General features: G+C 37.1%; 23 protein-coding genes and 2 pseudogenes across 50 annotated transcripts; 14 read left to right on the top strand and 11 right to left on the bottom strand.

Annotated features, from left to right (window-relative positions):
• Positions 1-22,441: 22,441 nt before the first annotated feature.
• Positions 22,442-34,273, bottom strand: LOC129253223 (transcription factor kayak). Its single transcript, XM_054891508.1, has 2 exons — positions 33,007-34,273; positions 22,442-24,339 (listed from the first exon to the last, which is right to left on the bottom strand). The coding sequence occupies exon 2, from the start codon at positions 23,552-23,554 to the stop codon at positions 22,559-22,561; it is 996 nt and encodes a 331-aa protein (XP_054747483.1). The 5' UTR covers positions 23,555-24,339; positions 33,007-34,273; the 3' UTR covers positions 22,442-22,558.
• A 5,768-nt stretch (positions 34,274-40,041) lies between these two features.
• On the top strand, positions 40,042-41,296 carry LOC129248715 (uncharacterized). The gene is made up of 2 exons (XM_054888344.1): positions 40,042-40,332; positions 40,401-41,296. The coding sequence occupies exons 1-2, from the start codon at positions 40,164-40,166 to the stop codon at positions 41,150-41,152; spliced, it is 921 nt and encodes a 306-aa protein (XP_054744319.1). The 5' UTR covers positions 40,042-40,163; the 3' UTR covers positions 41,153-41,296.
• Positions 41,297-55,653: 14,357 nt separating this feature from the next.
• LOC129253055 (uncharacterized protein DDB_G0283357) lies at positions 55,654-207,177 on the bottom strand. Of its 8 annotated transcripts, none has more exons than XM_054891290.1 (12): positions 206,977-207,177; positions 202,026-202,284; positions 137,245-137,317; positions 106,806-107,055; positions 95,849-96,406; positions 66,976-69,514; positions 66,434-66,886; positions 65,268-66,365; positions 65,022-65,194; positions 64,774-64,958; positions 63,177-63,289; positions 55,654-59,629 (listed from the first exon to the last, which is right to left on the bottom strand). In XM_054891290.1, the coding sequence occupies exons 5-12, from the start codon at positions 96,181-96,183 to the stop codon at positions 59,354-59,356; spliced, it is 5,172 nt and encodes a 1,723-aa protein (XP_054747265.1). In that variant the 5' UTR covers positions 96,184-96,406; positions 106,806-107,055; positions 137,245-137,317; positions 202,026-202,284; positions 206,977-207,177; the 3' UTR covers positions 55,654-59,353. The 8 variants fall into 8 exon arrangements, with proteins under 8 accessions (XP_054747265.1, XP_054747266.1, XP_054747264.1 ...); XM_054891291.1 differs by having other exon boundaries at positions 202,026-202,595; XM_054891289.1 differs by having other exon boundaries at positions 202,026-202,683.
• Positions 85,453-85,636, top strand: LOC129236566 (U2 spliceosomal RNA; annotated as a pseudogene).
• On the top strand, positions 86,208-86,391 carry LOC129236575 (U2 spliceosomal RNA; annotated as a pseudogene).
• On the top strand, positions 141,074-143,335 carry LOC129240899 (uncharacterized). Its single transcript, XM_054877002.1, has 4 exons — positions 141,074-141,422; positions 141,502-141,688; positions 141,757-141,873; positions 142,366-143,335. The coding sequence occupies exons 1-4, from the start codon at positions 141,074-141,076 to the stop codon at positions 143,333-143,335; spliced, it is 1,623 nt and encodes a 540-aa protein (XP_054732977.1).
• On the top strand, positions 203,583-205,781 carry LOC129240982 (E3 SUMO-protein ligase ZBED1-like). Its single transcript, XM_054877118.1, has 4 exons — positions 203,583-203,590; positions 203,684-203,746; positions 203,941-205,538; positions 205,593-205,781. The coding sequence occupies exons 2-4, from the start codon at positions 203,713-203,715 to the stop codon at positions 205,779-205,781; spliced, it is 1,821 nt and encodes a 606-aa protein (XP_054733093.1). The 5' UTR covers positions 203,583-203,590; positions 203,684-203,712.
• Positions 207,178-210,417: 3,240 nt separating the features above from the next.
• LOC129235921 (uncharacterized) lies at positions 210,418-220,981 on the bottom strand. Of its 2 annotated transcripts, none has more exons than XM_054870003.1 (6): positions 220,871-220,981; positions 213,844-214,235; positions 212,449-212,608; positions 212,069-212,365; positions 211,781-211,997; positions 210,418-211,702 (listed from the first exon to the last, which is right to left on the bottom strand). In XM_054870003.1, the coding sequence occupies exons 2-6, from the start codon at positions 214,209-214,211 to the stop codon at positions 211,515-211,517; spliced, it is 1,230 nt and encodes a 409-aa protein (XP_054725978.1). In that variant the 5' UTR covers positions 214,212-214,235; positions 220,871-220,981; the 3' UTR covers positions 210,418-211,514. The 2 variants fall into 2 exon arrangements, with proteins under 2 accessions (XP_054725978.1, XP_054725977.1); XM_054870002.1 differs by having other exon boundaries at positions 220,762-220,981.
• A 2,186-nt stretch (positions 220,982-223,167) lies between these two features.
• Positions 223,168-225,057, top strand: LOC129249658 (RNA-binding protein with serine-rich domain 1). The gene is made up of 3 exons (XM_054889378.1): positions 223,168-223,285; positions 223,370-223,543; positions 223,599-225,057. Coding segments are annotated over exons 1-3 (1,203 nt in total). The 5' UTR covers positions 223,168-223,283; the 3' UTR covers positions 224,626-225,057.
• On the bottom strand, positions 224,791-227,050 carry LOC129249642 (probable tRNA (uracil-O(2)-)-methyltransferase). Its single transcript, XM_054889377.1, has 3 exons — positions 226,618-227,050; positions 226,254-226,561; positions 224,791-226,190 (listed from the first exon to the last, which is right to left on the bottom strand). The coding sequence occupies exons 1-3, from the start codon at positions 226,964-226,966 to the stop codon at positions 225,096-225,098; spliced, it is 1,752 nt and encodes a 583-aa protein (XP_054745352.1). The 5' UTR covers positions 226,967-227,050; the 3' UTR covers positions 224,791-225,095.
• Positions 227,051-227,241: 191 nt separating this feature from the next.
• Positions 227,242-229,188, top strand: LOC129249199 (2-oxoisovalerate dehydrogenase subunit alpha, mitochondrial). The gene is made up of 5 exons (XM_054888880.1): positions 227,242-227,405; positions 227,470-228,004; positions 228,079-228,244; positions 228,299-228,502; positions 228,571-229,188. The coding sequence occupies exons 1-5, from the start codon at positions 227,328-227,330 to the stop codon at positions 228,911-228,913; spliced, it is 1,326 nt and encodes a 441-aa protein (XP_054744855.1). The 5' UTR covers positions 227,242-227,327; the 3' UTR covers positions 228,914-229,188.
• Positions 229,189-229,250: 62 nt separating this feature from the next.
• LOC129249206 (AP-1 complex subunit mu-1) lies at positions 229,251-231,102 on the bottom strand. Its single transcript, XM_054888892.1, has 3 exons — positions 230,711-231,102; positions 229,998-230,652; positions 229,251-229,927 (listed from the first exon to the last, which is right to left on the bottom strand). Exons 1-3 carry the CDS (start codon positions 230,875-230,877, stop codon positions 229,469-229,471), a joined length of 1,281 nt encoding a protein of 426 aa, XP_054744867.1. The 5' UTR covers positions 230,878-231,102; the 3' UTR covers positions 229,251-229,468.
• Positions 231,103-232,512: 1,410 nt separating this feature from the next.
• Positions 232,513-238,110, top strand: LOC129240090 (importin-13). 2 transcript variants are annotated; one of them, XM_054875596.1, is made up of 11 exons: positions 232,513-232,930; positions 232,989-233,156; positions 233,212-233,361; positions 233,424-233,602; positions 233,671-234,358; positions 234,424-235,023; positions 235,090-235,290; positions 235,352-235,489; positions 235,559-235,651; positions 235,727-236,193; positions 236,256-238,110. In XM_054875596.1, the coding sequence occupies exons 1-11, from the start codon at positions 232,775-232,777 to the stop codon at positions 236,338-236,340; spliced, it is 2,925 nt and encodes a 974-aa protein (XP_054731571.1). In that variant the 5' UTR covers positions 232,513-232,774; the 3' UTR covers positions 236,341-238,110. The 2 variants fall into 2 exon arrangements, with proteins under 2 accessions (XP_054731571.1, XP_054731579.1); XM_054875604.1 differs by having other exon boundaries at positions 232,834-232,930; positions 232,982-233,156.
• Positions 238,111-244,593: 6,483 nt separating this feature from the next.
• LOC129240103 (serine/threonine-protein phosphatase 2A 56 kDa regulatory subunit gamma isoform) lies at positions 244,594-318,002 on the bottom strand. 18 transcript variants are annotated; one of them, XM_054875660.1, is made up of 11 exons: positions 317,262-317,519; positions 312,559-312,697; positions 308,118-308,703; positions 299,804-299,842; positions 299,308-299,482; positions 261,686-261,882; positions 260,331-260,665; positions 257,790-258,020; positions 257,321-257,713; positions 257,009-257,243; positions 250,291-250,947 (listed from the first exon to the last, which is right to left on the bottom strand). In XM_054875660.1, the coding sequence occupies exons 3-11, from the start codon at positions 308,490-308,492 to the stop codon at positions 250,804-250,806; spliced, it is 2,124 nt and encodes a 707-aa protein (XP_054731635.1). In that variant the 5' UTR covers positions 308,493-308,703; positions 312,559-312,697; positions 317,262-317,519; the 3' UTR covers positions 250,291-250,803. The 18 variants fall into 18 exon arrangements, with proteins under 18 accessions (XP_054731601.1, XP_054731635.1, XP_054731684.1 ...); XM_054875709.1 differs by lacking the exons at positions 312,559-312,697; positions 317,262-317,519 and adding an exon at positions 317,859-318,002 and having other exon boundaries at positions 308,118-308,684; XM_054875673.1 differs by lacking the exons at positions 312,559-312,697; positions 317,262-317,519 and adding an exon at positions 317,859-318,002 and having other exon boundaries at positions 308,118-308,687.
• Positions 318,003-321,952: 3,950 nt separating this feature from the next.
• LOC129240202 (ubiquitin-like protein 4A) lies at positions 321,953-322,731 on the top strand. The gene is made up of 3 exons (XM_054875839.1): positions 321,953-322,145; positions 322,201-322,398; positions 322,464-322,731. The coding sequence occupies exons 1-3, from the start codon at positions 322,098-322,100 to the stop codon at positions 322,608-322,610; spliced, it is 393 nt and encodes a 130-aa protein (XP_054731814.1). The 5' UTR covers positions 321,953-322,097; the 3' UTR covers positions 322,611-322,731.
• Positions 322,732-326,137: 3,406 nt separating this feature from the next.
• LOC129240185 (peroxiredoxin-5, mitochondrial) lies at positions 326,138-327,319 on the top strand. The gene is made up of 3 exons (XM_054875799.1): positions 326,138-326,312; positions 326,674-326,808; positions 326,890-327,319. Exons 1-3 carry the CDS (start codon positions 326,217-326,219, stop codon positions 327,217-327,219), a joined length of 561 nt encoding a protein of 186 aa, XP_054731774.1. The 5' UTR covers positions 326,138-326,216; the 3' UTR covers positions 327,220-327,319.
• A 63-nt stretch (positions 327,320-327,382) lies between these two features.
• On the top strand, positions 327,383-328,368 carry LOC129240179 (coiled-coil domain-containing protein 134-like). Its single transcript, XM_054875786.1, has 3 exons — positions 327,383-327,610; positions 327,669-327,790; positions 327,860-328,368. The coding sequence occupies exons 1-3, from the start codon at positions 327,475-327,477 to the stop codon at positions 328,286-328,288; spliced, it is 687 nt and encodes a 228-aa protein (XP_054731761.1). The 5' UTR covers positions 327,383-327,474; the 3' UTR covers positions 328,289-328,368.
• On the bottom strand, positions 328,365-329,052 carry LOC129240195 (nuclear cap-binding protein subunit 2). Its single transcript, XM_054875826.1, has 3 exons — positions 328,898-329,052; positions 328,620-328,837; positions 328,365-328,564 (listed from the first exon to the last, which is right to left on the bottom strand). The coding sequence occupies exons 1-3, from the start codon at positions 328,946-328,948 to the stop codon at positions 328,366-328,368; spliced, it is 468 nt and encodes a 155-aa protein (XP_054731801.1). The 5' UTR covers positions 328,949-329,052; the 3' UTR covers position 328,365.
• Positions 329,053-329,110: 58 nt separating this feature from the next.
• On the top strand, positions 329,111-331,674 carry LOC129240171 (uncharacterized). Its single transcript, XM_054875773.1, has 6 exons — positions 329,111-329,561; positions 329,628-330,005; positions 330,060-330,239; positions 330,297-330,643; positions 330,860-331,094; positions 331,163-331,674. The coding sequence occupies exons 1-6, from the start codon at positions 329,502-329,504 to the stop codon at positions 331,250-331,252; spliced, it is 1,290 nt and encodes a 429-aa protein (XP_054731748.1). The 5' UTR covers positions 329,111-329,501; the 3' UTR covers positions 331,253-331,674.
• A 170-nt stretch (positions 331,675-331,844) lies between these two features.
• LOC129240192 (iron-sulfur cluster assembly 2 homolog, mitochondrial) lies at positions 331,845-332,613 on the bottom strand. Its single transcript, XM_054875812.1, has 2 exons — positions 332,477-332,613; positions 331,845-332,424 (listed from the first exon to the last, which is right to left on the bottom strand). The coding sequence occupies exons 1-2, from the start codon at positions 332,518-332,520 to the stop codon at positions 331,980-331,982; spliced, it is 489 nt and encodes a 162-aa protein (XP_054731787.1). The 5' UTR covers positions 332,521-332,613; the 3' UTR covers positions 331,845-331,979.
• A 960-nt stretch (positions 332,614-333,573) lies between these two features.
• LOC129245024 (probable 18S rRNA (guanine-N(7))-methyltransferase) lies at positions 333,574-334,848 on the top strand. Its single transcript, XM_054882977.1, has 4 exons — positions 333,574-333,736; positions 333,809-333,846; positions 333,907-334,469; positions 334,525-334,848. Exons 1-4 carry the CDS (start codon positions 333,698-333,700, stop codon positions 334,710-334,712), a joined length of 828 nt encoding a protein of 275 aa, XP_054738952.1. The 5' UTR covers positions 333,574-333,697; the 3' UTR covers positions 334,713-334,848.
• LOC129245029 (dnaJ homolog subfamily C member 30, mitochondrial) lies at positions 334,832-335,804 on the bottom strand. Its single transcript, XM_054882990.1, has 2 exons — positions 335,389-335,804; positions 334,832-335,334 (listed from the first exon to the last, which is right to left on the bottom strand). Exons 1-2 carry the CDS (start codon positions 335,684-335,686, stop codon positions 334,895-334,897), a joined length of 738 nt encoding a protein of 245 aa, XP_054738965.1. The 5' UTR covers positions 335,687-335,804; the 3' UTR covers positions 334,832-334,894.
• Positions 335,805-337,474: 1,670 nt separating this feature from the next.
• Positions 337,475-342,300, top strand: LOC129245016 (protein unc-45 homolog B). Its single transcript, XM_054882965.1, has 2 exons — positions 337,475-338,504; positions 339,625-342,300. The coding sequence occupies exons 1-2, from the start codon at positions 338,067-338,069 to the stop codon at positions 342,031-342,033; spliced, it is 2,847 nt and encodes a 948-aa protein (XP_054738940.1). The 5' UTR covers positions 337,475-338,066; the 3' UTR covers positions 342,034-342,300.
• Positions 342,301-353,783: 11,483 nt separating this feature from the next.
• On the bottom strand, positions 353,784-357,114 carry LOC129252970 (uncharacterized). 2 transcript variants are annotated; one of them, XR_008583684.1, is made up of 3 exons: positions 357,007-357,113; positions 354,312-354,787; positions 353,784-353,939 (listed from the first exon to the last, which is right to left on the bottom strand). XR_008583684.1 is itself a non-coding variant. In XM_054891175.1 (3 exons), exons 1-2 carry the CDS (start codon positions 357,045-357,047, stop codon positions 354,364-354,366), a joined length of 465 nt encoding a protein of 154 aa, XP_054747150.1. In that variant the 5' UTR covers positions 357,048-357,114; the 3' UTR covers positions 353,784-353,939; positions 354,325-354,363. The 2 variants fall into 2 exon arrangements, 1 of the variants encoding a protein (XP_054747150.1); XM_054891175.1 differs by having other exon boundaries at positions 354,325-354,787; positions 357,007-357,114.
• Positions 357,115-492,722: 135,608 nt separating this feature from the next.
• LOC129252971 (probable serine/threonine-protein kinase nek3) lies at positions 492,723-495,494 on the bottom strand. Its single transcript, XM_054891176.1, has 2 exons — positions 495,044-495,494; positions 492,723-494,984 (listed from the first exon to the last, which is right to left on the bottom strand). Exon 2 carries the CDS (start codon positions 494,430-494,432, stop codon positions 492,723-492,725), a length of 1,710 nt encoding a protein of 569 aa, XP_054747151.1. The 5' UTR covers positions 494,433-494,984; positions 495,044-495,494.
• Positions 495,495-576,716: the final 81,222 nt, after the last annotated feature.

Raw genomic sequence — 576,716 nt, forward strand, 5'->3', positions numbered from 1 at the left:
ATAAATATAAAATTTTTTATTGTACTGTAAGTCCAATTTTACGAGAAATATTTGGCTGAAAATTTCAGTAGCGACCTTGATATAAATACGTACGTGAGTGTATTTGTTTGTGGGTGGATGAGTATTTCCCTTAGTTACGAGTAAACGCTTACCGTGACGGCTTTTGAGTTCTTGGTCACCTCCACTGAAATCCTCAACAGTCCTATTTGAAAGGACTTTCCTATTTAAAAGGACTTTTTGGACTTTTCTTAAAAAGGGGAAAGAGAAGCTAGCGAGTTAAAACGTTCAACAAAAATCATATTTGTAAAATTTGATTATAGAATACCGACTAATATTTCTATCAGAAACCGACTTATAACATATTTTTTTCTCGTGGCATACAATTTCTAAGTTCAAAACTTGGAACTTTCGACACACTAAAAAAAACTGAGATATGCCGTGCTATCATGATGGAAAGAATAATGAGATGGCGCCTGTCGTGGTACCGCTACTTTGCTCTCAGCGAATTAGACAATGAGTGACGTCATATTAGCACAATTGGTGACAAGTATGGCCAGATTACCATTTTCGTAACTTGATTTGGCATTGTTTTGTTATTTAGTCTCGAAGTTTTAGTTCTTTTTTCATGACATTTTTGCAGCTTGTTCTAATTAAAAAGTAATGTTTATAATTTTGTAAAAAATACATTAGAAATTAGCAGTTAAAAATTAGTTCAATAATTCACTCAGTTTTATTTAGCTTTACTTTTTTTTTGCCTACGATTGCGGTTATTGTTGGTGCTCTTCTCCTTTCAGCAATCAAATCTCTCGCTCGCTACTGCAGTGTTGCTTAGCTTTGGATATAAAAACGAACTCAAATGCCCATTTAAAGAAAATAAAATACCATATTTCTATTGAATTTTGCTTGCGTGACAAATCGTCTTTAAAATGTGCATTTTTTTTAATGTGTTATGGTTATGCACAATTCAAGTTATGAGTTTTTTGTTATGAGAAATTCTTTCGTTAAGACAACGACTTTTTTTGCTATATTTCAGGTTTTGTAACAAGATAAGGTACTCTTTTTGTAAAAATGTCGTTATGGTTTCTTCAGTGTTTTCTGGAATTTGTTTGTTTATTTTTACTGTCAATACATCCCTTGATTGAGAAACGATTACATCTTTAATTCGCATTCAGTGAATTCAAACGCTTTTTAAAATATGTAAAAAGGTTTTCAATGTTGAGAGAAGAAGATTTAATATTCTAATTAACCTTAAAAGGAGCAAAAATTAAATTTGCACTTTCAAAATATGAAATTTTATAAGCATCAAGAAATTTTTATTAGCACTAAAATCTTCTCAGAGTGACCTTTTTTAACCTTCTTTCGTTTAATAATACAGTTTTTTTTAACTTACAGTTTCGGTAGCTTTAAATTAACAAAAGAAACAAACTGTAAACTTAAAAATTTTCGCATTTTAGGTTTAGAAAAACACTAAATTTAAATTTTGGTTTAAAAAAAGAATAAATTTATTGCGAGGAGTCAGCTAATGTAACGTCACGCACTCTCTGTTTGGACGGTATCTTGTTTCTATCACGCTTGCTGCACTATAACTTTGGTGGTGTCTAATTATGATGTAAATTCAGGATGGCCGTTACACAATGCAATTTTCCTAATAAATGATTCAAATATTTCCACATTGGCAATACAAAAATTTGAATAAGTCTATACTTACCTTTTTTTAACTCGTAGCCTCTTTAAGATATTTCTGATTCATTGCCTTCATTTTCACTTTCTCTATATATAAGTCTTGTACTCAAATATATGTACTATATGAAGTTGGGTGTGCTCGAGCTTTAATATTCGAGATATGCAATGACAAATTCAACAGAAAAAGTGAAAATTCACTGCGCAACAATGATGGCTTACGAAATCTAAGTAAAATTTGTAAGAAAACCTCTTTTAGTATTTAATATTGCAGAATTAAGTACGAATCGAAGTTGTTAGTTATGTTACGATTGAATTTGGAAGACGAGTTTTTTTGCTGCAGATAAAATCTGCTCTTGCTCCTTCAGATTTTACCAACTCCAAAGAAAATTTCGAGCTGGACCACAACCTGTGAAATAATTCAAAACCGAAACCATTCAACGAGTAGAGTTACAACAACTTGGGAATTCTTTGGTGAAATCGATTGATAGAATAGCCGCCGCCTTCCTCCCACATCTCAACAATTATTTAATAGGCCAAAGCTTCCGTATTTATTATAACTCACACAAATTTCACGTCCTCGGAAATATTGCCGCAGATTATGGGCTAAGTATCAGCAACAGGCTATCAAGCAAGTGTAGCTCGAACACACCTGTTACAGTTAATTATGGAGTATACAAGTACAGATGCTTCGTTGAGATGCCTTTCATGGGTAATATACATACTTTGTTGACCTTCCACTCCATGGACCGCATTGAAAGATGCGGATTTCTAATTTTCGGCCGCAGACGTTTCTTTCCTGGGATCGCATTGAAAAATGCGGATTTTAAACCTTTTTCTTTTGCATATTTTGTTTTTTTTTTTTTGCTTAAAAAAGTGATCTCTTTGTTTAAATATTTTGGGATTTTGGGATGGTTGTTGGGATAATATTTAAGGATTTCTCATTGGGATTCAAATTTTCTGCCGCAAACCTTTCCCTCCTGGAATCGCATTGAAAAATGCGGATTTCAAATCTTCTGCCGCAGACCTTTCCCTCCTGGCATCGCATTGAAAAATGCGGATTTTAAACCTTTTTATGCATATTTTTTCTTCGGCTTAAACCAGTGATCTCTTTGTTTAAATATTTGGGGATTTTGGGATGGATGTTGGGATAATATTTAAGGATTTCTTATTTTTGCAAGTGTTGGGATTTGGAAAAGGGTCGGGAAGGGAAGGATTGTGGAGGAATTGAGGGTTTATTGTACAATTTCTTAATAATTCGCTTTATTTATTTTTTTGTTACAATTTCGTCTTTCGTACTTTCTATGGATCTCTTCCAAATTGAATTGAACATACAAATGCATGAATGAATTCCATCTTTCGAAACTTGGGCGGATAATTTTACAAAATTGAATTTTCGTCTGTTTTGGATCTTTGCATTTCATGCTGCTGAGTACGCAAAATTCTTGCCAATGCTCCATTGTACGTTATTCTCTGCTACAAAACGGGGAAATGGTGGGATAGATGCTTTTTTTGTTTGTGTGTTGTGTTTCAATTTGGGGAGAATAGGTTTTTGTTCTCTTTAGACCTCATATTTTTAATATTTTTTTTCTTACTATAAGTAGTTTTTTTTGTTATTATAAGCATATATGTATCGTTTGTTTTCGCCCGATTCTGGTGAGCGTTGTTTTGTATTTGTTTTTATATATTCTCTTTATGATTTAAAAAATATACTTAAGGCATACTTTATTTAGGAAAGACATGAGAAGGACTTTTGTTTTTATTGTTATAATATTTGTTTACGTAGTTGTTGGTTATTCGATTTGTTGTTGTTTTTTTTTTCTTGTGTATCTTTATGTATATGTATGTGTTCTGCTGTTTTATGAGCTTTCAAGTAATGCTTCCAACAAATCTACTTCCAGAACTGAGTTCTTCAAATGCGAGAACTTGTGAACCAGCAGAGGTTTTCTGTACTAATGCACACAATAAAATTTTAACTGACCACCAAATCTCTAAAATCACTGCCCATGAATTGCATCTGTTGTTGCCCAACCAATACAAAATTATGTATGTGTGTATGCAAGTGTGGCTGAGTAAGGGGTTAGGGGTAGTCAGAAAATTTAAAAAAATTTGATACTTTTTTTTGCATTTTCTTAAAGTATAATATCTTAAAAATATTGTGCGAAAATTTGAAGTGAATCCGACAAATACTTTTCGAGCTATTCAACAATTAACAAAGGGCGCTCGGGCGCTCCGGTAATCGATAGCAAAACTTCAAATGCGTTTTTCTCAAAACTATGTTTTTTGAACTGGTGATCACTGTAACTTAAAAACCGCCTGGTAGTTTTCAATAAAATTTTTACTGCTTTTGAAAAACATAAAAAACTCGTGTCTTATCGAAAGATTTTTTTTTCAAAAAATTCAATTTTCTTTAAACAAATAATTGTCGGTTTTTTCTCGAGAATCTGAAAAATATTTCCTGAGGCCGTCATATTATTAATTTTGAATAAAAAGCTTCGATCAGGCGCAAGATTATCTATTAATAAAACTAATTTCTCCTGTCCGATTTATTTCAAATGAATCTCCAAGGACTTGTGATGATCACCGCAAGGGACTTCTGGAGAAACGGGCTCCATACAAACAGCGATAACTTTTACAATTAATTTTTTTTTTTTGAAATTTTGCTAGTCAGGTCGAAAGATGATGTATTAATGCAGTGTTTTTATTTTTGTAAAATAAAGCAACTGACTGGCAAAAATAAATTATTAAAAATCATAATTTTTTCGGGCCTCTGACTGACTACCTCTAACCGCTTAACAAATTCATGCATATATGTGTGTATGTGTGTATGTATAGGTAAGCCGGTATGAACAACTAAAGTACATTAAAGAATCTTTGCCATAAATGGATCGCCATTCGGTTAAGAAATCATCAAAAATAAATATCTTGAAAAGTGTTTTGATAAAAGTAGCTATTCAAATGTGTCAATTGATCTATGGCCGGAATCCGGATAAAAAATTTTGCACACAATGCAACAACAACGATGTGGTGCTGACAGAGATCTGGTTGATCCATTCTGTTCGTTTCGTTTTTTTTCGTTTGTGTGACAGCACAGTATGTGGCGCCTGACGGGCCACTTTCTATGGACAAAGCACATGGAAAAGGTGGGCATCTCAGACAGTGCACTCTGCCCAGTACGTGGAGAGGAGGATGAGACGGCGGACCACTTTCTGTGCGTCTGCCTGGCCTTCGCTCGTTCGAATCAGGCTTGAGGTCTTTGGCACTGTTGTATTAAGAAGCGACCACCTTGGCTCCTTAGCACCACAAGATCTACTCAGATTTCTTCGGAGATCGCGTAGATTTAAAGAAAATTAAAAAGGGAATCCGAGTGCAGTACAATCGACTTAATTGTGCCTGAGTGCTGTACTTGCTAGTCTGTCCCGACAAAAAAAAATGCAAAAATAAAAATGTGGCGCCTACGACTCAAATATGCATAACCTTTTTTGCCTTTGCCGTAACGGGCGGGCCTCTAAATTAGAAAAGCTTTTGTGTTATGTTGAATGAGATTTTTTTTCAAATCATTTACATAAATGCTACGCTATTAGGCATAAACGCTTACGCAATTTGCAGAAAAGCACCTAAACCCCAACTGGGACATAGTAAAATCTTTGGAATATTTTAAATGTTGCCCAATTTCATATTATTTTTTTAAAAGGTTATATTTTCGAATGAAAAAAAATGGAACCTTGATGGGCCCGATGGTTTTTTTTTAATTATTGGAGAGATTTGCGCAAGAGCCCCCTTTTATTTTCCAAGCGCATCTTCGGTGAAGGTTCTGTTATGGTTTGGGGTTCATTTACATCGAAAGCAACTCTTGATATACAGTTAACATCATCGCCGCAAATGAATAGTGGGGACTACAAAAACGTTTTGGAAAATAGTTTCCTTCCTTTTATTCAGGATAATCGGGAAGCGCCCTTCGGTTTTCAGCAAGACAACGCCCGAATCCACCTAAGCAGGGAAACAAGGCAATATTTGACCGGTTGTTCCATAGAAACTATGGACTGGCCGGCGTGTTCTCCGGATCTAAACCCATTAGAAAACATTTGGGGCATATTAGATAGAAGAGCTTACGCCAACAATCGCTGTTTTGACAACACCAACGAGCTTAAAGCGGCAATTAAGTCAGAATGGGCTACTCTAGATGTAAATTTACTTAAAAAGCTGGCAGAATGGTTGAAAAAACGTTATTTTGTGGCGCTAGAGCAAATGGTGCTTCCATAGAATTCCAAAATATTCTAGACGACAGAAAAAAAAAATTCAAAAAAGTATACTTTTGTTAAACGATCACTTGAATTGAACAATATCAAATCATTTTGAAACGCCTGGAAATACGTTTTTGCTAAAAATTTTGCTTATGTATTAAAAAAAGTTCTAAATTCTGTAATTAAAACAGATCACTTGTGTTACTTTAATCGATGTGTAAAATTCTTATTTTACTCTGAAATCTATAAATTAAAATACTTTGAAAAATTAGGGGTGTCTTATGATTATGAAACGCACCTTACATTTGCTATATTACACGAAGTGAAGGCCAATCTGCTACACCTGCGGTGCGGTGTTGGGCAGAGCTTGTTCGGTCTTCTACTGGAAGTAGATTTGTTTTTGAGTTTTTGAGTTTCGTCTTGTTTTTAATATTATTTTCGTCAATACGAAATGGTAATGGTGTGCGTGCGTGCATGCATTTGTTTTGTTTAGTTTTGTTGGTATGCAGGATTTTATGACTTTCGTACTTATGGCTGTGGGCTGTGTTTCTGCTTTTGTTATTTGCAAGCCTTTACATTTCGATTGTATATGTGTATATATGTATGTGTGTGTGTGTATGTGCTTGTGTGTGTGTGTGTACATATACATGGGTGTTGCGTGATCGACATATGTACATATATATGTACATATATGGTAAATACATAATAATTTTTCTTTTAATTTCCATTGCATTCGTCTTTTATTTTTCTTCTTTTACTCGACGTTAATTCAATTTCTTTTCTGCGCTTAATTTTTCCTACCTGACGAATGCAAATGTTTTTGTTTTTGAACTGTTTCGTCACTTCTGCATGATTTTTTTGTTGTGTGTGCTTGGCATGCATGTTTCTGTGCCTATGCATGTACGTGCGTATGTATACAAAGGTGTAATTGCATAGATGTATGTCCATGTGTATATATGTATGCATATACATTTACGTACGTTTGTATGGCTAAAAGTAATGGCTTGTTCATTTCATTAATGTGTTTTGTTTTTTGTGTTACCTTAGTAAATGCAATTTTATTTTAGAATAATTTCCTCTGCCTCCGCTTTGATGTTTGGTATGTATGTTAGTATGTATGTAGTTTGTTTGTGGTCCCTAACTATTTTATTAACAAATATCGTGTGTTCATAGCTATGCATAGTTCTAATTCTATGTATGTATGCAGGCGTGCGCCATACATACTTACATATGTATGCAGCTATGTAAGTTGCAGTGTTTTGATAATGAGTTCCGTTAGGTTTTACTAGTCTCCACACTGAGAGCTAGCACTCAGCTTCTCATACGTATGCATATACATATAAATTTTTGTATTTTCTGTTGTTGTTGTTGCTATTGTTTCCTTTTATTATTAGTTCCTTTATCATGATATATTTGTGTATAGTAAATATGTATGTATGTATGTATGTATTTTGCATGTTAATGGGGTAATGCATAAAATCGTTTATCGTAAATGATTTGATGGTATTTATGTTTGTTTTAATATTCTCATGGCTGCCTTTAGATGTCACAATTTATTCCTCTTTTTTTGCATCACATTTATTTTTAAGTTTGTGTTTTGTTCTTAGTTTTTGTTTTTTTTTTGTTTGTTTGTTTGTAATGGTTCAAAGTGATGAAATATATTTTTACTTATTTTCGTACTTTCTAAAAATTGTTATTTTTTTTTATATTTTTATGAGTATGTAATATATGTATGTGTGTTTTTGGTAAGTTTCCATTTTTTTATTTGATTTTTTTGAAAAAATAAAAAATTATAAAATCCTTTTTCTTCCTTTACACGTACTCGCATGTATGTATATTCATATGTTTGTACATACATTTATATATTAACGTAACTTTTCTCTTATTTAAAACAAATTTATGCCTTATAGCTTTTCGTTTGTATTCATTGCACATGTGTGTGTGTGTGTGTGGTTCTAAATTTAATTACTATTTAAGTTTGCTTCATTTAAAAATCAAATGACAATTTTTTTCCAAAGAAAAAAAAACAAACATACATACATAAATATGGCTGTCCCTAATTTCAGAAAGTTTTTTTCCCGCCTTGTTCACTCCTCTCGGGAGCATAGGGCCTCGACAAGACTTTTCCATCGTACACGGTTCTGTTGTGTTTGCACCGTTCCATGAGATGTCTGCATCTGCTAGTTCACGCAGCATCGACCTTCTCCAAGTGTTTTTTGGTCAACCGCGACCTCTGTTGTAGTTGTAGCAGCATAAACATTCACCGTGCATATACGAGGAATGCTGCTGAAGTGACAGTTCTTGGCCGAATATGAATCCGGGTCGTTCCGGTTACGTAGAACCGACTGTCGTTCCCTTTGCGGTCTCGGAAAGTACCAAATTAAAATTCCAACAACACTTTGTGACAACTCTAGACTAGACGAAGCAGCACTTTTAAGACTTTTGTTAAGCAGAACATCAGCAACTGTGCCATGCCGCGTTGTTGTGAAAATTTCTTCATCAAATCGCATCTTTTAGAGTTGAGTTTGTACAAACACTTTGGATCATGGGGAGCTCATACTAAAAATATAGGTACTTCTGAACATCCTCGTTCTAACTTCCCATTTTTCCAGCGCTTTCACTTAAACTTATACGCTATAAGGCCTTGTAAATTCTAGTCTACAAGTCTAAAGTTGTGAGAAATTTAATCAAAATTTTATGCCATTTTTCACAACCATTTTGTTGCTTAAAATGCGTTTTCGTTGAGTTTAGACCCTTATTAAATGCGCTCGTAGCATACGCCAGAATGACCTTAACTTACCTCCCTAAACTTAACTGTCCTACTATACACCGAAGTGTGCTTTACTCAAGTATTAGTTCATGCATTTTTAGCCAAGTTTTTTTTTTAGTTTTAGACAAGTCTTTTTTTCTTATATTCGATATATGTAACACCAAATCAGCGCTCGTCTGCCAAAGAGTATTTTTAAATTTTTAACTTTTGATCTTCAAATTTAATTAAATATGTATATGCACGCGCTTGAATTCCTTTAGCTAATCTCCATATGTAAATACAATCAAAGGTTTATGTAAGTACATATGTATTTCACGTTGCCAGTTGGAAGCACATGGAACAAACAAATGCACAGCTCATCGCAATGAAATTATTGTAATTATGTAAATTGCCATGTTCTCTTATGGTGAAAGCTGCAAGGATTGTCATAAATATTTTGTCAACACACAAAAACACTAGCGTTGTTTGCTTGGGCGAGAATAAAAAATTAAACAACCCGAAGTTTTGCATTAATTTTCATCAAATTGTTGCTTTAAAAACACAAATTGAACATTTTTTTAAGGAAATTATCAAGCTTATGCTCCTTGTTTACATTTTTAAATGCAGAAGAACGTACAACTATTTTTGGCATGGGGAAAAGATGTTTAATTACATGCAAGAATGATAGAATACTCAATTCTCCTTGAATGGAGCCGTTAGCCGGCTCTCAGCGTATTCGACAGAATCAGCGGTTGGGCTGACGAAGCAGGAGTTATGCATCGGTTCGTGTACCAAAAAAACTAATAATGTGTTAGTGATGTACGAAAAAAAAACTAACACAATGCCACTTCGTTGCCGTCTGAACAACGGCTGATTGGGCATACATATGTATGAATACGTTTGAAATGAGCGGACAGAGTTCTGATGCCGAACCCCATAAGACGTGGCAGCCGAAGTTATTCTCACAATTTTGCTTCGGATGACGAAACCTTGTTGTAATCTAACCTCATTGAGTCGAACCAGTGTTGGGAGCTTATTCGCGACTAATGTAATTGACAAACTAATGATAATTGACCTGTGTATAATAGGGAAAAGGCCTGTGGAGGCTATCTGCCGAATCGGCATTCTACGATGCATTAAATTACTAGATTTGAGGGTTATGTTTCATTAAATGTATATCGCATATACAATACTATTTGCGTGAGATCGAGGCGTTCCCTTGAAATAGCACATTTTAGATCGTCAGTCGGAATTTTCTTCAAAATGTGGGCACAAACTTGTTTGCCAGCTTTTACGTACACAAAATGCTTTTATTTATATTTGGATGCTTTGTTGCGCAAAGGTAAACGCTGCACAGAGCCAAATTAGTTGAATGGTGAATATTGTTTGATAGTTGAAAAACGATTTTTAGCCAAAAAATTGGAAATATTATCTTTTTGATTGTATAGATTTAAAGAAAAAAACATGGTTGCTAGTCTATCTCCGCTGCTTAATTAATACAAACTCCTTTGCTCATCGTTACCAAACAAATGGCTTCAAATGGTTGGGGTTTATTAACATCCAATTGGGTTTTATTTGTGGTTGCTTTTATTTACAAGTCAACATTTGGTGAAATAGGTTTTTCCGCAGATACTTAACTGTCCACTAAATTTTTATATTACTAGCTTTCAAAATTGCTCTTCAATTTAGTAACCTCTTCAATTCAGATGGCCAACAGTTGGCCTCAGTCACACTTTCTCAAATTCTAATTGATTATCAATTTCGATGAATTTATTGTTGCAATGTTGAAAAATTAAATAAAGTGAGTGAATGCATCGTTTAAACGACAGTATCCGGTGGCTCAATCGACTATATAAATCTAGATGTGTGTATGTACATATCTATTTTCTGCATACCTATTAACGTTATATTGCTAACCAATAATGTGAGAACTACATATGTATGTATGTATAACCAAACCAGCTCATGATTACGATAATTTGAAAATATTCATAGGAAAAAATATTCAAGCGCAAAAGTCGTCATTTGATTTTCAAATGGCAGCAGTATATACTTAATTACATTTTGAAATAGTTTTCTTTTTCTAATTTACACATTGGTTTTTTGTTTTTTGTTTTTTTTTTTGGTTTGTTTCTTTATCCCTATTTTCTTTACGATTAAATAAATATACATATATATTTATGCATTTAGTTCTACTTTTTATATCATATTAACGTTTTTGTTTTTCGATTTGGGTAAGTTTTAAATATAATTGTTGTTGTTATTATGTTTTCATTTTGTACAGTTCAAGTAATATGTTCTTCAAGCAACCTGCCTCGATTTATTTCTAGCATAGCATAAGTAAATACACTTTTCGCCACATTATGTTAACGCAGCAAGTTTGCATACTTAGGGGAAATATTGCTGGCAATGCAATCGCCGACTGTATTGGAATATGTGCAGCTGTAGCTGAAGCGCACATGCCCATACAACAATACAATTCTTGAAGCATTCAGCCGCTAACAGACAATCTGCATTGAGCTCTCGCCGCAATAGCAACCAATGCATGCATAAATTTACTTGCATTTCAATTGATTTGCGGGTGGTTTGTTGGCAAGCTTCCTCAACGCAGTAGTTGCATTTAGTTGAATAAATCAAAAAAAAAAAAAAAATTCACTTATACAGTTGAGCTGTTTGCTAATTTGTTAGTTTTGTATTATTACTGTTTTTTGTTGCTTTTGTTTTTGTTTTTGTTTTTAGATTTCAGCTTTTTGATCTCCGGTTAAAAATTGTGCTCGTGTGATGTACTGTTATTGCGTACAAGGAATTCACGTTACATTTAATCCCTCATTGACTAATAGCTGTTCCACATACAACAAATTCAATTGTAGCTGCAATTTGTTTCGTTTCATTACAGACGTACTATGTATGTATGTATGTCTAGATGTATGTATGTATAGATGTATGTACATTACAATGTCTTTAATTTAAGTACAAAAATCACAGAGAATTAATACACTAATATTTTAACTTGTTTCGTTTAGCATTATGTTCCTCTTGCTTGTTGTTGTTATTATTATTATTTTTTGTAGTTATAGTTATACATATACATTCGTAATATTTGTATTAGTTAATTTAGGTATGATTTTATTTATTATTATAATTTTTTTTTGTGTTTGCATTCATTTGTTGTTTTTTTTTTTCATTTTCGAAAATATTGATTGTAGTTTGTTTCATTATTCGGTTTAATTTAGGTTTAAAAATTTTGCAGTGTAACATTTTACGTTTTTGGTTTTATGTATGTATGCATGTACTTATATGTTCATATGTTCATATGTATTTATATACAATATGTGTTTGAACGGATGCATGTCCATATGTTTTCTTCATTCAAAATTTACACTCTCATGCCAACATTCTTCATTTGCTGTTCTCATCTTGCGTTCTACAAATCCATAAATGTCCCCAAGAACTTCGTTATTACAAATACACATTTTGTTGAAACTTAACGTTTGATTGACTTACTCGTAGTACTACACTTTGACAATTTATTTCACATACATACATGTGTGTGTGTGCATACAACTAATTTCGCTGTCGCTGTCCCCACCCTCCCATGTCCCTTACTTAGATTTAGGCAATTTCGAACTGTTTGTTTTAGAATATGTGATATATGTATGTATGTATTTATATATGTATGTATGTTTGCATGCAGTTGTTTTAGTTCAACTATTCATAGGGGTTTTTTCATCATTTTCAAACAATTAAGTTTTATTGAAAAATGAGCTGCTTAAATGAGCTGTCTGACTTTCTCTTCAGTTATTTCTTTTTTATTTTAACGAATCTTATTTTACTATTTACCAACGAGCTTCGCAGTAGGTATAATTTTAAAACCTGAATTTTATCCAATATACAAACACATTCTCGTAAATTCCTGTGTATTTACGATTGTATGCGAGCACCTATGAAAATTTTGATTCCCACAAACTCGTATCACTGGTCATGAGTACCTAGCAAAACAATGGAATTTTTGGTGTTTTAAGTTAATTTTGTTTTTGTCATTTTCTGGGTTCCCTAAATTTAGCTCCTCACTTCACGCAATAACATTTGAACTGCGTGCACTGCAGGGATGAATGATCTATTTTAGTTTTAAACAGCGTCAGGCATTTTAAAACATATATGTACGTATATATTTTTTTGATTTAGTTTCTAAAATTGTGTTTATATATATAGAAAAGATCAGTTTTAAGAAAATCTAGTGCTATCTGATTAAAAATATGCTACATTCAAATTTCTTAAGTGATATTTTTAAACAACATAGACACAAATGTACTATCTAACCACATTTTTAGTTGCAATTTTTTGGTAATGATTACAAAAAAGCCAGCAAATTACTTTCAATTTCAAATCAGTTTGTATGTATTTGTGGAAATTTGCATTAAAATTACAAAAGGTAGTGAAGAAATTTCAATAAAACTCAGAAGCATATATGTATGTATGTACGTAAGCACATTTTTCGAGCACCCAATACGATTTTCCATAAACTTGCACATACATATGTACATGCATGTGTATTTAAATATCGATGTGTGGTGTTTGGTGTAAAAACACTTCAGTCACTCGTATAACGAATTAGCGCACTACTCCTGGAGAGCCTAAATAAATTTCGGCCTAAAAGTTCCGTATAATTTGTTTCTATCCATAATTATGCATACTTTGTTTTTGCTTTCCGATTTGCTTTTTAGTGCGATTTACTATATACCATATGTATGCACATTAGTGTCTGGTGCAGGAAGTGAGCGCAAAATATCCATTCATAAAATAAAATAGCATCAGATTAACTTGTGTTAAATCAAATCGAAGCCGCTGTGATGCGTATAGTTTCATATGATATATTTTGTGTGTGTGTGTATGAATGTATGTATGTACATAAGTTGAGTAACTTAAAATTTAGCGGAGCTGAAACATTCATGTAATTTTTTTTTATTTAAACTCTAAAGCAAAACACAGTCATTCGATTAACAGTACACTCGGTTTCACTCTCTCGCTACCACTCAAATTGTCTTAATCATATTGTCGTGCTATTCGTTAAGTTAATTTAAAATGTTATGTGGTGTATATGTATGTACATATCCATATACCTGCATAGGTATATACACAACCACCTTCTTCTTTGCTGATTGCTTGCATTATTTGTAGTTAACATTTCACACTTGCATATTTGAATATAAAGAGCACAAAATTAGCCTCTCGATTTAAGCGTACAATGTCATCAGACCTGACAATCATAGTACATGCATACATATGCACATAAGTGAAACATCTCATTGGTGGCCGCATGCTCTCATTGTCATCCATGACGTCTATTGACTTCGCGCCAAGGTTAAAACAACGACTCCTCTCGCTCAAAACCTTTTTGTGCCGCAATTACTTACGCGTTTTACTTACTTGCCTTATATAGTACATACTTATATGTATTTCATACCTACACATATATAATATAATAAATTTATGTCTTTGCTCTTCACACACACCTTTTCTACACGAAATCTACATTTAATATTTCCTTCCACAACAACAACATCTCATTGTACATATTTGGCTGTGTTTCTGCGTACATAAATTCCCAAACATTTACTGAGGAATAAAAAACCGAAATACACAAATATTTTCCCCTTTTTCATAACAAAAGAAAATTTCATTTTTGAGAATACTAAAAGAAACATTTACGCAAATGCGCGTTGATTATTTCATTTTGTTTTTGTGTACGTTTTGGCACAAAGCCAGAGCCCAAGAGTCGTGTGTGTGTGTGTGTGTGTGTAGGTATGTATGAAAAGAAAAAAATAAATTGTTGTTTGTTATTGAATTTGCCCGGCAACATTTTCTATCAGCTGAGTATTTTGATTTTCGAATGTGCAACTCTCCTTGCCTTTGGCGTCAATGTTCAATCCGACATTCGGTAATTACATACAAATATAAGTTAATTATCTTCCAAATACTAGCCGACTTTATTTTTATGGGTGAAAAAATTGAAGATGTAAAAAAACATTGTTGTTATTGCTGTTGTTGTTGACGAATTGATAATTGCCTGAAAGAACGCATTAATCGCATGTTATCCAATTATTTTTATTAAAAGCTCACTTCACTCACTTCTCAACTTCGAATTTATTTCATGCATTCATTTAGTAATTAACTAAAATATAAAACGGCACGTACGAAACTTTCTGCTCGAAAATGTAAAACCTAAGGGAACCTAATAAAATAAAAACACAATTTTTTTGGTTCATTGTACAACTGCAAAACCGTAAAATTTTAGCATATTGTACAACTTTTTATTTGAATATATTCGTTTCTATTTTTCCAAATTTGTTTTTTTTTTTTTGTTTTTTTGAATTTTGTATTCTTTTGTATTATAAAAAATAAACAGTTTTTGATGATTGGGAATTGATATATCGTTTGTTGGTTTTGAATTACTATAACTGGTGTTTAAGTTATCACTTTTTATGGAGGTTGAATAACTAATAAAGAATAATGAAAAATTATGTATTTTTTCGCAGAATTTTACAATTTTTTTGACTACTTACTGCATAAAAAGTTATGCAATAAATATATTTTTATTTTTATTTTTTTCTTTTTCCATTTCAATTTCAACTTATAATTTCATACAATTCGTTACAATTTTTGTTGCTGACGTAAGTTTGTTTTCCCATTTCTTCCATTCATATGATTCGTTTGTCTATTTTGATAGTCAGAGACATTTTATTTCATAATTTAGTGCAAATGTTCTAAAATATAAACATAATTTTCTGTATTTCGTTCGGATAAAATTGCTAAACTAAACCAAAAATTATGGCCTTTACATGATTTTTTCTTTTTTTTCAAAATTAAAATGAATTACAAATAAATATTTAAAGGAAACTTTCGTTCTACAATTTCTTTGAAGTTAGAGAAATCCGGGCATAAACATTTCTTAAACTACAACAAAAATATTAGCAAATTAAAGTTCGTTTCATATTTTTAATTAAGAACGCACATTTTTATCGCCCGACTGGCTGACTCGTGATTGCATAATTTGAACGTGCTTAGTTAAAAAATTTTATCACACAAAATTGCATATTTCTATTTACCACACTTTATAACTTAAAAAGTAAAGGATTCATGGAAGAGAAATTTCGTATCTAAGCGAAGTATAGCCAAAGCGAAGAGTAAATATAAATCTCGATGCGCAAAAATTTCTGCGTACTGTTATGCAGTATGCAATATCAATACTATAGAATTAAAAAAAAAAACATAGGTTTATTTATTTTTACGTTCTTCAGTTTACGTATCCTCCTCTCCGCAACCAGCGCCGCTTACCTACCATGCGCTTTTCTACATTTCATTCTCGCTCATTCTTCGCTTGCTTCTTTCTCTTCTCTTCACATGTAAATTAGCTCTTTTGGAAGTACATTTTTTACAATTAATTTTTTTACTTTTTCTTTTTTTTTTTAAATTTTTTAATACATTTTCTTTTTGTAGCGCCAATAAAGTTGCTAAGGTTTTACGCATCACACGCCACACATTACCAACGGCAGGCAGTGCACGATGCGTAGAGCAGCAATAGCTTTAAGATTGGTACGCAGATTTACAAAAATTAAAACAAAATAAAAATAAAAAATAATATTCGAGCATATCTTCAAAATACACTCCGCCTACATCATTCGCTCTTTCACCAAGCAGAAGTTCCAATGAGTAAACTAAATATGTACACATTTCACTTAGGAACTTTCTCCCCTCTTAATAACTACATATTTACATACACATGCATGTAGGTATGTAGTGGTCGCTCTCCAAGTATGATCTAGCGGGATTAAACTTAGTTGCAGTTTAAGAGTTCAACAGCGTTAAACTGGCATTGAAAAATGTTCCCTGAAATGTATGGGTGTGTTCGAACTGTAATAATTCGCGGCAGTGTTACGCGGCAGTCACGCATTCTGTAAATAAAATGTTTGCAATCTGATGGTCGTCACAAACGCAATCAATGCAATTTAAAATGTTTCACTGCAGTGGAGAAATAGAAGAGAGAAAGTAAGTATTTATTTAATAAATACTACTTTGAAACTTAATATTTTTTATTTACAGTTTTTAGCAAAAATTAAGTGCAACAAAACGAGATTAGTGCTACATATTTTCAACCAACAAATTCAGCGCGTACTAACTTCTGCAATACTACCGCAACTAAACAGCTGAGTATCAGCAAGAGGCCTTCAAAAAAGCAACAGGGTCGCAATATTCCTGCATTTATTGAGTGCCACACGAACACACCCAGTAGCATTTTTGCGACATGAAATCTTTGCAACAGGCGAAAATGTGCGGAGTTAACATGTAGAATCCTCATTGAAACTTCTGTTTGTAAAAAAGCGCCCTGCTCATATACATATATATCGTCGTCAACCACATCTTCTACTTCGACTCCAACTTCGATCACTATGTATGTACACATACACATTGTACATATACACATAGTCTTATGTATGTGCACATACTTAGCTGAACTTACATACATATATGCAAATACATTGCATATATTCAACTGTGTTTTTACTGTTCGACAGAAATACGCACATACAAGTGTTGAATGCATAAAAAATTAACAAATTGTATGTGTGCATGTGTGTGTATGTTTTTGAATGTACTTTATAGGTAGATATAGTTGTTTCTTTTGTTATTTTTGTTTTTATAATTAATATTTATGTATGTGTGTGTATGTAAGTGTGTGTGTGTGTGTGTATATATATATGTATGTCCGTTTTTAACTTAACATGGTTTTTTATTTCTTTATTAAAATTTCACTTATCAAGTCTTTGTTAAAGCTTTTATGTCACTTCAAACCATATTTATTGAAAAGTAAGCCTGCTCACGACTTTTTTCCTTTCCTCTTAAAAAAAAAAACAAAAACGCGCACAAAAAATACATTTTTAAAAAGTTAATTAATTGATTTCGACTCGTCATTTGCATGATAAATATTTCGATATTTAAAATAAGTTGAAGCTTTGTTGTTACTGCATTTCAATAGACATATTTTGAAAATCACAATTCCACCGTAAACACTACAATAAAACGTCCGCAATGTGCTCCTTCAAGAGCAATAATTTGTACTAGAAGGTGTTTTTTTTTGTTGTTTTCTGTTTTACATAATTTTTTCTGCTTTTGCATTCGTCTTTATCGTAGCATTTGACACTTTCCGCGCAATTACCTAACAACAATATTGAGCACAGAAACAAATGGCGACCACTCTAATGCAAATGTAGAATGAAAATCACTGAAAAGCGAAAAATAGTGAAATTTTAATTTTGCGTTTTGATTATGCCTGAATATTGCTGTTGTATGAAATTTATAAAGCGCAATGCTTGCAAAGTCAGTTAATAATTTAGTAGCTATAAGAGGACGAAGTTGAGTAGCAGGAATATATGTATGTATGTATGTATGTATATACGATTACTATTACTTTACACAACTAACAAAATCATTAACAAAAAACTTACATCTTAAAAATGCAAAATTCTTAGTTTTTCTATTTAATGTGGGTATGTGTGTGTGTATATATATTTTTGTATCAAGGTATTTTTCATTCGTACAATGTTTTGTTTTCATTTGTTTTTTTTTTCTTTCTCTTTTTCTTTTCTTTTTCCTGAAGTTACCGTGAGCACTGCTCATGCGCATTTAGAAAAAAATTGGCAAACTAAAAATAAATAAAAATATTGATTGCATTCAAATATCACGTCTTCATTTTCAATAGAATTAAGCAATGCAGCAAGATATGGTGAATTTACATTTAACTATTTAAGAAATGTTGCAAATAATAGAGTATTTAAAGAAATAAAAATTGAAAATAACTTTATTTTGCAATTTTACATTTATAGGCTCTTTCACAGTTAAAGATATTGCAAACGAATGTATGTAGTATTGTTGTTGTTGTTGTTGTTGTTGTTGTTGTTGTCACTCTCACTTGTCAATTCGAAATAAATTCGGACAATCTATTTGCAGCTATTCTTTTGCTCTGAAAAAGTCTATATATATACATACATTTATGTATACACAAATATGTGCATATGTATGTATGAATATGCTTGGAAAAGAAAATCTTAAAATGCAAATTCAATTTGATGCATGTGTTGTTGTGTCGTGCGTTTAGGTATGTGTGCTAATAAAGTGTATGTAGCAAAACAAAATGAACTTAAATAAAGTCATCAACATCGTTCCAGTTTGTTCACTTCTCATGTACCACATACAATTTACAATGGCATTGTTAAAATTAACAATTTTGTGTAGTACAACCATCCGCACACCACACCACTACCAATGAGGCGCCTCTCAAATGTTCATATTATGCATTACTCTCCCTTCTCTTATCACTCATTTACATACAACTTTTCACTTTAACTAATAATATTATGCGCGCGCTCTCCAACACTAATTTTTGATGATTCTTTCTTGCCCCTTCCTGGAAGAAGGCGTAGAAAAATGCACATTTGTTTTTGTATTATGTTACTAACATTACATTACATTACATACGGAGTTCAACAATTATATTGTACGGAACATTCACAAAAATCCAAAAAATTCACAAAGTAGCAACATACAATTTCATTGGTAATTTGTAGTTTGTAATGTTAACAAAAAGTAAGCAAAATACAATACATTCAATACATACTAGCATACTAGCATACGTATATACTATAGCATCACAAAATTCAAACCAACTACCATTTAAGATTGCAACTAATTTTTGCATTTAATTGTCTAATATTGGCAACAGCAGTTCAGATTCAGTGCATTTATGTTGGCAGCGGATTTCGAAGCATTCTCTTTAACAGCAATTACTGGCATTTCAACAAATAAAGTCGTCATATCAATATTTTCACAAGGATGTGTTTGCTCGTTGTCGACTATGCGTTTTGTTGTTGTTATTGTTTGTATCGGGAGTCTTTGCTCGATGTTTGTGTATTAATTAACAATGTGAATGCTTCAAAGGCTGTCAAATCATTAGCATATTTATTCTAATATTATAATTTTCTTAATCTTAAATCGGACATTGTTGTGCCAGGTTTCCGGCAAATGCTTAAATTTCCATCACAATTCCATTTAATATAAATCATTTGTAAGACGGTTAGAAATATCCATCCATTGTTCCCCCCCAAAAAAAAAACTTAATCATTATGAACTATAAAAAACAAGGTACTGGGCTTAAGTGCTCCTCTTTAGCTGCAAACAATCATCACACTCTATCAGGCTACTGTTCTTAAGGCAGTTGTATACAATTTACTATTTAAATTTTTGCGATAATTTTTTTTTTGTTGTATTATTATTTAAAGATCGGAAAATATATTATGAAGTTATACATCTAAACACTGTTTAATGTTAATGTTTTAATGTTTTGCACAAAGGACTAGCTTTCTTTCAAAATTACACTTTTTTAAAAATTCTGCTGAATGGTTTATTTTGCAGTTCGCTGGATATCATCACGATTTTAGAGCATAACTCAAGATGCTAATGCATCTCTACTCACAATTATTTTCATATGTTTGTATAAATAGATGTGTAAATTGGCGTACTGAATTGGGTGTGTTGATGTTTGCCTAGGACTTGGGTTCTTTTACGAATTTATGTTTATTACGATTTCTTATAATTTGCGCTGCAGTTCTTCTTCCTCAGATTTGCATTATTTGGCAGGCGTCTTTTCGAATAAAATCTGTCTTGTACCAATAAATTAAGCGCATTTATTCTTTTTTGAGCCTTGCGGCCTTTTGGTTTTGTCTTTTATCTATTGTTATGTTATTTATTTTACTTTAAATTTATTGTAATATTAGTTTTTCCTCTACTTGCTGACGGAAAAATATATCTTTAAACAATTTTTATTTTAGTTCTCTAGTTTAAAAATTGTTAACATTTATCTTTGGGTTTTTGTTATTTCTGCAAATACATGTCTGTACATTATTTTGCTAATACAAATATTTCAAAATGTATAGCACATTAGATATTACATTAGCTTGGGTACATACAGTTGCCTTTATGTTTGTTTATAATACAAATGGATCACATCCATGTAAATGTAAATGTTAAGTAATCAAGTTTTTTTTTAGTTATTATGAGGATGTTGTATTAAAGGTAGAAAAACTATAAATAAATATAAATATGTTGTTGTTCTTTAAATTACAATTGCATTTAAATGTAAGGTACAAGAAACACATTATATGCGCCAACAAGTTCAAAATTTGTGTTAATAAAGGGGCTTTAATTTTATTTGCTGCATCATATGCACAAGTAGTGTATGTATGTATTACGAGTACACGTAAAGAAAAACAATATTAAAAAGTTGAGTGTTTCGCCTGAAATCGTATTCAAAGCAGGATTGGATTATTTGAACTTTCATTTTTAAATTTTCATAATTAAGATCGCACTTGAATCCGACTTTCAAATACTGACATAGGATATAAATCTAAAATATAGAAACAAAAATATTAAAAATACATCAGAGTTTGATATGTTGACGCAATAACAACATTTGGTTGTACATACTAGGGTTTGCATGTTAAGAGAAGTTTTTAAAATTATACAAATCTACAGTTGAAATTTGTTTACAAATTTAAAATTACAAAATATTAAAATTTAATACGCATAATGAGAATCTTGTTTTTTAAGATAAGTAAAATAAATTTTGGTATACGTTGCACAAAATGTGTGTTGTGTGCCGCCATTGCTGAGGAAATTTCATTTCGTTTCCCAAATTTCCCACTTGACAGATGCTCCATTCCTTATTGCATCTAATGCCGCTGTTAATGCTGATTTGTTGTTGAGTTGCTTATGAGTTTTTCTTCTTCGTCTGCAGCTGCAACTGCTGTTGTCTTGTTTTCTACACAGTGTGTTCCTCCACACGCACAACATAGCACGTCTCATCTCTTTCTGCTCACACCCGTGGCCACAGCTTAAATGGTATTTATGTTGCTCGTTGTGTTTTCATTGCTTTTATTGCATTTTGTTTACTTTTGTTTACTTTATATTTATAATATTAATTTTCAAAGTTTTGCATCGAATTGCTTTATTTTGTTGGTGGGTTGATGGAGTTCACTATTATTATATTTTCATCTTTGTAATTTCAGTTTCGCCTGCAACAACAAGGTACGAATAACTCACACTAATTTGCAATCGTACCTTCTTTAGTGGAATCTGGAGTGTTACTGTTGTTGTTGCTTCACTGCTTTCTATTGATATCTTTCTACGTTTTACTGAAGCTGATACATGTTTTTTATGTCCACTGACTTTATTTCAATTCGTATTTTAAAATTTTCTTTAACCTTCGTAGCGAAAAGACGAGATTTATATTAAGTTCCATTTATGTGAAATACAGTTAGAATAATGTAAATTATTAAATTTTGGAATTTTGCATTTTCGGCGATTGAGCTGTGAATTGCATGTTACATTTTTGACTATAGTTCAGCCAATTTATCATATAATAAAATTAGATATTTCATTTTTACTATACACTTGAGATCACAAGCATTTTTTATTTGTGTCGTAAGTTTTGTTTACGCAGCTTCTCCACGTACAAATGTTTTATTTTAATTAGATTTTGTTTTCAATTGTATCACGGCATTTGTATTGCAAACTTGCATTCAAGTTGTTCCAGTTAAAACTCTGTTTTGTTTTCTTTTATATTAAATGATGTTTATTTTGGTTTAATATTTACTTGCTTTTGTTTTTTGTTTTGCGGTGCACTCATGCATGGTTCATTGCGAATATCACATCTTCCTTGCATAGGTGTGTTTCATAACTGAGATATTTACTATATTGTTGTTGTTCTATTTTTTGATGTTTGCTAGTTAATGGTGATTTAAATTGTTCGTGGACTATTTGGCATGCGTAGTGGTTACGATTGCACATTTAGGAGCAACTTTAAATTGTGCGTATCGAAATCGTCGAGCAAGTTGCGCTTCGAATGCTTAACGACGTGGCCGCCACAGGTGTGTGCATCTGCTGCCAGTGCTGGATTGCGTGCTGTCGTCACACTGTGCAGGCCGGGTCCAGCGCTGCTGGCCGCCTTCAGTTCAGCTTTGGTTAGCGTCCAATGTTGCGGCGGTTTGGGTAGCGCTGTGGGCGCCGGTGCATCAAAGCATTTACTCCCAGCGAAATGCGTCAACGCAGTCGGCATCAGCATTTGAGTTGGCGAGACCTTACCGAATAAGGGGCTATTGTTCATAGCAAATTTTGCGCGTTGCTTTCGACTGGCGCTGCCGCCGTTGCTATTAATTACCACCGGGTTTCCACCGCCACCCAATATTACAGCTGGTGATTGACGGGCTGTTGGCTGCTGCAGCAGCTGCTGCTGTGCGTTGGGCGACCTCTGACCCTCGCGTTGCTTGTGGCCGCTAGCGCCACGTCTGCCGCCATAATGCGACTGGTAATTATGATTATTACTAAAGAACACGCCACTATCACTGCCGCTTGTCGGCTGGGGAGAGCCACTTTGCTGCTGCTGTTGTTGTTGTTGTTGTTTCCGCTGTTGCTGCTTCCGTTGTCGCGACGAAAAATTGCCACCAAAGCCACTAGAGCCCAACGACGAATCGCTACAATTCGATGACGTCGACGCTCCTGACGACATGGGACAACCAGGCGGCGAAGAACTCAGCACGTGCTGTTGTTGGTAATCGTATTGATAATTTGTACTGCTGGCAATACTGTTGGAATGTGCAGTTACGGTTGGCGTTATTAATGGCGGAGAGTTGCGGCCGCCATTGCCACAAAAACCACCTCCACCGCTTCCACCAACATTCGACACTTTTTTTAAACGAATTGTCGTTGCTGCTGCTGCTGCGGTTGTTGTCATTTTTAAATTATTACTAACGCTATTGTGCGAGTATGTCATAGTTAAAGTTTTATATTCAGCTTCCTCTGCTTGATCTGCTTCTTCCCGCTACAGCTGAACGTATTTGTTGTGATTTCCAGTGTTTAGTTTAACTCTAACCTTTTTATTGATGCTCGTCTTCTTGGTATTTTATTTTAATATGCGCACTCCGCTTAGCTTTTCAATGATTAGCGTTTATATTAATGCTTAATTTTTAAATATCACACACAATAAAATCAACGGTAATTTGCGTTTTATCCTTCTTGGCTCTTCAGTTTACTTAGTGAGGGATCCTTCTCAGACGTTCTGTACGTACTTCCTCTACCACACTCAATCTGCTATTGATGATGTCTTGCAACTATTGCTCGCTTAAGTAATAAATCGGAGCGGAGTGCGGCCGGCACTTTCGTCGTGATTACCACTTCTACCTGCTGCTTTCGGTTCCGTAAGCACTCTCGTTCCCCTTTTTCGCTTAAAACTTACAATCCTTTCTGCTGCTCTACTATCTTCTTGCCTGCTTTTCTATCTTTGCTTACTTATGTTTTGTTATCCTCTTTTGTGATTTCTTCCTTATTTACATGTACATACATATAATTATTTATATATATTACTATGTATAAACATATACATATATTTTATATATATAATTTTGTTTTATATTGTTAATCAGTCTGTTGATTTTTCTTTTTGTTTTAAGCTTTCTTTAGCTACTTTACTCATTAGCTTACGCTTCTCCTTCGTATTCTAGTCCTTCTGTATGATCCTTCGCTTCGTGGATGGTTATGGCGGTACATCTATGAGTGGTCCTGAAAGATACAGGTAAGACAGGTGAGATTTTTAGAATTTCACAAATGGAAGTTATGTAAAAAATTAAATGCCCACTGAAGTTTCTCAATATGGTTTTCCTAGCTTTGAAACAGAGCTTCATTGATACTATCCGTATTTTGGCGAATTAAAAAGAGAAAACTACATACATACGTGTGTATATAAAATCCTTTATAAACTGCTACTTTTTTCTTTATGACTATAGCCACAGTTAGGACAGTGAAAATGGTGGAAAAAAAACCATGAAAATTGGTTAAAATGTACTCTTCGATTGTTTTTTTTTTCTAATTTGTTCTTAGCCACTAAATATGCAAGATTTGTAAAAAATTGAGAACAAGCGCGTTTGGAACCTACAAAATTTTATACAAGTAACATCAAATACTAATTGTCATTACGACATTATCTTTGACGAAACTCAAAGTTGTATTTGAACGAAACTTATACAAATTTCATAGCACGTTTCTTTTGTGTTCTTTACGTGGAGATATATGGTTAAAAATCGATGTAATCATAGGATGTTGTTGTTGTAGCAGCAACTTCGTCCTGTCAGTGTAGGGTAATCACCGAAGACGATCTAGCTCATCTAACAGTAAGCCCAGGAAACTTGCTGCTCGACAGGTTTTGACGGAGCATGTGAAAAGGTGGTTAGTGTCATACGGGGTGCCTTCATATGCCGGGCATATGTATGTCGGGGTCGATTCTGGGTAGGAGTTTAACCTGCTACAGTATCCAGAACGCAATTGTGCCAATGATACGTGGGACTCTCGGGTAAGTTGGAGCTCTTCGTCTGCAATGGATGGTGTAGAAGATGCAGTTAGTAGCGGGGTGTTTGTTGTAATTAAAAAAAAATCTACATGCTTTTTTGCAATGATGCCGGCTTTCGTTTTTATTCTACAAAACATAGGGAAAATAAATCTAGAGTGCTCCGTTTCTGTATTTCAATGAAAAATATGAGCAGTCATCACGGTCTGTCCAGCAGCATTCCTTTTATTTCTATATGGAACATAGGGCCTCAACAATTTTTTTCCACTGGTCCCAATTTTGCGCCAGTAATTGTATGGGGGAATGTTTATTTATGCTGCTACAACAATTATAAATTATATTAAGCATATATACAATCTTATCGCAAACGCGAGCGGATATGTTGGTGGATATATCATCCGGAAGCTGTCTTGTACAAAAAATAATCCCCCGGAAACTACTGGGTAGACCGCATTTCTAGAGGTGCTGTGGGGTGACCGCTTTTAGAAAAAAAAATTTTTGTTGTGTCGTGCCCACAGCAAGTTTGAAACTCGAACACTACGAAGTGGTAGTCACACACAAACCCATTCGGCTAAGGCGACCACGGTAATAATATTGACATCAATCACCATCTAACCCTCTCACATATCGGAAACAATAAAAAAAAATGTGTTTGAATTTAAATGCAAAACTCATTTCCACATTAAGAATTTAAATAAATCCTCCTAATCCATATTCAAAAACCCTACATTTAACCCTAATCCCATTTTGACGGCCAATTCGTTGAGAAATCTTGTATTTTTTATGAAACCACTGCACGGTACATGTTCCATACCATTTGTTTATGATAAAATATTATTAAAATAAAAAAAAAATTACAAAAGCTTAGAAGCTGTGTTTAGTTAAAGCTTAGCAGATACCTTATGATTTTTTTCTAATTTTCTGTTGGCGTTATAAAGTAGAAGTAAGCGCCAGACGCGAAAGACCCATCGACATGGAATTAAGGTGCCAAATGGAACGACATGGGATTAGGCACGACAGTCGGTTCTACGTAACCGGAATGACCCGGATTTATATCCGGCCGAAGACTATCACTTCAGCAGCATTCCTCGTATATGCACGGAGAATGTTTATGCTGTTACAACAACAACAACAACAACAACAACAACAACAACAACAACATGGGATTAGGGTTAATATCGTCTTCTTCAATAGATCTACTTGAAATATTGGAAATTTCTTTGTTTGAGCAACACAATTTTCAATCCGTTTAATTTTTAATAAGGTTTGGATAAAGAAGCATGCACATACAGATATTTCTAAATTCGTACTCAGCAGTAGTCCCTGATATTTAATAGAAGCCATAAAGTTTTTTATTTATTTATTGAATAAATTTTTTATTTATTGAATAAATTTTATTATTTATTTATTAAATAAAAGATCAACTTTAGATAAAAGAATTAACAAACAAATTTTAGTTCGTAGTAAAGAAGTTGAAGTCGTAGACGGTATTAAAAAAAGAAGAAAAAGATAAAAAATAGTATTAGTACAAATTAAAAACACGTATACCATATATTTGTGTTATCAAATTTCAAATTACATTTTTGGTATAAAATACATATAAAAATAGTATGAAAAACGGAGTGATCGATCGATCGATCAAACTTCGTATAAAGTTGTATTAATGAATTATTTATCTAAATTTTGGGAAATAAAGACAAAATATAGTGGGGTACGGTACTCCAGACAGGGCTAGTTTACTGTGGCGGCAGCCCTTGGTTGGGGAAAACCCGTGCCATTACGGTAACTTAGAACCGGCAGTCATGGGAATGAAATATAGTCATTAAGTGCGGTTATTGTCGTGTAATTAGTGGCAGAAGATCAAAATCTTTGAGTTTTTTATTAATTTTAATCTTTTCTTATGAATTGGAAAATATTGGGTTTGGAGGGAAAAGTTCCGTCGCATTTTAATTCATGTGGCACCCAAACGCTTTGTTTTAACACAAGCCCAAGAGATTTAATATGATCTCCAACAGTTGTATGATGAATGCCAAACTCCTCTGCAATTTCTCGACTAGTTAAATGTGAATTATTTTCCAACATGGATCGGAAACCATCATTATCGATCTTGGATGATCATCCAGATCAACCACTCTGTTGGAGGCTCAAATCCTCGGTACGAAATTTGCTAAACCATCTTTGACAAGAGCGAATATTTACAATATATTTTCCAAATACCGCACACAAATTTTTACATTTTAGGAATTCATACGAAAAGCAGTGTCGTAAATGCACTTTATCTACTAGCAAGTTTTCCACGTTAAATCATCAATATTATTTACAAGAAAAATTACCTGCCTATTTAAAACATGACAGAACTTTCCCTCCAACGCAATAATTTCCCGCGCATGTTTTTCACTTTAAATCAGATAATTGATAAACGGTACAAAAGGACTAGTACAGCAGGTAAAAAAAAAAACAAATTCCCAATAACTCACTAGCCGCATATTTTTTTCTTTATTTAAAAAAAAAATTTCCTGCCTATTTAAAATATGACAGAACTTTCCCTCCAATCCAATAATTTCCTGCACATGTTTTTCACATTAAATCAGGTAATGATGAACGGTAAAAAGGACTCCTTTTATATTATAAAGCAGGTAGAAAAACACGCGTGGCTTTGCCCATTGCCCCTTAACGCTGAAGGACAATCATATTTTTGCGGCCAGAAAAACCAAATTTCGTGTAATAATCGAAAATTATATTTCATTGTTCTTTTTTTTTTTTGTTAATTTAAACTATACTTCCTAGTTGGTTCGGGAGATCGCGCAGCGTTCCGATCGTGTGTGCGATAGAGAAATCGTATTCTCTGCGCGAAGACGTCGCATTGGTATTTTTTAAACCTTAAGTTATGGTGAAAAATTCAGCTGTTGCTTGTTTGCTATGAATTCACCTTGCGACTAGTACGGAAACACATTTTTTAGTTATGTGCGGTATTGCTCGTTTCTATTGTTTACCCTTTATAGGAAATTTGAACGTCGCTTATCAATAAAAAAAAGAGGTAATTATTTACTTTGAGCCAAGTGGCACTAGAACAACAACGTTTTGTACATTTGATTGTCAAAGCAAAGTATTGACAAAGAATGAATTCGCCTTGTTTTGCTCTCGGCTGACAGCCACATGTACACGGCGAATGAAACAAAAATAAGTCTGCTGATTTACCATCTTTAATAGATTCACCTTGATATGAGCGGCACATGGAAAAATGTATCAAAAAAAAAAAAAAACTAAGCGGACACGTATTGGCCCCAGTATTAAAGATATAAAGAAGCAAATCGTTTTTTTTTACCGTTCAAAAGTTATTACCATAAAACACTTTTATTTATAATGTTGTTTCTTTCTAGCACTAAAAACGCGAAATGGAATACAATCAGGAGTTGAACTTCGGATTTCTTTACACTTGGTAATATATTTTATAAAAATTGGAAAGTATTGACAATCACTTCATTGTTAATTAATGAATTGAGACTGCTTATAAATTTTGTTTAAATGTACATATACATATTTATTTATTTTTTCTTCTTTTCCCACTATCGTTCATTTGACAGCTCGTTCCGCACAATTCTTTTTCATGGTATTACAAACGTTTATTTATTATTTACTAAAAAAAAGCTTTGAATAAAAATGTTCAATCAGTAAAGAGTGTTTATAAGTGAATATTGTTGATTTTCGGTGTTTGTAAAGGGTTTTCCAAGAACAGGTGTTATTTTGTCATTTTTTGATGTTTGAATAAAAATGGAACGATACACGCTTAAACAACGCATTTAAATTATTAAAATTCACTATAAAAATTGTGAAAATTTGCGCCGTGCACGTCGCTCAAAAACAGCCGAAAATATTGCTATTGTAGCCGAAAGTGTTGAAGAAAACCTGGGGTTGTTCATTCCTCATCGTTCTTGGGAAATAAGCACTCCACAAACCTCATTACACCGTATTTTGAATAAAGATTTGGGTCTTAAGGCTTATAAAATCCAGTTAACACAAGAACTCAAGTCGGGCGATCACCAACAACGTCGTGTCTTTGCTGATTGGGTCATTGAAAAGCATGAAAATGATCCGGAATTCCATCGAAAAATCATCTTGAGTGATGAGGCACATTTCCAACTCGGTGGCTTCGTCAACAAGCAAAATTTTCGGATCTGGGGCTCAGAAAATCCAAGAGTTATTGTTGAAAAGCCTCTATCCTCAACGTGTGACTGTTTCGTGCGGCGGAGTCATAGGACTTTACTTTTTCGAAAATGAAGCTGAAGCAATTTGGTTTTCGAGAGATGATTAACGATTTTTTATGGCCGGAATTGGATGGTATTGATCTGGACAACGTTTATTTTCAACGAGACGACGCTGCGTGCCACATAAGCAACGAAAGCATTGATTTTTTATGAAAATAACTCCTCTTATTGGAAAACCCTTTATTATAGTAAGAAACGGCTTTTTTTGAAACTTATGCAAACTATTTAATTTTTTAAGTTAAAATTTTCATATTTACTCTTAGTTAAAATTTATAAAAAAAAATATGTATAAATGAAAAAAAGCGTCTGATATATGAATTCATTGGTGTGTAATAATTTTTAAATTAAATCCATGCATTTAGCAAAACTTTCGTAACCTAATCCTTAGAGCAGCTTTTTTTTATAAAACAATATTTTAATATATGGGAAAGTTTCCCCTTGACGCTTTGTTTACATAAAAGAATATTTTAAAATATTGCAAACTTTCCCCATTTTTTCTGCCTATATATCTGATCTAATATTAATTAAAGATTCTATTTTTGTATTCTATTTTAATAAGATTTTGTAAATAGCGGTTCCAATAAAGAATATGCCCCCATTCTAAAGCCAATCCTATACATAAATATAATAAATTTGACCACCAATATTAATAATAATACATATGCACAGTGTATCACTAAAGTAAGTATGCAGCGATGATTTCACCATAGTACAAAGAAATAAAACTCAAAAGTAACACTACGAAAACAAAATACAATTTTATTTATTTTTCAAAGTCTTATATACATATTTACAACAAAAAATAATATAAAAGTAATTCTTCTTTTAGCCAGATCGGCTTAATATGAAAAAAGTCTTAAAGTCACATCACAAAAATAAGTATGCATTCAATCAAAAACCGAATTCAAGAAAAATTTTTTAAATTATAATAAACTGTTAATATTTCGTTGGATAGCCTTTACTCTTGCTGACAGCTTTTAACCGCGATGACATAGAGTTTACCAGGTTCTGAGTCACAGAAGTTGGAATCTTTCCCCATTCCTCCATAAGTGCTTTCTTTAGGTCATCTTTGCCATTTATTTTATGTTTCCTTATTTGTCTGGCAAGATGTTCCCACAAATGTTCAATGACATTCAAATCTGGCGATTGAGGTGGTGTTTTTAATTGCTGTGGTGTGTTATACAGCAGCCATTCTCTCACAACTAGAGCAGTTTGCTTGGGGTCATTGTCCTGTTGGAAGACAAATGATCGCTCAAGCCCCAATTTTAATGCACTTTGCTTCAAATTATCCTTCAAAATGTTGAGATAAACAGTTTTGTCCATTATCCCTTCAATCACAACCAGATTTCCTACACCAGAAGCCGCCATAAAACCCCCTATCATTATTGAACCGCCACCATGTTTAACTGTGCCGGTCATGTTTTGAGGATCGAGCTCTGAATTTACTTTTCTCCATACTTTTTCTCGTCCGTCGGAACCAAAAATATTAAATTTACTCTCGTCAGAGAAATTAACCGTATTTCAAAAGTTTTGGTCTTTGGTTTCGTGCAGTTTTACAAATTCAAGTCTTTTATTTCTGTTAGTACTATTTACAAACGGCTTTTTACGGATGTTCCGACCATGGAAACCAGCAGTATACAAAGCACGACGAATGGTTTGGGGGTTAGAAGTCTTGCCAGTTTCTTTTTCCATTTCAGCCTGTATTTTAGGGGCACTCGTTTTGGGGTTTTTCTGTACCTTTCGTACAATTATCCTGCGTTCCTGCTCCGTGAAAATTTTCGGGCGACCAGTTCTTGGTTGGTTCTTGGTATTACCTTCTCTTTTAAATTTTTCAATAATTTTTTGTACCGTGGCGTTGCTTTTATTAACATCTTTTGCAATTTGGCGTTGGCTTTTATTATCTTTGTACAATTTTATTATTAAATCCTTCATATCTTGTGAAAGTTCTTTGCCTCGAGGAGCCATGACCAAAATTTTAGCTTGAATTCACTTTATAACTTTAAAAATAATTCGCGCTTACACAACGAAACAAATTTGATGGTTTTTGTCGCAAATAAATCACATTAAGACTAACGAAATACACAAATTTGCGAACTGCATACATACTTTTGTTATATGATTTTTACCATTTCCTACGTAATGACGCCAGACAAGATAACGGAACAATATGTCGGCATCGTGTCTTTTATATTCTTGTTAGGGATTCTGCATAGCAATTACATACATACATTTGATAAAAATATGTCGAATTATTTTGGGAATAAATTCACATATTCGGCTGTTAATCATGGTACATACTTACTTTATATATCGCTTCATTTCAATAGAATGGCAATACCCAACAAACTTTGTATACATTTTTTTATTTAGAATAAATTTATACAAGTGATTGCCAATATTTACCGAATTTGTTTCGTGAATCCAGATAATATATTATACTATGTAGAAGGAAGTGAAGTTTGACCCCTAAGTATATTTACTTTCGTGTATATAGTCAGAGAAAAGAGCAACATTATAAGTGTTTTTTTGTTAACCCCTTGAACGACAATTTATTTTCACTGCTCTGGCAGACGATTTAATTTTCTTAGCTTTAGTTTTGTTGCAATTATTATTATTAAAAATAATATGTTTCACACATTTACATGAATATTTATTGTTAAAACATATACATATATATATTGTCAGTTTGTTCACGAAACATTTTGACGAGCTGGACTCGCCATTTCCATTCAAGAGGTTAATTACTTTTGAACTTATTTTGGCATTTTTGAATGCCTAATCCTTATTACTGTTACAACTACCATTAATTTACACGTTTTTCTAAACTTCCATGACTATTTTCTTGCAATAACGATCAATTATCGCATTCACTGAACTGTTAAGCAGCCATTGCAGAGAAGAGCGTAGAAGAAAAAAAAAACATGAACAAACCAAAGAAACAATGTTGCTCTATCAAAAACTGGATTTTATGGGGTATTCGTTTTTTTAGGTGCGGCCGAAGGAGTTCTACGTAAAAATTCTAAGGGCAGTGTAGCTGAAGTAGACCTGATTTTCACTTTTAGTTTTTTGAAACGTGGCCGAAGGCTACCCAGGAGGAAAGTTCACAAAAATTATCGTAGACGGAGTTCAACTGATGAGGGCTACTGCGTACATGGAAAAAAGTTCTGCATATAAATTCTTTGCCTTCATTCACTAAAAAAAAATGAAAACGTAAATAAAACTTATGGAAATTTGGCCCTTTTTCTAAGGGCCTCGATAGACCTACAGCAGGTCTCGATGGTTGGGAGTCACATTTTTAGAAATGGCAGTTCATACGCTATTAAAAAATTGTGTAGAAAGGTGCAACGTCACATTGCCTTTCACCCACCGGCCCATTAATTGTCGACCATATAGAAATGTTTTCCCAGTGAAATATTACTGTTGCGTATTTAGTGATAGAAAAAAGCAACATACAAGTTTTTTTCTTAACAATTTTTGAACGGAAAAAAACTAATTCGCTCCTTCGATTATTAATGCTGAGTCCAATACGCATCGATTTTTTTCAATCCATTTTTCCATATGCACCACAAACTCGATAATTGCCATATAAATAATATAAAATTTAATTTAATTTATACTCACTTTTCGTTTTGTAAACCTTTCCACCGCACTTTTCTATTTGGCTGTTGCACTGCAATATTTTCACTTTGTGGAGCGTATTCGTGTTTGTTTTTTTTGTAAACTCACAAATGGTTCTATTGCTCTCACTCTATCGTGTACTAAATTCCAGTTATGTCTGCGATTCGTGGTGTGTCGTTTCTTATACATATGTAGTTGTTTTGTATACGAACGCACAATGGCTGGCAATTAACGATTTTCCTTAATTTTCGTCGAATGGAAAAATTTCAAGAATTTTTCTTTCTACCCACTTTACGGAATATGGAAAACTTACTTTCGTTTAGATATGTTTAATTTTCAAAATTACAGAAAGTTGCCTGCACTATGCGCTACATTTGAGTTTTCGGTATTAGAAACGTGGACACCCCGAATTGCCTTCTTTTTTGATCTTTTTTCACTTACAACTGCCTTTAAATTTAATAGGTGAATTTTAAAACTGAGTTAAACCAAAGAAAACGCTCTGTTATTTGAACTTTCTTTTAAAGCTTAATCTAACGTATCAAAGAGTAATGTTCCTGCTTTCCAAATCCGCACCGATCTTTCACAGCTCTTTAACCACACAAGGTTTAACGTTGCTTGGGCTATAATCGCAGAAGCCGATACCAAGTATTGATATTTGTTACGATTTTGCACTTATATTTTTCGATTTTTTTTTTTTTTTTGTTTTTTTTTTTTGATAAATTATTTTCTATTTCAGTTGTTTATATGGTGTAGTTTAAACGTACCCAACTATTGTTAATGGTTTCTCACACTTTTGTTGCTAACCACTTGTGTAAAAATGCCGTTTTGTCAGATTTTTCACATTTGAACAGCACAGCTTCGATGCATCGATAGTCACGCGGTTCCAAAAACGACAACTTAAAACAATAGCGAGTTAAAAACAGATAGGTTATAGTTTATATTTTGATTTTCAACTATTTCATTCTTCTGATAACTTCAATCGTTGTACTTTTATATTATTTACAATATCAATCCTTGCAAATTTAATTTCTTCGACTCCTTCCACGATTAGATTTTCGCGAAACTTATCTTGAGCAGCGTCAAGTAATGAATATCGAATCAAATTAACACAAATTGGCTATTTGTTTTCCCAAACAATATTTTCACTATTTTACAATTTTTCTCTTTAATGCAATTACTTGCTTCACTTGTGTGGTTTTCGCGTTTTAACACGCCTTCTCCGATCTTAACATCATCACTACTCTTTCCAAACTTAAATTACAACTCATTATGATACAGCCCGTCTTTTAAACACCTATTTTCCACCGAAGCGCTACCAATTTAGCAGGGAATTTAACAATTCCCCACACTAAATCACCACTATATATAACGGGATTTTTTACAGAAACTGGGTAATTTTAATTAAAGCGAGATAAAGTGGCAGGCCTTATTTAGTGTCGCCTTCACACTCATAGTTTATTGACAATTTACAGAGCACATCAGTTTCTCTCTTTTCAATACGTGCGCTTTCTACTATTTTCTAAGTGCCCTGTTAGCCAAGACTTAAATAACTTAATTTTCGTAGAAGCGTAAAGATAATTACTCAGCATGTCATCAGGATTGCATGAGCGATTATTCGAAAGTTTTCCTTATAATATCTAAGTGCCTGAACCTAATTTAAAAATTATTATACACAAATGTTGTAAATATATCAGCCTTTTGATTTGTAGTATTTTTTATAAGTGAGGACTAAGAATTGACACAAATATTTAACGTTGAAGAGGCTTAATTTTTGCATATGTTTTAAAAAATGCCATATTCACGCTTATTTTACTTTAACATGAACAGTATTCACTTATAAACATTCTTTTTTGATTGAGCATTTGATTTAAGAAAGTTTTTTACAAAATAATTCTCTATATTTAATTAATATTTTTTTATTACAAATCTTCTTGTAAACGTTTGTTGTACTGTGAAAATTAAACGAAGGGGACGAATTGTCAAATGAACGGTATTAAGCCATAGCCTAGACAGACGGCAGCGTTAATCGGGATTAACGACTTGATTCAGAATTATCTCAGGAGCTAAATGCAACTAATGCGGATTAGAGGAATTTTCGATGGCAGAATTGCCGAAAAACGACAGTTAATATCTATTGTGAATGAAAAATAATGAAACTTTTAAGGAGAAGAAGAAGTGAGACTGGATGCCATGTTAGCTTGCACTAACGCGTTCGAAATTATATTAATTGTTTTGCAGTTTGAGAAATTGGCTTTTAAGATTTTTTTAATAAATAATTATTTCTTAGTATCAGAATAAAATAAAATATTGAGCAATTTGTAGTCCAAATTTTGGACTGACGTTTTTTTTTATTTTTTTGAATATAAATCTATAAAATATATATATGTATGTAACGATAAAACAACATTTTCATAAATATTATGTATATTAAATGCTTGCTAGTTTCAACAATAATTTCAGTACGCTTTTCCTGGGATTCTATGGGGACCTTTGGAGGTTGGGACTTTCATAGTTAGAATGGTGGGTTCTTCCTCTTTCCAATGGAGGTGTATGCCCCCCAGCTGTTTACATGAAATAATTTTTAGGTAAATAGGAGTTTGGTATTTACCACCTGAAATGGAGTTAAAACGAGAAGTAATAACATTTAGTATAACAAACGCCTTTACCATTCCAAAAATTGTGTAATATTTATTTTATCCATTTTATCATTTATTATATTAATAACAATATATATTAAAAGAAGCCGCTGGTCTAGCCACCGATAACCTCTGTGTCACCCTCAGGGAGGAAGGCATTGATATCTGCTTGATCCAAGAACCCTGGGTTCTGCAGTCTAAGATCATGGGCCTCCAGAGCAAACACTACGATATTTTCTATGCCCAGTCGAAAGGTAAACCTAGGGCTTGCATTCTCGTTAATAATACTATTAATGCCTTTGGATTTCTCATTTCAGCTCACCAGACGTGGTTTCTGCATACATGTCCCACAAAAAAAAAATGCTTTCTACTCCTAAAAATCTATGTTCTCAATCTCTATCTGCGATCCCTTAAGAGACATGGCAGTTAGCACCGTATTTCTCTGAACCTCGCACAGATCTGTCTATCCGCAACCCGGTCATCGGCACCCTGACTATTGTTAAAGGGGAATTGCACAACATGTTTCTCAGAAAAGCGCAGAAAAGATGGAGTTCCACTTCTTCGTGTGCTGTTTCGAAAACGCTTTGGTTGCAGTACAATTTACGCAGGACTCTGAGTAATAGGGACTCCACGCCATCCAGAAAAGCTAGGTTTACCATTTAATTCCCATTGCAGAAGTTGTGGGGACATTTCAGAGACTGTTATTGTTGTTGTAGCAATTTCTCTGTAAATTTCCGGGTTTGGGCAGCTATACGATTATCCCTGGATGCTGCTTTCTTCCACAGCCTGGGTAGTGCGCCAACTTAACTCCCATCAATCTTCTCCATCAAATTAACAGCTCTGGTTGGCTGTAGACATATGCTTGTTGGAGTTCTCATAATGGTATCAAAACAGCGATTTAGTGCTACTTGAGGAGTGCCAGACTTACCTGCCCAATATAGATATTTTCTCGAGTAAAATTGAAGTTGTGCTTATGAGTTTATTCTACATACAACTGAAAAATTTGGATAAGATCCGTTTAAATTTTACAATAATTTCCAACTACTGCTGAATATAACTTGCACCTCCTTAAGATTTGAGACTCAACGGATCGCTAACTAATTAGAATAAACACAGTTATAAATGATTTACATGTAAGTTTGTACAATTGTATGTTATGAAAGACAAATAGTACCAATATATCTTAAAAATTTTCATATTAAAAATCGATATCTTAATTTAAAATATATACAAATTTTTAAATTCAAATAAAGGCACAAAGATTTTAATAATATAAATCAAGTATTTATTCCAGGATGCAGCATTTCTAATTATCTGGCCACTAGAAATTTTGTATTTATGTGTTGTTTTTTTCGTTGAGCGCATCAAGCACCCAGGCACCAAATTTCTTAGTGAATCCCAATGAATGAAGGTGATTGAGAATCGTTTTATGATCGCAGTTCATTTTTTTAGCCAATTCATGACTGGTTTGGCGACCGTTCTCCTTAACAAGTGATTTGAGATGTTCTTCATCGAATTCAGAAGGCCTTCCGCTGCGGGGCGTGTCATCGACGTCAAAGTTACCATTTTTGAACTTTGCAAACCATTTCCTTGCTGTAGATCCGCTTATGACACCTTCTCCATACACTTCGCAAATGTCCCGGGCTGCTTCGGCAGCTTTTTGGCCTCGAAGAAAAGCAAAGAAGAGCAGGTGTCGAAAATGGTTATTTTTGCCTCCTGGGTATTCCATTTCTAAGCTGCAAAACAAATAATTAAATAACTCAAAAATACAATACAATACAAAAAGAGTTCTATCGAATGAATACTTACCCTTTGCCAAACAGCAAACAAATCTTTGTACCCAATGGTAAAAAAACTCGCGAATACTTTTACGAGAAATTAAGATTAATGAAATCCAATAGGTATCAAAGTCTGCTTGCCTCCAAATATTTCTACTTGTCTTCATTAATGCTGTAAATCCCTGAAGTGTGTCAAGCTGCATGGGTGTGAGATGATATAATATTTATACATGGCTTTGTATTTCTGTATGTGAGCAGTAGGTTTTTAGTTGTTTATTAACTCCGCTTTTCTTATTAAATCTGCCACTGGTTTTCTTTTTGTTATTTCCAGTTCTTTTTTTCACAATTTATATCTAATTTATTTATAAAGTCAATGGCTTCGGTTACTTGTACCAAAGAATGTTAATTCGCTCTTTGCTCAATTTGCCATTTAATTTTATGGAGATGCCACTCTCTGTTAATTTGAATATATTGAAGAAATCAGCTGCTTAGGGTTCGTTAGGGGGTCCAGGTGGTCTATAGCTCGAAAATTCAGGATATTTTCAGCATTTATTTTTACAATACAAAAATGAAAAACGATATTTAAATTTTTAGGCTTTTTATTTAACTTCTTTTACATACAAAAGTGAAATTTTTTTTTTTAATTTTAATAATTTAAAAAATGGTGCTGAAATGAACCTCCCGAATAATTGGACCTGGACGGTGACGGTGTTGTCTATTTTGGCTATTTTATTTATCTGAAAACCAAAAAAATATATTAATGTCCCGCCCCATTATAAAAAAAGGAGCGTTTAGCGTAGTACACATAACAGAAGTGAAACTTTCAAGGCAGACAAAGAAAGGGGGAGAGACCCGAGAGAGAATGAGAGAGAGAGAGAGAGAGAAAGAATATATACCTAAATAAATTCACAACATTTGCAGAGAATACAAATAAACAAAATTTACAAAAACGGAGAAGAGTCAACCGGTGTAAGTAAACGCCGGACACAAACCGTTGCAAAAACTTTTTCTTAATTTTAGAGTTTCACCGAGATTCGAACCCGTGAGCCAAAAAGGGTGTATGCGCCAATTATATAAATATACTATTTTACATATATTATACTTTTATTATCGAACTTACTCATATAAATTTTGTTGAACTACTCCTATTATTACTGCTAAAACACCCTGCTTCCACACAAATTTTGAAATTGCTGCAAACCATTGCTATTATTATTATTTAATATTGTATTGCATTTTGGATATTATTTTGCAACCTATATACAAGTTGGCGCAAATTAATTATTCCACTTTGTTTTTGTTAATCATCCCAAATCGGAGCTCTCCAAATTATTAATTTTATTTATTTATTTTTAAAGCTTACATGATAATAAAATTATAAGTAAACTCAAGCAAATACGGCGGAGTAGGTCGGTGTCCCTTAGAAATGTGTAAATTTTTTAATGTTATCTTCCGTGGCATCTTTTAAAATTTGAAGATGATCTGTGTTGCTGAAGTGGTGATGCCTTTGAGAAGTAAGTTCAGGGCAGGTCACCAGTAGGTGATGCACACTGACTGTGGCTTGGCAGAAGGGGCAGGTGTTGGATGTACTACTCTGTAATAGGTGTGCGCTAGTTATTATGATGTGCCCAATACGGAGCCGTGTGCATGGGGTAATGTGGTTGCTGGGTACCGATGATGGATAGGCAGGTTTTGTTTGGGGTTAATGTTCGAGTAATGGTGTTTATAATACAACCATTCACGAAGCAACTTTGTTGTAAATATACATATGTGAGATTTTCTTTTCAAAAAAGTAAAGAATATTTTAATACTAGTTTTAACCCGAGGACCCGCTCGTGTAGGAGTAGTTTTGAGGGATTTAGGATATGCATAGTATATAAAAGAATTACAAACAATAATTTCATAGAAAATAATATTTTTATTATATTAACAACCATAATATTGCAATACCCGGCATCCGTTGCTATGCCTCGTTGAAGAAAATCAAAACAACCAATCAGGAAAATATCAAGCAAAATTATTTTTATTAATTTTCTATCTCAAACCGTTTTTGAACTTTGCATTTGGGTCATAGTTGAATAGCTTATGAGGTTTATGAAATCTAGAGTGTGCAAGTAGTGGGAAATAGGTAGGAAAACTAAGATTTTTTAGATTAAATTTAAGCAAATATTCGATTATTAGTGACGAATGAGAGTGATGGCGCCGCCTGGGGGCTGTGGGAAGGGAGTTCCATCATAAAAGCATGCCTATAACCTTCATTGGGTGAAAATATGAATGTATACAAATTTTTACGTCATTTGGTGTTGTCGTTTCGTAGTGATGCGCGGACAACGTACAGACATTCACCTTTATAGTATAGATAGTATATGAGCATTTTTAACATTAAATTTTCATATTCATTCTTAGTGATAATTGCTAAAAAATTTAATAAATTGATAATAATATATTGACTACATTTATGTGTAATAATTTTTAAATTAGGTCCAGATTAGAAAAACCTCAATATACCGATTTTCTTTTTGTGCTATAAAAAACTCGGTTTGTTAAGATTGCATGTTAAGGAATATTGAAAAGTGCATACTGTAATATGGCAACTCGCTAACTCACTGACTTCAACCCTGATAAGCTTAAACAACTTTGTGGTATCGGTACAAAACGTTTTGGATTCTGTGTTTTGTTTGTTTATTTATAAATAAATGTAAACGATTGCATGTTTGAACAAAAAAAAATAAAGTAACGTTTCAAGATGTTAGACGCCTCTGAAATGATAACATTCACCGAAAAATTGATCGAAGAGATTAAACATTACCCAATTCTATACGACCGGAGGGTCATGCGAGGCAAGGAGAATGTTGAAAAAGAGGAAGCGTGGATATCACTCACAGATCGTTTACCCGCTGATTTAAAACTCACAGGTTTACCTCTTTTGATAACTATAATATTATAATGTGAAAGTAACTGTTTACCATTGTGGTTTTTGTAGTCGATGACACCAAGAAAAGGTGGAGAACCCTGAAAGATTGTTATTCCAAATACCTCCGTAGTGGCAAAACAAACAATAGATTCGAAAAACGTTATCGATCATGGCGGTGGTCTGGGCATATGGATTTCTTCAATTCGTATATGCTACACAATGACAGTGTGGATGGTGAACAGAGCACGATTTCAAAAAAGCCTAAAATGGCATATGGTCAACGGACAAGAGACTACCAAACACATATAGTAAATGAACGTTTTAGAGATCGAATAAACGAAGATGTAAAAGTCGAATTGTTTAGCAATCGGCCAAACGGCTATAAAAAACAATTGCAGAGCACACGAGCCAAAGGCGAAATAGATGAAGAGGTGTTGGACGAGGTGGATGATGAATCTTATCAAGCAATCGCTAATGCCGTATCCGAATACGCAAATGCTTCGCCAACTGATTGGGGCCAGTTAGTTAATGACTCGGATACCGGAGGAAACATTCCTAATACGCCAACAAGGAGTATTGCGTCCGTTGAACAAGAGAATTTCATCGATCCTTTGATGGGAAGGAATTTCGATAGTATAGATTTAACATTTCTTGGTTATGCCAGCAGCATAAAAAAGCTTCCACCTCGAAAACAATCACTCCTTAAATTTGCTGTAGCGAAAATGATAATGCAAGAGGAATTAGCGCAGCAGAATGAGGATGAAAAGAATTTATTGCTAAAAGGCGACATAAAAAATGATATTGAAATTGAAAGAATGTGATCCACTACCCGGTTGTTATGTTGTACATTGTACTTCATTCAAAAATAAACACACCTATGTACTATATGTAGGCCTCAGCTAAAGGCTGAAATATTATAATTAGGTTGCATATTTAGGTAAAAATACATGTCATGTAAGCTAAAATTTACTAGTTTCTTATGGAAAATGGGTCGATAGAGTAAGGAGTAAGCATAACATTTACCATTGTACGGGAAGAGGGGGTTGTTGTTGTTGTAGCAGCATAAACATTCCCCACACTTATATACGGGTAATGCTGCTGGAGTGACAGTCCTTGGCCGGATAAAAATCTGGGTCGTTTCGGTAACGTAGAACCGACTGTCGTGGAAACGGGGAAGAGGGGGTGTATAGTACTGGTTAGCCCCTCTTTAAACTTCTGCGACTCTTTGATCATCATGAGAAGTTTGTAGAGATATAGAGAATACAGCTGATTCACTTTTAATACATAAGACCCAAAAATTCAACCAATCACAGAAAGTTTTCTGAATTGATATCTTTCTTCCGGCAGGAGAAACATTTTAGGTTGGCAATGGTTATTCGGTTAATTATGTATTGGGCTCCATGGATTATGCACCTGATCAACTCAACCTACAATCAGCTCACTCTTCTCATCCTTATAAGGAATTCCTCTCCTGACCCGTCCGGTTTCTTCAAATAGCACTTGGTAGCTACACAGATGAGGTCTCGGACCTACTTCACACTTCCTGCACATCTTGGACCGATAATTGACTCTAGTTCCCTTGGAACAGCGTATTCACAATTCGCCAATTCGTTACCCTAACCACTATAGTGTCTTAGTACCCATACAAGTCAGTCGCCAAGAATCGGCGAAACCAAAATTGCACGTAATTATCTGTTAGAGTATCGTCATCATTCGCAATTTCTTTTCTTTGTTGACTTCCATTGTTAAGACTCTATAACTCACAACTGGATGGAACGAACAATAAACAGAAAAGAATTTGTTTAGTGGGAGATGTCACCTTGACAACGCGCATAAACTTTAAATGTTTGGATCGATACTTTACGAGATATTGATCATTACAAACATCTGCCGAGAAAATAATCGATTTGATTTTTGCTGTCCACAATAGGCATCCATCGCACTAAGGGAACCTTTAACGGCTTATATAAGATTGAAATTGAAATTTGAATAGGTCGAGCCAAGGAGCACCAAGGGATTTGGTGGCTCCTAAAACACTCAGGCTCATTGTATTAAGAGCTCTGGAAAGAGGATAGATAGTCAAGCAGGGAAGGAGAAAAGTCTCAGAAAAAGAGTTAGGAAAGAATAGACAGAGATAAAGGTAGTTAGTCCTATGAGAACTTTCCAGATTCTTTGGCAAATCTGTAAATATCCTCCAGTTTTAGGGAATGAATATTACTCATTCTTACGACATCGGAACCCAAAACTAGTAAACTTGCTCTAGCAAAGGCAGCGCACTCACAGTGATACTGCTCAGTGCTATCCGCCTCCCTTAAGTAAGACAGGCACATCGGGTCCTCAATGATTCTAATGGTGGTCACATACTGACCCCATGGGTTGTGTTCTATAATAACACCGACCATCAACCGAACGTCTTTCCTTCCAAGTTTTAGTAGAAAATTTGACAGCTTTCTGTTCGCACTTGTCACAAAACACTTTGCAATTCTTCAGCGTTCTAGACGGGACCAACGCTCTTTATGTAAATAGCACACATAATCGCTGATCAAATTCATGATTCCTGCGGAACTGATTCCGATTATTGGCTCTGGCCCTTGTGGGAGAACCGCTGATCCACGGTTGGCCTTGAACATCTGAGTGTACTGGAACTTGTTCTGTCTTGCGTTAGAATTAAGCCTCTTGTTACATTCTTGAAGAATCTTTGAGGTTTGTTTCGCGTTCTCCAGGGCCTTCAGTGCGGCCTGACTCTCAGTGAAAACTTCAATCTGTTTCCCGCTCCATCTCCTCTCGATTATTCATTCGTTTACTTTCAGGATGGCGAAAATTTCCGTTTGGAAAACAGTTGCCATTTTCCCCATAGCATAGTGATACTTATTACTATCGCTTAAGTACCATCCGGCTCCAGACCCTACTTCATTCTTGGGCCCATCGGTAAAGAAAATATCCGTTACGCCTCTCTGAATGTATTCTGGATTGCTCCATTACGTGAGCAATAAAATTTCCTTCCAAATGAAATTATGGGTATTAGGTCGTCTTTAGGTGCCAAAAACAGTGGATACTGCTCAGATAGCAACTTAAAGACTTTTTTGTGTCCCAAAGTTCCGTCTTCGTGCCAGAAACCATATTTATGGAGTTTAGACATTGCTTTTATTGCTTTCTGTTGTATTTTAAGATCCAAGGGGAGCAAATCCAGCATAGCTATTAGAGCATCACCTGAGGTTGCACTCATGGCACCCGTAATGCATAATCATACACTTCTTTGCAGCCTGTATAGTTCCCGAAGTGTGGACTTAACCATGCTCCGTCGCCACCAGACCACAGAGGCGTAAGTGATGATTGGCCTGATAAGTGCTGTATATACCCATAGGACCAAAGCACGTTTCAGACCCCAGGTTTTACCAAAGGCTCTGCGGCATTGCTGACAAATCTTTAAGGCGCGATTCACCTTCAATGAAACGTGTGTTTCCCAAGTCAGCTTCTTATCCAAGATTACTCCTAGATATTTAACTTCACCGTAAAGACCAAGTGTCACACTTTTCAGTGTTGGAAGACTAAGTCCATCCAATTTCCGTTTTCTCGTGAACAAGACTATGGTTGTTTTGTTCGGAGTAACGGAAAGACCTTGTCTCATGCACCAGTCATCGATTTTGTCCACAATCCTCTGCACTTTCGTGCAAAGCCTCCTTAGGGATTTATCCGATGTTAGCGCACAGACATCGTCCGCATATGCTTGGACATGAAAACCGAGTTCCTCCATCTCCGCTAGTAGAGAGTCTACGACCAAGCACCACAACAGCGGAGAAAGAACACCCCCATGGCAGCCGGTTCTACGTTACCGGAATGACTCGGGTTTTTCCCGACCAAGTGTATCGTATATCACCCCACCCCTTACGTCACAGGAGCAAACTCTCGCAGCAATCCTGCTCCAAATGCTTCTCCTCAGGGCTGGAGTCGAATCTAACCCTGGGCCAGAAGTATTCTACTGCTTGGTCTGCCATAAACGGCTTCACCCGAACTCCACCTCGGTTAGGTGCAATAAGTGCAACGGGTGGAGCCACCTTAAGACCTGTTCAGGCCTTAAGTCGCACAGGGAGTGGTCCACACGGTATGTGGCCACGTGTTGCTCCCGCCAGCAGGCGTCTGATGCCTCCACGGCTACTACACCCCCTGATAGGCCGGCACTACCAACCGCCACCACAACCCACACCTCCACGGTGAGGAGCCTATCGGAGCAACACAACTCCCCTTCGACCCCTCCCATCCCTTCCTGCTCCAACCCCAGTGCGGGGACAAACCAGCAGCTCCTGGTCCCCCGTACAGTCTGTTCCGTGTGTCAGACCGTAATACCTCGGAATCTGGTATCAGTCCAATGCAATTCCTGCAATGGCTGGTGCCATTTTCGGAGATGTTCCGGCCTGCGCACCACTCGTGATTGGACAACTGCCTACGTTGCCCCCTGCTGCAGAGCTCTGCACCCACTACCGCCCCCGGAGGCGCGGCCGCCCACCACCATCAGGCCGCAACAACCACAGTGGATTGCGAAGCAGGTTCAACGTAGACAACCCCACGCGTCCCTCACCCCCCGAATTACACAGACCTCACCGAGAAGCTTCAAGCTTCTCCAGTTTAACTGCAACGGACTTACGAGTAAGGTCGACGAGATAATTGACTTTATGTGCCGGCACAGTATTAAAATAGCTGCGGTCCAAGAAACAAAGTTGCACGCTAGGTCATCTCTGATCACCGGGGATGGCTATAACGTGCACAGACACGATCGCGAGCGAGACAATGGTGGTGGCCTAGCGTTTATAGTCCACCACACAGTGCAGTATCGTCTCATCGATGAAGGAATCGACCGCAGGGACAGCACCTTAGAATGTCAAGGCATAGCTGTCCGGTCAGGCGATTCCGAGCTCGAAATATTTAACGTATATATACCCCCTGTCACCTGCTGCCCGGCAGGATATCACCCTGATATAAGTGCGCTCATCAGAGGTGAAAACCGATTGGTTGTAAGTGACTTTAATGCGCATCACGATCTTTGGCATTCAAGCCTGCCAAATGATCGTAGGGGACAGCAATTGGCAGAGCAGATAGACGACTCAGCACTGTGAACGACGACGCCCCCACCAGGGTAGTGGGCAATTGTAGCAGCTCGCCTGACCTAACAATAGCTAGCGCGGGTCTGATAAATAGCATAACGTGGCGACCTATGCTATCGCTTGCATCAGACCACTTGCCCATTATCGTCTCGATTGAGAGACCTGCCGACTTTGTTTCCGCGAATCACCGGTCCTATTTTAACTTTAAAAAAGCTAATTGGGCCGGCTTCACGGAATTCACCGAGGACACCTTCGCCGCCCTTCCCATCCCCACTGATGTGCGCGTGGGCGAACGCGCATTCCGCAAGGTGCTTACAACTGCTGCGGCTCGCTTCATTCCAGCTGGAAGTTATAAGGACATCCGTCCTCATTTCCCAGCCGAAGCAGCCAGTTTAGCAAATGAGCGTGACCACTTACGCCAGGCCGATCCCGGGGATCCCCGCATAAGGGATCTCAATTTGGAGATCCGGCAACTGGTAAATCAACATAAGCGGACTAAATGGGTTGAGCACCTGAAGACCTGTAACCTCACCTCCGGGGTGAGTAAGCTCTGGTCCACCGTTAGGTCCCTGTCGAACCCGACGAAGCACAACGACAAGGTGGCTATCACCTTCAACGGTTGTACTTCGTCGGACCCGAAGAGATGCGCGAGCTATTTTAGCCGGCTGTTCATACTGCATCCTCCGGGCAACAGAACCAAACGTCGTGTTACCAGAAGGCTGCACAAACTGACGAACGACAGTGCGCCACTTACTTTCTCCGGTGATGAGGTTCAGGGGGCCATCAACAAGTCGAAATCATCGAAAGCCATTGGCTCTGACGGATTAAACGCGCTGATGCTGAAGCATCTGGGACCCCTGGGAGTAGGATTCCTTACAAGGGTCTTCAATTTGTCCCTGGCCACTCTCATCATCCCTGACAAGTGGAAAGCAGGGAGAGTGGTCCCACTACTGAAACCTGGGAAACCCGCCAACCAAGGGGAGTCTTATCGGCCGATAACTCTCCTTTCCCCAGTAGTGAGACACTTGAAGCCCTCCTGCTCCCACTTTACACGACACACCTGGCCCCAGCCCCACATCAGCACGGATTCCGACGAGTGCACAGCACCACCACTGCACTCACCGCCATAAACGCCCAGATAAATCGCGGGCTTAACCAAAACCGCCCCTGCGAGAGGACTGTCCTAGTAGCGTTGGACCTAAAGAAGGCTTTCGATACAGTCAGCCATTCCACGCTACTAGATGATATTTATCAGTCGACACTCCCGCCAGGGCTGAAGAGGTGGTCCGCGAACTACCTGAGCGGTCGGCACTCGTCAGTGATTTTTCGAGATCAAATATCAAAGCAGAGGAAGATTAAGCAAGGCGTACCGCAGGGTGGTGTCCTTTCACCCTTGCTTTTTAACTTCTACATCTCGAAGCTCCCCCAACCACCAGCGGGAGTTTCCCTGATCTCATACGCTGACTATTGCACGATAATGGCGTCGGGCAATGGCATCGGTGGCCTGTGTTCCAAAGTGAACAACTACCTCACCGACTTTTCCCGCTTTTTCACTGCGAGGAATCTCCAACTTTCCCCCACCAAGTCCACGGCGACCCTTTTCACCACCTGGACAAAGGAGGTCAAGCTGTCCCTTAAGGTAAAAGTCGACGACACACCAATTCCGACTGTAAATAACCCCAAAATTTTGAGTGTAACCTTTGACAGCTTGCTCTCCTTCTCTGCGCATACAACCGCAATTGCCATAAAAGTCCAAAATCGCGACAAGGTCCTCAAATCGCTGGCCGGCAGCACTTGGGGCAAAGGCAAAGAACTGTTGCTTTCGACATTTAAGGCAATTGGCCGGCCGGTTCTAAACTATGCTGCGCCTGTCTGGTCGCCTGGAACTAGTGATTCGCAGTGGACAAAGCTACAGACATGTCAAAATACCGTCATTCGGACAGCGACCGGGTGCCTCCTGATGTCACCCATCCAACATCTTCACAACGAGGCACAAATGCTCCCAGTAGCGGAGCACAACAAAGTGCTCAGCAAGCAGTTCCTGCTGGGGTGTTACCGCAGGTTTCACCCCTGCAGACACCTGCTTGAGCCCGAGCGGCCTCCCAGACACGTCAGGAGACACCTCCTAGACTACGCTGACGAACTCCAAGACAAAACTGACCGAAACCTACTGGACCGGACAGTATTTAGACAGTCAATAAACGACATTCACCGGGAGACCGTTACCACCTTCATGAACTCCCGTCCTGTGAATGCCGTAATCGGAGTCCAACCACCACCTATCGTAGATGAAGAGCTCCAGCTTCCCCGTGAGACTTGTGTAACATTGGCACAATTACGTTCTGGATATTGTAGCAGGTTAAACTCCTACATATCCAGAATTGACCCCGACATACCAAACACATGTCCGGCATGTGAAGGTACCCCGCACGACACTAACCACCTCTTCACATGCCCCCTTAAACCGACTCATCTAACCCCCCTCTCCCTCTGGACCCAACCTGTCGAAACAGCATGTTTCCTGGGCCTCCCCTTAGATGAGCTAGACGAAGACAACCGATGATATACTTACACTGACAGGGCTAACTATGCTGTTAAAACAACAACAACACCCCCTTGGAGACATCCTTGCTTGGCCCTGACGCTGATTAGTTCGTCACTGTTCGCGGTTTGCATACTTACTGCTTCTCCAAGGTCCTGAATGGTTCCGAAGAATATACAAAATATAATAGAAAGGCAGAAGTTCACATTCATGTACTGCTAGCATGTTTTTTTTTATTAGTTTTTGTTATTTTCATAAACACATTAATTTTTTTTTATTTTAATTCATTTTAATTCTAACAAAAATAATAGTGAAACATTTTGTATCATATTAATATTTTCGTGATAGTAATTTAAATATGCAAATACTACCAAAATAGAAATACAAAGGTTACATATATTAGTTTATTTTTGCATTTTCAAAGATCGTAGACATGTTATTCTAAAAGTTTTTCGATATTGAAGCGAATTTAATGTACATTTTACATTTTATTTTCAATAAGTGTTTACAGTACCCACGGACATGGATTTGTTAATTGTCCTTAATTTTCATTTAGTAAATATTTTATTGGTTTGCAATATGAAATCAATTTAGGTAATCTACACGATATATGGGGTGTATTTCAAAGGGTTTCACGAATTGCTTTTTTTTTGTTTTTTTTAATATTGTTTAGTTGCTTTTATATAACATACATCACAGCATAACTTTATATATTTTTATTATGACTTAATTTTTTTTAGACACAAGCTATGTTTGCTTGTGCTTAAACTAAAAAAATATATCAATTTAATTGTTAGTAGTAAAGCAAATTCTTATAAACTTGAAAGCAGTCAAAAATACCATATATTAGAACAGTGCTTTTATGTGGAAGCGAATCAAGCGGTTGCTTTGTCAAATGCAAGTTGCAAAAAAGTTAAATAAGAAAATAATAATAATAATAATAAAATAGGCGGAGGTAAAATTGCATGCATATACATGGTACATATATATATGTATGTGTGTGATAATTTTCAATGTTGTTAACACATAATAAAGTGACTAAAGTAAAACAATTGAATTACACAATTCACCAATGAGAATAATTCGACCAAACTTGATTTGTGTGTATGTAATTGACATTTTACCGAAATAACCAATAACTGCTTATGATGCGATACAAAAATATATTTGTGTGTGTGTAATTATAATTATAATATGTTGCTTCCAGATAAAAGAGATTGAATGTTGAGATTACATTTGAATAAACAATGTCTTTTACGAAATGAGGAACAGTGAAACAGTGAAGTATCGCTCAATTCACTCAGTTCAAAGTAAACGCGTACGTACATATGTAAGCATATACATATGTATGTATTTATATAAGTAAATAACTTACACGGAAATCAACTCGACTTGGCAGTTGAGTTTTCAATCAGCTAAGGAATCACGGAACAAGAAATTTATGGAAAGCGATACTTCAAGAAGTGCCAAACGACTTCGGTTGTTCGTTGTTTTTAATTTTTCTCATCTGGTCACTACAAAAAATGCCAAAGTTAGCATATGTATGTAGATACTTGAAGCTGTGTACGAAAGCATTAGGAGAACTTAACTATATTTACTGTAAATCTGGGAAAATAAGCGTTAACTTTGGTAAAAACTAATTTGCGATGCGCACATCAAATTTTATACTCAAATTTATTTACTCGCATTTTGTTTTCCATATATGTAGATAAATATGTATATGTAAGCATACAAATATGTTAATGTATGTATGTATTTATAATTAATATGTATATTAGTGCACGTATAAAAGGTAATTATGTTTTTACATCTACAAGGTATATATTTAATTTTTGTTTTTCTTGCAAACAATCGATTTTTTTTATTATTATTATTTTTTTTTTTTTTGTTTTTTTTTTTTTTTTGTATAAAACGAAGAGAACCAAATTGCATAAGTTTATGATTTTATACGTGGTTTTCTTAGTTACATTATTGTATTTAAGCTTGCTTCCAGTATCCTCTACTAGTACTTATTGCATGTAGTAAATATTTGTGTTTTAAAAAATCTAGAAAAAGCACAACACGTTTACAAATGGTTTTTTTAAACACCATTATTGGTTTACATATGTATATATTTTGTATGAATATTTTTAATTTTATATTCTTCTTTGAATACATATATAATATGTTATTTTATAATTTTTTAATTTTTAATTTTTTTTTTTTTTTTGGTTTTTGTTTTTTGTATACTTTAAATGTTGACTTGTGAATTTTTGAATAATACGATAAAGGTTTGTTTTTGGAAAGTACCTACGAATGTGTCCATCAAAGAGAAAAAGAAGAGAAAGCGCTGAATTACGCGCACTACATAGCACTTTTGGATAAGGTCGATTTGCTTTTATCAAAGTTCATTTCAAAAATATAATTAATTATTGATCTTGGGCGAATATTGCTTTTCACGACGCATGTATGCGTATATAATTGAGGCTTAAGCGGCATTTGGCCGAGCTCCTCCTTCTATTTGTGGTGTGCATCTTGCTGTTGTTCCACAAATGGAGGAACCTACAGTTTTAAGCCGACCCCCAAACAGCCTATGTTTTTTTTACGAGCAGCTTTTTCATGGCAGAAATACACGCGAAGGTTTGCCGTTGCCTGCCGAGGAACAACCACTACTAGAAAAATGTTTTTTCTTCATTTTGGTGTTTCATGCACGGAAACTCGAACCTGTACACTTCCGAATGGCAGTCACGCAGCAACCCATTCGGCTACGACGGCCGCATATATTAGTATTAAGAACTCGTTTAGAGAATTTGAATAAAATTTCGTTCTAGTGGTCAGCGGCCAACCATATTTGAGTATTTTCAAAATATTAGCATCGAAGTCACTTAAAAGTTAAATGAGAAGAAAAAAAAATGTAAATAAAATAGCAATCCACACACTTTCGAAACCTGTATTAATGCCGCTATGCAGAGTGCACAGATGCCATTTTAAGCAGTAATCACGATTATTTTTAAAATTAAAAAGCTCATATCGCCAATTTTGACTGAAAGAAGTGTGAAGTGCGGTAGTGAAGTGTTTGCCCTAACACACAGCTAACAGTTGTGCACATTTTTTTTGTTGCTGACTTTCTATTATTGCTCTATTAATGGCAAAGCTTACGTGCGCACTTTTTAAAAAAAATTAATCATACGAAAATTAAGTGTTTAGAAAAAATGTTTGCTTGAACGTAGCGAAATATGAATACTTATACATACATATGTAAATGTATATGTACTTGTAGTAGTCTGTGCCATTTTTTGCTTTTTGCTTATTTGTTTTGCGTTTATAGAAATGTGTTGTTAATTGCTTGAAACGTGTTTTTTTTTATCTTAATTGTAACTGTTTTCTTTTAGTTTATCCTTGATTACATAATATATGCATAGTTCTTATTTGGTAATAAACTCTTAGTTAAATATATAATATTTTTGTGTTCAATATGCAAATGGAGGGCAGGAATCAATTTCATATTTTTTCAACGCGTACGGCTACAACACTATTTTATATGTAAGTATATGTATATATGCATTTATTAAATAGATTTTTATTGATTTTTCATTTCGTTTTTTTTTTGTTTTTGTTTTGGATTTAACATCTCTATTAATACGATTATATAACTCTTCAGTTTTACATACATACATACATGAATTACATGTGTAAATCTAAAAAAATTTGCTTCTATAATTTTTAATGCTCAAATAGTGTGGTCTAACTGTTTTTGTTGCTGTTTTGTTACTCTTGACATTTTTGAAAAATGCGTGGCCGTTTTATAATTTGTTACGAATTTTACTCACACACCCGCTCACAGCAATAAGAATATATGTAAGTATAAATATATACATATGTATATGTGTAGATAATATTACAATTGAAATGAACAATATTTAAAATACACCGCTAAGTTTTTATATTTTTCTCAATAACAGCGTGATTTTTAGTCTACTCTCAGAAAAGTCTATATTATTTACATGCATGCATACGTGTACTAACCTTGAGTTGCAACTATGAACTATTTATTATGCTTGTGTTAATTGCTGACACCCTTGCTGACACCTAGTTAAAGAACACAACGGATTTTTAAAGCGTGCTTTAGGGATTTATGCGCATCTGTTTGGCAAACCCTTCCGCATATGAATCGTAATACAAAAAATTGATCACATAAAATTCAAAGCATTCGTCATTTTGGACTTGACTTGACTTGATTTTTACACAAAAATCCATTTGAAATTTATCTTAACATTTATATTTTCGCCTTCAATTCAAAAATTTTAAGGTTTCTCCAATGCTCATGCTTTGCGCACACATATTGTTACAGTGTTTCCATATATTTCTATGAATTATATATGCATTTCTTTCTTGCACTTTTAGTTAAATTACAAACAAACTTGCTTCCATTATACATTTTCATATCTCTAAGTCACATACATTTTTTGACACTTTTCAAAAGACCTTACTTAAATGCATTGACTGAATGGGAATAAAGCCTTTTCACAAATGTTGATGGGACTTCCTTCACATTTCCATACAAACAAAGGTAAACTTGGTGCAAGTGGTGCATAAATGTCAATAAAAAAGCAATAAATGCGCATATCGCGAATTTGCAGGAAGAGTGTTATAATCAAAAAAAAAAAAAAAAAATAAATAAATAAATAAATAAACAACAAAAATATCAAGAAAACCGATTTTAAAGCTTTAATTTACCATGCCACTCTGTATATATTTATTGCTTTTACGCCATAGTGCAGTGCAGAGAACGTAAATTCATACGTTCTCTGGTGCAGTGCAGCATAGGGCCACTCTGAGTAACGAAAACTATATAAATTTATATATTTTTTTGTAATGACATGCTGTTAACGTAGCCACCGTTATAATTTGTTATGCTGCTTAAAGAGAGCTATTGGTAATTTCTTTTCAGTTATGACATTCTTTCAGCAAACGAGCGATACATTAATTTGCATGCACATACTTGTACATACCTACATGCATGTACAGGTAAACGCACTTATGCGATCATATACATATATGGAGAACACACTCGCATCTATACAGATGTGCTTATATACAACTAGTAGCTTTAAATATACATATTTGTGCATTTTGCTTTGCTTTTTATAACTATTAGTGTTTACGCTATATGTTTAACAAATATTCCGCTAACCCTTTAATTGCCTTTACTGAATGCATACATACATATGTACATGATGCATGTATACGGCTTATTTGGAACTTTTATTTAAATTAGTACCTTGCGTATACACACATACATATGCATGTGCACATACATATGTAAGTGTGATAAAGATTTAATATATTTGAAGATCTAATTGTTTTTTCCAAGTGAGACGAAGATGGAGAGTAAATACTATCGAAATGACTACATATTTATAAATATTTAGTAATAAAGTAATGTTTAGAGGTTTGCTTCGGTTTTCTTTTTGAAGTTGGAAAGGCTATCAAAGGAGTTGTTTGACTTACATACAAATACATTTGGAAGGGATTGCGCACAATGGCTAAAAGAGTTGACTGCGTATTAGTCTGTGCATTGGTGTTTTGTATATGTACATAAATATGTACGCAACGTACCTTGCATAATGAATGCATACATATTTACTTCTTTTAATTGAAAAAGCATACCGAGTGCCTTTCGTAAAGCAATAATTTTAATTAAACCGCTACTTTGAAAAGTTCACATTCGTTGTAGTATTGAAGGCATTTTTTGCTCACTCTTCTCGTGTTTTAAACTTAAATACAATTCAATATATTATATAAAATGTGGTCGTGCATGCAGTATGCAGTAGGTGGATGACTTCATCGCTTTTAGCTGCATGGTTGTGGCGCTGGCTATGGACGTTCATTCACTAACATTGTCCATATACACACATACCTATATTTGAAGCCTTTGATATATGCGCGCATTTATGAATATACATTTACTATATATAACTACACAACTACACACATACAAATTTTTAAATAGTCTGTATTTCAAATTGAAATTTCGTCACAAATTTTTTTATTTATTCTCTAATTTTGATGTTAGTCTTTCTTTAGAACTTTCATGACAACTTTTTACACCAAGGAGAAAAAAGTAACACGGCGCTACACTGATTTTTAGCGTTTTAAGTGACTTAGTATACATAGATTGTGGGGTAGATCGAGTGCATCACGAAACTTTGTTCAAGGATTTTAAAACGATTTATTTTCGAATAAATTTTAAGTGTTTCTACGGACGGGAAAGTATAATGCATGTTCACTTTTTAGATATAATTTGTTTTGTTGGCGTTAGGGGGCGTCCATAAATTACGTGAGGTGTTTTTTTCAATTTCCTGTACCTCCCTCCCCCCCTGAAGAGATGTAGTGAGATTTTATTCAACCCCCTCCCCATCCCCCAATCTCACGTAGGATTTTTCAAATGTGTGTTTCTTTTGTAAACGCGTTAGATTGTTATTGTAAAAAGAAAACAAAATTGCTTCGTGCTTTTATTTACGACTAGTTAAGACTAGTAATCAATATTGCTGAGAGTTATAAGTGTAATAAAAATTTAACAATAGAAGACTTAAATCGTAACTACTGCGATTAAAAAAAGAATATCTACTCTAATTCAGTTCATGGAGAATCATGCGCGGTTTCAAGAGAGACTATTGGGACCAATATGTCCATATGATTTTCAGTAAAATCATCTGCTCCTTCAACTTCGTTCTGATCTATCCACTCTAAGCCGTTGACGCTTGCGCACAGTACCTCATTAGCTCGTCTTTCGACAATCCGTGAGGGTCGCACTTTGCGGTACATACGCGCTTGCTTAGCTGGTGCAATGTGAGCTGCTCGCCTGTGCTCTGCAGCTCTTGTGATAGATGCGAAGTAAATACCGCATGTACTGCAGCATATTTTCTCTAAATCATCACGTATACTTGGGCAATAGAGATCATAAGGCGTGCTGATAAAGGCATTCAGCGGTTGAATCGGTAGGCGTATTAGAAATGGAGCAAATGACTTTCCGTCATGTTCTTTAAAGTCCGGAATTATCAAACGTCAATCAACCTAAGTGATGGGGTATGGAGGTGGCAGAAAACGTCGTGAAGAATCATATGCAGATCACTCCGGCGTGGGCTGCAGCAGTTCTGATCATCGCATTTCACAACCTAAAAAAAATTAAAAACAATTTCCCTTTGTAACTCTTAATAAAAATTTGTTGACATTCGCGCTCGTTAAAAAACTAAAAAAAAAAAAAAATAGGCACGCATAAAAATTTGATATGAATCAACTGCAATGTACCTGGAGTAAATTTTGGCTCTCTCTAAACAAAGAAGGTTGGAACCTGTCAGTGTGTCGCTGCCACTCAGCTCGTACGCTCTTGTTCATCGAGTCGCACGTTCGGCTGATAGTGGCGCGAAAACAAACGACGGGCTACACTGTACCGTAAATTCAGATTAAATTGAGCTATTTGGTATAAAACAAATATGGTGGTTTGACAGCAGTAATGTATAACGTCGAAGTATGAATGAAATTATTTTCTTTCGAACGAATTAGTGAATGATCTTAATCATACTACGATTACGCTTAAGATTAAATCTTAAGCATGTACAATCTGGATAATGGACCAAAATAGTATAATTTTTTTTGTTTCAATCAGAAAAAAAATTGCGTGATATTTGCCGAGACCCCCCCTCTCTCCAACGTAAGATTAGATGAGATTTGACTTGACCCCCTCCCCCCTTAAATATCTCACGTAATTTATGGACGCCCCTTTAGAGAATTTTGTATAGATATTTTTGAAGAAAAAAATTTACATCTACATATACAGTTTTGTGAAGCTCTGTCATTTTATGAATATTCTAATATTGTTTGTATGGAGCGGTTTCTTTGTTTATAGTGAATGGTGGAACAACATCAAGACGCACGCCACAAATAGGAGGAGAAGCTCGATCAAATACTCAAAAGGACGGTGGCTTATTGCGCGTTCTTTAGGTGACAACTAAGCGTGCACATATATTTTTAACACTTGAACTCTTGTGCAATGGATTTAATACTATTCAATAAATTAATAATAAATGCACTAGGTCACTTAAAAAGTTCATGCAGTTTTTATTTTCTGTAGCATAATTTTTGATTAGTGATTAGAGTTTAGAGGTAAAACAACAAACAGTTTACGCTGGGCGCGATTTTCTGTATTTCAGTAGTTGTTAGTAGTTATTGGGGTTTTCAGTAGAAATTTCTGTTTTGCTATAATATGTATATATGTATGTATGTACATAACTCTGTGCCTTTGAAAAGGGGAATTCTAAGCCAATGGGCAACTTTTTTTCAAAATAACATTTTTGTTTTTTTTTTTCGTAGCAAGGTGAGAGTGAGAGCTGTATATTTCAAAATTTTTTGGTGTTTATACATTGACAGTCCTCATAATAAAGAAATATTACCGTTATACTATTCGTTTTCATCAGGACAATGCACCGTGTCACAAGAGCATTTTGACAATGGCTAAAATCCATGAATTAAAGTTCGAATTGTTGGAGCATCCATCGTATTCACAAGATTTGGACCCTAGCGACTTCATCTGTTTCCAGACGGAAAAAAATGCATATGTGAAAAGCGTTTTTTTATCAAATGATGAGGTCATAACAGCTGTGGAAGCGTATTTTGCAGTCGCCCTTCCAGATTTTCATTTCAGTGATGGAATTCTTAAATTGGAATCTCGTTGGGACAAATGTATTGATGTTCGGGGAAATGGCAAGAGTACCACAGGTACACTTCAAGTAGCACTTACGTGCCGTTTTGCTGATGCTCGGGGAGACTATACTCAAAATGATAATATTTAACCTTAGTTCTTAAAAAATCGATCCCAACCTAACATCTGATATTTGGCTACCAGTATTAGAACAAGTATGGAGTGATGAAGCTTTACCAAGCTTGGAAGCTGGAATGAGGGTGTATTAGTAAAGGTGCCCAAAATGCGTGACCTCTCTAAATTAAAATTATGAAAATTACCGAGGCATGATTTTTTTGCCTGTACCCAGCAAAATACTGACAAAAATTGTACTTGACCGCAAGTGCGTCGCCGTAGAAACCAACCTCCGAGAAAATCAATATGGTTTTAGAGCCGGCCAATCTTGCATCGACCTTATAAACATCATTCGCATCATACTAAAGCAATGCGACGAGTTCCGAACGTCAATTTATATGCGCTTTATCGACTTTAAAATAGCATTCGACAGCGTTAAAGGAGAACTCTACGTATGGGGAACTCTTCTATGGAGGGGATTGCCAAAAAAAATTGCCAACATAATCAAAGCTATGTACATATAATGCCGTTAAATGTTGCGTTCTGCATAATGGTTTGGTATCAGAACCCTTCGAAGTTCAAACTGGGGGGGTGTGGCAGAGCTGCATTTTGGCGCCAATGCTATTTATTCTCTGTTTAGACGAAGTAATGGGTTCTTCAATGAACGGAAGGCGCGGAATACAATGGACGTCGTACTTATACCTGGGCAATGTGTGCAGGGTCAGACACAGACTAAATGATCTGGAAACAAAATCTTAATCAATTATTGTGTCAGAGCAGAGGAGCAGGCCTAGTAATAAATGCAAGAAAAACTAAAGTAAGGTGCAGCGATGAATGCACTGAAAGCGTACAGAGGTTTGTATATTAGGGAAGTGCTATTTCAGCCAAAAGCGGTGCTGACGAAGACGTCGATACAAGGATTACCACGGCAAATTTGGTTTTTAGCATACTGAGGAACTTATGGAAAAGTCGGGCCAGATCTCACGCAAAACAAAGCTGCGTATGTTGTTGTTGTAGCAGCATAAACATTCCCCCTACCTACATACGGGAAATGCTGCTGGAGTGACAGTCCTTGGCCGGATATAAATCCGGGTCGTTTCGGTAACGTAGAACCGACTGTCGTGGAAACGTAGGAAGTTGCGTATCTTTCAGTCCAATTTTAAATCAGTGCTATTCTATGGATGTGAAACATGGAAAGGCTCCTCCCGTATTGTATCGAGAATTCAAACATGCATTAATAAATGTTTGCGAAGAATACTTGGTATAAGATGGCCAGAAAAAATAAGAAACGAATATTTATAGCACCGTACCCAATAAGAAACTGTACCGATTGAGATTGGTAGGACTAAGTGGGGCTGGATTGGTCACACACGCAGGCGCTAAGATAAAATACCCAGGGTTCCAGACAACCTGGCGCTCCAGCGAGCGCCTAGCGCAGAACCATCGATAGGGAACTCGACACCGTAAATTACAACTGGAATGACATTTGCCGTGCAGCATTTAATAGAGTGTCATTTAGATATATTATACAGTCCCTATGCTGCACGAGGAGATCAGGACAGCGGTAAGTAACTAAGTGAGTAAATGTGTTTAAGATTAAAAAAAAAAGTGAAGTAAAAAAATTTCAAACTGCCTACTTTAGACCGAATACAACTACATAGTGCATATTCGTATTGCGCATAAATTGTATGTACAGAGCTTAATGTGGCTGAAGAGAATTTTGAGTAAATGTATCAAATTACATACATACATAATTATGATTTGATTTATTTGCCTCTTTTTCTTCTTTCTATGCATTTTGCTTTTCGCTTGGAGGAGCCTAATTTTGTTGCCTATAAAGTTTGTAGTTTTTGTTTTTGCGTATAAGAAATGTTATATTAACAAACAGATACACAGATACACCACTCAGGTGGAATGCGAGAAAAAGGCTAATTAGAAAATCATTTGAGACATACATACACACAAGTGATATACAGATCTAGTTGTATTCCGTGATACGAGCATAAAGTACATACATATGTAGAATATATTGATTAACTATTTATTCTATTGCCGTTAGTCTAAAGTTTGCGTATTGGTTGTGATTATTTCAACTTACTCATCTTAACAACAATTTGGTAACAATATCTTTACAGATTGACGACTACAATTGCATATGTATTGCATACAGAATATAGTATGTAGCTATGTAGCTGGTTATGGTGTTAATTTCAAAATATGATTTCCACATGATAGCCAAGAAACGCTCATAACAATGTATCATTCAGTTTCTTTTCTACGCATGCACACACACATATAAATATACATACATTTATCTATTTTGCATTTAGAATGTAATTAATTTCTAGCTCATTTCTAATTTCATTGGAAACACAAAGAATTACAAATACACTTATTGGACGTGGACGTTAGAAGAGTGCTTGACTTTTAGTGTTTTTACGAGTAGTTTTTAGTTGTTCAATATCTGCATATTCTTTTTGTTAAATTACTTTTATTTGGTATTGACTTTGTATACTCTATTCTCTTCTTTTCCTGAAGTACAATTTTTCTCAATTACTTTTACCGCATTGTATGTATGTGTTTGCATTTAATGCGCCTGTGTTACTTGTGTTTGTGCTTGCGGTTGCTGTTGCTGATTCTGCACCGTGGACTGTGCTGTCAAGGAAATTGGAGGTTGAGTTGTAGTCGCTTGCTGCGTTTGTGTTGGTTGCTGTGACGAAGGCTGAGGCTGCGACTGCGACTGAGACTGTGGCTGCACCTGTGGTTGTGTTTGTTGGGTTTGAGACTGTTGCTGTTGCTGATGTTCGGGGTTCTCAAAGTAATCGGATGCATTACCACGGCAGATGGGACAAGTTCGATTGGACTGAAATACAAAAGTTGTTAGTTTTTTGAATGTGAAATGTGTATAGATATAATATAGTATGTACTTTAGAAGGTATTATAGCGAATGATACAAGTGTTTTGGAAAAATTCACTGAATGTTATTAAAAAATCGTGGACGCATGCGCAGGTATCTTACAGACTTTTTCACACTTGAGCTTAAGGTGTTATATACAGTTAGAATTTTCAAAAAATCGATTTTTTTATTTTAATTTTTTTTTCTTAATTTAACCCTTAACGACCGAAAGGCCCCGCTACGGGGATATAGTACTTATGCGACAGAAAACGAAAGGCTCCAATACGGGGATATGAAAAGAGTTCAGTTTCATTTCATTTATTTATCATCGCTGTAGTTTTCTTTAGCAAATTTCTGCATCGTTGGTTTGTTGATCATATAAAATTATAACTCAAATAAAGGGTTTTCCAATACCAGGTGTTACAGGTGAATGGATTGCGCTATCGAGAGATGATTAACAATTTTTTATGGCCGGAATTGGATGGTATATATCTGGACAACGTTTATATTCAATAAGACGGCGCTACGTGCCACACAAGCAACGATATTTACGGGAAAAGTTTCCGGACCGTGTTATCTCTCGAAGAGGTGATCAAAATTGGCCACCGAGATGTTGTGATTTAACACCTTGTGACTTTTTTCTTTGGGGCCACGTGAAAGAGAAGGTCTACGCCTACAGTCCAGGGTCGATTGAAGACCTCAAAGATGGAATTCGTGAGGCTATCGAGGATATAGGACAGCCACTTTGCAATTCGGTTATGGACAATTTTATGCAGAGGATATTGTCTTGTAAGCGTGGAGTTGCTGGTCATTCGCCTGATGTTATTTTCCACTATTAACGGCATGCCTTCCTCTTTATAATGAAATAAACATCCGATCATTTATATTAAAAAGTACCATTTTTCTTTGCACATCAAAATAACACCTCTTATTGGGAAACCCTTTAAATATATTAAATTCATATCTAAATAAATCAGTTTAAATGTTTAGTTTAAGTTTTCATCCTTATAAACGTCTTAGAATTTCACCGAATTTTCCGTCGTCTTATGAGCGAATTTTACAAAAAAAGCTCTCGGCCGTTAAGGGTTAATATCGCTTCGGTAAATATTTTCGAAGTTACACGCAAATTCTAAAAGGCGTTTCAGAGTGCTTGAAAGTACAAGGCCGGAGCGGCAGCGCTTTTCAAACTTTAAACGCGTTTTTTTCAAAAGCTGTTTGGTGCTTTTAAAGTCGGTGACCAACATTACTCGAAAACGGCTAAACCGATTAGTCTCAAATTTTAACACGAGCTTCTTAAATATATTTTTTAATAATTATTCGAAGATTTTTTCTCACCGAAAAATATTTTTTTATAAGCAATTTAAGACCGAAATTTTGGTCAAAAATCGATTTTTTTTTGAGAAACCGCAATTTTGTAAAAAAAATTGATTTTGCTATATCTTCGATTAATTACTAGATTTAACATTACTTTAATGAAATCTGTTTGGTTTTTTAATTTCAGAGGATCCAGTTCAGAGATAGAGTGGTCACCGCAAAACGTCTTCTTTGAGAGGAGCTCCAGGAGATCAGCTGTAGGTCCTTTCCAAATAAATATTTTTACTAATACTAAGTCTTTAAATACAGTTAAAAGATAATATGATAAGATAATATGTGTACACATTTTTAGACCAATAATTTAAAAGTTTTCTCAGAAAATATTCTGGAAAACTCGTTTTTTTGCGGCCTTCTAACTGTATATATATGTATATATACTATATTTATAATTGGCGCGTACACCCTTTTTGGGTGTTTGGCCGAGCTCCTCCTCCTGTTTGTGGTGTGCGTCTTGATGTTGTTCCACAAATGGAGGGACCTACAGTTTCAAGCCGACTCCGAACGGAAGATATTTTTATGAGGAGCTTTTTCATGGCAGAAATACACTCGGAGGTTTGCCATTGCTTGCCAAGGGCCGACCGCTATTAGAAAAATGTTTTTCTTAATTTTGGTGTTTTCACCGAGATTCGAACCGACGTTCTCTCTATGAATTCCGAATGGTAGTCACGCACCAACCCATTCGGCTACGGCGGCCGCCAACTGTATATAACCTCTTAAAAAAAGCAATCAAGCACTGTTGAGTATGATATTGGATTTACTCACAATTACTGTTGAAGTATGCGAAATTTAGAAAGTGAAGTACTCATAAAGATTTGAACTCGGAATTTACAGAGCCAAACGTTGAACAATTTCATAAGATCAGAACGAGGGATACCAATTTTCTGCTTGTAATTGGTTGTGTACTGATTCATTGTTATTTTCATTTTAGGTTTAGCTGTTTAATATGGGCTGAAAAGTCCCGGGCCTAACACATACATGGCACTACTTTTATGGCATTCACCTCCTTTTCAGTTAGAACTAACCTTAAAAAGTCAGCTGCTAAAATTTAAAGAGATTATATTTATTAGTTCGTGAGTTATTTTGCTAAGAGTGACGCCACTTTTGCTATTTTCAAAACAATGGATCTGAAAGAATTTCGAGTTTTAATTTTACACTGCTTCTTGATGGGGAAAAATACCGCTTAAGCGAAGCAATTGTTTGAAAAGTGTTATGGGGACTCCGCTTTATCAGAAACAACAATAAAACGCTTGTTTGCTGACTTCAAACGTGGACGTAGAGACACCGATGCAGCACAATGCAGTAAACGTCCAAATGAGACGTCCAGAATGAACACCAGAAAATATAAAAAAAATCCACAAAATCGTTTTGAACGATCGAAAAGTTAAGTTGCGTGGGTTAGCTGACATTGCATGAGCATTTGACTATGAGAAAGCTCTGTTCAAAGTGTGTGTCGCGTTTGCGCACTGTTGACCAAAAACATACAAATCACAAGTCAATCAAAACAATGGCAAAACCACATGAATTGAACTTCGAATTGCTTCCACATTCACCGCATTCGCCAGATTTGGCTCACAGCGACTACTGGCTGTTCGGAGACCTAAAAAATGCTCGCCGGTAAGAAATTTTGCTCGAATGAAGAAGTTATCGCTGAAAGTGAGGCATATTTTAGAGGCAAAAGATAAAACGTTAAACGTTCCACAAAAGTGGTATTAAAATATTAGAGAAGCGCTGGAATGATTGCGTTGTTCTTGATTGAAATTACGTTGATGGATAAAGCTAATTTTGAACCAAAAAATGTATTTATTATACCCACGACTGACAACTTTTGTTATAGTTATTATGCATTGTTCTGTTGGTTGTTATTATGCATTGTAATTATTTGAAATTAATATGAAATAAAAAACATGAAACAACAACAACATAAAAGAGGTTGTAACACCTCTAAAGCTTTTCTTTCCTCAGAAAGTCGCATTTTTGTAATGAAAATTTGACTAATTACATCTGATGAAAAAAAAACAATGTTCTCGGCAATATCGAGATTTTATTCATTTCCGAAATTAACACAAAAAAGGGCTGGGATCTCGGTATCCATTTTCCTCTCTATTTTTCTCTTCAATTTACACCAATAAATTTTACTTACCCTGAGCCATTTGTCAACACATTTAACATGGAATTCATGTGAACAAGGCAGAACACGCAGCACTTGCCGCACTTCAAAGTCGCACATGCAAACCACGCAAGACGTTTGATCACCTATAAGCAGAAAAAATAGTTCAATAAAGATGGTAAAGAAATCACTTAAGCAATATGTACATTTTTTTTTCTCAACACTTATATAAATACTTACGTATGTACCTTACATAACTACATCATTTAACATTACAGTACTAATTTCACAAAACAAAAAAAAAATACTTTTTAAATTTACTTTTATGGAAAGGAAAATATGAATTTAATTCTTCGTGTGTTGAGGAACCAATTGGTTTAGGCAAGCGCATACGTACAGTCTGTGTCAGAAAAAAGGAACCTCGATTATTCTTGAAGTATAAAATATATACAATATTTATATTTAAAATCTTTTTACATAAAAATATGTACAAAACTACGAGTCGCAATTACTCAATAAGCCGTGTAATCTCGAGCCATCGTTGTCGAGTGTTGCCTGGCATCTTCTTCACGCTTTAAACCAGCTATTCTGCATAGCTCGTCGACAAACAGGACTCGATTTTGCGAATTTAACGCACGAGTTGCTTTAAATTGTGGACTGGCTTTCCGGCAAGATACGTTTTCATAATTTCCCACACGTTTTGAATGGGGCTGGCTTCTGGGAACTGGAAAGGCCAGTCCATTACTGTGACGCCAATTTCTTGTTTCCCGGTCGACTTTGGTGATTTGAGTTATTATCCTCTTGCAAGACGTGGGACGGTAGTCAGTGGTCGTTCGATTGTGTTGATACTCACATCTATTCCCTTTTAGTCACAAAGAAGGGCCCCGCTTAAAAAGTTGGACGATCACTTTATTCTCCCTTTTTGTCGCCACTCGCTTCAAGCCGCGCTCGCTACTTCTCACTCACTCTTGTTTGGTTGCGTTTACGGGAAAGTTTCGAACGACACTAACCTGAGTTAGCACTGGCGTCGTAGCCCTTGAGTGGGACTATTGGGACTATTGTGCAGCAAGAAGCAGAACGAAATATATCTTGAAGTTACAAGAAAAAACCCGGTTCCATTCTTTTGACACAGACTGTATTTCAAAATGTGCAAATTATTGAGAGGAATTGATGCAGTGACGTAATAAGAAGCAATGCTCAATGCTAGAAAAAACTAGGCAGTTGGGAATGGGCGAGCTAAACAAAATTAATCGTGCAGTTTCTTTAATTTACTTCCGAGTGAATTTCAGTGCAATTGGCAGGGAATTTACAGTGTATTACAAAACCTGACCGAATGGTTTGAAGAACATTAGATGCAGTTCAATCAAACTTGGTGTAAGCTTCCCGTAACAATTTCTTCACAATTTAAAAATAAATTTAGTAATACCCCATATAATTCGAATACTTCTAAAAACGTCTGAGAAACCACCCATGAAAAGCACGAATCAATGCGACGTTTTGCTTTTAAGACTCCAAAGATGCAATCAAAAAATAATGTTTTTAGAAACAGAGTGTAAGTTTTTATGATGAAAAAGTCGACAACTATTTCCTAAGTACACAGTTACAAGTCCGTAAAAATCGTGGAACTCACCGTTATGAGTGTCCGGATTATATTTATAGTTTGGCAACTGATCGATTTCGTTTCGCGCCAAGCCTCGTGGCTTCGCCTCGCCCAGACGCTCAGCCAAACTTAGCAGCGCTTCATAATTTTCTGTCTCGTTTGAGTCCGGTGAGCTCAACTCATGCTGGTTATAAGGTGAGAGCGGGAACATGGCTCTGCGTGGAAAGATAAAACCGTTAGTTCTCTTTTCTTACTTGAAAATCCACAAATATATTTACAAGAAATTAAGTAAAAAGCCCGGGTTTATGATTCCGGTAGTCGTTTGAATTTGAACAGGTGTGGCCTGGTGCGGACCCAAAGCCTGTGGTGGAAGCATAGGGCGGTGTGGTGCGTGTGGATGGTGTGCAGGCCAGAAACGAGTAATACGACGATGTGGTGGGAATACGCGTCTCTGTGAGCGGCAAAACAAAACATAAAAGATTAAAACTTAGCTTTTGATCGCGGCTGTTTGTGCTGTTGTTTACCTCTGTTGAGACAAGGATCGGTTGTGGCGCCGCAGACATTTGTGATACAGCTGCACTCGCTGTTGTGCGTAAATGATGCGCTGCTGCAGCGGCCACTGCCGACATTGAGGTGATGTGTATTGGTGTTGCTTGAAGTTGATTGTGATGTGTCGGTGGTGTGGCTACAGCAGCAGTATGGCCTTGATGTGCGTCCAGATGGTGAGCGCCAGCTTGTTCTAGAGAAAGTCCCGCTACAGCAGCTGCAGCTGCAGTAGCTTCTGTGCGCTGTTGTTGAGTCAAATGAGCAGCATGTTGGTAGTTGGCTGCGGCTACAGAGGCGGCTGCCATTAGAGCGGCGGCCTGTTGCGTTTGCTGTTGCTGCGCAGCTGCAGCAGCATTCACTTGCACCTGTGGCGGTTGGGACATCTGTATGGGAGCACCAGCGGCAGCAGCAAAACCAGCCGTAGCAGGAGGGAATTGAGTGCTGGGATGTGTATTACACGCTGGAGCTGCGAATGGTTGCGAATAGATGCCATGCAAATGGCAAGGTGCCATTCGCGCTTGCGGTGGTGGTGCGGGGTAGGTGCATATGGACGCCCAAATGGGTTCGGCATGACGTAAGGGTAGGCTGACAGGAACTTGATTGATGTCCAGCATCAGCGGTGGCGGTGGAGGTGGCGCACCCACAAGAGATGGCTGATGATGGTGGCCGGGCGATTGTGGCGGGGGTGACGTTTGTTGAATAAAAGCATTCACAGTCGCTGGAGCAGCGTTGGGGCTGGTTATTACTGCAGCTGCAGTAAGCGAATGTTCCCAAGGTGAACGTTGCTGGAGTTGCGGTTGAGGCTGTGACAAAGGTTGCGTCTGATGTTGTTGCTGCTGCTGTTGTTGTTGCTGCTGCAGTACCGGTGGTGGCATATGCTGACGAATGTAATATGGGGTGTGCGGTATTGAATGCTGTGGCTGGTGGTAGCTTTGCAAATGATTGCTGCTACCGTTAATAGTGCTATTGTTGTTGTTATTATTGACGTTGCCGCTATTGAGGTGGCCATGAATTTGCTGAGAAGGTCCTGCGTCCCGGAGACGGGGTCGTCGAATTGGGGGACTTCCTTGCTGCATCTGAAAGGAGAACGATTAATATAACTATATAGCGACAAATCATTCTTCTCAGTTGAAGGCTGCCCTACTTGAGTACGAGGTGAACGACGCTGTTCCCAAATTGCCGGCGGCGACTGGCTGGGCATGCGTCCGGATATGCGACGCCGCTTACGCGATGGGCTGTCCGACTTAAGCCCAATAGGCCCACTGTTCAACGAAGTAGTGGAGCCCAGAATGCCAGAAGAGCCAGTAGGTGCGTCCAACAAGCTGGCAACACTACCGCTAGCACCTGCTAATGCAGCAGATGATGTTGATGGACCATTGTTGTTGTAATGGTTATGATGGTGGTAATGATAGGAGCCACTACCGCCATTTTGATGTCCATTACGTCCGTAATTATTACCATTACGTGCTGTGCTGTAACCATTGCTGCTACTGGCGCCAATACCATTGGCCTCTGCTCCTCCCCCACGTTCTGAGCGATTGTCATTGTGGAAGTCACCGATTCGGGAATGGTTGCCATTGCCATGACCATCGAAATGCTAGGAAAATATAAGATAACATTGAAATTCCCAAAGAGTCGGAGACACTTTATGCTAAATAGGCAAACTCCGCTACCCGCAATACTCACCACACTGTTGGTACTATTGCTGGTATTCCCATTTACATTGCTATTGCTGTTACTATTATTTCTATCGAATAACCCTGAGCTAGTTGCATTGCTGTTGTTGCCATTGTTGTTGCTGACACTGTGTCGGCGATTCTGGTCACTATACTGATAGTGCTGATGGTTGTGGTGACTATTGGGGTAGTAGTCACCATTGTGGCGATGCATCAGCATGGAGTTACCATTACCATTCATATTGCTATTTTGATTTCCACCACCCCGTCGGTAATTGTTGCTGTTATTATATTCACCATGGCTACCGCCATTATCCATACCACCATTCAATAGGCCACGTCCATTATTGCTAAAACGTAAATGCCGCAGGTGTTGTTGTTGCCCGAAACCCATCGAATTGAATTGTTGGTGATGGTTGTTGTTGTTATTGTGGTTGCTGTTGATATTGTTATTTGTCAGATTATTGGTATTATCACAAATCAAAGTGCCATCAGTCGGGTATTTCATATGAATATTATTATCATTGTGTTTGTTGTTGTCGTTATGAAAATTCAATGTATTGACGGATTCAGCCATTGACGCAGTGGAAGCAGCAACACCAACAACATGGGTTGAAGATGTCGCATGCGATTCAGTTCCCAATGAGATCGAAGATATCCCAGAAGAAGAAGAAAAAGGAGAAGAAAATGCAACAAGAGTAGAAGTAGAAGTGGAAGGATTATAATTAGAAGACGCACACGTGAAATTGGAAATGGGCAGATTAGGATTGCGCGTTTTTTTTATTGTGGACAGTGTTGTTATTGTTGGTGTCGATATTATCGAGGGAGATGTGGATATAGGCACAGGCGTCATCGTCGTCCATGGTGAGATAAATATTGGTGATGTGGAAGGTGCGTTTGGTGGTGTTGTTGTTGTTGTTGTTGTCATCATTGTGGCAGGTATATTCATTAGCGATGTTTTCGTGTTTTTATTATTCGAATTTTTATGCGTTCCATTAAAGATCAAATGATTGGACGTTGTTGCCGTTGGTGGTGTTGTTGTTGTTGTTGCCGATGAACAACGGGAAGACGTTGAGGGCGCACCCGATGTGCGTTGATTTTTTTGTTGTTTATGACGTTGTAATTGTTGATTCGAGGACGTGTGTGTAGTGGATGATGCAGATACCCCAGTGGTTGTGGCCATTGTTAATAACAAATTTTGTTGTTGTTGTTGTTGTTGTCGCCATCGTCGTTGTTGGTTGTTCATCAATTGTGGCGATAATGGTGGCGGTGATGGTTCACGTTGAGGAATTATGTCAGTACAAGAAGTTACATTCACATCATCAGTACAGTTACTATTTTCAGTTGTAGTTGTAGTTGTAGACTTTGTAGTGTTTGTGGAAATTAGATTTGTATTTCTTAGCGGGAGGTGGGATTGGTTATTAGTCGGTTTATTTTGGTTGTGGATGTGATATTGATGTGTTGGGTTTTTGTTCGAATTGTGATAATGATTTTGATTTTGTTGATGCTGATTACTACTATTATTATTATTATTATTATTCAAATTATTGTTATGGCTGACATGATTATGGCTTGTATGATTTTGATTCAGATTTTGTCTGTGGTTATGGTTGTGGTTGCGGTTATGATTGAGGTGGGATTGTCGACTACCGTGGTAATGGTGGTTATGATTAATTTGGTTGCGACTTTGCGTATAATTGGAACTTGGATATGGACTTAAGTTTGATTTGGGTGTTTGATTTGTTTGTGGACTAGTTTGCGATTGCTGAAAGTTATTTGCGGAATGAGAGTTTGCTAGTGAGGTGGGTGAAACAAGCGATGAGGCATTGGATGTAAGGGAAATCTGGAGTGGTGACAATAGGGCAGGTAATTTCAAGTTCGGAATCTTTTCTTGATCATTGAAATTGCAATTGTTTAGTGTAGCGACATTCAGTGTTGAAGATGACAGTGGTGAAATGCTAATATTATTCGTAAGCTCACACAATCGTAAATTGGGCGGTGGGTTGGGACTGTGGTTGGGGAAGTGAAGGAAATTGCTGCTGGGCGATAAGGATACTGCTGGCAATAGTGTTGTCACATTGGCAATACTGGAATTGGTGCTCGCCGCTGGTTGTGGAGAAGGGGCAGGTGCATTGCCAGAGGTTGAAGCGGTTGTGGAACTAGAGGCCGATGCTGACCCAGAGCTAGAGGAAATACTTTTGTGGATATATTGTTGGTGCGTATGCTCTTGTGACGGATGCTGACAGTGATTGTGGCTATTGTGGTATACTTGGCGATAATAGTGGTGGGCTTGGGTTTGACTTTGGCTTTGGCTTTGGCTATTTTGATGGTGATGATGATTACTATTACTATTATTATTATAGTTGGTATCTTTATAGTTAAGCTGGTTATGATTATGATTTTGGTGAAAGGTATGACCATTGCCATTACTGTGATGGAGTAGATTGTGACTGTGGTGGTTATGGTGGTAATTGTGGTTGTGACTATAGTGATTTCCTTTGCTATTATTAGGACAACTTCCACTGTTATTATTACTTGTTTGTACATCGCTGGATTAATTAAGGTTATCATTGTTTTATTGGTTGATTGGTTGGCAGAATTGTTGTTGATTTGTCGATTGTTTTGATGGGTTGTTTGTTAGCGTTTAGGTCAACATACGTTTTTTGATTTTTTTTCATGTATTCAGTAAGAATTTGATTTTTATAATTGTTGAATCAAATATGCAGTAGTAGTAATAGTATTGGTACATAGTAGTAGTAGTAGCAGTAGTAGTAGTATTGTAGTGGTGGTAGTAGTAGTAGTAGTAATAGTGATGGTAGTGGTTTTAGTATTAAAAACAGAACCCATAATAGTTATTTAATGCATTTACATGTACAGTTATATGTATATATGTTGCAGCCACATATATAAATATGTATTCAATTTGATTTTTTTTAATCATATGAAGAAGAAAGAAAAACGAAAAAAGAAAAATAATATTTTAAATGCCAAAATGCAATATTTATGTATAGAAAGTTGTAATTGATTAATATTTACACACAAAGAAACGATTAAATAATGTTATAATATGTAGTAAAAGTAGGCAAATTGAGACAACAATTTATTCGCATTGATGCACACTACGGTTAAACTATCGTTACCGGTTTCATATCTAATTTCGACTTCAACACTAGTTTAGTTCTGAAATAATGAAACTTTCCATTCTTATTTTCCAATTCCCCTTTTAAAGCAGTTTCAATGCATTGCTAAAGAATACTTAAGTATTTCCAAAATTTAGTGAAGTAAATGCAACATTTTCAAATTCTCTTAACTTCAAACTTTTCTTCGAACTCTAAAATATTTCCAGCATGAAAATGGCATTCCATAAGACACACACATATCTACATATGCACATATTTCGCACACTATTTGGGTGTAAATATAAGTATAAACTAGATATAGACCGGGCTTTCGGTGTAAGTTCACTCCCGCCTCTAAGTATGCAGCAAATTTGGATTTTATTGGCCATTTCATTGCCGAGCAGATCGCTGCATCTCTCAAAGTGTTTATGAAATGGTTAACTTAAACGTACACTGCGTGTGTAGTGTGCGGAGTGAAGAAGTTTTATTTCAGTGGTAAGTGAATTAAATAAATAATCTTTTCTCCTTTTGGCTATTTATTTATAGTAATGACGTCACAGTAAATTCGGAAAGCACAAGCTTGTATACCACCAGTCTTGCCGTGGACGACAAGATTGGAGTTATGACAGCGGTTTGTTTATGAAAGAGATTGGCAAAAACTGAAATTGTGTTGGTCATATACGAAAATTAAACGGACAGAATCAAGGTGAATCTATTGAAGGTGGTAAAGCAGCTGATTTGTTATTTTTTTTTCTTTCGCTGTGTCCATGTGACTGTCAGTCAAGGCGAATATATTAAAGAGGGCTATTGGTAAATCACCGTGTTTTTTTCGCCGTGTCCATGTGGCTGTCAGCTCAGAATGAAACAAAGCGAATTCATTATTTGTTTTTTAGTTTCCCAATACTTTGCTTTGGACAATCAAACGTACAGAACAGTGTTGTTGGTCTAGTGCCACCACCTTAAATGAATGCGCCTTGTCATATACGAAAATTAAACGGACAGAATCAAGGCGCATCTATTAAAGGTGTTAAATCAGCTGATTTGAAAGGTTCAACTTACGAGTTTGTCTCTGCGGCGTGTATACCATGAGTCGTAGCTGCTATTGCATGAACATGATGCGAAGCATTGTCCACTCGTCATGGTTGTAGTATGCACGCAGTGTACGCTTTAAGTTTACCATTTCATAAGCACTTTGAGAGATGCAGCGATCTGGTCGGCAAATAGGATAATGAACAAAATCCCAACTTGCTGCATACTTACAGGCGGGAATGAATGTAAGCGGAGTTTGCTTAAACAATTACTAAAATCGATAGCACTAGTATACAGCCAAAATGGCCCAGCCAATCCCTATATAAAATCGATCGCTAAGTCTGAAAATTCGTATACATTTTTTTCTGTAGTTCAGTTTTTGAGATATCGCCAAATAAAGGTTTTGGATTAAAGAAAAAACATGAAAATTTCTAATATCTAGAGAATCTGTTAACCGATCAAACCAAGTGGTGTTTAAAATTAAAGTGATCAAATTTGTTATCTTTCGTTTAGGAATTTTTTTTTAATTGAAATGAAACGTTTTAAGATATCTACAAAGTTGAGTGGATTTTAGGACTCAGCCACCGATTTTATACAGGTCTGGTTCTTGGTTTAAAAAATCATAGATTATTTGTAAGCCAGTGTAATCGTTGACGTATCAAAATAATTTCAGATTTGCGAGTGCTGTGAGTAAAACACTTGAAAAAAATTAAGTTAAGTAAAAATCGTTTAAAAATAGAGCTAATACACATACATACATGTACATACATTTATAATAGATTTTTATAATGTAACAAATTACTACAATACTTTTCTTTTAATTGTCAGGTGCTGTTTTGTATGTACAATTGGAAATATTTGAGTGAATAGGATTGCATTTAAGAAACTTTTTTTATATTCAAAAATTATAATTTATATATATACCTATATATTCTTTTTTCTTTTTTATTAAGTATCGAAAAAGTATCATCCGATGTTGCTGCCATTCCATAACCCGTTTGGTGGGGGGTTAATCTTTCAATAACGGAAATGCTTCTTGCTATTGCGGTGAACACATAAATAAATAAAAACAAAACAGAGGTGGTGGTGTCATGGTGAAAAGATTTTTAGTGGTGTGCGCTTTAGCAGCCCGTTATTTGGCTCTGAGCGAATTCGACAGAATCAGCTGAAGGGCTGGCATCACTTGGGATGTGTTTACAAACAAACTGAGATTGTGTTGGTGACATACGAAAAAAATCAACCAATAACACTTCGTTGCCGCCTGAGCAACTACTTATTGGACGAGTGTGTGAATACATGTGAAATGATCGTGCAGAATTCGGCTGAATCTCTCAAGTGGCGTGGAAGCCGAAGTTCCCCACACAATTTCCTTTTTCACCATAGTTACAGAGAGCAAACCTAGTAAATCTAACACCCTTGGGTGGTGTAACTCGTATACTTAACCCTCGCGTACGAAGTCACCATACTAAAAACCAATTGATTTTTGAAATCTGCTTAGAGCGAAATGGGCTTTATAGTATCGTGTACGAGTATATCGCAAGCATGGCTAATATGGCGAATTTTAATGCATGAGTTGCACCTTCTCTATTTTAGACTTTTATGTAAACACAGCAAATCGAAACTGGTTCCCTTATTAAGGTGCGTTTCATAATAATAAGACACCCCTAATTTTTTTAGTATTATAATATTTTAATTTATAGATTTCAGAGAAAAATAAACATTTTACACATCGATTAAAGTAACAAAATTTATCTGTTTCATTACAGAATTTAGAAGTTTTTTTAATACACAAAGAAAATTTTTAGCGTTTCAAAATGATTTGACATTGACTTTTTCGAATTTTTTTTTCTGTCGTCTAGAATATTTTGGTATTCTATGGAATCACTATTTGCTTTAGCGACACAAAATAACCTTTTGTTCATCGATTCTGCTAATTTTTTAAGTAAATTTACATCTAGAGAAACCCATTCTGTCTTAATTGCCGCTTTAAGCTCGTTGGTGTTGTTAAAACAGCGATTGTGGGCGTAAGCTCTTCTATCTAATATACCCCAAATGTTTTCTATTGGGTTTAGATCCGGAGAACACGCCGGCCAGTCCATAATTTCTATGGAACAACCGGTCAAATATTGCCTTGTTTCCCTGCTTAGGTGGATTCGGGCGTTGTCTTGCTGAAAACCGAAGGGCGCTTCCCGATTATCCTGAATACAAGGAAGGAAACTATTTTCCAAAACGTTTTTGTAGTCCCCACTATTCATTCGCGGCGATGATGTAAACTGTATATGAAGAGTTGCTTTCGATGTATATGCACCCCAAACCATAACAGAACCTCCATCGAAGTTGCGCCTGGAAAATAAGAGGGGTCTCTTGCGCAAATCTCTCCACTAATTAAAAAAACCATCGGGTCCATCAAGGTTCCATTTTTTTTTTCATCCGAAAATATAACCTTTTCAAAAATAATATGAAATTGGGCAACATTTAAAATATTCCAAATATCTTACTGTGTCCCAGTTGGTGTCTAGGCGTTTTTCTGCAAACTGAAGATGCGCCAGCTTGTGCCGTAGCAAAAGATGGGATTCTTTTCTTATTTTAGATCATTTTAAATTATTGCAGCTCTGTAATGTGCACCAAACTGTTGTTTTTGAAACCATATTTTGGCCAAGAGCGGCCAAGTTGGCGCAAGACTTAGTCGAGCTTAGAAACTTTTCTTATGATTGCTCGCTGTACTCGACTTGATAGTGATAATTTTCTTGCAACGGGCTTCAAAATGTTGTAATTCTCAGAACTCCATAAAAACTTCCGGATAACACAACGACTTCTGCCTGATTTTTTGCAATTAATTTGATTGACAAGTCTGAATCCTTTTAGGCCAAAAATTTTCCACTCTCCTCTTGTGATAATATTGAACCCCCCCTTTAGGTTAAATTGAATAAAATTATAATTGAAGTCATCCAAAAATTCTATATCTTCAGAAGCTTATTTTCGATTAGTGTCTTATCATTATGAAACGCCGAAAAGACTAGCAAAAGTGCAGCTTCTTGGAAAAAGCTAGGGGTTTCTACAAAATAGAGTGAGCTATCGCACCAGAAACAATTGATGGAAGTCTTAAGTCTATAACTGTTAAAATAAAGCCAAATAAAAGCTACTCCGGAAAGTAAAAGCGCGCTTATGGTAGTTCAAAAATTGTATGCCAAAGGTGTCTTATGATTATGAAACGCACCTTATTTATAATTTATTTATTAGCTGCAAAATAATATGGGGAAAAATTAAATTAACTTTTGCTCGTTTCATGCTAACATTTATTAGTAAAAGGTGGGTATATTGAAATGTACCTGTTGGCTTATGAAAAATTTACTTTCGAACGGAATAGAAACTAAGATGTTTTAATTTTTATGCAAAAAGGCACAACACATTTTGTACAATTAATTGTTATTATATACATATGTATGTTGTTATGGGTATACAAAAAGGTATTTATAAATATATTGTATATTTTTTATTATTTGTATTAAGTGAATAAATATTGGTAATTTGTGATTGGTCTTGCACATAGAAAAGATTTGTAAGAGTTTTGAAAAATTCTTTGCATTTGCTAATAATACGAATTACTTCTTCTTCTTCTTCTTAATTGGCGCGATAACCGCTTACGCGATTTTGGCCGAGATTAACAAAGCGCGCCAGTCGTTTCTTTCTCGTGCTAACCGGCGCCAATTGGACACACCAAGTGAAGCCAAGTCCTTCTCCACCTGATCTTTCCAACGCAGAGGAGGCCTTCCTCTTCCTCTGCTACCACCAGCTGGTACCGCATCGAATACTTTCAAAGCCGGAGCGTTTGTATCCATTCGGACGACATGACCCAGCCAACGAAGCCGCTGGATCTTTATTCGCTGCGCTATGTCTATGTCGTCGTAAAGCTCATACAGCTCATCGTTCCATCGTCTGCGATATTCGCCGTTGCCAAAGTGCAAAGGTCCAAAAATCTTTCGCAGAATCTTTCTCTCGAACACTCCAAGCGTCGCTTCATCGGATGTTGTCATCGTCCAAGCTTCTGCGCCATACGTTAGGACGGGCATGATGAGAGTCGAATTACTACTCATTAAATTACTAAATGTCCAAATTCATATATGTATTTTAAAAATAGTGTCAACAAATACAAAATAAAAAATTGTTGGATACAATTTTTTCATTTTTTGTTGGATTAAATTTCTTTAATGCTGGATTTTTTCACAGTTTCGCGACTAAAAAAAAAGCTCCTCTTTAAAATGTTTTTGAGTAGCACATAATTCTAGTATACTCGTATATATCTATGCATTCACATATATATATGTATGCATGTAATTACTTATGGAAACCCCCATCAAATGCTGGAAACGACTAGGTTCGTAAGACTTTGTGAGTAAAATTTGTGTGCATTTACTTGGCAATTTTATAACAAAAGCTAGACTAGCCAGTTTTGCTGATTTATGTAATTTTTTAAGCATTGGAAATATGAGGGTTAGTTCATTTTCTATTTAAATAAAGACTAACTAAAAAGCAAAAATGATATACAAATCGCTCAGGAGAGTTACATATACATACATATAAATATTTCCACGTTTCACTAGAAATTTATTTATTTTTTTTAACTAAAGCGTGCGTCTTATAAAAAGTATTAATTAAACATACGATACAGTTTGTTGAGATATTCAAATATATTTGGTATTTTAATTTCGGTTTTAGTTTGACTTGAATAGTGTTTCAATTTAAATTTGCGAACAATAAACGTAAATTCATACATACACACTTACTTACGAAAAGTGATTAGGATAATATTGTATAGTTCGTATTTAGCAATGAATCGAATACAAAATGAAAATTAAGTATTGCTGGAGATGACAAAATATAAATTCAAAATACGCAAATACGCAAATACATTAGAAAAAGTTTAAAGCCGCAGTGTGCAAAACGCAAATAAATGTTTAAGCCTGAGCTAATCGATTTCATAAGTTTATTTTTATTACATATTTATACGTAAGTACATAGTCACCATTAACGCACCGTAAATCTACGAAAAGAGTGTGTTTATAATACGAACATTCATACATATTTAGCCATTTCACTAGAAGCCAAAAAACATTCAATGATATAAAACACAACTTTTGGACAAAAAATTTGCAAATTTCGTGAACAATCAATGAGCTCAGCCGGAAAATGCCATACGAAATATATTTATTTATACATACGTACGTATACAGCATGTGTATATATATATAGATATATATGTAATTATTTTTATATTACATTACAAACTATTTGGATAAAGAGGAAATTTTGTAAATACTTTTGCGGTTTTTCACAACGTTGCAACCATTTATCAACCCAAGAAATTTCATAAATGTCATTTCAAACAAAACATGTACGTGTATATAGATGCGTGTATGTATGTTTGCAATTAGCTGAGGTTGAGCGCAATATTCAAAGAAAAATTTATGAAAATCAGTGTACAAATATACACACAAAAAGAAAAATCGAAATAAATCGAGCAAAGAAATCTAAATGTGTGTGTGTGCTTAACTAACGACCATAAAGTCTCGGCCAATTTTTTTTTCAGCCGCTTTTCGGGCTGGCAATGTTTGTTGAGTTTTTGGAGAAAAATGATGAATTAACTGGCGTACATAAACAAGGCGCATTCATTAAAGGTGGTGGCACTAGACCAACAACAATGTTCTGTATGTTTGATTGTCAAAGCAAAGTATTAGTAAACTAGAAAGCAAAAATGAATTCGCCTTGTTTCATTCTGAGCTAACAGGCACATGGACACGGCGAAAGAAAAAAAAATCGGCTGATTTACCAATACCACCTATAGATTAGCCTTGTACATAAATATGTAAGAATGATAGAAACAAGATTGCGCCCATCAGAGAGTTCGTGACGTCACTTTTGCCAAGTTGTGCAGCGTTGCCAACCATTTGCTCTTTGCAATAAATTTACTGCTTTTTTATATATCCAAATTCGAAAATATCGAAAATTTTTAAGTTGGTGTTTGTTTCTTATTTTTAATTTAAAGCTACCGAAACTATAAGTTAAAAAAAAACTTTATTATTATACAAAAGAATGTTAAGAAAGGTGAGTCGGAGAAAATTTTTGGGTTAATGAAAATTTGTTGGTGCTTATAAAATTTGATATTTTGAAAGTGTATGTAAATTTAATTTTTTGCTCCTTATAAGGTTATGCAAGAATATTAAATGCCTCTCTCTCAATTCTCCTTAACATTGAAAACCTTTTTATACATTTTAAAAAGCGTTTGAATTTACTGAATGCGAATTAAAACCGAAGAGGTGTAATCGTTTTTTTCGGTCCTAAATTCTTAGTGGGACATAGGGCATCAAGAGGTGTATTCATAGTTAAAATAAGCCACAAAATACCAGAAGAAGAAGATACCATAACGACATTTTTACAAAAAGAGTAGCTGAGCTTGTTACATAACCTCAAATATAGCAAATAAGTCGTTCCCTTCACAAAAGAGTCTCGCTTAACAAAAAAAAAAAAACAACTCATAAATTAAATTGTACGTAACTATCATGTAACACATTTATTTAAAAAAAAGCACATTTTAAAAACAATTTGTCACGCATACAAAGTTCTTTAAGTAATTCAATAAAAAATTGGTGTTTTATTTTGTTTAAATGGGCATTTTAGTGCGTTTTTATATCCAAAGCTAGGCAACACTGCAGTAGCGCGAGAGAGATTTGACTGCTGAAAGCAGAAGAACACCAACAACAACTGCAATCGCAGGCAATGCGACCAGATATTGAAAAAAAGTAAAGCTAAATAAAACTGAGTGAATTATTGAACTAATTTAAAAAAATGTATATTATAAAAAATTATAAACATTACTTTTGAAAAATGTCATGAAGAAATAACTAAGACTCCGAGAATAAATAACAAAAAAAAAATCCTAAGTCAAGTTACGAAAATGGCCATACTGGTGTTAAAACGACGTAACTCATTGTCAAATTCGCCGAGAACAAAGTAACGGTACCACGATAGGCGCCATCTCAGTATTCTTTCCTTCATGATATATATGTACGTATCAAAATAATCAAATAAGTGGGAGCGTCGTATTGTTCAAGTTTTCCATGGAAGAGAATAGAATGTATGCTCAAAAACCCGAACAGAACAAAGGGAATTAAAACAACTTAAGGCGTAAACTTAGAGAAAATTTTTGATTTCGATACGCAACTCCTAGTCCCGCATCACTTTAAGGGGGAAAGTCCATGTAAAATTAAAACAAAAATCGATTTTTCTCGATATTTCGAAAGTATAGTATCTTAAGAATATACTGTGAAATTTTCATGCGGAAATTCCTAATATTATAACTTCTACAGCCCATTAACTAGGTAGAAAGCGGTCCGTGCGCTCCTGTACCTCAAACTTTAAACTCATTTATCTCGAAACTGTATTTTTAAAATCTGCTCGTGTTGTAACTCAAAAAGTTATCGACCGATTTGTTTGAAGTTTGGTGAGGCCTTTCTGTACATTACTATCGGAAAGATAAATCTAAAATTTCAGATATTTCGCGTTGATAAATTACTTTTTCGGGGTTAAAAATGTCAATAAAATAGCCCTAAATTCTGACTTTTTCTTCAAAGGCTTATTTTATAATTAATTTTATACTTGTTTTTTTTTTCAATTTTATAGGTTCATCCTTTCCGTTAATATGTTATAAAAAAACCAATTTCATTTTTTTGTTTCAGATCGATAGATTAAGAATAATAAATAGAGCAGTTTGGGACCTCGCTCTGTAGGCAGCCGACAAGAAATGATCCTGAGCCGCCATTTTGGAAAAATATGAAAACAATTTTTTTTTGTACTTTCGCAAGGTAAATTAAAGTTGTATTAAAGTTTCAAAATAATATAATTATTTTATCACCTTTAAAAATATGGTTAAAAAATTACCGATTTGGAGGCTTCTACATGGAGGGGGGGAAGGGGGGAAGCTTTAATGTGAAACCACTGGAGGTATAGACCGGATCGTTGTGTTTGGTCGAAAACTTCTTAATTCCAATAAAATGGGAAAGCAGAAAAGTTTAATAGACCAAATTGCCAAAAAGATTGGTCGATCTCCAAACATTGTGGATCTTTACGTGAAACAAGGTGCATCCTATGGTAAGAACTACAAGGTGAAGTCCAAAATAAACAAGACTGGTGTCATAAAAATTGTTTTTGAAGGCGCCATCTTCTTAATGAGTTGGTGCGTTGGAAGTTACATTCCTAGCTGACTTCCCGAGGAAGCTTCGTGCCATTCGGTTCAGTGGAAGCAAAGTTATTGCGTCTAAAGTGTCGCTGTGTTTGTGTCGTCGGTACAAAAATGAGTTTCGAACAAAGAGCTAATATCAAGTTTTGTTTTTAAAATCGGTAAAACGTTTACCGAAACATTTGAATTGATGAAAAAAGTTTATGACCATGATTGCCTATCTCGTGCCAGAGATCATGAGTGGTTTACACGTTTCAGAGATGGTTGTGAGGACATAAATGACAATGAACATACGGGCCTCCAAAAATCAGTAGTCACCAAAAACTCTATCGAAATTGTTCGTAAATTTTTTAAAAATTAACCGAAATCATTGTTGAAATTCATGGAATCGGAGTTGAATATCTCCAAAACATCGATTTATCGCATGTTAACTGATCAGTTGGACTTACGAAAGGTCTTCCATGGTAATTCCATGCAAGTTAACTGAGGACCAAAAATTGCTTAGAATTCAACATTCGAAAGGCCTCATTAAGGAGGCGAGAAAAGACGAGAACTTCCTTTACAACATTGTAACTGGTGAGTGGTGTTTTCAACATGAAACTGAAACTAAGCCTGAAAGTGCTGAATGGAAGGCTCCACCACCCTAAAAATTGCGTTTGGAGAAGTCAAAAGTCAAGTCGATGCTCATTTCTTTTTACGATTCCAAGGGAATTCATACTCACGGGCCAAACTGTCAATACAATTCACTATCTTGGCTTTTTGAAGCATTTGTTGCATCGCATTCTTCGAATTCGTCATGAATACCGCGAAGGAGGCAGCTTGCATGATAATGCACCATCTCATCGATCCACTCTTACGACAGATTTTTTTACTAGAAATCGCATTTTAACTATCAATCACTCACCGTATTCGCCTGATATGACTCCGTGTGACTTCTACCTATTCGGAAAATTGCATTTGGCTGGAATTTGAAAGGAAAACGTTTTGGGTCCATAGAGATCATCCAAAAGGCTTGTACCGACATCCTGAAGGACATTCCGATCAATGACCTGAAACACTCTTTCGAAAAGCTTTTAGATCGCGCAAAACAGTGAATCGAGACCAGGGGGAACTATTTTGAATAAATAAACTCGAAGTTATCAGAACAAAGCTCCTGTCGTTTCTATTTTAGCTCAATCTTGTTCATTTTGGACTTCACCTTGTAGAAATACAGAACTGCGTTGGGCTTGACACCGAAGGAAACCCACAAAATCCTTAGGATTGCATCAAATTCCACCATTCCAACAGGAAAAATTAAACAAAATGGCAAATGTTGCAGTCAGCAACTCCACCATTTCAGGGGCGCCATATCTGAAGCATATAAAATTACAAGAAACCAACTTTGAATAAAAGAGTATTTAGTCACAAAAAGAAGTTCAATCTGGTTAGGCTGTATGGATACACTTCCATGGCTTAAGAGAGGAGGAAAGGTACTGGAGTCGACATCACAGCCGTGAAGGTGGTGTTATGGTATGGGGAGCAATATCGTACAATGGCGTGTTCGTATTGAAAATTGTAGGCTACAAAGTGACGGGAAACGGCTGTAAAGCTCTGTTGGAATCAGCTTTTCCTGGGTTTCGTGAAACTTTGGACCTATTAATCGGATCTCTCAACAGAATAATGCACCTGTGCACACTTCAAGTCTGGTCAAAACTTGGATTTTGTCCCAAAACGTTGACTCTTTACCATGGCCACTGTATTCCCCAGATCTGAATTTGGATTGAAAATCTATGGGGATGGCTCGCTCGCTCATAAGGTTTATTATATGAGAATTGGCAACAATTTGAAGGCAAAAATGCGTTAATTCGAATCATTAAAATGGCCCGGCCAGAAATTTCATTAGGCCATCTGGAGGATTCGTATTTACGAAGTAATTTATAAACAAGGTGGCAGCAAAAACTTATTAATCTTTCAATAATAAATGATTCATTAGCATATCGTTGATTAGACAGCGCAACAAAATAAAAAAAAATCTCGTACTATTTGAAAATATCTATAAAGAGGCGAGAGTATTAAATAGCAAGATTGAAATATTTCATATTGATGAGGTATATGAAACCTTATAACTTTCAAAAAATACGCTTCTCCTATCCTTACCACGCGCCATGACAATCTTCCAACAGAGTTGGAACTCAACTTTTCTCCGGTGCTTAACGTCACATGCCGGTTTTTTGTTGTTCAAGATACTAAAATGTTTTTTAATTCCTATGTACGGCAAATCTATACATCGATAGTTCTCATGCAACTAAAAAAAACACCCGATATAACTACCTAGATATAAAAAAAAATACCAAAGAACGAAATGAATATTTAATGACATATAAGTTTGAAGCAGTTATTGTAACATTTGTTTTTTATAAAAAGCTACCATGACTAGAGTGGTGAGACGTCACTGATCACTTCCCAGCAAGAAGAGTGGCGGTCACGTTACCCTTCACGTAACCGCCACGCGTGGTCGTTAAACTATCACTAACCACGCCCCTTTACAATCACGTTGTTAAAAGCGTTGGGAAAATCGTGCCAAAAATTTTGTGTACGTGTGATTTTCTATCCTTTTCATACATATGGATTCGTTTGCCCGTGCCAGTTTCATATAAACGTAGCGACGAACAAAATAACTTTTAAGCCAGCGGCGACAGCACAGCGCGATAGCCCAGCGGCTAGCAATGTGGGCTTCCGATCCGAAATCCTTGGTTCGAATCACAAAAAAAAAAAATTTTTTATACATTTATTTTATTTTGTTTTATGATATGTTTATGAGGAGATTTTTTTCATGGCAGAAATACACTCGGTATTTTGCCATTGCCTGCTGATGGGCCACCACTATTAGAAAAATGTTTTTATTAATTTTGCTTTCACCGAGATTCGAACTGACGTTTTCTCTGTGAATTCTGAATAGTAATCACGCACCAACCCATTCGGCTACGGCGTTTGTTTACATTGACTGATGCAAAAGTCAGGAAAACTATATGAATAAAGTTTGCTTACTGCTTACACATTTGCCAAAGGTTGACAATTTGATTCTCGGCCTACTTTGATATCAAAAAGAGAGAAAAGATATCTTTTTGACTTATTGCTTTGACAGCCACTTGCCGTTTTTTTGTTTTTTTTTTTCTATTGATGCAAAAATGAGAAAAAATATATGAATGAAGTTTGCTTACTGCTTACACATTTGCCAAAGGTGACGGAGAATAAAAAAAAAGTCGATTTCCAAACAAATACGAGTGCATATGTGTTAGTAACACACAAAAAAGTGTAATTGTGTTAGATTTTCGGTCACGCAGGTTTTGCTGGGTTGTACGAGCTTCATTTCAAAGTTGCTTACCTCTGAAATACCCTAAATGTACGTTATATGTGTCACACTGTGTGAGAACAACACACAGAAAAGACCGAAAAACAGCTGACATTCTTTTAAGTCATATAGTTTTATTTTAATCTCATTTTATGTATGTATTTAAGCGTTTAAATTATTTGTGCACGACTTGGTGTTAGAAAAATAATTGGCTGTATGTATTTTAAAATATTGCGCAAAATGTTTCATTTCGTTTGACTACAATTGATGAGCAGTAACACAGAGTGGTACCCCTGCATTGGTGAATAATTTGAATATTTATTTTGAAATTAAATAATTGAATTAAAAATATTTATATCCTAAAATTTAAGTAATTGCACAAACATTTGGATTTCTTCTACTGCCGGTAAACTGAGAAAAGCCTGACTATATTAAAAAAGTTTATAAAATTTTTTTAGCACAACCTTATTTTCTATAAGTGGTTAAAAAAGTAAGTTATGCATGTATGAGTGTATTCACAGCAACGTGGATGATGCGATAAATAAATATATTTATTTCAGAAAAATATCCAATCGTTAGAAATTTTAAATTAAGTTAAAAATAAAAATCTTCTAAAAGGGTGTAACTTGACCTTGAGATTTACTTTTACTTTCAGTGAAATTTACACAAAAAAAAAAACAAATTACATCAATGATTCGAAAAAAAGTGCCAGTCATGTACCACATTTTGACAAAAAAAAATCCGTAAGAAATACTTATTGGTTGTGACATATCTGTGGCATGATAAATTTGATCGAATAGAATCAGGTCACGGTAAGATCTGTTTTATTAAATTCTCTATCGATTTATCATTTGTATATAGACAAATGGTGAATGATATGTTAAAACAAAAAAATGCTATATTAGAAAAACAATGAATATTTCAGTCGTTTAATCATTGATGTTCATAGAATAATGAAAACAACATATTGTTTAAGTACCGTTAAGACCGTTTCGAATTTACGACAATTTTTTATGTCGTGTCAACAGCTGACATAAGCAAACATTCAGATGTAGCCAAGGAGAATTACACGAACGCACAACGATTACAATAGTAGGAAATTTCCGTTATTTCTCACTGAGAATTAGATAACAACAGTATGGCGCTATACCATTGAGAGTGTCGTTGAAAGAAACAAAGTCACGGGCGGACATTTATCTAATATTCTTTGCTGCTTTATGAGAAGAAAAACTTCAGAGCTTTTCAAATAAATACGGTGTTTTTTCCAAAATAGGTGGCCTTAATATTGCACGTGATAATTTTTTTTGGTGCTGATTAGAATGGGTATAGGAATAAGTTTCCTTTCTTTCTTAGCCAAAGATACGAATTGTTTAAACGATTAAATAATATTTGATATTATGTGAAGTATGTGCCATTGGAAGCTACAACTTTACTCCATCTTTCTGGCAGCAAACGGATTCCTCTGACGAAAAATTCGAGTTCTTTTGACTTCATCCACTCATTGAGCCAGTTTGCGATGCTCTCGTAAGAAGTGAACCGCGCCCCAATAAGGGCTGACTGCATTGATCGGAACAGATGGTAATCCGGAGGTGCAATGTCTGCGGACCTGGTTCACCTGTCAGGCTACAACTTTTTTGACGCTTAGGGTTATCATAATACCTATATCCATTTTTCATGGCCAGTGACTATGCGATGCAGAAAACCTTCTGTTTTCTGCCGTTCAAGAAGCATCTCACCAAACGTCTCTCGATATCCCTCTGCTTCAGTTGATGTGGCACCCAGTTACCTGCTTTCTGGACCATTCTCATCGCGTGCAAACGTTTACCGACGGTTGATCTGTCAACATCAAACTCTTTAGACATATCATCAAGGGTTCGACATGCGGCTTCATCCAATAATGATTGTAGTTGAGTATCTTCGGTGCCCTTCGCGATCTTTATCACTCACGTCGAAATTCCCGCTTTACAAGTTGTATTTGATGAAGCGTAATTACCGTAAACATTGATCAATATACGACACGCTTCAGCGGCACTTTTCTAAAAAAGGTAATAATGAAGCATGACTTCCCGCAAATGCTGTTTTTCGGGACGAACGTAGACAATTTTGACGTCAGCTAAAAAAGGATCTTTTGACTTCAAACGAATGTAAACTATTGCGATCGAGACCTCACATATACACCTTCCAATAGCCAGTATATTACTATAGCGAACACAAAAATAAAGGGTTTTCCAATAACAGGTGTTATTCTGAATAGGATTGCGCTATCGAGAGATGATTCACGATTTTTTATGACCGAAATTGGGTGGTATTGATCTGGACAACGTTTATTTTCAATAAGACGGCGCTACGTGCCACACAAGCAACGATCTTTACGGGAAAAGTTTCAGGACCGTATTATCTCTCGAAGAGGTGATCACAATTGGCCACCGAGATGTTGTGATTTAATAGCTTGTGACTTTTTGAAGTGAAAACTTCTTTAGAATCGTTGGGAGTGATTTGAGGAAAAGTGAAACGAAAAAAGCGACCAACTTGGCTACGGAGCGTTATATTATATGTTGATATAAAAGTAGCGACGAACTAAATAAAAATAACTTTTATTTTTTCTTGTGATTCGAACCAAGGATTTTGGATCGGAAGTTCACATTGCTAGTCGCTCGGCTACCGCGCCATGCTGTTGTCGCTGGCCTAAAAGTTATTTAGTTACGAAGCGTTATATTATATGTTGATATAAATAATTTTTGTGAGCGTGTAATTCTCAAGAGTTTTATTAGGTTTATTATTTAAAATGTATTGACTAGGTAGTGTGGTTATCAGGTTAACATCTGATAGATCCTCCATCGGAGGGCAACAAATGTTAAACTGATTTTTGGAAATGGGCGGAGTGTTTTAGGGGCTTGCTCCACCTCTGCCACGGGTTGACCCGGTATTGCAGTACCGCCGGGATTTCGGCTTTGAATAAATACAAGAAAAAATATACTAATACATTTAGCTTTGGTGGGAAGAGCCATAAATTTTTATATGAATACATGTAGACGAAAATGGAATTTTTTTTTTTGAAATTTGCATTGTAGGACATTTCTGATTATTTATTGAAAACAGTTTTTTGGTTTAGATACTGAAAGTCAGTTTAAGTGAATCGGTATAATTTCGTACATTAATTTTTGAAGTGAAAACTTCTTTAGAATCGTTGGGAGTGATTTGGGAAAAAGTGAAACGAATTACATCATATAAACGTAGCGACGAACTAAATAACTTTTAGGCCAGCACCGACAGTACGGCGCGATAGCTGAGCGGCTAGCAATGTGAGCTTCCGATCCAAAATTCTTGGTTCGAATCACAAGAAATTAAATTTTTTTTTTTTTTTGAAACTTGCATTGTAGGACATTTCTGATTATTTATTGAAAACAGTTTTTTGGCTTTTCTATTTTTGGTTTAGATACTGAAAGTCAGTTTAAGTGAATCGGTATAAATATTTCGTACATTAATTTTTTTTTTGTGAGCGTGTAATTCTCAAAAGGTTTATTAGGTTTATTATTTAAAATGTATTGACTAGGTAGTGTGATTATCAGCTTAACATCTGATAGATCCTCCATCGGAGGACAACAAATGTTAAACTAATTTTTGGAAATGGGCGGAGTGTTTTAGGGGCTTGCTCCACCTCTGCCACGGGTTGGCCCGGTATTGCAGTACGGGCGGGATTTCGGCCTTGAATAAATACAAGCAGAAATATACTAATACATTTAGCTTTGGTGGGAAGAGACATAAATTTTTATATGAATACAAGTAGACGAAAATGGAAGAAATTTGTAAGTCTGTTTCTTCGGTCCGTTTGGGTATTTTTTTTTGACAACATCGAAACCAAAGCATTTGTATCATATTTTATCTATCATAAGCCACTCGTATCATTTGTTGAAATTGAAAACATTGAGGATGAATAATGATAAAATGAAGAAAATAAAATATGAACTTTATAGCAATATTATAATGAACCTATAATTATCCCGCTCCTAATGCTGCTTTCGTCTTATTCTCTCTCAGTTTGTTTTACGGAAGGTTTCACTTCTATCAAGTCTAACCGTTAGACTGGTATTTTTTTCTTTGGGGTCACGTGAAAGAGAAGGTCTACGCCAACAGCCCAGGGTCGCTGCAAGACGTCAAAGATGGAATTCGTGAGGCTATCGAGCACATAGGGCAGCCACTTTGCAATTCGGTCATGGAAAATTTAATGAAAAGGATATTGTCCTGTAAGCGTGGTTGTGGTGGTAATTTGCCTGATGTTATTTTCCACTATTAACGGCATATCTTCCTGTTTTATAATGAAATAAACATCCGATCATATATATTAAAAAATAGCATTTTTCTTTATCTTTCTATATCAAAATAACACCTCTTATTGGAAAACCCTTTAGTATCAGCACCGACGCCTCTTTTACGAGGACAGAAACTTATTCCCATACCCCATATTTTGGTCAAAAATATTCGTAAGGCGGTATACTTAATATCTGTAGACAATTTTTACTGGAATATTTGCATTCTTGTATCGAATTGACCTAGAAAAGACACCACGGATATCATTTTTTAGTCTTAATCTCAGAATATACTTAAATAGTCAAGTGAACTGTAAAATCTCTTAAGCCCTACTAAAGCTTTAGAAGAAAAATATTTAGATATCGGTGAAAACTCGTGTTCCGGTCCCAAGTTAAGTGGAGGTTGTTTGAGGAAACAACCTATTTTGGGCAGAATCTTTCATCTGTATTAGTAATTTGATTTATCCATTAATGCGAGCCCTACTCTGACCCAAAATTATAAAACAGCTTCGCCCATCTATAGGCAATGGCAAACGCCTATGTACATATTTCTGTATTTGTAGTAGATAAAATTAAAACCTCCTCAAATTGAGGAGAAACTCGGCATAAATTATGAGTATTATTTTATTACTATTTAAAAAGTCAACATTTCAAGCAAAGCAAATACATCAAATATTTTCTTTATTTTCTCTCATCTGAAATACACTCTGCGGAATAAGTACAGAACATAACAAATGTTTATTGTTAATTCTACATATTTCACCCTTTTTGTTAATACTGATTAAATGATAACTGATTGCTATCTCTCACTTTTATTTAAAGTAGAAGTTTTGCTAAAAAAAAATTATATAAAATTATCAATACTTTATGGGAATATGGAACAAAAACCAGAAAAATTGCTAAACATAATACTTCCAAATTCCGGTCATTATGAAAATCCCAAGAAATATCTCCATCTCTAGAATATTTCCATAAAGTCCATAAAGTCCATCCATTACATAGATACCTATCTTCTGTTCAACTACAGAAAAAAATCATCATTAAAGTACAAATTCAGAGGAATAGACATAAGCAGTGAAATTGTTCATTATGGTCCTAATTTGTTTTAACAAATATGCCTATCGTTTATTGATACTTGAGCAGATATGTCACTAGAAATATTATTCCAAGCATTTCTCTACGACTAGCAAGAGACGATTCTTGTACGGGGAAGATCACATAGGCAATCTTATCAAAGACCTCTTAAATCAAAAAGTAAAATCTGTTTTTGAATAGTTTCAAGCTTCTTCTTCTTAATTGGCGCGATAACCGCTTACGCGATTTTGCCCGAGTTTAACAAAACGCGCCAGTCGTTTCTTTCTCGTGCTAACCGGCGCCAGTTGGACACACCAAGTGAAGCCAAGTCCTTCTCCACCTGATCTTTCCAACGCAGAGGAGGCCTTCCTCTTCCTCTCCTACCACCAGCTGGTACCGCATCGAATACTTTCAAAGCCGGAGCGTTTGTATCCATTCGGACAACATGACGCAGCCAACGTATCCGCTGGATCTTTATTCGCTGCGCTATGTCTATGTCGTCGTAAAGCTCATACAGCTCATCGTTCCATCGCCTGCGGTATTCGCCGCTGCCACGTGCAAAAATCTTGCGCAGAATCTTTCTCTCAAACACTCCAAGCGTCGCTTCATCGAATGTTGTCATCGTCCAAGCTTCTGCGCCATACGTTAGGACGGGCATGATGAGAGCCCCGTAGAGTTTTACTTTTGTTCGTCGAGAGAGGACTTTACTGCTCAGTTGCCTGCTTAGTCCAAAGTTGGCACTTGTTGGCAAGAGAGATTCTGCGTTGGATTTCAAGGCTGACATTGTTATCGGTGTTAATGCTTGTTCCTAAATACACGAAGTCTTTTACAACCTCGAAATTATAACTGTCAACAGTGACGTGGGTGCCGATACACGAGTGCGCCGACTGTTTGTTTGAAGACAGGAGGTACTTCGTTTTGTCCTCGTTCACCACCAGACCCATTCGCTTTGCCTCTTTATTCAGTTTGGAGAAGGCAGAACTAACAGCGCGGTTGTTAGGGCCGATAATGTCAATATCATTGGCATACGCCAACAATTGTACGCTCTTATAAAATATTGTGCCTGAGCGATTCAGTTCCGCGGCTCGTACGATGCTCTCCAACATCAGGTTAAAGAAGTCACACGACAGCGAGTCACCCTGTCTGAAACCTCGTTTGGTATCAAACGGCTCGGAGAGGTCCTTCCCTTATCAAGCTTATCTATGTAAATTTCGTAATGACGATTCCAGGCTGTCAAACCATATTCATGTATCGGTGCTCCTAAAGTTGTAAAAAGTGCTTAAGTAACATATGGATCATTGAATTATTTGATCACCGCTGGTTTGGTGTAAGGGCCTTTACCGAAAATTATCGATAACTTATCGACGAAATACCAAAAACACACTAACGATAGCGCGCACTCAAGATAATTTTCCACCTCTAAATTAACTGAGGATAAAAACATTGGGAAGACCTTAGAACTTTGGATGCTTACTGGGGTAAAACTCGCATTGAAACAACTATATATGGAGGAATATGCCGCTCTTCGAATTGCGTTCATAAATTTGTTCATGCTCTCCATAAAATGTGTTTTGTATGCATTAAAGTTAATCTTCTAAACTTTATTTTACATATTGTATATTATTTAAAGCATGTAACGCGTGTTTTTAAAGAGCTTGAGAACTTAAGATAGTAATACAAAACAGAACATAAATATTTTTGGAATTACTTCTTTTTAATTATAATCTGGTAGATAATTTCATGGCATTTATTTTTTGAATATGGTATATTATTTCTGGCTTAAGAACGCCATAGCTACGATATAATACAATGAATCTGGCCATATGGCATCAATGGTGGCTTGAATGTTGCAAAAAATTGTTTGTTAAGCGCACTGAATGGCAAGTGGCGCTGTCTTGTTTGTACCGAATGTTGTCGATGCTTAGCTGATTAATTTAGGTCTACAAGGTGACGTCCAAAATAAACAAGACTGAACTAAAATAGAAATGACAGAAGCTTTGTTCTGATAACTTCGAGTTTATTTATTCAAAATAGTTCCCCCTGGTCTCGATTCACTATTTTGCGCGATCTAAAAGCTCTTCGAAAGAGTGTTTCAGGTCATTGATCGGAATGTCCCTCAGGATGTCGGTACAAGCCTTTTGGATGGTCTCTACGGACCCAAAACGTTTTCCTTTCATGGCCAAATGCAATTCACCGAGTAGATCACAGGTTCGAAGTCACAGGGAGCCATATCAGGTGATTGATGATTAAAACTGAATCAGTCACAAGAGAGGATCGATGAGATGGTGCATTATCATGCAATAAACGCCAGCTTCCTCCTTCGCGGTATTCAGGACGAATTCGCCCTTTGGGCTTCAAAAAGCCAAGATAGTGAATTGTATTGACAGTTTGGCCCGTGAGGATGAACTCCTTGTGGGCAATTCCCTTGGAATCGTAAAAAGAAATGAGCATCGACTTGGTTTTTTACTTCTCCAAACGTGAGTTTTTGGGTGGTGACTCGTCTGGGGCCTTCCATTCGGCACTTTGACGCTTAGTTTAAGGTTCATGTTGGAAAAACGTTTCATCACCAGTTACAATGTTGTAAAGGAAGTTCTCGTCTTAATGAGGCCTTTCGAATGTTGAATTCTAAGCAATTTTTGGTCCTCAGTTAACTTGTGCGGAATGAAACGTGCACAGACCTTTCGTAAGCCCAACTGATCAGTTAACATGCGATAAATCGATGTTTTGGAGATATTCAACTCCGACTCCATGAATTTCAACAATGATTTCGGTTAATTTTTAATAAATTTACGAACAATTTTGATGGAGTTTTTGGTGACTACTGATTTTGGGCGGCCCATATGTTCATTGTCATTTATGTCCTCATAACCATATCTGAAACGTGTAAACCACTCCTGAGCTCTGGCACGAGATAGACAATCATCGTCATAAACTTTTTCCATCAATTCAAATGTTTCGGTAAACGTTTTACCGATTTTAAAACAAACATACTGACACTTTAGACGCAATAACTTCGTTTCCACTAAACCGAATGTCGTCAAGCTTTCACTGGTGACAGTCCAGCATGCTTGACTGCGCTTTGTATGTGTTAGTGCAGTCGGGTGGCGTCGTGACACACGTATTTGTTGTCGGCTACACCTACGATACTTGATGAAAATCAAAAAATTTTGATATTTTCGTTTGACGCTTACTTTTTTGATCGTGTCGGAGTCTGATGGACAAAACAGCAGTGTTGTATTTAGCATTGAGGTTAGTATTTAGTGTGCGGTTGCCCAATAGTATATTACTCGTAAACACCTACATATACTAAAAATAAGCACAATCCGTATGAAACATGTACATAAATAAGCAAAAAATTTAAAAATTTATATGTAAATGACATTATTTAAAACTGATATACATAAGTAATTTAATAATAATGAAGTTATGAACCCGAAAAACATAAGTTATAATTAAAATCATGACTTATTGCGATTTTTTAATATAATATAACACAGAAAGTGGGTAACAAAAAAATTTTCAAACAACGAACAGAATAAGTTAAAGCAGATCCTTTAATTTTTGTAAAATATCCCAAACTCAAATTTAATTCCCTTACTTACGCTTTTCAGCCATAGAATAATTACGTATATACAAATTGACATAAATAAAAATTCATCATCCGATGACGACATATTTACTTCTAAATACAACTGTGGATTGATCGCTTTTTGTTTTGAACGTCACCGGGCAAACGATAAGCACCCGACACGCACACATATAAAGTGCTGGACAAGCAATGCTGGACTGTCACCAGGGGCTATAACTCATTAAAAAGATGGCGCCATCAAAAACTTTTTTATGACACCAGTCTTGTTTATTTTGGATTTCACCTTATATCTTTTTTAAAGTAAAACTCCACAATTTTGAAGCGTTGTTCTGGCGTTAAACGATTCATAATGACTTGCCAAACCTTCCTAATAAGAAAAATCAAAACATAGTTTGCCATTCTCAGCTGCTAAGCCATAGTTATCAATATCGATAGTTATCATGCAGCTAAAAAACACCCTGTATAAGAATAAAATACAATTGACATGTTCCAAGACTACTTATATACATATTTGTCTGATCGAAATGAAATGATTACATAAAGCGATCCCGTTAACAGACAAAAGTTCAAAAGTGGTACGCTGTACTTATTTCGCAGAGTGTATATTTGTATCAAATTGTTGTATGTAAGTATTATAAGTGCCTGTGCAAAGTCTTTGAGTTTCAAAGTGACACTTCATTTTATAGAAAGAAGGACTAACAAGAGCAATAATTATTTAGTATTACAACAAACGACTACATATACACATTAAATCAGTAAATCATCGAAAAAAATCAGCAATACTCTTTATTTCTTTTTCTTGCTTAATATTATGAAATTATACAAAAACTAAACTTCATTGTACATTCGTGTGTTACACAATTAAAGCTTTTCAATTTCTTTAAAATGACCCTAAAGAATAAAGAAGAATCAACAACGAAAAAATGCATTAAAACAAATTGTACGAGTAGTATAACATTTTATTGTATCATACAAGTTGTCACTTTGTTAGTGAGAAATTAGGAACTGTGGTAAGAACTAATCTACGACAAAAACCCGGCAAAAACAGGTACTTATGTATGTAGAACCTAAGAATCATGCTTCAAAATTTGGCATTATTTCATATTTGTATATCACTATACATATATGCATGTATATATATATATATATGAATGTTTTTATGTATTAAATGTACGCATAAGTAATTGATAAAACACTTTTGACTGGGAAGAAGCGCACTAATTACGAGACAAGAACCCACAACATAATAAATGAAAGCTTTGAGTATGAAAAGAAAATCAAATATGTACTTGTATATGAAAATATAGTAGTTGTAAAATTATTGATTTTTGTTTTTATATTTTAGTATTTAAATAGATGACTTTGGTAGGAAGCAGTTTTATTGAATATACAAACTACACAATGGTTGGTATTGTTTTTCTTACGGTTTTTGTTGATTTTGAGCCAACAAGCAGTGATCATTACAAAAGAAAATGGTTAGATTTTGTATTAATTTATTTTGTTTTTGTTTTTATTTTTTTTGCTTTTGTTTGTTAAATAAACTGCATATACTTGAAAACTACATGACAAATTGAAAAATCTGTTTTCTCTTGCGCTACGAACAATTATGAGTTGAAGAAAAAACGAACTCACGAATACATAATTATCACGTTGTATGTGCTTTTCATGCATTTTCTTACGAGTATTATATTTATATGTACGAGTACACGAATATAGCAGGGTGGTGCGACAAGTATTTTAGTGGGTTGAAGTGTGATGATTACGAAGGAGTTATGTAAGCTGTGGTTGCTTTTGGGATTATGGATTCGGATAGACGAGTAATCCATTCAGGAGTTGAGGTCAACTGATGTCTAAGAAATTAGTTGTCTAGTAGTGTGTAGCATTTGGTTCGTTTTAGAAATAAATAACTCAAAATCGTAATTCAATATTTTACTAACTTTAATTTTTTTTTTTGTTTTTTTGCATAAATTTTTTTATATAATATATTATTTCCAATTTTTAATAAAAATATAGTAATCCAAATTTTTTTAAAGGAAATAAAATAAATTTAAAAATTAAAATTGATTTAATCCACCGTTGGACGCCCTTTTTAAAACCTTTTTTTTTGCATACATTCTTTATTATTTCCAATTTATAATAAAAATATAGTAATTCAAGTTTTATTCAAGGAAATAATTTAAATTTAAAAATTAAAATTAATTTAACCCTCCGTTGGACGCCCTTTTTAAAACCTTCGGTTGGCCACCTGGGTCTGGCCCTTTTTCGTAATGTTTGAAGATCCCTTTTCAAGGGGTTGGGGATAGTAAAAATTTTCAAAAAATGGGATTTTTTTTTAGGTATAACAACTTAAAAATATTGTGTGAAAATATGAAGCGAGCCCGACAAATACTTTTCGAGTCATTCAACAATTAACAAAGGGCGCTCGGGCGCTGCGGTAATCGATAGCAAAACTTTAAATGCTAAAACTCTAAACTTTTTTAAATTGGTGATCACTGTAATTTAAAAATCGCTTGGTAAATTCCAATAAAATTTATATTGCTTTTGAAAAACATAAAAATCTCGTGCCTGATCGAAGGATTTTTTTCAAAAATTTCGATTTTTTTAACAATTAATTGTCGGGTTTTTCTCGAAAATCTGAAAAATATTTCCTGAGGCAATATGAAAACAAAAAAAAGCTTCGATCAGGCACAAGATTATCTGTTAATAAAACTAATTTCTCTTGTCCGATTAATTTTAAATGAATCTTCATCTTGTGAGGATCACCGCAAGGGACTTCTGCGATAACTTTTACAATTTTTTTTTTTTTGAAATTTTGCTAAAGTCAAGTCGAAACATGACGCACTTATGCTATGTTTTTGTTTTTGTAAAATAAAGCGATTGACCAGCAAAAAAACAAAATTATTCAAAATCATCATTTTTCGGGCCTCTGACTACCCCTAACCCCTTAAAAGCTAATACCGTAAATCGATAGAAAATTAAATTTTAGGAAGCTACCTGGAAGCTCAAGTCGTTAGCTATAATAGAGATATGTTAATTTCAATTCAGAAATATGTTAAAAATTAAAATGCCAGTCTGGCCAGACCCGGCTGCCCAACTGAGGGTTAAGCTTGACTTTTACTAAAACAAATAATGACACGCTTTGTTACTTTTAAAGATTTAATAAACTTTTTACCATTTTAGCTAAGATAAGACGCAGAAATGATTATTTGAGAAATTGGAAATAATAAAGAAATGCGCCTTCTCTCAGTTCGTTTTTTGAAACAAATTTCAATAACTGTTTCGTAGCATTTTTATTAGTGTTACTAACACAAGTTCACGAAAGTTTTCAAATGTTGTTAATTGAATTGGTATTGAATTGTATTTTTTATTAAGCTAATGTAGGAACCAATGAATGGATGTGTGTATGTGTATGTGTGTCTGTGTGTGAAGGTGGAGAACGACTGTTTGTTGCTTTACTAGTTCTGTTTGATGGAAATTGTACGCACATATGCACGTATATATGTACATATATATTTATGTATGATTGTATGAGAAATAACGGTACAAGTGCCAATTTAACGTAAATTAAACAGAAAAAAATGTGTAAAGTAAATGAGAAGGTCGAACGCAAGGAGATTTTATTGCATAACGCTGGTGGTGGAGCTTATTTGTATAAGAAATGATAGAACACACGGAAATGAAACGTAATTATAATGAAAGTATTGATTTTTAATATATATATTTTTTTAATCATTTATCACACTTTCCATTTCCGTCTGATGTGATAGTTCGAGTAAGTTTTATAGACTTTTTTTAAATAATTCGATTGCGAAAGTTAACGGTTTTATTAATTACAAAATTCACCCTTTAACCTAAAGCATTTACTATTGAGGTAGGTATATTGGATTATTTGATCTGTATTTATAGGTTTTGTACATAACTTTGGTAATTTGGTTAGATTCGAGAGTGGATGGAAGTAGAGGTGGGGGTTGTAGTACAAGTGGATGTGGAGGTGATGCTATTGGTTAGGAGCGCTTTGGCGGGGATGTGGACGTCCGCTTGGATAAGGATTACGGGAGGTGGTAGTGTGCAGGACAATTTGGACTTTTTTAAAGGTTCTTTTTTATAAATTCATAAATTTTTTTATTTCTAAATTCATAATAATAATTTATATTTGGTTTTGTGTGTAATCGTTGATATATCGGAAACAAGACAATCTTACCCGAGTGCATTCCAATTGTCCATATTGTTGTCTTTATTGTTGTACCATTGTCCGCCATTGCATAGGGAGCCTCCATTGCTCCCCAAGGCGAAACCGCCGACACCACTGCCACCGCCGTTAGCGCCATTTCCGTTCCCATTGCCAATGCCTATGCGCGATTGGGTGTGCGCATGCGCGTGAGCATGTGCATGTAACTGCTGCTGCTGTTGTTGCTGTTGCAACATGTGACGCGAATGATGGTGCGGTGAGAAAAGCATCCGGCTGGGATGGTTGCGACTTGGTGCATTGCGCGAGAAGGGACGCCGCGTTGCGCCCGTGTGATTGGGATTCAACATAGCAGCAAAATAATACTCTAATAGCTGTGCTTGAGAGCCCGCCCTGCTTTCTTTATCGCCTACCAGCACCAATAAAATACTGAAGATGTTGGCTTTAATTTACTTGATGAAGTGTTGAAAAACTCCTCTGCGCGCCCGAAAGTAAGTAAGCACTTGAAGTTTGAATGTTGGTTGTTTGGTTGATTGGGTGGGTTTTTGGTTGGATCTCCACAAATTTCACTAGCTGGAAATAGTAAAAAGAATAAAATGGGTTGTACTTAGCAGAATTGCAACCTGTGTTGGTAGATATGTTCATAAGTATCCGCATATGTATATATGTATGTTGCGTGGCAATGTGTGACAAAGAAGTAGATCTACAAAGACGCTCAAATATTATCGTAACTGTTAAGGTGTCTCAATCATAAATAGAAAATTGAAATTGTATTTGGAGTTTTTGTTTTCAAATCAACGATACTTTCGCTATTATTATTCCCTTTGCGGCCGCCGTAGACGAATGGGTTTGCGCGTAACTACATTGCGGACTTGTCGAAGCCCAACGGTAGACATGCAGGTGTGAAACATCAAAGCACAGTGAAAGAGAAAAAGCTACTCACGAATACTCTCTGCCTGTCGCAGACGGCATGATGAAACAAACAGGCATTTCTTGTGAGATCATCTATTGCCAGTTAAAAGTAGATCTGCCGCAGATATGCAAACAAACAGAAGCGGAGTTAATGGGTTTGTATTGGCAGTGCATTCTGTTATTCGTGTGACTAATTAAATTAAAAAACAAAAAATTAGATTTTTTTTTGCATTTTCTTAAAGTATAATATCTTAAAAACATTGTAAGAAAATTTGAAGTGAGTCCGACAAATACTTTTCGACTTATTCAACAATTAACAAAGGGCGCTCGGGCGCTCCGGTAATCGATAGCTAAACTTTAAATGCGTTTTTCTCAAAATTATGTTTTTTGAAATGGTGATCCATGTTACTTAAAAACCGCTTGGTAGATTTCAATAAAATTTATACTGCTTTTGAAAAACATAAAAAACTCGTGCCTGATCGACGAATTTTTTCTTAAATTTCGATTTTTTTAAACAATTAATTGTCGGTTTTTTCTCGAAAATCTGAAAAATATCCTGAGACCGCCATATTGTTAATTTTGAAAAAACGCATCTATCAGGCACAAGATTATCTATTAATAAAACTAATTTGTGATGATTACCGCAAGGGGCTTCTGGAGAAACGGGCTCCACACCAACAGCGATAACGTTTACAATTATGAATTTCTTTTCTTTTTTTTTGAAATTTTGCTGAGGTCAAGTCGAAACATTATGTATTAATGCTATATTTTTATTTTTGTAAAATAAAACAATTAACTAACAAAAAAAAATTATTATAAATCATCATTTTTCCGGGCCTCTGACTACCCCTAACCCCTTAAAAAATTCAGTATACTCAATATGAGAAAACTTTGTTCGCGCGTTTCGCGAGCGTTTTGTTTTTTTGTTTTTTTGCTGTATGAGAACTATCGAGGCGGCCGCCGTAGCCGAATGGGTTGGTGCGTGATTACCATTCGGAATTCACAGAGAGAACGTTGGTTCGAGTCTCGGTGAAACACCAAAATTAAGAAAAATATTTTTCTAATAGAGGTCGCCCCTCGGCAGGCAATGGCAAACCTCCAAGTGTATTTCTGCCATGAAAAACCTCCTCATAAAAAAAATCTGCCGTTCGGAGTCGGCTTGAAACTGACGCAAACCACAAATAGGAGGAGGAGCTCGGCCAAACACCCAAAAAGGGTGTACGCGCCAATTATATATATATATATATGTATATGAGAACTATCGATGTCGATAACTGAAAACGGCAAACTAACTGTGAATATTTGGACATTTCTTGTCAGTAAGGTTTGGCAAGACATCACGACTCGTTTAACGACAGGCAACGCTTCTAAATCGTGAAAATTTACTATGAAAAAAAAAACAAAAATTTATATATATAAATCTGTTCGCGAAGTTCATAGAGCACTGGCGGCATCATCGGTCCTTACTTCTTTAGAAATGTTCTCATTTCTGCCGTTACGATGAATGGCGTGCGCCATCGAGTCATGCTAACTGAATTTTTTCTTTTCCAAAAATTAATCAGCTAAACATCGACAACAATTGGTTCCAACCAGATGGCGCAACTTGCCATTCAGCACACTTAAAAATCCATTTATTGCAAAGCCAATTTAGTGACAACCTTCCAGAAGTGGTCCTATTCCCTGGCCCCCTGGTTCGCGCGATTTAAGGCCTTTGGGTTACTTTTTATGGCGCTTTATTAAGTCATTGGTTTATGCGGACAAACCAGGAACCCTTAAAGTAATTTCAAGCAAATATTCAAGTCACCATTGACGCCATACGCTCAGATTTATTTGAAAAAGTAGTCAAAAATTGGACTGATCGAATGGGCCATTTAACACATAGTCGAGGCGGCCATATGTCAGGATATCATATTAAAAAATAAATGCCACGAAATTGTCGACTATATGATAATAAAAATAAATTCTTTCCAACAATATTTCTTTTTGTATTATCATTTTAAGCTATCAAGCTCTTAAAAAAACACCCGATGCATACATATGTACATTATCTAAAAATAGTAAGACTCATGTTAATCGCTTAAAACTCTTTGGGAAATCGATTTCTAAATTTATATTTTACAACAACAACATAAACTTCCAATTAAAATGCCATGCATAATATGAGTTTTTTTTTTTTTTTTTGGTTTTTATTTTTTACTCTTAACCCTTTACTCTAAGCACCAAATATGTTGAATAGTCTTACAAAAGGTACATTCGACATGTATAGTTGTGTATGTGTGTCTGAGGTCTACATATATGAGTATCATAAAATATCTTACCAAATTCCAAAACTATTCATGTAAAGGCATTTTGAAGAGGAAACGCGCAAAGGCAGTTGAAAAAGCGTGCAAATGCTAAATAAAATTAGGTACAATCACTCGATAACAGAAATATATATATATATAAATACGTATACATATGTATACGGTAAGTACGTGTAATTTAGCGGTAGGGGAAACGCCGTCAGGTGGCAAAACTGAGCACAAGGAGATAGGAGAAAGTGGGTTGTGTAAATAAAAGTGCGATAAAATTAGCAAAACAGAAATGTACAACCCACAAATGCATAAGTACATACACATATATGCATATATATATATAGTATTATACTATATACAAAAACTAAAAGCCATAGCGATGAATAACAAATACAGTTTTTTACGTTTATGCTCTTCAAATGGTTAAATGCATTTATTGTGTGCTTTTATTTTTATACGAACATTTTTATTGCGAATTTCTATGCAAATCAAATATAATTTTATTACAATATTCATAATAATGCAGGTACAAGAGTAAAATAGTACTAATAATATACAATTAGTGAATGCACAATTATTTTTGTTTTTGTATTCTTAATTAGTCATTAACACCTTCCCTGCCTTCCATGCCATTGTATATGAAGAGGTATCATTTCAAGGCCGTGTGTATCATTTTCGATGCATGGCGACCACTTTAAACGTCACATAAAACAATGTTAGCAGATATTTTAGGCAAAAACTTTTGAAATTCAAAAATTCAGCTTGGCGTACAAGTGCAAACGGCGCACGTGGCAGGGAACGTGTCAATAAAATACTTAAACCAAAAAATATGTTATTTAAAAAACATCACAGATATGAATTTTAAGGAATCAATTATGTATGTGTGTTCCGCTAGTAAGCATAAAAACACCTACAAATATACATATCAAATGAATTAATAAATATTGAAATATTGAGTTATAAAGTTGCATATAAGTATGTATGTATATGTAGGTATGTATGTATGTGCACGCACATTTAAAATTATTGCATTTTAAGATTTTGCGGCAAAGTTTTCGTCACTGTATATAATGAAATATTAAATTCACGAAAAGTTTAGCACGCACATACATACAATTAAGTACAAACAGTAGGCCATTTATCAAGTTATGCACATAAGTAAATAAATGTTTTACTATATTTAACAGCATATGTGAAAAAAACTATGTATTAGTACAAGTGGCAAAGACAACCAATATTTATATTTAAGTATTTATTTTTCACTGTACATTAAGTGCTAACAATCTGTTAAAGAAGTGTGCGGGAATGGCGAAAAGATAATGAACGTTCAAGGTAAGTTTATTGATTTGACACGGCAGTACTTCCTATAATAATCGACATTGAAGCTGAGGTGCGCTCTGTCCAATCAAAATGTTAAGAAAACAATTTAAACCGAACGTCTGACTAAAAATTAGCTAGGAGACCATTTGCAACGAATTGATGCAAAGAAACCTTTTGGAAGGCAAAAGAAGATGTTGCTGTATTTGGTGGTATTCGGAGTGAGGCATGCGGCATGAGCTGTGCTCTCATCGAGTCAAATCGAGCCATCGAGCCTAATTAGGATCTCGACTGTTAATAACCATTGTAGGCTGATGGAAAAAAGTCGATCAAACAGTGGTCAGAATTTGGCGGTTTTTCCATTGGGACAACGTCAGGGCTCACATACCTTTAAGGACGCACCAGAAGTATTGTGAAGAGAGGTTTTATCACATCTACTTCACATAAAACTGGCCTTAAGCAAGGCGCATTCATTAGAGGTAGATGGCACTAGTCCAGAAACAACGTTTCGTACATCAGAATGTCACAACAAAAGAAAGTAGAAAAGAAAAAGAAATGGACAACTACTTTGAACAGTCGGCATTAAGTTGGACCTAGAGCAAACGACGATAGTGCGAATGAAACGGCTTTTCGTTGTTGTTGTTGTTGTAGCAGTAATACAAGCCCTGCCAGTGTAGTGTATATTACCGGTCGTCTTCGTCTAACTCATCTAAAGGTAGGCCCAGGAAATATGCTATGTGGACAGGTTGGGTCCAGAGGGAGTGGGTTGTTAGATGAGTGGGTACGACTTTTCGTCATTTAATTTTGTGCTGGCATTTAATATACGCAGCGAAAGAATAAAAAAGAAATCAGCTGGTCTACTGATATTACCTTTAATAGATTCGCCTTGACCGCAAGAAAGGCTCGTGAAAATGGGTAAGTGAGGTCATAATGCCAATAAATAACGCCAATAAATGCCATTCGTTCCACTCAATTTTTGCAAACATTTTAAAATCATCGCGTTGATACAAAAAAACCCGTCGTTTTCCATTAATAGGCTCACTATTGTGAATAAGCTCATAAAAATCTTTAATTTTATCAATAAAATTTTATAATTATTTGATGTTACTAAATTTTCTATGAAAACTCCAAACTCTTTATTAGTTCATATGTATGTATGCATGTACATATGTCTGAGTTTATGTGTTGTAAATACGTTTTAAATATACATACGTACATATGTATGTCTGTACAAAATTATAATATAATAGAATAAGTTACAGTTTATCGTTGAAAGTGTAGCTAAAAATGCAAGTAAAATTTCTTATGCATATTTTTATATATACAAAATGCTTACATACTAATAGTTATTACGCACACACAAACGAGTATTAAGGAAAATTTGGTTTGCTAAGTGAAGAAAAGGAAAAAAGTTAAAAACATTATTTCGAACTGAGTAGTTCTCGTTGAGGGTATTCCATGTTTTTCTTTCACCATGAACGGAATTCAGTCTTATTCAAGGATTGGAAACATTTACATTCAAAAACAAATGTATTATAAAAATTTATTATTATTATTATTTTTTTTTGTTTGAGAAAAATGATGCTTTTTTTAATTATAAGTATGTAATACACAGTGGTGTAAAACTTAGACACTGAACATACTATATATCTCTGAAATAAATAATTGATGTGGGGTAATAATGTGTGAAAAAAAATGTACAAATACATTCTGTCAAAAAAGTACCAGGAATTGTTCAATAAGACGCATAATAATTGTTTAAACCTTCAAAATAGGCACCATTCGAAGCAATACACATAGCCAATAATTAGTCCCGTCTTCAAAGCACCTTTCAAATGCCTTTTAAGAGATCTTTCTCAGCTCCTTCAGCGAATTCTCCTTAATGGCCTCTATCGACTTAAGTTTTGGACGCAGTGGCAATTAAAGTTTTGGGAAAAAGTCACAGGGCGCTAAATCCGGTGGTTGTTCTATGATATTTGTCGAGTTTTTTATCAAAAAAGTGTTCACAATATGAGCTTTGTGAGACGGTGCATTATCAGGGTGCAAGATCCATGAGTTTTCTTTCCACAAATTGGGCCGTTTCCTACGCATATTCTCTTTCAAACGTCGCATAACTTTCAAATCATATTATTTATTTAACGTAAACCCTTTGGAACGAATTCCGAGTGCACATCACCAAGATAATCAAAGAAAACGAGTAGCATAACTTTCACTTTTGACCGACTCGACGTGGTTCTTTGGGTTTAGTCTCATGTGGATAGCGCCTGTTGAATGATTTCCATATCAAACTCATATACCCATGTCTCGTCACCTGTTATGATGCGCTGGATAAACGTTAGGTCCGAATTCACTTCACATTCAAGCATGTTCTTCCGATGAATTTTTTGCAAGAAATTGAACTCTCTTGGAACGAGTCGAGCAGCGACGCGTCTCATGCCCAATTGATGGTGTAAAATGTTGCGAATTGATTCGTGAGACACGCTAAGATCACAAGCTACCTCCTCCTCAAAAATGATGGTTTTCCAGCACCATTGCCTTGACTTTGTCGACGTTTTTATCCGTTGACGGCTTTAATGGGTGACCAGATCGGGGCAAATCTTCGACGACTTCTCGGCCCTCTGCAAAAGCCTTTTATCACGCGGCGACCCGTATTTTTGATAAAGCACACTCGCCATAGGCTTTCTGCAACTTTTTCAACGATTCGGCACACGAAATTCCGTTCAAAGCTCAAAATTTAAGACAAATTCTTTGTTCGATATTTTTATCCACAGTGAAAATCGCAGTGCACATCAGCGGTTGACTGATATAATTAAATGTAAAAAACAAGCTAATTGACAGATCTCGCTCAAACTCTGCGACACTACAGAGGACAATTTTACCAACATTCCAGCACAAAAAATTGAGATATATCTGTAACGCGCGCTTTTTGAATGAACCATTCCCGATATATTTTGACAGAATGTAATTTAAAATCTTTTTCGTATTTTATTGTTATGCAATAATTAAAATTATAAATTAATTTCACTATATAAAAAGTGTTTTCTGGCCATCTTAAGGTAGCACTCCCAGTTAACTTCCAAAACATCGCCCATAATTTCTACTTTTTTCACATTTTTTTCCAACTTTTTTTTATTTGAAGCTCAATAATCATGAAGAGAAATAGAAATTTTTAAAGCCTGTTTTTGTGATACAACTTGGGATGGGTGCCCCTTCACGTTGCGAAAATATTCTTTCAATAAATTATATTATTTACTTTTAAAATAAAAATAATTTTTAGATTTTACTTTAAATTTACTTCAAAGAATTACGAAAGGTTGGCCTCAAAATATAGTTCAGTCTTTTAAGTGTAAAGAAAATTTCATTAAAAAATTTGATTTCCCCTTCTTTTGAATAAGTGGTCAAAATTTTACTAGGTCTGTCGCAAAAGTTGCCAGATTAGTGCAAAAAACTCCAAAAAACTACGATCCAGAAGAATATCAAACGTCTTTTTTATTTGCGTTCCACGACAGTCGGTTGTTCTAAGTTACCGGAACGACCCGGGTTTACATCCGACCAAGGACTGTCACTCCATCAGCACTCCCCGTACATGTGTTGTTTATGCTGCTACAACAACAACCACTTCTTTACTTGCTTCTTGGAAATTTTGTGCAGGATCTCTTCAATGTCTGTATAATACTTTTCTTTCAGACCGAGTGCGATTTTCAGTCTAAAAGTCCATTATTAAAGTTGAAGGATATGTCGACGCATTATCGTGCATCAAACGCTCATTTCCATTTTCATCGTATTTCAGTTGTACACGACGAATTCGCGACAACAAGCGATACATAACACCGAGATTTTATTAATTTTTTTTTCTTTGTGCTCTCCTCTCGGGAGCATAGGGCCTCAACATGACTGGTATCGTTAATCTATTTGATTTCTGACAGGGTAGGTGATTAGCCTGCCGCTACCAGTCCTAAGTGGTGGAAATACCCACCTGTCGCTGCTTAGAAACAACGCCTCCTTTACTGCTTCCAGCGCCATCTGTGTTTCACATTTTTCTGCAGAAGGATCGCACAGATGGTTGAGCACTTCGCTAAATTTTGTGTGTCTGCGCTATTACCGCGGTTGCCCGCTTCTTCATTTTGGCGCCACTGATGCAATGTGTAACTGTGTGTTTTTCTTTGTTTTTGCTTGTTTTGGCATCCACAATGCAAATAATGCGCAGACTATTGTGTGGGAGTAAGGACGGAATGGATACGGTTTTTGGGTTGGAGCAATGACATTTTTTTTTAACAGGGAAAGTAGGTAAATTTGGAAAATCGCTGGACCGTGCTTTACGGGGGATTCGAACCCACAACCTCTGGGATGGCAGGTTAGCGTACTTACGCTAGCCCACCGAGGCCGCCGAGATAAAGCATAACACCGAGATAGAGATTAACCTCTTGGCCCATTTCCTTTTAATACAATGAAGTTTTCGGCTCCTTGCTTATGAGTTCACTCAGAACTTCAGGGTTATTTCTTTTTTTTTTCTTCACAACCGAATTTGGACGACCGGGACGATTGGCGTCTTTCAAAACTTCTCGATATTCTTTACATCGTTTAAACTGCTTAAAAATAAAGTTAGGTGATAAAAATTCATCCTCTTTTCGCATCATTTGATATTGTCTTCTACGCCGTTCCACTGACTTAAAAACCAAATTTAATGTTGGTAGGTTAGGTTAGGTTGACCTGGCTGGCTGAAAGCCATCACATAGACCTATTGGTCCTTAGTGTTCCCAGATGGAGCTAGAGAACTTTACGTTTCTTTGTAGTAGACGTTTGGTAATATGTCTGCGTCTTTTGCGTATCTAAGTAAACTCTGAAGCTCTATTCTTCTCATATTGTAAAGCTCCTAAGCATTTTCATCTGGTTCTAGCTAGCGCAGGGCAAGAACATAGAAGGTGTTCTAGCGTTTCCTTCTCTTCCAGTTCATTGCAAAATCTGCTGCTATCGTTGTTTCTAATTTATATCTTGTATGCGTGCGTCGCTACTAGCAAATAGTGGTAATGTTGGCAAATTTTTTCAAAATTTATTTTTCAGCCGATGGTTCAAAAGTGCTTTCATATTCGACTTAACTCTTTTGCATCACCGCTCGAAATGTGCGATGTAGTCAAAATACCTTGCGTCGGCAAGACTTTTACTATTCGTTCTAATGAAAAATAAAAATGTTACAGGATTACCAAAATTATTTATTTTCCTCAAACTTTAACAACAACAAAAAATTATTGCGGAATATAGTATGCCGTTCTTGGTGATAAGAGAGAGTTTTTGTGCGCGGATTATTCCATCCAACATCCTTGATGGATGTAGGAATAGATTAGTGAGATAAGAAGGCGCTCCTGTAGGATGGCGCACTAAACTACGAATATTCGGCTCACGCGTGAAGTCCGTATTGTTGTACGGAAGCGAAAGCTGGCTGGTCTCTAACACCACCACACAGAGGCTACAATCCTTCATCAACAAATGGCTCCGCAGCATCTGCAGAATATTGTGGCCAAACACCATCAGTAACGACGTACTGTGGAGATTAACGAACGAGAAATCCTTAGGCAAATCAAACGCAGAAAGTGGCGATGGATAAGTGCACACATTGAGAAAACCACCAGATAGCATCACGAGAATGGCACTGGACTTGAACAAGCAAGGGAGCAGAGATCGCGGTCGACCGAGAAGGTCGATGCTGTGCGAACTAGCAGATGCCAACATGTTGTTGTTGTTGTTGTAGCAGTAACTAACAACTAAGATGCCGACATCTCATGGGACGGTGCAAAAACAACAGCACGGAATCATGCCCTATGGAATAGTTTTGTCGAGGCCCGATGCTCCCGGGAGGAGTGAACAAGGAAAACAAAGAAGGTTCTCCGGTGACTTTTGCGACAGATTCTGTAGATTTAAAATTCACTGTCTTGGCATCATCACGATTTTTGAAGCGTTTAAAATTTTTCTAATAGTAAATATTAGCTAACCGCTGTATATGTAGGCGTTTTTGTTGGTAGATGTGTATAGTATATGTATGTAATTAATGAATATAAATTTTTTAAAGAGACACTCAACGCATGAATACTCATTTCCAAATACTGTCTCCTAAATACGTACATTTTAAATGAATTTGAAAGAATACATTGTTGCAGTTGATGTACAAATGGGATATATAAGTATAGTATATGTAAGTATGAGTGTGTACAAAAAAAACGAGTATTAATAGCAAATGATACGAGACACAATTATGGTAGTTAATAGTAGTAAAGTTATGTGTAGATGATAATTATATTTATGTAGGAAACTTTTTTTTGTTTTTTTTTTTTAAATACGTATGTAATTATAATTGTATTAAGTAAATGGTAGTAGCGAATAGTTATTTTATTTTATTATTGTCTACTAGATTATTGTAAATATTATTAGATAAGTATGTGGTAAAATTTCGTTACGCCAGCTGATTGTTTTGTGCGTTCGCCCGCATGATTCCCAGCGCCAAAATGCATAGCAAACAGCACTCACACACATGAGACTGTGGGTTTAGTAGTATTGTAGTTGCAACTCTGTGTAAATTCCCAAACAAAAAGGTTGTAGATATGAACTAGATACATTTTATTTTCTTGCATTGGCGCAAATGCTTGCAACAAATGTTTATTAACCAAAAACAAACCACCAACCAACCAAAATATGCAATAAAACAATCTAAAATTAGAAAGAGAAAAAACAAAAGAAGTATAAAAGTATTAAGAAAGAGAAGAGGAACAATTGCGATATACATATACATATATATAATATTGGTACATATGCATGTATGTAAATATAATAAAAATATCAATAAGAACGAATTAAATTACTTATAAGCACATAATGGAATTACTACTAATTAATAACTACTACACATTACAAGACATTACAATTAATTGGCATTTTATATGAAAACTATTAGTGCAGTTAACGCATTGGAACTATTTGTATGTACATATGTATGCTAGAGGCGTGTTCATTTTTACTTTAGCGAACTACGGCTGCCGTAGCCGGGTGTGTTTATTATTGGGATCATTCCCATGGCAGCTGGTTCTACGTAGCGAAATTTCTCGGATCTTTCCCAGCCAAGGGCTGCCACCCCAGTAAACTAGCCCTGTGGTCAGTCAGAGCGCTCCTTATTAAAGTCGATGCCCAACTTAAACCAGCCCCCGGCAGACAATAGAAGTCACCAAAAAGATTGAAAATCTACTCTGTGGGGCGCTGAATTTGCGGCAGAATACTATTTTGAAGAAAAGCTTGACTTAAACACCTTTCAAGGATGTATGCGCTAAAATATGCAAATATATACAAAAATGTATTTATTCATTTTGCATCAGAAGCGACTTTTTTGAATTTGAATAGAGTGGCGTGGAAGTTTCAATTTTTTGTTGAGTTCATTTATAAGTTCTACCATACAGGGTCCGGCACGCGAAGTGTAACCAATTAAAAAGGCCATAAATTTAGTTCGGAAAACTACTTTTATTCAATTCGAAGTAATAAAAGTGTGAAAATAATACAAAATTAAGAATTAATTTACTTTCGCTCGATATTCCAGCCAAATAAAGGGTTCTCCAATAACAGGTGTTATTTTGAATAGCCCGCTATTTTGGTAGATGTCACTTTTGAAGCTGTCAGTAGAAACTACGCCATTAATAAAAATGGAACGATAGACGCTTAAACAACGCATTGAAATTATTAGAATTCACTATAAAAATGGTGAAAATTTGGCAGAGATGGTTCGTAATACCCGAACATTTTTGGGTCATCGTGAAGCACCTTGTCGGACCGCAATACAGAATTTGGTGACAAAATTCGAGCTGTTGGGACAAGTTAGTGGTACTCCATGTGAAGAATAAAACCCGTGCACGTCGCTCAAGAAGTGTTGAAGAAAACCCAGGTTTGTCCATTCCTCGACGTTCTTTGGAATTAGGCATTTCACAAACGTCATTACACCGTATTTTGCATAAAGATTTGGGTCTTAAGGCTTATAAAGTCCAGTTAACATAAGAACTCAAGCCGGCCGATGATCAACAACGTCGTGTCTTTGATGATTGGGTCGTTGAAATGCATGGAAATGATCCAGAATTCCATCGAAAAATCATCTTGAATGATGAGGCTCATTTCCACCTCGGTAGCTTCGTCAAGAGTTATTGTTGAAAAGCCTTTCTATCCTCAACGTGTGACTGTTTGATGCAGTTTATGGTCCGGCGGAGCCATTGGACCTTTTTTTTCGAAAATGAGGCTGGAGTAACAGTTACGGTGAATGAATTGCGCTATCGTAAGATGATTAACGATTTTTTATGGCCGGAATTGGATGGCATTGATCTGGACAACGTTTATTGTCAACAAGACGACGTTACGCTTCACGTAAGCAACGAAAAACGAAACGATAACAGCTCCTATTGGAAAACCTTTATAATGCAATCACACTATTACATTTGAAATCCATTACTGATTTTCTTTTTTCGCGTTAATGGTCGGCAAAATACTTCCGCGCGCTTATAAACAATACTCTGGACTGTCACTTAGGTAACTAACAGACAGCTGATGCTCGTGCATCAGCGGCGCGCGCGGTTGAAGTTGGTTACACTTTGAATGCCGGACCTGTACATACAAATTAAAAAGAAAAAACGAAAAAAAAGTTTAGAAATAAAGGGTCCTTCAAAAGGATGGGGCATAAAGTCGCCTTTCGAGCATTGTAAGAGCACATATATCTTTAGAGGTATCGCAAAAAATTAATAGCTAGTATAAAATAAGGAACACCCTAACATACTTATTAGAAATGTGCACACACATTCATACACATGAGATTTTAAACTGCACCTAGGCAAGCACAAGACGAGTACACAATACAAATACTAAAAATTATATTTTTCTAACATACACGCACACACACACCCACGTCTGTATTTACTTAATAATTAGAATGTAAATAAGCACAGATGCACATACAGAAGTGCGTACATATATCTGACCCTACTAAGCATTAATTAGCAAACAGTTTAGCAGCTGGCTCCACCGTTAGTGTTAGTAAAACTTGCCATTTACAATAATAGGTGCAATGATTTATTATGCAATATTTACATACACAAATCTGTAAGCAATAAAAAATTTGACTTTTGGAAAGCAAAGCTTAATTTAAGAAATACACACGAATAATTTAAGTATATATAGAAATAAATTTATTGATGTGCATATTTACATACATATGCATGCACGGACGTAATTTCAAAGCTCATTAGGATGCATGCGAAGTACATAGACATAATCAGATTGGATTCAATCCCACCCTCGGGTTTTTTTCGGGGCTGGTAGGGACAAGTTACTTAATTTTTTTTAACTATTTTAACTAAATTTTTCCTAGTAAATTACAAAAAACGCCAAGGAAATTTTTTCGGCAAATTGGAGGTTAATTGGTTAATTTTTATAAATATTTTTTTAACCTTTTTTTTAATTCTAAGTGCTCTTAGTTGAGTAAAAAACTATTTTGTCGAAGGCGATTGTGTCACTAACTTTTTTTTTTTTTAATGTAAAAAGGTCTTAATTTACTTATTTCGGATAAAATGGCGTTGGCTATCACGTCCACCAGGAAGAAATGTTCTGAGAAAAATCTCACGCGGAGCCACGTATCTCCGTGATTAATTTTTTTATTTTTGCTATATATGTATGTATATGTTTTCAAATTTATTAAATGTACTAAAAGTAAATAAATATGAAAAGTTACTACGCCTAATACTTTCGTCAAAAAAAGAAAAAAATGCAATTTTTGGGGTGGTTGTACCACTTATTAAGACTATTAAAAAACTGCTACAACAACAACGATAACCATTAAAGGAGATATGTACCCTAAGATCAGAAAGGACCGGGAATGTTTAAATAAAATAAAACAGAGTTAAATTTCAGGTAAATTTATTTTATCTCCTTCAAAATATGACTCGTCTGAAGCAACACACATGTGCCACCGTTTAACCCAGTCCTCCATGCACCCCTGGTAGGCCGACGAAGGGATGGCCTTCAGCTTCTTCGTCGCAAACTCTTTGATCTCCTCTAGCGGCTGAAATCTCATTCCAGGAAGTGGTAACTTCAACTTGGGAAATAAAAAAAAGTCGCACGGGGCCATATCAGGTGAATACGGTGCGTGCACGATGGTATTTACTTGGTGTTTGGTCAAATAATCCAGCAGAATTTGGGCTCGGTGCGATGGCGTTTTATCATCATGCAAAATCCCAGAATGGTTTGCCCACATATCCGGCCGTTTGCTACGTACAGCATCTCTCAAACGCTTCAAAATGGATAAATAATATTCTTTATTGATTGTCTGGCCCGATAGAAGGTACTCATGGTGCACTACGCCTTGGCAATCGAAGAAAACAGTCAACATCACCTTCCCGGTACTTTTTGATCATAGGATATGCATCTTAAAAGACCTGACTTGACTTGACAGGTTTCTTAAAATCGCAAGTTATGTTACATGTACACTAAGCGCAAAAAAAAAAGTGTACACCACATATTAAAAAATGTTGACTATTTATTTTTTTAATTTCAATTATTTATTTTTCACTTACAATTATGTATTTTATAATTTCAATTATTTTCTCATAAAAATATAGTTCATACTACAAAAAAAAACCATATAACGTTAATTTTCAAAATTTATGCATATACATACATAAAAATAGACAAATTTTCATCAAAATTTCAAAATTTTTTTCTTAGAATTTCTGGAAAAATTTCAGTTTTGTAATACATTGAGTTTTGATATAATAAAGCGCAGCGGCAGGCTAATCACCTACGCTGTCAGAAATCAAAATAGATTAACGATTAACGCAAGACTGAAAAAATGCCAAAAGTCGTATCCGTTACAACAACGAAAACCTTATTGGTGGTGCGAATGTAATAAGTTTTATTAAAGTGCAGCGAATTAGAATTCATTATTATTATTCCATACTCCTTTAGGAGCTTAAGGTTTCAACACAAGTTTTCCAAGCATTTCTATTTCTAGAATCTCAATTCATTAAACGCTTTTCCAGTTGCATTGCGAATAGTCCTTTGCCAAATCATCAATGGTCTGCCTCTTCTTCTTCTCGTTCCTTGCGGGTTCCAAGTCAAGGCGGCATGCGGTATTTCCTCATAGGGCTTTCGCAGAGTATGCCCTATCCATCCATATTTTCTTTCTTTATTTCACTGTTGATGCTCTTTTGGTGTGTAATTCTCCAGAGCTCCTCGTTGGTTATAACTCTTGGCCACCATATCTTAAATATATTACGCAGACATCTGTTTATGAACGCTTGCAGCTTTGCCTTCGTTGTCCAAGTTATCAAGCAAGTTGCGTATTTGTACAGCAGCACGGACTTAACGCAACCGTTAAAAATGTTAACCTTTCTGCGAGTTGTGATGTTGTTGGTGCGCTATATATTTCGAAACCTAGCGAATGCGTTACGTGCTTTATTTATTCGGTTGTAAATGTCACTTTTTGCACCACCGTTTATGGAGATCATACCTAGTTCCCAAATAGCAAAAACTGTCAAACGTCTGCAATGGTTTCATCACCAGCGTTGTTAGCTTTGACGCGCATAGATTCCGTCTTTTTAATATTAATTTTGAGCCCTGCTTTTTCGGACTCTTGTTGAAGCAAATTTAATTTCATCTGCATATTCCAGATCTTCGAAACTGCTGTTCATTCTTCAGGTAATTCCACGGTTTACAAAGTCGAATATTTGAAAAATCTGGTCCACTACAATGATAAACAACAAAGGGGGCAAGACGCACCCTTCATTATAAGAATTCAAAAAAAGCGTTTACTTTACGTCCAATTGAAAGAAAAAGAGGTTGACCAAGAAGGGGATGACATGATAAGCAAGAAGGAGATGGCTCGAAGCAGATTTTAAAGTGATGAATGTTCGTAATTGGAAAAATGTAGCAAGAGAGAGGGTGAACTGGGGGAAGATTGTTGATGAAGCGATGGTCCACCACTGACTGTGACGCTAAGAAGCGCTGTGAAGCGCTTAACGAGGGCCATTCATCCAGAACATTTTTTCTCATCCTTAATTTCTTTATGAAAGCAAATTTATGTTCTGCATTTAATCTACGACTAATGCAATTTTATTTGAATCTTTACATTCCTCACTTTAATATTACCATTTTTTATTGTAAGTATGCCATTATATGTACACTCGTATATACGTATGTATGTACTCGTATTTATAAGCATATTCGTGTGTATTATTAATTTCTGCGCACCCGCTATAAATTTATATACATTTGACCATCAGCGGTGCTGCCAAAATACAATGCCGTAACAACGTAAGTAAGTAAGTATGTGCTTGTGTAAATATGTAAGTGCTCATTTATTTATGTGCAAGTAGTATACTTTCCTTGAAGGGTTTTTGGCCTTGTGATGGGACCGGTATTAAATTAGCCAGACGGCATTGACATAAGAGTATCAACGCACAAACTTACTGAAAAGCACGTGTATGAGCGTAGATAAACAAACAACGATGTGTTGCTAAAAATATTCTGATTTTAGTTGAATGACCCACGCAATTTACACGTATAAATAATTTCTTCATCATACATACTTACACACATTCACATTTATATATTACCAGCGCGTGTTAAAGCTACAATTTTATTCTGAAGCAGAATTGAATAAGTGCGTGAGTGCCTAATGAGGGTCGGTCCAAAACTGGTATGAGCCAATTGCATACATGCACATGCATATCTACAGGGTCCGGCACTCGAAGTGTAACCAACTTCAGACCGCTCGCATAGCTGATGCACAGGCAGTCCAGAGTATTTTTTACAAGCGCACGGAAGCATTTTGCCGAGAGTAAACGCGAAAAAAGAAAATCAGTAATGGATTTCAAACGTAATAGTGTGATTGCATTATATTTGGCTGGAAAATCACAATCAGCGATTGCTCGTGAGCTCGAGCACTTTAAAGTAAATAAAGTTTTCGTTTATCGCGCCATTACTCGTTACAATGCTACTGCTGGCATCGCGAAACGTCATGGAGGTGGTCATCAAAAGACTGCAACGTCACGTGAAATCCTTCAAAAAGTGAAGAAGCGACTTGGTGCCAATCAAATGGCGAAAAAACTGAAAATATCTGACCGTAGCATCCGCCGCATACTGAAAAATTATCTCAAAGTCAAGCCGTACAAGATCCAAAAGGTGCATGAACTCACACCAAAGCAGCAACACGTAAGACTTGAGAAAGTGAAAGAGTTGCTTCGCTTGGCCGAAAGCGATTAACACTGTGCTTTCTGACGAGAAAATTTTTTAAATTGAGCAATTCGTAAACTCCCAAAATGATACAGTTTTTTTGACTGACCGACCAGGAGGCAGCACTCGCCGGCAGCACAGGTAACCGCCGATGATCGCTCTCCAATCGTTTTCATCGAGCCTGGCGTCAAAGTAAATGCGAAATATTATCGGGAAAGTGTTCTGGATTTTGCTTTGAAGCCGTGCGCAGACAAACATTTCGGTGACAGACCATAGACGTTTCATTAGGACTCTGCCTCACAAAGTTCGAGTGAACCAAGAATGGCTAAAAGGCAACGTTGCGAACTTCATAACGTCCACACAATGGCTTTCAAGTTCACCAGACGCGAATCCGATGGATTATTCTCTTTGGGCCATTTTCAAGAGCAAGGCCCGAACTAAAAGATTCACTAGTCTCGCGGCGCTGAAAAGAGCCATTGTCCGCGAGTGGGCCAAAATACCTGCAAGTCACATTTGGGCAGCTTGCGATTCGTTTCTGGACTGTCTCAAGGTCATAGTCTCGAATTTTGTATTATTTGCACACATTTTTTACTTTGATTTGATTAGCAATTTTCCCAACTAAATGTATGGCCTTTTTAATAGGTTACACTTCGAGTGCCGGGCCCTGTACATACATTTGTATATAGCCAGGCAAGAAAACCCAGTTGAAAGCGTTTACTGGAACTTTAAAGTATTCATGGCTGTTTCCGCCCCCTTTATTTACTTGTGTAGCATACATGCATTTGTATGTATGGATATAAAAGGCTTACTGCTGCAGCACGTGCAAAATTGACATTGAAATGCAAATGCCCAAAATTGTACCACCAATGAAGTAATCAACTAACTAATGGTTATTGGGCTCATTGCTTGGTTACTGGTAAACTAACAAATAACTACGAAAACACACATAATTTAACTAAAGCTATAAAGCTAAAGATGGAGACGACGCTTGGGAAAAGTAAAAAATGAGGAAACGTAAATAATAACAGAATCTGAAAGAGAAACACAAACAGAAACGAACATAAACGAATGACGGCGACTGTAAAGCATAAAGCTCATACTTGTGACTTAAGTACATACATACAAATATTTAGAAACAACAATAAATTCAAACTAATACCTGGCTATTCAACTACTATTCTTTCCGTCCAATGGCAAATAAACCAAGTTCATGGCCAAAGATTAAGTGATGGTGTTTAAATATGTAATATATTATTAACATGCGAATATTTTACTTATATAAATATACAAGTATGTATACGTACATACGTATATAATTCTGAAAACATATCGGTGCTGGCTAGCCAGAATGAACGAAACGTGTGATGAATATTGGACGTGGCTGAAGGCCAAGAGGGAGCACTGTCGTCATTAATATGGAGATTATATGTTAGTGTGCTTTTTGTTGGCAAAATGTCGCAGTACTAGCTAAGATTTCACTTTTATTGTATTGTTCTCTGCGGACTGTTTGCGTCTATGTGCAAATGTTTTTAGAAAGAAGGAAAATAATTAATATGCTTTTGAAAATAACTCTATTAAGAAATTTTGTATATCGATTTATAAAAACAATAAAAAAAAACAAAAACGGAAATTATCACAAAGCAAAAACAAAAACAAAGTTGCACAAAACAAAACCAAAAATCAAATCAATCAAATCAAGGTTTCTTCACAAAGCAAAAAAAAAAAAAACTTTCGAAATTTGTATGTATGTATGTTTGTACCATTTGGTGAGCTTCAAGTTCTATTAATTACCATTCAATAAGAAAGTGGTAAGAAAAACCGCTTGTACGATATAAGTGAGACATTTCATACTACATTTCATTAGATACTGGAATCTAATTTTTAAAAATAATAAAATTAAAACTACTAAACAGACAAAGCAAATTGACTCTGTATAAAACCATCATTTGACCAGTATTATGCTATGCAGCTGGATCGTGGACGCTAATTGAAGCAGATAAAACAAAACTGCAAGCCTTTGAACGAAAAGTACTCAGAAGAATTTTCGGAGCAATCAAAGATCACGGCGAGTGGCGGATGAGATGGAACTACGAGCTAGATCAACTGATAAAGGGCGAAAATGTTATACATTTCATCAAAGCGCAGCGGTTAATATGGCTGTGTTGCATTACAAGAATGGACGGTACGAGGGCGCAGAAGAAAATCGTAGAAGCCAGAGCGTTGAACACTAGAGCAAGAGGAAGGCCGAGAACAAGATGGACCGACGAACTAGAGGACGACATCAAGAAACTTAGGATAACGAACTGGAAAAAAAGTCGCAAGCGTTCGAGACGTATGGAGGTCCCACGTGCAGCAGGCCAAAGCTCACAAAGAGCTGTAGAGCCAAAAGATGAAAATTAAAATTAAAAATAATAAATTTGTTTAAATCAATTTTCAATTGCGCAGTAAATGTCTTTAATTAAACTTGTGAAAATCTTCTCCAAAGTAATGAATTAATGCATTTACTTTAGTGTTCATTACAACTTGAGCTTAAATTAAAAAAAAAATACTCTAATGCTACAAATAATAACATAATTGATTAGTACAAAATTTTTAAAGACATTAAGGGGACCCGATGCTCTAGAAATTAAAAAAATATTGATTTTTTGTTCCGCAATATCTTGCAGTTTCGAAAGCCGACTAGAGGCAAAATCTTTTTTGAAAATCATTTCCGATTTTTCGTATTTTTGTTTTTTTGATATTTCGAAAGTGGGGGAATTCCCAATATTATAGCATCTATAGCCCATTAACTAGGTAGAGAGCGGTCCGCGTACTTCTGTACCTCAAACTTTAAACTCATTTATCTCGAAACGACTTTTCCGGTCTGGTGTTGTCAAAAAAAAAAAAAACACTATACAACCGAATCCTGTGAAACTTAAATATGTTGTGCACAACATCAATAGCTATCGTCAACCCCGATTTTTAGAGTGTCAAATTCAAGACCGCGCTATTTTGTCAATTTTTTTTTTCTAGTTCGGAACATATCTACAGTCATACTGATTAATAATTTTTTTAGTTTTTGGGTTTCAGATAAATAAAAGAGCCAAAATGGACAACACCGTCCAGGTCCAATTTTTCAGGAGGGTCAACTTCAGCGAGAATTTTATAATTATTAAAATTAAAAAAAAAAAATATTTTTTCAATTTTGTATGTAAAAGAAGTTAAATAAAAAGCCTAAAAAATTTAAATATCGTTTTTCATTTTTTTTATTGTAAAAAAAATTCCAGAAAATACAATAAATTTTCGAGCTCTAGACCAAAGGGACCCCTTAATTACAGAAAAAAAAGAATGTAAACACTTCTATAAAATAAAGTTATGAGGTAGAGATCGCTTTTTATTCAAAAATGGCCTTGAAATTACTGAAATTACTACATACAGATACCGGACATTGGCAATCAACCGGATTTGAAAATATTAATCAAAATAACGTACAGCAATTAACATACAGTTATTTCTCTACTCCAGTCAAGTTTCATTTCTACATAACAACTAAGCAAATGAGTCAGCTCTAACTAATCGCTAAGTGTGTAAATAAGCATACCTTGGCAGCCAGATTAGTGGCAGGTAGCAGGGTAAAGAAGTTGCATAAAATGTTATTGTTTTTGTTTTAATTCCCACAAGAAGAAATTAAAAGGAACGTTTCATCACTTCGAAGAGTGGCGGAAAGGGGGTTATCTAAGAGAGTAAACTCCATTATTCACAGTATACGGACCCAGACCGAGGAGATTATTATAGCTAATGGACACTTTATGAAATGATTTTATATCTATAATTCATTTAATAAATTAACGACGTGTAATAAAATCGTAAAATCTCATTATGAAAAATTGTTCAAAATAAAAGCTGATTAGTTTTACTCTCAAATTATCCTCAAATACCGTACGCCCCCTGTATATCGAAGTTAGCATTTCTGCGCTAATGGAAATTATTTCCTTGAAATCGGACGAAGGGTACACTCATAAAAACGGCCACTCGTAAAATCGACGACGAATCGACATTTCGGCGTCTTGTTCAACACTTGGCGAACAGATTTTTTTTTTCTCAAAGTAAATTTCCACAATTCGGAAGCGTTGTTCTGGCGTTAAACGAATCATGATGACTTGCCAAACTTTACTGAACAGAAATGTCAACACTGTTAGCCATTCTCAATTTTCAAACCATAGTTAAAAAAACACCCCATACATATATGGTATGTCAAAAAAAATTTTATTGCGTAGATACATGGTAAAAAACACCCAGCATAATGAGCAAACATCAAATGTGTAAAACATCAAATGTGCATAATTTTTGAGTTAGGCGCTCACTGCTTGTGGTGGTGACCCAATTTATATCAACAGTCGGTTTAATCGCACCCATGTTAATATTTCTGTTGCTAGGAGGCTTTATACTCCTATGTTTTGCTTTTATTCAAAAATTTAGATTTATCTTGCGTCTGAGACCAATTTCACTTCCTATTACAAATTCAAGTCATTCTTAAGTGAGTTTCTCAAGCGAGAAAGTGGATTTTGAAGTAGTAAAAATCAACGAAATTTTCGTCTCCTCATTTACTCAGCAAATTAAAACTGAAATAATGAATGCTCACTTTATGGAAAAATAACACAAAAGTAAATACTAAAACGAACAAACAAAAATTAAAATAAAAAATGTACCATAATAAGAAAGACATACCAGCAATTCAGCAAAACAGAAAAATTTAACTTTCGTTTGTTGCGCATTTCACGTTCTAGCTAAGCCAAAAACGCCAGCATACAGTCCTCTTCAAAGCTCTAATTTTAATTTATCTTCTTGCTGTTTGCTTTCGCTTGCTTTTTAAGCCGTTTTTATTTGACGAGTTGTTCAAAAAGTTGCGCCATCAAATGACCAGTCATCAAGCAAATGAAATCGAATTTAAAATTTTTGGTTGAAAAGACGACGACGAGCGCACTAATAATTGTTTCATAACACTATTCGAAATTCACAAAAAGAATATAGAAGCAATGTAACAATAAGAAGAAAAACATTCATGCGCATGAAGCATTCGCCGCTGATCACGTAAAGATTCCACGAAGTCCATTGAAATATTTTTTTGGTCAATTTGGTTGAGGTATATTAAAGAGAAAAAATAGTTCTACACAAAGTGGAACACAGGTCATTTGACATTTGCAATTGTAATTTGAAAATTTGGTCACCTCAAAAAAACACAGGCTAAAAGGGCATTGTAGGTATTAAAAACTCTGGAAAGTAAAAGAGTAGATAGTCAAGGAGGAAAGGAGAGAAGTAACAGAATGATAGAGATTAAGATAGAATAGAGACAAAGACAGAGATAGAGAGAATTTTCCAAAGTCTTTAGCAAATCTGAAAATATCCTCAAGTTTTAGAGAACGAATATTACTCATTCTCATGACATCGGTACCCAAAATTCGTAGCCTTGTTTAGCAAAGGCAGGACACTCACAGTGAAAATGCTTAGTGCTATACGCCTACTCTAAGCAAGACAAGCAAATCGTATCCTCAATAACTCCAATGCTGTTCATATGCTGACCCCATGGGTTGTGTCCTGTAATAATACCGACCATCAACCGAAAGTATTTTCTTTCAAGTTTTAGAAGAAAGTTCGACAGTTTCGACGACTGTTCGGGCTTGTCACAAAACACTTTGTAGTTCTGCAGCGTTCTAAACTGGACCATGGCTCTTTATATAAGTATGACATTTAATATAAAAGAAATCGCCTGGTGGGCGTGAGATCAGCAAAAGGGGGAATTATGAGGATTTCGAGTGTGGAAACCTAGCTTTTAATACAGGGTGGCTGATGAAAGCCGCTACCAAAAAAAAAATTGAATAACTTTTTTTCTTTTTAAGTTATCTGTTCCATTTTTGTTTTGATTTGCAGATTGATCTTTAAAATTTATTAAAATGGATAACTGGGACACGCAAACAAGAATTTGGATAGTCCGCCGCTATGACGCACTGGAGTCCGTAGTTTTGGTACAGAGAGAGTACAGGCGGATGTTTGGCGGCGATCCCCCGAGCAGATGGACCATAATGAGACTGGTGAATAATTTTGCTGAGCAAGAAACAGTCGCAAGAAGGTCTTATCATCGAAACCCACCAGTTCGGACGGAGGAAACGATCGCTGCTGTAGCTGCAGCTATACAAAGCAATCCAAGGGTTTCAACAAGAAGCTTATCTGCTCAACTTGGTGTCAGCCCACAGTCTTTGCAAACAATAATGCACAAAGATTTAGACTTATTTCCCTACAAAATTCAAATGGTTAACAAACTGAATGCAGCAGACTTGCCGATTCGCTTGGAATTTTGCCAGAAGATCCTGCAAATGGTGGAAGAAGACCAAAACATGTTAAACTGCCTTTTCATGTCTGGTGAGGCCCATTTCGATTTAAACGGCAATGTGAACAAACAAAATTGTCGAATATGGAGTACTTCTAACCCACAGATACTCCACGAGACGGAATTGCATCCTCTTCGCGTGACAGTGTGGTGTGCGGTTTCTTCACGCTGTATTGTCGGGCCTTATTTTTTTGAAGAAAATGGTCACACCGTTACGGTTACTGGAGACCGTTATTTGAAAATGCTGAACGAATTTTTCTATCCAGAACTACGCCGAAAGAGAATTCCTTTCAACTCTGTGTGGTTTCAACAAGATGGGGCAACGTCTCACATAGCCCAGACTGTTATGACAGAGTTGCGACGAAAATTTCCCAATAAACTGATTTCAAGAAACAATTGCGGCTATTCCTGTCGCAACTCTCAAAGCAGCAATGAACAACTTTTTACTAAGATGCCGCACTTGTGTCAACGAGCATGGGGGGCATTTAAATTCAATTATTTTTAAAACTAGTTAAGCTACATTTAATAAAATTTAATGACCTTCAACTTGAAAAAAAAAATAAATGAATTCCATACACTAAAAAAAAAGTTATTTGAGTTTCTTAATGTAGCAAAATTCATCAGCCACCCTGTATGAGAATAAAACTTGTTGTTAATCGTTTTGATTACAGCAAAATCTTGCAGTTTCGAAAGCCAACTAGAGACTAAACCTTACTTGAAAATCATTTCCAATGTGAACGAAATTTATCACCCTTAACCCTTTGAGAACGGAGCCGCTCGACGAGCGAGTGTCGCTGAGGACGAGAGGTATTGGAGTGAGCAGTAAAGAAAATAAATACGTTGAACGTTATAAAAACTAAGGCTTTATTTAATACAAGAAAAAATTTTCAAAAAATCAAAAAATAATTATAAACAAACAAATTGAAAAAAAAATCAACAAAAAGAAGTTTAGTTGTATTTAGGTATGTATAAACGTTTTATATTCCGGCATTGTGTGGTATCGTTCAAATTGACAAAGTAATGCCGTCATCTCTTCCGTCTTATCAGATTCAAAGAAAAATTCGTCAGAACTGTCACTATTTAACGTATCATCTCTAGATCGCTTAACCATCGAGCCTAGGATAAAATATAAAACATAAATAAAAAGTCTGCTGGTTCCTCTGGCAGTGACACCAAGAAACTGAATCGAAGAACTGAAATTTGTTTGACTCTACCGTCGTCTCACATCGTAAGTTTACATTCTAAGAAAGATAAGACGTCATCGCGAATGGTTCTTAAGGTCTTTGCATGAAAACGTGACTCATTTACTATACCTATGCATATCAAATCGCTCAGAACGACAGACGTCGCGAAGCTTGCAGCGACGAACTTTGATAATTTGGGCGGCCAAATGCCAACACTCGTCCCCAAAGGGTTAACTTTGAATTCAATAGAAATATTTATTTATTTATTCATTCTTTCATCAATTAAAGTACAACTCAAATAGATTACTAATACTAAAGCTTAAATATATAATGTTGTATAGGTAAACAATACTGTGAGATACATTAGTCACAATTCAAAAAGTGTATCTCCAGATTAAATTTTGATTTGAAAGTCTCCCGTGAGTTAGAGAACATATCTACATTTTTACATAACTGGTTAGACTGCCTTATACAACGTGCCAGCGTGATAAGGTAAATGGAACATATTGCTGAGTCTAAGGTTACGAGTGGGACAATAAAAAGTATTAGCTCCAGCAAGAAGTGGCATTTGAAAATTTTCTCCGCATTTCTAAAGTTGGCAATGCTAACATAAGACATCTACCTTTATATGTAGGCAAACTACAAGGCCAACGAAGTGAATGAATAGCAAATATAGTGAAACGTTTCTAAACTTTCTCCATTCTTAAAGATAAGCCCATATAGAATGAAACCCAAATAATGCTGCAATATTCGAGATTTGATCTCACAAGTGAAATTAACAAATTCTTCAGCGTATCCTAGAACTCCCTTGAATTGCTTATTACAAAGCCAATCATAGATCTAATCTAGACTTGGCAATCATAAAGTCTATATGTTTAGACAACGAAATTTTCGATGTAAATATGACCTCCAAGTGTTTCTTTTCATACATTTTTTTGAGGGTGGTAGTGCCAAACTTGTAATCGAAATCAATCGTAACTTGCCTTTACCCAAGGACATGTGCTGGCATTTACCAGCATTAAGACGTAAAGAGTTATCATTACACCATTTCAATCTTGTTAAGTCTTCTTGGAGTCTTATGCAGTCTGTTACGTCCTCTATCCGACTGTAAATTTTCAGGGCATCTGCATACATCAGACAACGTGATGTCTCGAAAACGTTTGGAATATCATTAACAAATATTAAGAACAAAAGGTGAACCTTTTATTCGAGCTTTGAAGAATTTTCGTATAATTGAATTAAATATACTTAAAAGAAAAAAAAGTTTGTAATAGTGTGTCGTTAAAAGATGACATGACCTGGAGTCAATCAGCCACTCTTTAATGGTTTTTCTAATTTAGCAATAATAATCGTCTGTCTAATGAATGTAGCCAAACGAGATATGACGAAAACCTAGCAATACGATGATAGGTCCATGCCATGCCGCTTTCAATACTTTAGCTCATAAACATTGAAGACGTTTTTAGAGTCGACTAATTTGAAACATCGAGAGTAAAGATAAGTCTAAAAAAAGTCATCCAAACACAAAATGTATTGTTTATAGAAATAAACTCAGTATTAAGTTAAGCTAACGAAAAACACGAATAAAAATTGGATAATCGCTTAAAAGCTGACACACAGGCTTTGCAACAACTATTTGTCAAGATTAAGCGCTGTCTGTGCACTACGGACGGCATTTTTGATTTGAGCGCCGAATCGTCGGCACACACTTTCTCTTATTTACAAATTTATGTAAATACATATTTACATAGGTATCAGTTAACAAATCTGGTAAAATCTATTAAACGTTTTTTATGTTCAATTTGAATGAAACAAGTCAGTCGTGATTGGTGCCACATTAGCATATTGCTTCACTGTGCAATCGTAGACACCTATTAATATTGATTGAAGATTGGTAAATGTGACATTTTTGCTCTCTATTACGCTACCTCAAAATGCAGACGCGATTTGGGCTCTTAAACTTCCTCACAAATATATGTGCGCGAGCAGGTAAATGTACAAGCTTATGAGAAAGAATGGTATGTACCCTGGCGTAAAACGAACTATTTTCAGGCAAGCGAATGACTAGCCCATTTCGAGAAAATGATTGCAAGCGCTCAATTCTAAGCAAATACTTTCAAATGCTAACTTTTGGTTACGTTATTGGATATAATTCAAGGTTGCATTCTACCACGTCAATGTCATGTCGCAAGGTATAACGTAAACAAAATTTATTCTTTATATACATAACACATGGGCTGAAAAGTCCCGGGCCCAACAAAGAAAAAACGTTTGGTTTTTTTTTTTTGTACAAAATTAGCTTTATTCATCAAGGTAATTTAATCAAGAACAACGCAATCATTCCACGGACGTCCTAACATTTCAATACCACTTTTGTGGAACGTTTAACGTTTTATCTTTTGCCTCTAAAATAGGCCTCACTTTCAGCGATAACTTCTTCATTCGAGCAAAATTTCTTACCGGCGAGCATTTTTTAGGTCTCCGAACAGCCAGTAGTCGCTGTGAGCCAAATCTGGCGAATACGGTGGATGTGGGAGCAATTCGAAGTTCAATTTATGTGGTTTTGCCATTGTTTTGATTGACTTGTGATTTGTATGTTTTTGATCAACAGTGCGCAAACGCGACACACAAGTTGAACAGAGCTTTCTCATAGTTAAATGCTAAAAAGCCAACAGGTCCTTTTGCTATCTTTACGATATCAGCTATCTCACGCAACTTCACTTTTTGATCGTTCAAAACGATTTTGTGGATTTTTTTATGCTTTCTGGTGTTCATTCTGGACGCGTCATTTGGACGTCCGCTTAAACGGTATTTTTCCCCATCAAGAAGCAGTGTAAAATTAAAACATGAAATCATTTTTGATCCATTGTTTTGAAAATAGCAAAAGTAACGTCACTCTTAGCAGAATAACTCACGAACTAATGAATGGAATATTATGAAAATTTAACAGCTGATTTTTTAAGGTTAGTACTAAATGAAAAAGAGCTGAATGCAATAAAACTAGTGCTATCTACATATGAGTTAGGCCTGAGACTTTTCAGCCCATGTGTTACATAAGCATGTGATTTAAATACTGTAGCTAAATTGTATACAAAAATATTGAATTTCTTTATCCATTTTGAACTAGTTTTAAGCTGGCCTCTTCTCAGTAGACATACAGTCAATGTCAAAAGAAAGTGTACAAACTTGGAATGTATTAATATTAGCTTTATTCAATACTTTGATGGGTGATACAAAGAAACATATTATATTTTTTTAATTCATATATAATACTATTCGAGTTTATACAAAAACATAAACAAAATTATTGCAACGAAAAAAGTTATGAACGAAAAATCTTATATACTTCATAGTTTAGGCGTCAAATGAAAGTGTACAGAAGAGCAGGATGCATATTCAGTATTTTGTATGCTTTCCATTTGCCTTTATCACTGCTTGCAAACGTCGTGGCATAGAATTAACAAGGTTTGCAGTCACTTCTGGTGCAATTTTCTGCCATTCTTCAGAAATCGCGGCTTTGAGCATATCCTTACTAGTAATGGTTTTTTTTCGGATTTGTCTGTCTAGGTGCTCCCACAGATGCTCAATGGGGTTGAGGTCCAGTGACTGGGGAGGGTGATCTAATTAATTGGGTACGTGATATAGCATCCATTCTTTGACAACTTTCGCAGTGTGCTTAGGGTCGTTGTCTTGTTGAAATACCCAAGACCGATCCAAGCTCAATTTTTCGACACTAGGGCGCGGGTTATTCTTCAATATGTTGAGATAGTCTATTTTATTCATAGTGCTTTGTATGAATGTCAAATTACCTACCCCGCCAGCGGCCATACACCCCCACACCATCACCGAGCCACCCCCATGCTTCACAGTGGATACTACATTACCTTCAGCAAGTGCCGTATTTCTGGTTCGCCAAATTTTTGTTGCTTTTTTCTTGCCGAACACCTCAAATTTGCTTTCGTCGCTAAATAGTATGTTATTCCAAAATGAAACGCCGTTATACTGGTACTTTTTAGCAAAGTTTAATCGCTTTATTTGATTGGTTTTCGAGATAAGACGTTTTTTCCGCGGAACTCGCCCATAGAGACCGTTCGCATACAATGCTCGACGAATTGTGCTAGCACTAACCGGCTTTCCAGACGTTTGTGAAATATTTTTGGACAATTTTATAGCACTTTCTGACGGATTTATTTTCACACTTCTCACAACCGACCTTATTTCAGCAACATTTAGTCGCCTTGGTCTGCCGGATTTTGGCCGATTTTCCAGCTAGCCACACTTTTGTTTTTTGTCAATAATTTTTTTTTACAATATTATGGCTTCTGTTAATAATACCACCGATTTCGCGCAAGGTTTTACCTTCCTTGTGATATTTTATCACAAGCTCCCGAATATCCAAAGACGTTTGTTTTTTCATTGCGATTTTTTTTTTTTTTCAAAGCAACTACCGATTGCGACTAAGCAAAGACTTTAAATGAATCGTATACGATGACTCTCACAATAGACGCAACTATGTAACGGTTCTTTTCCAAGTCCGTTATCTGGCAAACACGTGGTCGATGATTTATACACTTTCTTTTGGCACCTAATATATGAAGTATTTTCGATTTTTAGTTCACAACTTTTTTTGTTGTAAGAATTTTGTTTTTGTTTTTCCATAAATTCTTATGGTATGAAATATCATTTAAAAAATATATAAAATGTTTTATAAAATTACCCAGCAAACGTATGAAGAAAGCCCTTATTATTACATTTCACGTTTGTACACTTTCTTTTGACATTGACTGTACATGGTCGCTCTTCCCACGACAGTCGATTCTACGTTACCCGGATTTATATCCGACTAAGGACTGTCACTCCAGCAGCATTCCCCATATATGTATGGAGAATGTTTATGCTGCTACAACAACATTGCGGTCGCCGGTTTTTAAAAGGTAGGATATTGGTCTGAAATTGCTCTCTAATGCTTTTAAATCTTATCGCATACCTTATGTTTTGTTGAAATGAAGAAATAACCAAATACATTTCCCTCGCTTGCTGTAAAAACGCCATAACTCAATCAAAAATTCCAAATAAATGGCTTTAAAGTGTTTAATTTTCTAATTAGAAGATATAATATTATTGAGGGATCACTCTATGAATTTTTTAAGTATCCCAGCCATTGCTGCACATTAGACTTTTTTTTTAAGTTGTGGCGTTCCTCCAGCAAACGAGCGATACGGCCTCTTCTTTTCGCCAAGCGTTAGCAAGTGCCGACTAGATGAAGCAATTGGTAGAAATGAGTACATCTTGGCAACTCTAGAATAGAGTTGCCTTAAGTTAGATTTGTTTGTAAACTACTGAGTTATAGCATTTTTTTGAGGGATAGCCATACTCGCTGCTCGATAACTTTGTTGTTGCCTTCACATGCAAATTTTTCGTCAAGTGAGTCGAGCATGGAGATAGCGAACATATAAGTGGCGAATAGAAGAGATATATTATTAAGTTCAAAGCAACTGATTTATTGTCTATGCCGATATGTGAACCAGAGGTTGTTGTTAAGGCGATATTTTTTAGATGTGCGAGAAGAGCATTTTGTGTGTCATTGTTTACGGGCTGTGATAACTGCCAAACCAAGCATTCGTTATTTTGTTGCTGGGTATGCACATTTTCACATACACACATAAGCATGTATGTGATGCAGCATATAGCAGCTTTATCTCATTATCCATGGGTGCCTCCCTCCCCTTGCCTAAGCCTAGCCGGTTCGCTTCTTCAGCTGATTTGTTCATTTTCGAGTTTGTGTGATTTGTTTCTTTTGTTTATTTGCCTTATACTATACATTTATATATTTTTTATATCTTTTCATTAGTTTCTGGTTTGTGTTATTTTTATTGCTTACGTACAATATTTCACGAGGTCGGCTTGAGCTTTTTATGACATCGTATTTTACTGGTTACGTAGTAATGCTACTTTTTTCTTCGTTCGCTCTTTTTACGCTGTTTCATGTTCACTTCTACTATATACATACATACATACACCACTCATTTGCGATATTAAATTGGTTTTTTTCTTTGAATTGCTTTTGTAATTTTGTTGTCTATTTTGTGTTTAATTTGCTTCCTTTCGACTTTGACTTTAGTATTTAATTTTAGACTGTTTGATTTAGGTTTCGGTTTCGTTGCAGTTGCACTTCATTTTCCTTTTTTATGGTATTTAAAGTATGCTGTTGAAGAAAGTATAGTTACATACGCATACATACATATACGTGTATGTTTGTATGTAGACAAGTCTATATTTGTTTGTAATAATTTTTTATTTAGATTTTATACTGATTTTCGTAAGGAGACTGAATTGAAACTGGAAGTACGTTGTTGTTTTGTTTTGTATGCCATATTAGCAGCTTTAGCATGAATTCATTATATTTTTTACTGTGGTTTTGCTTTTTACTGTTAAACTAAATTAAAGGTCGTTTTTATTTTTAATTAATTTTTTTAGAATATAGGAAATGTTATTGATTGTAGTAATCACCTCGCTCGCAATGAATATTTTTTCATGGCAACAGCGACGTCGGAAAGTTGATATTAATATTGCGTAAATGCAGCGTTGCTTAGTAATATAAACTTGCTTTGCTAGTTTCTGGTTTCATTTGATAAGACATTTATTCAATAAACAAATATTCGGATATATTTAAAAAAAATTTTTTTTTTAAATAATTAAAAAATGTGAAAGTTAGAAATTTATATAATCAAAATATTATTTCTAAGCAAAGATCGCTCAGAATTTACCCAACTGAATTTTCTTAATATTGCCAAACTGAATCTTTTTTAATATAATATATTAAAATATTAATTTGAAATAATTAATATAAAATATGAATCTGAATATCATGTTGTTTTTGTTGTTGTAGCATCATTCCCCATACATGTAGAAGAATACAGCTGGAGTGACAGTCCTTGGCCGGATATATAGTAAGTCCGGGTCGTTCCGGTAACGTAGAACCGACTGTCGGGGGAACGTATGAATATCATGTCTTCACCGACGGTTCCAAAATGGTATCGGGAGTCGGAGCAGGGGTTTTCTCTAAATCAGGAATTTATCTATTTAGGGGGGGATAGTCAAGCTGCGACCAAGGCTCTGACGACGCCCTGATGCAGATCCAAACTGGTCAACTCCTGTATGGAGGAAATCCAATACCTTAGGTGTGCATATCGCACCATAGAAGGAAATTATGAGCTTATCAGGAATGGGCCGACTGAATTGGTCTCAGAGGTCTCCAACACGGTCATCGGCATCCCCATCACTGTTGTTAAAAAGGAATTGCACAACTTATTTCTCTGAGAAGCACAAATTAGATGGCGCTCCATCGAAAACTCTTTGGCCCCGGATACAATAGACGCAGGACGCTGAAAGTTCTGGGGACTCCTCGCCATTCAATTTCAAAACTCGTAGCTGTGGTCATTGGACGATTGGCACCCACTCAGTAAAGTTAGGTTTACCACTGAATCACCATTGCAGAAGCTGTGGAGATCTTTTAGAGAAGGAAACTGTTGAGCACTTTCTTTGTAAATTTCAGGGTTTGGCAGCTAGACGATTAACGTCACTGGGTGTTTCTTTCTTTGAGAGCCTGGGGCAATGATCCAACCTAAATCCCTTCAAACTTCTCCACCATAACTTCAAAAGTCCTTGCTGGCTGTAGATATCTGCCCATTGGAGGTCACAAAATGGTATCAAACTGGCTCTTTAGTGCTACCTACCCACAAACCTATCATGCAGTCGCTCTATTTTCCCAAAAATATGTTTTCTCTCATAAGATATATATGCATGTGCGTATGTATATCCTGCTCAGGAACCGAAACGGACACTAAATTTGATTTTTAGACACACCTCGGCGCCATCGCCACCTAGTAGGCACAAATAAATTCATAAAGCTTCGCAGTTACGCTCAGAACAACATTGGATAAATATTACTATGGGAATGCAAACAAACAAAGAAATTCATTATCATACACTCGTACAAGTATGTACATATGTATGTATAGACGACCATACACCCCGCTACATCAAGTAAAATCATGCAATTATTGCCAATTAGGTAAAAAACATACAAATCTACGTTTTCAAGTGTATATGTAGATATTTAACATGGCGTAATGAGAATAAAGTTGTGTCAGCAACTTAAAGGTATTAAATAACGATCAATTCAGGGCCTATTCGTGCGTCTTCTTCTTAATTGGCGCGATAACCGCTTACGCGATTTTGGCCGAGTTTAACAAAGCGCGCCAGTCGTGTCTTTCTCGCGCTAACCGGCGCCAATTGAACACACCAAATGAAGAAGTCCTTCTCCACCTGATCTTTCCAACGCAGAGGAGACCTTCCTCTTCCTCTGCTACCACCAGCTGGTACCGCATCGAATACTTTCAGAACCAGAGCGTTTGTATCCATTTGGACGACATAACCCAGTCAACGTAGCCGTAGGATCTTTATTCGCTGCGTTATGTCGTCGTAAAGCTCACACATTTCATCGCTTCATCGGATATTGTCATCGGTCAGGCTTCTGCGCCATACGTTAGGACGGGCATGATGAGAGCCTTGTAAAAAGTTAGTTTTGTTCGCCGAGAGAGGACTTTTCTACTCAATTGCCTACTTAGTCCAAAGTAGGGCTTGTTGGCAGAGAGATTCTACGTTGTATTTCCAGGCTGACATTGTTATCGCTGTTAATGATGGTTCCTAAATAAACGAAGTCTTTTACAACCTCGAAATTATAACTGTCAAAAGTGACATGGGTGCCGATACGCAAGTGCGTCGACTGTTGGTTTGACGTTTTGCCCTCGTTCACCACCAGACTGATTCGCTTTGCCTCTCTATCCAGTTCGGAAAAGACAGAACTAACAGCGCGGTTGTTAAGGCCGATGATGTCAATACCATTCTCCTATTCGTGCTACCTATGGTAATCTTCGAAAGGGTATAGTTCTATAAAAAAAATATTTGGCGAACTTTTACGAGTAATGTGAATTTTAGATGCGGTAAATATAGGCGCATTCGATTCACCACACCTCTGCACGCTACCTCTGGGCTCTGTTCACTTATGAAAGCAACAACTATTGTTAGTTTTAATCTATAATCAAGAACAACATTGAAAAGCACGAAAACACAAAGGCTGTTGACAGAACACGAGCATCATAAGCAACGAGTTGAAGCAGCAAACGTTGCCCTGTATGAACGCGGTCTTACTAATACTCCTTAAGTGCTTCAAAGTAAATGCAATATTTGATAGCTCCTTTCCAGTGCTGCCAAGATATGCTTATTTATGCCTGTTGCTTCATCTATTCGCCACTCGCTGACGCTTGGGGAATCGAAGGCGCCTTGTAAAAAGAATGAACGTTACAACAGTGCTGCCAAGAAAGAGTTAGAAATGTAGGAAAATAAGTCAAGTTGACAACATTCTGAAATAAATCTGCTGAACTAGCTAGATAAAAAAAACAAACGATGCTGTTTTGAACATAATTTATTTTTAAATTTTTTTAAATAAAATCTGACCAAAATACCCGAATATTGAATAAAAGGCGAAATACAACGTTTTCAGAACCTTTTGTCAGGTTGTGCATTTAAATGCACGTCATTCGAAAGCAAGAATTCTGATCAGCCGAACTAAGACTATTAAATTAATCTTATATCTTTAATAAAGTGTTTTATTTTTTCAATGACAACACATTTTTTAACAATTATCTAGAATTTGCAGCCAAGTGCTTGCGCAATTAAGAAAATCATACCACACATATTTCCAATCTACTTGTAATAGAAACATACGCGTAATAGTGTATGATAATTCCTTTAACAAGTTTTTGCCCAATTTATATTTTGTACTCGAATGAATATGTACATATGTATGCATGTGCGCAGCCTTCAATGCTAGACCGGTTCAAACCGTTTCATACTTTTAAATGTGACGAATATTTTTACGCCATTTGAGAAGCGTGGCCATATCATCGAATGTGACATTAGGCACGAAAATAACTTTAGTTGGATTAACATTTGTCTAAGCATACGGTTTGCACACACACGTATATATGTATGTATGTATGTATAAAAATATAAATGTCACCAAAAAACTCACACTTGATAATTTCAAATTTGTTTTTCCGCTGATACTGATAAGATTAGTTATGTTGCTGTTGCTTTAGCCTACAAGTATAATCAGCTGTTGGCAGATGATGTAATGAAAAATTTGAAAATTTGACCCCATCAACTGTCAACACACGAGGTTTAGCACTTCAAACGATAATCTCACAGCCAAATCCTCATGCAACACATATTCGTACTCAAATGATTACAAGCAATACTTATGTATGTATGTATATTATGTATAGTATGTATAGTATGTGCAGACTCTGCAAGTACTCTGGGCATATTTTATGTGCATATAGGTATGTATGTATGCATGTCCAGTTGTTCGTGTGCGTGAGCTTACAGAGTGGAACCCAACAGATGCTTTTGACACGGTGCCGTAGGCAAGTGTGACACGCCACAAATTGGAGCAGAAGCTCTACCAAAAACTTAACAAACGTAGCACCAAATACATACGCATATACATACATACATATATATGTACATATAATTAAAGAACGACTGAACTTCGGCTTCGGCCATGTTGGGCCACAAAATCTCAGATCAGCTTCAGTTCGGCTTCGGCCAAACAAGAGAGACCTTGGCCGAATTTAAAAAAAAAAATCCCTCGAAAATTTCATTAACTTTTAGTTTCTGCAACATTTTCTGAATACTGATATCGAAGTGCGGCTAGTGAGCAATTGTTCAGTGTTGCAGTCAGTTCTATGCAGGAAACCTCTAGCAAGGTAAAAATGGTAAGCTAATGTTTTTATATTACAATATAAAATTATTCAACTATTTTTTATATAATTTTTACAAACATAGGCTATGAACTGAAATTAGTGTGACTGGGACTTATGTACAGTGACTCACAGCTTATTTGATGCAGGTAATACATTTTTAGAAAAAAAAATTGACTAGATGTTTACTAAATTTAATAAAAAAATGTATACGGCTTGTAATGAGATATGTATGTACTGTTTACCACTGCAGAAAGAAAAATAACAAAAACAAAGCTTGCTGAAAAAATATAAAAAAAAAATGGATAACAGGTGTTATCTATCGCTATCGAGAGATGATTAACGATTTTTTATGGCCGGAATTGGATGGTATTGATCTGGACAACGTTTATTTTCAACAAGACGGCGTTACGTGCCACGCAAGCACCAAAACCATTGGTATTTTAGGGGAAAAGTTTCCGGACCGTGTTATCTCTCGAGGAGGTGATCACAATTGGCCACTGAGATCTTGTGATTTAACACCTTGTGACTTTTTTCTTTGGGGCCACGTGAAAGAGAAGGTCTACGCCAACAGCCCAGGGTCGATTAATGACCTTAAAGATGGAATTCGTGAGGCTATCGAGCACATAGGACAGCCACTTTGCAATTCGGTTATGGAAAAGTTCATGAAAAGGATATTGTCCCGTAAGAGTGGTCGTGGTGGTCATTTGCCTGATGTTATTTTCCACTATTAACAGCATAAAAAAAAAAAATAATAATTGGCGCGTACACTTCCGTTAGGTGTTTGGCCGAGCTCCTCCTCCTATTTGTGGTGTGCGTCTTGATGTTGTTCCACAAATGGAGGGACCTACAGTTTCAAGCCGACTCCGAACGGCAGATATTTTTATGAGGAGCTTTTTCATGGCAGAAATACACTCGGAGGTTTGCCATTGCCTGCCGAGGGGCAAAACAGCATACCTTCCTCTTTATAATGAAATAAACATCCGATATAATATTAAAAAATAGCATTTTTCTTTGAACATCAAAATAACACCTCTTATTGGAAAACCCTTTAGTTTTCTCATCAAAATATGCTCACAGCTTAAATGATGCAGTGTATTTTATATTTTCCCTAAGAATGCAATAACGGTGAAATGTACTCATTCTCAACAAATTTTCGTAAAGAAAAGTTGAAACACTTCAAATTTTTTTAAATGGGTAAACGGACCTCCCTTGAAAAAAGGGAAGACGTTATTCGTCATTATAAAGAATGCAAAAACCAACGAAAAATTGCAGAAATTGTTACTATTAGTTCCTCAACTGTCAAGCACATTATAGAAAGGTTTCGCCACGAAAACAGGATAGAAGATAAGGGCAGATCTGCGCCAAATAAAATATTTAATGATGCAGATAAGAAGTGGATTGTTCGCAAAGTTAAAGAAAACCTCAATTTAAGCGCTCCAAAATTAACGAACGAAGTTGAAAAATACTCAGGCAAGATCTGTAACCCTGAAACTGTTCTGCGCGAGCAAAATTTTCATGGAAGGACTGCCCGAAATAAGCCGTTGATTAATGCTCGTAATAGAAAACAAAGAATAGAGTTTTGAAGAAAACATTTGAACAAAGAATATTCGTTCTTGAACTCCGTTGTTTTTGCGGATAAAAGCAAATTTAACCTTTTCAGGTCTGATGGGAAGTCCTGCGACCAAACGCCGCGCTTCAACCATGTAATTTGCGCTCAACAGTGAAACACGGCGGGGGCAGTATGATGGTATGGGGTTGTATGTCTTATTCAGGCGTCGGAAATTTAACATTTATCGAAGGAAACATGAATAAAAAGATGTATCTGGATCTGCTAAAAGATAATTTAGTACAAAGTGCGGATAAAATGGGCATTAGGGATTCGTTTAGGTTCTACCAAGACAACGATCCGAAGCATACGTCTGGTATTGTAAAAATCTAGCTTATCTGGAACTGCCCATATGTAGTACAGACACCTGTACAGAGTCCAGATCTCAACGTTATTGAGAGTTTGCGGTCAGTGCTGAAAAATAAAACAAGAAACCACAATATTTCTAATGCTTCTGATCTGAAACGGGCACTACAGGAAGAATGGAATAAAATTAGTTGCGATTACACAGCAAAACTAGTCGAATCTATGAATTCCCGATTAAAAGCTGTTCTTAGTATTAGCCGTAATCATGAAATCCAAATATTAATGTGTTTATGTTTTTGAATACTTTTAATTTAGTGCATCATTTAAGCTGTGCCCTCAAAACTGTAACTGAATTATTTGTTAATAAAACTACTGGATTTTTTATAAACAGTTGCTTATTCATTATTTGCGACCCTTTAAAATGTTCGGTTCAGCTTCGGCTGAAATTGGCCTAAGTTCAATTCGGTTAGACGATTAAAATCGATGTTCGATTCGATATAATACCTCGGACGGCAGACCCGATGTTGTGCAAAAAATTAATTGGGGTGGTGTTTCCTGGTTTTGCCGATATGAAATGTTGCTCTATAAACAACATTAACACAAGCAGTAAATTTTCAAATACTTATAAATTTATTTTCTTTACGGATTTTTGAATCATTTAGATTAAAATTCATGTGTGATAAGTTTGTTTGCTTGGGGCACGCGTTTTCACGAAAAATAACGTAACATTGGGCACCAAAAAGATTGGTCCGAATTACTGAGAAGTATATGCATATGTGTGTGTGCATAAAAAAATGCCACATCATCGTGATAATTATACCACTGCCGCCTGGAAACAAACACGTAAATAATACGAGTATGAACACAAGTAAGCATATCAACATATGCAAGTATTTATGGATTCTTTATCTATAAGTTCATGCATGGCCATCAATACGAGTACAATAAAAATTTCGAACATTCATTATATGGCCACTTGCACTTTGCAAGCTTGCAAAATTCAATGGACTACAAAACTCCATACTCGAAAATTGTCCAGGAATTTTGATTAAAGTTTGAAATTTTGATGAAAATTCGCCGAATTTTTATAAATTTTGTACAATGTTTGAATTTTTGCATTGTATGGTACTCGTTGTAGTATAAACTACAGTTTTATAAAAAATAATTGAAATTAAAAAAAAATAAATAAATTGTCAAAACTTGCCAATATGTGGAGTATGTGGTGTACACTTTCTTATGTCAACTGTCGTGTCCAAAATCTATTGGGGTATGAATATACATACTCGGTGAAGTCTAAATAAAAGATACTGGCGTCAAAAAAAAAATGTTTTGTTTTGATGGCGCCAGCTTTTTAATGAGTTAGTGCGTTGGAAGTTACATCTCTAGCTGATTTCCAGTGAAAGCTTGGTGACATTCGGTTCAGTGGAAGCGAAGTTATTGCGTTCAAAGTGTCAGTAAGTTTGTGTCATCGGTACAAAAATGAGTTTCGAACAAAGAGCTAATATCAAATTTTGTTTTAAAATCGGTAAAAAGTTTACCGAAACATTTGAATTAATGAAAGCGATGATTGTCTATCTCGTGTCAGAGTTCATGAGTGGTTTACAAGTTTCAGAGATGGTTGTGAGGACATAAATGACAATGAACATACAACAAGCCGCCCAAAATCAGTAAGCACCAAAAAACTTCATTGAAATTGTTCGTAAATTTATCAAAAATTAACCGAAATCATTGTTGAAATTCATGGAATCGGAGTTCAATATATCTCCAAAACATCGATTTATCGCATTTTAATTGATCATTTGAGCTTACGAAAGGTCTGTGCACATTTAATTCCGCACAAGTCAACTGAGGACCAAAAATTTCTCAGAATTCAACATTCGAAAGATCTCATTAAAGAGGCGAGAAAAGACGAGAACTTCCTTTACAACATTGTAACTGGTGATGAAACGTGATGTTTCCAACATGAACCTGAAACTAAGTGCCGAATGGAAGGCCCCAGAAGAGTCACCACCCAAAAAATCGCGTTTGGAGTAGTCAAAAATCAAGCCGATGCTCATTTGTTTTTACGATTCCAAGGGAATTGTCCCCAAGGAGTTCGCGCCAACGGACCGAACCGTTAATGCAATTTTCTATCTTGGCGTTTTGAAGCGTTTGTTGCATCGCATTCGTCGAAATCGCCCTGAATACCGCGAAGGAGGAAGCTGGCGCTTATTTCATGATAATGCACCATCTCGATTCACTTGTGACTGATTTTTTTACTAGAAATCGCATTTTAACCATCAATCACTCACCGTATTCGCCTGATATGACTCCCTGTGACTTCTACCCATTCGGAAAATTGCATTTGGCCATGAAAGGTAAACGTTTTGCGCCCGCAGAGGCCGTCCAAAAGGCTTGTACCGACATCCTGAAGGACATTCCGGTGAATGACCTCAAACACTCCTTCGAAAAGCATTTAGATCGCGCAAAACAGTGTACCGAGGCCAGAGGAGACTATTTGGAATAAATAAACTCGAAGTTATTGGAACAAAGCTCCTGTCGTTTCTATTTTAGCGCAGTCTTGTTTATGTTGGACAACAGTGTGTATATTTTTGAATGGAGGGCGAACTTAAATTATTTGAGTAAAAGGGTTATTAGAAATACAAAGAAATTCTTAAACTATTTTACTAAACTTTAATTTAGCTACAATTTCTACAGTATTGGAGTTTTGTTATTAGCATTTCCTTCTACTAGCGTGGACAGCAGTTTGGTTTGTAAATAGACGAGTACCCTAATTTAACGGAAATTGAATAATTGAAATGGTAGAAGAAATCTAAATCCCTGATATTTTCTCCAGACCCTTACGTAAAGGGTGCATACCATTTTTATTGCCAAGCTTTACTTGTTCCATGGAGGTTGCATACAGTAGAGTGTTTTTTTAATTATAAAAGAATAAAATTTCATTTTTGGAAATTAGCTCGTCTCGGACAAATATTGCATTTATTCTACTACCCCAATGTTTTGATCCTAAAAGAGGCGACTGCTATTAAATAGAAAAGTGTTTATATCATTAGGTGTCTCATGCCCACACTGGGTTGCGAACTCGGTCCCTAATGAATGGTAGTCACGCAACAATCCATTCAGCGCTACGGTGGCCGCTTGGAACACATCTGATAATTTTAGATCTACAGCTAAAAATAAACACACCCCTAACATACATATACATATTTACATATATGATAAGCAAAAAATCAATCAGCTTTGACATTATTTATCTTAAGTTTACTTACTTGTATTAAGATACATAAGTATATAAAAAGAATATAAAAGTAGTTGAGAAATTGGTAAAAATATATAATATTATTTTTGACATACCTGAACTCCTTTGCACGCAAATATTCTTCTTCTATGGTTACTATTGAAGCGACATCACATGGATTGCTTTATTCTGAAATAAAAAGAAAATTTATTGATCACTAAAACTGTGAAATCTTCTGTAGAAATTCGACAATAAAAAATATTTAATTTGTTTTAGTCAAAATCCTCATTTCAGCTATCCCTCGTTCTTGTTCTTAGCTTTGCTACAGCAACTGCTTTCGATCCACACGTAAAAATACTCAAATGCCAGAAAAAATGCTAATAAGACGTTAAATTCCATCGGTAATCCCACGTCAGTGGTCTTGTACTGTGGTGAAATCGAATTTAGAACCGAAATTGAATGTGAGCCACAACAAAGATATCCTGGATATGAAAATAACCAAGAATACGAAAATCCACACAAAACCGAAAGGAAGCCAAAGAATAAAACGGAAAGACATAAAAAGAGAAGAATGAATAAAACGAAGAAAATTAATATAGGAGCCGAAGCTGGTACCTACATAAGTGAGAAAAGGCGACGGCATAATTTGTCGTAAAATACGTTGCAAATGCAACCACAAAAACAAAATTGGCTGCGGCTATAAAACCGATAAGGCAAGATAAAATAAAATAAAAACACTACACTCATACGAGGGAGGGTACTTTAATAGGTTATCAATATAGGCAAAGAACAAAATATTTGCGGTTTTTCAGCTTTAAATAAAATTGTTTATTAGAATGATATAAAGGGGTTTCCAATAACAGGTGTTATTTTGATTTGACTATTGATTATTAACGATTTTTTATGGCCGCAATTGAATGGTATTGATCTGGACAACGTTTATTTTCAACAAGACAGCGCTACGTGACACACAAGCAACGATCTTTACGGGAAAAGTTTCCGTACCGTGTTATTTCTCCAAGAGGTGATCACAATTGGCCACCAAGATCTTGTGATTGAACTCTTTGCGACTTTTTTTCTTTGGGGCCACGTGAAAGAGAAGATCTACGCCAACAGCCCAGGGTCGATTCAAGACCTCAAAGATGGAATTTGTGAGGCTATCGAGCACATAGGACAGCCACTTTCTAATTCGGGTATGCAAAATTTCATGAAAAGGTTATTGTCCTGTAAGCGTGGTCGTGGTGGTCATTCGCCTGATGTTAATTTCCAGTATAAGCGGCATACCTTCCTCTTTATAATGAAATAAACATCCGATCATTTATATTAAAAAATAGCATTTTTCTTTGAATATCAAAATAACACCTCTCATTGAATAACCCTTTATTTTTTCGCGTTGCTTCAACTTCTTCAAATATTCAATGAATAGTGATTACAAGTGGATCCGACTACCTCTTATATGGAACTGAATCATTTATTGTCGTGCCGATTTTAAATTTTGATTTGTGTTCCAATACATTATCGTTTTTCTTGATTTTTCCCCCATCGATGTAATAACTGAGAAAACTAATCTTGAATTACCCTTTGTCATTTTTCCATGAATTTATGACTACGATTCCGACCACTTTTGAAAAACTATCAGCGTCTTAGCTAATTTTACCGAACTTGACTTTTTTTTGGGGTGGCGTCGCCTTTGAAACACCGTTCTTTACTTTTCACATGACTTCAATAAAATCCTCATGGGAGTTGAAACGAAGCTTCAATTTTCTTCCATGCTGAGCATTCATTAAACGACCCTCGTACTTAAGTACGTATGTATTTGTGTAAGTGGATATGTTTGTACTTCTATGAAAATGCGTATGCTCGAAAAGTGCTGCATTCTTACTTCAGCTTATGCAAGTATGTAAGAGTAATAAACACATAAAATAAAGGGCATGGGGTCATAAACCTCAACCCCAGACCACATACACACACATATAAGTATATGTATGAAAAGTAACAACTGGGCTATTGAAAATCGAGCACAACAAAATATGTTTTCACGTATGTAAGTACGACTGCCATGGACTGGAATAAGAAAACGGTACTTTTTTTTAGGTGGGAAATATTAAATTGGCAACACTGTTTTCAGTGACATCACCCCATTTGACAGTTCGTAGTTGTTTTGGGGTTAATTTAGCTCGGCTATTTATCATGAGCATCGTTTAAAATAAGATAAAAAACAAAAAAATATAACAAAAATATAACACAATTCGCAAATACAGTCCACCAGCCATTGTTGAAATCCATAGAAATACACTATTTGGTGTGCTTTATAGTCGATAGCACCTCATTCGTGCAAACAATTCACAATCTACTCACAAGTATTGGGTTGGGAACTAAGTAATTGCGGATTTTTTTTAGAAAATCAAAGACAATTTTTTCATGGAACTAAATAACTTTATTCTGTAATGTATTGCATGTATGTATTTGATCAATGACCTTTTGCCATCTTTCAGGCAGCATCATAATCTCACGTTCATAAAATTTCTGGTTTTTTTTTTAGCAAAAAACTGAATCAGGTACGATTTGACATCATCATCATTACTGAAATTTTTACCAATCAAGGAGTTTTGTAAAGATCGAAACAAAAAGTAATCAGATGTTGCAAGGTCAGGACTATATGGCTATATATGACTATGTGGCAAACCATTCCAACCAAGCACAGTGTAATTTTTGCAGAGTGGACAACGATGTGCGTGACCTTGCATTGTTATGATGGAATACAATACTTTTTCGATTTGTCTATTCGGGCCGCTTTTCTTCAACTGTCCGCATGGTTTAACTTCGTTAGTTGTTCAAGGTATACATCAGATTTGATCGTTCGGTTGGGTGGTAAGAGTTCAAAGTAGACAATTCCTTTGTAATCCCACCAAACTGATAACAAAACCTTCTTTTGATGAATATCAGCTTTTGATGTGGTTTGAGTTGGTTTACCTGGCCTGCTCCACGATCTTTTCCGCTTGATATTGTTGTAAACAACCTATTTTCCATCGGCAGTTATCAGTCGTTTTAAAAATGGATCATTTTCATTACGTTTCTTTAGCAAATCGCAGCTGTTAATGCATTGCGTTAAGTGCGTTTCATTCAGTTCGTGAGGAACCCATGTATCGAGTTTTTGAGCATAGCCAAGTTGTTTTAAGTGATTTTCAATGAATGTATTGTGACACATGAAGCATATAACTTTCTATGAGCTTGCGATGCGGTTTTCCCTTTGAGGAAATAAAAAAGCAAAATATGACGAAAATGTTCCTTTAGATTTTGCATTTTTTAATAAACGTTAAACGAAAACTACGCAACCGATCAGAAAACTTTTTTTTACTGATTGACAGCTGAATTGCCAACTATCAAATAACAAAATGTGTTTTACATTTGTACTACGTCTGCAAATCTAAAAATTCAACTAAATCCATCTATGAGTGAAATCCGCAATTACTCAGTTGCCAACCCAATATTTACAACTTCCATATAACTGTACTTTTTAACCATTGAATTGCGATAATTTAGAAACCGATAAAAATATTATACATCTGGTTTTAAATGACAATAAATGTAAGCTCTTAATATGTACAAATACATGACTGGTGCCGTCAGAAGCACTCTTTGGCTATGAAACATGCGTCTAACAGCGGTAAGACGTTCAAAACCAAACATAAAAAATAAAAATTCCCCATCGATAAATTATACCTGGCTATAGAACGAAAAGGTGAAAGATTATTCATGAAATCTGTTGATAAATGAAAGTGCAAAAACACCAGAGATAAACACGCTCTCTGTATTTGTGCATTTGAATTAGAAGGAAAATACTGCATACACTATAATCGTAAAGTGCCTAGCTGAAAAAGGTGAATTTATTAGACAAATAACACTTGTAGCGAACGGTCTTACTCAGCAGTGAAATAAAGCACCATGCTTTCCGAAACTACGTACGATAGTGAAAACAACATTTGGAAGAGCGATCAATTGGAGCGGACATTCAATGCAAACAAGTCGATAGGCGATCATGCTTTGTATATGTTGCGTAGCAAGCCAGCTAATTTGGTATGCCAGATTTCCGACTCTGAGGGCTCTGAACTCACCTATGGCACAGCGTGTTCGTATGCCATTAGTGTGGCAGCACATCTTAGCAATGCAGGGCTAGGCTGTGATGATGTCGTGGGTATTGTCTCTTATAATACAACACTACTAATGCCTGTACTGGTGGGTTGTTGGATAAATGGAACACCCTTTAATGCGCTACATCCCATACACGAAGAAGGTATGTACACAAATGCAAGTGTATAACGGCATAATTTTATAATCTCTCTTGTAAATTTTTATATTTTATTTAATCTCAGACGTAATCAGGCAGCTTTTTGCTCTGACCAGACCAAAGATAATTTTTTGCGATGGTTTGTGCTTTCAGAAGGTACAGAATGCCACAAAGACCTTTGACGTATCAATATACACTCTGTGTAATCACTTGGAGGGTGTGCCACGGGTGCAAAAAATACTGCAACCAGTACCGTTTGAAGAGTTTTATCAGTTAGTAGTGGTTATGCCTTCCCGTTTTGCATATAATACTTTTTAAATATTTTTTTTATTGTTTACAGAGCGGTGCCACTCAAATATGGACCCACCCAGACAATGGCTATTACACCCACTTCTGGTACGACAGGGATACCGAAAGGGGCCTGCATATCAAACGCCAAACTTATGGTCGATCTCCGGCAAGTAAATTACTGATCTTCAAACAGTGTAATGTTGCGATTTTTTTTAGCCGGGCAGGAAGTAAATCAAAATTCTAAAAGTAATACTATGACATGCACAATATGTCAAAAACTGTTCAAATTGTTTTTATATGTATTAAAAAATAGCTCGACGAAACCTTTTATTTAAAAGGCGCGCGACCAGACGAACTGTCGCTGCAATTTTTAATTTACGGTGAACGAAAAAATGTTTTCTATTACAAATGTGATAATCTCTAGAAGTATAGTGATTGTTTGTCTACATTGATTTTAACCAAAGCGCCGCTTAAAAAAAAAAAGTCTAAACTCTTAGAAAGAAAAAAATCCATCCTAACTTCCAAGCGAGGTGTAGTTGTACATATACAGTTGAAATTTCAATCAATTGGTCACCTTGGTATTATTTTTTTAATTTCTACAGCGTCTTTGATGAAAATTGTAATTTTATATAGTGCTAATATAATATTTTATTTTCAGTTTATGCAACGGTTCATCAGTAACATTTTCCTTCGCCTCAGCCGATTGGGGTACTGGCGTTTTGACGATGATTGTGAATATATTGTGCGGTGGTATTCGTATCATAACAACAACACCCTACTCACCGGAATACCTTTTGCAAATCATTAGAAAGCACAAAGTTACATTTCTCATTGGTTCGCCCATTCAACTGGGTTTACTCTCGCAGTTACCGCAATACACTGAGGATGCAATGGCTGGAGTACGTCTAATTTTAATGACAGGTGGCCATGCACTGCCTTCCGTACAATCACGTTTACGCGCTAAGCTACCGAACTGTATACTAATGAACTCGTACGGCACCTCCGAAATTGGTGGTATATCAGTGAACTATCTAGATTATAAAACTGAGAGCGTTGGGAAACTGATTGCAGGCGTGCAGATAAAGATTGTCGATGCCGGATCAGGTCACCGAAAGAGATTATTGGGACCCAATGAGAGAGGTGAGATTTGGGTTCGCGGTTGCGACAACTGGCCTGGCTATTATGGCAACCCTGTTGCGACGGCTGACACCATGGATGCCGAAGGTTGGATCAATACCGGCGACGTGGGTTACATGGACGATGAATGCTATCTATATTTAGTCGATCGCAGTAAGGAAGTATTGAAATATATGAGTTTCCACTATTCCCCGCATGAGATCGAAGAGACTGTGTCACTTTTACCAGATGTGCAGGATGTGTGCGTATTTGGCGTTTACGATGAGCGAGCGATGGATTTAGCTGCTGCTGCTGTGGTGCTACGGCCAGGTAGTGTTCTCACCGAAGCGGATATTGTAAAGTTTGTGGCAGAGAAGCAAGAAGTGAAGCATAAACATATCAATTATGGCGTATTTTTTGTAGATGCGATAGCAAGAAATTCTAATGGGAAAGTAATGCGTGCAAAAATGAAAGAAATATGTTTGAAAATGGAGCAAGAGATAAGGAAATGAAAGTAAAATTGGACAGAGAAAAAACTGTGATTTATTGGAATTATGGTTAAAAAATGTATATACGCACGCCCTAAAACAATTAGAAATAAGTTCTTATGAATTTTGTGTTACAATTTCAGCTCAGTTCAAAATGTATCTTCATGAGTTCTACATGAGTTGATGTTAAATATTTATATATATTTGGTTACGAAAAAGTAAAAAGCATACGACAAGATATTGAGCATCTTCATATAGGACCCTTTTCTTCCGCGATATTTCTTTTAAAGAACAAAACCTTCCATGAGGACTTAGTGAATTTTCTAAAGTTATTTGATGCTTGGTTAAACAGAAAAAAAAACTGTTTAACACAACTTACAGTAGGATTGATAGATGAAGTACTAAAATTGTATGACCACCAGTTTTAGATACTTGCTTATTTTGATGACATGTCGAGGCATTTAGGCATCTCCAAGGGATTTAGTATGTCAATTTGAATTCATACAGAAGCCGAAAACTGAGCAGAGCCAATGTACTTGTACATAATTCACTGTAATCAGCTCTGTTAAGAAGTTCCCCGCTGTCAAGTTGAGCGAGGTGAAAAAGTCTTCGCGGTTTCACTTCACTTTTGACAATTCACACTATTCGTAGCCCGTGAGACTTCTCTATACATTAACGTTCTCTGTAAACACCTCTGAAGAATAACGAAAAGGGAAGAGAGGCGAATAGAGTGCATACATACAGGCAAATAGAGTGCATAGAATTGAGGAATGTTCGAGGAACTCTTTATACCACACATATCACTGGCTTTCCTTATTTAATTCAATGTGAAGTGCAGATAAAGGAATTTTGTGAAATATAACATATGTACTTTGACTGAGTTTCAAATAATTTTTTTTTTAAAACCCAAAATAATTATTTTAAGAAATATTACCTCGGCGAAACAACATGTTTTCTGGGCCTACCTTTAATGAGATAGGCGATGATGATTAGTAACTACATCATGCCGACAGGACTTGTTGAACTGTTACAATAACAAAATAAACATCAACACCAACAAAACACAAAGAATAATCGATTCAGCAAACTGCTAAAGCCGAAGTTGGCAAACTCTGACAATAGTTACCGCAATGACTCGAATTTACCGCACTCCAGCAGGGAGAAAATAACAAAAATTTGAAAAAACCTGCTGAGTTACCTCGCAGTGGATTGGTTGCTTACTTCGGTAATTACCGTTAAAGAAGTAAATATTTACTCCGATAGCCAAGCGGCAATTACGGCCTTTGGCTCATTATTTGTGCGTTCGAGATTGGTCGGGGGAATGTCTGGCTTCTCTCGTTTGAATCCGAATACTTCGATTTCAGGCTCATTTGGGTCCCCGATTACAGCGGCATAGAGGGAAAGTGCTGGGCTGATGAGCTGGTTAGACAGGGAACTTTGGAGACAATTTCGTCCCGAAATGTGATGTTTGGGGTTCCCTTAAGAACCTGTGGTCCTCTCCTGGAAAGATGGGCCTGGAGTCCACTCAGCGAGCGTTGGGCTAGTGCGCAAACGTGCAAGGTCGCGAGATCCTTCTGGCCACGGGTAGATCAGGGACGCTCGAGGGAACTCCTAAGGCTAAAAAAGCCCCAGTTCTTGAGTTTGATGGGAATCCTTACCGGAAATTGTTCATTAGGTGTCCATGCAGTGAGACTTGAGATTGCCTCAAGTCCGTTCTGCAGAAGCTGTCTTGAGGACGAGGTGGAATCATCTCAAACACCTTTTTCTCAGCTGCCCTGCTCTCCTCTGGCACAGATTTCGACATCTGTGTTCTAATTTTTTTGCTACGCTTGCGGATATAGCGGGTTTAAATATTATACATCTCATCTGGTAAAGTTCATCAGCAGCTTGTTGCGGCTAATTACAAACGTAAATCAGCCACCGTCGGCGTTGTTGTTGTTGTTGTTGCAGCAGCATAAAAACATTCCCCATACTTACATACGGAGAATGCTGCTGGAGTGACAGTCCTTGCCCGAATATATGTCCGGGTCGTTTCGGTAACGTAGAACTGACTGTCGTGGAAACGCGTCGTCGTAGGTGCATGATCATCATCCTCTAATCCCAAGATTCCTTCTTTCTTCCCTTCTCCTTTCTCCTGTATGGCATCCCAACGGACGAATTTTTGAATATTTGTCTAAGTGGCCCCAAGCTAGGGCAGCCATTTAACCTAACCTACCTCGTGAGCACTTTCTCTGTGAGAGTCCTGCCTTTGCTAGAGCACGGCTACGAGTTTTGAGTTCCGATGTCATGAGAATGAGTAATATTCGTTCTCTAAAACTGGAGGATATTTACAGATTTGCCAAAGAATCTGGAAAATTCTCACAGGACTAACTATCTCTGCCTTTATTATTTGCTATCTCTTTCTCTGATACTTTTCTCCTTCCCTCCTTGACTATCAACTCCCTTTCCAGAGCTTTAAACACAATGGACTTTTTAGCCTGAGTGTTTTAGGAGCCACCAAATCTTCTGGTGCTTCTTGACTCAACCTTTTCAAATTTCAACCTACCTCGTAATAGTTAAAAAAAATGAGGCAAATAAATAGATGGATTTAATTTTTATCTTTAGTTTATTTTTAATCATAATTATATATCAGTTCATAGATTTTACAGCTTAAAAATTGAAGCAAAGTACACGATGAAGAAAGTCCGGAAAATAAGACTCAAGACACAACCACTTGAAGACAAATCGGTACCAAAAGTTAATGGTCTGAGATTTCTCATTTGTTTAATGAAAAATTATTGTCCAAAAATCCTTCTTACACAGGAAACTGATATGACTAGGACATCTGTTTAGTCGCAATTATTTTCACATACAAATTCAACATAATTCACAGCTGATTCATGACAGATGATTTTAACAGCTGGAGCATTCAGCAACGAAAACCACAAACAAAACTTCCAAAAGACGAACTAAGGGGTGAACGTAACGCTCCGAATATGAAGAAGCAGAAAAGTGAAACAGGATCACATCATAGCCGTTATCATCAGCTGGCGTACCCTAAAGGACATAGACAGAAATAAAAATGGATGATAATGATAATCGCCGGAAATCGGATAAGACGATGAACGATTATATGACGGAGAAAAAATAAAAAACAATTCATTTATGTTCAGCTGGGTATACCATATACCTACATGTGTATCATGTACATATGTACATGTATATAAATAAAATCAGTATAAATAATGTGCAACGATGAAACCAAAGAACAAGTGAAGCGGCAATAAGGGTGAAATTTATTTTAAAAATAATAACAGATTGGTGGAGCATTGCAGGCAGCAAAAATAAGAATGATGCGCATTTATACATCCTACTTATATGTATTTATGTAGATATTTGTACACATATGCACATACGTAGAAATGCTCGTAATAAAATACCACATATATATACATACGTATTGTGAGTATCCGATTACATGTGCGTACGGAAAGTGCAGGTGGGTCACGCACATGGGTATGCACTTCCTATTTTTTCTCCATCTCTCCCTTTTTTCCCCTTCAACTCTTACATTACTTACAGTTGTGCAGCAGGTCGAGAAACAGAAGCCAAGATAAACCATGAAGTGGCGCTGCCAAAATGGACGCCATGTTGCTGCTGCTAAAAGCATTTATGTATGTACGTCTCAAGCAGTAACGCCTGAAAGCACCTTAAAAACTATTCGGCAATGTACGGAATATACGAATAGGGGCTATGATAATGGTTGTAATGGTGATGCAATATATGTATTTTATTTTGTTTTATATGTTATTTTATTTTGTTAATAAACAGTAAGACATACGAGTACATACACGTATTACTGCTACAAAAACTACACAAGAAGTACATACACGCATATGTTATTAACATCCCTGCGCATACAAGGCAATGCGCCATTTAATAAAACTAAGTTCTAAGTGCCCAAAAGTGGCATTAAATGGAAATTGGGCACTATTAACATTTTCACAAAAAAAATTGTGTGAATAAATCTGTTTTAAATTTCGGTTCATGCAACAAAGCAAAGCTGTTAAGACAAAGCAGAAGCAATTTATAAGACACACATATGTATGCATGCATGTATGTATGCAGGTGTTATATAAAAAGTGTGTGCACAAACGGAGGTACGTAAGTACATTTATTACGCATCAGACAAATCACAAAAATAATGGTCGACGAACGCATATAAAGAAAATACTTAAAAGCTAATTATGGGGAATCTTGGCGAAACCATGACAGAAGGCAACTAAGCATATTTATGTATGTATGTATACGTAATTTATACTTCAACTACCTAACCTTAAAATTAACAAGAAGAAAAAATTCTTAGAAGAGGTCGGCGATTTCAGATAAAGACATTTTAGATTATTCAGACGAATGTATTTAAGCAAATTCATATATAAAATTGTTACCTAGAAAAATTAACGCGAACCCTTAGCTCATGGACAGGTTAACAATATTTCAGTTGAACTCAAATGTGATTAACTTTTATTGTTATTTTAATAGTTAAATCTGGCAAAAGAAAACCATCTGCTCAGTCCCATTGCAATGAAGGCCTTCTCACATTAAACATGAAATTTTATACGTTTTCACTTTGAACATTTTTTTGAACATTTTACTTTCTTTTCCAAAGAAAAAATTAGGATTTTTAAAAATTTGTTGAAATGAAATTTTCTTTCACATTCGTTATAATAATTATATTAAATGTTATGTTTTTTATATTTCGAAAGTATAGTATCTGAAGAATATACTGTAAAATTAATATGCGGAAATTCCCAATATTATAGCTTCCACAGCCCATTTACTAGATAGAGAGCGTTTCGCGGGCTCGTGTATCTCAAACTTTAAACTCATTTATCTCGAAACTATTGGGTTAGCAACTAAGTAATTGCGGATTTCACTCATAGATGGATTCAGTTGAATTTTTTGGTGTGCAAACGTAGTACAAATGTAAAACACCTTTTGTTATTCGATAGTTGGCAATTCAGCATTCAATCAGTAAAACAAGTTTTTTGATCAGTTGCGCAGTTTTCGTTTGGCGTTCGTTGAAAAATGGAAAATCAAAAGGAATATTTTCGTCATATTTTGCTTTTTTATTTCCGCAAAAGGAAAACCGTATCGCAAGCTCATAAAAAGTTATATGCTGTTTATGGTGACGAAGCCTTAAAAGAACGGCAGTGTCAAAATTGGTTTGCCAAATTTCGTTCTGGTGATTTTTCACTCAGAGATGAAAAACGCTCTGATCGTCGTTGAAGTTGATGAAGCCCTAATCAAAGCAATAATCGATTCGGATCGTCACAGTACAACACGTGAGATTGCAGAGAAACTTCATGTGTCACAATACATTCATTGAAAATCACTTAAAACAACTTGGCTATGCTCAAAAACTCGATACATGGGTTCCTCACCAACTGAATGAAACGCACTTAACGCAATGCATTAACAGCTGCGATTTGCTAAAGAAACGTAATGAAACTGATCCATTTTTAAAACGACTGATAACTGGCGATGGAAAATGGGGTTGTTTACAACAATATCAAGCGGAAAAGATCGTGGAGTAGGCCAGGTAAACCAACTCAAACAACATCAAAAGCTGATATTCATCAAAAGAAGGTTTTGTTATCAGTTTGGTGGGCTTACAAAGGAATTGTCTACTTTGAACTCTTACCACCCAACCGAACGATCAAATCTGATGTCTACATTGAAAAACTAACGAAATTAACCAATGCAGTAGAAGAAAAGCGGCCCGAATAGACAAATCGAAAAAGTATGTTTTCCATCATGACATCACACATCCTTGGCCACTCTGCAAAAATTACACTGTGCTTGGTTGGGATGTTTTGCCACATCCACCATATAGTCCTGACCTTGCAACATCTGATTATTTTTTGTTTCGATTTTTACAAAACTCCTTGAATGGTAAACATTTCAGTAATGATGATGATGCCAAATCGTACCTGATTCAGTTTTTTGCTAATAAAAACCAGACATTTTATGAACGTGAGATTATGATGCTGCCTGAAAGATGGCAAAAGGTCATTGATCAAAATGTGCAATACATTACAGAATAAAGTTATTTCGTTCCATGAAAAAATTGTCTTTGATTTTCTAAAACAAATCCGCAATTACTTATTTGCTAACCCAATACTTTCTCCGGCATGGCCATGATAACTCATACAGTTTTTACTATTTTTTGATGCGATTTTTTTCTAGTGTTCGAAAGTGTTTTGGCTATAGATTAGATTTTTGATATTTTTATTAAAAAATTTCATGAACATAATTAAAGTGTGACATTTTTGACGTAAGATTGGGTTAGCCTGGTTCACAATAAACCACGCATAGACCTTTTGGTAAAAAACAAACGAATACTTTTTTAAAAATGCCATAAATTGCTAAATTGTTCGAAATTCATAACTACACTTTATTTTACAAGATTTTTTTTTACTTTTTACAAATCCATCAACATTTCAAGGAGAAATGATGCAGACCTTGGAGCAACTTTTTTTTCATTGTACTTTGGGTCACGTGATTTTTTATGTACTAATTTTTGTAAAGAAAAATTAAAATAAACTTTTTTATAAAGTTTAAGTACTAATAAACAATGTATACATTTTTTTTATTTATTTATTTTTATTTATTTCTGTTGCTATCTCTTCTAAAAACAGTTTTTCTTTTAGCGCATTTTTGGCGCTGCTGGATGTAATTACATATGTAAACCCTTAACTTCGTAAGCTTTTCTATGATATTTTAAGATTTAAGGAATATTTTGTTTTAGAAAAATGAAAAAAAAAACCGAAAATCACATTTGCTTGAGAATTAGATTAAAGTTTCCTTAGCTGGTGTTGTTTTGTTTATTTGTCTTTGAATGGATACATTCTTACAGACTATGCTAAGCTAATATATATACAATAGCTTAGTAATTACTAAGAAGAGAATAAACGATTTAACTAAGATGGTTGACAAGATTCCATACGGCCATGCAAAAACAAATTTAAATCTGCACATGACCTAGAAATCGGAGCATTCACCCCGTAATTGGTTCTCGAAAAGCCAATTTTCAAGGTTTCGTACTGTTGCAGTCTCCTATTAGGAACATTTTTGTTGTAGCAACATAAGCATTCCCCATACATACATGGACGGGAAATGGTGCTGGAGTGAGAAGTCCTTGGCTGGATATAAATCCGGGTCATTCCGGTAATGTAGCACGTTTCCTTTACTTTTTGTTGTTGTTGTTCTAGCAGCAATACATTTCCTTTACTAGATACCTCCGGTTAAAGTCATATGATTTCCTTCACAAATTTAAGAGGTTTTCCTCACTTTTCATATGATATTCGAAAAGTTGAGATTGTAAAATTTCTAATTTCTATTAACTGGAATAAAATTAAAATCATTTAAATTTTAATAAGCCATAATAATTAAAAATAATTACAAGTAAATAAACCCATAAATTCAATCAACTTTTCCCTTCTGAAAAACTTGCGAAAAAGTTCTCAGCATGGCGAAAAAAAATTAAGAAAAGTAACAAGCGAACGAAATAAATGAATTGCTAAAGAAACAACAATAATGGTGTGGGCAGACGGAAGAGAAAAGATAACTGAAATAAGCTGCCCCTAAGTGAAGAATATTAAAAATGCGCTCAAGCCAGATTGCGGGATTAAAACTAGAACAATACGAATAAGGATGAGATGGGATAAAAAAAGAGGAATAAAGGATTTGAAACAATATGCCACAAAAGATATCTATTACGCCAAACAAAGATATGTATATGTATATGTATGTATATACGCACAACTACTAAAAAGGTGAAAGTCGAGCAAAAGGAAATAATTTGGTGTAAAATTCAAATGGTACGATTCATAAGACCCTGGACAATGAGTATGAAAGAATATAGAATACGTTGGTTACTCGTTTAAAAGATAGCTACATATATATGTATGTATGCATAATGACTATATATTGAAATTAGTATTATTCGGTTATTCAAGTAATCTACTATTTGGTTAGTAAAAAGTCAAAGACTATTTTAATGTTAAAGCCAAGGTGCCGCATGTGGAATCGATTTTTAAAATATCAATGCACTTTTTTTTCTAATGATAAATTAATTTATTCAGAATTATTATGAAAATCCAATTAATTAATTAATTAATTAATTGAGTAATACAAGTAATCACCCGCAAAGCTCTCACCATTTCGTATTGGATTTTCACAACTTCTGCTACGGTTTTCGGAGACTAAACTACAATGTTGACATGGCAGATGTTTAACAATAATGCCATATGACCGACACGAAAAGAGGCGCTAAAATTTAAAATGAGCGGACCTATTTCTACTAACTAAAAATGGCATACATCTTAATTTGCTTAGTCCTCTCAATATTCGATTTATGTACATATGATAAGTGCCCATTTACACACGGAAACATTTTGTTCGGTGGAGAAGGACGGCCGCGGAAGAGAGAAGGGAATTTGTCTCCTGTACTGGCGACACGCTTTGCTCTTCTTATTCGTATTTCCAATCTTAAAGCAATAATGCTTCAGTTATTTTCTTCGTTTGTGGGAGAAGGTTCTGAGTTATGTGGTGGTTTTCAATCAAACGGAAGATAACAACGATAACAAACATCCGAACGCTGCTTGGGAAATGCACGATTATTTTTGCTAGTAAAGTAGGTATAATTTCAAATAGTTATGGAACATGTTTATGTTGAACTCTAATTTTTCCCCGCATTTCTAGATACTCAAGTTAATTATGTATATATGAAGTATTTTTAATTTAATTTTTTTTTCATTCAACTACAAAAATTTAAATATATAAAAAAATTAGATTTAAATAAAAAAAACAAAAAATTATTTGCTATTTAACTAGTTTGCATGCTTCATTGATATATTTAAGAAACTGTTGACGAACGTTTTCCACTTTACATGTTAGCGGGTTGTAGAATATATTCGAACCAGAAGATGCTTAAGTAGTAACCGTCAAAATGTTGCCGAAAACAATTTTGCCCGTGTAACCGCGAATGAGACATGAAAAGAGAATTTCCAGTGTCTCCCTTCCAGATGTCCCCGTGTGTAAATCCGGTGTAAGTGAATATAATATCGAAAGGGTTTTTCGAATTCTTCCTGAAGAAATCGTAGGCAGCAGGTAGATGGCAGATATCCTTCTTTTCTCTCTCTTTCCTTTGTCTTCTCTCAGATGCTGTTGTTGCTGCAGTAGCATAAACATTTCCCATACATATGAGGGGAATGCTGCTGAAGTTACAGTGTTTGGCTGGATATAAATCCGGATCGTTTCGGTTACATAAAACCGACTGTCAGAGGTAGCAGGTAGATGGCAGATATCTTTCTGCTTCCTCTGTCTTCTCTCCCATCTTTCCGTCCACTGCATTGAAAATTCCAGTAAACGTTCTGCAAATTGAAATTGTAATGGAATAGTTCGAGATATGCAAATTTCTAATGAATAGCTATTTTTAAATCGGGTTATATATTTCAAGCATACATATATACATACATACATACATATGTATGTACGTACAAATGGACATGCATAAATAAAAGAGCAAACTCGAAGATAACCAAGAAAACGCTGTTTTGTTCTGTTTTTCTTATTGTTATACATACATACATATGTGCGTAGGTATGTATGAAAAAAAACGGTACTCAATTTTATTTAGATTGGGCGGAAGTGCCTTGCAAATGCATATAAATCACTTTAGAGATGCAAAGGAAGATGGAAGATAGAGAAGCATGAGGAAGTGGGACTCGACGCAATCAAAAAGGAAATGCACACGTGCTACATACATACATATATACTTGTACATACACACACATAAATATATTAGGTGTGAGACGCAAAAAAAATGTATTTGATAGTAAATTTAATCCTGTTTAATTTAGATAGATTCGGAAAATCTGTCGCTTACATCGTAAGTCTTCCGTTAGTTATATCGTTTAGAGAGTAAGGTCTTTAAATAAATATACATACATACATATATTAGTTTGGGGGGAAAAAGAAATTCATTATTTTCTTAGTAGACGGATATAGTGATCGATATCTCGTAAAGTATCGAACAATTTAAGGTTTATGCTCGTTGGCAAAGTGGTATTTTTTTATTATTTATACATACAAGCTTTAACCCGCGGCCCCGCTCGCGTAGGAGTAGTTTGGAGGGCTTTAGGATATGTATGTATATAAAAGAATTACAAACAATTATTTCATAGAAAATAATTTTTTATTAATAACCATAATATTACAATACCCGGCATCCGTTGCTATGCCTCGTTGAATAAAATCAAAACAACCAATCAGAAAAATATCAAGCAATATGTGCTATGAATAGTGGGAAATAGGAAAAACTTCGATTTTTTAGATTAAATTTAAGTAAATATTCGATTATTAGTGACGAATGAAAGTGGTGGCGCGGCCTGGGGGCTGTGGGAAGGGAGTTCCATCATAAAAGCATGCCTATAACCTTCATTGGGTGAAAATATGAATGTATGTATGTATAAAAATTTTTACGTCATTTGATGTTGACATTCACCTTTATAGTATAGAACAGGGGTGGCCAAACGGTCGACTATTAATCCAGTCGATCGTGGCAAGTCAAAAAAATATAAATACAATATACATACGTGGAATAGACTGCGCAACACTGCTGCATGCATTAAAGGTGGTAAACTATCGACACTATCGATGGTTGAGCACTATCGAGTCATTTTAACACAATGCATAGTAAATATCAAGCTGACTTTCCACCTAACAGCAAAATAAGAAAGAGTAAATTGCAAGCATTAAAATCGCAAATAAAAGGCCAAGAAAACATGTTTTCTGGGTCTATTGAGCAAAGTAAAGCTGCGACTGAAGCTTCTTTCCAAGTAAGCTATAGAATTGCACAAAAGTGCAAACCTTTTTCCGATGGAGAATACATCAAGGAAATTTTTGAAGCAGTGTCAGATTCGCTGTTCGTTAATTTCAAAAACAAAAACGAAATTAAAAAAGCTATTCATGGATTACAGCTATCTCGAAATACTGCGATGCGCCGAATAGAAACAATAAGTAAGAATATAAACGAACAGCTACAAAAAGATATCGTCCGCTGCGTTGCTTTTTCGCTACAACTTGACGAGACAACAGATATCACTGATACTGCACAATTACTTATTTTTATTCGGATGGTCTTTGAAGATTTCTCGACGAAAAAAGAACTGCTAAGTATGATTTCCTTAAAAGGAAAAACTCGTGGCCTTGATATATTCACGGAATTCAAAGTATATATTAGCCGGATTAAGCTACCTTTGTATAAACTCGTATCAATGACAACAGATGGGGCTCCTGCAATGACAGGTATTCATAATGGTTTTATTGCTCTTTGTCTCAAAGACGAAGATTTTCCAGACTTCATTAGCTACCACTGCATAATTCATCAACAAGTACTAGCTAGTAAGAGACTAAACACAAAACATGTGATGGACATTTCTTTCAAGATTGTAAATTCCATTAAAGGAAAATCTCTTCAAAGGCGGCTTTTTAAACAGCAATTAGATGAGAAGGAACCAGATTTAGCATTACACATGACGTAAGGTGGTTGAGTCGAAGCAAGTTTTTGCAAAGACTTCAGGATCTATTGGACGAAATAATAAAATTTCTTGAAGAGAGGGGCGATGAATGTCAGCAATTGCGTGATTTAGACTGGCAATGTGATTTAGCATTTTTAGCAGATTTTACTGGAAAACTGAGTATATTAAATCTGGAACTACAAGGCAGGAATAAAACAGTAACAGAAATGATGAGTTCTATTGCAGCATTTCAAAGTCAAGCAGCGTCTATGATAATTGACATCGAAAAGAAAAAATTGCAACAATTTGTAAACATCAAGGATTATGTTGGGAAACATACTACTTACAATTTCATTCCTGACAAGTACACGGCAGAAATTAAGGCAGTGGTATCAGACTTCGAAATTCGCTTTAGTGATTTCAAAAAAATTGAGAAGTTGGTCGAATTCATCAGTTATCCGTTTAATAATTCCATTGATCATAGTGATATCTATGAAATAGCTACAAAATTTGCAGATACATTTCGAGTGGACCACATGATACTTCAAAACGAAATTATAACTCTGCGCTGCGACATATTTCTAAAAGCAAGATCATTCTCAGGTCTAGATTTCTGGGCAGTGGTTTCCAACGAAAAATATCCAAATTTGAAGAAATGTGTTGAACAACTGCATTCGTGTTTTGGTTCAACATATTTATGTGAGTCAACATTTTCGTACTTAAAACAAACAAAAAATAAACATCGTTCTCGCTTGACAGACGCTCATACATTGGACTCTTTAAGGTTGGCAATTTCCAACTACAAACCTGATTTTGCTAATCTAATAGAAGATGCTCAGACCCAATGCTCACACGAATGCTCAACTAAATAAGTAGTTTTTTAGAGTAATTTTTATGTTTTTCTTTTTAATAAAATAAAAAGACTACATAATTGTGTACTGAACTATGCTGTTTTATTAAGGTTTTCAAGAAGTATGTAATTGGTAGATCCCACAGGGTGTCGTCAGTGAACAGTAGATCTTGGGTCTAATCAAGTTGGCCATCCCTGGTATAGAAGATATTCTAATATACATACCTATAAATAATAATTATAAAAATCTTCTGAACGACCGACTGAAGCAACCTTGAATTTGCGATTTCGAATCCTTCAGCAAACTGTACGTCTTGGAAAACAAAATGAAAACATACATACAAACTCCTATTCGGCATTACCAACTGTTGGCACTACTGGTTAACAAATCACTCAAGAAAAATCAACTGTACTCACATTCCGGTCAGAAGCCCCAAATTTTATTAGTGTGCGGCGCCTTAATGACGAAAGTCAATATATCATCAATATTTTCAGCTGGGGTTTTTGAAATCGGGTCGAATGTAATTCGAATCGGTTGTTGTTTTTATAGCAGTATAAACATTCCCCATACCAATGCGGGGAATGGGGCTGAAGTAACAGTTCTTGACCGAATATAAATCCGGATCGTTCCGGTTACATAGAACCGATTGTCGTGGGAACGAACCGACTGTCGTGGAACGAACCGACTGTCGTGGAACGAATCGGCAGTCGGTTCTACGTAACCGGAACGACCCGGATTTATATCCGGCCAAGAACTGCCACTTAAGCAGCATCCCCGTATAAGTATGGGGAAGGTTATGCTGCTACAACAACAACAACAACTGACAGTCTAACGATATAATGTCTTAATTTGGGTAAAGCGAAGATGGCAATCGTTGAGCCAATCGTTGGCAGCGAAATTGCTAATCGTTGAGCCAATCGTTGGCGGCGGAGTTGCTAATCGTTGAGTAAATCTTATCACACGAAGCTCATTTTTCTATTTCCGCTTAAAAGAGAAGACTCAAGAGAAATAAGAGTGGGCAATCTGAGCAATAAATTACTCAAATGAACTATTGAGCATATAATCTATGCGTGCCTGTACTCGATAGTCAACGTCTTGCATTACTCGGTGAAGCTCAACCTAACCTCGTCTGTTATTAAAAAAGCTTCAACTTTGTACGATATAAACTGAAATTTTTTATTGAAGAAGATCCATAACATGGAGTGAATGAATAGAAAGAGCACATAATTAAGGAGAAAGTGATTAAAACGGAATACGATTAAAACTTAAAGCCAAACACTATTTGTAGCTGCTGGGACAAGTCAATCGCGTGCAAAAGTCTGTAAATTCAGGACCAAAGGTATACATATAAACACGTGCATAATATATCGTACATACATATGAGTTTACATATATTTATAAATATATACGTGCAAGTAGTTGTTGATGTTTTAGAAAAGTGTAGCGTAAAACCAGAATATATTTTATGTATGTATGTGTATATTCAAGTGTATATGCCTCTGGTTGCAAAAATAAAAGTTGCATAAACTTACCCACTACACAAGAGTAGCTGCTACGCCAGCCAACTGCAGCAAACTACTGCAAACGAAATTGGCAAAATATGAAATACAAAAGCCACAGTGCGAATAACTCATTTACACATTTACAGCCCACACTTCGAATCAAACGCAAGAGCATGCATAATATGCACGTACCTGTGTATGCTCCTACGAGCAAGTTACACATCCATATATGTATACTTCCATACATACATTCATGCATATGTATCTAAAGGGTGTTTCAAAAGTGACGCATAGATGTCAGTAGTGCATGACTACTAGACGGTAGCTTTTTTACGTCATCTTTAAGTACAACAATTCACAAAATTCGTGATTTTTTTTTGGTGAATATAATCCTCCGAATGAGTCGACAATTCAATTTGGTCAAAAAATTTAAAAAAAAATTGTTCTATCAATGATAGAAAAAGAACTGGCAGATCAAAACCTGTACGCTAACGTTGAGAATATTGCTGCTGTAGCGCAAAGTGTTGCTGAAACACCTTCAACATCGACATCTCGCCGTTTTCAACAATTAGATCATTCATGAATCGAATATTTGGCGGATTTTACCTGTAGATGGGCTCATGGTGGGCATTTGAATTAATTTTTAATTTATATATATATAATTGGCCCATACACCCCTTTTTTGGATATTTGACCGAGCTCGGCTTCCTATTTGTGTTGTGCGTCTTGATGTTGTTCCACAAATGGAGGGACCTACAGTTTCACACTACCTTCAAACTTCATTCCCATGGCAGCCGGTTCTACGTTGCCGGGTTTTTCCCGACCAAGAGCTACCGCTCTAGTAAACTAGGCCTGCCTAGTGAACCGTTTATCATCATCACAGTTTCAAGCCGACTCCGAACGGCAGATATTTTTTATGAGGAGCTTTTTCATGATAGAAATACCCTCGGAGGTTTGCCATTGCTTGCCGAGAGGCGACCGCTATTAGAAAAATGTTTTTCTTCATTTTTGTCTTTCACCGAGATTCAAACCTACGTTTTCTCTGCATTTCGAATACTAGTCACGCATCAACCCGTTCGGCTACGGCAGTCGGTTCTACGTTACCGGAACGACCCGGATTTATATCCGGCAAAGGACTGTCAATACAGCAGCATTCCTCGTGAATGTATGGGGAATGTTTATGCTGCTACAACAACAACAAAGCTACGGCAGCCGCCGTTGGTTGGTTGGTTAAAGTGGTGATTCTTCCAGAATCCAACTAGCGCTTTCGCGCCATTTTGTTGCCACATCCTCGTTGCCAACTTGTTTAACGGTTTTTTACAGCATAACTATATCCAGTCTGTGCGGTTAAGGAACCTTATTAGGTTGTTAACGTCGACGCCAGATAGTTGCTCGAGATTCTCGAACAGCGGTTGGCCCAGGGTTAACAGTCTGTCCTTCCATAGGGCAGGACATTCACAGAGGAAATGGAAGATTGTCTCCTTTTTCTCCGGTTGTTTGCAACTGTGACAGTATGTATTGTGAGGGATACCCATTTTGGCTGCTTGTTCTCCGATAGACCAAAAGCCAGTTATGACCGCCGTTAGTCTCCAGGCATCCCGTCGTTTCATTCTTATTAATGCCGACGATTGCTTGAGGTTGTAGGTGGGCCATAACGTTCTGCTAATATTGCATTTCGTCTGGACTTTCCACCTACAGTCAGCGATTCGGAGGTATTTTTGGGAAATTGTGCTCTTGACTGCACCTAATGGTGTGAGTACCAATTCTGCAAGAGCGTTATTCATGGCAGATCCCCCTCTTGCCAGTTCATCTGCTTTTTCGTTACCTTCAATGTTCCGATGTCCCGGGACCCAGATTAAGGTAACTTTATGGTTTTCACTCAAGATGGTGAGGCTATTCCTACTTTGTTCCACCACTTTGGAGGTTGTTGTGGCCGAACCCAGTGCCTGGATTGCAGCTTGGCTATCCGAGAGAATAGCGATATTACCCTTAAAAGAGAAATCTGCGATTAGTAACCTGCAAGCTTCCCCAATCGCCAGTACTTCCGCCTGGAAGACACTGCTGGTATTAGGGAGCCGCACAGATTTCTCAATTTTAAGTCTGTAAGAATATATACCAGCTCCAACACCGCAGCCCATTTTACTTCCATCCGTATAGACTGTAGTGTCGAAGTTGCAGCCGCCGTATTTTAATTAAATTTTTCAAATAATTGTTACGAGTCGTATTTTGAATAAAAATAGTGAAACAAGAAAGAGTCTAAGTTTTTAAATTTTTAATTTTAAAATAGCATCTAGGCGCATCATTTGAAAGACCCTTTACAAACGCCCTTATCTGTTGTTGCAACACATTGTGTTGAAGTAATAGCGCACCGTGTGTAGTACTTGATGACTATTGGAGTCAACCATCGTCAAAAATCAACGGTATTTTGTAGTCACTTGAATATTGCACTTTTGTAAAAAGTTTGAAACTTTGCATGATATACTTTTTGTTGTAATATCAACTATGCTTCTATAAAAAAATTTATAATTTTGCAGTGGACTGTATATGAGAAGCAATCGTAGGGGTACGAATTAATGGTGATTAGGGCAAGTATGTCGATTAATTGCAGGCCTTTCGGCTGGCAGACAGTATTTATTTTAGTAAAAACTATTAATTTAAGGTTGTAATCAACTTTTTATTATAGAAATATATAGGGGGGCCCGCAAAATAACACCAGCAAATGGAGTTGGTGACGCAAATACACAGCCTAGCCCATACCTCCCAACTGCCAACTTCACCACTGTTTAAAACGGACGAGGCTCTGACGACCGAGTAAAGGTGGTATAACTTTGCCACCTGTAACTTAGAAAATGCTGCAGCAACACGCCAATACGAGTAATGTTGGCAACAACTCTGGAGGCTTTAGCGGAAACGTCGTCACCAGAATCGGAAAGATGTTTTGATAGCCTGAAACCGCAAGAAATAAGCCTCAAACAAAGCAAATCGCTTCAAATTCGACGACTTTTGGCATAAGAAACAGGAGTGCCCTTTTACTCCCTCGCGGAACCCTAGGGAATTATATTATATATACTTATATAAACATGAGTTATACCAAATTTTTGAAAAGTTTTCAAATATGTTCTAGCAGCTCTCGGCTTAAAGTAACACTCCATCTCTGCACTAACCAATAACCTAAAACCTTTCCTTTACTACTTCCAATGGCTTTTTACAAATTCGAATACCTCTGAAATTGCTTTCTACTTGATAAACAGTATTTACTTAGTTATGTATGCTGAATAATTAAAATTCAAATTTCTTTAGTTGTTGAAAATCAGAAAATGCTTTTAAGTGCCCAATCTCAGAAAAGCTTGGTCCTAATTCGTATATCATACTAAGCTAAAATAGAATTAATATTTCCACATCAACCTCAGCCGCCATCGCATCACTGTGCAATCATCATTGCAGCAACTACAACAGCACTTTATTCGTAGGCGTCGTGCGTACATCTATGTGTGTATGTGTGCAGTAATAAACCTAATGGATGGATGCAATGCTGCTGCGGCTGATATGGCGGAAGTGAGAGCGGGGGCGGGAAGGGTAAATTCAAGTGGAAAATATTATGACTACAAAGGAGACTGAAAACGCAAAAACTCACCGCTAGCAGCGTGAAGGGCAAACGTGCGAATGAAGGGGCATATGCACTCACTAACACACACACGTATTCTCTTACTTGCACATGAGCATGTACTGGGTGAGGACAGAACGCACAAGTACACACTTTAAAATGTTGCAATAAAGTTTGTTGGGATAAAAACTAAATATTAATGTACTTTAATACTTTTACATGCACCGTGAACAGGCGAGGCAATCAAAGGCGAGGCCGCAGCTAAAGTGCCCAAAGCTGGAAAAGAAATCACAATTTAAAAAGAAAAATAATCAAGAAGCAAGATAAAAACTAGAAATAAAAATTATAAGCATAATAAAGCAAAGTAAACATAAATTTAACGCTTAATTTTTGTATGAACTGTTAATCTTTAAAGTTTGAAAATTATTGAAATTCGTTTAGAAATAAAATTGAGAACTCACATCATTTACTTATAGTTGAAGTGATTGGTGGGATCAGACCAAACCCTTGTAAAAGAAATACGCGTTAAAAAGTTACTTTATAGCGAAATCGCTTATTCCTTTCCTAATTGAGAAAAAAGGTACATAAAAATTGGTGCAAAAAAATCAAATTTTCATAAAAAATTTTCTATTTCGCACCATTAAAGAAGACCATAAGTCGGGAAAGTTTATGCAGCTACAACAACAACAACAACTGTAAGTGAGTAGGTTTAGAGATAGAATCGAGTTACAGGAGGTAGGGACTACTTTCCCGTTTCCACGACAGTCGGTTCTACGTTACCGAAACGACCCGAATTTATATCCGGCCAAGGACTATCACTCCATCAGCATTCCCCGTACTACTACTTTTTGTTGGAGTATTTTTCGAGCTTAATGAAACCGAGAAGGAAATTATATGAAAAAGTTGGCTACTCCTATTTATTTGAAATGATTTGACAGCTTGAGTAAACATCTTTAAGTTCTTACGGAACTTAAATTAAGGGGTTATATACAGTTAGAAGGCCGCAAAAAAGCGAATTTTTGAAATGATTTGACAGCTTGAGTAAACGTCTTTAAGTTCTTACGGAACTTAAATTAAGGGGTTATATACAGTTAGAAGGCCGCAGAAAAGCGAATTTTCCAGAATTTTTTCTGAGAAAACTTTCCAATTTTTTTATCTAAAAATTTATACACACATTTTGTTATCTTTTAACTATATTTTAAGACTTAGTATGAGTAAAAATATACAGGGTTGCCCATATTCGACGGACCCATCTGGCAACCCTGTATCTTTTGACAGAGACGTCAGATCGCTTAATGATATACCGCGTTGGAAGCGTCAGTCCAAGCAGATTTTTACCATGGAACAGTACACGCCACGCGAGCGCTCCCAAATTGTTGAAATTTACATTCAACAAAAGAAGTCAAAAGAAGAAGAAGAAGAACAAAATCATCATGTCCGATGAGGCTCATTTCTTATTGAATGGTACGGTAAACAAGCAAAATTGCCGTATTTACGCCACTGAAATCCTCACGAAATTCAAGAGGTACCTCTTTACGACGCAAAAGTCACTGTTTGGTGCGGCGTTAGTGTGAAACCGATTATTGGGCCGTTTTTCTTCGAAAACGCAGATGGTCAAGCTGTTACCGTCAATCAGGAGCTTTATTGCGATATGATAACCAATTATTCGTCGAAAGCGTATGAGACAGTTCTGGTTTCAACAAGACGGCGCTCCACCACACACAGCTCGCACCACAATCGATTTTTTGAAGAAATTGTTTGCTCGTCGTTTGGTGTCGAAAAATGGCGATTTTGACTGGCCACCGCGTTCGCCCGATTTAACGCCACCTGACTTCTTTTTGTGGGGATATTTAAAATCAAAGGTTTCTATTAATAAGCCAAAGACCATAGAAGAGCTCAAGAACAACATCCGTGAGGAAATAGCCGCTATTACACACGAAATGTTAGCTAAAACTATGGAAAATGCTGCAAAACGGGCACAATACGCCGTATAGGCTCACGGCGGCCATTTGAGAGATAATATATCATATTCAAAAAGTGATGTCAACAAATCTACTTGAACCAAATAAAATGATTATTATCGTCAACATCGAAAAAATTGTGTTTTTCTTTGATTAAAAAAAAAAACACATGGGTCCGTCGAATATGGGGACCCCTGTATATTTGAAAAGAGCTACAACTGATATCCGGGAGCTCCTCTCAAAAAATGCGTTTTGCGGTGATCATTATTTCTCTGAACTGGATCCTCTGAAATAAATAAACCAAATAGCTTTCATTAAAGTAATGTTAAATCTAGTAATTAATCGAAGGAATACCTAAGCAAAATAAATTTTTTTGACACAATGACTGTTTCTCAAAAAAAAAAAAATTGATTTTGACCAAAATTTCGGCCTTAAATTGATAAAAACGCGTTGAAAGTTTGAAAAGCACTTTACATAGGATAAGCGCTGCCGCTCCGGTCTTGTATGATACTTTTAAGCACTCTGAAACGCAGTACAAAAATTACTTTTTAGTTTTTAATTCTTAAATATTTATATTTTTTGCAAGTTATAATTACATTCTTCTTTTTCAGTGATCAATTATTAGAACGCAGCGAAAAGTGGTACCAGTTCATTTAGGAGCCAGAAATTATAAATTATTTTAATAATATTTAAATCAAAATAATGTATATAATTGAAATGCATATTTCGTTCATTAAACAATTGCCTAACCCAATACAATTTAGGTCTTTTTAATCGAATAAATCCTTACCATTTAGAATATCTAAAACAGAAGTAATGGACTGGATTTAATCAAAATTAAAACAAAATGTTCACTTGTTGGTATATACTCGTAATTACAAAATTACACTTTGTACTGTTAATCATAATAAACGCCTTAAAAAAGCACACTGAAAAGGCTAAAAATATAAAATAAATCATAAAGATTAAAATTATTCAGAACAGTAACAATAATAACACTAAGCAAGGCCTCGAGTTGCTGCTGACTAAGACATAATTACTAAGCGATAAAAGAGGCATAAATGGTGGATAGAAATACTTGTTTGAAGCTGTGGTCTTCAAGGTTACACTATTGCTTGTTTGTGCTCTCTATTATTGACGCAAGCCAGTTGTACAAGCGCTTGCTTTATTTCTAATCCATATTTTGTATTTTCTGCTCCCCACTTGATTTTTAATTTCGTAATTTAACGCTTGTTGATGTATTATAAAATACTGGCTCTTTCAGATACAACCTCATTTATCAAAAAATAAGTAAATAAACAAATCAACATGACGGTCAAAGTACGCGTGAGTCAAGAAACGTCTACATATTTTTTTAAACACCCATAAGAACGTAACCATAAATCTTTGTAAATTGAAAGGAAATGAAAAGGAGTTACACTGACGGTTACCACTCTAAAAAAAGAAACGCAAAACTTCGTTCATGGATCGACATTAAATAAAATTCTGTATTTAAAACTTTCCAATCACAAACCCAAAATACTTCAAAATTTCAGAAAGCATTCTCTGGGTTACGAATATGGTCAGAGAATAGATATGTAAAGTATCTATTTACATATATCAATCACATCAGAGAAAATATTTTGATGAACAATTGCCCGCTAGGTGGCAGTGGAGTCGAAATATTTCGTTTTTCGTTTCTGCGATACATTTCATCAAAACAAATGATGTTTGTTTATACAAGGTGACGTCCAAAATGAACAAGACTGGCGTCATAAAATTGTTTTTGATGGCGCCATCTTTTTAATGAGTTAGTGCGATGGAAGTTACATCTCTAGCTGACTTCCAGTGAAAGTTTGGTGACATTCCGTTCAGTGGAAGCGAAGTTATTGCGTCTAAAGTGTCAGTATTTGTGTCATCGGTACAAAAATGAGTTTCGAACAAAGAGCTAATATCAAATTTTTTTTAAATCGCTAGAACGTTTACCGAAACATTTGAATTAATGAAATCGATGATTGTCTATCTCGTGCCAGAGTTCATGAGTGGTTTGCACGTTTCAGAGATGGTTGTGAGGACATAAATGACAATGAACGTACGGGCCGCCCAAAATAAGTAATCACCGAAAACTCCATCGAAATTGTTCGTAAATTTATCAAAAATGAATGGAAATCATCATTGAGATTCATGGAATCGGAGTTGAATATCTCCAAAACATCAATTTATCGCATTTTAACTGATCATTCCGCGCAAGTTAACTGAGGACCAAGAATTGTTCAGAATTCAACACACGAAAGATCTCATTAAAGAGGCGAGAAAAGACGAGAACTTTCCTTACAACACTGAAACTAGTGATGAAAAGTGGTGTTTCCAATATGAATCTGAAACTAAGCGTCAGAATGCCGAATGGGTGGCTTCAGGCGAGCCACCACCCAAAGAATCGAGATTAGAGAAGTCAAAAATCAAGTCGATGCTCATTTGTTTTTACGATTCCAAGGGAATTGTCCACAAGGAGTTCGTGTTAATGGGCCAAACCGTTAATGCAATTTTTTATCCTGGTGTTTTGAAGCGTTTGTTGCATCGCATTCGTCGAATTCGCCCTGACTACCGTGAAGGTAGAGGCTGGCGCTTATTGCATGGTAAAGTACCATCTCATCGATCCACTCTTGTCGCTGATTTTTTGACTATAAATCGCATTCTAACCATCAATTTACCTGATGGCTCCCTGTGACTCCTACCTATTCGGAAAATTGCCTTTGACCATGAAGGGATAACGTTTGGCGTCCCTAGAGGCTATCCAAAAGGCTTGTACCGACATTCTGAAGGGCATTCCGATCAAAGACCTGAAACACTCTTTTGAAAAGTTTTTAAATCGCGCAAAACAGTGTATCGAGGCCAGAGAGGACCATTTTGAATAAGTAAACTCGAAGTTATCAGAACAAAGCTCCTGCTCCTATTTCTATTTTAGATCAGTCTTATTTATGTTGGACTTCACCTTGTATATTCCCTATAGACTTCAAAATTTTCAGTACATTTTAGCAACTTTACCCCATATTGTAATTTCAAGGGGGAATGTGTGTAGACCTAAGGTGCTACAAAAATTTAAGGTTACTTGTTGCTGTTGTAGTAACAACAATACTAAACCCTGCCAGTGCAGTGTAAATCACCGGTCGTCTTCGTCTAACTCATCTAAAGGTATATAAACTTGCTGTTTCGACAGGTTGAGTCCAGAGAGAGAGAGAGAGTGGTGTTAGATGAGTGGGTTTGGTGTGGCATATGAAAAGGAGGTTAATGTCGGACGGGGTGCCTTCAAATTCCAGACATATGTTTAGTATGTCGGGGTCGATTTTGGATAAGTAGGAGTTTAACCTGCTAAATATCCAGAACGTAATTGAGCTACATGGGTTTCGCGAGGCAGCTGAAGCTTTTCGTCTGCAAAAGGTGGTGGTTGGACTCCCATAACGGGAGTTCCGTTTAAGTCTCCGGCATTGTTTGTCTGAGATGGCAAGTCGGAGCCTCAGGGTTGGTATGTTTTTCGAGCCTTTTTGAATAAGCTGCAGCATATTGGTTGATAACTCATTGTAAGATATAGCACAGTGGAGTAACCCCGTAGCGGTCCTGATTGTAGTATTCTGACATATCTGGAACTTAGTTCACTACGTATCACTTGTGCCAGGTCACCAGACGGGAGCAGCGTTTTTCAGAATTTAAGCCTAAGGCTACTTAGTTGGTTACGGTGTCAGCTGCGATTCATATTAAAGAAAAACATCGGTGCTGAAAAGGCATGCGTTCGTTAGTTTGTTCGTCGTTCGTTAGTTCAAAATTGAAGCAAAAGATATTATATAAAGTTCTGATGACAAGTGCCATTACTTGGCGTTTTCACGGGATGCTTTTGCATTACTCGTTCACTGCGTCACTGCTATGATTTTTCGAAGACAGTAAATTTAGCAATTGACTTGACGTTTCGTTGTAATTCGCGAAAGAAAGACAAACCTAAGAACAAAAGAGCGCCTAATTCGGTGATATCTGTTCGAAATTGGAGAGGTGGTAAGTGTCGTTAAAATAATATTATAATCTACGCTTCACTCAAATATTAACCCAAACAAATCGCAGTCAGCGGCGGTTACATAAAAGTGAATTGTCTGAGCGCCTACTTTGCACACACAATTTTTCTCTTTCTTTTTTGGCAGCTGAAACGCATTTTCAATTGTCTTGAAAAAGGTTAGCTTAGAATGCAGCTGGAAATCGTAGATAACAAGTGTCAATAAAAGGCGTTTACATTCAACACCGTCAAAAATATGCCGCAATTTCCACATAAATACGCATTAACTCTCCACTGGAATGCAAAAAACAAAACAAAAAATAGGTTCCAAAAATGTGTCCCTATTATAAAATGTCCGATCAATTTTAAAGTACTTGAATTGCAGCAAACGAAGAAAAATTGAATTCAATGAGATTAAAAATGCTCACTACTCCCACTTTCGCCTCTGCCTGTTTCCGCTGCAGCGATGCAAAGTTTTTCATTATTGGCGCAATCTGTGCAAAAATTTTCTAATACTCGTTTTTACTTTTGTTTTCTCTATTTGCTTAAACACCAAGTTCAGCAAGCGTTTCTCCACCCAGAGCACACCACCATCCAGCCCAAGTTACAACAAGAAAAGCGCTCACCGAGGCGTAACGCCCAGCATAGCCTCAATATCACAACGTCGCCACTTTTCGCCACACTGTCGAATGTGAAAATGCCCATTTTCGCTTATTCAGTGAATATGTAAATTTCAGTCCATGATAAATGTATGTATGTATGTATGTATGTATTTATGTATGAAGCCATTTTCACCACTCCATTTTGATCAATTTTAAGTCTTTCACTTACTTCGCTTGGCTCTCGCCATTCTCCAGCAGAAGTCATTTGCTTTCCGTCTGTTCCAGTTTGTTTTTTTTTTTTTGAACTTTTGTTCGAAACGCTTGCGTGCTTAACGCTATTTAATGGGCGTTTACTTTTGTACTTTCGCAATCCTTTATCTGCTCAGTTTTGTGGGTGGATGAGATTCTTCTTTGTACCACAGCGCATGGGTTACAGCCACCAAATTGATATCAGCAATTGTTTTTGTCATTTTGTTTAGTATTTTATCAAAGCTTCTTCATTAAGTGTATCGGGTGTGTTTTTAAGAGCTTAGAACTTAGAATGATAATACAAAACAGAAATTTTACGAGTATTGAAATGATTTTTTTCTTATAACCTGGTAGGTAATTTCATGGCGTTTATTTTTTGAATACGTAATCCGGCATATGTGTGCCACGACTACGAGTTACATGGTCCATTCGATCAGTATTGCAAGTTGTCGCCAAATGTCGTCGACGTTTAGCTGATTAATTTTTGGAAACCAAAATTCAGTCAACATGACTCGGAAGTACTCGCTATTCACCGTAACTTCAGCTGTTTTCTCATTTCGAAAGAAATAAGGGCCGAGGCTGCCGCCGCCAGTGCTCTATAAGCTTCCCGAACAGATTTTTTTTTTTTCAAAGTTAATTTCTACAATTCGGAAGCATTGTTCTGGCGTTATACGATTCATAATGACTTGCGCCAAACCTTCCTGATAAGAAAAGTCAACACCGTTTGCCATTCTCTCGTATCAAAGCATGGATCATATCGATACAGATAGTTCTCATGCAGCTAAAAAAACACCCCATATATTGTACAACTTGAAATAGGTTGACATTCTCCAATTTATCTCAAATCATAGAATTTTTTTAAGGATCTGTAATCCTATCTCTGAAGGCATAGTATCCGAGAAACCCAATGAACGTAAGGCAAATTTTAAAAACACCTTCTGTACGCGTTCAATCCTGTCAATATGGAACTGGTGGAAAGGGCGTCAGATTATTTCGGCATACTCCGGATGCGAGCGAACAAAAGAGGTATAGAGCAGTTTTATGGTGTACGGATCGGTAAATTTAGTGCTCTTACGCCGTACAAAACCATTATGAATTCGCTTATCCCATACAACCTAATTTGTTAGATCATACCAATATAAATCGGACGGGTAGTGGTTAATATTAAAATTGATAAGTTATTATTTTTTACTTGCCACTTCATTATTTCATCATCCGGATATGCATACATACCTGAAAAATAATAAAAAAATTTAATTAAGTATTTCGATCAATGTAATTGTAGTAGGTAATAAAATAAAAAATAAAAAAATTTCTTCAAAATGGCGTCACTTAGCAAATACTGGGCCGATTTTAACATTTTTTACATTGTTGGGTGGTCGTAGATGGTTTACACCACACTAATTTACTGGTAACACTAATTTTAGTTGGATGTTGCCACCTGTTTGCATTTAAAAAAGTAAAAATCAGTCACATGAAACTTGCACTTTGTAAAAGGTTGACAGTTTGTGTAATATTTTTAAGGGGTTAGGGGTAGTCAGAATTTACAACAAATTGAATTTTGTGCGAAAATTTAAACAATAAACAAAGCGCGCTTGGGCGCTCCGGAGCGTTCGCAAAACTTTAAATGCGTTTTTCTCTTATGCTGCTTTTGAAAAGCATAATAAAACTGGTGCCTGATCGAAGGATTGTTTTTGTTTTTAATTTCGATTTTGTTTAAACCATTAATTGTTGTTTTTGTTTTTAATTTCGATTTTTTTTAAACCATTTATTGTCGTTTTTTTTTTCTCGAGGCGGCAATATTGTTAATTTACAAAAAAAAAAAAAACAAAAAAAACAAAAATCGATCAGGCACAAGATTATCTATTAATAAAACTAATTTCTCTTGTCCGATTTACATGAATCGCCAAGGACGGGCTCCACATAAACAGCGACAACTTTTACAACTATTAATTTTTTTTTTTTTTTTTAATTTTTGTGAGTGAGTATTGTTACAGAGATATGTCCACGTACTTCAAATTTTGAGAAAGAGTCTCGGAGCTTAACATAGAAGTTTGGTTCGGCCTGCGTAAAGGTAGAGTACAAACAGTGGTGCAATCTCCCAGCGTGCCATTTGTGAATTGCTTGTCGTTAGTGCAATGGTGTCCTAGTGGAATTCATTAAAAAAAAGTAGCTATTGAAAAGACTCCTTATCGATGTCTCATTTAATAATAGCATTGGTTGTGTTTTACGGTGCATTTACGTACTTTCACAAGCATTCGATAAGGTATGGCACCGCGGCCTAATTCACAAAATTACTAGTTTACTGCCAACGAATGTATACCTCTTGCTGCAAAACTATATCACTAATAGAGAATTTGTTGTAAAGCAAAAAGATTTTTTCTCTCGGCATTGTAGAATAGACGCTGGAGTTCCACAAGACAGCGTTCTAGGCCCTATTTTTTATGTATTATACACATCTGATATCCCAACGACGAGCCAAACATTTGCTGATGATACTGCAATACTTTGCACTCACACAGACCCAAAAGTAGCAACGTCTATATTACAAAGGCATATACTTGAAACAGAAGTATGGCTTAAAAACTGGAGAATAAAGGTTAATGAAACCAAATGCGTGCATATTACTTTTACTCTAAGAAAAGAAACTTGCCCTGCAGTTACAATAAATGGTCAGAATAGACCACAGCAAAACGAAATAAAATATCTTGGAATTCACTTAGATAGAAGACTCACATGGCGGAATCATATTGAAAAGAAAGTGTCGAATATCAAGCTTAAAATGAAAAGCCTGTATTGGATGCTTAATTCGAAATCAGCATTACCTCTAGAGTACAAAGTGCTACTATATAAAGCCATGCTAAAACCAATACGGACATATGGTATAGAAATGTGGGGAACGGCTATGCCCTCAAATATCGAAAAACTTCAGAGAGTGCAATCTAAAGCCTTGCGGATAATCACATTCACAGAGATATTTTCATACCTCGTGTAGCCGATGAAATAGTACGGTTGAGCAAAAAATACCTAGAAAAGCTAGAAGACCATCCCAATAAACTAGCGCGAAATCTACTTTTAGATGAAGGTCACACACGATTGAAAAAAAGAGACATCTTCAAGTCTGCACTATCTTAATTATCTCATCTCACACGAGAGTCTGTCCACAACTTCCTCCAACCACATCTATCACATTCGAAAAAAAAAAACAAAAAAACAACAACATTTTCACAATCGACATGAAGGACAACGGAAGCTTTAAGGGTGACTGGAAACTAGGCCTTTCCGGCCCCCAGCTACGAAGAATCGGAGACTGGAAACCCGTCCTTTCCACCTCCCAACTATGAAGAATTGGAGATTCACAACCGATTTAATCATATATGTAAATATATATTCATTTGAGCAAATAATTCGCTTCTTAGCACTGGCAAGAAAACATATTACTCTAGTATATAAGATTTGTAAACTTATTGTTAGTTTCTTATACAAGAAAGATTCAATAAAGAAAGAAAAATGGAAAAAAAAATTTACGTACTTTCAAATTTTAATCCTTTAAAATGGATTTAACCAGCGAAAACAAGGAAGTATTTGTTGATTATTTGGCTGAATGTTCTGTGAGCAGCGATTTCAGTGATGTTAGCGATATTATAAGTTATCAAAAGCATTCTGGATTGCCACTACAATACAGCGATTCAGAAGATGATGTTACTGTGACATGTGATAATAGTTGTTCAACGACTGATAAATCAATTACTTTGAAACCTTTTGAGGGAAACTCCGGGATAAAAGTTATGCCAAAATCGCAAGAATGCGTAGCTCATGTTATAGAGTTGTTTATTGGAGAAGATTTACTTGAGTATATGGTTACATACATACATATATCATTCCCAAATAGAGAAAATATTGAAAATATCATCAAAAACAAGAACATGGACGAACATTACAATACCAGAAATGAAAATAAATTTAGGCTTAATTATTATAATGGGACAATTGCGCAAAGAACGACTTAAAGATTATTGGTCAACTGATCCATTTATTGAAACACCAATCTCCTCAAAAGTTATGAGCAGAGACAGATTTATGCAAATATGGCAATGAACTTTAATGATCGCAAAACCGGCCCGGTTTAGGTGCAATCTGCTATCCAATTTGCCCGTACATAAAGTGGTAAATTAATTTATTAAAACCCATTTGGATCCAGGTTTACTTCTTCCCATTTAGAAACTTGGCGTACATGTACCATTTATGTCATATGCATACGTATATATATGTGCGTATATGCAACTTCTATAAGTATATATATATCTACACAGTGTACTATTCTATATGAATGCGCATACTCATATCTGACTTTTGTTTTAGCAAATTACGGCTTCCAAATCTAAAATAACAGATGCCCAACGTTATAACCTAAAAACTACACATACGAGTACGTTTCCCTTTGCAAAAATCCACATACATAACTTGCTGTCAGTTACAATTTGTTGTAGCAGCAAGATTTCATCTTTCAACCTTGTGGCCATTTTTCAACTGAAAACTGTAACTGACACTGACAATTTCACGAGCATATTGCGGTTGACAGTTGTGCATCCATACACAGATATGTACGCACATGTGTGAGTAGTGCAGTAGTGTGTTCACCGGCCGCCAAAGGTCATTCTTCTGACTACCAACAACAATAGCGAAAACAACAGTGATAACAACTAAAGCAACAGAAAAAAAATGTTGGAAATGTTAAAGCTCGTTTGTCGCGAGTGATGGTAATAGTTTGTTTGATTATTTGTGGGCTACCTAACGGGAATAATGCTCAAAGTTCATGTGAAAGAAAAATAAAATTTAAAAAATAGAAGAACAATACATATATTTTCCTTTGTTGCATTTAAGGGGCGTAAATTGTAGTATGGCGGCGCTCTGTTTTTTTTTTTTTTTTTTTTTTTTTTTTTTTTTTTTTTTTTTTTTATGAGGAGGAAGCATCGAAAGCCTTACCCCGTCAGTGTGGGACTTTAACCCGAACTAAACCTCCTACCGTCAAAGTACCGATCCCCCCGGTACTACCGTCAAGTATTTCGTCGGGAGGCGGTTTGAGCGTTGCACTCAACGTCAGTTACTGTTCTGATGCAATATGTCACAAGCTGCATCTGCCTATTACCACCACTGTTAGGTCATATCAGAAGACAACCACCCCTGTCGGATCTATACGCCCCCTCCCCCCATGTCCCTGTTCGTAACCATAGAAAAGCTAGTTTCTAATAGTGGTATCGTCAGTTTACCTGTGTTTTCATCTCTGGATAGGTGTGCTGCTTCACGTTCTTATTTGACGTTCGCGCATCCTCCTTGCCTGCTCGCTATTTCGAAGTTGCTGCATTATTTCAGCAGCCATGTTTTGGACTTTGCTCCAATTGTCCTGGCTCATCAACATCAGTGGCACTAAATTCTCGGGCGTGATGCTGCTGCCAAGGTTGCCTTCTAGTTTAGCCCTTACTCTTCTGAAGCGGGGACACGTGAAAAGCACATGTTCTGCGTCCTCCTCAACTGCTGGTGTGCACTGCTCGCAGTATGGGCTTTCTTCGTGTCCAAAGCGGTGAAGGTACGCTTTAAAGCAACCATGGCCACTTAGGATTTGGCAGACATAGAAGTCTACTTCTCCGTGCTTTCTCTGGAGCCAAGCTTCAACGTTGGGGATGAGACGGTGGGTCCACCTGCCTTTATTTGCAATGTCCCATCGCGTCTGCCATTGGTCCACGCAGCGGTGGTTTATGGATTTTCTCAGTGCCAGCTGATCGCATTGGGCTTGGTTGTTCCTCATACGTCTCATTTCATACATCTCCTGCGCTATCAAGTCGAGTGGGCATAGACCGGCTATGATGAGCGCCGCATCCTCTGAGACTGTCCTGAAGGCAGAGCAGACTCTAAGAGCACACAAGCGGTACGTGGAGTTACTACTTCGTACGTATGAAGCGTGTTGGAATGCATCGCGCCAAACTGTCGCGCCATATAAAAGGATAGACCTCACTACTCCAGCCAGGACCTGTCTTGCCTGCTGCCTTGGTCCCCCAATGTTCGCCATTATTCTAGCCAGGGCTGCTGTCGCAGTCGCAGCTTTGTTGCTAGCGTATTCCAAGTGGTATCGGAAGCTAATTCGGTGGTCTACCAAGACGCCTAAGTATTTTATGTATGGCTTTGACTCGATAATGCTATCCCCAACTCTAATCTTGACCTTTTCAACTCTCTTTCGGCTGCTGATGAGTACGGCTTCTGTTTTATGCGTAGCTAGCTTTAAACCATTCACGCCTAGCCATCTTTGAGCCGCGCCTATAGCTTGTTGCGCGATATTTACAATTTCCGCGAGCGTTTTCGCGGTTACAACGATTGATATATCGTCCGCGAAGCCAACGAATGTTGCTCTCTTGTGTACCTTTAGTCGCAAAATGCCGTCGTACATAATGTTCCACAGGAGGGGCCCTAGTACGGATCCTTGTGGCACACCAGCTGTGACCTGGTAGTCAACAATTCCGCTGTCGCTGCCGTAACGTAACACCCTATCAGACAGGTAGCTGGATATGATACGCTGTAGATAGGTAGGCACTTGCATCGCGCGGAGGGCGTGTAGTATGTCTATCCATCTGGCACTGTTGAACGCATTTTTGACATCTAATGTTATTACTAGGCAATATTCTTTTGCACCACCTAACCATCGCTTGCCTTCAATTGCCTTTTCCGCAATTACTTTTACGGCCTCTATCGCGTCTGTGGTAGATCGCTTCCTCCTAAAGCCAAACTGGTAGCTTGACAGCTGTCCGTCTACATATATTTCCAGCCGGCGCTCTGTGTGTGACCCTCCATTTGTACATTTGTATGTCTTATCACTTACAGCGCACTCAAATGGCACGCTGCTCCAGCTAATTTCACAATCAACAACAAAGTTCTACCTTCTACTCAAATATGAACGAGACGGTATCAATAAAACGGTCCGCGGATGACATATGGGAAAAATAAATTTTTTGTTTTTTGGTAGGACTGTTATAAGCTTACATGGCAAATTTCAGCGTGATATGTCACATAGTTTGTTTTCTGTGCTACTGTAAACAAGTCAAGCTCGAGTGTGTTCTTCGAATTCTCTTTTATGACTTCAATTGTCTCAAAATGTTTTCCACGGAGCAGCAACTTGAGCTTGGGAAACAGGAAAAAGTCACATGGAGCCATATCAGGCGAATACGGTGCTTGCGGAACGATATTAACATTATTTTTGTTCAAATAATCGCGAACAAGACGTGATGTGTGAGCTGGTGCATTATCGTGATGCAAGAACCATGACTTGTTGTCCCACAATTCCTTCCTTTTAAGACGAATGTTCTCGCGCAAACGCTTTAAAACGTCTAAATAATATTCAGCGTTAACCGATTTTGCGATTTGTGCGATTTTCAAGCACAATTTCCTTTACTTTTCCGATGTTTTCGTCGTTTACTGATGTTGCTGGACGACGTTCATGAGGCAAGTTTTCAACCGATGTACGGCCCTCTTTGAACGATTTGTACCACTGGAAAACACGTGCACGCGATAGAGCAGAGTCCCCATAGGTTGTCTGCAACATTTTTAAGGCGTCTGAAGCCGAAATTTTGTTGGAATAACAAAATTTCAAACAAATTCTTTGAATTTCCATCGTTAAATTCAAAGAACACACTCGAGCTTGACTTGTTTACAGTAGCACAGAAAACAAACTATGTGACATATCACGCTGAAATTTGCCATGTAAGCTTATAACAGTCCTACCAAAAAATAAAAAATTTATTTTTGCCATATGTCATCCGCGGACCGTTTTATTGATACCGTCTCGTTCATATTTGAGTAGAAGATATATATGCATAAGTATATGTGCAGGGTTGGAAATGGAGACTTGTAACTTTACCACAAAATTAAAGTTTACATACAATATATTTTTTTCTTCTTTTTTTCATGTGGTTGGGAAACTTACATTCTTTTAATTTCTTACAAACCTCCACCTTTTTTAAAGAAATATGCATGACTTTCTCATCCCCTGTAATTGATTGAAACAATTTATAGCTATGCATTTTTTTCTAATTTTTATTTTCAACTTTCGAAGAAAGATACTCAGATTAAGTTCAGAGGTGATTATCAAACTCTAATTTCATTTCCTTATGATCAGCTTCTTTTTCTACAATGCGGCTTCCAACCTCTAGCTATCATATGGGGTCACATATGTATGTACACAGTCACTTCAATCACTTCTAAAACCAGCATGGAAGCATTTGAACTGAAATGCCAGCTGCCGCCGTTCCTCTGTCGAACAAGTTAAAGAAATTGAGAAAAAAATAATTTATCATGGCATATTGAAATTTGCTTGTATTTGAGATGAACTTTTCCAGCACAGGAAACGGAAATAAAAAATAGAAAGCAACTTCGTTCAAAATAGAGCGGCCAACAACAGAAGTTTCCAACCATAGGAAACTCATTTAGAAAAAAATAAAAATAAAATACTTTCAGCGCCAAAGCACAAACGCTCAGATGACGTATTGCAAAATTAAACAATTTTTTATTAGATCTGTTTTCAAGAAACAAAAAAATTTAAGAATGCATTCATTAGGAGTGGCAATGTGATATTAGGAGATTGCGAAATGACAATTAGGTATTTCAAAAATTTATAAAAAGCTTCTAGAGGGTATTTTCAGGTTGTGTGTGTGTGTAGGTATGCATGCACTTAAGTTTACCTTACACCATTACCCCAGCTGGCAGTCTTATCTACTACACTGGCATTGCGTTCGTGTGCACATGTAATCAGGAGTTACTCATACCCACAGACACGTACATACATATATACATACATACATTGTAAATTCAGTCAATAATACAAAAATTCTCAGTTTATACTTTTTGAGATTAAAAACAATGGAATATATTGGAAACGATCGCGTGGACTAGGTGTGGTTGCTGCTGTGCTTCGAAGCTTGTGAAGGTATGTAAAGTGTGAAACGATTGAGAGTGTGCAGAAGCCGTATGTATGTATGTTTGCAATATGTATACTTGTATACGCCATTTGTACTATTTGTAGATACACAACGACAAAATAGCAGTTGTAAGGGGCAAGAAAAAACCTCTACTCATAAAGCCAAGCGTTAAAAATTTCCCTATTGGCGATATAAAATTTTGGAGTTGGAGAGCCGTTCGTAAAAAATGGGCACAGGTCAATGGCATGTCGTTGAAGGGTTACTGTGGGCGCATACATCTACACATCACAGAAATAGGTATATGTGCAAAGTTTTTTATACCGATGTCTTTGTTGCTAGTAAAGGTACATTTTTGTTTGGTATGCCAAAGTCTGCATTTGCAGTCCAACTTAACTATTCGGTTGCAAAATTCTTCTTTAGTTATTATTCTTAGTACCGTTATTACAAATTTGTGTTGCGAGATTTGGTTTTCATATGAAATAAGTATATGTGCAATCAGAGATCAGTATTGATTTGGCAAGCACTGAGAGCAAGTTATCAAAAAAATTTGTGTTATTTGCATTGGTATCATAAGGAAAAATGTAAGTATTACTTCTTCTTTTGAACAGAGAATAATTGAATTATTCATGGGTTAATCTGTAGAGTGCCACGTGGAGGACATTTATCCGTTGAAGAGCGTGGTCTGATTAAAGGGCTAAGCGAAAATGAAATCGCTGCTAGAGTAAATCGACATAGGAATGCCATCAGCAACTTTCTTAAAAATCCAGAAACATACGGTCAACTCAACCGAAGCGGCAGATCAACTAACATCGACAGTACATGCAAACAAGAAATTCGTCGTCTGGCTGCTCAAAAAGAAATGTCTTGCAAGAAAATCAAACACCATTTAAGTCTTACGGTCACCGATAGACGAATACATCAAATTTTGGTCGAGGACGGAACACTTAAATATTGTTTGCGGGAGCCGGTACTAAGACTATTGGCACGCCACAGTAGGGCTCGTTTAGCAATTGCCGGAAAATATAAATTTTGTACTAACGAATTCCGAAACGTTTTATTTTCGGACGAAAAAAAGTTCAACTTAGGTGGTCCAGATGGTTGTCAGAAATATTGGCGTAACCTTAGGCAACCACGGCAAACGCACCATAAGCGGAACAACGGTGGCTGGTCTTTGATGATTTGGGCCGCTTTCGGACATGGTGGAAAGTATCCAATTTATTTTATTCCGACAAGAACCAACGCAGAATTCTATGTTGAAATATTAGAGGATGTTCTCGTTGAGTTTGCGGGAAACATATACGAAGACGACTGGGCTTTCTAGCAAGTCAACGCCCCAATCCATTCGGCTCGTTTAACTAAGGCCTTCCTATCGTAAAGAAAAATTTCAGTTCAGGATTGGCCAGCACTAAGTCCCGATTTTAAACCAATAGAGGACCTCTGGGGAATATTGTCGGCCCGTATTTATAAAAATGGTCGATAGTTTGAGACAATCAAAGACCTGAAAGGTGCTTTAGTGGAAGAGTGGGATAAGATAGGCTATTACACTCTTCAAAACTTGATAGACTCTAAGCCTAAGCGTATAAATGATGTTCTTTCTGAAAATGAAAAACATATTGATTATTAGAAAATCGAAAGTTTTAGAAACGTTGAAACAAAGTGTACAGAAAGGCACATATACATACTTATTTCATATGAAGTTATTTTAATTTCTTTTTTAATGTAATAAGTTTAGTCAAGTTGGATTTTTGTTGTATAATTTTTTATTCCTATTTTTCCTAAATATATATAAAATTATTGGTTGAACCTTTCTCCTGCTTCTTTATAGTTTTTCATTTGAAAATACCCTTGCACATATACTTATTTCTGTGAGGTATTTATAAAATATTTATTTGTATTATTTCTAACATGACTGTATTCTGTCTCACCAGTTGATACAAGACCAATATGGAGTTTGTTTGCAAGTACAAATTATTTAATACGTACATATATGTATGTATAAGCGCATATGTATAACAAATTAAATAATTTGTACTTTCAAACAAACTCCATATTGGTATTGCATCATGTACATACGTACATATATGTATAAGTAGGAAGTAATGTCTAACTTTACCGTTTCATTTAAGGGGGGAGCCTGCTTTAGAGGCTTCAAAAAATCGATTTTTTCGTGGGTTTTTTTGGGAAGGAAAAAAATATTGGATTGAAACGAAACTTTCTGGTTTTATTGTTATATATTTCAACAGTCTTCTCAAATTTTTTCATTCAGATATGTCATATTATGCCTGGTACAAGCATTTTGCCGAGGCGCACAGTGCGGCCGATTCCCGAAAAGCTGGCCAAAACTCAAAAAATTAAGTAATTGATTCAAAATTTCTTACTCGGGGGTTGTCGGGGTCGCTGATTACGAATTTGATCTTAAAATTTTGAAAATCCACCCCCTTCCACCCCTATTGGCCACCCCCTCCCGTGAAATAGCGTATATTCAAGAACATAATCAAGATGCATGTAAATTTATATGTTTTCGGGGTCGCAAGGTAGCAAGTGGTAGCAGCTGAATCTTGTTTTATTCAGTAACCATTACTTTTTTGAGTAACCTTTAATATGTTTCAAAGCAGCATATGACGGCGTTGTATTACTATACAGTTTGAAAACTCAAATTTTATAAAAAAAATTGCAAAAAATGTATCTACGTATTGCTGCAGCTAAAAATTTTGTGTCGAGGTATTGATATGTACTAAAGATTTTTCGTATTTTACTAACCTTCCGAAGATGATTCCATTTGGTTTTGTTCAATTTACTCCATTACAAAATCTTTCAAATGTGTACAACTTTCACTATTCATTGAGAGTAATACGATGCTCAAACGAAGGCCACGTTGCGACTGAAAATACAGAGGATACTTAGGGTACAGGACGTTGCTATGAACGGTTTTCACTACTCAAGGCATTACTGTAGCCAACCCAAAGACAAAAAAAAACTCTATCTAGAAACTTTTTTTTCGACTTTTGGCTAGCTTTTTGGGAATCGGCGCCTCGGGTGTGCTTTTGTCGTGCGGCGGGAAAGATTCAGGTTGAAATTTTCATCTGAAACTAAAAACCCAAAAGGTTTTTATTTTGGTATAGTATAGCTTCTAGTTAAAACAAGAAAATTAAACAAAAAGTGAGAAATTCAACAATTTTTTGCTAATAAAAAAAAAATTAATTAACTTAATTAACTTTCTTAAGGTTTTTTAGGTTCAACTAGAAGAGAATTTAATTCCGAATACAATCAATGTTATCTCGTTTCTATAGAACGTTTAACTTTTTCCCTATCTTTCCCGCCAATTAGGAAAAATCGCTAAAATAAAAAACCGAGAAATCCCACTTCGAGCGATCCGGCCGCACGTACGAGTATACCTGCTCGACACAATTGCTCACAATTTCTTCTGTAACTCCGAATATATTTTGAATTTGCTCTGAAATTTTGAGCACACATTCTTGGATAGTGTGGGAAGACATTTATGCAAAAGAAAAAAAATCGATTTTTTTAAGCCTCTAAAGCAGGCTCCCCCCTTAATTACTGCTTTCTGTATTAATTTATTTAAATTTTTTGTTTGAAGACCAGACCCCATACTTCATATCAGTACTTATGTATGTATGTACATACATTAATATCGAATATTTATAAATAATCGTGTGAAGTTTTTAAAATTTTCCAATCAATGTAAAATAATTTATGTATGTATTTTACAAGAGCTTTTCTGTGAAATCCAACAGAGCAATGCTATAAAAAATTCAGGAGTTGCTTGCGTGAGAAATAAAACAAATACAATACACATGCATACTTATACATATACATATGTAAGTATGTAGGAAATAGTCATGGTTCAGAGTTCACACGCAAAATATGTTAGTGTGTGTTTATGTAACTAAGAAGTATTTATGTAAAGCAATTTTAAGAACTGTTCTCTCCATTCGATGCTTCCATATTTAAATTGTGGTTTGGATATTTCCCCACGCAATGATTTTTAAAGCAGCCAACAGCGTGGTGTGTTTACGTTAATCGCATCGCCAATAAAATTAAATTGGCAATGGCAATGATAATGATGGTAGACTGAATGGCAATAGCAGAGAGACTATAAAAGTAAGTGGTCGAATGTTGGTTAAGGGGGTGGCTTAATGGATGCTCGGTGCAGCAATGGGTAATTGGTTGACGGTGTGTGTTCGTGGTGGTGCGCTGCCTTTGCAACAGCAGTTTGTGCAATAGTAGCAAAAGGTCTAAACTTTTTCAATGTACACACGTGCAAATATGTGCATTTCTGATTTGGTTTTTCTACAATTTGGCTAACGGGAGAGCATAGTTTTCTTTTTTTAATTACTCCTGTGTTGCAGAATTTTTCGACGTACACATGTGACGTGAAGTCAACACAACTACAAATTTAATTAAAAGCATCCAATTAAGGGTAAAGCATAAAATGTATTATCGTCGTACTACAAAATGCAACGGAATGTACTCGTGCCACCATCGGCAACCACAACAACAGCATAACCACCAAATAGCCAACAGAAGCTGTAGGTATGTCGAAATAGCGCATTGAGCTTTTTCAATATTGAACATTGGAACGTTTTATGCGGACGACAAAGTAATCTGATCCATCGTATTTGACATTTATGCCAGAAATGAGGAGCATTTACTGTTGGGGAATACATATGTATGCGTGTTCATACATGGGTGTTACGTGGAGAGGGTTTGGTGGAGAAGGCACAATCAGTGTTACAACGTAATCAGAAACGCAAATAACTACTGATCAGATGATATCGTCTCTGCTGCCATTTTTCTTAATTCAATGTAGTTATTGCAAATAACAGTTAGGAGCATATTGGAACGGTTGAATGGTTGTGTTTGTAATTGTTTATGGTTGTTGTTGTATTTGTATGTATGTATATAAATAAGCCGGATGTTGGTTAAATAATCAGGATGCACACAAAGTTGAGCTGATAAATAATTTAATAATGCGTTATTTTATTGGCAATGTACTTTCTGTTCGCTTTTTTTGGAAATGAATTTTGTTATGAATGGATAATTTTGATCATAAGATATGTATTCATGTACTAATATAAGTTTTATATTAACCACTTGAATATTTAATAATTTAAATAAATAACCTGTGGCGTATACTCAGGCTGCTTGTGGGTAATATGGACGTAACTGTGGTTGAAGTCACGATTTTTTTTAGTAAAAATAAGTTTGCAACTAATAACGATTTGAAAAAATTAGGAGGTTATTAACTCGATTTTATAATAATTCCATTTTTTCCAGAATGACGAAATAACATTTTTTATTCCGTTACATTTTTTTTTAATTTTCAGTTTAATTTATATTCTGTGAATAAATAAATAATATGCGGAAAAAATAAATAAAACTTATCGGACCGTGATAAAATGAAGAGAAAATATTTTAAAGGAGTCATAGTAGTACCAAAGATGATCGATTTTCAGGTTTGGCCATCCGGAGTAAAATTTGAGAGTGGGATACGATACACTAGACAGGGCTAGTTTACTGGGGCGGCAGCCCTTGGTCGGGAAAACCCCCGAGTCATTCCGGTAACGTAGAACCGGCGGCCGTGGGGATGAAAATTGTGAAAGTATTTCCGGCTGCTACGCCATCGGGTACTTGGCAGGAGAATTCTGCCTGCTCATTTCGCACGCAATCACACATTCGTCTAATCGGCCATTATTCAGGCGGCAACGCAGTAACTTTACCCCTCCAAGTGTTGATGTGTTGATTTGTTTTTTCGTATATCAACAATACAATCTCAGTTTTGTTGTAAGCAAACCGTCATTATATCCCCTTGTTAAGTCAACGAATCAGCGGATACCTTCAAAATGGCTGAGAGCCAATTAACCGTCTGATGTTACTCACGCCAGTGCATTCTGTACATCGTGTCATGGTACAATGTTTCCAAAGATTTTCAACATGTTGAATTCTTTGCAATTCCATTAAGTTTGTTCCAATTACTTTTTTTCGCTGTCATATCGCATTTAAATTTTTTTGAGTTTTTAAATATTTTGGTAGTCCAAAATATACTAAAGGCCACGCAGAAATTTAAAAATTTTCGAAATTCATCAACTCGACAAAAAATAGCCAGAGCCAATTTAACAGCATTCGAAATAAGAAAACTTGTACTTTAAATTGATGTGTAGGGTTATTTCAGGGAAAAAAGTCGCGATGCTCTATAACCTCAAATGTTGGCCAAAATCGCACTTTTAGCTTAAAATATCTCGGAAAAATGAGCCAGCAGGTTATCCACTCTCGGGAGAAAGAATAAAAAAATGTATTTATTTATTTATTGCTATAAAATGTAATTATAAATAGTAATAAGGCAACTAGCATTTGAGGGGTATTGGTTTAAATACATTTTTATTTTTACACAAGACTCATTGTGTGTTCTAAAGGGGTAGAATAAATTTATAGAGTTTTTATTTGTGTATTTGTAATGTAGATTTTATGCTTTACATGCTGTCTACTGGGTGGGTAAATTTAATAAAGAAAAAACTGCTTTATTGGCATCCCCTTAAAAAAATTCCCCGCGTACGCTACTGTTGTGAGGAGTACAACTACATAAATATATATACAGTCGAACTTCGATAACTCGAACTCTGACATGCCACAAAAAAAAATCGAGCTATCAAGATTTCGAGTTATCAAATATAATATACATATGTACACACATACATAAAAATCCATAAACAAAATAAAAGCTGATGGAAAAATAAAACAATCCATAAAACTCAAGGGTTAGAAAACAATTTTATTGATAAAACAGTACATGCTTCAAATTATGTATAGTTGCTATATAATATTGTATGTGTATATTTTAAAATTATATATACATAATTAATAACATTGTATGAATAGATGTATAGCTTTCATTCCTTTAAAGTAAAAAAGTCAGTTATTTGGGATTGACGAGAGGATTTTTTATTCTGATCTTCAAAAAAAGCTTCAATATTATTTAAACCATTGTACAGAGAATCCGTTGTATGTTCATTGGTTTTTAAATATGACCGCAAAATCTTGAACGAATTTGCAACTAGCTCGATTGAAACTGGTTGCACCATATCATCTTGCAAATCATCTTCTATATCACTTTCGCTATCAAGCTCAAAATCGGATTTAGATCCCAATGGCTCCACAATATCTTCATCCGTGGGAAACTTCGAAGTAACAATATCGTCATCCACATGCATAAAATCATTAAAGGTGACACCTTCTGTACCTTTGATATTTTGCCAAGCTTCATATTCATTTTGCAGTTGAATTTCTTCCTTACTCCTTTCTTTTATGTGTTCGCTTATAAAAACCAAAAGAATGTCATCTTCTTCCTCCCATTCAGAATATTAACCGAAGCCGGCTTTTCTAAAACAATTAGAGATGATTTCAGGCTTAACATCAATATTCCATGCATTAGTTATTTCATCAACACAGTCCATTAATGTAATGTTAAGATTTTTGTTTACTTCAAAGCATTTTATAGTATTTTTTAAAATTCTGCGACGATAATGACATTTTAAATTTTGTATGACACCTTGATCGAGTGGTTGTAATTTTGATGTCATATTCGGGAGAAAAAATGCAAGTTTGATAAACTTTACAGCTACATCTTTTTTTCGCGCACCCATTTCTACTTCCTTTAATAGTTTAAATTTTTCGTCAATAAATAAAGTTTTTAAACAACGTTTTGATGACATGTCAACAGAGTTTATTTTCGCGTAAAAACTACTAATAAAATACCTGTGGTCTTAAACAGTGCAGCGACCCAACTGCTGACATCTGTTTGCTATAAAATAAGCAACACGTAATAAGGGGATTCCCCTGGAAATTCGACTTATCAAAGCTGGCGCCAAATATTCTGTTCGAGTTATCAAGATATTCGAGTAATAGAAGTTCGAGTTATCAAGTAAAAATTACACACAATTCTCACTCTAAACGTCATTGCCAAGCAATTTGATTCGAGATATCAAATATTCGAGATATCGAAGTTCGACTTATTGAGGTTCGATTGTATATGTATACATATATACATGTGCATATAATGTGTTATGCACTCGAATACTTATTTTCCTGTAAAAGCATACAACACAAAAACATGAAACTAATGAATTTTACTCGCATTCTCCCATCTCTTTTCAACTCCAACCGCTTTACCGCTCACATAGCATTACTTGCTTAATAGAGTTCAAACACAAATTTCCCAAACCTTTATACAAATTATTTGCAATAGAACACAAACCGTCAGATATGTTTAAAGGGAAATAGGAAAGCAAGTATGTATTTAAATTATAATGAAAGTTAAATGCAAATGAGATGCAAAAGCGAAAATTGTGAGCACGACTGCTGCTGAAGTTTTGCCATATTGCGGATAAATAATATGGTATGCGCGCGCTTCATCGAACCTTTTAATTATGGAGAATAATGGAAAAAAATCTTTTCACGCTCGCCTTTTTTATTTTCCGTGGATTTAGCAATTAGTCACAGCCGAAGTTGAGGTTGCACAAGCTTTCTCCTTGCTGTGCTAAAGCCACATTTTGGCAATTTCGCAGCTATGTTGTTGAAATGCAAAATGTTGAAAAATCAATAAGAATGTCGAGTCGAGTCGTGGTGGTATGGCTTGGCGTAACATTGAGCGAACTGGGCGACAGCTACAGCAAACAACCATGCAGACCAACACTTTACCCGCTTACTCTTCTTTTTTAGTTCTACATAGTAAAAAATAAGTGAAAAACGAAATAGTAAATGAATGAGCATTGCGAGTACGCCCGGAGAAAAATTACTATGCGGGCGCATGCAGAAACGTGAACGGCGCATTTACATTTCAATTGCAGTTCACGTTCTGTCAACGAGAGTGGATTACTACTACGTTCAACACCCGACGTGGCGCACACTGCAATGGTGGCGAATCCTTTCATGCCCGTGTGATTGCATTTTTCTTTGCAAAATATGCTGCAGTTGTATCAATACATACATATGTATGTATATCGAAACGTAGTATATACATATGTATCTACGCCATATGGGGAACCCACTTATATGCATAGGTGCGTAATACCCGTCCTTTGTTTAGCATTTATAAAGGAACGAAACCCCTTTTGGCCAAAAATATAACCGGCTTCAATGGATAATTAATTCAGCAGTGACTCACACAGTACCGACGTCAAATATAATTTTTTGCTTAGCTTTTTAGTATTACAGAATAACTGTGTGAATTTTAATATTGGTTGTAATTTTATACCGAAAAGTGTTGAAGTATTTTTGTTAATTTTTTATTCGGATAAATTTGGTGCCTTCGCTACATTCACTTTACTTTAAACATTATTTTTAAAAAGCCACATAGGCCGAACAGATCCAGGTATTGGAAAAAATAGAAGCGCATCCATAATCCTCACAAAAAATTTCCGACTTGAATGAATAAATGAATGAGGTTTGCACTTCGACCTAATGGTGTTTTGTGCTCTCTACTCAACACAGCCCAGTTCCGTTATTAAGCTTAGGATAGAGCTGGGTTGGATGGAGCGTATGTGCATTTCTTCTGCTGCAGTTGGCCAAGATGTCTCAACCTTCGCCGCGCTATAGCGCTGTATTCCAGGGGAAGGTGCATTGGAGTATCCAGCGATTGGTCGCAGAAACGGCAAGAGTCGGTAAACCAAATCCCGATCATGTGCAGATGACTTCGCAGTCTACAGTGGAAATTTCCGACTTAAATTACTTACTTCACCCAATCCCGCACTTTTGGCAATTTTTAATGGCTACGCCTTCTTCAATAATAACTCAGTTTTGGTTTTGTTTTTTAAGTTTTAACCAAAAATTGTTCTTAATGAAATCGTATTTTTTTAAAACAGTCCATCAGTAAACTAATAGAAATTTCTCAAAAAATAATTTTGATTTCTTACTTAAAAATTAGGTTCCATCATAGAGAAAAACTACTTGTTTCGACTTTGCATCCAGCCCACAAATCTTCTAATAGATCTTTGCTTCTCGATCTAGCAGTTTCATGTAATAGTCGTATTTCCAGCTCTCTTTACACCATTAATTTTAAATTGGAATTTTAAGTGATTGTTGAATTCCTAACCCTACATTTTTGAAATCGAAAGCCATCGAGACTCGAATGGGTACAGAGAGAGAGTCACAACGAGTTTTCAATGCACCGTTGTGCAACGACACAACAAACAACAAGGTCGATAAAATCCCCACCAACAACCTCGGCAACATCATCACCATCACACTATCGGCAATAAAATGTTATGGGAGTGTCACATTCACCCGCGTAGCCAACATTTCAACACCGGCCACCAACACCGGAATCGCGCGCAACATCCTAACATTACTCCAACGCCATGAACACGAAAACATGAAGTGGAAAAACAACTACCACAACAATCAACAGAAACAATACGAATACAAACGCCACCACCACCAGCAATCAAGCAACAACGCACCACGCCACAAAAGAGGTGAATAAAACTTGTTAAGCATCAAACACACCAGCCGCAGTACCACCCATTCGCCAGCTCTCCTCTATTCATGCTATCATCAAACCTGTGTGAGCAGGCAGTGGCGAAACTTCGAAAGTGTACGCATGCAACCACCCACCTACCCAACTATTCATCCAGCGAACGCCATATTTTTCCTTGTTTTACAAGGTGGGGATTTCATCCAAAGCAGTGCTATTTCTCTCCCCTACGTGCTACATAATGCGTTCCAACAAGAAATACATGAAAAATTACCAAAACCCCGCCACAGGGTGTCTGCCTCTTCTGCCTGGGGCGGTATGTGTATTTATGTAAATAAATATTTAAAGCAAACAAAAATATAGTGCTTCCCAAAGCATTAGTATAAATTACCCGCTTAATCTAACACAACATCTTCGCTTTAGCCGTTCAACAAACTGAGCCTTATTTTACCTATTACAATATAATAATATAACATCCTTGATTGGTGTTTAGAGCGCGATTCTCCTCTAACTTGCGGCGTTCAATAAAAAATTAAAGGACCTCCATTTCTATACCGCATGGGTTATTATAACTTTTTTTTGTCAAGGCAGAAATGAATTCCGTTTCGTTTCCTATTGCTTGGCGAGGCGTTTAGAAAATAACGGTGCACCTTGAACCTTGACCCATCGCATGATAGAACTCCTAAAAATAATAAGTCATCCCATTAATGCGGATGGGAATAAAGCTTTATTCAAATAACAATTGTTGTTGTAGCAGCATAAATATTTGAAAAAATTACACAGAAAAAATCGGAGGATATTTGACTTTATTTAACAATACATGGTGCGAAAATTGTGCTGAAAATAAATCTAAATTCTTTGTATCTTTACTTTAGTTGGAAACATCATTAGCCACAAACTACATTATTCCATAAGGAAGCAGTACATTGAAAAATGTTCAAAAAGAAAGTTTTTCAAAGGTATGTATGTAAAAAACTGCCATTGTATTAGTATGAATATAAATTTTGGTGTCCGAATACATACATAAATACGTTTATATTCACAAGCAATTGAAAATGCACGCAACGATGAACGAATGAAAAAAACTCTTCAACAAGAGAAAAAACGAGACAAAAAGCTTCGCGTGTAAATACGACAAGCATATTTTGCCTGAAAAATTCGGCAACGGCTTTCATAAAGTTTGCATTGACAAGAGTGGACACCAAGAGAAAGTGGAACGCAAGGAATAAATGCACCGGCAAGTACGAGTAAGTCTTAAAATGCCTTACTTTGATTATTATATGCACATTGGGGCTGTCCAACAGGAGAAACAAATTTGTCTTGATGCATGTAGGAGATGCAATGATGCAATGTAGGGGATATTTGTTCCATGGCCCAAAAAATGATACACCTATTTTTAATATGAAAAATAAAACAAAACGCGAGAAATGTTTTGGTTTTTTTTAAGGTGTTCAAGATCTCCAATCAAGAATAGTTAATTTTTTTTCAATAAAGCGTAATATTTTTTGAACATTTGTGAAGGCGAATTAAAAGAGGGGGGTTAAGTAATAGCGATCTGTAAACATTTAGCACAAAATTTATTTTTTAAAGCATTGGCAGTACGGGTAAATATTAAATAAAAAATAGGTATATCATTTGCGCAGCGCTAGAACAAATTTTTGGGATAGGATCAAAAACAAAAAAAGGTTTTCTGGCCCATCCTAATGTACATGTGTATTTATAAAAATAAGTATGTTTGTATTTACGCCGCAACAATATGTGTGTTATTTTTTTTTAATTTCTCTTTAATATTACATACACAATTTGTTCATATATATATACATATGTATGTAAACACACCTTTATCAGCAAAAAAATATAAAATAATTATATCTAAAGTGCATATGTATATCCGTATGTCGGTATATCACAAATGCAACCACGTCGAACAATGGGCACTTCGTCACGACAATAAAGAAATAACAAAGCAAAACTGCAAACTTGCTATAGAAGTAGAAGATGAATGTAGAATGCAACTTAATTTTTAAGTAACCGCCGCAACCAAGCTTGCAAACTTTCGTTTCTTACGAATATGCAAAACAGAATTCAAATAAAGGAATACAAAAAGTCTTTTCCACATTGTTGTCTATATATCAAAATGAATGAGTGGAACAAAGGCATATGGTGAATAATAGTGAATGTTAGTCACAAAACGTGCTAAAGCAAGTGAAACGAACGTCGTTTTATTTATTACGGATTCATTCATCTCTTTCAATTTAAAAGTACTTTTACAATCAATAAAACACAAGACCAATGCAATCATTTGCAACTTTTATTTAACGGGTTTTAAGTACATCAAAAAAATTGTTGTTTTCTGCCAGAGGTTATTAAAACTGACAGCGGACAAAAAAAAATTCAAAACCTACGACTGAGATATGGCAAGGCCAGCCCAATCAAACCTGCTCAATGGGCAATATTCTGGAAGATGTTGAACAACAACAAAAAAATGTCAAAGAAGAGATCTAACCAAGGCGAATTTATTACAGGTGACAGCAAACACATATAAGTACAACCCTACATGTATTTGTTGTTGCGTTTGGTCCAAGCATCACGTCAAAATCAGTAATCAAATGTAAACATACCAATACATACAAACAAAGCATATCATTTTGACGTAAGCCATACCTACGGCGAAAAATTCAGCTGGGTGAATGCTGTCACCTTAATAAATCCACCTTGGATCTAACCTGCTCATTCGGCAATATTCTGGAAGGAGATGTTTAGCAACAAAAAAAACCAAGGAAGAGATCTAACCTGCTCAATGGGCAATATTCTGGAAGGAGATATTTAACAACAACAAAAAAAAAGGAACAGATCTAACTTGCCCAATGGGCAATATCCTGGAAGATGTTGAACAACAACAAAAAATGTCAAAGAAGATATCTAACCTGCTCAATGGGCAATATTCTGGAAGATGTTGAACAATAACAAAAAATGTCAAAGAAATGATCTAACCTGCTCATTCGGCAATATTCTGGAAGGAGATGCTTAGCAACAAAACAAAAACCAAGGAAGAGATCTAACCTGCTCAATGGGCAATATTCTGGAAGGAGATGTTGAACAACAAAAAACAAATGTGCACATCTAATATTTATAAAAAACATTTACTAGGTACCCTTACTTTTTTTAATATTGCAACTCCAAGCTGGTTTCCTTCGAGCAAAAGGCGATTGAGGATTTCCCAAAAGGCTGCTCTTATACCTGGTCTTCTTCTTCTCACCATCTCACCCCCCGCTGGCCGAAAACTAGAACACAACTAATGTCTATGTTAGGTTTGAGATGCCCACCTTAACCTAAATTTAACTCCAAGCGCGCGTGGCCTATTTTATTTTTATTATTATTTTTTATGAATGCTGGGAAAAGCGCATATTAAAAAAGTTATATTAGTTAGTTTCCCACCCCATAAATTTTGTTTTGTTAAAAAATTTAAATGAAAGGAAAATACATTTTTGTTATTTAAATTTTGATTTACGAGTTATAGAATCGTGATGATCTCAACATTTTGCACTTTACTGTATCTATTCCAATTATCGTATTACCAATGCCCCACACTTCGTTTTTTTTTTTTGCAGAAGTTGATAAGTGAGGAGGCGCAGATGAGTTTTACACCAAACTGCCCACACACGCATTAACACTCACACTAACAGCTGTAAAACCAACCAACAGCAGAAATGTTTATATTGTTCTGTTAATGTTGGCTGCGAATTGCTCCCGGACCGTTTCCGTTTGCGATTGCAACAGATGCAATCAATGCAAATGCAGCCAGTTTCTCAACTTTTGTGTGCTTATTGCGTACTGCAGCTAAGAGTTTATCATCAATGTGTGTGTGCCTCTATACCCAGCTGCGTGACAGTGAAACAGTTACAAAATTAGAATGGTTGCAAATTCGATGTCGATGTTGATTTAATTAACTAAGTAATACTTAATTAACAGTTATTAAAAAAGAATTAAAATCGTACGAAAGGATAATGATTCATTATTTGGTAAGTTATGTTTTTGAGTTTTTAAATTTTTTTAATTTTTTTTATTTTTACAGAAGCATCAGAAGGCGCAAGAATTGATCATTTTGTGAATTTCATTAAGCAATTTAAACATTAAAGAACAGCCATCATAACCAACTATCCCAAAAACGAAGAGCAAGAATAAGGAAAATTTATAAAATAATAATTATTAATGATGCGATTTTTTTTATTTTACTTCTCTTAATCAATAAAGAAAAAATTAATGAAATAAAGAAAAAAATTATGATTTTTTCTTAATTGATTAGGTTGCATGACAGTCTGTATGGTATGCCATATTGAGCATCATGCATGGCAAGTCGTCGACAGATACATTGATGACGTCATAGTTAGTCTGAGTTAAACAGAAAAAGAGTGTGAGAGGATATGAAAAGAAGAGAAAAAAGCGAAACTGAGTTCACAACCTGTTATAGTACGTAATGCGTCATGCTAAGGGGTTGGTCTGTCGAGAAGGCCTGAAAAATTATCAAAATTATTGCGAAAAAAGTAGATGTTGTCGTTGTTGTTTTTGTTGCAGCAGCATAAACATTCCCGATACATGTAGGGGAATACAGCTGGAGTGACCGACCTTGGCCGGATATAAATCCTGGGCATTCCAGTAACTTTCCAGTAACATAAAAGCGATGAGTTTCCGTATCATGCATGCGGCATAGATGCCGTCAGGTGTCTGTTTCCAACTGGGTTGGTGCATATCTGTGTATGTTTGACTACTATGGTACTAGCGTATATATGTATGTATACATATGTACTTCCATGCATATATATGTACGTATAACAATGTGCGTGCAAGCGCGTGTTTGCATTTTCCATTTGTGGTGCATTTGTTACGCACCAACGATGTGACCGCGTCGCTTTGATGTACACAAAATGTACAAACTTGAATATAAACACCCATATAAATGCATGTAGATGCCGATGTTGAAATCTTTGACGCATCAAAGCAGCTTTTTTTACTTCGGAAGATTTTAAAAATGCATGTGCACTTACATATGTACATACATATGTGCTTAAAGATTTATTGCTCATCTCTATTAACATTTTTATGAAGAAACAAAGGTTCAGAGAAAGTTATGTAAGTACCTTTGCAACCAAACAAAACTTTTGTTCCATATGTTCTTATGATATTAGAATCCAAAAGATATTTTTCCGTAACTGTGAAGAAAATTTTGGATAGGTGAAAAGGATGGAATTTATAGTACCAACCATTAATACTATACAGATTTATTAGTGTAGAACCTTGGTCGCCTGCAGTGTGTGAATTTTAATTACATCGGAAAGCCACAACAAAAATAACCATTTATAGATAAGATAGAAAAAGTTCAAACCCCTGAACACTTATAATGCTTTAGTGCCTTAAACTACTTTTAAAGTGTAACAAAGTTTCAAATAGAACAAGTAGTCGCGTGGGTTTGTGTGTGAATACCATTCGCTTGGTCTCGTACATGAAACATTGAATCATATAAAGTTTTTTTTAATGGCGGTCGCCTCTTGTTCTATACGGAGGCGGCGGCATAAAACTTTGGATTCTTCCACTGCCATTCAACCGCAAGACATGCATATACTGCCATGGACAGATAAATAGCACAAATGTGAACCTTATATGTTAAGTTTTTATTACGAACTCTATTTTTAACAAATAAATTTGTTTGTTTACATTTATTACCGTTATTAAGCTTACATTTTTGCGACGAATTTACAGTTTTTTTTTTCGATGGAGTTTTTTGCGTTCTATTTTATTTATGCTTATTTCTGTTTTGAAGTCGACACAAAAATAGCACATTTTAACTTGTGCAACGGAGAGTAAAACTTTAATATAGTTTCACCGATTTTTAGTATAATTTTTTGTTTCTTAAATAAAATTTTAAAGTAATTACTAAAATGGGACGTGGAAAACATTGCACGCCGGAGAAAAGAGCTCTTATATACCGTATGAGTCAAAGCGGAAAAAGCTATGCGGAAATAGCAGAAATGATGATGTGCTCTCGGAAAATGGTTTATAATGCTCTTAATTTAGTTAAGAGAGATTCATCCTACCTGAGCAAAAAACGGAAAGAAAACCAAAACCGCGAAAAACTGATGTTAATGTGGATAGAGCTATAATACGCAAGAGCAAAGCAGATCCTTTTAAGTCGGCATGGTAAATAATGTTTGAAATAAACCAAGAAAACCTTTGCAAAAGCCAACAAAGACAAATCTATTCAGTTTTGGAAAAACGTACTTTGGACCGACGAAGCCAAAATAAATAGGATGGGACCAGATAGGAAAACTATTCTACGTCGTCCAAAAAATCAAGCGCTAAATCCTAAGTTCACAAAGAAGACGATTAAACACGGCGGCGGAAGATCATGGTTTGGGGAGCTTTTTCCTGGCATGGGATTTTCCTGGCATTGGGCCGATTGTTCGCGTGGTTGGTAAAACGGATAGATTTCAGTATCTGGATATACTCCCGAATGAAATGGAGCCATTTGTGTTTGAGTTGATGCCATTACATTGGACATTTATGCAGGGCAATGATCCAAAGCAACTGCAAAGACAATGAAGCAATGGCTCAGAAGAGAAAAAATTAATGTACTGGATTGGCCGGCGCAGAGCCCTGATCTTAATCCAATAGAAAATTTGTGGAATGACGTTAAGGTCCAAATCGCTAACAAAAATTCTAAAAATTTTGATGATTTGTGGGCCGCAGTTAAGGAGGCTTGGTACTCGATTCCAAAGGAAAGAATCCACAAGCTTGTAAAAAGCATGGAGCGACGGCTTGAAGAAGTAATCAAAAACAGTGGATATAGTACAAAATACTAATCTGGTAAAACAATATTATTACTTAACTATCTGATTTGTTTACTATTTTTGTTTTTATTTGGAATTTTCTAGGCTGTGCTATTTATGTGTCCAGGAGGTTTCGTGAGTTATCAACGTTCTCGTAGATTAAATCAGAACTGAAATTCTTTTCGATCATTTTTTTGTTTTAAAGTGGAAGTAAATAAGTTTTTTATTTTTTATGTTGCTTTTTTCCTAATAAAAAATAATTAACATATTCAACTCTTTGCTTTCAAAGTCTAAATGTGCGTATGTATAATACAAAGAAAGCACATTTAAAATAGTTTAATGGGAGTGTGACTTTTAATTTGTAAGTAATACAAAAATTTTAACTAATTAAAAATTATTATAGGTATAAAATATTTCCAGAGTTCCAGATTGTAAATGGCTAAGTATGGCATAAGTATATTAGGGCGTCTATAATTATCTCCCTGTAAGCCCCTTTTAACCTGCATCAATACATTACTAGCAAGCATTTTCATAAAAAGATATCAACAATTTCGATTCCAGTATTTTCATATAGATATGTGTATGTAAAAAACCTAATTTATAATACCAATACCTTTGCATCGAATAATAACAGTTTGGAAACTCTCAAAATTCAAGATGCTCTCACATATGATTTGCTTATTGTTTAAACAATTTTCGATTTCTTTTACTCTTTCGGTTCCTTCTCTCTCTGCACGTATGGGAGTCATTTTAACAAGAATTTATATATGTATGTAACATGCATATCTCTTGTGTATATGCAAGCCAAACGGAATATGCAATATGTACGCTTGTGTGCATGTATGTATGTAAACAACTAATTGAGTAAATAGCAATAAAGATATGGACTGTTAGCTTAGCCCCGCTGACATAAATATGTACGAGTGCTTGAGTGCAATGAATAAAATGTAAATAAATAAAATTGACTACGCATGACTTTATGCCTATGCATGTATGTATGTATGTGCATATATATGTACTCCTATATACGTGGAGATTATGTACTTTGTATGAGTTCTGTTATGTTCACAACGACGACGACGACTTCCTGTTGGCATGAAAACCTCAAAATCCACCATCGAAAACAATGTAATAAATTGGAAAAAGAGCATTACAGTGTCGCCTACCATCATGGTACGTACAACTATAGATATGTACATGTACATATGTATGAGAGTGTGTATAGGAACAACGTGCATAAATAGTGCATTCGAGTACTGGATCGATCCCACTTTTATAACTTCATAACTTCATAACTCTATATATATGTACATACACACATGCCTGTGTACACATATATATAATCATAAGTAAATAATTGGAGTTGAGTGGGGCAGCCAAATATAGCCTTATCAGGTCGCATGAACACACATATACATAAATATGTGTAGATAAAAATCATTGAGAACGACGAAAAGAACTTATTAACAAAACCGAAAAATGTGTTATTTGCATTTGCTGTAATGCCATTGTATTATACATGCACACATACTTATATTTCTGTACACCCTTTGTTGGCTATTTGCCCGAGCTCACCCTCCTATTTGTTTGTGATATGCGTCCTGATGTTTTTTTTTTTAGTTTTATGCCACCTCTGAACGACAGATGTTTTTTTATGAAGAGTTTTTCCAAGGCAGAAATACACTCGGAGGTTTGAGAAAAATCCATTTTCTACTATTTGGTTATTTGGTGCTCTATCCCATACTAGCTCTCGAACTTGAGGGGGCCCTAGCGATTGGTAGTCACGCAAAAAAAAAACACATGGGCCACGGCGGCTGCCGCATATTGAAAAGAAAAGCAATGTAATAGATTAATGCCTATATTGAGTAATCGAAACAGTACGGCAACAAATTGCTGAAAGTTAAAGCAATGTGTTAAACCCAAATTGTTAAACTGGATAAGTGACATGTTGGTTTATCATCTTTCACAATTTTTTTTTAGATCCTATATACCATCAAAGTTGGTCCAGTGAGTTGTCTCGGCGAATAACTGGTTCAATAGCAGTTTGCTTATTTTTGTTGATTTCAGTCAATGTAGCCCAGCTCCCTCATTAGAGATCCGAGCCAACCGGTACCAACTCATAATACTTAAATAAACCAAACAAGCACAACTACTCTTGTATTCAATTTCGGCTATGCAGGTTTATTAGCCAAGGCTTTAAGTTATACTAAAATCGGCAAAAAGATGATAAAGACAATGGGCATAACCAACTAGAAAAAATAGTTATCGAAATATTTTAATATTTAAGTTTCACAACTGTTAACAGTATTCTAAAAAAAAACACCTAGACATAGTTACTGAAAAGAAAAAGCTGGAATTTTCAAATAATATAACTGAAATTAAATAAGGACCTTTAAATGACACACACACACGTTATTTGTTATTGTACCTTCAAAACCTTGCATGGGCACGTATCCTACAATCGGATATTGAAATAAAATACGCGCTAGGAAAAATTTACACACAAATATTATTTTTATCATAACACAAAATCACCACTGACTGCCAAAATGCTTTCAGAAAAATGTAGTTTGTTTTTTTCATGTAAGTTAAAAAATATATGTAACAACCCGATTGTCATTTTAACAGGCAGAGAGTGCAAAAAATGTAGTAATGCAACTTTGTTGCCATTCGGTAAATCATGAAAACTTGGCATTGCCACAAGGTAATTGGCAGCTGGAAACCTCAATAGCAGTAAGAAACTTGTGCAAAGAGTACACGGTAAAGGATTATGCCAACTGGGTTTTGGCACTTCTGCGCATCCTTCGTATCTTTCATAGAACAATAAATTACCTTAAGGTGTCACTAGCTTGGCATATGAATGCTTTTGGCTGGATTTGGACGAAAATATGATTATGTATGTATATGCACGTAAAATTCTGCTCTCACAGTTCAGCATACGTATGTAGGTACTTGTGTACATATAAGCAAAGAAACTTGCCAAAAATTCTGAATTAAATTGATGCCGTTTGGCTTTTAAGCTCTTCTCCACAAAACGTATGACTTTCTATAGTTTTTTTATGATGTCAGGAAAATAAAATAAACAGCAGATTGAACCACATAATCTGATTACATATATGTATATAAGTATGCGCGTGCTCTTGTGTGTGACACACCGATCGAAAACCCTAGGCTCAAAACCTGCTGAAGGCTTTCAACAACGAAACAGTCAAAAAAGTTTTTTTCTAAAATCGACTGGCCTTAGGTAAAGCAAGTTAAGCAAATTATGTATGCCGTATGTTTGCGTCGAACGCATTTCTGATATAGAAAAAACCTATCATATGAGCTGGGTGAGATGTTTTATTTTTATTATTTTAATTGCTTTTATTTGATCATCATTTTTGAATAGCAATTTTTTTATCAGTTCATCAAAATCGACTAAGCTATGAACTTAAATACACACACCTATACAAGAAGATTGCACACGCATCATTGGTGTACTTAAACTGAAAATACATACTCGTATGTACATACATATATGTACATATGTAAGAGAAAAGACGGAGTGGTGTGAGATCATAAAAAAATGTAATCAAATCGAAAGACGAAGGGTAATCATGACTTTGTTGTAGTCGTAGTCAAATAAAGACCTCCACGGCATGCAGACTTGGGGACCCATTTAAAACAACAACAACAATCCACATTCACACACACACAGCAAAACAATATGACAATAACAGCAATTTTACAGCGACAATAGCAACATGGAAGAAAGCAGCTGAGCGAAAAACCCGGTGAGCCGCACATATTGGCTCTTATGAGAATTGCGCAAATGCATAGAGTAAATGTTGAGAGAATTTTAATATGTGTGCACTCAGCGGGGATAACCAAAACTACTAGTAAATTACGATAGTAAAGCTGTGCTATTTCGAGAAGCAAAAACAATTTTGGTAGGGGCTTGATTGGTAGAGATACTGGAGTCAAGAATACAGATTTTCAAATGTTTAAGTAATAAGTGTTGATACGCACATTGATACTTACGAATAAAAAAATATAAGTAGATACTCATAATCGAGTTAAAATAAACTCTAAGTAAGTGAACGAAAGTGTATTTCATATCCTAAAATCGACTAAAAATTTCATGCTGCCACAAGCTGATATTAAACTAGTTAGAGAACCGTTAAAATCAAGTAAAATTTTTATTTTTGGTTAGTTTCGGTGTACCAAACTTGTGTGGTTTTTTTTTGTGAAAACTTTAACGCCAACAAAATGCTTCGTTTTGAAAATATCAAGGCGCATTTATTAAAGGTGGTGGCGCTATACCAACAATAATGTTTCGTACGTTTGATTATCACGGCAAAGTATTAAAAAAGTAGAAAAAAAAAAAATAATTCGGCTTGTTTTATTCTATCCTGACAGTCACATAGACACAGCGAAAGAAAGAAAAAAAAAAATCAGCTGATTTACCAACACCGCCTTTAATAGATTGGCCTTGGAAAATATTAAATGTGATTTCGAAAATATGGAAAGTCCTCCGTTATTTACATATCCAAAAAAATTACTTAACCTATTCGAATTAGACGACTTTTATTTTCGGTACTTATACGACATAGCCACTATTGAAAACATAGTTCAAGCTATACATATAGAAATGTACGAAGTAACCAAGGTCTGCCTGTATTGATGAACACACACAAGTTCTCTGCATTCGCTGAAGCAAGCCCTTCATTAATCAACGATTTCAAACTCGCGTATAATATTTTCAAAACGCATGTTTTTTGCTTTAAAGTTTTCACACAGCACACTAGCGTCTGTTATCGAAAAAGTACAAAAAACTAAAATTTTATTTTGAAACTTCAAGACTACAAGTCGACTCAGGAATAAAGATCTACTCCAACTCGATGAAGTGCATTTTAAATTAAAATGTGCTTCAACATATTAGAGCCGACTTTAACGTGACTGTGACTCTTGTTATACTTTACATTTTGATTCATTAAGGTAGACAGTGTATGGAAAAGAGAAGGAGAGCGAACTAGAAGGGTACAATTTCCTTTCCGAATATGTACAACCGCTTAATACTAGAGGACAATGACTGCACACCACACCACTGCGTGAAAGCCGGACTGCCTGGCTGCCTGACTGTCTGACTCACTGCATCACTTGGTGTGTGTGTTTTTTTTCCTTTGGTCCCTGGCTAGCCGGTCCGCTCACCAGCCAACACTTTTATGTTTATGGTATACCCCGTATGTTACAGTTGGCTTGCCTGCCCGTAAATACATATACACACATAGATACATAACATGTTTATGTATGCGTGCTTTAACTGTCTGAATGTTTGGACTTACAACACCAATCCTCTCCATCCCCACCAACATCTCTTCTGTTTGGCTTTATGAGTATTCGAGCGAATTGTTTGGAGCAAGCATTTCTCGTTTTCATAATCGCCTTTTTCGTTTCACTTTTTATATTCAATTCAACACGATTCGGTTCGGTTTCGACTCACTTCAGTTTTCCCCATTATTCAGTTGTTCGGTTGTTGTTTAGCAACTCGTTATGCATTTTTTTGTTTTTGTTTACCTAGCCGCATCACTGCCGCTCATCGGCACGCAGTTCTTCTTCCTCCCAATCTTCCCAACTCAATCTACTCAATATTCTTCACTGCCGATTGTCGCTGAATGAGCCACCAACATAACGTGCAATGGAGTTTTCTATGCAGTGGTTGAATGTTTATGGCTTTGTGCGTGGCTGTGAATATGACGCCACTGTAAGCGGGTGGAGCAAAGTAAGTGAAGTTGGCTACGAAATCAAAATTGGCGTAGTGATGGTGGTTTGAGAATATAAGACGGGCAAGAATGAACAACGAGTGAAGCCTTTTATCAGCAACAGAAACAGACCATGGTTTCGATAGCTTCGCTGTAGATTAGGGATGAACGTGTGGATTTTGCTTTTATGGTATGAAGGCAAATGTACGTGATACACATACATACATATGTATGTACGTTGGTCAAAGACAATTTTATACTTCAACGCTACCTCCGTTGCTGAACTCATTGCGTTTTTAACTCTTGCTAAAGTTTGTAGGGAACTTTTGATGATGTTACAACAAAGACGGCTCCAAAAAGATATGTATGTGAAAGCAAACCGGATTTAAAAATATATTATATGTATATATGTATGTAGTATATTTACAAACAGTTTTATTATACAATATAAATGTATAATACTTAAAGCCCATACCTAATGGGAAATCTATGTATGTATGTACATATCCATATATATTATTTTAATTTGCTTTTTTGAAACACCAAATAGCCATGAATAAATAAAAATTATTTAATTATCGCTGTAAAAAAGTATGAAGATTTCAAATATCACATACTACAGGTATTAGAGGTAAATATTTCTGTCCGCTGCTGTATATCTTGAAAAGAGCTTTGAAAAAAGTGCTCGAAAAAATAACTACCATTGGAGGTAGAAGAAAAAAAGGACGCACAGGGTGTACTTAAAGACAAATGCTAAAACATTGCAGAAATAGCCTGACATAGGCGCCTTTCTAGGAGATATGCCCAATATATAGCTACCTTTTTTTGGCTCTAAGCATAACTACACCAAGATTTGTTGTTCTAATTTTAAAGCAAAGCCCAAGTTTTGTTGAATGTGCACAGTGAACATCCGCTGCATTGTAGCTGTTACTCCGCTACTCTGGTGAACTCAACGAATTAGCTAGCACACAGCATCAACGCTCGCCTTGTGTGAGGCATACATAAATAAATATATACATTTGTACGGTGGGATGTTGTGGCTTCCAGTAGCGCTTAGATGGGCAGAAGAGGAATTGGAGCCATGCAGTACGCATATGCATACGTACATATGCATAAATGAAGCTATTTGTTGACAAGGTTTAATGGGTTTGATAGGTTTGAGGTTTGCTATTATTTGAACGGCAACCCCAATGCAGACATTTTCCCTTAAACGACATTGAACGAGGCAAATGTAGGTATTCATAAACAAAGGGGCTGAATTCAGTAAATAGGAAATGAGTAGCCAACCACATGGCAAAAGATGGTTCAAACTTTGTTGTCAACGATGGTAAGCGTGGGTAATGCATGTGGAATACGAGAACGCAGTTCATATCTACAAACTGGTTTAAAGGCGTATGCATAACTACGTACTTTAATTTTCTTTCAGCTAAGATATTTCAAAAGTATACAAAAGCTCATCTGTATGTACATATGTATGTTTGTCTGCTTACTCCTTAGAAAAATACTTAAAACTTATTTTGTGAGGCATAATCAAATAACGAAAATTAATACAAAATTCTGAAAACTTGGACATAGCATATCCAAACAATCTTAGAGAATATCAAATGCTTGAAAACTGAATACGTCAGCACCCGATTGTAAATTTAAGATTGGTTAGAAAAAAGTAAGCAATTTTCGAAGCAAAATAATTTGAGGTTATATTCGAATAAAAAAACGTCTCCTAACTTTACAAGTCGATTGTGGGTACAAAACTAAAACTTAGAAAACCCCATTTTTTTAACACACAAAAAAGATAGCGCTTAAATGTTTTCCAAAACTGCTTTCTCCGTTTTTAATATGGTAAAACTAGCAAAATACATAACAGTAATGACTCGTCACAATTACAGCTACAATTACGCGTACGCCCTTTTTTGGTGTTTCGCCGAGATCCTCCTTCTAATTGTGGAATGCGTCTGATGTTTTCCCACAAATGGAGGGACCTACAGTTTTATGCCGACTCCGAACGGTAGATTGTTTTTATAACGAGGTTCGACCGCTATTAGAAAAAACGTTTTCCACAATTTTGTGTTTCATGCACGGACACTCAAACCTGCGCACTTCCGAATGGTAGTCACGCACCAAACCATTCGGCTACATCGGCCGCCGTCACAATTACCAAAGGAAAAGGAATATTCAGAGAGATTGGCAATGAAGCTGCGAAGAGGAGGAATATAAAAATAACGGCGTACACTGCATATTTTGAAGATTATCCCTATCTTTTGTTTAATAATATCCCAAGTAGTTACGCCCATTATAATTTTCGCATAGAATTTTTCAGATGTTTGTAAAATGACAACTCAGAAGTACCTCTTTCTCTATCGTCTCAGCTATGCATGTTGTGTTGGTGAAATACTATTTTTCTTAAGATGCAATTTATTTTTGGAGCTCGGTTTTCTTTTAATGTACCGTTATATGATAATATTTGTTAGCTTTGATGGCAACTGCTTTTTGATTTATATGCCGCACAATATGAAATTGTACTTTTTCACTTTATATTTTGTTTTTCAGCTTTTCAACAGATTTCGTATACTTTTAATCAGCTATACTATTTCGTAGATTTCCGTTGCTATTAATTAAAGCAAAAATTTAAATTAAAACCACTTTCAATTTTGATTCACTTTTCGCACTACCACTATTACACTCTCGATTTGAATTTTTTCCATACAATGCATACATAGACAAGATATGTATATTAACTTCTTTTATTAGCTTACTATGCGTTGTTGCGAAGTTAAATATCCGCTTCCGCTCTTTCTTTTTTCTTACAGTTTGACACCTAAGGTGTTTTCCAAAAGTATTTTTTCTATTCGCTGTTTTCTTTTACGCGTTTTATCTTTTTTAAATGCGAACAATCAAATTCTCTGAATCTATTTGAAACTTCATCATGCGCTTTATTTTATTTCATTTATAATTTGTTTTCGTTTTTACTTTTTTACTCACTATGGATACACATTCTCGGCCGCCCCTACGCATACACACAGTTACTTCAGTTTAAAAACAAAGCTAATGAAATCATCAGTGTATACAAATTCAATTGCATTATTATAAATTGTATGTTTATCTGTTTGTTTTTTTTTTTTTTCACAAAATAACTGAGTAACCTGACAACGAATATGACAACTCCAAACATCCGCTCACAACGAGTGACAAAAACACAGTGTGCCGAAGCACAGCAATGTTCATTGCGTTCACATATCCTCTATTGTGAATAATATTTCTTGGTGAGTTTGCTGGCTCGACTACCGAGCAGAGTGAATAGAGAGCATAAGCGTATAATTTGAGTTCTCTTCAATATAAAACACCAATTCCAAGTGTAAAAGTCACTTTTATTTTTATTTTATTTCTTCACTTTGAGAAAAAAGAACGTATTAATTTAGTCACTCGAACTCTCACTACGCATATACACATTTGCATGTTTATTATTATTTTTTTGTTGTATTCTTAGTTATATTATAAATACGAGCATTCCATCGGCACAGCTCTCCGTGAAGAGAGTTTAAAATAATTTTAAGTTTTTTTTCTGTATGTCTACATTAATCGACTAGAAAACTTAAAAATAGGTGGATTTTGAAACATAACTTGTTAAAAATCCGATTTGTATTATAAAGAATATATTAATTACGTTACATTAAGTAATTTTTACTAAAAAACATTTTATTAAAAGTATATAGATGGCTTCTCCGATCACGAGACCAAATAACGATTTGCTTTGTTCCGTTTAATGAAAACACTAGCTGGTAGAGCTGGGCGGAATATCGATGTTATATCGATGTATCGATGTTTCAATTTGAAAATGAAACATCGATGTTCGTAAACCGATGTTCGATGTTTTCGCAAATTTTGTACCATCACTTAGTAATGGAACGAAAGTGGTAAGTAAGAAACTTTTATGCATTAAAAAACTTTTCTACATTAAAAAAACTGATTAAGTATACCATTTTAATATGAAAATTATTAAATTTTAGGCTTTTGGTGTTGGCAGGCAGTGATTGAAATGGAGCGGTTTGTAGAAAGTTCTAGTGGCAAAGGTAAGATTATCGTTTTATGTATGTAGCTGAGTGCGTATTGTTAATACAAAATATCTACACCTAGACGTCGCTTTGAGTCGTACTTTTTGGGAACGTATACCCAACGCAAAGTGATGACTAGGTGTATAAGAGTACTTGTACATACATACATATATATAATACTACAAATTATTTTTTGTTTTTTTTTTTTGCAGTTTCAAAGACGAGCTCAAAGGAGGTGGAAGAAGAAAACCCAGCAAAAAGAACAAGGTACGGTCAGTCAGCTGTATGGCAATTTTTTAACAAATCAAAGGATGGCAGTTCAGCTAAATGCATTCAGTGTGGAAAAACATATATAACATGTGGCAATACCACTAATTTGGCTGGACACCTGAAACGGATGCATCCAGGATTAACTGTTAGCGAGCTTCCGAAATCTTCAGGGTCTATTTTGTCCTTCATTGAAAAAAAATACGAAGCATCTTCCGCTAGGAAAAAGAGTCTTGATAGCTCACTAATGCACTATATATGCTCCGACATGCGACCGTTCTCAGTTGTTGAAAACAAAGGATTTCGTAATTTTGTCAGTACATTGGATCCTCGCTACGAGCTGCCTTCTCGTAACAAATTGAGAAACACATGCATGCAAGACTTTTACACAAATATGAAAGACAAATTACACTGTATTCTGGACCGAGTGGACTATTGCGCTATAACAACAGATTGCTGGACGTCACGGGCTAACGAAAGTTATATGACAGTCACTTGCCATTTCATCAATGACAACTTTGAGCTAAAAGCAGCTGTTTTGTCAACCAAAAATCTCATTGACGAAACCAACCACACGTCGCAAAATATTGCAAATTCTTTGCGCGAAGTCCTTGTGGAATGGCAAGTTATTGACAAAGTCAGCGCAATTGTTACAGACAACGCGAGGAACGTTGTAAAAGCATGTGAGATTCTACAAAAGCGAAACGTGCCTTGCTTTGCTCATTGCATTAATTTAATTGTCCAAAGCTGTTTTTCCCTTGAAAATATTAAGACAATTATGGGAAAGTGCAAAAGCATAGTTTCGTTTTTCAAGAGCAGCTCAATAGCGTATGCAAAATTTAAGCAAGCCCAGGAACCAATGAAGCCACATAGTCTAAAACAGGAGTGCCCTACAAGGTGGAATAGTGCTTTCTACATGATTGAGCGCATTTTGGCCACAAAGTCAGCTATTGCTAAAGTCCTGTTAGATACTCCGAAAGCAATACTACCTCTATCAGTTGATGAGCTATCTGTTCTGGAAGATTTAAAGCAGGTTCTTTCACTATTCGAGGATGCGACGGTACAAACATCATCCAGCTCTAATGTAACAGTTTCGCTAATTATACCATTGGTTAGCGGACTTTTGCATAATTTGAGTGAAATCAAAGATCGACTAGAAACTGATGATGGCCGTAACGTATGCAACTTGCTAATGGAAGGCATACGGCAAAGACTACTGCCATATGAAAAAAGAACTGTGACTCGTTTGTCGACATTACTGGATCCGCGTTTTAAAAAGGAGGGTTTTTTTTCAAATACAAACTCTATAGAAGCCGAAAAATTTTTAGAAAATGAACTTTCGCCACTTTACAAAGAAAATCACCCTCCAAATATATCTAGCCTGCCAACACCACTATGCGATAAAACTCCACTTCTTAATTTTTTGGAAAAAAACAAAACTCAAAAAATTCGTAATTCCCGAGTTGATTCGATTTTGACCCTTCGTCAATACTTCAACATGGAAAATATAAACTCTAGTTTAAACCCTTTAGACTACTGGAAGGTAATTCATGCTATATAAAATCTAGCATTATAATTAATACTAAACTTTTTTCAGATCTCGACTGATGAGCCATTGAAGATGAGCTCAAAAAAATATCTCTGCGTACCGGCTACGTCAACTGAAAGTGAGCGTATGTTCAGCAAAGCAGGTTTAATAGTGAGTGAAAAACGAAGTTCACTAAAGTCAAAAAATGTGGATATGCTGGTTTTCCTAAATAAAAATGAATGGATCTCAAACAACTGATAAGTTGAGTCATTATATTTTCATAATTTAATTTGTTTGAAAAACTCACAAAACTGTTATGTTAAGTTATCATTATATTTTGGATATTTCATTTGTTTTTAAAAGCTTTAAATAGTGTTAAGTTAAGTAATAATATTTTCGTAATCTAATTTGTTTTGAAAAAATCAAAATACTGTTAATTTAAGTTTGTTTGAAAAACATTATTTTGTTATTTTTTTATATATATGTTGAATAATGAAGTCAATATTAAATAAATGAAAAAAAAAAAATTCTTTTACTAACTTCGATGTTTAATCGATTAATCGATGTTTTCAAATAAAAAACATCGAAACATCGATGTGGACAAACATCGATCTTTTGCCAGCTCTACTAGCTGGAGAGCGACAAAGGTAATAAGATGACGGGAGCAGAAAGGAAAAGTGAAAAAACGTATTGTATTTTACTAAATAAATAACAATAAACAATATTACGAGAGAGAATAAGAGAGGACGTCGTGAGAGCATGCAATGAATTGCGAAGCATACATCAGCAAAATTTCCCTTTCCATTACAAAGTCTCTCACATTCTACAACAAAAAGGCTCAATATTTTTACATACTGTCCCACAAAAAGGGACCTAACACATTGAAAGCGTAATATCTAGTTTAACATATTTCTGTGAGTGTGGTGTATCGTAATGTCTTTGAAGAGTCAGAAAAAATCGAAAATGAGTTTGCTACCGAACGGGAGTGCAAACAACTGCACAGCTGTAATCCATCTGAAAGCACGTCACCCCTCCGAAGATCATTGGACCTTTGCTCTTCAACATTACTTCTATATGCTCTAATGTATGTATTATATACGACTCCCACCCACACATGCGTATAGCAGTCTGCACTGCAAATGCTACGCGTTTTTTTCGCATTCTTATACATACATACATACATACTTTTCATTATTTTGGCTAAGTCTAAGTACACAACGTATGTATATATCAATTTAATCAAACCACTTAAGTTATAATTTTCCCTGAATTTAAACAAGAATTTCTTTTCACGAACTGTCTTTTATATGTAGCTTTGTGTTCAACACCTTTTTTATCTCATAGGTTTTACCAGTTTTTTTCTGTGCATATGTAGGCGTTGTTTTTTTTCCTAATTTTTTCATTGCCCGTGTATACGTAGGGGCACATATTCGTTTTTATAAGCAACACTCACACTTTGCATAATTTTTCTTCACACATTCATCGGATTGTGGAAGCCCATCCAATAATCACGAACCACTTTTTCTCATTTTTCATTCAAATGAATTCGAAATAAAGACATAAAATAAATTATTTTAAATATTTTACATAAAATTTGCTGAAATTCATGGGATGAAATTAAATCGGAAAATTGCCACTACACACTATCTTACAGTTACACCTGTGTCTCAAATACGTCTGCTGAGGTGCTGAGAGTTGGAAAAATTCTCTTGTGAAATGGTGAACATTTTTTAGTATAACATGGGGTCATCATACATATGTACATACGAAATTTTACGAGAGCACGTAATATGAGAGACCAATTCAGCGTTGTATAAATTAGTACTAAGTAACGCGAATAACAGCTGATTTTACTACTTGAAATGTGCATACACATATACCCCTGTGTCTTCGTCAGCACTGACAGTTAAAGTTATAGATATTCACTAGCGTTGTTCACCGACCAATTAATGGTACACGGTACGTTGTTGGTATACGGTGATGAGTTCTCATTTACATGGCGCTTTCATAAATTTGATCGTGTCAGCTGACACGGAATGTACGTTTACGTTAGTGAGTATGGGCAATATTAGTTGGAAACAATTATTTAATGGGAATATCCCAAAACACTATTTGCAAAAATGTTGGAAATATACATAGTGCACGAAATGGATGGACATAACGTAGTCCACAATTTGTAAAATGTTTGCCCAACAGTCTTTTAGAGTCAATAACATTATCCGCAAAGACTTAGTATCCTTTACCGATGCCAAGTAATCCCAAAGCAGCTTTGCTCTGATCATAATTTGGCAAAATATGTTCGGCCATTAAATTTTTTAGACTCATATTTATTTTGCTCATATTCGTCCTGATTGACAACTCGGTACGGCTTTCTTTGAAGGGGCTGCAATGCCACAAATATAAACAAATGGGTGCAAAATTTTTTCAATTTGACATTAGAGTATATTCTTCTTATGAGAGCGCTGTCAAATTTAATCATACTTTGTTAAGCACATTTGATTGCGTCATAGTAGCGTCACGATGCAAGAATTACACTTCTACTGTGCTAAATTCGGGAGAAGTACGCAATAAGTTAAAGAAATTATAAAAAATTAAACTTTTAAATTAAACAAATACTTAACGACTTAATTCGGAATCATATAAGGAAATGAGTGCAACTAATGCGGATTGGCAAGTGGACTTAATTCTCATAACTTCAGCTTATTAAGGCAATTTTCGTGGCAACGATGCCGAAAAATGACAATTAATATTTATTGTGAATGAAATAATGAAACTTTTAAAGAGAAGAACAAGAAAGACTGAGCGAAATGCACTAACACATTCGAAATGACATTAAATGTTTTGATATATTATTTTTTAGTATAAGAGCAGCTAATACCCGTCTCAATCAATGCTACCAAATTTAAACAAAAAACGCAATGAGTTTTTAAATTTTAACACATTTTTCCCCAAACCAACATGGGTGCCAGCAGAAAATGATTAGCGAACCGCAATCAAGTAAGGGGACAGCAACTGCAAGTTAAAAAAAAAAACACTTTTTCAACAAAAACATCAGTCGATTTGTTTACAAAATATTTCATGGCTGGGGTGTAAAATGTTTACACTTCCAGTCTTTATTTAGTCGAAAATCACTCAACAATTAGTAAAATGTATACAATTAAGAATAATTACTTACATATTCAAGTATTTCGGTTAACTTCTTTTTTTTTAGCAAATATATACATTTATTTGGTTTCACTGCCTGCTATTTTTGTTATCAAATACAACACAGTTGGACTAAAATAATTAGGAAGAGCTGATCAGTTACTTTGTGAAGTTTTGTGATTAAGGAAACAACTTCCTGTAATTTCTAATTAAATCCTATAAATTCAAAAATGATAGATTACGAAATTGCGCCTCCCAAGTGGCGATTTTCCTATAAATTCTGTTTCAAACTGGACTCGTAAAGAAACAAACTATAAAATTGTAAACAAAAATCAGATGATGGGTGCTTTCGCATATTCACAATAGAGTTTTCTGATTTTTTTCTAAAATATTCACAATGATCGTACTAACTCGACGAAAACTAGCCAGACTTTGGTGAAAATGAAGTTGCCATTTTACGCATCTAATTTTAACTGTTCAACTGAGATGAAAGATTGCCACGAATAAACTCTATATATGTATGTATACGACGAAATTGCCGTATAACATTTTGTTTTTCTATTCCTAAACACAATAATTAGTAATACTAAAAAAGAAACAGGGTGACAGTTCGACGGGAGACGCTTATTTTATGTGGAAGATATTTAATTTCTTCAAAGTGGGAACTTGAGCTGATTTTTAAATATATGCTGCGTGGCTTAGCATAATTTCAGTAATAACAGTATTGGTCTGATTTCTTATTATTTGAACATTAATTTTTTTTTTTGCCTTTCGGACAATTTTACCTTCAATTACATATTTCTGCATATGATTCCAAATAATGTGATCGTTAACTTTTTGTATATTCTTGCCTTTAGAAGAATATTCTTGATTAATTTTGTGCTGGCTGGTGATGATTTATTTTGTTAACGATCGGACAGAGTGATTAACAAATTATCAGCATTGAACTCACTAGTAGCTTTGTTAAATCGATACTGAGAATAAAAATTCACGTCATCTAAATCGAGTGTGTTAAAACTTTTTTTTACATTTTTGTTATTTGATTTTATCAGTTTGCTAACATGTTTTAAACTATGTTAAAGGTAAAGAAAACTTTTAGATATACGTATTTCAAAAAAATCGTATTTCCATTTTTAAATACGTCGTATTACTAATTTATATTTTTCATTCAAAATCGCAAAAATTTTTGTATGAAAACTTCCTGAAATATCTTTTTCCAAAAATTGGGTGTAGTTGTTTATTTTAATCACTAGAAAAAAATTATTGTTTACATATATATGTATTTTTCAATAAAAATTAAGTTACAATACCTCTCGCAAATATTTTTGTATTAAAACTTCCTGAAATACCTTTTTCCCAAAATTGGGTGTAGTTGTTTATTCTAATCACCAGAAAAAAATTATTGTTTTTGATCCTTATGCGAGAATTATTCTAATTAATTAATTTTTCAAAATTTTTGTTTTGAATTTTTTAATGGATTATATTTATTAATTTATGTTTTTTATACTTTATATATTTTTTATAATTTATGTATATTTTTTTTTAATATATTATGTATTCTTATCTCATTTATTTGAAATGTTTATATTTCTAAAAATTTTTATACTATTAAATATTAAATTTTTTTTTTTAATTTTGGTTTGTTTACTTTTCGCATACAAGTATACAAAAAAAAATATTCTCATTAATATTATTCTAAAATAATTGTATTAAGACTTCCTGAAATACCTTTTATTTGATACCCATATTCTAATATTTAATTCAATTTTATAATTAATTTCTATTTTTTCCATATTCTGTTATGTAATTTTATACTTAATTCGAAAACTCACACCATCTATTGTGAATACCATGCAAAGGAAAAAAGCCAATGCAATGCTAATTTCATATTGTTTTCGAAATTGTAAGCCTGGAAATAACTGGCAACTCTGTTATGAAGATGAAAAGCAAATTTGAATTGAACCTTAAAGTTACAATTACTGGTGCCGTACCGTAGCCATAACCGTAACCATGGCCATCAGATGTTCTGATCAAACATATGGGCATCACTGTAAGCGATTCTAAGTGGCGCACCATAACGCCATAACCATAACCGTAGCCATAGGTATCTATTGAAATTTTGGTTTTCCCCGTAATCGTAAGCAGCTGTGAAATACTTTACATTTGTTTTGATATTTGCGATGAAAATTTTAATGCTAGAAATGAACGACGAAGCATTAATTGACTTGTAGAAAATTATTCTTGTTTTATAATAAAATCCAAACGTTGCCATCAATTCTACTTCAATATCAGCTGTTTATGGTCACGGCATGACTAATCGACAAATGCTGTAATGTTGCGGCCATGGTTATGGTTACGGCTATGGTGTTATGGCTACGGCACCGCTAATTGCATCTTAGAAGTGCCATACCTTAACCGTATCTTAAGCATAACGATATTTACTACCCACATTGCAGACTAAATCGTCGATCGATAAAGTCTGTAGTGTGCAGGGACTCTAAATCTTTCTAAACACCAATCTTGCAATATTTTATTTACTTGTTAAAATATTTTACTAGAGATAGCTGGGGTCTGTATGATTTTTTTTCAGTAATCATTGTCATATCTCAGCCAATTTAAATAAGATCTTAATACATTATATAACATTTGCATATATCTTCCTCATTAGTCTAACCGTCCATTGATGACAACCGATAAAAAAATCCTTTAGGTAGTTTTGGGCTTAACGCATTCAGACAACCAAATATACGCTTTTTGGGGACTTGATTTTATAATTGCCCAGATATACTCGTAAACTTTGTATGTTTGCACAACTTTTTTTTTAATACCTCACTGCAGTCTTCATTCTTACAAAATGTCATTGTTCACGAAAAATTCCAAATAAACTTCCAATCTTTCACCATATTTTGGGTTGTCAAAAACTTTTCGCCGATTCTCTACCGCCTCGTCAGTAACCAAAAGAAAATTCAATGGATCCGCTAAGTCCGAGTTCTCGTTGATCAAAATGGGCAGTAAACAAGTAGCAGTTACAAGACCTTTAGAAACAAAATAAACTATTTAAGACATACACACAAACACATAAATTCAATTAAGCAAAAATTCGTTGCACTTGCCATGGAATCCTTTATTTATTATAGACTTTCTCACATCTTCAATAGTTGGTATTCGCAGATCATATTTCAATTTATCCAACAAATCAGTCAATGTCGCATGATATATAGCCAGCAGGTCTTCAAAGTGATTTTGGAACACTTCCTTTTGCCACGATGAAAATATGAAAAAATTCCAATCGATGCCTGGGGAACCATAAAATCCCTCTTGGTAATCCACCTGAAGGGACAGATATGGTATTAGTAGGTGTATCTCACTTATGCAATTGAAATTTTTCGATTGATACTTACGAACAGTACTTCCACAACATTGCCACCAGCATCCTTTCGAAACATCAAATTGTTCACCCACATATCACCGTGGTTTAGCACATGATAACGGTCCGTTTGACTGCGGCTGAAAACATTTATCATCTTCGGAATAATTTTCTCACCGAAGATTTTCAACTTTGGTACATAATGTTGAAGTTTGGGATTTGTTTGACAATATTCGATCGAACACTTAATGGCATTTGTATAAAGGTCATGGAGGGGCGATGAGTGCTCAGAGACATTACTTGGCAAATGATGGCGAAATAAGTCTGGATTCTACAAGTACAATGGAAAAGAAATGAAATATTGAAGCAACAATAAATATTTAAGTATTATTATAATTATCCAGTTGTAGGTACCTCTCTATACAGGACCATGCTAACTGCGTGAAATTTTGCCAATTTCTCTAGAATTAAACGGCAGCAATCAAAATCCAATCCAACCTTGACATCTTCTATTGCAAAACCTTGCTGTTTAAGGTCTTCCTGTACTATCACGCGTTCATCCACATAAATCGCTCTACGTATACACAAACAAATTTTTGTATGTATGCTTATTTATACTCAAATAAAATTAGAGTTTTGACGTGATAACGTCTTATAATTCGATTTAACAGGCTGCACGCACGAAAAATGTGTCGTTACCTTGCTCATTGCCGTTACCTTGCTCATTTGTCGTTACCTTGCTCATTGCCGTTACCTTGAATGAACTGCAAGCGAAAGCGCGGATCGAACGACAAAGCAAACAAAGCAAACGAACGGCAACGTTCGACATCTTGCTCTCTCCTACTTAAGTGAGCGTATATGTGTATATATATGCGCATATGTACATATATAAATTCACGTATTTGTATTTGCATATGCCTTCTTATTGATTATTATTAATTTGATTTACTTGAAGAATTTAAAATAAAACCAAGTTTGTTAATAATACCTGTTGTTTTAATATTATTATTATTTTTTGACGTGATAACGTCTTATAATTCTATGTAGCCGGCTGCACGCACCAAAAAATGCGTCGTTATCTTGCTCATGCGTCGTTACCTTGCTTGAACAGCATGTTATGTTATGTTATGATATGTTATGTTATGTTATGTTATGTTTTGTTATGTTAAGTTATGTTATGTTATGTTATGTTATGTTATGTTATGTTATGTTATGTTATGTTATGTTATGTTATGTTATGTTATGTTATGTTATGTTATGTTATGTTATGTTATGTTATGTTATGTTATGTTATGTTATGTTATGTTATGTTATGTTATGTTATGTTATGTTATGTTATGTTATGTTATGTTATGTTATGTTATGTTATGTTATGTTATGTTATGTTATGTTATGTTATGTTATGTTATGTTATGTTATGTTATGTTATGTTATGTTATGTTATGTTATGTTATGTTATGTTATGTTATGTTAAAGTATATTATGTTATGTTAATGTTAACTCATTCTCTATATCCATACAAAATATCTATCAAACAAATAAAATTAAAATTTTCTTTTGAAAAATGCAACCATTCAATCAGTATTTTCTTATGACGTTATCACGTTAAACTATCGTCAGTAAACCGACTTTACAGACAACCTCTTTTTTTTCAAATCTTATACTATAACTAGGAACTATTTCAGCTCTAACGCATAGCTTAAAACTGATTCGATCATTAAATACAAATATTTTGAACTGCAACCATTTTTAGTAATGTCACACTAACAAAGAAACCACTTAGGGATAGATATGTATGTATAAACTCACTTAGGTCCAAAACGTGTTGCATCGTTGACACTCCGTAACAGCTCTTCTGCTTTGCCCATTATTATATTGTAGACTTGCGATTCTCGGTGAAACACATTGAAATCTTCCTCTATTTGTGAGAATAATTCATTTTCTAAACGTGACTTTACTATCAGTGTAACCTTCTTTATGGCTTCCGGGTCCGCCTTCGTGGTATAAGAAACCTTTATAAGATGTAGACAACTTGCATAGTTTTCACCTTTTTTAGTAGCAGGCTCTTTGGTAAATGAAATAATTTCGTTTAACTGATTATGCGTATAATTGTTGAGTATCTTCGCCACGTCGGTTGTGTCTAACCAGATGGGAGCTTCCTCTGAATCTTCGCTCATTTCGTTTATTTATATAAATTCAATCTGATAGAAAAATATAACTTAAATTTTAACTTTATCAAATATACCAATTGTTATACCCGTGCATTTATGCCCAAGGGTATTATAATTTTGTTCACATAACGGTTGCAAGTAACAGAAGGCCTCTTCTATTTGCCATTCTATGATCGATTAACTTGTCGAAAAATTTGTTAGTGTTAGATATAAGGCCTCTTCTTTTCGGCAAGCGTTAGCAAGTGAGGAATAGATGAAGCAACTGGTATAAATAAGCAACGCGGGAAGAGAGCTGCCATTAATTGCACGTGTTTATAAGGCAGTGAGTTTTACCAGTTTAATGAGGTATAGCCATACTCGCATGCGGCGAATCTTACTTGATAAATTGTTTGTTGCTTTCTCATGCAAATAATTCGCCAAGTTAATCGAGCATAGAGATAGTGAGCGGGGAAGTGGCGAATAGAAAAGGGCCTATAGATACAGTCGACTCTCGTTAATTCGAAATTCGATGGAATCTTAAAATATTACGAATTATCGAGTGTTTGAAATATTAAATGGGAAGAAATGAGAGAAAATAAATAAAACTTATTTATCAATTGTTTTTATTTAACTGTTAATGTTTTACATATTCATAATCTGAATTAATTAATCTTTGAAAAGAACTCATTTATACGAGTTTGTTTCGAAGCACATTGCTCAGACTTTTCAATAATTTTTTAAGGAGACAAAAGCTTTGTAAGTTATCGAATGAGGCTCTTGCTGCCTTAACTGACACCTCTGCCAAAGGTACTGATGTATCGTCTTCATCTTCATCGTTGCTCTTTTCATTCGTATCTGTGCAGATAAAATTTTGCCACCGGTTAGTGATCCTTAGAGACAGCAACATCTTCATTCACTTGAACATAGTCAGAAAAACTCACACCATTGATGTCAACTACTGGTACCATTCATTGAGTGGACGCGAACTCTTTTGCTTTTTCCTTTAACAAAGTTCCGCTAATAGATACTTTTTCTCCTCTACACTGTCTAAGCCAAATGACCAGGCTTTCTTCCAAACGAGGAAATTCACCTTTAGTTGTTCTTTTCCGTACTCCAGTAGTTTAATCAACAGTAACTTTCTCCTTGTTCTTTATTATGGTTGAGAGAGTACTGAGAGGAATCTTGAATTCTTTTGCAACATCGCTTTTCTTCTCACCTCCTTCTACTTTTCCAATTAATTTCTTCTTTTCAGCAATCGTCAAACATTTATACTTTTTAAGGCTCATATTTAATACAAATTTTTAATCTGTATACCAACGAAGCGATTCGTGCGGAAGCGTGCGCCAAAATGTGTCTATGTTTTATGCGTAACTCGCAACCATGCACAGTAAAGGTATTTTCAGGGGAATCCCAAAATTCAAAGTTCTTACCAACACACCAAGAAACTTTGCAAATTTGAATTGTCGAGGGTTTAACCATATGAGTTTGAATTACCGCGACGTACCAATGATTTTTTCGTTCGAATTACCGAGTGCATAAAAATGTATGGACATATTTCGAAATATAAAAGATTTTGTAGGGGACTCGTGATAACTTTGAATTAATGAGAAGTTCGAGATATCGCAGGTTTGAATTAACGAGAGTCGACTGTATGTATATGTATCAAAACCGAATTTAGCCTTACTTGTTTTTATTAAATTTAAATAGATATGAACACCTTATTTAACTTAATCCTTCCTTATCTCCGCCATTTTTTACTTAGAAAAACTAAAAAAAATAACAGTATTGCATTACTAATTATCGCATATGTATATGTAACTTAAGCCCTGACCGATAGGGGCTTCCAAAAAATTAAAGTTGCGGTGAACCAACTGTTCACCGATAACATAAAAAACGCGATTTCAATTGTTCACATATAATTTTTATTCCGCACTAGTTGCGGTTCTGATTCTAACTGAACTTTACAAAATATAATTCTTATCAACTAACTTCTTAATCTAAGCTAATTCGCCAACGTTGCAGTTCCCACCACTTGCTGGTATTTCGCAATCGTTGGGTTGCGCGTGTTGGCCAATATGCTGGCCTTGCAATTCCCAAGCATTGGATAATGCAATTGATCGTTTGCGCGTGTGTCGCGTCAGCGAAAGTTCTTGTGTGAACTTTAATTGGAGCAATGAACTCACGTGTAGTGCAATGTGATCACAGGGTGCGACGTTGGGAAGTATAGTGGCAACATAACTTGTATAATCATTATAATTATTATCGCGCCCACATTATAACAGTAGATAATTTAGCAGTAATATGTGCTATTTAAAACTAAATGGAAATTATTACTGGAAAAAAATTACAAATTAATAATAACTTTCTTCATATTCTTATCATCTAATTTTTAATATGATTGGGTATATTGAAAAGTTATGTGTCTACGCATTTTGTGCATTAACCAATTATAACAGATCACGTAAGAGGAGCGGCCATTTCGAAGTTAGAAAAAAATGCATGCGCTTCTATGCTCTATTACACTTTAGAGTTGGCTTGTTTACTTTTTGTTGAGGGAGAATTACAAATTATTTGTTTGAAACAAAATAATTTTTATCTAAAATTAAGAAGCGATTTATGTGAAATCTATTCAGATCAGCCAGATAGATATACCTAACCTCAAATTAAGAATAATCTAAGCGCTTCCTAAAATTGTAGTTCTTTTCTTCTACACAATTTTCCTCCATAGAAAAATCAAAGGTAAAAATGTTTCTTTAAATAATGTAAAATTTAAATACAAGCAGGTTAAAAACAAAGTGGAATAAGTATTCGACTGGCACACCAAAAACTGAAGTGTTGCTGAAAAACCTTCAACATCCATTTCTCGACGGTCTCAACACATTCATGACGGGCTCATGGCGTACATTTAAATGATGCAATTTTTCACATTTAATTGTTAAGAGCCGTATTTTTAATTAAAGTAGTGAAACGTGAAAGAACCTAAATTTTTGCATGCTTTATTTCAAAACAACATCTGGGCGCGTCCTTTGATAGTAAGGTCAACGAAATTTTCGTTCAATTAAAACTGTTTTGAATAGCGAAGAAGAAATAAAACAGAAATAATAACGAGAAAGAAAACAATCAAATGCGTCAAAAAATCAAAAGCTAAAAATCCAACTTACATATCATTATTTCAAGGGTTGTACTTGCAATCAATCAAAAGAGAAACTATAAGACATCAGAGTATTTAAATAAGAAACAAAATGTTATTCATTATCACAATTAAAATGTAAATATCAAGAAAAGTATAATTTTGAAAAATAAAATCATATTAAATCGAATAACAAATTTAAAGATTAGTGTTTTTAATTTTTGTGTAATATTTGAATTCATAGTAAAATAATTTTCATTAGTTACTTTACTATTATGCTGCTAGAAAAATATAGATGAGTTAAAAATAAATCTGTTACTTTACCTATTTCTTGTTACAGTATGTATGCTACCAGCCTGTAACTGGCTATCACCTTTTCTTTATCGAATACGAAATCTGCTATATAGAATATGGAAATTCTCGTAGTTACAAATAAAAATAATTTATAATATATGTATATCAATACGTACATATGTGTGTACATGTATGCACCATTTCGAGAGAGCAGAAAAGTTACGGCTCAGCGAACGCGTATGCTTAGCACACCGAATGACTGACCTACCGATATACATACATAGGTAGAGTTACTCATTCCAACTGTAATATCGCACATTCAATTTAAGCAATAATGAGCTTTAATGTACGCGTATATACATATTTATATACATAAGTGCATATCTGAGGACTTTTGACAAAAGAAAAATGTTTGATTTAACAGGTTTTGCTTTCAGATCCATACATTTTGATTTTAATTTCTATATTTCAGTTAAATTTTTATTGAATTAAAGGTCGACTGTGCAGAGAATTAGTGCTATACAGATAATAGGTCCTTAGTCGAGGTAAGTTATTTAACGGAATCCCAAATGTATGCACACATACTCGTATGGTATGTGTGTATATGAAAATTTAAAAATTTTACGTTTGAGAATAGCATAATCACATTTTCCGCTCCCTGAGTAACGCAGTACGACAATTAACAGGACGACTTGGGGTTATATCCGGCTTTGGACTGCCACTTCAAAATTTTCTGAAAGCTGTGTGAAAATTAAATAAAACAGGCACGATGGCTAAATTCAGATATGTACTTATAGTTTTAGTAACGGAGGAAAATTAAATTTTTAGCATTTTACGGTACGCGTTAAAAGACGGAGCTATTCGTCCTGTCCAGCGGCGCGCGTAGCTACTAAACCAACCACCAAGTTGCAACTTTAAGGAATAATAATAAGCACATTGAAATTAATGACTGTAAAAACCAAATATCAAACAAATATTCGGCCTCCGTAGCCGAATTTGTTGATACGTGACTACCATTTGGAGTTCAGAGAGAACGTTGGTTCGAATGTCGGTGAAAAACCAAAATGAAGAAAAAGTTTTTTCTAATAACGGTTGCACCTCGGCGTGAAATGGCAAACCTCCGAGTGTATTTCTGCAATGAAAAAGCTTCTGATAAAAAACCATTTGCCGTTCGGAATCGGCTTGAAACTGTAGGTCCCTCCATTTGTGGAACAACTTCAAGACACACGCCACAAATAGGAGGAGGAGGGTGGCGCGTACACCCCTTCTGGGAGTTTGGCCGAGGTATTTGTGGCGTGCGTTTGGAAGTTTTTTCACAAATGGAGAGACCTACAGTTTCAAAACGACTCCGAACGGCAAATGGTTTTTTATGTGAAGCTCTTAATATAATATTTAGGTATAATATAATAATATAATTATTTTATAATATAATAATACAATTATTTTATGTTTTTCATACTACACTTTAAAGTTTCGTTTTCATAATCACCCTTATCATGAGTTTCACTTTCGCCCTCACTCTCCATTTTTCACTTAATATAGATTTCACTTCGAAATTTTTCTCTTTCGTAGATAAATTCCCTTAAAGGAATCACAAATTTCGGCCGAAAATAGTATGAATTTTCACTAAGATTTTTCAGTTAGTTTTGAAAGGCGAACAGCACAATTTCAACGTGTTAATAATTATGTTAAAAAATTATTGCAATTGAAACGATTTAAATTTTTTCTTTTTTTCAAAATCGTTAATAAATCCACTATAATTAATAATTTTTAACTTTTCATGTAGGTATCAGAGTTGATATTCGTATGTTCTAATAATTTAAAGTAAAATTTATTTTGGAGGAAATTCTCAATACATATTTTCCTTTCGGACGAATGGAAAAATCTCTCGTGAAATGTTTGATGTGACTGAATAATTACCTTGATTTTGAACAGCTTAGCGCCATTTTTTTAAATAATCATAGTTCCTTGCTGAGCTAAAAATATCTCATATAAAACTAAATATTATTTTCAAAAGTGTCAATAACTTCGAAGCAGCACTTGCATTTCGCTTACTTATTGAGGAAGTCTTGTCCATGTGAGAACTGTTTTAAAACCAACTTCACTCGTATCGAAAAGTGTTGCCAATTGGAAAAAGTAGAACGGAAACTCTTTACTTGATCCTATTTTTAATAACTTAATAACTTTAAAGGCATTACTAGAATGGGCCTGCTCAAAAAGTAAGGCTATATTACTGAAATCACAGATCACCAATCATGTACACACAGGGTCCGGCCCCAAGTGTAACCAATTAAAAACGCCATACATTTAGTCGTTTTCACGACAGTCGGTTCTACGTTACCGAAACGACCCGGATTTATATCTGGCCAAGGACTGTCACTTCAGCAGCATTCCCCGTATGTAAGTATGGGGAATGTTTATGATGCTACAACAACAACAACAGCCATACATTTAGTTTGGAAATTTATTCAATTTAAAGTAATAAATGTGTGAAAATAATACCTAATAAAGAATTAATTTACTTTCGCTCGATATTCCAGTCAAATTTAATGCTATCACACTATTACGTTTGAAATCCATTACCGATTTTATTTTTTCGCTTTTACTCTCGGCAAAATGCTTCCGCGCTCTTTTAAACAATGCTCTAGAGTCTAGACTATTATTTAGCCAACTCACAGACAGCTGATGATCATGCACCAGCTGCGCGAGCGGTCTGAAGTTGGTTACACTTTGAGTGCCGGACCCTGTACATACATAAGTTAATACCAGTAAAGTGTGCAACTAAACTGAGTACACCATAACTACAAATTGCAATTTTAATTAAATCTTGAAAATCTTTGAAATCAAATATGTATTATAAAATTCTCACAATTTTAGTTACAGGCTAATTCTTCACTGAACAAAAAAAAAAAATGTGGACGGAGCCAGTATCATTACACCATAATTTATTTTACATATTTCGTTTTTTAATGCGTGCGTTCATCGCCTCGTTCAAATAGATAAAACACTATCAGTGGCGCCGTTCGAAAATTACGCTGATGACAACGACGGAATAATGGAATAATAAATGGAGTCATGAAATTAGTTTTCACTTATAATTTATAGTATTAACAAACATTTATACGCATACAAAATATGTAAGAATGTGCTTACAATGTTTTGTGTCTAAAACACTTGTTCCACTCTCTTCACAGCAACAAATAAAATATTGAAACTAAATAGAGAGTGGTTGAAGAATTAAAACACTGTGCTTTTGTATTACCACTTTACCGCAATGTTAGCCCTGTTTACTTGACTGTGACTCAATTGATACTGATTGAAACAAACACAACATTACTTTGGCAGTTTTTACAAAAGGTTTAACCGTATTAGCAATGCCGCCGGTCTGGTGCTTTCCGCCATACTGATAATAATCATGGCTAGTAGCGTCCAGGTGATGAATGTTTCACATATTGTTGCATATATAAAGTTCTTTCATTCATGGTGGCGGACGGTACGGGCAGGATTTAGACCTATTAAGGAACAGAAATATATTATAAAATTTATGTTCCAAAACAACTCACATTTTGCACCAAATCGTATTTAACGTATTAAATACATATTTAAAATATATTTTTGATAAAAAATAGTTTACTATTGGCATACGTATGGGCTTAACTTTTGGTGTAAAAAGTGTTTTCTTTGTTTTTTGTCATAATTTTATATATATATCTTTGAGATAATGAGATTTGAGGTAAAGTAAAATCGATCTTGAATTTTAAGAAATTAGCTTACATGTTAACGAACAGAAATGTTTTCAATTAATCTAAGATGCAGTTAATAGTTCATATTCGTATAATTAAAATATTTACTTAATTTATAGTCGGTATATTTCCTGTTACTTTATCCAAACATTAATTATAAATAATAAAAAAAAATTAAGAAATAAAAATTAAAAAAAAAAAATTAAAATAATAATAAAAAAAAAAAAAATTAAAAAAAATAAAATAAAAATTAAAAAAAAAAATAATAAATAACATAACTAATCAATACACATTTAAAGAAAGCATTAAATTTTTTATCACAAGTTACGAGTATTAAGGGTATTTCGAGCGAGCGCTGAATTCGGAAATTACATTTATATTGTTTTTGTAAAATTTTTCGAATACCGAATTCATTAATACGGTATATCGAGATGGCAAGCTTGATAAAGTAGCAAGGTAGGAGTGATAAAGTACAAGATTGTGCTATCGCAGCACGTGACGTCAGTGCAGAAACAAAACAAACGAAAAAAGAGAAAAAATAAACGAAAGCAGGGAAAAAGCTGCCATTGAAGATTTTATTATCATTGTTTAATTAACAGCGGCCGCCGTAGCCGAATGAACTCGTGCGTTACTACCATTCGGAAGTGTGATAGAAAAAGCCTTTTCTAATAGGGGTCGCCCCTCGGCAGGCAATGGCAAACCTCCGAGTGTATTTCTGCCATAAAAAAAGCTTCTCATAAAAAACCATTTGCCATTTGGTGGCGGCTTAAAACTGTACGTCCCTCCATTTGTGAAACTACTTCAAAACGCACGCCACAAATAGGAGGAGGGGCTCGACCAAACACCTAGAGAAGTGTACGCGCCAATTATTTATTTTACTTTTTTTATTTAAAAATCAAAATATTCACTAATTAGTTTATTGGTAATTTGAATATTGCGCACAATGGTTTGCTTATTTTCTGTTCTTTTCTTTTCCGAAAGTACAAAATGATCTGTCAAAAACAAAAAAAAAAATGGTTTATTTTGACATATTTGTGGGTTTTTGTTTGCTCTGAATAAATAAATTAAATTCATTTATCACGTTTGAAAATCGCGCGATTCGAAGCTTTAAAGCGCTTCAAACGCGTAAGGAAAAATTGCCATTTAGCTACCACGTAAGGAACGCAGAAGGTGACACTTTCCGAAAACCACTATTTTATTTTCGGCGAATTTGGCAATTGAGTGTCATCAGTAAAGAAATTAAACACATTTTTGTGGGAAAATGCATTGACGTGCAGATGCGCATGTGTATGTATTCTTGACTTATCCTGTATTTTTGGCTTTCCACTCACTGCCATTCTACACTTCCTTTTTTATTTTGTTTATTTTTTGTACTGACATTACGGTTCTAGGAAGACGCATCTGGCATTCTATTATACTTGCCATTTAGCCATAGTTGCCGGCTTGGGGCTTTAAGCACTATATTTAGTGATTTTTGAAAATTAAAACACAAAAAAATGGTTTAGTGCCTTGTGCCCTTTCATTGTGTTTTTCCTTTACATGCAAACAAAAAAGGATTATTTCACTATATATTTACAAACAAGTAATTTCTCTTCTTTTTGTTTATTTGTTTTAATAATTTCACGTATTGCGGTCAACCGATTGCCAAATACGTGAAAGTAGCATCTTTCAGTAAGCGCCACCTTTAGTATTCGATATACCGTGTGTAGTTGGATAAAATTATAAAAATTCTATTGATGAAAGACACCTGGCAATGCCACAGCACGTGTTCGAAACCGAGGCTACAGTTGTCTCTTTTCTACTCATACCGGTTACAGAAAACGTCAAACAAACGCGAAATTGTGGCCATTTTAATGAAAATTTTCGTCTGTTTCGTGCTTCTTAAAATAATTGACAATATTAATAAAAACAATTAGTTGAACAGACATAAATATGTAAGTACAACAGATAATTTTATCCGTATTTGTTAGAAGTAAAGAAAAAATGATTAATTTATAACGTTCGTATGATATAAACAGGGCTCATGAACGCTCGCCGACTGCTGAGGCGGAAAAAGATGGGAAGGAAGGCAAAGAATCATCGGCAAAAGACGTGAAGCCAAAAGTAAGCTCGTCGTCAAATTCGAACCGTGGCCGAGAACGTGATCGTAGAAGACGTGGTTCCGCGTCCTCCAGCAGCGATAGCAGTGGCAGGTGAGTGTTTTATGCAAACATATATTTTTTATATTACTAATTTGTTTACTTGCAGTTCGTCAGATAGCAGTTCGTCACGGAGTAGTTCAGGATCTGGATCACGTTCTAGTTCGTCTAGCTCCAGTGGCTCATCTTCTTCGTCTTCATCATCTTCAAGCGATTCTGATCGCAGTGCAAACAATCGACGCCGTGGTGCTGGAGGCAACTCTACCACAGCGCGTAAAAGTGGGTCGCGCTCGCCGCGTCGCTCAAAATCACCTCGTGCCACTAGCAAGGTACGTAAGGCCAATTCACGCTCCAAAGATCGTGAGCGTGAACGCGACCGTGATCGCAATGAGCGCGATCGTGATAGAGACAGAGAGCGTAATGAGCGTGACCGTCGGCGATCACGTACCCGCTCACGATCCAAGGAACGTGATCGTGCACGCCGCACATCGAACGAGCGTGGTGGTGGTGTTGGCGGCGGCGGCGGCGGAGAAGCAACAAATGCCAAACGGGAACGTTCGAAAGAACGTGATCGCGATCGGCGGACCCGGTCACGCTCGGGATCACGATCCCCGCGTCGCAGAGGACGAAGTTCAGGCAGCCCGCAGGCAAAACGACGTGATCGCACCCGCTCGCGGTCGGTCACTCCGAAGCCTACACGCATTCATGTTGGCAGATTAACGCGCAACGTGACCAAAGAGCATGTAGTAGAAATTTTCAGTTGCTTTGGGGAGGTCAAAAACGTCGAGTTCCCCACGGATCGCTATCACCCTTCCTTTGGACGCGGCATTGCATATGTTGAGTATGGTACACCCGAGGAGTGCGAAGCGGCTATGAAGCAAATGGATGGCGGCCAAATTGACGGACAAGAAGTTACTGTATCACCGGTACTAACACCTAAAATACGTCCACCTGCCAGACGTCCCTCACCCATAATGCGACGTCCGGCTGGTCGCTGGCGTTCACCGCCGATGTTCAACAGATTCAATAATCGTGGAAGGCGGTCACCTCCCCGTGGAAGACGTTCACCACGCCGTCGATCTCGTTCCCCTATTCGTCGGCGTCGACGTAGCAATAGCTCGGACAGTTCACGTTAACTATGATTGGCAACAATATGACAGAAAAGCGACCAATGAAAGTTTTAAAGAAAATACTAAACAGCAAATCGAGATAAATCCATTACTTGATTATATCTTGTTCTACTTTTTATTTAAGTTTAGTTACTTTGTATTTTAGACCTAATGATAATACAAATATTGAAATCACGTACATGCGAAATTGTGGTATTCAGCTTTGAATTTCAAGAATACATGCAAACAATTTTCTTAAACATTAAAAATTATATCAGATTTCCACCTGCAACGTTAATAACTTAAGGCGCTTTTAAAAATGAAGTTAATGCAGGAAATGGAAAATTGCTGCTATATACCATTTGTAAATGCATAAGTCGTTTCTTAAAAAGTACATCAGATTTATGTATATAGTAGACCAGGAGTTAAAACTTTGATTAAAAACTTATTTAAATAAAATTGTACCTTCTACTTTCTTATTTAGTACACAAAACTGCTTAATGTATAAACGTGCATTGCTCGGCCGAAAGGGGGCATCCATCCGGGTGATGTAGATGAAAGAAGCAAGCACGTTTTTTGACAGTTTGTTTCTTAGCCTTCGCTTTAGATGGATTGTGGACTTGTGGTTTTTTTATTCCGACAAAGTCTTTCCCTAGAAACTCAAATATTTCATGCTTGTTTCGAAGTAAAGTTTTTATGCCACCGCATTCAGCTTTAATATTTCGCAAGTCACCACTATCTAAATTCTGGACAATCTCACACATACGTAAACGGTTCCCCGTCCGCCACTTATTACCTTTGCCATTGTCGACAAATGTTTTCTTGTCTGGATCAGACAAAAGCCGATGAAATATTTTCAAAACTAATGAATCTATAATATTCTTATCTAGTTGAGTGCAGTTGCGTACTGCTTCATGTCTGTCACGCAATTTAACTTCCGAACTTGATGAGATATTTCCAAATTTCAGTTGTTCCTGCTGGACAAACTCTGTTATCTCCTCTAGAATTCTCCCGTAGTCGTCCTGTGACTGTGTGCGCTCAGTTCCTATCAAAGCTAAACGCTTTGTACTGGGAATTTTTAAACGATCTTTCAGCGTTGCATACCCACATTTTTGCGAAATAATTTGTAAATAAGCGTAAAAATCTTGGTATACACTAATACTCGTTTTGCGACGTTGAAACTTTGCACCGGATAGCTCGTAGGCACAACAAGGAAGAAGAAAGTACCGCATTTGGTAGCCACTAGTGGCAGCTAAAACAGGAAGCCATGGAGAAAGTTCGTCAGAGTGATTACCGATCAGCCAATCTACATCTTCGGGCAACCTAAATTTATGCGGTTCAATTGTTTGCTCCATTAGTCTGGTTGTTTTTGGATAACAGGACCAAATTTTGCGTGCTCTCACATCGTAGCCATAACCATTGAAACCTTCTTCGGATAATAAATATACTAATAAACCATTCCCACATCCCAAATCAGCAAACCCGTTTGGCGCACCAACACGTTGCCATAGGCAAATTAAATACGCAGCTATTGCCAAGTCTTCGTAAATGAACTTCAGAGGATCGGTAGATTCGTTTGCCGTGTTCCAACACTAGAAATATATATGTAATTGTTTAGTTAGGTAAGCATTGCAGTTCATATCCGATTTTCTTACTTCAAGTGCTTTTGCAGCATATTTGGATTTAAGCATTTTGTAAAGTTCATTGTAACTTTCCAAGTCCACTAATTGCAGGGATCTGGCGTATTTCGGCACCTCCGCACAGCCGGAAGCATTCACACTTGGATTTGTGCACCACTTTAATAGTTTTGGTTTCAGTACGAAGTCACTCCATCCTTCGCTTTTGTCGGATATATCACGACGACTGTGCGCATTGACTAATAGTTTGCCGTTCACAAACTTAACTGAAAAATTATCCAAACCCTCGTAGTGGAATTCACACGTATACGTTTTGTTAACAAAATCTAATCAAATGGTTATATTGAAAATCTTTTCAAAAAGCAAATGTAGATTGGCATACCTATTTTACCCACGGCATCGATATTCTTGTGCATTTTTTTTGTCAGAAACTTGAAAAAAATTAGTAATCCTTCACATTCTATAAGTTCATATTCTGACGTTCCCATCTTATGAAGAACTGACTCCATATCAGCTTCCGTGATTTCATGGACCGCATCCTCCGCATGATGACAAAATCTCCCTATATCTTGCAACTGATAGTCTTTTTCCCAGAATTTTTCAATTCCGTGGTCTACTTGGAGCACTTTACTTATTATACAAGCAAATATTTTCCTATTAATTGCATGATAATTTCGAATTAATATCAGCACACCAGTCCAAAATTGCTTCTCCGCAAGGTCGCCGTCCATCTTTAGGGATGTTCGAAATTGGCTACACACAGGCAAACAGTTGTTGGCAAAAAACAGCTGATTGGCTTATATATTGTGAATGTGTTTTTGTTTTTTTTTAAGCAACTAAATTGCTTTTTTTCGATTCTACATTTCTACTGTAATACGAATACGAATATAGCATGGCTGCAAAAATTAAATTTATCCATTTAACATTTCAAAACAACAATTTGTATGTATGTATTCAAATTTCAAAATTCATCCACCATTGTGAACTGGCAATTTACTCAGATGTCCCTTATGTAATCGCATGAATTATCATAGCGCACCTAGTCAACACTTTGCTAATTTTTTACTGTAGTTTAGTAAATATTCCCCCGGCATGTCCTTTATCCGACATACACTGAGATGTGCTACGCGCACCTGTAGCATTAAATGGCAGCAACAAATTCTTCGAACAGTAAGTCAAACTTGTGGACTCGTGAAAGTCGCTCATTGATAAGAAATAACACCTTTTAACGCAGATTACAGCTCAGCAATCTATTCAGTATAGATGTAGTAGTACGGTGTCAGCTGATGACCCCTCACAATTTCCAGGCGCTAAAGCACCTTTCGTATCAGAATTAAAATTATTGTTGCATACTGACTATGAAAATGTGCCTATTTATCGCGTCATGGATAGAGATGGCCTTATTCCTGATGAATCTCAGGATCCTCAACTAAGCAAGGAAGTTGTGCAGAAGATGTTCAATGACATGGTTTTGCTAAATACTATGGACAAAATTCTCTACGAATCCCAGCGGCAGGGGCGCATTTCATTTTATATGACAAATTTTGGTGAGGAGGCATCGCATATTGGAAGTGCAGCTGCATTAGAAATGCGGGATTTGATCTATGGCCAATATCGCGAAGCTGGTGTATTGGTTTGGCGAGGTTTCCGCATCGACCAATTCGTGGATCAGTGCTATGGTAACTGTGATGATATCGGACGTGGCAAGCAAATGCCAGTTCATTACGGCAGCAAAGACCTAAACTTTGTAACTATTTCCAGCCCGTTATGTATGTTTGTATGCACTTAGATCTATATCATTTTTGAATGAAATATTATATCTTATTTAACATAAATTATACAGCGACACAAATGCCTCAAGCGGTAGGTGCTGCCTATGCGATGAAGTTACGCCCGAACAACGATGCGTGCGTTGTGTGCTACTTTGGAGAAGGAGCGGCTTCTGAAGGTGATGCCCACGCGGCATTTAACTTCGCAGCAACGCTCAAATGTCCAGTCATATTTTTTTGGTATTACAACAAATCACTTTTTATTTGCGCTTGAATGAAAACCAATAATTTCAGCCGTAACAATGGATTCGCAATTTCCACCCCTTCGCATGAACAATATAACGGCGACGGAATCGCTGCGCGTGGTCATGGTTATGGCATGGCAACCATTCGTGTGGATGGGACAGATGTGTTCGCTGTTTACAATGCCATGAAGTTGGCGCGTGAATATGTAATTCGCGAAAACAAACCCGTTATTTTCGAGGCTATGGCTTATCGGTGGGCTATTGGCTGTGCTCATTTTTTATTCATATAAAACAGAGATTTGTTTATTTTTTTATTTGCAGCGTTGGGCATCATTCAACATCAGACGACAGTACAGCTTATAGATCTGCCGAAGAAATTGAAGTATGGAACTCAGTGGAACATCCGATATCTAAGCTGAAGAGTTACATGGTTCGAAAAGGCTGGTTCAACGAGTCCGAAGAAAAGGAGTTTGTAAAAGATGTGCGTAAAAAAGTTTTAAAACAAATTGGTGTGTCAGAGAAGAAACCTAAACCGAACTGGAAAGAAATGTTTGAAGGAGTTTATTCTGAAATGCCTGCAAATTTGATCGAACAAATGAAGGAATTGGAAGACCATATTAACAAACATAAGGACCACTATCCGGTGAAGAGCTTTAAAGTTTAAACGAATATTTTTACTGGATGTCGGATTTTCTCCCGCAGTCATACAGGTTTTGGTACAACTTATAAGACTAAGAAAGGTGCATTTATTAATTTTAAGGAAGTTATTCGAAGCTTACAGGCTTTACACGTTTAGTGTAGTACCTTCAAACTAATACTAAAGCAATAGAGGGTCATTGTTATGCAGCTGCTTAATAATATACCAATATATTTTGTATTTTTGTAAAATTTTTGAAATGAAATAAAAAATATGACTACATACATCATAAAACACATAAACTGGCAACTAATATATCGTTTCCCACCATCATTTCATGTAAGTATACCAAACAAAGGCCAAATTTAAATAAGTTTAAAACAAAGTAGTTGTTAATATGTAGATCATTACAACTCTGGTTGAACGGAATGAATATTTTTGCTGAAAATTTCATCAGCTAATACAGTGTCAAATAAATTGAAAAAAATACACTTTAAAATTTAATAGTAAACATTTTACTGCAATAATTTAACGTCTTGCAGAGTGCATATTAGTACAAATATATTTCCTCCGCCGGGCAGGTTAATTGGTACGCAGTTGATAATCACCATTTTGAGTAATATAGCGCACCCAAGGCAGCGCCTGATAACCGCTTTTCTCAATAATTTTCAAATAGCGCACTTGTATGCCCGATGTGGTGAAATAGGGTATCTCGAAGCGTACCTGTATCGGTGGTTTCCCCTCATTATTGTCTTCGCTTTCAACGCTTGGCAGACCAAAATGTGCACGCATTAAGTACTCCTTACCGCCGGGAAATGATTTAATCGTCCATATAATAGCATTTTGCTCTGGCGCGTATTTGCAACTGCCTATTGTTGTTTTAAATTTAGGAGAATCTGCATCTGCCGGAACGGGAATAACTATCTCAACGTTGTTAGCAGTGGAACGGCGCTTGAATTGCGACTTTGCCTTTATCATGTATTCAACACGGGAATGTGCATGACGTTCAATGACAGATTCAATCCAAATCAAAGGCTTTACCTATTTGAGTTAAAATAAGCAAAAATATTAATAAAGTGATTGATATAAAAAAATGCACCCAAGTTCTTACGTGAGTGTTAAGTCGATAGGACATCAGCTCAAACTCTCCATCTGGTGGTATAAACGATATAGTACGATCGTTCTCAAAACGTGATAAACGTACGCATTGATGGAATTTTACATCCTCCAATTCTACTGACTTAGATTTGCCTCGCCCAGTGCTCTCGAATAATACTTTATCATTCAATCCCAACCGCAATTCTGGCATTCCAGATAAATACACACGCATTTTAATGGCGCCGACAATCTCACTGCGCAACACATTTCCGTTAGCGTTAGCCAATAGATTCACCGATTCTATCACATCGAGAAATACTTCGTTTTTGCGATACTTTATTCCTTCAGAACGCCAAGAGACTGCATTGGTAACAGCTAGCGGTGGACGGGGTTGGAGTTCTAATTTATGTCCCTCTTGGGTAATGTACTCCTGCAATATTTTTGAATCCGTCGTCTGCGGGTAACCGAAATCAATCAATTCATCAAGTAATTCATATATTATTACAAAATTATCGCGAATCGACTCTTCTTCCAACTCTTTGAAGTATTCCACAAAAACTTGTGCAATTTTATGCAGAAAAACAAATACCAGTGCGATATTAACATTTTTGTTGCGTGGGGTTGTTGAAACAATATAAAGGTTGTTCGTCTTGATATACGCAAAGGTGCTGAATAAATTCAGGTCAATTTTTGCCAGTAAAATCCAATAAACAACTTTATACTCACTTATCAGCCGTCTGCAGTATAGGCGTTATAAGACCCTCCTCCTCGCGTTCCATTAACAGTGGCATAAACTTGTCGATAGCCGCCATATCCATGGTATCTCCCCGATAGTTGCGGGATATCAAAACTTTGCCTTTGACATCAAGAACATATATTGCTGATGAAGACATTGCTGCACCTTTTTTTCAAACGAACCAAAATAATAGTAAGCGAATCGGGATATGACTCAGTTGTACGCCAACCGTTTTGCGATTACACTTTTAACGATTTCCACATTAATTAACGGTTGGACTCTATATTGTGAAGCAAATTTACATAATTTTTAGGGCTTTTGAAAATTAAATCACAAATGAAGTTTTTAGCCAGGTGCCACACAAATTGCACTGACGACGTCAATCGACTGTCAATTTATATGACAAACAATCACGCTGCCATATAATTAAATAAAAGTCAGATAAGGCTTGCACACACTGAAGCAACCAGAAATGTTACGTTAGTTTAAGCTTGTGTCGTTGTATAGACTTTTAACTAATAAATAATAAGGATAGAACTACGTTGTACATTGTTGGTGTGGCTATCCCTAATAATTATAAGATTTACCGTTGCTGTGTTAGGATGGGACTAATAAATAAATAAATTTTATTGAGTGAAGCACACAACAATCATTTCTAAATAAGCGAACTAGTTATGATCGGAATATAGTGTGAACTATATGAGGGCTAACGTCAGACTTGTCAAAATCGCGAAAAGTAAAGTAACTTAATGGCGCCACCTTAGCTACATATTTCGCCTTGGGTAGTTGGCAAAATAACAATCAGCTGTCCTTTTAAAATATCAAAACGTGGAGGAAATAAGTAAAAAAATAATTTTGTAGTCGAAGTTCAGTGAGATTAAATATAATATATGCACTGTGGGATCAATTGTATTTAAATAATTTGCTCCCCAGCACTTTTTATTGATTAATTATTCATTTTTGCTTGCTCGTTATATTTTGGCATTCTTAATTTTTTTGTATAAATTATTGCTGCAAACTGACAGAAATAAGTCAAATAGGTCGTTCACTGCAAAATATATTTGCCGAACTGTCAACTAACAAATCGTCAAAGAAACATAATTTGGTTTACTACTCAAAAAATTACCGTTAAGAGTAACCGGAGCACTTTGATTTAAAAAATTACTGAAAATGCTTGAATATTTATTTCTTCATTTAAATTCCCCACCATAATTTAAGTTTTCTTCTCAAGTGTTTCTGTTGCTGCTCGATTGTTTGTATTTTCCATTAGAAATTACAAGTTTCAACTGCTAAAAACACGTAAAAAGTAGCGAGTTGGTTTACATGCGACGGTCAATGCGTTAATTTCACTTTTACACTTTTTTGTAACAGAAAATTATTGTCTGAAAACTATCACTCAGTTTTTGGTTCCTGGTAAATGCTTTGTTCATTACGCATAGCTTGTGCTAATTTGTATAAGTATTTATTACAAATTACTATGTTAACATTTAGAACAAATTGGTACCTTGTAAATAAGTCTGCTATAGAAATGATAGTACTTAGATGGATGTATCCTAGTCGTACTTATAATGAAGACCGTGAATTAGTATAACACGGCTTCAATTCTTCTCATTAACAATCTCTGTTGATATTTAAAAAAATACTGAAAGCAATAAAACTATGTGCTGTGTGCGATTTTCATATATGTTTTTAATTTGACGCAACTATCGATATCATTTCTATTATACAAATCTGGCATCTTGAAAGGTTCACACTATTTATTGTGAATGTTTGTTCTTATTGCAAACACATTCGGTTTGATAGTGGCAATAAGTTCTATCAGGCTGTTTTGGAAACATTTTCTTATAGGTGTCTTTTTATTCAACCTCAGATTAGTCTTTTACGATATAAAAAGTGTTTTAAAAGTAAATTTTTTGGTTACGGAGTAGAGGGAAGTACAGTCATCTCCAACAATTGAGAAGGACTAACCGACTCACCAAGCGCCATATTTCAGTGCAAAAAGTTTATTGTTAAAGTATTAAGTAGCCGAGTAATAGTACTGGTTGGCCATAATTATGGACCCAATTGACATTACACGCTTGGAAGAGGCAGTTGTTGTCTTTTATCGCTCAACTTCACAAGAACAGGCCATCACGCATGAGTGGCTTACGAAAGTTCAGACCAGTCCACAAGCGTGGCAATTCTCGTGGCAGCTTATGGAGCTCGGCAAGGTAACGTAAATTGCAAAATTCAATACTGAAATGGCACTGAAATAAACATAGTTTATAGAGTCAAGAAGTTCAGTTTTTTGGTGCTGTTACACTACACTCCAAGCTTATGAAGTACTGGCATGAGGTACCCTTCGAGAACCACGAAGAACTGAAGCAAAAAATTTTCGAGAAAATCATTCAATTTGCCGGCGGCCCTAAATTGGTTCTTAATCGGCTTTGTATCGCTGTAAGTAAATTGGTTTCGAATATTTAAATCATTTCTAAAGAGCGTAATATTTCAGCTCAGCGCATTAATCGTTCATATGATCGGTGAATGGTCAACAGCCATTGAGGATGTGATAAACACATTTCAGAATCAGCAAATACCAAACGTTAATAAAGAAATGCAATTATGGATAATGCTAGAGGTTCTGCAGGCCATTCCAGAAGAGGTGAGGTACTCTCAATAATAAACTAAGCCACATAAATTTACAGCAAACGATACCTTAAACAGATGCAGGCAATTTTCACGTCAGTCAAAAGAACCACATTGCGTGCTGAAGTGGCCAAACGTGCACCGTTGGTAATGAAGACGACAGAAGCATATTTGAGCATGCAATTAGAACGTGCTTGGGATAGCGAATGTTTTAGCAACATGACACGCGCTGTGAAATGTGTTGGCACTTGGGTGAAGTAAGTGCAAGTATAGACTATTTCTTATAGCTGCTTAAATTGTGTTGTTTAAAATACCTTTTTCGTAGAATTATTGGTTTCTCAATTGAGAGTTGTCAAAATATTTCGGCAATTCTGCTTAGAGTGACTAATAAATGTTACTGGCCTTGTGTCCAGGATCCGGATGGGGATGGGTGCATGTCTGCCGATGAAAACGAATTAGCCGAGACGTGCCTAAAAACATTACTTAGCATAATTATACAACCAGACTGCAATGCTTATCCTAAAACGGCTTTTATACTTATTAAAATGTTCTTGGATTCACTATGCGATATCACGAAAATGGAATGGAAGCGTGATAACAACAATGAAGATATTGTAGTCAATATTTACACACTTTTCGTATCCGCCGTGGAAAGGCATTCGCAGCTGCTGTTGAGTGGAATAACTACGACAGACCCCGAACTTTCGGCCCTTTATGGACGGCTTGTTAATGAAATTTTACAATGCACAGATAAGCCGGGAATTTACCCCGTCGAAGAGTCGTGTAGTAGCATGGCTATGGGTTTTTGGTACTTATTGCAGGATGAGGTTTTTGCTATGCACAACGAAGAGGAACGCATAAAGTGTTGGGAATATATAAAACCACTGTACGCACACCTAACGCGAATATTGGTGCGTAAATCGGAACAACCGGACGAAAACTCAATTGACAAATGGACATCGGATGATTTGGAAAGTTTCCGTTGCTATCGCCAAGATATTTCGGACACATTTGTAAGTGCTGATTGCTTTTCGATTTAATAAATTATTGGGTCGCTTATTTTCAAATAATTTTTAAGATGTATTGCTATGATGTGCTGCATGAATACATACTCGACATACTTGCCACGGTACTAGATGAGATTATCGCTGAACTGCAAACGAATCCTACACAATGGACAAAATTAGAGGCCTGCATTTATTCATTTCAATCGGTAGCAGAGCATTTTGGAGCTGAGGAATCTAAACAGATACCGAAACTGATGCGCGTTCTCTCAGAAATTCCATATAATAAAATGAATGAAAAACTGCTTGGAACCGCTCTTGAGACTGTAGGCTCATACTGTCAGTGGTTAAAAGAGAATCCAACCTTTATACCCCCCGCTATAGAGTTGTTGGTGCGAGGATTAAACTCGGCTATGGCTGCGCAAGCTACCCTGGGACTTAAAGAGCTTTGCTGTGTATGCCAACTTCAAATGAAACCATTTGCGGAACCGCTTTTGAATGCTTGCCAAGTCTCACTGTCTTCAGGTCAGATGAAGAATTCGGATTGTGTGCGTTTGATGTATAGTGTGGGCAAGCTGATGAGTCTGCTTTCCGCTGATACTATACCCAACTATTTGGATATCATAGTGAGCCCATGCTTTGAAGAGCTACAGGCCATTTGCCAGAATGAGAGCGTAAGCAAGCAATTGCTCATAATTCTTTTATAAATCTATTATAGTGTTTTATGCTTACTTTTAAAGAAAACCCCAGCATCGCGCGTACGTACAATTTTTCGCCTGAACATGATATCTACATTATTTTCTTCGCTAAATACGCATTTAGATGAGGATCAAGTTGAAGATCTGGAAAACTTGCAACCCGTGCTGATTGTGATGCAAAAAACAATGCCCATATTTCGGCAAATCGCAGAACTTTGGGTGGAAGAATTGGATGTGCTCGAGGTAATATCGAATCATTTGTACCGTGAAGCAAATTGAAATATTTAATATTTTTCCTGTTTAGACTGCTTGTACTGCTTTGCAACATGCAATTATCAATCTCAAATCGAGTTTCCGGCCAATGCTGCAAGACCTTTGTTGTTTTATTGTAGCTATTTTCCAAACCCGCTGTTGTGCACCAACGTTGGAGATATCAAAAACGGTTAATAGATTTTTCATTTCATCCTAAAATATAACTCAATTAATCGTTGTTCTTTTACTGTCACTGTAGGCTATTATAATCTTCTACAAGGACGAAGGGTGTAAGGCATTGATGCAACAACTTTTGATGGAATTTGTAATTCATAGTTTCAAATTGTTCGAAGTGAGTAATAAGCGGAGTACGTTTGAATATAAAACATTTTAATTATTAAATAAATGCTTTTCTATGTACTTACAGTCGACAGAGGAAGCCGCTTTCTCGAATATCGCTGACACAATAGAAATGTTTTACGCCTGTCTTATGCAGATTATAAAGAAGTTGCCACAAGCGCTCGATGACGAAGCGATTGCTTATGATAAACTTATATACTATGCGTTGAAAGCAATGGCTCTGCCCGAAAATGGTCCCATTCGCACCAGTGTGCAGTTCATCTCACATTTTGTATTGCAGTCGCGCAACTATGCGCGCATGACACAGGCAGTGTTAAACTCAGGCGAGGAGATTCTCCGCACTGCGGTGCTGTGTGTCGGTTGTATCACACCACGACAACAAGTGGAAAAATTCGCTGATATTTTCATGGCAATCAATAAGAAATATCCTGCTGAATTGGTTGCTTGGCTGAAGGCTGTAATGTATTTACCCGGTTTTCCTACACAACTGGTCGACGCTGATGAGAAAGCGAAATTCGCTGGCCTAATCATAAGGTAAAATCAATTAAAGTGGAGTCTAAACAAAACAAACACTAGCTGTTGTTGTTTATTTACAGGGAGAAAGTCAATAAGCGTTTGCTGCAAAAACATCTCAGCGACTTCGCTATAAAAGCGCGAGGCCTAACTGATAAATTTCAGTAAATACGCCAAGTAGACGACGCCAAATAAAGACGCAAAGGAACATTTTAATGCAAACGCGTTAAAAGAAAAGTTGCTAATAGAATTCCTTATTGCCAAATTGTGTGTTGAAATTGTCAAAAGCATTAAGCCATTAAGCGCAGTCGGTGTACGAGACGGTTAGCAGTTAACAGATTTCTTTAAATTATTGTTTCAACGTGTTTTGCTTTCCCTTGTACAACAAGTCTAGTATTTGTATGCCGTTTTGCACATACGCATTTTCTTTTGACCAATTGCGTAAAGTTCTAAATACTTGAATTGTAATATAAGGTTTATCAAATCATATTTTAAAAAATTAAGTGAGTTACGATTTATGCCTATTTATGCCCACTTGTTAATGTGTTTCTAAGCAATCAATATGAATATGAATAATTTAAAGAATTACTCAAATGTGTTTTGTGATGATTTATTAAGCTATATATTTGTTTTTGTATAATAATTATATGACGAGTTTTACCATTATTTAAAGATATATAAATATGGGTAGCACATGAGGACTAAAGGCATAAAGGACAAATAATTTTGCACTATGTCCTTGTCAGTCTAGCCGTGAATTGTATGGATAAACACATAAGTAAAAAAAAGTGCTGTTTATGGACCTAATACAGTAACGAGTGCTGTAGCAGCAACTATGGTTTGGCAATAGTGAAAAAATGTTGATAAAACCGTGGAAATCGCCCAGAGTCTGATCGACATGCGAGCACTTATGCCAGCCATTGCCCAAGAATTGAAGTTTAGTCAGAAATCCTCTCTCTCTCTTAGTTTCACAGTCTGTTATGGACCAGTCAGAAATCCTAGCATTACTTTTATTGCTTTGAATGTATTCATCGTCTTTATATAGGCCCCCTCTGCTTGCATGCACTTAACTGATTTTCTTTGACTGACTAATCGATTAAGTGACTCTATTTTTTGAAAAATATATAAAGCTAAGCGCGTAGATTTCATTTATCGAAATAAATGTAAAACTCATCATGTAACTGTTATATTGCAAACAAATCGTAAGTAATTAATAAGCGTTTTGTTGTATTTGACATTTAACTTAAAAATATAAGAGCCCAAAGTATGATTTTACACAAAGTTACTTTTAGTCATTACCTACCGTCTCTAATGTATACTCATAATAATCTGATTTTCGGTTGCTGCGGTTATCTGGAGCATTTGCATTACTCATAAATAACCTATTAATGGCAACAAGACTCAAGATATAAATGTGAGCTAAGTTGTATCAAAGGCATATAATCTTAAGACAAACGTACATACACATTTAAAGTAGAAATAGAGTGTTTTCGAAGAGACGACTGTCGTCCAAAGGAATAGAAATACTTAAAAAAAAAAAAAAAATTATAAGAAGTTTCCCAATGCTTTCCATTGTATGTAAGTTTGTATGTAGCATTTTTCTCGAGCATATGTAAGCAACTGTTGTGCAGAATGTGATAGTAGTATTGTAGAAACATAATATTTTCCCCATATTCATTGAAATAATACAAAAAGTGCATTCGCATTTCCTCTAAACAGATATATCCGACTCATATGTATTTATTGTTTGAACCAAAACGAATTCATGTATTCAATGAGGTGGAGTAACTCGCACAAGAAAATATCAGAATATTTATGTTTGTAAAACAAGACTTGAATGAGTGAATGTTTAATGTATTATTATTCCAAAATATTATATTTAACTTTTAATAGAAAAGAAATAAATAGTTAAGTTACTTAGACCAGCAAATACTCGTAGAGCCTATGTGGTTTTCATTTATTTAGTCACTCAGAAAGGCGTATTTTTTCATAAACTATAATTTTTAACTCTTAGTAAAGATTTATGAGATTTATGACAGATTGCGGTCTCAGTAGTCCAGCGTAAGTGCAGTAGTAACCTGCCATCCCAGATGGGATCAAATCCCACGTAAAGCACGGTCCTCGAAATTTTCCAAATCTACCTACTTTCCATTTTCTGAAAAACAAAAAAAAAAATCTCATTCCTCAACCTCAAAAACTTAGCCTTTCCATCCTTACTCCCGCACAATAGTCGGCGCATTATTTGCATTGTGGCTGCTATAACAAGCAACAACAAAGAGAAACACACAGTTCACATTTCATCAGTGGCACCAGCAAGAGGAAGCGGGCAACCGTGGTAATAGCGCGGACACACCAAATTTAGCGAAGTCCTCAACCATCTGTGCGATCCTTCTGGCAGAAATATGTGAAACACAGATCCTTCTGGCAGAAATATGTGAAACTCCAAGCAGTAAGAAGCCGTTATTCCTAAGCAACGACAGGTGGGCATTCTCACTATTTAGAACTGGTAGCGGCAGGCTATTCACCTTCCCTGTCAGAAATCAAAAACAGATTAACGAAATAAACACAAGTCTGAGTCTTGTCGAGGCCCTACGCTCCCGAGGGGAGTGAACAAGGAAAAAAAAAGATTTGTTACGCTGATTGCCTGTGAGAAAACTTTTAATTAATTTCATTTCATCGCCCTGATAAATATTAGTTAGTACCAGGGTTGGGCCTGTAAACTGTTTACATTGTTTACAGCAATTGTTTACATGTAAACAATTACAATGTTACGCATTACGTTACAATGTAATTGTTTACAAGCTAATTGTTTACGTAAACAATTCATTTTTTTTTTTTGCTTTTTTTATGAGTCAGAAACAATCTACTACTAATTAAGCATTTTTACTATTTTTCAAACAGTTTTCCAAGCTTGTAAAAAAATACGCTCTAATATTTAGTATTTTAATATTTTTATTAATTTTCACTGTCCGATTCTTCATTGATTTGGTCAATTTTCATTTGATAATAAATAAAAAGTAGCTTTTTGGACCTTGCAAACGAGAGTCTGTTCCTCAAATCTGAATGAATAAAATTCCAATTCGAAAATAAGCGTTCAATTTGCGCTGAAGAGGTGGGTATATTGATTAATTTCAAAGCTGTTTCTGCCAGATGTGGATATTTTATCGATGCCATTCTCCAATATAAACAGGCATCTTCGCTCAAGTTTTTTGACTGTAATACGCCGAAGTAGGATCTTCTGTTCAGAAATAGGTCAAGCTGCTGCAAAGCTTCTCCACTCATAGTATTAAAAAGGAAATCCGTTACTTTTGCAGTTTTATCAGGATCTAACTTGTTTCGGTCATGATATGAATACAAATAATAAGCTGTAGAGTATAAGTATAAGAGTAGACATTAAGGGAGGGTAGGGTCACAAAATCGAAATTTTTTTTCTTCACTCATCTTATAGTAAATCATTTCAAGAATGTTGTGTCAAAATTTTAAGTGGATCGGAGCAGAACTCTCAAAGTTATAGCCTTTGTAGGCACTCTACCTCGAATGCGGAGCATCGATAATTTTTCAGAGTCATTTTTTTAAACGCGTTTTTCCCGAAACGACTTCTTAAAAGTCGGTGCCAATCACAACTCCGAAACTATTCAACCGATTCTTTTCAAATTTGGCACACGTTTTCTAAATCAAAAATACCCCCCCCCCCCCCTCCCCCCACTGTTTTTTTTTTATTTTTTTTTTTTAAGGTTGTTTTTCACTTACAAATATGGCGAAATTTTTCGCCAAAAATGCTCGTTTTACGTTTTTTTGCCACCATTACGCATTACGCATTACATCATACTTTAACTGAAAAATTCGACTTTTTTAGTTTCAGATGATTCTACGACGAATGCCGATTGGCACCGCAGAGCACCTCTCGAAAAACATATCTCCAAAAAAACTCTGTCATGGACTTATTTGTCAATATTTTATTATTAATATTTTTTAAAAACTTATTGAAAATATGTACAATAACATGCAACTGATTTTATTAAAGTATCTTAAGCCATATTTCTGTAAAAAATTAAAAAAAAAAAAGTGTTTTTTTTTAGCGCTAAACCCTACCACCACCCCCTTAAGCGCTTGCTCAATACGTCGTTCGTATATAGCTCTACACATATGCTGGTAAACGTTTACAATTGTTTACATTATTTACAATTGTTTACAATGTAAGTGTAAACAATCCAAAAAATGTTGTAAACGCCCAACCCTGGTTAGTACTTTATCTTAGAGATTAAAGATATCAGACGATTTGCCGGCATCAAGTAAATTGAATCGGAGTGAAAGTGAATATGAGAATGAGTGAATTTAGTTTTAGTGTTCTGGGGGTCAAATTCGCGTTCCGTTTTTCGTTTTCATAGACAATTTTCATCACTCTGTCTTTTCACACACGATTATCCAGAGCACCTTAAGGTACAGGATCCGGCACTCGAAGTGTAACCAACTTCAGTCCGCTCGCGCAGCTGATGCACGGGCATAACCTGTCTGTTAGTTGGCTAAATGATAGTCCAGAGCATTGTTTACAAGTGCGCGGAAGCATTTTGCCGAGAGTAAAGGCGTGAGTTCAAGCACCTTAAAGTAAATAAAGTTTTTGTTTATCGCACCATTACTCCGACCGTTCATCCGAGAATTTGAGTCATCGATTGGCCACCAGGAAGCAGCACCCGCCGGCAGCACAGGTAATGTTTTGGGCCGCTGTAACCGCAAATGAGCGCTCTCCAATCTCCAAACAACGTTCCGAACTTCATAAAGTCCACATAATAGCTCTCTAATTCACCAGACGCGAATCTGATGGATTATTCTCTTTGGGCCATTTTGGAGCGCGAGGTCCGCACTAAAAGATTCACCAGTCTCGAGGTGCTGAAAAAGCCATTGTCCGCGAATGGGCAAAAATACCTCCAAGTCACATTCGGGCAGTTTACGATTCGTTTCTAGACCGTCTCAAGGCCATATTCAAGGCAAAAGGTGGTCACATCGAGCAAAAGTAAATTAATTCTTAATTTTGTATTATTTTCACACTTTTTTTACTTTGAATTGAATAAAAGTAGTTTTCCAAACTAAATTTATAGCCTTTTTAATTGGTTACGCTTCGAGTGCCGGACCCTGTATAGACAAGTCTCACGGGCTGCGAATAGTGTGAATTATCAAATATGAAGTCTAACCGCGGTCGTGATGAGGTGAAAGTTTTTACAGAGCTGATTGTAGCGAATTCTCTCTTTAGCGTATTGACCCTGCACAGTTTTTGGCTTCTGTGGGAAATCAAATTGACTAATGGCCGACGACATTTTGCAGGGCCGTTTTGGGTAAATGTGTTTATTTCTAGGTTCCTTTGACAAGCGAGATTTTATTTAGTTTATATTTATAAGCGCCAACATTTAAAATCAAAGTAACTTTAATGTTCTCTGCTTTAATTTAAAAATATTACAACAGAAACAAAATAAATCGCAAAACTTCGTACACACACAACTTGGTTCGTGCGTTTTAGTAAATTTAAAACTTTATACAAAAGTGATGAAGATTTTTACTAATTTTTTGTTATACTTTATGGGGTTAGGAGTAGTCAGAGGCCCGAAAAAATTATGATTTTCAATAATTTTGTTTTGCTAGTCAATTGCTTTATTTTACAAAAATAAAAACATAGCATAAATGCGTCATGTTTCGACTTGACTTTAGCAAAATTTAAAAAAAAAAAATTAATAATTGTAAAAGTTATCGCGTTTTGTATGGAACCCGTTTTGTATGGAGTCCCTTGCGGTGATCATCACAAGTCCTTGGAGATTCATTTGAAATAAATCGGACAGGAGAAATTAGTTTTTTTAATAGATAATCTTGCGCCTGATCGAAGCTTTTTTGTTCAAAATTAACAATATGGCGGCCTCAGGGAATATTTTTCAGATTTTCGAGAAAAAAACTGACAATTAATTAAAAAAAATCGAAGTTTTTGAAAAAAAAAATCCCTCGGTCAGGCACGAGTTTTTTCTGTTTTTCAAAAGGAGTACAAATTTTATTGAAATCTACCAAGCGATTTTTAAGTTACAGTGATCACCAGTTCAAAAAAAACATAATATGGTCTATGGATAAGTTCGTGCGGTTTTACAACAGATGGCGTAACTTGATTATTATTCCATCGATCCACATTTCCAAACATTCATTGGAGAGCTACTGTCGTAAGGCACAAACGTCAGTATAAGTTTTTTATTTGAAGCGTAAACAACAATATTTTTACCACACTTGAAAATGTCGAATTTCGTGCCAAATAATGTGTTTTTGCGGGGAATTTTTTAATATGAAGAAAAAAGCAGCCGAAAGTCATCGTATCTTGGTGGAAGTTTATGGTGAGCATGCTCTAGCTGAGCGAACGTGCCAGAAGTGGTTTGCACGCTTTAAAAGTGGTGATTTTGGCCGCGCCGCCAAAGTTCATGGATACCGAATTGGAGGAATTGCTCGATCAAGATCCGGCTCAAACGCAAGAAGAGGTTGCAAAAACTTTGGGAGTTGATCAATCAACCATTTCCAAACGTTTAAAAGCCATGGGAATGATCCGAAATTCAAATTTCGAAAAAACCGCACGAACTTATTCATAGACCTATTAGTTTTGAGAAAAATGCATATACAGTTTTGCTATCGATTCCGGAGCGCCCGTGCGCCCTTTGTTAATTGTTGAATAAGTCAAAAAGTATTTGTCGGATTCACTTCAAATTTTTACAAAATATTTTTAAGATATTATACTTTAAGAAATGCAGAAAAAACCAATTTTTTAAAATTCTGACTACCCGTAACCCATTAAATGAAGCTCAGCTTAACTTTTCTAACCTTTACCTGATCCCTAAGACTACAAAACCCTCCTTGTAACCGAATTACTTGGGCACCTTTTCGCATTCAAACTTCATATAGACCGCCATTCATACTAGAGGCCATCACCACCAGAACGAACGTTTTATGACGTTCCTCCCACCACAGTTCCTACGCCACTGCACAGTGGTCCGGCGGCCGGACAAAATTCAATTTTTCAACATTTTTGAAATAAAAATTTGATAATGCAGATGTTTTCTTAAATATTCAAGGTAGATTTCCTGAAAATATTACTTAATTTAAAAAATGTTTCATTGTAGTTTTTTGACTTTAAACATGAACTTGTATGCAAATCGTACTTCATACAAGAGTTTCATTTTCATGTCTGCAAATAAATATTACCATTTGATTGTTAACCAAATATTGAAAAAAAAAGATAATTGAATATATTAACGGAAACAGTAATAATTCTCTTAAATTGTGGTACAAAATCCAATTTTTTTTTTGAAATTTCAAAATTTTTCGAAAAAATTTTTTTTAAAGATCATTTTTTCGAGTGGTCCACACCGGTCCACTTGAACTTAACATGAGTGATGTAGCCACATATTTCAGCTATGATCTCAAACTGAAACCTGTTGCGCAAATTAAAAATAATGTAGCTTTTGTGCATTTACCCACAGGCAAAACGTTACATATGGCTTTTGTGTAAAAGACAGAAAAAGACATCACAGACCCCATCAGCATTAAGAGACAACTAAAAAAACAATGACAGATTTATTAAATGCTTTGCTTTGTTCATCAGATGTAGTTATAATATCAAAAACTAAGGTTCCGAAAAACAAGACAAAACCATTTTCAAAAATTTGAAAAATGATCCAGCCTCAGAAAACAGCTCATCAGAAACCGAGTATTCTGAATCATAAAAAAAATTAAAAATGAAAAACAAAAAAACAACTAAATATCCAAAAAACAAAAAAAAAATTTTTAAATTAAAAAAAAAAAAAAAAAAAATTAAAAATAAAAAAAAATTTAAAAATTAAAAAAAAAAATAAAAAAATCTAAAAACAAAAAAAAATATGAGGAGAGAATAACCTTACCGTAAACCTCCACGTGGTACTCTCTGGGGTCGTGAAAAATGTAAAAATGAACTCACCAGCTAATTACGGAAGTAAAAATGTATTTATAGTATTCAATGAATTTAAAATTTGCTAAAACTAAGGTCAGGCTCGTCATCACTGATCCTTAAAGCCCCTAAATATATGTTTTCAGCTTAATTAAATGAGTTTTTGAATTTTGTCCGCCAACGCCTTCTGGTCGGACCACTGTGCACTGGAACGACCCATATATATCAAGGGTTGTGAATTCAGCAAGCTTCTCAAAAATTTGTGGGGCAAAGTGTGGGGAACGGTGTTCATTCAAATCAATGCAGAGAGCAGCGTTTAGCGGTTTTGTGATTTCAAATCCTCAATGAGATGTGATTCATGCCGTAATCTTTTGCATCCATGTTGAAAACTCTATTATGACGCACAACTTACCTTTTGTTCTACTCCAAACAATGTCTATTTTCCCTATAATTATTAAAACAACCGAAAATTTAGAAAATTCATTTAAGTTTAGTACGTTATGCTGTTACTTCTCATTTTTATTCATAAATTAGATATAGATTATTTTTCTTAAATTTAAATATTTATGCATTAAAAGTAGTAACACATTTCACTGTAAAAGAGAAGAAAAACGAATAGTTTAATTAAGAATCAAATTATTATTATATGTATGTATGTTTGTATGTATATTCGTATATTTAAGATAGCAGCTTGCAGTTGCTTTGAGCTGCATTGGGAACCTAATTAATATCAAGTTCCTCTGAATATACAGTTACAAATATTTACAAGTTATTTGCATTTGTACAGTGAAGTAATGGAACATCTTTTATATTTGCAGATCTTTAAGCAAAATCACATCTAAAACATGCAAGCATGCAATTATATCAATCAAAGCGAAAATCACAGAGAAAAAGCAACAGCGGTTTCCATTTTCCAAATGCATTCGTATTGCCCAACCGAATTTTTTAGGCGTTCCTGAGACATGAATTGGTTTGATTGATGTCCGACTTCAAAATTCACTACCATAGAAGCAAATCATAGGCATGGCATGCATTTCCAAAAAATTATTCGTAAATAGCCTACAGACCTTTTAATGACAGTAGTTCTACGATTTAACGAACCCAATAATTGGGCTTGTTTGAGTTGCAATCACAACTGCTATGTTACACTATTAAAAAAAAAATGTATATATAGCTTTCTAACTGCCAAATATTTGGCCATTGTTGTGCCTAAAGCCTTGAACAATTGCTTCACTATTGGTTTTCTCGTTTTCAATAGCAAATCAATATCGAAATTATTAGGGAAAATATTTATAGAAAGCTTAGCGTTTGCAACAGGGTTGCAATACTGCCGCTTTTATAACGTGCCTCGAACAAACCGATTTCGATAAATCCAGTTTTTCTTTAAGAGGTTATATACAGTTAGAATTTTCATTAAATCGATTTTTTTAATTAGGAATACATACAGAAAATTTAATATCGTTCCGGTGAATATTTTCGAAGTTACACGCAAATTCGAAAAGGCGTTTCAGAGAGCTTGAAAGTAAACGGTTTTCCAATAAGAGGGGTGTTATTTTGGTAAAAGATCAATTGTTTCGTTGCTTGTGTGGCACGTAGCTTCGTCTTGTTGAAAATAAGCGTGGTCCAGATCAATACTATCCAATTCCGGTCAAAAAAAATCGTTAATCATCTCTCGATAGCGCAATCCATTCACCGTAACTGTTACTCCAGCTTCATTTTCGAAAAAGTAAGGTCCAATGACTCCGCCGGACCATAAACCGCACCGAACAGTCACACGTTGAGGAGAGAGAGGGTTTTCAACAATACCTCTTGGATTTTCTGAGCCCCAGATCCGACAATTTTGCTTGTTGACGAAGCCAGGTGACGAGGTGAAAATGAACCTCAACGCTTAAGATGATTTTTCGAAGGAATTCCGGGTCATTTTCATGCATTTCTACGACCCAATCAGCAAAGACACGATTTTGTTGATGATCGGCCGGCTTGAGTTCTTATGTTAACTGGACTTTATAAGCCTTAAGACCCAAATCTTTATGCAAAATGCCTAATTCCAAAGAAAGACGAGGAATGGAGAAACCTGGGTTTTCTTCAACACTTGCGGCTACAACAGCAATATTCTCGATTTTCGGCTGTTCTTGAGCGACGTGCACGGGTTTTATTCTTCACATCACTAAGTTGTCCCAATTTTTTCACCAATTTCTTTATTGCGGTCCGACAAGGTGCTTCACGATGACCCAAAAATGTTCCGAGTTTTACGAACCGTCTCTGCCAGATTTTCAAAGTCGGTGACCAACATTACTCAAAAACGGCTTAACCGATTAGTCTCAAATTTTAACACGAGCGCCTCAAATATATTTCTAGCAATTAATCGAAGATTTTTCCTCACCGCTAAATATTTTTTTATAAACAATTTAAGGTTGAAATTTTGGTCAAAAATCGATTTATTTATTTGAGAAACCGCCATTTTGTCAAAAAAAAAATTATTTTGCTTATTCCTTCGATTAATTACTAGATTTAACATTACTTTAATGAAATCTGTTTCGTTTTTTAATTTCAGAGGATCCAGTTCAGAGATATAGTGGTCACCGCAAAACGTCTTTTTTGAGAGGAGCTCCCGAATATCAGCTGTAACTCCTCTCCAAATAAATATTTTTACTACTACTAAGTCTTAAAATACAGTTAAAGGATAACATAACGTGTGTAAAAATGTTTAAATCAATACATTTAAAAGTTTTCTCAGGGAAAATTCCGGAAAATTCGCTTTTTTTCGGCCTTCTATACACCCTTAAGTAGCCCAAGATGACCAACGCAGGGTGAAAATTGGACGTCTTACATCACCTTCAATTATGGCTTTAGGGGTTCTGCCTTATTACATTTTTCTCATTTTACGTTGTTCTTTAAAATGAGTACAGCTTCATTTCTCTTATTTGTTACATAAAGCACTCAGTAGAAAAAAATGCGTTGTGTTCTATTCTATGCGGTTTTCATAGAACCGAATGTTCGTTAAATCGGAAAACTATTGTCTTTGCGATTGGCCTGCTGAAAAAAGCCAGCCAGATGAAAATAATTATATAATAATTCATTGGAAAACCCAAAAGATCAATCCATAAAATTTTTTAAATTGAAAATAGAACATCACATTTTAATCTCCTTTGTTCTTCATTTTTACCATTTTGGGTGGTATTGAGCTTCCCGCATCGCCAACCAAACACACTGTATTGCAACACTTTATATGGTAGGATCACAAGGGAATTAATGGCACTGCAAAAGAAACGCTGAACTAAAGGTCATGCGGCATACACAACATATCACTACAACACATGCGCACGTTCATCACTAAAACAACAACAAAACGCAATAAGCAAGCAATGGTGAACTAATATTTATCCTCTTCAATCATGTTTTATTTATGCTTCACTTTATTTCAGTTTAAAGTAACTTTTTATTGTGGAATTTCTATTGATGTTGAGTCTTATTTACTACATACCTACATAAAATTGATTGGTAGTGCATTATAGAGTAACAATACATATTACACTGTGTAAATCAACACTTTGTATTCTGATCAAAAATTCAATGCATACATTATAAAACCATAACTTCTAATATATAAATAAATTTACTTGAATATTCATCTACATATGTATGTATGCAAATTTGTGGTATTTAAAGTGTTTCTTATTTCTTCACCAAGTTTATGCTATCTATGCATGTATGTGTTTGTTACAAAAAACAAAACAGCTGCATACAAAATATGTGTATATATTTGCAATCGTTTCACATTGGGACCTTTTTTAAGTGCAAACAATATTTATAAAGAAAGCACTGAGATATACACAAAGCCCATAAAGTCTGCGAGCACATAACAAATATTTTTAAATTGTTAAAAAACACAATATAAGTTTATAGTTGAAAACAGATTTCATTTATTTATTTTTCATTACATTTTTAAGTAACAAAATCAAAAATCAAAATCAAAAGCAAATACCTAAATTCTTCGTTCCTACGACAGTCGGTTCTACGTAACCGGAACGACCCGAATTTATATACGGCTAAGGACTGTTACTTCAGCAATATTCCCCATATATGTATATCTATGGGGAATGTTTATGCTGCTACAACAACAACCAAAATTCTTCACTTCGTTGTTTGCATAACGGTAAGTAATTGCGGTACATGTAAATATAGTAAACCAGAAAATCTGCGTACAGTTCGTTTCTTTTAATAATACCGTTAATTTATTAGTACTTTTTTTCGTTTCTGCGCACTTTTCATTAGTTGTTATTATAATTGATCGGTTAGCGAACACAGTTCCACATTTTATTTAAAAGTGGTAATAATTTGCAACATGGAAACAAAAAATTAAATAAATAAATTAGCGCATCAGAAAATAATTATAAAATTGTGGACAGATGGAAATAGTTTCCGAAATATTGGCAAAGCTATTGGGAGAATGTATTTGTGTTAAACGCGTAGTAAACAATTTCAAGCAAACCGGGATTTTAACCTCTAAGCCCAGGTGTGGGTATCCAAGACCACTATCGGTCCAAGAAGTACGCAGCATCGTCAATCTAGCAAAGGTTAACCCTCGAATTATTTTCCAAAAAATTGTTAAAAACGTCACCTAAACTGCTAGAAAAGTTTTGCATAAAGCTAGATATTATGGTAGAGTTGTCCGAAGAAGGGAATTTATAACAGAGTGCCGAATAAGATAACGACACAAAACACACAGCCGAGATCGTTAAGCTTTGGCTGTCGCACAACGTTCCAAAACAAATCTAAACACCCCCACAAGTCGCCGAATCTCAATCCTATTGAGCATCTGTGCGATCTATTAGAAAAAAGAATTCGACAGCAAGTAAGGTGACTTTGCGAAGCGGTATGCGCGCAGAATGTGCGAATATTACAACTGAGAACAAAGAGAAGTTAGTAAGCTTACTGCCAAATAGATTGCGTGAAGTCCCAAAACATCGTGGATATGCAACAAAATATTAATTCTCGTTTTTGTATATTACTTAAAAAGATTTTTCCCTATATTTAAAACTTCACGCAGACTTTCTGGTTGATATATTGTATTTACATGGCTTACCGTTACGTAAACAATGAGGAGAGAAATCTTGTTATTTTCTTTTGCTTTTGCAACTTAAGAACGTAATGAAAGAATAAATAAACAAATATGTTTTCAACTATAAATTAATATTGATGCTTTCCCTTTCAATTCAACCGGGCTATTCGGGTCATGTTCTTCGATTTCGATGTAACTTAAATATGTTGCTCTCTGGTCAAAATAATAAGACACGTATTTTTTTGTTCACCCGAAAAAAATTTTGCAGAAACAATTGCAAAAAAGTAGTTGAAAATGTTTTTTTTTGCAAAAAACAAAAAGTGCGATACACGGTTTTTACTCAAAAACAACTCATTTTAGCTACTAGGCATTCAGCTCAATTAAAGTTTGAGATGTCCTTTTGATTTGGAAAAAGTTATAAAAAAAAAACAATACACTTTTTGAAATATTGAATTTCGAAAAAATTTCAATTTTTTTATTTTTTGCTAAATAAAAAATTTTCAACTACTTTTTTGCAATTGTTTCTACATGAAGTCGCTCGTGTACGTAATTACGATCATTTTGAACCCAGAATTATTAAAATCGGGTCATTTTTGACTAAGTTATGGGCATTAAAAAAAAAAAAAATTTTATATAATTAAAAAAAATCGATTTTGAGCCGAAAAACAAAATTGCCGATAACTCTTGAAAAAAATTTTTTTCGGGCGAACAAAAAAATACGTCTCCATATTTTGACCAGAGAGCAACATATTTCAGTTACATCGAAATTGAAGAACATGACCCGAATAGCCCGGTTGAATTGAAATGGAAAGCATCTATTGTGTTTTTAATCAATTTAAAAATATTTGTAAGCTGGTCGCAGACTTTATAACTTATAAGTACGCTTCGAAAAAAAAAGTTATTAAAATGTTTAACTTTATTCCTTAATATTATAACCATTGGAAATGTATTTTAAAGTTGCATCGGTGTTTAATTCTTTCAATACACATCCCTTTTAGACAAAATAAAGCATGTCAATATAATATATGTATGTTTGTATGTAGTACGTAGCATATATGTATGTAGATGTACATATGTGACTTAGATAGCGCACGAATTTTTGTTTGTTTGTTTCTGTTTTACAACGGTCTTCATTAAGACATCTTTCGGTTATAGTAATATTAAATCGATATTTGTTTGCAATCCATATTCAGGACTCCATATTAGGCTCACACCTAATTTGCAAAATAGTTTTAATAACACCTTCGGGTATACTAAACTATTTTTTCTGAATAAAGTGTGTATACTTCCGCTTCTTGCCCCCCAGTTTTTATAGGTTTAAGGTGATTATATAACAAACAATATACAAATAATTTGTCTTAATTGTTGTTAAATATTATTAAGATTTAGTTGGTACTTGGTTCTTATGAAAAATTGTGGAATTGCAATTCTTTGTATGTTCATATGTATGTATGTAACACCAATGCACATAAAATTATTATTCAATATTTCACACTTATGTATGTATGATTTCGATCAGATTCGAATTTCAACTGATTCACATAGTTTATATCTGCGGTGATTTCCAAGTGGTGTGTTGGTATTGCTGGTACTATTTCTGCATTTGCTTCTTTCAAATATATTTAATTTAGTACTTGTTCACATCTGGTGTTGTCTTCAAGAAGTCATCTGGCCGCTTATGCTCGATTAAGGCACGCATTGTGCCACTATCAGTTGGCAAGTCCGACTTTCGACGCAACAATGGCTTGTCTTTATTACGTTCACCGCGTATCTGTTTTAAATGAGTAGTTTCGCAAGTTGCAATTTGTTATAGCACATAAATTTCAAACCATATCGGTATTATTGTAACGTAAACGATTGTATGTACATATATACTTATGTGCGAGTAAGTGTAAATGATTATAATGATATATGTGGATGTGTGTGTGTGTGTTCATACAAATGTGGATATTTTATCGGTAGTAAATTTTATTGCACAACCAGTTCAGGATTAGAGTATCCGAAGGAGAGCAGATGTATGCATTTATGCTCAATATTAGTTAAAAGATTTACATATGTATGTGTGTGTATTTCATATAATTCGTGATTACCAGTATGTTGCATGTTTACTACGTGTAGTATATTTATTATTACGAGTACTACATACATACATACCAAATAACGAGACTTACGCTACATATTTAATTATTATCGCTTTCAACAGAAACCATCAGCGTTAGAGCTGCAAAATGATTCCGCCTCAAAGTGCTCAAATTGTGCTCCTTTTAATACAGAAGTCACTTTAGGATGAGATGGAAGTTATACCACGTAAAATCCGACCAATACAGCGGACTGTCTATCGCTGGGATTATTCTTCTAACCGAGTATACCATAGAAACAGTACGCAATGAGCCGACGCATGCCGAAGGTTTTAATGTAGACTAATAAATTTACCTTCGGAAACCCGATAAAGGTGCAAAATCAAATTATGGGCTTGTTCAAGCCACGCAATAAGTACCTCAACATTGCAACGCTGTTACTTGCTTCATACTATGGGGCTGATGCTCGGAAGATATTCTGATGCAATATTGCTAAAGTATTTTTTACATAGAACGTGATATTGAAAGAGTTTGAAAGAAATATGAAATTTTTGACCAATTTAATAATTGATAAGAGAATGGAAAAAGGAAGGGACGATTAAGGAAAAAATTCGTTATTGACATTCTGTCAAAAAAATATCGGGAATTGTTCATTTAAAAAGCGCGCATTACACATATGTCTAAATTTTTGTTGCTGGAATGTTGGTACAACTGTCCTCTATAGTACCGCAGAGTTTGAGCGTGATCTGTCAATTAGCTTGCTTTTGATAAAAATATCGAACAAAGAATTTGTCTTAAATTTTGTGTTTTGAACGGGCTTTCGTGTGCCGAATCGTTGAAAATGTTGCAGAAAGCCTATGGCGAGTGTGCTACGCGTGGTATAAGGCTTTTGCAGTGGGCCGAGAAGTCGTGGAAGATTTTCTCCGATCTGGTCGCCCAGCAACGTCTTCAACGGATCAAAACGTCGACAAAGGCAAGAAAATTGTGCTGGAAAATAATCATTTAAGATTGAGGGAGGTAGCTCGTGACCTTAGCATATTTCACGAATCGCACCATTTTACACTATAAATTGGGCATGAGACGCGTGACTGTTCGACTCGCGCAGTGAATTTTTTTTATATTTCGTTTGATTTGCTAGTGATATGCCACATATTGTTAATATTTTGTTGTTATAATGTGTGACTAAAAAAATGTGATTTAGCTATGTAAAAGAAATTCACATCTGGAAATGCCATCACTTATTTTTAACTCTTAACAATGTGACAACTCTACTATCGATATAAACAAATCATGAAGCAAGTTTTAATCTATATTAGGTGGTATCGATTCTACGAGAATTTAGTGGTATATTGCCAAACTCATAATACGTTAACATATAAGTAGATTATCTACTTTTAGGTACTTAACTCCCAATCCGTAATTAAAAAGCGATTACCCATACAAAATTTCTCTTCCGAAATCTGAGATTAAAAAATAGTCCATACTTTTTTACATACAACCCTGTGTTTTCTGTGTTATAAATAACTATTTTTACGAATGTAAAGAGAAACATCAAAGTAAAAACTAAATAAAACGAACGCCGGCGAACAAAACAGGATGGTTGATATAAATCTAATAAAATTTTTGCTAGGTAGTATTAATTATAGATTCATATAACAGAAAAAAGTGTGTGTCCTTAAAAGCTTTGTCCTCTTATTACTTATTATAAAATGTAATATCAAATTTCGCATGAGTATTGTCCGCCATAATTTTTTGAAACTTCAGTAAACGCCGTTTACACGGATTTCCTCCAACCGTTTATTACTAGCAGCCAATCGCGTAATTAATTTAGCTATTCCTTCTCCTTGTTTTTTCTCATAGTAATTAAACAAACCATATAGGTAGGTGAAATGGTTGAAAAGCTAGTCTGGCACTCCTCAAGTAGCACAAAAGCGCCGGTTTTGATACCATTATGAGACCTTCTACAGATCGCCACAGCTGTTGATATAATGGAGAAGATTGATGGGATTAAGGTTGGTGTACTGCCCCAGGCTGTCGAAGAAAGGAACACCCAGTGACCTTAATCGTCTAGCTGCCAGCCCGGAAATTTACAGAGAAAGTGCTCAACAGTCTCCTTCTGTGAAAGGTCCCCATAGCTTCTGCAATGTGGATTAAATTGTAACCCTAGCTTTTCCGCATGTGTGCCGATCGTCCAGTGACCGGTAAACACAGCTACGAGTTTGGAAATTGAATGGCGAGGAGTCCAAAGAACTTTCTGAGTCCTTCTTATATCGTATTGGCGTTGAACAAACCGAAAACTCCAAAATATTCCACTAAAGCAATTTCTTTGAAGAAAAACCTTTCAAAACAGTCTGGACGGCTAATTGTCAATTTTGCAGCTAATCTCCCATATGTGAACTGGTAGATTGATTTTGTGGTTTTATTGCTAATTACTGAATATCTGAACGTACTTTTAAGTTGAAGGAAGATGAGGGAAAATGGTAAAATTTCACAAAAACAATGTCTCTATTAAGGGGTTAGGCCACTCTAGGATTTTCAAAATATCGAAATTTTTTTTTTTTGCTTAAAAGATGCTTTAAACTCTTTAGAATATAAAACAAAAAGTCCTATGCGTGAAAAAAATGTTTATCTCTAATATTTCGCACTTTTGCGCGAGCGCCTCTGACGTCTCTGAACCGACTATTCAAATTTAAACCGTGTTTATCTCAAAACGTGATTTTTCAAAACGGCAAGCAGCATAACACAAACAATTTTTAATATTTTCACTTGTAATTGTACAAGGATCTTTAGAACATTATTCCGCACTGAAATACGTACGGATTTTTTTATTAATTAATTAGAAAAATTTTTATAAACAATTAACGGTTCCATTTTAGACGAAAAATTCTACTTTTGACTTCAAACATCTGCAAAATACACAAATTTCAATATTTCTAAAATCCCGTACGTATTTCTACAGCTATACTCACGTCGATTGAGAAGAATGTTTTTAATTTGGTTTAGGTGGACATTTACGTCAGTTGTACTGCGTGCCGTGAAGTGCCTTTTTCGCAGGGCGCGTTCAGAGATTCACTCCAAAGGCGCCATTTTGTAATATTTTTCAATAAAAATATTTGTAATTACACTTAAATACATGCTTAATAATATACTTAAAAAGTTTTTTCCTAGCACCTTTCTTTCAATGTAAAAAAAAATCCTTAAAAAACTGCTTTTTTACAGTAGCTAGAGTGGCGTAACCCCTTAATACACTTCGTAGATAATATTCTTGCGGCGAAATCCAAAACACGATTGCGAAGAAATTCTGTGGCCGCACTGATTTTTTTTTACTAAATTTGAGTGAGAAGGCTTAACGTTATTAGCGTATCAGTCTCGTTATTTAATAGGCATACCTCGTATACCAATAAAACTGTTGGTGAGTAACAGACCTCAGTCACTATAAATGAAATGTAACATACAAAAGTAGACTTATAAATATGTATGTAACATTTCAAAATTTGGAAGCAATTTCCTACACGTGAGTTTCAAATGGTTATACAGTGCTGATTAAAAATAATGCAAGCATTTTATGGAGTTTAATTTAAATATGTATGTACATAAGTGAAGGATAAACAAATATTTACATTACTGATATACCTATAGATATATTATATATTTTTCATAACCTCTAAAGATACACCAATAAAGGTTAGTTTACATTTATTTCAATTCAAGATTCGATTGATTTGTATGTTGATATGAAACATTCGATTCGCATTAAAATGCAGAGGACAGTCGAAAGGCACACGCCAAGGAAGAGGATGATTATTGGGTTAAATAATGTTAACTTACTTGATACAAGGGAAAGGTTGCACAAATAAATCACACATATTTTATACAAAATATGCTTAAACCTTCCAAACTTAATCGATATATTATTGTTAAATCAGTGCGAGAGAAACATAGAAATTAAGAAACTACAAAATTAAGCAAAAAGTACTGCAAACATATGTAGATGCAGAAGTTTAATGATAATAAAGAAGTTAAATGAATATTTGATTCATTGAATAATCTAAAAATTTCGGTAACAAAATAAGGATATTACGCTTTTGATATTGAACATCTCTTGAAGTATAAATCGCACAAAAAGTGATACTTTGTAGATTCAAATTAAAATAAATTGGACGAACGTACGGCATCCAATCATGACAAGAAGATCACATACAAGGTGAAGTTCAAAATAAACAAGACTGAGCTAAAATAGAAACGACAGGCGCTTTGTTCTGATAATTTCGAGTTTATTTATTCAACATAATGCTCCTTCCATGGCCAAAAGCATTTTTTCGAATAGGTAGAAGTCACAGGAAGTCATATCAGGCGAATACGTTGAGTAATTACTGGTTAAAATGCGATTTCTAGTCAAAAAATCAGTCACACCAGTGGATCGATGAGATGGTGCATTATCATGCAATAAGCGTCAGCTTCCTCCTTTGCGGTATTCAGGGCGAATTCGACGAATGCGACGCAACAAATGCTTCAAAACGCCAAATGCTTCAGGGCGAATTCGACGAATGCGATGCAACAAACGCTTCAAAACGCCAAGATAGAAAATTGCATTGACGGTTTGGCCCGTTTGGCCCGTTGGATCGTAAAAACAAATGAACATAGACTTGATTTTTAACTTCGCCAAACGCGATTTTTTGGGTGGTGCCTAGTCTGGAGCCTTCCATTCGGCACTTTGAGGCTTAGTTTCAGTTTCATGTTGAAAACACCATTCACCAGTAACAATGTTGTAAAGGAAGTTCTCGTCTTTTCTCTGAGCAATTTTTGGTCCTCAGTTAGCTTGGCGGGATGAAACGTGCACAGACCTTTCGTAAGCCCAAATGATCAGTTAAAATGCGATAAATCGATGTTTTGGAGATATTCAACTCCGATTACATGAATTTCAACGATGATTTCGGTCCATTTTTGATAAATTTACGAACAATTTCGATCGAGTTTTTTGATTACTGTGATTACTGATTTTGGGCGGCCCGTTTGTATATTGTCCTTTATGCCCTCAAAACCATCTCTGAAACGTGTAAATCGCTCATGAACTCTCGCAAGAGATAGATTATCATCGCCATCAACTTTTTTCATCAATTCAAATGTTTCGGTAAACGTTTTACCAATTTTAAAACAAAATTTGCTAGTAGCTCTTTGTTCGAAACTAATTTTTGTACTGATGACACAAACATACTGACACTTTAGACGCAATAACTTCGCTTCCACTGAAGCAAATGTCACTAAGCTTTCATTGGAAGTCAGCTAGGGATGTAACTAACTCATTAAAAAGATGGCACCATCAAAAGCATTTTTATCACGCCAGTCTTGTTTATTTTGGACTTCACCTTGTATATCTTAATTGAGACAGGTTGGGTGGAAAGTTTTGATGCATCTACAATATATTGCCCATTCACCATCAGAATTCAAAAGAGATTTGTAAAATGCGCTTGACTCAGTTCTTTGCTTAGAAAACTCAGAAGTTTTACACCGATGAAATATGGAATCTACCCCAAACATGTCAATAATTCAATAAACTATATTACATAAAAAAAAGATTCAGCAATACATACTGTAATTTGTTACCGAATTTTTTACACTATCAAAAATGTATGAGTATTAGTTACAGTGTGTATGGATGTAAGAACATTTTTTACAACTTCAAACCTTTAATACTGCTTTTTTATAATGAAATATTTTTTATAAAATGGGGGTAATTCGTTTCACATCTCTTACCTCTCTAGTTTCCTGTGCTGCTTGCTGTTGTGGTTGTATCTGTTGCTGTCTGGTTTCTTGTTCCAATTTGTCATAAGTAAGATCACAATTCTCATTCTCTTCGAACTCATTTTGACTACTTGAAATACTTAAATTGTCCATTTGACCACACATTTTTGGCCACTCTGGATTACCTTTTGCCAAAGACTCAACCTGCATCCAAAGCTCTTCGCGTTGCGACATTTTTTCGCGTTCCCTGATAAGTTGGAAAATCCAGGCGATAAATCATAAATGATAAAACCTTGGGGTAGAAAGTTAAACGCATTTACTTACATCTGCTTTTCCTGGCGATAGTTTCGACTACAGTCGTCGAAAAGGCGTTGATTCATCTCCATGAACAGTTTAAGTGCATTATAAATCAATCCATGTATCGTCTTATTCCAATGCGTTTTTGAATTTCGGTTCAAGGCCGGAAACATTATAGGTAAAATTACCTGCGAATTGTCGGCGATCAGCGACATTATATACTCGTTATTCCAGTAATAAAGCGCTCGTTCCGCCACTTGAAAATGTGGCGAGGACACACATTTGGCGATTTGTCGAAATAGCGGTTCCATAACCTTTTGAAATTCAGCCGGTTCGATGACATCGAGTAGCTCTTCCAGTTCATTTAGAAACATCACTTCCTTGGGGCTATGTGTTTTTGGCCAGAATTTCAAAAGACTCCTTTTTTTTCAAAAGAAAACAATTATAACAGAAATTACGAAATTATTTATTATTATAAATTATTTTTGGGTCTAACCTTATGACTGGTTCGGATAGGCTTGGATCTTTCTCCAAAAATTGTACTACACAATATGTTAGCTGCGGATGATAAACAGACAGACTTTTCGCTTTGTGCAACGGTAATAGTACTTTCAGCAAAAATTGTTTGTGCTCCTCTTTTAGTGGTAATGCGAAACCATTAATAATGCTACCGAGAATTTCTAAAAGTTCAGCAATGCCATTGTGATGTTCGGTCTCATAAATGAAACTAAAAAATAAAGTTAAAATTGCATATTTAAAGTAAGAAAAAACCATAGTCAGTTGTTGCAGCCCGCGACAAATGAGAGCACATTAATATTCTTAAAGTTTTGGTTATTATTTAAATGGAGTCCAACTGTAATCGTCATGATCTTAGCATTCTTGCAAGTGGACAAGTTCTCTCATCGTCCACCATCAGTTCGTATTGACTTTGGTATTTCGTTGATAAAATCCGAGGATAGAGGGACCCCGTTTCTCCCTATATCGTTCTTTATGGCCTGGAACCCAATAGAAATATAGCTTACAATTCTCTGCCAACCTTTCTACTGCCGGCCTGCTCTGAAGAACGGTCTTGGACGTTATACTAAGCCATGTAATTGTTTAAAGACCGCCAGACTATCCATACAAAAGTTAACTTTAGAGTTGGTTCCAGTAGTGTCACGGGCCCAAAATACGAAGATATCTCTAGCTGGACATACTGGGATGTGAAGTATCTTAATACATTTAAGCGAGCAATCGTCTTACCATATATAGGATAAGAAGCCTATCTTTTACTATTTCTATGAGAAATTATTTTTCATAAAATTGCCTCGCATTATCTAACCTCTGCAAACTGGTTTTCGACAATGGAACTCTGTTCCAGCTCCGATTCGCAGCAAGTTAAGTAAGAGCAACTTCAGGAACGTTCAGTATCGATAATTTAATTCAACTGATGCGTAATATTGCACTATGAGTATTGCTGTCTACATTTAATATATCCTAATTTAGTGTACAATCATGTTGTCTGGCTTTCTTCCACATGTTTTATGGATTTCCATGCAGATCTTGCTACTTTTATCCTACTTATTATCTTTGTTGGACCATAAAAGTTCAGTTCATCCTCTTATTGTACAAATAAATTGTTAACTAAGTAAATAAAATAAATAAAAATAAATGTACGACATTATATAAAACTGTACATTAAAATTTTTTCCAAAAATTCTGATCAAAAACTGTGGACTCGTGAGGAAAAGTTTGTGAAGTTTTTAGAGTTTTGTATAAAGTTTGAAAATTGGTTCTATATGGAATTTCAATGAGTTATGCCTAAATCTTGCCCGAGTTGCAATCACAACTACTGAGTTGCACGATGGGAATTCTGGCAACTTTAACTGTCAAAAATTCAGCCATTGTTGCGCCCAAAATACTTTAAGCCGCCATTATAAAAATTGTGTTTGCCTTTTGTATTTCTTCAATCTTTTCTTTGTCAATATCGAAATTATCAAGTAAATCAGGAAAATATTTATGGAAAACTCCGTTCATCTTCATCTATCTAATCAAAATATGCCGAGCCTCAGAAAAGTATCAGCTTAGCTTTGGTTGCAAACGTTTATAAATAAATTAAATAAACGACAGGTTGGGACCAGAGGGAGAGGGGTGTTAGAGGAGCATCGTGCTGTATGCCTTCACATGCAGGACATATATTTGCTATATCGGCGTAAATCCTGGATAAGTAGGAGTTTAACCTGCTGCAATATCCAGTACGTAATTGTGCCAGTGTTACGCAGGTCTCACGGGGAAGCTGGAGCTCTGGTTGGACTCCGATTACGGCATTCAGTGGTCGGGAGGTTAAGAAGGTGGTAAGGGTCTCCCGATGAATGTCGCTTATTATCTGGCTAAACACTGTCTGGTCCAGTAGATGTCTGTTCGTTTTGTCCTGGATCACGTCGGCGTAATTGAGGGGGTATCAAGAGGCAACCCGTCGCTGCCCGAATAGCAGTTTTTTTGGCAAGTCTGGAGCTTTATCCACTGCGTGTCACTAGTTCCAGGCGACCAGACAGGCGCAGCATAGTGTCGAACCGACCGGCCAATCGCCTTAAATGGCAACAATTCTTTGTCTTTGCCCCAAGTGCTGCCGGCAAGCGATTTGAGGACCTTGTTGCGATTTTGGACTTTATTGGCAATAGCGGTTGAGTGCTCTGTCTAGAGAACCGTTGCAATTCTGTCGCATTTATTTCTTGACTCGAACAAAAATATAAGAATACCAAAAAAATGCACCTTAAAAAACCAAAGAAAAATAGTCGAAACTGGTGAAAATGTTTCAGTGCTATCATTTTGACGCGGGATATACGGCGCATTACTCATTTTCTGCAAGAATGTCATAATACAAAATTTGTTTTTTCTTTAATTTTCAGTTAGTTTTACCTAGGAAGGCATAAGAAATTGAAAACTTTGAAGCAATTTTTCTCGAATTTTTAATTTTTCGTGTTATGACGTTCTTCCAGCAAACGAATGATTTAATATACTATATAATATCTTAAAAATGTTACAGATTGGCTCATACCGATAGAATACGTTATTGATTTGCTTGCGTATAAATGCTCTTAAGCCCAAGAACTTTCCATAGATCCGATGCAGTACAGTCTTAAGGAAATCACGTTCACGCGGATCCTCCGAATCGAACAGGTCGAGCAGTTGCAACACAAATTGATGATCAATATAACGTTTAGCAATGTTCGGCTGAAAGTCTGGCGATTCGAGGAAACGCAAAAACAGTTCATAAACAAATTGTAAATGAGGCCATGATGATTCTAACGTTGGCTCATCTTCCTCCGGGTCGAACTCAGCACCGTTCGGATTCGATGATGGGGGTAATGTGCGAAATAAATTTACCGCAAACTGTGAATGAAGATACCGATATGTGTATGTTAAATAGAATACATGGAAATCTGATTTATGTATATAAAGGGTGTTTTTTTAGAGGTTAGGTTTTCAAGATGAAATAAAACGTATATAATTTAATGTTATGGCCAAGAATTTAGCTTTATTATAAAGATAAGGGTTTGCCATTATGTTTTAAAAATGATTTCGGGCAAGTGGTCGCCGCGGCTGGCTCGAAAAAATTCCAGCCGAGAGGCCCAATTTTCGACCACTTTTTGCAGCAATTGGGGCCGTATGTCAGCAATAACGTGCCGAATATTTTCTTCCAAGACGTCAATCGTCTCGGGCTTATCTGCGTAGACAAGCGACTTCACATAGCCCCACAAGAAATAGTCCAGCGGTGTTATATCGCACGATCTTGGAGGCCATGCCACAGGTCCACGGCGCGAGATAATGCGCTCACCAAAAGTTTCCTTCAATAAACCGATTGTTGCGTTGGCTGTATGGCATGTAGCGCCGTCTTGTTGGAACCAAAGGTCGTCCACATCAACATCGTCCAATTCAGGCACGAAAAAGTCATTAATCATGGCTCTATAGCGCTCTCCATTGACTGTAACATTATGGCCGGCTTCATTTTTAAAGAAATATGCACCAATGATTCCCTCTGCCCATAGAGCACACCAAACAGTGACTTTTTGAGGATGTAACGGCGTCTCAGCAATGGCTTGTGGATTATGTTCACTCCAAATGCGACAATTTTGCTTATTGGCATACCCATTCAACCAAAAGTGAGCTTCATCGCTGAACAAAATTTTCTTGTCAAAATCGGGATCGGTGGCCATCTCGTTTTGGGCCCAAATTTGCACGATTTGCAAACGTTGTTCAGGTGTAAGTCTATTCATTATGAAATGGCAAACCAAACTGAGCATAAATCAAGTGACAGCTGTCAAAAAGACCATCTACGAAAAAAGTAGTGCCAACTTGAAAACCTATCCTCTAAAAAAACACCCTTTACTAAATATACTTGTATGTACTAACCATATTTATTGCTTCCGGATAGATTGCCTCCGTAATTACACCATTCTGATTGGACAGATACTCGACCATTTCGTGTAGCGCCGCACGTTTCACTTCCTTCCATTTTAAGTCGCTTAATGGCTCGGAAAAATCGAAGAGCGTGCAGCATTGTCTCAACTTTTGTATCAGAAGTTGTTCACGTTCATTTGCGGGTGTTTCTGTGATTAACGCAAAACACAAAAAATATATATAGAAGTTAATTTAAATTTTTAATTGAAGTTATATTAATAAGTGGTAAATTAGATATATACGTATTTAATAAAATTCTATCTACTTTTATACTAAATATATTTAAATACCATCTGTCGCAAATACTCAAACCCATAAGAGTTTTCGAATTGCATACTTTACACTTATGACGGCTCTTTCGCATACTTTAAGTACAGTTTTATAAGTTGATAGTTCGGCACCTTATTAACAAACAAATAAATACTGATAAAGGTAAGCATTTGCGTATTTCCGCAGAGCACTCGCATAAGGCTTTCTGGAAAATAGTATAAATATTGGGTGCAATAAAATGTGCAATAAATCAAATCACTCTTTTCATATTGTGCTTGATGCAAATACAGTTAATTGATCGAGTGCCTGGGAAGCATTTCAAACGGAAAATCAAAGAAAGTTCTCTTCACACACAAATTTTGCAAGGAAGGGAAATTTTATGACAAAGTAACATTAAATTTTGAAAGGAAGTGGAAATTTAATATGCATTTTTTGTTGGATAAAAAGTACTAGCAATGTAGAAAAGACAAACATAATAATTATAACAAATTATTAGAAAGTATCAGGCATTCACATATTCCAAAAAAAAAAGTTTAATTAAAGGAAAACCCAAAAAGCAGTGACATTTCCAAAATTCATGTTTAAAAAATTTTACCTATATATAATATATATACAGGGCTCGCCATCTATCGTTACGGATTTGAACTAGGTATTATTTGAAGAATGGTAACACTTAGCTGTCATCTGATTTGACAGAAAATTAGTTTTATTCTTCCGCTGAACGAAAATGGTTGTGTATACCTTCTACTCAAATATGAACGAGACGGTATCAATAAAACGGTCCGCGGATGACATATGGCAAAAATAAATTTTTTGTTTTTGGGTAGGACTGTTATAAGCTTACATGGCAAATTTCAGCGTGATATGTCACATAGTTTGTTTTCTGTGCTACTGTAAACAAGTCAAGCTCGAGTGTGTTCTTCGAATTCTCTTTTATGACTTCAATTGTCTCAAAATGTTTTCCACGGAGCGGCAACTTGAGCTTGGGAAACAGGAAAAAGTCACATGGAGCCATATCAGGCGAATACGGTGCTTGCGGAACGATATTAACATTATTTTTGTTCAAATAATCGCGAACAAGACGTGATGTGTGAGCTGGTGCATTATCGTGATGCAAGAACCATGACTTGTTGTCCCACAATTCCGTTAACCGATTTTGCGATTTGTGCGATTTTCAAGCACAATTTCCATTTCAAAAAAAAAAAAAAAAAAAAAAAAAAAAAAAAAAAAAAAAAAAAAAAAAAAAAGTTATTTGCACCACTGGAAAACACGTGCACGCGATAGAGCAGAATCCCCATAGGTTGTCTGCAACATTTTTAAGGCGTCTGAAGCCGATTTTTTGTTGGAATAACAAAATTTCAAACAAATTCTTTGAATTTCTATCGTTAAATTCGAAGAACCCCCTCGAGCTTGACTTGTTTACAGTAGCACAGAAAACAAACTATGTGACATATCACGCTGAAATTTGCCATGTAAGCTTATAACAGTCCTACCAAAAAACAAAAAAATTTATTTTTGCCATATGTCATTCGCGGACCGTTTTATTGATACCGTCTCGTTCATATTTGAGTAGATGTTACGCTCAAAGAACGCTGGGAAATATTGCGACATTACTTTGAAAATCATGGTAATGTTGCAGAATGTGTACGAAAATTACGTACGGCAATGGGAAGAAGAAAAGCACCGAATGAAGCGTATGTGCGTTACTTTGCGAAAAAAAGTAAGAGAAACTGGGTTGCTTATTGACAAACCAACGCGTGACCGACCAAAATCCGTGCGTACACCCGAAAATATTGCTGCTGTGGCCGAGAGTGTTCGTGAATCACCAGGAACATCAGTTCACCGTCGTTCTCAACAATTGGATATTTCGGAGACATCATTGAGACGAATTTTGCGTAAAGACCTTGGTATGACGCCGTACAAAGTCCAAATTGTTCCAGTTGTGTTCCATCATTAAGCGGAAGGATTGTACTTCAAAATAAAAAAAACAGTTTGGAAAAATATTGAGTAGTTTCTTTTTTATAGCATTTTTAATTCCGTAAAGTTATATGGCGGACCCTTTATAATTGGCGCATACACCCTTTTTGGGTGTTTGGCCGAGCTCCTCCTCCTATTTGTGGTGTGCATCTTCATGTTGTTCCACAAATGGAGGGACCTACAGCTTCAAGCCGACTCCGAACGGCAGATATTTTTATGAGGAGCTTTTTCATGGCAGAAATACACTCGGAGGTTTGCCATTGCCTGCCGAAGGGCGACCGCTATTAGAAAAATGTTTTTCTTAATTTTGGTGTTTCACCGAGATTCGAACCAACGTTCTCTCTGTGAATTCTGAATGGTAATCACGCACCAACCCATTCGGCTACGGCGGCCGCCAATGTTACCTATAAATAATGGTAATAATGCACACAATGCAAGAAAAATCCGCCCAATGTTCCGACTAGGAACGACACTAAATTGTAACGTTACATTGATTTTTTTCGTATTCAATTTATTGTCAAGGAAGTACAAAACCAAATCGTTTGAAACGTTATTCAAAATCAAAGATTGTAAAATAAATAAATATAAAGTTATGAAAAATTGATTTTTCTTCCCTAAGCACAAATTCTGAGGGTCAATTCAAGGCGCATTTATTAAAGGTGGTGGCATTAGACCAACAACAATGTTTGGTACATTTGATTGACACTGCAAAATATTGGGAAAGTGGAAAACGAAAAATTAATTCGCCTTGCTTTAATCTGTGTTGACAGCCACATGGACACAGCGAGAGATAAAGAAAACAAATCAGCTGATTTCCCAACACCACCTTTAATAGATTCGCTTGGGTCAATTCAAAATTTTGAGTCTACAGATTTTTTCTAGTTGACTAAGACCTTAAACATTTTTCTTTTGTTATAGTGTTATTATATTTGGAGTTACACAAAACATTCGTAATAAAAATTCAAAATCCTTCAAAATTTGTTTGCTTACTCTTGTCAGCTGATTTCGAAACTTAAAATGTGTTAAAATTTATTTACTTAGTTTTGCACTTTCTAAATACATTTTAAAAACATTTTATTCCATATAAAATTTAAAATGCGTCATTAGCAAAACAACAACGAACGTTGTAGCCTAGCCTGTATAGAGCTGAGCTGAGGTAATCCAGTGGAAAGAAAATAATTAGAGACTAAAATGTGCGTTTTCAAAACTAAAACGAAGCTTGTTAGATTCTATAACATACAATTTCGAAGTAGACGAAACTTTCAACAAAAAAATTGAAACGAAAAATTTTTAAAATAAAAACGAAATATTTTCATTAATTGCTCTTAACGACATACACGAAGCTGTTATAAGTATAGAAAGGGAATTTGAAATTGCAAAATCGGTTTTTTCCGGCACTTGTATTTCGTTAACTTTTGCTCAGTTGTGTTGTGCCTTAAATGTACAGGGTGCATACGTTAGTTGAGGATATGCATATACGTGGCTATAACTTCACGAAACCATTTTTTTTACTTTTTGCTCTATTTCAGATAAGACATTTTTTTCATATAAAACAAACATTTTAGAATTTTATCTGCAATAAAAATATGATTTTTCATATAAAAAGAACGTGTTAGAAGCCTTCTATTTGAAACTAAAATAAATAAAATCTGGGTCGAAACGTTTTCAAAAGTAAAACTTTCCCATACAATATTGCAAACGTAAACTTCTCTGTATAGTGTTTTTTTTAGAGATTAGGTTTTCAAGATGAAATAAAACGTATATAATTTAATGTTATGGCCAAGAATTTAGCTTTATTATAAAGATAAGGGTTTGCCATTATGTTTTAAAAATGATTTTGGGCAAGTGGCCGCCGCGGCTGGCTCGAATAAATTCCAGCCGAGAGGCCCAATTTTCGACCACTTTTTGCAGCAATTGGGGCCGTATGTCAGCAATAACACGCCGAATATTCTCTTCCAAGACGTCAATCGTCTCGGGCTTATCTGCGTAGACAAGCGACTTCACATAGCCCCACAAGAAATAGTCCAGCGGTGTTATATCGCACGATCTTGGAGGCCACGCCACAGGTCCACGGCGCGAGATAATGCGCTCACCAAAAGTTTCCTTCAATAAATCGATTGTTGCGTTTGCTGTATGGCATGTAGCGCCGTCTTGTTGGAACCAAAGGTCGTCCACATCAACATCGTCCAATTCAGGCACGAAAAAGTCATTAATCATGGCTCTATAGCGCTCTCCATTGACTGTAACATTATGGCCGGCTTCATTTTTAAAGAAATATGGACCAATGATTCCCTCTGCCCATAGAGCACACCAAACAGTGACTTTTTGAGGATGTAACGGCGTCTCAGCAATGGCTTGTGGATTATGTTCACTCCAAATGCGACAATTTTGCTTATTGACATACCCATTCAACTAAAAGTGAGCTTCATCGCTGAACAAAAACCATTATTTTCGAACCGCGCGAACCGAACCATTATTTTCATAATAAATTTGCACGATTTGCAAACGTTGTTCAGGTGTAATCATTATGAAATGGCAAACCAAACTGAGCATAAATCAAGTGACAGCTGTCAAAAAGACCATCTACGAAAAAAGTAGTGCCAACTTGAAAACCTAACCTCTAAAAAAAACACCCTTTATATATTTGCAAATATTTCGTTTAAAAATCACTTGTTCCGTTCCGAAATAATAATACAACAGAGCGGCTCGCTTAAATAATTTCTACACGCATATATTTTTATAGGGTTGGTGTCGAAATTCTGTATGTACAAAATTCTAAAAACAAAATTCTGCTTTTTAAAGTCTACTTTTTAAAATTCTGCTTTTTTAAAATTCTGCTTTTTTAAAATTCTGCTTTCTAAAATTCTGCTTTCAAAATTCTGTATTACAAAATTCTGTATTAAAATATAATGTTAACAATGTTAAAGAGGTAATGTAATTATTTAATTTATTATTATTATTATTGTTTATTACTATTCGAGATATTAAATAAAAAATAATAATAATAAAAATTTTTTCTTCAGTTTCGATAGAATCCACAGTATTTTTGCGCTTCAAAAAAATAACCCTCATCAGTCCAACTCCGGCTACGCAATCCACAGTATTTTTGCGTAGAACTCTTCTAAAAAAACGAACAGCTGCGAAGAATTATTAAGAAAAGAAATGAATTAAGTCACACTACATATTTAAAAAGAATTCCAAAAAATATTGTAATTGGCTAAACTAAAATATTGTTATCGCTTAAACATATGTATATGTACATATGTATATTTATGGAATAAATGTTTATTTTGTTACTTCTTGTATGACGAAAATCACAAAACTTGAATAAAGCAGAATTTTTCGCATTAAACATGCAGAATTTTGAAAAAGCAGAATTTTAGAAAGCAGAATTTTAAAAAGCAGAATTTTAAAAAAGCAGAATTTTAAAAAGCAGAATTTTTTTGCAATTTACAGAATTTTGTCACCCAGAATTTTGTAATACAAAATAATGACACGCTCCATTTTTATATTATATCACACTCGACACTATCTATGCAAATCTGGTACATTCATAATTTTATGGAGCAGATAAATAAAATCAACATTTAACGCGAATACGCGTATTTTAATTAAGTAAACAGTGAATGCAAAAACTAAAACGAAACAAACAATTCTTAGGTGCACATGCATACAGACGTTCATCCTGGCGACACACCACTCAATATAAAGGAATATGTTATAAAACAGTATTTCTCTTTTTTATTATGCCATACCATCCCACTTTTCGTTTAAGCTTTTTTATATTTACTTACTTTTTCCACTCTATTTGGTTTTTTGTTCCGTCATTCTTGAACATAAAAGGGATTTTATTTTTGGCAACAACATAGCAATTTGTAGTAGCAGTTGAAAATCTAAGTTGGCAAACTTAAGATACATATGTAATTCGAATAAGAAAAATAAAACGAATTGTGTGAGGTGCGTCAGCAATGGCACTAAAAAGTAGAGTATAGTATTGTGATATTAAAGGCAGGAAAATCCACAGGCGGCAGAGATAGCCGTCAATCAAAATCCTACAAAATATTTATGTAAGTCTCAAATCCCAAACAAACAAAATTGGTAGAGTAGCGGAGCGGTGGAGGCGTATGGCAAACATGTGGACGAACGTGCGTACATTGTATGATACACTGTTTGCATGCATTCACACATATGCATGCACGCACATATATACATAAATACAATAATGATCCTCTTGCGAACAGATCTCAACGAGAAATTTTCGTGACAAACAAACTGAAACTATGAGTTTCCGCCTATGAGCACTTTTACTGTGCGTATATACAAAATTATATGTTTAAGTATACACAGTGCACGCCCGTTAATGCGAACAAATCAAAACCAAACGAAAGAATGTCAAAAGCCAAATCAAAAAATTCCCTCATTTTATTCCAATTATGCATTCAAAAAGAAAATTTACATTTGTGAAACAAAATATACAATAATATAATTTATTTTTTCCACAAGCAAATTTAAATTTATTCACAGATATACAAGGTAAAGACCAAAATAAACAATACTGAGCTAAAATAGAAACGACAGGAGCTTTCAAAATAGTCCCCTCTGCCCTAGATACGCTGTTTTGCGCGATCTAAAAGCTTTTCGAAAGAGTGTTTCAGGTCATCGACCGGAATGTCCCTCAGGATGTCGCTGCAAGCCTTTTGGATGGCCTCTACGGACGCAAAACGTTTTCCTTTCATGGCCAAATGCAATTTTTCGAATATGCAGAAGTCACAGGGAGTCATATCAGGCGAATACGGTAAGTGATTGGATTGATGGTTAATATTCGATTTTTAGTCAAAAAATCAGTCACAAGAGTGGGTCGATGAATGGTGGCCCGACTGGGGCCTTCCATTTGGCACTTTGACGCTTAGTTTAAGGTTCATGTTGGAAAAACCAAGTTTCATCATCAGTTACAATGTTGTTAAGGAAGTTCTAGTCTTTAATGAGGTCTTTCGAATGTTGAATTCTGAGCAATTTTTTCTATTCAGTTAACTTGTGCGGAATGAAACGTGCACAGACTTTTCGTAAGCCCAAATGCTCAGTTAAAATGCGATAAGTCGATGTTTTGGAGATATTCAACTCCGATTCCATGAATTTCAACGATGATTTCGGTTCATTTTTGATAAATTTACGAAAAATTTCGATGGAGTTTTCGGTGATTACTGATTTTGGGCGGCCCGTACGTTCATTGTCATTTATGTCCTCACAACCATCTCTGAAGCGTGTATATCACTCATGAACTCTGGCACGAGATAGACAATCATCGCCATAAACTTCCTTTTTCTTCCTTCCTTCTTCCTTTTCAAATACTCAAACCGCTCTTTACATTAATCCACTTATGGGCTATGGGCCAGAATCTAAAAACAAACTACTACATTAAGCTCCACATATTTCCTGGCTATGAAAATGTGTTTTTCTTACATTTCACAATGGAATATTTTTTCTATTTAATGTTGCATATTGCTTATTTAGCGCAGTTTTTTGCTTAGTTGGGAATACTTGTTCCTTTTTTCACACAATCTAATATTCTTTTTTTAAATATCTTTAATGTTGTTCATCATTTAGAACCTTCAAGTTTTGTTTCTTTAGAGTAGCCAATGCAAAATAAAAGTGTTCACATTTTGGGGTGTTTACATTATTGCGCACTGTATGTACATATTTACTTAAGTATGTAGGTAGTAGACACCAACTAAGTTGTGGGCGCGTGAGTGTAGTGTGTAATGACTAGACAGAAGAAATAAACTTGAGAGTTTCTCTTGAACATTTTGGGGGCAAGTAGTTATCTTTTTTAAAAATAGCAAATAGTATTCGTTTTCTTTTTTAAATATTTTCACTATAAAAATTCGCTCAATAAAAAATGTATAAGCCAACCATAGTGTGTATGTTTGTAGAAATTATGTAAATGTTTTGGCCGTCAAGAGTTTTGTAGTAGCAACGGTTGTTTAGTAAGCTACTACAACAACAACAACCACCAAGAGTGCTAAATTGTATTGTCATTTATGTAACAAAATTAGGCGCCAAATAAAATGGTTTTTAATCGGGCTGTAATTTATTTCTGGACAAATTTAATTTGGAACCAATTTTCCATATTGGTCATTCGACCGGAGCAGTTCTGGAAATCTCTTGATTACCAAACTTCAACCTTAAAAATCAATTCTTTGCGCATCTTATCACTGATGTCAAGACTATTCAATTCTTACAAGAAAATTGTCTTTCAACTGAGTCCATATAGCGAACGCCAATTATCGTAAAATGGCGATCATTATCATCGATGAAAGAAGTGGCGGAGCACTCACACCTCCGGTATGAAATCCATATGCTGTTACCATTTTAGGTGCAATCGTTTCTTCAAGCACACATGAATTTTAGTTAAAGAATGTAGGCCAAGATTTTTACGCAAAATTCGCGGTTCAATAAGTACCCGTATTTGATGTCAGAGGGGTTGGATTCCTGACGAAAGTTGGTGTCACCATCGCGTGCTGCTATCTATCAAACGACGGCAAAACAAATTTCAGACTGATTGATAAATTAGTTTGGATTTGGCAGCTAGTCGAGTAAGACGTGTTTCCTGATTTTTGCTAAGATGGAAAAAAATTAGTATCGTAGGTCGGTATTTCGCTTTTTGTTTTTGGATGGGGAAAAATGCGAGGAGATAAAAGTAAAGTTGGATGCTGCTATGGGGCGCTTCGCCATCTATGACCACAGTTAGATATTGGTTCAACGAATTTAAACGTGGGCGAACATCCGTTTTTGATGAGTTGCCGATGAATCGAAAATTTATTCGGCGCCGTGATGGAGGGACCTGATAAGTTGGCGATGAATCGACAATTTATTCGGCGCCGTGATGGAGGGACCTACGCCGACTACGAATGGGAGATATTTTTTATGAGAAGCTTTTTCATGGCAGAAATACATTCGGAGGTTTTGCCATTGCCTGCCGGGGGCGACCCCTATTAAAAAAAAACGATTTCTTAATTTTTGGTGTCTTACGGAGATGCGAACCTGCGTTGTCTTCTCACTGAGATAGAAACAATGAAAAAAATGAGATTGTGTTGGTGATATACGAAAAAAATTAACACAATGTCACTTCGTTGCCGTCTGAACAACGACAATTTGGCTGCCGAGTACTCCACTCCTGTGACTATGACCTGATACCCATAGTTTCATTTGGAAGAAAATATGATGTCAGATATCCACTACGTGAGCAATGGAGCAATCCAGAATGCATTCAGGGAGGTTTGACGGATATTTTCTTTACCGATGGGTCCAAGAATGAAATAGGGTCTGGAGGCGGATGGTACCTAAACGATAGTAATAAGTATCACTATGCTATGGGGAAAATGGCAACTGCTTTCCTAACAGAAATTTTTGCCATCCTGAAAGTATATTAGCTGAATGGATAATCGAGAGGAGATGGAGCGGGAAACAGATTGGAGTTTTCAGTGCCAGTCAAGCTGCACTGAAGGCCCTGGAGAACGCGAAGCAAACCTCAAAGATTGTTCAAGAGTGTAGGAAGTAGCTTAATTCTGTCGCAAGACAGAACAGGCTTGTACTTACCTGTATGGGTTCCAGGACACTCCGGTGTTCAAGTAAACGAAATTGCCGATAAATTGGCCATCCGTGGATCAGCGATTCCCCCACAAGGGCTAGAGCCAATAATCGGAATCAGTTCCGCAGATATCATGAATTGGATCAGCGATTATGTATGCAATTTACATAAAGAGCGATGGTCCGGTCTAGAACGCTGCAGTACTGCAAAGTGTTTTGTGACAAGCCCGAACAGAAAACTGTCAAACTTTCTACTAAAACTTAGAAGGAAAGACATTCGGTTGATGGTCGGCATCATTACAGGACACCACGCATGGGGTCAGCATATGCCCACCATTGGAATCATCGAGGACCCGGTATGCCTGTCATGCTTGGAGGAGGCGGATAGCACTGAGCACTTTCTCTGTGAGTGTCCTGCCTTTGCTAGAGCACGTCTACGAGTTTTGGGTTCCGATGTCGTGAGAATGAGTAATATTCGTTCTCTAAAACTGGATGATATTTACGGATTTATCAAAGAGTGTGGAAAATTCCCACCGGATTAACTACATCTGCCTCTGTCCCTATTCTTTCTTATCTCTTTCTCTGATACTTTTCTCCTTTCGCCCTTGACTATCTACCCTCTTTCCAGAGCTCTAGATACAATGTACTTTTTAGCCTGAGTGTTTTAGGAGCCACCAAATGTCTTGGTACTCCTTGGCTCGACCAATTCAAATTTCCTGTGACGTGGCAGTCGAAGTTGCTCCTACATTTTTATTTTTCACCATAGTTAATGGCCAAAACCTGATAAATCTATCATCAATCAAATACGTATCGGGTATATAGTTAAATACATACTTGAATCAGTTAAAAGATAAAATCATTTCTTTTGCTATCAAAAATTTAGTTTCTCATAACCAAATTGCTAATTTCCGAAAGACTTCGAAAAAGTTTAATTTTTTATGCATTATGTAAATTCGCATATATTAACACTTAAATCTACTTATGCCGGCCTTTGAAAGGACCTGGTGTTTCAGGGCTGAGGCGTTTAATAATCGAACTTTTGCACATTTTTCTCGACGCACACATCTGTCTACTACACATGCACGTATGTATGTACCTATGTTTATCGTACACCCAACAAATAATATTATTCATAACGGTAAATAATAATAAATGCTAAAGCAAGAATATTTTGTTGACGATTCATCAGATGTAGAATTCAAACATACACACAGTCATACATATTTATCTATACATAGACAGGCAGGTGATGAATCAAATTTGGAGGAGTGAGGCAGCACCCACGATATCATCAATATATATTTTTGAAAATGCAAAAAAGAAAAATTAATTTATAACTACAAACATCCAAATATTCATTCACACATCCATATATTCATTCACACATCCATGCACACATGCCGACCTTGGACTTGAAATTGCAGCACCAGTGTAAGAAATCTCCGACAAAATATTTTGAATATGAAAATAAAGCAAAAAGCAGAGAAGCAGAGAATCAAGGGTTCGAAATGCAAATGAAGTGATGCGGTCGAAAGAGGAAGTGGGTGTCAACGCGGGGCTACACCGAAATGTGTGTGTGTGTTTATATATTATGGCATGGTGCACTGTCATAAAATTTAACAAAAAAGTACAGCGTAAGGAGTAAATGGAAGAACAATGCTAAAGAATTCATAGAATACTGTCACAACTATAAACCTTTTGAAGTGGCCACGTGCTTGTATGTATGTACCTACAACATGTACATACTTATGTACGCACATAAGACTGTGTCAGCGCGAAATTAATAAACGAATTTACTAAATATTATTTAATTTGCATTTCGATGTCATCTAATTAAACGGGCTGACTTTTACACTCTCCGTTGGTGGCTATCGGCTATCACCTCCCTCATCTAGAATTGACGTAAAAAAAGTTTTAGAACTATTTGTTAGCTTCGGGCATGTACCGATTTGTGCAGTTTTCCGCTGGCGTCGTCTTATTGCTTGTTCTTTTTGTGGTCGAAAAGGCTATGTTTATAAACAAATCAAAATTGCTCAGAAAATTTTCCGCTCTTTTGAATATTTATGTCGCACTATCATCATTATATTCACACACAAATATTCATAGGCGCTTAATTTGAGAATTCTCAACTGACCAACCAGCAGCAAAGCAATGCCGTCACCGTTGCGTTGGCAAGCCAAACACCAACGTTCCGGTATTTTGTGGCTTTTTGAGTTTTGTTTATTTGCTTATTTGTTCCCATTTGCACATCGGTGCCAATGCGCTAATTTTAAAACGGCAAAAATATTGCAAAATTGCAGTTTAACGTTTATTTCTATCCGCAACACAACACATCCATTGGCAAGAGTTTTAACGTATAAAATAAAATAAAAACAGCAAAAAAGCATCTCATTGCGCTAATTTGTTGCCTCACTACAGTGGTATTTGCTTGTGCCTCTTGTGCTTTATTTAGACACAGCAAAGCAAAAGCAGCAAGTATGAATACGTGACGGCTAAGCAAAGTTCGATTGCCGAGTACATACTACTGTGTATATATTATACGTATATTGTACCCAACACACATTTGACGTGGGACATAGAAATATGTTCCAAAAGTCGCATACCGAATTCTATTGAATTACAGTGCACTCGCGATAACTCGAACTAATTAAAACAGGCGCTGTTCGATTTATCGAATTTGTTCGACTTATCAATTGAGTGTGCTATGTTAAAAAAACAGTCATCGATATCGATTTTTTTCAATTAAATTTATTTATTTATTTACATATGGATATGAACATGAATATGTTTAAAATAATTAATTCGTTTCAATATTTTTCATCAAATATTTGGCAGTCTTTGTGTCAGTTACACAAAAAAAGTCAGCTTTAACAGAAAAGTTAGGCCGAAAAGTTGTAATGTGTGTTTGTCTTTTCTTGCCTGCAGCAATGTTGAAGAGTGTTAACCTTTGCGGGGCTTACTTGTTCAGTTGTGGCCCACTGAATTACCTTATTGATAGAGCTAACTGCCCCCTCAGATGATATCCGCTCACATGTCTCAGTTGTGTTGTTAAACTCAGACTCAGAATCACTAGTTTCAATTATTACTTCTGTGTCGGTAAATTCGGCACCATCATTCCATTTGTTAACATCATAAAGCGTAAATTCGACCTGTAAATTATGTTTTTCATGTTATGTTCTTTCAAGATTTGTATAAAGCGGCTTTCATTTTAGGAAACTCAGAAGCTTTTAAAGTTCTCCTCTTCCCAGGACCCAAAAACGTGTTGTTTACTGCTTTTAAAATTGCCTTGTCTTTCTTTTTTATAAGACTTATGGTGGACTTGGCTACCCCATATTCCTTCGCTAGAGAATTAACACTACATCCACGTTTAATTTTGTTAAGGACTTCAGCCCTCTCTTTTAATGTTAAACACTTCAACCTTTTACGATCCATTACTCACATGCACTGATACACTACAAATGACAAATTTAAAGCAATTTGGTCAATGCAAGATGTTGTTCCCAGAAAACTAACGGGATATTAACGTCGAAATATTCATATGGACAATACACTAGTATACATATAATTTATATACATATACTATTACATATGTATGTATGTACAAAATGTACATGTTTGAAAAGAATGTGTGTACAAATAAATTTGTTTTTTTTGTTCGAGTTATAGCGCTTTAATATTGTTCGAGTTACAAACTAGTCAATAGGGAAAAAAATGTGTTCGAGTTAGCACGTCGTTCGACTTAGCGGCTATTCGAGTTACCGCGAGTGCACTGTATATCAAATACCTAATCGAAAGCTTCTTGGGCGCGTTGAGCTAAGCTCAATCACAATAAACCAATCATAATTGAGGAAAAAGTAGTTTAACAGTGACTGACAATGCCTTTGAGGGCTGAAATCTGGTCATTTGCAGGTGCTTCCGTGATTACTAACATAGGTAAACCATATTTTTCTTTTCCATGCAAGTATGTCTGTAGTTAGAAGGCTGTATGTAGCAGTCGTCGTTCTGCGCGTTCGCCTTTAACAAATTGGTCTGTAAAGTGGCCTTGCATCTTGCATCTTTTTTGGAGAAGCAGCCTGGAACATGAACCTTAACTGGATGTTGAACAGTTTGTTGAAGTTGTCGATTATCAGCAGTACACCAGGGCCGACGTAGGCAACTATTCGCCCAAACGGAAAATTCATTCGAGAATATTACTTTTCACCATTTCCCTTCTGGTTTTGCCTTAGCCCATCTAAGTATTTTTCAATTGGTTACACTGAGAGCAACGGATTTTTTATTGTGCATCGGAATTTGAAGAAGAATTCTGCACGTAAATACATTACCAACACTTTTCCTTAAAAATACTTCACCTTTACGCCACTACAAGTTCGGCTTTGTCACAAACAATTTAATGATCTTCTGATCTTGCGTTGGAGAGGTATTTTTTTACGCCTCGTCCGAAAGGGTCAACGTTTTCAACTTCTTCAAATATTTTGCTGCAGATAAACGTGACATTTTTGGACCTTTAGGTTGCAGCATTTCAATTTTTTCATAACGGTACTCTCGGCTGCATCATCACGGCAGATAGTGGAGCGGATGAAGATGTCAACTGCAGGCTAAATAAAGCAAGGGCGGCATTCGGGCGAATGCATACAGTATGGAGGAGTTCGCAAATCTCCAGGCGCACTAAACTACGAATATTCGGCTCATGCGTGAAGTCCGTATTGTTGTACGGAAGCGCGGAATGCCTTCGCATCATCTGCAGAATGTTCTGGCCAAACACCATCAGTAACGACGCACTGTAGAGATTAACGAGCGAGGAACTCATCATTAGGCAAATCAAACGCAGAAAACGGCGATGGATAGGTCACACGTTGAGAAAACCACCAGATAGCATCACGAGAACGGTACTGGACTGGAACCCGCAAGGGAGCAGAGGTCGCGGTCGACCAAACAACACTTGGAGAAGGTCGATGCTGCGCGAACTAGCAGATGCCGACATCTCATGGGCCGGTGCAAAAACAACAACACAGAACCGTGTACGATGGAAGAGTTTTGTCGAGGCACTATGCTCCCGAGAGGAGTAAACAAAGAGGAAAAAAGAATGAATTTTGCCAGTCACCCTTAAATTTTAATTGTTAGATGTTACCTTGGTGGTAGTGGTGGAGGTGTTGTCTGAGTAGTGCTACATCCTAGACCCAATTAGCATAAAAGATGCCATTTTGATTAGATGTTACCTTACTTATTAAAAAAAAAAAAAACAAAAAACAACGTTACATCAAAACAAAGGGAAAGAAAACACATATTTAAAACTTACAAGCATGCACAAACCTTTTATTATTTTTAAACAATAAAAATAAAAGGTATTATTTTAATTAAAAACCTTACAGCATATAAGATATAAATTATTATTGTAATAAAAAATTTAAAATATCGCAACGTTAGAAATAAATCTATCTCGACGAATTTCGCCCACCACTGTGACTAGTTTCAATTTCCTGTATTTGCCGGTGCTCTAATTTTGACAGCTTGAAACTCGCTGAAGTGAATTTTATTGGACGCTTCAATTGTGTTTAGGTTCTAGTGTTCTCGATTCCCATTCGCTATATGCAATTCAGAGTTTAGGATTCCTTATTATTATATTATTTTTTAAAAATATTTAACTTAGTATAAAGGTGTGAGATTTCTTTACTGGGTATTTGCAATTTACTTGTCGCTGAAATGAGCTGAACCGTTAACTATGTACAAAAGCACATTTATGAGAAGAGACAAATGACATGTATGTATTTATATTTGAATTTCATTTCTCACATTGTTAATTAGATACCGTAAAATTTTCCATATATATGTACATACATACATATTTTCTAGTTGCTTTTAGCGTAGGAATCTTCAATTTAAATCTGGTTTTTGTGAACACATTTTTCGATGCAAATTCAAAAAACATTTATTATTATTTGTAAATAACAAACATGTGTTTGAAAATATCATATCGTCGATAAACTTAAGGCAGCGGACAGGACACACTTCCCGCGAAAATTTTCAGTTATAAATAAATTTTGTGTTACGAATTTTTTTGGCAACTAGTTTGCTACTAGTAATTTATACCTTCAAATAGAAAATAATATATATTTATCAATGAGATGTTATTCCAATTGAAACCGAAAAGTCATCATGAATTTATTAAACTACTCTCCTTATCCAAAAATTTCCGGAATCTATGCATTAAAAAAATGTACTTGTTTAATCTGCAAATTTCAAATCGTCGGCGATAAAAAAAAAAACTAATTGGCGCGTACACTTCTGTTAGGTGTTTGGCCGAGCTCTCCTCCTATTTGCGGTGTGCGTCTTGATGTTGTTGCACAAATAGAGGGTCCTAGAGTTTTAAACGGAATCCGAACGGCAAATGCTTTTACATGAGAAGCTTTTTTTAATGGCAAAAATTCACTCGGTGGTTTGCCATTGCTTGTCGACGGAGGACCGCTGCTGGAAAAAACTTTTGTTCGTTCCCAATGGTAGAAAATCTGTTTTTATAGTAGCGGTCGTCCCTCGGCAGGCAATGGCAAACCTCTGAATCAGTTGCTGCCATGAAAGAGCTTTCGGAGGATAAAACTGTATGTCCCACTATTTGAGGAAGAACATCAATTCTCAATGGTAAAAATATAATAACGAAGCAAAGAGTTGAGATAAGCAAATCTTTGTATTGAGCAGTTTTTAAGTTGAAACCCACAAAGTTGATAAGTCTACTAAGTTTAAATTAAAAATTCCGGATTTTTTTTAAGATTTTTGTAGTGCTTGGTGTCCTTATAAGGTGAAGTTTATTTCTTACTTGAGCAAAGAAAATTCCCAGGAGATATGTACATCCGTATTTAAATTGTTTTTGCATGCATTATAAAAGTATTGATGCCAAATAAGTATCTGTAGTTCCTTAAATATTGAGTGCATACGATCAAAACACTTAACTTGAAAACATTCAACACCCGTACATATGTATGTATTCACCTTAGGCACTTTTAAACATATGCACATACATACATATACACAGATATGTATACTCCTCAAATAAACAAAAGTGTAAAACAAGCAACTGCTGATTATAATACTGAAGTGCACGTAATTGAACCAATGAAATCAAGAGAATCATATGGACAATATTTTAGAAAAAATGGAAGAAATACTATACTAGGCGAGGAAAGAAATGTTGATAAGCACCTCGTAGTAGCGGCAAAGGTACGGCCGCCGATGTGGCGGATGGTGAGTGGAATAAATTACGATCTCGTGCGCGTCCAGGACTTCCGCTGATTTGTTCCAATGTTTGTGGCGATAAGATCCCTTTGCTGGCCGGGCTGTCTTTGCTGTTGTTACCATTGCCACTGCCCGCGCCATTACTACTACTATTGTTACTGCTACTGTTGCAGCCATTGATCGGGTCGTCGCCATTTTGGAAATGCGCCGCAATGGAATTGTTGAGCCTTGTTGCTAAAGATGTACCATTTCCATTGGGCAATAGCACTCCGGTGGTGGCAATATTACTGTTAGCCGCACTAGTGATACCCAACGAGATACCGATTCCGCTGACGATATTTTGTGCCACATTTCCTCCGCTTGCACAGCCTGCAGAATTTGCCGGTTGTCCTTGATTGCCGTTAAAGCTATTCGTCGCTACAGCTGCAGCTGAACTTCCAACACTCTTTGTGGCATTCAAGATATTTTTGATCGCGGCAGCCGCACTGACTGCCGACTGCTTGGCCGACGAAGCCCCGAAGCGGAGTAAATGTTTACAACCGAAGTTGAGTTTGTTTTCATGTTGTTGATGTCGTATCGAAAATGATGATCGTATGATAATGGCGATGCGATGGAAGCAAACATGATATTTTTGGCAGTGATCGGCAAAAGTAAGCGGTAGGTTTGGAATTTTTTTATGTTTGATATGTGGCGCCCAATTGCGATGAGTTCGTTTTGTTTTATTGATGGGTCGTTTAAGAAAGAGTGAGTACAAATTGGAAATAAATTCAAATTTTTATACCAGGGTTTTTTTTTTTAAACATTTTTTAATGACAAATTTTATGTTATGTGGTGAGAATATCAATTTGGCTTACATGAAATCAATCTTAACACTTCTTTTATTGACAGGTATTTCTGCATATACATATACATACATGTGCACGTATGTATGTATTTGTATATTAATGTGACTCATTTTATTCGAGTTGATTAATTTTTCATTTTCGATCGTGGCAGTGATATCAACTGATTTTAAAATAGTTTTTAAAAGAAACTTCTAACACCAACAAGAAATTATTCATTATGGAAGGTTCGTTTTCAAATTGCTATGATCTGGAATTTTCAAGGTCAAATCTTAAACTATGAGTTTTTTAAAAACTCCAGAGAGAACGCGAACAGAGTTGATCATCGCACAAAACTTTTAACTCGAGTTTATGGTGCATTGTGAACATCGAATAATCGTAATTACATTCAAAACGATAAAACATCGAATCTGAAGTATCACTTTCACGTAAAGTATGCTCCCGAACTGCATGCGATGAACTTTTAAAGGAGCAGGTTATTCCTAAGTAAATGACACCTGTTTAAGCGTTAAGGTTGCTTCAACTGGGTTTGAAACAAAAGTAAAATAAATAAATTTAAGATCGGATATAAACCTAATGCATTCTGAGGTATCAGCACTTCAAGTATTCCTTGTTTGATGCAGGCCAATTCGCACACATTTTGACAGTTTATGTATTAAATTAAAAAAGTTACATTAAATTAAGTTTCATGCATTAAATTTGGGTGGATTGTAGGATATTCCTAGCATAGGTTCAGTAGATTACCAGGGATAAAAAAATAAATTTTTGGAATGCCAAATTCATGGCATCATTGTGGACGGAAGCAAAGAGCTCCTAGCACAGCAGAATCATTCGCTTCTGGATGACCGATTAAAATCATATCGATAATAAAAATAATGAATCAATAAAAATAAATAATCGATTAAAATTGGTTTATGGGGTAAAAAAAAATTTCGTGCATTCGTTAAATGGAAATAATGCGCTACAACCACAGAGGAAAATTATGGAAAATGAAAGAAAATTTTGAGCCACTTCAATAACGCACTTTATTACATTAAAATTTAGTGGGCTATAACACTGCGTAACCAATTTTTTTTTAATTCGGATAGAAAAGTTTAATATTTTAATGAATACTTATCAAATTTTTACAAATCAAATAAATCACAAAGTTGAAACTTGGTCTTTATTGTAGGTAGATTGCACTATATTTTTATAATAAAATAATCGAAATTAAAAAATACATAAGTAAGTAGTCTAAATTTGTCAATATATGGTGCTTAGAGTCCAATTGGCTTTTTGAGTGGTGAAATTTCCTACTCGATTTTTTGTTTATTAAGACGGAAGGGTCTCAAAGGAATTTCAGTTTCTTGGCATTGTGAGCGAAAATTGTCCAGAGAAGGTAGTTTAATGTTATTTATAATACCTGCATTTTTGTTTGCATTAGGTTTGCAAAACAAATGGAAATGTTAATTATAGATGAATTTCTAATAAAAAACTTAATGAAAAAATATATGGCATAAAGATGTTTACATATTTATATATGTTTTTACTATCAGCTACATGAAGGAAAATGTCAATCAAACCTTATTGTTTGCAGTTAGCGATGATGTGGCAGCTGTTGAAAGCAATGATGTAGCTGAGGTGGCAGCTGAGAAGTGCTGTGTCAGTGTCGCAACCAGAGAAGATGACGTTGTCGTCGTCGATGTGGTAACAATGGCAGTGCTAATTGAATTAATAGCAGCACCGCCAATGCCCGCACCAGAACCAACACTGACGCCAACGCCACCACTAGGTATTCCACCAGCCACAATCGTGCTTGTACCAGACAAAGCCGATACGCATGCAGATGCAGATGCCGATGCCGATGTCGATATCGATGCCGATGTAGATGAAGATGGAGCTAACAATGAGGAATATGAAGATGTGTTGTTGGAAGAATATGCAGTAGCTGCGTTATTGGAATTATACGTAAATGAGGCAACAGCGGCGGATACAATGCCAGTGGCAACAGGAGGAGTTGTCACCGCCGACAATGTATTGCTGCTTGCTGTTATTAGCTGCGTTACTGCTGCGGTGGCCTGAATGTCGGCTTGCTGATGTTGTGGCATTGCGGGCATTGTGGGCATAATGCAACGATTGTTGCCAGACGGGTGTACTGTTCCGAACGTTTCACCAACCAGAAATTTCGCTTTGATTTCTTCTATATTAGTAAATTTGAATTTTACGCTGTGTACGCTGTGATTTGTTGTTGCAAATCGTACTGTCGAGCTGCCGCTACAACTGCCAACACCGTGTGGGATGTCGTCGTCTTTGCGTCCGTTGGCGTTTGGGAACAATGAGTCGTCGCCGTCGTCGTCGTTGTTGTCGGCTAACTGATCAAGTCCACTGTGAAATGAGGGCGACTTGGGTATGCCTAGGCCATAGTAGCCGGGCAGGGAATTCGCGGATGTAAGCGCTGACGTAGGTACTGCCGCCACTGAGGTTCTCGTCGCCGTTGAATTGGATATTGTTGTGGTTGTTGCTGTGATGGATATCAATGGCGAGCTTGTTCGCTTTGCATCCGACGTAGCTGTTTTACCTGTATCTGTACCTATCAATGTGGTTGCTGTTGCTGTTGCGCCGCTAGTGTTAGTTCCGTTATTGTTAATGTACTGATGAATAGTTTGATAATTATAACTTGGCGAAATAACTTGATCAATTAAGTTAATCGATTCTGCTGGATCTATGGATGTAGTTATTGCGGTTGTTGTTGTGGAGTCACCCCCACACACAGTAGCCAATGTTTTTTGCTCACTGGCTGGGTGTCGAGATATTTTCGTGCACTCTTTTGTTAGCGGCACGTGGGACTGATGTTGTGGCTGTTGTTGGTGGTGGTGGTGTGGCTGTTGCTTAAAACCGACCGAATTGCCCGTATAGTACATAGCATTAAATACCATTTCATCAAAACTGCTGCTGGTGTAGTATTAAATGGCATTGCAGCTACAACAAAGAACAGCTTAAATACGCCCGCAACACTAACATTTCAACACTATACAATCACTTTGTTTTTTAAGTTCCTTCGCGTGCTTTTATTTTATTTTCTTTAATGGGAATAAAAATATGACTGATGCCGAGTATAATTCTAAGTATGATTATTGTTTATCACTTAGGTCCTTTCAAACACGGCTTTTTTATATATATTTATATATTTAGCAAATTTTTTTTATTAATTTAGTCCTCACTTTTCGTCAAATTTTTTTGTTTGTTTAGCCTTTGGGTTCCATTTAAGGTCGCTGGATATGTTTGCGTTTACAATTTCAGTTATCTGATAGTTTTTTTTGTTTTTGTGAAATATGAGCAGTTAATAATAATAATATTCATAAGCCAAACTGTTTGCGGTTTTAGCACAAATACATACGTATTGAAGTTATCCACTTTAGACATAGAAATACAGTACCGCTGCTTAACGACAAAGGTAAAGAAAATGCTTAAATATACATACAGTAAATTAAGTTTATGAAGTACACAAAGCAGATGTAATGAATCATTTATTTAACTCATTTACAAAAATTTGAAATAAATACGCTTTCGCAGTTTTAAAAGAATGTCTGTATGTACCACTGACGTGCAATACTGTAACATTTTAACAATTACTAGCTTTTTCCGGTTCTAATAAGTTACATATTTTTATGAAAAATCACAAATAAATTTCAAATTATCCGCAAGGTAATGCAAAGTTTTAAAAAATATAGTCGCAAGTATTCCCGAGGGCACAGAGGTTACCGCGATATCCGCCATTTTCGGAATTTGATGGCCAGCAGCGACTTCGCTTCTCCTACAGCAGCGCTTAAAGTATCAAACATCAATGATAGCCAGCCGACAGCTAGCCAAGATATTTAAAATTTGAGTTTTAAGGTTAAGTTAGGTTAGGTTATAATGGTTGTCCAAAGAGTGGGCACACTTGGACGAAGAAATCAAATTCATCCTTTGTGATGCGAATTTTGAGGTAGTAGAGAAGAAAAACCAATGCTGGCGTTCCCACGACAGTCGGTTCTACGTTATAGGAACGATCCGAATTTATATCCGGGCAAGGACTGTCGCTCCAGCAGCAGCATTCCCATGCATGTATGGGGAATGTTTATGTTACTACAACAAGAACTACAAAAACGAATACTGGCCAAAAAAATTTGTGATTATGAAAGGAATTCGTTGCTGCGCACGAAAAGTTTTTTTTGCGTTTTGTCTTGCGTTGGTTAAGGATGGAAAGGATAAGGTTTTGGGTTTGAGGAATGAGATTTTTTTTAAGTTAAACGTTACTAATTGGGTTGGCCAAAGAATCAAATGCAACTTACGGCATATCGTAAAGAAACCCATGAAACATGGTGGAGTGATCAATAGTGATTTGAAGGCGCATTTCCCAAAAGGAGGATATACCCCAACTTGACGGTGTTGTACCTGTGGAGCGGTATCTGTGCATCCTATGGAAGAAATGGACTTTTGGCCAATGATCCAAAACATACCGCACATCGGGACATCAAAGACTGTCCCATGGCAGCCGGTTCTACGTTATCGGAATGACTTGGTTTTTTTTTCGACCAAGGGCTGCCGCCCCAGTAAACTAACCCATTCAAGAACTTTTGGCCTTGCGACTCGTTAAGTGCCTAAGTCCACCCAATAGGGGACTAATGATGGGTGGGGCGCTATATCACCCAAATTTGTAGAGAAATAAATATATATTTTGCACAACGCATCCAGGATATTTATTTATAATATATATTTCTTTGTTGAGTAGTTTTTTAAAAAATGTTTGAAGAAAACGTTTTTTACTTTTTGTCTGTTACTTTTTCTAAATTGACTTAGAACCGGTTTGAGAGCGGAAGGCGAATACAGCCTAGGATGCTTTGTACAGCAAAACTATCAAATCAGTACGATTTTCAAACCATACTGCGGAGATTTCTTAACAAAAACGCAAAAGTTCGGCACGAAATCTTGGATATGACGAAAAATAGCGTTTAAAAGCCAACCATTTGCAGATCATTCCTGCACATACATAATTTATTAGAACTTGGAGAGTGTGACACCCTGTTACAGTATTGTACATCAATGATATGTAAGCATGTTGATATGTTGATTTTATTATTAAAAAAGCGCGAATTTAAGAAAAATACCTAGCACAGGTAATATTAATTTGCATTTAAATTAAGTGTCCATTTTTTAGATTATTAAATGGCATGCAAAAGTGAGAGAACAAAAAAAAAATGAATTAATCGTACAAAAAATAAAGCAACATTATTTTCTAAAACTGAAATAACAAACAAACATTTGCGAATGTGTACGTTTATGGAACTACAAACAAAGGATGCCAATGAAGAAGGCGAGGATGACGATGCGAACGAAAATAACAGTTAAGCTAATGATGAAGTCAATAACGCTAATGGCAACACAATTAAAACTGGCAAATTAGCTACTTAGTATCAGCTATATTGTGTTAGATAGTGTCAAGTTCAAAGCCAACCAGCAACATAAGGGAATTGCGGTCAATTAGATGTGTAAAGTAGTTGAGTACTCAAATGGTAGATGGGAATGCCTTAGTGTTGTTGGTTTAAAAAGAAACATTTCCCTGAAACTTATCTAGCTTAACTACAAATTTTTTACTACTGTGATTGAATAATTTCAATGAATTTCTAATCTTTGGTGCGACTAGTTTCTTACTTCTGTCAGACTGGTGAGAAAAATTTGAGTCAGTGTTGGTTACGCACCTGAAACTTTTCTACCGATAACGGAAAATAATTATTACGTTCTTAAATGTAAACAAAATAATCAACATTTTCTAAATACTGCTAAACACTTTTAATATTTACACACACATACATATGTATGTGCTTGTGTGTTTTACTTTTTATATCTTATGGTAATCGGCAATGACTTTTGTTTTTAACTCCCTGAATCCATGACAAAGAACACTTTATAATAACAGTACGAGTGTAATTCGCATTCATGTGCGTATTTATTTATCTATTAGAGTGGAATGACTTGTATGAAGTAAAAATCGTAATAATTCAAGCAAAATATTCCAAGTCGGAGTTCCCATAAAACTATGGGAAAGAATTTTAGCAAAATTTTAAGTAATCAAGTAGAGAGGTAAGCGGGAGAACTGCGCTTTTTTCATGAAATTTCATGCCATAGTCATAGTCAGATAGGAGTGAAGTAAGACCCGAAACAGAATTACCGCGGAACAGCGTAATTTTGTAGTGAAATCTTTTCGTTTGCTATATTTCTGAAGCAACTCGTCGTTGAAGCTCATTGTTACAATAAAAACACTTATTTTTAAATTATTGATATTTTGTGGGGTTTCTTGTGCATCGAATAAATATTATTTGTTTGTTATTTGCCTACTGTTGCCTTTATATATATATACACGTACACGCGTACACCCGTTTTGGGTGTTTGGGCGAGCTCCTCCTCCTATTTGTGGTGTGCGTCTTGATGTTGTTCCACAAATGGAGGGACATACAGTTTCAAGCCGACTTCGAACGGCAAATATTTTTTATGAGGAGTTTTTTCGTGGCAGAAATACACTTGGAGGTTTGCCATTGCCTGTTGAGGGCGGCCGCTATTAGAAAAAACTTTTTCTTCATTTTGGTCTTTCGCCGAGACTCGAACCTACGTTCTCTCTGAACTCTGAATCGTAGTCACGCACCAACCCATTCGGCTACGACGGCCGCCTGTTGTTTGCAAACAAACAAATTGTCATCAAGTGATTAGAAAAGCAACCCTGAGACTTCAGCCTGCCAGAGAAAGTAGAAATAAATCTAAACATTTTCTCGCCGTAAAAATAACAGACGGAAAGAAAACCGACTCCTCCGCAAAACATGCTCTAATTTTGACAGCGGGTACCCGTCAACGGGCCATATTCTGTTCAAATTAATAATAAGTGAAATTTTTTAACCTGATATCAAATATATTAACACCAAGTTTAGTTCAGAAATCCCGATATGTGCCCGAGATTTTTAAAAATCCGCTGGATAAATAATAACTTTTTAGCTAGATTTATTTGGATAGTCATGGTGCAGGAAGGCCTGTCTCCATCTTTCTCCCGACAGTCGGTTCTACGTTACCGGAACGACCCGGATTTATATCCCCGTGCATGTATGTATGTGGAATGTTTATGCTGCTACAACAACAACAACAACAACAACAACAGTCTGTCTACATAATTTATACTAGTTTAATAAAAACAATGAGGAAGCCCAAATTCGGTCCGGACCGTACTTTATATACCCGCGCACATTTTAGTAAAATTTAATTAGGGCTGGCTATTAATTTTTGGAATCAAACAAACTCATGGGTAATGAGAGTTATATAGAGGAACGGACGGAAATTTAGTCTTAAAATATAAGAATTGGACTTAGTTTATATCCGATCTCAATATTTATTTTGAACCCAAATGAGGTGGGAAACATCACGTGTACGAAATTTGGGTGAGTTTTTTATAAGTCGTTTTCGAATAATCGAAAATAAACGCATTCACCTAAAAGCGAGTGTGTCACGGCCCATTTTTTTATTCTTACTTGCGTACTTTTTTTATGGTTCCAGATTTGTATCACATCTGAGTAATTTTGCTTCATTTGTAACAGAGATATCACATTTTTGTCTTTTATGAGAATTATAGTTATATGGGAGATGGGCGTGGTTATTGACCGATTTCGTTCATTCAGCAAACTACACTGGACAAAGAATAATATGAGCACCGAGTTTCATTGAAATATATTTATTTTTACTCGCGTTATCGTGCGCATGGAGGTGGGCATACACATATGAACATTAAAATAGGAACGTTGCCTTTATCTATTGATTTCCTTGTGCCGCTAGGAAAAAGTTATCATTGAAAATTCGCTTTTTTTACAAATGGCATCACTACTTCGTTGTGAATTTAAGAGAACCATTATAATAAGTTACAATATTGGTTGTGCAGATTCGGATATTTCAATAAAATGCAATTTTGCGTGGCAGGAAATCAGGTACTTTGCGAATAACTCTTGCATTTTAACTAATTAATTTTGCACTAATAATTTAAGTGTGACTCTTTCCAAGAGGGATCCTTTTGGGGCATCAAAGGCCGATGCAACTGATTGTACAACAAGAACCTACCAGGCAGAATAACTCGTAAAGTTCCTCTGTTGAAATAAGCAAATTTTTGAAGGAAGAAAAGTATTGCTCAATAGCACAAGTCATGGTGTGAACCAGAGGGTATGAAAAAATGGTATAACATACTTTGGAGCGATGAAACAATGTTTATTAAAAATAATTTTTTTGGAAATAATGCTGGGCAAAATATGTCATGAGACTTCCCACCGCGATTCACAAAAAAAGTCAAGCACGGTGGCGACAAAATAATGATTTGGGGATGCTTCTCTTGGTATGGAGTAGGATCTATGCACCCCATAACCAAAAAAAATTGCCAAATTGATTTACAAGGACATACTTCAAGAAGTGCTGCTACCATTTGATAAGTAGAATATGCCACTCTATGCAATATAATGACCCAAAAAGATTACTCAATGTTAGTACGTGAATGGTTTTTACAAAATAATGTTCAAGTGATAGATTGGCCAAGCCAGTCACCCGATCAAAACCGCATTAAAAACCTTTGGGGAGATTTAAACAAGCGAATTGGGAAGAAAATCTTTGACAAATCCAAAAAGTCAAAATACAAGAAGTCATTGGGAATCATGATAATTAAACTTCTATCATTTGAACAGCATTTTTAATAAAATCAATTCTTTTTTTATCGCAACTGTTTTTATTTTGTACCTATTTTAAGGCCATAGCCGAAGGCCATAGTAGCCACTGCTTTAGCTCTTTAAGTGGAATAGTTATTTATAATTGTTACTCGTTTAATAAATAAAAAAAAAAAAAAAATATTTTAAGGGGTTAATCAGAATTTAAAAAAAAATTGGATTTTTCCGCATTTGAATCTGAAAAATGTTTCCTGATGTTGCAATATTGTTAGGAGTAATTTTCAAAAAAAAAAAAAAAAGGCACTACATAGATTATCTATTAATAAAACTAATTTCTCTTGCCCGATTGATTTTAGATGAATCTCCAAGGACTTGTCATGATCACAGCAAGGAACTTCTGGAGAAACGGACTCCACACAACAAACAGCGATAACTTTTACGATTATTAATTTTTTTTTTTTTTTCAAATTTTGCTAAAGTCAAGTCGAAACATTATGTATTAATGCTTTGTTTTTATTTTTGTAAAATAAAGCAATTGACTAGCAAAAAATATTATTGAAAATCATAATTTTTACGGGTCTCTGACTACACATAACCCCTTAATGACCACATGACGTGTTTAAAAAACTCGCATTTTCCGTATGAACGTTGCAAATAGGCAACCCCTATTTTAATGACCACATGTGTATGTGGCTAAATCGACAAGTGCGCGGGTACAAAAATTACGTCTTTAGCAGCCAATATTCATAATTAAAAAAATCACATATCAAGATGTGACGGACCTTACAAATCTAGTTTCAAGCACTATTATTTTTGTGAACTATGGTCCTTTAATTGATTTAAAATATTAACATACCATTTCCTTTACGGGCAGAAACAAATTTGCCGGCCTCGGCACATTCCCTCATGAAATTTGATGAAAGAAACAAATACGAGTACTTAAATCGTTGGTGTGGGAAATACAAAACAATGCTTAAAGTGGCAATTCAGTGCTTTCCCAATAAGAGCAAAACCTATTGACCGACCTCCACACGAAGCTGACTATAAACACTGCTCCAACGACATCAAAAACCGACAACAAGCCGACGTATCCGTCAAGTGGAAACCACTGTAGGGATCAAATAGAGCATGTGTGTGCATGTATGCACTTGTAGGCACAAGTTCCGCATATTACTACATACAACAAATGTGGAAGTTTTTTAATTGAATTAAGAAGACATAAAGAAGAAAATACGAAACCTCTGAAAGTGGAGGAGAAGGAATAAAGCATAGACTCTGTGCGTATATATTACATAGTTACTCATAATTTTCTGTTGGCTTTCTTGTGTTTGTCAATTTATTTATATTTTTTCTTTCGTTGCTTGCTTTGCCCGGGTGCAATGTCCACTGGGTTCTACAAAACTCATATACAACATTAAACTGCAACGGATGAAATGTTTAACGATACACCTTGGATAATTGGCTTATGAATGTTGCTGAGAATGTTGTGGATAATAAGAAATATTACTACGTTCAAGCTAAAACACATACTTATGGTATATGCCTCCTGTCGATGAGAATACTTAGCAATAACTAGAGGTTCTGTAAATACAAAAATATCCGAGCAACGATACAGAATTAAAAAACAAAAATTAAAATTGCAAAATTCGTTTGGAAATACGCTTCTATGAAAGTAGGCAACAAATTAAGCTTTATAAGTCATCTACTTCATTCTACATTAAATAAAAGCGAGTCATTCTTTCTATGGCTATTCGTAGACACCGGAACTGGGTCACCGAACATCGCGCGCAACTTTCAAAATTTCATCCAACGGTGAGACTTAGACAATTGACTCATACTTGAAGTGTCAAAAATGTACAAACATTTTTAAAAAGTACTAAAGTCTGACTTCAGCTTACAAAAAAACAAAAAACCCACATACTCGCCCATACAGATATGGTACCTAAAGAATGTGCAAACGTACATACATACAAGGTGAAGTCCAAAATAAACAAGACTGAGCTAAAATAGAAACGACAGGAACTTTGTTCTGATAACTTCGAGTTTATTTATTCAAAATAGGCCCTTCTGGCCTCGATTCACTGTTTTGCGCGATTTAAAAGCTTTTCGAAAGAGGGTTTCAGGTTATTGACCGGAATGTCCTTCATGATGTCGGTACAAGACTTTTCGATGGCCTATACCGACGACCTATTCCGAATAGATAAAAGTCACAGGGAGCCATATCAGGCGAATACGGTGAGTGATTGATGGTTAAAATGCGATTTCTAGTCAAAAAATCAGTCACAAGAGTGGATGGATGAGATGTTGCATTATTATGCAATAAGCGTCAGCTTCCTCCATCGTGGTATTCAGGGCGAATTCGACGAATGCGATGCAACAAACACTTCAAACGCCAAGATAGAAAATTGCATTGACGGTTTGGCCCGTTGGCACGAACTTCTTGTGGGCAATTCCCTTGGAATCGTAAAAACAAATGACCATCGACTTGATTTTTGACTTCTCCAAACGATTTTTGGGTGGTGACTCGTCTGGGGCCTTCCATTCGGAAGGCTGACGCTTAGTTTCAGGCTCATGCTGGAAATACCACCTATCATCGCCAGTTACAATGTTGTAAAGGAAGTTCTCGTCTTTTCTCGCCTTATATTTCTTAATGAGGTCTTTCGAATGTTGAATTCTGATCAGTTTTTGGTCCTCAGTTAACTTGTGCGGAACGAAACGTGCCCAGAGCTTTCGTAAGCCCAAATGATCAGTTAAAATTCCATAAATCCATTTTTTAGAGATACTCAACTCCGATTCCATGGATTTCAACGATGATTTCGGTCCATTCTTTATAAATTTACGAACAATTTCGATGAAGTTTTCGATGAGTACTGATTTTGGGCGGCCCGTACGTTCATTGTCATTTATGTCCTCACAACCATCTCTGAAACGATTTACTCGTTTCATGAACTCTGGCACGAGATAGACAATCATCGTCAAAAACCCACGCCCATGAATTCAAATGTGTAAACGTTTTACCGATTTTAAAACAAAATTTGATATTAGCTGTTTGTTTGAAACTCATTTTTGTACCGATGACACAAATATACTGACACTTTAGACGCTTCCGCTGAACCGAATGTCACCAAGCTTTCACTGGAAGTCAGCTAGAGACGTTACTTCCAACGCACTAACTCATTAAAAAGTTGGCGCTTGTTTATTTTGGACTTCACCTTGTATATACGTACACACCCTGCAGTAAAAATTGAGTTTGGATTCACGTGAATTGGCCAGTAAAATTTGAATTACATTTTTGAACTGCCGAATGCCGCCGTTCCTCGCCGTTCGGACGAGTTTCTCTAATTTGATTTCCAACAGATAGAGGACCCTGCTCGCAGGTTTACCATTACCCGCCGTAGGCCGACCGTTATAAGGAATAACTGTTTCTCTTATTTGATGTTTCGCATCTACAGTGGGAATCGAACTCAAGACGGCATTTGCCAGACCACGGCGACTGGACAATAAATGTATACTCAAACATTGGAGGTATACAACTTTTCTGCCACTCGACAAGAGCAAAGTGTATGTGAATTTTTCTCTTTTTTTGTTTTTATACAAAATATAATGTGACCTGTGAGTGAGTATCTAATTAGAACTCACTAAAAACTATATACATACATACATATCTCAAAATGGATCCAAAGTATGGCAATTAGTTCTGCGCTTGTCTGGAAATAACTCAATTCACTGTCGAGTCTTTAAGCTCTTGCAGTACATAATAAAAGCAAATATTCAAAGCAAGTAGACATAAGTGGTACCGCTTAAAGCGTAGGTGGGCTCCATTTGATCTCCTGTGCCGCCATGCAATTTTTTTTATTCTAACTGTATGCAGTGGCTTGTGAATATACGGTGACACATTTGTGAATAAATATATAAAATGTGAAAGTGCCGATAAATTATTTATGTATTTTATTATTATTGAATTAAATTATGTACCATTAATAATTTACTTCATTTGTCATTTTATTTTCATTGCCTACACCTTTTGAAAGGTAGTTTGGTTGCTTGAGGTGCTGTCTGAGTGACACATTCCAGACTCAATTAGCACAAAAGGTGCCATTTTGGTACACAATCATCTTGATTTGACAATAAATCTGCCTATGTCTGCTATTTAATTTCCTGCAATTTCTTCCATTAGTTGTTCATTGAGAATTCCCCCAGAGATAGTACGGGCTAAACTTTCCATTACTACCACAATGTAGTTGGATGATGGGCGGAGGGGAGGAGGCAGTTCACCGAGAATTTTTACTCCAAATTTTCACTATTTATGAAAACATTGTTTTGTCGAAAGCCAAAGGTCGATTTCACTCATTTTAAAAACCACAAAAGTTCGATCGAAATTCACTTTCTGGGTTTTCCAGTGAAACGGTGCCACTTCTTTACTTATACTTAAGGTATATTAGCATTTAGGCAAGGTGTTATAATTCATATTAGGTAAAAAAATTATATTTTACACTTTGAAAAAAGACTCTTCATCGCTAAAAAAAATAAAAAGTTGGCGCCGCCGCCCGCGTGAGGACATTAATGGCGTCGGTCTTCGGCCCACGAACACGCTTAGGATCATATCCCTCAATCAATATGTAGAATTCGCCTTTCTACTATAAATCTATACTAATATTACAAAGAGGAAAACTTTGTTTGTTTGTTTGGTTGTAATGAATAGGCTCAAAAACTACTGGACCGATTTTAAAAATTCGTTCACCATTCGAAAGCTACATCATCCACGAGTAACATGGATTATATTTTATTTTGGAAATAGGGCTCGAGATATAGGTCTAAACGTGGACTCGGGTAACCTTCGGATGTGTATGTACAATATGGGTATCAAATGGAAGTTGTTGGTGAATGCTTTAGTCCAGAGTATTTTTCATGCCGCTCCGTGACTAGGGTCTCGAGATAGAGACCAAAACGTGGACCCTAGAATGTGTTTGTACAATATGGATATCAAATTGAAGCTGTTGGTGAATGCTTTAGTACAGAGTATTTTTCATGCCGCTCCGTGACTGGGGTCTCGAGATATAGGTCAAAACGTGGACCCGGGTAACCTTTGGTTGTGTATGTACAATATGGGTATCAAATGAAAGCTGTTGATAAGTGCTTTAATACGGGGTAATTCATACCTATTGATGACTAGGGTCTGGAAATATTTGCCAAAACGTGGACCCGCCGTGTCTTTGCACCGAATTAAACCAAACTTACACACATTGTTAAGAAGGTATTGAAGATGGTTTCCGTATAGTTTAGATACCTATTGGTAGATAGGGTCTCGAGATATAGGTCAAAACGTGGACCTGGGTAATCTTCGGATGTGTATGTACAATATGGGTATCAAATGGAAGCTGTTGGTGAATGCTTTAGTTCAGAATATTTCCATCCGCTCCGTGACTAGGGTCTCGAGATAGAGACCAAAACGTGGACCCTAGAATGTGTTTGTACAATATGAATATCAAATGAAAGCTGTTCATAAGTGCTTTAATACGGGGTAATTTTCATACCTATTGATGACTAGGGTCTCGAAATATATGCCAAAACGTGGACCCGCCGTGTCTTTGAACCGAATTAAACCAAACTTACGCACATTGTTAAGTAAGTATTGAAAATGGGTTTCGTAAAGTTTGGTTGTAATTCGGAGCACTGGCAACGGGTACAGCGTTCTTTTGAACCAGCCATAATGTCGCTTACTTTTTTAACGCTTCGGGCGGAACTGAACTGTCAAATTGACAGTGTGAGTTACAATTTGTCAATATTTCTTTCTGATTTGGATGCCATAAGGAAAAAACGTAAGTGCAACATGTAAAAATTGTTTGTGAATTTTTTTGGAGTGGATTTTGGAACAGTGAATAATTTCTTACGAAATTTGAGAATTTAATGTGAAATCCGAATGAAATTATGTGTTCGTGGAAAAAAATTTTTTTTTCGTTTTTTTTTTTGAAAAATATAAATGGATAATGGTTAAAAAAGCTCCAATGCTTAATAAAACATATAAATTGAAACGAAAAATTCATGGATGATCAGGAAAAAAGACGATTGTTTATTCATACGCGTTGATTTGAAATTTAAAAACAATCTTCTTTTTTCCTGATTTTCAATTTATATTTTATATTTACTCAAATTTGCCGCCAATATTACTTAATGAAGTAAATATTAACTTTGATGACATAGTAACTAACCTGGGTTTCTGAATAAATTCAAGACTATCATGCGTTGACCATATAAACTTTGTTGTAAACAAGGTATATAATATTCTTAGAAAACTATATTGTACTGCCTACTTACTGCCACGGCAAACTAAATTAAAACTTGTTAGATCACTCATTGTTCCTCATGTATCATACGCTGAATTAGTATATTGCAGGCTTGATAATAATTCGAAGCAAAAATTGCAAATCGCTTTAAATAATGCAGCGCGTTTCGTGTTTGAAAAAAGGAAATATGACCATATATCTATCTACTCAAAACAGATTCTCGATCATAACCTCGACTCGTATCTCAAAATACGCTCTGTTTTGTTCCTGCATAAACTAATATACACACAAAAACCATTGTACCTGTATAAAAACATTAAACAATGCCAGTGCACCCGAACATTGAATCTAATTGTTCCGACTTACACTTACTTGGAATCAGAACGCATGTTCTTTGTCAGTGCCATTAAACTATGGAATTCTATACCAACTATATTACAATAAAGCTTATAAAACAAGCAAGGTGTTTTAAAACTGCAGTTTCTAATTATTATACTTCTAACCTTTAATACCCCTTTCCTTCTCCCATTCCCACCATCTTTCTCTTCTTCTCACTTACTACTCTAAGTTTTAGTCTATAAGTTTAATAGTTAAAATAGTTTTAAATCTAAGTAGAATTTCTATGTATACCATCCTCGTATTCTAGAATTATAAGAAGATGTACTACCACAAGACTCTGTCTTACTATGTACAAAACAAATCAAATAAATTGAAATTGAAAATTGAAAACAAATAGAAAAACAAAAAATATTGTTTATGCCAAAGCGCTTGAATAAAGAATAAAGAAATAAATAATATGAAAATCATATATTTTCTGTTCTAAACCATATCTATTCTATTTTAGTGTGCCCAGCGAAGGGGGCCGGGTTTGCTAGTAGTATATAAAAATCGTCGTAATAAAATACGAATTATTAACATCAAAGGTTCAACTAATAAAGAGTGTTTATAAGTGAATATTTTTCCTTTTCGGTGTTTGTATTTTTTTTAAGCTCATGCAAAAAAAAAAGCATTTTTACGTTTAATAATAAAGTACTATATATCAAAATGGAGGAGGAGTATTCTGCAATGAGCTCCCCATCAGACCCAAATTCAGGTTACCGGATCACTGCAGTGTGTTCCAAACAGAGGTAGCCGTAATCAAAGCAGCAGCTGATTGGCTACTCACTTGCGTCATAACTGTTAAGAAAGAAATATTTACTCCGATAGCCAAGCGGCAATTAGGGCTTGGGGCTCAATTGTGGTGCATTCGAAACTGGTCAGGGAATGCCTGATTTCACTTTCGATTGCATCCGAATTCTTTGACATAAGACTACCTGGACATAGTGACATTGTGGGAAACTGCGAAGCGGACGAGCTGCAAGACAAGGACCTTGAAAACCTGCGCGCTACTCCTGGAACGATAGGCTTCGCGTCAACTCAGCGAGCGCTGGGCAAGCACATCAACTTGTAAGGTCGCGAAATCCTTCTGGCCACGTGTGGATCGGAGGCATTCGAGGAATATTCTGAGGATGACATAATCTCAGCTCTCATATTTCGTGGGGCTCCTCACGGGGCACTATCCGCGAGGTATACATGCCGTGAGACTCGGAACAAAAAGTTTCCTGGCCTACCGTTAGATGAGCTAGACGAAAACGACCGGTGACCACACCGCACTGACATGGTTTAGTAAACTGTTACAACAACAACAAAACTACTTGAGAATTAAATCTGCTTATTAACCGTTAGGCAGTAAATTGCTGAATTCTAATACAATATTTAAACTATTTTAATACTTATTCCCTCCCTTAGTTTAATACATTTTTTATTAAAAATTAAAAAAAATCATAATTGTTTTATGTAAAAGCAAAACCTGGCAGTGTCGTATAATGTTTGTTTTTGTCAAAAGCTCTCATATCTATGTATGTAATTCATGTATGTATAAAAAGGAGTGTTCACGCACAAATGTATGTATGTATGTAGATGCAACACCGTGCACGTTTTCAAGAAGTGGGTAGATACTCGAGGTATAAACTCTTTCGATGTTTACTTCAGACTTAGAGTCGATAATAATTTAAAAGAAAGCTATACAGAAAACAACACAAAAAAAGCAATAATTCAACAGCACATCAATTTTAAAAAGCGATTAACTCTGTTACTTTGCGGTTTTCTTTTTTTTGCCGGCATTTATGACTTATTGGTATTCGAGAAAACATTCCATACGCACATTTAAGAGTTAAATTTAATTGCACATAAACATATGAAACAACTCCATAGCCACGACCGGAACAGTCGAACACAACAGCAACGAGTAGGTACAAGAAAAAAAAACGGAAATGCCGAAACAGCCGGAGACAATACAATTTAATACGCAATTACTTAGCACACGTACGTCACAACGCTTTCAAATGCTTATAATTCCAACACTAGCCATCCTACCTTCTGCCTCAACGTTTGGCAGGTGTTGGCCACCAATTTAAAAGGCACACATCGACCTGAGTTCATTAACTAAAACTTAATAGTCTTTAATATATTGCACAGGCACGAAAGATGCACAATTTTCCCATATGCAAGCGAATTAAAAACTTTTAGCCATACTAATGGTTTGTATGTATATTGTTAATAGTTTGTAGGTTTTGTATAAAAATTTCATTGATTATATATATATATATTTATTTTTTAATATTTTGTGCTTTAAATCGTCCGTAGCAGAAGAAAACTTTGTGGCTTCACTGCCGCACTCTATACTAAACTCAAGGCGAACTTTGTGAAAAAAGTCTGACGGAAAAATCAATATGTTTTTCCACCACCCCTTTAAAATAACAATTCCAGGCAGAAGTTCTTGCCGTCGCATAGAAATAAATATATTTATGTATGTACACATACTACTCAGCTGCAGACCGTAGCAGAACAGTTTCTATCAAAAAAGTGGTATTATTGCCTAACGAAGTGCTGCTCTCACCGTGTCGTATTCTTTAAACGCATGTCCAAAGAACGTGAATGAGAGTATGAAAGAGCAAATAGATTTAGGGTGACTAACTAGGCAGCGATGCCGTTTAAAAAGAAATTGTATCTCGCTGATTATTCCAAATTGAGTTAATTTTAATTTTTCAAATTAATTGTCTTTTCATTAGAAACGACATTTTTGGCAAATATAACTCACGCAAAAAACACTTAAAAAAATGTAATTAATTTAAACAACCTTACGGAACATCTTTATAGGTGAAGGTTTTTAATAGCAACTATCAAGAGTCGGCCATCGCGTGTTTAAAAGCGCTACCTCCAATTTTGGTCGTCGTAATCGTCAAATTATGCCTCGATTCTCAGTTTAGTGTGCAAGTCGGAAACCACATTTCTTTTTGAGAATTACACCGCTGCCGGGGAAAAACGCAGTCAACTATTCTTAGTCACTCTAAACCCATATCGGTAGATTCAAAAACAAACTTACATACATACCTATATGTACATTCTCAAATCAAGCTCATCTTCAGCACCAATGCGCACTTCCGACTAAATGGTTTTGCCAACGAGCAAAATATGCATGATATGTCAAGTGGACGCGAAGTAGCCGACATGTATTTCAAGGCAATCTACACACTTAAATCAGACCGGTGAAATTATTAAACATGACTTCTTTATTCTGACAGCAAACAAAATACAATCTTCAGTTGATAAGAGGCTTCGATATACGCGTAACTTTAAAAAATTGCCCCTTCCATCCGCCCACTCGGTCGTTCGGTTAACGGACATACGCTTATTTTAGGTTCCCACAACAGTTAATTCAACATTACCGGAAAGACCCGGATTTTTATCCGACCAAGGACTGTCATTTTGGCAGCGTTCCCTAACAATGTATGGGAACTTGTTATGCTGTTACAACAACAACATGTATTGTAACTTAATGAAACTTGATGAAAATGTATCTCAATTGAAATACTTGTGAATACCAACAAATATATATACTTATATACAAACATACTTAGATGTTTAGGCAATTCAGTAATAAAGAGAGATAGGAAGAGAGAGAGGCACTAGGCAAATGCGGCAAACAGCCATCTATTTGCCAATAGCTCTCAGCAACTTTATTTCTCTCCAAGCTTCATTTTGCCCATTTTATAGAACAATTTTTTTTCTATGTTTGTTTTTGTTTGCTAAACTCAAAAACGACCCCTGTGAACTTGTTTAATAAGTAATAAACAACTTGAACGGCAGTCTTTTACAAAATGTGTAAACAACAAAAGAGTTGGCGTAAAGGCCGGTGTAAGACATACATAGTAAGTGTCAAATACTACCAGCTGTTTTACAACAACGAGTGTGTGCGAATGAGCAATGCACGAGTATACGCAAAATCAGTATGATTCGGTTGGGAGGATGTTCTAATGCTAAGAAACACCTAACTTTTTACTTCACCAATGCCTTTAGTTTTCTCATTGGGGATAAGAAATACAAACGTTATATGTAGATAGAATGCCTTCATTAATGTCACAATTTCAAAGAGTTTCATCCTTTCAACGCAACATTTCGCAAAAAATAATACTGAAACAAAAACAGAAGCAAACAAAATGGTGTCCACATTTTAACTTGTCACAAAATTATTCAAAGGTTCATTCGAAGTAGAATATTTTCGAATTCTTAAAGTAAAAATTAATAAATACTTAAAATATAAGGAAAATAAAAACTTTGTGCAGTTGTTACTATTTTTGGTATTTACTTACTTTCATTAAGAGGACTCAAAGGTGTCAATTCGCAATTCTTTGTGACATTATAACGGGAACTGCTTTGACGTTTCTCCTTCTTAACGATTGGCGTTGTTGATAAATTTAAGCCTTTGGTAATTGGTGTAGGTGGTGGGGCATCTCGTGGTGGTGTGCTTTTATTATCCTTATTAGCCTGCAAAATACAACCAAAACCAAACGAATTTTAATAAAATTCACTCTATTGGGAAACTAAGGGCACGGCACTACAACAAATATGTTATGAATAGGCTAAAACAAAAGTAAGCAGAAATAAAAGCATGCGCAGTTGGTAATGATATTACTACATGAAGAGAGTTGCCAGAAGGTAGCGGCGACGAACAGTTTTGCCAGCGGCAAACAACAGGGCTGCTACAGGAGTCTGAGCCGGAAATCTACGAGCGAGCAACTACCGTCTAATTAGGCATTGCATTTGTGAAGGGCGAAGGACTTCTCAATTTATGTCTTATGTCTTTACCTTAGTTCTTGCAAATCCTTGCCTCTTAAGCTTAGCTGCCTGTGAGATTTTAGAGAATATTAAAAAGTGTTTGCGGGATATTTGAGACAAACAAAAAACATAATTTAAGAATATTGAAACACAAAACAAAAATGGGATAATTAAAACGTTATTAAAAGTAGTATAAAAATATTTTAAATTATAAGATTTTGAACAAAATTTGTAGTAAAGATACTTATTGACTAAAGTCTTGTTAAAGTATGCAGAATCCAGCCGTTATTTCTCAATTCACTACTCGTTTGGCTATGGAATCATTTTTCATCAAACCAGTTACTATCTCTGAGAATATTGTAGTCAACCACCCAACCGGAGCCGATACACTCACATCTCCGCTGTAAGATTGTCGTCTTTGTTCGTGAAGAAGACGAAAAGCTTTGTCGAGATACTCGGTTGTTGCATTATATGCAAAAATCCAGTATGTCAACAACACTCAAAAATCTCTCCATAAATAAATATCCTTTCATATTTTACCAAAAATTTCATTGCAATAAACTTTTTTCTTCCACCTTCTTCGAAATGTGTCAAAATAAAGAACAAAAAAAAAATTGTTTTTCACAAACCAAAATTAAAAATATATATATTATGTATCTGCGATACTTAAAAGTGAATTATAAATGTGACGCATTTGCCACATATTTTCATACAAATGCATAAAAATGGGGTCCAGCCAGACCAGACGCGAGGTGCCTAACCGAAGATGTAACGTTTTTAAATCCTTTTTTTCGTCCTGTACGAGGATCCTTTCTAAAAGGTTATATCAATAAATCGATAGAAAATTTTATTTATTTTAGTTTTAAAAGTTTACATAATAATAAAATTATAAGTAAACTCAAGCAAACGCAGCGCTAGCAGCAGAGGCTTTCGGCTTCAGAGGCATCTTTTAAAAGTAGAAGAGGATCCGTGTTGCTGAAGTGGTGACGCCTTTGAGAAGCAAGTTCTGGGCAGGATACCAGTAGATGATGCACACTGACTGTACCTTGTCAGAAGGGGCAGGTGTTGGATGTATTACCCTATAATAGGTGTACGCTAGTAATTATGGTGTGCCCAATACGGAGTCGTGTGTATGGCGAAGTGTGGTTGGTGAGTAGCGATGATGGATAGGCAGGTTTTGTACGTTTGGGGTTAATATTCGAGTAATGTTGTTTAAAATACGACCATTCACGAAGTAACTTAGTTTGCCTCTATTCATGAATAAGTCGGTATATGTCGCTGGGTAGGATGACTTCTGATGTGACTGTTGGTGTAATGGAAATGGCCTTGGCAATTGTATCTGCCAGTGTGTTACCCTGGATGTCGATGTCGATGATTTTGCTTGATTTTTTATGGTTTTGGATGGCTTGGAAGCGGGACAAACTGTCGATAGAAAATTAAATTTTAGGAAGCTACCGGGAAGCTGAAGTCGTAAGCTATAATAGAAATATGTTAAATTTAGCCCAAAGTCGAAAAAGTCTGGCTAGACCTGGGTGCTCAACAAAGGGTTAAGTTAGGTAAGCCAGATTAGACTTAAAAATCGTTAACTTGATGGCAAAGAAGACCATTGTAGTGGCTAGGAAAGATGTTCCAGTCCCACCCTTTATTTTCTTAAATCATCAAGATCTTTTGGCGAATTGAAAAAACCGCTTTCAGTTCCCCAGAAATCTGAGCCGCACGTTTCGAAAAGCCAAGACCACCCACTGGTACTTTAACACTCTTCTCAATTTATGAAAACAGAGGACCCAGCGTAGCATATGTAATGGGAAAAGAAATCTCCAAGTCTCGTAAAAAGTTCGAATATGCTAGAGTAGATTTTTGCTTTACATGACCTATAAAAGATTATTTATTATTTTTTATATTATTTTATTATTCTAAAAATATTTTAATTTTCATATGAATTAAATTTCTTTATATGTACACTACACCAAGCCAATAAATGCCAAAAATAATGACACCTTGCCGCAAGTCAATCACTTAATAGAAAAGACCAAAGCAAGCGTTTTTTGATAGCTTAAATTCGCGCATTTTTGTTTTTTTGGAAAACATCAAATTTCGATACAAAAATCAATTTTCAAATAAGCTGAGCAACCGTCAAACATCTCTTTTAGCTGAGAGTAAAAAATGTAGGGTCAGAGAGACTCATTTCTGAAATAAACGAAATACATTTTGTCATTGGGATATAGTAAAGATTGCTTAGTATTGCAATTGAGTCTCGCAAGATTAAGATAATACCGCTGATTTGTTAAATACGAATATGTACATTTGTGCGCACATAATTAAGACACTTTATCGTTTTACTTATCTTATTCGTCATATGGAAGAAAATGCTGAACATCGTACGTAAACAAAAAAAAAACATTCAAAAATCTACACAATTTTAAGTGACTTCAAACCTGCACTTTATTTTACTAAAGTTGATCGAGTTATAAAACCGCTATCCAGAAGATTTCCAAAGAGTTTGATTATTTTTTTTTTTTTTAATTTTCATGACAATTTTCTGAACTCATTAAGGTATTGTGAATTTTGTACAAATTTCGGAACTTTGATTTACCTCCTAGGTTTGTTAACTATATTTTTATAAAAAATTAACAGAAAAAATTTAGCATGAAAAATATTGCGAGTATTATAAAAAGATAAAGTGACTTAATCATGTGAGCACCAGTGTATGCATGAAGCATGTACATACATATTAGGCTACATTGCCATTCTACTCCAAGTTTGGCCAAATGCGTGTCTTCGTTACACATAAATATTTTACATTCTTACCTATTTATGCACGTACATACTTACTTATAGAAATATACCGTGTATGTATGTATGTTTTATTAGTTTACCTCATTGCTTGGGAGATACTCGCGATAATGGCAGATACACCTTTTTCGCACTCAAAATTCAAAAGCGTGCGTTCAGCAGGTGAGTTGATGGCGACAATTGAATTAATTAGGATATGAATAGAGGGTGGGTCATAGGACGAATTCTATTTTAAAGTTCTATAAAAAACACCTTCTATATTTTTCAACGAGTTTTGCTCTATTTCTATATATATATATAATTTCATTCAAATGGCCACCTCTGTTTGTCCCGCAGTAAGGGGTTATATACAGTTAGAACTTTCAAAAAAAATCGATTTTTTTTCATTTTTTTTTTCTTAATGCACATATATTTAAGAATACACACAGAAAACTTAATATAGTTCCGGTGAATATTTTCGAAGTTACACGCAAATTTGAAAAGGCGGTTCAGAGTGCTTGAAAGACAAGGCCAGAGCGGCAGCGCGTTTTTCTCAAAATGTTGTTTTTAAAGTCGGTGGCCAACATTACTCGAAAACGGCTGAACCGATTAGTCTCAAATTTTAACACGAGCTTCTTAAATATAAATATATTTTTATAAACAACAAGCTTTAATCCGCAGCCCCGCTCGCGTAGGAGTAGTTTTGAGGGATTTATATAATATATATATTATTATATATAATTGGCGCGTACACCCTTTTTGGGTGTTTGGCCGAGCTGCTCCTCCTATTTGTGGTGTCCGTCTTAATGTTGTTCCACAAATGGAGGGACCTCCAGGGATTGAGGGACTTAGGATATGTATATAAAAGAATTACAAACAATAATTTCATAGAAAATAATTTTTTATTAATAACCATAATATTACAACACCCGGCATCTGTTGCTATGCCTCGTTGAAAAAATCAAAACAACCAATCAGAAAAATATCAAGCAAAATTATTTTTATTAATTTTCTATCTCAAACCGTTTTTGAACTTTGCATTTGGGTCATAGTTGAACAGCTTATGCGGATTATGAAGTCTAGAGTGTGCTATAAATAATGGGAAATAGGAAAAACTAAGATTTTCTAAATTAAATTTAAGCAAATATTCGATTATTAGTGACGAATAAGAGCGCGGCCTGGGGGCTGTGGGAAGGGAGTTCCATCATAAAAACATACCTATAACCTTTATCGGGTGAAAATATGAATGTACAGGGTGGCTGATGAATTTTGCTACATTAAGAAACTCAAATAACTTTTTTTTTAGTGTATGGAATTCATTTATTTTTTTTCAAGTTGAAGGTCATTAAATTTTATTAAATGTAGCTTAACTAGTTTTAAAAATAATTGAATTTAAATGTCCCCCATGCTCGTTGACACAAGTGCGGCATCTTAGTAAAAAGTTGTTCATTGCTGCTTTGAGAGTTGCGACAGGAATAGCCGCAATTGTTGCCCGAATGGATTGTTTTAGTTCATCCAAATTTGTTGGCTTTGTTTTATAAACTTCTTGTTTACATAAACCCCACAAGAAAAAGTCAGGTGCAGTAAGGTCAGGCGACCTGGGGGCCAACGAAATTCGGAGTTTCTTGAAATCAGTTTATTGGGAAATTTTCATCGCAACTCTGTCATAACAGTCTGGGCTATGTGAGACGTTGCCCCATCTTGTTGAAACCACACAGAGTTGAAAGGAATTCTCTTTCGGCGTAGTTCTGGATAGAAAAATTCTTTCAGAATTTTCAAATAACGGTCTCCAGTAACCGTAACGGTGTGACCATTTTCTTCAAAAAAATAAGGCCCGACAATACAGCGTGAAGAAACCGCACACCACACTGTCACGCAAAGAGGATGCAATTCCGTCTCGTGGAGTATCTGTGGGTTAGAAGTACTCCATATTCGACAATTTTGTTTGTTCACATTGCCGTTTAAATCGAAATGGGCCTCATCAGACATGAAAAGGCAGTTTAACATGTTTTGGTCTCCTTCCACCATTTGCAGGATCTTCTGGCAAAATTCCAAGCCAATCGGCAAGTCTGCTGCATTCAGTTTGTTAACCATTTGAATTTTGTAGGGAAATAAGTCTAAATCTTTGTGCATTATTGTTTGCAAAGACTGTCGGCTGACACCAAGTTGAGCAGATAAGCTTCTTGTTGAAAACCTTGGATTGCTTTGTATAGCTGCAGCTACAGCAGCGATCGTTTCCTCCGTCCGAACTGGTGGATTTCAATGATAAGGCCTTCTTGCGACTGTTCCTTGCTCAGCAAAATTATTCACCAGTCTCATTATGGTCCATCTGCTCGGGGGATCGCCGCCAAACATCCGCCTGTACTCTCTCTGTACCAAAACTACGGACTCCAGTGCGTGATAGCGACGGACTATCCAAATTCTTGTTTGCGTGTCCCAGTTATCCATTTTAATAAATTTTAAAGATCAATCTGCAAACTAAAACAAAAATGGAACAGATAACTTAAAAAGAAAAAAAGTTATTCAATTTTTTTTTGGTAGCGGCTTTCATCAGCCACCCTGTATAAAAATGTTTACGTCATTTGATATTGTCGTTTCGTAGTGATGCGCGGACAACGTACAGATATTCACCTTTATAGTATAGATGTACGGCCGAAATATTGGTCAAAAATCGATTTTTTTTTTTTGAGAAACCGTCATTTTGTCAAAAAATTGTTTTCCTTATTCCTTCGATTAATTACTAGATTTGACATTACCTTAAGGAAATCTGTTTGGTTTTTTAATTTCAGAAGATCCAGTTCAGAGATATAGTGGTCACCGCAAAACCTGTTTTTTGATAGGAGCTCCCGAATATCAGCTGTAGCTCATCTCCAAATAAATATTTTTACTACTACTAAGTCTTAAAATACAGTTAAAAGATAACATAATATGTGTACAAATTTTTAGATCAATAAATGTAAAAGTTTTCTCAGACAAATGTCTGAAAAATTCGCATTTTCTCGGCCTTCTAACTGTATATTACCCCGTAACCCAGACGTTCTATCCAATTTTGCAGAACATTTTCGAAGGTTTCTGCCTCTATTCAACCATAGCGGGAACATTGGCCCGTAGTCATGGAGAAGTAAAAACAGGTTTTAACGATTAAAAATAAACACCATTTTAACTCTGTCTTAGACAACTTAAATGCATTTTATCACAAAAAACAGAGTTTGGACTTTAAAATGAGGAGAACGTGACTTCAAAATGTTACAAAAGGATCTAAATTGATTATTTCTTGCTGACACAGGGTGAGCTAATTAAAGTTGTTATGTTTTTATAATGCAGAGTAAATTGTTCTTTTCCATATGCATAGCTCTGTTTTCTCACGTTTGAGCTAGAAACAATTTTACTAGGACTATGGGCCATTGCGTTTACATAATTAATTGAATCGTTCTTTGATTGTTGATATCACATTGATCTTTAGGATCCTCCCAAAAAGTCTAACCCCATAGTGGGCTTTTGCCTTCAATTCTGCAGTTAAGCAAGTAAACCATTTTGTTATAAGCTAAATTACTGCCAGCTCCAAAATCACAAGTGATTTAAAAAGAAACCAGCTAGTGGCCCACCCTTTTCCAAATAATTTAAAAATGACAAGCACGTCTAAAGTTGAGAGTATTTAACGTGAGCATAATCTCTAAAGCTATAAGTATGAATACAATCAATATTGTATGTATTTGTTTCTACAATTAGAAGGCATTGTAATGCAATCAAAGTTTTGAAAGTTACATATAAAGAAGTTAGTCATTTTAAGAATTTATGTCACATTAATCGAGATTGAAGTTTGTATGTTTTTATCCCACGAAACATAGCCGCAAATGAGAAATGCCGCCTTGTGAATATTTTACAACATAATTCACAAAAACTCACGATGAAGAGAATAGTGAGTTGGCGCCTATGGTTGGCTCGTAACTTTGCTCTCAGTGAATTTCATATCAGCTGATTTTCGTGACGTCACACTAGCCCAATCGGTGAACAATGTGACCAGATTACCATTTTCGTGTTGATTTACAATAGTATTTTTTTGTGTTCTCTAACTTCGGAGTTTTATTTCTTTCCTTCTGGCATTTTTCTAGCCTCTTCTAATTAAAATAAAAATTTATATGCGAATACTCATTTCGCCTTTTAAACCAGTTTTGTACCCAAATTGAATGACTTTTTTCCTCTTCCTCTCCTCCCTTCTTTTCAGCCGCAAATAAATGCCATACATAGCAACAAATCCACGCGTGCGCGGCGAAATGAGTTTCAACCGACTGTTTCGACTTGTATACTCCGTCTGTGGCCTGCTTTATTTGTGTGTGACATTTGCTCGATTTATTTAAATTTTTTCCAAGTTTGTTCTTCTTCTTCTCCTTAGAGTAGTAGAATAACTGCAGTGTTGCCTAGTTTTGGATATAAAAAAGCATTAAAATGCCCATTTAAAGAAAAAAATTGTTTTGAATTATCAAATTTTATAAGAATCAACAAATTTCCAATTGGATTAAAATCTTTTCAAAATGGAGTTTTTGAGCTTTTTTTAATTATGCAATTTTTTTTTAACTTACAAAATTATTTAATTAAAAAAGAAACAAACACCAAACCCCAAAATTTTCGCATTTTGTGTATAAAAAATCACTAAATTTATTGCGAAGAGCAAAGGGTTGGCCACACTGCACAACCGGGCTAGCGAGACGTCACGCACTCTTCACAAAAACCGAGTGTGATGTTTTCAATTATTGTATATAAATTATGCCACGTATTTTTAGATGTGCCATCTGTGTTTTTTGTTCGAATTTCCCAATAATTTACAATAAGTTATCGGATTGAGTTATTATTGATTATTTTCTCCATATGTAGTGTAAATCGAAATTGTTTAGCCCAATATTCATAGATAGGTAATGCGCTCATATTTATTATCATTTTAAATACATTTTCGTTTTTCTCTAATGTCATATTTAGCTTGATTCACAAGTCAATCTTTAGCAATACAAAATACAAATAAAATAATATATAAATCTGGAGAATTGTGTCAAATACGAGTATCTGCTTGCTCATTAATATCTCCCGTACCCAGTACTGTCGTCGTCTAAAAAAGTAGGGTTATTTAACTGAACTGGTAGAATTTCCAAGTCATGCAAGTAAGTAAGTATACATTTGTACAAATACCAAGTTACCAATAAAAACAGGCATATCACGTTTGACAAGAATAACAATAAACGTTCATTATGAAATAAACACAATCGGAGCAAACGACGAATTGTTCTTAGCGAATTTTTAGTCAAAATAAATGCACCAGGGTATTTAGGATACCCACAATTGCAGCAAATGACCACAACTTTGACTCATACAATATTTTCATATCCACAAGCGCAGGGAGAGGATGTCGTGCAATTATCAAATTTTTTGTTCGTTTTTTGGACAACTCTAATGACCGTTTAATGACTTTGGCGTTGGCTTCGTTTGTGCTTATACCATTAGTAGTGAAATGACACCATTTAATACAAGTATGTAGATTCGTCTCATGACTCGCACTCAAATTGAATTGCGAAAAACTCACCTCGCCACTATTTGGTGTCGCCGCTGCAGATGCCGCCACTGATAATGGTGAACTGGCTGTTGGTGATGAGGTGGGCGCAGATGTGCCAGCACTGCCGCTGCCCCCTGTTACAACAATCGGTATCCCCGCCCCTGACAGGGACGTTGATGACGAGGAAGATGTTGTTACTGCGGCTGTTATTATATTATTACTGTTATTCTCTTTGATACCGTTAGTTGTCGCTGCTGTTGTTTGTATATTATTATTGTTATTATTATTGTTGGCAGCAGCGTCTGTCGGACTCAGTTTTAAACCCGTTGTTGAAGTCGCTGTTCCAACACCACTTGCTACTGACGGCGTCGTCACTGCTGCTACCGTTTTTGCCGTGCTATCCATAATACGTCGTCCCAGCTAGACCAGCTACTGCTGCTAATCACGATCTGTTCTTTTACGGGTATCGTGACGATGATGACGCTTTCAGAGACAAAGGTAGTATTAGCGATAGTAAAGTTAGCGACGGAGACGGCAACGATGGCGATGACGATGACGATGATGACGACGGCAACGACAACGGCAATTATTACAGTGCTGCTGTTGGCATTAAAAACTAATACAATTGTTACGATAGTAACAACGACAGCAACAACAACAACAATAACACGAACAACTCAACCGAACAACTTGCACACACACACACTTATAACTTGCAACTGAGAATGAAACGCAGCAAGTTGCACTTAAAAATGAACATAACGAAACATATCATGGCTCGACTACCGTTGTAGATACCTGAAGAGTTGCAGGAAAAAGGGAAGATGAGAGCATTTCAAAGACGTAACGAAACAAAACTATCAGCCACGATAACAAATTGCGATATTAACCGTTACAAGTATTAAATCGAAAGCTACGATAAGAAATGAACAAAGATTGCAAAATATAAACAAAATAACACATCTCGCATCTAGCGCGTAAACTAACCAAACAGGTGCGGCCGGCGAAACTATGGATTCTTGGCCACTACCGCTGTGGCCAACTCTTGTTAACAACCCGCCAGGTGGCTGGGCTGAAATTAATCGTCATGGCGGATAAATTGCAAAATGTGTATGTATGTATGGGCATACATACACATACCATATACATACAAAACAACACTCGGCCTCTTTCGACCGTCTGCAAAGCTACGCGATAATCGAAGTATGCAGCAAAGCATTACAAACGTTTCATTGATTTGCCTTTTTTGTGGTATCGAACGCAACCTACGATTGTATTTTTATTTTAGACACATGTGTAAGTATGTGTGTACATAAATATATGCTCACATATGTAACGGATGTTGCTACCTCTGTGATTTCTTACTCTTATGTTTATGAGTAGATAGTCATCTACATATGTATGCTTTTAGTATTTCTCGTTACACTCTCCGTATATGTATATATGTATAGTTGTATACATGCCTACTATTTCTATTTCTATTTACTGCTTCTCAGCTTTGATTCTTCTAAATGCTTACAAAAGTTTACAATTTGCTATCTTTTTATTCTGGGCAAAAGGTAGCTCAGCTGGGTAAAAGTAAAATATTTGGAAAAAAATGCAAACGAGAACAGAAAAATTTAATGTACATATGTATATATGTACATGTGGATCTCCTAGCTATGAATCGTTTCAGCATTCCACAATTGATGACAGGTATATAAGCCAGAATTTGCATAAGTATGCAATATATGTATTATTATTTCCGTTATTTCTTTACTAATCTTGCAAAGAATTTTAGTATTTACGAATACTACAAGTGGAGCACATAATATTTTTGATTGTGAAGATTATAAGTTTCCTTACAATATCAATTTTTCGTATTTTTGAAAAAGTTTTCATTTGATTTTTATACCAAATTATATAGTTTACCTATTTTCTAGCGAGTTTTAATAAGTTTTGCCGACTCAGCCCAGTATATTTGGGAGTAGCATGCAGGCAGTAGATCCAGGGCTACATCACTGCTGCAGAAATAAAATTTGAAAAAGACTTTCTAACAACGGTCGACCTTTGGCATTTTTCTAAGCGTATTTCTGTTCTGAAAAATCTTCTCACAAAAAACTATCTTCAAATCGCGAATGTCATAAAATTTTGGAAGCCTTCCATTTTCGAGAAAACAAAGAACAACTCACCTCAAATAATGGAGAAATATAGGCTAAACGTCCGTTGTTGTTGTTGTAGCAGTAACTACCCTGTCAGTGTAGTGTAAATCACCGGTCGTCTTCGTCTAGCTCATCTAACGGTAGGCCCAGAAAACTTGCTAGAGGGAGAGGGGTGTTAGATGAGCGAGTTTGATGGGGCATATTAAAAGCTGGTTGGGGTCGTGCGGAGTGCCTTCACATGCCGGACATATGTTTTTAGTATGTCGGGGTCAATTCTGAATAGGTAGTTAAATCCGTCATGGATATGGGTGACATTATTAATAATCTATTGGTAAAACTATTTTTACCATTGACTGGCTGGCTGCCTTTTTGTATTCAAAAGTAGTTGGCATTTTGTAAACTTAATAAGACAGCTGAAGTTTTCAAAGAAATCAAGGTAATTTAAGGGGGGGGTAAGGGATAAAAATCGATTTTTTTTTTTTGCATGTTATTGTAGTAAAACATTTCAAAAATACCGTGTTAAAATTTTAAGTCAATCCGAGCAAAACTTTTTAAGTTATAGAGCATAAAGCCGAGCCGCCTCAAACATCTGCCGAGATAACTTAAAACTTTAAACGCGGTTTTCTCGAACCTTTTTTTTTAAAGTGCGTAGTCATTGGCATTTGAAAACTACTCAACCGATCCTTTTGAAATTTTGCACACATATTTTACATATAAAAAACCTCCCGCCAACGTTTTTTTCGCCATTTTTTTTATATTAAGGTGGTTTTACACTTACAAAATGGCGGCATTTTTTCATCAAAAATCACTTTTTACTTCAAACGACTACCAAATGGCTGAAAATGATAATAAATCGTCAAAATAAACGTTGGGGGGAAGTTTAACTCATACTTTAACTAAATTATTCGATTTTTTTGATTTCAGATGATTCTACGCTGAGATATGCTGACTACTGCAAAATGTATTTTTGAAAAGACGTCTACGTAAATGTGCTCTCATTCGCTCATTTTGCAATATTTTTACATGAAAATTTTATCAAATATTCTTGAAATGTTACTTTATAATATGCAACAACTTTTAATAAACTGACTTGAACCGTTTCGCTACAATAAATTCATGAAAAAAGCGTTTTTTTTAGCGTTTATCCCTTACCCCCCCCCCTTAAAGCAAAATAGCTGTATTCTTTTGCCTCCGACCTACAAAAGAACACTAGGAAATTTAGCGTATCACATGGAAATAAACAATTTCGAGTTAATCTTACTTAAGTTGGCATAACCGGCTTGAGTTTAAAGCGCATAACAATGTTCTACCTGATTAATAGTGTTGTGAAGTAAAAAAAAAGAGACTATTGCGTATGGGTCGGTGGAAAGAACCAGGGAAGTTCTAGCTAGACATTAAACAGCTGGATGCGCACATGTATGGGGAATGTTTATGCAGCTACAACAACAACAACATGCGCACATAAGACCGAGACGCATTCATACTAGGTGCTAGCAGTAGAATAGCTGATTTGTTTTTTTTTCTTGCAATTTGGTGGTTTCAATGTCAAAGTTGTGACCAAATTGGGAAATTATCACAATCTACAAGATGATCTAATATAGATAGTAGGGTGCGTTCCACTTATTTCATCAAATGCCGTCCCCAACACTATTTCTTGCAGTCAGGTATTGTACTTTTCCCCACCTTGTTTTCTCATGGGACACAATGGAATTTAAAAGTTATTCATCTTTTAGACTTGAGTTTAATGTTGATTGGCTTGAGCTCCTCTTTCTACTTCTGTATGTTTGAAGTATCAGTAGTTAGCTCTCTGTCCTCAGTCGTTCTGATGCTTTTTTCATATGAGCCTATCCGTTTATTTTCAATGTTTACTAAGAGTTTCAATTCTTTTTCACGGACTGAAATTTCGATTCATTTTTTTTTTTCTACTTTTTTCAATGTATCGGTTCTAGGAAGCTTTCCGTACGAAGATGTTTTCTTGTACTTTCAATATTATGGGCCAAATACTAAACGCAGTCGCAATCTAAACACAATTTCCATTTGGAAAGGAGATGGTGAGCTATTCTATATAATCGTTACATTAAAATGAAAGAAAATTTATTAACTCTGCAAGAGAATTCATTATTTACAACGGTAGTTGGTAGCCATTTACACAAACAATTTACTGCTCGCTGATCCCGATAATATTTTTCATTTTTCCACCCGTCTTAAATAGGAAAGGGTATGTTTAGGTACATATTTCTGTTCGAATTGTGCTGTTATTGCTATTATTGCTGCATTTTTTATGGATTTGATTTCGGTTAAAATTCGTATCTATTACATCACACATTTACATTCACATTCACATTCCGTTTGAATATATTATTTTGTACAGGTGTTTTTGTTTTTATTTTTAATTAGGCATTCACATTCGCTGAGTATATTATGAAAATTGTTTAATATTTGACATTTGATGAAGATGTGCGGTTATTTCTGCAAAGAAGATGAGAAAGAAAGAAAAAATTAAGACATTTATTGGAAATACATACTACTAAAGTTTCTTAGTTAAGATGTTAGTAACAGTTAAATTACAAGTTAATAAATCTGGTTCGCCTTGCGGGAGTCATGAACAAGCGAAGGGGTGTCTTAAATTCGGGGAAATTGAAATTTGTATTTATCCGATGCACGTTTGAAGACAAATTACATGGCCAAATTCGTAAAATAATCGTCAAAATGTCTTTATATTGGGGTTGTGCGTATGTCTAAATTTATTTCATTTGGAACATACATAAATAAAGTCTATAACTTCTTCTGCAATTTTACTTTTTTGATTACTGTAAGTAGCAACATGATGTTCTACTGTGTTTTGCTGTTTTGTTTAGATACTCTTTGTTGAGGTACTCGAAGCACATCAAATTAAAATTCCTGATATGCGGGAGGTTAGCGCGGTTGTGAGCAAAGCCAAACTCCGGGTTTGCAGGTTTTGAGTGTTTGCAGAGTTTGAGAAAGTTGTCAACTCGTGTTTGACGGAAATTATGTTTCAACCGTAATACGTTTGTTTCGTTCTAAATTTTAGATGTTGGCAGTCAATCAAATTGTCCGATATTGACAAGCAGCGAAACATTGTTGCATGTTTCGTTAAAAATGCAATAACAAAAACGAAAAAATTACGTAAATGAAAAATATTTCCACCATTCAATATTAAAATGCATGCAAACCCAACACAAACTCGCTGGGAAAAATGGGTTTGAAATTAGTTTGAGCTATTATAATAATTGGATGGGTTTTGGCTAGTGTTTGTGCTTAAACAGGATAGCGGCAGCAAACCCAAAAGTAAGCTGCAGCGAAAACTTAAGGACACAAGCAATATCTACAAACCGTTTGATACAATTTTAAGTTTACTTAACAACGGGTCAATTCTCCGAACTATTTTTTTAAATAAACTTGTCTTTTTCTTTGTTATTAGTCTTTATACAGAACTTGAGAAAAAAATTTAATTGCCAGGTAAACCGCCTTTTTTCAATTTTGTAAATTACCATTAAATTGAATATGGTCGTGATTATTGCCCGACGTACCTGAGGTCAAGGGAAGCTTATCGAAAAAACCGCATTTAAAGTTTTCACTTTTTTTCTGATGAGACTCTTTTAGTCACACTGCTAAATCGATACATTTAGTTTCTTCGCCGGTGGAAAGTATCTGGAATACTCTAACTAAATGTCAAACAGTTGATTCGCACATACAGTTATGTGAAAAATAATAGGACAGTGCCTACCCAAACTTACATTATATTTACAACCGAATAAAAAATCGAAAATTCTTTCTTGTTTAAACGGTTTATTTTTTCTTCAACGGTAGAAAAAAGATTAATAACAAAATTTTTGCTATTCCTATAATATATTTTTTTTTTGTGATTTTATATGAATTTATTGCATATAGTTTAACGTGTGAAAAAAAATAAGGACACTTCATGAAATCTTAAAGCTATAAATAACTTAAGTAAAACTAAATAGATATTTGAACTGAATATTGTTGCATAAAGTCTTAGTGTCATATTAGTACTTTGTTGCGGATCCTTTGTTATCCAGAACAGCAGCACATCTTCTAGGCATTGAGTCAACCAAATTTTGACAAACCTGTACCGGTATTGCGTTCCACGCATCCTGAATAAGATTCCAAAGCTGGTCGCAACTTGATGAACACTCTCTCCTGATTGCCCTCTTAACTTCGTTCCACAAATTTTCTATGGGATTCAAATCAGGGGATTGTGCTGGCCATTCTAAAACATTGTTTTTATTGTCCTGGAACCACTTCTTTGTGGACTTTGCCGTATGTTTTGGGTCATTATCCTGCTGGAAGACCCATATGAGTGGCATATTTTCTTTGGCATACGGCAGCATCGTATTTTTCAAAATTTCAATGTAATCAGCCGATTTCATTATGTTCTGGATGCGATATAGAGAACCCACACCATAATAAGAGAATGCCCCCCATACCATGATGCTACCACCACCGTGTTTGACCGTCTTTAAAGTATATTTTGGATTGAATTCTTGATCGATAGGCCTTCTTACATGGTGGACACCTCTATCAGAAGTAAACAAGTTTACTTCTGTTTCATCGGACCACAGAATGTTACGCCATTTTTCTTTAGGCCAATTGATATGATTTTTAGCAAATTGTAATCTTTGTTTTATGTTCTTTTTGGATAACAATGGCACTACGGGCTCTGAATTCCTCACCGATGAGTGTTTTTCGAATCGTTGATGTGTCAACGTCAATGTTTAAATCATTTTTTATTCGTTTAGATGTGATAAATGGATCTTTTTTACGCATGAAATAATACTTCTCTTTAGAGTAGGTGTAACTTTTAGTTTTCTACCACGGGTTTCATCCTTGGGAATCCATTTAATAGCATTTTCGACCATCGTTTTTGAAATAGCGAGCATTTGTGCAATTTTTCTGTACGAATTTCCGCTTTTGCTTAAATTTTTAATATTATTTCTAGTAGCGTGACCGTAATACGTATTTCTACCCATATTTGCCTAAAAAGTTACAAAATTGCAGTTTTATTTAGCAATTAATGTGAAGCTGTGAATTTGTTTTACGCACTTACTTAAAAAAAACAAGTCTCTCTAATTTTTAGTATTGTATTTTTACCAAAACGAAAAACTGTCCTTATTATTTTTCACAGCAGAAATCGCGCACTTCTTAAAGAAAATAATTTGTTATCTAAACGAAAGAAAAAGACACACAAATTGTAACGGGATTTCTCCATGTCGTTTACAAGCTTTGCTATACAACTCTCCTTTAGCACAAATTCTTTCATTTTACATGAATTCGAAAACACAATAAACGGTGAATACAACTGTCCTTATTATTTTTCACATAACTGTAAAACCGATGCGCACGAGTACTAGGTGATAGCAGTAGAATAGCTGTTTGTTTTTGTCTTGCGATTTGGTTGTTTCAATGTCAGAGTGGTCTGGTATATTGTTGTTGTTTCGCTTGTTTGTTTACATTCTTAAAAACAAATTTTAACTCAAATGAGAAATTGAGAAAACCACTCTACTTTGTGTTTTTTTTTATCATACGCTAGTTTGACAGTGACAGCATTTGCTGAGAGAAAGTCAGTATCATATTTCCGCGGAAAAAAATAAATGGAACAACATTGCGAAATATTGCAAAATATTTCCAAAGTCTATGTCGTGTAGCCTAGACAGTGCATGCAGCCCTATCGGTCAATGCTTAATGGCCGATTTTTTGTGGCCGAAAATCAAAGGCAATGACACCAAAATTAACTCTTCAGGTCACCCTATTGTTTATGTTGTGATAAATAATCTAATCTCTGCATACACGATCATTTACAGGGTGGCTCATAGTAGTCTATTTTTTATGACAGGTTTGCTTGTTAACGTGGCCCCCCGAGAACAAAATACGCTTCATCAGCAAAGACGATGTTTACATCCTTTCAATAAACGCTGCCCAACATTGTCATAGGAAATAAGTTTGCAATATTTCCCTAACATTGCCGAGTGGTTGTTTAAAAAATACTATATGGACCACCACATATAAGTCGTATGGGCTATAAATAAGCATGTTCCAAACTCTTGAAAGCCCTTTGGTCAGGATTCACAGTTTACAAATCCAAATAGCACGACTTTTTTATACCAACCACTACATCTTGTCTTCATTGGCAGGTTTTTTAATTTTCATAAATTTTTTATAAAAAATCATGTACATCGAAGTGTTAACTTTGTACAAGATATATAAAAATTTATGAAATTTGACAGAATTAAAAAAAATAGTTTGGCAGTCTTTTAGCCCAATAAATTTTAGTATAATTAAGTTTCAAATTGGGTTGAAAATCTCGTTGATTTTTAATACCGTTGGAATTTGGTTGCCTCAATATTATATGCTCTTCGGCGTGAAATGTTTATAATTTTAAATTGAATGTGGTCAATAATACACACTATATAGAAACTTTTGTTTTGAAAATGGAGAGACTTTTTTTAATTAAACTCAGTGGGTACGTTCAACCAACATTTACAACACCACTTTATTTAAGTTTTTTAAAAATACAAACCCCGCAATTTTCCTGTATCTATGTTGTTGGTTATCAATAGCCAAATTTCAAATATCATCATCCGATATTTTTGTAAGTATCGATATGTTTGGTAATGTTAGCTTATCACTGGGATCACACAGATTTTCGTCAAGGCGACCCTAGACTGCATCACAGCCCATCAACATAATGAGGGAATACCTTGTGAAAGAAAAATGAGGATTGACGAACGGAAGAGATCGTTCGCGACGCACATATATACATATGCACATATGCGTACATATGCAACAACAAATATAGAGACCCACCGAATCGTTCGCCGATCTTGAATACGCAAGACGACCGAACGCGAAAGCCAGAAACCGATTAATGTACAATAGACAGAAATATAGAAAACAAAATTGAGTAAGAAGGAATTGCAGGCAAGTGCAAGAAAGAGGACAAGACAAGAGATTAAGTAAATTTATTAATGATATAGGGAAAAATTATACGCACCAACAGTTGAAAGAATCTGTTAAATCTTTCCTTGCTGCGATTTATATTTGACAACATCAAAATTTAATTTTCAAATTCAGATACAAAAAAAAAAAATTTGTTAGTCAAGTAAATACGCCAATTCTTTTTATAAATTACAGTCGGTGTTCAACGCTAGGAGAAATTCCTGACAGATTAAGATAGTCACAATTTCTTTTTCGTTTTCTTTTTGTTGCTATTTACACTGTTGTTGTTGCTGTCGTCGCGCACTACACACATACACACACACACACGCTACCGCCGAACTCGGCAATTATGCACCGAGATTATGTATTGTTATTTTCAATTAAGCCTTTACTACATTTGCAAAACTACATTAATTTTTCTTAGTTTTGACACTTCTGTGCTGCACACACCCGAATTAAAATTAGCACATTACGATTTACTTATGCACTTTTAATTTGCCTCTACCTTGGAAATTCCCCTTCAAGATAAAACCGAATGAACGCGACACGGAAGAAGGGAATCGGCAAGTGTAAAAAATCCTTCTTTTTCACCAAATACCTTTAAATTATATTTAATTTATACACTTTTAGCTTATCATACTTTTTATTTCACCTTCTTGCACAATTCACTATGTAATTTTAGAAATTTGTGGTTAGAATATTTAGAAAATTAACAAAATTTTACTTGCGAAATATAAAAATCACACACGCTACGTTGCAATTAAAATGAGAGAGCCAAATGACGACTGATTTGCTGAAGAAAACGAAGACGATAGCAGAGCCGATGATGATGACGACAAAAAGCAAAAAGAAAAAGGCAACGGCATTGAAAATGAAAGCCGAAAAGAAACACAAAATAAGTGGCAGCCCGAAATTTATAGAAGTAATAGGGGTACTCACACCAATTTCGTAACTTTGACGGTTTGTTCGTTGGCCTGTTTTCTGTGACTTTTTCGACTTATTTCTGTCAGTTTGGTTATGCTCTTTCGCATCAGCATGTGTATTCACTATGCGATTTACAATACAATCCATTAATACAATTTATAACAAAAATCTAAAAATGCCGAAATATAGCGAGAAAGCAAATACTGATTATTATAAATTTCAATAATTAATATTAATTTTATAAATTTCTCCTAACAGTGATTACGTTACGGAGCTCTGTTAGCCAAGACTTAAACATTTTACAAAACTTAGGCCAACCCACCTACCAGCATCACCTGTTTCTGGTTCGCCTAAACTCCACTTAATTTAGAAAACATAGAGATTTGTAGGTTTAGGTTCCTAAGTTATGTATTTTATGTAAATTCAGAGCCATGAGAGAATTATGCTGTCATTTCATTTTGTAACTTATTTTGAATATTATTCCAACAGATATGACACACAAAATAAATTTTTCGTACAAATGTAAAATATCGCTGGAGCAACCGTTATGCCGTGCTATGTAAAAATCTCTAAGGTTCTATGATACCTAAGTTAAGTTTAAATCTTGAATAACAGAGCTTCTAAATTGTTTCCTTCACTTTTGATATTTTAAACTAAGCTTCGATTCTACCTAGGTAGGTAGGTAGGTAGGTAGGGTGGTTGTCGTAAGACGCACTTAGACCTTCGGCAGGTCCATTGTGATGCCACTGGAGCTTATCCTTACTCTACGTGTTCCCTTTCAAACCATCCGGTTGCTTTAATAAACGAGCAGAGCTTCGTTAGCTTTAGATGGGCTATATCCGCTACATCGGTTAAAAATGCTGTATCGAGGGTGCGCAGCCTTCTCCTAGCTAGGCTTTCACACTCACATAAAAGGTGTCTGACTGTTTCCTCTTCTTCTGTATTTAGACAGCTTCTACAGAAATCGAAGTAAGGTAGTCCTAACCTTCTAGCGTGGCTGCCTATTAAACAATGACCTGTTAAAACACCTATCATTTTTCTTATAGATTCCCTGTTGAATCTTAGCAAGATCTTCGATCGACCGCTGTTCCAGTTCGGCCATGTCTGTCTGCTTAGTTCGCAAGTTGTGAGGTTTTGCCAGATTGTATTTACCTTTTTGATGGTTTCCCTGTCTATAAGTAATTTACAAGTGGCTATAGGTATGGGTAGCAGTTCCTTATCCGGTTCGAGATCGAGCGTTGTACCGGCTCTTGCAAGTTCATCCGCCTTACAATTTCCTGGAATGTCTCTGTGGCCCGGTACCCAGATAAGGTGCACCTTGTAGCACTTAGATACGTCGTCTAGTAGTTTAAAACATTCTAGAACTGTTTTTGACGAGTGTGTTTTTGATTCCAGCGCTTTTATTGCTGCTTGACTGTCCGAGTAAATGAAGACTTCATTTGTGGATAATACTCTCGTTTTTATCTCTTTAAGCCCCTCTTTTATGGCAGTGACTTCCGCCTGAAATACACTGCAATGATCAGGTAAGCGGAATGATTGGCATACTCCGAGTTTGTCGGAGTAGACCCCTCCCCCTACTTTGTTATCCAGTTTTGAGCCATCTGTGTAGATGTTTACTTTATTTATCTTAACAATGAGCCCGTTATCCCATTCCTCTTTGGAAGGAAATACTGTGACGAAGGATTTATACAAATTGATGTCCTTGGTTCTACAGAAATCCGTTGTGTTGGGAATGCAGGGGAATTGTTTTAAAATTGAGGAGTGCCCTCTTTGGTTCGTTCTGAGTAGGCCGATTTCTCTTAGTCTGAGAGTTGCTTTGGCAGCTGTTTGCTTACCGTACTGCTCTATTGGTAAAATGTTAAGCATGATATTTAGTGCATCTGTGGGTGTGGTTCTGAGGGCTCCGCAAATGCAAAGACTGGCCATTCTTTGTACGTGTGCCATGGTTCTTTTGATGTACAATTTATCTAAAGCTGGCCACCATACTAATATGCCGTATGTTAGGATAGGTCTGACAATTGCCGTGTAAAGCCAATATACGATAGATGGGGAGAGACCCCAACTTAGTCCTATCAGCTGTTTACAAGAGTATAGTGCTATTGTCGCCCTTTTTACTCTATCTTCGACATTTGCCTTCCATGTTAGCTTTCGGTCCAGTATTAGACCTAAGTAGCGGGCCTCATCACTAAATGACAGTGCCGTTCCTCCTAGAGTCGGAGGAGTTATATTCGGTATTTTGTGTTTCCTGGTAAATAGGATTAGTTCAGTTTTATTGGGGTTGACACTTAGCCCATTTGCTTTTGACCAGTTTTCAACCATATTTAGTAAATCTTGCATGATTTCTATGAGTGTATTGGGGAATTTCCCCCTTACTACCATTGCAACATCGTCCGCATATGCTACTACGTGTTGTCCTCTCTCCTCTAGGCTCTTTAGCAATGAGTTTAGTGCCAGCACCCATAGGAGAGGGGACAGCACGCCGCCTTGAGGTGTTCCTCTGCTAACTTTTTTCTTGATCTCTGTGGCCCCTAGGGTTGCGATCACAAATCTGCTCAAGAGCATGTTTTTGATGAACTCAACCAGAGCTCCAGAGATCCCGAAATCCGTCAGTGCCTTTATTATGGTATCCGGTAGGATGTTGTTGAAAGCGCCCTCGATATCTAGGAAGGCTACCAGTGTGAATTCTTTGTTATACATTGACTTCTCGATTTCTGTAACAAGTGAGTTAAGTGCTGTTTCGGTTGATTTCCCTTTACAGTACGCATGTTGTGAGATGCTGAGCTTATTAGGGCTGATGTTAGCCCTAATGTGTTCTTCTAGAATTCTTTCTAATGTCTTTAGCAGAAAGGAGGATAGGCTTATTGGCCTGAAATCCTTAGGTGTTGTGTGTGAACTTTTTCCCGCTTTAGGGATAAAGACCACTTTTACCTCTTTCCATGTTGATGGGACACTTTTCAGTTTCAGAGCGGCCTTAAATATGGCCGTCACCCACTCCATGATGTAGTTGAGTGAATGTTGTATTTGGGCCGGGAATAATCCATCTGGGCCCGGTGATTTAAATGGTTTGAACGTGTTCACTGCCACTACCTATCAAATGCCAATTACTAAATAGTATTTATAAAAACAATATATACATATGTAAAACTGCAAAGTAACGAGCTCAGTGTGAAGACTAATTAAATTTTTTTAGATAAATGTAGTAGAAAATATTTGTCTTATTTTTTTTTTTTTAATTTCGTTAAAACTATTTCTTCCTTGCGCATTCTCTATTTAAGTTCACAAAGACAATTTCTATTGATAGTATCAATATGAATTCACAGAAGAGCAACAACAATATTTACAAATATTTTGTTTTTGGAATTTCAATGAGAATGTAAACACAGATATAAGGCAATAAGGTTTTTTTTTGTTATGAGATATGAGAGTAGAACAATTAAAATGCAACACTTCCACAAATTATATATTTAATATAATAAAATATACGACTATAATAAAATAAAACAACGAATTATGTACTTCCAATATCTTGTAGCAATTAAAGTTTTTCGCACAAAAAATAATATTTACAAAGCGCTGACGTGGCATTTTGCAACTCATTTTGTAATGAACTGGGGAAACCCTTCATTAAGCACTCTTGCAAGGTGTGTAACGAATTTTTTTATTGTTCTCTTGTGGATTGAACATCAAAGTAATCTGCTGTTTCGTTTGTTTTTATTTCGATTAATTGCTCACACTCTGATTGAAATTTTGACATTCCAATTACGAAATTTGGTTTTTGTACTACTGCTATCGCCTTATATGAATTCGCCTTATTTTTATTGTTTGGCTTAGCAGCCCTATCAGATGTTTACTGCATTTGGATTGAGTTTACTTCTATTCCAATTTTATAAAATATAAAAAAATACCAACATTTCGTTACTAAAAGGTTTAATTAAATTATTGGGATAAAACCAAAACTGAAGAAAATATGCAGATAACAGTAAAAGTATTAAAAGGGCAAGATTTAAAGTTGGAAGTAAGTTGTCAAATTCCGAAAGCCTACCTCAATTTATGTTTCATTAATTCTTCAGGTGGAAACAACAACTACAATCTTAGAAATGAAGAAGGAAATTGAAAATAAATTAAAAATACCATTAGCTGAACAAAAGTTACTTCTCTTTGGGCGTACTTTAAGTGACGATAACACCGTCTCCTCATATCCAAATATATGTGACGGAAGCAAGTTGAATCTGGTAGTGATGCGGCCACGGATCGAAGGATTGCGAGAGGTGGTAGAAAATAAAACAAATTTAACGAAAATTATGTTAATAGATAATAATTGTTGCATTTAAAGGTAATTCAACGTTCCTTTAGTAAGTACTATAATGATCAGCAAACGGAAAAATTGGTAACTGTATTCATGTCGGACTTTGAGGCGAATTTAAAACAAATGAGTTGGGACGATATTGACCGATTATCAGAGAATTTGATAAGTGCTTAAGGAACGAGATTTGGTATAATCAGAAAAGTATCTTCATATAATCTCTATCGTAACTTAAAAACAATATTTTCACCCGTATATTTATAAAATTTCTATAGAAAATAAATGATTGATATCTGTATGTGTTGGTTTCCCGTGTCTGGCACTTCATGTGCCTTTCAGTTTTTGATGGTATTGTTACGCCGACATGCTTACTAATGTGGATTACACGTCGCGGGTGTGACCGCTTTCAGCTATAAGATTTGTCAGCTAAATAAGGTTGGTTCGAATCTCGGTGATAGCAAAATTAATAAAATCATTTTTCTAATAGCGGTCGCCCCTCGGCAGGCAATGGCAACCCTCCGAGTGTATATCTACCATGAAAAAGCTCCTCATAAAAATATCTGCCGTTCGGAGTCGGCTTGAAACTGTAGGTCCCTCCATTTGTGGAACAACATCAAGACGCACACCACAAATAGGAGGAGGAGCTCGGCCAAACACCTAACAGAAGTGTACGCGCCAATTATTATTATTTTTTTGACGTGATAACGTCTTATAATTCGATTTAGCCGGCTGCCGAAAAAATGTGTCGTTACCTTGCTCATTAGTGTTACCTTGCTTATTTGTAGTTACCTTGCTCATTTGTCGTTACCTTGAATGAACTGCAAGCGAAAGCGCGGAACGAACGACAAAGCAAACAAAGCAAACGAACGGCAACGTTCGACATCTTGCTCTCTCCTACTTAAGTGAGCGTATATATGTATGTATATGCGCATATGTACATACTATATATAAATTCACGTATTTGTATTTGCATATGCCTTCTTATTGATTATTATTAATTTGATTCACTTGAAGAATTTAAAATAAAACCAAGTTTGTTAATAATACCTGTTGTTTTAATGTTATTATTGTATTATTAATTTTTTTATTATATATGAAGGAAAAAATTTATTTTAATATTTACCATATACCTTATAAGATATGTTGTCTATACTAATATTATAAAGAGGAAAACTTTGTTTGTTTGTAATGAATAGGCTCAAAACTACTGGACCGATTTTAAAAATTCTTTCACCATTCGAAAGCTACATCATCCACGAGTAACATGGATTATATTTTATTTTGGAAATAGGGCTCGAGATATAGGTCAAAACGTGGACCCGGGTAACCTTCGGATGTGTATGTACAATATGGGTATCAAATGGAAGCTGTTGGTAAATGCTTTAGTCCAGAGTATTTTTCATGCCGCTCCGTGACTAGGGTCTCGAGATAGAGACCAAAACGTGGACCCTAGAATGTGTTTGTACAATATGGATATCAAATTGAAGCTGTTGGTGAATGCTTTAGTACAGAGTATTTTTCATGCCGCTCCGTGACTGGGGTCTCGAGATATAGAACAAAACGTGGACCCGGGTAACCTTTGGTTGTGTATGTACAATATGGGTATCAAATGAAAGCTGTTGATAAGTGCTTTAATACGGGGTAATTTTCATACCTATTGATGACTAAGGTCTGGAAATATATGCCAAAACGTGGACCCGCCGTGTCTTTGCACCGAATTAAACCAAACTTACACACATTGTTAAGGAGGTATTGAAGATTGTTTCCGTATAGTTTGGATACCTATTGGTAGATAGGGTCTCGAGATATAGGTCAAAACGTGGACCCGGGTAACCTTCGGATGTGTATGTACAATATGGGTATCAAATGGAAGCTGCTGGTCAATGCTTTAGTTCAGAGTATTTCCATCCGCTCCGTGACTAGGGTCTCGAGATAGAGACCAAAACGTGGACCCTAGAATGTGTTTGTACAATATGGATATCAAATGAAAGCTGTTGATAAGTGCTTTAATACGGGGTAATTTTCATACCTATTGATGACTAGGGTCTCGAAATATATGCTTTATGATATGTTATGTTATGTTGTGTTGTGTTGTGTTGTGTTGTGTTGTGTTGTGTTGTGTTGTGTTATGTTATGTTATGTTATATTATGTTATGTTAATGTTAACTCATTCTCTATATCCATACAAAATATCTATCAAACAAATAAAATTAAAATTTTCTTTTGAAATATGCATCCATTCAATCAGTATTTTCTTATGACGTTATCACGTTAAACTACCGTCAGTAAACCGACTTTACAGACAACCTCATTTTTTTTTTTTTTAAATAAGGTGAGGTGTATTGCACTACGTCCATGTCGCCGTAAAGCTTAAAAAAGGCATTGTTCCATAGTCTTCGATATTCGCCGCCGCCAAGCTTCTGATCTATTCAAAAAGACGGATATGATGAGAGACTTATAAAGTGTTAGTTTTTTTCGTCGAGAGAGGGCTTAGTCTACCTAGTCTCTATTGGAAGATGCGAGGGACTTTCTCGGCAAGCGCTGTTTCTCTAGGCTTCTCGTTTAAACTAAAGAGCCAGGTGAGGTGTTTCTCCGAGTTGCTCCTTCTATTTGTGGTGTGCGTCTTGATGTTGTTCAACAGTTTTAAGCCGACTTCGAACGAGGAGCTTTTTCGTGGCAGAATACACTCGGAGGTTTGCCATTACCTGCCGATGGGCGACCGCTATTGCAATAAACTTTCTCTATCATTTTGCTGTTTCATGCACGAAGATTCGAACCAACGCATTCCTAAATGGTAGTCACGCACCAACCCATTCGTCTACGGCGGCTAGAGTTTAAACTGCCCTTAATAGCGACGCTCTATAGATGTCTCTGATAGGATGAGGAATGCGCAACTCTAGCAAAACAACGACCTATATAACTAAATGGTGTAACTCTAAATCCATTAGTCCCATGCTAAATTCATTAGAAACCTCCTATTATAGGCTTGCGATCAAACACAATAGACGAGATCAGAGGTCGATTCTACGTAACTGGAACGACCCGGATTTAGATTCGGTCAAGAACACTTCAGCACCATTCCCCTATATGTATGGGGAATTTTACGCTGCTACAATAACAACAGAGGTCACAGTTTGCGTTATGGCCTAATAATATTAATGATAATAACTTAAATTTCAAATTTACTTAAACCAGCTTTTTTCAAAGTGAGAAACCAACAGTTGAAACTTGTATACTTTATACAAGAAACTAATACCGAGGTGGATAACTACAATATATAAGATTGAGAAGTAGTTCGATATGGCACTCTTTGTTTCACGGTCTAGAGAATACAAAGGTATCTACAGTTTCCTCTTGCTTCCCACTTACATTCATCTATTTATTTATTCCGTTTTAGAGCTTTAAACTAATATACACAAAAATATAAAATTTACCGGATTTGTCAATTTGATTATTCCAAAAATATTATCATTTTACATTTTAAAACTTTAAAGAGACCCACGAACCAAGTGCATACTGAATTGTATTGTGATCGAACCCAATTTGAAGACTCTTTATGACTTATGCCCTTGATACAATTCTAGGTCATATTTTCGATAATTTTTTAATGTAAATTTTGCTCAACTCTAGTCCACAGTATGAGATGTTATTCGCTCGATTACCGCAAACAAATTTTAGCTACGAATTTGCTCAAATTTGCTACGAATCGAATCAAACACGGAAGCGAAGAGTGAAATACATGCAGAGAACGTTCTCTGACATATATATTAGAAAAACTGTAAAATGCAGTCCCGTATTTGTTCCGTTGTCATTCCACAATTATCAAGGAATTTAGTACGTTCATTCTCCAAGTCAACAAATAAAATGGCTCCAATAAAGGTTAGTCGGGGAAAGTAGATTAAAATAGATTTTAACAACGTATTAATGTGAAGCTTGTATTTATTATGTAACAAAAAGCAATATGAAATGGTGCTATTGCCAACTGAAATGAGAGAACCTCAATCAAATGTCATTGAGTAATAAGAATTGGATGGAGGAAAATGTGGGGTGGTGACCAAGGTCATGGATAATACTGAACCGAATGCAAATATAATAGAAATGAATGTGTTGTTTAACTCTGTTAATTACGTTATAAGAAATTCTTTGCATATTTATTTTTATTTTCTTAAATATCTACTTTCGATTTTAAGTGATTTTGAAACCAACAAATTGATCCTTAATTATTGGTTTACTTCCGCAGGTTGGCGATAAGCTACCTGCTGTAGATCTGTTCGAAGATTCGCCGGCGAATAAAATCAATACTGCTGACTTAACATCTAACAAGAAAGTAATAATTTTTGCAGTTCCCGGCGCTTTTACTCCTGGCTGCTCCAAGGTACCGATTAAGAATACAACATTTGATATCTATTTTAGTGTAAAGAAGTTCTACAGTTTTCGCTTTTGCATCTTTTTATAGACCCATTTGCCCGGATTTGTGTCGAACGCCGATTCGTTGAAAGCTGATCAAAATGTCAATGAGATTGTCTGTGTATCTGTAAACGATCCGTTTGTTATGTCTGCTTGGGGCAAAGACCACAACGCTGCTGGAAAAGTCCGTATGTTGGCAGATCCCGCTGGTGCATTTGTAAAGTCTTTAGATTTGACTATTGATTTACCACCACTGGGTGGCTTGCGGTCAAAACGTTTTTCGATGGTCGTGGAAAATGGAGAAGTGAAGGAATTGAACGTTGAACCAGACGGCACTGGTCTGAGCTGCTCGTTAGCAAACAACATTGGCAAAAAATAAAGTGCTTCGAAATTTTAGATGTGTTGTTTATAGTTTAAGCGATTACTGGAATACAAGCAAATATAAAAATATTGAAATTCTAGTTAACTAAAAATTACAATTATGTTTTAATTTAATGTGGACATAGAACAATGCATAAAATATTGTAGGTGTATACGTTTATAGTTATTGTGAATGGGTACGAATGTTAGGAGGAAGGCATAATTTGGTGGTAACCGCGCAGATGGATTAAGTAAATTGTACACCACTAGTAAAATGCGGTACGCTTACAATTTGCTCGCTGTTATTTGGCTACAATCCCTTCTGATCACAGGGAATGAGGACCTGCCGAAATCCATTAATAACGATCAAAATGGAGAAACAACGATTTCATTATTATCAGCAGGTGTTTGTGAGTAAATATGAACCTCAATTTTATCTGAGCATACTTAATACATATTGCTTTTTAGATGCAAAGTTGTTTGCTGAACGCCGAACGGAGCATCAACTAATGATTAGGAAAATGTTGGCATCAGACAACTATGAAAAAAACTTCAAACTTTTGCAATTGGCCTACAGGAAAATTTTTGAAGTATGAATTATGCTAAAAGATCATGTTTTCCAACGAAAAACTTAAGAAAAGTTGTATATCTTTGCATAGGTAATAATGGAAAAAAATAGCACACTGACTTCTTATGGCTTTGTGCCAGCACAAGAGCCATTTCCTCAGAATAGTGATTTACAAGATGCAGTCACCGTCACCTTGGAAAACTGCTGTATTGCAGCCGAAAGTCTATTACATTTTCCTGAGATAAGTTATCGTATATTTGACAAAAATAATTTTTCGCAATGGAAATTGATGCTGAATTGGTGCAATGAATTTGTCAGCTCTTTCTCATATCTCATTGATGAATCTACAGTCAAATTGATGGATCTTCTACTCCAAGAAATCAACGAAGAGCAACGCATGCCTAATTATGTGAATCCTTACAATAAGGCACTTAATAATCAAGCGACGAAAAAGCGAGAGAAACAACATAAGAAGCTGAAGAAGGGTCCACACTTGAGCGGAGGCAAAACAGAGTTATAGTAATCTTGTTCTCTTTTTACATTGTATATTTATGTATAAAACCTAAATTATTAAAGTAAAAGAAAACACACGCAAATTCATCGATTGTCTGTATTTGGGGCAATTTTTTGTTGCAACAACTTCCCATAACCTCCTCGACCGGCATCGTAGTCTGTCCTATATTCGTCACGTACTTGCCCACCAGTTTTGCCACGTCCGTACTGTCGTCCTTCTATAAAACCAGCATCCCAATCCACACGTATTAGGCGATCATCTAATCGGGTTCCATTGACGTATCTAACGCAAAAATTTATAGTCAATAATTTGTTTATGTCAGGCTTATACCTTTTACCGCATTGCCATTTCCGCGTCCGCTCGCATATAATATTCGACGAAACAGAAGCCACATGGAGTTTTTTTATACTTGTCCAATCCCATTATAATACGACGTACTTCACCACAACGTGAAAACAATTCGTGAATTTGTTCCTCGGTTGTATAAAATGAAAGATTTCCCACATATAATGTGCACGATTCACGCAGGGAACGCTCTTGCTCGGACCGCGAACCCTACAAAAGTTTGCGAGATAGCTCTTAAGATATATTAACTATTCTATATTAAAAAAGTACCTTGTAGTGTTGATCGCGATATGAGCTTAAATCTACTGACCCCGCAGACATTATATTTTAAATGAATATTTAATTAAAAAATGTACTATGGTAGATATTTGTTTACGATCGTGAAAAAGCGGCTTCGAGAAAATAAATGTCAGGTTTTACAGGTAACTGTCAAATGTGCAAAATTTGTCTTTGTGATCCGGTCACAATAAACTGAATTTATTAATTACGGGTGAACAACTGAAATTCTTTTTTTACATTTATAAATTTGTATAAAATATAAAGTGGAAACCAAAACCATACAAGTATTTTGCGATCCCTTTTGAAATAATACTGAATTCTTAAAAAGTGAATACTGCAATTAGTGGAGGTACTAAAGTATCATCCCTGCCAAAAAGAAAATACATGAAGCCATTCTAACTGAAATAAAGAAATGCCACAAAGAAAGTTTTGTTGAAAATAATTGATAATTTACTGCCTGGTAGAGAAGATTTTCAACATGCTGAGATTGGAGAATATTTGCTGATGATAATAAACCTAAAGTAAATACGAAAGGAAATAATGAAAAGAAAGTAAAAATTAATGTTGGAAGTACTGATTAGCAACGTTCAGTAGAATGGAAGGCACGGGCACACCAGAAGTGAAATATCAAAAGTTGGCCAGTGAATACTCAAAAGTACGCCCCTTCAGCATTATATATACAAATTAATTTATATTAATAGTTCTCCTTTATTTATTGAAGCTACGCGCGCGGGCTAGTGTACTGAGAAAAGCGGTCTTGGATGAACAATCGAAAGGAGACAGTTTGCGTGAACAACTGCGGCAAAGTGAAACGGCTCTTCGTCGATCTGAGCAAGAAGTAGACTCTTTGGGTTTTCGCAACAAGCAATTAGAGCACAGAGTAGCAGTTCTGCAAGATGAAATTGCTACACGAGAGGGACGTACTATACGTGACAAAGACGATGGTCGAAAGCGGGTGCTAACTGGCAAAGGCGATTCGCAGCATACGTCAGGAGGAGTGGTGCCGGCATCAGTCAGAGGAGGTGATTTGGCACAGGATGCTCTTATTTTCGAAGAGCTACAAAAGAAAATAATGGAAAATGCAGAACTAACTTCGATGGTTTGTTAGATTTCGCTGTTTGCTTATAAATATTCTAATTTTATTTGATTCGAGATCGATGACAAGGAACGTGATCTACAACTACATGCTGAACGTTTGGCTAACTTGGAACAAATGCTAGAAAAGCGTGTCGCTGAGTTCACTGATGCGGAAAACCGCTTACGTCGCGATATGGAAACACTACAAAAAAGGAATTCGGAGCTCGAAACAAAGTTGGTCGATGCAGTTAGTATAGTAAGCATATAAAGTTTTGAAACTTACGAGAAAATTATTATTACATTTTGTTTTTAGTTGGGCAGTGAGGACGCTTTAAGTGTTTCTGGTAGTGATAACACCCCATTACATGTTGCTTCGACACAAAATAGTCATCCAAGCGCGATGACCGCAAACAACATACATGCCGTAACAACCGCCGAAGAACGTATTTCCTGCTTGGAAAAAGAGATGGTTCATTGGCGTACGCAATACGAAATTGCGAAAATAAATCAAACGTGTTGCGAAAGACACGGATTAAAAGATAATACAGCAACAGCCACGTCAACGGACTTAGAAGTTGCTGTGCCAGAGTATAATAACTGCAGCTGCAGTAGTGCAGCTGCTGGTTTAATGGTTAAGCCCAATTCAACGGAGGATAAGAGGTATTTAAGGCATTTTTTATAATAATTTTTGGTCATGTTTTGCAAAGAATAAGTTTATTTATTTATAAAGTTATTTTATGTGAAAAGAAGGACTAGAAAACCTTGCATGTAATATTAATTACATATAAATTCAATTTGATATCTTATTAATATTTTTTTATTTGAAAAAATATTATTTCGTAAGCATATTATGTTGCCTAATTCTAATTATTACAGCGCTCGAGATTCAATATTGCCACCCCCGAAGGAGCAACTCATTTATGACACATTTAGCCGCAAGTTTGAAAACCTCTTGAATGAAAAGTATTTGGCTGAATCTCATATTTCGTCTTTTGAGACAGAAATATCACATTTTCAAATTTGTTTACAAAATGCGACGCATGAATTAAAGGCGAAGGATGAGCAAATGGCAAGCATCAACCAGGCATTGCGAATGTTAGAGGAAGATCTGGTAAGAGCATTTCCCCACCATGCAAAATTCTTAAGAAGTAATTACAATTCAATTTGATTTTTGATTAGGCTACTACGCGCCTTAATTATGAAGAGCAGATAAGCGTTCTCACGGAGCAGGTGATCAGTTTAAGTGAGCAATTAGCAGCATCTAAATAAATATATTTACCTGGATAAAACGTATATGCTTATGGCAGAAAGCCAATACAGCAGGCAAATGTACACCGTTCAAATGGCAAACAATAATTGTAAATTCCTCCAAAGATGAATGTCGTAGTTGAAATTGTTGCGATGTATGCAAAAATTTATATGAACCACGTTTTAAATAGCTTAACAAACAAGCATTGTTGAATATTTAGTGAAGAAATAAGAATACTATTGAAACTTTCGAAGTGACAGATTATGTAGAATGAAGAGTGTACGAACAGTTATATACACATTTACAGGACAAATTATGCTTAATGCATTTGGCGTTAACACTGTAAATTTAAAAATAAATATTTCAAGCGAATAATTTATATTTTCTAAATGTATAACTTTATAAGATTTGTAAAAACTAATAAATACGAATATAGTTAATATTCTTTTTCGTTTGGAATCTATAACATCATATCCGGGTCAGTTTAATTTTATTAAAAAAATTATAAAAATAGTAGTTCCTTTCAGTATGTTGTATTAAATTATTTAAATGTTCTTTAATTAATTTAATAAAGCTTATCCTCTCCTAGTATAAAAGGAGTTTTTTCTGCAATAGTACGTCACTAAAACCGCTGAAATAAGTTTATTCTATATGAACTTCATTAACTACACATTTTTGTGTGCCTAGGACTATGTAAACAGAATAAACAATCATAATTAAAAATGTTAGTTAGTGTTCTTATTAACTCTAATCTAATTTAATTGAAAATGAAGCACCACAAGAGCAGCCTTGTTCGGCTTGTGGATTCGCCAAAATTCGGAATCCAGACCGTATCAGTTCCGTATGGTAATCGACTGTAGCGCCATCACAGTACTCCAGTGATACGTTGTCTATGACAACTTTTGCATTTCCTTCGCCAAAAACTATATCATCGCTATTCAATTTGTTGTCTAAATCAAATTTATATTGGAATCCAGAACAGCCACCACCTTCTACAGTAATGCGTAGGAAAGAACCACTTCCAGATATTTCCCGCAAGCGCTTAATACATGTGTCACTAATAACTAACTTTGCCTTCTCTGGCTTAGATTTTGGGTCTTCTGAGGCACCGGTTGCGGTTACATCAGCTTTGCTAGTAGAAAAGTAGTTTAGCTGACCGAGCGATTTGCACGGTGACACTGCAGTTATTTGCCTATAAGCGAAAATATTTTATTTAGGTAAAACATTTTATTATATTTATTTACCTGTGGCAATTCGCTCTAAGCAGATTTCTCAAAGCAAATGCCATTTAAGAAAGTTATATATTTACTCCTCAAAAAGCACTTCCGTTTGAGGATTTTAACAAATCTATTGAATTCGGCAACAAAATCAAAACAAAACTTGCATAACGTCATTGAACATACCCTTTTCAATCAGCTGCTTTACAAAGGAGTCAAAACAGAAGGCAGGAAAGAAAAGAAAACTAAAAGTTTTGCATTTACATAGTGCTGGAAGGAATCGATGTTTACTCATATCGATATTTCGATGTTTTCGTGGGAAGAACATCGGTGCAACCATCTGCTTCTAAAAGTGAGTTTTTCAAAAAGTTTGTACGTTGCAATTTTTTAATTTAATGCGAACAAGAGAATATAACAAAAACAAAGTTTTCTTCCGGTCAGAAGTGAAAATATAGACAAATCAAAAGAGATGCTTCCGTTATAATCAATAAATATAATTAAATAATATGCTTTGCTAAACACTCGATCGCTCTCAGTAAACGTTGCAGGAACACAGACGAACTTCTTTACAAACATTTATAACTTAAAGGGCTTATCATTTGAGATCTCTAAGGAAAAAAATTGTAAATGATAACTTATTAAAGCATTATCAAGATATGGTGAAAATAAATTCAAATCATCTGATCCGAATACTTCACGACTTATTAATTTAGAGAAACTTTTAAATGGGAACAACAGATTTTGGTACCGCTAGAAAATATAATATATTTGAGCTTATACCTTTCGAGTTATTTGAATTTTTGTATTATCCAAACAACGCCATTTCTCAATTGTTCTACTTTCACAAACACTTTATATTATTTAAAATTGTTAGCATTTCTCAACTTTAGTTATTACTTATAATACAATTATAAAATAACTTTAATTTACACTCCAGCCAGTAGCGAAAAGTTTCGAAATTAATAGTGACCGAACGCGTTGCGGCACAGTAGTAGTAGGACGAATTATGAACCATCGGGGAAAGCACATTAATGTTAATAAACTTAAAAAATATCGATTCATCGAAATTATATCGATGCACTTGCAGCACTAATTTGGCAGATTCTTTTAAACCTTTATTCGATTTCCACGTGCACGCAAGTTACCAAAACAAAACAAACTAGGAACTTGATTTGACGAACAATTTATTTTTGTATTTAGAGCCGAATCATCTTCAAATCCACTTGATAAATACCGATCTCAGCAAATATGGCAAGAAGACCAGAACACTCAGCACCACCTGAAATTGTAAGCAAGTATTTGAAATCTTTCATGGCACATATGCACATATTTAATGATTCTTCTGATTACCATATTTAGTTCTACAACGACGATGAAGCTAAAAAATACTCTGCAAAGTAGGTATTCTGACTTTAGCTAATGTATATGCTTTTGCAACATTTCCGCTCTTTGCACAGCTCTCGAATTATAGAAATCCAAATTGAGATGGCTGAGCGGGCCTATGAATTACTCACTTTAAACGAAGACGAACAACACTTTATACTAGATATTGGCTGTGGCTCTGGTCTCTCGGGCAGTGTACTGGAAGACAATGAACATATATGGGTTGGTGTCGATATATCGAAAGCTATGTTGGACGTTGCTGTCGAACGCGAAGTTGCTGGTGATCTGGTGTTGGCCGATATGGGAGATGGTATGCCATTTAGGCCGGGTACATTTGATGGTGCAATTTCAATATCTGCCCTACAATGGTTGTGCAATGCTGACAAAAGCTCACACAACCCACATAAACGGCTATATAAATTCTTCTCGACATTATTCTCGTGTTTGACACGTACAGCGCGCGCTGTATTTCAATTTTATCCCGAAAATGCGGACCAAATCGAGATGGTGACGACTCAAGCCATGAAAGCCGGCTTTTATGGCGGTTTAGTTGTTGATTATCCCAATTCCACAAAAGCTAAAAAGTATTTCCTCGTCTTGATGACTGGCGGAACAGCACCGATGCCGGAAGCACGCGGTTGGTATATTGAATTTGGACATAAGTCTTAATTATTATTCGAATCTCTTTAAAGGCTCTGAAGAGGAAGAAAGACGAATAAGTTATATAAAAAAACGTGATATGTGCAGAGAAGCGCGCGGCAAACCGATGAAAAAATCGCGTGAATGGATCTTAGCCAAGAAGGAGCGCAGACGACGTCAAGGTCGTGACACACGTCCAGATACGAAATATACGGGGCGTAAACGAAGTGGAAAGTTTTAGATTTTAAGAAAAGCTAAAATCAAGTTTTTCGTTTATGTATTAGAATAAAATTTACTAAGCAAAAACTTTAAATACAATTCTTCTAAAACATAGAATATAAAAATAAAAGCGTATAGCACTCTGAAGATAATCAAAACACGATTTATTTACACATTGCCTATGTCCTTTTCATTTAATCACAACTATTTTTTAGGGGGTGACGAGTTGGTATTTGCATTTGTTGAATCACTCTCGACGTTAGTTTGCCTCTCCGTAGTCTCTGTAAGGATACGCCCTCTTGGGTTGTCTAAAGATGATTCCACATAAAATATTGCATACATGGCCACCACAGCAAAAACGAGACCCAATAGCACCATTTCATTTTGTGCAGCGAACACATGATCGCGACTCTGTGCTTGTTTTCGATCGAATCGCGCTTTGGCATCTTGTCGTCTTTGAAAAGATTTACCATAATGGGCACGAGACCATTCATCAAAGTCATATATGGGCGTGCGGCCCATTTCATCGGATACTGTCGACTTTTTAAAGCGAGATTTGTAAAACTTCGTTTCAGGATCGTCTTCCACTTCCGGCTCATACTCAGTTGGCTGGGCATATGTAGATCCTGCTGTATGTATAATGCCTAGAAAAAGAAAACATAATTAAAAACTGCACACAATCAACTATCAATAATTACCTTTGTCATATAATCTTCTAAGGCGATAGTTGCCTAATACTTCATACGCCTGACTGATTTCTCGAAATTTTTTCGCAGATATTTCACAGCCTTTATTTTTATCTGGATGATATTGCATCGACAGCTTATAATATGCTGACTTTATTTCGTTCTGTGTAGAGCTATTTGTTATTCCCAGTGCTTCATAATAGTTGGCGTTTTTCAGCGCTGAACTTGTACAAATATACTGTACATTACCGCTACTGCCGTGCGACGTCAAAATCCCACGCAGTATTAACTGACACTGTCTGTTATACATTACCTGCGTCCACTAGAGTGCTGCAGTTCTTCCGATATATGAAATTTGTTTTTATTTCGGTTATATCATTATGATTTTGGGATGTTTGTGTAAAAGTTTGACAGCATTCACAACACAGCTGATGAAAACAATTCATTGACATTTGAAGTTCATTTGAAAAGAAACAAATGTCACAAAAGAAAAAAGTAAAATCACTTATGGACTAAACAGAATTGCATAGGACAACAGGTAATGAGTTGATGGAGTGCCGTGAAGAGCAAATGTATTCCCGTTGGAAAAGTCGGACGTTTAAACACAATTGCGCCGGGACGGTTTTCAGGTGACATTTTCTGGTTATAATAATATTTCTTTTGCAGTGCAATCCTTTAATTTGTTATATTTGTCATTGTATAACAATAAATACTTAAAGACTGTTGCGAATGAGACTTTATTCGCTGCGAGTGTCGACAAACTCTCTCCATTCACCATAGATGACCTTGATGTACGGTGCAACAACAATGGAATCATGTGCAATTGCACGGTGGTCGTCATATAAAATTTCAGCATGAGTGGCGCAATTTTTTTTTTCTACATTTACACCTGTCTCGCTTCTTTTTTTATATAAATCAATACTTTAATGCATAAAAAAATGTTTCCTATTTATCTTAAATTACATGAAGTAAAATATTATCGAATGTCGAGACACGTTGTAAATGTTCTAAGAAAAGTGTAGAAAGTGGCAATACTAGCCTCTGGCCACGGTCCAGCATTGCTTGTCAAGCACTTTATATGTGTGCGTGTCGGGTGCTTGTCGTTTGCCCGGTAACGTTCAAAACAAAAAGCGATCAATCCACAGTTGTATTTAGAAGTAAATATGTCGTCATCGGATGATGAATTTTTATTTATGTAAATTTGTATTTATATACGTAATTATTCTATGGCTGAAAAGCGTAAGTAAGGGAATTAAATTTGAGTTTGGGATATTTTACAAAAATTAAAGGTTTGAGAATTTTTTTGTTACCCACTTTCTGTGTTATATTAAAAAATCGCAATAAGTCATGTTTTTAATTATAACTTATGTTTTTCGGGTTCATAACTTTATTATTATTAAATTACTTATGTATATCAGTTTTAAATAATTTCATTTACATATAAATTTTTAAATTTTTTGCTTATTTATGTACATATTTCATACGGATTGTGCTTATTTTTAGTATATGTAGGTGTTTACGAGTAATATACAATACTATTGGGCAACCGCACACTAAATACTAACCTCAATGCTAAATACAACCCTGCTGTTTTGTCCATCAGACTCCGACACGATTAAAAAAGTAAGCGTCAAACGAAAATATCAAAAATTTTTGATTTTCATCAATCATCGTACGTGTAGCCGACAACAAATACGTGTGTCACGACGCCACCCGACTGCACTAACACATACAAAGCGCAGTCAAGCATGCTGGATGGGCACCAGGGGCTATACCAGACACTGTTTGCCAAAGTTTATTTTTGTCGCAACTTTTGCGTTTACATTTAGTTATTGAAATAGTGAAATAATTAACAATATTTTGCTGAATATACCAATAATATGATGCAATTAGTGTTGAAGTAGTTTAATACGGCAGTTTGGTGGTATATTGAATGAATAATTAGTGATACAAAATACCCATTTTAAGGAATTCCTTTTTGTTAACTTTTGAACAGCTTAAAAGAATTACCCATCGTTTTTGGAATATTAATATTACGACCAAGACACGTCTATTGAGCACCCGGGCTGTAAACTGCTAATTACCGAAATTATAGTAGAATGTGTCAAACTATAGTGAAGTTGCTGGAGGCATTTTGAAGACAAATAATTGTAAAACTATTATTTTCGGTATTTTGGGAGTTATAGAGGTTGTCAAGAGACCCCTAACTAACTTCACCTGCAAGTTTAATTCAATAAATCATTACTCATGCGGCTTTACATCATAGATGACATTACACTAAACCTAACCCTATTTTTCTATTGGAAAAGTACGTGAACGGAACTAAGAAAGAAAAGATATAAACAAACGAAAGTAAATACGGAGAATAATGTCGGCAAAATTTATAAATAGAATTTCCACTGATTTGTAAAACCAGAACGAGAGCTTTTCTGAGTTTTCATGAAAATTCACGAAAACGAAAATTCAATGCGAGCAGCGCTGCAGATGATCGAGAAAGTTCGGCAATTGAGGAAAACAGTGCGTTTGTCGGTCAGCTGAACTTATAAAAGTGCACACCTTTTAGTCGCCGCAATCTAACAAGCACAATTCTTATTATTGACGTGACACAACTGTGAATATAAAATAAAAAAAATATTTAATTTACAAATAAGGAATATTAATTAATAAAAGCAGCAATTAATATTTGTGAAATGACGAATAATACAAATAATTCCACCGAAAATGAAGAAGAGGCTCTGACCTACAAAACCGAAGGCAATGCAGCATTCAAAGGTGAAAAGTGGGACGAGGCCGTTAAATGTTATACCAAAGCTATAGCAGCTGGACAAAAACACAAGGAATTATCTGTTTTCTACAAAAATCGCGCTGCAGCATACTTGAAACTGGGTAAATACCAGGCTGCTTTAGATGATTGCACAGAATCCTTGCGCATTACACCAAAGGATCCCAAGGCACTATTTCGTCGTGCACAGTCCTACGAAGCGCTGCAAAAATATGAAGAAGCTTACAAAGATGCCACCGATTTGTTTAAAGAGGATCCCACTAACAAATTAGTACAGCCAATGCTCCAACGTCTGCATCAGATTGTACAGGAACGTGTAGCTCAGAATGCCAAAACATCAACAAAGGTACAGTTATATCTATATACATAAATTTCTTCCCATTAGCTGCTGGTACTTTGTATCAGTACAATTCAGAACTTTTTAGTTCAAAGGCCGCAAAATGATCCTGTTTTGTTCGGTGAACCCTATATCTCGTCTCGTCACCAGGCGCCCGTGATCCTTATTTCTGACCCACTCACCAAACACCCTTCTTCCTTTGGACCCACCCCGTCGAAAGAGCTTTCTTTGCTACGTTATTTCCGCGAATCACCGTACCTACATTAACCATCATTAGGCTCAAGTCCAACACGACGGAGGGCAGTAACAAGGAGGCAATAAAATTTGGTTATTGTGTTTCGCGTGATGCGTAGATTTGCGCCAATAATTTATTCTGTATCGCTCGATGGAATTCTCTTTAATCATCCACGCTGATGATTGCTCGATAGAAGCAAACGGGAATGACATTGGCTAGTGTTCAAAAGTAAACGGTTATCTATTCGCATTAACTCATTGTACGGATCCTAGCGCTGCCCTTACTATATCCACTGCGACCCGTTTTACGGCGTGAATGAAGGAAATAACCGACGTAAGTTGTGGGATGAAACTTGCGATTTAAAGTGCATCGCATCGCGGTCACCGCATTCAAGTATTCAAATCGCTAGTTGGTAGCTCAAATGGTTTTCGGGGAACCCAGCGTTCCTCTGTTGGAAGTAGAGCCACCTCCTAAGCACGTCAGAAATCTCCTCTTTGGGCCAATGAAGGCCCAGGCGAATATAAAAGAGCCTCTGCGCCTGACCACAAACACATACAGGTTTTAACAACATTCACTGAGAATCCAGCCTTCCCACCCATTGCAGGCGAAGTGCTATAGATCTTATCCAGAATTGATACCGATAGAATCAACAAATGCCCGGCATGTTAATGTCCCCCGCATGACACTGACGACCTCTTCATATGCCCGCTTAAACCTATTCGTTCAACATCCCTCTCCCTTTGGTCCCACCCCATTGAAAGTGGCACTTTTGATATTAATATGTCGATCACATTGACGACGATGGTTTCACCGCACTAAGCAGGGATTTGTAAGCAATAACAACAACAACAAAAATCCATAATTTTATGAAAGTAGTATGAATTTTAATTTCAGGTCAACCAAATGATGGAACTTACTTTTGATTTTGGCGCTCCAGTTGATAAACGGCGTTCTGGGGCCAACAATCTATTAGTTCTTGCAAAAGAAGAAGTTGGTGCAGACATGATCTTCAAAGCTGGATGCATTACGAAAATTGCCTCACTGACCAAAGTAGAAAAGGATCCTGAAATTTATTGCAATCTGATTCGTGTCGTTGGCGAATTGTGCAATGGCTCAGTAGATCGAACCAAAGCAGTTTTGCGGGAGTTGGGTGTTCCATGGTTCCTTCATGTATTAGATCATAAGCATGAGGAACGAGTTACGGCTGCACAGTATTGCTTACAAATCATCATTAACTCATTGTCGGGCATGGAGAATAAGCCGGACAGTAAACCCAATAAAGAACTTTGCCAGCAGCATCAAAAGGAAATCGACACACTTCTCACCTGTCTAGTTTACACAATAACCGATCGCACGATTTCAGGTCCAGCACGTGATGCCATTATCGAGTTATTGACGCGAAATGTTCACTACACCGCACTCGAATGGGCGGAGAGATTGGTGGAAATTCGCGGCTTGCATCGTTTATTGGATGTCTGCTCAGAGTTGGAAGAGTACAAGTATGAGAGTGCGATGGAAATGACGCCATCTTCACGCACAATAGCATCTGTGTGTATGGCGCGCATCTATGAGAACATGTATTATGATGACGCCAGAAAGCGATTTGGCGAACAGATTGACGAGTATATCAAAGATAAACTCTTGGAACCCGATATGGAGTCTAAAGTACGCGTGACTGTGGCTATTACTTCTTTACTGAATGGGCCACTGGATGTTGGCAATCAGATTGTAGCGCGGGATGGCATCTTGCAAATGATCTTGGCCATGGCCACTACCGACGATGAGTTGCAACAACGCGTCGCTTGTGAATGTATAGTGGCCGCTGCCTCTAAAAAGGACAAAGCCAAAGCACTTTGCGCCCAGGGCGTCGATATTCTTAAAAACCTATATAAATGCAAAAATGACAATATACGTGTGCGCGCTTTAGTCGGACTTTGCAAGTTGGGTAGTTACGGTGGGCAGGATGCTGCCATACGCCCATTCGCTGATGGAGCTACAAGCAAATTAGCCGAAGCTTGTCGCCGTTTCCTAGTAAAACCGGGCAAGGATCGTGATATACGTCGTTGGGCTGCGGACGGCCTGGCTTACCTTACACTTGATGCTGAGGTTAAAGAAAAGCTGATCGAGGACAAAGCTGCAATTCATGCGCTAATCGATTTGGCACGTTCTGGCGATCAATCCTGTCTTTATGGTGTAGTAACGACATTTGTAAATCTCGTGAATGCCTACGAAAAGCAAGAGATCTTGCCGGAGATGGTAGAGCTGGCGAAGTTCGCTAAGCACCATATACCGGAGGAGCACGAATTAGATGACGCCGACTTCGTGAATAAACGTTGTACGGTTCTGGCCAACGAAGGTATCACAAGCGCATTATGTGCGCTTGCAAAAACTGAGAGCCACAACTCTCAAGAACTGATCGCCCGTGTACTTAACGCAATATGCAGTTTACAAGAGTTGCGCGGCAAAGTAGTGCAAGATGGTGGTGTCAAAGCATTGCTGCGTATGTCATTAGAGGGCACCGAAAAGGGTAAGCGGCATGCCTCCCAGGCTTTAGCGCGCATCGGTATTACCATAAATCCCGAAGTGGCCTTTGCCGGACAACGTTGTTTGGATGTAATACGCCCACTCTTGAATTTGCTGCTGCAAGATTGCACTGCACTGGAAAACTTTGAAGCGCTAATGGCGCTGACAAATCTAGCGGCGATGAATGAGACTGTGCGTCAGCGTATCGTCAAGGAGCAGGGTGTGTCAAAAATTGAATTCTATTTGATGGAGGATCACTTGTACTTGACCCGTGCGGCGGCACAATGCATCTGCAATCTGGTGATGTCCGATGACGTGGTGAAGATGTTTGAACAACCTAACGATCGTGTCAAGTTTTTGGCGCTGTTGTGTGAAGAGGAGGATGAAGACACAGCAAAGGCTTGCGCTGGTGCGTTGGCCATGCTAACGTCAGTTTCGAAAATATGTTGCTCCAAAATATTAGAAATCAGTACATGGTTACAGGTACTGCACACGCTCATTGCCAATCCAAGTCCCGAAGTGCAGCATCGCGGCGTGGTAGTCGTATTGAATATGATTAATGCCGGCGAGGACATTGCGCAGAAACTTTTGGAAACAGATGTTATGGAATTACTTAGCGGCTTGTCACAATTGCCAGATGAAACGCGAGTCAAAGCACGCGAGATTGCGCAACAGTGCCTGACAGCGGCGGAACGTTACAATATTATTGAAAAAACGGACGATGCTATGGTGCCAGATGTCTTTGAAGAAACGGCACGAATTGAGGAGATCGAGGAGTAATTATTCGTACAAGATTTTACAAGTTAGGTAAAGATTGCCATAAGTGCCAAAGTAACAAAAAAGAATAAAAACAAATACCTGCGCATGTATTCGCATAGGTTTTTTCTGCTATCCTGTTCCCACTATATTTTTAGTGTTACACCACAACTTTTTTATGCATGTACTTATTTTTTACTAAACCATTTGGTCGACGAATTTACAATAAATTCATTATGGACGTTTTAAAAATTTCATCCAATAAAGTTTGAGTTTTAATTGAAAACTGGAGGTGTTTATTTATTTATTTCATGATGTGTACAAAATCCAAAGTCTCATTCGAGGCTTTGTACACCTTTTCATTGGGAGGGGGATTTTTAAGTAGCGGTTCCCAAACCCAGCGCACAACCAGCTATCCTGGGATGCTTAGCCTTCTCACGTTGGCTCACTCCCGTACGAGTGTTCGGAAGCTATCCATAGGATACTTGGGTTAATCTCGGAAGTTGTGAGCTGCTTGAACGATATGTAGAAGAATCGTCCTGGGGACTCCCAAGTGAATAGCGATCAGTAACTTTTCTCACTTGCGTGGACTTCTACATATGGAACCATTCTCCTTTTGGACTAAGTAGGTAAAGTAGTAAAGTCCTCTCTCAACAAGGCTCTCATCATGCCCGTCCTAACGTATGGTGCAGAAGCTTGGACGATGACAACATCCGATGACGGGTCGCTTGGATTGTTTGAGAGGAAGTTTTTGCACAAGATTTTTGAACCTTTTCACGTTGGCAACGGCGAATATCGCAAGCGATGGAACGATGAGCTGTATGAGCTTTAAGACGACATAGACATAGCGCAGCGAATAAAGATCCAGCAGCTACGCTGGCTGGGTCATGTCGTCCGAATGGATACAAACGCCCCGGAGGCCTCCTTTGCGTTGGAAAGGTCAGATGGAGAAGGACTTGGCTTCACTTGGTGTGTCCAACTGGCGCCGGTTAGCATGAGAAAGAAACGATGGCCTTGTTAAACTCGGCTAAATCGCGTAGGCGATTATCGCGCCAATTAAGAAGAAGAGCCGAGCAAAGATATAGTGACTAGAAGGGCCCTAAGTTCATATTCGATGCCGAAACCGCCACTAAAACAATCCCTCCTCCACTTTTCAGGAGACTCCCTCCCACTTTCTGCATTACTTTGCGTCCATGAAGTGGATCAGTTCTATTTACCCATGTCTGGGTCCACCATATTTGTAGCCAGTTTCATCTAGTCGCTACTTGCTAACGCTTGGCGAAAAGAAGAGGCCTAATAATGAAACAATGATTTATTAAGGTGACAGGATTCACCCAGCTGAATTTTTCACCGTAGGTATGGCTTACGTCAAAATGATATGCTTTGTTTGTATGTATTGGTATGTTTACATTCGTATGTTTACATTTGCTTGCTGATTTTGACGTGATGGTTTCACCAAACGCAACACAAATACATGTAGGGTTTTACTTATATGTGTTTGCTGTCACCTGTAATAAATTCGCCTTGCTGATAATAGGGGCCAATGAAATAATCAAATGGTAAAGCACTTTTTTTAGTAGCAGTCACCCAGTGGTAGACAGTGGACAAGTACATACATACATACCTATATGTATGTACTGGCATGTAATTTATGTAAAGCCTCTTGCTAAAATGGCTAATGTCTAAAATGCAATACTCTAAATGAATAAATGAAAAATGCACGCATTTCTTTTGAATAGTTTAAAGGCTGTTTTGGTCGTGGCTAGTCTTTGGAATTTATTTGGCATATAAATGCATACATACGTACATATAACCGCACGAACTACATACATATGTACTTATTCTGTTTATTGCCAAATTATTTGTCATACGAGCCACTTATAGGCAGGAGCACAGCAACATTTGTCGCTACAACAAATTGACTGTTAATTAAAGTAAAATACGAATCGGGTATTGGGATCAAATGTGAGTAAAGAGTGTAAATTAAGTGGGGTCTAATAACGTGTTATCGCAAATCAATGAACACCATGTAGAGTCAATCATACAGGGTGGCTGATGAAAGCCGCTACCAAAAAAAAATTGAATAACTTTTTTTCTTTTTAAGTTATCTGCTCCATTTTTGGAAAATGTAAAATGGATAACTGGGACACGCAAACAAGAATTTGGATAGGCCGCCGCTATCACGCACTGGAGTCCGTAGTTTTGGTACAGAGAGAGTACAGGCGGATGTTTGGCGGCGATCCCCCGAGCAGATGGACCATAATGAGACTGGTGAATAATTTTGCTGAGCAAGGAACAGTCGCAAGAAGGCCTTATCATCGAAACCCACCAGTTCGGACGGAGGAAACGATCGCTGCCGTAGCTGCAGCCATACAAAGCAATCCAAGGGTTTCAACAAGAAGCTTATCTGCTCAACTTGGTGTCAGCCGACAGTCTTTGCAAACAATAATGCACAAAGATTTAGACTTATTTCCCTACAAAATTCCAATGGTTAACAAACTGAATGCAGCAGACTTGCCGATTCGCTTGGAATTTTGCCAGAAGATCCTGCAAATGGTGGAAGAAGACCAAAACATGTTAAACTGCCTTTTCATGTCTGATGAGGCCCATTTCGATTTAAACGGCAATGTGAACAAAAAAAATTGTCGAATATGGAGTACTTCTAACCCACAGATACTCCACGAGACGGAATTGCATCCTCTTCGCGTGACAGTGTGGTGTGCGGTTTCTTCACGCTGTATTGTCGGGCCTTATTTTTTTGAAGATAATGGTCACACCGTTACGGTTACTGGAGACCGTTATTTGAAAATGCTGAAAGAATTTTTCTATCCAGAACTACGCCGAAAGAGAATTCCTTTCAACTCTGTGTGGTTTCAACAAGATGGGGCAACGTCTCACATAGCCCAGACTGTTATGACAGAGTTGCGACGAAAATTTCCCAATAAACTGATTTCAAGAAACAATTGCGGCTATTCCTGTCGCAACTCTCAAAGCAGCAATGAACAATTTTTTACTAAGATGCCGCACTTGTGTCAACGAGCATGGGGGGCATTTAAATTCAATTATTTTTAAAACTAGTTAAGCTATGGGAGGTTGAATTAGTTTTAAAGGTTTTTTTCGAAGATTTGGGGCTTTATTGTGAAAAAACGGTACAAAATATTTTATTCGAAGTATTGGCCATCGCTAGCTACAACTTTCACCCATCTTTCGGGCAATTTCCGGATGCCGTTTCTCCAAAATTCTGGCTGCTGCTTGGCTATCCATGACTCAACCCATATTTTGGTAGCCTCGTACGAGGAGAACCGCTGGTCCGCCAAATCGCGACTCATATGCCGGAACAAATGATAATCGGAGGGAGCTATGTCTGGACTATACGGCGGGTGGGGTAACACTTCCCAGCCAAGCGTTCCAAGGTATTTTTTGACAGGTTGAGCAACATGCGGCCGATCGTTGTCATGTTGCAAAATAACCTTGTCGTGCCTTTTTACCGTTTCCGGCCGTTTTTCTTTCAATGCCCGGCTTAAACGCATCAATTGCAGTCGGTAACGATCCCCTGTGATTGTTTCGCCCGGTTGGAGCAGCTCAAAATATACGACGCCGACCTGATCCCACCAAATGCAGAGCATGATTTTCTTGCCGTAAATATTCTGCTTAGCCGTCGACGTTGATGCATGGCCGGGCAAACCCCATGATTTTTTGCGTTTTGGGTTATCGTAGTGGATCCATTTTTCGTCGCCAGTCACCACCCGATGCAAAAAACCCTTCCGATTTTGTCGCTCGATCAGCAATTCGCACGTAAAAAATCGCCGTTCGACGTCGCGCAGCTTCAACTCGTACGGGACCCAATGTCCTTGCTTTTGGTTCATTCCCATCGCTTTTAGACGCTTGCAAACGGTTGATTTATCAACGCCCAATGATTCAGCAAGCTCTTCTTGGGTTTGGCACGAGTCCTCGTTTACCAATTCCCCCAATTCCGCGTCCTCGAACTTTTTGGGATGGCCAAGACGCTCCTTGTCTTCGGTGTGAAAATCACCACTTTTGAATAGTCGAAACCAGTACTCACATGTTGAAATCGACGGAGTATGGTCTGGGTAGGCCTCCTGCAGCAATTCACGGGCTTGGGCTGTATTTTTTTCAAATTGAAGCAGAAAAGCAAAGCTTCCCGCAAATTGCGTTTCGACGGCACGAAAGTTGACATACTCGGAGCACGAAAACACTGCGTTGTTTATACTTCAGCGAAATGACAGATACTGATAAATAAAGCCTAGGGATGAGGCTTTGTCATGAATATATATTCAGTATTGCCAACGCGATAAAGTGATAAATAGCGCCATCTGTGTGTCACCTTTAAAACTAATTCAACCTCCAATACATTTAATAAAATTTAATGACCTTCAACTTGAAAAAAAATAAATGAATTCCATACACTAAAAAAAAAGTTATTTGAGTTTCTTAATGTAGCAAAATTCATCAGCCACCTTGTACTTACGCGCATACATAAAAGAAATACATACCGACATATACGAGTATGATGACATGTGCCTTCCCTCCGTCAAACTCGCCGACATGCAGAACAAAATTGACGATCTGTCCTCAACCTCATTGAACGCAGGGCTAAAAATAAATCACGAGAAAACGAAATCCATACAAATTCGATCCACTAGCAGCCGCCCCTTCCACCTTTGCCTACTTCGGTAGTATCATTGCCGCTGAAGACAGTGCGAAACTAGACGTTATCGCCAGAATAAATAAAGCGAACGGCACATATACACAGCTCCGAGCTAACTGGTCTTCGAGCATCCTCAGCGTACATAAAATTGGCGGATCTTTAAGAAAAATGTACTATCAGTACTCTTGTATGGATCGGAAACCTGGCTCACAAATAATTGGATCGAAAACAAAATTCAAAGCTGTGTGAACAGATGTTTACGCAGGACATTGAAGATAAGTAACGACGATCTATACGAGAGGTGCAAAATTCTGCCGGATAAAACTGCGAAAATGGAGGTGGATTGGGCATACGCTTCGCAAGAACGCAAATGAAATCTGCCATCAAGCACTGGATTGGAATTCACAAGGTGCTCGCAAGATTGGCGTTAAAAATATCTTGGAGGAGAACTGTCCAGAAGGAAGTTGAAACGTCAGGAAAAACTTGGAATGAAATCAAGCTTCTTGCAAAAAATAGAATCAGATGAAGGTGTTTTACTGAGGCCTACAGTCTGTTACATAAGAGCGTGGCCACTGTTACACGTAGATAAAAAAAGAGGTTGTCTGTAAAGTCGGTTTACTGACGATAGTTTAACGTGATAACGTCATAAGAAAATACTGATTGAATGGTTGCATTTTTCAAAAGAAAATTTTAATTTTATTTGTTTGATAGATATTTTGTATGGATATAGAGAATGAGTTAACATTAACATAACATAATATAACATAACATAACACAACACAACACAACACAACACAACATAACACAACATAACATAACATAATATACTTTAACATAACATAACATAACATAACATAACATAACACAACATAACATAACATAACATAACATAACATAACATAACATAACATAACATAACATAACATAACATAACATAACATAACATAACATAACATAACATAACATAACATAACATAACATAACATAACATAACATAACATAACATAACATAACATAACATAACATAACATAACATAACATAACATAACATAACATAACATAACATAACATAACATAACATAACATAACATAACATAACATAACATAACATAACATAACATAACATAACATAACATAACATAACATAACATAACATAACATAACATAACATAACATAACATAACATAACATAACATAACATAACATAACATAACATAACATAACATAACATAACATAACATAACATAACATAACATAACATAACATAACATAACATAACATAACATAACATAACATAACATAACATAACATAACATAACATAACATAACATAACATAACATAACATAACATAACATGACATAACATAACATAACATAACATAACATAACATAACATAACATAACATAACATAACATAACATAACATAACATAACATAACATAACATAACATAACATAACATAACATAACATAACATAACATAACATAACATAACATAACATAACATAACATAACATAACATAACATAACATAACATAACATAACATAACATAACATAACATAACATAACATAACATAACATAACATAACATAACATAACATAACATAACATAACATAACATAACATAACATAACATAACATAACATAACATAATATAACATAACATAACATAACATAACATAACATAACATAACATAACATAACATAACATAACAAATTACCCCGTATTAAAGCACTTATCAACAGCTTTCATTTGATACCCATATTGCACATACACAACCAAAGGTTACCCGGGTCCACGTTTTGACCTATATCTCGAGCCCTATTTCCAAAATAAAATATAATCCATGTTACTCGTGATGTAGCTTTCGAATGGTGAAAGAATTTTTAAAATCGGTCCAGTAGTTTTTGAGCTTATTCATTACAACCAAACAAACAAAGTTTTCCTCTTTATAATATTAGTATAGATATGGTAAATATTACCATACATTTTTTCCTTCATATATAAATAATAATAACATTAAAACAACAGGTATTATTAACAAACTTGGTTTTATTTTAAATTCTTCAAGTGAATCAAATTAATAATAATCAATAAGAAGGCATATGCCAATACAAATACGTGAATTTATATATGTACATATGCGCATATACATACATATATAGTATAGTATAGTATATATTATATACGCTCACTTAAGTAGGAGAGAGCAAGATGTTGAACGTTGCCGTTCGTTTGCTTTGTTCGTTCCGCGCTTTCGATTGCAGTTCATTCAAGGTAACGGCAATGAGCAAGGTAACGACAAATGAGCAAGGTAACGGCAATGAGCAAGGTAACACTAATGAGCAAGCTAACACTAATGAGCAAGGTAACACTAAAGAGCAAGGTAACTACATGTGAGCAAGATAACACTAATATGAGCAAGGTAACGACACATTTTTTCGTGCGTGCAGCCTGTTAAATCGAATTATAAGACGTTATCACGTCAAAAATCGGAGCGTCCTGTTTCTTTTTCTATGACATAGAGGGCACCTCAGTCTTCATGCTTTTTGTAAAAAGTCAGCTGTCTGCCAAATTTAGTCTTCAATTGAGTGGTTTTTCGAAATCAGTGCTGTTTACGCCTCTTGCTTTGTGGCAATTTTTCTATGTTTGCAAGAAAAAGGACCCAAATTAACGCAAACTGCTGCTGCGAAATATATGGGAACGTCGAAGTAGTTCGTTAGGAAGTGGATAAATCGCTATAAAAAGGTCGGTAACGTTGATGATTTTCCTGATCGCGGAAGTGCAAGCAAAGTCTTTGTCCAATTTTGACTTTACGTGGAGCTGCTGTGAAATTGAAAGCAAAAGGTGTTGACATATCTTACGGAACGATTCACAGGCACTTGTCTGCCAATAAACCGAAATATCGCAGTACTTCGGAAAAACCAATGTTGAGTGCAAAACACGTTGAAAAACGAGTGGAATGGGCGAAGAAAAACTTGGACCGCGATTGAAGCAACGTATTTTTTTCTGATGAATCCTCCTTCTGGGCATTTTCGAGCATCAAACACCCCTGGACAACCTCCACTAATAGGATGCTTCAACGGACTGTTAAACATCCTGTCAAAGTCCATGTTTAGCGGCGCTTCTCAAACAAAGGTTTTGCTACTTTGTTCTTATTTACCGAGAATTTAAATGCTTAAAAAATGAATAAAATATATCAAAAGGCTTTGTTGCCATCTGCTAAGCAATGGTATATCAAGAAAAATGAAAGCTGGATCCTTCAAGAGGACAACGATCCGAAACATCGGAGTCGAGCCCCGTAGCGAGGCGCAAAACGGAGTTGTCACTTTAGATTGGCCATCTCAGTCACCGTATGCAAATCCAATAGAAAATGTGTGGGCTTTGATGAAAATGCAGCTTCGCAGACGCAAGCCATCTAATTTAGATCAACTTTCTCGACAAATTCGAGCAATTTGGAGTTCTTTCCCGGTAGAATATGCAGAGAAACTAGTGAAAAGTATGCCCCGACGGTAGCAGGTCATAATTGACAATGCAGGAGATTGGACTTGCTACGAGGTATTTCCATTGAGTATTGACGACCAAATTATCAATAAATTTGCGAATTTTCGAAAAATCAATTGTTGTTATTATTTAACAGTGGCCACGCTCTTATGTAACATACTGTATGCTCCAATGAGAGAAACACGTACCGATGATAATGATGATGATGATAGACGAGTATGCATAAGTAGTTTAATAATTGCTTGATGTTATATCGTCGCAGTGCCAGGTGCCCGATCCGGAGCAATTAAGTATGCAAAATAAAAAGGCTTTTCTTTTTGGCTGGGCTATAATAAAAAAAAATACCAGTCTAACGGTTACACGCGATAGAAGTGAAACCTGCCGTAAAACAGACTGAGAGAGAATGAGACGAAAGCAGCATTACGAGCAAGATAATTATAGGTTCATTATAATATTGCTATAAAGTTCATATTTTATTTTCTTCATTTTATCATTATTCATCCTCAATGTTTTCAATTTCAACAAATGATACGAGTGGCTTATGATAGCTAAAATATGATACAAATGCTTTGGTTTCGATGTTGTCAACATATCTTTGAAATACCGCGTCAATGGTTGTTTTTGATCGTGTTGTCGATTCAGTGCGATTGTTACACATTTTTAAATTGAATATTGTATTGAGAACGTCAATTAAAGGAACCGCTGTGTCCAATGCAAAATTTACGTTAAAATTGCCACTTAAAATCATAGGAACTTTATGGTAATCTTTTCTAAGTATCCGCGATACTTCTGGTGTATACTTTATTAAATTTTCGTGAATGAATTCCGTGATGCTATTTATTGATTGATTCGGTGAAATATAAATTGCCACAATTAAAACTGTTTTTCCATTGCTCAATCTGGTTTCGCATGCACATATTTCTCTCACTTAGAGAGCTGAACAGACAGTGATTCTAGTTGCTGAGCATTCAGATCTATCTGTGGAGTTACAATACGAGCACCGTCATTTTTATTGTGGTATATTGCAACACCGCCTGCAATTGCGGTAAATATTTAAAAATGAAAATTTTTACGAATATAAAAATACGGACGCAATACAGCACACGCGGTTGCTATTATGAGCGTCGTAACGCGTATATTACACAGACGTACTAACATACACACAAACATTCGTAGGACGCTTGGTCTAAGCAAGTATTAGGTAGTGTAGTATAGGTGGCTCCGTAATACACAGGCGCGCACACATACGTACTAGCATACATACAAACATATATACGTATGACGCTTGAACTAAATACCAAAGCAAGTAATAGGCAGTGTAGTATACATACTACAATACTCACTATACTAGCGTGGCTCAGCAGTACGCAGCCACACACATATACGTATATTAACATATAACGCTTCGTAGCCAAGAGTGTCGCTTTTTCGTTTCATCGAGTCTCAAATCACTCCCAACGATTCTAAAGAAGTTTTCACTTCAAAAATTATAATTAATTGCACTTAATATATGTCTAGTTGTATAGCTCATGATGATCATCATCATCATTAGCTTTACTGTCTTGTGCATTTACTTTGATCGATCTCCACTTTGATCGATCCTTTACTACGTCTTTCTAGTTTGTGATTCGCAAATTGTGCAGGCCAGCTGTAACCTCATAAATCGTTCTTTGCGTCCAATCAGTAGTCTATGGAACGCTATGCTCGTAGCTCGGTTTTTGCGCATTCTGTACGTAAGCTCTAACCATCTTATTCTTTGACTTTTAATGAAACGAATTAATTTTTTGACGGAAGAATTCTATTAGTTTTAGGTTTTGAAACTTTCATCAAAGAATTTATTTACATTTCAACATTATTTTTATTGTTTTTTTTTATGTTGTAAGAATATGAACTGAAATAAAATAAAACAATTTATTTTTCCAAACAAATTTTTTAAGACCAAGTTTTTGTCGTCAAAAATGCATGTTTTACAAAAGTTTTTTGGTTGTCCTACTAACCACACAAGAAACGAAAAATGTAAAAAGAACAATACGCGCCAATAAAGAAAATGATTTTCTAGTCCTTCTTCGCCTGCAATTCAGTAAATTTTAAAATACCGCAGTTCGGCAAATTGCTTCAGCTGTGAACCAACTTTTTGATTTACTTATTTCTGTTAGTTTTGTAATTCAGGCAAATCATAACCCTCCTCCTAAAGGCAAACTGAGAATGCTCATGGGCATTCGCACAGGTCATTGCAGATACGCGCTCATCTGCACTGGTTTGGAATATGGTCCACTCATTCTTGTCGGTTCTGCCATCAGCTCCGGAAGCTGCAACACACCCTCTTCGTGAATGTGACGTTACAGCGCCGAGAAGGTCGCGACAACTCGGGTAGATGCAGCCAGAAGAAAGGCATTTAGGCTCAGCCCAACCCTGGCCTCTATCTTAGGTTTATAAAGGGAACTGGGTTTGGATGAGGTACTGTGATGAGTAGAAGGCAAAAAAAAAACTATGCGATCCAAGTGCAAACTTCAATTTATTCATTCATTCATTCAAGAACTTTTTATCAATATCAGAGAAATTTTTAAAAGAAAGTTCTAACTTGATGTTAATATAAAAAAAAAAGACAATGCAAGCATTTATTTAGTGTATATTTATTTTAATTTCATGTAAGTATCGCACGCTTCCATATCTTCCTCTGTGAAATTTTTAATAACTATACATATTTTGGCATCTTATACATATATATACATTCAGTGTAGTTGTATATTCCTGTACAAATTCTCGCCAGTGTTTGTTTTATGATACAGCGTAAGCCCAAAATTGAAATAAGTTTTTTTTTTTATATTTGTAAGATAACTTAAATTATTTAAATCTACGCTCCGATGCGGGCAGCTCCGGTACGGGGTTGCTCTGGCTGCGAACTGTGTTATACCAAAATTATAGCAGCGCTTTAGATAATTGCATACAAATTTACAGCTTAAACATACAGCTTAAATTTTTAATTTGCTTCATTAGTTTTTGTTTTCGAGCCGCGATCAAAATTTTCATAATTATACCGATAACACTGCTGTCGGTATCTCCAGATTAGCAGAGGATTAGTCAACTTTGGCTATGCTTGGCATCTAAATATTTTTTTTTATTTATATTTGTATTTTTTTGGGTAATACATACCTACATTTATCTGATGCTTATAAGTTGCGCCAAAAATTAAAACAAAAAAATCAAAAATTCTTCACATGTTGCCATAAAAATTATACATTTTATCGAGAAATTTAGTTCATGCCATAATTTATATATATATGTGTGTGTGTGATCAACTGCGGCGCCATTTGCTGCATTGCCTTTGACCTATCTTCTTCAAGCCTGACGCTTGTCAGGATTTATAAAAATAAATAAATAATTCGCGTGTACGAGTACACTTCGGTTAAGTGTTCGGCCGAGCTCCTTCTCCTATTTGTGGCGGCGGTGTTCCACAAAAGGGGCGCACCACAGTTTTAAGTTAACTCCGAACGGTAAATGATTCTTTATGAGGAGGTCAGGTTTTATACACAGATATGTGTATACATATTTTCCCCTTTGAGTATATTCAAATAAATAACAACAACAAAAACAACTCTGTTATGCTTACTAACTGCGTTTATATGTATATATGTACATAAAGTAATTTAAGTAGCCATCTTCATCAGTTAGAATTTTTTACAATTACAATAAACAAAAATAAACAATTACAAATAACAACAATAATATAACAAAGCAAATTGTGATCGTCAGCGCCTGAAATACAAAAGAGAAAAACAAAAGAGGAAAAATAATTAGTTAATGTCGTCATATTTACTTGTATGTTTGTAAGTTTACGTATTTTCATACATATAAAAGCACCTAATAGGGTGGACCAAACAGTATAATTTTGAATTTCTATGATTTGTAATATTTTCCTTTAACGAGAAATGCACAGCTTCAAAAATTTCATGCTTTACTTTTTCTGAACTTAACTTCAAAAACAAAAAACTAAAAAAAAAAACACGATTACATATTTGAAATACTATTTTTGGAAAACATACTTTTCGAATGCTACGAATATGCATTACCCTTTTGGTCCACCCGCGCAAAAGTTCTTTTATTATTACACTTTTGTATTCAACCAACCTATTGGCCACACCTAATTTTTAGCTATATTGATTGCCATCTACCGCCTTCCCTACACTACTTGAACCGTGGCAAAGGCGCTGAAAGTGACCTTCTTCGGAAATTCAGGACCTGGTGAGCCGCGCGTTTTAATGACTGGCTTCAGCGGCTGTCGTGGTTTCAACGATAAGAGTCCCGCAGATGCCGCCAATTCACGTAGCCGTTGCGAGAATCCACTTGACGTGTTGCTATCCCTGCCTCCATTACCGCCCTCGCTGTGATGACCGTCCACTACATCCATGCCGCTGTTATTGTTACTGTTGTTGCTGGCGTGGCTGGCGTTGCTGATGCTGCCAATGGCCGTGCTATTCGCTTGCGCTGACGGGACATTCGCCACAGTTGTGGCCGGATGTACGCGATACATCTGTCCGTTGGCAGAGGGGTAGATGAGACTAGTAGTGCCATTGGCGTTTGCTGCGGTTGCTGGAGTGATGTAGCTGTAAGTAAAAGGAGATAGAAAAAAAAAATAATCCTTTAGAGTGAGACAAAATATATTTACAGGCAATTATGTATGTATGTATGTATGTATGTATGTATGTACAGGGTAGGCCATTTAAAGCGGGCCCATTTGTTTCTGAAAAAAAACATTGAAAAAAACATTTTTTTTTGTGTTGATATGAAAAATCATTTATTTTGATTCAAGGAGATTTGTTCCAGCTAGTTTTTGAAAATGATATCCTTCAAATGTTTGCCTCTGGCCTTGATGGCCAAATGTGTCCTTTTTTCGGCATTTTCCATCGTTTTGGCCAATATTTCGGCCGGTATGGCGGCGATTTCGCGTCGGATATTGTTTTTAAGTTGAGTTAGAGTCCTTGGCTTGTTGATGTATACCTTGGATTTCAGATAACCCCACAAATAAAAGTCCGGTGGCGTAAAATCTGGTGATCTCGGTGGCCACGGAAAATCACCATTTTTCGAAATCAACCTTCCAGGGAACAATGGCTTCAAAAAATCGATTGTAGCGCGTGAAGTGTGGCATGTAGCCCCGTCCTGTTGGAACCAGTAGCCTTCCATGCGCCTGAGTGTTGTCCTGGCGATGCCTAATTCCTGAGAACGACGATAACTCGATGTTCGCGGAGCCTCCTCAACACTGGCTCGTACAGCCTCGATATTTTCAGCAGAACGTCGTGTACGTTGTCTGGATGCGTGGCTGGTATTGCTGAGACTACCGTGGTTAATAAATTTTGCGTATAAACGCTGTAAAGTGCTTTTGGATGGCGCACTTTTAACTTTATTTTTTTTTTTAAACGCACGTTGAGTTTTCACAATTGAGAAGTTATTTTGGATGTAAAGCTGAATTATTTCAGCGCGTTCTTTTGGAGTGTACTGCTCCATGGTAAAAATTGTCTTGGACTGACGCTTCCAACGCGCTATGTCATTAGTCGATCTGACGTTCCTGTCAAAAGTTATAGGGTTGCCCGATGGGCCCGCTTTAAATGGCCTACCCTGTATGTAGGGGGTTAGCAAGGTCGTGTGATCTGTGGATTGGCTTTCGGCTCGATTTGATTTAAATAGAATTCAAATAATGGGTTGTTTATGTAAAGGGCGTTAAATTCACTAACACGAGCTAAAGTACTCAAATATCTACGCGCATGCGTGCATATTGTGAGCGATAAATATAAATATATTGTATTTGCAAATTAAGGTCGTACAGCAACATTGAAAAATAAATATTGTAAATGATAGATAATTTTTTTTCTAATATTTTTCAACTTAACGCATTGTTGACTGGCAATTTTACGCTGAATCTATCGCATTTCAAAGGCTCTTATTTGGTAGTTCAATACGGAAGTGAAACAATATAAATTTATTTATTATATACAAAATGAATGGAAAAGAAATTTCGACATCTATTTTATATAACTTTTAATTGAAATAGCTAATGCAGGTACACGAGTTAGCTCGTGATCGGCCAACAACGTTTGGGCATGAAAACACGAGTCAACTTGTGACCGGTCGACAAAGTGTTAATTTGATATGTTATAAACATTTTTTTTATGAACTTAATTAAAATCTTCTGGGATGCAATTTAACTTAATTTTAGAAGATACTACTTGGCATAACTCAGTGCACTTTCTTGTGTATTTTTGTGATACTGGCAAACTATCGAAACTAAGGTGGCTTTTTGAGCCTTCTTTTTACACCCAAGTCTAATATACAGCGCCACCTATTACTTACACATACATACATACATATAAGTATTTGTAAACGAACGAGTCGTATTGACGTAACAACAAAAGTAAATATACAAGGTGCTGATCTAACAAACAACTGTGAAAGTATCAGCTTCCAAAATGAGCGCACACATACGGGCACACTTAAATTTGTATTTATGAAATTATGAAGCAATGAAGCAATGAAATTGCATGCTCACGCCCCATATATGCCCTCACTGCTCCCGCTGCTTAGCACTTGCCAATCGCCAACAGCATCACGCGCTCCTAAGAAAATAACTTAATTTTCCTTAATTCCAGTGCAGCTACTAAGCGGTGGCGGAACAGTTTTTTTTTCGCCTCTGTCAGCTAATAGAGGGGAACACAGTGAGCAGGAAATCAACACAAAATCTCAAGCAAGCGCGAAAATCGTTTCATATGCGAAAATTTCCTTTTTCACATACAGATTAACACTGCCACTGCTGTTCATATTTCATATTCACCTTGATAAGTCGCTAATTTCGCTCGGTTCAAACGCAAACATTCATTTGTTGTTATTTGTTTGCCGAATGTGGTTGTATGCAAATATTTTGTTTAAATTTGTAAGTATTTTACTTTTGTTGAATATTGAAATATTTTCTTTGTGCAATTCTGTCTTACAATAAAAAAATTGTAAAAATAGAATTAAATTGAGGTAAATTTGAAAAACTATACAAATCCTTATTCGACATTTGGAGATTTGAAGACTTCAAAAGCATAATTTTTTTAAATTTTCAGCACAGTCATTGATTCGCTTTGCAGGTTTTGTGTAATAACAAAAAAAAATTACTTATACCTAAATAGAAATTGAGCTAAAAAATTTTGAGAATTACATATAAAAAAAAGTTTCTAACTGACTCGCCATCTAACTTAAAATACTAGTCTTCGAATTTTAATTAATTTTTCTGTCAAGTTTTAGAAGAATAAATATTTGGTATGGTCTATGCAAATTGTGATTTGTGTTGAAAATAATAAGAAATGAAAAAAAATTCTTATTTTGGGTAAACTAAGCTGGCAAGTAAACAAGTCATAAAGTATGACACACGCATGCCACACCTATGCATACATAGAGTATATATCTAGGTATATTTACAAATGTGTACATATGTATGTATGTGTACGAATTTGCAGTCAACAAATGGATTTTGAGCTTAGCCGAGATAAACAAGTGAGCCAACAGTGCGAAAATGCGCAGTGAAGCGGAGAAGCGCTTCGAAAATAACAACTAAGTGAGTTGGCCGCTTTGGTACATAACAGCACTTTTAACTCAAGCACTCACACACAAATCATAAATTATCGCACATAATTGTTGCTAATTGTATTAATTAACAGATACGCCACTTGTTCACGCTCGTGGCTTGCCAGCGCAGAGTGAAGATTAACAACAACCACCACATGTGCGATGGTATTCAAATGAGTGGAGCGATTTAAGAAGAAATCGAGCTTTTAACTAGTAGTAATTTTTGAGGACAACATAAAAAGATACCGAGTTAGAAGCTGACAGATAATCAACACCGACTTAGCGCAATTATTAAGACTTATTGATTAATAGTAGATGAGTGATATATGACTAATATGGAATTTTTGTTTTTTTTTTTCAGGAAAAAATTCTACTGTCTCCTTAATTATTAGAATGTTTATTAAGCTTTGCTTGCGACTAAATATTTTCAGCTAGAAGTTGAGCAAAGCAATTAGCAATGAAATGGAAAGTTGCTTGATTGCAAATGAAGTGGCTAAATTGAATTGGATTATCTTTAATATAATATATTAATATGAAAAATAAAAATTAATGCAATAATATTAATTGCCAAATTTATGACGAATTGAAACAATTAATTTTTTCAATTTTTACACCTTCGTTTACATTAAAATGAGCATCCGTATTGCCGACTGCTTTCGGGCAAAATCGTATGCAAGCAAAAGACTTAAGACACGAACTTGTGCAATGAATTTGCCCACAATTCACTTTTATTGTTAATTTTAACAGACGCTTGCTATTGATTGGCTGAAAAATTGACCTTAAAAACATTGCAAATTTCCTGATTGCATTCAGGTATGTATTTGTATACGTTTTATGTACATATTTATTTTTTTGTTAAATGCGGCTGTATCAGCAAGACTTTTTCTATACTGTTATTATTATTTATTGAATCTGACTGTTGAGTTCACCCGACGCTCTTATCGAACAAAGGCACAAAGCGTCAAAGGATGGCAGTGTCGTCAGCAAACGTGGATGTAAATATTTGCGGGTGTGTTGGAAGATCAGCCGTGTAGGTATATTGCATATGAAAGCGGAACCAGTACACTGGCTTGTGGTACGCCGACTTTAATAACGACTTCATCAGTTAGGTAGTTTTTATATGTTACCATGAACACCCGACTTGCAAGATAAGATTCTAATATTTTGTGTGAGCTTTGTGGTAGTGTGAGTTGGATTTTGTAGACAAGTCCCTCGAGCCATACTTTGACGAACGCTTGAGCTACATCAAGAATTATGGCTGAGCAATATTTCCGTCGTTTAAAAGCTTTCCTTATCTCGGAGCTGATGCGATTGACTTGCTCAATTGTGCAGTGTTTCTCACGAAAACAGAACTGATGAGCGGGAACAATGTTATTTTGCTGCAGATACGGCATCAGTTTTCGTGTTAGCAACTTTTCAAATAGTTTGGGCAGAGTTGGCAGCAGACTTATAGGTCTGTATGAAGCTGTCTTGGCTTTATTTTTTCCCAATTTTCGGATCATTATTATTTTGGCCGATTTTTTCCGTGCAGAAGGAAAGTGACCAACTTGAAGAATTGCGTTAGAAAGCACATTGAGAAATCTAATAGCGCAGTTTGGAGTCTCTACTATCATTTTAGGAGGTATTTGATCATACCCACATATTTTTTAGGATTTACCTCGTTCTCACTTATTGACTTTAGCTCATGTGGAAAAATTTTTGTGGCTTTGCTACTATATTCAAGAGGTGATGGAAACTCACTACCAAATTTCGTCAAATCGGTTTGAGTTGCATGCAATTGGTGACCTCAATTTTTGTGCCTTCCATAAGGACAGATTAGCTCCCGTTGGCGATAGGTTTTGTATTAAACGTCTATTATTATACTCTTTTCCGAGTTTGAGCGCTTTTCTTAAAGCTTTTTCGGCGTTTTTGCAGCGAACCTTAGATGTAGGGAATCTATACTCTTGCCATTCTCTTCTGTACCTGCGTTTTTTCATACCGAGTCTTTCGATTCCACTATTTGTTATATTATGGGTTTTCTGTCGAGAGAAACTTGTGCTCGATGTGGAGTGACGCGCAGCAGATATGAGAATTGAGTTGAACATTTCCACCGAGTGTTCAATATCTTCAACTGTGTTTATTTGAGGGTTAGTTGCAATATGTATTTTTTTAATTTTAACCAATTGGTGTTGGACGAAGTAAGTTTGTATGGTGGATCGGTAAACTGCGGTGGATCCATAACTACGAAACCCACAGGAGAATGATCCGATCATAAGTCTGTGTGAGTGTCAGATATAACTATTATATATTTCTGGGAACCCTACTAGTGATACCGAAATCAATTAGGTCAGGAACTTTTCTTGGATGCGTTGCAAGACGTTTAAATCTTTTTTAATACATCGTTGTTGGAAGTTACAGAATTCGAAGGTTTCGTGAAATTCGTGAGTACCATTCGGAATTCACAGAGAGAACGTAAGTTCAAATCTCGGTGAAACACTAAAATTTTTCTAATAGCGGTCGCCCCTCGTCAGTGTATTTCTGCCATGAAAAAGCTTCTCATAAAAATATCTGCCGTTCGAAGTCGGCTTAAAACTGTAGGTCCCTCCATTTGTGGAACAACATTAAGACGCACACCCCAATCAGGAGGAGGAGCTCGGCCAAACACCCAAAAAGGGTGTACGCGGCAATTATATACATATATATACTCGTATAATGCAAACTTATAACTAACAATTTTAGAATATTTTATTATTTAAATTTAACTATAAATGAAATGTATGTGGCAAAATCTTCGGTAACTTGTTATTCGGGGTATTGTTCATTATGTATGTACGTTTGGTTTAGTTTGATTTAAGTTGCAATGGCGCACATGCATTTAAATGTAACAAAGCCATGCTCGTAAAGAAATACGAATGTGAAGCGTTGGCCATAATTTGAGATGCTCCGGCTTTAAAGCCCAAATTTTCACTTATGCATGCAAACGTCAATCAATGTGCTTAAAATAGGCGGGGAAAAACATAAACAAATAGCAGATCATCAAATGAATATTTTTCACTAAATTCACAAACAAAATATTTTTGTTGTAATTTTAAAGGTCATAGCGGCCATTCCTATTACCTTCGCTGCTTATTGAATGATATATTTATGCAAGTGGCAGCTCGTCTGTGCACATAAGCAAGAAGAAAAAGAAGAAGAAACAGTCTGAATGCATGCACTGTTGAATGTTTGCATGGTCACGGATATTTGGATATTCATAGAGTTATCTGCAGATGTATTTTCTGCTGTCACTGTGACATCATGTGAAATATTGTAAAACATAATTGCATTGTTCCACGTCTTGCGTATAATTAAGAAATCGTTGCATTGAAACTGTATGTATGTATGTATGTACGTATGCATGCAAGTCGCACACACATACATATGTACTATTCATGGCAAATATAAATATCGTGGCAGCTGGAGGGCGTGGGAATCACTGCCAGCATCTCAATGCTTTTCATTGTTTTAAGCCATGTAAATGAACGAAGATTTCCATGACTATGAAAATTGCTCTCGCTAATCAGAAATGAAGATTCCTATGTACAAAAATGAAGATATCAAATGTCTAGATGATCGTGAACATGAACGTAAACAATTGGCTGTTGGTGTGGTCCAGACTTAGTGTGGGAGTGGGGGTATTTTGACATTGAATTCGAGACTTTGAAATGCCATTATCTGCGGAGCATTTTTGATTGCTTTTTATAAAACCATGGCAAATATGCTGCTAAAAAGAATTATGCTACTAATTTTGGTTCGATGGTTGGCAAGCAAATTTATAAGTTTATAATCTTCTTCTTCTGGCGGCCGCCGTAGCCGAATGGGTTGGTGCGTGATTACCATTCGGAATTCACAGAGAGGTCGTTGGTTCGAATCTCGGTGAAAACACCAAAATTAAGAAAAACATTTTTCTAATAGCGGTCGCCCCTCGGCAGGCAATGGCAAACCTCCGAGTGTATTTCTGCCATGAAAAAGCTCCTCATAAAAATATCTGCCGTTCGGAGTCGGCTTGAAACTGTAGGTCCCTCCATTTGTGGAACAATATCAAGACGCACACCACAAATAGGAGGAGGAGCTCGGCCAAACACCTAACAGAAGTGTACGCGCCAATTATTTATTTATTTTTTTTTAATCTTCTGCTTCTTAATTGGCGCGCTAACCGCTTACGTGATTTTGGCCGAGTTTAACAAAGCGCGCCAGTCGTTTCTTTCTCGTGCTAACAGGCGCCAGTTGGACACACCAAGTGAAGCCAAGTCCTTCTCCATCTGATCTTTCCAACGCAGAGGAGGCCTTCCTCTTTTCCTCTGCTACCACCAGGTGGTACCGCATCGTATACTTTCAATGCCGGAGCGTTTGTATCCATTCGGACGACATGACCCAGCCAACGTAGCCGCTGGATCTTTATTCGCTGCGCTATGTCTATGGCGTCGTAAAGCTCATACAGCTCATCGTTCCATCGCCTGCGATATTCACCGTTGCCAACGTGCAAAGGTCCAAAAATCTTGCGCAGAATCTTTCTCTCAAACACTCCAAGCCTCGCTTCATCGGATGTTGTCATCGTCCAAGCTTCTGCGCCATACGTTAGGATATAATATGTATATTATTTTTCTTAAAATAATAGTAAAATAGTTTGAATTAAAGAAATTCATTTCGGGTTAGCTACGTAGTTGTTAAAATTCAAATTTTCGAGGATAGTAAAAAATTTCAGTGAGCTGTAGAAAAAGACGGATAAGACGGAATTAGGTGCGCTTTGTAAGAGTTTCTGGTTTTCATATTTTAACTGTTATGCACAGTAAATGCTATAGAATCCGTAAGAATGCAGATAGTAGAGAATACTTGAGAAAAAAAGAGATAATTAATAGCAAGAAAGGAAGCACAAATTCGAACCGGACCGAGCTTTCTATACGCGCGTACATTTTAGTAAAAATTTAATTTGAGCTCTTTATTAACTTGTAGAATCCGACAGACTCATATATAAAGACAGTTATAGCTTATAACATCAGACAGCGGGCGGAAATTTGGTCTTAACATATAAAATCATGTAAGTCTTCCATCACCACCCTTGCTATTCTCCTGTTCACTCCCAACTAGGGAAGAATGGAAGACAAATCTTACCGAAATCGATGGCCCTCTGATTATATATACAGATGGTTCAAAACAAGACGGTAAAGTGGGATTTGGAATCTTTTCCAATTCCCCTCACATCAATCTATCATTTAGATTACCCGACTACTGTAGCGTATTCCAAGCGGAAGTATGCGCTATCTGGTATGTGGCGAAAACTCTCTTAGAAAATAGAATATCACTAGAGGATATCCGCTTTTTCACCGACAGTCAAGCGGCCGTTCGAGCACTCAGCTCCTCTTATACCCACTCAGATGTAGTTCGATCCTGTCTCTTATCTCTTAACGAGATAAGTGTTCAGAATTCTGTCCAAGTTATCTGGATACCGGGTCACAGTGGATTCGAAAGTAACTGCAAAGCTGATGAGCTCGCAAGAGCTGGAGCTGCGCAATCAAATGTTAGTAACTTACCCACAATCCACATTCCGCTCTCAACATGTAAATTGCTCATTGATCGAGAATTTCACAGCATTGCTGATCGGAGGTGGCGAGTGGAAACTACTTGCGTTACGACCAGACAAATCTGGCCATCCTACAATCTGAAACAGACAAAAACCCTTATAAGTCTTCCGAAACACGAACTAAGGCATATAATATCTCTTATCACCGGCCACTGCCTTTTGGGCACTCACGCACGTCGGCTCGGGGTTCCTCAAAACGACCTGTGCAGATACTGCGAGGACGAAGATGAGGAAGTATCGAGCATCGAATCGAATCTCTCATCAAATTCTCGAAACGAATTAATATCTTTGATCAAAATCTACAATAAAAATCTCGGTTAGGTGGGGAAATCATTTAAAATAATGAGCTCTAGGGCAACACAACGGACCCAACTTGTGGTCTATGTGGCACTCCGATGCGGGGTCACCCTTAAACCAACCAACCAACCAACATATAAAAAGTGACGTGGTTTTTAACTGATTTCAATGATATTTATGTCTCATCAAAATGGGGCGGAGGGCAATAAGTACACCACATTTGGGTGAGTCTTATTAATTAAGCTGCCCATTTTTTAAAATTTGATTAATTTTGCTTGATTTATAATAGAGATATGGGAGGGGACGGGTTATTCATCGATTTTGTCCGTTTTCAATGCCAAAATACTTTGGATGAAGAGACATGTAAGAAAGTTTCTAAGGTTGATGACTGCGCGCAGATTGCTAGCATGGAAAGCAACAATTTTAAGAAAGATCTTTGGCCCCGTCAAAATGGGTGATGGTACCTACATAATCCGATTGAACTCTGAACATAACGATCTAACAGGAGAACGAGACAGTTGTACATTTTTTTAAAGCGCAGCGCATAAGGTGGTCAAGTGATCCGTATGCCTGCTGGCTGCACCCTGAAGAAAGCCTCCACAGGAAAGTTAATGGGCGTGAAGGTCAAAGGCAGACCGAGGAACCGTTGGATAGACGCAGTGGAACACGATCTTAAGAAGTTGGGAATACGTAACTACGAAGCAACAGCTCAAGATAGACCACTTTGGAAGAGCATTTTGAAGGAAGCTTTGACGCACCCCGCGTTGTAACGTTATGAAAGAAGAAGAAGAAAGTTTGAACAAAATATATATTCCTCGATATGCCCCTTTTCCTTTTTACGTGAAAACGTCTTATAATTCGATTTAACAGGCTGCACGCACGAAAAAATGTGTCGTTACCTTGCGCATTTGTCGTTACCTTGCTCATTTGTCGTTACCTTGAATGAACTGCAAGCGAAAGCGCGGAACGAACGACAAAGCAAACAAAGCAAACGAACGGCAACGTTCGACATCTTGCTCTCTCCTACTTAAGTGAGCGTATATATGTATGTATATGCGCATATGTACATATATAAATTCACGTATTTGTATTTGCATATGCCTTCTTATTGATTATTATTAATTTGATTTACTTGAAGAATTTAAAATAAAACCGAGTTTGTTAATAATACCTGTTGTTTTAATGTTATTATTATTTTTTGACGTGATAACGTCTTATAATTCTATGTAGCCGGCTGCACGCACCAAAAAATGCGTCGTTATCTTGCTCATGCGTGATATGTTGTTATGTTATGTTATGTTATGTTATGTTATGTTATGTTATGTTATGTTATGTTATGTTATGTTATGTTATGTTATGTTATGTTATGTTATGTTATGTTATGTTATGTTATGTTATGTTATGTTATGTTATGTTATGTTATGTTAAAGTATATTATGTTATGTTAATGTTACCTCATTCTTTATATCCATACAAAATATCTATCAAACAAATAAAATTAAAATTTTCTTTTGAAAAATGCAACCATTCAATCAGTATTTTCTTATGACGTTATCGCGGTAAACTATCGCCGTTTTTAAAAAGTAAATATGCACACCATTTAAAACTTCTAAATGTTCTCGCCTAAGTTTGCGTTAAATATTGACACATAGACGGTATTCCAGGTAATGGCGTAAAATTATGTTCGCGTAAAATGGTCGATCTTTAGCTTCTGGGCGAGGCCAGGACAGCCTTAACATCAAAGATGCCTGAATGGAATCTATGAAACCAAAAATGCACGAAATTAGCTGTTACAGTATCGGCACCATAAACACCACTCACAGTTGCAGCGGCCTGGCTTGTCTTTACGCCTTTATCAAAGAAAAACTGTAAAATGTGCCAGGCGTATCACAAGAACCGTCTACTTCAATCTTCTTTTTTTGGTTTCAGATGATTCTGTTACGAGTTATGATGTATGCACACCGTGCATAAACTTTCAAGGCGTCTCTGGGGACTCATTATTACTGGCTCAATTTTCAATATTTGACAATCAAAATTTAGGAACGTATTGTTAAATATTGTATTTTTTTTTTGGAAAATGACTGCCTAACGCCATCTGTCCAAAAACAAAAAAAATTCTAAGACCGAATTCTACCGAATTAGCCGTGCCTACTCCTTAAGAATTGTGAATGCTAAAGTGAATTTAACCTTTCGTTGGACAACTTTTTTTAAATTTTCGCTTGAGCACCCGTGTCTGACTCTTTTATCGTCCTGTTCGAGGATCCTTTTTAAACGGTTATATTCATAACTCGATGGACAATTAGATATAATAGAAATATGTTAAATTTCGGGTGCTCAACGGAGGGTTAAATTAAATTATTAGAATATTCTAAGGCAACTAATACAGTCTTTCTTACTTCCTTTACTCTTTTTTTCCATTTTTCGTTCAGCATCGTTCCGAAACTTGATATTAAAATTAATTAATTAAATTTAAGTAACAGTTGGAAATTAGGTTTATTTTTATGATTTATTGTAAAATAATTGAGCTTAAGTAAAATTTAGTTTAACATTTTCTCCGATATTCAAGCCGCGGTTAAGACTCTGACGACGCCATGGTGCAGAACGAAATTAGTAAACTCCTGTAAGGAGGAGATCAAAGCTCTTGGGTATGCAGGTAACATATCTCTGATCTGGGATCCAGGACATAAGAACATAGAGGGAAATAAAATTGCTGATGAGCTTGCCTCCTACCCGGTTATCGCCATCCCCCTGACATTTGTTAAAGGGGAACTGCACATATTATTTCTCAGGAAAGCGCAGAAAAGATGGAGCTCCATTTCTTCATGTGCTTTTTCGAAACCCCTTTGGCCCCAGTATAATATACGAAGGACTCAGAAAGTCCTTTGGACTCCTCGTCATTGAATTTTCAAACTCATAGCTGTGTTTACCGGACACTGAACGATCGGCACTCACGCGGAAAAGCTTGGCTTACCATTTAATCCCCATTGCAGAAGCTGTGGGGATCATTCAGAGAAGGAGACTGTAGACCACTTTCACTGTAAATGTCCGGGCTTGGCAGCTAGACAACTAAGGTCACTGGGTGCCCTTTCTTCGACATCCTGGGGCAGTACACCAACCTAAATCCCATCAATCTTCTCCATTATATCAACAGCTTTGGTTGGCTATAGATATCTGCCTATTGGAGGTCTAATAATGGTATCAAAACGGCGCTTAAGTGTTTCTTGAGGAGTGCCAGACTGGCACTTCAACTATTTCACTTACCTACCTACCTACAATTCAGTAAAAATCTAATTCCAAGGAGCGGCAATGATAAGTAAGTAAATAAATAAATTTTAAATATTTCACCCCCGATTATAAGTGACGTGCCATGCTCAGCTAATGCAAATTATTGGGTTGTTCGGAAAGTAATTTCGTTTTTTCCCGACAGAGGATTTAATTGTATTTTTTCGCAGCTAACTTCACACTTAAGTCGCATTGTCATTATATGTTTTGACAGCTGATATAGCCAGGCTTGTGTGTGCATAAGTTCAATTGATTTTACGCAGTAGTTTTTGGTCGGTGCCCTTTTAAATATGGAGAGCAATAAGCAGTATTTTCGTCACATTTTACTTTTTTACTTTTCAAGCCAGAAAGAAATGAACCGATGTGTATGGGGAAGATGTGTTGACTGGTGCCAGAACTGGCACTTTCGGCCTGGGTTTAACCTCGAAGCTCGATATATCCACAAAGAAACGAAATTACTTTTCGAACAACCCAATATGAAAGCGTTGTTCAAAACCTTTACAGCATCAAACATGGCTGAATATGAGCTTATATTCTTATGCATACTTGCACATATTGTATACATATATGTATGTACTACATTTTCCATGTACATAAAGCACACACTGGAATACTGCTGCTGATATTTTAACTTTTTCTCACTTTCAACACTTTTGCTGCATGAATTTCCTAAATTTTTTGCGTTAGGCGAGTGTAAATATGTGCATGTGCGTGTGTGTGTGTGTATGCGAGTGAGCATCATATACTTATAATAAACAATCTGCATTTTCACTGCATAAAAGCGAAAGATGCAAATTACAACACGCAAAGAAAAGAAAATACCATAGGCATATTAATAAAGCTAAGATGGAAGTGTTGAGAAAAAAATCTTTGCCGTCTTTATTTCGGGCAAACTGCGTTCCCTACCCAACTCTACGTGGCGCATCATTAGCGGTAATATGCGGATATGAATAGCGCATGTGCGGCGCATTTATTATGTTTGCATTGCACTAACTCGCCTCACTGCGGACTGAACAGTTAACAGCTACAGGGGCATTTGCAGCCGCAACAACACCACACTGTGAGTGCATCGATAGCTAGCGGTGGCCGCCGTCGCAGTTCTTCCGCCTTGGCGTTGTTGCTTCAATTGTTATGCCGCCTTAATACACACACATACATATCTATTTAAGTGTGTAGTTATTTATGTATGTATATGTGTGCGTATGTATGTATGTAATCGAATTATTGCTAAAACTCATTGCTGTCGAAGACGGAGCTTTGCTGCAGCGTGCGGTTGCTTAGTTGCTTGCGCTGACTCGGTTGCTTGGTTACTTGGCGCGTAAGCAACGCATGCGCCTGGTGGCACCTGCCACGTCTGGTCCGCTTTCCTGACAGTCTGTTCAATTATGCGCGCAATTTTCAGTTTCGCCACACGCTCGCTACTCGATACGCGTAAATTTCGTAATGACTTCACTTTAGAAGACTCGAGCAATTTTGTTTTGCAACGTGAGTTTATAAAAATACGTACGTATATATATGTGTATGTTCAGCTTTCCTTGTTGTATGTATGGCATATATAAATATACAAATATACAAGTACGCAGGTGAATGCTTTAAGAATTTGTGACACAATCGAATTGTTGACATTTTAGTAGCTTTCTAACCAGTTTCTATTGCGCAACAACACTTTTGAGTAAGGTTTTCTAATACATGAAAAATTATGTTTCTTGTTTTTAAAAGCGTAACATGATTTATTATATAACAAAATATTACAAAAAAAAGTCATCGTTGTTTTACTTCATTTACATTTATTGACTCATTTTGAATGGCAGTTTTATTGAAGTGAAAATTATGGCTGTTCCTGACCTGACTAAAGTTGAAACAGCAAGTAATGACAGGAGATATAAAATCACAATTGTGCTACAAATATTATTTTACAGTTTTTCCTAGAAATTGTAGAAATTGACTCCATCTAACATCGAACATAGAACATAGAAATGCCATATCATCACTTCGCTCAGCTTAGTTTAGCTTAGCTTTGGGAAGATAAAGTTTGATCCAGCCAAAGGCTTTTGTTGCTAGCACTGCTAAGTATTTATTTGTAAAATAAATAAATAAATATTTATTTGTTAATCAATGTATAGTATTATTGCTCAAATGTTAAAAAAAAATAAAGTTTGTTTATTATGCAAATCTACTGACAGTTTTGGTACCTCGTAAAGGTAAAGTAGATGTTTTCTAAATTCTTAACTACGCCACTCTATTTTATGGTGGATAATTATGAATTACAGCACTTTAGGTTAGGTTAGGTTGACCTGGCTGGCTGAAAGCCAGCACATAGATCTATTGGTACTTGGCGGTACCAGATGGAGCTCGACCCATACGTTTCTTTGCAGTAGGCTTCTTGCAATAAACATGCATCTTTTGCGAATCTAAGTAAGAGTGGTCAAATACCTAGGAGCGCAAGCGCACGAGGCTAACTTACTCGGCGCACATAAATCATGCTGCCACAAGAGCTGCCAAAGTAAGCGGCATGTTAAGTAAGCTCATGGCAAACCTTGGTGGTCCAACGCAGAACAAGCGAAAACTTTTAATGGACTCGACGAACTCGATTCTCTTATACGGATCCGAAATATGGGCAGATTCGCTAAGGGTGCAATGCCAGCGGAAAACTCTGTGCAACGCACCTCCGCTCTCAGAGTGGCTTCATCATACAGAACAGTATCTGAAGCAGCGGTTTTAGTTATCCGCGGAATCATCCGCAAATGGAGATGGGAGGCAAAAATCACAGGAATTCCAGTACCACGCTTCTCCGATATTAGACCTCAAACGCTCACACTTTGGAACGCTCAAGATGGAACTCTGAACGGTACGGTAGATGTACAGCGAGACTAGTACCCGATCTAAAAAAGTGGGTAGAAAGAAAGCACGGTGAGGTTAACTATTCCCTCACACACCTTTTGTCCGGACATGGGTCTTTTCGCAAGTATTTGTGGCGAATGGGAAAAGTGAGCCTACCTAACTGCATATATGGAGATACTGAGTATGATGATGCGGAGCATACCTTCTTTAAATGCGAGAGTTGGAACATAGAGAGAACAGGTCTGCAGCGCGCTATTGGTGTAGTTACACCTGAAGAAATTATCGAGAAAATGATGATAGACGAAGAAAATGGAATGCCGTCGCAAATTTCGTGGAGAATATTATCCGAAGAAAAGAAGCGTAAAATGGAAAGTTATGCTGAAGAGTATTGAGCATAGGTTTCTCAAAACAGGCGAACCTGGACGCAGGGTGAGTAAGTAAGTGTCCTTCTTAGGACGCCGAAGCAACCTACCTCGAAGCAATACAGAAGCAGTTCTGGGGTGGAGGAAAAATCCAAGAGAAGAGGAGGAATATTTTTAGTGGAATCACCACACACTTAGTAGCGACAGTTACTATATGGTGCGAAGGTATTTTTAACCCAACCCCACCGCCAAAAGCTCTAACCTGAGAGACATTCTAACCTCTCATATTGTAGAGCTTCTAAGCATTTCATTCGGGTCCTAGCTAATGCAGAGCAAGAACATAGAAGGTGTTCAAGAGTTCCCCTCTCTTCTAGTTCATTGCAAAATCTGCAGCTATCATTGTTTGCAATTCCCATCTTGTATACGTCTGACGCTAACAAATTGTGGCCTGTCTCTATATACCTAGTTCTCCTTTCCTTTCTAGACAGGGCAAGTACGCATCTGGCGCACTTTATATTTATATTTATAATTATTTGCGCATTTACCAGCTTAAAACATTCATTTTACTGCAAAAACCTCGTGCTTTTAACGCTGATACTTCAAAAGGAAATTTTCCAATCAACCAAAAGCATAAAAAACAAGTTTTTGTTTATTACTTTTTCTGTCTTCTTTTGTAAGTATTTAAATCATAGAATTTGCGCATTTGTTGTAGAAATAAAATTTCTATATTAGTTATTTAAAAGAAATTTGCATACCTGGCTATGCTTAGGTAGATGAGTTGAAAGCAAGCGGACTTGGTGACTTGTATGTTATTTTGAGAAAAACAATCACATTATATATTTTTACATTAAAAAATATATGCGTATTATAACAACTTGCAAAAATATTTATCTACTTATGAGCTCATATTGGCTTTAAAAATTTCTTTATTAATATTCATATATATTTTTTTATCTAATACTCAAGTTTGCAAACAGTGGGAAAAGAGAGAACAAATGAAATCTATATATCTTTATTTGTTTAAGGTGCATTTCATAATCATAAGACATCCCTAATTTTTCAAAGTATTTTAATTTATAGATTTCGGAGGAAAATAAAATTTTCCACATCGCTTAAAGTAACAAAAGTTATCTGTTTCATTACAGAATTTAGAACTTTTTTTTAATACATAAAGACAATTTTTAGCAAAAATTTATTTCCAGTCGTTTCAAAATAATAAAACACTGTTTAATTAAAGTGATCGTTTAACAAAAGTATACTTTTTTCGATTTTTTTTTCTGTCGTCTAGAATATTTTAGTATTCCATGGAAGCACCATTTGCTTTAGCGACACAAAATAACCTTTTTTTCATCGATTCTGCTAACTTTTTAAGTAAACTTACATCTAGCGAAGCCTATTCTGCCTTAATTGCCGCTTTAAGCTCATTGGTGTTGTCAAATTGGCGATTGTTGTCGTAAACTCTTCTGACTAATATACCCCAAATGTTTTCTATTGGGTTTAGATTCGGAGAACATGCCGGCCAGTCCACAGTTTCTATGGAACAAACGGTCAAATACTGCCTTGTTTCCCTGCTTACGTGGATTCCGGCTTTGTCTTGCTGAAAAACGCAGAACACTTCTCTATTATACTGAATAAAAGAAAGGAGACTATTTGCCAAAACGTTTTTGTAGGCAACACTATACATTCGCGATGATGTAACTGTATATCAAGAGTTGCTTTCGATGAAAATGCACCCTAATCCATATCAGAACCTCCACCGAAGTTGCGGTAGGGGGGTCCAAAAAAGGAGGGTATTCTGGCGTGCTTGTTTTCAAGCCTTCTGCTGATCTGATGTAGACAGCGCTATCGAATGAGCCTTGGACAAGTTAAAAGAAATTTATCACAATATGGCGGCTGTTTAAAAAAAATGCTTTTGCATATTAAAAAAAATCAGTTTTTTTGTTTAAATACTAAATGAAAAGTTATGGTTTCGTGCTAGGATCATCCGATGAAGGAATGTAAAAGGAACATTTTCTCCAAAATATGAAGTAAATCGGGGCATAAGAACTCGAGATATCCTTACCGCCAGCTCGAAAAAAGTAGTTTTGAGAAAAACCGTCTTTTGTTGAGTTGAAGTGGTCGGATTAGAACCAATGCCATATCACCAAAAAGCCTATAACTCATGAAATAATAGGAATTTTAAAAAATCCTTTTAATTACATATTTTGAAATGTCTAAACTTTAAAAATAAGCAAAGAAATTCCAATTTTTTCAAAATTCTACACTAGAATACCACCTTAAAAGAACTTCTAGGCACGTCTATTGGAAGACTCTTTATTCTCAACTATGTTTTTGATTTTCGTCAATATTTATTCGCATGTGTATGTCTCATACGAGGGGTGCCTTTTATATTCCGGGATTTGGCAACCCTGGTGTTGCAATCTGGCAACTGACAGCTGTATCGCAAAGTTTGACATTTTTTGGCTTTTACGTACTCAGAACGTTTTGAAATACCAGCGCTATTTGTGTTGTTTACAGTAACTTAAAAGATTCATCTCAGTCCAAAAATGGAATTAAATCGTGAACATTTTCGTGCGATTATTTTTTACAACTTTCGACGTGGATTAACTCAGCAACATTGCATGGATGAACTTAATTCATTTTTTGGCGATGAAGCTCCATCAAGGACCAGTGTGTATCGACGGTATGGTGAATTCAATCGTGGTCGTAGTTCAGTCCAAGACGAATTTCGTGAAGGTCGTCCAAAATCAGTTGTTGTTCCGAAAACCATTGATGCTGTGCGCGAACTGATATTGCAAGATCGTCATGTGACTTATCGTGAGATTGAAAGAATCTTAGGCATTAGTGGGACCAGCATACATTCAATATTGCATAAACATTTGACAGTCAAAAAAATTTGTTCGCGTTGGATCCCACACAATTTGTCAATCGCTCAAAAAAAGGCTCGTGTCGATTGGTCGAAGGAAATGCTCAAAAAATACGATCGCGGGGCTTCGAAACACGTCCATGACATCGCGACAGGTGATGAATCATGGATTTACGCGTATGAGCCCGAAAGTAAACAGCAGTCGACTGTATGGGTGTTTCAAGATGAGCCAAATCCAACAAAAGTTGTTCGCGCACGAAGCACTTCCAAGCAAATGGTCGCCGGTTTTTTTGGAAAAACTGGACATGACGCAATCACTAGAACAACGCAGAACAGTAAATTCTGAGTGGTACACAACCATTTGTTTGCCAGTTGTCTTCCAAGAAATTAGGAAAACCAATCGCCAAAGACGGATCACTCTTCACCAGGACAATGCGAGCTCTCACATACCGGCTCAAACAACTGCATTTTTGAGCACCCAAAACATCGAATTAATGGGTCATCCGCCGTATAGTCCTGACTTGGCACCGAATGACTTCTTTTTATTCCCGTACCTAAAAAACAAACTGAGAGGTCAACGTTTTTCGACACCTGAAGAAGCGATTGCGGCATTCCGAATGCATGTTTTGGAGGTACCTCATTCAGAGTGGCAAAAGTGCTTCGACAATTGGTTCAAAGGTGTATAGATCTTCATGGAGAATATTTAGAAAAACAATAGTGATTTTCGATAATTAAAATTTGTTTTTGTTCTCTAATCCCGACATATAAAAGGCACTCCTCGTATTTGTATGCATATATTCGTAACCGTCTATATAAAATCATTTATTGAAAGTTCTTATTTAAAATTTTCTACCAAAGCGACGACTTTTTATTGTTAAGTGCATCGCTGACCCGATTTGTTGATTCGCCGTTCAGCGAATGATGAATAAATGAAAAATTGTGCAAAATGTATTACGCACACCAACAAAGCCTTATATTTTATACTTCTTGGCTTATACCTACACACTTTTTGATTCATACATCAGTGAAAAAAGAAATTGAAATGAATCCATAAATAGCGAAGAAGGGCAATGATTTTCAGATAAATTCATAGACACACACATACTAACTTACAGCAGCATTCGAAGAAAGTGTGTAGCAAAATGTTTGGCTTTTATGAGGAAAGAAAGAGAGATAGAAAACCGTAACCGATAGAAATGAATTTGTGCTTTTCATTTTTGATCAACAACCAACAATTTCAAATGACTAATAAAAATCAATGTTGATAGAGCTGTGACAATGTAAGACAAAATCAATTAAAACAAAATAGTATAAATGACATGTAAAGAAAGAAACGATGAATCAGAAAAAACAACTGCAGAAACAACAACAATAGCAGCAATTCAATTCTGTTTGTTGTTTTTTCTTTTTATTTATGAATGCCTCTGAGTTTGTCATCATCATAATTAATATAAAAGCATAGGCGGCAGCTGCCAAGGCGAGCTGGACTATTTAAGTGGAATGTAAAAGCTAATGTTACTAAAAATATTGACATTTATTACGAGTGGAGTGAAATTGCACACGCACACATATGTGTACATACATACAACGCGGAAACAATGCCAACAAAATCAACAAACGAATGTTGGCGAAAAATTGCGAATTGAATTTCGTAACATAATTAAAAGCCGATTTAGTTTTCAAGTGCTGAATTGCGTTTTAATGTGAAATTGACAATACTTAATTTATATTAATTTGAAATTATTTTATTTGCAATAATAATACGCTATTAATGAAATATATTTTTGCAAGAAGAATGACAAATTAAATTAAATTAAAATAATTACCCCCAATACATTTATAAATTTCATCATGTCAAACAAGAATCTCGTGTCATGTCACGAGAAAGGATTCGAATGCCTGCGTATCTGCTAAGGATTCTCCAGAGCTACCTGAGTGAGCGTGAACTGCTGAACGACACATCAGATGGCCAGAAAACAAAAGCGATTACGTCTGGCACAGCTCAAGGATCTATTCTCGGCCCCTAACTCTGGAATCTGAGTTACGCCGAGATATTGAGCCTAGAAATGCCAGAAGATACATATCTAGTGGGATATGCGGACGATATAGCGGTGATCATACCAGCTCGGTACACTGAGGACGCTAGAAGGAAGCTGATCCAAGATAAGGACGCAAATATGGCTTGAGGACCACGGCCTGGAACCCGCCAAGCATAAAACCGAAGTCATCCTTATGATACGAGGTCACATGCCACTCGAGGTCAGCATGCAAATAGGCGACACGTCCTTAGTGATCAAAAAAGTAGTGAAATACTTACTTACTTTCTGGGCCCGGATACCGCATGCGGCTACCAAAGCAGCAAAGGTCACGGGTATGTTAAGTAGATTAATGGCAAACATCGTTGGGCCAACATAGAGCAGAAGAAAGCTAATTAGGGCGCCCACAAAATGAATTCTCCTGTACGGCAGCGAAGTATGGAGAATTGTGCTAAACTGCAAAGCCAAGTGCAAAGCACTGGAGGTTGTACGACGAATAGCGGCACTCAGAATTGCGGCAGCTTGCCGCACTGTCTCAGGCGCAGCAATTTTCGTGATCAACGGGTAGATACCCGTCGACCTCATGGCCCGGGAACGAATGGATGCGTGGGACTCCAAGAAGAAGCACGTCATCACTAGCTGTGGCAAAGCCGATGGGACACTGAACCGATTGAGAGATGGACGGCGAAACTTATTCCATCAATTGACAAATGGGTCCAAAGGAACTTCGGGGAAGTGAATTACTTCTTAACTCAGTTCCTTTCGGGTCACGGATACTTCCGGAGACACCTATACCGCATGGGCAAGGTAACTGATTCCAAGTGCATATACTGCGAAGCGCTGAGCGATGACGCTGAGCACACGTTTTTTGGTTATAACAGATGGCTCGCGGAAAGAAATGCACTGAGGGAGCAGATTGAGGACATCGCGCCGAGCAATATTATCAGCAAAATGCTCGAACGTGAGGACAGCCGGAACACGGTAAAGAAATACATTGAAAACGTACTACGAAAAAAAAGATTGACCTCGACACAGTGCAACAAAGCGAAGCCGCACAAATGGAGACACAAGAAGACGAGCCTATAGCATGAAAGCTGGCTACAAATATGGTGGACCCAAACAGGGGTGAATGGTCCTTTATGGATGCGAAAAGCAAAATCTAGACGCGTCTTTTGAAAGACCCTTTGTGAAATATTCATTTCAAACCTCCAAATGCTGTGCTATATATTTATAACTGCTTAAGGCTAAGGTTTGGTCATCAAAAAAGTAAAAAATAAAGTGAAAGTGCAAAAGATCTTAAGTGAATAAAAAGTTTCAATGCCAGCATAGCAAATATATAATAATGCACATATTACTTTGGCCAAGGTTTACTTATTTAGAAGAGCTTAACAAGTAACTCGAAAACTTGCACTTTTTAACTTAGTTTGCATCTTTGGACTGCAATTTGAGGTATTAAAAAAAAACATATTTTTTTTTTGCAATTTGCTTTTAGTAGTTTACAATGTTCCGGTCTAAATACACTGAAAGCAGTCACTACAATACCAACAGCCGTTGAATGAGGCATAGCAAAGCTGGCAAAGAAGAATTTCTAAAAAAAGATGCACAGCAAAGCAACATCTTAGCATAAAAATGGAATAGTCAGTGTGTATAGGTAAATTGAAGGCTACTAAATTTGAGTTTGGTTTTGTGTTTTCAAATTTTTTTTCTTCATCTATTATATACGAATGCAAGTTCCGGAAATGTATCAATAAAACACGAGAAAATTTAGTTACAAAAAAAATGTATTTCTCCACTTTCCCAGTTCACGAGTTATATCTAAATTACCACAACTCCTATAATTAATTTAGCGTACGATAATTACATTCTGTCAAAAAATATCGGCAATTGTTCATTTAAAAAGGCATATGCGCTTAAATTTTTTTTTGCTGGAATGTTGGTACAACTGTCGTTGTTGGTTGGTACAGCGTCGCCGATTTTGAGCGAGATCTGTCAATTAGCTTGTTTTTGGCATTTAATTATATCAGTCAACTGCAGGCGTGCTCTGCAATTTTCACTATGGATAAAAGTATCGAACAAAGAACTTGTCTTACATTTTGTGTTTTGAACGGGATTTCGTGTGCTGAATCATTGAAAATTTTGCGGAAAGCTTATGGCGAAGTGCTTTATCAAAAGCACGGGTCTACGAGTGGTATAAGGAGAAGTCGTGGAAGATTTGCTCCGATCTGGTCGGCCATCAACGTCTTCAACGGACGAAAACGTCGACAAAGTCAAGAAAATGGTACTTGAAAGCCACCATTTAAGTTTGAGCGAGGTAGTTCGTGACCTTAACGTGTCTCACGAGTCGATTCGCAACATTCTACACCATCAATTGGGCATGAGACGCGTGACTGCTCGACTCGTTCCAAGAGAGTTGAATTTCTTTCAAAAAATTCATCGGAAGAAGGTGGCTGAAGACGTGCTTGAGAAAGTGAAATCGGACGCAACGTTTATCCAGCGCATCATAACAGCTGATGAGTCGTGGGTATATGAGTTTGACATGCAAACCAGTCAAGAGGCGGCTGAATGTCGCTATCCATATGAGTCGAAACCCAAAAAACCACGTCAAAGTCGGTCAAAAGTGAAAGTCATGCCAATCGTTTTCTTTAATTTTCATGGAGTTGTGCACTCGGAATTCATTCCAGATGGTTCTATGGTAAATAAAGAATATTATTTGGAAGTTATGCGACGCGAATGTGCATAGGGAACGGCCCAATTTGTGGAAAGAAAATTCATGGATCTTGCATCATGATTACGCAGCGTCTCACAAAGCTCATTTTGAGCAAAAGCGCGACAAATATCATCGAACAACCACCGTATTCCCTGCATTTAGCTCCCTGTGACTTTTTCCTTTTCCCAAAACTTAAATTGCCACTCCGCGGACGCCGCTTTGAGCCGATAGAGGCCTTTAAGGAGAATTCGCTGAAGAAGCCGAAGAAGATCTTTTTTAACAGCGTTTAAAAGTGCTTTGATGACTGGATTTGGATATGTATATATTAGGCCGGGTCGATTTGTGGGGAGGCAAAAAAATCGCCCATTGCTCTGTGAAAATCATATTCTAGGGATCAAAATAAGAAACTTTGCCGAAGGAACCATTCCTCTAAAACGATTTCTGATGTCCCCCAATTTGGGTCGAACTTTTAGTGTCTTTTGTGGGGAGGCAAAAAAATCGCCCATTGCTCTGTGAAAATCATATTCTAGGGATCAAAATAAGAAACTTTGCCGAAGGAACCATTCCTCTAAAACGATTTCTGATGTCCCCCAATTTGGGTCGAACTTTTTAGTTTCTTTTCTCATGTAACGGCCTAAAATGGTGATATTTTGAAATGATTGTATGGGGAACCCCCCAGGGGAGTTCCAGGGGGTGTGCCACTGGCATGGGTGGATCGGCCGTCTAAAGTTAGTGGGGGTCGGTCATACATTTGGACTCGATTGGAACACTCTAAATGGGTCAAAGTGGGATTTTTCGTTCGACCCAAATTGGGGGACATCAGAATTCGTTTTAGAGGTATGGTTCCTTCGCCAAAGTTTCTTATTTTGATCCCTAGAATACGATTTTCACAGAGCAATGAGCGATTTTTAAATCGACCCGCCCTAGTGTATATGTCTATTGCTTCGAATGGAGCCTATTTTGAAGGCGACAATATAAATGTTGATGATTAAATAATTATTTTGCGTTTTATTGAACAATTCCCAGTGCTCTTTTGACAGAATGTGAAAATGGTATGAATTATTTTAGTATTAGCTACCAGCAAATACCCAGCATGTTTTTAACGTCTACTTATACAGCGGGCCTATTTTCAGCAAAAATATTTATTTTATATTTTATATATTCTGAGAACGAGCCGAATTAGACCACAAGTACGATTTTTATAAATAAATATCAGGAGTTTAGCAACACTAAATGAGCTTATAAGCCACGCTGGTATACCTGCAACAATACGGTATAGGAGTGGACAGACAAGCAGCTGCTTCGATATACTTTGGATACAACAACTTGCAATAGTTTAGAAACCAAAACAAATATCGTTACGAAAAATAAATGTATATTACATACACACAAGAGCATTTTAAAAAACATAGTTATACGCACTAATAGCAATGCTGGTCTCGTAATTTCGCGCAAACTTTCTCTTTCTAGGGTAATAGGACAGTTACATTTGCAGCAAAGATATATCAGAACGGCAACAGCGAAAACGGTAACCATCGGCTAAGCACACGGAATGACTAATTTGAGCGATGCAAAAGGCAACGCCAAAGTGGAAGAGTTCAAGGGGGTGATGCCAAGATGTTGCGGCTAAAAAAGGTAATGACGGTGTACGACGCCGTGTCCGATGGGCTAACGATCGTCGAAACATTAATTTCAATTAATGGAGATTAATTGACGAAATATTGGTAATGAAGATGCGGCTTTGCCCTCGCAAGAATTAATGCGATTTCTACATATTTGCACTTCAGTCAACGACAGAATGGTTTTCCATTTTTGGCAATAATTTTATAAGTTATATGGGTAATTTGGAAGGGTTTTGCAGTACGAAGATGAAAGCAAATTAGTACGAACATATGTATGTAAATCTATATATTCGTGTTTGGATTAACATATGTATGTATGTAGCCACCATCTGCCTTCAAAATTGTTCTTCTTTCTCACCATTTCCTCCACCATTGTTGTTTATTTCATTTATTGAAAGGCACAGTAAACCGTATTGGCATTTATAATCTGTGCAAAAAATTCTCAACTTATTCAATAAAATAGAATATAATTTTTTTTTCATAAATATAGAATGCATGCTTCTTACAGCGAAACAGCAATTAGGTTCTTGACGCTCGGTCGAAATTTGTTGAAGAATTTCTTACTTCCCTTGCGCTCACTGAAGCAGGAAACAGCGCAACTATTGAAATGATCTCTCGAAACAAGGAGAATAATGGAGTTCCTTTAATTACCTGTATGTTTTTCTTCTGAAATGGACCTCGTACCTGTTCAATAAGGGTTGGGTGCGAACCGGAAGGAGTATTGTTGTAAGATCTTATTAGCTAAGAGAGTACTGTCGTCGATTGCTGGAAATACCTAAGACAGTAAAATTATTGATGAAGCTTTAGACCGGACACTATTTGAAGTCAATCCATGCTAGATTAGATTAGATTAGATTAGATTTGTGGGGGGTTGGGCAAGTCCAAGCACGCAGTCAGGAGAGCATTGTACCATACCCGGATGGAATTCAGTAGAAAGAATAGAGATAGGAAAGATAAAATATGGGTAGTTAGACGGAAAAATTAGTTTGAGGTCCATCTTCCGCAAATCTCTTGAATTCATTGATGAATCTTAAGAGATCCGGAAGAGGAAGAGTATGAACTTTATCCATATTCAGTATATCGCAACCCAATACCCTAAGTCTGATTCTGGAAAACTTCGGATAGCTATAGAGAAAATGCTCTGCAGTGTCGTCATCCTCAAGACAGGACAGGCATATCGGGCTGTCGACGACCCTCATGGCAGCCATATGCTGACCAAAGGCGTTGTGCTCGTGATTACACCCACCAGTACTCTCAGCTCCTTTCTGCTGAGTTTTAGGAGAAAGGTCACTATTTTCCTGTTTGGTTCTTTCACCAAGCACTTGGCTACTCTACACTAGTTCAACTCAGACCAACGTTCTCTATGGGTAGACCTCATGAAGTCGTTAGTTGAATCGATGCAGAACTGGCACCTAGAAAGGGTTCAGAGCCTAGTGGCGTACTAGCAGAGCCTGCATTAGCCAGTTTATCAGCTAACTCATTCTCTGTAATACCACAATGTCGAGGCAGCCAAATAAGACTAACTTTGTTGTATTTTGCAACACTGTTCAGTTTTGTCTTACATTCACCGACTAATTTCGAAGAGCAGCGTGGGTTAGCAAGGCCTTTCAGTGCAGCTTGACTGTCACTACAAATTTGAATACTGCTACCCCTCTACTTTTTCTCAATTATCCAGTATGCAACGTTGAAGATGGCATAGACTTTCGAAAGGAAAACCATGGCCATCTATCCTGTGGCATAGCAGTACTTAGTGCCTTCGTCTAAGTACAATACATATCCGCTACAATCACTTATTTTGGATCCGTCGGTGTAGAAAGTGTGCTAATATCCCGTTAATAGGTTCTTTGGAATTAACCATTGATCTCTATCTGGGATCAAAATATCATACTTCCTACCGAAGCTAACGAAAGGCACCTAATTGTTTACTGGCATCGAGAACAGTGTGCACCGCTCCGACAACTGGTGGTATATCTGACAGTAGCCAGTATTTTCTTCGTTTCCTCAGACTCCGTTTAACTTGAGCCTGTACGCCGCCTTCATCGCTTCCTTTCGAATTTGTAGATCTAGAGGTTACAAGTTCTGAATGGCATTGATGGCATCACCAGATGTCATACTCATAGCACCTGTGATACCCAAGCACACACTTCTCTGCAGTCTGTTTAGGGATTTTACCCTGGAATTAACCATTTTAGCCTTCCACCATACTACAGAGGCGTATGTAACAATGGATCTAATCAGGGTGATGTACAACCAGTGTACTGTCGCCGGTCTCAGACCCCATGTCTTGCCAAAGGTTCTCTTACACTGCCAGAAGACTTTTAGTGTTCGAGAGACCTTCTACTCGACGTGCTTCTTCCAGGTAAGCTTACTATCTAGGATTTCTTCTAAGTATTTACCTCAGACGACAGTTGCAGTGTTCAATCCATGCTACTTTAATCAATCTTACTTTAAGCTGTTCTGTGTTAATTGCTTGAAGTATGATGAGGTGGGGCTATTTTAGCATTTTTCCGAAGCTGTACTGATTTTCCGAAATCAAGATTCAGAAATTTTGGTTCTCATTTTTATTAACTCTTATGAGAACTCGCTAAGTTAAGGTTTATCTTAATTATGTTAGTGTTAGTTACCGTTATTTTCACCAATCCTATTTGTGGCTTTCTTTGACCACTACCTTTCCCTTCTATACCTATAATTTTGTGGAGTCGTAATGGAATGGTTCTTATTCATGCCCGCCTTATCTGAACCTACTTTTATATACATATTTTTGTTTATAATTTTATATTTTATATATAATTGACGCTTATGCTTTTTATTGAGTGTTTGGCCGAGCTCGTCCTCCCAATTGTGGTGCGAGTCTTGGAAGGGATCAACAGCTTTTTGTCGTTTCCGAACGGCAGATTGTTTATTATGACGAGCTCTTTGAGGGCGGAAATACTTATACAATCGGAGGTTTGCCATTGCTTGCCGAAGGGCGACCGCTTTTAGAAAAGCAAATTTCTATCATTTAGTGTTTCATGAGCGGAGTTTTTTATACACTCGAACGGTAAAGTAATAATGAATGGCGAAATATCTGATGAATTCGAAATGAAATCCGGCGTGGGGAAAGTGACTCATTATCAACGCTTTTATTTAATTTAACACTGCATTCCGCAATAAACGAAATAGTTCAAGGTGGCACAACATTTTATAAATCGACACAAATATGCGCATACGCTGACGACATTCTGACTCTTACGAGAAATAGGAAGGCTCTTCAGAACGTTTTCATGCGCTTAGTGCAAGCTACAAGACCAGCGGGCCTCAATATAAATGAAGAAAAGACGAAGTACATGACACGAGTCTTTCATGATAGTCACATCAGAATCTGAAGTTATGTTTTTGAGTTCATGCAAGAGTTGAAATACTTAGGCGTAGTACTCAGCATAAATAAGGATATGTCGTTATCTATACAGTGTCTTATTCGCGGGAGGAAATGCAAGGCGGTTTATAAAGTCTCTAAGAATGAGCAGCGAAAGAACGACCAAAACAGTATTTGAAGCAAACCCTGAAGGAGCACGAAGGAGAGGCCGGCCAAGGAGAGGATGGTTGCAAGACGTAGAAGACGATATACGAAATATGAAAATCTCATAACATAGAGCAAAAGCGGACTGCCGAGAAGAATGGAGGCGTACTGTAGAGGAGGCAATGGTTCATCCCGGACTGTCGCGCCAAGATGATGATAACTTAACTATTTTACTACAGCAAAAAAAAAAATTTAACTTATATTTGAAATAATATTCCACTGGCTACGCTTTCCATTTGCTACACTGTGCGACGTTGCCGACCACATAATATTGAGAACAAATTCTCAATGACCAAACATTTCAAATTAGGTGCACAAAACGGTTTCTTTGACGAGACCGCATATTTCAACATACTGATGGCCTCGCGCTTTGCAATGGAGGACTAGAGAAGTAGCACTGACTCAGTATGCACCGGCACAACGCTTAATTATTGATAATGTTTTGCTATAATGAAAACTCATTTGATTTTATTGTTTTCATTTTGCTGCGCAAAAGTTTTGAAGTTTTGCTCAATGCTTTGCAAAATTTCTTTCTTCTTAACATTTTTAATATGTAGGAAATGATAATCATTAGATTTCTGGTAAATCTGAAGATTCGCTGCTGCTGATGATGGCAAGAAAGAGGCTATTGGTCAGTTTCTTGCTTTTGCCTGCTCGAAGTTGTTGCTGTTGGTTCTTGGTATTGTGCCGAGGTTGAGGTAACCTATTTAATTTAATGAATTTCCACGCGCTATTTTGTTCTTTTGTTTTGCAAATGAGAGGAAGTGTAAAGCAGCTCAGTTGGCCAATCGTAATTGGATGGCAGCGGGAAGCTGATTAGTTAACCGCTTGTTTACATACAGATATTTTAAGCCGAAGCTACTTTAGGCTTACTTTATATTATAAGCATTGCCACCTATTTTAGTTTGTTATTTAAAAAGTACAATTTCAATTATGACTCAACCAGAGCCCCGGAGATCCCAAAATCAGTCAGTGCTTTTATTATGGTATCCGGTGAGATGTTGTTAAACGCGCCCTCGATATCAAGGAGTGCTACCAGTGTGAATTTTTTATTAGAAATTGACTTCTCCATTTCTGTAACAAGTGAGTTAAGTGCTCTTTCAGTAGATTTCCCTTTACGGTACGCATGTTGTGAGATATTAAGCTTGTTAGGGTTGATGTTAGCCTTAGTATACTCTTCTATTAGTCTTTATAATGTTTTTAGCAAAAAAGACGATAGGCAAATTATGAAAAACGGGAATAAAGACAGCGGGAAATGAATGCTAAATTTCACACAAAACAGTTGCCGTTCTGAATCCTCGATCTAGAAGTTGTGGTCTCGGAAACCGTCACTCGTCCCCCTATTTATGTATTATGCGGTATCACAGAAATTAGTTGAATCACTGTACAGTGGGTTTCATTATGCACTGAAAACCGCATCTGTTCGCACGCTTTCCATCATAAATATGCCATTGCCAAATGTGGCTTCGTTGCACTTGCCTTATAACTGGAGTAAACAACTGATTCTTATTTTTATTTATGTTTGGCTTAGTTTAAAAAATAAAAATGAATGAAAATTATACTAAATTCGTTCAGTTCATTTATAGTCGTATAATCGAGTGCACTCGCTTACACTAACAAACACAAAAAACAAAGCATGAAAAGTTCTTTGGCCACAACCAGAAGAACGCCGCTACATTTTGTGAAATTCGAAATTATATCTAAGCGTGAGTTATGCTTTCCTCGCACCTCGTTCAGTGAGCCAATCGAAGTAACAAATTATGTTCGTTATTAAATATTATTTAGTGGCACTTCCCACCTTTCACCACATTCCGCCCAACTAATAAATTGTTTTACTAACTGTGAAGCAATATGCGGCTCCAAACAACGACGTCAATCATGCGCACAACACAAGAATACAACTACAACAGCAACTAACTATGTACAAGGAACTAAACTAAACAATATGAACCAACTACTTGGCACAGCAACATGCAACATGTTGTGGCAAACTCGTAAAGAATTTCATTGCGCCTCATTTCCTGCGCATGCGCCTAGGCCAATGCCATGGCTGTGGACTACATATTGCACTTTTGATAAATTTCATCATTGATATAAGTCGGGAGGAAAAATGTTGGCATGCCAGAGCTGAACAGTGAAAATAAATAAAACAATGGCCACAGCCGCAAAAGGTTAACCGAAGTTCAAGAATTTCATTCATTCGCCAGTCCGATCATTCATTTAGCAGCAACATTCGACATGCAACAACGAAAATGTTTATGTGGAAGGATGGAACTTAAACGGCAGCTGAGCTGCTATGCTCCTAAGCTGCTACGTCGCTGAGTCGCTCAAATGTTGGGCACGTTGGCGATAGTATAATTTGTTCAAGATTGGAAGCAGCGCCCGGTAGAGGGGGAATGAAGTTCTTGCAGTTGTTACTGCTGTTGTTTTCCAAAGTGCATTTTAACGGTCAATACTCCAAATCAACAGATAAGCAGCTTGTTTGTAAGTAGCTGGGTATCGACAACCGTGCCAGCGCCGTGCGCGCAAAGGCAACGAGTTGCGACAGGATGGCGGAAATATAAAACTTGAAACAGCAGCGCTATAGACTACAAAACCCAGCAGGTAGCGGTCAAAGCCAAAAGGAAAAATTTGAAGTTTTTTAAAGCAGAGCAAAAAAGATGATAAAATGAAAATCATTTCGTTTATGATGGCAATGTGATAGCACAGCGTGAATTTCGCTCACACACAGCCAGGCATTCTTAGTCAAGCAGCGGTTGACCGGTGGCCAGCAACAGCACCAACTAAATCACTGCAACACCAAGGCTCCTGCTGTAACAACGACCACGATTCCACTGTTGGCTGACTCAGCCACCGTTGACCAGCAAACAGGCAGCAAAGCAGCAGGCAGAATTTCGGAAATGAGCGAACGCTCAAAGGCTATTAAGGAGAAATTAAAAACAAAAAACGCCATTGGAATTTCGATTTGGTGCAATGCTTTTATGGTGTGGCGTGGAGCTGCCCGCTGTCGCAGCTGGGCCATTGCTGTAACAGGGAGAAAGGGAAAAGCTGGTGCGCCTCATTTGTTGCACATTGTCCGCGAGCGCGCGCTAGCGGTGCAGCCGTCCAGATGCGCACGCTGCTACTGCAGCTGCCGGTGCACCGTTGATGGCGCTGATGATGAGCGTGCAAAACAGCATTTCACTGACGAAAACGAGGTTAATGTGCAACGTTGATTAGTTGCTTAGTAATGAATATTTTCATATACGAGTGCGATTGCCTGCATTGAAATACCTAAATGATGGGATGCTTTAGATATTGAATACTGATTTACAATAAAACCTTTTCTACTTGTATATTGCGCAATTCAATGGAAACATAAAAAGTGTTCGCTTCCAAATATCAGCGTAAACAGCAAAAAGTTGCAAAATGAGCTGAAAAACAGTCACTGATGGTTTTAACAAAGTATGCCAATGTGGTTAATGATTTCACGAAAGTGCCAACTTCATGGCGGGAAAGTGTCACAAATTTTTGCAGTTCAAAACAATTTCCGAATTTGCCGTTAACATTTTTCGTTTACAGTAGAAAAGTAGCAACAGGATTGCAAATACGAGGTGTGTTCAAAAAGTATCGCGAACTTTGAATTTTCGCAGGTTGCGTATATTCGAATTTCGATTTTTTTGTGGCGATATGTTGGTACTCGTACTCATGTCTCTCATGCCGACGAGTTCGGCCATTTTGATTGTTCAGTTAATTGTCGACAGCTGCTTTGCTTGCACGTGTTTCGGCTCGTCTTCGATTTTTACCTATTCAAAAAGATGGATCAAAGAACCTGTATCAAATTTTGTGTGAAAAACGAAATTAAGTACACGGATGCATTCCGAATGTTGACTTTGTCATACGGAGAAGCTACTTTGGAACAAAGCAACGTTAAACGGTGGTACCAAATGTTATCAGAAGGCCGAGCAGATGTGAACGACGAAAAGCGTGCCGGACGTCCGAACACTTCAACAGCAGACGAAAAAATTGATGAAGTGAAGAAAATGGTATTGGCCAATCGTCGAATCACCGCCGAGAGAAGTTGCTGAGGACCTAGACATATCGATTGGCTCATGCCATTCGATTTTTTTCAATGATTTGGGCATGAGACGGGTCGCCGCAAAATTCGTACCAAAACTGAGCAAATTTCGACCAAAAGCAGCATCGCATGAACATTGGTAATGAGATGTTGGTATCTGAACTCTGTCCGCGACGACCCAAATTTGCTTCAGAGGGTCATAACTGGTGACGAATCGTGTGCTTATGGTTATGACGTGGAAACCAAAGCTCAATCATCTCAATGGAAGTTGCCGCATGAACCAAGACCGAGAAAAGCGCGCCAAGTTCGGTCGAATGTAAAAGTTTTGCTTACCGTTTTCTTCGACTGTGGAAGAACAAAAATTGGCTCTTGCATCACGATAACGCCCCTGCTCACACACATCGTTGCTTGTGCGTGTCTATTTGGCGAAAAACAACACACTAATGATGCCACAGCCACCGTATTCCCCAGATCTGGCCCCCTGTGACTTTTTCTTGTTCCCAAAACTGAAGAGGCCCATGAAAGGACGACGCTACGCTACCGTTGACGAGATAAAGACGGCATCGAAGAACAACAAGATAAAAAAAAATAATAATTTTTTGAAGTGCTTCGAAGATTGGAAAGAAGATTTGAAGGACCACAATAGATATTAATGAATAAATAAATAATTTTTTAAAAAACACAAAATTCGCGATACTTTTTGAACACACCTTGTATGTATTGCGCAGATTCGATGGGATAAGTGATTTATTTTTGCTGAAGTAAAAATTCAAAAAACTCATTTCGGGCAAATATTTGTGTTCACACTAAAAATTGCATTACACATTACACATAAAATTCAGGCAATACCACTACTTCAAACAAATATTGCGGCCATGCCTATTTCTTCATTGAGATGCAAATTTCAGTTAGTTTAATAAATACTTCGTGGTAAACAAAATTTTTTGTGTAATCGACCCACTTCAAAAAAATACATATTTTGTTTAGGTGAATATTGGGGAAAACAACAAAACTTGCATGTAGTGCTTGTACATTGCATAGCACAGTAGGTAGAAGTGATGGCAAACAAACACATACATATGCACTTATGTATGTGAAAGCAAATACCCGCAGTGTGGAGTTTCAGGCTTAAAGTAGGTGATGTTTGCGCATGCAAGCCTGTGATGTTGAGACACCCGTGATGAATAATCAATAGCAGTGGCTTAATGTTGGATCTTAAGGTTTAGATTTCGATAGGCATTGACAACAATCGCGTAAATAACCTGAGGCAGCAACCAGTAAATCAAGTTGGCTAATTACCTAGTCGTTGTCCGTCTTGCGTGCATTTATTAAATACTCATGACTAAGCTTAGTCTGCTGTTGACTTTCGCAGGTTTTATGCCCAAGTCTGCGTATTTTATCGTACTTGTAAAAAGGTAGCTTGAGTTGTTGGTATATTTGAGATTATGCCGATGGCACTTTGAGCGCGCAATCATTAGCAAACAAATAAATACTGACAACGGAATAAAAGTAAACGCCAGAGAATTATGTCACTGGCAATGTAAATAAAATGTTTGCAGATGATTGCCTTATTGCTGTTGTCAATCTAGGTTGTAGGTTTGGAAAGTATGTTGTTGTTGCAGTGCATACAGTTCCACGAAGCTTAGCATTGAATTCATTAATCTTTGCATGCAAACAGTTTGTGAAAAAAGAGGTTGTCTGTAAAGTCGGTTTACTGACGATAGTTCAACGTCATAAGAAAATATTGATGGAATGGTGCAATTTTGCAAGCACAAAATTTTAATTTTATTTGTTTGATAGATATTTTGTATGGATATAGAGAAGGAGGTAAATGGAATTGTAATGGAATTGATCAAGTTACATTTACACAAACGTGAACAATTACGAAACATTGGTCAAATTCATGAAAGATATCTTCAATTTCGATTGTGCATCAGACGTTAATAAGTCAACAACACTAAGAGGCAACATCATCGATTTGTCTTTTTCAAGACACATTACACTCGAAACACTCCCTTTCATTTCCTACTTTTTCTATCATCGTCCTATTCTCAACAGAGAAATGGTTCATTACCATGCACACAGGAAGAAGGCATATGCAAATACAAGTATGTGAATTTATATACCACCCACATACATATTTATGCTCACTCAAGTAGGACAGAGCCAGATGTCGAACGTTGCCGAACGCGGGGGCCGATTGTGCTCTTTGTCGTTCGTTCCGCGATCTCGCTTGCAGCTCAAGCACATTAGCTTACATTTGCTTGCGTACGGAATAGATTCGTATATTTGATATGTCCATATGACTTGTATGCATCTTTACATATAGATTTGTTCTTTTTGAAAATTGCGCGAAATTGTATATGTACATATATGCATGTTTATATACATATATTAGTATACAACATATCTCATAAGGTATATGGTAAATATTACCATACATTTTTTCCTTCATATATAATAAAAAAATTAATAATAATAACATTAAAACAACAGGTATTATTAACAAACTTGGTTTTATTTTAAATTCTTCAAGTAAATCAAATTAATAATAATCAATAAGAAGGCATATGCAAATACAAATACGTGAATTTATATATGTACATATGCGCATATACATACATATATACGCTCACTTATGTAGGAGAGAGCAAGATGTCGAACGTTGCCGTTCGTTTGCTTTGTTCGTTCCGCGCTTTCGCTTGCAGTTCATTCAAGGTAACGGCAATGAGCAAGGTAACACTAATGAGCAAGGTAACGACGCATTTTTTCGTGCGTGCAGCCGGCTAAATCGAATTATAAGACGTTATCACGTCAAAATTGTGAACTCAACGTTAAAGCTACAATTTGAATGCGATAAGAGCGATGGACGGGGCAAGACAAGAAAACCATAGGACCTTGCAACGACTACTACAGCTGCCATATATATATATATATATATATATATATATATATATTTGGCGCGTACACCCTTTTTGGGTGTTTAGCCGAGAGCTTCTCCTCATATTAGTGGCGTGCGTCTTGATGTTGTTCCACAAATGGAGCGACCTACAGTTTCAAGCCGACTCCGAATGGCAGATATTTTTATGAGGAGCTTTTTCATGGCAGATATACATACACTCGGAGGGTTGCCATTGCCTGCTGAGGGGCGATCGCTATTAGAAAAAACTTTTTCTTAATTTTGGTATTTTACCGATATTCGAACCTACGTTCTCTGTGAATTCCGAATGGTAGTCACGCACCAATCCATTCGGCTACAGCTGCCATGTAAAGGAGCGCAAATTCGGTGTCGGATTTGTTGTGGGAGAGAGGCTTCGTCGCCAGGTACTGTCGTTTACTGTCGCAATAATCCGCATCAAAGCGCGATTTTTTAACATCTTGCTCATTTGCGCCCACGCTCCGATGGAAGAAAAGGACGATGCGACCAAAGATTCTTTCTATGAGCGCTTGGAACGTTCCTATGAGCGCTGTCCCCGCCACGACATAAAAATCGTGCTTGGCGATTTTGGCGCCAGGGTGGGCAAGGAGGGAATTTTTGGCCCCACAGTCGGAAAATTCAGCCTACACAACGAAACATCCGGTAACGAACAGAGGCTGATCGACTTTTCCGGTGCCAGAAACATGGTAGTCTGCAGCATCAGATTCCATCATAAGAAAATACACCAATCAACGTCGCTGATCGGAAAACGCGAAACCAGAACGTTCTTGTTGTGATAGATAGAAGACACGCTTCCAGTGTTTTAGATGTACGCATGATCCGAGGACCCAACATCGACTCAGATCATTACCTTGTTGCAGCCAAACTACGCACACGCCTCTTTGCAGCAAGAAACGTACATCTACCTACGCAAAGAATTCTCAACATCGAAAAGCGGCAATCACAACAGGCAGCCAGAGGATTCCCTCGACTTTCACTCCTGCTCTCAAGTTATAAAACCCTTATAATTCTTCTTCTGCTTCTTAATTGGCGCAATAACCGCTTACGCGATTTTTTCCAGTTTAACAAAGCGAAGCGCGCCAGTCGTTTCTTTCTTGTGCTGACCGGTGCCATTTGGACACACCAAGTAAAGCCAAGTCCTTCTCCACCTGATCTTCCCAACGCAGAGTAGGCCTTCCTCTTCCCCTGTTACCATCAGCTGGTGCCGCATCGAACACTTTCAGAGCCGGAGCGTTTGTATCCATTCGAACGACATGACCCAGCCAACGTAGCCGCTGGATCTTTATTCGCTACGCTATGTCTATGCCGGCGTGAAGCGCATAAAGCTCCTCGTTCCTTTGCCTGCAGAATCTTTCTCTCAAACCCTTGAATCGTCGCTTCATCGGTTGTTGTCATCGTCTTTGCGATATGTTGTTCTTAAAGATTGACCATTTGCCATCGTTGTTCTATCGTGTAAAATTGTACAACTGTCTGACAACTGACAAATGCCAAAGATGACATAAAAAAAGACATGGCTTTTTTTGCTTTAGCAAAACCTGAGCTTTTCGCTCTATTGTTATGAATAATTTTACCATTGCAATTACTGTACATTACCAAATGGGCCATAACAAATGGAAACATTTTTTACTTGCCGCATTAGTTTTCACATTTGCCGAAATCGCAATCAAAAGATTCACAAAGATTTATGCCAATTTCTTGAGCATTGGTTGAGCCGCTTAATTAGGTCAGTGATTCGTCATTTAAGTCAATCAGTGCGAAAATTATGATTTAAATGAACAGAAAGCACAGCTGAATGGATCTGCTGGAAAGTACACAAAAGAGGAACACAAACGAAATAGAATAAGTTGAGTTATTTCAAACTTGAAACTTTTACAATGGAAAACATTCAATAGCATTTATTTGTGTTCTTAGCTGGGCAGGTTAGTGGGAGTTTAGTGAAATGCATTCAATGAAATTTGTTCCATTATTTTTTGCTATTTTTCATGCAAATATAAAGAGGTATCTCAAACGGCTTACCCAACTTAAGTGTTGAAGTGATAAATTATGCGAGAGTAGCAGAATGCATAGAAGGATGGTTCCATATGTAGAAGTCCTCGCAAGTGGGGAAAGTTACCGATCGCCATTCACTTGAGAGTGGTCAGGACGATACGGTTCAAGCAGCTCACAACTTCCGGGATTAGCCCAAGTATCTTCTGGGTAGATTCCGAACACCCATTCGGGAGTGAGCCAACGTGAGAAGGAGAAGTATCCCAGGATAGCTGGTTGTGCGCTGGGATTGGACCCGCCACTTAAAATCGCGTAAGCGGCCATCGCGCCAATTAAGAAGAAGCAGAATGCATAATTGAGAGGAGGTGGAGCGTCAAACAGATTGTAGTCTTTAGTGACAGTCAGGCTGCACTGAATGCTCTGGAGAATGCAAAGAAAACCCCAAAGATTGTTCAAGGATGTAACAAGAAGCTTAATTATGTTGCAAAACGGAACAGTGCTCAAGGAAATGAAATTACCGTTGAACACGCCGACTGCGGGCGGATCAGCGGTTAGCCCACAGGAACGAAAGCCAGTAATCGGAATATGTTCTAGAGCTGATGGCAGCAGTGGAAGAGGAAGGTATCCTCTGCGTTGGAAAGATCAGGTGGAGAACGACTTGGCTTCATTTGGTATGACCAACTGGCGTCGGTTAGCACAAAAAAAACGACTGTCGCACTCTGTTAAACTCGACCAAAATCGCTTATGCGGTTGTCGCGCCAATCAAGAATAAGAAATTACTTGGAGGAAGGAGGATTTATGCTAAAGTAACATTTATGTACCATATAATCAACTTTAAAATAGTCAGATAATTCGAATTAGCTTTAACTACTTAGCTTTTTTATACATAAAAGCGAAGTAGTTAAACTCATTTTTCCGCAGCCACTTTGTAGAAAACAAACTATGCCTTCAATGAACCTGTTGCAAGTTGCATTCGACTATGTAATAACTATCATACGTGGAATATACATACCTTCACATTAATTTATTCATTATGGCATTAATTAATTTTTTAATTTTTTAATTAAATTTATGAAAAGTTGTTAATTAAGGGCTTATATACCTTGTGAGCCCGAAAAAATGGACGATTGTCATAATTTTGTTTAAATATGTTTTAGAACTTTCATTCAAATGAGGCATACATCGTACTGAAGAGTAACTCTCGAAGAATACATTTTGGCGTTTTTATTTTAAAAAATGTTATTATTTATTGTTGATATCGCCCCTCCCCCGAAACGCCCTTTTTTAGAAGAGGCTTGCGGTGATCACGGTAATCAAAAAAATTAAATGATTATTGTAGAAAAATGTTTTTAGTAAACCGTTCAGTTGCTTACCCAAAAAAAATTTTTCTCGATATAAAAACTGCTTTGCACCAAAAAAATGATTTTTGAAGGGTTGAAAAATTAAAAAAAAATGTATTCCAGCGAACTATGCAAATATTTATAAAAAGTGAACCGTTCAGATTCACGACGATGTAACTTCGAATAATTAAAAAAAAGTTTAGGCAAATCGGCCAAATAATTTTTGATAAATAACGATCACCGCGACGGAATTTTCAAAAAACTCGACTTCGAGATAATGGCGTCTAAAGTTTTGCGTGCCCTTCTCGTTCCAAGAAAGGTCGCGCGCTTCCACGGTTTGTAACTTTCGTTCTAGTGCTGCGATCTTCATGATTTTTTGAATTTAATATATATTTTTAAGATGATGTACTTTTAGAATATGCCATAAAAAATTTCGATTTTTTAGTTCAATACAAGGTATATAACCCCTTAATTTAAATAGTCTCTAAGATTCACTATGTAGGTTAATACAAATAAATGAATAAGTAAATAGAAAACGATTCCTCTTTACCAGACAATGGAAAACCTTTGATATATCGCATTTATTTTAGTAGTTTAGAAGCGGCAATCTATAATACAAACATATTTTTTTCAACTAAACAGAAATGGGGCACAACAGCGGCTGTCTTAACTGAGAAAATTGAAGCAATTCAAAGAGGTCTTCACTGCACCACCAATGCCCTCACTCTTAGATGTAAAACAGCTCAGGACAGGTTTCTATTATCGCATCTAATATCGAAGGTTGAGAGTGATATTTGATGCTTCAATGTTAATCGTCATGGGCACTTCACTAAAGGAATGACCGGTGCTAAAAATATGTGCCTTGTTTTACTCTTCTGTAGGTATATCCAAAATAAACTCCATTAAGTCCTAAATACTTGCAAAGTTATTGGAGCGTAAATATTGATCTCCTGTCGATTGCTGCTGGCTAATTGGTATATACTTATTACTATACATATATATAAGTACTCGTACTTATAAACTCTATACACTCCAATGCCCAGCTTCTCGTACTTATATACCAGTATATATAAGCGAGTGTGTGTTTGCACTTATTACTCTCTTCCGTTTTGAGAACAATCTATGCAACCAGTTACTCTGGAGTCGAAATTGAATTTGCGCTACTACGCCGTTTGTGTTTTTGCTGTAATTGTACGAGTATTGGATATAAAAATCTGGGTTGGTCCAGTGTGTGGTTTGTGATCTTGTTCCCTACAATCTTGTGGTGCTTCGCTTTATTGGGTGTGTTCAATTACGAACGTTAATAATAACAGTAAAAGATAAAACAACCGAAACAAAAAACGCGCAAAGTGGTAAAAGTAGTTGGCGAAATGAAACAAATGAAACTAAATGAAAGTGCATACTTGCTTGCATATACATACGGACATACAAGAAGGGATACAAGTGTAACTATAGCGGCAAGATACGCAGAAAGATAGTAAGAATTGTAAAGAGGGGAAAAATGTGTTATTTAAATTTTTCAATTTACAAATTGAAAATTGTTTTTTTAATTTTGGGTTTTAATAATTTTTTTTATGAAAATAAAGTTTATACTACAATAAGAACCATATAAAGCAAAGTTTCGAACTTTGTATCAAATTTGGTAAATTCCAAAAATTCGACAAATTTTTATCAAGTATGCAGTTTTATAGGTCTTTGAATTTGGGTACAATAAGGTGCACGTTCCGGTATAATAAAGTGCAAGCGGTTATCGCGTCAATTAAGAAGAAGAAAGTGCAAGTTCCAAGCACATCCAAAATCACACTGATTTTTAAGAATTTTTTTCGGACGTGGTCTTGTGCATTTTCCCCATTTAATTAAACCCAACAGTTATCTTTCTTCCACCCAATTGACACGATGCAAGGGGCGTAGTTCGCCTGACATACGGCTCATTTTTGTTTTAGCGCTGGGCCAAGAAAGTCAGGAGCTTGTTATGCGTCGAAATCTAAAAACTTGCAGCTACGGAAAGAAAAATTCTCAAGAGATATATTAACGTTAGTCATTTATTGAGCGAAAAGTGCATCGTTTTCTTGATGGTAAAAAACGGGTCCGACATAACAAAAGTGCTGGAGTGAGAATTACAATTTCGGCAAAGGGTTCGAAATGGCTTAATAAGTTCTTAATTTGCTTGTAATGGTCATAAAAAAGAGATCTGAAGTGCCTAAAATACTCAAGAGTGAATATCAAATTTAATCTCTGCTAGAAGAAAAAGACTAAAAATCGATCTTTAAAGTATCTTAACCTTAAACTTTATTCCTAGCATATTTCTACGACCAGCAAGAATGTGGAGTGTGATAAACTTTAGACGACTACTGTATGGGGGGACGATCATATGGTGAGTATCATTAAAAACTCTTCTTTTTTTGCACTATTATTTAAATGGTGGGATGAAAATTTACAAAATGCCAGGGTATTCTACTTATTTTTATTATTTCATCATAAAACGGCAACATTATGGCAGCTTGTTTTTATGCTGCATATTGTATTAAAAACATCGGGTCATACGCCATACCCAACAGTTGCTTGGCGACTGCAAAAATCTCTTAACGCCTACTGCGCAGAAAAATTTCTCAGCAGGTATTGAAAGAAGACTTTAATAATCTGAAGAATCAGCCTGAATTTTTACTTCTTCTGTAGGACATCATTTAAACTACTCAAAGTAGGATTAGTTGGAAACTCACACTAACTTTACTGGTCAGGTTTATCAATCGTTCAGGGGCTTTCCCTAATTTCCAAAGTATGAGTCAAATTTCATCCTTATTTGTTGAATGAAAATAAATATTTCAAATAATACTAATAAACTCTTCTACGTAAATCGTTTCATCGTTATATTCTGATAATTTTTCTTTAATTATGTATACTAAATGCTTGGAAATAAAATTCGGCATTTAGCTTTCGCAGTTTCAGTTAAGTTTTCTGGCATCCCATTTGAAGGGCTACTTACGCACTTCAGCCTGAGGCATCTGTTAAGGATTTATGCATCACTTCTTATTGTTAATTTGTCGGTTAAAAGACTTTTGCTAAGGAGTCTTGCATTTTCAGAGAGTTTCGAGTATATTTTACTTAATGTATATTAATATTTTCCGCATTCAACTCTGTTTTGCTTACCTGGAAAAGAAAAGAAAATACTTGTTAAAAATATAAAAGATATGGATAATGTATGGGAAATTTTCAATAAGCAAATAAAATGTGTATTTTAAAAAATCGATATTATCGATGTTAAATCTAATTTCAACTAGAAAATAGGAGATAATAGAGTCTATTCTGCTCCCACATGCGGAGTGCAAGTTGCCTCTGAAATAGGCCTATGTGCAGAGTAATGACTCAAAGCATGCCAGGAAGTTGATAAGAAATTAGTTGAGGTCATGAGCTGGCCGGTTCACTCACCTAACCTCAGTTGCATTGAAAACCATTCAGCAGATGTTAAAAATGTTGTAGGCAAAGCGAATTCAACAAATATCAAGGAGCTTCTCTCATATATGAGAAGACCATTCCGGAAGAGAAGTGTAGGCGTGTGGTGGTCTTTATGCCTTTTAGAGGCGCAGCAGTACTCTCCAAAAAGAAACCAAAACTGTACGTAATTAGCTGTTACAGTAACGACACCATAAACACCATTCACAAGCCAGCGGCCTTGGCTTACCTTTACCCCTATATTAAAGAAAAACGGTAAAATGTATCGAATTTGGCCTTTGTTGACTTCCATTGTTAATACCCTGTAACTCACAGCTGAACGGAACAAACTAAAAGCAGCAAACGAAGTTTTTTAGTGTGAAATGTCACCTTAACAAAGAGCATAAACCATTTAGAAGAAATACCCTATGATCAGAAAGTACCGTGAATGTTTAAATAAAACAAAACAAAATTTTAGACAAATTTATTGACGTGATAACGTCTTATAATTCGATTTAACAGGCTTCACGCACGAAAAAATGTGTCGTTACCTTGCTCATTAGTGTTACCTTGCTCATTGCCGTTACCTTGCTCATTTGTCGTTACCTTGCTCATTGCCGTTACCTTGAATGAACTGCAAGCGAAAGCGCGGAGCGAACGATAAAGCAAACAAAGCAAACGAACGGCAACGTTCGACATCTTGCTCTCTCCTACTTAAGTGAGGGTATATGTGTATGTATATGCGCATATGTACATATATAAATTCACGTATTTGTATTTGCATATGCTTTCTTATTGATTATTATTAATTTGATTTACTTGAAGAATTTAAAATAAAACCAAGTTTGTTAATAATACCTGTTGTTTTAATGTTATTATTATTTTTTGACGTGATAACGTCTTATAATTCTATGTAGCCGGCTGCACGCACCCAAAAATGCGTCGTTACCTTGCTTGAACAGCATGTTATGTTATGTTATGTTATGTTATGTTATGTTATGTTATGTTATGTTATGTTATGTTATGTTATGTTATGTTATGTTATGTTATGTTATGTTAATGTTACCTCATTCTCTATATCCATACAAAATATTTATCGAACAAATAAAATTAAAATTTTCTTTTGAAAAATGCAACCATTCAATCAGTATTTTCTTATGACGTTATCACGTTAAACTATCGTCGGTAAACCGACTTTACAGACAACCTCTTTTTTTATTTAACCCAGTCCTTCATGCACCCCTGCTAGGCAGACGAAGGGATGACATTCAGCTCCTTCGTTGCAGTCCCTTTGATCTCCTCGATCGATTGAAATCTCCTTCCACGAAGTGGTAACTTCAACTTGGGGAAACAAAAAAAATCACACGGGGCCATATCAGGTGAATACGGTGCTTGCACGATGGTATTTACTTGGTGTTTGGTCAAATAATCCAGCACAATTTGGGCTCGGTGTGATGGCACGTTATCATCCTGCAAAATCCAAGAATTGTTTGCCCACATATCCGGGCATTTGCGACGTACAGCTTCTCTCAAACACTTCGAAACGAATAAATAATATTCTTTATTGACTGTCTGGCCCGACGGCAGATACTCATGGTGCACTACGTCTTGGTAATCGAAGAAAACAGTCAACATCACCTTCCCGGTACTCAATGGCAATGCTTGGAGTAAGTATGAGAGCAATAGATTCCATGTCGCTCCGCTCATGTTTGAGTTGGAGTTGCGAATTTCAATTTTTTGAGAACTGATGAAAGTGCGCTCTTACAATTGAGATTTTTAATTTGCTCAGAATGCTATCAAAGGTAAGTTTAGATGTTGTTGTTGTAGCAGTTAACGTTGGCCTGTCAGTATAGTGTAAATCACCGGTCGTCTTCGTTTCACTCATCTAACGGTAGGCCCAGGAAAGTTGATGTTTTAACAGGTTTGGCCCAGAGGGAGAGGGGTGTTAGATGAGTGGGTTTTGAGGTGCATGTGAAAAGGTGGTTAGTGTCGTGCGGACATATGTTTGGTATGTCGGGGTCAATTCTGGATAAGTAGGAATTAAACCTGCTACAATATCCAGAGCGTAATTGTGCCAGTGTTTCACAGGTCTCATAGGGAAGCTGGAGCTCTTCATCTGCTGTAGGTGGTGGTTGGACTCCGATTACGGCATTCGGTGGTCGGGAGCTTAAGAAGGTGGTGATGGTCCCCCGATGAATGCCATTTCTTGTCTGCCTAAACACTGCCTGGTCCAGTAGATGCCTGTTCGTTTTGTTCTGGATCTCGTCGGCAAGCTTAGATGTATTTGGCTAGTTAGCTAGAAAATTTTTACTTAACAAATTCTTCTCTATTTGAGAAAGAACGCAAATATTTATTCAATTTACTTGTATTGGTATTTATATATGTACGTATTTATCTATACATATTATATACATATTCGACTAATTATTTCAAATTATCTCCAATTATCCGAAATGACAAGCACATTGCTTGCTTGCGGTAGTAGTTGTTTTCAGCCGGCCGAAAAGGCACACACAACGAAGCCTGAGTTTTTTACTGAAGTGTAAAAATTTAATAGGACCATAATTTTGCTCAGAACAAAAAATGCTAAATCACATTCTAATGCGCCGGGTTGCACTTCCCAGATTAATGGATACTTACAAAGGCTTTATGCCACAAAAACAATTGCATTGCACATACCTACATACATATGTACCTATGTGTTGCATATTGTATAGCCATGAGTTAGCACTAAGTTGTGCAGAAAATTTAGTTGGATCTGACTGCAATGGTCAGCGCCAGCAACGCAAGTGGCCACAAGGGGCAGTTGTTAGATTTAGATATAAGCAGATGCACGATATGAGCAACACACAAAAGTTCGCTGCTTAAATCTTTCGCTTACTTGGCTTAATAACATTTCCTGTCGTTGCCAAGCAATTGCAGTGGATAATCACATATTCATCCGCGAAAATGGACAAAAATAAAATAATAATGAATAACAGACAATAACAACAGCAACACTATTTGGCATATACAATAAATAAATAGAAAAATACACAGCGTAATAGCCGCCAGTGCGCAAATGTACACATAAATTGGCAACAAGAATATTATACAAGTGCACGTGCACTGACAACGAATCCGCTGCAGCAATAACTTAAATCAACAAATGGTTATGGTTAAACGTTTTTACCAAACAACCACAAACACCAAGCAACAAAACTGTTAAACAAAATAAGGCACAAAACAAAAGTGTGAAAATATGCAAGCATCTGAGTATGTGTGTGTATGTGTGTGTATATGTATGACTTTGTTAGCTGTGTACTGCACTTGAATGATTATGCACCACATGAGAATTAGAAACTATGTGAAAAAGGCAGCTGTAACTAGAGGCAAAAAGCTTCCTCAGATGATGCGATTACGAGTGTAGAGTAGTAAGTAAATGTGTGTGTGCACAGCGCAACATGGAACAGAATATTTATTTATGTCAAAGATGGAGGCAACGTGTTATATAGCAGAGGCAATTTGGTAACGAGCGGCTATAGTTGATTAAGGTTTGGCTGGGCGAACGTGTTCAGTTGTTATTAGTTTTTTAAAGTTATCAATTAGTAATTTTTGTTTTTTTTATTCCAAATTTAGTGCAATCGGTTTTGTTGTTTTTTTAAACAATAAGCAATTTTAATAATATCTTGATCGAAAAAAGGGGGATCTTGAGAAGCTCGTCGTGTGATGAGCATTTGATTGTTTTTTTTTTTTATTAATTATGAAAAATAGTTTTCGACTTCGTTTATTGAAAAAAAATCATAAAAATAATATAAAGGGTTTCCCCAAACAGAGTTGTTATTTTGATATTCAAAGAGAAATGCACTTTTTTAATATAAATGATCAGTTGTTTATTTCATTATAAAGAGGTGTTGCAGGTATGCCGTTAATAGTGGAAAATAACATCAGGCAAATAAAAACCTCGACAACGCTTACAGGTCAATTTCATGTCTTTACAGGTCTTTTTCATGGAATTTTCCATAACCGAATTGCAAAGTGGCTTCGATAGCCTCACGAATTCCATCTTTGAGGTCTTGAATCGACCCTGGGCTGTCGGCGTAGACTTTCTCTTTTACGTGGCCCCAAAGAAAAAAGTCACAAGGTATTAAATCACAAGATCTCGGTGGCTAATTTGGCCAATTGTGATCACCTCTTCGAGAGATAACACGCTTTGGAAACTTTTCCCGTAAAAGATCAATGGTTTCGTTGCTTGTGTGGCACGTAGCGCCGTCTTGTTGAAAATAAACGTTGTCCAGATCAATACCATCCAATTCCGGCCATAAAAAATCGTTAATCCTCTCTAATCTAATCTAAATAACACCTGTTATTGAAAAGCACTTTATAGTATGATTGGGGGAAACGAAATCCATTATTGCAAAAAGCAAGTGGTGTATTTGCAAATCTTCGTCCGGTGTGGCAGTCCAAGCAAATGCACATTACAACAAAAATACGGATTTTCAACTCCAATGTTAAATCAGTTTTGCTCTATGCCTGTGAAACATGGTGTCTGTCTGCGGATTTTGTACAGAAGCTTTAAGTGTTCGTGAACCGCTGCTAGAGATGCATTCTACGTATCTGATGGTCTGACAACTGGATATATAACTCCGAATTGCATCGACGATGCCATCAAAAACCAATCGAGAACGTAAATGAAGATGGATTGGCCATATCCTATCGAAAGGTGGCACTGAAATCAGAAGGCAAGCGCTGGACTAGAGCCCCCAAGGACAGCGCAGAAGAGGCAGACCTAGGGGCGCTTGACGACGCTGCATCGAAGAGGAATACAAAGCCGCGGACAAAACAATGATCTGACAGCAAGTGAAAAATATATCCGGGAATCGCAAAAAATGGAAAAAATTTACTTTGGCCCTATGCTCCTCAACGGAGACGAGGGAATGATGATGATGATGGTGTTTAAAACTGTTTTATGGTCGATCTTTGGCTCCTGGGCGAGGCTACGGCTACTAAAATGTCGGTCAACTTCGGTTATTTCTGTGATTTTACCAACACTTTCTTTAACATCAAAAATGTTTGAACGGAACCATTGAATCACGATTGCACGTAAGTAGTCGTTACAGTATCGATACCATAAACATCATTCACAATCCCAGCGGCATTTTCGCCTGGCATACATTTATCAAAGAAAAACTATAAAATGTACCGAATTCTTTCTTTGTCGACTTCCATGTTTAACACCTTGTAACAACTAAGCCACGTAAAGCACGGTCCTCGTACTTTTCGAAATTTACCTACTTTCCCTGTTTCTAAAAAAAAAAAATCTCATTCCTCAACTCGAAAACCTTATCCTTTCCATTCTTACTCCCACACAATAGTCAGCGCATTATTTGCATTGTGGCTGCTAAAACAAGCAAAAACAAGAAAAACACACAGTTACACCTTGCATCAGTTGCGCCAGCAAGAGGAAGCGGGCAACCGCGGTAATAGCGCTGACACACGAAATTTAGCGAAGTCCTCAACCATCTGTGTGATCCTTCTGCCAGAAAAATGTGAACCACAGATGGCGCTCCAAGCAGTAAGTAGGCATTGTTCCTAAGCAACGACAGGTGGGCATTCCCACTACTTAGGTCTGGGAATCAGAATAGATTAACGAAACCAACGCACGACTGAGTCTTGTCGAGGCCCTATGCTCCCGAGAGGAGTGAACTAGGAAAATAAAACTACTTAATGGAACAAATAAAAAAAAAACAACAAACGAATTGGTTTAGTGCGTAATGTCACCTTGACAACGAACATAAGTCTTAAATTTTTAGATCGATACTTTACGAGATATCGATCACTACAACCACCTACCGAGCAAATAATGGATGCCCCAAACTAATATATAAATCCAGACTATTTACTGTTACATATAATTATGTATATGGAAAATGTTTACAATAATTAGCCACATATAGAATTTTTTCACACTGGTCAAGTGTAGGAAAAAAAAGAACATTTATCGAATCAAAAAGTAACTTAACCGTAACAAAAAAACTAAATGAAATCAAAGAAAAAAATGCAAAAAAGTGGATACAATTTATACTCGGTCTACATATGCACAGGGGTGACAAACAGGAAGCTAAATATGCGCAAAATACATACGCATAAATGCATCAAAGTGACTACAAAGCAATGCAAAATAAACGAATAAAACTGTTAGCACCAACCCATTGAGACAACAGCAGTAGCGACAGACTGTTCTTGAGTCTTAAGACCTTAAACTTGGCCGAGGTCTGAGCGCAGATCGCGAACCGCAAAAACAAATGCTTATACATATAAACATGAATGTGTGTAGGTGTGTATGAGAGTTAGCGCCGCAACACGACAGCATTCACACAAGAAAAGAACAAACTTCGGTGCACAATTCACAATTCAATTTTCAGCTGGTTATTTTTTCCTGCTTTTTGCTGCCTGAGATTTCGACTTGTGAAAAACACGCTTTTCATATGTTGCAGCTGTGGGAGAGAAAAAAATAATGCAATTCAAAAAAATGCGAACCTCTGTTAGATGTGGGATTCAAGGAACAACAACATTGCAGAATGCAGCTGAATGCAGGCTGGATGGTGGGAATAAAAAAAGAGTATGTATTGGTGATCGTGGCGCGTGTTTGGTTTGTGTGTGGGCCGATTGAGCGCGTGGATGCCGGTGCCAACAGACAGGCGCTCAGTTAGACGAGCGGGCAATTGCGGCGTCAAAGAAATGGAGTGGCAGCGCAAAAGCGGGTGGATCTCGGCTGCCGCATGAACAGCCGTTCAGCAGGGAAACGGACAACAAACAGTTGGGTGGGCACAGGTGAGCTGACAGGTTACTTGTTGAATAGGCAGTGAACGGGCAAGTATGAATGAAGTGCGCCAACAACAAACAATGTAGATGAATACATTTATGTATATGAGAGGAGGTACATATGTGCATATAAATATATGTTATATTACTTATATATAAGTATATACATATATATATTGCGTATTTGTTGTAATACTTGTAAACTTATTTTTAGTTTTGTTTTGGGCTAAGAGTTTAATTGGAATGCTGCAACTATTATACATTTTTTTTGTAAAGGGTTTTTCAATAACAGGTGTTACAGGTGAATGGATTGCGCTATCGAAAGATGATTAACGATTTTTTATGGCCGGAATTGGATGATACGAGGGGTGCCTTTTATATTTCGGGATTAGAGAACAAAAACAAATTTTAATCATCGAAAATCACTTTATTGTTTTTCAAAATATTCTCCATGAAGATCTATACACTTTCGCATGCGTTTGAACCAATTGTCGAAGCACTTTTGCCACTCTGAATGAGGTACCTCCAAAACATGCATTCTGAATGCCGCAACCGCTTCTTCAGGTGTCGAAAAACGTTGACCTCTCAGTTTGTTTTTTACGTACGGGAATAAAAAGAAGTCATTCGGTGCCAAGTCAGGACTATACGGCGGATGACCCATTAATTCGATGTTTTGGGTGCTCAAAAATGCAGTTGTTTGAGCCGGTGTTTGAGAGCTCGCATTGTCCTGGTGAAGAGTGATCCGTCTTTGGCGATTGGTTTTCCTAATTTCTTGGAAGACAACTGGCAAGCAAATGGTTGTGTACCACTCAGAATTTACTGTTCTGCGTTGTTCTAGTGGTACGGTTGCGACATGTTCAGTTTTTCCGAAAAAACAGGCGACCATTTGCTTGGAAGTGCTTCGTGCGCGAACAACTTTTGTTGGATTTGGCTCATCTTGAAGCACCCATACAGTCGACTGCTGTTTACTTTCGGGCTCATACGCGTAAATCCATGATTCATCACCTGTCACGATGTCATAGGCGTGTTTCGAAGCCCCGCGATCGTATTTTTTGAGCATTTCCTTCGACCAATCGACACGAGCCTTTTTTTGAGCGATTGACAAATTGTGTGGGATCCAACGTGAACAAATTTTTTTGACAGTCAAATGTTTATGCAATATTGAATGTATGCTGGTCCCACTAATGCCTAAGATTGTCTCAATCTCACGATAGGTCACATGACGATCTTGCAACATCAGTTCGCGCACAGCGTCAATGGTTTTCGGAACAACAACTGATTTTGGACGACCTTCACGAAATTCGTCTTGGAGTGAACTACGACCAACGATTGAATTCACCATACCATCGATAAACACTGGTCCTTGATGGAGCTTCATCGCCAAAAAATGAATTAAGTTCATCCATGCAATGTTGCTGAGTTAATCCACGTTGAAAGTTGTAAAAAATAATCGCACGAAAATGTTCACGATTTAATTCCATTTTTGGACTGAAATGAATGTTTTAAGTTACTGTAAACAACACAAATAGCGCTGGTATTTCAAAACGTTCTGAGTACGTAAAAGCCAAAAAATGTCAAACTTTGCGATGCAGCTGTCAGTTGCCAGATTGCAACACCAGGGTTGCCAAATCCCGAAATATAAAAGGCACCCCTCGTATAAGCTTATTTTCAACAAGACGGCGCCATGTGCCACACAAACAACGAAACCATTCATCTCTTACGGGAAAAGTTTCCGGACCGTGTTATCTCTCGAAGAGGTGATCACAAATGGCCACCGAGATCTTGTGATTTAGCACCTTGTGACTTGTTTCTTTGGGGCCACGTGAAAGAGAAGGTCTACGCCAACAGCCCAGGGTCTATTCAAGACCTCAAAGATGGATTTTGCAATTCGGTTATGGAAAATTTCATGAAAAGGATATTGTCCTGTAATCGTGGTCGTGATGGTCATTTGCCTTATGTTATTTTCCACTCTTAACGGCATACCTTCAACACCTCTTTATAATGAAATAAACATCTGATCATTTATATTAAAAAACAGGATTTTTCTTTGAATATCAAAATAACACCTCTTATTAAAATAACTCTTTATTAACTCGTATAATAGGACGGCCAGAGTAGACGAGTGTACTTAAACCTAAAATATGAATTATTAGTGCAAAAGTTGTGAGTTATCTACAAACCCTTCGTACGCTTGCTTTTAGTAGAGACTATCTGGAGACATTTGAGGCTGCATGAAACCATAGAGTCTTGCCTTTGCAGAAGTAAAACAGGTCTCAAAGTAAAATGGTTGACTGTTTTCTTCGATTGCCAAGGCGTAGTGCACCATGAGTACCTGCCATCGGACCAGAAAGGCAATAAAGAATATTACTTATCCATTTTGAAGCGTTAGAGAGATACTTTACGTCGCAAACGGCCGGAAATGTGGGCAAACAATTCTTGGATTTTGCAGGATGTTAACGCACCATCGCACCGAGCCCAAATTGTGCTGGATTATTTGACCAAACACCAAGTAAATACCATAGTCCAACCACCGTATTCACCTGATATGGCCCCGTGTGACTTCTTTTTGTTTCCCAAGTTGAAGTTACCACTTCGTGGAAGGTGATTTCAATCGATAGAGGAGATCAAAAGGACTGCAACGAAGGAGCTGAATGCCATCCTTTCGTCTGCCTACCAGGGGGGCATGGAGGACTGGGTTAAACGTTGGCATATATGTGTTGCTTCTGACGGGTCATATTTTGAAGGAGATGAAAAAAATTTGCCTGAAATTTAACTCTGTTTTGTTCTATTTAAACATTCCCGGTACTTATTGATCATAGGTTATATTTGAAATTTTTTTTCCATGAAAGTATGTACAAAACAACGAGTCGCAATTTCTCAATAAGCCGTGTAGTCTCCATCGTTGTCGAGTATAGCCTGACATCTTCTTCATGCTGTCCACCAGCTTTTTTGCGTAGCTTGTGGAGAGACAGGTCTAGATTTTGCGAATTTGACGCACGAGTTGCTTTAAATCATGGGCTGGCCTTCCAGCAAGATGCGTTTTCATAGTTCCCCACACATTTTCAATGGAGTTGGGGTCTGGGGAGTGGGAAGGCCAGTCCAATGCTGTGACGCCATTTTCTTGTTTTGTTGCTTCTCAATGTGTTTTTCTGAAAGCAGTTGTTTTATGATGTGGGACGGTAGAATATGTTCGCCCCCTTCAGTCAACGTTCGATGGTGTTGATACTCACATCTATTCCCTTTTTAGCAAGAAATGTACGTGTTTGGCGAAGTCACAAAGAAGGGTCTCGCTTAAAAAGTTGGACGATCACTTTATCCTGCTTTTTTGTAGTCACTCGCTTCAAGCCGCGCTCGGAAAAGTCATTAACATTTTTGTACATTTAATACCGCTGATTCCACATCACAACAAACTTTTTTTTGATTTTTTAATCCCTTTTGCAGCCGTGGCGTAAGATAATTTCGGCCCTTTCGAATGCGTGCATGAAAATACCGCCTCAAAACGCGTCGCGTACTTCTTTCTTCTTTTTTTTTTGGTTGCTTTTACGGGAAAGTTTCTTACAACACTAACCTGAGTTAGCACTGGCGTCATAGCCCGGGGAAAGCGACTATTACGCAGCAAAAAGCAGAACGAAATATACCTTGAAGTTACAAGAAGAAACTGGTTCTTTTCTTCTGAAACAGACTGTATATATCATAAGTTTTGCTGACACCATTTGTCGCATCGCAGGCTTGCATCTCAGCACTATCGAAACTCAGAAACTGCCTTCATTCTCCTATTGGCTCAGAAATGCGCTGAAACTCCGTAACTTTAATGTTCAGTTATCTCGACTTTGTCCCAGTCACTCTACCGTAATAAGTAGCGCGCCTCATATAAATACATATATAAATGCATATACTTAAAAATAGGGGGGCGCACATCTATTTTGTATAAAAATTTATATGCATTAACATATTTTTAGTTTTAAGATCCTCACTTTAATAAGTGTTTGAAGCTTTTCTGTACCAGTTTATCAAATACCACATTTTGTACCCGAAATGTTATGTGCCACGTGGGCGTTCTTATTATATCCCGACCTACTTTGGGCCTAGGGTAACCTATGTAACACGAATATGGTTATAACGATGCCTCTCATGATTCGTTATTCGAACGAAGTTGCAATACCTTCCTGCAGTCATACGCATGGCTAAAAAACACTTCAGCAACAAATATTCAGAATCCATTACTATTCCAATTTTCAGTTATCTATTAAAATGCTGATCATACGAAAAAAATCAAATCATAAGAAAAATAAAGCTATTGAATTCGGACACATCGATGTAATCTGCAGTTTCCTTTCGGTTTGCTTTTTAGCCTCTCAGCGCACGTTCTCTTCATACAACAATCGACTCTTTTCTGCTGCTTGACAACAAAGGAAGTAATTATAATAAAAAGCACCGCCACAAAAAGTTAGATAACAGTCAATGCAATAGAGTGAGGAGGACTCAGTGAGCACTGTTTGGCAGGAGGCGCAAGGAGAGCAGTGAATAGGCGAAGAGATCTCGAACATAGAATGTTTGGAATTTCGAAACATGGCACGTCGAACTGACAGTGCAGGCAGGTTTCATCGATGCAAATATTTCTTTCCAAGTAGAGCAGAAGAGCAAGCAGGAAGCAAAGGAAAAGGCGCGAAATAGAGAATGCGCAATAAACAAATAATCCAAGCCAAGTCAGCGGCTACCAATTCTTTACACTGAGCACCTATGGTGGTGGCTACATTCCTGCACTCGCAGCACTTAGAGTGTAGCGGAAGCGAGCGTGAGTGTCAGTCACTATCTCACTTTCCCGCCTTCTATAAACCAATCCATATTCCAGCCGTTTGCAAGTGGTAAGTGGCAAGTTGGTTATGCGGCTGGCTGTTGCTTGTTGCTTACCGCTTACCGCTTACTGCTTGGCGTTTGCTGCCTTGGTGTGGTTCTTAATGTTGCACCGTTGTTGTTTCTGTTGCTGCTGTTGATGCTGCCATCGTTGTTATGGTTTTTATAGGTTGTTCTTGTTGTTGCAAAATGGTAATTATATACTTTGAGTTGTGTTTAACATGCAACACCGACGTTGCGTTGCGATGCCATGTCGAGCACTTTTGACAGTCGGCAGTTAGAAGATAATGCGGCGTGCCGGGAGAACGTCAGTAGGTGACCAAATGTTCGAATGCACTGCTCGGTGTCGGCAGTGTTACGGCAGCCGCAGCGGCTATGGCGGCTATGGCAGCTGTGTGCACGCTTTCACATGCTTTCATTGATGTTACTGCTCGTGTTGTTGCGCAACAATAACGGCAGAAACCTCCTGAATAGCGAGCGTAGAGGTAGCAGCTAGGATTAGGAAGAATCACAAGACAGTTCACTTCAATACGAAGTGAAGAACAAAAGAAACTTGTTGTTTGTTGTAGCGATATACTTATATCTATTTTTTTTTTGTACCGCTCATGCATCGTTTGTTGGTTTTCGGGCAAAGTATACATTGGATACATCGAATGCTCTTGCTGAACTCATACGAACGATTTTGTTGTTGTTGTTGTTGTTGTTGTTGGCGTGATTGCAATGAGAATCTATTTAACTCGAAGCTTTCTGATTTCCGCTTTCCCATCTTGCCGCAGCCAACAGCTCTGCAGCGATTCATGCTCTGTACTGGCGAGGAGGTCAACTATTTGATTATCGCACGAGTGTGAAAAATGTTATGGGAAAAAATGCCTCAGCGACTTAAGCAAATGCGCACCTACGTCTGTGCGCGCGCTCACACAAACCCACCTGTGACGACGGTGTTGGAAGTGATGGTGCTTGTGGGTGTTATAGCTGCTGTTCTGTCTGCTCTTCCTGGTGGCAGCGAGTGTGGGAGGCCACATTCTGCTACACTCTTTTCTTTTCTGTTGTTGTTACTACTTTTTGTTGTTGCTGCTGTAGTATTTGGCGGAATGCAGGGTGAAATGTTGGCATGCAGGGTGAAGTGCAGCAAAGCAATGAGGTGTTTTTGCACAACAAAGTTTCACGGAATTAGGTGATATACTGACGGCAATTTATGGCACACAAACAAATTATTTGCCATTGCAATGTGTGGTAAGTGAATGTTTTGATCTTTCGACATTCCACATTCACGAAAATGGGTGATCGTTTATTTAGCTCCCAGAAGTCAGCAAAAGGGTACATTTTACCAAATGATTTACTCATTGCGACAGCTATTTAATATACAATCGGAAACGTGTTATGGTTCATAGGAAATCCAACGAAAAGTTAATAATTGGAAGACTTCAAGTAGTTATTGAATTTTCTATGTTCAGCTATTCTCAGCCCGTTTGAAGGAAAAATATGTATTTGGTTTTATGTACGCATTTGCCGTTTGCCTTGCCATTATCTGCTAGGCAGCTTAGATTAAAGTGGTAGCACTTAAAAAAGGACACTAAAATTAACAAATAAAGGGTGTTTTTTAGAGGTTAGGTTTTCAAGATGAAATAAAACGTATATAATTTAATGTCATGGCCAAGAATTTAGCTTTATTATAAAGATAAGGGTTTGCCATTATGTTTTAAAAATGATTTCGGGCAAGTGGCCGCCGCGGCTGGCTCGAATAAATTCCAGCCGAGAGGCCCAATTTTCGACCACTTTTTGCAGCAATTGGGGCCGTATGTCAGCAATAATGCGCCGAATATTCTCTTCCAAGACGTCAATCGTCTCGGGCTTATCTGCGTAGACAAGCGACTTCACATAGCCCCACAAGAAATAGTCCAGCGGTGTTATATCGCACGATCTTGGAGGCCACGCCACAGGTCCACGGCGCGAGATAATGCGCTCACCAAAAGTTTCCTTCAATAAATCGATTGTTTCGTTGGCTGTATGGCATGTAGCGCTGTCTTGTTGGAACCAAAGGTCGTCCACATCAACATCGTCCAATTCAGGCACGAAAAAGTCATTAATCATGGCTCTATAGCGCTCTCTATTGACTGTAACATTATGGCCGGCTTCATTTTTAAAGAAATATGGACCAATGATTCCCTCTGCCCATAGAGCACACCAAACAGTGACTTTTTGAGGATGTAACGGCGTCTCAGCAATGGCTTGTGGATTATGTTCACTCCAAATGCGACAATTTTGCTTATTGACATACCCATTCAACCAAAAGTGAGCTTCATCGCTGAACAAAATTTTTTTGTTTTTTTTTTCAAACCGAACCATTATTTTCGTAATAAATTTACACGATTTGCAAACGTTGTTCAGGTGTTAGTCTATTCATTATGAAATGGCAAACCAAACTGAGCATAAATCAAGTGACAGCTGTCAAAAAGACCATCTACGAAAAAAGTAGTGCCAACTTGAAAACCTAACCTCTAAAAAAAACACCCTTTATAATAAAGAAAATTAATAAATAATTGGCGCGCACACTTCTATTAGATGCTTGGCCGAACTCCTCCTCCTATTTAAGGCGTGCGTCTTGATGTGCTTCCACAAATGGAGGGACCTACAGTTTCAAGCCGACTCCGAACGGCAGATATTTTTATGAGGAGCTTTTTCATTCGGATGTTTGTCATTGCCTGCCGAGGGGCGACCGCTATTACAAAAAACTTTTTCTTTATTTTGGTGTTTCACTGAGATTCAAACCTGCGTTCTCTCTGAACTCCGAACGGTAGTCACGCACCAACCCATTCGGCTACGGTGGCCGCCTAAATTTTTAATTAGTGTGCATAAAAAATATCTAATTTCAGTTAATTGTGATTTGCCAGTTGTACATTTAAAGGATGATCTGGATGGAAGTATTTTTGATAAGATGGATAATCCAACTTTTTGTTAGTGTGAACATACACTCGTTCCATAATTTAAGGCTAATAAAGAACAGTTTTTAAAAATAGTTTTTAATTAGTTTTGTTAAATATCGTTTTTTAAGGTAAAAGTATACGAATATTAAATGAAAATGATTTAATTTTTATAAAAGCTACCAAGGTCTCTCATAATTTTAAAACAAATACAATACAAATTAATTCTTAACAACTAAGCTCAAGTCTTTGCATGTTCAGTTCTTAAGTGCATTTTCAACAAGAATTTTCATATGCCGCTATACCACATAGGCCTTAGTAGCTGACCATGGCCTCTAAAGCGGTCTTTGCGACCTCCGTTAATACAATGAAATTTTGCAAATGTATTAGTTATGAAATTAAGATACACCAATAGTCACAATCTTTGCTTGAATTCTTGCTAAAATCCAGTTTTGAGTGCACATGAGTAAGTAGCACACAAATATCGTTGATTAATTTATTTAAAGACTTAGAAAAAAATTTGCATTTTCATATTGAGCTGTCTAAGAACGTCAATGTTACATAAACTGACTCCTTGACTGAGAGCCTTTGAAATTTACACTAAATACTTTTTTTCCGTTGAACATTTTAACAAGCGTAAAAAAATGCACTGCTCTTAATTCATTAGATAAAAAGTAAGGTTCAATTATACAAGGTGCACATTTGAACTGATAAAAAAAGTTTGATTGTCTATCTCGTGCTAGAGTTCATGTTTAGTTTACACGCCAGAGATGGTTGTGAGGGCATAAATGACAATGAACGTACGGGTCGCCCAAAATCAGTAATCACCGAAAACTCCATCGAACGTGTTCGTAAACTTATCAAAAATTAACCGAAATCATAGTTGAAATTTATGGAATCGCAGTTGAATATCTCCAGCACATCGATTTATCGCATTTTATCTGATGATTTGGGCTTACGAAAGGTTTGTGCACGTTTCATTCTGCACAAGTTAACTGAGGACCAAAAATTGCGCAGATTTCAACATTCGAAAGACTTCATTAAAGAGGCGAGAAAAGACGAGAACTTCCTTTACAACATTGTAACTGGTGGTGAAACGTGGTGTTTTCAACCAGAACCTGAAACTAAGATAAAGTGCCGAATGGAAGGTTCCAGAGAAGCCACCATGTCACTTTTTATTGGATGTTTGGCCGAGCTCCTCCTCCTATTTGTGGCGTGGGTCTTGATGTTGTTCCACAAATGGAGGGACCTAGAGTTTTAAGCGGACTCCAAGTGGCGGGTATTTTTTATGAGGAACTTTTTCACAGCAGATATTCACTATTAGAGAAAACTTTTTCTATCATTTGGTGTTTCGAGTATGAATAAGAATTTTTATTATACGAAGAAAAAGACGTGAAAATGTGCCCAATCAGACAAAATATGGTACGACGTAAAGGATGGATTAAAATGCCTCTTAGCGCTTCAGAGTTTACTTAGATTCGCAAAAGACGCAGACGTATTACAAGAAGTCTACTACAAGGAAACGTAAAGGTCAAGTTCCATCTGGTAACACTAACGACCAATAGGTCTATATGATGGCTTTCAGCCAGCCAGGTCAACCTAACCTAACCTAATGGTTGGACATTTGGCATTAAGTTCTGCACGAGCTGTATTTTATCGGCACGTAAGCATAGATCCTTACTTAACATTTTCACACAGTCGAAGGACAAAGGCCAACAACGACGACGAATCGATATTTCGTCGCTTTCTTCAACACTTCGCGAACAGATTTATTATTTTTTATTTTTTTTTTCAAAGTAAATTTCCACAATTTTGAAGCGTTGTTGTGGCGTTATATGATGTATAATGGCTTGCCAAATTTTCCTAAACAGAAATGTCAAAACAGTTTACCATTCTCATTTTTCTAAAAAAAAAACACTCGATAGATCTGTCGGTATCTGACATAACGGCTATTCTAAGTACAATCGTTAGCTTCACATTTATTTTTGAAGTGGCATAAACCACTGTGCCATACTGTACGAGTCTGTTCGGTTTTCAAATAATGCGAGATGTTCATGGTATGATGAAATTAAAAGTCCAAACTTCAGCGTGAAGTAATGCACTGGTAACATGTAAATCTATGCTTCAAATTTAAAAATTAGGCATGCCTATAAAACCAGATTTACACATAGCAGCACCACCCGAATTTACGTGTATACTCATGTTGAAAGAAATATACATTTCATGCGTGAAGGTCGTATTGTTGTACGAAAGCCATGGTCTCCAACACCATCACACAGAGACTACAATCCTTCGTCAACAAATGCCTCCGCATCATCTGCAAAATATTCTGGCCAAACACCATCACTAACGACGCTCTGTGGAGATTAACGAACGAGGAACCCATCCTTAGGCAAATTAAATGCAGAAAGTGGCGATGGATAGGTCACACGTTGAGAGAACTACCAGATAGCATCACGAGAATGGCACTGGATTGGAACCCGTAAGGCAGCAGAAGTCGCGGTCGTCCAAAAAACACCTGGAAAAGGTCGATGTTGCGCGAACTAGCGGATGCCGACATCTCATGGGACGGTGCAAAAACAACAGCACAGAACCGTGTACAATGGAAGAGTCTTGTCGAGGCCCTATACTCCGGGGAGGAGTGAACAAGGAAAAAAGAAAAATATTTCGTATATACGTATTCTTTGTCTTGCCGTTAATTTAAAAATATAAGTATCATAGTCGATTGGTTGGTTCAAGTGGTGGTTCATCCATAATTCAACTAGCGCTTCCGCACCATTTTGTTGCCATATCCTCGCTACCAACTTGTTTTATGGAAATTTACAGTATGACTATATCCAGTCTGTTTCAGTTTAAGAACCTTATCAGGTGGTTGACGTCTAAGCCAGATAGATGTTCGAGCTTTTTCGAACAATGGAGGCAGTTCATTCACAGAGGAAATGAAAAATAATTCGCTTTTTCTCTGGTTGTTTACTATGTACTGTGACAGCGTGTGTCGTGAGGGATGCCCATTTTGGCTGCTTGTTCTCCGTTAGACCAGAAGCCAGTTATCACCGCCGAAAGTCTGCAGGCATCCCTTCGTTTCATATTTGTCAGTATTGAAGTTTGTTTGCGGTTATAGGTGAGCCTTACAGTTTTGCCAACTTTGCTTATTGTCTGGTCTCCCTAACTGCATTCCGCGATTTGTAGACATTTTAAAGAAATTGCATCCAGTGATGTGAATACCGATTCTGCAAGAATTTTATTCATGGTAGATCTCCCTCTTGCCAGCTCATCCGCTTTTTCGTTTCCTTCAATGTTCCGATGTCCCGCGACCCAGATTAAGGTAACTTTATAGCTTACACTCAAGATGGTAAGGCTATTCCTGATTTGCTCCACCAGTTTAAAGTGGAATCCAGTGCCTGGATTGCAGTTTGGCTATCTAAAAGCACACGAACGTTGCACTTAAAAGCGAAATTTGCGATTAGTAACCTACAAGCTTCCCCTATTGTCAGTACTACCGCCTGGAAGACACTGCAAGTGCTGGGAATACGCACAGATTTTTCAATTCTAAGTCTGGCAGAAAGGATCTGAGAGTACTGGTGGGCGTAATCACAGGGCACAACGCCTGTGGTCAGCATAAGGCTGCCACGGGTGTCGTCGACAGCTTGATATGCAATTCCTGTCTTGAGGATGACGACATTGCATAGCATTTTCTCTGTAGCTGTCCGGCGTTTTCCAGAATCAGACTTAGGATGTTGGGTTGCGATATGCTGAGTATGGATAAGGTTCATACTCTTCCTCTTCCGGATCTCTTAAGATTCTTCAATGAATCCAAGAGATTTGTGGAAGAGTGACCTCAAACTAATTTTTCCGTCTAACTACCTACATTTTATCTTTCCTAACTCTATTCGTTCTACTGAATTCTATCCGGGTGTAGTACAATGATATCCTGACTGAGTGCTTGCACTTCTCCAACCCCCCAGAAATCTAATCTAATCTAATCTAAGTCTATGAATGGCAATGTTCGGGTGCAAACGAACACCCCCAAATACCTACAAATGTGGTAGGTTCGGTACGCCTCAGTTCAAGAATTTTTTTCAGGCTTTTGGATCACGGCTTTGCTTTTCACAATTCGAAATGGTATTCCGTAGCGGACATCCAATATACACCGATTCATCCCATATTCCATACCTAGGGACTGACATTGAAGGCACACTCTCTTCATAGCTGTATATTTTGATGAACACACCTACATAAATATTTCCTCTCTTACTCTGAACAAAGCAGTAAATGTGTCACTTATTTCACTTAACTGTTCACAAAACTTTTGCTTTTGTCCTCAACTAATGGAACTGATTGTGAGTGAAGTGCATCGGAGACTTTGTGGTTTTGCCATTATTTTCTTGGTTGTTATTGTTGAAGTTGTCAGAAGTATTGTCACTATCAGTGTCGACATTTATTTCAGGGTAATAGCTGTACTGCTTGAAAAGCTGAACGTCTGAGCGAATTAGGCGTTCAAATGTTGCGCCAGCTGAAGAAAACCAGGCGGGGCCAAATAGTAAGAAGGGCATCTGCAGCCCAATGTACCAGCAGAAACAGCTGATGCAGTCTGACTGCCGCTGCCAAGCGTTTCCATTGCTATCATAAAAATGGAAGAATCTTTACAAAGACGACTGGCAGTAGCCGAAAGGTTGAAAAGTGCAGCCATAATGGCAGCAAGAAGACGAAAACGCACAAATTCACTAACAATAAAGCAAGAAAATGTTCCACTCTTGCAGCAAACTCAATGGCGTTGACGCCTCCGCTGTCTTAGTAGCCACATTTGTTGCGCTTTTACTCTCACCTTGTTATAGTTTTTCACTGACTGCTTCTACCATTTCATTGCTACATACAACTCAGCCTTCGTTTATTCAATTGTTTTTGGTTTTTTTTATGATATTCTGCGATTTGTTGAAGCCAGGTCAACAGGTAATTTGCATGCTACTCGTGCCTGCTGCTTGCTATTGTTGTTGCTAGTGCCCTTGTTGGTAGTTCAGCATTACCACGTCTTTGGCTAGCGCCAACCCAATTGCTGCTGCCTGGCATAGTCGTTGGCTTGTTGTGCAAGTATTAGTTGATTGTCGCACTTATTGTGCTGTTCTCGCCATTTGTGGGTGATTTCAATGACGGCAATTGCCCGTTGCGGCATTTTAACACATTTTTCATTCTGATTATCATCGTTGTTGGTTTTGTTGGCTTGGCGCCCATTCTCCTCCAACCGCACTTGTTCGCAAATGGTCGTTTCTTGGCGCCGTCTTGCACTTTTGGATTCCTTCTTGGTTTTTGTGGATTTTTTGTACTGCTGCCGTTTGTTATTTTTATTTTTGGTTTCTTTGTTTTTCTTCTTTTTTGTTGTTGTTGCAAAAGCGCCAGTGCCCCAGTGACCAGTTGAACCACATTATGCTGATATTTCGCGCAGTTCTTTATTGCTGTTTTTATAACTTTGTTGATCGTCGCTTCAAGTGCAATAACAAATTAGTTTTACAGCGTTTTCGACAATGCAGCAACACTTTCCTACAACAAGCAACAGCTGCTCCTTTGAATGTTAAACACAAAATTTTAACTTAAAGAAAACTAACAGCAGCAGCAGCAATAACAACAACAGCGAGAATGGTAATGACAATGGCAGCAGACAACAAGAAAGGTAAGGCAGCATGGGAATAATAGAAAATTTGCGAAACAAATTGCTGCCCGCTGTGCAGTCTGTAGTAGCTGCGGCTGTTAGTTGACGTCTTCCATTGGATCTCGCTTTGCTGGGCTTGTTTGTTGTATCATAGCTTATCATTGCCTTTGTGCAAGTAGTCTTGTTGGCACCCTTTGGTGTGACTGCTTAATTTGTATTTGATGGCTTGTTGTTTGCTTCACGCGCGTATTTTCTCCTGCTATGCATTCTTTTTATTTTTCTAGTTAACATATTTGACTATTTGACTATTCGGCTATTCGGGTATTTACTCATTTGTTTTCGTCGCAGACGTGTTGAGAGAAATCTCATGCTTTCTTTTTTCTTAATTTTAGTGCAGTGAAATTTTGTATGCCACCTGTAGAAAATGTCAAATATATTCTTCATGATATTTGCTGTTGTTGTTGTTGCCGACGAATGTTGCTACCACCTTTGCATAATAAATCAGAGTTTAAGGAAAGTGTGGCAGAATGAAAGAAATACCAATGACAAACCGTTCATTTTTGTTGAACTTTTTAAGTGTAGTTCCTAAAATACCAAATGAGCTCCAAAGAGAAAGATGCCTTTGTTGAAAAATGCTGCTTAAAGCTAAACTAAAGCTGCAAAGTGGATAATTATGTGGGAGAGGAATAATAAGTGGCTATATTTAAATAAAATGCTTATAAAATTTAAATAAATTTAACAAATTTTGCATCTTAAGTTTGTTGTTTTGATTGTAAATTTAATTGTAAAAAGTATGCTGTATGATGTTTTTTTATATAAGTTTGCGGTTATACAATGACGTTGGCGGGTCAACCAAATGCTAACTTTATTATTAAAAAACCTGGCAGTAATATTTTATGCAGTAGGAATCTTTACATATACGCGTACAAAGCTCAAATATGTTACCAGCAACAATAAATTGAAAAAGTATTATGTAGTTCCAGTGAAATATTTTTTATTATATACGCAAGTGTGATAACTATAATTTTCTGCTCATTGAGAATGTTGGCTGGCTGTAAAGTGTTTTGATGACTGTAAAGTAGTTAATGTGTATGTGTGTATGAGAGAAGTGTAGCGTATTAATGCATGCAGTCTCTGCTGATGTCTATTTATTGAGCCCAGAGGCTCCAAAATATATTTAATTGAGTTCAATGTTTCGAGCGGCGCTTGGAGCATTAAACAGTTAGTCTGATGCCTGAGAGGCTATTAAAGTGTGTGGAAATAACTTTGATTATCAATTCCACATAGTATTAAAATATAGTTTGCCGGTGCTTAATGGGAATTGTATGGTATAAAGCAAGCGGAGGTGCTCTGGGATAAATTATTTCATACGTCTGCTGAGAAATGCAAGTGTATGCCATAAGCCAATGAACCTGTAAACAAACAGAGCGGCTCGCTTGCTTTGTTAATAGTAATTCATAATAAAGCATCTTGCAATCGCCTGCCCTTCCGGGACATTGACTTGCGTATGTAATTCACGCATGTATGTGAATCCATTAACAGCAATCAATGGCATATGCTCAGCAGTAACTGTATTTGCGTTAGTTATCGACGCAAAAACAAAAAATGAGAATTTCGTCTCACGCGTAAGTATATCATTTATTGTATTAGCTTACATTTGCTCAGGAGTAATTTGAGAGAATTTTTTTCATTGTATTGGGAGCATATGAGTTATGACATATTTAAAAGTATTAGTTTTATATAATAACTAGCTATAGTCCGCGGCTTTGCTTCTATATAAATAGAAGTAATTTATAATTTAATATTTATAAATAAATTTCGAAAATAGGTTATATTTCAGTGTTAAACACTAATGGTATTACAATTTTATTTGTTACATTGCACATGTAAAAACACCAACAATAAGATGAAATGGTTCAAGTACCACTCTGAGAGGAGCAAATAGCACTAAAGCGCCATTACAGACCTGCAACAGACATTTAGCTACAGCCAGCCAGAGCTGTTCATGTAATGGAGAAGATTGATGTTATGCTGTCGATGAATGTTTTAGTTTGGAAAATGAAAGGCGTGGAGACGCCAGAACTTTTCGTGTATTGTACTGAAGGCAAAGTCAGAGGGATGCCGATGACCGGGTAGGAGGCCTCTGAAACCAATTCAGTATCCTTCCCAGCAAGCCCATCAGTAATTTCATTTCCCTCCACAGTCCTATGTCCTGAAACCCAGATCAGAGAAATGTTACCTGCACACCCAAGAGATTTTATCTCCTCTTTAGAGGAGTTGGCTAGTTACAAACTGCGCCATGGAGTTTCCAGAGAAAATGTTAATATCCCCCGCGCTCCCACGTTTCCCAAGCATTTTGTACGCCTGCAGGATCGCTAAGGTTTCTGCCTGAAAAACACTATTAGTATTCGCAATTATAAGGAAATAGAAAAATTGGCTGATTTCCGTCAGTTAAGACAGAAGTACCAGTTTCAGTGCAGATTTTCCCGCATTCCAATCCTGCCTACTTGGAGACATTGCCCTGTCACGACTCTCAAACTCCAGTACATATAGTATATACAGAAAACTGTCCGAAGTTCACAGAAATACGGTGTTAATTGCCCAAAAATGCTACCATATCCCTTGAAAGATTACCTCCAGAGGCTAACCTCTTTTAATTTGATTGGATTTTTAGCAGCGATCGAAATAACGTAAAAGTCGCTGGGAAATAAGTGCGAAACAACATTCAAACGACATGCGCGATGTACTATTATATTATACATTTTTTTTTAATTAATGTATTTTTGTAATTCATTTCCTAGTATCTAAAAAATTGCTGCAGCTACCTCTAAAAATATATTTTTTGTTGAATATTATTCAAAATTCTGTAATTAAATACCTAAATCTTAATATTCTCCTTAAATTTGTGATAATTGTGCGCAAAAGTAAGCAATAAAATTCAGGAGGCCACACTCCAAAAATTAAGTTTTTTTTTGGAATAGATTTTTCTTCGAAATACTTAATTTCACACTCATGCTTGAATAGCCATGTCTATTTTTTATTAAATTACTCTATAACAGCGAGCCAAGCGCAAACTCTCTATGATCCATAAGCTCTCCAACGGCGTAAAAATTCTTAAAATCGATACCGCCATAAAAAATTAGCAGCTTCAAATTTGCATTTTATTGTAGTAAAATTTATTAAGCTTCGACTTTGAATGCCAAACATTTTTATAGAAATTTTAATTAAAAATCGTGGAATTGTTATGGAAAGCTTGAGAAAATTTTCTAATTTTTGTTTAAAGTTCGAAACATAGGTTTATATGGTTTTTGTCAGGCAATGAACTATAACTTAAAAAACAATAAAAAATTAATATTTATAAAAATTGTAATTTAAAATCGTAGAATTGGAAGGGTTTGAGAGTTTAAGATATTTTCCTAATTTTTGTTTAAAGTTTGAAACATAGATTTATATGACAATTGAACTTGAAAACAAAAACAAAAAAACATGTAATGAATATTCAATGAAGAAAAAGGAAAGTAGTCAAAACTGCTCCAAATATTGATGCACTATCGTTTGTGGCGAGCTATAATTCAAAAAAGGGTTTCGAGCTCCTGACTTTTAAATTTCGATTATTTATGCCTTCCTACCACGAATACTTTTTACTACATTTGCTTACATTTCCAATTTGAAAAAATTATAGCCGGTAATTATTAAAAAAAAATTATTAAAATACTCATTTGTGTCATTAATTTTATTATAAAAATATTAACATTCTTTTATTTTCCTTCAAAACCAAATATTTAATCACCAAAAAAAATAAATCCCTTTTTATTTCTTTTTTACTTAGTTGTTCAAAACTAATGCTTGTGGTACTGACTGCTGAGGCCTCAATATATTTTTTCCTATCCCTTTCGTTGGAAATCCTTCTTACTTACCCCAAAATAATTGAACCCACTCAAATGTGCATATCCGTATACGAGTATATATCAGCAAAGGAGCGTATAACTTCAACAATAAAAAAATGAATTAAAATTTTGTTTTGTTTTGCTTTTATTGACAGCGCAAATGAACGTAAGTGAAGAGTACTCATTTTTCGGTAATACTAAATTGAGGTTATGCAACAAGTTTTGTTTGCAAACCATCACCGTAAGAGTACAATTGAATTAGTTTTTTTTTTCATTTGTGTTTATACAAGCATTTATTTATTTGAATATTCAATTGTAAAGCGAAAGTGATTTTTTAATTATGCGGCGTCTATAAACCAATAGTTGTCGACATACGACGTAAATACTCATAGTTTTGTTGTTACTCCTTTTTATGGTTTACAACAATGCCCATATCAGCACTACGTTCAAAGAGGTGTTTACATATTCACCTATGTATGTATGTGTGGATGCGCATAAACACACATGCTATGTGATTAAATCCCAGCCTTTTAAATTGGCAAGCGCCTGCACTGACTGTTACTATGCTCCCACAAGCCCAGGTCGTTACCGCTTTGCAAGAGGCTACTCGATGTTCAAGTGCTTTTCAATCACCGCTCAACTCGTTGTTGTTGCTTTTCATTTTTTTTTTCTTTTTTGCTGTCGATTGTCAGCTGCGGTGTTGGTGGTTACATTCCACTTTGCTTTTGTTGTAGGCTTTCGAATGATGTGCACTTATCGCAGATTGAAGTTGCGCTGGCACTTCTGCAATACAACGCTTGATATCTGTGCTTGTTGTTGTAAAGTCTACGAATATCATCATCATGAGAGGTTTCTTCACAGACATTTATCTTGAAACGTCGTATGTAATATGAAAGATGCGTTTGTATGTGTGTGCGCATGTATGACAAGTGGGCAACATTTTTAGGAAAAAATACTAAGGGGGAAATTTCACTTTCAATTTTTTTCCACCATAAGCACCGATGGTGGAAAAAGTCATTGATGATGACAAAAAAGGAAATACATAACTACTGAATTGACAACAACAAAACTTGTTAAGGCAGTTTGAGTAAATCGCCTGCAGGCGCTATTGGGCACAAACTACATGCACATACATACATACATATACACTCATTTACGCAAACTTACAATCGTACATACCTAAGTCTTCATAACAGCAGATAATAATAATAATAAAAGTCAGCCTGCTAGCCAGTCAGTCGTCAGACGGGTACAACTCTGAGACAGACAGGCAGACATTCAAAATAGTTTACAGACTCATCGGCGGATGGACCTATCACCAGTCAAACACACGCACTTGCTCACCTGATCGAGAGCGTATATTGAGGTATTTGTGTTTGAGTGCGGCGATTCGTGTAATTTTTTCACTCTGCTGTGGAGGGCAGATAAACGAATATGTAAATAAAATGTAAGCTGGCGCATACGCATACATACAATATTTGGCGTTCGGTTATGATAAGCTCGTTGACCAATGAGAATAGGGCCCTGAATCATAGGCACACATTTGTACTCTCATTCTCACAAAATTGCGATCGTAAAGCATACAATTTTATAGCAGTCGCCTCGATTGCTACAAATAATAAAAATAACAATAACAATAACTTAAGTGTGATTAAGCAAAGTAGGAACCTACTTTAAAATTATCAGTTATTGCACTCAGTAAAGTCAATTTCGCAAAGATGCCTTAAAATCTGTATATTTAAAGGAAGCAAAATTCTTCAAAGAAAAAAGTAGTCAGCATTTTTTCAATTGCTAGCGACCAAAAGCAGCTAAAAATTGTTTTCTTCTTCAGCGCGTTTGCATTTAAATCCCACAGCCAATGCTAAGCCAATGTAAAGCAATTGTCGCAATGTCTTCTCACAATATATCAGGACATTATCATTTTGTGTAAATCAGCCGCAGTCAACAAAAGTAGCAGCAGCAATTTGTCACTGCTTACAAGAAGGTTTACAGCGGCAAGCAGGGCCACTGCAATTCACTATCAGCTACAAAATCTTGAGCTATTGTTGTTGAAAGCAATGAGAAGAAAGCAAGGAAAAGCAGCGCGCCTACTCCCACACTTGCGCATCGCTGGGCCATGTAGATAAATCGATACACATAAATACAATATGGGTGTGTGTGTTAAAAATATGTGTATATACATCCACATGCCATCATAAAGTAATGCCAAATTATATACGCAACGGATATTTGAATTTTCACCATTTTTGATTATCATGAGTACTCATACATGAGCAACTCATTGTTTTCACGTAAGAAAAATAACATACATTAATTTTGTCTGTAATTTGACAAAATTAATGGGGCTGTTGAAAGTTGGTGTACTATATGTATAGATTTTCAATTAAATTACAATTTTTTTATTTAGCGCCAGTTTTGTTACAATCAGTGCTGCAAAAGCTTTACTGGATCGAAATAAATGATTATTTTCAGAAGCATCAAGCATTCGATGTCAGAAATCTTTAAACGTCATTATTTCTAAAAGTAGCAGAATATACTTCTGTGGGTGCACAAAAACATGATTAAAAATATTTTCCCGAAAGAAAAAAGATTTACACTGTGGAAATGGATTTATATAAAAGCAAAAGATTTACTCACAGTTTACTTCTCTTGGGTAGTCAGAGGCCCGAAAAAATGATGATCATTTTTGTTTGCTAGGCAATTGTTTTATTTTACAGAAATAAAAATATAGCATTAATAATAATGATTCGACTTGACTTTAGCTAAATTAAAAAATAATAATAATAAAAAAATAAAAAATAAAAAAAACATTAATAATTGTAAAAGTTATCGCTGTTTGTGTGGAGCAGATTTCATCAGAAATCCCTTGCGGTGATCATCACAAGTCCTTAGAGATGTATCTAAAACCAATCGGACAAGAGAAACAGGTTTTGTTAATAGATAATCTTGTGCCTGATAGAAACGTTTTTACGAAGCAATATGGCGGCCTCACGAAATATTAAAAAAAAATCGAAATTTTTGAAAAAAAATCATTCGATCAGATACGAGTTTTTTTTATCTTATTTTATTTTTAAGATATTATACTTTAAGCAAATGCAAAAAATCCAATTTTTTGAAAATTCTGACTACCTAACTACCTCTAACTAATTTCACCCTGTAGTTGTCCATTCAGTTGAATTTGTGCTTCAGCTTTCCCCACGCGTTCTTCCATTATTTTCATGGCTTTTTGCAGATTCGTCATCTCAGCCGCAATTTCGCCAAACCGCTGCATTACTCGCTTTTCGAAAGTTTTCTCTCTTTCGGAAATCTCTGCGATGATACTCCTTCTCTGCAACTCGAGTTGTTGCTCTATCCGCTCAAGCCAGAAAGGAGGTGGCGAGCTCCCTTTTTTCTCCGCTTTAGTTAGAATGCTCGCGCTGCTTTGCGGAGTGGATACCGTATGGTGTGTGACTTTTCCTCTTGAAGTCATTTTTTGCTTGTTATAATTTGCAAAACTCTCTACTTTACTTTGTATTAACGCGCACAAAATTATTTTCGCGACCACAGAATTAGAATATTCAATAAGTGTTGAAAGAGAAAGGTATTCGTTAAAAACCATACAAATAGTCTGGGCACAAACGCAAGTAAATCAGTGGGTGCTACAAGTAAAGCGCAGTGTCTATTTCGCAGTTCGACCGATAGCTTAACATTGAAGTTACTTGAATCATACCCAAAATGCAAAAATATACAAATCCATAAATCCTAATAAGTGTTAATATCATACAAGTAAATGCATGTCTCGCTCAGTTGCGTGTGTGGCATGTGTGGCATGTGTGGCACGCTGTTGTTATGGCATCAGTTTAAGCAGCCATGCATGACTTAACGCTTCAGCGACTGAAGTGGACACAAGGCGAGCAAAATAAAATAAATCTGTTATATTAAAGTTTCAATTAATATTAAATAATGATTTATTTGCTTTTTATGTGAGCATTAGGGTGTTCCTTATTTCATGCATTTAGTATTTTTGGATGTTTTTTTGAAAATTTTGAGCAATGCTCTTTGTTTTTCACATGATGATCCGTGAAATAACCAATCTGAATTTTAGGTCCAGAATATCTAAATACCAAACATTCAAATTTAATAATGGGTTATGGATGGCCTTATTTGTATTAGGTATATATTTCGAATATTTCGCTATAAGTTTGTCGAACATTATGTTGGCTACAGGATGTTTTCTGAATCACATTATGTAACTCTATGCTAAGTAAGAGAAGGCATCTTTGGGGACAATGAACGGTAACTAATTTGCGGCTGTGTTAGCCGTTTTATGCTGCTGATGAAGTTCATCAAATTTTTGCTATCAAGACGTGTTATGCCAGCAGGCGCAGAAAAGAAGTGAGAATCTGAGATGCTTAAATCTTAGTCTTGCGAGAGCGGGGTAGATAAGGAACAGGTGACAAAACGATCCAATAAACAAATCAGCTGTTCACTAATCTGCGTAACAACCATCTGTCACACTACAATTTTAATCAGAATTAGCTGCATCGGTAATCCCGATTAACGCCACCCTCTCTCTGTCTGTCTGGGCTATTACGCTCTTCCAATCAGTCGTTGTGCATACAGTAACGAAGTAAGATGAGAAATTGCTGCTTTGCTTGTTTTTGTATCACCAACACAATTTCAGCTTTTGTTGACATCTATTGTATATTAAATAAACTGCTGTCACATATCTCATTACGTCAGCAGGTCAGCTGATTCCTTCAAATTCGTGAAGAGCCAATTAACGGTTTTAAGTTGGTCACACTTTTTCTTCCTTTAAATCATGGTATACATATGTACGAGTATAAGTTGCTCCCATATTTATTGAAATAATATTTTTTATAGAAACGGGAGTTTTCATGCAAAAGAGTGGTTAAAAATACATTGGATTTAGTTAATTATAACCTCAAAAGTGTAATTATGGAAGTGCGATTTATAATTAATTTATTAAACGTGTTTAATTTTCTACGGCGGGTAGATTTATATTTCTTATATTGAAAATTGGCAATATTTTTTAGTTACTGGATCGACAACTACTTCTACGACAGCTTACTGTCATATTTTTTTTGTCAAAGTAATGCATCCGAACTTGCAGGCAGGCACAAGAATTAATGCTAAATCAATTACAGCCAAAAGGAAAAAGTCAATTTCATTTATCGAATTTGTCGAAAGCTTCTGCCACCTCGGTTGCATCATCACGGCAGATGGTGGAGAAGGTGAAGATGTCAATTACAAGTTAAATAAAGCAAGGGCGGCATTCGGGCGAATGCATAAGGTATAGAGAAGTTCGCAAATCTTCAGGCGCCCTAAATTACGAATATTCGGCTCATGTGTAAAGGCAGTATTGTTGTACGGAAGCGAAACATGGCTGGTCTCTAACACCATCACACAGAGGCTACAGACTCACTGTGGAGATTAACGAATGAGGAACCCATCCTTAGGAGAATCAAATGCAGAAAGTGGCGATGGATAGGTCACACGTTGAGAAAACCACCAGATAGCATCACGAGAATGGCACTGGATTGGAACCGGAGAGCAGAGGTCACGGTCGACCAAAAAACACTTGGAGAAGGTCGATGTTGCGCGAACTAGCAGATGCCGACATCTCATGGGCCGGTGCAAAAACAACAGCACAGAACCGTGTACGATGGAAGAGTCTTGTCGAGGCCCTATGCTCCCGAGATGAGTGAACAAGGAAAAAAATTCAAATTTACAAAGCATCATCGTTATTCATAGCATTACGACGCGTGGCGCGTTAAGGCTTCCTTCACAATGCTTCTCCAACGGAACGATCTTGAGCTTTTTCTTCGTAGCTACGAATTCCCAAATCTTTGAGACCATTTCCTACTGCGTCTATCCATCGGCTCCACGACCTGTCTTTGGCCTTCACGCCCATTAGCTTCCTTGTCACGGTACAGTCAGCGGCATACGGGTAACGAGACCTAGCCATCTTATGCGCTGTGCTCTAACAAATGGCATAGCTGTCGCGTTCTGAGGAAGATCGTTTAGTTCCGAGTTAGACCGGATTCTCGGTTGACGGTACCCTCATCTCCATGTTAGTAATCTTTGTGCAGTCAGCAAACTTAAGATGCATATTCATCCGTTAGAATTGGTTGGACAAGGGTTTTGTACATAGTCAACTTTGTAATTTTAGTCAAGAACCGAGACTTGAACAAACTAAAATGGGCGCAAAACGATTTATTGGTAATGTTGATGCAATCGCTGACTGCAGAGTTGAAAAATCGATACATGTTAACTAGGCCGGGTCGATTTGTGGGGAGGCAAAAAAATCGCCCATTGCTCTGTGAAAATCATATTCTAGGGATCAAAATAAGAAACTTTGCCGAAGGAACTATACCAAAGGAACTATACCTCTAAAACGAATTCTGATATCCCCCAATTTGGGTCGAACTTTTTAGTTTCTTTTCTATAACTAACTTAAATTAATTTTTTCATTTACATATGTTCTGACTAAATAAATTTCTTAAGAGAAAAAATAGATATTATTATAAATAAATAAAAATAAAGATAAAACATAACCATTTAGCTGATTTTTTCATGTAAAGGCCAAAAATGGTGATATTTTGAAATGATTGTATGGGAACCCCCCAGGGGAGTTCCAGGGGTGTGCCACTGGCATGGGTAGATCGGCCGTCCAAAGTTAATGGGGGTCGGTCATACATTTGGACTCGATTGGAGCACTCTAAAGTGGTCAAAGTGGGATTTTTCGTTCGACCCAAATTGGGGGACATCAGAATTCGTTTTAGAGGTATGGTTCCTTCGGCAAAGTTTCTTATTTTGATCCCTAGAATACGATTTTCACAGAGCAATGAGCGATTTTTAAATCGACCCGCCCTAATGTCAACATAACTCATAGATATTTAAAACGTTACACTGCTTCAAAAAAATGAAAATTTTGTACCCGTCCTTATTCGGTCAACATTGGCTCGTTCGCGATAACAGGGGGCACCAAGTCTGAAAGACAATGGGTTTGGTTGTCATTTGAAGAGGAGAGGCTATATACTTCGAGTTCCTTTTCCATTAAACCCCTTAACTTTAATTCAATATCTCGTTGCAAACAGAGGAAAGTGAATTTTAGATGATCTGATTATTATTTTGTGCTAAAATCGAAACTTATTTAACTGTAGGGATTGTGCGAATGTATGCACATTAATTTTATTCCTGAGAGTATGACTGAAAATTATCCTAAAACCAGTTGGTGAATTCGCTGCGTTTTGTTTTCACTGGAACTGTACAAACGAGTATTCGCACACATACTTACATATCTATATGTGTATGTATTTGTGTACGTTTACTTGTAAGCCACTTTTCTCACTAAATCATTTAGTTATGAAGATATGAAACTTCAACAACCACTAAAACTCTCCAACTCCCCATGACATGGCCAACACAGAAGGCAGCTCAACGTAATCACCAACAATTTAAATTTTTTGCTTTGTCTGGTTACTTTTACTTTCGCTAAAATAATTAGCTTTGTTTCGTTGCTCTCAAGTGGAATATTTTTGTAAGTGTATTTGTACGAAAAAGTCGGCAAGTGATTGTGCGGCATACGGCCGAAATTATCGCTACGGCCAACAATCACTGACATTACCACCAAGTCAATTGTCAGCAGCAGCAGCACCGATGCGGAGTTATCAAAAATTATAAAGAAAGGTACACAAGCGGGCGGGCGGCCACTTTGTCCAAAAAAATAAGTAAAAATAAAAATAAATAAATGAAAAAAATGGAAAAAAATAGCAAAAGCGAAACAAATTTGTGTCGAAAAAAATACTTTTTAAGTGGGTTGAAAATTGAAGAATGCGAAACGTTTTCCACTTGAGTTGTTTATTTACGAAGAATGGCTATTGGTCACTTGAATTACATATATAAGTAGATATGTGTTGTATGTGTAATTGCACATCCGCATTACGTTGTTTCATAATCGTAAGTGCAGCACTTTTTAATCTACATACATACATACATAGTTTATACTGGTGTACGTTAAACGTAGGTATGCACGTACATATAAGGTGTTGAATAGAAAGTATGCTCATACATTTTCTGTAGAAAGTACTTTATAGTGCCAATAAAATCCTATATATGGTGTATTTTGAATATTGAAACTTCGGGAACAGAAACACAGACAGAAACATCAACTACTCTCTAATAGTACATATTTACCCATTTCCCCATTTCCCCTTTTGTTCTTAATGCACTCGTGATTCCTTATTCCTCTCTGGTTCCTCAAGGCAGAAGTTTGAAAGAACTGAAGTCTACTAAATTCACTATTTTTTTGCTTTTTTTATATAAGTCTGGTTTCCATTGTTGTTGTAGCAGCATTAACAATACCTATACCTGTACGAGGAATGCTGCTGGAGTGACAGTCTTTGGCCGAGTATAAATCCGGGTCGTTGTGGTAACGTAGAAACGACTGTCATGACCCAGTCTAGCTTCATATGAGTCTAATTTCCGATGTATTTTTGCGAGCTAAGCACGATTCTGGGGTTCGCAGATACCAATCATGTCTGGTCTTGAGAAAAGTAGTTCACCTCTACCCATGAAAATGTGTTTTGAGCTCAAAATTGCAAGTGCATACCATTCGGAAGTACACTGATTCGAATCGCCTTGTATGAAACACTAATTGACAGAAAACAATTTTTCTATTAGCGGTCGCTCCTCGGCCGGCAATGACAAACCTTAGGTTAGGTTAGGTTTGGCAGCCGCATCGCACATAGAGACAGCGATGCCACTTAGACCATGAAATGGGTCCGGTGTGAGCCGCACGGGCCGGGCTACATTTTCCTTTCCATATTGCACCATCCTGGGCTTTTGACTAAGCGTAAAAGGTTGTTGATACCTAAAGTGTATAGATTACACTGTGCGACAGTGAAAATATACTTTTATAGAGACCTAGTACAACTTGTAGGTATAGTAAAACTAAGAAACATGGTATAGGAGAAATTTCCAATACACCCCCAAAATCTCATTTTATGGCCATAAAACCGTTTTTCAGTAGGTTGATGTGAACAATCACTCCTAACTTCGCAAGTTACAAAACAAGCCTTTTTGACAGTGTGTTGACAATTTTTCTGAAATGACAACTGACGAGACTGTAGACGGAAGTATTCGGAATTTTTTTATTTTTTCTCTATTTTTTCAACTTTGACATCATTTTTGCGATATTATCCGATATTAAGGATTTTTTTTTGTACACTACTGTTATAGTAAATTTAATTTCGAGTGGAATGAGCTATATTTGACTGTAATTGAATTAAAATTAAAAGAGTTGTGTGAGTTTTAAGATTTTATTTTTTTTTTACTAATTTGATATGTAGGCATCGAAGCATGAAAATGAGAACAAGTGTCATTATAAACACATAACATTTATTGGAGTATTGTGCAGTGCAGCACTGTACGGTATGTGCGGTACGGTGCAGTACACAACGGAACTGGTTCCAAACTAAAAAATGCATTGGAAACGGCCCTTTGGAGTTTAGTATGGTACGGTACATTTGTCATTCTCTTCATCAGTTTTGAGTACTTCTCTGGAAGAAATTCGATCATCATCATTCATCTGAAGTCGTCATCAACTAAATTCCATTGTTTAAATCGAGAAGCGAGCGTTTCAGATTGTCTTCCCGATAGAAGTAAATCACGAGAAAGATCCTGAAAATCTGAATTTGATACAGTGTGTCGTTCTGAAGACTTAGAACCAGACGGAAAGTACTCTTCATCATCAGGTTTATTGTTATCAGTTTGATCATCATCAGCAATGAGTTGAACTTCCTTCAGTTCATGACCTGCAGTTGAGTCAATCATATCGTCCAAGACTTTGGGGTTCTTAACAGTTGCAACATCAGCATACTTTATATGCTTTCGAGTTTTATAATGATGACCGTTTACGTCCGTTTTACAAAAATAACAATCATCTGGTTTATGATAATAATAAAATTCGACTTTTCTGGCAACGTTTTGATTTATATCTCATGAACTTCAATGAAACAAACAATAAAACTTTGACGTTTTAATAAGGTTAAATTATAATAACAAACTTCTTTTCTTAATCAATGTACAGTGTGGACTTTGGTACACTTGGGAGCCTTTTCATATTTCCATTGAAAAAAAATGTGCCATAATGTGTCAGATATTTTCGTAAGTTCTAACCAGTTCTGTTGTATGCAGTACAGTGTACTCTTATGTATACATATATACTCCAATAAATATTACGCATCTATAATAACGCATCCAAACACGTCCTTATTTCCATGTAGCGTAAAGTTATACCTTCATACCAAATTAGTAAAAAAAAAATAAAATCTTAAAACTCACACAACTCTATTAATTTTAACTCAATTACAGTCAGATATAGCTCATTCGACGCAAAATTAAATTTACTATAACAGTAGTGTACTAAAAAAAATCCTTAATATCGGATAATATCGCAAAAATGATGTCAAAGTTGAAAAAATAGAGAAAAAATAAAAAAATTCCGAATACTTCCGTCTACAGTCTCGTCAGTTGTCATTTCAGAAAAATTGTCAACACACTGTCAAAAAGGCTTGTTCTTGTTCTTTCGAACTAAAAAAATAAATTCGAAATCGGATGGAAATTGGCGAAGTTAGGAGTGATTGTTCACATCAACCTACTGAAAAACGGTTTTATGGCCATAAAATGAGATTTTGGGGGTGTATTGGAAATTTCTCCTATACCATGTTTCTTAGTTTTACTATACCTACAAGTTGTGCTAGGTCTCCATAAAAGTATATTTAATTTTTTTTTTTTTGTCACACCGTGTTATCTATATTCATTAAGAAGTAGTAGTTGTTCCCAACAGTTGTTTTCCGACAGAAATCATGCATGTAAACGCCTAATCTTCTTGCATGATTTCCTATGAGGCAATGTCCTGTGAGGGCCCCTACTAAGGTCCTAATTTGAAGTCTACTCAATTTTATAATATTCTTGGATAGACGTAGATTTAGCCTTGGCCATGTTTGCCTAGCAATTTCACAGGCATTGACACTCATCCATCTTTGATTTACAGAACTGATTAGTGTGCCCTTAATAAGAAGTTTAGAAGTTATGAGAGGTCCCCGCATAAGGTTAGGTTAGGTAAGGTTATGGTGGTAGTCGGTCTGCACGACCAACTCACTAAGACCTTACAAGTCCGTTGTGATACCATTGTGCTATACGGGAACCTCATTTATCTTCCTTCGTGGAGCCATTTTGTGGCTCTTATGAAACGTAGTATTGATGCCAACCCCACGCCAGACAGTTCTGTGAAAGAATTGAAAAAGTGTTTGCCTAGACAACCTGCTCTGATTTTAGCTAAGGCTGAATAATTGCAAAGGAAGTGCTCAACTGTTTCTTCCTCTTCTTCATCTCTGCAACTTCTGCAAAATTCATGGGAGAAAACTCCTAGTCTCGAAAAATGCCTGCCAAATAGCCAGTGACCGGTTAAACAAGCCACGACCTTCGAGATACTGTCTCTTGAGAGACTAATCAATTCCTTTGTTCTCTTCTTGTTTATTTGCGGCCATAGTAGCCTAGCTGTTAGACACGTATCTTTATTTCTCCATGACCTATTGGCCTATTGGATAATGTGGTTTTTTATTATTAGTTTACTCGTGGCCATGGGTATTCCAATGGTACTTTTATCACTGAGCAGTTGGAGAGCAGTACCTTTTTTGGCTAGCTCATCAGCTTTACAGTTTCCCTCAATATCTCTATGTCCCGGAACCCAAATAGGGCTGACCTTGAATACGTCACTAATATCATTTAGAGCTGCCCGGCATTCCTGTGCAACCTTCGATCTTAGTAAAGCCGCATTCATTACTTATGCATAAAATTACTTATGTTTGGCATACAGGTGCCTTCTCTTGCAAGTTGGTCAGCCCTACAATTCACTGGTATATCTCCGTGGCCTGGAACTCAGCATAAGATGATACGCTATTGTTTGGCCATCTCATGACAAACCTTTCTGCCATGAAAAATATGCTCTTAAAAAAAACTATTTCCCGTTCGAAGTTGGCTTGAAATTGTAGGTCCCTCCATTTGTGGAACAACATCAAGACGCACACCACAAATAGAAGGAGGAGTTCGGCCAAATACCCAAAAAGGGTGTAGGAGCCAATTATTTAAGTGTAAGATTCAAGCATTCATTTGAGTATAACTTGAATTCTTTAGCACATAAATTTAAGGTCTACTTTTAGATCTCAGAATCGTGTGCTCGAAAAAAATCCCATGCTAACCAGTTTTATTCAATACCAGCGACTTGAAAGCGGCCTAGTTTTGGTAGTTTCGTCACCACCTCCCTTGCCCATCAGACTCTCTTTTTCAGCTGTCACTTGTTAATCTAATTACACCTGTTGAACTAATTTTTCTCCCCTTTTCCTGAAAACTTGAAATCCTAAAAAATTAATAGAAATACGCAAGTGTGAAATTATTGTTTATGAGAGATCAAAGTTTACCCCTTCTTATGTGATTTCCTATACTGTTTCACCATGAGAAGGGGTAAACTTTGATCTCTCATAAACAAATTCAGAAAAAAAACTTAAGAAACGGTGTCTGACAATTATTATTCCTTGCGTCGTTATCAGAATCTTATTATTTTTTTAGTGCTGTACAGGGGAGGCTGGGATCAGGAGAATCTGACTCAACCCTCCACAAGCGCGCCGCCTGGGCAATGGCTATCGAAATCTTTGCTCTTCTCACCCCCTCTTACTTCTAATGATCGAATTTTCGAAATTTGAATTTGAAAATGGAGCGTTGATGCGAGGAACAAGACGGCAAGAGGCCTAGCTAAGGTTGTTTATAGGGTAGGTATGCCTGCGCCGCGCACCTTTGTGGTGGGCGTAGACGCGCAGAACCTTGTTGCGGGCATGTTTAAGAGGTGCCTGGCGGATTGGCATAAAAAACAATATCTTCGACTCCAAATACATAGCACTGACAACACAATGGACTCTATATGTCTAAGTGAGATCTTCTTGCAGATCAGCTAGCACTACCTAACCCAGTGCTGTACAGTGTAGTGAGCGCAAACGGAAGACGTCAATACATGGAGAGAGAGATAGAGAGCAGGCAGTGCTTTTTTTCCCGTGTGCAAAGAAAAAAAAGCCAAAAATCGTTAGCACTTTTTTACATAAAAACATTTCCTTGCATATACTCGTACGTACGTGCACATGCATACATACATATGTATATGTATACGTATGTATGTATGCTTGTAAATATTATGCATTTGAATTCATTTTTACGGTCTGTTTGTTGACCTCAAAGCAAAAACGGCAACAGCAAAGATTTTTGTAGTCTATTGTTTGTTAGCTATGCTTAGCTCACCGCCCTCACTTCCCGCGCGCTTGATAGTTATACAAAGTCCCACGTGCTGCTAGAGGGCGTTGCAAAATGGTAAAACATTTAACTTCACTTTTTGTCTTTTCATCGCAATACTTCTTATGCATTTCTGCCATTTAACCAACTTCGTTTTGTTTTCGGTTTGTTTTTTCTTTTTTTTTTTTTGTTTGCTTTGTGCTTGTCTCCCCATTAATTTTACTTTTTAATTTTTGTGGAATACTAAGTACTTAATTTTAGTGTCTTTACTCGCTGATTGTTTCATTGCTTTGAATACAATTTCATATTCATCTTGCAGTGGATTTCACATTCATCTCACTTTTTAATGCTTTTTCAGTCAAAATGAAAGTGTAAGTGAAATTTCTTTGAAACAACAATAGTTTTTATGTTTATTTGCACAATTGTAAACAAAAGCAAATAGATTTGTGCACATGTGAGTTTATCATCTAATGCCTCGCTGGAAAACTGAAAAGCTACATGGCGAAGAAAAAGATTTGTGATTGCTTTATGAGTTACAATAAATTCATTTTCACACAAGGGTGCAGTTGTGTTGTAGTTGCTTAAAATTAAAAGTTGCTTTATTTTAGGAAATTGCGCTGACTTTTCTTTAATTTTATTAAAAGTAGCAACACTACAGGAAAGGGAACACACCACCTTGATCAAGAAGTTCCTGGAATAACCGCCAGCTGACGTCCTAAGTCAACTGATTTGAGTTATATTTTTTTTTTGTGGGGCTGCCACATTTGAGATTAACATTCCTACCCTTTTGAGTCTGTCATTGGAAGATGTTGTGAAGGGTGTTTTAGCCTCAAAACCCACCACAAAAATGTGTGCTGATGGTCTTTCAGTTCAGATGCACGGGCTCCAGCTGTCTGTTAGTTAGCTAAATGACAGTCCAGTATTGCTTACAAGCGCGCAGAAGTATTTTGGCGAGAGTAAACTCAAAAAAAAAAAAACTCAGTAATGGATTTCAAACGCAAAAGTGTGATTGCATTATATTTGGCTGGAAAACCACGAACAAAAAATGCCAACCAAATGGCGAAAGAACTAAAAATATCTGACCGTAACATCCGCCGCATACTGAAAAATGATCTCAAAGTCAAACCTTACAATATCCGAAAGGCGCATGATCTCACACCAAAGCAGCAACAAGTCAGATTTGAGAGAGCGAAGGAATTGCTGCGCTTGTCCGAAAGCGGTAAATTTCCGAACATTGCGTTTTTTGACGAGAAAATTTTTCAAATTGAGCAATTCGTAAACTCCCAAAATAATGGGGTTTGTTTCACCAATACGAGAATTTGAGTTATCGATTAGCCAACAGGAGGCAGCACCCGTCGGCAGCACAGGTAATAGTTTGGGCCATTGTAACCACAGATGGGCGCTCTCTCGTTTTCATCGAACCTGGCGTTAAGGTAAATGCGAAATATTAGCGGGAAAGTATTCTGGAGGTTGCTTTGAAGCCGTGGGCAGACAATCGTTTAGGCGGCAGATCATGGACTGTTTCAACAGGACTCCCCGCCGACTCAAAAAAGCTTGAGTGAACCAAGAATAGCTAAAAAACAACGTTCCAAACTGCATAACGTCCACACAATGGCTCTCAAATTCACCAGAAGCGAATCCGATGGATTATTCTCTTTGCGCCATTTTCGAGCGCGAGGTCCGAACTAAAAGATTCACCAGTCTCGAGGCGCTGAAAAAAGCCATTGTCCGCGAGGGGCCAAAATATCTGCAAGTCACATTCGGACAGCTTGCGCTTCGTTTTTGGACCGTCTCAAGGCCATAATCGAGGCAAAAGGTGGTCATATCGAGAAAAAGTAAATTGATTCTTAATTTTGTATTATTTTCGCACATTTTTACTTTGAATTGAATAAAAGTAATTTTCCACACTAAATTTATGCCCATTTTAATTGGTTACACTTCGAATGCCGGGCCCTGTATATTTCATTACTTAATCATTAACTTCGATATTTGCCAAATTTTGTTCAGGTTTCTCAACTTTCATTCAATTAATCTTCTACGTGTGCACGGACAGGCGGACGGGTGGGAATGCAAAAAGAAATTTGTTTTGGAATTGGATCACACTTGAAATTAATAGCCCAAAAATGATTTCCTGTTGTATTAAAATTCTTAAGTAAAGATGAATAGTTTTTTAAAATATTTTGAATTGAAAATAACCTCCGTTTGGCAATATTCTACATTTCCTTGGTAATATCGAAGCAGCTCCAAATTATTAGTAAAGTCGACATGAGTTAGGTTATTGAAGATAATTTAAATGAAATTAGGGTATGCAGGTGCATCTAATTAGTTTCTAATTAGTATTTGAAAAGCGCACCTTCCATATTACAAAAAATAGCAAATTCTTAGTACTTACCCGGCAAAATGTGGTTTATCGAATGGACTGCATATAATTTTTCTCATTAAAAAAAAAAACACAAATTGTTAACACCCCAAAACTATGTGACTAGAAATAACTATGGATAATTATTTTTCGAAAATAGTTTGCCTAAACAAAAATGCGAAGGATGCATACGAAAGCAGTTTCATGCTATTATAGTATACTAAACTACACGAGCAACTGTTGCATACAGATTGTTCGTTGACTTTTAATAACTCTATTGCCATCACAAAGACTCGCCTGCGAGTACAACTTGCAATAACAAATTGTTTTACCTTTTATTATAAGCACAGCTGAAATTAATGCAAGTATTCGCAACTTACCACAAAAATGTCTAAAGTGTTCTTTTTTAGCACAGATAAAGCGAAAATTTATGGTACATACCTGCAAAAAATAAAATAAAATGCGAATGAAAATAGTTGGCTGATTAAAAATCAAGGTTAAACTAATTTAACACAATTTGCGATTAAGTTAAGTGCATGATGGATTGGGCAGAAGGCAGAAAAAACCCAAAACAAATACAAGTACAATATAAAAATAAATAAATATGGGCAAATGTGTGCATGTACGTATGTAGGTGCGTAAGCATGAAGAAAAATCTCAATGTCTGACCCACATATTGTGGTAAAACCGAAGTAACAAGTGACAGCTGAGCCCATACATATCCATACATGTACGTATATACACTTAAACATACATACATACATACATAAAAACATACTCATATGCAATTGGCAGCACGTGTTGGCATGACAATCAACAATCGCTTTGTGACAATTAAACGTCAACAAACTGAGCGAGCAGCAATGAACAGTGCGAGCCGCCTGCCAAGTGGGAGCGCAGCAACTTGCGGGTATAACACAGCTGACAGGTACATATTAGCCAAACGGTCTTTCAAACATCTTCGAGGTTGTATTCAACCACCAAGCAGGCCAACATAAAATCGTACATAAATGCGAATCATATCGACATATGTTAACACTCACTCACTCACTCACACTTGCACGCACACACACATACACGTTCGTACGAGTAGCGACTCAAATACTTGAACCCAGTAATCGCACTTTAAAGTTAGGCGGCGGGCGGAAATGACCTTGAGCGCGCATATGTATGTACTATGTACACACATATAAATTCCACGCAGATGGGGTGCCTAATTATAATAAACCTCAAGCATTTATTGAAATACGGAATTAAATAAAAATTTACATAAATTTATAAACTCCGTTGTAAAGCTCATGCATTATGTGACAAAATAACAATGAAACAAAAACAACACATAATTCATAGCGATTTCCATAGCACACTCCAGTTAATGCGATTACTTTCAACAACAATACAGTGCAATGTAATAACAGTTTAGTTGGGAACGCTCTCTCGCTTGTGCATTGAACGGCACTTTTCGCTGTCTCTTGGCGCCTGACAAGAGATTAATCATCATCAGCAGCGCGCTGACAAATGCTGTGGGTGCAATGTTATACTACGTACATACATACATACATACATATGTATACTTATATATGTTTATCGGTATATTTCATTTGTTGTTGTTAAAGATCTCGATTTGACTTTTGTGCCAACTAATTTGTACTCAAGCAAACATATTTTCAATGCGATATTATTTGCTTGGTTTTCAATTTTCTACTAAATTTAATGATGTGCGTTTAACTTCCTCAATGAGCAGCACAGATACGTACATATATACACAAATATCTCATATTTATGAAAGCATATGTATGTAGGTATAACTGCAGATGAGATCTATTTTTAGCTTTGCCTTCAATACGATAATTGCACTATATTTACTTATCGACTTAACTGATCTACTTGTGGATGCGCATATGTATGCATGTACATGTATGTACCTATGTGCAGGTAGACCTCGCTTAATAAGACATCGCATAAGAAAATATGGCCTCGCTTTAACACATTTTGCGACATATTTTCGTTGAACACTAAACGAAAACAAAATAGAAGCTCTGCAAAAGCCACAGCAAAAAAAGGTTTGCACTGCGTTGAAGAATAAATAAGGTGTAACAATGGCTTTGAAGTATTTATTAAACATTTTCTTCTTAATTTCAAAATATTATATTTTCTAGATAGCTCTTTTGCGCCTTCGCAAGATAGCTCTTGCCGCGCTGAAATCCCGCACGCTTAAAAGTTTTCCGATAAGGGTTTTCAGGACTACTAAAATAATTTGTATTTGTTTCTTTATACAAAAATGTTATAGTTTTGGTAATTTTGAATCGACTTTGATGCATGACACCTTTTTAAATTCAAAGCTTTATAGAATTCTAACGCAGAAAAGTAACTGATGCGGAGTACCGCTTAGTTAATTACGCAGTTTACCTATGTATGTTAATTGTCGTTATGTTTTGTTCGTGTAAATTTGCTGTTTATCATTTCTCCAGTTTATGTTATAACCGCCGTTTTTGTAAACCGGGTTGCGTTTCTCCACTTTTTTGACCGCTTATACCACCCTGATCAAAAAGTTTCCGGAATATATTCATAAAATTCAAAATATTTTATTTCTCAAAAGTCAGATTATCGCCTTCAAAGTACTTGCCATCATCTGCAATGCACTTATGCGACTTATCGACTCTTTAAAAAAATTGCTGGGAGCCATATCAGGTGAATTTGATAGCTGTTGGATGGCACTTGTTTCGTTCTTAGTCAAGAACTCATGGATAATGATGGTACTACACTACGGTGCGTTACTAGGGAGCAGAATTCACGAGTTTTTTCCCAAAAATTTCTTTTTTGGTGAATTGGTTCACTTAAACATCTCATAATGTCCAAATAAGAGTCAATATGTACTGTCTGACCCTCTGGCAAACATTTGTAGTGGAAAGTATCATTGTAATCCCTAAAACCCGTGAAAATCGATCTCTTTTTTGACCGAAAACGAAAAGTTGTTTTTGCTCTTGGTTTATTGGGAGCTTTCCACTTACTCGCCTGATATCTGGATTTGGTGTCGTACTCATAAACCAACGTCTCATCTCCAGTAATGATGCGCTTGATGAATGTTGGTTCGGATTCTTTGCGGTCTCTTTTTTGCATGAAATTTAGGACCTTTGGGACCGACTTTGCAGCAATACGGCGTAACTTCTACAAATTTTAAGCAATGGAGATAAAATTTTAATAGAGTTGTTAATCACAGATGTGGCAGTCTAACTAAAAATCATCAAATTAGCTGACTTAGAGCGTCACTTGGCGGTTGTTCCGGGAACTTTTTGATCAAAGTGGTATTAATGTACGATAAATACAAATTGTGCACTTAAAATTGTAATATAAACAGTACAAAACATATTTTAAGCAGTCGCCGATCAGCCAGAAAAGTGTAAGAACGCATCGCGGTGAGTATTTTTTAATTAATTACTTGTGATATGTATGTATGTGTAAATTTAAATTTCAGAAATAAACGGAACCAAGCGAAATTGGTAATAGATTGGAACTCGTTAAATTCGCGCCACTGGATCGGCGACAGTAAGTGTTAGACAAAAATGAGTTTTTAATGTCTTATGCACTTTTTTTGGTATTTTCACTTTATTTTGGCGCCTTAAGGTGGAAAATAGGTTTAGAAAAATGAGCTTTATATTTTATAAAAAAATCTGAGACTTTCGAAAAACTTGAAATATGTTTTTTAAAACTAAAAATTATGATTTTCTGTAGTATTTGACATCGGGCTTGTTTTTTGTAAAAGGGTTAGACGAGTTTAAATCTGCCTGGCGATTTTTTGCTCTCGAAAAAATGGAATAAGAAATCTGAATTTATTGTCCAAAAAGGCATCGTGATCTGGCCTCAACCACCGTACGCACCGGAATTGTTACCTTATGACTTCTTCTATTTCCCTTATACTTTTCCAATACAGAAAATACCAAATACCAAATACCAAATGCGGAGATTTGTCGCAGTTGTGGAGATAAAACCCGCATCGTTGGAAGACCGACTTTTTTTAGTGGTGGTACGAGGAAAAACGGAAAAGCTTTGGCAATTATGTATTAAATCTGAGGTCGATTATTTTGAAAGTGAAAAATAGATTTTGATGAACAAACAAATATTTTTTTAGAAAAATAAAAAGTCACCTTACGTTTTGGACACACCTCGTATGTTAAATTATTTAGTAAAATTTGATTTTGATAAACAAACAAATATTTTTAGAGAAAAATAAAAAGTCAACTTACGTTTTGAACACACCTCGTATGTTAAATTATTTAGTAACATTTTATTTTGATGAGTAAACGAGTATTTTTTGAAAAAAAATAATAAGTCAACTTACGTTTTGAACACACCTCGTATGTTAAGTTATTTAGTAAAATTGGATTTTGATGAGTAAACGAGTATTTTTGAGAAAAATAAAAAGTCCCCTTACGTTTTGGATACACCTCGTATGTTAAATTATTTAGTAAAATTTGAGTAGCGCTTATGCACGCTTAATGCATTGTCCAGAAAATGGCGTGAACCAAATTTACTACATGGTGATTTTTTAAGAGCTATAGGAAAGTTTTTCAAAAAAAACACACTTAAAATTCAGAAAAATGCATGAAATTTTTATTTAAATCGATAGTACGGTCCATATAATTTAATGTTTGAAGACTATTTTATGCAAATGTTGACCGCGACTGCGCTTCAAATGGTCCATCCGCTTAGTCCAATATTTTCATACTCTTTCCAATGTTTCGGCCGGTATCTCACATATAAATGCTTTAATGTTGTCTTCCAATGCCTTAATTGAAGCAGGCTTGTCTGAATAGACATGAGCTTTAACATAGCCCCGCAAAAAATAATTTTAAGGCTCTATATCGCACGATCTGGGTGGCCAATTGGATATCATTTCACGGTAGCGCTCACCATTCACAGTTACGTTACGATTCGCAGCATCTTTGAAGAAGTACGGTCCAATGATACCTCCAGCCCATAAACCGCACCAAACTGTGAACTTTTCTGGATACATTGCTAGCTCTTGGAATTCTTCTTCTCTCTTCTCTCTTTTCTTCACTCCACTCTACAAGACTCTCATCAAACCCGTTCTAACGTATGGCGCAGAAGCTTGGACGATGACAACATCCGATGAAGCGTCGCTTGGAGTGTTTGAGAGAAAGATTCTGCGTAAGATTTTTGGACCTTTGTACGTTGGCAACGGCGAATATCGTAGACGATGGAACGATGAGCTTTACGATGATATAGACATAGCGCAGAGAATAAAGATCCAGCGGCTACGTTGGCTGGGTCATGTCGTCCGAATGGATACAAACGCTCCGGCTTTGAAAGTATTCGATGCGGTACCAGCTGGTGGTAGTAGAGGAAGAGGAAGGCTTGGTGTGTCCAATTGGCGCCGGTTAGCACGAGAAAGAAACGACTTGCGCGCTTTGTTAAGCTCGGCCAAAATCGCGTAAGCGGTTAGCGCGCCAATTAAGAAGAAGAAGAGATCTTCACTCCAAAATCGACAATTCTGCATTTACGTACCCATTGATCTAAAAATGAGCTTAGTCGCTGAACACAATTTTTCCATAAAAAAGTGGATCTTCGGCCAACTTTCCAAGAGCCCATTCACCAAAAATTCTGCGTTGGTCGTTTGGTTTAAATTCTTGCACCAGCTGTATTTTGAAAGGCTTCACACCTAAATTCTTTCGCAAAATTTTCCTCGTTGTTGAGTAACAGAGGCCCAATTGCTGCGAACGGCGACGAGTCGATAATAGGTAGATGGTCATCATTAACACTGGCCGATACAGCTGCGATATTTTCTTCAGTTCGCTCTCTACGTAAGCGTGTTGGTGGCTTGATGTCCAATAATGTAAATTTGGTTCTAGATTTAGTCACAATAGCTCGAATAGCCGCTTCGGTGGGCCGATTAAACGGATCATAAAATGGAAGAAGCGCGCGATAAACTTTCTTAACAGAACACGCATTTTTACAATAAAATTCAAAGATTTGCAAGCGTTGTTCGTTTGTAAGACGATTCATGGTTAAATTATAGACCAAACTGAAGCTGTTTGACAGTGAAACAAAACAACGAAACGTGCGTCAGCTGTTTAAACCAACTGTTTAAAAAGATATTAGCTAAAAAATCACCCGTTACTAGACATTTATTTTGAAGCATAGCTTTGCTAAACTTCACAAACTTCCTGAATATTTCTTGTTTTGATTAAAGAAGAAAGAAAGCTTCTGCCTCCTCTTATGTATTCCCTTTAATAAATACGAATGCTTATTTGATCACAACTTTTCATTTTTAATAATCAATGGCAAAGAAAAATATGATTCTTTTTTTCTCAAAATGAAAGTGTTTTCTGTTTCACACTCACATCTTCGAGCGCCTCAGCAATCGCACTATTCTGTTGTTAAATCGCGGCACGTCACAGCGGTCGATCACTCACCTGCAACAAAGATGGTAGCACAGCGCGCGCAAAAGAAACTACAAAAATCGTTGAAGCCAAGTTACAGCTTTCTTCTGCAGCAGGCCCATGACCCGCAGTGACCCCATCGCCTGAGAAGCGAAGATATAGCGAAAAGTCTTAAATTGCCAATGAGCGAAATGAAACGAAATGGCTCATTTGATAAATTTTAATGATTGTATTAAAATTGAGGTAGCGAACGCAAACGAAAACGAAATCGAGGAAGCAAAAGGAGAAGTAGAAATAGAAAAAATGTAGCTGAAAAAGAGTCGTTAGGCAAAAGTAAAAAGCGGTCATGCAAAGCAAGCAAAAATGCAGCACTCAACAAAATTGTGTTTTACTGGAATTGTGTTTTACTGCATCAAATGGATGGATTAAGATGATGGGTGACTCACTACAAACAACAGCGGACTGCGGACTGAGAAATGAAGTGTGCTGCTTATGAGCAGTAAATGAGTCAAACGAGTGGGATTAGAAATATTGAAAGTAGCGATCATTGATGCACAAATCGCCACAAAGGCGATAAAATATGAAAAAATTTAAACACCAAATCAAGCCGATAATGGGTATGATCGAGAGGGAAAGTGCATACATTGCTGGAAATCATCATTTTTCATGTCTACTGCAAAAACAAATCTTAGCCAAAATCGAATCAACTGCATAACAAAATCAGTTGACCAAAAGGAGTCACCGCTCAAGCGGCTGACAAGTATGTAAAGGGCGCAATGCATTTGCAAAACCATTAAAGGCAGAGAGGAGCGCAAGCGCTAACCATGTTTTGGGCCGTGCTCATGCCATGATTCCGCTGCTTGCTTATTTCGTTCGAAAACACAGCATCTTCTTATCGTCGCTATTCATGTGAGCCATTTGCTTGCATTGCATTGCAACTGTTGGTGTTGACATTTCTTGTCTCTCACAGGCGGCCCATCTGTCACCGCTACGCTGTGCTGTCACCTTTCTTTTCTTGGCTGACGTCCTACAATACTACAACGACTGTAGCGTGTCAGAAAAAATATGCAGTTTCATATGTATGCGCGTGTGTAGGTAGCAACAAAGACATGGGCTGTGCACATGCGCACAAATATGCATACATACTTATACGTGTGAATAAATCGTATATGCAACGTGCCACATATTCAGTGAGGTTTCCAGGCGCACCTTTCTCTTGTGCATAATTCAATGGCGGCGGCACTACAACACCGCGCAGCACTGCAACTAAGGCCAGCAACAAATCACATTCACAAATTTAATTCATATATTGTTGTTGTTGGTGTTGGTGTTGGTGTTGGTGCTGTTGCTCGCTACAGCCTAATGGGGCATTGATGGAAGCGTCAGCTTTTTGTGCGAATGCCAGCAACTGTACGGTGTTTATGGTTATTGTAGCTGCCGCTGAAGAAGCATTTTGCTGTTGATGTGTGCCGAGTCGACGTTGCTTGGCAATTTTTCACTTGAAATCGCATTTTTCAATTTCAATGCAGCAGCAAAAGTCGCTCACCGAAAGTTAAAGAAAAGAAAAAAAACAACAACAGCAATAATAACAATGACAACAGTGACTTGCATCGGTTGAAAGTACAAAGGCAATGCAACGCAGCTCTTGCATTTGCTTCAACTGTTGTCTATGGCCAAATTGTTATTGTTGCCAGTGGTAGTCTCCATTGTTGCACATGCATATGTGTGCGTGTTCGTGTGTGTATATTCCGCTTGTCTATATTCACCTATGCGCAGATGAAAGATGGTGTTTGCGTTTTTCAATAGTCACTGGCGGAATTGAACACACACAAGTCTCATCATGCCTGGCAAGAGGTCGCATTCAGCGTTATTCTTTTGCGCCAATTGCCAACTAATGCTGCTGATTTTATTACGTTTGATGGTGGCTCGGCTTCTTACACCTTTGATTTCAGAAATTTCGCATTTTTCATGTAATTGAAAGTGGAATTAATGCTCCAGCAGCAACGTTCATTTACATGAAGGTACACACACGCATATTGAAATGCATCAAAAGCATTAAGCGAAGGAAAATTCAAATAGATGCATATACTATTAAACAACAAATACAACAAACACAACAAGCGCAACTACTGAAACAATTGAAACGGCAATGCGCGCAAAATACTTGCAAAGCTCAAGCAAAAGCAATCTAACAAACAAATGCACACATACATGCATACAGGCATGCATTTAAATACCCATACACGCACGCATTGGCTGCATGGGCAATTATAAAGTGCAGAGACTTAAAAGTTCATTAACACAGACCCAACAACAAGCAACCACCGCCGTAACCGACAGCGCAACTCAAATCTCAAACACTATTGCCACAATAAACAAAAACAATAGCAGCATTAGCGGTGAGCTACCGATAAATTACAATTGTTCGTACAATTGTACGTTTGTATGTATGCGCTGGCACGTGAACAGTATTTAATTATGGCAAATATGTTTGTGCACTGTGTGTGTGTGCTTGGCGGAAGCATTCCACCGCCTATACCTACTTTTATGTATGCACATACTTACGTACGCAAAGTGTAATGAGTGGTAGGGAAAATATGAAAATATTGAACCTCAGCACATTTCCGATTTAGCACCAAAAAAGTGTAGCATCAAGGCAAGAATTGGTGATGCATGCCGACGAAAGCCATTAGCTGAAGTCAATTGGGCGAAAAATGTGGTAAGTTCATTCTTGATTGCACTGAACAACGGAAATATTGATTTCGAGAATGCAAAAGGGAATACCGAATATATTCTTGCATTGCGCAAGAATTTGAATCTGAAAATTAGCTACAAATACAGCAGCTGTACATATTAGGCGCCTTCGATTCCTATCTAGCCATCTCTGGGCTCTACTCACTTGACAGAAAATTGCATGTGAAAATAACATCAAAGTTATCCAGTCAGATTCGGCGCTAGACAGTGTGGTTAGACCTCAAGAATGAAATTGCGCCTCCCGAATTCGCTGTGTCGTCAGGCGCCATGGATAAGTAAACAAAAGGAAGGGAAATTACTTTTTTGTGAAGAGGAATAGTACGCGAAAGCAGTGGAAACAACAAAACACAAGAAATTACAAACATAGAAACAAAAAATCTGCGTTTAGAGTCTTTATATTCATTTGTGCTTTCACTGTTTACACACAAGGCACTTCGTTTAACATAAATAGTTTTAGCCATTCACTTAATATTCACATGCAAGCAAGCTTTCCTCTCCGGTGTTCAAGCAAGCGAAATTGCCGATGAATTGGCTAACCGTGGATCAGTGGTTCTCCCACCTAGGCCAGAGCCAATAATTGGAATCAGTTCCACAGGAATCATGAATTGGATCAACGATTATGTATGTACATAAAGAGCGATGGTCAGGTCTAGAACGCTGCAGAACTGCGAAGTGTTTTGTGACAAGTACGAACAGAAAACTGTCAAACTTTCTGCTAAAACGTGGAAGGAAAGACGTTCGGTTGACGGTCGGTATTATTACAGGAAGTAGGTGAAATGATCCTCAAGTAGCACTAAAGCGCCGTTTTGATACCATTATGAGACCTCCAACAGACAGTTATCTACAGCCAGCCAAAGCTGTTGATATAATGGAGAAGATTGATGGGACTTTGGTTGGCGCACTGCCTCAGGCTGTCGAACTAAGGAGCACCTAGTGATCTTAATCGTCTAGCTGCCAAGCCCGGACATTTACAGAGAAAGTGCTCAACAGTTTCCTTCTCTGAGAAGTCCCCACAGCTTTTGCAATGGGGGTTAAATGGTAACCCTAGCTTTTCCGCATATGTGCCTATCATCCAGTGACCGGTAAACCCAACTACGAGCTTGGAAATTGAATAGCGAGGAGTCCAAAGAGCTCTCTGAGTCCTCCGTATATTGTACTGGGGAGTTTTCGAAATAGCACAAGAAGAAATTGAGCTCCATCTTTTCTGCGCTTTCCTGATAAATAATTTGTGCAGTTCCCCTTTAACAACTGTAAGGGAGTTGCCGATGACCGGGTAGTCGGTCTCTGAGCCCAATTCAGTCCCCTCTCTTGTAAACACATCAGCAATTTCATTCCCCTCTATGTTCCTATGTCCTGGAACCCAGATCAGAGAAATGTAATCTGCACACACAAGAGATTTGATCTCCTCTTTAGTATAGTTTACTAGTTTCGTTCTGCACCATGGTGTCGTCAGAGCATTGATCACGGCTTGACTATCGAAGAAAATGTTAATATCTCCCTCGCTCTCGCGTTCCCTAAGCATTTTGCATGCGCGCAAGATCGCAAAAACTTCTGCTTGAAAAATACTAGCAGTATTCGGCCGTTTAAAGGAGATAGATAAATTGGTTGATTTAGAGAAAACCGTTGCTAAGACTCCTGATTCCATCTTGGAGCCGTCAGTGAAATCAGACGCGCAAGCTTCGGTGCAGATTTTCCACTCGATCCAAACCTGCCTATTTGGAAAGATTGCCCTAGCACGACCCTCAAACTCTAGTTTGCGGATAGAGAGATCTGTTCAAAGTTCGGAGAAATACGATTTTAACTGCATGAAAAGGCTACTATGTCCTTTGAAAAACACACCATAATGAAGAAAAAAGTTTTTTCTAATAGCGATCGCCCTCGGCAGGCAATGGTAAACCTCCGAGTGTATTTCTGCCATAAAAAAGCTCCTCACCAAAAATCGTTTGCCGTTCGGAGTCGGAGTTCCTCCATTTGTGTAACAACACCATGACGCACACCACAAAAAAGAGGAGGAGCTCGGCCAATTATTTATTTTTTTTTACATTTTTCTTTATTGTCCCGCATTGTCAATAAAATTTAAATTTACGCGAAGAACGAAAATCAGCTATTAGCTTGTGATGATCCAATAAAATATGTAAGTCTGTGTCTGTCTGTGAGTAAGTTTGTGAAAAATATTGCCTGTTTGGTAACAGGTCCCACGCTTATGAACATCTGTAGGAAAGTGCAGAAAACTCTGGTATGATTAACACTTGGTGCTGTGCGGATGGGCACCAAGGCTGGCATTGTTCTCTTCACCCGAAGGAGGAAGGAGGGACCTTATCGCAATGTGGACATCTGTTGCGATGGAGCTTTTCTGACTACTTCAGGCCCGGCATTAGATACTCTGATTAGTCTACCATCACTTGATGTTTTCATCCAAGGAGAGGCCTTGAAGGCCATCTGCAGGCCGAGAAACAATGAGAATTGGTACGGCACCTGTCCGGCATTGGACTACAGAGTAAGCATGGACTTCAATCCAAGGATCCTCGCCATGCCCTTAGACTCCATGCCATCCAGAGTCGTGCTTGACAAGAGATACAGTGTGGTGGGCTCTGAGGCCAACTTCTTTGGCCTGAGGCTGAGAATGGCTGCAGATGGACTAAACTGATGTTACCTGTCATGTCCGACCGATTGCCGCAAATCCTCCTGTCATTAAGCAGAAGGGGCTGCAGACGGCTGGGTGGAGTGATGACGGGCCACTTTCTGTGGGCGAAGCACATGAAAAAGGCGGGCATATCAGACAGTGTACTCTGCGCCCAGCTTGTGAAGACGGCCGTCCACTTTCTGTGCGTCTGCCCCGCGTTCGCTCGAATCAGGCTTGAGGCCTTTGGCACTGATGTGTTAATAAGCGACCACCTGGGCTCCTCGGCACCACGAGATCTACTCAGATGTCTACGGAGGCCGAGTAGGTTTAAAGAAAACTAAAAAGAGAACCCGAGTGTAGTACAATGGACTTAATTGTGTCTGAGTGCTGTACTTGCTAGTCTGTCCCGAAAAAAAAAACAAAAAAAAAAGCGTGTGAAACAAGCTTATAAATAATAAAGAAAAAATTAACAAAAACAAAGGTATGCGCTATTTTTTTAAGTTTCGTGCATCTGACATGGATACTTCGATACAGGCATTCATACAAGTGCATATTTCTATTACCCGGAAATTGGCTAGCGTTTCGTCATTAACAACACATTCGCCACTCTTAGATTATCACAAATAAAATATTTCATTTCTTGGCTCCCAAGTTTGTAGGCAATGCAACGAATTATTGAAAAAGTAAATCAGGAAGCTTTGATAATTTGTTCAACTCAAAGCAAAACCAATTAAAGCAATCATTTAATAAAGCTTAACTTAAATTCGTATTTACTTTTCCTTTAATAGTAAGCAAGGCGGAAGCACAGCAAAAAAAATTGAGTAGAGAAAATTGAAAAATTGAAGTAAAAGTTGATTTTGAACCAATTGGCCATTTGTTTTTCAAGTAGTAAATAAAGTAAACAGAAAACAGAAAACGAGAAACGAAAAGCAAATAATAATTGCAATGCACTTTTCTCTGTTTGATTGTATAAATTCAATGCAAGACTTGGAAAAAATATCTGTGCAGATATGAAGGAAAATCGCAAATGTCCATGATTGGTCTATGCCTGCCTTTTTGCCAGCAAACCCATAACAGTCGAATTACTAGCGATTATGCAAAATCATTCAAATTTCTAAAAATCCTAATAAACTCACTGGCACTTTCGACTATTTGACGAAAATCGTATGCTTGTGAATAAATAAATTAGTACAGTTTATACAAAAATTAATTGCCACGTTTGCGACAGTGTTTTTATCCAATTTGCGGTAATGTGCGACACATGCGTGATTTGGCCACTGACTTCAGCCAAATTTTCCACAAAATATCTAATATACTTTCACCCGCGTAACATTTTTGAGTGAATATTATTTTTAAGCAAAATAACGGCAACAAATTTCTAAAAATTCATAGCCAATTTAAGGCATTATTCCGTACTCGTAAGACGTTTGCATTACAGCGAAGCGGCTGCATTATTGATAAACAACGTTTCCTACTCTTTCCTACAAATACAACAACGTTAGTTACGCTAGTTCCGCGGAAAGTGTGAAATGCATGAATTTTGGTCCGTCCACAGATCAATTAACATTGGTTCATAAATCAAAAAACGGCGGTGGTAAATCATTAACAGAGAAACAATAATTTTAGTAACAATTAATTGCATTTACTTTCTTCTGGTTTTTGTAGTTTTCATTTTAAAACTTTGTATTAAGTTCAGTTTGGTCAATTGAGTTCACTCACGAATTTTTTTTGTTTGCTTTGTAAATTTTTATACAACTTTTACGTAATTCCTTTGGCAATTAAAGTTTGCGTTTTATGAAACATATGCCGTTATTTTCAATATTTTATTTAAACAACAGCAGCTTATTGATTTTGGCACCTCCATTTCTTCCCCCTTTAAAATTTAGCAGCATTCGCAACTTTTATAAGTCTTCACTACACCACGACAGCCACTCTACATTAAAGCAAATATTTTTAGCCGCCTTACAATGTATTATTTTCGTCAACGCCGCCCATAATCTCGCTACATTAGTCTGTAGTTGCATCCACCGTTTGCTGAGTCTGAGAAAATCAGCAGAGTATGCAATTACGCGCTTCCCCCGTTAATGTGCGCAAATATCTGAGCTTACACTATGATTAAGCAATTTTATAATTCAGGTAGAGATTCTGCCACGCAAAACGAAGAATAAAACAAATAAGTACAACACATACATACATATATGTATTGTATTTGTGTTTGTAATAGATGGTAGATGGCAGGTAGCCTAAGCGTACCTTCACTAGCAACATGAGCAAAGCACACTTGTTTTGACGCTTTCCTACACAACTACATAAATGCCACCTTACCTATTGCCCCATCTAGCTATGCAATTATGCTCAAAGATTTTAGCAACGTACCCGCCACATCACTTGTTAATCCCTTAGAAATTTAAAGAACATTAACCTAATCTGGCAGCAAATAGGTTACTACCCAATCAATATTTCTCAAACATTGGAAATGAGTAAGAATCGAGAAAAGTTATTTTTCCCCTTTTTTCGTTGAGTAGTTGTAATTGTAGTTATATGCCCCTAATTGTAGTTGAGGGAGGCGCTTGGCTCTCAAAAGTCTAAATGTCTGGGAAATCGCAAGAATATTCTCTGCTGCTGTGAAGAAGGCAAAGAGTGTAATTGCAGCAGCCGCGAAAGAGTTTTGGATTAAAGTAAAATGTAATAATTTCCTCATAGTAGAAACCCTGTGAAGTGAAGTGAAGTGCAGCTTCTCCTGCTACAGCTGGACCACCGAGTAGAATTTACAACAACAGCAAAAATTGCTGCTGTTGCAGTTAAAGTAGACACAAAATTACTTTGCTGCGTCGATGTTAAATATTATTTATGGGCGCTTAAGTTAAATCGACGTCTGCTCGAGCTGAAACGCGTTTGCTGGCACTTCATAATTTTATGCAAGGTAAGCGATTGAGTTGGATTCGGGCAGGATCGTGAGTAGGACATACATACATATATGCTTATATATGTATTCAATATTTTTTAATGGAAGATAGCAAAATTGGCCCATAAATTTCAAATGGATTTTAAAACTTTATTTGTTTTATTTTCACAATTAATACCGCGCATGGAAAAAAAGTCTTAAAGATAAACTAACGGCAGAAATTTCAAAAAATAGAGTTTTTTGCCTGCTAAGAAACCTAATACTTCTGAAATTAGCTACTTTAAGTAAATAAAATTTTTAAAATATTTTTAGTTTCACCCCACTTTTATGTGTATCGCAACGAAAACTTTGAGCGCGTTTTTCTGTAAGCTACATTTTTCAAGCGGCCGAACAAAATCTTGACCGACTAAGTTGAGTTTTTAACTGCCTAACTAAGTACGGTTGAATTTTTGTACATAATGCAAATAAAAAACTGCACAGAGCCTTTGGAGAACCTCCTTCGCTTGAAAGAAAAATGGAATGTGGCATGCGATTTTGTGGCCGAGACTATGAAAGGGATGAAGCGTATGGAAAGACTGAGACACAGCAGTGGCGGCTAATCACCTTCCCTCCTCGCGATATAATACTTAACGGTAGTGCCTTGGCGAGAGATGATGGAAATAAACAGGCATAACCTAGGTTCAGAAGGTCACTTGATGGTAGCGCGCTACCACAACGCCTATGATATAAAAAAAACCTACTACATACTTCTTTGAAAATTCTAAAAATTTTGAATGCCATTTTATTTTGCAGTTTGCTGTTTAAACGCGCCGTTCTTGCAAAACCCATAAATAAAATTTATATTCATTTCTTTTTTACCGTCAATATGTAAAAAGTTACAGGCGTGGTTGGACTCGCCACGTGTCCTTAAAAAAGACTTCTCAACGAGAACCTGTAAAGTCGACATTTTGTTTTACATAGCTCTGAGGGCAAAACGAAGTACCTCCTGTCTTCAAACAAACAGTCGGCGCACTCGCGTTTCACCACCCACGTCACTGTTGACAGTTATAATTTTGAGGTTGTAAAAAACTTCGTGTATTTAGGAACCAGAACATTAACACCGATAACAATGTCAGCCTTGAAATCCAACGCAGAATCTCTCTTGCCAACAAGTGCTACTTTGGACTAAGTAGGCAACTGAGCAGTAAAGTCCTATCTCGACGAACAAAACTAACACTCTACAAGACTCTCATCATGCCCGTCCTAACGTATGGCGCAGAAGCTTGGACGATGACAACATCCGATGAAGCGACGCTTGGAGTGTTCGAGAGAAAGATTCTGCGTAAGATTTTTAGACCTTTGCACGTTGGCAACCACGAATATCGCAGGCGATGGAACGATGAGCTGTATGAGCTTTACGACGACATAGACATAGAATAAAGATCCAGCGGCTACGCTGACTAGGTCTGAAAGTATTCGAAGCGGTACCAGCTGGTGGTAGCAGAGGAAGAGGAAGGCCTACTCTGCGTTGGAAAGATCAGGTGGAGAAGGACTTGGCTTCACTTGGTGTGTCCAAATGGCGCCGGTCAGCACGAGAAAGAAACGACTGGCGCGCTTGGTTAAACTCGGCCAAAATCGCGTAAGCAGTTATAGCGCCAATTAAGAAGAAGAAGAAGCTCTTAAAAATTTAGTTTATCCAATTTATGACATGTACAATAATAAACCTTTTTCAGTAGTTTGATATATTTCATTGTTCTGCTGAAAAAAATTTACTTATTTTTCCACCGCAAGTGGGTTTCCCCTCCAAATGTAATACATCTGGAAGTTTGCACTAATATTTTACAAGATATTTGACACTCGCAGGGGAAAGGTCAATTTATTCAACACACTTACTGAGCAAAGGGCTTTTCAGTAGATAAGAGAGAATGCCAAGCAACGGTTTACTGATTCGATACTTGAGATACCAGAAAATTACTTTGGAGAAGCGTCAGCAAAATTAGAGTCAGTAAAATAATATTCAAAAATAATTGATGAATTTATACCTATTATAATATTTCTGTGAGCCATCACACTGACAGTAAAGGATCATTTAATTTGCTGCAATGTTGTAAATTCAAAATTTCCACCTGCAATCGCGACTTACCGAGGCTCAACTTAGAAAGCAGTCATTTCTTTCGAGTGCTGCTGCCAATATTGGCCAAACCATAGAAATGTTGAATTTACATACTAAGTGACTGCGGAAGTTTACGATTATCATTAGGATGGAGTATGTACCATGTATGTATGCACACGTGCTGCCATAAATGAAAATGAGAGTAAACAAAAGAGGAAAAGCTGCCTAAAAGCCACAGCAGGAGCAAACAGGCAGACACGACATAGGGAGAATTCATGACAACAACTTTTTATTTACACTTTCATTTTCAATTAACGTGACTGCAATAGGCATACAAACAAATAAACAAGCAAACAACCATGGAGCCACCGACCATACAACCAAGCACCCAACTAGCAGCCAACCAGCCAGTTTCACATATACATACATATGTATAAATATGTGTATAAACGGGCCAAACCGAAAGGCATTCAATGAAGCCATCGATGTGCTCATTTGCAGCATCAATATCGGTTGACAGACGAACGGACAGACAACGAAGTGAAGTGCAGTGAAGAAGTGGACGCAGGGCAGCGGTTATGGAGTGGTTATGTGTGTATGTACTTCCCGGCTGATGATAACATTTATCTACTGCAAATAGAGAGTGAAACGCAGTTGCAAAGAGCTGTTGAAAAATAAGAGAAAATCTCAAACGAAATTAATTCAAAAAGATCAAGAAAATACGACAAAAAAAATTTAAATATCAGCAAAGTACGAAAAAGCAGAGAAAATGCCAAAATTTAATAATGAAACGAAAAATTTAAAAAGCTGCTATGAGGTGAACTGGACCATTGTTGGTGGTAGCTTAGATTTGTATGAGAAAAGAAAAACAAACAACAGAAAACAAATAGTCAATGAAATGAGGAAACTGTCCGCATAGGAAATGTGAAGTAAATGTAAATAATAAATGACTTAGGCAGTAAATTGAATCAGTCAGTTTGATATTGTTTTGCCTGCCAGCGTTGATACAAAAACAAAGTAAAGTAATCAACAATCTGTTACAGTTATGCCAGCAATCATTTTTGCTCAGGTAGTAATAACAAGCTGAAATTTGAATGTTAAGGTTCCCATTCAGCTGACAAAAAGTAATTTACTCAATTCAGGTTTTGTTTTGCGGTTGTGTGGCTCGAACAAAAACTCACCACCTGTCATAACTTGAAACTCCAACGGGTTGACTCGAAGGCGAAATGATTGCGGCTTAGTGTAAATTTTTAAAGATAGAAATTTCAGTTTTTGTCATCTATGGATTGTGTTTAAGTGGAAAAATGTTTTTTTTTTAATCCCTGTTTGAATGGCAGCTGTCTAATTCACGAGTGTCAAATATGATTGATGTACGACGCCATTTGCAAAAATTATAAATTTTCCGATAGAGTGATTAAATTTGCGCCACCTTATGTAACACTTTTTCTAGCCAATTGATTTTTAGTGAAAGTCAATGGTTAACATTCGCAGTTATTACCGATTTTGACAGGCGGCATCAAATGATAATACCCTTAAAAATTTGATACGATTCTTTTCAACCTTAAATTACTGAAACAAAATTTTAATAAAAAAGTCGATTTTAAGCAGAATTTTTAAAACATTTCAATTATTGTCGATAATCTTAGAAAAACTGTTTTTTTTATTTATTTATTTTAATAATCTACAGTAGAAATTACCTTACAGACTACGCAAAAACGTAAAGACAAGCAAGCCAAATTTGCCAACAAAGATATTAGCAATCAAATATAAATACAATATTAAGCAGCTAAATTTAAATAAAAAACCAAATTAGATGTAGATAAAGCGAAATAAAGTATTTTAAAATTGAATAATGAATTACAGCCTGGAAGGCGCATCACTCGTAAATTTAGTCTTAAAGTTTTACCCATAAAAAGGGTAAAAATTACGAATACTGCTTGGTGGAACGTTAAAGTTTATCCGCTCAAGTAGATCTGGACAGTCGATAATGCCATTAAAACACTGAAAATAAATGAAAGTTAAAGGACGGCCTTTCTCTTTTCTAGAGAATTTAAATTAATTAGCTTTAGCCGAGAATTATAGGTTGGAATAGGGGAAATATTTTTTGGTAAGAGCGTACTGTAAGTGATTGTGAGAGAAGCCGAGAACAGGGCTGATACAGGGGAAATATTTTTGATAAGAGCGTACTGTAAGTGAGAGCGAGAAAAGCCGAGAATTATTGGTTGGAACAAGGGAAATATTTTTTGATATGAGCGTACTGTAAGTGAAAGCAAACAAGAGCCGGAAACAGCCGTTAATAGGTATGCGGGTCACATGTAGCGAAAGGTGCCTTTGCGGAGAGCAGCATTTTTAATTTGTTGTGGCACCGTTCATACTAAATGTTTTTAAATGGTATTTAGCTGGCAGTGATGTAGTGAGGTATATGTATCATACTCCAGTACTTATATTTTCTTAGAGAGATTTTATTCCAGAAAGCTTCCAGAAGCTTTTTTTTGCACTAAAATTTTCCTGACTTTTATTAAGGATGATAGATACCAGATTTGCTCGTTAGGTATGGTGAAAAAAAATTGTTTCAGGGGAACTTTGGATTCTACGTCATTCGTTTTGTGTTTCACAAAATTTTGCTTTAGCTTAGTGAAACACAAAATGAACGATGTCGGTATATCTGCCAAATTCGCTCAGAGCCGAATTACGGTCTGCTAGGTAATACACCTCTAAAACTGTTTTCCCCATTGGTTTTCATAAATTCTTTTACACTGACAAAATATGTTAACTGAAGAGAGTTTACATTTTTTTCATGTACTTTGTTGGCCACTATCACCTGTAACATAGCAAACTGAAAGCACTGTTAACACAGTAGTCTGAGAAAAACTCAGGAAAATGTAGGACAATGGGTATGCAGTACATTAAACATACATGCCAGCAGTTTTCTTTAAAATTTCAATAACGTAAAAAAGCCATGCCTTACCTGCCCGAGAAATTCCTGTCCGATATCGAACACATCGTAGCACTCAAGAAAATTTTTGTGCCACCGCTTAATACTGCTGGTAAAATTCCTTAGGTGTGTGATGTCTGAACCTGTGAATCTGTGATATCTGAACACTAAAGCTTTGTTAATACCGATGAGATAATGAAACCCGCGGCATATGGACGGCTAGGCTAATAAAAGGTGTATAAAATTTGGGTACAACCCAACTGCTTTCGGGGCACGGGTATTCCCAGAAATACCTGTTCAAAATAGGGAACACAAACGGTAATGCAGCCGAAGATTTCAGCGGCACACCTTTTTTTCAGTGCAACTGCAAATGTAATCAAAAAGCTGCTAAGCAACGAGGAAGCGTGGGAAATCTTCAGTGGCTTCGCGGAAAAAATTCTTTGCGTCACCTGTACGCAGACACGCAGACACGCAAGCATAGATCTTGTAATGAGGAAGATGGAACGCCACTCTGAAGTAATGCAAAAGTGGTTCCAGTGTCAGATTATGCCACTACTGTGACGGCTGCTTTGATAATAAATTAGGCATTTTAAACCTTAAAAAAGACCTACCATACCCGTAGATGTAGCAGAACAGTAAAAGCCAAGATGTTTTGAATTTTAGCCCAGGGAAAGGCAGAGAAAGCTCTGAGATGATTCTACTTCATGCTACAAACGGGTGCTGTGTGTATACCTAACGGAAAATGTGCGTAAGAACGCCCACTAAATTCGAGAGTTGCGGTTTTGTTAGCTTTAAAAGTTTCCTTTAGTAAAAGGTTTAAAAGCAAAGTGTATTAAAAAATTAAAAAGTTTACTAGAGATTGCTTTTGACGCATATATAGTAGATGTAAGCAACGGCAGGTGGGCATTCCCACTATATATTGCTAACTATATGCTATATATGCTAACTTTGCAAACGGTATTAAAATTAGTCCTATTACTCAATTTACGCCAAGCCATTGACCACATTTACATATATGCACATGTTTTAAATATAATAACAGAAGCAAAATTTGTTCAACTCTACCGAGTTCGTGCCTTAAGTCTTTTGTTCGCATTAAATTCCCACAAAGCTTTTAACATGAAAACACATGTAAGTTTTTTTCTTTCAAATTATAAATTTAGCAGCATTTACAATAAACACGCATCTACGTTTGTATGTGTAGGTACGCAAATTTGTATAATCAAACTTTAGCAGCAACGCGGCTCTTGAACTCTTGGCAACACTCCCACAATAATTTATCACATTTGTTCTAAAATGTTGTTGATTCGTGAAATTAATATAGATGAATTTTGTTTTGCTTGTTTTAAACAAACAATTACTTTGTGCTCAGTAAATTACCTGTGTCCGAATCGGCATTCTTAAGCTGGCATAAATTTTCAGTGAAAATATGCGCACCCTATCGACTCTTTACGAAACGTAAAGTGAACAAAGTTAATAGCAACAAATATTTCATTTACAAAGAATCTGCGCACGAAAGTCAGACGCCATACAGGTAATATAACATATGTGGCAGCGGCAATCGCATTAATTCGGCGGCAGAAGATATGCCGCTGGCATAAAACGTAAAAGTTATGCCGCAAATATTATGGGGGCCAGTTATTTCAGTGCCAAAAAAATAAATTTAATTGAATTTCTTGCTTCCTCTTACTCCTTTCATTCGCCAATAATAATATTTAAAATGCTTTTGTTTTTATTCTTTAAATTTTTATTGCGCAACTGCGTATTTTCTTTTTATTTTTAATGTGTTGTCTATTTTCAAGATGAGCAGAAGTCTGGAATTATTTGCCGCGTCATTATGCGCAGCTACGCACTCGCGTGCTTAACCCTAAATCGAAGAGTCATCATTTTGACAAACATATATATTTATTTGTATGTATTTGTCTGAGTATTCTTATGCTTTTATTGCCTCTAATATTTCATTTATTTTACCTCTTCTCTGTCATTATTCATATTTTTATTGCTCTGCCTTAAAAACAGCTCTGTTTTTTGCGTATAAGCGCCTAAACTAAGAAGCTTAATGTCATCTATTTAATATTTTTTGTCGGCTTCTTTTGCGATTTAGATCTGTAAACTTTCTTAAAAATTATAACCGATCAGGCGAAGGCAATCGGTATACTCTTTTATGGTATGTATTTTTAAAGCATCCTTGCCCACAGGAGTCTTTAGCTTATAAAAATTATATTGAAAAATTCCAGGAAATAGCGCATGTTGGGATTCTTTTCATGGTTTGTTCCTCGGTCGATTATAAGTACTGTTTTTTTTATAACCTTAAACGAGAAATTTTTACATCAGGTGATATCCAGTGGCATTGTAGCAGCCTAAAGAATACAACATAAGATTTTTGCGAAAGCAATTGCAGCTTTTGACTTTAGTAGCTTCCGAATATAAGATCCAGCCTCTTTGATAACGTAAACCAACGTAGACAACCTACAGCGAATGTCGCAGTTTGGAATTTAATCGTTGAGATTATGAGACTCAGCCAAGTTAAATGATTATTACAAAATATTTTTCTAATAGAAATGAACAAAAGGTTGCAAACAAACTTTATATTCATATCAGTGATTCATGGTTATCACCATTATGCTCACGTTAATTAAGGAAATTAGGAGTCATGGCTTCATCATAAGGAAATTTTACTTATATATTAACCCTTAACGGCCGAACGGCCCCACTACGAGGACATAGTACTTATGCGATAGAAAACAGTGGTGAAAATGAGTGGATGTTTGATTTACGAAATATAGATAAGAAAAGTGTTTGTGAAGAATTTCCTCAATGTGAATATAACTCCGATGATAATAGCAGTTCTGATAGTGATGGGGTGCAAGCTAAAAGGAAGAAAGTTCTATGTCTTTCAAGTAGCAGTGAAAAAAACAACAATATTTCCAATGAAGATCTCAGTTAGGGTGATGACAATTGGGTGGATACTACACAAAACGACCCCAACACAACTAAAATACCTTTCGCAACATCTCCTAAGATACCAGGCCCCCAAATTCCCCAAGCGGTAACAGAACCATTACATTTCTTTCAGTTCTTTTTTACCGATGAGCTAATAAACAATATAATAAAGGAAACAAACGAGTATGCAAATAATAAAATAAGTGCGAATGTATGATATAATATTATCTAAAAGATCTCTGTGGAATAAGTGCAGACATGTCGGCACAGAAAAATTTCTTTCCGTTTATGAGGAAAATTCTTAAATGGTGGAGTAAACTTTTCTTTTGGGGATTGGAAGTATCCGTGGTAAATGCATATATTCTGTATTAAGGTACTGAAATACAAAGAAATGAAAAGCTCGTGACTCATCTACAGTTATTTAAAAAGTTAATGTTTTAACTAAGAGGAAATTTTCGAAGAACTGAAACTGGAAATCGAATTGATGGGAAATTGCATATTCCACGGTTTGGAAGTAACACAGACTTTCGGGTATGTCCTGTTAGAACGATTAAAGGTGGCCGTAAACGAATAGCCACATATTGTTCAACATGTCCCGCAAATCCATCACTATACATTGGCAATTGCTTCGAAAAATATCATACTTTTAAAAATTATAAAAATTAATTTCATTTATAAAACTATAACTCAAGTAAATATATTGAATTCCTATCTAAATAAATCAGCTTAAATGTTTAGTTCAAGTTTTCATCTTTGTAAACGTTTTAGAATTTCACCTAATTTTCCGTCGCCTTATGGGCGAGTATTACAAAAAAAATCTCTCGGCCGTTAATACATATTTAATAATAATTTGGGGAAAAAGAGACCATATTTTCGAGTAAAATTTCTGCGCAAATGGCTTAAAACTGTTTTATGGTCGATCTGTTGCCCCTAACCTGCCGGTTAACTTCAATTATTTTTGTGATTTTATCGACATTTTATTCAACATCAAAAATATCTGAACGGAATCGACGAAACCAAAATTGCACGTAATTAGGAGTTACAGTATCGACACCATAAACATCATTCACAACTTCAGCGGCCTGACTTGCATTTCCGCTTTATCAAAGAAAAACTTTAAAATATACCGAATTTTCTCTTTGTTGACTGCCATTGTTAACACCCTGTAACTTACAACTGAATGGAACAAATAAAAAGCAGCAGACGAATTTGTTTAGTGTGAAAAGTCACCTTGACAACGAGCAGAAATTTAAAATTGTTTCTGTCAACAAAATAACGGATTTCTTTTACTCCAAACTCATATTTGCATTTTTTTCATTATTGAGTTGAAGTAGCAACAAAAAGTAATGAGTGAATTTATTATTCAGTGAAAAAAGATCGTTGCGTTTTAAATAGCACACTTTTAAAAACGTAGTTGACGTGTGAAAATGAACTATGAAAAATATTATTGCATTTATTTGACCGCTATGACCTTTCCCGTGCTAAATAAATGGGCTGCTGAGCGCAAAAAAGGGCGAATGTACAACGCATTTAAGTGCATATTGCTTTTATTTCTTAATGTTGCTAACATAACGGCCAAGGGAATTTCAGTGAGATTCCCTTAACTGCACTCAATTACGAAATGTTTTAATTAAAAGAATAAAGTAAATAATTTTCATAACCAAATAGGCTAAAGCTATCAAAACTGTAATGCCCCTAGAAAATTTGAGGCTATCTGTAATCAAACGGTTTAATATTTTATGTAAAGCTTTCCATTCAGTGGGCAGTGCTGTGTGCCAACGGTAAATGCGTGAAGAAGCGAGAACAGCATAAAAGACAGAGGGGAAATAAATAGAGTGGGACTTATTGAAATGTTATTATTGCTGAGAGTGTTTTTGTTTTTTGCTTATTAAATGATCGAAATGAATGTTTTCCCTTATTTCTGTTTCCTTTAAAAAAGTGCTTTGCAAAGATTTAAACTCACCGCATCCGACGCTACTTCAGCACGAAACTGCGAAATCAATAAGCGGCAAAAAATCATATCAACCTTACGAAAAAGGAAATAACAAAAAAAAACATGCTAAACAGGAAAAACGCGAATTTTTGAAACAAAAAAAATAAAACAAAAAACAGTTAAATAAGATATGTACCTACAATAACTAGACATAAAGAGATTGAATGAAAAAAAAACCTGAAAGCAGACATATCGCGCATACAGGAGATATTAAATTAAAAAATAATTCACAGAAAATATCGCTGAAAAAGTGGTATTGCAATGGCACTTGTTGTCGCGTCGAGTCCGCTGGCGGCGCTACAAGCGCAACTGGAAAAGGAAAGGCAGCCGTCACATATTCACACCGACGGAAAGAAAAGTAACAAAAACTGCAACAGACGTACAAAGTAATTGAGTATTGAGCGCTCCCTCAGCTATGGGGCACGGCGGGGTGTGGTAGGCGGCGCAACATTGGCAGCGAAAACCCCCCGCGCACTTATAATGGCACAAATGGGCAACAAGTAAGTATGGGAGCGTCGCGACGCTGTTGCAACTTGCCAAATGGCAAGTTCGGCGCTCTTCAAAAGTTGCTGCCGTTGATGTCGCCACAAAAGTTGTTGTTTGCTCGATACTGGTTGGCAGCTGGCAGAAGTTAAAGTAAATTGAAAAACCAGAAACTGCGGCTGCGACGGAGGGTGCGCGGAAGTGCGTGCATATGCAGAGGCTCGCACACAGTGGCGTTTTTTGGGAAAAGTACTTTCTTTCTTTCTGGCCATCGGGATAAGTGTAATGGGCAATCTCACCTTTTCGCTGCGCCGTATTGTCAACGCTTGTTGTTTTTTGTTGGTTTTTTATGGCAAACATCCTGCATACTCGACGTGGCAATTATTGCCTAGGCTGCTGTGACTTTTCCCGTTTCACTACACGTGCATTTCCCTGCCGCCTCAACAACTTAAAATGCGTTGAAACCAAACGCCACATAAGTCAGCATATTTTCCGTTTTTATGGCATACAAACAAACAGTCGCCCATTCACACTTGCAGTGAGATGCTGAGTTTGCGGTGTATGATTCCTGTCAACTGCGTGTGGGCACCCCACTGAAAGGCCACGCTGTCAAGCAAATAAGTTTATGGCACTCACAGAAAATTAATAAACGACTTTATTATTACTTATGCACGCCGTTACTTCTTTTAACTCCATGAATGAATGCACTTTTTGAACGCAAATTCATAAAACAACAACAAAACGTATTTGCTAATTTCTGCTGTTACTATAATAAAAATCCTTTTAAGAAGAGACTTAACTCAATGGTCGTTGTGCGGCAAAAGCAAATAGTTTAAATAATTTAGTACACTTTATTTATTATCCAGGCATTTAAGCAACTTTTCGCATAACCATTTGGTTTTTCTATGTCAAATGTGTAATATAATTTTTATTGTAAACAATTTTATGACCACAAATTCAAGCAACCAAATTCTTTGGCAATCAGTATGCGCATATTTCCCACATTCTTATTATTTTAGTTGAGGTGCCAAAACCTCGACATCTTCTCCAGGTGTATAGCACCTTCCACTTCACAATCAGGAATTTGAATCTAATTTTTCCTAACATTCTCTTTCAACAGCTTCTCAGCAAGCAAAGTTCGCGTGAGCCTCCAAAATACTTTGCTATGCACCAAATACTTATAAGTTACCAGTTAGAAAAATTAAATTTGCCCAGAGTCAATAATATTGGCAACGGAAGCGGTTGAAAATGCACACAAAAAAAAAACAACAAAAAATAATGAAATGGTTCGAAAAATAAGCAAAGGGACAGACGAAATCAAATGATGCATTTTTATTGATAAATGTCAGGCGAACCTGGATGCAACAACAGAGCATTCCAAACATACATACATACATACGAGGTGTGTTCAAAAAGTATCGCGATTTTTGAATTTTCGCAGGTTATATTCGAATTTTGATTTTTTTGTGACGATATTTTGGTACTCATGTCTCTCATTCATGCCGTCGAGTTCGGCCATTTTGAATGTTCAGTTAATTGTTGACAGCTGCTTTGCTTGCACGTGTTTCGGCTCGTCTTTGATTTTTACCTATTCAAAGGATCAAAGCACCTGTATCAGATTTTGTGTGAAAACCGAAATTAAGTGCGCGGATGCATTTCGAATGTTGACTTTGTCATGCGGAGAAGCTACTTTGGACCAAAGCAACGTTAAACGGTGGTACCAAATGTTATCAGAACGTCGAGCAGATGTGAACGACGAAAAGCGTGCGGGGTGCCGGATCGGGCGTTCGCACTTCAACAACAGATGAAAAAATTGATGAAATATTGGCCAATCGTCGAGTCACCGTCGAGAGAATTTGCTGAGGGCCTGGACATATCGATTGGCTCATGCCATTCGATTTTTTTCAATGATTTGGACATGAGACAGGTCGCCGCAAAATTTATACCAAAACTGCTCAGTTTCGACCCAAAGCAGCATTGCATGAACATTGCTAATGAGATGTTGGACTCTGTCCGCGACGACCCAAATTTGCTCCAGACGGTCATAACTGGAGATGAATCGTGAGTTTATGGTTGTGACGTGGAAAAGCTCAATCATCTCAATGGAAGCTGCTGCACGAACCAAGACCGAAAAAAGCGCGCCAAGTTCGGTCGAATGTAAAAGTTTTTCTTACCGTTTTCTTCGATTGCAGGGGCATTCTGCATGATGAGTTCTTGCCACAGGGTAAAACGGTCAATAAGGAATATTACCTGCAAGTTGTGCGCAATTTGCGCGAAGTAGTCCGCCAAAAACGGCGGCCGCCGTGGCCGAATGGGTTGGTGCGTGACTACCATTCGGAATTCAGAGAGAGAACGTCGGTTCGAATCTCGGTGGAAGATCAAAAATTAAGAAAAAGTTGTTTCTAATAGCGGTCGCCCCTCGGCAGGCAATGGCAAACCTCCGAGTGTATTTTTACCATGAAAAAGCTCCTCATAAAAATATCTGCCGTTCGGAGTCGGCTTGAAACTGTAGGTCCCCCCATTTGTGGAACAACATCAAGTCGCACGCCACAAATAGGAGGAGGAGCTCGGCCAAACACCCAAAAAGGGTGTACGCGGCAATTATATATATATAATAAGTTGTGGAAGAACAAAAATTGGCTCTTGCATCACGAAAACGCCCAACGCCGCTGCTTACACATCGTTGCTTGTGCGCGAGTTTTTCGCCAAATCAACACACTAATGGTGCTACAGCCACCGTATTCCCCAGATCTGGCCCCCTGTGACTTTTTATTGTTCCCGAAACTGAAGAGGCCCATGAAAGGACGACGCTGCGCTACGATTGGCGAGATAAAGACGGCATCGAAGGAGGAGCTGAACAAGATAAAAAAATGATTTTTTCAAGTGCTTCGAAGGTTGGAAAAAACGTTGGCACAAGTGCATAATATCTCATGGGGATTACTTTGAAGGGGACAAAATAAATATTAATGAATAAAATAAAATAAATATTAAAAAAAAAAACACAAAATTCGCGATACTTTTTGACCACACCTCGTACATACACACATACATACATTGCATTTCGAGCAATGCTTCAGCAGCTGCGAGGCCTGTGAGGGCAAGTAAAGCAAACTGGAAGGCCAGCTAGGAGCATAAAATCAAGCAAATATTTATTGTAATTAATAATAATAGTTTTATCTGATGGTGTTGATGTGCATGTCAGGAGTGTGCTGTGCGAGAACTTCTACACGATACCTTTCTCTAAGTAGACCAGCGCTTGAGCAAACGTATAAGCAAAAGTGGCATACCGTCTCAGTCTTTTGCCATAACGGACTTGCACATTTTTGAACTTAATTTGATTTGGCTTTGTAGCTTTTTTTTGGTTTGTCATTTGTTAATTTGCTATGCGCCAAGGAAATCACAAAAAGCAGCTCAAACACAAGCTCAGCACACAACAACAACAGGAAACAAATACCAATACATTTTTGTGCAAATATACAAATATATGGGTATATATTTTTTTAATAACAATTTAAGTTGCCACATTCGTTGAAGCCAAGGAATAAAATCTGTGTAAATTTATGCCAATTAGACACTTGCTGATGTTGACCGTTGATAGTTCGTACGAATTTTGCACACATACCTACACATGTATACGTACGTGTGTGCAACCAGCAACAAAGCAACAAACACCAAGCAACAACAATGTATTATTTGTTGCGTGCATTGATGTTTGCTTAAGGTGAGAGATGGTTGCTGCGCGTTCGCATTGTTGGCATTCGATTGGATGATGAAATTTCTTGTTTTGAACGATTAAACGACTATTGCCATGCGCCAATTCACAAACAATCCTACTGCAAACAAACAAAAAATACAAAAAAAGGAAATATGATCTAGTTAGTATATTTGAAACTCATTAGCACCTTTGCGAAAGTCGTGAAAAGGGTAGACATTTAAGCATCAAAACTTGTAAACAACAATCTTAGTAGGCGACGCTGTTTGTAGGTACACATTCACATACGAATAAGCACTTATGTGTGTGTACATATATACGGTCAATGGACGAGTACTAAATATGATATTGTCGACGGTTACCACGAAATACACATACATATATGCAAACTTATATTTTGGGTTGTTTATTGAAACAAGCGCTGTTGCTAACACCCGCCTTCACTGGCTACCAGCTGGCGTATGCTGAGTGCCTATTATTTCGCACCCGCCCACAGCGCAGCGCAAGGTGCTAAATTGAAAAATAATATTTTTGACTCTCTAGTTTTGGTTTTTTGTCTTCATTTTGCTATTTGTTCTGCTTAATTTACATAACAAGATTTTTCTTATTGGTTCTGAGCAAAAAATACAAATTTTTTTTAGTCAAATTAGTTGTGTGTTTACATAAAAATTTGCATCACAAATGACAGCAACTAAAATCGTTGATGAGCTAAGCTATAAAAGTGAGCTTAAATCAAGGAAGGGACACGTGCGCGCCCACAGAGCGATAGCGCAAACAAGTCTTATGTAAATCCCAGAAAATATTAGCAACCAAAAGGTTTTGAAAAAAAGAAAAAATTAAAACTCTAAAGAATAGATTTTAAGTTATAAAAAATATATTCTGTCATATGCTACTATTCGCATCCGCTAAGGGCATAGGGTGTGACATTAAGGCTGCTTATTTTGAATTTAGAGCCAAAATTTTTGCAGCAGTCGTAAAGCTTTTTTATTTCAGAGGCGTCAATGAGAATTACACAGATGTACAAAATATAGAAAAGGTGAAAATGGCTCTCCGAACCGAAAATTTCTCTTATGATACTTGCGCCACGGTGACGTGATTCAGCCACTAAGAGCATGCGATTTAACGCCGGATTCGGATTCATTTTCAATCACAGAAATAATTTAAGTTAGTCTAGCGGCCCCGGTAGTCTAGCGTAAGTGCACTAGCCTGCCATCCTAGAGGTTGTGAGTTCGAATTCCAGGTAAAGTACGGTCCATGCACTTTTCTAAATTTACCTACTTTCCCTGTTTCTAAAAAAAAAAAAAAAACTAAAAAAATCGCATTCCTCAAACTCAGCGCATTATTTGCATTGTAGCTGCTAAAACAAGCAAAAACAAAGAAAAACACACAATTACACCTTGCCTCAGTGGCGCCAGCAAGAGGAAGCGGGCAACCGCGGTAATAGCGCAGACACACAAAATTTAGCGAAGTGCTCAACCATCTGTGTGATCCTTCTGCAGAAAAAGGTGAAACACAGATGGTCCTCCAAGCAGTGAGAAGGCGTTGTTCCTAAGCAACGACAGGTGGGCATTTCCACCACTTGGGCCTGGTAGCGGCAAGCTAATCCCCTACCCTGTCATAAATCAAATAGATTAACGAAACCAACGCAAGACAAAAGTCTTGTCTAGTCGCTTCCAATCACGTGCTTCTATCGGGCCAGCTATTGACTGTAGAGATTCGAACTGAGTGTTTGGCAAAATCGAAGCACCTCATAACTATTTATTGGACCCCACATTTTTCACTTTCATTTAAAGAAAAAGTTCAGTAAAAGGTCAGCGAACTTTGCCTAAGGCATTGAGACACTTCAAAGTGCTCATGCAAGCAACAAGATCTCAAGATATCAGCTCTCAAGACATGTACCGAAAACAATTCATGCATTTGAATGGAGCATTGAGACATAAGTGCTACGAATTGCAATCCATTTTTCCAAATATAAGAAGGACGGTCACCTCATATTGACAACAGCAAAATTAGTTTAGTCACAAAGTCAATAATTTAATCAAATAATCAGTTATAGGCTCTTGGTCAAGCACTGGCGAGTATACTCGCTCTGGCGAAAGATAATGCAAGAGGTCGCTCTCGCTTAGTGCCCCTTTACACAGGGAAGCATTTAGAAGGGAAACATTGTGTTCGGGGAAGAAGGACAGTCGCGGAAGTGAGAAGAGACTGGCGACACGCTTTGTGCTTCTTATTCATATCTCGGTGAAAGACCAAAATGCAGGAAAAGTTTTTTCTATTACGGTCGCCCCTCGGCAGGCAAAGGCAAACCTCCGAGTGTATTTCTGCCATGAAAAAGCTCCTCATAAAAAATATCTGCCGTTCGAAGTCGGCTTGAAACTGTAGGTCCCTCCATTTGTGGAACAACATCAAGACGCACACCACAAATAGGAGGAGCTCAGCCACACACCCAAAAAGGGTGTACGCGCCAATTATATATATATATAAGCAATTTTTGACAGTTGCTTCATTTGTTTTCTTCTTTTGCGGGAAAAAGTTGTGAGTTATAAGTTGATTTTCAATCAAACGGAAGAAATCAACGATGACAAACATCCGAATGCCGTTTGGGAAATGCAGTATTATTTTTGCTAGTAAAATAGGTATAATTTAAAAAAGTTATGGGACATATTTTTGTTGAATTCTAATTTCTTCTAAAGAGAATTTCCAGTGTCTCCCTTCCAAATGTTTCCGTGTGTAAATCGGCACTTATCCTACAACAAAGCACAACACTTTGTTGGATTCCCGCCCACTCTGGAGTGAAGAGAAATGAAAGAGCGGATGAGTATGTAGGGAAAGGCTCTGAACTGGACCTTCAGGGAGTGGCAGAGGACATAAGCATTCCTCTAAAAGAACTGTACACTGCGATTGACTTGAGCGTAATCGCGAAAACCAATAGAAGGTGGACTCTGACTACTAACCGCAGGGTCTTCAAAGCACTCTGGCCAAAACTGAATCTGTAAAGGACAAAATGTCTGCTCGGATTCAACAGATCAGCCACCAGCGTCCTCACAGATGTTATAACGGGTCACTGCACTGTTGTCATCCTAGCCAGTAGAATGGGTGAACCTCACAAAGACTTTTGCGGGAGCTGTGGAGATAAAGAAGAAATTGAGTCGGTACAACACCTCCTCTGTGAATGTCCTGCACTTCAAAGAAGCCGTGCCAAATATCTTGGCGATTATTTATTCGAAGACCTGGCAAACTTCCAAAACGTCTCACTGGAGGGACTAGTTACCTTCTTAAAAGCATCTAATGGGTGTAAGCAACTTAGTTAGAGGATGGAGATCAGCAATGACAATGGACCTTAGAGCCACCGAGACAAACAACCTGGCTAACCGAACCTAACCGAAGATGGGGAATGCAAAGAATCGGAAAAGGAAAAGAAAAATAATTCAAGCTCAACAAGGACGGCTGTAGGTAGAGAACAAGAATGTTTGATTTTTAGTCATAATTGCCGACTTTTCTATGGAACAATCGGTCAAATACTGCCTTGTTTCCCTGCTTACGTGAATTCAAGCTTTGTCTTTCTGAAAAACGAAGTGCACTTCCCGATTATCCTGAATAAAAGATTATTTTCCAAAACGTTTTTGTAGTCCCCACTATTCATGCGCGATGATGTAAGCTGTATATCAAGAGTTGCTTTCGTACAAATACTTAGTATAGTTGAAATCAAGTGATTGAGCTCGTTTCGTTTGCCGACTCACGACTGCCTTATCCCTAAATGTTTTGCTGCTAAACTAAAAACTACTGGCATAATCTCGAATCGAATGTTCTACCTCACCCCCACAATATACGCAAAATCTTATACCTTTTATAGCTGGAATGCACATCATCTCAGTGAAGTGATCAAAAATTCGCAGGATACTTTCTTGCACTTTAAAAATAAGCGGAACGATGTGAAAAAGTTGTCCGTTTTTAAATAAGATTTCAATTTCTTGTCAAACTTACTTGTGGAATCAATACGATTTTCCTTTAAAATAACCACAAATAAAGAAGTTACATATACATACATAAATACGAGGTATCAGTGTGTTTGTACTGGTATTTTATAATCACAAATCGTTTAATTTTTCAATTCGGATAAATTTCTTGCGAAAATTTTCATCAACCAGCAGTCGCTAGTTAAGTGATTTGTATACCAAATACCCATATAAGTCTACTATATATATATATACATATATGTATGTACGTATGTACATATATAGTATATACAAAAGTTGTATTAGATACAACTATATTTTTAATTGGAAATTTATGTCTGCGCTTTTAAATATATTTTTTTGGTCTGGCTGTGCGGACTGCATTAGCAAATTGCAGCATTGCGCCTATGGTGTCGCCATCTTGCATTGGTGTGCAATGCTACAGTCTTCCGTAGCAACAACTGACGCATCGTCCTCAATGCTACACACGTTCAACAAATCAGCCAAAGCCAATTTGCGGCCAATGACTTGAACAACCAGCATTTTCGGATAATTTTTATTTTTAGTTTTTTATTTTTTTTTTAGTTTAGTTTTTTTTGTATTTTTTTTAGTTTTGAGTGTTGCCCCGATTTCTAATTCGTTCATTTTCATTATGGTTTCGTCTAAACTGAAAATGGCTGTGGCCATTAATGAAACTTGTCTTGCTGCCACTGGATGCTTGATGCTTGATGCCTGATGCTACCAACTGCCTACTCACATGTGAGCTTTTGTAATTAAATTACAAATTTGTATGTGAAGGCAATGATCGTAGCTGGTGGATTACACCACTTTTGATGGAATATTTGTAATTTGTAATACATAATTTCGTAAAAGGTTTGCATGCAAATGGTGGACTGCGATTACAGGTATAACCTCGTATGCACAACCGCCAGCGATTTATCCTCAGACCAGTTGACCACCCATTTGGTCGCTTTTAAATTCATTCGTGTGCCTTTCTTTTGTGTATGTGAACTAATAACTTTGCATATGAAATCAAAATTTTGTAGTTAATAATTTATTACATTTTTTCGTGGCTGTAGGTGCTCGTTTTTGCTCAAAGAAATGCTCAATTAACTCTGTTTGGCTGCTTCTTCAGTTATATGTTAGTGTTTGTATGTATACACATGGGCGTATGTATATAAAGGGTTTTCCCAAGAGACATGTTGATGTTGAGGAACTAGAGCAGCAACGCTATTTTGGCTACATCAGTCAATTTTGCTGCTTATTTTTGCGTCATCGATGTCAAAAATGGAAAAGGACCTTCACAGCAGACTCTTCAGGTGGCTCGTAAAAGTCGACGCTCCAACATTTGCTGATCAAATTTGAGATGACCACTTCAATAGATAATCAAACAATATCCGTACACCATAACAATGCCAGATCGGCTGAAGATATCGTCGCTGCCTATACAAATGTACAGGGAATGCCTGGCTACACTTTCGATGGTGCCCAAATTTTTTGATATAAGACTTTACTGAGTACTTAGTCATAGCGACATTGCGGGAAAATGCGAGAAGGACAAGCTGGCCAGACAAGGGACTTGTGAGGTAGTTTCCCCTTAACTACCTGCGTAACTCTGTCATCGTTCGTAATTCAAACGTATTATTTTGGACCAACTTTTTAATGCCAAATATAACTTCTTGCCACTATTTCAATTTGATCAAATGGTTGTTAGATATTTTAAATATTTATTTAACAATTTGTATGATGTTTGCGTATTTACTTTGGACAAGGCAAAACTTGTTTGCTCTTTTTTTCGGCACAAATTTATACGAATTGAAATTGGATTCTTATTATATTTACATTCAAAAAAAATGTATTTAACTACTCTTAGGACTACGTTAGGTAGGTTAGGTTGTAATGTTGCCCAGAAAGTGGGCCCACTTGGACGAAAGAAGTTTGGTGCATCCTTTGTGCTACCATTGTAGGGGGGAAAAAAGAGTTGAAGGAAAACGATAGGACGAAAAGAAGAGGGGTGGGGGATTGAGTATTTGTGGACTATGAACGGTGACTAATTTGCGGATGTATTAGCAATTTTATGCTGCTGATGAAATTCATCAGGTATTTGATATCAAGACCTGCAATGTCAGCAGGCACAGAAAAGAAGTGAGAACCAAGATACCTAAATCTTAATCATGCGGGAGCGGGGCAGCTAAGGAACAGGAGCTGAGATGACTCCTCCTCATCCTCCATACAGCTGATGCAAAAAGGACTCGAAGTAATTCCGAGTCTCACAGCATGTATGTCCCGCGGATAGTGCCTCATTGAGACTTGGGACTAAATGTTTCGCAAATAGCCATCGCTAGCGACACATTTTTCCCATCTCTCATGCAATTTGTGGATGCCGCGCCAAAAAAATTGGCCGTCTTTGGCCGCAAACCAATCATCGAGCAATTTTTTGGCTTCTTCGTGAGAATTGAAGCACTGCTCGGAAAGTGCGTGGCCCATCGATACAAACAAATGATAATCGGAAGGCGCTAAGTCTGGTGAGTAAGCCGCATGCACCAGCGGTTCCCAGTCGTACGTCTCCACCAATTCCCGGGTCGCTCTTGTTCAATGTGGCGGTGCATTGTCATCAAGAAAAATTACTTTGTGACGCCGATCGGTATATTCTCGGCGTTTTCGGTGTATAGCGCTTTTCAAATTAGCGAATTGTCGTTGGTAGCGTGCACAGTCAACTGTTTCGCCTGGTTTTAATAGCTCGTACCAAATCATACCACGCTGATCCCAGAAAACACACAGCATTGCCTTGCGGCCGAAGCAATTGGGTTTGGCCGTTGTTTTTGGCTTGTGGCCGGGCGGACCATACGATCGTTTACGCTTGGGATTGGAGAAATGCACCCATTTTTCATCACCCGTAACGCTTCGATGCAAAGAAAACTTCCTTTTGAACCGGGAGAGCAGCATTTCACAAGTGGTTTTTCGATGTCCGAATCGTAGTTTGAAGGCACGAAATTCGACATTTTTAAGAGCGACAAAAATACATTGTTGTATGGAACGTAACAAACAATGAACTGAATATTGCTGACAGATGGCAGACGAAAAAAACAAGACATTTGGGAAGGTTTAAAAATACTCCTAGCGACATCTATGGACTAATAGCTGAAAGTTTCTTTTCATAGGTATGTACCTGGTAATTAAAATAAAAATGTATCAGCAAGTACTATTCATTAACGAAATACAACAGGTGTTTTATGTTGTTTACCATAAAATGTAACGAATAATATTTTTAAATAAAGCGAGGCAGATCGCAACTTAATTTAATTGTCCAAATTTCGACAGCTGCATTTGTGTGATGCCCACTTATTAAAATGTTATTATTAAAAACATAAACAAATAAAACAAGACGCACAAAAAAACACTTAAAATGTCATCATAGACAATAAAACAATAATATCATCACTACGCACTTCAACTTTGACAAATAAAGTTTTAAGACCAAAAAGGGCTATCTCTAAGTGTTGTACTACATACACTTCGCCTATTTGCTATAAGAGTTTATAATCCAAAAAAAGCAAAAAAAATTGGTAACTATGCGGATACTAAACCAAGCTCTTATTTGTTGCTGTGTAAAAAATTCATGGCGATATCAATTAACAGTACTTTATCAGATGAAAATATGTCGTTACTTTTACGAGTACTTACGGATCCTGTTCAAGAGCGTTGAACTTTGTGGTGGAAAACAGATGGAGAGGCTCATCTATATGTATCTACAGCGACAGCCAAGCTGCGCTCATGGTCTTAGACAGCGCTCCCCCATATCAAGGGTAGTCGAGTCCTGTAAATCCAGGCTGAACTATGTCGGTAAACATAATAGCCTGATGCTTACATGGGTATCGTGGGACACGTGGGTAACGAGACCTCTGACTCCTTAGCTAGGATGGCCAATTTCTTTGGCGCGGAGCCCGTTTTGCCACTCTCTTCTGCAGCCATCAAAGCTACGGTTAGCAAATGGGTTACTACAACTCACAAGGGCGAGCTTGGCAGGCTGAGAGAGGCTGCAGATGGACTAAACTGGTGTTACCTGTCATGTCCAACCGACTGTCGCAATTCCTCTTGACATTGAGTAGAAGGGACTGCAGACGGCTAGTTGGAGTGGTGGCGGGCCACTTGCTGTGGGCGAAGCACATGGAAAAGGTAGGCATCTCAGACAGTGTACTCCTCTGCCCAGCTGGTGAGGATGAGACGGCGGCCCATTTTCTGTGCGTCTGTTCCGCCTTTACTCGAATCAGGCTTGAGGTCTTTGGCACTTACGAAGCGACCACCTTGCTCTCGGCACCACGAGATCTACTCAGATTTCTGCGTAGGTCAGGTAAATGTTAAGAAAATTAAAGGGAATTCGAGTGCAATGCAATGGACTTAATTGAAGTTAAGTAAATTGAAAGCTCTGAAGCCGCTTTTCTCGACATTTGTTTTTTTTTTTTAATTACGACATCAAATAACAGCAAATGAACGATATCTACTATTAGGAATCAAGTGACTCCAATATAAAGGGACTAAGAACGAAAGCGCACAGGAAACCCTGAAGCTCCGGGCACGAGCCAGCAATTGATAGAAAACGCGACCTAGTGTATCTGAGTGTATTTCTGCCGTAAAGATTCTCCCCATAAAAAACAAACAGCCCTTCGAAGGCAACATAAAACTGTAGGCCTCTCTCTTTGTGGAACAACATGAAGATGGGTACCACGTACATGAGTATTCATATTTTCTAATTAATTAAGAAATTTTTAATAGTTTAATTACATTGTTTTTACGCTTAAAGACTCGGTTGTCACTCATTTGTGTATTGAGTAGAAAATTCAGCCAATATTTTAGTCTCCTTTAAACTGCCGGAAACGAGCAACGTTTTTCAAGCAGAGCATGCAAAATGCGTAGTGATCGCTGTTGGGAGGGAGACATTAATATGTTTCCCGATAGTCAAGCTGCGATCAAGGCCCTATCGTCGCCGTATTTCAGCTCTCTTCTGGTTAACTCCTGTAAGGAGGAACTCAAACGTCTCGAACGTGCAGGAAACGTTTCGCTTATCTGGGTTCCTGGGCACAGCAATATAGAGGGAAATGAAATTGCCGATGAGCTTGCCAGGAAGGGGTCGACAGAACCGGTTTCAGGTGTCCCCTTCTCAGACATCGTTGTCCCCTTGACCGTTGTTAAAGGGCAACTGCACAATTTCTTCCGCACAAAAGCGCAAAACAGATGGAGGTCTGTCTCATCGTGTGCTATCTCAAAAACACTATAGCCTCAATACAACAAAAACAGGACATTTAAGGAGATGGGAATTCTCCATCATTCAATTCCCAAACTCGTTGTGGTGTTCACTGATCACTGGGTACGCATGCTTAGGATCTTGGACTTCCGTACAACCGCTATTGCAGAAGCTGTGGGGATCCTGCAGAGAAAGAGACTGTTGAGCACTTTTTCTGCAAATGTCCGGCTCTGGCAGCTAGGCGCTTGAGATTTCTTAGCGTACCCTTTGAGGATGACTTGAGGAAGTTCTCCAGCCAGATCACTTTTCTCTTCTCCACAACACTGGATGGAATTTTTTTTCGCAGGTAGTGGCCCACATTATGGTATCAAAACGGCACGTTAGTGCTATTTAAAGTGTACCTGTGATACTCTTGCCATCTAACCAACCTACCTACCTAGAAAATGCAGGCTGGCCACTTGAGCGTCAGCAGGATTGTTAACTCAGATTGTCAAGCGGCTGGCGTGATTGATAAGTTTTCATTCAAATGAGAAAATTTCGAAGTTCAAAAATTCAGTTCATTCATGTATACATATGTATGTATCTATTATATATAAAAATGTATAATGACCTACAGTCTTCATATATAATAATTTGATGTTTATCATCTTCAATTCATAATTTAAAAGCGTGCGCAGATATTCAAATGCATCAGATACACACATATGTACATATATAAGTACAATAGGCCGTCACGCAGCTATAAAATTGAAATGCTTTTAGCTGTAATGACCTCTTATTGGGCAATGCCTTAAATATTTGGCTGACTAAGTTACTATAAGTATACGATTTTTTTCTTCAATTCTGCCTCCACCGTGGGCGTTTGTGTGTGAGCTATCATTTACTGCTGCTGCTTTTGATTTACCAAGTTTGGCTTGCGAATGTACTGATTAAACATGTTTGGCTTTTGAATTAGTGCAAAGTTATTATAAAGACTGATGCGTGACATTGAAATATATTTTGGCTTTGGTCAACTCGTTTGCAAATTTGAATCATAATTTTTGATTATATTCGTTTGAGCAAACTGACCAATTTTAATAATCATGATATATGATTGAAACCAGACTGCGCCCATCAGAGAGTGTGTGACGTCACACTAGTCTAGTTGTGTAGTGTTGGCAACCCTTTGCTTTTCGCAATAAATTTAGTGATTTTTAATAAACAAATTGCGAAAATTTTTGTGTTTGGTGTTTGTTTCTTTTTTTAGTTCAACAAAAATTTAATTTTAAAAAAGTTTAGTTTAAATAAAATTTTAATTTTAAAAGAATTGTACATTAAAAAAATTTGTATAATTAAAGCAAAAGCTTAAAAATGCCACTTGGATTTAAAGCTTATGCTGAGAAGATTTAAGTTGGTTGAAAGCGTAAATCTCATTTTTTGCTCCTTGTGAGGTTATCGAAGAATATTCGATATTCTTCTTTTAACTCTTCTTAACATTCAAAACCTTTTAATAAATTTTAATTTTTTCTTTAAATTTATTAAATACGAATTAAAGTCATATAGTTGTATTCATAGTAAGACTAGATAAAAAAAAATAGCGGGCAGTACTGAAAAAACCATAACGACCTTTTTGAAAACTGTCAAACCCGCTGAGAACAAAGTAGCGGTTCCACGATAGGCACAACCTCATTATTCTCTCCATCGTTATATACCAGTATATGCGACATATGGGTAGTCGATATCATACGAAACTGTATATACAGTATATGTGTCATAAAGATATGAAAATGTATGTGTTTTTTTTTTTTTGTATTTCAAAGTGTCTGCTTCGGGTGTTTCTTTAGCTGCATGAGAACTGCCGATATCCACAACTATGGTTTGGCAGCTGAGAATTCCCACGAGAACATGCAATACTTCAAAGAGTTTTGGGACACTAACCTAGTCTTATCTACCTCATTTGGCACATGTGCTCGTCCAGTGCTAAGTGGAAGGCAGTTCGAGCGTTTGCCGGAAAAATAATGCTACGAATTCAATTCATTTAATGGGAGCGCAAGGCCCAGCAGCAGCAGCTACATTTGCAAGCATGACATAGAGATGAGCTGGTTTTGGACAGTACGAAGACAAACGCAGACACTTGAGTCAATCACTCTCAATAACATCAAACAGAAGACAAGAAGATAGTTCGCAAATTGTCCGATGTTCCATTTCTGTTCCACTTATGAGAGCAGTGGGAGGAGTTGATACTATCGCTAACGTAAATTCTCCATACGTTCACAATAGAGGGACCTGGACGCAGGTACTTTGTTATACCAATAGACATTCATGCGGCTCCACGTTGATGAAGTGCTTACAGCGGACCCAGGGAGGAAATCCGCCGAGGAGGACGAACGTTATAGCGTTAGTGGGGGCATGCGATACATACCACTTGTGCGACGACGCTTTTTATGATGTTGCTGACATTTTGATTTTAACTTCATAGCAAAAAAAAAACAATAAATGTTTGGTAAGTCATCCTGAATCGTTTAACACCAGAACAACGCTCCCAAATTGTGGAAATTTTTTTTGAAAAAAAAAATTAATCTATTCACGAAGTTCATAGAGCGAAGTGTTGAAGAAGATGCTGACATGTCGGTTCGTCGTCGTTCTCGACTTGTTGACTTGTTCGAATATGTGGAAAATTGTAGGTAAGGTTCTTGGCTTACGTGCCTATAAGTTGCAGCTCGTGCAAGAATTGAAGCCAAATGACCATCGTTGGTGTCGTAATTTTTTGATTTGGCTCATTTAAATTTATTATTCACGTTTATTGGGAAAAGTAGTCAAAAATTGGACTGATCGAATGGATCTTGTAATTTGTAGCCGCAGTGGAAATACGCCATATAATATTCAAAAAATTAATGCTATGAAGTTATCTACCAGATTAGGTTATACTAGATCAGTCCAAGCACTCAGTTAAGAAGACCACTGTACTGTGCTTTCTACTACAGCCGAATAGATTACAGTGGAAGGAATAGAGGGACAGTATAGATACAGTATAGATGTTAAGACGAAAAAATTGGATTAAGATCACTCTTCTGCAAATTTTTTGGACTCATTGACGAATTTTAAGAGATCCAAAATAAGAAGATTATGCAACGTATTCAGATTTTTCTTCCAAAGGGGAATGGGATAACGAGCTTATTGTTACAGAAAATGACATAAGCATGCCTCAAAACTAGACAACAGAGTAGGTGGGGGAGTTTACTCCGATAAACTCGGAGTTAGCCAATTATTTCGCCTGCCTGATAATGCAATGTATTTCAGATAGAAGTCACTGCCATAAAGGAGGGGCTTACGGTAATACAAACGAGAGTATTATCCACAAATGAAGACTTTATATACTCGGACAGTCAAGTAACGGGTTTTCCAATAACAGATGTTATCTATCGATATCGAGAGATGATTAACGATTTTTATGGCCGTAATTGGATGGTATTGATCTGGAAAACGTTTATTTTCAACAAGACGGCGCTTCGTGCCACACAAGCAACGAAACCATTGATCTTTTACGGGAAAAGTTTCCGGACTGTGTTATCTCTCGAAGAGGTAATCACAATTGACCACCGAGACCTTGTGATTTAACACCTTATGACTTTTTTCTTTGGGACCACGTGAAAGAGAAGGTCTACGCCAACATCCCAGGGTCGATTTAAGACCTTAAAGATGAAATTCGTGAGGCTATCGAGGACATAGGGCAGCCACTTTGCAATTCGGTTATGAAAAATTTCATGAAAAGGATATTGTCCAGTAAGCGTGGTCGTGGTGGTCATTTGCCTGATGTTATTATATTTTCTACTATTAATGGCATACTTTCCTCTTTATAATAAAATAAACATCTGATCATTTATATTGAAAAATTTAATTTTTCTTTGAATATCAAAATAACACCTCTTATTGGAAAACCTTTTAGATAATTTATACAAAAAAATACGTTAAAAGGGATTTTATTCACTATTAAATTAATGTCACGCAAATTCATGCTGTTCTCCCGTACGAAAATAAACGAAACATAAGGCTTACATGCCCCCGTTTTTTTGCTTAACTTTTATAACAGGGAAAAGTTGACTAAAACAAAATGTTTTTTGCGACTTCTGTTATTTATACAGTAAAATTCCTTTAGGGTGCGAAGTGCGTGTGTGCGCGTGTAGTACCATTGCCTAGCAAATGTTAGTGGCTATGGCAAAAACAAAAAATGTGAGTGTCAACAAATGTCAGCCGACACTAACCAATGCATGACATTTGATGTCAGTTTACTTTTTACTCGCTGCGCAACATTTAATACTACAAAATACGTTTTCTTACGTAGGCAAGCTTGTGTGTGCTCGTACGTATGTGAATAACGTAATACGTATGCATACTTGTAAAATAATAAATAAAAAAAGTGATAATAAAGGAATAAAGTGAAAGGGATGAAAAAGTTGACTGCAACTTTAACCCCAGCAAACGTTTCAGGTTGAGTGCGTGTGAGTCATATGAGGTGGGAATTAGTCAGCGGCTTACAATGGGTGCTTGCTTGCGCTACATTTGGCAATAAAAGAAGCCCTAAAACCGGATATGAAAAGTAAAAACAGCTAAATTATTTGGCATTTCATATGGGTTTACGTGAGAAATTTGCTTTTTTTTCAACTACATTACAGTATTTTGAGCCACTGGACACACTTAATAGTATTTAAGCTTTTACTCTTCACAATGAGAGCATGAAAATTTCGTAGAGTCCGTAAAATAATTCAATTGCTACACTTTTCTCTCATGGCAATTAGTCAGAAATTGAAATTGAAATTTGAATAGGTCGAGCCAAGGAGTACCAAGAGATTTGGTTGCTCCTAAAACACTCAGGATTAAAAGCCTATTGTATTTAGAGCTCTGGAAAAAGGAAAGGAGAAAAGGAGCAATCAGCCTACGGTTGCTATTTGCTAGTTTAATAAAAAAATAGCTTTTAGCTTTTTTACTAAAATAATTATGTGAAGCATTGCTAAGTTTACAATGCTTTAATCGGATGGAAAGAGCATTGCGTGAAGTTTTTTATATTTTTTTCTAATATTGCATATTTAGGGTATTTAAATAATTCAAATGCTTAATACATTGACTTGTAGTTGTGCAATACTCAACTCACTTTTTGCATATTGCAGTTTTTTTTTTCTTGCCTATGTCTGGGTATGCCGAAAGCAACGTGATCCGCATACATCAGTACGCTGAGCTAAAAACAATGCTGCTACTTAAGTATACCGCGCAGTCACTCTGTCACCAAGCCAAAATGCACTGGAATACTTCAATAAGGGTGCAATCTGCCAGTTGGTCTTTCCTAACAGCCAAGTGAGAATTTGAAAAATTAAACGTTTCAATTATTTAGTAAATACAATCAAACAAGAGCCAATATGAGTAGAAAGGGAGTTTCCGCAAAAATAATCCGCTTCATCAGCGCTCTTTACTAGAACTCCAAACTGACAGTGCTCCACAACGGCAACATCAGTGACCCATTCAAGACCAATGCAGGCGTAAGGCAAGGTTGTTCCCAGTCACCCCTTCTCTTTGCCATCGTCCTAGACGACGTTATGAGCCAATCGACCCTGCACAAAAGAGGTATCGTATGGAGTGTCATCAGACAACTTGACTTCGCCGAGGACATCTCTCACAAGCGAAGGCGAACAGACTCGTCACGCTGGCACGCACTGGCGGACTGGAGGTCAACATCGCCAAGACAAAGGCTATGAGAGTCAACCACAATAAAGCAAGACCTATAATGGTTGACGGGTGTCGGGTGGAATTTGTCGTAAGCTTCTGCTACCTCGGCTACACTATCACGACAAACGGCGGAGCAAATGAAGATGCCAACTGCAGGTTAAAAAAAGCAAGGGCGAATGCATATAATATGAACAAGTCCGCAAATCTTCAGGCGCAGTAAACTGATGCTTTCTATTTCAATTCAACCGGGCTATTCGGGTCATGTTCTTCGATTTCGATATAACTTAAATATGTTGCTCTCTGGTCAAAATAATGAGACACGTATTTTTTTTTCGTCCGAAAAAAATTTTTTTCAAGAGTTATCGGCAATTTTGTTTTTCGCCTCAAAATCGTATTTTTTTTTTAATTATATACGAACATTTTTTTTAAATGCCCATAACTTAGTCAAATATGAACCGATTTTAATAATTCTGGGTTCAAAATGATCGTCATTACTTACACGAACGACTTCATGTAGAAACAATTGCAAAAAAGTAGTTGAAAATTATTATTATTTTTTGAGTTAAATCGAAATCGAAGAACGTGACCCGAATAGCCCGGTTGAATTGAAATGGAAAGCATCAACTGCAATTATTCAGCTCGTGAGTGAAATCTGTATTGTTGTACGGAAGTGAAACATGGCTGGTCTCCAACACCATCACACAGAGGCTACAGTCTTTTGTCAACAAAATGGCTCCGCATCATCTGTAGAATATTCTGGCCGAACACCATCAGCAACGACGCGGTGTGGAGATTAACAAATGAAGAATCCATCCTTAGGAAAATCAAACGCAGAAAGTGGCGATGGATAGGTCACACGTTGAGAAAACCTCCAGATAGCACCACGAGAGTGGCACTGGATCGGAACCCGGCCAAAGATCACTTGGCGAAGGTCGATGTTGTGCCAACTAGCAGAAGCCGACATCACATGAGATGGCCCACAATCTTGTATGATAGAAGCGTCTTGTCGAAGCCCTATGCTCCCGAGCGGAGTGCGCAACGATATAAAGAAAAACTTGCTAGGAATGCACGCGCGCATCCGGCTCATGTGGGTCTCAGGACACAGAAGTATAACTGGGAATGAAAAAGCCGATGCATTGGCTAAAAAGACTGCGACCTCGTTATTGATAAGACCAGAGTGCTTCTTTACCATGGAAGAACACACCATCAAAACGAAACTAAGCAGTTAAGAGCTAAGGCTAAGAGACGTGAGCTGGCACCAAATTAAGGGACTACACCAGGCTTAGTCCTATAATCTATAAACTGAAATGCTTGTGGGCATTTACAGACAGAAGAAAGGCAAATACGCTCAGCCCAACCCAGCTTTATCTTAAGTTCATCAAGAAAACCGGGCTTGGATGAGGTACTGTGATAAGTAGAGGCCACACAATGCCATGAGGTCGAAATTCGAACTTGCTTTCATCCATTCACTCATTCAAGAAATAGAGGACATACATTTATTATTGCTCAGATAAGCTCAAATACTTACGCTTGGGTATATCAATACATAAAATGTAGCTACCACCCAGTGCCGCATTCGCAGGCTTCGTGAAGAAAGTAAAAGTAAGTAAAATATTTTTTTTGGTACAAGTCGTGCTACAAATTTTATATATACAAATATTTTGTTTTTGTAGCGTCCAACAGTTTTCTGCCAACATCTTTTCTGTTTCAGGTTTCCCTTTTTGTTGTGCTTTATTATACATATTTCTGCAAACTGATCGAACTGATGATTAATTGCTTTTAAATGGTTTTATAATTTCTCGTAGACTCCACTTTAAATATAAAACTACAAATCGCATAACAAGCCGAACTCACCACTTCAAATTTCAATTTGCTGAGAAATCTGGCCGCCATTGACACCAGCAATTACATTTGGCCTAAGATTTTTGATGGTTTTCTGCGCATTTCTGCTTTTTAATGATTATTTCATTGCTTCACTCGCTTAGCGAATCGCATGGAACATTTATAGTGTTACACTGGCAGATGCATACAACATTTCGATTTCAACAAATACAAGCACTTAGAGTGGAACTGTATTTTGAATACGCGGCAGCGTTTTGTTAGCAAAAAAATTGCACGAAACAAAAAAACTCACTTCAAAACGAGGGTCGTTTAAAAAATCCGTGCAAAAATAAAAACTACTATATTAAATTGTAGAGAAGGTTTCATACTACAATTGAAGAGAAGGGTTGACACAAAGTCATGCAGCCTGACCGTAGGACTTTTCATATTTACACAGACGCCTCTAAGACTTTGGACGGAGAGGGAGCGGGTATTTACTGCTTAAAACTAGGGATTAGACAACCAATCAAGCTGTCGGATCAGAGCAGTGTTTTCCAAGCGGACGTTTTAGCTGTTGCGAAAATTGGGGAGCAAACCTACGTAGAAACTGAAAATAACTCAATAATTAATATTTACGTGGACAGTCAAGCAGCAATAAAAGGAATAACCTCATATTTTATTAAATGTAAAAACGGCCAACGGAGCAGGAAAGCCAAAGAAAGACTAGCCGCAAACAGAAGACTGCACATCTATTGGGTACCGGGTCACAAAGCCATTAAAGGAATCGAAGTAGTGGAAGAGATAGCTAAATGTGCTGTTAACCTACCATTTGAACAAGAGAACGACTTACAAAACCGTTACAACGAATCCATTCATATCCTATCAAGAGAAGAGTGGGCGCGGTGTAACATTTGAGGGCAGGGCATGGTAAACATGTTTACGGATGGCTCGAAGTTGGACGGAAGAGTTGGTGGGGGAGTATTCTGCGAGGAGCTCCCTATCAAGCTCAAATTTAGGATGTAAATACTTACTCCGACAGCCAAGCGACCGTGGCCTCGTTGTTTGTGCGTTCGAAATTAGTAGGCTCATTTGGATTCCCGGTCACAGCGGCATAGAGATAATCTAATGGACTGGTGAGATGGCTAGACAGCGGACCCTAACATATTAAACATATATCCTGCATGTGAAGGCACCCCGCCCGACACTAACCACCTTTTCCCGTGCCCCTTAAAACCCACTCGTCTCACTATAGAAAGATTCCAGGGCCAACCTTAAGATGAACTAGACGAAGACGACCGGTGATATACACTACACTGACTTGTATTACTGCTACAACAACAACAACGGTTTCATCGCAAAATGAGAGGATTAGAATTCCCTTTAGAACCTGGTCTGCTACTAGAAAGATGAGCCTCGCGTCAACCCAGCGAGTGCTGTGCTAGTACGCAAAGTCGCAAAGTCCTTTTGGCCACGGGTTGATTGGGGACACTCAAATAAACTTCTCAGGCTAACAAACCCGCAGCTCTCGAATTTGTCCGTTAGGTGTCTATGCCGTAAGCCTTGAGATTGCTTCAAACCTCGGGCAAACATTCAGACATTTGGGCTCTTACTCCTTTTGGCTACACCTACGAATATTGTGGGTTTAAATACCACACATCTGGTGAAATTCATCGATAGCTTGAAGCGGTTAATACAAACGTCAATCGCCACTGTTGGTCGTCATCCTCTAATCCAAAGCCCCGTATTCCTTCTGTTTGGTTCCTTCCCTTCTACTTTTCTCCTCCCCTCCACCTGTTTGGTATCACAATGGAAAACTTTTGAATTTTTGTCGAGGTGGGCCCATCATAAGGGCAGCCATTTATGCTAGCCTAACCTAATATACAACGAAATAGACGACCACATGAAAAAGATAGTGAAAGCTAGGCGGACTAATCTGACCACATGCAAAACTGCAAAAGTCATGTGTAGAACTAATGACAAAAAAGCGACTTATTTCGTACCTATGCTCTCACCAAAAGACTGCAGGACTATTATATTCAAGGCCTAGACAATAACTCAAAAATAAAGCCTCCAGCGCAGCTCAGATTTGCTAAAAGCGTTGAGATCCTACGTGATGTCTACCTTAAATCTTAACAGAGGTCAGTCTCCATCTGGTATCGCTAGGGACCAAAACGTCTATGCATGGCTTAATGCCACCCGGATTAAACTTACTAACCTCTCACATGACCCTCGTACTTATACTAAAAGCAATACACTTGCGCAGCATACAACTTTTGCTTATCAATAACAAAAGAAAAATTTAAGGGGACCCTGTGGTCTAGAAATTTCAAAAAATGGATTTTTTGTTTTTTTAATATTTCAAAAGTATAGAATCTAAAGAATAAACTGTGAAATTTTCATGCAGAAATTCCCAATTTTATAGCTTCTAGGTAAAGAGCGGTCCGCGCGCTCCTGTAGCTCAAACTTTAAACTCATTTATCTCGAAACGACGTTTTTTCGGCATGGTGTTGTCAAAAAACGATTCAACCGAATCGTCTGAAATTTTAATATGTTGTTCACAACATCAATGGCTATCGCTCGTACTCGAATCATATTATTATTTCAATTATTTCGTTTTTTTTTATTAAGAAACTGAAAAAATAAAACGATTTTTAGAGTGCCAAATTCAAAACCGCGCCATTTTGGAAATTTTTTTTTATTCCAGTACGACAGGGTGACATAGCTATTGATTAATAATTTTTTTGGCTTTCGTGTTTCAGATAAATAGAAGAGCCAAAATAGACAATACCATACAGGACCAATTTTTCAGGGGGGTCAACTTCAGCGCCATTTTTTAAATTATTAAAATTAAAATTTTTATTTTTTCATTTTTGTTTGTAAAAGAAGTTAAATAGAAAGCCTAAAAAATGTAAATATTTAAATATTTTTATTGCAAAAAAATTCCTGAAAATACCTCAAATTTTCGAGCTCTAGACCACCGGGGCCACTTAATCAAGAACTTTCTAATTGCCAAGGGGCAGCGCGTACTGAAGAATCACTGAAAATGCATTAATGTACGAATATATTATAAAAAATAAATATAAGTGGATATGCATTTGTCTTTTCAACTGTAGACTTTCATTGCATTTTAATCCTTTCTTCATTAGCACATTGATGAAAGGCCTAACACTGTTCAGTCTTATGCCACGCTAGCAATCGCTCCCGACTATGGTGACAGATTATCTAGTACAACATCTTGCAGGTTGTGCTGTGATGAAGAGTAGTCTATGGAACACTTAATCACCAACTGTGAGGCATTAGGCCACCGGAGACACAGAATCCTGGGCTTTTACCTACTAGAGGAGGAAGATCAACAATTTCTCCCACCTAAGGAGCTGGTTCGATTCCTAGGTATATTAAATAATTATAATTAAGTAATTAGGGGCGCACAATAGATCAATCCGGTCGCAGTGCATAAAAGCCTTAGCCGAACCCGTACAACCATTACCATTACCAGTGGCAGTGCCACTCAAAAACATGAATTTAAGTATATTTAGGTGGCATAAAAACTTCGGGTACATCTGAATTCAAATTTATTTAGTTATTTTACATTGTTTCGTTCACAGCTTTATGATCAGCTCGTCTACCCACTGCGTTGTAGTTTACATATGCGCATCCCGCTCAACTGCGCGTTTACACACACACACACACACCCCTATACTTACATCAATAAATTAAGCACTTGTAATGATGGTATTGAAGGAATAGCCGTATAAGTGGCTGAGCAACTGAGTGGCTTGTAGCCGTGCATTCATGTATGTGTATACCTGTGTGTGTATTCATGCATATATTGTTGTTATTTTAGTGGCTTTTATTTTTTCATTTTTGTTTTGAAAGTTGAGCAGGGAAGTCTTGAGAAAGACGCAATTTTTTATCACAACTTTTACTTTTTCTTTTGCCCACTTGAATTTCATGTATGCGAGTGTATGGCCTCGTGTGTATGTCCACTTTGTGTGTATGTATGTATGTATTAGTATGTATTCACAACTGCGCATGTGAATGTTGGTCGGCTGCTCCGACTTTTAGGTATTTTGTAATTATGCAAAAAAAGAGCGGAGAAACAGTAAAATGCTGTAAAGCCGTGCAATGAAAACCGACATCAAAGGGAAATCAGCAACGATAAAAAGCGCCAACATCACCGACAACACCAACAGCAGCACTGTAGTCATATGATAAGACCCATATCAAATGCAATAAGTGTTGCATATTTCGAAATTTGTTGCAATTTTATTTGCAAACAATAAAAAGCTTAAAAGTTAACACTTTTCTTATTGTTGTGTTTTCTCTCTTTATTTAATTTACTTTATTTCATTTCATTACATTTCTTCTTGTGTCTGGCATCGCTGCTTTTTATGGGCGTACATTTGCAAATGTGTTGAAAATAAAAAGCAAAAACAAACAAAAAAAAAACAAGTTTGCTTCTGAAGTCTTTTGTTGGCTTGCGGCAATAAAGAGTGGCAAATAGTGGCACGAATTCGTAACGTTCGGCGTTGTTTTGGTATTTGGGTGCATCGAACCCGTGAAAGATTTATGAGTGAAATTGACAAATCACATTGAATGGCACAGCGGTGACAGTTTTTCGCGTAGCATCAAGGATTTATTATCATAAACTGGATGGAGCGTTAATTTTATTACTTTCAGGAGTTTTGCAATCAAGTTCAATATAAAAGTTCAGCAAAGGCATGCATTTACCGGCAATAACCACTCACTTTTACTCCGCAATTTACAACAAAGTGGCTTACATTTGGCTAATAGACTGCCGTGTCATTCGTTTTTTATGCAAGACTTTTAAAAATTTGCAGCTCTAATAGATATTATCAAATTTATTTGTTCATCATTGCCATTGCAAGCAAAAGCATGAAACTGAAAATTTTGCAAGCGTCATTTAGGAGTTTTTTCCGCGCTTTAACCGTTAAGTCGTCAATTAAAGTTATTGCCAAAGTTGCTATTACAACGCGACACACAATTTTGTTTCAAGGTAATCCACCCAATGAGCAATTAAAGGGCGTTGCTGGTGATTTCGAGACGCAGGTGAATATTGCCGAATAGCTACGAATTTTGTTCAACACTTTTTATTTTTATTATTATTTCTTGTTTTTTGCCTTTTGTTTGTGTATTTGCGTGTGATGGCACAGCTAGAGAGTTTCGCGGACGATACTCTTAAATCAGCTTAAGCCAGCCACATATGGCAACAATTGTTATTGTATACTGGACTTTCGTTGCCAGCAGAGACCTCAAAAAATAATATTTATAGACAATTACAGCAGAGATTTTTTTTAAATGGAAAATATAGGTATTTTTGAGCTTTTCGGGCCAACGGTGTGTCATACTTGAAAATTATTGTTAAAAAAATTGCTTACGACATCCACGTTTATTACCCGCTTATATGATATTATTTACAAAAAGGAAAGCTCTAGGTTTAATATTTCGTTATATGTACTGGCTGCTAAACCGCAAATCCACCCTCTCAATGGACAACAAACTTATCCTCTACAAATCTGTGATAAAACCAGTCTGGACTTACGGAATCCAACTGTGGGGTACTGCGTCAAATTCAAACTTGGAAATCCTGCAGCGTTTCCAGTCCAAGACTCTACGCACCCTAGTCCACGCTCCGTGGTACGTGACAAATGCCCAAATTCATCGGGACTTAGACATCCCTTCAATAAAAGAGGAAATACAAAATGTAGCCAGTAAATACCGAAATCGACTTCAATCGCACCCAAATGAGCTGGCCTCTACCCTCATGTCACCATCATGTGTCTTTTTAAGGTTGAAAAGAAAAACACCAATTCAGCTCGTCCAAGAGCCATCTATAAAAAATTGAATTTATTTATTTATTATTATATTTATTAGGAAGGATATTTCACTGGAAATATTCCTTTAATACTAAAATCAAAGCCACTCTTAAATGTAACCAAATATTTGTAAAATGTCTTCTAAGAACTGTAAGTATAGACAGAATACAGAACAAAATAAAGATTTAAATAAAAAAAAAAAATATGATATTATATAGATATATATTGTATATATATTAACAGCGAATTTGGGTAATGAAACTTCACTCAATCATATCATCTGGTACATATAGGGATTAAAATGTAAATATTGGGTTGGCAATTAAGTAATTGCGGATTTCACTCATAGATGGCTTCTGTTGAATTTTTAGGTTTTCAGACGTAGTACAAATATAAAACATATTTTGGTATTTGATAGTTGGCAATTCAGCTGTCAATCAGTAAACAAATTTTTTGATCGGTTGCGTAGTTTTCGTTTGGCGTTCGTTGAAAAATGGAAAATCAAAAGGAACATTTTCGTCATATTTTCCTTTTTTATTTCCGGATTCTATACGTCATCCACTCTTATTGGGCCAAAAATCGTTTTCAATTTTTTTCTCTCCATGTTAGCAATCTGTGAACAATCAGCAAACTTAACAGTCCACACCTCACGTATGCTGCCACATGAAGATTTTGTACCTGCGTAAGCCGCCTCGATATCAACAAATATTTGGTTTTACTAGTTTATTTATATATTTATTAAGCCATTAAGCTTTCATATTAATTGTGTATTAATTAAAGATAGTTTCTTTTAAAACATGGGTGCTAGAAATTGACTTTAAAGCTATGCTGTAATGCATCTCTTTTCCTAAATTTTCTGTAGAATCCGAATCTGCTAGGAACGATGTTGAAAAAGAAATTAAATTTTCGCATATCTTCTTTTTTCATTGATTTTCATTCGTGCCATTCATTCTTGATTCCCGTACTAGTGAAAAGGACTTGGTGTATTACAATTGAGCCAAATGAGTTTTAGCTTAGAGTATTCGACGAGAGGTTACTGCTGCCATTCGGTTGGTGCCGACAAACAGTTTTTCAATTAAGACAGTTTTTCATTCTCATCCTAAATTGGGTCCACTAAACGAATTGAATTAAATTTGTATTAGGTGTGCAACTAAGTTCCCGCTGTTTGTCAATAGATGCCGCCAGCAGTGTGTGCTAGTCGATTCTAACATAACCTAAGCATCATAAACCAAGCTTAGGCATATGATAATCAAACTACTTCGACACGTTAGTGAATTTGTTTTGGTATCATAAACCAAATGGTTTTGTGAAAATGTCTGATTTTGTGCCGAATAATCGTCATTTGCGGAAAGTGTTAATTTTCCTCTTTCATTCGAAAAAACAGCGGCTGAAGCGCATTGAGAACTACAAAAAGTTTATGGAAATCCTGCTTTAAGTGAAACAACGTGCCGAGATTGGTTCCGTCGCTTCAAAGACGGTGATTTTAATGTTGACGACCGTCCGCGTGAAGGAAGGCCAAAAACTTTCGAAGACGCTGAATTGCAGGCATTGTTCAATGATGATCCATGTCAAACGCAAGAAGAGTTTGCTTCAGTATTAGGAGTTACCCGCCAATCCATTTCCAAGCGATTGCATGCTTTGGGAATGCTTCATAATCACTGGACTTGGGTGCCTTATGAGTTAAAACCAAGGGATGTTGAACGTCGTTTCGCCTGTGAAAAACTGCTCCACCGGAAAAAAAGGAAGGGTTTTCTTCATCGCATCGTGACGGGTGCTGAAAAATGGATTCAATACAGCAATCCAAAGAAAAGAAAGTCATGGGGATTGTCCGGTCATGCTTCTACGTCGTCGCCTCGGCCGAATATTCACGCTGCGAAGGTTATGCTATGTATTTGGTGGGACCAAGTTGGTATTATTTATTATGAACTCTTAAAACCAAGCGAAACCACTTCACTTCGACTTCAATTTATGCGATTGAGCCGAGCACTGTGCGAGAAGCGGCCGTAATACGCGGAGAGGCATGAAAAAGTGATTCTACAGCATGACAACGCTGGGCCTCACGTTGTCAAACCCGTTAAAACCTACCTGGAAACACTGAAATGGGAAATTCTACCCCACCCGCCATATTCTTCAGATATTGCGCCGTCTGATTATCACCTGTTCCGATCGATGCCACATAGTCTAGCTGACCAACAGTTCCATTCATATGAAGACATCAAAAAAGGGCTTGATACGTGGATAGCCTCAAAAGATGAACAGTTTTACCGCGACGGTATACGAGATCTACCAGAAAGATGGGAAAGAGTAGTAGCCAGCGATGGGCAATACTTTCAATGATTCACTTGTAACCATTTTTTCGGAATAAAGTTATATTTTCATCAAAAAAACAGCGAGAACTTAGTTGCGTACCTAATATATTCTGAGCTTTTATTAGTTAGGGAAACAGAAAATGATCGTAAACAAAAATGAATGAATTTGAAAGTCATCCATAAAATTTTGGGATAACTCTTTTGTATGGATATATATTTCTTGTTTTTGTTATATTGATTAAATGCATAAACAGGCAATTGAAAGCATCATTCATTTCACCATTTTACTGGCGTCGTAGGACAATCATAGTTGACACTTTTGCACTAGACAGCTGCGGCAGCACAAGCAGACAAGCAATGGAGCGCGTAAAGATTAAAACAAAGATTTCAAACCACTAAAATCATTTCTTTTAGTAAGAAAGTTATTCAAAAACCATATCGGATGATTAATTTTGCGCTTACACCCTTTGTTGGGTGTTTACCTCTACACCTGCACTGATTATTTCAGTTCGTCTTGTTGTGTTTTCACAAATGAAGCGACTTACTACTTTATGCCGCCCTCAAATGGCAAATAGTTTTTTATGCGGCGATTTTTCATGGCATGAATTTAATCGGAGTTTGGTTCTGTCCTACCCACAGCTGGTTTTAAACCCAATTCGACAACGAGGTGTGCTTTACAGCTCTAAAAAACACCCTTCATAAAATATGCCATCATATCTCTGTTTCTCAGTTGCTGATTTTTAAGTGCATATCTAAAAATCTACATAGCTTTGATTGCGTGTTGTAGCTTAAGTGTTGGTTTTATTGTCTAAATTTCAGCAAATTCCTAACCTCAAAAGCCAACAACATCTTCCGCACTATCTGACGCTATCTTCCAAACGCTCGCTGCCAAAGCTTTTTCGATGTACGCTGCTGCCGGTTCAGCTCGTTTGCCATAAAAATCATTCATTTTAATTTCTTAAACACGTTTTAGCAAAATTTATTTATCGAAGTTAAATTAGCCTTTTCCTTTCAATTTATTCTATTTGGTATGCAAATTTATGTTATTTTCCAAAGCGTCAAAAATCTCGTTTTTTTGTTTATGTCATTCCAAACTGGTTGGACGTACGCGTTTTAAGCACAACAGAGGAAGAGCTAATCTTCGATTCCGCTGGCAAAGGGTGGAGCTGACAACAAACACCATTAATACAGAATGACGGAAACTTAATGCAAAGAAATTCAAACTAAACAAATTAAAATAGCGAAAGTTACGTTTTCGAATATTTTATGGGCGCTGTCACCTTTGCGATGTAAAATGTGTAAATTAGAATATAAATAAAAAAAGGGTTTTTGTTGATTAGCTGAATATCGCTTGAAGAAAGTTTTTGGTGCTGACAGCCGAAACACGAAATATTTGGAATCTGGTAATCTAATATTTTTCAAACAAAAACAAAAAGGTAATGAAGAGGTGATAAATAGTCGCTTTTTAAACAAAAAGAAATTCTCATGAAACTGAGAGTTGGTGTGGAAATGGGAGTTGAAAACTAAATGTTGGTTTGATATGTGATTTGAATTTGGTTTTTGATTAAAAAGTGTAACATTTGTAAAAACAACAAAGAGCGAAATTTTTCTGCACCTGCCTCCACACGCACCGACTGCAAATATTTTTGTTAATTTTTTAATTTAATATTTTTTTTTTTTGCATTTATACAGTCTTACTTATATGCCTGTGCACAAGTGGTTCATAAATTATTTACCTATTTCATATTTATGTAAAAATGCCAGCCTGCATTCCTTTTGACTGTAATCTGCGAGTACAGCAGCAGGTTGCTATGTAAGTACGCATGCACAAATATCTCAGCATTCATACCGACGCTAACCTCCTTTTCGTTTAGCGCAGTTTTGCAATTTTGTGCAGTGGAATGGTACCCATTAAATTCAAGCAAAAAATTGCAAAAAAAATCCTAAACTACTCGCACAAAGACTCGTTCGAGTGAGAGGTTTAATGGATATGTCCATGGCAAAAATGGCATTCATCTAAGCCCCATGTTTAATTGCGCGCATTTTTGCAAAAACTACATACACTCAGCATAGACGTAAAATAAAGCAACGATTCAAAAGTCGCGAAAATTGTTGAGAAACATAAGAGACTGAAATTTCGCCCTAAAAGTCGTCGCGTGGAAAACAAGACATTTTGTTGATCAACACGCATTCGACAAAGCGCCAAAGCCCAAAAACGAAAAAGCAGCAAAGCGCCAATGCAATCCAATTACCTTCTACGCTAGCGCAGCTCGCTAATTTTATGTACATTTCGTGCGCCACAAAATGATACCGGCAAAGTGCAGATTGACTGTTAACGCTAACGCCAGCCCACCCGCTAGAAGTGGCCGCACTGACTTATCGCATTATTGTCTCATAGCGCGCCACTGTTTCTAGCCCCTTCAGCTGAGCCGATACGTACTGGCACACTCACACACTCAAATAGTTATGTCTACGTTTATAGTTCAGTAAAAAGGCTTTTAACTTACCGTCTCGTTTGCCTTGGTATCGACTGTGTCCAGCAGACCGGCGCTTTGTGCGTATGTTGATTTCGCGACGACTTGTATGTGAGGTCGCCGCACTCGGACTGCCACACTTGCAGATTGCCTTCGGCTGGGTAGAAGGTGTACAGGCTATTGGTAGCCGAGGCGATGACCGGCGATCCACCAGCTGCTGCGACCAACGCAGCAGCGGCATCGCCGACATTCGCTGGATTGAGCACTGTTGTGGCAGCTGGCAGTGAAGCTGATGCTGTGCTCGCCGACAATGTCACACTCGAAATGGGTTGCACCAACAAGGCTTGCCCGGCAGCCGTTGAGCCAGCTCCCACTCCCCCGCTGGGATATTTGTAGTTCATCATGCGTGTGTTGGTGGCAACATTGTTGGGCACGCCATGCGGGCCACCCACGCTATGCGCGTTTTGCACGCCGGTGCTCGTAATGCCGCTGCCCTCGTGCTTAAGGATAAGCGCATTGGCAGGGTCATAGCCATGGCGATGACGTGAAATGGCATCAACTGAATGTGAGCGCACATTAGCGCTGCGTGGTAGAAGCAGCGTGCGTGAAGCGTGCACTTGCATGCCGCCAACGCCCCCTCCGACGTTGTTGCTGCTGTTGTGGCTAGCGTTCGGTAGCCCTTTGATCACCGCAGGCGACATGGCGCGCGTGCGTGCGCGTCGAAATCCACTGGCCACACCACCGCCGACTGCGCTACCGCCGGCAGTAAAACGATGATTGTGCACTGTCTGATGGCCGGCGGCGGAGGCCACCATGGGTTGACGCTGTTTTTGATACTGCAGACGTTGCGCTGGTAATGGTGAAGCACCGGCGCTGCTCGTTGGCGTTGTTAGGGCATTGCTAGCGCGTGCCACATTGGCGGTCAGTGCGGCCAAGTTGGAACTTGCGCGGTATTGTGTGCCCAAATGGTGTTTGTTGTTGCTGTTCCCATTGCCGTTACTCGCGACCAGATAGTTATTGTTGTGCGCTGACTCAGCCGAGCCACGTCGTTGTTGTTGCAAATCCAGTTCTTTGTGAAATTTGTCCATTGCTGTATCGGATGCTTGTCTCATGTCAGCAGCAATGGAGGAGCCGTTGGTGGTGTTGACAGAGGCGGCAGCAGGTGCCACACTTATCGCTGGCTGACGTCGTGTAATTTGAGGCGGCGGTGCAACCATTGTCAGCAAGCGTTGCTTATGCAAATCAGTCTTCATGTTCGCTTTTGTTGCTGCTGTTGTGCAGATGCTAGATGAGCTTGCCGTACTTGTTGTTGCTGTCATGGCTGATGCCGCCGCTGTTGATGCTGTTAGGCCTCCCGTGGCCGCTGACGAGAGCTGGGCAAGCGTTGAGCCGACACCTTGCTTTGCTACAACAACGCCTCTGTTGCTGTTGCTGTTTTTGTTATTATTATTATTGTTGTTGTTGTTGTTGTTGTTGTTGCCGTTGCTATTAATCTGACTACTATTGTTCTGACTGTTGTTGTTGTTGTTGTTGTTGTTGTTGCTGCTGCTGCTGCAGCTCGTTCCACTTGTTTGATGCTCTGAATCAGTGGACACCCGATCCGGATCACTTTCGAAACCTTCGTCAAGGGATCGTGTTGGGCTCAGTATGGGTTTGGAGTGCTGCTCCAGTTTTGTGCTGGTTCCACCAGCTGTCAATGGTGTCAGCATCGTTGTTGTGTCCAGCTTACTAGCGTGCATTTTTTCGTTCACACTTGGCGTATTTCTTGTTTCTTGTTATTGTTTTTGCCTTTTTAAAGCTCGATGCAAGTGTCGGGTATTGTTAATGTTTGCTATTGTTATTGCTTTGTGATAATTATTAAGTTACAATGCGACGCGCTGCAACTTGTCGTAACGTTCCCTTATAGCCACTGCAGAGACAATTCAGAGTCTGCTAGCCCTATCATATAACTCGGATAGCAAAATACTTTGTTCCACTTGGTTGCGCGTTTGCGGCTCGAAAAGGCGTAAGCCCGGTCTATTTTGCCTAACTTTAAAGCCCAGACGATTTGCGACAGCGTTCGTAATTTTTAACGTATACTGTTTCTTTGAGTTTTGCTATGATATTTTATTGAAATTACGATGATATGAATTTAGTTGAAATTTCCACCCATCTTAGGCTTCGTCGATACACATCGAATAGCACAGGTCAATTTAACAGAGCGCCTAAACTCACAGTTCTACGAATTTTCATTCAGTTTCCATGCACCACATTGAATGGGGAAACTTTTCAGTACACCAACACACACGCAACTACAAAAGAAAATTATTTAATGCACATTCTCAACTTCGATTCACAATTTACTATTCACCTGCGCGTTTTACCTTTGCTGCTATTGCCGCCGTACGCTATACAATATCCAATTTCCAATTTCAAATTTCTACTTTTATTTCTATACTTTTATTTGTAGCACTAATGCACAAAATATACGTTTATTTGTTTGTTTGTTTTGGCTCTTCTTTGCCCACTTGCTTTTCTAGCATTCAGAGATGCTGTAGCTGCCGGCAAACACTTGTCATTCGACTTCGTACACATATGAATATTTTTATTACCCTGGATGCTGTTATTTGTCTGCGTTGCGGCAGTCTCACTATCACCTTCGTTGTATTAATTCGATATTTCGTTTTTGCGATTTTAAACTCTGTTCTCCTCAACACATATGTTTTTCAAAGTGCTGCCCAATTGGCTTATTGTTTGATTTTTATATTTGATGTACTTCGAGCGAGTATTCGAATGTTTTCCGTTAACACGTATGTTACGTATGAAAATCGTTTTCAAACTGATCGTCGACTCGAACGCGCATCTGCTAGACACCAGCATTGTGCTGCTACCACTGCTAATACAAGTATTTTTGCGAGTCTCACATCAGCTGATACAGCTCTGCCGCTCCCAGTGAACGGGTTAATACAATTGCCCGCTACTCAAGCTCATATTTGTAGCGGCGACGTTATCTTCGGGGTTTGCAATGAACAAAACTTGCTGCAGCGTGCCAATTCTGTTGTGCGTCTCATTTGTCAGGCTGTTGTTGGACATTAATGTGTCAAATACAATATTTTTAGCTTCATGATATCAGGACACATGTTAAGTGAAGACTCTGCAGTTCGAAAGTTTTTGAATTAATTAAAAAACAAAATTCTGTTTTGGGAATTTAATCGAATCGAATGATGTAGCAACGCTTAACGTAAAGCAATTATAGATGTGTTGGCATCTAATTTAGGCTTATGTGTATTCCCGTTTTTTAATTGAGCTTTAAAATATTTTTTATATATTTACTTTCTTACTTCTTTACTTTGGTAAAAGTCCTTCCTCCGTTTCCTTATTGCTGCTTTAGTATTTCGCGCCGCTCGGGAAATTAAAAAGTGGAGCCATTTTTGCTGCAGTACAGTTTTATAATTAAGTATTAATTCAGGTTTTCACGACTTTGATTATATTCCTAGCGCATTTCCATCGACCATACAAATATGTGGATTTTTTGCTAGCCACCACTGTACTCTCTCGCAAACTCAACTCTTGAAGAAAGCACTGTAAACAAGTTTCTCAGAGGAGACACTCTGTTAACGGAACAGTGCGAGTGAGTTGTTGGTCACATGGAGTCGTAGTAAAAATGCGCTTTTTATCAATGAAACCGTAAACTATTGCAGCCTACAACAGAAATACCAAACAAGTCAATGCAAAGAGCACTGAGAGCAAACCGGTTGGTCGTGAGCACTATATCACCACAAATGGCACCTGCTTCATCCATGGCAGCCGGTGTGGTGGCGCAGCAACTTTTGCCCGTTGAGTTTGGCTTTTGTTTTTGTTTTTCATTTCGTTTCATGTTTTTCGTCGAGTGGCTTTAATAGTTTGTATGCTGCTTTTATGCTCCCGCTTTTGTTGGTAGTAGAGATTGGTGGTGGTGCTCTTTACACGATTTTGCGTATTTTAACTGTTACTTTTTGTTTCTCCGCTTTATTGTTCAGGCTGTTTTTTACGACAGCCGTAATAACCAACGCGACTACTTTCATTGATGAGCGCATGCGCCAACACCAACAAGGTGCTCTACGGCTTAGTCAGGGCAGAGCTTGGGACGAAGGAAAAAATGCCTCATGTGGCTTACGTTGCAAACATGTGCATACCTACATACATATGTACGTATGCTCATACGTATACGTATTTAAAGAGTTGGCAGGAGCTGGCAAAGATGGAAAGGAAAGGCATTGTAACTGCACGTACGCTGGTCATTTCGCAGGCACTTTGCGGTTTTTATATTACATTACAGGCTTTTCATCTTCCGCAGCCGCCTTTCCAATCGACTATTCTGTGTTGAACGGAACTGAACTAAATAAGGTATCTTGGTTTGCCCATTGTTGGCAATGTTGCCAATGTTGACTGATGCTGCTGCTGCTGCTACTGGTGGGCCTGCAGGCTAGGAGTAGGTAAGCTGAAACAATGAAAACAAAATGGGTAAGTACAATAAAATACGCCTTGCGTTGCAGTGGAGTGCAAATGGGGCAGCCAGTGGCAAAAGGAATATGTGGATGTTGAACAAAAAGCGACAATTCGATGTTATCGAAAATTGATGTTCAAGTGGAATGCTCTTAGTTTGATTGATTTCCGGGTAGGCAGCTATCGCCAAGTAGTACGAATAGTACAAGCGTCGAAATGAGGAGCGAATGGATTGATAGACGGATCGATTGAATGGGTTTTGCAAGGAGTGTGCAAGGTGATCGTGAGGCGGAATGGTCACATGGCTGATTGTTTTGATTTCCATTTCAGTTATACTGTTTGTGTGTTGTTGCCCATTGTCTGTCGTAGCGCTTCTCATGTCAATGGAAAGAAAAATGGTTTTAAGCCGGCAACGAATGCGCAACAGCAGCTACTTAAATAAAAATAAAAAATGAAAATTTTTGCAAATAAGAGAAATTTATGCAACACAGCATCTGGACAAAGAAAATATACTTTTTTGATATACATACATACATACATACATACATACATGCATAAATGTATTTATACCTTCACGTAGGCATGCACCAAAATACGTATACATACTTGCTTAGGCGTGTGTATGTATGCCTTGCAATGCTTCTGAGTGCTCACATTACGGCTGCTTCATTAATTGATCAATTCAACCGTTCATTTGTTAATCTGCCGGCATTTTAAAGTAGTTGTCTTTGTTGTGCGCTACATTGGGCCGCTCAGTTTTAGGCAGCTTTTCAAATATTGAAGTTATGGCAGGAAATGCTTCACCAGTGCATTTGCTCTTTGCTTCGATGTCATTAGGAGCTCTACACTGATTTCGGCTATCCAACTGCTGGCTTATTCCTTCACTTTTTTTCTAACTCCATTATAAATTGCTTATTACGTTCTACATATAGCCAGGCAGATAAGCCCTTTGTTCGCCGTTCTCTCTTTTTCTGATTTATTGGGTATTATTATGAGTGTAATTTTCTTTCTTCTTTCACCTCTTAAATTATTAATTAAAGTGGAACCTCTTTGTAGATGTGTACATACGCGTATATTTATTTTACTTGAACACCAACAACCACTTGTATCTACTCATATCTCTGCATGGTTGTGGTCAGTGCCCCGTATAATGGCGTAACTGTTTTCCGCCGCTGGCCATTTCTTATATTGTCGTAAATTTTTGTTCTTGGGAGTAATTTTAACCGTGGGGCTTAAAAATTTTTATTTATCTATTTATTATTCTTATGCTTGCGCGTATGCGTGTGTGTGGAGAAATGCACAAATGCTATGCGTAGGTACGTACATTCACACGCACTGGTAGATTTACACAAGCTCTCAGAAAATGTGCTGGATTTATTAGGTAACCTTAAGTATTGTGTACAGTCATGTCATCTTATCATCTACTTATTTGTATGCCGATCTGCAAAACAATGTCCAAAATAAACAAGACTGAGCTAAAGTAGAAACGGCAGGAGCTTTGTTCTGATAACTTCGAGTTTATTTATTCAAAATAGGCCCCTCTGGCCTCGATACACTGTTTTGCGTGATCTAAAGGTTTTCGAAAAAGTGTTTCACGTCATTAACCAGAATCCGGACTATCCTTCAGGATGTCGGCACAAGCCTTTTGCATGGCCTCTACGGACGCAAAACGTTTTCCTTTCGTGGCCAAATGCAATTTTCCGAATAAGTAGAAGTCACAGGGAGCCATATCAGGCGAATGCGGTAATTGATTGATGGTTAAAATGGGATTTCTAGTCAAAAAATCAGTCACACGAGTGGATCGATGAGATGGTGCATTATCAGGCAATAAGCGCCAGCTTCCTCTTTCGCGGTATTCAGGGTGAATTCGACGAATGCGATGCAACAAACACTTCAAAAGGCCAAGATAGGAAATCGCATTGACGGTTTGGCCCGTTGGCACGAACTCCTTGTGGACAATACACTTGGAATCGTAAAAACAAATGAGCGTCTACTTGATTTTTGACTTCTCAAAATGCGATTTTTTGGATGGTGGCTCGTCTGGGCCTTCCATTCGGCACTTTATCTTAGTTTCAGGTTCTGGTTGGAAACACCACGTTTCACCACCAGTTACAATGTTGTAAAGGAAGTTCTCGCCTTTTCTCGCCTCTTTAATGAGGCGAACCAAACTGGCCAGGGAGGAGTCCCGAAAAAAACCAATGGTAATGGAAAACAATGGTAATATTACTCCAGGTGGAATCCACACAAGTGGCAATCCACCCGTTTCGGCGGCAGGGGCATGGATTCTGGAGGCCCCAACCATTACCCAAGTCTCTCAGCTCTACGAGCGAGAGCGCATCCTGGAGGAGACGGGGGTTGCTATCGCAATCTCCTCTCCTTCAGAGTCTGAAAAACGTTTACCTGCTTCTGAGGGCCTGAGTTGTGAGGTCTCTTCGGTGGCTGCACGACCTCCCAAAGAAGCAGGGAAATCGAAGAGCGCGGCAAGGAGGAAGAGAAGAAAGCGGCGGGCAAGGCTCATGCAGGAGAAATCCTCATGTGGCTCTGCCGGCCCTTCTGCGTCTGTGTCTTCCAAACGACCTCGGTCAGCGGAAGTGACACCCACGGAAGCTACCGAGTCTACGGTGGGCACAGGCACTCCCAAGTTGTCTCGCTCTCGAGGCAAGCGGAGAAAGACGGTGGCTGAAAGCAGCACACCTCCCTGCCCTGCGGTTGCCGCCAATGGCCGAGCCACGACCCCCCAAGGTACGAGCGCGGTCTTGGCGCCAGTCAATGTGGCGGGAAAAGGTTCTGCTGAGCCACGTCCCTATCGGCGCCTCGACAAAATGTCCAGCACAGCTGTCTGCCCGGCGAAATCTTCGTCAGTGGAGGATCGGGAGCTGGACCTTCGCCCAAGCACATCCAAGGGTGCGGCCAAGCCATCCTATAGCGAGAAGGCTGCTGGCCCACGACCTGTGGCTGTGATTGGAAAACTAGGGCCTGACCATCAGCTGACGGATGCAGAGATCAAATACTGCAAAAGCCAGCTGATGCGTCGGGTTATTGCCTCAGGTCCGGAAGCCAACGCGAAGGGCTATGAGACAAAGGACGGCACCATAAAGGTGACGTGCGCGTCTCTGGCCAACTTCGAGTGGATCAGGACCGTGGTCAATAACGTGCCCCCCATGGGGACCACTCGCTTCGCAGTTTACAGCGAGGAGAGTGTACCCCTCAGGAAGGCCATCTGCTGGATTCCGGATCCAGACCTGTCTACGGCGGATGTCCTATCCTGTATACGTGCCCAGAATCCGGGCGTCAACACGAGGCTTTGGCGAGTCGTCTCGTACACTAAGAGTAAAAACCGGGAAGGGAAGGAAGGGGCTACTCTTGTGGTGCGAATGGACGAGGCCAGTGTTGATGTCATGGGCTCACGGTACGGGAACCGTCTGAGTCTCTTCTTTGGGACGGCCAGTTTCCATGTCTTTCCCAAATGATTGACTCGGACGATTCCTGTAGCTATCGTCCCTTGACGGTGACGCAAATTAACTTGCAGCATTCCAAAGCCGCTACTGCACTACTAAGTAGAAGGCTTTCCCAGCTGCACACATTACCCCACATAACAGCAGTGCAAGAGCCCTGGGTCTTTAGGGGCCGTCTCTGTGGCTTAAGTGCGCTAAAAGGGGCCACGTTATTATATGACAGGAGTTCTAGCAGACCTAGGACCGGTCTTATAGTATCATCCCACCTCACTGTGACGGGTCTTGAGCAATTCTGTTGCCAAGACCTGGTAGCGGCTGAGGTGTGTTATAGGGGTAGACGCGGATGGTCGAAGTTTGCGATTGCATCTGCTTACTTTCCTTACGATGCTCTGGAAGGGCCACCACCAGGGAAGGCCACTAGTCTCGTGAGGTTCTGTGAGCGGCGCAGTCTGGGCCTCATCCTATGTTGCGATGCTAATGCCCAGCATACAATCTGGGGCAGCAGCAAGTGCAATGGACGGGGCTCTCGACTATTCGAGTTTATCGCGTCCTCCTGCCTAGACATACAAAACAAGGGCTCAGAGCCAACGTTTGTAACGGCTAGAAGGCAGGAGGTGATTGATCTAACCCTATCAAACTTAAAATTGGGGTGGTCAATCAAGAACTGGAGAGTCCTTGCCGAAGATTCGTGCTCGGACCACAGGTACATTGAGTTTCAGTGTGGCGAGGAGGCACAAATGCCATTGCCCTCTAGAAACCCAAGAAAAACAGACTGGCAGAAGTTTAGGGAGGCGCTGCGGGACCTTGACGTTGCGCCACCAAGACTTCGAAAAGAACAGGCCATTGAGGCGGCTGTTGAGAAACTCAACGCTGCCCTAACCGATTGCTTTGAGTCAGCCTGTCCAATTCGACCTCTCCCGAGCCGGACTCCCGTTCCTTGGTGGAATCGAGAGCTCCAGATGTTGAGGCGTGAGTCGAGAAAACTTCTAAACCGGGCCCTCAAGACTAACCTTGCAGAGAACTGGGAGCGATACCGTGATGTTCAGAAGAACTACAAGAGGCTTATTCGAGAATCGAAAAAAGCCTCATTTAGGGAATTCTGCAGCGGTATTGAATCTCTGAGTGACACGGCGAAACTGGTTAGGGTCCTGAAAAGGGACCCAACGGCAAAGCTGGGGTCACTTAGGAAATCTGATGGCTCCTTCACGGAGCGGAAAAGTGAGACACTCAGCTTGCTGATGGAGTCTCACTTTCCTGGTAATCAGATAAGCATCAGCCGGCAACAGCCCTTATTGACAGAGGCAGTTGTCAGAGCTGCTACCCCTTCTCGGCATGACTGGTTCGTTGCCAGATCTGTGGCGAATGAGGCCGCCATTCGATTTGCCATCAAATCTTTTGGCGACTACAAGTCGCCCGGACCAGATGGCATATATCCTGCCATGCTGAAGGAGGGTGCGGAGTTCGTGACAGCGGCCCTGAAGAAAATCTTCTCGGCATGCCTGGCACTGGCTTACATACCACGCTCTTGGAGTATGGTGAGGGTCGCTTTCATCCCAAAGGTTGGAAAAGACGACTACACCAGCCCCAAAAGCTTTAGACCCATCAGCATGACCTCTTTCATGCTGAAAAGTCTCGAACGACTAGTAGAACTGCGCATACGTCAGAAGTCGCTGAAGGCTCACCCTCTGTCTCTATTTCAGCATGCCTATCAGAGTGGAAAATCCTGCGAGTCGGCACTGCAAAACCTTGTTGCTAGGGTAGAGCTGGCCATCGACAGGAGGGACTACGCTATGGGCATCTTTTTAGACATAGAGGGGGCGTTTGATAATGCCACTTTTGACAGTATGTGTAACTCTGCCAGTAGGCACGGCGTAGACCGGGTGCTAGTAAATTGGATTCGTTCGATGCTGGCCCAAAGAATCGTTTCGGTGCGGGCAGAGGAAGATCTGCTGGTGTCATCTGGGGTTAATAGAGGCTGCCCCCAAGGCGGTGTGCTGTCTCCATTGCTCTGGTGCATGGTAATCGATCCTCTACTCACCACTCTAAACGAGTCGGGAGTCTACGCACAAGCATATGCGGACGATGTTGCTTGTCTGGTAACAGGCCCTTCGCTTATGAATATCTGCAGGAAAGTGCAGAAAACTCTGGATCGGATTGACACTTGGTGCTGTGCGAACGGGCTATCGGCAAATCCCGCCAAGACTGGTATTGTCCTCTTTACCAGAAGGAGGAAGCTTGATGGACTCGTTCTGCCAAAGCTAAAAGGAGTCACAATCCAGCTATCCAAGGAAATTAAATATCTTGGCCACGGTTAGCAAATGGGTAACTACTACCCACAAGCGAGCTTGGCAGGCTGAGAGAGGCTGCAGATGGACAAAACTGATGTTACCTGTCATGTCCGATCGACTGTCGCAAACCCTTCTGTCATTAAGCAGAGGGGAGTGCAGACGGCTGGTTGGACTGATGACGGGCCACTTTCTGTGGGCGAAGCACATGGAAAGGTTGGGCATCTCAGACAGTGTACTCTGCCCAGCTTGTGAAGAGGAGGATGAGACGGCGGACCACTTCCTGTGTGTCTGCCCCGCCTTCGCCCGAATCAGGTTTGAGGTCTTTGGCACTGATGTGTTAAGAAGCGACCATCTTGGCTCCTTGGCACCACAAGATCTTCTCAGATTTCTTCGGAGATCGGGTAGATTTAAAGAAAATTAAAAGGGAATCCAAGTGTAGTACAATGGACTCAATTAATGTCTGAGTGCTGCACTTGCTAGTTGTCCCGACAAAAAAAAAAAAAAAAAAAAAAAAATGAGGTCTTTCGAATGTTGAAATCTGAGCAATTTTTGGTCCTCAGTTAAATTGTGCAGAATGAAACGTGCACAAACCTTTCGTAAGCCAAAATGATCAGCTAAAATGCGATAAATCGATGTTTTGGAGATATTCAACTCCGATTCCATGAATTTCAACCATGATTTCGGTTCATTTTTGATAAATCTGCGAACAATGTCGATGGAGTTTTTCGGTGATTACTGACTCTGGCACGAGATAGAGAATCATCGCCATGCAGTTTTTTCATCAATTCAAATTTTTCGGTAAACGTTTTACCGAACTTAAAACAAAATTTTATATTCAGTCTTTGTTCGAAACTCATTTTTGTACCGATGACACAAACATACTGACACTTTAGACGCAATAACTTCCCTTCCACTGAACCGAATGTCACCAAGCTTTCACTGGAAGTCAGCTAGGGATGTAACTTCCAATGCACTAATTCAATAAAAAGATGGCGCCATAAAAATGTTTTTGTTTTTGCTCTTTCAAAAATATTTGTATGGCGCCAGTCTTGTTTATTTTGGACTTCACCTTGTATTACATTTGCTTTGAGCTTAAAATTAAATCAGAAACCAATTTCTCAGGTATCTGGCATACGCGGAATATATCTGGTTAATAATTTATAAACTTTTGCGACCTGAAACTGCTTATGCAAGCGCTGCATCTCAATGAGTTCACATCAGAGCCAGTTGCAGTGGGCGCTCAGCGCTATGAAAGTGTGGACAAATTTTGATACCTTGGCTGCATTGTCACCCCCGAAGGCGGCTCTGAGGTAGACGTTGATCGTATCATTAGCAAAGCTATTTCATCATTTGGCATCCACGCGCCTTTGTGGCATTCATACCAAATGACGCATATTTAACACAAATATCAAATCTGTCCCTTTTATAGTTTGCACCAGATGGAAAGTAACCGCGGCAATCACGAGACACCTGCAAAAGTTTATCAACAGGTGCCTGCGCCGCATTTTGCGAATTTTTTGGCCCCATTTAATATCCAACTCGAATCTGCTAAAAAAGTTAACCAGCTTGACATGTCGAGTGAAATTAGAAAAAGAAAGTGGCAGTGGATAGGACATACGTTTATAAAAAGTGATGTCAATGTTGCTAGACAGGCCCCTGTAGGTAGGCCACGTAACACCTGGAGACACTCAACAGAAGCTGAAATGAACTCTCTCGGCCTTACGTGGAACGAACTTGAATGTGTAGCTTAAAACCGTGTCCGCTGGCGAAGATGCGTAGTTGGAGTAGGAAGTTAAAGGAAAAATAATATATTTAAGCAGAAGTTAGTGCGTACATTCTTCTTCTTCTTGATTGGCGCGATAACCGCTTACGCGATTTTTGGCCGTATCCATTCGGACGACATGACCCAGGAGGATGGTTCCAAATGTAGAAGTCCACGCAAGTGGGGAAAGTTACTGATCGCCATTTACTTGGGAGTGGCCAGGACGATTCTTCTAGATATGGTTCAAGCAACTCACGACTTCCAGGATTAGCCCAAGTATCCTTTAGGCAGTTTCCAATACCCGTTCGGGAGTGAGGCAACGTGAGAAGGCGAAGCATCCCTAGATAACAGTTGTGCGTTGGGTTTGGGACCCGCCTCGTAAAAATCCCCCCGAATGAAAACATGTACAAAGCCTAAGATGAGAACTTCCTAGTGCGTACCTTACTTTTGTGAATTCTGAGTGACAAATCAAACTTCCGGCGGACAGACAGGATGGGGAATGAATTGAAGAGGTGGTGAGGAAGAACAGTTTGGTCAACTTCATGCATTCGAAAGCCAGCCAAGAAAAGAAAGGTTCAAAAAGGAGCCATAGGAATTGTTTGAGTTCATACATTTTTTTTACTGTGTGGCCGAGCCTCACAAAATCAATACGCAAACCATAGACTGGAGAGACCAGTCCTTTAAAACCTTTAAAATCTTAAACGGAGAAAATATTGTAGACTTTATGCTGAGTTCAGCTGGTAATTGGAAGAGTATCTTCGTATCTATAATTAAGACACGCGGAGTTTCGTAGGCGTCAACAATAATTAGCACCCATTGAGCTAACCAGCCCCGTGAGGTAATACCTTTTTAGCAGTTCCACGGAGAGAGTAATGAAGAGGTGTTTAGTAGGTGTAGCTGTGAGGCTTCAAGTCGTGCATACTGATTAGCCGGTATAGCAGTACTCATGAGAGCTTCCTCTTCACGGGCGTCATCCCAAGACAAAAAAAAGTGACTGAAGTGAACTACATTTTTATATTGCCTGCTTTATGGCTTACCCGAGGAACAGAGTGGACTTCGAGCCCGGAATCGAACGAAACAAACTCGGCTGCGGGTGGTCATAAAATACATACATTTTTACGTGATTTATTGTGTTCGCATGGAAAGAGTTTTCCATGCATTTAAGCACGTGCTCCCTCCTACAAGTGGAGTAGTCTACAGTTTTATGCCAATTCTGAAGGAAGATGCTTTTTTGACGTGATAACGTCTTATAATTCGATTTAACAGGCTGCACGTACGAAAAAATGTGTCGTTACCTTGCTCATATGTAGTTACCTTGCTCATATTAGTGTTACCTTCCTCATATTAGTGTTACCTTGCTCATATTAGTGTTACCTTGCTCATAGGTAGTTACCTTGCTCATTGCATTGAATGAACTGCAAGCGAAAGCGCGGAAGGAACGACAAAGCAAACAAAGCAAACGAACGGCAACGTTCGACATCTTGCTCTCCCCTACTTAAGTGAGCGTATATATGTATGTATATGCGCATATGTACATATATAAATTCACGTATTTGTATTGGCATATGCCTTCTTATTGATTATTATTAATTTGATTTACTTGAAGAATTTAAAATAAAACCAAGTTTGTTAATAATACCTGTTGTTTTAATGTTATTATTATTAATTTTTTTATTATATCTGAAGGAAAAAATGTATGGTAATATTTACCATATCTATACTAATATTATAAAGAGGAAAACTTTGTTTGTTTGGTTGTAATGAATAGGCTCAAAAACTACTGGACCGATTTTAAAAATTCTTTCACCATTCGAAAGCTACATGACGAGTAACATGGATTATATTTTATTTTGGAAATAGGGCTCGAGATATAGGTCAAAACGTGGACCCGGGTAACGTTCGGATGTGTATGTACAATATGGGTATCAAATGAAAGCTGTTGATAAGTGCTTTAATACGGGGTAATTTTCATACCTATTGATGACTAGGGTCTGGAAATATATGCCAAAACGTGGACCCGCCGTGTCTTTGAACCGAATTAAACCAAACTTACACACATTGTTAAGTAGGTATTGAATATGATTTCCGTATAGTTTGAATACCTATTGGTAGATAGGGTCTCGAGATATAGGTCAAAACGTTGACCCGGGTAACCTTCGGATGTGTATGTACAATATGGGTATCAAATGGAAGCTGTTGGTGAATGCTTTAATTCAGAGTATTTCCATCCGCTCCCTGACTAGGATCTCGAGATAGAGACCAAAACGTGGACCCTAGAATGTGTTTGTACTATATGGATATCAAATGAAAGCTGTTGATAAGTGCTTTAATAGGGGGTAATTTTCATAACTATTGATGACTAGGGTCTGGAAATATATGCCAAAACGTTGACCCGCCGTGTCTTTGCACCGAATTAAACCAAACTTACACACATTGTTAAGGAGGTATTGAAGATGGTTTCCGTATTGTTTGGGTACATATTGGTAGATATGGTCTCGAGATATAGGTCAAAACGTGGACCCGGGTAACCTTCGGATGTGTGTGTACAATATGGGTATCAAATGGAAGCTGTTGGTGAATGCTTTAGTTCAGAGTATTTCCATCCGTTCCGTGACTAGGGTCTCGAAATAGAGACCAAAACGTGGACCCTAGAATGTGTTTATACAATATGGATATCAAATGAAAGCTGTTGATAAGTGCTTTAATAGGGGGTAATTTTCATACCTATTGATGACTAGGGTCTCGAAATATATGCCAAAACGTGGACCCGCCGTGTCTTTGAACCGAATTAAACCAAACTTACACACATTGTTAAGTAGGTATTGAATATGATTTCCGTATAGTTTGAATACCTATTGGTAGATAGGGTCTCGAGATATAGGTCAAAACGTTGACCCGGGTAACCTTCGGATGTGTATGTACAATATGGGTATCAAATGGAAGCTGTTGGTGAATGCTTTAATTCAGAGTATTTCCATCCGCTCCCTGACTAGGATCTCGAGATAGAGACCAAAACGTGGACCCTAGAATGTGTTTGTACAATATGGATATCAAATGAAAGCTGTTGATAAGTGCTTTAATACAGGGTAATTTTCATACCTATTGATGACTAGGGTCTGGAAATATATGCCAAAACGTTGACCCGCCGTGTCTTTGCACCGAATTAAACCAAACTTACACACATTGTTAAGGAGGTATTGAAGATGGTTTCCGTATTGTTTGGGTACATATTGGTAGATATGGTCTCGAGATATAGGTCAAAACGTGGACCCGGGTAACCTTCGGATGTGTGTGTACAATATGGGTATCAAATGGAAGCTGTTGGTGAATGCTTTAGTTCAGAGTATTTCCATCCGTTCCGTGACTAGGGTCTCGAAATAGAGACCAAAACGTGGACCCTAGAATGTGTTTATACAATATGGATATCAAATGAAAGCTGTTTATAAGTGCTTTAATACGGGGTAATTTTCATACCTATTGATGACTAGGGTCTCGAAATATATGCCAAAACGTGGACCCGCCGTGTCTTTGAACCGAATTAAACCAAACTTACACACATTGTTAAGTAGGTATTGAATATGATTTCCGTATAGTTTGAATACCTATTGGTAGATAGGGTCTCGAGATATAGGTCAAAACGTTGACCCGGGTAACCTTCGGATGTGTATGTACGATATGGGTATCAAATGGAAGCTGTTGGTGAATGCTTTAGTTCAGAGTATTTCCATCCGCTCCCTGACTAGGATCTCGAGATAGAGACCAAAACGTGGACCCTAGAATGTGTTTGTACTATATGGATATCAAATGAAAGCTGTTGATAAGTGCTTTAATAGGGGGTAATTTTCATACCTATTGATGACTAGGGTCTGGAAATATATGCCAAAACGTGGACCCGCCGTGTCTTTGCACCGAATTAAACCAAACTTACACACATTGTTAAGGAGGTATTGAAGATGGTTTCCGTATTGTTTGGGTACATATTGGTAGATATGGTCTCGAGATATAGGTCAAAACGTGGACCCGGGTAACCTTCGGATGTGTGTGTACAATATGGGTATCAAATGGAAGCTGTTGGTGAATGCTTTAGTTCAGAGTATTTCCATCCGTTCCGTGACTAGGGTCTCGAAATAGAGACCAAAACGTGGACCCTAGAATGTGTTTATACAATATGGATATCAAATGAAAGCTGTTGATAAGTGCTTTAATACGGGGTCATTTTCATACCTATTGATGACTAGGGTCTCGAAATATATGCCAAAACGTGAACCCGCCGTGTCTTTGAACCGAATTAAACCAAACTTACACACATTGTTAAGTAGGTATTGAATATGGTTTCCGTATAGTTTGAATACCTATTGGTAGATAGGGTCTCGAGATATAGGTCAAAACGTTGACCCGGGTAACCTTCGGATGTATATGTACGATATGGGTATCAAATGGAAGCTGTTGGTGAATGCTTTAGTTCAGAGTATTTCCATCCGCTCCCTGACTAGGATCTCGAGATAAAGACCAAAACGTGGACCCTAGAATGTGTTTGTACTATATGGATATCAAATGAAAGCTGTTGATAAGTGCTTTAATAGGGGGTAATTTTCATACCTATTGATGACTAGGGTCTGGAAATATATGCCAAAACGTGGACCCGCCGTGTCTTTGCACCGAATTAAACCAAACTTACACACATTGTTAAGGAGGTATTGAAGATGGTTTCCGTATTGTTTGGGTACATATTGGTAGATATGGTCTCGAGATATAGGTCAAAACGTAGACCCGGGTAACCTTCGGATGTGTATGTACAATATGGGTATCAAATGGAAGCTGTTGGTGAATGCTTTAGTTCAGAGTATTTCCATCCGTTCCGTGACTAGGATCTCGAAATAGAGACCAAAACGTGGACCCTAGAATGTGTTTATACAATATGGATATCAAATGAAAGCTGTTGATAAGTGCTTTAATACGGGGTAATTTTCATACCTATTGATGACTAGGGTCTCGAAATATATGCCAAAACGTGGACCCGCCGTGTCTTTGAACCGAATTAAACCAAACTTACGCACATTGTTAAGTAGGTATTGAAGATGATTTCCGTATAGTTTGAATACCTATTGGTAGATAGGGTCTCGAGATATAGGTCAAAACGTTGACCCGGGTAACCTTCGGATGTGTATGTACAATATGGGTATCAAATGGAAGCTGTTGGTGAATGCTTTAGTACAGAGTATTTTTCATGCCGCTCCGTGACTGGGGTCTCGAGATATAGGTCAAAACGTGGACCCGGGTAACCTTTGGTTGTGTGTGTACAATATGGGTATCAAATGAAAGCTGTTGATAAGTGCTTTAATACGGGGTAATTTGTTATGTTATGTTATGTTATGTTATGTTATGTTATGTTATGTTATGTTATGTTATGTTATGTTATGTTATGTTATGTTATGTTATGTTATGTTATGTTATGTTATGTTATGTTATGTTATGTTATGTTATGTTATGTTATGTTATGTTATGTTATGTTATGTTATGTTATGTTATGTTATGTTATGTTATGTTATGTTATGTTATGTTATGTTATGTTATGTTATGTTATGTTATGTTATGTTATGTTGTGTTGTGTTGTGTTGTGTTGTGTTATGTCATGTTATGTTATGTTATGTTATGTTATGTTAAAGTATATGTTATGTTAATGTTAACTCATTCTCTATATCCATACAAAATATGTATCAAACAAATAAAATTAAAATTTTCTTTTGAAAAATGCAACCATTCAATCAGTATTTTCTTATGACGTTATCACGTTAAACTATCGTCAGTAAACCGACTTTGCAGACAACCTCTTTTTTGTCAGAAAAAAGCTTTTCTCACAACAGAAATGTACTCGGAGGTTTGCCTTTGTCAGCCGAGAGGCGACCGCTATTAGACAAATTGTTTATACCATTTGAAGTTTCATGCCACAGAACCTGATCCAACCGAATGGTAGTCACACACACACAAACCCACTCAGCTAGAGCACTAAATCCATTTATTCTACCTATATACGCATACTAGTGAGTGTGTTTGTAACGCAAGAATGCGACAAAAACGTGCAATTTATGTAACTGAATTCTATGCCAATAAACAGCAAACAGTTATTGTACGTACGCGTATTGTACATACAGACTTATGCGCAGCTGTTGGCGTAAACTGCAATTGCATATGTCAGCAATTAAGCTAATAAAACCGCTTTACATTCGATGTCATGATGTGCTTACTTAGGAGCATCTCGCACTTTTGAATAAAAACACCCGCGCAAAACAATCATCAACGAAGCATGCAGCCAACGGATCTCAACTTAGTTCCGCATCCTCGCCAAAACAGATTAACTGTTAAACACACTCGCAGAAACGATAGTTTTAAACACTGGAGCCAGTTAGATGAGTTAGATGAAGTAGGAGGAAGCGCACACCCGTCAATACAGTTACGTAAACGGAGTTCGCTATCAACGCGTGTGTGTGTCCGTTGTGTTACGGAGTGCCAGTTCTGAAAAGTTGCCAAGTGAGAAGACGGTGTCAACACTCTGATAGATTTCACTCAAATTTGTGCTGTGGTCATTAATATGCAGAGAGTATATTTTTTGTGTATATATACAGGGTCCGGCATTTGAAGTGTAAAAAGACCATAAATTTAGTTTGGAAAATTACTTTTATTCAATTCAAAATAAAAAATGTATGAAAAATAATAATACAAAATTAAGAAACAATTTACTTTTGCTCGATATGATCACCTTTTGCCTTGACTATGGCCTTGAGACGGTCCAGAAATAAATCGAATGGTGCCCGAATGTGACTTGCAGGTATTTTAGCCCACTCGCGGACAATGGCTTCTTTCAGCGCCTCGAGAGTGGTGAATCTTTTAGTTCGGACCTTTCTCTCCAAAATGGCCCAAAGGGAATAATCCGTCGTATTCGCGTCTGGTGAATTTGAGAACCATTGTGTTGACGTTATGAAGTTCGGAACGTTGTTTTTTAGCAATTCTTGGTTTACTCGAGCTTTTTTGAGTCGATGCCGAGTCCTGTTGAAACAGTCCATGATCTGCCGCCGAAATATCTGTCTACCCATGGCTTCAAAGCAACCTCCAGAATACTTTCCCGATAGTATTTCGCATTTACCCTGACACCAGGTTCCATGAAAACAATTCGAGAGTGCCCATCTCTGGTTACAGCGGCCTAAACCATTACCTGTGGCGGGTGCTGCCTCCTGTTGACCAATCGATGACTCAAATTCTCGTATGAACGGTCGGTCAAATAAACCCTATTGTTTTGGGAGTTTACGAATTGTTCAATTTGAAAAATGTTCCCTTCAGAAAACACAATGTACGGAAGTTGACCTCTTTCGGCCAAGCAAAGCAACTCCTTCGCTCTCTCAAGTCTGACTGGTTGCTGCTTCGGTGTGAGATCATGCGCATTTGGTTGGCACTTCGTCGGGGATTTCGCTCAAGTCGCTTCCACACTTTTTGAACCATTTCACGTGACGTCTTTTGATCACCACCTCCATGATGTTCCGCGATGCTACCTGTAACATTGAAACGATAAATGGTGCGATAAACAAAAACTTTATTCACTTTAAGGTTCTCGAGCTCACGAGCAATCGCTGGTTGTGATTTTCCATCCAGACAGTCAACACCCGTGGATCAGCTGCGCGAGCGGTCTGAAATTGGTTACACTTCGCGTGCCGGACCCTGTAGTAACTGCTTGGAAGAGAGAAAACGCAGATGAGTGACTAAACACTCTCTTCATTTAAGCCAGTTTTTTCTGGTTTGTTTGTGCGCGAAATCCAAGTATAAGCCCCTGGTGATCTTTTAAGCTCGCTTAAATTAAGTGAGTTAATAAATGAGTTGGGCGGCCGGGAATACAGAATATGGTTTAGGCCCACTATCATAATACACTACAAGATTTGGTCATTTGACACAAAAATTGTGAGAGTAACTCGGGCTGTTACGCTGTAACTTTCAACTGAATGGAACAAAAAAAAAAAAGAGAAAAGAATTTTTTAGTGTGAAGTGCCTCCTTGACAAAGAGCATAAACTTTAAATTGTTTGATCGATACTTTACTAGATATCGATCACTCAAGCCATCTCCCGAGGAAGTAATGGATTTATTTTTCTTTACACTAATTCCGGAAACAAATTTCCCCAATTGGTACTGCATTCAATAGAAAGGCGTTATGAGCTGTCAAATTAAATTTTATAATGCTAATGTTTCTTTCTACTGAAAAAGACTAGGTACTATAACTACTTTTATAATATTTTTGTTCCAGTAGCCGAGTGTGATTGCGCGTTGCATACAGAAAAATGTTCCTAATTCAAAGCGTAAAAAATAAATGTTTTTCTAATGCCAATCCACCAATAGCCAATATTCGAGCGCATTTGTTTCATATATACAAGACGTTCAGAGGAGCCATAAAACACTGCGACCCACTATCATTATTACCATCCATTGCTTTTAGAACATCATTGACGCCACTTCAGAATCAATTATTTTTATAACTCTAAACATTCTTAAAGCAAGAAAATGTGTAAAATGAAAGAATTCTAAAAAAATTTGATTGTATTAGAGAAACACATGCGTGCATGGGCGTTGTTGAGATCAAGTCGAAGAGGGGTAATAGCAATGGCTAAAAGAAACACTAAGAAACGTACGGCGAACTGCAGTTCTTTTCCGGAATGACACCCATGAAGAGGAAACTTTTATGAGTACTGCTACACAGCCATTTCAAAATGCACAACTTTGCAGTCTCTTAGCTAAATCTATATACTAAACCATAGATAATAAGATGGGAAACTTTTTCATTTTGAGAGAGAGCGCGCCCGTTGAGGACGTTTCAAAACTTGGCAGCACTCACACATTATGGGATTTTGAACAGCTGATAGGCGAAATTGCGGGCTGCCAGAAGAAACGCGCCAAAAATAACTGACGGAAACAGTTCATTTTTGCGTAATGGAGAAATAACGTATTGAAATGTTTATAATTGTTTGTCTTAAAATTAATTCAATTGAAATGTAATAATTCGAATTGAAGTAAGTTTGTAGAATCCAAAGCTCGTTATATCCTTTTCAACTTCTTTTAATTAGTCTTATGTACATAATGTAATTTTATTGAAAACTGTATTTTGGTTTATGTACATTTGTATATACGTAAATAATCTATGGTTGAAAAGCGTAGGTAAGGGAATTGAATTTGTGTTTGAGATATTTTACAAAAATTAAAGGTAATCTGCTTTAACTTATTCTCTTCGTTGTTTGAGAATTTTTTTTTTGTTACCCACTTTCTGTGTTATATTAAAAAATCGCACACTAAATACTAACCTCAATGGTGGTGTGGAAACTAAAAATTCCCAATTTTTGTTTAAAAAAATACCCAATTCATGTTTCTACCGGTGTGGCAATATTGGCAATTGTTATAAAAAATGCACATTTTTCAGCGCTCTCACGAGAAAAAGAGTTTCCCATCTAGTCATCTATGTACTAAACACCTCTCACTGAAGTGGAAGTTTTTATAGCCGTGCGCCACTATACATAGAATACAATGCGCCAATGGCGACAATCGCGTACCGGTATTCCGCTCTCAGCAATTGTACCAGTATGGCTTTACACACAGAGTAGTTTAATCAAATTTACACATCTCTGCACCAATAGGACGTCCCATAAAAATGACTCCTCTCTGATGGTCGCAGTCTTATATCATTCGGATTAAACAACGGTTCATGTGCTTGTATTTGAATACACCAAACTGATTGCCGAAATTTGTTTGTCTGAATATCTGCTCCTGTGTCTGCTCCACGAAAATTAACTGGAGAGAAAACAAAATCATCTGAATGACACTCGGAATACATATCATCATTGGTGCGAGAGCGATTGTTTCTCAAAATTGTCAAAGACGGACAAAAACCTCGCTTGTCTATCATAAATCGATAATTAAAAAAAAAATGTAAGTGAATTTTCCAGAAAAATTATTCAAAATTAATATAAGGAATGATTTCAAAGAAAAAAAAAACCGTTTGGAAAATGGTAAGTAAATTAGTTTACAAAACAAAAATTCAATACTTGAAAAATATAAAAAAAAAGATCAAATACTACCTTTTTTCAATGTTTGCGTACAATTTTTGCACAAATGGCTTAAAACTGATTTAAGGTCGATCTTTAGCTCCTGGGCGATGCTACGACCACTAACATGCCAATCAACTTCGATTATTTGAGTGATTATATCAGAATTTATTTAACATCAAAAATACCAGTAATTAGCTGTTACTAAGGTGCATTTCATAATCATAAGACACCCCTAATTTTTCAAAGTATTTCAATTTATCGATTTCAAAGCAAAATAGAAATTTGACACATCGATTAAAGTAACAAAAGTTATCTGTTTCATTATTGAATTTTTTTTTAGAACTTTTTTAATACATAAAGAAAATTTTTAGCAAAAACGTATTTCCAGGCGTTTCAAAATGATAAGGCACTGCTTAATTAAAGTTATCTAGCGGCAGGCTAATCACCTACTCTGTCAGAAATCATATAGATTAACGAAACCAATGCAAGACTGAGTCTTGTCGAGGCCCTATACTCCCGAGTGGAGAGAACAAGGAAAAAAAATTAATTAAAGTGATTGTTTAACAAAGCATACTTTTTTCGAAATTTTTTTCTCTCTATGGAAGCACCATTAGCTTTATATACATATATCTATATATATATATATGTATATATAATTGGCGCGTACACCATTTTTGGGTGTTTGGCCGAGCTCCTCCTCCTATTTGTGGTGTGCGCCTTGATGTTGTTCCACAAATGGAGGGACCTATAGTTTCAAGCCGACTCCGAACGGCAGATATTTTTATGAGGAGACTTTTCATGGCAGAAATACACTCGGAGGTTTGCCATTGCCTGCCGAGGGGCGACCGCTATTAAAAAATGTTTTTCTTAATTTTGGTGTTTCACCGAGATTCGAACCTACGCTCTCTCTGTAAATTCCGAATGGTAGTCACTCACCAACCCATTCGGCTACGGCGGCCGCCATTAGCTTTAGCGACACAAAATAACATAATCTTTTTTTCATCCATTCTGCTAACTTTTTAAGTAAATTTACACCTAGAGACCCCCGCTTTAAGCTCGTTGGTATTGTCAAATTGGCGATTGTTGGCGTAAAATCTTTTGACTAATATACCCCAAATGTTTTCTATTGGGTTTAGATCCGGAGAACATGCCGGCCAGTCCATAGTTTCTATGTATCAATCTGTCAAATACTGCCTTGTTTCCCTGCTTAGGTGGATTCGGGCTTTGCCTTGCTGAAAAACGTAGTGCACTTCCCGATTATCATGAATAAAAGGTAGGACACTATTTTCCAAACCGTTTTTGTAGCCCCCACTATTCATTCGCGATGATGTAAACTGTATATCAGGAGCTGGTGAAGGGAGGCTGCAGGGTAATTGCCTACGCGGATGACGTGGCACTAATTGTTAAAGGAAAATTTTTGGATACTCTGTACAACTTGATGCAGGGATATCTGAATGCAGTTGTTAGATGGGCAACGGATTGTGGCCTGTCGGCCTATTTACGAGGAAATATAAAATACCCAGAGCTCAACTTCCCTCAATAGGGGGCGCTCCTCTGATGCTTTCTGACAAAGTGAAGTACCTTGGTATTATCCTTGACAGCAAGCTTACATGGAAGCCCAATATTGAGGAAAGGGTGAGGAAGGCAACAATCGCCTTGTATGGGTGCAAGGGCGCAATTGGCAAAAGATGGGGCCTCTCGCCTCGAGTTGTTTTCTGGCTGTACAATACCATTGTAAAGCCTATCTTGTTATATGGAGTCATAGTCTGGTGGAACTCACTAGAGAAGACGACATTGGTGAAGAAGCTGGAAAGAGTTCAGAGGTCGGCACTCATTGGAATCAGTGGGGCGCTTCGAACGACTCCTACTCTGGCGCTCAACGCAATGTTAAATGTGGTACCCGTAGATATCGCAGGCAGAACTGCCGCAACACGTACCGCAATCAGACTGAGGGGCTGGAGCTATAAGCTCAATCTCCCTTATGGGCACTCAAGCATCCTCAGAAACTTTGAGTTCATCCCTCTGTCAACAGACCAGTGTATACCCTCATTTAGTCCGACCGGAACATTCACCACTCACATCCCGTCAAGGGAAGAGTGGACGGGGGGCTACACTTGGGGGCAGGGCCTGGTGAACTTGTTCACGGATGGATCGAAGTTGGAAGGAAAGGTTGGCGGAGGAGTCTTTTGCGAAGGGCTCCCCATCAGACTTAAATTCAGGCTACCGGACCACTGCAGTGTGTTCCAGGCAGAGGTAGCCGCAATCAAGGAGGCAGCTGATTGGCTGCTCAAATGTGTACTAACAGTCAAGAAGGTAAATATTTACTCCGATAGCCAAGCGGCAATAAGGGCCCTCGGGTCTATGACGGTGCATTCGGAATTGGTCAAGGAATGCTTGACCTCACTTTCGACTGCGTCCGAATTCTTTGACATCAGCCTCATCTGGGTTCCCGGTCACAGCGACATTGCGGGAAACTGTGAGGCGGATGAGCTGGCTAGACAAGGGACATGTGAGGTGATTTCCCCGCGGAGGGAGAAAATTGGAATCCCCCTGACTACCTGCGGTCTGCTCCTGGAAAGATGGGCATCGCTCAAACTCAGCGAGCGATGGGCAAATACACAAACGTGTAAAGTCGCGAAATCCTTTTGGCCACGTGTGGACCGAAGGCGCTCGGGTGAGCTTCTGAGGCTGACAAAATATCAGCTCTCCAATCTAGTGGGTTCTCTCACAGGACACAATGCGCGAGGAATGCATGCTGTGAGACTTGGAATCATCTCGAGTCCTTTCTGTGCTGGATGTATGGAGGATGAGGTGGAATCATCTCAGCACCTTCTCCTTAGCTGCCCTGCCCTGGCGGGGCTAAGATTCAAGCATCTTGGGTCTTACTTCTTTGCCACGCCTGCTGATATAGCTGGCGCTGACATTAAAAATCTGATGAGTTTCATCAGCAGCATTAAGCGGTTGACGCAAACATAGTCATCGTTCATAATCCGCACGCTCCTAACCTTCCCATCACCACCTCTCCCCGCCCTCTCCCTGCACCTCATCGGTCCTTCCCCTCTCCTCACTTCCTTGACAATGGTATCACAAAGGACGAATTTCTCTTCGTCCAAGTGTGCCCACTCCCGGGGCAACCATACTAACCTAACCTAACCTAAACTGTATATCAAGAGTTGCTTTCGATGTAAATGCACCCCAAACCATAACAGAACTTGCACCGAAGTTGCGCCAAAAAAATAAGAGGGGGCTCTTGCGCAAATTTCTCCAATTATTTAAAAAACCATCGGGTCCATCAAAGTTCCATTTTTTTTCATCCGAAAATATAACCTTTTTAAAAAATAATATGAAATTGGGCAACATTCAAAATATTCCAAATAGCTTACTGTGTCCCAGTTGGTGTCTCGGTGTCTGTTGTTTTTGAAACCCTATTTTGAACAACAGCGGCCAAGTTTGCGCAAGACTTAGTCGAGTTAGAAGCTTTTCTTATGATTGATTGCTGTTCTCGACTTGATAATGATAATTTTCTTCCAACGGGCTTCAAAATGTTGTAGTTCTCAGGACTCCGTAAAAAAATCCGTATAACATAAAGACTTCTGACTGTTTTTTTGCAATTAATTTGATTGACAAGCCTGAATCCTTGTAGGCCAAAATTTTTCCGCGCTCCTCTTGTGATAATATTGAACCGCTCAGCATTTTAGGTTAAATTTAATAAAATTATAAAGTCATCCAAAACAACAATCAGCACCTTCTCTTCAATCTCTTCAGAAGCTTATTTTCGACAAGAGTCTTAACATTATGAGACGCCGAAAAGACTAGCAAAAGTGCAGCTTCTTGGAAAATGATACCGGTTCTACAAAATAGAGTCAGCTTTCGCACCAGAAACAATTGATGGAAGTCTTAAGGGATTATACCTATACCTTGTGTTGGACTAAAAAATGGAAAATTTGTTTACGGCATATTCTAAAAGTACATCATCTTAAAAATATAAATTCAAAAAATCATAAAGATCGGAGCACTAGAACGAAAGTTACAGACCGTGGAAGCACGCGACCTTATCTATAAATGAAGTGCACGCAAAACTTTAGACGCGATTATCTCGAAGTAGTGTTTTTTGAAAATTACCGTCGCGGTGATCATTATTTATCAAAAACTATTTGACCGATTTGCATAAACTTTTTTTTTTTAATTATTCGAAGTTACAACCTCGTGAATCTGAACGGTTCACCTTTTAGAAATATTTGACTGGAGTTAATTTTTCAACCCTTCAAAAATCGTTTTTTTGGTGCAAAGCGGTTTTCATATCGAGAAAAAAATTTTTTGGGGACCGCTCAGATTCACTGAAAAACATTTTTCTACATAATCATTTAATTTTTTTGATTTCAGTTGAGCTGCTCATGCGCTACCGTGATCACCGCAAGCCTCTTCTAAAAAAAGGCGTTTCGGGGGAGGGGCGATGTCAACAATAAATAATAACATTTTTATAAATAAAAACACCAAAATGTATTCCTCGAGAGTTACCCTTCAGTATGATACATGTAGTATATGCCTCATTTGAATAAAAGTTCTAAAACATATTTAAAAAAAAATTTTGACAATCGTTCATTTTTTCGGGCTCACAAGGGATATAACCCCTTAAGTCTATAACTGTTAAAATGAGGCCAAATAAAAGCTGCTCCGAAAGTAAAACGGAGGTGTCTTATGATTATGAAACGCACCTTATATCAGCACCATAAACATCACGCACAATTTTAGCAGCCTGGCTTGCATTTTCATTTCTCGCCTTTATCAAAGAAAAACTGTAAAATATACCGAGTTTTCTCTTTGTTGACTTCCATTGTTAACACCCTGTAACACACAACTGAATGAAATAAACGAAAAATTGTAATAGAATTTATATATTACAAAATAAAAATATATAACAAAATATGTGCTGTTTTAAGCCCAAGGAGCCTTTCTAATCGAGACACGTTCAGGTATGAAAACGGGGATTTGAATTGAAAAGCTTTACATACTCGTAGGTGGGGGCTGCCTAGCCGCTTCTACAATTCCGACGCGTCGGCGCCATTGTTCAAATCAAATCAAACTGCACACGCAGACACAAATAAACACATTCAAACTCAACTAGCGCAGCTATTAAATCAGCAACCGTCAAGATTCTTTTCAGCCTCATCGGTTGGCTCAGCTCAACACTCAGTTCATGCGGCTGCTGACCGCCTTTGAAGCAGCCATCGACCGAAAGTACAAGTAGTTTCTTTACATTCAGTAAACATTGCAACACAGCTGGCACTTGTGCTTTCGAGTTTTGATTTTTACGCATACGAGCATAAAGTCGAGGTGGTGTTGCCACGAAGTGTTGCAGCGGGCAGAAGAGGCACATGAAATACATTACCACATAGACGTGCAAGAATTGGCGAATGTAAGAAGTCACTGGCAATTGCATTTTAGCACATCTATTAGCTTATATGCAAAAATAATACGTCTGTATGTATGTATGAACGTGTGTTGCACCAAGCTGCTAAAATGCTTCGCAGCAGCAGCAGCAGTTAGCGGCGTTTTGACTTCAAATAATAGAATGTGCGTTGGGCATGCGCGCCTCACTGGTTGACCGCACGCCCCCTCGCTCACCTCCCCAGCCAAAGTGAGTGTCCTCCATTGACACCGAGGCGAAGATGGGGACGGAGACGAATCCATCAACGGCTGCTTGCCTGTACGCGGATGCCAATATTATACCCAACAATTACAAGGGCATTTGGTATAAGGCATGCGGCATGCGGCATGCAGCATGTGGCAAACGGATAGCGCTGAATCTCCGCCTGAGTGTGGCGCGCTTGGCAACGCCCCAAGTTGATTTTCTCGAATTTGTGGCAGCCACCGAAGCGAGATCTCTGTAGCTGTGGCAACTGTAAGTTTAATCGGTTGTGCTTGTGTCGTTGGCATTTCACTTCACTTCATGTTGATGTTGCAGTACTGGTAACATTGTTGCATGTTTGAAAATTCGCAGATAAGTAATTGTTAGTTATGTTACTGCTACTGCCGCTATCGCGCTAAGTCCCCTTCTAACGCCGCCTTCACTCCCTGTTTATTTGTTTGTTTGCTCTGATTTTTGTTTTTGTACTGCATTCATATCTGTTAGAAAAATATGGGGTCTGTGCAGTTGCGCCCGCCAAACGAAAAGGAAAATACACCGCTTTTCCTACACACGAATACAACAACAACAAAAGCTGATAAAGAACACAATGCACACACACACACACACACACTCATGAAGTGATTAAAGCAAAATTATGCCGGTTCTAAGAACTTTTAAATTAGCCATGAAGTCGCTGTGTTGATGACGGCTAAGGCTATCAAACGGCTTCCCTGCCCCAACGTAAATGGCGCGCATTGCAACTGCATATGTGCAACGGTTGGTTGCATCTTTTGCTTGTGAGCTTTCTGCTCATTACAGTCAACGTTTAATTTGCGCATTTACCCATGGTTGCAAATCTCTCAGATACTCGCACATTACTTATACATTTCAGCTCGAGTGAGTTTATTGTTAGAAATCAGTTGATCGAAAATGCTCTTCTTACACAAAGTCTTCTGCTCCAAACGCCTTTAATGACAACTGAATATATAATTGAGGGAGATATCATTTTGACACGAAACGTCTGCGCCAAAAGCCACAATGGAAATGCGATGGCATGAATGGATCGCCGATTTGGCTCTTCAGCTCTATTGAAACTCTTGTTTATGCTATGCATGCACATACAAATATAGTAATAAAAAGTGGAGGAATCTGTGAACCTGGGTACATACCTAGGGGTGGTCTTAAAGATGAAGAGTACTTTTAATTATTGGGTTTTTTAATAAAATGCAACCCCAAGGGGGAATGTTAGAATAGAATACTTTCCAATTAGCAAAATAAAATCAAACTAAAAAATCATTCAAACTTGATTTGGGTCAGACTTCTTCATTATTTTGTAGCTAATTTTTTTAGAAGAAATGAGCAGTGCTAGACCTTAAATAAGTCCACTATAACTTAAATATAGACCAGCAGGTCGTGCTCCACTTCAAGCTAGAAAATTACTGTAGAATTGAATACCTTGAAATTTTTTAAAATTATGAAATGGAGTAATAGCTGAAATAGCAGTGATAGTAATAGGACGAGGACTTCGCTTAGATTACTTCTTTTAGATTATTTTATTTGTGTAATTTAAAGCACTTTTTAGGTGGATGGTTGGTTGGTTGAAGTGGTGATTCATCCAGAATCCAATTAGCGCTTCCGCACCATTTTGTTCCCACATCCTCATTACCAATTTGTTTAACGTTAATTTACAGCATGACTATATCCAGTCTGTGCGGTTTAAGAACTTCACTTATCAGTGAAACTGAAATTTGAATAGGTCGAGCCAAAGAGCACAAAGAGATTTGGTGGCTCCTAGCACCCTCAGGCTAAAAATCCCATTGTATTTAGAGCTCTAGAAAGTAGAGATAGTGGTAGATAGACAAGGAGGGAAGGAGAATAGTATCAGAGAAAGAGATAGGAAAGAATAGAGACAGAGATGAAGGTAGTTAGTCCTGTGAGAATTTTCCAGATTCTTTGGCAAATCTGTAAATATCCTCCAGTTTAAGAGAACGAATATTACTCATTCTCACGACATCTCACTCACAGAGAAAGTGCTCAGTGCTATCCACCTCCTCCAAGCAATACAGGGTCCTCAATAATTCCAATGGTGGTCATATGCCGACCGACCATCAACCGAATGTTTTTCCTTCCAAGTTTTAGTAGAAAGTTTGACAGTTTTCTGTTCGGACTTCTCACAAAACACTTTTGCAGTTCTGCAGCGTTCTAGACCAGATCATCGCTGTTTATGTAAATTGCATCCATAATCGATGATCTAATTCATTATTCCTACGGAACTGACTCCAATTATTGGCTCTGGCCCGTGTGGGGGAACCGCTGTTCCACGGTTGGCCAATTCACTCGTTTCCTTGAACACCGGAGTGTCCATATAAGTACAAGCCTATTCTGTCTAGCCAAAGAATTAAGCTTTTTCTTACATTCTTGAACAATCTTTGAGGTTTGCTTCGCGTTCTCCAAAGCCTTCAGTGCAGCCTGACTGTCACTGAAAACTCCAATCTGTTTCCCGCTCCAACTGCTCTCGATTATCCATTCGGCAACTTTCAGGATAGTAAAAATTTCAGTTTGAAAAACAGTTGTCATTTCCCCCATAGCATAGTGATACTTATTACTGTCGTTTAAGTACCATTCGGCTCCAGACCCTATTTCATTCTTGGACCCATAGATAAAGAAAATATCCGTCAAACCTCCCTGAATGCATTCTAGTCGTCTTTAGGGGACACACAGTGTATATTGCTCAGATAGCCACTTAAAGATTTCTTTGTGTCCCGAAGTTCCGTCTTCGTGCCAGAAACCATATTTATGGAGTCTACACATTGCTTATATTGCTTCCTGTTGCATCACTTATCATTACCTTTATATATAGTAAAAAATGTACTTTTTCTTTTAGATCAGATAGATGCAGTTCAACTTTAAAACCCCAAGAAAAATATCCCTTGCAACTCTGAACTTGATACTTTGAGCTGAGTGAGTGGGTAACTGGAGCCTCATATAAATCAGTCATCATGCATGCCGTATTATAAGGCGTTCAAGTTTGGAAAATGACAACATCGGATTAGGCGACCCTAGGAGTGTTGTTAGAAAATGGGCAATCGACCAGATATTCACCATCCTGTTGTCCAGTTTAAAGCTGCATTCGATGTCTGAATTCAGTATTGGAAAGGACCTTTGCGAGCCGTTTGAAACCAAACGAGGTTTCAGACAGTGTGGCTCGCTGTCCTTGGATTTCTTTGACCTGACATTGGAAAAGGTCGTTCGAGCCGAAGAACTTAATCGCTCAGGCACATTTTTTTATAAGAGCGTACCATTGATAAAGAAGCAAAGCGAATGGGTCTGGTGGTGAACGAGGACAAAACGAAGTACCTCCTGTCATCAAGAAAATAGTCGGCGCCCTTGTGCATTGGCACCCACGTCTCTGTTGACAGTTATGATTTCGAGATTGTAAGAGATTTTCTTTATCTAGGAGCCGTCATCAGCACCGATAATAATGTCAGCCTTGAAATATATTGCCAACAAGTTCTACTTTGAACTAAGTGGGCAATTGAGTAGTAAAGTCCTCCGTCAATATGTCCATCCTATTGTATGGCGCAAAAGTTTATACAATGAGGTGGGTATTGGAGTGTTCGAGGAAAAGATGCTGCAGAAGATTTGCGCATTGGTGAGACGTCTGAACTCTGAGTTTTGCGGCGACTAAGGCATAGTGTAGCGTATAAAGACCCTGCGGCTCCGCTAGGAACATGGACACAAAAGATCCAGCTCTAAGCCCTACTTAATTGAAGGCGAAAGGGTAAGCTTCCTCTGACTTGTAAAGACCAAGTCTGGCCTCACTCTATGGCTCTAATAAACATCAATTTATAAAAATAAGATTGAGACTCATGTCCTCAACAAAGGAGACTGATAAGACGTCTTAAGAATAATTTAAGAAGAAGAATTTTCGGGATAAAATTCATTATAAATTGTCCATGCACTATGCCGAAAGTAATATTATCAGAATTTTTCCACCCGTACTTACTTCTTAACAGCCCGTTACCGAGTTACAGCCCGTCGAATAATGTCTCGCCAGGTGTCTCTATTTTCCGCACACCTTTTCCAGTTTCTTGAGCTAAGAGAAGCCAGGTCATCTTCAATTTGGACCTTCCACCGGACACGAGGACATCCTCTTCGCCGTCGACCCCCAGTTACCGTCTCAAACACCTTCTTCCCAGGAGCAGTTCCTTCCATTCGAACGACTCGACCAAGCCACCTTGGTCGCTGCAAGGTGTCTCGTTTGACTATGTCATTATCTCCGTAAAGCTCATACAGCTCGCGGTTCAATCGAATGCGGTAACCGTCATCTAAGCGAGCTGGGCCAAACATCTTGCGAAGTACTTTCCTCTTGAAAACTCCAAAAGCGGTTGCATCTGTCCAGTCTTCAGCGCCATAAAGAAGCACCACGATGATGAGCGTCTTATAGAACTTTGTTTCTGTTCGTCGAGAGAGGACTTTACTACTCAATTGCGCACCTAGCCCAAAGTAGCACCTGTTTCCAAAGAGTTATTCTTCGCTTGATTTCAAGACTGAAATCGTTATTGCTGTTAATAACAGAACTAAGATATATGAAGTCCTTGACCACATAGAAGTTATAGTTGTTAACGTCGATTTGTTGTTCAAGATGCCGCGACTCCCTGCAGGACGTCATTATATATTTGGTTTTGCTCTCGTTCAGCGCCAGACCCAATCGTGTGGACTCCTTTTCAATAGCTGTAAAAGCAGCGGCGACTCCCGCCAAATTTTCCCACCCCCTTCATATAAAAAAATACCAGTCTAACGGTTAGACGCGATAGAAGTGAAACCTTCCGTAAAACAAACTGAGAGAGAATAAGACGAAAGCAGCATTAGGAGCGGGATAATTATAGGTTCATTATAATATTGCTATAAAGTTCATATTTTATTTTCTTCATTTTATTATTATTCATCCTCAATGTTTTCAATTTCAACAAATGATACGAGTGGCTTATGATAGATAAAATATGATACAAATGCTTTGGTTGCGATGTTGTCAACATGTCTTTGAAATACCGCGTCAATGGTTGTTTTTGATCGTGTTGTCGATTCAGTGCGATTGTTACACATTTTTAAATTGAATGTTGTATTGAGAACGTCAATTAAAGGAACCGCTGTGTCCAATGCAAAATTTACGTTAAAATCGCCACTTAAAATCATTGGAACTTTATCGTAATCTTTTCTAAGTATCCGCGATACTTCTGGTGTATACTTTATTAAATTTTCGTGAATGAATTCCGTGATGCTATTTATTGATTTTTTTTTTCTGTTGATACTCACGACACTTTTCTGTATTATTTTTCGGCATAATTGCGGTAAATATTTAAAAATGAAAATATTTACGAATATAAAAATACACACGCGGTTGCTATTATGAGCGTCCCCAGCAAAACCTGCGTGACCGAAACTCTAACACAATTACATTTTTTTGAATGTTACAAACACATATGCACGCAGGTTTTGCTGGGGCGTGACCGAAACTCTAACACAATTACACATATGCACTCGTATTTGTTTGAAAATCGACTTTTTTTTTGGTTGTCCATCACCTTTGGAAAATGTGTAAACAGTAAGCAAACTTTATTCATATATTTTTCCTCATTTTTGCATCAGTAAAATTAAACAAACGCCGTAGCCGAATAGGTTGGTGCGTAACTACTATTCATAATTCACAGAGAGAACGTCAGTTCGAATCTCGGTGAAAACACCAAAATTAAGGAAAACTAGTTTTCTAATAGCGCTCACCCCTCAGCAGGCAATGGCAAAACACCGAGTGTATTTCTGCCATGAAAAAAAGCTCCTCATAAACATATCATAAAATAAAATAAAATAAAATAACTGTATAAAAAATTTTTTTTTCTTGTGATTCGAACCAAGGATTTTGGATCGGAAGCTCACATTGCTAGCCGCTCGGCTATCGCGCCATGCTGTCGGCGCTGGCCTAAAAGTTATTTAGTTCGTCGCTACGTTTATATGTAATATTCGTAGCCAAGAGTGTCGCTTTTTTCGTTTCACTTTTTCTCAAATCACTCCCAACGATTCTAAAGAAGTTTTCACTTCAAAAATCAGCGAATATTTGATAAAAAAGAGCGGCGACAAAAAACTGCAGTTTGGCTATAAAATTTTATACTTTTGCCATTTTTTATAGAAAATTGTGAAATACTTTCCAACTCTACAGAATTGCGTAGTTTCAAAAAAACAAAGTTTTTATGCGTAGACAATATTTTCACCATCTCCATGGTGGCCTCGATGTCTAAAAAGTATTATCTTAGCATTTAATTAATTGTATTGGGTGCCCCTTTAGTGTTGTGTTTATGTCCGTCATAAAGGTTTGTTGCTGTGAACGTTAAGATTTCGTTATGGAGAATTTCATGTACACACAACGCATAGAAGATGTGAAACCCACTACCAAAATGGTGAGAGTTTGCATCGTTAAGGCGCGCCGCGGCCATATGACTTGGCCATTATAGTTGCGGCAGTTTAATGCCCTTGGATTTGTTCCTTTAGGATTTTCGAAAGATGAGACGTGTAAAAATATGCCAAGAGCAACACGTGAGCTGAGCAGTTGAGCTGCATTCTCCATTAATTCTCTCACACTCTGTCTATTTTTGCAGCCGGGAAATGTTGTATTTTACACCCCATTTCTTCAATGCGGAAGTCATTAGGCTCCAATAACAGCTTCTTGAATATCCATAAACGACAAAATGAACCATTTAAAAATGCATTAAAATATTTCTGCTGCTGGGAAGGTATTAATTTTCTCAGGATTTGCCGACAAACGGCCATTAAATTCGCTAAATTCAACAACATTAAAGCGTCATCAGCAACAGCAAAAGCAACAACGCCGACTGTTGGAAACAACAAATCCTACTGCGAAGGCAACAGCGCTACATACTGAGCCATCCCGCTAACTGAGCAATTGAAACAAATGAGAAATGAGAATTCTAATGGAAAATCTAATGCAAAAATAATTGCACTTAAATTACTCAATTTCACATTTATTTATTTTTATGCAACGCAAGGAAAAGAAGATGAAAAATTATTAAATAAATTAATGCAAATAATTGTGCAGAAAGACATGGCCATCAACATCAACATCAACATCAGCTACAACTGCAACCGTCACATCAATTGAAGTGCTTGCAACATGGTAAAAGATTAGTTGCAACACTTCAACTCCAAATGCAACATTTTGTAGCTGCAGTGCTGCAGGCGCACCTTGCCAGCCAGGTAGCTGCAGGTCAACAAATTCACTTCTTGGCGCATTGTACCTTCTAACAACGCCAAGTGCAAGGCTTTACACAATTAAATAACAAAACTGCATTATATTTAGCTAAGAGGCAGTTTAGCTGGGACCACAATAGGGAAGCCGCCAGAAGTAACAAAGACACAACGCTAGCGCGCGATGGAATCTGCGACCCAACAACAATGCCGCAAGCAGCTAGTGGAACACAAAGGGTTGCTGAGCTTATGAATCGAATACTTTATTTGCAACTTTGTTGCACTTCGAATAAAGCACTGTGTGTGAATTTAAAATATGAATCAGGAAAAAAGTTGGAATATCGCTAGTTGAACTTGTAACATTTGCTGTATTAGCACAGATAATCCTCCAGTTTTACTTACTTTTTAAGTGACTTCACAGCGAAAGAAGTTGTTAGTTCGTTTAAGGCAATATCGATGTAAAAATACATATTTGTCCAGCAAATAGGAAATCTACACTTTGTGCCAGCCTAAACTTCTTCTTCTTAATTGGCGCGCTAACCGCTTACGCGCTTTTAGCCGAGTTTAACAAAGTGCTAACCGGCGCCATTTGGACACACCAAGTGAAACCATGTCCTTCTCCACCTGATCTTTCCAATCCAGAGAACTGTCAACAGTGACGTGGGTGCCGATAAGCGAGTGCGCCGACTGTTTGTTTGATGACAGGAGGTATTTCGTTTTGTCCTCGTTCACTACCAGACCCATTCGCTTTGCCTCTTTATCCAGTTTGGAGAAGGCAGAACTAACAGCGCGGTTGTTAAGGCCGATGATATCGATATCATCGGCATACGTCAACAATTGTACGCTCGTATAAAATATTGTGTCTGAGCGATTAAGTTCTGCGGCTCGTACGATCCTTTCCAACATCACTTTAAAGAACGTGCGACAGCGAGTCATCCTGTCTGAAACCTCGTTTGGTGTCAAACGTCTCGGAGAGGTCCTTCCCAATTCTGATGGCGCTGCTGGTATTGAGCAACGTCATCTTGCACAGCCTTATTAGTTTTACGGGGATACCAAATTCAGCCATCGCGGCATACAGGTAACTTCTTTTCGCACTGTCGAATGCAGCTTTGAAGTCGACGAAAATATGATGTGTGTCGATTTTCCTTTCATGAGTATTTTCCCAGATTTAGCGTACTGCGAATATCTGGTCGTTAGTGGCCTTTCCGGGTGGACTTCAGCCTTTCACACAGTACGCTTGCTAGAACCTTATAGGCGATATTTAGAAGACTGGGTAATTGGCACAGATTGCAGAATCACCCTTCATATGGATTGAGCAAAACACGCTTAAATTCCAATGGGCAGGCCTGCTTTCATCCGACCATATTTTGCGTAGAAGCTCATGCATGCACCTTACCAGCTCCTCGCCGCCATGTTTGAATAGCTCAAGCGGCTGCCCGTTGGCGCCCGCGGCTTTGTTGTTCTTTAGCCGCGTTATCGCTATTTTCATCTCCTCATAGTCGGGTAGCGGAACGACAGTTCTGTCGTCAACGATTGAGATATCGGGATCTTCACATTCTCTGGCATGCGCTGCTGTCACTATTTAACAGGTTCAAGAAGTGTTCCCTCCATAATTAAAGTATGCTCTGGATGTCAATCACGAGATCGCCGTCTTTGTTCTTATAGGAAAGCGCCACAGTCTTAAAACCGTAAGTCGCCGAACTTTCTGGTAGAAACGTTTCAAATAAGTTCTGATAAAGCAATTTAGAGGTATTAGGTTTCAAATTGAAATAAGCCTACGAAAATTCAAATTGATTGGGCAATCCTTAATTCGTAATTCGTGAATTCGTAAACACCTATTAGGCGCTGTTTTTTTGATGAAAATACAACTTTATTCTGAAAAAATGGTTACAAGTGAATAATTGAAAGTATTGCCCATCGCTGGCTAATACTTTTTCCCATCTTTCTGGTAGATCTCATATACCGTCGCGGTAAAACTGTTCATCTGTTGAGGCTATCCACGGATCAAGTCATTTTTTTATGTCTTCATATAAATGGAACTGCTGGTCTGCTAGACCATGTGCCATCGATCGCAGCAGGTGATAATCGGATAGCGCAATATCTGGAGAATATGGCAGGTAGGGTAGAATTTCCCATTTCAGTGTTTCCAGGTAGGGTTTAACGGAGCTGGCATGATGAGGCCGAGCGTTGTCATGCTGTAGAATCACTTTTTCATGCCTCTCCGCGTATTGCGGCCGCTTCTCGTGCAGTGCTCGGCTTAATCGTATCAATTGAAGTCGATACCGATCCCCAGTGATGGTTTCGTTTGGTTTTGGCAGTTCATAATAAATAACACCATGCTTTAATGAATCCATGTTTCATCACCCGTCACGATGCGATGAAGAAACCCCTTCTTTTTTTGCCGCTGGATCAGTTGTTCACAGGCGACACAGCGAAAAAACGACGTTCAACATCCCTTGGTTTTAACTCATAAGGAACCCAAGTCCCCTGTTTCTGAATCATTCCCAAAGCGTGCAATCGCTTGGAAATGGATTGGCGGGTAACTCCTAATACTGAAGCGAGCTCTTCTTGCGTTTGACATGGATCATCATTGAGCAATGCATCCAATTCAGCGTCTTCGAAGGTTTTTGGCCTTCCTTCACGCGGACGGTCGTCAACATTAAAATTACCGTCTTTGAAGCGACGGAACCAATCTCGGCACGTTGTTTCACTTAAAGCAGCATCTCCATAAACTTTTTGCAGCTCTCGACTTTTTGACGTGATAACGTCTTATAATTCGATTTAACAGGCTGCACGCACGAAAAAATGTGTCGTTACCTTGCTCATTAGTGTTACCTTGCTCATTAGGGTTACCTTGCTCATTAGTGTTACCTTGCTCATTAGTGTTACCTTGCTCATATGTAGTTACCTTGCTCATTGCCGTTACCTTGCTCATTTGTCGTTACCTTGCTCATTGCATTGAATGAACTGCAAGCGAAAGCGCGGAACGAACGACAAAGCAAACAAAGCAAACGAACGGCAACGTTCAACATCTTGCTCTCTCCTACTTAAGTGAGCGTATATATGTATGTATGTATATGCGCATATGTACATATATAAATTCACGTATTTGTATTTGCATATGCCTTCTTATTGATTATTATTAATTTGATTTACTTGAAGAATTTAAAATAAAACCAAGTTTGTTAATAATACCTGTTGTTTTAATGTTATTATTATTAATTTTTTATTATATATGAAGGAAAAAATGTATGGTAATATTTACCATATCTATACTAATATTATAAAGAGGAAAACTTTGTTTGTTTGGTTGTAATGAATAGGCTCAAAAACTACTGGACCGATTTTAAAAATTCTTTCACCATTCGAAAGCTACATCACGAGTAACATGGATTATATTTTATTTTGGAAATAGGGCTCGAGATATAGGTCAAAACGTGGACCCGGGTAACCTTCGGATGTGTATGTACAATATGGGTATCAAATGAAAGCTGTTGATAAGTGCTTTAATACGGGGTAATTTGTTATGTTATGTTATGTTGTGTTATGTTATGTAATGTAATGTTATGTTATGTTATGTTATGTTATGTTATGTTATGTTATGTTATGTTATGTTATGTTATGTTATGTTATGTTATGTTATGTTATGTTATGTTATGTTATGTTATGTTATGTTATGTTATGTTATGTTATGTTATGTTATGTTATGTTATGTTATGTTATGTTATGTTATGTTATGTTATGTTATGTTATGTTATGTTATGTTATGTTATGTTATGTTATGTTATGTTATGTTATGTTATGTTATGTTATGTTATGTTATGTTATGTTATGTTATGTTATGTTATGTTATGTTATGTTATGTTATGTTATGTTATGTTATGTTATGTTATGTTATGTTATGTTATGTTATGTTATGTTATGTTATGTTATGTTATGTTATGTTATGTTATGTTATGTTATGTTGTGTTGTGTTATGTTATGTTATGTTATGTTATGTTATGTTATGTTATGTTATGTTAAAGTATATTATGTTATGTTAATGTTAACTCATTCTCTATATCCATACAAAATATCTATCAAACAAATAAAATTAAAATTTTCTTTTGAAAAATGCAACCATTCAATCAGTATTTTCTTATGACGTTATCACGTTAAACTATCGTCAGTAAACCGACTTTACAGACAACCTCTTTTTCGAATGAAAGAGGAAAATCAACACTTCCCGCAAATGATGATTGTTCACCACATGTCTAAGCTTGGTTTATGACGTTTAGGTTATGTTAGAATGGACTAACACACACTGCTGGCGGCATCTATGGACAAACAGCGGGAACTTTGTTGCGCACCTAGTATTTCGAATGACTCGCTGGCGGATCTTGGTGGCCAATCCACTGGATTGTTGATGAAGCTATGGTCCACCATAGACTGTGAAGCTAAGAGAGGGAGAGAGAGAGAGAGAGATAAAAAATTACAGTCTCTTTGCATTATTTTACGGTAGGCACGGGAAAACCTAAAACTAAGAAACTTTCGAACTAAAAGCGCGATATCTTCAATTGTATTTACTTTTTAACTAAACAGCTGCATATTGAACTGCAATGGTGCGAAATGGAATTTCCTCACGTTATTTCGAACACTTTTTACACCATGCAAAGGTGAGCCAAAACGCTGCATTGCCATTAGGGAAATGTCGCAAAATAAATGTGGAAAAGCCCAACTATTTAATTAGACAAGTTGTGTTATGTGGAATGTGAATTATTGAAAATGTTTAAGTTTTCTTCGTCAGTGGTCGATACAAGTGAGCAGAAGACTGAAGTGACAAACATATGCGCGACAACTCAACCGGTTGTGCTTCAACAACGTTTTAGTTACTATTTTTAAATCGCAAGTTGCTTCAAATAAAATGTTTGTTTAGTTTGTAGGTGGAGGAAGTAAACGTTTCAGTGTTCATTTCCTTATTAATTTTAGCATAATTCAAGTGTGCGTCAAACAGGCAGACACAAAAGTAGCGATCATATGCGAGTTTTTCTCTTGTTTATTAGGTGATTAGTTTCGAGTGCCATTACAGCCACTTCACTGCAAACGAAATTGAAAACGAACTCTCATACACTTGTATGCCTCATTGCGGAAGCGTCATCAGATCACACACGATGTGTGGCATCCATATAAAGTTTGCTGAAATAATTGCTTTCATTTATGCCCCACATCGAACACTAGAAACTTTAAACAAATGTGTACATATTTATGATATTCGATTTGATATTCTTTTCAAAGTCACTAAACATATTAAATGAATTATCAGATTAGATTAGATCATCAGATTTCGCTACTACTACTCATTGCCTGAAAGAGTGGTCCAAAAAAGTCTACTGCTACACTTTGTTTGGCTAATTTTATTTGTTACAACCAAAGGTTACCCGGGTCCACGTTTTGACCTATATCTCGAGACCCCAGTCACGGAGCGGCATGAAAAATACTCTGTACTAAAGCATCCACCAACAGCTTTCATTTGATATCCATATTGTACAAACACATTCTAGGGTCCACGTTTTGGTCTCTATCTCGAGACCCTAGTCACGGAGCGGCATGAAAAATACTCTGGACTAAAGCATTCACCAACAGCTTCCATTTGATACCCATATTGTACATACACATCCGAAAGTTACCCGGGTCCACGTTTTGACCTATATCTCGAGCCCTATTTCCAAAATAAAATATAATCCATGTTACTCGTGGATGATGTAGCTTTCGAATGGTGAAAGAATTTTTAAAATCGGTCCAGTAGTTTTTGAGCCTATTCATTACAAACAAACAAGGTTTTCCTCTTTATAATATTAGTATAGATTTATTTCAAAACCTGCTTTTGTGTTTCTTAACTAAATACACCCAACTCTTTTTTACACTGCATTTTTTTACACGATTTTGAAATAACGCGTTTCACCAATAAGAATTGATATATATTTTTACGTGAATTTTTTGGTCTAGCGCGAGTCCCTAAACATTTTTTTAAATTCTAATTTTGACAGTGTCTTATAAAAACGTATCTATAAAGAAACAAAATATAATTGGGGGATTACCGTAACCCCCAGTAAACATAAGTAGGCAAACCGTCGGTCGGTTTATGCCCATAGATGTGTTAGTGGCTTAGTCTATTTCATGGCTTATTTACTTTCCGGGGAATACCCGATTTTTATTATCGCTTTTTTCTTTATCTCGTTGTACTTCGGCTTAAACACAGCATTTCGAAAAGTTCTATAAGAATTATTATACAGTACCTTTATCAATAAAATGCCTAAACAACAACAAAATATTTCGAAGAGACAAGCAATTTCGTTAGGAACCAAAATAAAAATCGTAGACTGTCTGAAGAGAGGGGAAGGTCCCCCATCAGTTGGCAAAGCTTTTAGTTTAAGCGAAGCGACTGTAAGAACAATTAGAAAAAAAAAATGAGAATTCCCTTCGACACTAAATAATTTATGGATCAGAACGTAGTTCTAAAACATCTTCTTATAGTCGAAATCATATCTTGGAGAAAACGGAAAGATACATGGGGCTTTGGATGGAAGATTTGCAAAACAAAAAAAGACCTATTGATGGAAAAATTATAAAGGAGAAAGCACTTAAAATATACAACCAACTACAGAAATTTGAACCATAAACAAGTCTTTAGGCAATGAAGAAACTGGTATTTAATGCAAGTAAGGGATGGCTGATAGGTTTTCTAAAAAGACACGCATTTCACAATGTAAAAATAAAAGGAGAAGTATATTAACATCAGCAGACGAAAATGTTGCAAAAAGTTTTCCGGATTTATTTATTTATTTTTATTTATTTATTTATTTTATTTATATTCCAATAAACTAGGAAAAATAATTAAACAGGGTGCTTACACTCCGGATCAAATGTTTAATGCCGACGAAACGGGATTTTTCTGGAAGAAAATGATCTGAAAAATCAGCTGGTGCTTTTAAAGCGCCCAAAGATCGGGTGAGGTTTTTGTTTTGCAGTAATGTTTCTGGGGATAAAATGTTAAGGCCTCTCTTAATCAACAAATCCTTTATGACGAGCTTTAAGAGGTAAGAACATTAAACACCTTCCAGTTCACTTGATTGTGAATAAAACTGCATGGATAACGGCTGATCTGTTTACAAATTGGTTCAACGACTGCTTTGTTCCTGAAGTCCAGGAATATATGGAACAAAAAGGTTTGGAATTCGAAATATTTTTGCTCGTTGATAATGCGCCCAGCCACCCAGTGCTGGTTCATTCAAATATTCAATTGCTGTTTTTGCCGCCTAACACTACCTCGCTGATTCAGCCACTCGATCAGGGCATTATGGCAGCATTTAAAATGTACTACGTCAAGCAATCGTTCAAATATGTTTTAGATTCAGTAGAAAATTTGAATGTTATGGAAGCATGGAGAAAGGTTATGGATTGCATTACACATGCTTTTTTTGCCATCAAACAGTTGCGCCAATTGACCTTAAATGCTTGTTGGAAAAAATGTACCAGCATGCGTCAAAAGTGGAAGTTTTGTAGTATACAAATCAGCCGACTGTTCTGAAATTATAAATCTATCGAATACTATTGGTGGCGAAGGTTTCAACAACATGCAAACGGCTGGCATCGATGAGTTAATGTGAGAAAGCCCTTTGGATTAGGATGATTTGAGAAGCCGATAATGATGAAAAAGAAGGTGAAGTTCTGTTATTAATCGCTTATTTAATTCGCGAGGGCTTACAAGTATGGAACAACATTTTCTTACTCTTGATCCTGACATGGAGCGTGCATTAAAATTTCAACGTAATCTTAAGTTTTGTGTAGCTGGATATCAAGAATTATATAAGCAGCTTGAGAAACCAAAAAAACAGCCGCAATAACAGACTTTATAACAACAAAAAACCCTGCAGAGGTCGTAATAACGAACGAAATTCTTCATTTGAATCAAGCCCGACAGTTGTGCTAGACATATCTGACAAATCTTCTGACGATACCATTTCTGGAACAGTCCGTAATAAACGTATACGTTTGTTATCAAGTAGCGATGAATAGTTGCAAAATTGATTTTTATTCCTAATTTCAATTTGAATTTTAATGTGAAACATCTATTGGCTCAACCGAATTGTTGGTGTGGCGACGCTTGCCGTGTGTAGTAGTATTTATGTGTAGTAATATGAGAAGTGCTAAGCCAATTTCAAAGGAACAACTCACAAATGATGTGGGTTAAAGTGTGTTAGTATGTGTGCCATGTTAGAGAGACAAATGTAGAGTTGCTAAAGAGCGGCAAGTTGGATGCTCGTGAGTGCTTAATAAATGTTGGTGCGTTATGTGTTTTTGAATGTGTTCGGTAATTTGCTATGTAAATAATAGGAATTCGATTACAGAGAATTCATGGGAAACTGGAAGGCTGGCTAGAGTGGGCACCTTTGAGGCGCGCTCTCTGTGCGAAGAAATGACGAAGGTCAGTGTTTGAGTTGAAAAATATCAAAAGGTCACAGAAAGCAGAGCCACAGCAGAAAGAAGTTTCATTGCTCAATTATTTAAACCAAGTGGAATTATTTTGCAATGCCAAATTTATTGCTTTATTAATTCGAAATGAAAAGTGCAAACTTATTTAATAGCAAATTCGAGATATGCCAGCTCGTAATGAGCAAAAGTTGAAATTGAATAAAAAGTTTAAACCTATGGAGGAAGGCATATTTTAAAGACACATTTTGATTATCATACAAAGTGACACAAAATTAATCATGCTATCGGATTATTTATATTTTTTACAAATAGTGCAGTACGTCAATCACAATTGAAATTTGTGAAGTGTAGAGCTGCTGTATAAAAGCAGCATATAGAAGCAATGGCGGGCGTAAAGGTCAAAAGTCATCACTCAATATAATTGCTTTATTTATTATTTTTTTAATTTTATTTAATAATTTTCAACTACAAATCTGGATGATTAATTTTGCGCCACCTGAAAATTTAAAAAATTTCATCACTCAAAGTAATTTTTTTATTTTGTTTTTTTATTATTTTATTTAATAATTTTCAAATACAAAACTGGATGATTAATTTTGCGCCACCTGAAAATTTAAAAAATTTTAGCACTCAAAGCACACTTCAAAAAGAATCTCAATTACAAATCAACAACAATCCAAGAGAATCTACTACCAAATATGGAACAACAATAGTTGCTGTATTTGTGAGATATCTTGATAATATTTCATCCAATACTTTTGTAACGTACTTTAGTTATCATCGACTAATCGTCACAGCGGCCGCCGTAGCCGAATGGGTTGGTGCGTGATTACCATTCGGAATTCACAGAGAGGTCGTTGGTTCGAATCTCGGTGAAAGCAAAATTAATAAAAACATTTTTCTAATAGCGGTCGCCCCTCGGCAGGCAATGGCAAACCTCCGAGTGTATTTCTGCCATGAAAAAGCTCCTCATAAAAATATCTGCCGTTCGGAGTCGGCTTGAAACTGTAGGTCCCTCCATTTGTGGAACAACATCAAGACGCACACCATAAATAGGAGGAGGAGCTCGGCCAAACACCTAACAGAAGTGTACGCGCCAAGTATTTATTTTATTTTTATTTTTTAATCGTCACAGTAATACCGGCAGAGGAAGTCACTGATGAAAATATTTAAATTGTGGCTTGATATTAATATCGAATTTTGATATCACATGTAAATAAATGTTTATTAAATAAAGCTACCATTTTCTGTAAGAAATTCGTAATACTTCATTTTTTCATTAGGCTATATTTAAGTCCTGTAATAATATTATCTTTTATGCATAATACTTGTACACACACGATGTTTCACATCTGCCAGGCGTCCCATGACGGCTCACATTTTTTTTTTATATTTGTACTTATGGATTGAATTTTTCACTGTACACTAATTTTAATTTTAGTTGTAATAAAAATAATTTGTTTTTGTTTTATGTAATATGGATTTCATTAATACTTCTTGTGCACAGTTTTTTGGGAAAATATTTAGAGTTTTTCATCTTACGCGATTTTTTAAAGTTGTGGAATAAATCCCCAAAGTTACCATATGTCGCATGTAGTTTTTTACACTATTTTTTTTTTGCACGCTTTTGGGTGTATAAATAAATAAATATATATATAATCTAGAAGAAAATCCTAGCACTTTAGATTACCCATCCTTTCTTTTCTTAGTTTCATTACTTATACAATTAGCTTTCACAAGATTTTCGCAACGCGATTGTACACGACATTCCGTTAATAGATTCTGATTTCAACCTATACAGCGGACATTAAACATCCAACTTTTTTTAATAGCACTCGACCTCAGCAGGCGACGGCAATTTTAGGAGTATATAACTGCCGTTCTGAGACGGCATAAAACCATAGGGCCCTCTATTTGTGGCACGTACACGTACTCCCCACATTGAATGAGAAGCTTGTCCTAAACACCTTTCACGGTTGCTCATAGAAATCATTACCTTTACAAGGATATACACATTCAAGATATGAAAATATCGAGCCAACTAATGGGTACAAATGAAAAATACATATAATTCATTTGGCTGCGAACTGCCACATATGCGTAAGTACATACAGGGTGTTTTTTTTAGAGGTTAGGTTTTCAAGATGAAATAAAACGTATATAATTTAATGTTATGGCCAAGAATTTAGCTTTATTATAAAGATAAGGGTTTGCCATTATGCTTTAAAAATGATTTCAAGCAAGTGGCCGCCGCGGCTGGCTCGAATAAATTCCAGCCGAGAAGCCCAATTTTCGACCACTTTTTGCAGCAATTGGGGCCGTATGTCAGCAATAACGCGCCGAATATTCTCTTCCAAGACGTCAATCGTCTCGGACTTATCTGCGTAGACAAGCGACTTCACATAGCCCCACAAGAAATAGTCCAGCGGTGTTATATCGCACGATCTTGGAGACCACGCCACAGGTCCACGGCGCGAGATAATGCGCTCACCAAAAGTTTCCTTCAATAAATCGATTGTTGCGTTGGCTGTATGGCATGTAGCGCCGTCTTGTTGGAACCAAAGGTCGTCCACATCAACATCGTCCAATTCAGGCACGAAAAAGTCATTAATAATGGCTCTATAGCGCTCTCCATTGACTGTAACATTATGGAAGGCTTCATTTTTAAAGAAATATGGACCAATGATTCCCTCTGCCCATAGAGCACACCAAACAGTGACTTTTTGAGGATGTAACGGCGTCTCAGCAATGGCTTGTGGATTATGTTCACTCCAAATGCGACAATTTTGCTTATTGACATACCCATTTAACCAAAAGTGAGCTTCATCGCTGAACAAAATTTTCTTGTGAAAATCGGGATCGGTGGCCATCTCGTTTTGGGCCCAAATTTGCACGATTTGCAAACGTTGTTCAGGTGTAAGTCTATTCATTATGAAATGGCAAACCAAACTGAGCATAAATCAAGTGACAGCTGTCAAAAAGACCATCTACGAAAAAAGTAGTGCCAACTTGAAAACCTAACCTCTAAAAAAAACACCCTTTACATCCATTTGTACATATAAACAAAAAGCTGCAGAAGTGGCGCGCAACTGTTGATCAAATTTGCGATGTTCAGTGAACAGTGCAGACAAAATGTATGGCAATTGAAGAGAATAGAGCCGTTGCACTTATGTAGGTACTCATATACTCGTATAGTACACACACACACATCTGTAAACAAACAAGGTGGAATGGAAAAGAAAGTGAAATTTTCATTTTGCACAATTTGTTTATTCTCAACCACAAAAGCTTCATACAGAAACATTTTTCAATTGCAATTTTCTTTTACAGTTGCCCACTGTCCGGTTCAACGATTGGGTCAAAACCCATTAACCATAATCGTTAAGAGAAAAAATGGCTATGCAAAGTTCAAATTGCTGCAAAACTGAAAGTCAATATGAAAATGTGGAGGATAATTGAAAATGGAAATTTTGCGAAATGCATTGGGTGTCAGGTGAATGCTTTTAGAAGTCAAAAGGGCGCAGTAGCTGCGAAAATTGAACTTTGAGCTGACCTTTACACGGTGTAACAATGGATAGGGGACAGCTCTCTGCTCTGAATTGTTCTAATCAATTATTAAAACTTCTAATGGCTAATACTGCCGATGGTGGAATTAAATTGAAATCATACTATTTTCGTATAAAAATCCATTAAAGTATTTAAAACTTAATTACAGTTCAGCAGTTCACAACTACTTTGCGCAAACACCCTCATACACGCACATGCTGATGACGTCATTATATTTTCTCGCAATTGTGGCGAATAAGCCGCAGGCCAGAAGGCGCTCCCCATGGCGGCACAATGCTGTGCAATACAGACTTTAAACCGTCCATAGCTCTTTGGAAAACTTTTAGCGGCGGTACCTACAACTCAGTTTTATGTAAATAATGCCAATCATTCAACTTAATAATTCAAACATCCAAGGCCATTACACACCGCGATCAGAGTTGATCTACAGGGTCCGGCACTCGGAGTGTAACCAATTAAAAAGGCCACAAAAATTACTTTTATTCAATTCAAAGTAAAAAATGTGTGAAAATAATAAAAAATTAAGAATCAATTTACTTTTGCTCGATATGACCACCTTTTGCCTTGACTACGCCTTGAGACGGTCCAAAAACGAAGCGAAGCTGTCCAAATGTGACTTGCAGATATTTTGGCCCCTCGCGGACAATGGCTTTTTTCAGCGCCTCGAGATTGGTAATTCTTTTAGTGCGGACCTTGCTCTCCAAAATGGCCCAAAGGGAATAATCCATCGCCTGGTAAATTTGAGAGCCATTGTGTGGACGTTATGAAGTTCGTAACGTTGTTTGTTAGCCATTCTTGGTTCACTCGAGCTTTGTGAGGCGGTGCTGAGTACTGTTGGAACGTCCATGGTCTGCCACCTAAATGTTTGTCTGCCCACGGCTTCAAAGCAACCTTCAGGATACCTTCCCGATAATATTTCGCATTTACCTTTACGCCAGGCTGGATGAAAACGATTGGAGAGCGCCCATCTGCGGCCCAAACCATTGCCTGTGCTGCCGGTGGGTGCTACCTCCTGGTGGCCAACGATGACTCAAATTCTCATATGAACGGTCGGTCAAATAAACTCTATCGTTTTAGGAGTTTACGAATTATTCAATTTAAACATTTTTCTTGTCAGAAAACACAATCTTCGGAAATTTAGCGCTTTCGGCCTTCGCTCTCTCAAGTCTGACTTGTTGCTGCTTTGGTAGGAGGTCATGCGCCTTTCGGACATTGTAAGGTTTGACTTTGAGATAATTTTTCAGTATGCGGCATATGCTACGATCAGATATTTTCAGTTCTTTCCCCATTTGACTTCACTTTTGGAACCATTTCAGGCCGCGTTGCAGTCGTTTGATGACCACCTCCATGACGTTGCGCGATACTACTAGTGTCATTGTAATGAGTAATGGTGCGATAAACAAAAACTTTATTTACTTTAAGGAAGTTGGTTACACTTCGAGTGCTGGACCCTGTATTGTGCAACGCCTATTTTTGTAACCCTAGAGTTTTAGGATTTTTAAAAATTGTAACACTTTTTTGGGTTTGTTGTTGCAAAGATTGCATGGGGATACTACGGTACCACCAAGGTAGTGAAGTCTTTGTCTGCCTAATGTAGGACATTCACAAAGCACGTGTTCTGACCTTTCTATGTCCATTTCGCAAAAGCGGCAGACATTGGTCTCAAATAGACCAACATTATTTAAATGACACCTCAGGCTGCAGTGACCTGTAAGATATCCTGTTAAAAGACACAGATCTACTCTGCTTAGTGAGTTTAGCTTGTCAGATATTCCTTTGCTGGGATTTAGAAATTGTTTGACTTGACGCTGACCGGCACAGTTTAGCCAGTGTGCAGCAAATCTCCTTTCCTCTCATTTCCTAAAAAATTAATTTATGTTGCGTTTTTGGTGAGTCCACAGAAAGGCTCAAGACCAGTAAGTTGCATATTTGCTCCTAGTTTTGTAAGGTTAACAGCCATTTCATTTCCATATCTCTTGCCCTTCATGCTCTGGAATCCAGCCTAGAATTACTATGTCGAGATTCCCTAGTTGAAAGGGTTTAGGCAATCACTTGCCAATTTAGAGGTGATAGTTGTTGATAGAAGGGCTTTTAGAGCCGCTTGGCTATCTGAAAGTATGTAAAAGTGAGTACCTCTCATTTTCCTGCGAAGGCATTCTGTCACACATATTTCAAAGGCCTGGGATATTGTTGGGCAGAGTCCCATCGGAATCATTTTTTTGAATTTTGGCCCATTGATTCCTGCCCCTGTTTTACCAATTTGGACCCGTCAGTGAACCATCTCAGAGATCCAGGTTTGAAATTGATAAAATTGCTTCTCCAGGCTGTACGTTCGTTAAGTGCAACTAATGCGGATTAACAACTGCAACTAATTCTCATAATTTAAGCAGATTAGGGGAGTCTTCGATGGCAACATGGCAGTTAATATTTATTGTGGATGAAAAATATTGAAACTTTTAAAGAGAAGAGCAAATCAGTTTGAGAAATAAATAATTATTTTTTAGTATCAGGGAAGCTAATACCTGTATTTGTCGCCTGCTTTTGCTGACATCTTTAAACTATCCAATAAACAAATCAGCTGTTCACTAATACGCGTAACAACCGTCGGTCACATTACAATTTCCATCAGTATTAACTGAACCGGTAATGCCGTTTAACGCCGCCACCTGTCTAGGCTATTATGCACAACTCTATCAATCTTAGCCAATTACAAACCCCAACACATTTCACTTGAATTAACTATCAGTGCTAATAGAGTAAGTGTGAAACTGAACTCGGTGAGACAAACTGCTAAATATTGAATTGCAGATGGGTTTGAACTACATATGTACAGGGTTGGCCATATTAAACTGACCCATGTGATTATTAAAAAAATATGGAAAAAGAAACATTTTTTTGTGTTTCATTGTGAAAAACATTTAATTTAGTTCAAGGAGATTCGTTTACATCACTTTTTGAATATGATATCGCGCAAGTGGTCGCCCTTAGCTCGTATAGCGTAATGTGCCCGTTTTTCGGCGTTTTCCATAGTTTTGGCCAGCGTCTCGGCCGATATGGCGGCTATTTCCCGTCGGATTTTGGCCTTAAGTGCGCCTAGTGTCTTTGGCTTGTTGACGTAAACCTTAGATTTCAAATTACAGTAAAAAGTTATAGGGTTACTCAATGGGTCAGTTTAATATGGCCAAACCTGTATATAGGGTGCACACGGCAAGTGGCTATAACTTTCCGAAACCATTATTTCTGCTTTGCTCTTTTGCTTTACTCTTTTTCAGATAAGACATGTCCTCCATCCTCAAGAAATGTAGTTATTCTCGTTATCCTTAGAAATCTGTAATTTTCTTAAGTGCGCCCGTTCATTCGTTCATGAGGTTCGCCGTGAATTGGAAGCATCAGACAGCGATGGGGAACCTGACGTAAAACGCAAAAAACCGGAGGAACGTTCTGACACTGTCCGATCTGCAGAAGCTATTCAACAAGTGCAAGTGATCATTAACGAGGACTCTTCAAAAACAATGAGCGACCTTGCGAAGAGGCTTAATGTTTCTGTATGCTAGATACTCTCGGCAAAGTACTAGAACGCATCATATGTAACAGAAACAAGAGTTTCTAGAGAAATCAAGAGGGCTTTCCCCAAACCAATATGGCTTTAGAAAAGGCCGTTTAACCGTAGACAAGCTATGGATACAAGCTGTAATGAGTATTGCTCTTTAAGCCACTAGCGGCAGGAAATGGAAAGGTGGCACAAAGAAATACCGCGCTGTTGTTACCTTAGACATAAAAAATGCATTCAACTTCGCAAGCTGACCACAAATTATGAGTGCAATGAGAGGTTTCACTGTGCCGACATACCTGCAAAAAATCATATCAAGCTACTTTGAAAACAGGCTCTTGCTTTATGATACTGATAAAGGAATAGGCACATATAAAATAACTGGCGGTGTTCCACAAGGCTCGGTGCTTTGGAATGCTATGTATGATGGTATCCTCAAGCTTGAGTTTCCTGAAGATGCTACCCTCATTGGGTACGGGGATGACATTGCGTTGGTGGTAGTGGGAAAGCATCTGGACGTGCTGCAAGCGTTATGCAACGATGCAATTGTAAGAATTTGAAGATGGTTTGGAAATGTGAAGTTTTTGAACTTGCAGCTCAAATACTGAAGTCGTATTACTGCCAACACGACGAGTACGTGAAGAGTAAGTGATTACGGTAGCTAACCATGACATAAGGTCGCAGCCATATATCAAATATATGGTAGTACTCATTGACCCGAAAATGACTTTTAAGCATCATTTACAGTCAGTCACTGAAAAAGCCGTAAGAATAAATAACTCGTTAACTAGACTATTGCCTAATATTGGCAGCCCTCGCGCAAGTATACGGAGACTCCTATTAACAGTCACGAGCTCAGTAATTCTGTACGCAGCACCAATCTGGGCAAACACGAAGACATCGAACCTCGAACACATAGAGACACACATACAGAGTTGGCGCCGTGCGAGTAGCCAGTGCCTATCGCACTGTCTCAGGTGACGCAATTAATATGATAACGGGAATGGTGCCTATCGACCTTCTCGCAGATGAGATGTATAGGTTACATAACACTTTTGGGCAGAAACCGTGGAGCGTGGCTAAAAAAGAAGAAAGACTGCGAACAATTGAAGAATGATAGATACGGTGAGAGCAATCCGAGAAAGGTAGCTGGACCTTTGAACTGATTCCAAAGATTCCGAGGTGGATTGAGCAAAAACAAAGAGAAATTGATTTTGTATCACACATAGCACGTATTTTGTATTACTGGGCACGATTGCTTCAAAGCAAACCTACACAGGTTTCATCTTGAGAACGTCGCGTACCGCCCGCAGTGCCCCGAAGAACAAGAAACGGCGAGGCATATCTTGTTGCAATGCCCGCGGTTCATTAATGAGCGAAATATGCTTGAGATAACGTTTGGTGAAAACAAAAGTGAAACAAATCGTATCCCATATAAGTGCGAAAACGAAGAAAACCGCAAAATTACATGTGTAGTGGCCGGTAATATCATGAAGAACCTTCAATACGCGGAACATGAACAGAATGACAATAACACACGATTGAGTAATAATACTCGTATACTCAAAAAGTCCTTCTGACGTACTAATTAACGCTGAAGTACCAAGAGAACATACCATAGGACATTAGGGGGGTTTAGTTGGGTTAAAGTCCCACACCATGGCTTCGGCCATAGGCTTTTAAGGCTTTCGCTCCTCCACAAAAAAAAAAACAAAAAATAATGTTTCTGAGGATCTTATCCGTCGAGTTGTCCAAGAAGATCTCGAAGCAAAAATGAGAACAGCGAGTTATCAGATAAAAACGCCTTCTAAACAGGTGTTGTGAGCAACAGAGGACTTGTCATGCCACCAAATTTCTTTACCCAAAGACTTCAATTGAATTCTGCTGCCTATATCGAGGTACTAGAGACAATAGTGAGGCCCTGAATTGATAACGTACGCGATGGGAGGCCATACATCTTTAAGCAAGATGGCGTCATACAAAGCGATTGCGTCACAAGATTTGATGGCTGAACATTTTCATGACACCGAACTAATGGCCGCTTTTTTTCCTCTCAAGTTGTCCTCAAATATTGTACGCAGCGTGTATTAAAATTGTAAGTCTCTGCCTCATTGGCAAGTTACTCAAACTACCCGACTACAAAGTTCCTACTGAAATCTGGGATAAACAGGAAAGCGGGTTGATATAAGCGTGGTAAAAAGAGATAGAGTTGCCAAACTTTAAATAACGCCGCAATTTAATGTACTGATGCGTGGCATATCGAGCCACGTTGTGCTGAAGGTTTCGCACTTCTTTGGCATAAAAAAGGTGCTCGTAAAAACCTTTTGTTTTTCCAGAAGCCATATAACTAAATGCTTCTTTATTGATAAAAAAAATCATGTTGGCAATCAGATATTGTAGTAGATGTCGGCCTAAACCCGTCAAGATTTTCTGCTTAACACTGTTAAAATATTATTATGATATGCACAGCAACACTAACAGCTTCTACTACTAGTACCACAACTGCTACTACCACTGCTACCACTACATACATATGTAAGTAAGAACTGCGATATTTTGAAGTGTCGAAACATTGGCTGGTATGGAAGCAATTATTGTGCGCATCAGCAATTTGCAGCTTGCACATGCGAGACCATTCAGCCCTTAATTAGCAAACTTTGCCAACAAAACGCAGCAACAACAATGCAGCAAACCGCCTAGTCCACAATCAAAGTTAAACATTCTTAGAACCAATTTAAGACCAGCAATTGAGATATCGTAAAATTGTTTTAATGGTTATTGTTGTTGTTATTATTGTGGTTGATTGCATTACATTGCAAAGCGCAGCACTTTCATGGTAAATGAATGCTCAACATCGACAATGTCGGCGATGTCGGCGATGCATCTCACCGTGTCCAGGTCCATGAATCTTCCAAAGCGATGGCATACTAAGCGCATAACAGCAACGTGCGGACCGCTTCGGTGGTTACCAAATAGCAGTGCCTGCTAAAGTGTTATTCAAAGTGATGACGTCGTTGCCAATAGAAGCGGTCTTCGTAATGGTTTTGACAGAAGTAGCGGAAGATCAGAAAGACAGACAGACAGACAGTAATGGTGGCGACAAGGGTACCGATGGGCACGCAACACTTCTGCGAATTGCGTCTGCGCTGCAAGAGAAAAGAAGATGTGCCATGTTGCCGCCCAGCCCTTGATTACCACAGTTATGATTGTTGTTGTAATTTTATTTTATGAGCATTTTATTGATCGTTGAAGTGCATGCGTGCATGTTGCATGCAAGGTGTTGCAGCAACGCGTCCAGGCTGTGATTGCGTGCATGCGTGCCTGCGTTAATACAGAAATTTACGATTTTTGTCAGAAACTGGCTGCTCTGGATACCCTTCCCGCCCACTCAGCTGCCTTGGTTGCCGCCGCAGCCTTGTCACAGATGCCGCTGCAGCATTGCAGCTGTTCGCACTGTTAATGTTGATTACTTTAGTTGGCACGCTTCGTGTGCACTCAAAGGGCAAGGCCTCGCACGTATCTGCCCAACAATGGGTCCACCTGGTAGAGCCAGCATCGTTAGCATTCAAATAAAGTACCAAATGATTTCATCAATCGCTTTACGACGCCCGCCACGGACAGGGCCATAACAAGGACAATGATGGGCGTTAAAAACGCATCATCGCATTGCGTCATAAAGGGTAATGATGTAATTTTAACGTTAATAATAACCAACAGCCACTAATTTTCCCGTACAATTATCAGTTTGGCGAAAAAGATAGGAGGGCAGCCTGTGTACATACGCGAATAAGGTTTTCGTTAAAAACAAAAATTACGAGAAACGTACTAATGGATTTCGCCCACGAATGCAATTATTATGCGCATAAAAAACAAAATATTGAATGATCTGAAATGAGGAAAGCGCAGAAAAGATGGAGCACCATTTCTTCATGTGCTATTTCGAACACCCTTTGCTCCCAATACAATATACGGAGGACCCAGAAAGTCCTTTGGACTCCTCGCCATTCAATTTCCAAACTCGTAGCTGTATTTATTGGTCTCTGGACGATCGGCAAACACACGGAAAAGCTAGGGTTACCATTTAACCCCCATTGCAGAAGCTGTAGCGGCCTTTCAGAGAAGGAGACTGTTGACCACTTTCTCTGTAAATGTCCGGGTTTGGCAGCTAGGCGATTAAGATCACTTGGTGCTCCTTTCTTCGACCGCCTGGGGCAGTGCGCAATCCTAAATTCCATCAATATTCTCCCCTATATCAACAGCTCTGGCTGACTATAGATATCTGCTATTGGAGGTCTCATAATGGTATTAAAACGGCGCTTGAGTGCTACTTGAGGAGTGCCAGACGGGCACTTCAAGCATTTCACCTACCTACCATTATCTGAAATCATCATTATCACCACCAGGCGGGATGAGCTTTAGCTTCATTCACAATTTTCTTCCAGGCGTCACGATTTTGGCTGTTTTCCTCCAGTTGCTTGTATTATACTACTGTGGGCAAAAGTAAGTTAAATCTCGTTTTGTACCGAAAACTCTCAATTGGAAAAAAGTCGTCGCGTTAATGTGTGTGAAACAATGCTTTCAGACTATCACGACAAGCTCATATGCATCATTACGGGAGATGAGACTTGGATTTATGCTTACGACCCTGAAACAACCGACCAATCAAGCGAATATCGTGCTAAAGGCGAGGCCAGACCGAAAAGCGCACGTCAAAGTCGTTCAAAAATAAAGGTCATGATGACAATTTTTTTCGATATTCGTGGTGTGGTGCACTATGAATTCCTTCCACCTGGCCAAACTGTTAATAAGGAATAATATTTGAGCGTTATGCGTCGTTTACGTGAAGCATTTCGTCTAAAAAGACCAGAATTATGGGCCAACAACTCTTGGTTTTTGCATCACGATAATGCACCGTCTCACACTGCACTTGTTCTTCGTGACCATTTCGCCAAAAATTCCACGCATATCATTCCACAACCACCGTATTTGCCTGATTTGGCTCCGTGTGACTTCTGGCTATTCCCAAAACTCAAGAGACCACTCCAGGGAAAGCGTTTCGAGTCGATTGAGGAGATAAAAGCTGAATCGAAGAAGGTGCTGACGACTATACCGGAAATGGACTATTTGGCATGTTACGGGGATTAGAAAAATCGTCGGCATAAGTATATTTCATCGAGAGAGGATTATTTTGAAGGGGATGAAATTGATTTACAAGAATAAATAAAGATTTTTCATTTTACAACCAAATTCACCTTACTTTTTGCCCACAGTAGTATATAGTATATATATATATATTATATATATATAATTGGCGCGTACACCATTTCTGGGTGTTTGGCCGAGCTCCTTCCTCCTATTTGTTGTGCGTCTTGATGTTGTTCCACAAATGGAGGGACCTACAGTTTCAAGCCGATTCCGAACGGCAGATATTTTTGTGAGGAGCTTTTTCATGGCAGAAATACACTCGGAGGTTTGCCATTGCCTGCCAAGGGTCGACCGCTATTAGAAAAATATTTTCCTTAATTTTGGTGTTTCACCGAGATTCGAACCAACGTTCTCTCTGTGAATTCCGAATGGTAATCACGCACCAACCCATTCGGATCCTCCATCCTCCAGTCGCTTACGCGCATCTTTTTCAGGTCAAATGGTGTCTTGGTCTAGCCGTCCTTTTGGGCGTCCACGTGCTTTCAAAACCAGCGGATTATAAGTGGTCAAATTTTTTTTTTATTTCAGTCTGATCTAAAATACCTATCCGATATTATTAAAACGTGTAAGCCGCGATACTGAGTCCAAAGAGGGCTACTCTAAATAAATGTAACCGGGTTTTACTGCTTTCCTTGGAACGCAGCCTTGTACGATTACGTAGTTTCCGCTTATATTTGAAGAGAAAGGATACCATGATCAAACTTCAATCGGCGCAAAGCGAACTAACTAACGCTTTAGCGAGTTTCTGGAAAAAAAGATGTAGTGAAAGATCAAGAGGGCCTAATAAAATTATTAACAGTCAATATATGAAATATATCAAAATTTGGAAAAGAAAACAAGATGAACAAACTACAAATCTCTCTTCTTTGTCGACTTTAAAGTTACATTCGACAAAATGCTTCATTCTGCATCCGTTGGAGAAAATGTTGGAAAACCGCTAAAATCTTGCCCGTCCTTAAAGTCGCTATGAACCCAGACCAATCGCAGTTTTACCCTATCTTTCGAAGGTAATCGAATTAGTCATATGTACATGGGTAGTTAAGCGCTTTTCTTTCTAAGAACTCCCTTTTACACACACGGCAATCTGGGTTTCAAAAAAGACGTAATTGGTTATCTACGCTGATTGACATTATCGGAGATATTCGTGAGACCATTGACAAGGAAAAAGTCACTTTTCTTACCCTACTTTGCTACTCACAGACATTCGATTTAGTCCACCACAGTAACTTATGGGCAAAACTCGACACATTTTTTGAGCTTTCCCCCACTTCTTCACAATTAACTGGCTCTTTTTAGAAAATATGTCACAAGTTGTTCGTAGTGGACCACTGACATCATCTGTTACGCAGGGGAGTTGCGAAAGGATCCGTTCTTGGTATTCTTCTCTTTTCTTTGTGCATCAACGATCTAACAGCAATCTTTACCACAATGCGCTCTCAAGTGTAAGCAGATGGTGTCGACGTTTATCGATCTTGCAAGCTCAATGATAGAACTGTTCTTATAATCAACCAAAACCGTCAATGCAATAACTCTTAACTTTAAGAAGTCTCAAGTGCCTGTGCCATCCCGCAAGCCTCTCGACACTTCAACTTTTCTAAAAACCTTAATTGGCGGCATTGCTAACAATTATGTGCATACAGCTAAAAATCTTGGACTCATTTTCAACCTAAGATTAACTTGGGATACCCACATGAATTTAGTCGTAGGTAGGCTGTACCGGAATGCTTCGCGCCCTCTGGACTACGCAACTCCTTTGTTTTTCTTTGTAACATAAATATTTCTATAAATCAAGTCCATGCTCATTTGTTTTTACGATTCCAAGGGAATTGTCCACAAGGAGTTCCTGCCAATGGACAAAACTGTCAATGCAATTTTCTATCTTGGCGTTTTGAAACGTTTGTTGCATTGCATTCGTCGAATTCGCCCTGAATATCGTGAAGAAGGAAGCTCGTGCTTATTGCTAATGCAGAAACTCATCGAACTACTCGTGTGACTGATTTTTTGATTAGAAATCGCATTTTAACCATCAATCACTCACCGTTTTCACCCGATATGACTCCCTGTGACTTCGACCTATTCGAAAAATTGCATTTGGTCATTAAAGGAAAACGTTTCGCGTCCGTAGGGGCCATCCAAAAGGCTTGTACCGACTTCCTGTACGACATTCCGGTCAATGACCCTAAACACTCTTTCGAAAAGCTTTTAGATCGCGTAAAACAGTGTATCGAGGCCAGAGCGGACTATTCTGAATAAATAAACTCGAAGTTATCAGAACAAATCTCCTGTCGTTCCTACATATTTTAGCTCAGTCATGTTTATTTTGGACTTCACCTTGTGTTATGAAAATTGTAACCTGTTGTGTCTAGCACTAATAATTATGAGGATTAACCTCATTGGGGCTTTTTATTTATTTAAATGCACTTCAACTCTATGTCGATTTTGGCCGAGTCTAAAACAATTCGCCATTTAGTTGGGTTCGCTGGTTCGTGGCGCCAGTTGGTGACCCCGAGTATTGCCAGGTTATACCTCACTTGATCACCCCAAAATAGATTAGATCTACCTCTTCCTCGTCGTCCACCAGTGGGTTCCCTCTGAAAGGACTGCCGCGCCGGAGCATTTTCGTTTATCCTCGAGACATGGCCAGCGCAGCCGCTGTATTTTAATACGCTTCACTATGCCCACATTTTGATATAGCTCATACAGCTCGCTGTTCCATCGGATACGGAACTCATTCTCGAAGAGGATCTACGTGAAAGGAGCCAAAGCTTTTCGGAGAATTTTTTTCTTGAACGCTCCCAGTACTCGCTCATCAGTTGTCGTCATCATCTTCTGCGCCATATACAATGACGGGCTTTATTAGGCTTTTGTACAGCGTTGTTTTCATTTTTCGAGAAAGGGCTCTAGTTCTTAACTGCTTACTGAGTCCAAAGTAACACCTGTTGGCAAGAGTTATCCTTCGTTTAATCTCTATGCTGACGTAGTTCTGGTTGTAACACTCTTTTCACCTCGTTTAGAACTAATAAGTATTTTTCTGCCCTTTCAGCATCTTTCCTGGCAAAGAGTTTGACTGAATCTGATACAGCTTTTCTAGCTAAATCCTTGTGCAGATCTTCATGACGCACAAGAGCTTTTTCATGGCAGAAATATACTCGGAAGTTTGCCATTGCCTGCCGGGGGGCGACCGCTATTAGAAAAAACTTTTTCTTCATTTTGGTGTATCGCCGAGATTTGAACCTACGTTCTCTCTGAATTCCCTATGCTACTCACGCACCACCCCATTCGGCTACGGCGGCGGGGTTTAGTACCTAATTGTAAATGGGGAGCTTGTTTTCTGTTGCTGGCTCAGAATATTTTCCAATTAACCATTGAAGCTTTTGCATTTTTAAGTCGAGTTCAAGAGCTTTGATTTGCGCTTTCCACTTGTGCTTTGCATCCAAAGTCATGCCCACACACTTGACAACATTGGCATATGCCACTATCGCTGGCAGTTCACTGACATTCTGAAATCGTACATATCAAATAGGTCCTTCAGAGCAAAGCAAAAACGGACGTATTCGGATTGAAAGAAATACTCAGTATACTCGGACCGCTACTCTACTTATTCTATGACTCAGACCTGCCAATATGCCGATGATGCCGAAATAAATAAAAAAAAAGCGGTGAGAGAAGGGGAAAGACTTGTTTCACTATCAAGGTGGCAAGATCGATGGAACCCCTCCAGTGAAAGCCGATGGACTTATAAACTGGTTCCTGAGTTACGACCATGGCTTAGGTCTATCACGTGGCACAGTTCCTTTCTGGGCACGGAGGCTTTAGAAAATACTTGTATAGGTTTAGGCACGGCGATAGCCCTTACTGCCCTCTATGCATCAACATTGAAGAAGACGCAGAAAATGTCGACTCCCACTGTCCGCGGTTCACGGCAAGAAGTAGACTTCCAAATGCAACCGACATAGTTGGTTACATGATGGGATCGGAAGAAAGGTGGGGGGAAGTAGCTGCATTCGTTACAAAAACTCAGAGAGAATTAAGATATATTGAGCAGACGAGAGGACACAATGGATAAATATTGGCGAAGCTATATAGCTAACCAGCCCTGCGAAGTAAAACGTTGAAACAGTACCGCAGGGAGATTGGTGGAGGAGACGGAGTTCGGGGTGTTCCCGAATGAGGTGTATCTTAGCAAGCAGTATGAATCGTGCATGCCGTCTTTGTGACGGTATCTATGAAAGATTCCCCCTTCGAAAAAAAGAACTGCCAGTACCGAAAATGTGTAAAGTAGCTACATTTGCTGACGATGCTTTTTGCTTAGCTGTTGGATTAACCCAATGCGAATCCATCATGAAATTGCAGAAATCCATTGACTTGGACTGAAAATTGGAATATCTGAGACTTTGTTTTGTTCTGCGAGTTGTTTCCATTGAGAGCCCTGCGCTCGGCGCACAAACCTTTCTGAGATAATCTCGTCTTACTTGAGCAAACTAAATCTACTGATTTTCTATTTACTTACTGTTCAGTTTCTTAAATTTTTTCCACATATAATTCACACCCTTTCTATTTTAAATAAATAAGCAATTTTTCAACAAAATTTATATTCGCCAAAGAAAATTAGAGAGCCTCTTTTCCTGGAATTTTTTATATTTCCTGGCAACAAGATTCAACAACAAATTTCTGCCAGCGACAATTTATTTCAGGCGGTATGAATAGGCAGCATTATAACACCAAACGCTGCACTAATGCGACATCCGCACCTGGCGACCAGCAGCCACTTCGCCGGCAGCCTCGAGCTCTTGTGAATAATGCGGAAACATTAGCCAAATGTCAATTGGCAATTTGTCAAATGCTCGTTGCAGCACGTCAATACGCTGCAACTCATGTGAATCAAACACAGCGAACACAACAGCAGCATATTGTCATGACACTGCGATCGCTGTTGGCTGGCGTTGGCAGCCGCGCTGGCGGCATTTCTCAGGCATGCAATCTGCTAGCGAGTATTTGCATTGCAACATGGCATTGACATTCGGACGGTAACGCGTGCAGCATTCGGCACTCAGCATTGAATGTTTGCGATTTGAGATTTTGGCTTCAAGTTGCCGAGATATTTTGCAGTTTCAGGTTGCGATATTTGACATTCACGTTAATATGCGCGTGTACCAAACGAAAAAATATGCACACACACACACAAATTATGTTAACGGAAAAAACAAGACAATTGTGGCTGGCAGCAACAACAGTTCGCGCTGGTAGTAACCAAGAGCAGATATTTGTATTTTCGACGTATACGCATACATATCTGATGGCTGTCAAGCAGGATGTAAAAATTTTATTTTGATTGATGCTCGCTTTGGTCAACGGTTTAGCTTAGCTCCCGGTAACATGGCAGCCGTCCATATACAAATCTATGGATAAATGTATGTATATTTTATCACATTAATAGACACAAAAAGTACGATTATGGTTTTTGTGGGGCTGAATAACTAGGATAGCCAGATTTTGAAGGTTTAAATGCAGTAAATAGATGGAGATGAATGTACAGAAATATTTCTAAGGAAAAAGTGTTGAAGAAATAAGAAACATTTAAATAATCAACTCTAAAAAATAAACATATATATGTACCCTATGATCAGAAAGTACCGGGAATGTTTAAATAAAACAAATCAGAGTTAAATTTCAGGCAAATTTATTTTATCTCCTTTAAAATATAAGCCGTCTGAAGCAACACACATGTGGCAACGTTTAACCCAGCCCTCCATGCACCCCTCGTAGGCCGACGAAGGGATGGCTTTCAGCTCCTACAGGGTTTGATTGAAAAGTAATGAGGCATTTTACAAAGAAGTGCTCCTTCGGCTGAAAAACCGCGTCGCCCGGGTTCGGCCCGACCTCGTCAACAATTGAACCCTTCATCACGACAATGCGCCCGCGTACACCGCCTTCCTCTGCACCTCTGCATTGGCCAAGATGGGGGTTCCGGTGCTTTCCCACCCTCCCTACAGCCCAGACCTGTCCCCTCCTGACTTCTTCTTGTTCCCGCGCCTGAGAAAAAAACTGAAGGGGAGGCGTTTCGACTCCATCGAGGCGATCCAAAAAACTGCAACAGTCGAATTGAACGCGATTCCGGCGGATGAGTTAAAAAAAAGTGTTTCCTACAGTGGAAGGACCGCTACCAGCGATGTATTGACGCTCCAGGATCCTATTTTGAAGAATATTAGTTGTATAAGCCAAAAGGTTTAATAAAACTGCTTAAAAAAATAAGGCTCATTACTTTTCAATCAAACCCTGTACGTCGCATTCTCTTTGATCTCCTCTTTCGACTGAAATTTCCTTACACGAAGTAGTAACTTCAACTTGGGGAACAAAAATAAGTCGCACGGGGCCATATGAGGGGAATATGGTGCCTGCACGATGGTATTTAGTTTGGTCAAATAAACCAGAGCAATTTGAGCCCACATTTCCCGCCGTTCTCAGCATCTCTCAAACGCTTCAAATTGGATAAATAATATTCTTTATTGTCTTACAGTCCTACCAACATAAGAAAAAAATATGGACCGGTTCCCATGTGCGCGATTCGTTTAAATTAAAGATTCCCGGTACTTTTCGACCATAGGGTATGCCGCCGTAGCTATAATATCACTAAACTGGAGAGGCTACAAAGAACTGCAGGCATTGGCATCACCGAAGCATGTAAAACTTGCCTCAGAGCTGCCCTGAACGTCCTTTTACTCTTACTTCCCATCGACTTTTACGTTATTTCCATCGCAGCTCAAAGTGCAATCAGATTAAAGGAGGTTGGACTCTGGAGGCAATCTCTCAAGGGACATGGTACCATCTTCAGGCAGTTAACATCGTATTTCTCCGAACTTCGAACAGATCTCTCTATCCGCAAACTAGAATTTGAGGGTCGTGCTAGGGCAATATTTCTAAATAGGCAGGATTGGATCGAGGGGAAAATCTGCACCGAAGCTTGCATCTCTGTCTTCACTGGCATGCAAAATGCTTAGGGAACGCGGGGGCGAGGGAGATATTAACATTTTCTCCGACAGTCAAGCCGCGATCAATGCTCTGACGATGCCATAGTGCAGAACGAAACTAGTAAACTCCTGTAAGGAGGAGATCAAATCCATTGGGTGTGCAGGTAACATTTCTCTAAGGACATATGACCATAGAGGGAAATGAAAATGCTGATGAGCTTGCCAGGAAGGGGACTGAATTGGCCTTAGACACCTCCTACCCGGGCATCGGCATCCCCTGACAGTTGTTAAAGAGGAACTTCACAAATTATTTCTCAAGAAAGCGCAGAAAAGATGGAGCTCCAATTCTTCATGTACTATTTCGAAAACCCTTTGGCTCCAGTACAATACACGAAGGACTCTGAAAATCTTTTTGACTCCTCGCTATGCAATTTCCAAACTCGTGGCTTTGTTTACCGGTCACTGGACGATCGGCACTCACGCGGAAAAGCTAGGGTTACCATTTAAGCCCCATTGCAGAAACTGTGAGGACCTTTCAGAGAAGGAGACTGTTGAGCACTTTCTCTGTAAATGTTCGGGTTTGGCAGCTAGACGATTAAGATCACTGGGTGCTCCTTTCTTCGACGGCCTGGGGCAGTGCGCCAACCTAAATCCCATCAATCTTCTCTGGCTGGCTGTAGATATCTGCCTGTTGGAGGTCTCATAATGGTATCAAAACGGCGTTTTAGGCTACTTGAGGAACTCCAGACTAGCACTTCAACCATTTCACCTACCTACTTAGCATTGAAGTTAATGGCGTTACAATAATTGTTACACAATCGCGCAGATCGCACAAGCCGAATGTCACAGAATTTTGAGAAAATACCCATAATGAATGTGGGTTCCGATAATATGAAAGATGACGCCACTACTTACTGAGATATGAAGGTAGTCTGAGGAATTTCACAAACGACCTTGTACTTTACTTCTGCGTTTAACAAAAACTTACATTACAACGGCGCATAATTCAAATCACATCTGTCAAAAGGGAGCGTGTCATTATTCTGTATTACAAAATTCTGGGTGACAAAATTCTGTAAATTGCAAAAAAATTCTGCTTTTTAAAATTCTGCTTTTTTAAACTTCTGCATGTGTTATGCGAAAAATTCTGCTTTATTCAAGCTTTGTGATTTTCGTCATACAAGAAGAGAGTCAAAGTTCTCATCTCCAGGTAATATTTGATTGCAAACATACATATGTACATACCAATGTATAACTGTTATCAACTATAATTAATGTAGGTATGTACATATGTGTCAGCCTTGAAATCCAACGTAGAATCTCTCTTGCCAACAAGTGCTACTTTGGACTAAGTAGGCAATTGAGCAGTAAAGTCCTCTCTCGTCGAACAGAACTAACACTCTACAAGGCTCTCATCATGCCCGTCCTAACGTATGGCGCAGAAGCTTGGACGATGACAACATCCGATGAAGCGACGCTTGGAGTGTTCGAGAGAAAGATTCTGCGTAAGATTTTTGGACCTTTGCACGTTGGCAACGGCGAATATCGTAGACGATGGAACGATGAGCTGTATGAGCTTTACGACGACATAGACATAGCGCAGCGAATAAAGATCCAGCGGCTTCGTTGGCTGGGTCATGTCGTTCGAATGGATACAAACGCTCCGGCTTTGAAAGTATTCGATGCGGCACCAACTGGTGGTAGCAGAGGAAGAGGAAGGCCTCCTCTGCGTTGGAAAGATCAGGTGGAGAAGGACTTGGCTTCACTTGGTGTGTCCAATTGGCGCCGGTTAGCACAAGAAAGAAACGACTGGCGCGCTTTGTTAATCTCGGCCAAAATCGCGTAAGCGGTTATCGCGCCAACTAAGAAGAAGAAGATGTACATATGTACGAGGGGATTCTGCTGTTTCCGTGGCGCCGCAATCTTACGGCGGATTCTTATAGAACTCGAGAAAAGAAAACGAAATGAAGGAGTAAAATTTTTTGATATCTCGCTTAGTTTTCGAGATATTGAATAAAAAAAAGAGGCTGGAAGGCCTCAATGGTTTTAACACGGAAAGAAGTTCTACGCAAAAATACGGTGGATTGCGTAGCCGGAGTTGGACTGATGAGGGTTATTTTTTTGAAGCGCGGCCGAAGGCCTCCCACGCGAAAAGGAGTTCTACGCAAAAATACTGTGGATTCTATCGAAACTGAAGAAAAAATTATTATTATTATTTTTTATTTAATATCTCGAATAATAATAAAAAAAATAATAATAATAAATTAAATAATTACATTACCTCTTTAACATTGTTAACATTATATTTTAATACAGAATTTTGTAATACAGAATTTTGAAAGCAGAATTTTAGAAAGCAGAATTTTAAAAAGCAGACTTTTAAAAAGCAGAATTTTGTTTTTAGAATTTTGTACATACAGAATTTCGACACCAACCCCTGTCAAAATCCGTCTTCATATTCATATCTTATCTAAAGGGCGCCACTTCGCGTTTGCAGGTTAACTAGTAAAAAAATACTCGTATATTTACATACATACACATTTACGTACATATTTTGAATAGGCTCAAATGTGATATTCCAAAGAGACAAACTCGGCAATTTCAAAAGTTTATGATTCATATTTCTTCGAACGTATACCTCTGTATGTATGTATGTATGTACATATGAATGTAAATGTTACTGCATTAAATTGTGATAGATACATTCATAATTTCGGAATCAATTATCTTGCCCACGAAACATCTATTATTCCATTATCAATGTTTTTACCAACAGACATCAATTAAAATCTCTCCCATCATGTAAATACATACATATGTTCATACCATAATTTGAAGATCTGTAGACGCCTCCATGCGAGGAAAAATAGTGAAGGCAAAATGCCACTAAATCAAATTCCAATGACTTTGAATGTTTTTGTTTCAATGCAAAGCTGGTCCTTGACACAATTCGCAAGCTCAAAGTAGCTCATTTAGTACATCAAAAATATGCCACCGCAAAGTCAAAATATGACATATCATTGAAAACTTCAGTGGAATAAAAATTAAAAATAAAAAATCTGCACAATCTGCTCAAATGTTTCAAAACAAAAGTTGTTTTCTTACATTCGCAGAAATATGCACGCGTGCATGGGGATTAATTGTGCTGTGTACGAAAGCGTCTAAATTTGAATTTGTGAATTGGCAGGCATCCTCCCCCTTACAAATAATTATCAACAAGTTGAATCAGTCATTAAATGTTCAATACAGAAATAAATAAACTAAAATCAGCGAAGGTAAGAAGAATATTGTGGTTAAACGTGCATTCATATGTACATACAAACATACATACAAACACGTATATGGGTGTTACAAACTTACATACGTGCATGCGTATGGAGATGTGTAAGTTTGATAATTTCTATGGCTGGAGTATTGCAAAAGCTATGAATGCTAAAGCAGCGTTCCAAAATGGGTAACATTTTTCATTGCATCAGTTTTTCAATCGATTATAATTTAAGTGATACAAACGGGGAACTGCATGGAGAGGAAGAGCATACAAACAACAGTAAGCCTAACTGGGCAATATCCAGCCTCGCCCCCAGCATAAACGAAATTAAAGCTGCAATTAAAAAACCTCAAACGAAGCAAAGCAGCAGATGAAGATGGGATCCCGACTGAACTTTTCCTCACTGATACAGACGTTAGCGCGTCGATTCTACATCCGCACACGCTGCAGCCCGGTGAGAGCGAAAACTTCTCGACGTCTTGGACGAAAGGCATTGTGATCAAGCTGCCAAAAAAAGGCGACAACACTATTTATATAGGGTTTTCAAATAAGAGGTGTTATTCCCGCAACGTCAAATGTAATACCAGATAGTCTCCACTAAAAGCAAGCGTACGAAGGGTTTGTAGATAACTCACAACTTTCGCACTAATAATTCATATTTTAGGCTTAAGTACACTCGTCTACTCTGGCCGTCCTATTATACGAGAATATAAAGAGTTTTTTTAATAAGAGGTGTTATTTTGATATTCAAAGAAAAATGCTATTTTTTAATATAAATGGTCGGATGTTTATTTCATTATAAAGAGGAAGGTATGCCGTTAATAGTGGAAAATAACATCAGGCAAATGACCACCACGACCACGCTTACAGGACAATATCCTTTTCATGAAATTTTCCATAACCCAATTGCAAAGTGGCTGCCCTATGCCCCCGATAGCCTCACTAATTCCATCTTTGAGGTCTTGAATCGGTCCTGGGATGTTGGCGTAGACCTTCTCTTTCACGTGGCCCCAAAGAAAAAAGTCACAAGGTGTTAAATCAAAAGATCTCGGTGGCTAATTTGGCCAATTGTGATCACCTCTTCGCGAGATAACACGGTCCGGAAACTTTTCCCGTAAAAGATCAATGGTTTCGTTGCTTGTGTGGCACGTAGCCCCGTCTTGTTGAAAATAAATATTGTTCAGATCAATACCATCCAATTCCGGCCATAAAAAATCGTTAATCATTTCTCAATAGCGCAATCCATTCACCGTAACTGTTGCTCCAGCTTCATTTGCGAAAAAGTAAGGTCCAATGACTCCGCCGGACCATAAACCGCACCAAACAGTCGCACGTTGAGGATAGAGAGGCTTTTCAACAATAACTCTTAGATTTTCTGAGTCCCAGATCCGACAATTTTGCTTCTTGACAAAGCCAAGGTGGAAATGGGCCTCATCACTCCAGATGATTTTTCGATGGAATTTCGGATCATTTTCATGAATTTCAACGACCCAAACAGCAAAGACACGACTTTGTTGATGATCGGCCGACTTGAGTTCTTGTGTTAACTGGACTTTATAAGCTTTGAGACTCAAATCTTTATGCAAAATACGGTGTAATGACGTTTGTGGCATGCCTAATTCCAAAGAACGACGAGGAATGGACAAACCTGGCTTTTCTTCAACACTTTCGGCTACAACATCAATATTTTCAGCTGTTCTTGAGCGACGTGTACGGGTTTTATTCTTCACATCACTAATTTGTCCCAACAGCTCGAATTTGTTCAACAATTTCTGTATTGCGGTCCGACAAGGTGCTTCACGATGAGCCAAAAATGTTCGAGTTTTACGAACCGTCTCTGGCAAATTTTCACCCTTTTATAGTGAATTTCAAGAACAGACATATCATCAAGGGTTCGTCATGCGTCTTCATCCAATAATTGTTGTAGTTGAATATCTTCGACTTTTTTCGGTGTCCCTTCGCGATCTTTATCACTCACGTTGAAATTGCCACTTTGGAAGCGTCGAAACCACTCTTTACAAGTTTACACGCACAATTGAAAAATGACTGCTTCTATTTCGAACAATTCGGCTCTGCCCACTTATCACACAAATTGTAAAACAGTCGCATTAATCTTTGAAGCATCTTGTGAGCGTGTGATTTTTCGAAATGATAACTTCAATTGACTGCCGCCAAAATTTCATTCTTTCAAGCTAAAAACTATGCAAATGCTCGAAGGATACAAATACTTTGTGTTCTTTTACAATTCCCTGTTTGAATGTTTATTTTTTTTTTTTACTTAAGCCAAGTACCGTTTGGCCTTTAAGGCAATCTATTCCTCATCAATTTCACAGTACCTACTTGCAACTTGACTTGCAACTCTGCTCTACGCCGAAATAATGAAACTCTCTGTTGCTGCATTTATTGGTTTTTCCTTCCTCTCATTTCCCTTTTCACCGCTTGAATGACGCTTTAGATTAACTCTTGATTGCAATTCTATACCGTTGTTTTCCAACAATAAGTTTCATTGTTCGCCGTTGTGCCTTATTAATTTATGGTAGTTATTTGTAAAGCACGTTATTGGCAGCCACTCCCACTTGATGTTCTGCGCAAATAGAAATTAGACATTCATAAAGAATTGGCAATAATTTTATTCGACCGTTGTTTAGTTAGCGCCAATTTCGTAACTGGCTGCCATACTTGGCCATACTTGGCCAGTTCCGTATTACGATAGTCGGCGAGAGTAAAATTAAAAATTTTGCAAAGAAAGCTTTGTGTGTGGCAAATTAAGAGTTTCGGTGCAAATATCGATTAGTAATTACAAATTTTTTAGATGATTTGACTAATACTACAAAGATGTATTACGGGGTTTTGTTTGACATCTGCGAATTGAAATTAAAATAACAAATGTGGAGCTTCATCCACGATTTCTAGCCTTTTTTAGTAAATAACATGACAGCAGATTTGTCGATATACAGGCTGCATACAGTATTTGAAAGTATATCTAATTAGCCTTTATTTTGTACAAAATTTAATGAAACTTAAACAACTTATTATATACAGGGTTGGACCCTCAAAGTGTAATCAATTAAAAGGGCCATAAATTTAGTGTGGAAAATTACTTTTATTCAATTCAAAATAAAAAATGTGTGAAAATAATACAAAATTTAGAATCAGTTTACTTTTGCTCGATATGACCACCTTTTGCCTTGACTATGGCCTTGAGGCGGTCCAGAAACGCATCGCAAGCTGCCCAAATGTGACTTGCAGCTATTTTGGCCTACTCGCGCACAATGGCTTTTTTCAGCGCCTTGAGACTGGTGAATCTTTTAGTGCGGACCTTGCTCTCCAAAATGGCCCAAAGGGAATAATCCGTCGGACTCGCGTCTGGTGCATTTGAGAGCCATTGTGTGGACGTTATGAAGTTCGGAACGTTGTTTTTAACCATTCTTGGTTCACATGAGCTTTGTGAGACGGTGTCGAGTCCTGTTGAAACGTCCATGGTCTGCCACCTAAATGTTTATCCGCCCACGGCTTCAAAGCAACCTCCAGAATACTTTCCCGATAATATTTCGCATTTACGTTGACTCCAGGCTCAATGAAAACGATTGGAGGGCGCCCATCTGCGGTTACAGCAGCCCAAACCATTATCTGTGGCGGGTGCTGCCTCCTGATGGCCAATCGATGACTCAACTTCTCGTATGCACGGTCGGTCAAATAAACTTTATCGTTCTTGGAATTTACGAATTGCTCAATTTGAAAAATTTTCTCGTCAGGAAACACAATTTTCGAAAATTGACCGCTTACGGCCAAGCGAAACAACTCCTTCAATCTCTCAAGTCTGACTTGTTGCTGCTTTAATGTGAGATCATGCGCCTTTTGGATCTAGTAAGACTTGACTTTGAGATAATTTTTAGTATGCGGCGGATGCTGCTGTCAGATATTTTCAGTTCTTTCGCCATTTGATTGGCACTTCGTCGGGATTTCGCTCAAGTCCCTTCTTCACTTTTTCAACCATTCCACGTTCAGCGATTTTATGCCACAATTAAATGCTCCTTACTCATATTGGCCATAACGGTAATTGCAGCCTTCAGAGAGGAAATGTTGTTATGAGGTTGCTTATTGGTTTCACACTCAACTACGCCCCATGCGTAGTAACCCAAACACAGATACTATTTTTTGGAACTTTGTTCCATATTTAACAATATTTTGCGAAAATGGGAAAACAGAGTATGCACATATTTTTTTTATTTTGATTTATTTTATTTCTCAACATAAAATACAACAAAGTGTCATTTCAATGTTATGCAAAAAAAAACAACATACAGAGAATTCACGCCGCAGCTTAAATGATGCAGTTAAAAAAGAGTGAGTGTGAGTCATTACCATGATGGAAAGAATAATAAGATGGCGCCTATCGTGGCACCGTTACTTTTCTCTCAGCAAATTTGACAATGAGTGACGTCGTATTAGCACCAGTATGGCCAGATTACCATTTTCGTAATTTGATTAAGCTTTTTTTTTTGTTTATTAGTCTCGGAGTTTTAGTTCTTTCTTCATGACATTTTTCTAGCCTGTTCTAATTAAAATGCAATGTTTATAATTTTGTAAAATATACATTTTTCAAAAATTAGTTGAATAATTCACTCAGTTTTATTTAGCTTTACCTTTTTAACATCTGGTCGCGTTGTGTGTTGGTGTTCTTCTCCTTTTAACAGCCAAATCTCTCTCTCACTACTGCAGTGTTGCCTAGCTTTGGATAAAAAAACGCACTAAAATGCCCATTTAAAGAAAATAAAATACCAAGTTTTTATTGAATTACTTAAAGAACTTTGTATGCGTGACAAATTGTCTTTAAACTATGCGTTTTTTTTTAAATAAATGTGTTATGCTTATGTACAATTTAATTCATTAGTTTTTTGTTAAGGAAAACTCTTTTGTTAAGAGAACGGCTTTTTGGCTATGTTTGAGGTTATGTAACAAGATCAGGTACTCTTTTTGTAAAAATGTCGTTATGATTTCTTCAATATTTTCTGGTATTTTGTTGCTTATTTTTACTATGAATACACCTCATGATGCCTTATGTCCCAGCAAGGATTGAGGACCGGAAGAAACGATTACACTCCTATGGTTTTTATTCGCATTAATTAAATTCAAATGCTTTTTAAAATGTGTAAAGAGGTTTTCAATGTTAAGAAGAGTTGAGGGAAGAAGATTTAATATTCTTTGCACTTTCAAAATATCAAATTCAAAATTCAAAGCATCGAATTTCAAAATATCAAACTTAAATCTTCTCAGAGTGTCCTCTTTTAACCTTCTTTTGTTTGTTAATACAGTTTTTTTTTTAGCTTACAGTTTCGGTAGCTTTAAATTAAAAAAAAGAAACAAACATCAAACTTAAAAATTTTCGCATTTTGGGGATAAAAAAGCACAAATGGTTGGCAACACTACACAACTCAGCTGATATGACGTCACGCACTCTCTGATGGGCGCAATCTTGTTTCTATCATTGAGTCATTAAGATATGACGAGAACACCTCACAGTATTGTGTTGGCGGCATGGACTTGAGCTTTTGGACGAGCTCTTCGTGCCATACTTTGTCGAAAGCTTGCGATACTAAAACGGCTGAAGACACTTTTTTCTCTTCCATACCACATTCTATGGTGCGTACGACTCTGTGCATTTGATCGAGCATTCAATAATGTTTTCTGAAACCAAATTGGTGAATGGGAATCAAATATTTATTTTCAATGACTGACTGTAGGCGTTTTAAAAGATTTTTTTCTTTTTCAAAAGCTTCGACATGACTGGTTGCACAGATATTGGCCTGAGGATACTTCGTTGTGTCATTTATCAGGTATCATGGCAACTTCGGTGAACTTTTCCAATATATACATAGGTACCTAAAGCTGAGGCACTTGTAAAATAAACTGGTCTAAAGGCAATGCAATTTTTTGACAAACTATGAAAGACTTCAGCTGTGATTAACCCAAATCCAGCGAACTTTTTCAGCTATATTTTTTTTATTTCCTTGCCTACTTCTTCCGTTGTAACTGAAATAATATATTCATTGCATTCAGGGCAGTTTCCAATAGGTTCTACTTCATCAGTGCCTTCATTCGGGCTATAGGTTTTTTCCAAATGCTCAGCAAATATATTCGCTTTTTGCTCGCTTGCCTTAGCCGAGTTTCCATTGTCAATTTTAAATTTAATTTTTTATAATAAGTGCACGCGGGTATACAAATATTTGCTAGAATTTTCTCAAAACTCTGATATGATTGAAAGTTATTGAGGCCCGATTCGGACTCAGTGCTTCATAATTTATTAAAACGGTTCATAATTCCCGGTTATTTGCAAAAATTAAAAATGTGTTGCATAGTCGAATCAATTCATCACAATTTATAAAATAAATGTGTATTAACTTATAGCTGGTACAAGTGTCATTTACGGACATACATACATGTGGTGCATATGTAAATTGGCATAATTATTTTATTGGGGCTTTTAAAAAAATGATTTCATTGAGCACTTTTGCATGTATGTGCATATATACGAGTACGAACATAAAATATTAATAAAACACAGTTGCACAGACATTCATTGCTTTTTGTCCAAGTTCTGACCTGATTTTTATCACTTTGATGCTTTTCTTCTCCTCACTTTCTGTGTTTTATCTTCTTATCTGGTTATTTGCCTTAACTGAATACCGTCACAATTTCCTCAGACTGATTTTCTTGCACCGTCATTTTTGTGTGGTGCTGCACTTTTGTGTTGCACATTAACCCAATTAACAATTGTCATGCACTTGCATACGCCATCCTCCAGTGCGCCTAAGCCCCTCTTTCATTCACCATGAAACCTTTATATAGTACCTTATGCTGACTTTTTAATAGGGATCTCTCTCTCTCTCTCACTGCTTTTGTGTTGGAAATTGTGAAAAGTAATTTTTATTTATTGTCAAACTCATCATGTGACATTTCGATTCATTGCCTCCACTTTCCTGCTCCGCTAAGTGAAATGTATAGTACTCGTGCTTGAATGTATGTCGACGACAGGTATTGTTGCTATTGTTCTGCAATTGCAATATTGCACTCGGGCTAGAGAGACATTGTAGCCGCGGCAAAATTTATCAGCCGATGTATGTGTAAGTGTAGTACATGTTTATATGCACGTGTGAATGTATACGAGTATTTGCCATGGGTAGGGCTTTAGGATGAAAGTTGTACACACTCACGTACAAATAATTACATACGAGCATGACTTGAAATTCTTTCGTCACATGGTAAAAGTCGTCTTGCTCTTTTTAACTGCATTAAAGATATGGGGATTACTTAAAATACCAGAATATAGCTTGTAAAATTTTTTATTAGAATTTAATTTTTTTCTCTCAAATTTACCTGATTATTTACGGGTCATCCATTAGTCATTTAGTCATCCATTTCATTGTATATTCTATTTAGCGGTTTTGGTATGTCGTTCTCTTGTTCAAAAGATAGTGTAACAGTACTTTTTGCTATCTCATCTACATACTATTTCGTTGCCCATAATGCCTTTGTGACCAGGTACCCAGTAGAAATCAGCCTTCTCTTTGCGGCTCGCCTTTCTATGACCTCCCTGCTCCGTCGAACATTTTTGGACTTAATACAATATGAGCTTATTGCTCACGTATATATTAATTGTTGAGTTCTTTCTTGATCTAGTGTAGGCTAGCTCCGCGGCTTTCCCCACAGCAAAAACTTCCGCTTGGAAAATATTGCTGTAGTCTGGCAGCTGGCTAGACTGCCTTATCCCTAATTTTGAGCAGTAAATACCCGCTCCCACTCTGTCTAAAGTTTTAGAGCCGCCTGTATAGATGTGCAAAGTTCTATGGCCAGTCTTCATACCTTTGTGCCATCCCTCTTTTTCAATTGTAGTGCGAAACCTTCTCTCCCAACTAAAGTATGGAGTCATGTAGACTGTGCAACCTGAGCTCCACTTTCCTATTGAGATGTGACCGAAGGTTCTGCAGATGAATACCCCCGCAGCCACTAGCTTCCTCGCGGATTTCGCTGCCAGGTTTTCCGCCATAAGTTCAATAGGTGGCATGCTGAGTATCATTTCCAGCGCCGCCGTTGGAGTGGTTTTCATCGCTCCTGTTATGCACAGGACAGCGACTCGTTGAATCCTTTCCAGTGGCATTAAGTATGTCAGTTTTCTTGTCGCAGTCCACCATACTAAGGCCGCATACCGCAATATCGGTATAACTACTGCCGTGTAGCATTAATGCATCAGAGAGGGTGATAGACCCCAAGTAACGCCCAGCATTTTTTTACATGCGTACAACGCGTTACTGGCCTCTGTAACCCTTTGCTCAACATTGTGTTTCCATAGCAATTCACTGTCTAGTATTACTCCGAGGTACCTTGCACGATCTTTGAGAAGTAGTTCGTTGTTGCCTAGCTTCGGGAGGTTCCACGTCGTGACCTTGTACAGCGCTTCGGATAAATTATAAGCTTTTTATTTATTGTAAGTCAGGTGGGGATGAAGTGATTGTTCACTATGGGACACACTCAGGTTCCTAGTCCATCTTAAATCCAGTGAGTACTTTTCAAAAAATGTTAGAAGATCCCTGCTTTCTTAAGTACTCAAATCTTCCCATTCATTAAAAAACTGGCTATCCAAAATGGTAAATCTATTAGTATGTCTGGATAGCACAGGAGATGCAAGATCGCCGCCTCCCCTTCCTCATCTAGACGACTTCTGCAGCAGTCATGCGTTTGCACGCTCATCCTCATCCTCATCCCCCACATAAAGATTCAGGATATAATTTTAGAAGCGCATATAATCTCACGCTCTTCTTAATTGTAGTCAAATATGGCATAATACAAAGGTCACACTTCAGTCCATATATGTTATTACGATTTGTTAGAACACAGAAAACGTCTGACAATCGTTCCAAGCAGTTTAATTATTTCAATAATCTTATAATATAATTTATAATAAATAATTAATAAATTATTGAAATGAAATAAAATTTGTTTTATTTCTTCTAGCATAAAGCTTTAATAAATAGATTATACCAAGTTTCTTGAAATTGAAGAGCTTTTAAAGTAATAAAATTTTGTAACAAACAAGTTTTCATTTCCCTCCATTTGGTATTTAAAATTTTTCGGGGTTGCGCGTTTAATACAAGTAAATCCCGTGATTTCATCCCGAGATTAGCATCCCTAATAAAGACGTATATAAAATAGTTAGAAATCAAACTAAGAAATTCTTTAATCTGATTATCTCTGACTGGGTCAGTCCAATATATTTCTGTAGACTTCATCAGCAGTTAACAAATTATTGAAATTACCTTTGTGTCAAGAAAATGAAAGTCAACAGAATCGGAAATTTTTGTCCAAATAATTAAGTTAGAATTTTCTCATTTTCAAATCAGATTATACTTTGTGTATGTATGTATGTGTATACATCTTTTTCTGTTTTTATACTATTTTTAAGAATTCGATTCCATTTTCTTTTCTTTAAGACCAACCGAAACTTAAGGCAGATACACATCCGGTTGCATTTTCATCAAAAAACGCATTGAAGCTTCTTACAAAAATTTATGTTCTTTAATGCGAAACGAAAAGTGTTGAAAAATGACAATATTTGCGAAATCTCAAAAGCTTGTCGAATGACACTTAACTTTATTGTCTCCAAATACAAGTCTTACATAACACATGGGCTGAAAAGTCTCGGGCATAACAAAGAAAACACGTTTTTTTTTGTTCAAAATTAGCTTTATTCATCAACGTAATTTTCATCAAGAACAACACAATTATTTCAGCGCCACTCTAACATTTCAATAACACTTTTGTAGGACGATTTATCTTTTGACTCAAAATATACCTCAGTTTCAGCAATAACCTCTTCATTCGAGCGACATTCATTACCGACGAGCATTTTTTAGGTCTTCGCACGGCCAGTAGTCGCTGGAAGCCAAACCGGGCGAATCTGGTGTATTTGAGAGCAATTCGCAGTTCAGTTCATGTTGTCATTGTTTTGATTGACTTGTGACACGGTGCGTTGTCGTGATGAAACAAAATAGTGAGCAAGCGCGGCACCCACTTTGAGCAGAACTTTCTCATAGTCAAATGCTCATGCAATAGAAAGCCAACACGTTCTTTTGACATCATTACGATGTCAGCATACTCACGCAATTTCACGTTTCGATTATAAAAACGATTTTGTGGATTTTTTGATGCTTTCTGGTTTTCTCTGATGAAGGGAGTCCCCATAACACTTTTCAAGCCATTGCTTCACTTGAAAGGTTTTTTTTTTTTCATCGAGAAGCAGTGTAAAATTAAAACACGAAATTCTTTTTGATCTATTGTTTTGAAAATAACAAAAGTAACGTCACCTTAGCCCAATAACTCACAAGCCAATGAATAGAATATCATGAAATTTTAACAGATGCCTATGTGTTAAGCCCGGGACTTTTCAGCCCAAGTGTTAAAAGAGGGTGGCAAGAGTTTTTTTAAAGCATCTTATTTTAAATCAAAGTATTAAAGGGCACCGATAGGTTTCAGTAGAAAGAATAGAGAGATAAGAAAGATAAAAAGTGGGTGGTAACACGGATAAATTAGTTTGAGGTTAGTCTTCCACAAATCTCTTAGATTCATTGATGAATCTCAAGAGATTCGGAAAAGGAAGAGTATGAACCTTATTCTTATTCAGTATATCGCAACCCAATATCCTAAGTCTGATTTTGGAAAACGCCGGACAGCTACAGAGAAAATGCTCTGCAGTGTCGTCATCCTCAAGACAGGAATTGCATATCAGGCTGACGACGACCCCCATGACAGCCATATGCTGACCACAGGCGTTGTGCCCTGTGATTACACCCACCAGTACTCTCAGCTCCTTTCTGCTTAATTTTAGGAGAAAAGTCGCTATTTTCCTGTTTGGTTCGTTCACAAAGCACTTGGCTACTCTGTAGGAGCCCAACCCAGACCAACGTCCTTTATGGATAGACCTCATGAAGTCGTCAATCCATAGCTGAATCAATGCAGAATTGACATCTAGGAAGCGTTCAGGGCCTAGTGGAGTACTTGAAGAGCCTTCATCTATGCCCAGGCACCCAAATCAGACTAACTTTGTTTTGTTTTGCAACACTGTTCAGTTTTGTCTTACATTCACCGACTAATTTCGAAGAGCAGCGTGAGTTAGCAAGGGCTTCCAGTGCAGCTTGGCTGTCACTACAAATTCCAATATTGCTACCCCGCCACTTTTTCTCAATTATCCAGTATGCCACGTTCAAGATGGCATAGACTTCCGTGGCCATCTGTGCTGTGGCATGGGAGTGCTTAGTGTCTTCGTCTAAGTACCATCCAGATCCGCTACCATCACTGGTTTTGGATCCGTCATTGTAGAAAGTGTGCTGATATCCCGTTAATAGGTTCTCTAGACTTAACCATTGATCTCTATCTGGGATCAAACATCATACTTCCTACCGAAGCTAACGAAAGGCACCCGATTGTCCACGGGCATCGAGAACAATGTGCACCGCTCCGACAACTGGTGATACTCGTATATCTGATAGTGGCCAGTGCTTTCTTCATTTCCCCAGACTCCGTTTAAGTTAAACCTTTACGCCTCCTTCATCGCTTCCTTTCGAATTTGAATATCTAGAGGTTGCAAGTTTCAGAATGGCATTAAGGGCATCACCAGATGTCGTACTCATGGCACCTATGATACCTAAGCACAGACTTCTCTGTAGCCTGTTTAGGGACTTTACTCTGGAATTAACCATTGTAGCCTACAGCAAACGGCTACTGTCATTGGTTGCTGACTCTATAATTCTGTATGCAGCACCTATCTGGGCGGGGACCAAAAAGTCTAATCTACGGGAAGTCACCCAGACATACAGGCAAGGCGCGCTGCGTGTAGCTTGCGCGTATAGAACGGTGTCTGATGATGCAATCTGCATAATAGCGAGAAAGATACCCCTTAAACCTCTCGGCAGATGAAATGTTTCGACTCTATAACAGACAGGGAACGCGGCCCACACCTGGAGAAAAAGCAGCGGAGCGACTGCTGACAATAGGCCGGTGGCAGCAGCGGTGGGATGAGTCACAAAGCGGACGTTGGACCTACAAACTCATACCACGTGTTGGTGAGTGGTTAATGAGAAAACACGGAGACACCGACTATCACCTTTCACAGTTACTCAGCGGACATGGCTGTTTTCAGGAATACCTGCACCGTTTTAAGCTGGCAGATAGCCCCTTTCTGTCCAAACTGCCCGAATACAGACGAAAACGCAGAACACGTCATGTTTTATTGTGACCGCTTTAGAGAGGAACGAGCTATACTGGAGCAAGCCCTGGGTCATCAACCGTGCTCCAGCACCCTCATACGAGATATGTGCGCAACCAGCGGTAAGTGGGAGGCAACGCAAACGTTTGCAGGTAAGACTATGACGCGACTTCGCCATATTTATTGGGAACTCAAAGTGTTTCAGCAACAGAAAAGGCGGACAGTCTCTGACGAACCGACAACATGCACAGACGTTTGAGTGAAACACCCAATACAGTATCATACAGAAGACAAGACGGTAGAGAATTAAGATAACACTACTGTAAGCTTTCCGATGCCTCCCTTACTTTAGACCTCCTATAAACATAGTGGGAGTAATTGAGACTATCGGCGGTGTACAGCCTTCATACGCCTACAGGAGAGGAACCTGGACACGGGTACCTGTTGTGTCTTCTTCGGACATAAACGCGGCTCTACCCAGAAGTTATACTTTTGTGGTCCCAGGGTAGAACTAGCCGAGGTGGAGGATTGTTATAATATTAGTGGGAGCGTGCCCCACATACCATCGGTGTGACGGCACCTTGGAGATGCTTCTGACATTTTGTTTTCAACCTCCTTAAAAAAAGAAACCATTGTAGCCTTCCGCCATACTACCATTTCCTTTATTAAAACCTTTCAATAAGTTTATGATATTCTGTTATTACACTTTTCGGCAGTATTAAGATTTATACCCATTAGGTAGACAAGTCTTCGTCTAACAGTAGTGACTCCTTTATGAATGTACACCTTCGTTTCGTCGTCCAACTGTAGAGAATTACAACGACCGACTTGTATCTGAAATATTCTCCGAAGTGTTAGAGTAGACAGCGAATTCTTCTCTTTGTAATAGGCAAAGAAAGTCCTGCTTATATTCCAGATACATTTTTAGTGGGACAATATTAAACGGCTCCGCGAACAACTATCCTACTTTCAGTGAATTTGACAGAATCTGAGAGTGATTTAATAAAGTAATAATTTTATTATTGTAATGTTTTTCATTTTCAATGTTACTAACGAACAAATTTATCGTACCAAACCGCTCTCTTTCTTATTTGCCCAACTGTTATGTCAAACCCAGAAATACTCTCACTCTTCGATGTATTAAAAACAGTATAGTTTGCTCAAAATAATCAAATATTTCAATACATATTTTTAATCAGGGGCTTCATTTTGTCAATATCATTTGTGATGCCACACGGCTGTTGGGTAAGCTTTATATTCGAGTTCACTAGTATTTATTTTATTTTATGTATTGCCAATGATAAGCTGAAGCCTCTCTAATTTTATTCTGATCAACTAAATACATAATAAATGTGACTTTCATTTTCATCTCTAGTATCCAAAAACTTGTTTAAGTGTAGAAAGAGATTTTATCGTTTCATTGCCAGTATAAAATTACTTGCAACACAAACATCCACATTTACATTGACAGTAACAGAATGAAAATATTTTCTTAAGCTGCTTGAGCACTCGTCATGGGGCGCTTCTGTTGTTATACCCACGTACAATATGTAACATAAATAAGTTTCCACCGTCCTACATTAATGATATCGGACTTTAATTTTTGAAATGTTACAAAACATATAGTCCGTGAGCCAGGCGCTAATTTTTGTCAGTTATTTCCTCTCAGTCGATAATTCGTAAAATGCATCAGATAGTTGCATTATCAAGCGTTATAAACGTCAGCTGCGGCTCCAAGGGTGGGTTGAGCAGTGGTAGCCGCCCACACACGTAAAAAAAATATATATATTTTTAGTCATTTACTCCCGATTAAAAAATTGATCAAATTAAAGTTAGACTAATATTTTGAAGAAATAAAATTGTCAGCTAATTATAAAGTGGTGGATTTTACGTCAGCTGGTCACACAAATATGAAAAATATATATATTTTTTCAGTGATTTCCTCCCAAAGGAAAATTTATCAGATGATAGTTTATATATTGTTTTTAATAAATAAATAAGTCAGCTGGCTATATGTAGGTGGAATGTGTGTCAGCTGATGCCCTGAAGGTGTAACGTAGGAGCTAGTCGGAAACATATATAGCCTAAGTAAATGTATCAGCTGACATACTGCCAGCTGATTTGTTTTATTACTTACAGAATCATTTCAACAATTCGCACAAAAATTTTTTTTCGGGAGGAAATGACGTACTTGAAGTTATTCAATATTACATTTAATGTGCAAACTGAAATGTATAATTTTATGGCAATGCTTCGATGAAATCAAATTTTTTATGGGAACTTTCCGATTCTTAAGAAATAAATAAATATTTTGTTAAGCAAATCAACTAATTTATAATTTTTCAGTACTTAAATTAATAATTTTTAAGATTTAATACAAAAAGCTATTTAATTATGTTTGGTAATTTAATCATTTTCATTTTCGCTTCTGCTCATCTCACTTTCTTCTCTTTCTGACACACTGTCAGAGCTGTTTTCCACCACAAAATAATTTAGTAATTTCATGTTTAACGTTGCACAAATAAAATTAAAAAAAATTCTTACCTTCTTCTGATTGAGTTAATTGATCAATGGATGTTGGTAACTGAGTACCAGAAAACGACATGAATTCATATCTGTTATCTATTTCTACTAATCCATACCATTCGATCAACTATCATTAGCCATACAATGAAAGAAGCGGAGCTGAATAAAGTGCAAGATGTGACAGCAGATCTTATAAATATCCGAATAAAAAAAGGACAGCCTACCTTCACAGATTTATTGATGGTATTAAGCGTAATGTCAATCCGTTTGATGAAAATTTAGATAAAAAATGTTTGTACAACATTTCAATTGGTGAAGCAGCACCCGAAAATATTGAAAATTTCTTGCTCAACGTTGAAGAGGAGGGTAATAAAAAACGAGAAGATTTTATTCAAAATTGCGTAAACGACCCGAACAAGCTTGAGCAGAGTATTTCTAAGTTGAAGGGTAATACTTTCACAGACATGATTAAAAAAAAGAAAATTACAGTTGTGGAGAGATGGAACTGCGAATGCAACGTGTCTTATTCGGACAACTGCTTCAAATTTCTCTAAAAAAAGAACTTGATTTGGATAAAGTGCTTACTTATCCATTAACCGTTTCGGGACGAAGGGGATGTTTTTATCCCGAAGAAATTAAAAAAATCGTATCTGTCACAATATGGAAGCGATTTGGTTCAAAACAGTCCCAAATCATCCATTATACTCTTCTCTACAAAAACAAAAATACCAGCTGTTGGTTGGAGTCATCAGTTTTTTATTAAATGTCATTTTCTTAGACACGTTGTTGCGCATATTTGTTTGGAAAAAGCTTAGAAATGTAGTTACATTTTGTACAAATAGTGCTAATCTATTGAAATAAAAAGTTTAGAATAAAGAATAACTTATTTTCCTTATAAGAAGTCAAGGTAAGTTCCGTGGGAAGAAATCATCCCAAATCTGTTTATTTGTGGGATATTATTATCCCATACGTACTCATGTACATTATTTTACTTACAGAATGGAGAGACCATGCAGACTGGGTGTTTCACAAATTCAGAACTTTTTGAATGAATCGAGTGATGAAGATGATCTGTTTGCTGATAGTGGTTCCGCATACAGTCCCAGTGAAAAAAGCAACATTGATTCAGAAGATGGAGAAAACACACAGCCCGGCAGAGTATATGATGAAGAAATAGAAATTGATCTTGGAAATGAAAGTACTGATGATGAAATATACGAAGTTGAACGTTTGGAAGCAGATAATGTGAATGAATGGCCTGATGATATTATAATATGGACAGACCCACAACCGACATTCAAGCCACGATTCACTATTAGCCAAGAACGAATCATTAGTAATGAGGGCATAACTCGTGGACTGAAACCTTTGGAGGTATTTTTCAAGCTATTGCCTAGAAGCTTTATTCATCACATACTTAGTATATTGTACCAATGAGAGAATTGATATTCACAATATAAGCCATGTAAAAAACAAATGAGCTAGAACCGATTTTGGTGAGATCCTCATAATTCTCAGATGCACATTTGTAATGTCATATAATCGAGTGCCTTCTTTGAAGAACTATTTTTCAAATAGCCCTTCATTGGGGAATCCATACATAAAAAAAGCCATGTCCAGAGACCGGTTCTTACACGTTATGTCCAAACTATATTTTTCCTCGTTATCATACCAGCCTGATCCAAAACCTAAAACATATTTCATTAATGATTTGGTCAATTGCCTCAAAAGCACCTTTCAAAAATGTAGATCCGACTCTCCATTCCAAAGCATTGATGAGTCTATGACCAAATTTTTGGGTCGCTCTACCTTGAACCAGTATATGCCATTGAAGCCAGTGAAGAGAGGAATAAAATTATGGATGAGATGCGACAGTATGACTGGCTATACTTACGATTTTAATATATATTCCAGAAAAGAAGACAATTCGCATGCATCATCTACATTAGGCGAACGCGTTATTATGAAATTGGCATCGACCATCAGATATTCTGACACTACATTGTGTTTTGACCGTTTTTTCACGTCAACAAAATTGATAATATAAATAATATTCCTTTTCCAGCTTTAGGTACCTGTATATCTAACAGAAAAAATTTACCTAAAGTTACTGAAAAACTAAACAGAGGAGAATATGTTTTCAAGTGTAATTCATCTGGCACTTTGGCAGTGGTTTGGCAAGATACTAAACATGTAATGCTTCTAAGCAATTGCCATGAGGCTACAGTGGGCACCGTTCAAAGAAAACAAAAAGATGGCACCAAAGTTGATGTGACTTGTCCAGATTTAGTGAAAACATACCGAACCATTATGGGTGGCGTAGATTTGGCCGACAAAATGGTTACCCTGTATGAACTAGACCGAAAGTCTGCTAAATGGTGGCGAAAAGTTTTCTTTCGACTTATGATGACATGCGCCGTAAATGCTTGGATTATCCAGGCGGAAACAAACCATCCACGTCAGAAAAGAGAACCGTTCTTGGGATTCTTGGTAGAGCTATCCGAATGCCTCATCGACGAAGGGAAAAAGAATGCGAAAATTCAGCGCAAAGTTCGAACAGGACCGGTCTCCGCAATGAAGAAAAAAATTAAACAAAATCTGGGAGATCATTTGCCACAAAGAACGAACAAGAGACAACGATGCGTAAATTGTGCTAAAAAGGGCAAAGAGAGCCGTACGAATCAGATTTGCATTGCTTGCAACTTGGCATTTTGTAAAAAATGTTTTACTCCTTGCCATCAGATATAAATATAATGTCTTATAAGATAAAATTGAATATATAAACGACAAAATAAAATGAAATCGAGTGAATTTAAGTCTAGAATTTTTATTAATATTTTTGAATACAGATGGATTTGGACTGTTTTTATCCCAGGACAATATCTCCTTTTAGGGATGCGCTAAAAATATATTATCAAATTACTTTTCTTAAAATAGCCATAGGAGACGAAATAAACACTTTTCTTTGAGATTGTACGTCACAAAAGTTCCCGTCCCGAAACGGTTAACACCAGTGCCACTGTCTCTGTGTCAGATCAAGTGCGAAAAAAAGATTTTTCCATTGAGTTAAAAAATACCAACTTTAAAGAAGCACTTGTACAGTTTTTTATTGATAATTGGGAAGAAAATTATAAGGCACCATATATTAATAATAAAATAATTTATGTCAATGCTGACGATTGTTTTAAGTACGTAGTTACAGATTCTAAAGTGATAAAAACGGTAGAAAAAACAATTTCGTGTCCAGCTCACGAAGAAGCCGACACAAAAATAATT

The sequence above is a fragment of the Anastrepha obliqua genome, chromosome 1, assembly GCF_027943255.1.
Source record: "Anastrepha obliqua isolate idAnaObli1 chromosome 1, idAnaObli1_1.0, whole genome shotgun sequence".
Taxonomy (NCBI): Eukaryota; Metazoa; Arthropoda; class Insecta; order Diptera; family Tephritidae; genus Anastrepha; species Anastrepha obliqua.

Excerpts from the sequence above, each read along its gene's own strand:
- LOC129253223 (XM_054891508.1), bottom strand. The coding sequence starts at position 23,554 with ATGACATACTCGCACAATAGCGTTAGTAATAATTTAAAAATGACAACA.
- LOC129248715 (XM_054888344.1), top strand. The coding sequence starts at position 40,164 with ATGTTAGACGCCTCTGAAATGATAACATTCACCGAAAAATTGATCGAA. Across the intron at positions 40,333-40,400 it reads CGCTGATTTAAAACTCACAG|TCGATGACACCAAGAAAAGG; the intron begins GTTTACCTCTTT and ends TGGTTTTTGTAG.
- LOC129253055 (XM_054891293.1), bottom strand. The coding sequence starts at position 96,183 with ATGTTGAATCCCAATCACACGGGCGCAACGCGGCGTCCCTTCTCGCGC. Across the intron at positions 63,290-64,773 it reads TAATCCGGACACTCATAACG|GTGATCAAACGTCTTGCGTG; the intron begins GTGAGTTCCACG and ends TTCTGCTTATAG. Across the intron at positions 59,630-63,176 it reads GTGTTGACAAATGGCTCAGG|TCCAATCGAACTTGTCCCAT; the intron begins GTAAGTAAAATT and ends TTTGTATTTCAG.
- LOC129240899 (XM_054877002.1), top strand. The coding sequence starts at position 141,074 with ATGCTTTCCGAAACTACGTACGATAGTGAAAACAACATTTGGAAGAGC. Across the intron at positions 141,689-141,756 it reads CCGTTTGAAGAGTTTTATCA|AGCGGTGCCACTCAAATATG; the intron begins GTTAGTAGTGGT and ends TATTGTTTACAG. Across the intron at positions 141,874-142,365 it reads AAACTTATGGTCGATCTCCG|TTTATGCAACGGTTCATCAG; the intron begins GCAAGTAAATTA and ends TTTTATTTTCAG.
- LOC129240982 (XM_054877118.1), top strand. The coding sequence starts at position 203,713 with ATGGAGCGGTTTGTAGAAAGTTCTAGTGGCAAAG. Across the intron at positions 203,747-203,940 it reads AGAAAGTTCTAGTGGCAAAG|TTTCAAAGACGAGCTCAAAG; the intron begins GTAAGATTATCG and ends TTTTTTTTGCAG. Across the intron at positions 205,539-205,592 it reads ACCCTTTAGACTACTGGAAG|ATCTCGACTGATGAGCCATT; the intron begins GTAATTCATGCT and ends AACTTTTTTCAG.
- LOC129235921 (XM_054870003.1), bottom strand. The coding sequence starts at position 214,211 with ATGAGCGAAGATTCAGAGGAAGCTCCCATCTGGTTAGACACAACCGAC. Across the intron at positions 212,366-212,448 it reads GCATGGTCCTGTATAGAGAG|AATCCAGACTTATTTCGCCA; the intron begins GTACCTACAACT and ends TTGTACTTGTAG. Across the intron at positions 211,998-212,068 it reads ATGTTGTGGAAGTACTGTTC|GTGGATTACCAAGAGGGATT; the intron begins GTAAGTATCAAT and ends CTGTCCCTTCAG.
- LOC129249658 (XM_054889378.1), top strand. Across the intron at positions 223,544-223,598 it reads AGCAGCGATAGCAGTGGCAG|TTCGTCAGATAGCAGTTCGT; the intron begins GTGAGTGTTTTA and ends GTTTACTTGCAG.
- LOC129249642 (XM_054889377.1), bottom strand. The coding sequence starts at position 226,966 with ATGGACGGCGACCTTGCGGAGAAGCAATTTTGGACTGGTGTGCTGATA. Across the intron at positions 226,562-226,617 it reads CGATGCCGTGGGTAAAATAG|ATTTTGTTAACAAAACGTAT; the intron begins GTATGCCAATCT and ends CCATTTGATTAG. Across the intron at positions 226,191-226,253 it reads ATGCTGCAAAAGCACTTGAA|TGTTGGAACACGGCAAACGA; the intron begins GTAAGAAAATCG and ends ATATATTTCTAG.
- LOC129249199 (XM_054888880.1), top strand. The coding sequence starts at position 227,328 with ATGTCCTTTATCCGACATACACTGAGATGTGCTACGCGCACCTGTAGC. Across the intron at positions 227,406-227,469 it reads AGCAACAAATTCTTCGAACA|ATTACAGCTCAGCAATCTAT; the intron begins GTAAGTCAAACT and ends CTTTTAACGCAG. Across the intron at positions 228,245-228,298 it reads TGTCCAGTCATATTTTTTTG|CCGTAACAATGGATTCGCAA; the intron begins GTATTACAACAA and ends CAATAATTTCAG.
- LOC129249206 (XM_054888892.1), bottom strand. The coding sequence starts at position 230,877 with ATGTCTTCATCAGCAATATATGTTCTTGATGTCAAAGGCAAAGTTTTG. Across the intron at positions 230,653-230,710 it reads ATACTGCAGACGGCTGATAA|CACCTTTGCGTATATCAAGA; the intron begins GTGAGTATAAAG and ends GAATTTATTCAG. Across the intron at positions 229,928-229,997 it reads CCTATCGACTTAACACTCAC|GTAAAGCCTTTGATTTGGAT; the intron begins GTAAGAACTTGG and ends TAACTCAAATAG.
- LOC129240090 (XM_054875596.1), top strand. The coding sequence starts at position 232,775 with ATGGACCCAATTGACATTACACGCTTGGAAGAGGCAGTTGTTGTCTTT. Across the intron at positions 232,931-232,988 it reads AGCTTATGGAGCTCGGCAAG|AGTCAAGAAGTTCAGTTTTT; the intron begins GTAACGTAAATT and ends CATAGTTTATAG. Across the intron at positions 233,362-233,423 it reads TGCAGGCCATTCCAGAAGAG|ATGCAGGCAATTTTCACGTC; the intron begins GTGAGGTACTCT and ends TACCTTAAACAG.
- LOC129240103 (XM_054875617.1), bottom strand. The coding sequence starts at position 282,548 with ATGGTATTTAATGCTATGTACTATACGGGCAATTCGGTCGGTTTTAAG. Across the intron at positions 279,288-281,195 it reads CGCTAACTGCAAACAATAAG|TCGGCAGTCAGTGCGGCTGC; the intron begins GTTTGATTGACA and ends TCGGCCAAGCAG. Across the intron at positions 257,244-257,320 it reads TATCGCCAGGAAAAGCAGAT|GGAACGCGAAAAAATGTCGC; the intron begins GTAAGTAAATGC and ends CCAACTTATCAG.
- LOC129240202 (XM_054875839.1), top strand. The coding sequence starts at position 322,098 with ATGCAGATAACAGTAAAAGTATTAAAAGGGCAAGATTTAAAGTTGGAA. Across the intron at positions 322,146-322,200 it reads GGCAAGATTTAAAGTTGGAA|GTGGAAACAACAACTACAAT; the intron begins GTAAGTTGTCAA and ends TTAATTCTTCAG. Across the intron at positions 322,399-322,463 it reads GGATCGAAGGATTGCGAGAG|GTAATTCAACGTTCCTTTAG; the intron begins GTGGTAGAAAAT and ends TTGCATTTAAAG.
- LOC129240185 (XM_054875799.1), top strand. The coding sequence starts at position 326,217 with ATGCAGTCCCGTATTTGTTCCGTTGTCATTCCACAATTATCAAGGAAT. Across the intron at positions 326,313-326,673 it reads ATAAAATGGCTCCAATAAAG|GTTGGCGATAAGCTACCTGC; the intron begins GTTAGTCGGGGA and ends TTACTTCCGCAG. Across the intron at positions 326,809-326,889 it reads TTACTCCTGGCTGCTCCAAG|ACCCATTTGCCCGGATTTGT; the intron begins GTACCGATTAAG and ends ATCTTTTTATAG.
- LOC129240179 (XM_054875786.1), top strand. The coding sequence starts at position 327,475 with ATGCGGTACGCTTACAATTTGCTCGCTGTTATTTGGCTACAATCCCTT. Across the intron at positions 327,611-327,668 it reads ATTATTATCAGCAGGTGTTT|ATGCAAAGTTGTTTGCTGAA; the intron begins GTGAGTAAATAT and ends ATTGCTTTTTAG. Across the intron at positions 327,791-327,859 it reads CCTACAGGAAAATTTTTGAA|GTAATAATGGAAAAAAATAG; the intron begins GTATGAATTATG and ends ATCTTTGCATAG.
- LOC129240195 (XM_054875826.1), bottom strand. The coding sequence starts at position 328,948 with ATGTCTGCGGGGTCAGTAGATTTAAGCTCATATCGCGATCAACACTAC. Across the intron at positions 328,838-328,897 it reads ATCGCGATCAACACTACAAG|GGTTCGCGGTCCGAGCAAGA; the intron begins GTACTTTTTTAA and ends AAACTTTTGTAG. Across the intron at positions 328,565-328,619 it reads GACGCGGAAATGGCAATGCG|ATACGTCAATGGAACCCGAT; the intron begins GTAAAAGGTATA and ends TTTTTGCGTTAG.
- LOC129240171 (XM_054875773.1), top strand. The coding sequence starts at position 329,502 with ATGGAAGGCACGGGCACACCAGAAGTGAAATATCAAAAGTTGGCCAGT. Across the intron at positions 329,562-329,627 it reads TGGCCAGTGAATACTCAAAA|CTACGCGCGCGGGCTAGTGT; the intron begins GTACGCCCCTTC and ends TATTTATTGAAG. Across the intron at positions 330,006-330,059 it reads ATGCAGAACTAACTTCGATG|ATCGATGACAAGGAACGTGA; the intron begins GTTTGTTAGATT and ends ATTTGATTCGAG.
- LOC129240192 (XM_054875812.1), bottom strand. The coding sequence starts at position 332,520 with ATGGCATTTGCTTTGAGAAATCTGCTTAGAGCGAATTGCCACAG. Across the intron at positions 332,425-332,476 it reads CTTAGAGCGAATTGCCACAG|GCAAATAACTGCAGTGTCAC; the intron begins GTAAATAAATAT and ends TTTCGCTTATAG.
- LOC129245024 (XM_054882977.1), top strand. The coding sequence starts at position 333,698 with ATGGCAAGAAGACCAGAACACTCAGCACCACCTGAAATT. Across the intron at positions 333,737-333,808 it reads ACTCAGCACCACCTGAAATT|TTCTACAACGACGATGAAGC; the intron begins GTAAGCAAGTAT and ends TACCATATTTAG. Across the intron at positions 334,470-334,524 it reads ACCGATGCCGGAAGCACGCG|GCTCTGAAGAGGAAGAAAGA; the intron begins GTTGGTATATTG and ends ATCTCTTTAAAG.
- LOC129245029 (XM_054882990.1), bottom strand. The coding sequence starts at position 335,686 with ATGTATAACAGACAGTGTCAGTTAATACTGCGTGGGATTTTGACGTCG. Across the intron at positions 335,335-335,388 it reads TAGAAGATTATATGACAAAG|GCATTATACATACAGCAGGA; the intron begins GTAATTATTGAT and ends TTCTTTTTCTAG.
- LOC129245016 (XM_054882965.1), top strand. The coding sequence starts at position 338,067 with ATGACGAATAATACAAATAATTCCACCGAAAATGAAGAAGAGGCTCTG. Across the intron at positions 338,505-339,624 it reads ATGCCAAAACATCAACAAAG|GTCAACCAAATGATGGAACT; the intron begins GTACAGTTATAT and ends TTTTAATTTCAG.
- LOC129252970 (XM_054891175.1), bottom strand. The coding sequence starts at position 357,047 with ATGTTTGCGTTTGAACCGAGCGAAATTAGCGACTTATCAAG. Across the intron at positions 354,788-357,006 it reads GAAATTAGCGACTTATCAAG|CTACATCACTCCAGCAACCG; the intron begins GTGAATATGAAA and ends TTTTACTTACAG.
- LOC129252971 (XM_054891176.1), bottom strand. The coding sequence starts at position 494,432 with ATGCACGCTAGTAAGCTGGACACAACAACGATGCTGACACCATTGACA.